Source organism: Microcebus murinus, chromosome 3 (genome assembly GCF_040939455.1).
Source record: "Microcebus murinus isolate Inina chromosome 3, M.murinus_Inina_mat1.0, whole genome shotgun sequence".
Taxonomy (NCBI): domain Eukaryota; kingdom Metazoa; phylum Chordata; class Mammalia; order Primates; family Cheirogaleidae; genus Microcebus; species Microcebus murinus.
The window spans coordinates 18,410,373-18,864,297 of record NC_134106.1 but is presented as its reverse complement, the minus strand read 5'-3'; the positions used below and the strand labels follow the sequence as shown (position 1 = coordinate 18,864,297).

Here is a 453,925-nt window from a genome sequence, read left to right as displayed (position 1 = left end):
AGGTCCAAAAGGCTAAACATCATAAGATTTGCTTGCTGGAATTTCTCTTTCTTACTGGAATTCTAGTTCTCTAGAACACTTCCAGGTTAGTTTTTTTTGATTAACAGACGAAGCATAGCTTCAGGGAAAGAAGTCTTATACTAGCTAATCCTCTTCTCCTTGTTCCTGATAAGCGTCAAGTCATGAAAGGTGAAGAAGTCTGGATTGGAGGAAAAAAGGTGGGTAAAGCAGAACACAAAAGTTTAATGTTTTTCGTACATTTGTGATATCTTTTGTAAGTTGAGCAAAAAGTTATCCAAGCCTTTCTCTACTACTCATCTGGTGATACGGAAATTATTAGTGACCTTTCCATTCAGGTATCCATCACACAATGCTTTTAATATCATATAGCATCATGGATTAATTGATAGTGACTTGCTAAGTGAGTATTGATTATAAAGGGCCAATATTTTTATGGGTTGTAATGGTTTGAGGAGGTAGAGGTCAAAAAGTTAGTTTGGAAAACTGTGAGTAAACTAGTATGGAATCAAGGGTAAATATAAGGAAGTATGGTGGAAGATAAAGTTGTCTATGTATTTTGGGGTCTTGTTATGGAGGACAAGTATAAAGATACTACATTTTATCATGTGATAAGCCTGGAATGTTTTTGAATGGCACCATATGTTGAAAATAGAATTTTAGAAATAGTAATTTGGCAGTAATATACAAAATGGAAAATAACTACTACTTCCTTTGAACAGGTACATTAACTACCTGTGGCTAGGATATGCCAAGTATGTGCTAGGCACTGGAGTTACAAGGCTAAGTTTTAAAAAACAGTCTAAAACACAGTATCTGCCCTGGGAAATAACTGTTCAGAAGACAACATATTAAGAAAAATTAAAATTAAAAATTAAAATTAAAAATAAATTTGATTGAGGGCAATGATAATGGTTTGGCTGATGTACTGTTAGAGCAGAGAGGAACTGAACCCACCCTAGGAATTCAGGAATGGTTTTTTTTCTAGTGAATGTGGTATCTTAACAGCATCTTAAAAAATGAAGGAATATGGTAAAAAATTGGGAAAGAACATTCGAGGCAGAGGAAGCAGTGTAACAAAGGCTTAGAAACAGGCAAATATGTTAAATGTAGGCAACTATGAGCAGTTCTAGTTTGCTTTAGAATAAAGCAAAGAAGAAAGTAGTGTTAGAGGTCAGCAAGGACTTTGTATGCTGCGCATACAAAGCTTTGCATGCTTGCATTCCAGGTGAGAGATGCTGCAGGCCCAAACTAGGGAAGTTATAGCAAGGATGATGAGAAAAAGATTGTTTCTAGGAAATTTAGAGGTAAAATCAACAGGACTCAGCTGTTGGATGTTGGGGATGAGGCTGAAGAAGGGGCCTGGAATTGGTCTTGGGTTTCTGCCTGGGTGATCAGGTAGGTAGTAGCACATTAACTGAGAATGAACAGGAGGGAGGCCCAAATCTGTAGTGAATGCAATATTAGCTATTTTGACATCCAGGTCCAGCGGACATTTAGATAAATATATCTAAAGCTTGGGAGAGTTCAGAGCTGGAGACTTCTGAGTTTAGCTGCCTCAAACCATGAGCGTGAATCAGATCACTTTGGCAGTTTTTAAAGCAAAATGAGAATGGCAGATAGAGAACAGCAGTGTTGAAGCAGCAGGCAGCAGATGTCTTTGAGACTGATCATACCTTCTCAAAAGCAGGACAGCCAAAAGAGGGGTGTCACAGAACTCGAGGAGGAAAGAATTTTGTGTTCAAAATGGACAGCGGCATCAAATGCTCCAATGGAGGCCAGTAAGATATGCACTAAAATGTTGCCAGTGGATATGGCAATTCGGTGATCTTGTTACTTTCAGGAAAAAGGGAAGGAGCGAGACCCTAACTAGAGAGGGGCACACGGTTGAGGAAAGGATTGTGATGAAGGTGAAAAACTAGACATGTTTATGCACTGAAGGGATGGGGATGACAGTAGAGGTGGTGAGCATAATGACAGCCACGAACATTTATTGCAAATGTCCTGGGTTCCAGGTCCTCTTCAGTAGGCTTTATGTGATTAACTCATTTAATCTTCACATCAACCCTATGCATTGGATACTATTATTACCTCCATTTTACTACTGAGGAGAGTTAATCACAGATTGTTACTTGCTCTGAAGGTCAGACAACTAGTTAAACAGCACAAGCAGGATTTGAACCCTGGGATTCTGACACAAGACCCCAGTTACTTACCACTATCCTATATGCCTCAATAGAAAGGTGGAGACTCCAGATGGGAAAGACAAGTGATCATTAATGGGTCAAGCTTCCAGAAGAGACTAGAAGGAGTGTTGGTCTTCAGTAAGAGTAAGGGTATTTTGTTGTAGAAGACCAGAAACTGCACGTATAGGAGATGGCAAATTCAGACGTAGGGCGGAGTATTGTGAAGTTTAGGAAATTACTACCTGATGACTTAAGTTTTTTTCCATCAGATATTGATTTATTGGTTGAATTTAAACCTTTTTATTATAAAGCTAAACACAGATATGGAAAACTGCTTAAAACAAATGTATAGATTAATCATCAATTATAAGGTGTAACTACCACCCAGGTAAAGAACATGACACATTATCAGCTAATCCAGAGCTCTGTCTCTGTTCCATTCTAATTAATGTCTTTTTAAAAAATTTAAATATTTTTTCCCTAAATGTAACCATTATCTAAACCCTATATTTAAGTTTTTCCTGTTTTTTTCTCCCTTGTCTTTTATGTCTTTTAAGCAACAGATTCCTTTCTCCTCAATCTCTCATTTTTACTTGCTGTTAATTTGTTGAAGAAACCAGGTATCCACCTACCATATTGGACAGCACAGCTCAGAGCAAGTGCCTATTGAATCCTCGCGATGAGGTTTAACGTGTTTATTTTCCTTCTGGATTTCCCATAAATTGGCACTTGCTCTGAGCTGTGCTGTCCAATATGGTAGCTAGTCCAAATTGAGATGTGCTATATGTCAACATGCACATAGATTTTGAAGATTTATTTTAAAAATATGAAATATCTCAATGATTAAAAAAATTATTGTATGTCAAAATTTTGAATATATTGGGTTAAAGTAAATAATTTCTCCCTGGTTCTTTTTTATTCTTGATAATGCGGCTACTAGATTATATATCTGGCTTGTACTATATTTCTATTGGAGAGCATGATTTAGATCAGAATCTGGTTTTATTTGATTTTATTATTTTTTGGGGGGGGGCAGGACTACTTCTCTTAGGAGGCACATAATGTCTGGATATCCTCCTTTTTGTGATGTCAGCAGTGAGTGGTGCTTGATGCCCAGATACTTTAATTCATTAGAGCTTGCAACGTAACCACTCTTTTATTTACTTATTAGCTGAAAACTCTACAAAGAGAAACATTTGTTATCTGGTTATCCAGTAGTGCAAGTCATATAGGAAAGGTAGGATTAATGCTTGATTCTTTACCTTTATTAATGAATTTAATAAATTATCTCCCTATCTCCTTGATTTTTTTTTAAGGAATTGCTGTACTGTTTTCCATAGCAGCTGTCATTTTTTTTTATTCCCATCAACAAAAATTATGAATTAGTTTTCTTGCCATCATTACGATCATAGATTTAAGTACATTTGATGTATTTCAATGTATTGCTTAAGCTAAGCTGCTAAAATGGTCCCATGTCTGGCCCATGGGGATCTTTTCAGGTTGGTTCCTGAGTCCTTTTGACACAACTCTGGTAATCTTTGTTAGTTTTTAATCTATTTCATCTGCAGTGATATTGCCTCTTTTGTTTCTGATATTGGCAATTTGTATCTTCTCTTTTTTTTCCCTCTTGGTCAGTCTTTTTTAATTCATATATATATATTTTTTTTTTTTTTTTTTTTTTTTTTTTTTTTTTGAGACAGAGTCTCGCTTTGTTGTCCAGGCTAGAGTGAGTGCCGTGGCGTCAGCCTAGCTCACAGCAACCTCAAACTCCTGGGCTCAAGCGATCCTCCTGCCTCAGCCTCCCGAGTAGCTGGGACTACAGGCATGCGCCACCATGCCCGGCTAATTTTTTATATACATATCAGTTGGCCAATTAATTTCTTTCTATTTATAGTAGAGACGGGGTCTCGCTCTTGCTCAGGCTGGTTTTGAACTCCTGACCTTTGAGCAATCCGCCCGCCTCGGCCTCCCAAGAGCTAGGATTACAGGCGTGAGCCACAGCGCCCGGCCTTAATTCATATTTTTAAAAAGTCAGTTTTTAGTTTCATGAATTTTTTTGGTATTGTTTCTTCAGTTTTTCTGATTTCTGCTCTTAAGTTTATTTTCATCTTTCTGCTTGCTTTGGGCTTATGGGCTTAGATTCTTTTTTTTCTTTTTTTGAGATAGAGTCTCATTCTTGTTGCCTTGGCTAGAGTGCCATGGTGTCAGCCTAGCTCACAGCAACCTCAAACTCCTGGGCTCAAGCGATCCTCCTGCCTCAGCTTCCCAAGGAGCTGGGACTACAGGCCTGCACCACCATGCCTGGCTCATTTTTTCTATATATATTTTTAGTTAGCCAACTAATTTCTTTCTATTTTTAGTAGAGACAGGGGTCTCGCTCTTGTTCAGACTGGTCTCGAACTCCTGAGCTCAAATGATCTGCCCGCCTCAGCCTCTCAGAGTGCTAGAATTATAGGCGTGAGCCACCGTGCCCAGCGTGGGCTTAGATTCTTAAACTGAAAGATTAGATGATTTGTTTGAGACCTTTCTTCTTTTCTAATATGAATATTTAATGTTAAAAATTTCTGTGTTGTAAAGCTTTGTGTTTGGCAAGAAAGAAAAAGAAAAAAGAAATGAAAAATGAATAAATAAAATAGAAAAAAAATAAAAAAATTTCTAAGCACTGCTTTACCTGTGTCTCACACGTTTTGACATGTTGTATTTTCATTTTCATTCAATTCAAAATATTTTCTTTTTTTTGTTTTTTTTTTTGTTTTGTTTTGTTTTTTTTTTGTTTTTTTTTGGTGCCGTGACTCGGATACGAACCGAGGTTGCTGCGGCCACAACGCAGAGTACTAACCACTATACGATCACGGCCCAAAATATTTTCTACTTTCCCTTGAGACTTCCCCTTTGACTCTTAAATTATTTAGATGTGTATTGCTTAATTTTCAAATAGCTGGGACTTCCTAGATTTTGTTATTGATTTCTCATTTAATTTCGTTATGGCCAAAGAATATACTCTGTATGATTTTCATTCATTTAAATTTATTCTGGTTTGTTTTGAGAATATGATCTATCTTGGTGAATGTTTTATGTGCACCTGAAAAAAAATTATTCTGTTGTTGGGTAGAGTGTTCTGTAATTATCAGTCGGCTCGCACTGATTGTTTATGTTGTTCAGGTCTTCGATATCCTTGCTCATTTTCTGTTTACTCATATCAGTTACTAAGAGAGTAGTGTGTTGAACTCTCAGAGTATAATCGTGGATTTGTTTATTTCTCTGTTCAGTTCTATCAGTTTTTGCTTCATATATCTTGAAGCTCTATTGTTAGCTGTATCACATTTAGGATTGTTATGTATTCTTGGTGAATTGAACCTTTTATCATTGTGTAATATTCCTCTTTGTCCCCAGTAATTGTCCTTGTTCAGAAGTCTACTTTATCTGTTGTTAATATAGCCACTTCAGTCTTTTTTAATATAAGAATATGGATGGTATAGCTTCTCCCATCATTTCACTTTTTTCTCCCAGACGTTCATCTTTCCACATATGTGTCAAAAGTCAAATTACAACAAGTTTAGTTTAAGGATCAAATTGTATTGGCAATTCTAGAATCGTGTAACATCTCATTCATAAAGTAGAATGGGCATTCCGATGAGCTGAGCAGAGGAGGTTGCCTTATAGGCAGAAAAGGGCTGACAAAAGCAGAAACGGGACAAAAGTGGATTGGTTAGCATCAGATTGGTTCCGGTTCCCTTCTTATATGGTTAAAATAGAGGGGATTTCCTTATGCCAGTTCGGATAAACTGGACCCCTTCTGATTAGTTGCTGTGAATCTCCTGTTTTTTTGTTTTTGTTTTTGTTTTTGTTTTTAAAAGTCTCATTTCAAGGTTCAGGCACTTAGTACAAGTGACTCCATTCTGGTTTGATCTGGTCTTGGGCTTAGTCCTGGAGCTCAGTGCCCAACAGTGGCCTCCCATAAATTTGAATTAGCATATGTAATTTCCCTCTTCAACAAGGAGAAATATGGCTTCTATTACCCTGAATATATTTGTTTTCCAAATCCCAAAGTACATATGAAGTAGCTAAGTAAATACTAACCCATATTACCAGCCCCTCCCCCACAAAAAACCCTACTAACCAACCTCAAAATTTGTTCATAGGCCAGACATGGTGGCTCACACCTGTAATCCCAGCACTTTGGGAGGCCAAGGCAGAAGGATCACTTGAGGGCAGAAGTTTAAGACCAGCCTGGGCAGCATAGGGAGACCCCCATCTCTACGAGAAAAAAAAAAATGGCTGCATGTGGTGGTGCATACGTATAGGCCCAGCCACTCAGGAGGCTGAGTTAGGAGGATCTCTTGAGCTTGGGAGTTCAAGGCTGCAATGAGCTGTGATCATGACATTGCACTCCAGCCTAGGCAACAGAGTGAGACCGTTTCTTAAAAAAAGAAAAAAAAATCGTTTATAGCATTTTTTTTTTTGGTTTTTGAGGGCATACAATCTAAATACTGTATGCAAAATTACTTGGGTTAATTACCTTCACTACCACCATTTACCCTAATTATGTTATTCTCTAAAATAAAATTTAGTTAGATTCTTTTGGTTTTTGTTTGTGTTTGGTCTTAAGGTCCCTCCAATCCTTGTTAATTATTTTTTTGTAGTAAATAAAACATAGCCACATAAGTCATAACTATGCAAACAAGTCAGATCCAGAGAAGTGCCAGGACCCCGCCATTCCACCACTTAGGTGACCAATCTCATTAGTTTGTCTACCTGATGATTCTTTTGCTAAAATAAACACATTCTATACATGCATATTTTAGTTCACCTCTTTTTTCTTACACAAAAGGGAGCTATTATAGGTATTCTTTTTTTTTTTTTGAGACAGAGTCTCGCTTTGTTATCCAGGCTAGAGTGAGTGCCGTGGCGTCAGCCTAGCTCACAGCAACCTCAAACTCCTGGGCTCAAGCAATCCTCCTGCCTCAGCCTCCCACGTAGCTGGGACTACAGGCATGTGCCACCATGCCCGGCTAATTTTTTATATATATATCAGTTGGCCAATTAATTTCTTTCTATTTATAGTAGAGACGGGGTCTCGCTCTTGCTCAGGCTGGTTTTGAACTCCTGACCTTTGAGCAATCCGCCCGCCTCGGCCTCCCAAGAGCTAGGATTACAGGCGTGAGCCACAGCGCCCGGCCTATTATAGATATTCTTTTACACACTTTTTAAAAATTAATAGGCTTTAGCAGTTTTAGACTTACAGAAGAATTGAGTGTAAAATACAGAAAATTCCCTTATGTTTTTTGCCCTCCCCCCACTTTCCCTATTTATTAACATCTTGCATTAGTCTGACACATTTGTTACAATTGATGAATAAATATTGATACATCATTATTAACTGAGGTCCACAGTTTGCATTAGGGCTCACTCTTTGTGTTACATATTCTATGAGCTTTGACAAATGTATAATGCCACATATCCATCATTGCAGTATCATTCAGAATAGTTTTGCTTCCCTGAAAATCCCTTATGCTCTATTTATTCCTCCTTTTCTCCCCCTGGAAGCCACTGATGTTTTTACTACGTCTATAGTTTTGCCTTTTCTGTAATGTCATACATATAGTTAGAATCATACAGTATGTAGTCTTTTCGGATTGGCTTCTTTCACTTAGCAATATTAATTTAAGGTTCATTCATGTCTTGATAGCTCTTTTTTTTTTTTTTTTTTTTTTAGCACTGTGCAATATGCCATTGTATGGATATGCCAGAGTCAGTTGTCCATTCCCCTAATGAAGCACATCTTGTTTGCTTTCAAGTTTTGGCAATTATGAGTACAGCTGCTATAAGTGTTCATGTGCCTTGGGTTGAAAACATGCACATGAAACATGGGTAAATACCAAATATTGTGATTGCTGGATTATATGGAAAGGGTATGTTTCATTTTGTAAGAAGCTGCTACACTATCTTTCAACGTCACTGTACCATTGTGCATTCCCACCAGCGATGAATGAGAGTTCCCATTGTTCCACATCCTTGTCAGCATTTGGTGTTGTCTGTGTTTGGGATTTTGGCCATTCTAATCAGTGTATAGTGGTATATTGTTGTTGTAATTTGCAATTCTCTAATGATATATGATGTTGAGCATCTTTTCATATACGTATTTGCTATTGTAGATGGTGAGGTGTCTGTTTAGATCTTTTGCCCATTTTTTTTTTTTTTTTTTGAGACAGAGTCTCACTTTGTTGCCCAGTGAGTGCCATGGCATCAGCCTAGCTCACAGCAACCTCAAACTCCTGGGCTCAAGCAATCCTCCTGCCTTAGCCTCCCAAGTAGCTGCGACTACAGGCATATGCCACCATGTCCGGCTAATTTTTTCTATATAGGTATTAGTTGGCCAATTAATTTCTTTCTATTTATAGTAGAGACGGGGTCTCACTCTTGCTCAGGCTGGTTTCGAACTCCTGACCTCGAGCAATCCGCCCTCCTCGGCCTCCCAGAGTGCTAGGATTACAGGCGTGAGCCACTGCGCCCCGGCCTTTTGCCCATTTTTAAATTGGATTGTTTGTTGAGTTTTTAGAGTTCTTTGTGTGTTTTGGATACTAGTCCCTTGTCAGATATGTGTTCTACAAATATCTTCTCCCAGTCTGTGATTTGTCTTTTCATTCTCTTTATAGTCTTCATCATTTTACTTTTATCTATATTATATTTCAAGTAGTTTTCTTTTAGAAAGAAACCTGGATTGCTTTTGTCTTTTTAAAAAATCTAACAAAATCTCTTTTAAAATTGGTGTTTAGGTTGCTTACATTTAACGTATCTTTAAAAATTATGGTAAAATACATATATAGCATAAAGTTTAATATCTTAACCATTTTTAAAGTATACAGTTCAATGGCATTAAGTACATTCACATTGTTGTGCTATCATTAGCACCATATGTCTCCAGAGCACTTTTCATCTTGCAAAATTGGAGCTCTGTACCCATTAAACAACATCTTCCCATTCCCTCCTCCCTGCAGCCCCTGGGAACCACCATTCTACTTTCAGTCTCTATGAATTTGACCACTGTCATGTAAGTGGCATCATACAGTATCTGTGCTTTCATGTCTGGGTTATTTCACTTAGCATAATGTCCTCCAACGTTCATCTATGTTGTAGCAAATGTCAGAATTTCCTTCCTTTTTAGGGTTGACTATTATTCCATTATATGTACAGTTGACCTTGCACAGCATGGGCTGGAGCCACGCAGGTCCACTTATATGTAGATTTTCTGCTGTCTCTGCCACTCCTGAAACAGCAAGACCAACCCCTGCTCTCCTGCCTCCTCCTCACCCTATTCAACATGAAGACAACAGGATGAAGACCTTTATGATGATCCACTTCTACTTAATGAACAGTAAATATATTTTCTCTTCCTTATGATTCTCTTACTACCATTTTCTTTTCTCTGGCTTACTTTATTGTAAGAATACAGTATATAATAAATATAACATACAAATGTGTGTTAATTGGCTATTCATGTTATTTATTTATTTATTTTTTTGAGACAGAGTCTCACTTTGTTGCCCAGGCTAGAGTGAGTGACGTGGCATTAGCCTGGCTCACAGCAACCTCAATCTCCGGGGCTCAGCGATCCTCCTGCCTCAGCCTCCCGAGTAGCTGGGACTACAGGCATGCGCCACCATGCCCGGCTAATTTTTTGTATATATATTTTTAGTTGGTCAATTAATTTATTTCTATTTTTGGTAGAGACGGGGTCTCGCTCAGGCTGGTTTCGAACTCTTGACCTTGAGCAATCCGCCTGCCTCGGCCTCCCAAAGTGCTAGGATTACAGGCGTGAGCCACCACGCCCGGCTGTTCATGTTATTAATAAGGCTATCAGTCAATCAATGGTAGGCTATTAACAGGTTTTTGGGGAGTCAAAAGTTATACATGGATGTTTGTGCAGTGGGTGGCACTGTTAAACCCCACATTGTTCAAGAGTGAACTATCTATACCATGTTTTGTTTATCCATTCATCCTTTGATGGACACTTGGGTTGCTTCTGCCTTTTGGCTATTGCAAATGATGATATGAACACGAGTATACAAATATCTTTTTGAGTACCTGCTTTCCTTTCTTTTGTGTATATACCCAGAAATTGAATTGTTGGATCATAGGGTAATTCCATTATTAATTTTTTAAGGAATCACCGTACTGTTTTCTATAGCAGCTACATCATTTTACATTCCCACCAATGGTGCACAAGTTTCTAATTTCTCTACAACCTCACTCATACTTGTTATTTTCTAGTTTTTTGTTTGTTTTATACAGCAGCCATCCTACTGGGTGTGATGTGGTTTACATTAATGTAATTATTGATATGTTTGGATTTAAGTCTACCATTGTATTTTATGATTTTGTTTGTCCCTGTTTTTTATTCCTGTGGATTCTTTTGGATGATTTAAATAGTTTTAATAGTTCCTTTTAATTTATCTATTGGCTTTTTGCTATTTCTCTTTCAATGATTTTAGGGGTTTCTTGGGGATTTACAATATATAATACATACCTAACTTTTCACAGTGTACCTAAAGTTAATATTTTTCTACCTTAAGTAATATATAGAAATCTTCCAGCCATATGCTATAGTTGCCATATGAATTATATTTACATACATTGAAAACTCCATCAGACAGTGTTACAGTTTTTTCTTCTAACAGTCACAAATATTTTAAGAACTTAAAGGGTAAGAAATAATCTGTTATGTTCACACAGACATTTATTGTTTCTGTTGCTCTTCTTTTATTACTTAAGTCCCAGGTTTTGTTTTCCTTCCACCCAAAGAATATGCTTTAGCATTTCTTTTGAAGAAGTCTAGTAGTGACAAAAATCTTAATTTTCCTTCATCTTGAGTATGTCTTTATTTTGCCTTTATTTCTAAAGGGTGTGTTCACTGGACATAGAAATCTAGGTTTGGAGTTCTACCCTCTCAGCACTTTAAAATGTTATTTTGTGGCCTTCTAGCCTCTCTGGTTTCTGATGAGAAATCTATAGTTATTTGAATTATGCTTTATATGTAATGTGTTGTTTTTCTCTGGCTGCATTTAAATATTTTTTTTTCTGTTTTGACTTTCAGCCATTTGATTATGTTGTTTCTAGGCATAGATTTCTTTGAGTTTATCCTATTTGGGGTTTGCTGATCTTTGTATATCTGTAAGTTTATGTATTCTACCAAGTTTGGAAAGTTTTCTGTTATTATTTCTTCAAATACTCTGCCTGCACCAATATCTTTCTCATCTCAGGATTTCAGTGACATGAACATTAGACCTTTCAGCATTGTCCTGCAGGTCCCTGAGGCTCTGTTCAATTTTTAAAAATATTTTCTTCCTCTGTTGTTCAAATTGGAGAATGTCTTTTAAAGTTTTTGATTATTTCAACATCTGAGCAATCTTGTGGTTGGTGTTTTTGTTGATTGCTTTTTCTCTTGAGTTGTTTAATGTATTCCTGTTTCTTTGTATGTCAAGTAATTTGGGATTGTGTCCTGGACATTTTGAATATAATTTATGACATTGTGGGTCCTGTTACAGTCTTGTGAAGATGGCTGACCTCTTTTGTTTTAGCAGACAACCTGGTTTGGTTCAGACCAAAAGTCCTAGCCAGCCTCCATGTGGGCTGTGTTCCCATTGTCAGTTTAGTTTTCTAAGTTTTTGAATGCTTTTCTGTTAATATCCCTGTGGTAGGCTGAATAATGACTTTCCAAAGATATCCATGGCCTAATCCCCAGAACCTGTGAATATCTTACCTTACGTGGTAAAAGACACTTTGCAGATATGTTTAAGGATCTTGAGGTAGAGAGATTATTGTGGATTACTGTGGGTCCAGTGTAATCACAAGAGCCCTTAGAGGAGGGAGTCAGAGACTCAGAGTCAGGGAATGAAGATGTGATGGCCAAAGCAGGGCAAGGAGTGATGTGATTTGAGGCTGGAGGAAGCGACCAGGAAAGTAGGAATGCAGGCCACCTCTGGAAACCAGAAAAGGCGAGGACATAGATTCTCCCTTAGAGCTTCCAGAAGGAACCTGTGTCTGCTGACACTTTGATTTTAGCTCCTAAGACCCATTTTAGACTTCTGACCTCCATAACCATAAAGCTAATAAATTTGTTGTCTTAAGACACTAAGTTTGCAGTAACTTTTTACAGCAACCCTACGAGATTAGTACAGCTCGCATGTGCACCACTCAAGGGCAAGTTCAAGGACCTGGTGGTGGTCTGCATCATAGTGCAGATCTCAGAGCCTTTTCTCCGTTAGTCCTGGCAGTTCTACACGTGTCCAGCTCAGGATTTTGTACAATAATTTGAAGAACCTTTTTCTCCAGCTCCTTACTCCCTGTGATCTTCCCTCACTCTCAGGCTTCCAAGAGGCCCCTTTCCTGGTTGTCTGACCACAAAGAGAGACAGAACCTCTAGGGATACTTCTGTTGTCATGGCCATTGCTGCCATGAGGAGGCCAGTGCGTTCCTGGGGCTCACCTGGGTCTGGGCGTGGAGAGTATAATGGGAGGGGTTTTCTTCTGGGGTCCTGGTGCTCCAGAGAGTGAGCAGGGAGATACAGGGGTCACAGGCAGAAACCCCAGAGGAGTCAATGCCAAGTGGGTCATCATTTGACTTTTGATTTTCCTACCCAGTGTACTGGCTTTTATTTTTCAGAGCCCTTTGATAATGGCTTTATGTCTTCTGTCCAGGGTTCTTAGCTGTAATCAGTGGAAAAGATATGGTAGTGTATGCTTACTCATCTTAACCAGAACCAGATGTTTCTTCATTTCTTTGTTACTTTAAAAAATGTCCTGTCCTTTTTTTTTTTCCTTCTGTTTGTCTTAAGGCAATTTTTGTTTTTTATTCACTATTCTTTCTAGTTTAGCCTACATTTCTAAAATAATTTTTTTCTAAAATAATTTTTTTTCTAATTCTTCCTGAATTACTTTACTTCCTTTGTGAGTTTTTTCTAATTTAGAGTTATATTATTCCTTCATTTCTTATATTATTGTCATATGCCCTTTTACTTGTATTGAGATATGAGGGTATAGTTTTCATTTGTTTTGTAGGCATGTCTTTTTGGAGTGCTTCTATTGCCCATAGGGGTAGCTTTCTCCTTTTAAATTTTTTTCTCGTAATATATTTATATGGTATTTCCCCTTAATCCTTTTGTTGCTCATTTTTACATGAAATTACTTTTCTTGAACTTGTAGAAGGAAGCCTGAATTTCATGGCTCTAGAGCTCTCTCTTCTGTTATTTTTGTGAAGTGTTTAAAAATCTGACTTCTTACTTTCTGAAATCTCCTGACTTTGCTCCCTGCCCCTACTTCTATCTAGACTTCTTTTTCCTGTTTCTTTTGCCCTTGTGCTGTTTAATTTAGATCCTCTCCCTAATAGTTTTCAGTCTGGGTTTCTGTCCTGAGAGAGGGCTTTGGCTGATTAGTTTTGAGGATTCACAAGGGTCACACTTGCTACAGAACCCCGCAAGTTCTGTGGACTGGGCATGCCAAACTCCTGTCCGCGTGTGGGGCTCTTCTCAGCGCAGTCCCTGAGCACACCTGTGAGTGCCTGCTGGGTTCTCGGTTCCATCAGATGCCAGTTACTTTCTCTGCTTGCTTCCTACGCACATCCGCAGAGGTCTCATGGGTGTGAATGGTTTCTTTCTACCTACTTGGGATTGGAGTTCTGGAGAGTCCTTGGTTTTTAATTTTATTTTAGATGCTGTTCGCAAGTCTTTGGATTTTTCATCCTCGTTTCTCTGTTGTTAATAGGCAATTCTGGAAGATTAAAAAAAAAACAAAAAAAAACTGCACAGCCACTGCCACCATCCTCTGCCTCAGTTCTTTTGATGAAAAGGTGTACTTTCCTGCTAAGAGTGAGGGCTGGGTAGGAAGTGAAGGTTTAGGATAGTCAGTGATGGAAATGGGCAAGGGAGTTATTCTAGAAGAGGTCAGAATAAGGTGAGGGCACAGTGGAGGGTGGGGACCATGAATTAGTAGTGGCACCAGGCTGTGTGAATGTGCAGTTATTTTCCCTTGCAGCTGTCTCTGGAAATGAAACATCAGAGGAGGCTAATAATTGGATTAAGTCTGGATTGTAGTTTTGTCTTGTATATCCATCAGAAGGACTAGAATGTTAGGGGATGAGATGATTTTGGGGAGAAGAATTTCATTGCTCTGGAAGTGAAACCAGGGTGGGGCTGCCAATTGGGAGACAGTGGACAGGACTGAGAAGCTGAATGTCTCTAATGAAATGAAGAACAAGTACAATCGGAGGGGCCGTGTGCAGATATGGGATGGAGACTTGTCAGAGATTTTGTGGGTAGAAGAGACCCAGGTAACAGCAACAACAAAAGGTCCAATGTCAGGTGCAGTTTAATATATTTAATCTCTATAAATTATTAATTGCTCTGGAATTTCCAATTTCTCAACACCATTGCTCTAAAACTGGATGTCATCACAGGAGTTTGTCAGAGAAAACACAGAGAAAATCACTGGCTCAGGAACTTTTGGAACTGTTCATAAAAACATGAATAGCCCTAGTCATTTGTCTATGGCTATCTGTATAGAACACACAACTTTTCTAACCTTCTCATTGTCGCAACAAAGTAAATTTTGAAAAGAGATAGTACTATTTCTAAACATTGTGTATACTTTGCTTATTAAGGTTTTTTTGAGAAAGTTTTGGAAAATTAATTACAAATTTCTATTTTAGCATTTTAATGAGTGCAAAATATTTCAACCAGACTTTGCAAACAACATCCCTTTAGGAAGAAATATGACAATCCACAAGTAATATTATACTTCATATGTTACTGAAATAAAGGTTATTTGTGGTGGGCAGTCTCAAATTATTTCACATATTTAAAGGAAACATTAATAAGCTGTCAGCTCTGTAGTTTACCATACTTTAATAAAGAAATGTAACAGATTATGTTTAAAATGGAGCAAAGAAAGGAGTAATTGCCTGTCACACTGTAAAAAATAAGTTTCAGATTTTTGAAATATTTCTTTATACTAATTTCTACATTTTTTGAACTTAAATTTATTTATCCACACACAGAAACAAAAAAGCAACCCCACATTCTCAATATTTTATGGCTAGAATTGGATGAAACTTTGTCTCTCTATTAACATATATTCATCTAAACACAAATATTAAATAAAATGTTTTGTGTTTTAATATATTTTAATGTAAATACTAGAATTAATGTAAAAAATTTTGAATTTTATATATAGATGGGACACAAGTGATGGATTATTCTTTGCTGCAGCTGACTTAAGAAGATTGTCAGGTGGTTCAAAATTAACAAGGTACAAAATATCCAGGAGTCTTTTCTAGAAATTCACTTTCACAACTATCATTGGATATTTATATAGGTTGGGTGTTTTAGTTTATGTGTAGAATAGTTATTGTAGGTGTGTTTATTTGAATTTTCCAGTTAAAAAATATTATAGCATGAGTAGAGAGACTAAACTGTTTTTGGGACTTAGACAATAACTGTGAAATATTTTGCTGTATTTAGAAAAGAATTTTGTTCACTTCAAAGAATATTGATCCTATTTCTTCTGCTACCATATAAAATATATTTTTTTCTTAAGAAATACTTTGAGAATTCTAAATTAGAATTGGCTTCTGAGTCTTTCACAAAATTACCTTTACTTTCTGTTGTGCTTGTTTCAAAGTTGAGGGGCAGAATGTATTGACCCCAGACTTCCATGTGATTATCTGAGCTTGTGTTATCATTTAAAAGAGAAGAAAAATTTGGTTGTGGCCACATAAGTTGGGATAACTCTGGCTTGTGCATCTATTAATACTACAGTAAAGTTAGAATGAATGTTGATCTATTTTTGACCCTGAGAAATCTGTAGTAAAGAAACCTGTTTAACCTTGCTTAAATGCTAAATCCCGCATTTTCTAAATTTATTTAATCTGAAAATCTCGTATGTGACTGTTCCTAGCAGCGTTATTCATAATAGCCAAAATGTGGAAATAACCCAAATGTCCAAAAACTGATAAATGGATAAATAAAATATATCTACTTTGTATATATCCATTTATATATCATATAATGGAATATTATTGGGTCATAAAAAGAATGGAGCATGGATCCATGCTATAACATGAATGGACCTTAGGAACACCATGCTAAGTGAAAGAAGACAGAAACAAAAGCCATTTGTTATATGATTCCATTTATATGAAACATCCATAATAGGAAACCCATAGAGACAGAAAGTAGATCAGTGGTTGCCAGGGGCTGGGGCGTTGGGGGAACAGGGAGTGACTGCTAATGGGTACAGGTTTCTTTTGAGGATAATGAAAATGTTCTGCAATTGGTGATGGTTGCTCAACTCTGCGAATATACTAAAAACCACTGAATTTGTCACTTTAAAAGGGTGAAGTTTATGGTATGTGAGTTATGTGTCAATAAAGCTGTTATGAAAGAAATAACCAGAAAAAGGGGGCTATAGCAACAATTAAGGCAAGAAATGATAAGGGCTTAAAATAAGGCAGTGGTGACAGAAAGGGACTGGAGGATGTAGGTGGTAAGCTGAAGAGCCTCAGTGACTGACTTTTACTCACAGGGCTGAAACCCCAAGGAGACTGGTGGGCCCTTTGGTCCACCTGTTTGCACCTGAGCGGTGGGCAGCTTCACTAAGAATGAAAGAATTCTGTACACATAGTTTTTGTTAAAGGGTTTTCATCCAATATTACTTTTTTAGTCATCTGCAGACAGCAGGGATGGGCTAAAGCAGTGTACAAAGTTGTGGCCTTGCCTATATTTTGTCATAACGCAAACATTTTTTGTGCTGCGTAGAGTGGGGTGGCCTGCCTGTCACTGCGCACCAGGGCAAGGCGCCCTGCCGGGGCAGGTAGAAGACATGCTGAGGTCGCAGCCTTACTGACCAGCACTCCATTTAAAGGTTGTCCTCATCTTCTAGGAAGAAAGACGCAAATGACCTGCCACGTGTTACCCAGTGGGCAACAGAGCACGTGGATTACAAGTCTGGGGAGGTGAACACTCATTTTTTGATTCTTATTTTTTTGTAAAGAAGTCCACTTTTCTTCTTCTTTGTGTCTGCCTACAACAGCACATCACAGTCTCGTTTTTGCTATTGTGTGGAAAAGGCAGGCTCCTTGGAGTTTGGTTCCCATTTTAGTCTGCTCCTTGACCCAGGTGGGAAAACCCTTTACTCTTCCACATCCTTGGGTGCCAGGGTCTGCTGTTCCCTTTGGGGCTGAGGCTGGTGCAGTCAGTGTTAGTACTGTCCTCTCACCTTCCCTCTGCTCTTCCAGCGGGGGCTCGTGGACAACAGGAATGTCAGGAACCCTCAGGAATTCATGACAGAGGGAGGCTCACAGAAGGAGTTTCCAGTGAGGCAGCAATGGTGGTCTGACATCTTAGTGCACTCTCCTTACCCCAGCCTTGAGTTTTCTGTTTAAAGCCACAGCCTTCTGTGTGTTGCTGAGACTCTTACCAGGCATTTAAAAAACTGCTGCCAGAGGAGACTGTTTCTGACAGACAGCTGAATGTCTATCATGTTCAGAGTTCTCTGTTTTCTTATTATAGATTTTTGAGGTAGCTTGGAGAGGAGCAGGGTGCTTAAAACTCCAGGCACCTTGGAGAAGCTGTAGGATGTAGCACACACTCGTTGGCTAGGTTCGAACACCGATATGCTGTAGACCTACTCCCTGCTTGCTGTCTCACAAGAGCCTTGCAATCTCACTGTGTGATGGGGTAACCGTGCTTTGTAGGATTGTTATGAGGATTAAATGTGATAATGTACGTAGAGCACTTGGGGCATGGCATAGCTATTACTTATTACTGGACAAGTCACTTAAGATTTCTGAGCTTGTTTTCTCTTCTTAAGGAGTGAAGGCGAAGCCCTATGGCTTTTAGGGCAGTTGAGAGGATAAAATGAGATAACGTGTGAAATTATGTTATATAAATATATTATTAAGGTTTAATTAGAGAGGACATTCACAAGGCTCTTGGTAACCCATTCCAGAGTTTTAGCACTATTTTTTTTATTTGCAATTATCTTTGTTACTTTATTTATTTATTTTTTATTTCAGCATATTACGGGGGTACAAATGTTTAGGTTACATATATATTGCCTTTGCCCCACCCGAGTCAGAGCTTCAAGAGTGTCCATCCCCCAAACGGTGTGCACTACACCCCTTAGTGTGAGTGTACCCACCCCTCCTCTCCCTCCCCCGTCTGCCTGACACCCGATGAATGTTACTACTGTATGTACACATAATTGTTGATCAGTTAATTCTAATTTGACGGTGAGTACATGTGGTGCTTGTTTTTCCATTCTTGGGATACTTCACTTAGAAGAATGGACTCCAGCTCTATCCAGGATAATACAAGAGGTGCTAGATCACCATTGTTTTTTGTGGCTGAGTAGAACTCCATGGTATACATTTATCACATTTTATTAATCCACTCATGTATTGATGGCAACTTACTTTATTTTGAACTCTTTCTAATTTCTCCATTATTTATGGTACCCAAAATGGGAAATGATCTTCACAAAAGAGAATTTGAAATATAGGGGAAAGATTATTCTCTGTCCCTCACTCCCCATTAAAAAGAGAGATGTGTGTGTATCTTTATTATAAATAATGTTATTACTTTATAAGAATTTTGGAAAAGAGAGAAGAAAAATTTTCCACAATTCCATCAGTATAGTTAATAGGTTTTTTTGACTGCAAATCTAGTCATTTTTTTATATACTCATCTTATATATCTTTAGATATATGTCTTATATATTTTTACATATATATTACCCACAATCATATACAAATATGAATCTTGCTTTTTTCCCTCTTGTGTTTTCTGTATTGCTGCATGTCTTTAGTACCTATCTCATAGAATTGTAAAGATTTTTTTTCTTTTTTTTTGAGCATGGTAAAAGTGTGAAAGAATTGTGAAGATTTAATGCTTTAAGTGCTTAGCACAGTGTCTGGCATTTTGCTAGTGTCAATACATGAGAGGTAGTTATTATTACAGTCATCCCTTGGTATTTGCAGTGTATTGGTTCCAGGACCCCCATGGATACCAAAATCCGTGGATGCCCAAGTCCTTAAAATGGTGTAGTATTTGCATATAACTTACGCACATCCTCTCATATACTTTAAATCATCTCTAGATTACTTAAATCTAATACAATGTAAAGACTATGTAAATAGTTGTTATACTGCATTTAAAAAAAATTATATTATTTTTATTTTTTCCCCCCAAAGTTTTTCAATCCACGTTTGGTTGAATCCATGGATACAGAACCCATGGATATGGAAGGCTGACTGTATATGACTTTTTTCCACAGTTTTTATTATTGCTCATGGATGCCCAGGAGTGGATTTGCTGGGTCAGGTGTGAATATTCCTTTGGCTCTTAATACATGGCACTTGTCACATTGCTTTCTAAAAGGGTTATTTCAGTTTTAAAAGGCCTTGGTGGTGCTCAGGAGTTTCACTGCTCCTCGTCAGCATTTGGAGTTCCCCTTTCCCCCTGACGTTTTTTTAGGTTTGGGAAGCTAATTCAGTAGGTTAAAGAAGTTATCTCATTATTCTGATTTGCATTATTTGATAACTACCAATGCTGAGTTTTTTTGTTGTATTTGTTGTATGTTTACTAGCAGTATTTCCTCTTTGTTGGTCTAAGACCTATTCTATTTAACTGTTGGAATCACTTAACATTTCTTATTGAGTTACACAGGTTCTTTAATAAAGGTATTAATCCTTTGTCATATAGACCACAAATATTTTCCCCGACTGGTCTCTTATATTGGCTGTGAGTTTAAAGAAATACCATACACACACACACATACGCACACACACACACACACACAACACAATGTGACTTGCCTCTGGTTTGCAGCTATCCATGTCAGGTTTGATGGCTGTACGTTGACACTCCCCATGGTTATATAGGCTCGAATATAGTGGACACACATGTCTTCTATGGTAAAATGTAATGTGTTCACTACCCAGAGTTAAGTCTGAAATACACAGACTCTTCATAGACCCAGAGAACGTTTCCCTTGATTTAGGAAAATGGGGTAGGCAAGAAAGGAGTCAATAAAACTATTGATTTTTATCACAGGTTGTCATTTCAGCTTTTCACAATTGTCATCTTCTAGACTTTCTCCATCCTCTCCTCTAGGACTTGTGTCTCTGAAGATATCATTGTGAATATGTATTTGACAAGGGTATGGTCCATTCAAAGGCCTCGGCCAAGTTCTCTGAAGATCTCCCTCTCTCACCTATGTTGACCCACCCTCTTCAGAGGGTGCAAAGAGACACTAGGTCTTGGTGAGATTGGGGAATTAAGGGTGTGAGGCTCTTCACATGGGTGACCAGGCTGGTAAATCTACCTTCTGCTACTAATCTGTTAAATTTAAACTTCTTTCCCCCTAGAGGATAAGCAATCCCATCTGGTGATCCACATCTTCATCCTGGGAGCCTGTGACAGCCTTAGCATAGCAAAGGAGGTGGATAGGACAGGCTAGAGAGCAGCCTCAGGTGTGACTGAAGAGGGAGGGAGGCCACCCTGGCTGGATTTTAGGAAAGAAGTCATACCTTGTTCTTCCTGGAGGAAGCGTGTTGTGTCTCTTAGGCAATGAGTTTGGAGCTGCCATTTGGCCCTGGCACAGTCCCGAAAAGATGGGTCTCAGGAGTGATACAGTGAGAAGCTAACTTTGGAGCTTTCAGTTGCACAAGTGTAATAAGAAGAACAGGTAAGCTAAAGGAAGATGTTTAGAGTGTTTCTGGGGTGGTCACAAGTCCCTTTCAACTCTGACTTTCAACTGTCCGTTATTCTTGGTTTCCTTTTCAGCGCTACACATTCCCTTGCTAAAGAGTCCTATCCCTTCTGATCATCGCAATCTGCATTCAAGCCTATAAGAGAACCCAGACAGCTGACGTGTGAGAGGTAGAACGGGTTTCGCGTCACTGTGGCGAAGGCAACGGCACACAAAGACATTTGGCTTCTGGGTCTAGATCTATAAATATATTTATTATAATATAACAAGAACTTAACAATAAACATATACTATGTACAATACCATTACAGAGAACCCTGTTTTATATCATTCACAGAAATAGCCAGTTTTGCTCCAGTGTGATAGATGAGGAGAGAAACGGAATTTCAATGTCATCTGTGTGGAGTCTCGAGCACTAGCACCTCCTTTGGAGGCAGACGCACACCAATGCTAACATCCGCCCTGCCCCGGGCAGTTAGAAATTTGTGCTCCAGTCCTTGGGTTCACACTTGCACCCTGTTTGACATAAATACTTTAAATGACATACAATGTATGTAGTTTTGTGCTTATTACTTTTTAAAATAATAAATAATATTAAAAACTGCATAACGAAGCTCGGTATCCTGTCCAAGTGGGAGCCACACTTTGTAGTGCTAGAAGTTGATGCCCGACATTAGGATTGGAATTTCGTGTCCTCAAATACTGAAAGATGGAAAGCGCGTCCTGTCTTTTTTCTCCTTATAAATGGTTGTTACCATGAAACGACGGCGAGTTGATTTCCCAGATATAAAAGTGGTAAATGTGTATTTGGTACCAACTTCCACTCAACAGCGCAGTGGCGGCGGCGCTCTTCCCGCCTGGAATGGAAACTGATGACCGTGTGAGGTTTGAGGGGCTAAGGACTAGCAGGAAGGCCGTTCTCTTTTGAGCCATGGTGTGACCTCCCTCCTGGCTTCCCTTTCCGCAGGTTCGTGTGTGACAAGAAGAGAGATTCTGCTCGCGCCCCCCAGGCCTGGGCTGCCACGGCTCGGCTAAGAAGGCTGTCCCCATCCTGAGAGCTCTCGTGGCAGGAGCCTTAATATATAGCTATAAATATCAAAAATAGTCTCCTGTGCTTTGTAGACATTTATTCTCCCCCCTCCTCCGTCCCTTCCTGCCTGTTCTGGGTCCTCTGCGTTGCCTCGTGGAGGGAGCCCGATGGGTGGCACGAGCCAGAACTGCTTTCTTTCCTTCTAGAACAGACTCTTCTTCCTTGGGTAATGCCTCCAGGAGGCACGGCTTTCATGGGGCTGTCTGGGAGTTACTTCTTCTAAAAATAAAACGGGGGCATTGCCCACCCCAGGAGAGATCCTCTATTCTGCACATAGAAAAATGAGAGCAAAGGCCCCCCTCTGGCACTACCTACAAAGAGCTTTGGGAATTCCCACAACATTATCCCTCTTGTGGCCTCCTCCTTCTCTCAGTACTTAAAAATAGCCTTTTGTTTATCAAGAAAATGCCTCAGAAATCTAAATAATTCATATTGGGTAAGAGAAAGCTAGCACAATCACCTTGTCCTCCAGCAAAAACATGGCAGAAGCGCCCGTGACGGCGGGCAGACAGCTCTCCCCAGCCGGCCCCGCACGGGCGCCGGACTCCTGACGCACAGTCTGTCCCTCGTTTTCTCTTGGCCACTGAAAGTGTAGATTGGTTAAAAAACAAAAGTAGGAATCAAAGTGATAAGGACACTTTGATCTTATTCCAAGAGAGCCTGATGCCTAATATTGTCATAGGATAACTGATCTATGGTTGTTTAGGGATCAAGCTTGCTCTGCAGGAAAGAAAAAAACAGCTTCTCTCTCCCAGCTGAAAAATATGTGAAACTCTATTGCACCGGGCAGAGCGGGCGCCGCGGATCGGAGCGGGCGCCCCGGCTCGGAGCGGGCGCCTCCGCGGCAGCCGGCCACCCCGGCGTGGCGCGTGCGCGGTTCCGCTGCTCGGGGCGCCGTGCCCCGTTTCACCCCAAAGGCAAGGATGATTTTCTACATTCACTGTAGAGAATATTCAAAATGTTTAGCATCGTGAGTTCCTGGATCGTGTTTCGCTGGCCTCTTGTTGGCGTCGCTGAAAAATCATCGTTGTGTGTAGCGTTTGCCTCAGCAGACTAGCCCGCAGTCCCGCCCGGGCGCGCGGCCGACGTCAGCCGCTCTGAATGTATTTCTTTATCACCACGCAGCCGTGTCTGAACACCGGGCAGGGCATGTGCGGCAGCAGGGTCCACGTGTTGGTTGTGGGCTCGTAGGCCTCCATGTTGCCCAGGGCAGGCCCCTCGCTGCTGACGATGCCGCCGGTGGCGTAGATCTTGCCGTCGAGCACCACGGCGCTGTGGGAGGGGAAAGCGGGAAGAGAATGAGGCATTTCCCTCCCAACCTGGACCCCGAGACGGTCTCGACCCCGCGTCCTGGTGCACGCTGCCCGTACCCTCTCGCCCGAGTCGTGTGGGATCTTGCCGCTCTCCTTTGTCCTCTGACCCGAGCTGGCCTAAGGGAAACACCTTTCCCGCAGGGCCATCGGGTGCCATGCTGTCCCACCCCGCAAGCTGCGGGAAACGCTCCCTTGTACCTGGCTGCCTGCAATGGCCGGCAGAGGAGCCGCCCCTGGGCGCGGGCGCAGGTCACTAGGCTCCACGGGGCCCCTTTCTTGTGTTGCGCACACAGAGCCTGCCTACCGCGCAAATCACATTGGGGACATGACTCATAGGAATGCCAGGACAGAGAACAATAAGGAGCGAAATTGTCCCTGAACGTCAGCCACGCTGCTGGGAGTTCTGCCCTGCCAGGGTGCTGGCGGTGCTGTGCCCCAGGGGCCGTGCTTCCCTCCTGTGCCACCTGGAGCTGCCACCCCTCCAGGACGGCAGGGGGCGGCCCTTCCCTGTGTGGCACTGCCTAGGTGGGTCCTGCTGTCTGGGGCAGCTCTCCCCGTCCCGAGAGCTACCGCTTCACACGGATGTCTGGATCCATGTGGCAGCCCTGACTTCTCCTTTATTTCAGCTAAAGGCCATTTCCTCTTGGCTATTCCCTGAAATTGAACACACAGCTTTTCAAAGCCTTCACCTGTTTCTGAAATGTCTCTAATAGAATTCGTCAGTCTAGACTTCTTACCAGACACCGAAGCTTCCAGCTTTCTCTCTCTCATAGTTCTACACTGTCTAGGGGCCCGTATTTCTCCTTTTGTGGTGTACCTTTTCCCTGCTTCCCTTGCAAGACCCAGCTGGCATGAAGTCTTTCCCATCCACTTCGAGTCTCAGATGAGGCGTGGGCCTCCTCCCTGCACGTGGGGCTCACTACTCCAGTTGTCTATCACTGGACAGGGCAGCCAGACTGCGCTCTGCACACCCCATTCGAGTGTGTGATGTGGAGGTACAGCTCGAGGATTGCAGAATCTTGATGCTAACAGCAGCTTAGCAGTTGTCCGGCCCAATCACCTGTTTCACAGAACTTCCCCAGAGAAGGGAAGTTATGTGTCTAAGGTCACATGATATAACCTATTTAGTAGCAGGTTGTATCTTTTTCTTAAGAGACAGGATCTTGCTCTGTCACCCAGGAGTGCAGAGGCACAATTTATAGCTCACAGCAACCTCAAACTTCTTGGTTCAAGTGATCCTCCTGCTTCAGCCTCCCGAGTAGCTGAGATCACAGGTGTGTGCCACCATGCCTGGCTAATATTTCTATTTTTTGTAGATGGGGTCTCATTCTTGCTTAGGCTGTCTCAAACTCCTGACCTCAAGCGATTATACTGCCTCAGCTTCTCCAGTAGCTAGGACTATAGGCATGGTGGCATATGCCTATAGGCTAATTTTTTTATTTTTTATTTTTGTAGAGACTGAGTCTTGCTTTGTTGCCCAGGCTGGTCTTGAACTCTTGGCCTCAAGTAATCCTCCTGCCTTGGCCTCCCAATGTGCTGGGATTATAGGTGTCAGCCACCACACCTGGCCAGATTATATTTTTTCTAGCTATGCCACATAAACAGTGGGCACTCAGTAAGTGCTTCATGCTATTTGCACATTGCAGATTCAGTGGTTACCTCTGCAGAGGCACGAGATGTCTTCAGGGAAGAGCTATCATGGGTTTCTGGGGCTGCTTCTTATTCCTTGTCCCTCTTAGTGTGGGAAAGGACAGGGCTGGAAGAGCAAGGACTAGTATCTTATTGCCACGGGGCCGGGCAGCCTGGGGACCTAGCTGCGCTGTGCCCTCTGCCTTCTCTTCCTGCAGAGGCAGGTCTGTGTGTGCTTTGCCCAGGCAGGTGCTGCGACTCCAGCGCAGCCGATCTTGGGCCCCTTGCTGGGGCCAGCTCCCAAGGGCCATCAGGGTCATGGGTGCAATCAGAGCATTCCTCCGAGAAGCACTGGTCCCTGCAGGGCATTGCACAGCTATGGCCTAGCACTGCCTTCTGTCTGTGATGGGCAGGTGGTCCCGGGGGGAGGTTGGCCTTGTGCCTTTCTGCTTCAGGTGGGGTCAGCTGGAGCCCCAGGGTTGGGCAACTGGGCTGGATGGAGGCTGCTCTGGGCTGCCCGGGGTTCACACTCTGCTCTGGCTACTCCACCCCATGGCTGAGGGGGATGCCACTGCTCTGGGCCTGGGAATTACTTTGGGCATCAAACCCTGCTAAATCCTTGCTATCTTATCCCTCTGTGCCCCTCCGCCACGCCCTCCTTCTTTTTTCCGTCCCTGGCAGAGTCGCCGCAGCCCCTCTCACCTGCAGAACTGGCGAGAGTGGTTCATGTTTGGGCCTGCCTTTATGTTTCCTTTGTCCGGGTCGTAGATGGTGGTAGCTCTGGCGTAAGCCCCACCCAGGATGAAAACGAAGCCATTGAGGGTGACAGCCGGGGCGTATTTGTTGTCTGGGAGGAGAGCAGAGTGGCAGATCAGGGGGCCTGCCGGGGCCTTCCCTCCCCCTTTCCCCCCCAGCAGACACTCCGGGGAGGGAGCTGGAATGACCTCCAGGCAGGACTGGTTGGCCTGAGGACAGGCGGGCCAGGGATACCTGGAGCCTTGACTCACTTGCCCTTCGAAGGGCACCTGGCTGAGGGCTCACCCACTCCCTCCACCCCCAGTCTGAAGTCTGCAGAGCTGCTGGGCTTCGCCTGACTTCTGGGCGGGGCAGTGGGTAAGTCAGTGAGGTTGGGGCGCAGCCCTGGCCCTGGCCGCAGGACACAGCTGGTTCTCACCGATCATCGGGGACTCAATGAAGCTCCATGTGTTGGTCTGTGGAACATAAGACTGGAGGACGCCCGCAGCTCGGCCTGCCTCGTTCACACCCCCGAACACGTAGATCTTGCCGCCGCACACCGTGGCGGCCGCAGAGTGCACTGCCTTGGGCAGAGGGGCCACCGCCTCCCATTGGTTGGTGATGGTGTCGTACCTGTGCACAGAGGAGAAAACGAGCCTGGGGTCAAAGATGGGACTTGTGCAGGGTAGAGACCACCACCAAGGGCAGTGCACGTTCGGGGGCACGACCATCTGCTCCCTGCCCTTGGAGTCCCTGGTGTAGCCTGGGGTCACATAGCTGGGGCACTGGGGTGAGTCACTCGAGGCCTCTGAGGGTCTGGTCCAAACCAGCCCTCTTGGCCTTACTCTTGAACCTCTTTGGGGCTCCTTCTGCCCATCACATCCTCTGTGCACATTCCTGTCCCTGTACCTTTGTCACATGGTGCTCCCCTCCTCTGGGCCCCACCTCCGGCCCTCTCTCTCCAGCTCAGTCCTGAACTGAGCAGCTTCCATATACCCAGGCTCTGGGCTGGAAACTGGGGAAACAGGGATATTAAACACCATTCCTGCCCTGGAGGAGCTCATGGTCCGGAGGGGAAGACAGCCAAATAAAATACACTGAGGATGATCAGAGTGCAGGGTGACAGTGGTAGGACAGTGAGAAACCCAAGGAGGCTTCCTGGTGGAGTTGGTACCTGGGCTTCACCTTAAAGGCTGGATAAGCCACTAGCGTGGCAAGTGGGGAGCAGGAGGGGGTGGGCACAGGAAAGCACTGTAGGTGCGCAGAGGTGTGGGCACGGGTGGTATTTGAGAGAATTTGGAGTACAGACAGTCCCTGTTTGACTTACTAATTTTGCGACTTCACAATGGCACAAAACCATTGTAATCTTGACGTAATGCACAGTATTCCATAAGTTATGTGACATAATCAACACTGTGTTACAAAATAGGCTTCGTGTTAGATGATTTTTCCTAACTGCAGGCTAACGTAAGCATTTTGAGTGTGTTTAAGGTAGGCTAGCTTAAGCTATGATGTTCAGCAGGTTAGATGCAGTAAATGCATTTTCAACTTGCGATGTTTGCAACTTATGATTGGTTTAGTGGGATATAGCCCCATGGGAAGTTGAGGAGCGTCTGTAGTTTGGAATCTGTAGTGGGTGGCTTAGAAGGGAGACCAGTTAGTTAGTTAGTTAGGCTAGTCTATTATGGGAAGCTTGGCAAAGTGATGGTAGCTTGGACCAAGGAATGACAGGAGTGTAAGGACATGGGGACAGAAGCAAGGTGAATGGATATGGCCACTCAGTAGCGGGATGATGGTCTCTGGCTTGGGAGACTGGACGGAGGGGACGATACAGGTGGGACAGGGAACCGAGAGTGGAGGATGTAGGGGTGGTTTCAGTTTCATTGAGAGGCGTTTAAAGCACTCGTGGGCAGCAGTGACGATGTGCAGTGGCAGCTGGAGATGCAGGTCTGGATTAAATATTCAGCTTTGGGGGCGTTTGGCCAAGGTAGGAACTGAGGCTGAGGAGTGCGCCGCGGCCGTGTGCATTGAATGTGGGCTGAGCACAAACCCTCAGAGGGTCGCGGTGGCCGTGTTGCAGAAGGCAAGGGGCTTCAGGATGGAGGATGGGAGGAAGGCCAGGAGTCTCAGACAGGTCACTGGTGCTCTTGTGGCCAAGGATGCTGTGCATGGAATGGGACGTGCAGAAGCCACATGTGTCTGGAGGAGTATAAGGGGCTCTGTGGTGGAGACATGGGAGTGGACTTCTCTCTGGGAGGAATCTGGGCTGTGAGAGGCAGAGCAGGTGGGGCCTGGACAGGAATGTGGATCTCAGAGGGGTTGGCAGGGGAATGCTGACGAATGTTTCACCAGCAGCTCTCCAGGGAAAAAATCCTGGTTCGGCATTCGGTTTCTATGGTGTAGATCCTCCCACCTGGCTGAGGTCAAGCCACCGATGGACTGCCGAACGTGGAGTCCGTTATCTGGAATCTCCTCCATACACAGGTACAAGAGGCATATCTAACCTCAAGAGCAGAGATCGTAGTAAAATGTAATAATCAGGAAGTGATGAGCTTTGAGTATGGATTACCTTTGTTTTTAATATATTTAACTGTAAGTGTATGTAATTTAATTTTTAATAATAGCTGTGGTTAACAACTGACTTGCAGATTTGCTGACATTTTAACATTCAGCTCTCATGAGCCAGCGTGAACTGGCGCTAGCACACCATGGGTTTCGGTGATCTGGGGGGTTGGGGAGGATGTAATTGTGTTTGCCTGCTGGTAGGAAGGAGCCCGACGGGGTGAGGAAAGATGAAATACATGTGAAAGAGGAGGGAGAGCTGACGATGCAGGTAGAGGCAAATTGACTCCAAAATGGGGAGGGGAATCAGGGTCCACGTGGGCAGGAGGTAGGAAGGCAAGGGTGGCGCGAGCGTGGGTGCACGTGCAGGAGTGACAGTGAGATGTGAGCGGGGTCTTGACTGATGGCTCTGTTTTCTCTGTGCAGCGAGAGTCAGAGCTGGCGGAAGTACTGGGGGAGTCTGTAGGGTCAGAGCTTCCAGGAGAGAGGTAAAGATGAGAAATGCCTGCTCTTGAGAGTGGGAGAAACTGCCAAAAAGGAAACTTCAAAAGACTGCCCTGCAGCACTAAGGACCCAGTGGAGGATGGAGGCCACCGATGGTGCGGAGGGGCCGGAGCACGGTGAGGTGGAATCGTCTCTGTTGGCATTCAGCACCCAGGCTGGGCCCAGAGCAGGCTTGGGCAGATCTGCTGCCTGCGGGTGCCGGGCAGAGCAGCAAAGCGAGAGTGATGGATCACAAACTCCAGGCAAGATGGGGAAAGGGACCACAGGAAGCAGCTTCGGGAGGAAAGAAGACTTGGGATAGGGTGGCCTGGCCGAGGGGCTTGACCTTGGGCTCTTTCTTCATGGGGCAGCTTGAATCTCAGTGTTTCTGCCAAGTGTTCCTGGGGGCTGCTCTCTCCTAACTCCAGCGGCCCCAGCACTCACTCTGGACCTCCCAGCAGGTGACACTGCTACCGCTCCCCATGTGGTTCCATGTGTGCCTGGGTGTGCAGGGCCTTGGTGTGGGCACACCTTTCCCGGGAAGCACACTGGGCCCACTTTCTTCCAGCTCAGACCCCAGGAAGCTGACTCCCTTCGCCCTGCCTCTGGCCGGGCGAGGGCTGTGTGATGTCCAGTTCCATGCTTGGGTTTGAGAAGAGGCCAGAGTATCTTAAAGGGCAGCAGCAGGGCTGATTCAATTAAGCCCCAGACGAATGACATGTGGCTTATATGCAATGGAGTAAGTGTCTTTTTGGACAGTGTCAGAAGTTCAGATATCTGTTTTTTAAGCCAATATGGCAGAGATCCAAAGAGATCCTGCAGAAGAAGCTGGGAGACAGTGGAAGATTATGTGGCTGCTAGTCCTCAGTCTTTCAGTATGATGGCACATCGCACCAAACGCGTATTTCCTGAGAGCTTGTTATTCCAGGTGGCTGATTGCCAAAGCCAGAGCCCTCCCGTCAGCTCAATCTGTCAGCTTCCTGCTTGAGAAGGATATGCTAATGACATGCAAATGACCCCGCGGAGTGAGGCGCTCTGCTATCATTTATCCAGTAACCACAGCTACTGCAATATATTGCTCTAAAATATTAGACCCAGTTATTTATATAATGATATAATACAGGTTTGTCTATTGCACTGTTGTTTTAATCTATAATTATATAATCTTGCTCTATTCCTGTAATTCTGTAATGTAATATAATTATAATGCACCATATAGCTCATTCATTATCAATATAATAGAAATTTGTACTGTTAGTGCTTCCCGGGGGACAAAGCACCCTCCCTCATGTCTTTCCCGATTACCTTGACCTTCCTGTCACCCTGAATTCTCATCATTGCCACCATGTGGCACAGAAACAGACTTACCCAAAGGGGCTCCAGTTCTGCTCCTTGGGAAGCAGTGGGTGTCCCGTCCCTTGCGCCCTCCACCCTACTTGCACGCACACTGCTGGGGGTGGGGGACTTCAAGTCTGCATCCTGTCACTGCAAGGACAGCTGACAGATCCTAGTGGGCTGAGGAAGGGTTCAAGGCCTGTCAGGGCACCCTGCTGTCCCGGGCTGCTCCTCCAGCTACTGGGCTTCCCAAGGTGGTCTTGCTCACAATGTGCCCGAGCTGATGTTTCACCAGGGAAGGTCGACACAGGTAACCCCTGAGCCTTGGAAAGCCGCTCCAGGACCCCAGAGAAGCGGAGCTTGTCTCTACCTTTTAGCTGGCGCATTTGATCCTCTAGTGAACCCCCGTATTTATCAACAAGTATAAGTTTGCAAAATGAGTAATCAGCATCTTAGGAGATTAAAAATAGCTGACGAAGGCAAGGCAGGATGACGGGTCTAGCTCAGTTTACTCCTACGCAGAAAATGTCTCCTTTTTCATGTGTTTATTGTCGGATGACAAATGACTGGAAGCTGGTGCTTCGGGAAGGCCTGGGGCATGCACAGCCCGGCAGCCGGTCACCCTGAGGGCCGCCAGCGTCAGGGCTGATCCAGGCCCAACGATAGCATTGAGATCCTTGTGATCGCATGGGATTCCCCATTATCTCCAGATCAATATGACAATTAAATGTGGTTACTGAGCCATCTCTGGGCTCCACTTGGGGGAGTTAAAAGCCCACAATGAACATTCAGAGCCTGTCTCACTCTGAAACCATCTTTGCTATAACATTTGTCAAGTGTCCAATTAACCACTGAGGGAAAGAAAATACAAATTGAGGGCTATGTGTGCCTTCACAGGCAAAAGATGTCACATGGGAGGATGTGATTTCTAGTGGCAGCTGATGATGGGTGGGGGTGGTGGGCTTCGGGGCAGAGGGGACGTGGGAGAAGGGCTCCGGTGATCCTAACTGCCACCTCCTGGGTTGTACTTCCGGGCCGGGCAGCCTAACTTGTCACTCTCTGGGGCATTGGTTTCTCCAAAAGCAGGACTAAACCTTCCTGTTCTTCCGCTGACTCATGGCACTTGCCCAGATCTTCCCCTGGGCTTCTGTCTCTGTAGAACAGTCTCCTTGGCTCAACGGAAAAAGACCGAGTATTTCCACCCAGAAATACGCGTCAGCCCCGGCTCCCCGCGCCTTGGTCTGACCGTACGCAGTGGCCTCAGGAGGAAGCCAGCCTGGGACCTCCAGCAGCAGGCAGGGTAACACACATGGCTCTTGGGCCCTTTGATTTACTTTTTCTTTTTTTTTTTTCTTTTTTTTTTTTTTTGAGACAGAGTCTCGCTTTGTTGTCCAGGCTAGAGTGAGTGCCGTGGCGTCAGCCTAGCTCACAGCAACCTCAAACTCCTGGGCTTGAGTGATCCTTCTGCCTCAGCCTCCCGAGTAGCTGGGACTACAGGCATGCGCCACCATGCCCGGCTAATTTTTTATATATATATCAGTTGGCCAATTAATTTCTTTCTATTTATAGTAGAGACGGGGTCTCGCTCTTGCTCAGGCTGGTTTTGAACTCCTGACCTTGAGCAATCCGCCCGCCTCGGCCTCCCAAGAGCTAGGATTACAGGCGTGAGCCACAGCGCCCGGCCTTGATTTACTTTTTCTTCTGGAGAATTCTAGAGGGTTGGCCAGACTGTCCCCGCAAATTTCTTAGTTTGTGTGCAGTGACTTTGCTGCATTACCAACAGATTTCCTGGGCTATGTAGATGGAGGGAGGTCACTGGTGTGTGACGCCCTGCTTGGCAGGGACAAGGAGCCACAGCCACTGGCATGGCCCACGTTCTGGCCATTGGTCCCACCGTTGCCCTACGTTCCAGCTGGCCAGGGCAGCCAGACTCATCCTGTGTCTCTCACGATTGGATCTTGGGCCTCCAGCTTGTCTGATACCTAAATGGGATGTTGACCCCCAACCAAAAGGGACAAGTGCCCCATTTCAGTGACTGGGTAAGGCCAAAGCGGGTGTCACCCTGACTGCTTCCATGTCACATCCCACAGTCCTCTCTTGCGGTGGTGTTTGAAGAGCCTGGGACTGTGGCCTTATGAACAATCTAGTCTCTAGTGCATCACCGTGGGGGGTGCGGGGAGGAGCAGGGATGTGATTTAGCCTTGGTGGCAGTAGCCTCATTACCTCTCCACGTGGTCCACGTTGCCTGCCACACCAAGGCCCCCGAGGGTGTAAATCTTTCCATCGTAGACAAGGCTATTGTGCCGACAGCGGGGCACTGTCATTCTGGAGACGAGATTCCAGTTATCGAGCAGGGACATGTAGCACCAGACATCCGCCAGCGTCACCCCTGACTCCATTCCACCTGCGGGCAGGATAGGAGGTGCAGAGAGCAGGCAGGGTGAGGACGGGTCTGAGGCTGGCAGGCCCAGCCCCAGGGTCAGAAGGAAAAAGCTCCACCTGCAACGTGGCCACTGCTGGGCCTTCCTCATCCCTGACATTCCCCGGTGCCCCCCAGCCCTGAGGGGCCTCACCTGAGAGGTAGATGTTGTCCCCGGCACTCACTACACTGAAGAACTCGCGGTCATAGAAAGGCAGCGAGGCCAAGGGGTACCACTTGTTGTTCTGCGGGTTCCAGCAGGTGACGGCCACCAGCGAGCGCTGGGTCATCCCCACCATCTGACGGCCCCCAACCAAAACGATGACCTCGGCCACACCTGCGGGGACATGGATGGGCACCCTTGGGACACACCCCGACATTGTCAGCATCTGTCCCTGGCACCTCTCTGAGGGACCACCCAGAGTTGGGCCGACCCAAGGCACCTGCATGTGGGGAGGTTCGGGGCATGTCCCTCGGTACCTGCTGAGAGGCGGGGCCGGGTCCGGGGCGTCTGCATCTCCTGGCGGGCATGGGGCAGCATGTGGTAGCGTTTAGCCTCGTTGACCAGGTCCCGACAGGCTTCTGATGACTTGATCAGCTCCTCATTGTCAACCACGTTGAGCAGGTAGCTGGGGTGGATAAAGGGGAGGCGGACCACCGCCAGCAGCTCAGCCGCGTACTGCAGGGGAGAGGAGACACGACCTTCTTAGACTGCAGATAGGACGCCTCCTCCTCTGAGTTGTGTCGACAGGAAAGAAGAGGTGTGGGACTGTACAAAACCAGTTAACTCCAGCCCGTGTCGGGCTTGGGAGAGCAGATGCTCTGCCCAGCCAGCCCAGACAGAGGTAGGGGCACTGAGCCGGAGGTGGGGAGGTGGGAGGCTGGCATGCCGCAGCTGGCCCCAGGGGGCTGCCTGTCCACCCCTCATTCCCGCACTGCACCCAGAGAGGGTGGCGAGGCTGAAACGAGGAGGGTGCGACCCTCGAGCTGTGGGTGCAGCAGGGACTCAGGAACAGGTGGGAGGACCCAGGAAAGCTTCAAGGACATGCAAGTCCCACCCATGAGCGCTGCGTCTCCCCAGCAGCAACATCCTTCCGCAGTGTCACACGGCCTCAGATGCCCCCTGGCCCTTGACCCCTGACCCTGTGCTGAAGTTTCACAGGCTGACTTGAATGTCCCCTCCTGTCTGGCCACTCCACTTTTGTTTCATGCAGCGAGTAACTGGTGAGCACCATGGGCCACGCACTAAGCTCATTATCGGGGATGCCAAGACCTATGAGACCCTGTCTCTGACCTTGAGGTGTGCACAGTTGAATGGGGGCGGGATCTGTCACATAGAAGGCCCTGGCGGGCGAGAAGAAGGGTCTAGCTAGGTGTCGTGGTGGGTCGGGAGTGAGTGCCCCACAGAGCATGTGACGCGTGAGCTGGGTGCAAGGACTTTTGGCAGGCATAGGCAGGGAGCGGGGTGGGCATTCGAAGTCTGCGTAGAGGCATTGGAGGGTGAAAGAGAATGGTGTGTTTGGGTTTATTCTTATTGGATGCAAAAGGCTTTTATGGAGGGGATGAGTAGCAGACAGGGAGAATGAGCGTAGAGCCGGTGGAGCAGTTGCCAAGGGCTGCGCAGCTCTCTCTGCAGAGCTGAGGAAGGGCAGGAGGAGGGGTGTAAGTGGAGGAACTGGAGGATCAGGTTTGCTCTTTAGAAAGACCACTCAAGCCAGAGGGTGGAAATGGATTTGGAGGGAGCAAGACGGAAGGCAGGGAAAGCACTTAGGAGGCTGCAGTAATCTGGTGTGGTTAGGGAGGTCTGAACGGGAGAGGGGGCGGTCGATGCATTCAAGGCGGAGCAAGGAGGAGAAACGGGCACTGTGTGGCCACGTGGGTGTGGAGGATGTGGGGAATCGAGGCTTCCACCTGGGGAAACGGGCAGGGCTGAGATAAGGAACACAGAAAGGGCTGCAGCTTTGGGCTCGATGAATTAGGTGGATTTAGGGGACATCCTGCTGGAACTGTCCTGTGGGTGACTGAACTGAGAGGTCTAGAGTTCAGGAGAGAGTTGTGGGCTGGAGTCACAGATTTGGGAGTCATAGTGAATTGCGGCAGTCCCTGTGAGTAGCTGCCCCACCTAACTTCCTGTGAAAATAAATCTCGCCCCCTCCACCCCACCTCTCTCCTGGCTGGGTCGGTGGACAGCCATCTCTGCATCCTCTGTCCACCCTACCTAGTGCCCCCGAGGGACTCACGCTCTTGGCCAGCTTGGGTCCCCTTCCAGGTGGAACGCCAGCCCTTGAGTATCCTTTGGTGGCAGATTTCTCATAGCTAAGTCCTCCTTTCACTTCCCTGCTGCCCGTGGGCGGGGCCACCCTCCCTCTCCCCAAGCCTGCTCCCATATGCCCCCCTGCTGGTCACAGGCGACCCTGCCCCCCGCCCCGTTCATCCTTGCAGCAGACCCCATGCCTACCTGTGCACGTGACGCAGGGTCCTTCTTGATCCACTTGATGACCGTCTCGTACACCAGCTCCTCGGCCTTGGTGTTGAGGCTGTCATTGGAGACGTAGGCGATGAAGTCGTCCTTGGAGATGCTGAGGATCTCCTCCTGGGCCGCCACCTCGGGGAAGATCTGCAGCGCGAAGGCCTTGGCCATGTGGTAGAGCTCGCTGCACTGCATGGCCTCGGCCATGGCCAGCACCCCCAGGCAGTTGCTGGCGGTCAGCTGCTTCTCTGGGGGCGAGAGTGCAGGACCACTGACCAAGGGCCCTGGCAGCAGTCGCCACCTGTTCCCATCGCTGCTACCCTGTGTCCCTCTCTGAGCCCATGTCCTGTGTCCCTGCATCCAGCATCTAGAGTCCCCATAAGCCACTTCCTGTGTCCTTGGAGCCTTAGATCCATGTCTCAGGGTTCCTCTGCCCCATCTCATGGGGGCTCTCAGGGCCTCCCTCTGCTCCTGGGGCCCTGGTGGAAGGACCTAGGTCATGAGGCATGGAGCGTGGGCACTGGGCTCGGGCTTCCTCACTGACTGTCGGTGGAGGAGGCCCGGGCAGCAGAGCCCAGCCTGGGCTGGGGCAGGAGTCACACTGAGGCTTGCAGTGTGATCCATAACTGTGGCAGGCGTGTCTGAAGTCAGCAGTGGCACTCCTCACGTGCCACCCACCTTCTCCCGTGGGCTTTGGCCTCACTCAGTCTGACCTTGAATTTGGGGTCCATCTGGCCAGCCCCCCTGAGATCTGGCTAATGGTTCTTCCCGCCTAGATGTGCCTGGGTCTTGGGAGGCCATCAGTTTGTGAGCCTAATCTGCCACTGTGGTTCCTGTCCTTTCTAGAATGTCAGTCCCTCAGCTGTCCTCACTGGTTTGCTCCCATCTCTGGGCTCAGCCCCTGGCCTTCTCTCTCTGCACCTCACACCCCAGGCCTGTTCCCACATGGCCTGCTGGGGCACAGCACACCCCTCCCCTACAGAGAAGTGAGTCCCCCTTAAGTTCATGCCAGTGAGAGAAGGACTCTCCGGGCGGGGCTATTCACATTATCATCTTAAAACAGCTTTGCGAGACCCAGGCCCATCCTGGGGGCCTTCGGTGTGCACACACGGCCCTCCGCTCTGGATCCTTGCTGCTTAGAGTTCTTTGCACATTTGACTCTTCCCGCCGAGGGACACGCATGCCCCCAGGGCTCACCGAGAAAGGACACGCAGACTTTGCAGAAGGTGTGGAACTGGAACTTGCTGGCCGCCTCCAGCAGGGTCTTGGCGTTGGCCGAGTCGATGACCAGGGAGCCTGTGTAGACAAACTCCAGCAGCAACTCCAGGACGTCCGCCTGCAGGTTGGACAGGACGAGCTCCAGCTTCTCCCGGCCGCCCTGGCTGCCGTCTTGCACCGACCTAGGCACAGAGACCAGGGTGTCCTCACCTGCCGCCCCCGCGGCCACTGCGCCGCTTCCTCACAGGGCTAGATTTCCCTGCACATCTTGGTCACGCCCTTCGTTTTAGGACCCAAAGGACACAGCAATGACACACCTGAACCTAATGACCTACACGGGATCTGAAAGAGAAGAGTCTGACCAGAGAAGCCCAAAAGAACAGAAAACCCTGCTTATCACTACTCGGCATGTCCATGCAAAAAAAGATGCAAATCAAAAAGCATGAGCTATGGATGGGGACGAGGACCAGGACTGGCCTCAAAGGGAAACAATACGGTTCAGCCCACAGCTGGCCAGCTCGTCCCGGCCTGGGCCCGCCTGCCCCAGGTGGCAAATTCTCCAATGAGACTGAGGCCTGGGAGGCTCTGATGGGCTGTGGTCCCAGCCAAGCCAGAGACGGCCTCCGGTCACCCAAAGACTGAGGGCCCCAAGCTGCCCCAGAACCCCCCCAACCCCACCTCTTTCCAAAGCATATTGTTTCCTTTTAGGCATGGGAAGGAAGCCCTTCATGACATTGCTTTGAAACTGAGGACGAGACGAGAGAGACGGACAGAATGGTCAGAGCTGGGAGGAGGGAGAGGGAACAACCAAGGACTTCCGCCACAGACAGCCAGCAGCCATGACCTGGGACCTGGCCCGGGGCGGGGCCCTCCTGCCACATGGAACACGGGGTCAGAGGTCAGAGTGGCCTGCGTGTAGAGTGTGCATCGGGCTTGTGAACTGGGGGGAGCGGGGGAGGGACACAAATATATAAATATGTTTATATCTGGTGTCTACAGAAATACAAAACCATTGCAAAGGCTCCTAAGGCCTGGCAGCCGCCCCTAAAGCTGGACCTGGAAGGAAACAGATAAGATGAGGCGAGGATAACACCAATACAGAAGTGACGCCAGGAGAAAAAACACCCGGAACGTTAGGAGTCGGAGGCAGGTTTCCCGGAGGCTGTCGGTTTGGCCACCCGTCGTGGCTGCTCAGACCGGTTCTGCTTCCTGCACTGGGCCTGGTCCCACCTGGGGCCGGGCTCGGCCACATGGCTGGGAAACGACTCCTGCGGTCCACTCATTCGCTTGCGAGGAGGCCAGGGGGCAAGACTCTTGTGACTGGTCCCTTGGGTGCACCTGTGGCTGGCAGTGGGGCCGTAGAGGGGTCCAGCGAGCAAGCTGGCTGGCCACAGAGAGGGAGGCTGGCTGCCATGTGGGTGGCTGGGTGGGAAGAGTGCTGGGCTGGGAGCTAGGGGCGCTAGGAGCCCTAGCTCTGCCACCGACAGGCTGGCGGCCTTGGCCTCCCGGGCCCTCAGCCTCCTCTTCTGCAAAACAAGAGGGTTGAACTAGATGAGGTCTAAAGTCCCATGGAGATTTTATGTGACAGAAGCTGAAAGATGCCCTTCCCCAGAGACTCTTCTGTACATGACAGGACCTGAACTTCCCCCATGACAGCAATATTCTCAGGTTAGGCATCAGCCCCCAAGGCCTAGAAAATACAGATGTAACCAGGCAGGGAACAGGTTGCGCTGTGATCCTGCTACTGTGCCAGCATCCTGGGCCTCCTCCTAGCGGCCCCGCACTGGGCCCTGCCCATGGAATGGCTCATGTGACAGGGGCTGTCAGGTGCCTTCTGCCCCCAAGCCCTGGGCAGCCCAGAAGACTGAGGGGCAAGGTGCCGGCTCCACAGAGGGTCTGAGCAGAGGCCCCTCCAAACCCACGCACACACATGGTGGCTCCTAAAGTGCTTAACACACCTAGTCTTCTGCTGTCAGGACGGATTTCCACGCTTGGGTGGCTTTCAGCATAAAAATAGTTCATTATGTGATCACAGGAATCCTAAACGCCCCAGGCCTCAGGGGCCATCTGGTCAACCTCAACTCCACGTCTTTGCCGCCTCAGCCTCCATTCCTGCAGGCCACCGCCTGCTTCTCCTCACGCTCTTCCCGCTCTGTGGGGTCACACTGGGCCACAGCCAGTGCAGGGTTGGTGGGCCAACGTAGGGCTGGTCACCTTCTCCCAAGGCCCCAGTCACTGCTGCCTGCGCCTGTGGCTAGTCCACCTGCACACCCAGGAGTCCTGGACCAAGGAGCGAGACCCAGTGGAGGGCTGAGGTGGGAGGAACTTCAGGACTCAGGCACACACATGCATGCACACTCGTGCAAACACACGTGCACACACACACACACACACTGAAACCCCTGTGACCCTGAGGACCGTGGAGTCACCTAGTGGGGAGGGGTGCTGGGCAGATGGACAGCCTGGCCCAGTGGTCAGTGTGGGGGTGATGCCATCTCACTCAGGGTCTGAGCCAGGGAGAGGGTCGTGGGACAAGGTGGAGCCTGCACGAGGAGGCGCACAGGTGCCGCAGAGCCTCGCAGGTGCTGTCCGGGTTGGGGAGGGTCCCTGGCCACACGATGCACGGCTGTGGTCTGCTCCTCCTGGTCCCCACTGTGGGGTGGAGGGGCTGTGGGGCAAGCGATCTGCAGGGAATGTCTGGAGGCTCCTGAGTGACCCTTCCACTTGGCCACAGAGGGACACTTGGGAATATGACGGAGGATCCGTTGGCATCTGAGTTCAAGATCTAGAGGCCAGGTCCCAGGTGGCGAGGCTGTAAGCATGTCACTAGCACATGTGGCCTAGAGACCTCTCCATCCTTGACCATCGGACTGCCTTGGGACTGGACCTTGGTGCTCCTTAGGCTCTTTCTTCCAAGCAGAAGTCCCCTAGGGGACCCCCACCTCACCTGATGGGGGGCCCTGGTCTCTGATGGGGAGCTGCGTCCTCTGCAGATGCTGTTCTGTCCCTGCCCTGAGCTGGCTCTTGTCCCACTCCACTCGGCCCTGTGGAATGACCTGGGAGATGCACAGCGGGGCAGGAACAGGCAGCAGTAACCTTGTCTATGAACCTGCCACTTGGGGCACTGCCCATCCACACAGGGCCCAAGGGTGCTGCCAGAAGACCGGAACTTCCGGGAGTCACCTTCTTCCAAGAGGGGATGGCCCAGGAGAGCCCAGGGATCGGGACACAACCCTGGATCTGTGGCTGTGTCAGAAGGGCTGGTCCCAACTCTCAGGATGTTTGAAACCCCACAATTAGCAACAGGCTCATCCTGGATAAGAACTGTCCCCTCCAGACTTGAGGATGGTGTCCCTCACTTACCCCCAAGCACCTCAGTGGTTGGATGTTTTCATTTCACCAGTTGGAGTGGGCACTATCTGGACTAATGGGGCGGTTGTTGGGGCAGGCGGGGGCGGGAGGTGCAGGAGGCCGGTGCCCTGCTCTGCCCTGGAGAGCCGGCCCTCCCTCCCGACCTGACTCCCGCCCAGCCCTGCCCAGGGAAGCCCGGATATGGCATCAGCCGTAGGGCACTGACATGGGCACGCCTGAGTCTCACTGGGCCCTGCCCACACTTCATGACTTAGCGATGGGTTTGGCTCATGTCATTCTGCCAGCACACAAGATACATGACAGTGTCCTCTTGTTATCTGGCTTCCAAGCCACATATGCCTGTTCTTCCAGAGAAAGGCGCGGGTGCTGCCCCCGTAAGTGCCCAGCTGCCTGGGGGAGGAAGGAAGGGAGTGCGGCTCGGCGGGTGCATTAGTGCAAGGAGCCCCCGCCGTCCAGGCTGCGCCTGGGGCAGGCAGGCCCTTCGGCCGAGTCCCCCCAGCCTTCCCTGTCCTGGTGGGAGAGGGAGTGAGAAGCCCAGAGCCTGGACATGGGGCTTTGTGAAAATCAGCTTGGAAAAATCAGCCAATTTGTTGGCTGATTCATCCATTTTCATTCAATTGAAGAGAGAATCGAATTCAAATGTGGCGTAGGCTCCCATAGACTTTGTGAGATGGTTTCCAGCGGAGGGCGCAATGCCAGGTCCAGGCTTGTCCCATCTGTGTGACGAGGGGCCGCTCTCCTCCGTGGCTGGGCATTTTCTCCCACACCCGGCCCTGGGAGCGTGTTTGGAAGTAATGGTGGGGTGGGGTTGGCACCTCTGCTGTCTCTAAAGAACATCCCCCTGTCCTCCCTGGTACAGCCTGCAGCCCACCTAGCCAGTGATGTCCCCGGTGGCTCCAGCCATCCCTGAGAGTGCCTTGGCCTCTAGGGGACAGGTGAAGGTGCTTCCCTTCCACAGGCCAGAAGGGAAAATCCAGGGCAGCTCCACGTCCAGCTCACTGGGGCCTAGAAGCCACCCCTGACCCCTGCTGGGCCCCCCCAGCCTGGATGCGGGTGAGGGCTGGTCTACACAGCGCTCCCCCTCCCATTGCACAGAGACCAAGCTCAGCTCCTTTCCTGCAGGGTTTCCACCCCTGACCACCTCAGGGACTCAGACGGGGCAGCAGGGGATGGGTGTAGGACCCAGGTCTCCTAGCCCCCAAGGGGGGGTTCCCTCTGTCTTGCAGCAACTGCCCAGAGCCCCACCCTTTCTGGTTAGGGCCACTGAGGTACACCTTTAGGTGGGCATCCACATCCCTCTGCTCCTGACAACTCCTGCCCGAGACCAAGCCCAGGTCCTGGTGTGAGTCCTGGCCACGTTCTCAGTGCAGACTTTGCTCTGAGCTTCCCCACGGATGCTCTGTGCCTCTGTGCGCTTCTCCAAGCCTCCTGGGCCTCCAGCCCGCACCCTAGAGGGGCCAGCTTCCTCATAGGTGTGGGGATCACGCCTGCCATGCAGGTCCCTGACTCTCGGGGGCATTATGCCCTCCTTGCGGAGTGGAAGACTGTGTGGCCAGTTGACAAGTGTTTGTGACATCTGTGCATGCACACACAAAGGTGCACATGTGCACACATACAGTACACACACATGCACACACATATACACACAGCACACACGTGCACACACAGTACACACATACAGTACACACATATGCACACACATGCACCCACAGTACACACATGTGCGCACACACACAGTATGCACCCCTGTCCACACTGTCAGCCCTGGGATTTCACTTTCCTTCCTCACAGACTTTGCACGAAAGTAAAAACTACACTTTTGTTCTTTTGGGTTACTACATGGATGATAAGAGCAGGAGCTTTGGAGTCAGACCGCAATCCAAAGCCTAGATCTACTGGCTCCTTATACTTCTCAGGGCCTCAGTCTCTTCATCTGTAAAATGGGGACACTAATAGTCTCCTTGTGGGCGGGGTCGTGGCCTGGTCAGAGGAGGAAGACGGGAGGCGGCTTCGGGCAAAGAAGCTGCTGCGGCCTCACCAAAGGTGTGAAGACATGTGAGGAAAGACCGGGTGGCCCAGGTGGAGTCAGCCTGTGACACTACCTGGGCAATGGGACTTTGCCCCGATGTCTGCGCGGCCACACGGAGCCCTAGGGTGCTGAGACCTGGCTGTCCCGCTCTCAGTCTGCCATCTTTAGGAGACGCACATCCGACTGCGACACCCCCGGGCTCCGTGATCCGGCCCCTGCCTCCCTGCAGCCTCGCTCCCTCACGCCCTCCCCACTGCGGCAACACGGAGCCTCAGACCCCTGCGTCCCACGATCTTGCCTGTGCTCCCCCACCTCTGCCCCACCGAGTCCTAGTCTTCGTTCTCAACCCACACCAGATGCCACTGCTTCCCCGTGGCCGCCCTGACAGCTCCTCCCTGTGGTTTGTAGCGTGGCGCCTCTGCTCGCCCCGCTCTGTGCTCCTGTTGACAGCTTCTAGTCTCCGCCAGACTAGTGTTTTGTGTGAGACCAAGGCCGGGCCCCAGGAGGGGCGAGGGGCTCCCCCCTGTTTGCCCAGTGAAGGGTGGGCGGACAACTGGCTTCCCGGAGGCCGTCCTGGGGCTCTGGGCAGGGCGCCCACACGGCGGGGCTGGAGCAGTGGGCACATCAGCCCCCCTAGGCTGGAAGTGGCAAGGAGTCCAGCCTGAGCCTCCACGCCTGGGGGGTCCTGGGACAGCAAGGGTCACCTGTCCCTGATAGTGCTTGCCCAGAGCAGGTCAGTGCTGACCCCCCTCTTGCCCCATGGAGGGCCCCTGCTCCCTCCCCTTGCAAGAGCCGAAGCTGCCTGAGAGGAAAGCCCCTGCTTGGGGGCCTGTGGCTGCACATTAAGCCTCCAGGGTCACAGATGCAAAGGGGACTGAAGTGACATGGTGACAACACCAGCTGCTCTCTGACCACCAAGAATGTGAAATTCTCGATGATTTCGCATGGCCGGAAAGGAGACCCCCTTTCTGCACAGAGTCTGTCTCTCTCGGAGAAGGCGTTTGTTTGCAGTTACCTGCACAAACAGTTCTGTGTGCCACGCTCAGGACCAGGGCAGTGAAACTTCAAACGGCTGCAAACCCATGTTGGGACTTCAGGAGCAGGGCCCTGGGCTCGCTTCAGTTTCCACTTCTTTCTCTGTGTGCCCCTCCTGCATGCCGAGGGCCCCCAGCCCTGTCTCCCCAGACCTCAGACCTCTCTGGGCTGGGTCTGTCGGTTGGCTGTCTACACACGTCCTGACGTGGGGCTGTGGGTGATCTTCCGGCTGCTAAGGCTCCACATGTCAAATGCTTCACTGGTCATGTTCCCCAGCTCCCCCGACACTGGTCTGTGGGCCTGCCCTCCTCCCTGCGACCTCTGCTGCCTGTGACACCTCCTCCTGTACATCCTGGTCCTTACACTTGGGAAGCGTCTATAGACTGGCCCTGCCCATTCCCTGACGGTCACCCTGGGGTGTCAGGGCTAGAAGGAGACCTGGACACCATTCGAACCAACCTCCTGGTTTACAGATGAGAAACCTGAAACCCGAGGCCCCCAAGGGAGGACACGACTAGCCTGAGGTTGAAGGACAAGTGGCAGAGTTGGGTGTAGGACTCAGGTCTCCTAGCCCCCAAGGGGGGTTCCCTCTCTCTTCCAGCAACTGCCCAGAGCCCCACCCTTTCTGGTTAGGGCCACTGAGGTACACCTTTAGGTGGGCATCCACACCCCTCTGCTCCTGACAACTCCTGCCCGAGACCAAGCCCAGGTCCTGGTGTGAGGCCAGGGCCTGCCCACTAACACACCCTCTCTGGGACAGCCATCTGCATACCCGCTCTTCACGCCCCACCCCTGCCTCGTCTTGGCCTGTCCACGAAGCCTTCTCTACCTTGGGTTCCTACCTAGCGGGTCCTGTGCTATGTGCAAGAGCTTGGCTGTGACGTGAGGTCTCCGAAGGCAGTCCAGGGGCTCGTTCTAGGCAGGGCCTGGACCACTGCTCAGTACCGACCTGCCCCTTCTGTGCCCTCCAGCTGGTCTGGGGCTGGGCCAGAGGCCCCAGGACGCTCATCCATGATCCACCAGCCAGAGGCTGGCCACTGCTGTTCCAGATTTGCCAAGAGTGGCAGCACGAAGATCTCCCTGGCTTAGTGAAGCCACTGGACATGCCCTTCACCCCAGACCGTGTGCCCCTGACCACTGGGCTCGGCCAAGAGAACCCAAGCATGGGGGCAGGAGACCCGAGTTGTCCGTGAGACGGGAAGTCACAAAGAGCCTGCCCCTTCCCGCGTGGCTCTCTGTGAGAGGACACATGGATTGGAAAGGAGGTGCCAGCCAGTGTGCCATCCTGAAACAAAACACAGTCACCCCGGGGTTAGTTGGCAAGTCCAAACACAGCATTGGGAAGCAAGCAGAGGTCCTGTCCTCCCACTCTGAGCACAGTCCGGCTCAGCGTCCGCCCCGGAGAGGCTGCAAGGCAAAGTGAGCAGCGGCGTTAATCTGCTGGGGGTGAGAGAAACGTGAGCGTTACCCTGCGCTGGCCCCTCGGCAGCTCTCCCTCACTAAGGAGCTGGAAGGTGGCCCCTGACTTCTTTGCAAGGGTATGAAGCAGACAAATTAAAAAATCAACATAATGGAAAAAAAAAAGATGCTCATGCACCATTAAGACTCATTCAGGCAGAAGTAGCCGGGGCGGAGGGCAGAAGGGAGGGAGCAAAGGCTGAGAGAGACCGTGTTTAGGACACACCTGGTCTGTGCTCAGCGCCAGGCTCAGCTCAGTGTACGAGTCTCAGGACATGCATGTGGCTGAGGCTTTGGCTACAGGTCTCTTCTCCCCGGCTGGGGCTGGGGCAAAGTGAAAAGCGGCCCCTTGGGCGCCTCGTGCTCCTCAGCAGGGTATGGTCTGGTTGATGTGCTTGCCTGGCACCAAGTTCAACATGGACAGCAGTGACAAGGGCAGTGGGGACCCTGCTCTGGCCCAGTGGGGGCAGTGTGCAGCGTGGTCCCTTAACATGGAGTCTACAGCGCTCCTGATCTCAGTTAGGGCTTGCGGTCCACTGGGAATGTGGGATCCTGGGGCAGGGCAGGGGTGTTGTCTACTGCGGGCAGAGGCCCCTGGTGACCAGCACAGCTGTGTGGGGGCTGGGGGCAGTGGCTGCTCTGAGGCTGTGTGTGAGAGGACACTGGGAGGAGGAGGAGGAGGAGGAGAGATGGCTACTGGCTCTGTGACAGGGAGTCACGCTTCAGGAACCTGCAAGAGAGGGGAGGAGAAAAGCGACACAAAAGCGTCCTACAAAGGAACAGACCCGACCACAGCTGGAAGGAAGGCAAACCTTTGAATCAGGTCCTTGAAATACAAGCTGCAGGAAGCTAGAACATTTTGGTGGACTTCAAACTCTCTGCCTTCAACAACAATTTTCAGGTCTGTAAACGCTTTCGCTCTGCGCTGCTGGTTCAATTCCTTCAACATTTCTGCAGAACAGAGAAGACAGACAGGGCCAGGTTCCCATTAAGATTTTTTTTTTAATTAAAAAAAGTTTTTTTTTTTTCAAGAAGTAGAGAAATAGGAAATACTTGATACTGTTTCTTGGCAAGACTGGCTCAACACTGACAGTCAAAAGAAGTCACAAACATAATGCGTAAACAAGCAGCCACTGCAAGGGCTACACAACCAAAGGAATAACAACTTTAAAAAGCAAGAAAAAAAAAAAAAGAAACCAAATATGATAAAAAAAAAATCAAACCCAGAAATCGAGAGGTCGAGGGGAAAGATTCCCATACTGACAATTGCAAACAGAGAATACATTATCACAGATGACTTAAAACTGTTATGTAACTACGGAACAAGTTCTCCAAATGCCAGTGGGTGCCGATGTATCGGATACCAAGTAAAGCGTGGCACTGGGATGCGGATGGGCTGGATATGGTTCAAAGGAATAAAACCACAAAACCTGCAAAAACAGCGTCCCTTATGTTAGACACTCACAGCCATGGGGTGGGAGGAGACCCGGGGAGGGAGGGGCCGAGCGGGGCCTGGCAGGAGCCTCCTGTTTCACTCCTGGGGAAGCAAGCGACTCTCTGCACCTCCTCCTGCGTCCCGGGTGGCCTCTCAGAAATCCCCAGGAATCCCACTCTTGCCTGGGGCTTCAGCACTGGGGAGGCTGGTCTGCAGCCCAGCAGGTCCCCGGAAGTGGCCTCGGGGGCCTTGCCACCCTGGTGTGCACCTACCTTTGCCTGGCGTCTCGGCCACCTGGGGCTGGCACAGCAGTGCCCAGGCCCGTGGGCTCCAGACCTGGGGATGTCAGAAGCTTCTCCCAGACCCACCCCAAGGTTTAGAAAAGAGAAGGACGGGAGAGCCTGCAGCCACCCTGTTTAGTTGATTTCTACTCTTTCATTGGCAAAAGTTAGGGCCTTCCAATGACCAGTGCTCCCCTGGGCCTTGCCTCTCCACCTGCCCCAGGAGCCCCGGACAAAGCCCGCCCTCTGTGTTGGCCGAGGCCCAGGTCCTTGGGCCACAATGACCTAGACTGTCATGGGGCAGGGCTCTTCCTTGGCAGGTGCAGGTCAGAGGGCAGCCTGCAGAGCTGAGCCCTACCCTCCAGCCTCCCTGCCACCACCCAAGGCCCTCTAGGTCTAGGCAGATGTTCTAGAATTACCCCCCGGTGTGCCCTGCTCCAGCCTGGCCACATGGGTCAGCATCACTGCCTGCCAAGACTCCTTCCTGGGCCCCACCCTGTCTCTGACCCTTGTCTGTCCTTGGACGAGCCCCTGTGCCTCACTGAGCCTCTGCTGCTACAACTGCAAAGAGGGACACAGGTTTCCGCTTCTACTCCCAGGGTGTGGGGCAGACAAGCTCAGGGACGAGAAAGGGCTCCGTGGGTCCTTCTTTGCAGGGACACACTGGGCTCTGCTGAAGCGCGGTTGGGGGGTTCTGGGGAACATGCCATGTGCAGGGACCGAGGTGGGTGGCCCTGCCCTCTGGGAGCCACTGGCCCCACTAACCCCACAGCAGGCTTAGCCTGGGGACACAGCAGAGTGTCTACAGGGGTGTGGGTGTGGCGGGGGTGCAGGGAGGGACCCAGCCCTGTGGGGAACCAGGGTCAGGTCTCCAGACAGTGACCCACAGGGCACAGAGCAGCAGAGTGGAGGGCGCAGAGCGGGGCAGGGCGGATGCCAGTGGACACACAGCTGGAGGGCAATGGGAAGGTGACTGGGGTAGCGGGCGGGGCCAGGTCGCCTTGTGGCACCAGGGAGCCACAGGGGATTCTGTGCAGGGAATGGCGAGGTTAGACGTGGGTTTCAGACAAATCCACACAGAGGCAGGACGGGGAGTGACCCGGGAGGCCGAAGGGAGACAGGAAATCACTGTGAGGAGGGTCTGCCTCGGGGCCAGGCCCAAGGGTGAACCCGAACTCTGCCTCCTGTCAGCTGTGCGGCCTGGGGAAAGGGAACCCATGCCCCCAGAGCCTCAGTTTCCTCATTTGTGGGGTTTAATGAGAAGCGCTCAGCTGGCGGGAGATTGGAGTTGCTGTAAACGGTGAGAGATCCGAGAGAGGATGGAGCCAGGCCTGACCACGACGGCAACACGGAGAACGAGGCGCATTGAGGGCGCGGACACCATGGCTCAGTGCGGGCATGAGCGGGGGAGGCATAAGGACCTCTCCCAGGGACATCCAGGAAGGGAGGACGGAGAGTGCAGTTGTGGGGGGCCTGTGGGACCCTGGAGAGAGGGGCAGGAGGTGATGGACAGAGGGCTGAGCTGGGGACAGCTGTGGGCGAGCCGCAGGGCCAGGCTGGTTAAGGGGAGACTGTCATGCACACACATCGACCCCAAAACAGCCACCGACTGAATTCATTCCCAAACCACGAGCCAGGTAGGTGATGTCGCCTTCTTCAGCAAAGAGGTGGGGGAGGGGAAGGGATTCTGAAGACCTGACTCGGGGTCTCAATCCAGCTTTGCCACTAATTGGTAGTGTGACCCTGAGCAAGCTGACCCAGCTTTCTGGGCCTCAATTTCTTGAGCACAAAGGGGCAGGGACACCTGCTCTGGAGCCACCTAGTTGTCACAGTGCAGGGGTGCTCAGGGCCAGGAAAAGCCAACGGTACACATGGTGCCAACTCCTGGGCCCAGAGTGTCCTGATGGTTGTTGAAGGTTTTCCCTTCAAACTAAGGGCCCAGCAGCCCTCGGGCAGACCTGGATGGTGCTTGGAGATTCAGTGTCACCGTCCTAAATGGAGGTGCTCTCTCTGACTCACTTTGTGGAAATCTGGATTTAATAGTTGGAAGATTATTCACTTTCAGAAGAATTTTTCAATATGAAAATGCTCACCAGGGGCTTCCTTTTCACAGCAGGGCCCAGCGCTCAAAGTATGGACCAGTTGTCCTGTGCTTACTGCGGCCAGGCTGGCCGGGTGGCACAAGCATTTCAGGCTTGTGGGAGGGAGCCCAGAGTCTGTGGGACGACACCAGGCCCTGGGGCACCAGCTGCTCTCCTCCCCACGCCACGTCTTGGCAAGGGACAGCCCCTTAAACTCTGAGGAGCTTCCAGTCGAGGTGTGTGGGGTACCGAGGGTTCCCGGGGAAGCCTTCCAACAAGCAGGGCCTGTTCCCAGCTGCGGGAGGCCTGCAGGCCTCGGGCAGGGCCTGCCTGGGGCTGGGTCTTCAGAGCAGGCTCCCAGAAGCACCCTGGCACCTGGCAGTATTTGGTGGCTGCACATTTCTGGAGGATGGGATGGCACAGAGACACCCTGGCCTTCCCCAGGCAGAGGCTCGGTGGGGCCCAGTGAGTGACAGGACTGGCCCTGCACCCACCTGGGGGAGCACAGACTTAGCTCAACATCACCCCTGCTGGCCAGCACCAGGGGTTGTTTTCTGGTCCCCTCCCACCTGTGCCAGGGAGACTCCATGCCCTTGCCTTGCATACACAAATGGCTTCCCTGTACCCTGATCCCTAATGGGTAGTGCTCCACCTCCCCCCGCCGCCCTGGCTGGGACCACTTGGCAGAAAGCATATGCTGGGATGTTCTACTTGGTGCTGAGCTCCTCTTCCCACGGAGGCAGTTCCTGCCTGCCAGTTCCCTGGGCTCCTTCTAGACTTTCTTCCCTCCCACAGTAAGTCTGTTTTACACTAGAAGTCTCTGCGCCCATCACCCCAGAGTCCCTGCAGCAGCCTCCCAGATGCCTCCCTGTCTCCAGCCTGACCCCTCCAGGCCACCTCCACACTCCCGGCAGCCACCAGCCATCAGCTCCTGCTTGCACAAACCCTCAGGGCTCGGCAGGCCAGCAGGACACCCTGCGAATCCTCTCCATCCCCCAGCTCCTCCTTAATCCCCAGTGAATCCTCCCTGCACTGTGGGAGGAGGAGGAGGAGGAGGGGGAGGAGCAGCCCCCTCCAAGCCTCCGTCCCCTGCATCTGTCTGCATCTGTCTTCTTCCCTTCTTCATCCAGCCGGTCTCCACTTGTCATTCCATGCCAGCTAAGGTGCTATTTTGCCCCAGGCCTCTCTGTCTCTTTCCCCTTCTCTTCTCCATCCTTCGCCCTCTGCTTCCCTCTGCACCTCCCACAGCACCTGTGCTCACTGCTTTATACCATGCTAGGGCTGGTAGTTATTATTTACATGTCTGCCTCCTGCACGAGACTGTGTTTCATTTATATTTTTATCTTCAACACTCAGCACAGGTCCTGGCATATAGATAGTGGGTGTAGATTGCAAAAATTCTTTGTAGCTTCCCCATCGAGGGGTGGAGGTCATTTCCCCATCCGTTTGAATCTTGGCCGCCTTGTGATTTACTTTGGACCACAGAATGGGGTGGAAATGACCTTGTGTGGGTGTGAGGCATGGCCTTAAGAAGCTATGCTCGCTTTTGCTCATTCCCTTGGGACCCCTCCCACCACCACACTGTGAACCACCTGGGCTGGCCTGCTGGAGGATGAGAGACCATGTGGAGCAGAAACGAGCTGTCCCAGGTGAGCCATGTAGACCGGCCGGTGCCTGCCAGTATCAGCCAAACCGCCCAACCAGGATCATCGTCTAAATCAGTGGTGGCTGTTTTAAGCTGCTACATTTTAGAACTGTTTGTTATGCAGCTAGAGCCAACTGATACAGACGGCATAAATAACTGATGGGCTCCAGTGCTCTGAGAACTTTCCCTGTGTCCATTTCTCCTTTGTTAGTTAAGTTTAAAGCTAATTCTTCTTGTTCTTTTTTTTTTTTTTTTTCAGTTGTGGTAAAATGTTCCATCTCACCATTTGTAAGCGTGCAGCTGAGTAGTGTTAAGTGCATTCACACCGTTGCACAGTCTCTGGAACGCTTTTCACCTTTCCAAACTGAAACCCACTCTGCACCCATTACACAACCACTCCCCGTTTCTCCCTCCTTCCAGCCCCCAGACACACCAATCTGTGTTCTTTCTCTGTGAGTTTGACACTCTGGATACCTCAAATAAGCGGGACCACACAGTATTGGTCCTTTTGTGACTGGCTCATGTCCCCGAGCACAGTGTCCCCAGGGTTCATCCACGCTGTGGCATGCGTCAGCATTTCCTTCCTTAAGGTTGGCTAATACTCCACTGTGTGTAGAGTCCACGTTTTGTCTACCCACTCATCCGTGGACACTGCTGGCTCTGGTGAACACTGTCGCTGCCAGGTTAATTCTCATCCCCTGCCGTGGATGTCTCTAAGTACCCCAGTCTCAACCCCCACGGAGCCAGCAGCAGGTGGCATGAGAGAGAACAGCGACACGGAAAGGCTCTTCCCGGGGCTGGCTGCTGGAGGAGAGTGAGGCCACAAACGGAGCCGAGACTGGATATGAAGTTGCAGCCAAACTTCCGCATATTTTTCACCAGACGACACAAGTTATCTGTCAGAGACTAATGGGCTCGTTCTGGCTGGACTGTAAGGGCTGTCTGAGGTGTAATAAAGAGGAAGAGACGTCAAATATTCAAAGGCGACGAGTTTCAGTGGCTTTGCAGCCGAGAAGTCCATTAAATCAGAGCCCCGAGAAAGGTTGTGAGGCCAAACAATTTTTTTCAGAGCGCAAGTTAAGAACCCAGCTAGGTGACAAATGCTCCCCCCATTGGTATTTATGACACATATTTGATAAAGGACCTGAAAAAATTATAAACTCAGAGCGGGTGTGAAATATACCGAGAAAGCCCAGCGAAGACAGTGCCGTGCGGGCCCGGAGGGTAATTCATCCGGGAGCGGTGGAGCCCGACACACGCTGACACCATGGGGACAAATGGGGGCTCTGCGCACACAGCTCCCAGGCCGGATGCTGTCCCCCGCCTCCCTCCACACCTGACCGGGTATGCATTTCTCTCCCTGCTTCTTCCGAAGAAGAGCTGGCCTCAGGACGGACCCTGAGGCCCAGGCGCGGATGCCAGCTCCCAGGTAAGAGGAAATCAAACCCACCACCTTGGGCCGTGCCTGCGGATCGCACGCCTGCGTCGGAGTGTGACGCCCTAGGCCCCGCGAAGGCACACCCGCCCAGGAAACGCAGTTCTTTACAGAAGGGAAACATGAGTAGCTCTGACTTCTTGCTTGGACTTAGGGTTTTAGTGAGGAGACTTCTGTTTGTCCTATTGTCCAAAAGGAAACTCCTCCTTCTATCTGAAAGGGAACAAAAGCCCTAAGGACAGTCACCAGCCCGTCTTTTCCAGGCTGCCCAATGCTGGCGGACAAGACTCTTTTCTTTAGCAGTGAAATCTGGCACTACAGGTCCCCTCCATGCCCTGACCCTGGGCTATACACAAGGTTCCCATGGGCTGGGACACTCTCATGCCCTCTAAGATGATGTAGAAGTCATTTAAATTGTTCTCCTCAGAAGTTTTTGAAACCTTCATAAAACTTACAGAAACAATCCCTTCTCTTTCCCTGGGTTTGTGGGTAGTGTCACTGGGAGACCTGGGTCTAGTCACAGGATCACCACCATCCCCCTGTGACCTTGAGTAAGAGCTCGTTCCTCATTTAGGGTCCACCTGATCAAGGAATTCTGTGATCCCTTATTTCTAAACTCCTCACTGTGGGTTTTGGGGGCCTTCTGTGACTTGTCCTTAGCTTTGTCCCCAGCTTCATAGTCTAGTCACCTCCCCACATATCCCCCCAACCTTCTCTCTAAGTTCACACCCAGGCTGTCCTTTCTCTCCCCTTTGGTTGTTTCTCTTTCTGCCCCTTTGGCCAAGTCCTCACCTCCACTTGTTTTTGGAGACCCCATCCTTCCCTTAAGCCCCACCTTAAGTCCCATCCTCCAAGAATTCTTACTGAGTCCCCCAGTCAGAGTTCACCTTTTCCTGTGGACTATGTTGAGCAGAGCTCCCCAGCTGCCTTATTCCAGGAATATTTGTCTGTCTGTCTCCTTTCTAGGTTGTGATCTCTTTGAGGGCTTGTCTCTCTGGTCCCTTGACACCTGGCACCATGTTCTACACAAAAAGTTCCTTGCTGATTGGGATCCAGGGTGGGTTATGGACCACATGCAGATGTGTGCTGGGCGGTAAGAACAACTTCCTCCAGACTTGATCCAGTAGAAGTATTGGAAATGTCATAGTTGTATGGAACTGGTGGATAGAATGTCCAAGTCAAACTCCCTCTAACTTCAGACAATGATGATAACCTCACAGTTCCTACACAATCTACAGTTGCTAAAGCATAAGGATGGGCATGCTCATTATTTAGGTCCTTCCTGGGGAGAGATTTAATTATTCTGTTAAGCTTCAATGGCTGTGAAGAGCCCTAAATGGCCTTCCTGGGAAAGACTGGCCACCCAGCTGCCACTGAGCACAGGTGCTGCTGGAGCCCTCCAGGGCAGGACAGGGGCCTTCACCCACTGAGGCCAGAGGGAAGTGATCCTCTCAAGGCTCCAGGTTCTAGCTGCCTGGTGGTAAGATATGCCCAAACAAACTCCAAGAACTGGTCACCTTTATTAACAGCTCTTGCCTTGTGAGCTCAGGGCAGGAGTGCAAGGGAACAGTCTTTTGTTGGGAAGGAATGGCAGGGGGCTGAGTGTCAGGAGCGTGGCCAGAGTTAGTCACTGAAGAGGTGGGGGAAGACCCTTGGTGGAGCGGAGAAGACCACTTAGCAAATGCTGAGGCTGGAGTTGGGAAAGTGCCCTGGCTAGGCTGACATTAGTGGCAGTCAGTCCTCCACCTCCAGCGAAGAAGCCCCCACTTGGCTCCTTCCCCTGCGTGGAGGTGGAGGCCGAGGGGACGATGAGCACACTCTGAGCAGTGGACGCACCATCCGAGGCCATCAAGTCAGGACCCAGGAGAGCTCTGTGGGCACTGGATGTCTGAAGCTGGGCCAGGGAGGGGCCAGGGCAGATTGGTGGGGGAGGGGCAGGGGTCAGCATGTAGGGAGGAGGGTCCCTATTGTCTGTCTGTGAGGTAGATGCCCCCACCAGGCGCTAGAACCTGGTACCAGGAAGGGGGTGTCCTGAGGAGCCTGGGAGTGATGAGACCTGCGTGTGGCCCCAGGGGCTGAGTTGAATCCAATGTCCAGGGTGGGGGTAAGGGTGGGTGCCTCACTCCTCCCTCTGTGTCTCATAACACTCCGAGTCCTCAGGATCCTGTGTTCTGCCTGCAGCATAGCTATTTGGAGACGCTGTTTCTTTTCCACTGGAGGGTGGGCGCTTGGAGGGTGGGATGGTTCTTGGTTGGAGGGACTTTAGTCATGGAGCCAGGACGGATAGCTGGAGCCAGCTTTGAGAGCCAACTTCAGCACCCTGGAGAGCTCCGAGCACCCAGTGCTCCGCGTGGAATGCCAGGAGGGCTCTGGAGAGGTCAGGGGGTCCCCTGGGCAGCCGCTGTGTCCATGGCTGACTGAGGCTAATGCACGAATTTTCCCGTCAGAGACAGATTCTGAGACCCTGAGTTCTGGGACCTCCAGACGCCTTGTGTCTGTCTGATTTGTTTATTTATTAAACAGATGTCTCCTGTGAGCTAGGTGGGGTGTCAGGGACACCTGCGAGCGGACATGTTCGCAGACCTAGGGGAGCTCGGTTTAACGGGAGACACGCTCACATAACCGTAATGCCCTGCGAGAGGACTCTGACCAGGGCACTGGGCAGAGGAAGTGCTGAGGAGGGGAATGGGGTTCAGGGAGGTGCCACAGGGAGACGGCAGGCCAGAATCAGCTGGGGATAGTGCCACCCCGCACAGGTGGGTCCCTTCTCACGCTCCCCCCAGCCTGGGCCTCTGTCCACACCATCATGCACTCCCTCCTTCCCAGTTGCTCCTGCCATTCCAACCCATCCTGGCCCCCTCTTCCGAATCTCCCAGACATCCCGGCAACCAGCCAGTGTGCACTGTCAGGTGCCCACAAGGCTTGGACACTGGGCCGGTGCCCAGAGCTGGGGAGGGGGAGCTCTGGGGAAGGGGGTGTTAGGTGGGCAAGTCACCCCTGCCCCCGGGGACAGTGCAGCTCAGTGGGACACAGGCACCACATGAGAAGCTGCAGAGAGCCAGTTCTGGTGCTGAAGAACTGCTGAGGACGGACAGGTGGGGCTATGGGGAGGGCGGGCTGGGAGGGAGCCAGGAAGTGCAGGGCTGTGGGGCAGCTCCAGTTCATGTCACTGGTAGAGAACAAGACGCATGCGAGGTGGGCGTGTCATCCCAAATTGCCTGGCTGGTGGGGAAGCACAGGAACCCTTACTCCTGGGGAGAGCCCCAAGATGGGGGCAACTGGGCCCTTGTCACTGTGAGAGCCCAGGGGAGGTGACTTTCTGGTAGCTGGTGTGTGGCCACGAGGCTGGGCTTGGTCGCTTGGGCGCTCATGGACTTGAAAGTTCCAGGAAGGAGTGCCAAGACAGTGATGACCTTGGTGGCCACAGTGAGCTCGCAAAGCTGTGCTCCCCGCACCCCAGGCAGGCTCTGCTTTAAGCAGCATCGATCACAGGCCTGACCAATAGTCTGTGTCTGTACCAGTCAGGGCTTGGGAGGCCAGCTGCAGGGGAAGCTGGGACAGAGTTAGGCAGAGGAAGTATTTTTGGGGGGCTGGGAATTGGGGCAGGAACGGAGGCAGCGCAGCCAGATCTGTCACAGAGACAGCCGGCTTCGGACTTTACCCTGGCGCAGGCTCCTCCCCTTTCCCAGCCAGGAGGCAGCCATGGGTCTGGAGTGGCTGGGTTCTTTATCCACCGTGAGACTGTCCCCTGTCCTCTTTCCATTCTGAGCCCCGGCTGATCTGCTTCCATGTAGGGGTGTGGGGAAGCCCAGTGACCGGCTGTTTGTGGGATGTGGGGAAGAGGCCGAGGGAGCAGCCCTAGGGCCTCTGCTCGCAATGCTGCAGACCCGGGGGAGAGTGAGCTTTGGAACTAGAGGTGCGCAAAGGACCCGATGAGGAAAGGCATTCTCACATAGGGATGAAGCACCCAACAACCTGAACGCTCGTGCTGTGTCCCACAAAACCTCGCTTTGCTGTATTCTTCCTGGGGACCTAATTCCTCAAAGGTCTGGTCAGCTAGGGCTTTGGGAAAGTCAGCCCCTGGCCCCAGGTGACAGGCCAGCTCAGACAGGGAGTGGGAAGAGGTGCTGGGGAGGGAGGGGGGACAGGCAGGAGCAAGACACAAGGAGAAGGGGAAACAAGCGTCTCCTCCACCTGCTTTAGCAGAATCCATTATTTCCCAAGAATTCTGACAGCCACAGTCCCAGCAAATAAATCAATAGTTTTAAAGGATTTGCAAGAATTAGCGAACCAGAGCTGGGAGTATAATCAGTTCAGTTAGCCAGGTAAAGAGGGAAATGAAACGGAAACCCCAGTTGCCAGGGCCTCTGAACGCTGCCAGTCCCACCCAGGAACGTTCACGGCCAGGAGGATGTGGGTTAGGAGGCGAGAGGGGAGTGCGCGTGCACCCCTGTGCGTGTGTCTGGGGACCCCCTGCCCACCTTGAGCTTCCACAGTCCCCTGGGAGCAGCGTCTGCCCCTGGTTCTCCATATGTGCCCACGCCTGCTGCCCATCCTGGCCCCGGTCGGGTCTGGGCAACACACCTGCCCCTGCCCTGTCGGGGGAGGTGAAAGCCTGGGAGTCGTTCCAGTTTTTCATGCTTCTAATGGTCCTTTATGCTCACACGAGTAATCTCCACGATTACAGTAATCTCTCCACTATAGGAAAATGAGAAAATCCTAATAAGCACAAAAGAAGAAAGTAGCTTGTACCCTCTGGGTGATCCGCCCCAGTGCAGGCGCTGGCCCAGAGTCAGGGGTCAGGTCTGCCTGAGAACGTCCGTGTTGGCTCAGGGAGAGCCGCCGCCGTGGGGAGGAGCCAGCGCTTGTCCCGCCTACGGTGGACACTGCCTTGGGGCCCCTGTGCACCCAGCATGGTGCCCCCCAGCACACTGCCCTGTCCCTCACACCTGCCCATGGAGTCCCTGGCCTGGTCCAGGAGGTCTCAGGAAGGACCAACAGGTGGGCTCTCCTGACATCCCCTACCCCTTGGATCGTGCCTTCTTGCCTCCCAGAGTCCTGTGCCCGAGTCCTGTTCCTTGGCGTGTGCGCTCTGCCAGCGGAATCCTGTCTTGCGTTAGACAGCAAGCTGAGGGGGTGCGGGGTGTGGACACTGCCCTTCATTCCGTACTCTCAGAGCTCCGGGCAGCTGTGCCTCAAGACGATCTTCGCATCTGAGACCCCAGAGGCAGGAAGGACAGGCCTGTTTGGGCACGTGGGCCTGTGCTTCTTGACCTTCCCGATTGAGTTCCCCGACACAGGACCTTTTATGTTGTCCCTGTCATTTCAGCTGAGCTTCCGCCTTTATGATACCCTTCTCTGCCTTGGTCACCTCTCCAGTGGTATTTAGCTTGCTGGGAAGGGGAACCTACCAGATTCTATGCTAAAACCACAGCCCTGTTTTCACAAACTCACTGACCAGTAGTCACCCAAGAGTTGTTCTCCTGCACGGGCAGGGCTAGTCCTGTGTGCATGTCTGTGGCCCTGGGTTCTGGGGCCTCTGCTCTGGGCGGGGTGGATGCATGGGGCCAGCCCCACAGGGCACCAGCCAGTGTGCACAGAGGCTGACTGGGGGTGGTGGCTCAGCTCTCTCCGGCCTGGCAGGAGGGATGGAGGGAGGCGGGCAGGGCTGAGTGGGCTCCTGATGGCAAGTGGGCATGCTTCCTAGGCACCTGGCAGTGACGTCACCTCGAAGGAGAAATGACTGCGTGCCACAGACAGAACAGACTCGGGCCCTGGCCTGCCACAGGCGCTGCCCCTGAGACCAGGGTGGTAGGGGCTGAGTCCAGGCGACCTGGGAGCCGGGGCCAGGAGGAGCAGCCAGGTGTGCACAGGATGCCACTGCGCCGTGGCGGGACGCTGAGGGGCACGCCACCACTCACTGGGCGCCCACCGTGAGCGAGTTCGGCACCAGTGCTTCACACCCCCCATCGCACTTAAGTTCTGAGTTTTGAGGGAGGTGAGGTGCGGTGCCCCGAGGAGGCTGAGGCTAGTCTGATCTGACCCAGGCCTCCTTCTCAGCCTTGGCCCATGTGGTGGACTCACCTGGAAGCTTTAAAAAATGCTGAGGCCCAGGCTCCACCTGGAGTTTCTTTTTTTTTTTTTTTGAGACAGAGTCTCACTTTGTTGCCCAGGCTAGAGTGAGTGCCGTGGCGTCAGCCTGGCTCACAGCAACCTCAATCTCCAGGGCTCAGCGATCCTACTGCCTCAGCCTCCCAAGTAGCTGGGACTACAGGCATGCGCCACCATGCCCGGCTAATTTTTTGTATATATATTTTTAGTTGGTCAATTAATTTATTTCTATTTTTGGTAGAGATGGGGTCTCGCTCAGGCTGGTTTCGAACTCCTGACCTTGAGCAATCCGCCCGCCTCGGCCTCCCAAAGTGCTAGGATTACAGGCGTGAGCCACCACGCCCGGCCAATTCTGAACCACCTGGAGTTTCTGATTCAATAGTATCTGGGAGCCATCCAGGCACCAGGAATTCTAAAAGCGCCCCAGGAGATTTTTATGTGCAGCAAAGTTTGAGAAGCTCTGGTCTCATGCCCCATAACTACTGTTGTTTTTGCCATTTCTTTCTCACTCCCGAAGTGTCCAGAACTGCACTCAGAGCTCAAAGAAATTTACCGAATAAAACGAAATTAAGGAATGACAGCTCAAAGAGCCAGCAATTTATGCAAATGAATGCAAATAAATACACACTTCCATACATATGTTTATGCAAATATTCTTGTGGTCCTCACAAATCACTCACCCGCCTGCAAGCAGCCGCCTACGATTTCTTGGTGAGAACCCTGGGCAGGGTGCCCGGGTTAATGACAGGTGGTATCACGACCTCCCAGAAGAGACATCTCTATTAGCAAGCTCATCCCAGAAGTCCCCCAGGGAACCTGGCTGAGCCTGGCTCTGCCTGCCACAGCCCCCTTCCCCTCACTCAGGCCCCAGGCCAGGGAGGCATCAGAGCAGCCCAGTGGCCACTCCAAGGCCATTGGGGCTGGGCAGAGAGAGACGGGCCCTGGCAACTGCTGGGTGCCGGATGGCTGCTGGGAGGACAGCTCTGATCGCCAAGGGTCAGGCTGCCTTTAGCTCTGTGCCCGTCTGGGTGGGCTGGCATGTGGCTGCTGAGACAGGGAACCCCACATGTGCTGTCTGCCTTCCACACCATACAGCTCATTTACACACATCAGGAGACACTGGACTTCAGATGAAAACTTGCCCAGTCAAGGTCAGAGATGAATGCCCCGTGCACACTTTCTCAGTGGGTGCTCCTTGTGCACCCAGCACGAATTTGCGGCCCCTTCTCCTGGGCCTTGGTGGACAGTCACGGGCTCCGTAACTCCAGGACACCCTTGCTTGGCTGCCTGCAGGATGAGCAAGGTCTGCAACCTGCTGGCCCTGGACCCTGCTCCTGAGAAAGACTGGGAGGAACTGGCTTTTCCAGAAGGCTGCCTGGGGGAGGCAGCTTGCCAAGGGGGGCTGGGATATGATTCACCTGAGAACCCTGCCCTGGATTTTTGGGATCCCAGCTCAGCCTGTTTTAGACAGCCCTGGAGAAGTCACATGGAATTTCTTATTTCTCTAGTTGCTGCATCTGGGACGCAGATGCCATAACCGTTTGGGAGGCTTTGGGGAGCTCGAAGTTGAGCTCTGTGAGTGCGGGGAGTTGGTCTGCTGTGCACAGTAGGTGTTCCACGGATTTTTGTTGACTGTTTCCTTTGCAACACCTATGACTCAGTATGCTCCCTGATGTCCTGGTGACTTCATGCACAACTTGGGTGAGGGAGGCATGGCCTGTCCCCTCCGCAGTGCTCACCTCCCAGGGAGCAAGCGCAGACAGTGCCCCCATGGATCCAGTGCACAGCCCGTATCCAGAAGAGGCTCCCTATTTGAAAACGCAAATTCCACCTGAGCACAGACCTCACTTTTGGCGGTGCTGGTGGCAGAGGGGACTGGTCCTTTCAGGCCACATGGAAACTCAGTGACTAGTGTCCCAGTTGGGCACTGGAAATCAGTCCAGGTATGATTCTGTCTCAATGAAGACCTGTTAGAGTGATGTGTCAAGCACAGAAATCTCTGGGACCCTCTGGTGACAAGCCACCCATCTGAGCCCTTGACACACCCTGGGATTGTGGCGCAGCGGCGAGAAGCCAGCCATGTCCTGTTGGGGCACTGAGCTCGGCCTTGCTGCCCTCAGAAGTCACCCTCAGTTCTTGTTGGCCGAACTTTCCAAGAGGAAAAAGAGCTCTCACACTCAGAAAATCCTCTGCCTGAGTGGCTCCAGCTCAGCTACCAGCTAGCCCGGAGCTGCCGCTCAGGCCGTGAGAGAGGCCCAGGCCGCAGACGCCGTACCCTGCTGCCAGCTCCCTCTTGCCAGCTCCAGTGTTAAAGGACAATTTTATTCTTTAATTATTTCAGGCTGACCCCTCATCTCCTCAGCTTTTCTGGGTTGTGTGGGAGATTCCCCATGCCTCCGATCACTCAGGGGTGGTGTAATAAGGGACACAGGAGACAAACCATCTCCTTTGGGAGAAAGCGGGAGTGATCCACCCAGAGCCTCCCGGCTGGTTGACTGTGGGCTCTGCCAGTGAGTCTGGGGTCTGTCCCGCGGCGGCAGGCTGTTGTCTCGAGGGTCCAGCCCTCGCCCACATGCAGACCCTGGGGCAGGCCAGCTGTGGGCACGCCGAGGGCTCCCTCCCTTCGTGGAGCACGGGCTGAACGGGAGCGGTGCAGGGAGAGGACACAGGGTACATTTCTATGGTCAACGGCACACACCAAACTGACGGCAAACTAACCCGAGACTGCTAGGAGACATCGATCCCCATTTCCTGGCCCTGGGTGTAGGTGTTCAGTGGGGCTGTCTCAGACCCAGGGATCCAGGTCACCCAAAGCCTGGGGTTGGGAGTCCAGACCAGCCCAAAGCCTGGAACCTGAAGAGCAGAACAAACTCAGAACTGACACCTAGAGCCTGGAGCTTAAAACTTAGAACCCAAAGCCCCAGCCAGAGCCTCATGTTTGACAGCGTTCAACCCAGAGGCTAAAGTCTTGATTTAAAAACTTGGAGCTCGGACAACTGGACATAGTCCCAAGAACCCTCCCCACCCCCGTACACTAGAAAGTTCCCTTTGCTGCCTCCAGCCGCCTGATTGGCACCTGACAGTGTGCTCAGTATTAATTATGGTCAGAGCTTTTCAACATGCAATAAAAAGCCTTTTAAAACGTTCCGATGGGAGGTGATTAACTCTATTAAGTGGCATTATGGATCTTCCTATCTGTTGCTTTCATAAACATAGTTGTAGCGGAATGTTTTATTATGGGCATAAAAATGTCCCACATTACAATGCATAAGCACATATTGATGTTATATTTCTTTACTGTGCTGTGCGCCCCAGTCTCTGACCACTTGGAAAAGAAACTACATGTCTTAATAATTTATGCTCCAAGTTTTAACCAGGATTATCAATGGCAGCTTTTGAGCTTTCTCTTTTGGCAACACAATAGATCATAGTAAAAATGCACCGACAAGCGATGTGTCCGTTTGATTTTTTCCACCTGAATCAGCAGCCCAAACTCCAGACACAGCAGTTTAGGGCAACCAGCACACTGAAGAATTTAAGTCTAAGCATTTAATCTGTTCTTTCCATAAATTTCTGCTGCTTGTGCTTTATAATGATTCTACCAGAGGAAGTTTATTTATATCGCAGATTTTCAGCATCAGCACATTGAGAACACAACGGCAATCGCTCAGTCAATAGCTTACAGCCATGTATAATATCGCTCCGGAAATCAAAAGCCCATTTGGAGAAAAGAAGGCTCAGATTAAAGTCACTTTAAGACATCAATAACTTGGAACTGGCTGAACAGAAGTTATAAATATCCAGCGTGCGCATATGCAAATAGGCGTTTGCAGACACGACACTTCCCTGCGCCCAGGAACCTCCAGGCTGTCCCCTCCCAGTCCCCTCCCAGGCACGTGATGGCGGCTCCTGCTGGGCGGGTCCGGGGGCGGGCTTAGGTCGACGCGTCACTGGGTAGGGGCCTCCCCCAAGGGGCTGAGCGCCAGGCCAGGCCCCCGCACAGGCACCTGCAGGGGCCTGTGACCCAACAGGTCTTGGGCGGGGACATAAGGCAGGAACAGTATGTCACTTGAAAACCTCAATAAACTCAGGAAACAAGTGCACCTCTGGGCTGCTCATTACGTGCCTGGGGTGCTGGGCTAAGGGGCACTTTAATGACTTATGTGGCTCTAAACCGTCGCATCTATACCCAGCGGCTCTGCCCCTCCAGTCCTCAGCTGGCTGGGGAGGGGGAAAAGCCTGCTCGCACCTGCCACCCCCTTTGGGACCGGCTTGCACCAACTTCTTTAATCCTCAGGGCACTCCATGAGGGATTGTCCTCACTGCACAGTAGACTAGAAGCTGCAATTCTAGAAACTGCTAAGGCCAAAGCCCCTATTGTGGATCAACAAGCAAACCACCTGAGGAGAAAGAGGGACGCTTGGTCATTGATCAGGAGCATGACGTGGCCTGCACAGAGCCAGGAGCCATCAAAGAGCGAATTATCTATGGTCAGTGGGCAGTAATAAGATCATAAGGTTAATCCTGCAAAAATACCTGGATGAGAGCATGTGAGAGGGCAGACAATTTGAATTAAGTGATGCAAGACCACAGAAGCTGATGGCTGAAAGAAGACAAATTTCTCCAGGATGACTTTTGTCCAAAGAGGCCCTAACCTGGGAGCCACCTCTGTGCCCTTACTTGAGCCGTCCCAGCCCCTGGATTCCACCCTCCCTGCTCCAGTGCCCACAGCTCCCGGGTTTGCGCTTCAGTACTGCGGGCAGCATTGATCAGCTACAGTCACTCATCTGCTCATTTCTCACGCCTGCGTGCCACAGGTGTTTGCTGAGCACCTACCTCATGCTGAGCACTGGAGATACGGCAAAGAGCAAGACAGCCAAAGCCCTGCCCCGGGGAGCGCGGATTCCAGAGGCTATCTGGAGACCTGGCAAAGGTGTCCTCCTTCACAAGGGCAGGTGCAGTTCTGCAGGCTCAGGAGGGCTGGGAGCCACGTAGGTGCACATTCGTCTGCAGTCAGTCCCAGAGCTCCCAGCAAAGAGCTGCGTAGAGCCTCAAGCTGCGCCGACTCACCACCTCTCTTCCCTTTTTCCTAGTGGGCCTGGGGGTTCCCAGGGGTTTGGAGATTCTTCCCAGGACAAAGGACAGCGGGGGCACCTCTGCTCCCTCATGGGAAAGGCCATGTCCTTCCAGATAACTGACCTAGCCCTAGGAGGGGGACTATACGCTCATGATCTCCCTGCCTCCACCCATGCCGGGAGGGCTCCAGCCTGGCGCTGTGACGAATGCGGGGGAGGCCGTGCCACGTGCGCAGGTGCCGTCTGTCTGGGCTGGGATATGGCTCGTGCCTTCTCGGGAGGCTCTCCTGGGGTGTGGGACCTTCTGAGCTTGGGCTTCTCTCCTGACTGACCGGGGCAGAGCCTGGTCAACCCCCAGCGCTCACGCAGGCCCCAGCTGCCACCTGCCCGGGGGAGGGGGAGGAGCTGGATTCCCAGGGGGCTGAAGCCTCATGGGCAGGGGGCTATGGGGACAGTCACCTGAGCCCCTGTCCCCTCTTGGCTGTGAGAACCAGTCCTTGTTGGAATTCCATGTGCTGGAATTCTCCTGCCTCCCAGGCCTGACAGGTGCACCCCGTCTGCTTTCTGTAGCTCCTTGTGGGTGTGCTCTGGTTTCCCACTGGCAGCCACAGGGGGTGTGGGGATGGTGCGTGGGGAGCCCTGATGAGGCCACACCTGACGTCCCCAGGGAGGACGAGCTGCTCAGCTCTCCAGGGGCACCCACGTGAATCAGAAGAGACAGGGGGCGGCCCTGGCTGAGGGGAGGCGGCAGGGAGCTGGGGCCACTGTGTGTGACAACCCGGGTGGAGCTGGGTGTGACATCAGCACATTCCCCTCCGGTCTGGTGGGTAGGGGCGTCACTGCTGGTCCCCCTAGCTGGTCTCTGGCCCAGGCCTGGTCCCCAAGAGCTCCCTGTTTGGAGAGAAGAGTGAGTCGCAGAGAAGAGTCATGTCTGCCCTAGGCCAGCACTTGGGCCTGGGGGTCCCATGTGGTGTGGGGGTCCGGGGAGGTTTTCTGGAGGAAGAACAGGCTAATGGTGGGTGTGGATAAGGGTGGTATGGGCGGTGCAGTGAGCAAGTGCAGCGCAGCCCTGAGGGGCCTGTGGGTGCTGGCAAGGAAGGAGCCCTGAAGGGCTCTGAGCAGGGAGGGCCTGGCCCAGTGACGCTCTAGGAAGACAGCGCTGACTGCGGAGTGGCCAGGAGGGGCAGGCCTGGAGGCAGGAGGAGTTGACGTGGCAGCATGGCCACCTGGGAGCCCAGAGCTCAGGGTGGGAGGGAGAACCGAGACCATAGAGGGGCTGGCCAGGCTGGGAAGAGGGCCTGGCTGGGGGCGCTGGTCAGGTGGGCAGAGTGTGCAGAGCTCTTGTGGGGAAGCACCTGGAGGCCATTACCGGGTGCGGGGGAGGGGCAGGGCTTTTCAGTGCTGGCACAGGTGAGGGCACCTCCTCTGATCTGGGGCCGGCAGCTCGCTTTCCAACGAGGACGCAGACTCAGTGGTAGGGGGTGGGAGGAGCTGAACTGGGTGGAAGCCGGGCCTCCTGTGTCACCGCGCCAGGCACACACGTGCTGAGAGCACCCACACGGTGGCCCCAGCACTAGGCCTTGAGGATGCAACCGTGAGTATGGGGCTGTGGACGGGGCTCTGGGACCGAGGACTCCCGGTGCGCAGCCTGACTCTGTCCCTGACCGGTTGGGTAAACATGGGAAAGCCACTTCATGTTTCTGAGCCAAAGTTTCGTCATCTGTAAATGGGAGGGGGGGTGTCACAACTGTACCCACTTGAGTTGTGAGAATTAAATGGGCCAATGCGTTGGAACGTGCTTGGAAGAGCGGCTGGAAGGTAATGACCTCAGCAAGTCCTCCAGGGCTGCGGCTCACAGGTTGCTCCAGTCGCACACTGCACAACTGCAGGGGGCGCCACGAACCCCACACGCATCGTAGGTTTCTTTAGTTATTATGACAGTTTTCTGGTAGGTGGCAGGCAAGGGTCTTGAGAAAAGGGTACCTTTTTACATTGCATATAAAGCTGCTAAATCGACCAGCGGCGGGGGTGTTCTAAAGTCATTCACAGTTGAGTGGGGGAGACAGACATGAAAATAGACCATCAAGATGCTAGCTCGTAAGGAGGATGAGTGAAGTCTGCGCGTGTGCCGGGGTTAGCTGAGGAGAGGGCTTACTCTTCCATGCTGAGGCTGGGCCTCAGAATTCTCGCTGGGAAACTGGTTTGTTCCAGAAACCCCGGGCCTCACGGTCTCTCGGGGGAGAACCAACCTCCCAGGCGCTCCAATTGGCCCACCATCTCGAGGTGGGCAAGGCTACAAGGCCATGGCTCCAGCTCTGAGAGGCCCACGTCCCTTTTCCTCTGCCTCAGAACGTCACTGTCGAGTTCCTCTCCCTCTGCATTCAATTCCGCCGTGGGAAAGTCAGGGACGCAGAATAAACAACCAGAAGCCTTCTGTGTGCTGTGTGGTGGTGACTCCTGACAAGCTCCCCATGCACCTCCCAGGCTGGACGGTGGGACGGGCCTGGCGTTCCCGAGGCAGCCTCGGCCCAGGGCACACGAGGAAAGAAGCCCAGGCCTGTGTCTGCACGGGAGATGTGGTGGTCTGAGCCTGTGGGAGGCACTTCTGGCAGTTTCCTGGGGTCAGACTGTCCTGCGCTTCTGAGTCAGGCTGCTGCCCCCCTCCTCTGCTGCCTCCCCTCTGATCAGCAACAGCCAGGCCAGACCCTGTCACCCCCAGACTCAGCAGCCTGTGCTGACAGGGGCCTCTTCCCCAGCGTGTTGTGTCCAGGGTCAGGTGTTTCCTGAGAGGGAGAGGGCTTTCCTCACAGGCCCGTGAAGCTCAGGCTGGGGAGCCCTGAAAGATGGGGCCCCTACCCTCGTGCTGCCTGGTGGGGGAGGACTACAGGGAGGATGAGCCTGGGAAGAAGGGTTGGGGAGATGGAGGAGGGGTCAGGTGAGGAGAAGGGCCAGAGTAAGAGAGATGGCAGCCCAGCCCGAGGTGTGGAACCTGAGGGGTGGAGGTGACAGCCAGCCGGCTCCCAAACCTCCCCTGGGCTCCTCCTGGGCCATTTACCTCAGAGGCCTGGACCACCCCTGAGGGCTTCTGTCAGCAGCTGAGAGGCCAGGCAGAAAATGCATCTTCAGCCTCCCATGCCTGCTCCTCAGGAGCCCGGAAGGCTCAGGTCGCAGCACACCTAGGTGACCAACCGGCCTTCCCCAGTGAGGCTGATCTGGTGCAGCCAGGCAGAGCCCTCCTGAGGCAGCTCTCCGTGCTCCGGGGGAGCACCAGGCCCGGGGAGGAGCGATGCCAGCCAGGACGCTCTCAGGGAGTCCCAAGCCTCCCTCCCTCCCAGAGAGGGCCAGTGAATTCATCCAGCTCTGCTGAGCTCCTTCAAAGATATCAGCACATGGTTAATCTTCCTCCCGTTCAGAAATGCAGAGTAATTTGCCCGAATGGGGATTTCTGCATATTTATACTAATGTCTGTGTTTAAAGCTTATGAGACAGGGAATTGCTGAGAGATGTCCATTAGCAATATATACAGACTGCAATTATTTCTTTATGGTGTGTGGTTTGACTGCAGAATATTTTACTTCCATGGAAGTAGTGGGCTTCACTTACTGTGTTTTCTTATGTGCCCGAAGAAATCAATAAGAACAGCAAAGAAGGGAAACGAGGCAAGAATGAAAGGACTGTGACCTTTCAGGATTCTGAGAGCCTTGAATACGCTACACCACGACCAGCCTTCATCCTCAAAATCTAAATGTATGTGCCCAGGTGGGGGGAATGTAGTACGTTAAGGATGTGGTGAAAACCTGCAAACCTTCCCCAGGAAGCTCTCAGATTCATTCAGCCCAGGAAGAGCTGGCAGGGGTGCCCCGTCAGAGACAAGCAGGAAAAGGGAACAAGGGGTGTCCTCAGAGGACCCCACTTTTGGTGTCCACCTCCTCATCGCCCCATTTCCACCCCCGGACAGAAGCAGGTTTTGATCTGAAACAAAATAAGCCTCAAACCTAGAGGTTCACAGACCAAAGCCTTCTGGAATTTGCAGGGGTTCTGGTAGAAACCACACTTTTGCCTGTTGTGGGGTGCAGGGAGGAGGAGGGAGCACGTTTGTTCAGAGCCAATGAGCTGAAACATCATCTCGAAGATGGGAAGTTTCGGTCCAGGAGATGCTCAGCCTGGGAGATTCTGGCTGAGAAGCCTGGGAAATTCCTCCCCGCTGCAAGTCCCACCCTGTGCTAACTTCAGTGCACCCCGACCCCAGCCAGAGTCTCCTGGACTCTCATGTGACCTTTCTACATGGGCGCCCAGGAGCTTGGGGCAGACCGGACACTGGTGCACTCTGGAAGAACTCTTCAGCCCTCAGCCATGGGAAGGAGGTCATTCAGCCTAAGGTTGTTCCCAAGGTGCAGAACTGTCCCTAAGGGGCTTTGCAGATAAGAAAGGCCCCTGAGGGAAGTTGGGTGGAGGAAGGCAAACGGGTGATGCGAATAGACGATATCTGGCTCTGCAGATGATATTTCTCACACCTCCTGGGAGAGACAGTGCTTCCCGGCCCTTCCCTTCGCCTTCCCTCACAGCCCGGCTCCTCCCGGTCGGTCCTCTGCTCCGGGTTCTGCACAGCTGGAACATCTGGGCGGTGCCACCGGACCACAGCCTGCCTCCTCCAGGCCAGCGTCTACCATCCTGTGGCCTCCTCAATGCCGGCTTTCGTCTGCCAGCGACGGTCCCTTGGCAGGCAGGCGCTATTCTTTTCCGGCCCCAAAATAGTTCCCTGAAGTCAACACTGACTTCTCACTGCCTTCTTGCATAGAAATCTCTTCCAAGAGGCGCTGGGGTCCAGAAGAGGGACAGATGGTCCCTTTCTTTTTATAACACGGCCAGTCTTTTGAAGTGAAGAGCTATAAACACAAGTTTTGTCTTCAGCAGATGTTCTGTGGGCACAACAAGTGCCACTTTGTGCTCTTAAGCAACTGTGAGTTGTGTTAGCCGGGGAGGAGTCTGAGACTGGACAGAGCTCTGGTGTCTGTTCGGGGCTCCAGGGGCCCTGGCATGATGGTCCCTGTTCAGGCTGCCGCCAGACTTCATGTCTCTGCTGGGGCAGTTCTGGGTCATGTGCTTCCAGGAAACGGTATCTGTTTACCTTCTCCAAGCCCAGGGGCCACCCAGCACCCAGCAGTGGCCATTTTTGTAGTGCCGGTGGTCTACCAGTATTCTTGTGCATCTCTCCAACTAATCCTGAGCCGGGCTCTAAAGGCTGTGGGCTGGGTGGACACTCGCCAAGAGATCCATGCGTCAGTTCTGTCACTTTCTTCCTTGAGCCATATACCATGGGGTTGTCCACTCCCTATGGCTGTACTGGGCTGATTCGGGGACTTTGCTGAGGACAAGAATGGCTGGCCAGACATGACACCTGTTGAGCTCCCAAGGAGCTGAAGGCTGTGCCAGATGTCGGTGGGAAGCCAGTTCCTGTAGCTCTGTGCTGGTGGCTCCTCATCCATCGGTGACAGAGACATGGGGTGTCGATAACTACTTATAAATGGAAGTGCTGCTGCATGACAGATTTCAAGAATTTCATTCATTTAAAAGGGCATAAGCTCAATTAATAGACCTCATTAACTTCAAAGATGTATCATCTTTGTATGGAATCGGCCCCTTCGTGTGACGACTGGCTCCATTAACTTTACTGCATTGGCGATACTTTGAATAAGGTGTGGGAGATGTAGCCACGGCGGAGAATGCCCAGGGCCTCCTGACTCCCATGCTCCAGCGGTTTTGTTGGTGGCCATTGCTCTGTCTGCAGCTTCCTTAAATGGCCCAGTGTCCCTGTTGACTTCAGGAATTACAACCAACTTCCCATTCACCCACCCATCCACCCACCCCTCCATCCATCACATCAATGCTTTTGGAGATGAGGAGAGAACCCAAGAATCACCGATTTATATCGAGACATATCAGACATTTGACTCTAAGAGATATACCATAGCCACTGTGAGACTTGCCCATCCTTAGCTCTAACCTGCCTAGTGAAATCGCAGGCTACAACAGGAAGCCTCAAGGTGTGGCATGGTGGAAAGGGTATGGACATTCGAGGCAAGAGGCTTTGAGATTTTTTCAGAGGCGAGGTCTCTGTTGCCCAGGCTGGAGTGCAGTGGAGTGATCACAGCTCACTGCAACCTCAGACTCCTGGGCTCAAGTGATCCTCCCACCTCAGCCTCCCAACTAGCTGGGAGTACAGGTGTGTGCCACAATTAACTCTCACTTTATCACCTACACCTGGGCAAGCATTTTACCCAAACCTTGGTTCTCCATCTATGTAACTGCCTCACAGGGCAGCTGCAAGAAATACATAAATATAGAGCGAATGCACAATGCTATAAAGTGGTAGGGACATACAAAACACCCACTCCCCACTAGTGTTCCCTTCTAGAAGACAAGGGCTGCATCTACCAGCTCTGCCGCCAGCTTCCCTGGGATAACAGTTCCTGACCACCAGCCTGAGACCACCCAGCAGGTCACCTTCGTGTCCTCGGGTGGTATCATTACTACAAAGACAAGAAGGAGGCCACATGTCTACTTCTCTGCTTTCTGGGACTAATGGCATTAATTAGATAATGAACGTCCTCATGCTAAAGAAATACTGAAAATGCAGAAATTATTTTTGGATCAATCAGAATTTCTGAAAACCTTCCTGTTTCCATGGCCAGTGGAGCAGAGCCTTCGGGATCGCCTAAACTCAGGGGCCTCTGAGGTCCTCGGCAGCAGGTCTCTCGGTGGTTTGAGCAGAGAGCAAGGCGAACAGGCTTGCAACTGGCCATGGGCCTGGGCTTGCAGGTTGCCCTGGACTCCAGGGGACAAGCACACTGACCACTAAAGGTGTTCGTGTTCCCAGGAGGGGCTGGGCTCTTGAAATGGACCTCAATTTACTGAAATAACTAAAATACAACAGCAATTTTTGAAAGCCACCACCACCACAAACCTCACCCAACATTTGTAGAGACCTGGAGGGTAGGACTCTGCTCAAGGGAGCCACTAGTCGGGCAATTCCTGAGAAGCCAGTAACCATGGGAAGTGGCGGGGTGAGGGCCCTGCATTTCCGAGTTAGAGTCTGCCTTTGTCCTCCTTCCCTTCCCTTTCGGGACAATGTCTCTCCCTAGTGAAATTGCAGTCATGCTCTCTGGGGCCATCACTGATCTTGCCCAGGTGGTGCCACGCAAGACTCGGCCCCCGTGGGTGTGAGCGAGTCCTGTCTCAGCTCTTCCTCCATTTCCTCCCTGCACACAGCTCCTGGAGGGATGTGTGGCTCCGATCCCAGAGCCTGGCCACGTGGGCCACGTGGATGGGCTCGGAGGCGCAGCGAGCAGGCCACGGCAGCCCCCGCATACGCTGAGCTCGTCTCTACATAGTGCTCGGTTTGAGGGGGGTGGAGAGAAGCCGCCTAGGGTGGAGAACTAGCAGCAGATGATGTGATCACACAGGTGTCCAGGGGAGAGGTGGTTTCATGGGGGGTAATGTGTTATCTCCATGACCCCTCTGAACCTCAGTTTCCCCACTTGGAAAATTACCTTATAGGTAATATCCTACTCTGACATTCACGGTGTGCATGGGAGCAAGGGGTGGCAAGGGTTGAAAAGGGGGGATGGGTTGTTGTTCAGGAGGAAATTCTCACCCACAGTGAGGGAGGGGTGAGGTGCTTTGGGGAGCACAGCTGGGGCGTGGGGGTGGGTCGGGTTGGCTGAGACACACCTGACTCCTGTACTCCTAAAGGAAATAATTTTAACTCAGTGGAAAGGTTAACTTGCTCCTAAGATTCTATAGGGGAAAAAAGGTGCTGGTGTGAGGGGCCAGGCTCTACAAAAAAGGAAGGGTTGACAATTTGATAAAAAAGAGGAGGGGGGAGACCCTAAAGAAACCAGTGTAGTGGACAGTAGGAATTTTGAGAGTCTTTTTTTCTTTAATTTGGAAGTTTGTGTGTGTGTGCCTGTGTGTGTATGAATGTGTATTTTAAACAAATAAGCCACGATCTTTGTAAAAAGTTAGAATATCTGCAGTGTGATACTCAGGACCAAGAAGGTGACAGTCCCTTCTCCCTGTGCCACCCAGCCTGTCACCTTGTGTCCCTTTAAGAAGCACTTGACAAGCTGGAGCATGACCAGGGAGGACACTCACACGGCACAGGGACCTTTCACAGGATGAACAGCTGGGGCCACCGGAGATATTTAGTCTGTAGAAAAGGAAATTCTGCCATCTTCAAAAATGTGGTGAAGGGCTGTCATGTAGAACAGGGACCAGCTTTGCTCCGGCTGGCTCCAGAGGGCAGGGCCAGGGAAGTCACAGGGAGACAGTTCTTGACCATTTAACAGGACAAACTGTCTGGCGTTCGGTGGCTCCTGCTTAGTTCCCAGTGGTGACGGCTGGTTCCTACTTCCACTAGGTGACTTCTGAGATCCCTCCCAGCATGAAGTTCTACAGAAATAAAAGACCAACGCCACGTATGGATGATTCTAATAATGGGAAATGCGGCCAGGGCTCAGTGAACAGCGGGCAGAATGTGCAGCTTGCACGGGAAAAACGGTTTCATGAGACTGTACTTATGAAAAGGTTCGAAAAACACCGACCCACTGAAAACGCCCACAGTTAGAAGCCATGCGCTGTTTGCAACTGCAGACAGTTGCAAACTATAGCTGTGCTGTAGCTGTGCTGTGCTGTGGCTCAGGGCTGTCCTTTCCTCCGCCGACAAGATGGACTTGTAGATGGTTGTGGACTGAATTTTGCCCTCCTCACCCCCACCAATTCATGTGTTGAGGCCCTAACCCCCAGTGTGACTGTATTTGGAGAAAGGACCTTTCAGGAGGTAATTAAGGTTAAATAGGTTATAGGATAGGACCCTAACTCAGTAGGACTGATGTCCTTGTAAGAAGAGGAAGAGACACCCAGAGTGCACACGCACAGAGGAAAGGCCACGTCAGCACATGGCGAGAAGGTGGCCGCCTGCGAGCCAAGGGGCGAGGCCTCACCAGACACCAACTCCGCCCGCACCTTGGTCTTGCACCTCCAGCCTCCAGAACTGTGAGAAAATACATTTCTGTTGTTTCAGCCACATGGCCTGTGGTATTATGGGATAGCAGCTGCCCTAGCAGACTAAACTATAGCCATCGACATCGCAGAAGTGGGCGAAAAATCGATATGCACTTGCATTGTGTGTGGACCTGGGCCTGAGACATTGAGCCATGATACTGAGACGTCCCTTGGAAGAGAGGAGGACAAGGCCATGAAAGGCCAGTGGGCAAACCAGGTAGAGCTGGTGTGTGGTCACAAAGTGCTGTGTGTGGTCATCCAACAGGTGGCCGGGGGCTTTGGAGGGTAAGGAGCATTTCCCTGGTGATGTGATGAAAGCACTTGGACTTGCCTCTGACACAGGGGTCCCCAACCTGTGGTGAGCTGTATAGTTATTTCATTATATATTACAATGTAATTATAATAGAAGTAAATGCACAATAAATGTAATGAACTTGAATCATCCTGAAACCATGTCCCCTCTCTGCTCCGTGGAAAAATTATCTTCCATGGAAATGGTCCCCGATCCCAAAAAGGTTGGGGACTACTGCTGTAACACACACACACACACACACACACACACACACACACACTTTTTTAAGGCAGAGAGTTACACTAAGAAACAGGCAATGACAACTATTTCAATAGATAGCAACATTTTGGCCGGTTCTTCTTCAAGTAATTTACACAATGTTTTGTGCTCCTAAAATCCTCTGCTTGTATTATTTTTACCTTTTACATTTCTAGAATAGTGAGTGTGCTCCTAAGTGGAATGTAATTTCAACCAAATTGTTTCTCATTGAACCAGTTTTGTTTCATGATTTGGGGACCATTATGTGCCCTCCTCCCCATCACATGGGGACAGGCACATGGGTGCCACACCCTGGCCCAGCTTGTCTTACCTCAAAACTCATCCCTAACTTCGAAAAAACCCTAGTGGTCACCTGACAAGGAGTGCTTTTCCTAGCGAAGACAGCAGATGTTGGACATTTGAATAGTGGCTTGGCAACAGGAAATTTGTCCTTAAGCCCCGGTCACCACAGGAGAGGGCAAGGTGCACAGAGACTGCCTGGACTGGGGATGTGCACCTGATGTCCCATCAGGGGGTGAGGCCCACGTGTCTCCCACCCAGGTCAAATCCCTGGATGATCAAGGTAAAGAGCAGGTCTTTAACCTGCTCAGACCAGGAGGCCTCAGAGATGATAGACTCTTGCCCAGGATCTCAGATTGTCACCCTACAAACACTGACTGGGGAGGTAAAGAAGTAGAAAGGGCCTGTACCATAAAGAAAAACCACTAGCTCACCCTGTCTCAAATCAGGGCAGGCCCTGCACGCCATCTGCATAGGTGAGTGTGTGTGTGGCTGTATGATGGAGGAATCCACTGGAAAATCATAATTTGTGTCCCTGGCACTTACCTCAAGCATTCTTCCCTAAGATCTGCCACTGGCATTTGCAGACCCCCCCGGACTCCCCGCTGTCATCTCCACTGCCCTAAAGCCTCTGTCCACACTGGGCTCTCCCTTCCCAGCCCCTGAGCCCTCACTGCCAGCACCGCCTGGTCCCCCCAGCGTCCCCAGGCTGGATCCCACCTCTCTCCCAGGGTGCGGCGTGGTGTCCAGGACATGGTGGCACGGGACTGTGTGAGGCACTCGGCTGGCACACTGCCTGCACCTTCTGCCCAGTTCATGGGGACCAAGTGTGGGCTTTGCGCACAGGGTCCCTTAGACCACACACATTGGTGTACTTGGCGGTGTGGCAGGGAGGGAAGTGACATGACTCAAGCCCCTTGGGGGCCTCTGAGGGTCACTGACCTAAAACCCAGCATGTCACCCTGCCAGTGTCCACTGGGGCTGTCACTCCTGAGAGAGGACAGTGCTTGTGATCAGGCCAGCTGGCTCCCTGCTGCACCATTTCCCGAGGCCTCCGGGGAAGAAACGTCCCCTCCCATTCTCTCCTGTCTGAAAAGTCCTCTCATTCCCATCGGCCTCCCAGCTCCTCCTGCCCTGCCTGCGGGACAGTTGGGGCCAGAGCAGGATTTCCAACCCCGAAGATGCTCAGCAGAGATTTGAGGCTGAACGCGCATGCGTTCCCCTAGCACTGCAGGGACGGGCCCAGGGTGCCTCTCTCCACCATGCCCTGTTGGGCAGGCTCAGGTGGCCAGGGGTCACCACCTGCTCCCAGGATGACACCGTCTCCTGGTGGTCCGGCTGCCTTTGCGGCATCTTTCTGCTTGCCTGGTTCACTCATAGTCAGATGATCTGTTAACAAAACCGTTAAGCCCCAGACAACCCTCCAATTACTGATTAACAAACCCCGTGAGGACAGAGCCCTCCTGAGCGTGGCGGGCGGGGACTGCTCAGGCGAGGAGGAGGAAGGCCTGTGCAGATGAGCTCCAGTCCCACAGGCTCCGAGACATACACGTCCTGGGAGAGGGGTGTCTGGGGTGGGCGGAAAGGGGAGACTCAGGGCAATGGAGGTTGCTTCCAGATGCGTGTTGAGGGTTATTCGGCTGGATCTGGGAGATGACTTTGGATAACCTTGCTTTATAAGCAGGGGTGGTCCTGAGATCCACCAGTGCGCCAGGCCCTGTTTCTTCCCGGGGACTCTAAGACTTACAGGAGTGGCAGTGATAACAAAAGCTAATGTCCCTGCAAGCTGACTGTGTCAGGTGTTATGTTAAGACTTTACATACATATTTAATTCTCAAAGCACGTCCACGAGAATGGCACTATTATCCCCATGTTACAGATGTGGAAACTGAGGCTTAGAGACACTAGTATTTCAGCAGAAGGTCCCTGGTTTGGTGGCTAGTGGAATTTGAATTCCTCCCAAGCAGTGTGGTGCGGAGTCTAGCCTGCCTGCCTTCCACGCTGCCAGCCATGTGCTCCGACCAGCTCTCCCTGTCTACAGCCCTGGCTGGTTTGTCCGCAGCAGCCAGGGAACTCTATTTGTCCCCCCTGTTGATGTGGCCATGAAGGAGGACCCGACCCCTGCTGTGTCCTTGTCACAGGATGCGGAGAGCCCCTGGGAGGAGACAGGAGGAGCTCTCCCAAGACAAACAGCCCCTGGAGGCAGGGGGAAGGTCCCAGCCATAGGCCGATTCCTTCCCGTTGTCATGGTGAGCGGAGGATGTACAGTGTTTCGACGGGAGAAGGCAATTTGTTTCTGTTCAAAGTGGACTCCTAGGAACTAGGTGCTCCAAGCACCGTGACGCTAACGTACTCTCCTACAACTCCGGCGGGTGAGCTGGTCTTTGGCTTTATCACATTAACCCGGGCCCCTGAAAGGCCATGGACACTGAAAGATGGCCCTGGGACTGGCAGTGACACAACAGCAGCAAACACTTCCATGGTGATTACGACACGCTAGGCACTATTCTAGGGGTTTTTTGTAAAATAACTCAATCTTCACAGTGACTGTAAGAAATAGGGTCTGTTGTTATCCCCCCTTTTACAGATGAGGAAACTGAGGCAGAATTCCAGATCCCGTGTGCTTTGGGGCAGATACTGGCGTAGAGGTGCTTGGGTACAGAAGGAAGTCTGAAACAGGTGGAGCCTGTCCCCAGAGATGTGGGACAGGTGGGGTGGTGGTGACTGGCTGTGGCATGGAGTCTCATGACGGATGCCTGATGCCTGGGTACTGATCCGCTTTCACCCCGAGAAGGGCAGAGGGAAGTCACAGAACCTCTGTGTGGAAGTCCCAGCCCAGGGCTTTGTGCCTTCACTCATCAGATGTTCTCAAATATCTAGTGCTGTTGGATGCTGGGGGTGGCGTGGGAATGGGACAGAGCACTCACCTGCCCTGGCCCTTGGGGGCTCACGGTTTGGTTGGGAGAATGACACAGGAACAGGGGAACACCGGTAGCGCAGGTGCTCGGCTGAGGCACAGAGCACGGCTGGACGGAAGGGGACTGACCCAACGCCTGTGCAGTGACGGGGCAGCCTGCGAGCAGGATGGCAAAGGGCGAGGCAGGGGGCAGGCAGGAGCCAGGAGCTGAAGCACCAGGTCCAGGCTGGACACTGTCCCCAGAGCAGCTGGCCGAGGGAGGCATTCCATGGGGCGGGGCAGGGCCAGGGCTGCATTTTGGAAAGATCCTGTGGCTGCCTGCGAAGCCAGCCTGCAGGGACGTGCTGTGGCCTGGAGGCCAGCGTGCAGGCCAGAGGGGGTGGTGGTGCGGACCGAGAGGAGAGGAGAGAACCAACCACCTTTTCAGACTCAGTGCAGCGTGGACGTGGCGCTGGTCAAGGCCAACCTCGGGCTCTAAGCTCGAGTCCCGGCTGGATTCGTGATGGCATTACTGAGACAGACACAGGAAGGACAGGTCTGTGGGATACGATTTCAGTTTGGACATTTCATGCCTCTGGCCTAATCACGTGTGGCAAACAGCTTTATCTCTCATTCCCAGATTCTTCTCGAATATTTACTGAGGGTGCAGAGGGAACAGTGTGCCCTGGACATGTCAGCGCGTGGGGCAAGAAGAGATGAGATCTCTCCTTGCCTGGGGAGAGCAGTCCCAAGTCCTCCTGCTGGAAGGTGACACATCCGACCTCCCTTTTATGTGTGGGGTCCCCATCCCTAAGTTAAGTGGCTTGACCAGGGGCTGCTGGCCCTGTGAACCAGCGTGGGCTTCTTCCATCCCCTCTGCACCGGGGAGGCCCTGGCTTCTGCCCTCTCCCTGCTTCCTTCCCTTCTGGCTCCCCAGTCCCAGGCCAGCTCAGTAGCAGCAGCTGTTTGGTTCTGGGCAGGCACAGTGCTAGGTACGGTGATGTCCACAATCTTATTCAGTCCTCCCCTAGGTCCTGTGAGGACAGTGTTTCACTCCCATTTCAAAGACGAGGAAAGCCTCAGAGAGGTTGGGAGGCTTGCCCCAGTCACACAGCTATGCCTCAAAGTATTTTTACAAGATCCTGACTTTGTCACTTGTGGAGCCTGGGCAGGTGCTGTCCAAGCAGAAGGCTCCGTGGGGCAGAGGTCCAGGGCAGCAACAGGAAGGGAGGAGTGGAGCCTCAGGAAGGGGCTGAACCTCCCCCCTCCCAGCACAGTTCCCTGGCCCTAGGGCAGGGAGGCCAAGCCCTGCAGATGGATCCTCAGGGCCCCTCACCTTAGGCCTACAAAATCTAAAGTCAGAGGAGACGCATCTCCCCACCCAGGTCCACTTGGGCTTTGCTTTCCGGTGCAGAAGCAAGCAGGAGCAGGTACAGTCTGGTTTCTCATTCCCAGCGTGCAGGTGAACACACAAAAGCCTTTCTGCAGCTTGCCGCAAGGCCTGGGGTCTCCTGCCACCCTCTGGGCCACTAACAATCATTTGTGGAAGAAGGCAGAGCTAGAAATAACCACCCGTAGCCTGAACCTCTGCTATGACACACAGCTGGGGTACCCAGGGCTGTGACATTGACTTCAGGTGTCACTGAGGCCTGAGCTCGGCCCCCCCTCTCCCATGGATTAGCTCAGGGTTCCATGCCAACGAGACAAACGTCTCAGGTACTTTATAACAGGACTCAGATGGAACTAATTCTTTTTTCCTCCCTTATCACTTTGCACACATGAAATCTATTTTTAATTAGCTTTCAATATACCATCTAAAAAAAAAATCCTACAGCTTGCTCCCACCCCCAAATTGTTCTTAGAGAAAGAAAGATTTATCTTGTAAGTTTCTTAAGAAAATCTATATGTGCTCAATGCATTTAAATAACACTCATTAAAGTGAACTGCACGCAAGCTGGCTTTTCTAGTCACAGATGAGAGACAATCGCTTGACCTATTGCAAATCAAAAAGCATTTCCACACCACCTTTATTTTTCAATTGGTTAAGTTTTAAATTAAAGTCCCAACACCCTTTTTGGGAAGGCAGACGAATCGAGACCCAACTGAAATTTTAGCTCGGTCGATCGGAAGATAATTACGAGAAACAAAATGTGAAATTTTAAATCAGGGCACTAATGAAGTCTAAAAATACCAGGGCCCATCCCTCTGGCTGGCAAGACCTGTTCTTCGTGGAGGGGGTCTCTCCGTAATTACTCAACCCCGGGAGAGGCCAGGTTGTCACGTCAAACAATGGTAGGAAAAATTGAGGGGCTTTAATGAGCTAGATCTCAAGGCGTTCTATGGTGGATCTTATTATAATGCTGGGCAAGGTTTCAAACAGAGAACAGGAGAAAAGGAAAGTTCTTTTTTTTTTTTTCCTAAGTGGAGTTCTGACTTGTGTTGATGCCATCACGCAGAGCCTCCTGTTCCTGCCTGGAGCCAGCTGTCTGTCATTTAGGAGTGTGAAATCAATTGGGCTTCAGAGATGTAAAATCCCTAGGGGCAAAATTAAAAGTGACCCAAATCCAAACCCACGTGGTCCTGTCAGGAACATGACTCTCGCATGGCAAGTTTCAAAGATTTGGTTTCAAAATTCGGGTTTCTTATTTTAAAAAATATGCAGTTGTTTGACATTACAGCTGACAGACAAATTATAGCTTCAGCAATAAAGGCTTTTAAGATTAGAAATGAAAGGAGAAATTACTTAAAAAAAAAAAGAAAAAACCCTCCCGATGCTCGAGTTTTGAGGCGTTTGTGTGTGCACGCTTCATTGTCTTTCTTCCCGCAAGTATGAGGGGATAAATCGGCTGATGAGGGCCGTAAATAGAGAAGCGAGTTAAATGTAATTTCTGGGGAAACAGCCGGCTTGCTGGCAACCTCTGGAAATCGGTGTGACGGACAGGTCACCCGTTGTCACTGGCTAGAGCTGGGGGACCCTGCTGGCTCCAGAAGGCAGGGTCGTGGACACGTCTAGGCCCATCTCATCCTGGCCCTCACCTAGTGCTCAGTCGGTCTGCCCAGCAGGGCCTGGCAGAGGGAACCTACCAGAGCCCCTGTTCCTCCTCCCCTGCCGCCTGCAGGCTTGGGGCTCCCACAGAGGATGGGGTGCACCCTGCGGTGCTGCACAGAGGTTACCGGAACAGCTCTGCAGCGGTCACTGACCCAGCAGGCACAGGGGCCCAGCAGGGGCCTGTCCTTCCCTCCTGATCTCCCAGGCTCAGGGGTGAGGATGCTCAGATACGCCTGCACCTGGCAGCACTGGTGAGGCTGAGCCCCAAACCAGGGACTCCAGTCCCATCTGGGCCAGTTACCTTTCTGCACAGAACAACTCCTTTTCCTAGATACATGCCTGGAACGTGGCAAGCCAGCAAGACCTTTCGTCAGCCCCAGGAGGCCCCCATCATGGGGAGAGGATAAGCCACCTGGTGCCCCGGGCTTTGGCTCAGCCTTGGGAGCAGCTGGGACTCCCACAGCCTGGTGTGTCAGAGTTGGCGGCTCATGAACTTGAACTGGGAATAAGATGTTTTTTTTTTTTTTTTTTTTTTTAAATATATTTTTTTTAAGGGAGAAGGAGCTTAACCAAAACAATTTAAACAAAAATCAATCTAGTCAATTTTTTTAAAAAAAGATCTCAAACAAAGCAAGGGTTTACCAGAATTTAGATGTAATTTTCTATAATTTTGTCATTTAAAAGTAGTGTTGATTTCCAAAACAAAGGCAGTCAGGGCTCAATCAGATTGGGAATTAAACCCAGCAGAGATCCAGGCATGGGCTTTGTTGTTAGGGTGCTTGACAAGGCCCAGAAATTGCTCGAAATGATAAAGGTAGAGACTTGCAAGGCGGGTGGGCAAGAGGGGCTGGTGGGGTTCATCACTCTGCCCAAAGGCAGGGCCCCCCACAATGTGATCCTGAGGGGTTTAAGAAGGGCAGCTGTGAAGCTACGCCCACATGTGCACACTCTCCTCTTTCAAAGGCGGTGTGGGTGCCCCAGCGGGCAGACGGCTGCACTCAGGAGGAGCAGGGACCGGGTCTGTCTGGAGCGCTAAGGGCCAGGCAAACCTGGGGCAGATGTACCCTCATGCCATGATGCAAACCTCATGCCTGTGGCCCCTCTGTGCCTCTCTGTGTCCCAGCCCGGACAGATTCCTTGTACAGACATCAAGGGTGAGGCCTGTTTGCTGATGCCCTTTGCCCTAACCCTTTGCCCTAACCCTAAGGCTGGGGGCTCGTGCCTAAGACCCCTTCCCTGGTGTGATTCCTGCCCAAGGCTCCATTCCCAAGATCTACCTTCCAGTCCCCTGGGGCAGAGGGTTAACTGAAGGCTGAGGCTGGAGGTGCTGTTTCCCAGGGTCTCACAGAACCACCCTGGGGTCCTTGAAACAAAAATTCAAGTGGGTCAGGATGGTCTGGGAACATCTCCTGGGCCTAACTGAATGCCCTGGGTGCAGTTGTCGTCCCACAGCATGGCAGAGGGTGCGCTCCCGGAGTGGGGGGGGGCATAGACAGTTCCTGTTCCGGATGTACTCACGGGTAGAAAATGGAGAAGGCTCCCAAAGGGACTGTTCTGTGGGGCCCTAAGAGGAGGATGGTTCCTGCTCATTCTGTGCCTTGGCCTGGGCTGGCCTTGGGGGTCGGAGGTGAGAATGGCCCAGGGCTTGGGCCAGAGGGGGCACTCTGGACCGTGCAGGCTCTCCCTTCCTTCCTCTTCCCTGTGTCCCGCTTCTTGCCCACACACACTCCCCACCTTCCCTGCCCCGCCCTCCATGCTTCCCTTCCCTCCCTGTCTCAGGCCGGTTGTCCTGGGCAGGCGGAGGCCCCACTGCAGCCTCCGGGTTGGATGAGGCCAGCGAGGAGCTGCCACGAAGCACACTCCTGTGCTGGCCGTGTTGCGGTGACCACACGGAGAGGCACAGACGCAGGCACACGGGGAGCACGTGGGCAACAGGACTTACCTCTGGGGTGCCCGGGGTCGGTGAACTCATACTTCCCCACGCCAACGGTCCGCAGCATCTGCAGCCCGTGGGCCGAGTCGCTTGTGGGGGGCCCATTGGTGGCAGGGGCACTGCTGGGGAGAGTGGCAGACGGCTGGGCCGGCGGCGGCGGAGGCAGCAGGGGCCCTGCCATGTGGCCGTTGCCCACAGCGGTGGGTCCTGGGCGGGTCACCTGCCCCACGCCAGGCAGTGTGGACACGGCCAGGGGCTGAGGGCTGGCATACAGCGCCTGGGCAGGCATGTTGACCACCACGCTGCTCAGTGGCTGAGAGGGCGGCTGAGGGAGCGAGTAGTGGCCTGGCATCAGCGGGAGCTGGGGCCCCACGTGGGGAGGCAGTGAGGGGGTCACCCCAATGACCGGGGCCTGGACGTTCACAGCCGGGCTGAAGGTGGGAGGCTGGGCCACTCCATAGGAGTGTGCGATCAGGGCGGGCTGGCTCCCGGCGGCCACCGTGGTCACCCATGGCCCTGTGCCTGCAAGGGAGATGGAAGAAACGTCATCTGCCGGTTTCACATTCACTCAACAAACACCGATGCCCCAGGCCCTGCACTGGGTGCTGGGGTCACAGAGAACAAGACACCTGAGTCCAGCAACTCACAGAGCACGGGTCTGCAATCACAGTAGCCCGGGTGAGCGTGCGGAGGGTATATGAACCGACGGCCATGAGGGCTCAGAGGAGAAAACAAGACCTGCCGGGGAGGAGTGAGAGCAACAGAGCAGGGTAAAAAGCAGAGACCTTCAGAGAGACCCAGGTTCCAGTCTCAGCTCCGCCACTTGCTAGCTCAGAGCCCCGGCAAGTTGCTTGTCTTCTCTGAGCCTCATGCTTCTCTGTTAAATGCAACTAGTGGTATCTACCCCATAGGGCTCCAGGGAAGGAATGAGTGAGGAAAATATATTTGAAAAACAAAACAAAACCAGCAGAGTGTCTAGCATGTGGTAAACCTTCCGTGAATGTTGGTGTTTCTCTTCCCTTTCTGAAGACCCACGGAGGCAGCGGGGAGAAGGCCGGATGGTGGCGGCAGTGGGTGTTTGCTGGGCCCCGGGGGGATAGCACGAGAGCCGGGGCTGGACATGGGGGGCAGTGTGGAATGGCCAGGCCCGTGCCACGCAGCCTGGCACGGCGGCCCTGAGAGAAATAAGAGACGCCCACTCGGGCCCCTACGGAAGTTTTGGCTGAACAGGGGCTGTGGACACGCCTTAAGCCCTGACCCAAGATGCCAGCCAGCCATGCCGGGTCAGGCAGCCCAGGCCCAGGGCCCCCTGAGCAAAGTCGACATTAGGTGACCCAAGGGGGCTTGTGAGGAAGGCGCCTGGGCCACCTCAGACCGGGTGCGGCTGGTCTGGGTGTCGCCCACGTGCTGCCTTGGCTTTCTGAGCCCTCAGGGGCGGCAGTGTGACTGAGGATGCGAGCAGAGGGGCGAGAGTGGGGCTGGGAGCTCCCCCCGTAGGGACAAAATGGGGTGACCGTCAAACCTCTGGTGCTGTCCACAGGGAGTGCCACCGGTGGGGGGCAAGGGGCCAGGCTTGGAGCCAGGAGGACCACAGTGTGAGTCCTGGTCCTGCCCTGCCCAGCCAAGGGACCTCGGGCACAGCCGTCCCTGGTCAGCCCTCACCTGCCACAGCACAATGGCACCTGCGCCCTGGGACTGCCGCAGGCCCTGCGATGACAGGCAGAGCGGGGCACGAAATACATGTGCGGCAAATATGTGTGACTTTGATAATAGAGAAGTTGGAGAAAACCGGAAGCCAGCACACGTCTGTGAAGTTGTCCGGCAAGATTCTAGAACAGGGTGCTAAGGGGGACTGTCCCAGCCTGAAGAGGAGGAGGGGTATCACTCTGAACCGGCCAGGTGTCTTAGGACAAAGCATGTCATCCCAGCTCCGTTCTTTCCAGGGCTAGCTAGGGAGCCTGGAAAAACGCACCAGAACTTCAGAGCAAGCTGGCGCCGCAAGGCCCCAGGCAACCTGTGGTGGGGACACAGAGGTGCACTGCCACGGAGGTGACTTATTAATACTTATGACTGGGCGAGCAGCCCACAGCACCTTAAGAGGAGGTCTCCGGTCACGCTCAGCAAGCCCTGCCTGCCGTTTTTACCAATGCCTTGGACGATGGCATGGAAGGCAGGACCAGGCGTGCAGAGCACAGGATTGGGAGGGTTAGGAATGGGTCGGCAACGGAAGCCGGAGTCTAAGAGACTCCGTGTGTGTGCTGGTGGGTCCCCACACCCTGCTGCCTAAGCCTGACTGTGAGGAGATGGACGGGGTGACAGCAGCTGTCAGGACAATCTTGGGGTTTTACTGTTGAGACAGCAGGTAGGAGGATGGGACCTGAGGCTGCATGACCAGAGTGGAGGAGCTCAAGAAAGGAGGTGCTGCTTGGACCGCACGTGGGCCAGTCGTGTCGGGTTCTGGGCCCTGCAGGTCGGGAGGGGTGCAGAGGGCAAAGCAGGTTCCCTGCAAGGGAAAGGGACAGGGATCCACAGGCCATGGGGGGTGGCTGGAGGGCTTGGGAGAGGGGGAGGGAAGGGGTCTCCAGATACCTGTAGGGCCACCCTTGAAGGGCTGAGCAGATGTGTTGTGCGTCCTAAGGGGAGCAATAGGACCAGTGGGCGATAAAGGGGGGCACCTGCTATGGTCAGAGCCATGCAGGGAAGGACAGGGGTGCTTCGGGGAAGGTGAGGAACTCCCAGTCCTTGAGGGTGGAGTGGACTAGTTCTCACATAGCCGTGGGCCAGGCAAAACCTCACCCAAAGGTGTGACTTGGGAAATCTGTTAGGACTCAGAGCCCTGAGGCTCGGAAATGACCGGGAATGGCTATTCACCATAACCCAGAGCTGGTTCAAAGCCACCCTAAAATGTCACTCTCATTCTCTTGCTCCCCCAAGTCCTTTCTTGAGTAGCAGAGGAAGGGGGGCAGAGACGGCTCCTGCACAGGGAGCATACACAGTGCCTGCCCCTGAGCCCGAGGCCAGAGCTTCTGCAGCCACTGGCCAGACCTTCCCCGTGGGGCCCCCAGGAAGCCTCTACCACCTCCCAGCCCTGGGCGTCACCTTCCAACGAAGTACGCACCTGGATTGTCGCTCTCCCTCATCTGTTTGGAGGGTGGCTCATCCGTGTCCCAGGGTGTGGACTGGTTGATGGGCGTCTGCCCCCACCGGATGCTGGTCGCCAGGCCCTGGGACTGACTGTCTGCCTTGGAGATGCCAGGAGCCTGCAGGAAGCAGATTAGGGGGTGAGCACAGCCTGGCAAGGGCCACTGCCCTGGGACCTGTCCCTCCAGAACCCTGCTCCTGCCGCCTGAGCTTCGTCCACTGAGCCACGGGGCCAGACACCAGTGCTGCACCCAGGCCCATGGTAGATTCCCAGAGGACTCTGGCATCATAGCAGCAGCTGCCACCTCTGCTAAGCTCCTGCCTCCAGGAACACCCAACCCAGCACCTCCGCCGGCACGCTGTGCGGCCACTCACTGCCCCTGCGCTGTCACAGTGGAACGAGCGTTCTGAGCTAGGAGAGGCGGTCCCAACCCTTGGATCATCAATAAACCACAGCAACACGAATGCTACCAACTTATCCAGGGCATATGCTGAGCACTGACTGTGTACTCAGCCCAGCCTCTGAGCTAACGTGTGCTTGGCCCTTTGACATGGGAGAGGACAGCTCTCCAAGGTGCCACCAGGCGGCAGGTGAAGGACATTACACATTCCCTGTCTTGTTCCCATTTCAGCCTCTGGAGCCCAAATGTCCCGAGGAGGAGGAGGTGTGCTGGGGGGCAGAGGCTCATGGAGGACAGCTCAGATCCTGCTCCCAGGTGGGTGGGGGGACCCTCCTTGGTGCAGGAAGGAAGCAGGCTCTCTGCTCCCTGAGCCCACTCTCCCATTTAGATCTTTAGATGAACGAAAAATAAACCTGTAGGGTGAAAACAAACATTAGGACAGCAATGGTCTCCCCAAGTGCCAGCCTTACGATGCAACGGTATATATTACATAGGCATAGAAAATCACGTTTAGTAAACATTCTTAATGAGATGGCGAAATGCTTACACTCTAATGTTTAATGAGAAAAGCAGGCCACAAAATGACACACACATACAACCTCCCTGCGTAAACATCCCTGCACCAAACAATATGCGGAGGAGGGAAGTGACCAAAATATTAGCAGGGGTGTTATTCTTGGGTGAGAGGATTATGGGTAACTTTTATTCTATTGTCCACACTTTTCTGTATTTGCTAAATTTCCTACTATGGCCATTATTTATAATGTGACAAAAAAAAAAAAAAAAGAAAAAAAAGAAAGAAAACTCCTAAAAGCATGTTGGAGAGGCCAGGATGGGATGCCCTGGGAGGTAGGGGTGTGGTGTCAGTGGAGGTGGCTTCGAGAAGGGTGACTGCAGCCCATCAGGCTGGGCCGGAGGGAGGAGAGATGGGATGGGGTCGAAATGACTGCCCACTGGACAGTCACAGAAGGCCACCGGGCACTCAAGGGGCATCTGGGGTGAGGTTGGGGCCCTTGTGTGCCACAGCTGGTGGGAGGCAGAGCCATCTGCTAGGTCCCCCTGACCAGGGTGGCTCTCCTGGGTCCCGTGTCAGGCACGGAGAGGAGGTGTGGATGGGGAGGCCAGTGACACTTCCTGGGCTTTGATGCAGACGACACACAGCGTCTGCACGGGGGCCTGCTGGGAGGAGCAGGAGCCTCAGCCCATTAGGACCCGCAGGCTGCGCTGAGCTAATTGCATTAGGCTGCACTTTATCTCCGGCCTGCATTTCAGATGCTTTGCTTCTGTGAACAGAGCAAGAAACAAAGCGAGAGAGTGAATCTCCTGGGGACAGAACAATTCCACGGACAAGCTTCCTTATCAGAGGCCCCTGCCCCAGTTCTGTCTGTGGGACAGACGGGAGCTGGGAGGAGGCAGTGGGCGGGGGCTGGGAGGTAGCCACGCTCACCAGCAGTCTCACAGAACAATAGCGTGGCTTCCTCAGCATTCTCCAAATAGACAGCTTTTCACGGGCGCCCTGACTGAAGGATGCAGGCGTCGACACACTCTGCAGCCTTCTCTGCGCTGCACTCTCGGGTCCTGGTGGGTTCAGAGGCGCAGAGATTGCTTCCCTGGAACCAGAGGCCTCCGAGGGTGAAGGAGGGTGTGCAGAGTCCCATTCGTGGCCCTGCTTGGGGGCAGAGTTTGACCTGGGGACCCCAGCTCCTTACCAGCACCCATCACTGACAATGCAGACACTCCTCCTGCCAGGAGGGGGCGCTGCAACCCCTCTCTGCTGCCAGGAACCCTCAAGGCCTCCCAGGCACGAGGTCCTCCCACAGCCCCCACGTCTCCCCCACTGAATCAGCACCCGCATCCCGGCCCTGTGACTTGACAGGGGAGGGAAGGTTCTGGAAACACCCTGGCGCCAATGTCACCAGGATAGGAGGTTGGGAGTCTCCTCCAGTTTGGGTCCCCAGGTTCTGAGCTCTAAAACTTCAGGAGTTCGAATATTTGCCCTAAGATTGGGGGAGTTTCTGAGTTTGAAAAATTGCACACTTTTGCAACACAGGTCACTCAGGCCCTGGGTTCCAAACACTCCTGCCGGCTCGCTCACTCGCTCCTGTGTCTCTTGGCTGGTTTGCTGGGGCTCCCGCTCTGTGTCAGGCACTGCTCAAGGGACAGGGGACACGGGTGACAGGGAGACAGCCCTGCCCTAAAGCGGCTGCTGCAGAACTGGAGTACACAAATGGTGCGACCCCAAAGAAGCTGGGGGTGCTCGGGTGTGCAGAGGAGACTGGGGTGGCTGGGAGGAGGAGGTGAACTGGGCAGCAACAGGCTTGCTGTTGGGCTGTGTCTTTCATGAATACTGCAAGCAATTTCTTATGCACAAGAAAACAGTTCTGCTGTGAGAAGAAAAAGTCTTTTTTTTTTCTTTAGGAAAGATAAATAAGGCTACTCATATTCTACTCAGTGCTAACAACCTGTGAAGCTACAAGCAACTTGCAGTTCAGGAATTTTATTTATTTTATTAAAATAATGAAGTGACATTCCTTCCTTTACTCCCTCCAGAAAAATCCCAGACGCGGGGGTGTGTGCCCTTTCCAAGGAGCCTGGGCTCCCAGGTGGGTGATGTGTGGCGCAGCTGGGGACATGTGACTCAGCACGGCCTGACCAGAGCCCCTGCCTCCTGCCGAGAGCCCCAGGCCCAGAGCAAACCCATGCAGGCCCCAGGTTTTGGAGGCTTCTAGGGACCGTGAGTGGGTTTGGGGCTCCAGCACTGAGCCCAGCTCCGGCTGACCCTTTCCTCCCATGCTCAGAACCCCCATAGGCTTGGATCCCTGCAAAGCCCAGGCCTCCCTAAGTTCCACACTCCATGCCACAAAGCTGCCCAACACAAGAATGCCACAAAAACCAACCAGGAAAACCTGGCTCAGGCAGGGATGAGCTGGCCTCACTGTGCCCCCTCCCACTGCCACCATCTGGGACACCAGTGAAGCCACCCAGACCTTTGGCCTTTGCCCAGTGTTCCTGGCCATGGCTTCTGCTCTGGTGACATGATGGCATTCGGCAGAGAGAGGCAGTGCAGGAGAGCCTGCCCTGCCCAGACCACGGGGTGGCCCTGTGTGCCCGTCATCGGGCGAGCAGGCTTCTCTTTAATGAGATGCTAATGGGATGCATCATTAACGCAGCAGCTTTTTAAACCCTGAGCTCTTGTAAATTTTCAAAGGTCACATTTTTACGGCGCCTGACAGCATCCTGCTTCTTTCGGCAACTGAAGAGCACTGAAGGCCCAGGTCCTTTACAGCCACAGCTCTCTGTGAGGCAGCGCAGAGGCCGAAGGCACCTGCTGGCCGCTGGGGCTGGGAATGGTACCCTGCAGCAGCCTCAGAGGGCGTGTGGGTGACCCTGTGACACATGGCCCACAGAGCTGTGCCCAGGGTCCTGCACCATTTAGGGGAAGGTGTGTAAGGCTGCAGGTAGTGCGTGATACAGAGATGCCTGGCAGAGGGGGCTGACGCTCAGCCGGGGAGGTAGAGGCACTTGAACTCTTTGCTCCCCAGGCCGTGCGTGCACGAGTCTGTGACAGACAAGAGAGGCTGCTTTTTGCTAATTTTTCCACCCAGAGGGAACCCCTTTTTCTACTTTGCACAAAGGTGCCACGTAGGCTGGCAGCATCCTGCATGGTCAGGGAGGTTTGGAAGACAACAGGGACGTGGGCTTCCCTGGAGCCCTCCTGGGCCTTGGTGTTCTCACCCCTACTCTGCGTATACAGGACAATCACAGCGCTCAGCACACTGCCCCTAGGGCCTTGCTTCTGATCCCGTCCAGGTGGGTGAGCTCCATGAGGGCAGGGGCCCGGCCCGTCCTGGTCCAGCTGGCGTTGCCTGGCGTAGGTGCCCAGGGAGGGAATGAATGAGGCAGGGTCGCTGAACCACAGCACTGGCCGGTGGGAAAAGCATTCATCGCTGTTGGTTCAGCAAAGGAATGAATGCACGGGGTGGGCTGCAGGGAGAGTGACAGAGCAGGGCTATGAGACGGCCGGGTCGTTCACTGGGGAGAGGAGTTCCAGACTGTGGGAGCCTCGTGTGCTGGGCTCCCAACGGCCTCACTGTGGATGCTGCCGGAGGCTGCTTGGAGCCCACCAGCCCCTCCTGGTGCCTGGGCATGGTGAAGGGCTGGGTGCCGAGGGTGAGGCTCGCCTCTGCGGGGCTGGGGAGGTGGGGAGCGTCCTGCAGAAAACGCAATGCAGCATCTTCCACTGTTTGCCCAAGAAGGTCAGAAATGGTAAATCAGTGAAGCCTGGACGTCAGGGAAAGCTTCCAGAAGGGATGGGCTAGTGTGGGCCACAAGTTAGGCAGATGGACTGGTTTCCACCAAAGGACCCCACAGCAACTAGTACATTTCCAGCCTGGATACGTCTGACAGAGACAGGCTCTAGAGACCACTTCCGGGGTGCACGTGGGCTTCCTCCGGGCAGATTATGATGCCCACACCCACGGCCCTCCCCTGCTGATGAACCTGCCTCCCCGACCAGAACCTGCAGGCTTTGTCACTGGGAGGTGCAGAGAGGCTGGCGGGGCTGCCTTCTGCTGAGCTGCACAGAGCACGGGCTCCTCCTGCCAGCCCACCCGTCCCCACCAGGCCCAGAGCCCCCTCCCTAGCTCCCCTTGCTTCTGTGCCTTCTCTGGACCGTTAGCATTGCTGTGCGCAGGGCTCAGTGACGGTCAAGTTCCTGCCCTGGGGGAGTTTGCAACCAGTGGGATGGAATGCCTGCACCAGGGACCCCTTGGGGATGACACAGGCTTGGAGAGAGACCCCAGGGAACAGACCCATGATGTCTCACTCCCACCCATAAATGGAACAATGGGTGCCACAGATAAGGGGTACAATAAAACCATGAGGAAACACAAATGGGAGACCAGACTGGGAAAAATTGAGAGAGTCGAACCTACACAAATAAAAACTGTAGACATGCAGGCCACGGGCTTCTAGAATTGCTATGGTTGAGTCTTCAGCATAGCACTGAGCTTCTACTCTGCCAATTCAAATAAAGGATACACACACTTGGGACTCTTTTTGACAAAGTGTGGCAGACATGACACTATGCCAGTTCTGGGCCTATCCTTTTAGGAGGCCCCATAGCTTCTGCACTGGTCTCTTAGATCCTCCAGGCCCCGTACCAGCTGAACACTACCAAGAGCCCGCAGACAATACCACAGGAGAACTGTCCAGCCAAACTCTGAGTTCCTGTGCACAAATTTATGAGATATTATAAAATTTTGTTTAAAGCCACTAAAGAGTGGGCGTGGTGGCTCACACCCATAATCCTAGCACTCTGGGAGGCTGAGGCGGTAGGATCGCTTGAGCCCAGGAGTTTAAGGTTGTAGTGAGCTCTGATGTTACCACTGCACTCTAGCCCAGACAACAGTGTGAGACCCTGTCTCAAAAAAAAAAAAAAAAAAGAAAAAAAAAAGCCACTAAAAAGGAAAAAAAAAAAAAAGGGGGAAACACCATAACATCATCTACGGTGTATATTGCAAACTAGCAAAAGAGCAAAAAAGTCATTTGTGTGTTGCTCTTGACATATAAAATACAGTTGTATGTACAGAAGATTGGGGGCAGCATAAATATAGCAGGGACTGTGATTACATAATGCTACAACTAAAGTTAGTGTGGCGCCTCCCCAAGCACACCCCAGCTGGGTGGTGGGTGTGAAGTGGCCTGGGACGAAAGCCCAAGAAGCACCTGGGAGGACAATGCCAGGGGCAGCTAGAGCGCACCGTACTCTAAGCTTGATCTGCAGCTTGTTTTTGTCTCTGGACTCCCTTACAATACCCACCTTATTTGGGAAAGACAAACTTTGGTGTGCCCACATCACACCCCTCCCAACTCCCCACCCCCTGATTCTGGATCCTGAAGATCCCCTTTGACAAAGGAGGCTGATCTCGCCTGGGCTGTGCTGTGCACCTTTGGCATGTTTCCTGACTCTCTGGCACCTTCTGAACACCGTACATCAGAACACTTGCTCTGCCAGCTTCCCTTGCAGCTAGGGCACAGGCGTGACCTGCAGCGCAAACACACCAGGTGAGATTGCAGTCTGCAAGCTGAGTGACATGTGGAGGCTGGCACAGCTCCGAGTGCATGCTCTGCAGAGGTGGGTGGCAGAGGCACATGGATTCGGGAGCACATGGGTGGGTGGAGGTGCTGGTGTCCTTCGGCCCCGCATCGGTGGTGAGTGCTATCACTTCCTTTTTCTTCTTATCCTGAAGGGGTATCATTCCCAGGGGCTCTTCTGAACATAGCAAGAGTAGTTTCTCACACCGATCCTGGTGGAGGTCTGTATGGCTGATGTGCCCCTGACGACCAGGCCCTGGCTTGCCCTGGGGACTCATATCACAGCAGCTGCCAATTCCAGACCCGAGCACGGCTGAGCAGGCCATTCCCTGCAAAGAGTGGACATTTCACTTCCTTTCACATCCCTCCCCCTCAAGGTACCTGGGTCTTCACGGTGCCAGGTCCAGCTGTGAGAGATGATGGAGGCCAGGTTTTGGTAAACGTATTCAGACTGGGGTTTTGGGGACTGAGTGTGTAGCCCTCCTAGGGGCCCTTGTACGACAAAGGTGAAGCCGGGAAGGCAACTGATACTTTAAAGGAGAGGTGCTCCAGTGGTGGAAGTGCAGGTTTGCAGAGGAGGTATTTGGGATGTTTAGATTACAGCTCCCGGGTTTACCCAGACTGTTAGGCTTTCTGGCGCTCGCAGGTTATCAGTGAGAGCACCAATTCCAAGGTCACATAGGGAGCGTGTGTGACCTCCACCGGCACAGGGCTCTCTGACGCAAGTGCACATAAGCCGCATCTGGAGGCATCTTCAGGAATGGAGGTTTCTGGATCCCACCCCAGAGGTTCTGATTCAGTCGGTGTGGCATGGGGACAAAAAGGGTGCCTCTTTTTTGTTTTTGTTTTTTTTTTTTTTTTTTTGAGACAGGCTATCACTTTCTTGCCTGGGCTACAGTGCAGTGGTGTCATCCATAGCTCACAGCAACCTCAAACTCCTGGGCTCAAGTGATCCTCCTGCCTCAGCTTCCTGATTCCTGATTCCTGGGACTACAGGCACCTGCCATGATACTCAGCTAATTTTTTCTATTTTTAGCAGAGAGGGGGGTCTTGCTCTTGCTAGTCTTGAACTCCTGACCTCAGGCAATCCTCCCGCCTTGACCTCCCAGAGTGCTAGGATTACATGCATCAGGTGGTGCTGATACAGGCGGCCCATGGGCCTCACTCTGGGGAACAACTGCAGCCTTCATGTTCAAGTTCCCAGGCTGTGCCTGAGCACGGGCACCTCAGGGGCGAAGCTGCTCTCCGGGACCTGACTGGGACGGACTTTTGGGTCTTGCTCCTGTGGCTCATGGGATGCAGGCTCCTTGCTGAGGCCACTTGCGAGGACTCCTGTTCGGAGTCTAGGTTTCAGGGGGATGTGTTGACAGGCACCAAAGCTGTCGATCTGTGGCCTCGGGGAAGGGAAGAGCAAATGACATTTAAGGGTCTCTCAGTTCTCATTTCCCATTTCCTGATCGCTACTGAACTACAAACGGGAAGATAATCGTAGTTAAATCCCTGCTTGGGGCCAGGGAGGGCCTCCTGGGCGCCGGCTGCCCTCATTAACCAGGCGCCCTCTCCGGCCCCCGGGCCCCAGGCCTGCGCCCTCAGCCTCCCCTTCCGCGCAGCCACCGCGCGCTGCGGAGCCTGATGAAATTTCTAATAATACTAACCAATGATGTGTTAAATTGAGACACTTCTGGCTCGCGTGCCGGAAACTGCACGATGGTTTAAAGGACCAGTGCTCACCTTTCTCTATCAATTTGCTGCTAAATTACTGCTTTCGGAGCAACTTACAGAAAAGTAATTCTTTATTTAAATTTTAATTTCAATCTTGTCATTTAAAATATATATTCAGATTCCAATCATATTACAGAATATGATGATGTCTTTGGAGGGTAAACGATCCTGCCGGGAGCCGGGGCGGGGGCAGAGGACGTAGCGTGGGCGGGGAGGGGTCGGCCCGTGACGGCGTCCCGCGCTGCATGCGGTGCTGTGAGGCAGCCTGCAGAACCTGCCCTGGGCCGGCTCAGGCCCAAACCTGCCCTGGGCCGGCTCAGGCCCAGCACCGCCCTGTGGGCATCTGAGTAAACACTGTGAGTTGAAACCACCGGCCACCTCCTGTGCCCCCCTCACTTGGGCTCGTGGGTCACCCCGAGGACCCTGGCCAGCCGCCATCCTAAGGGCCCACGTGCCAAGCATGGGCAGAGCCAATTTCCTTCCATGAGAAATTCTGTGTTCTTACCTCCATTTCACAGATGAGAGGAACAAGGCCCAGAGAAGTTAAAAAAACTTAGTATGTGCCAAACTTGGGACTCTAACCTAAGGCCTCCAGCAGTGCTGTGGGATGGCCGGAATGTTCCCAGGCCACCTCTCTGCAACCCAGCCCTGCTGTGGCGACAGGCCCCGTGATGGGCCTAGCCGTATGGAGGCGGCACCCATGCTGTCCTGTCAGGGTAACGCTTAGAGCCCTCCCCTAGGCACCCACAGGAGTGCCAGCCACAGCCCCCTTGTCCCTACTGTGTCCAGACCAATGGGCCCCCCACTCTGACCCTGCTGGCACACTGGGGCCCAGATCCCCTGGGCTTCCATCAGCTTCCCACCCCTCAGACCCTAGGCCACCACTGACACGTTTCCATCCGCTGCCAGTGTGGCCTGGGCCCTCTCGAGGAAGGCCAGTCCCCCAGCCTCAGATCAGGGCTGCGCAGTCCGGCACGTGCACCTCTCTCCAAGGCTGGCAGCATGCTATGGGGCCCACATCATGTCCCCTCTCTTCAGCACTCCCCTCTCTTCCCCTCCCTCTCCTCAACGCCTTCCCTGTGGCTTTCCAACACTCCACCTGCCACTCCAGAATCCACCGGCCTCCCTGCTTCTTTGTGGTCAGCCCCTCCACGGCACTGGGAACCCCTGGTGTCCCACCCCTGTTACCTCAGCCTCTCCTTGACTCTGCCCACCTGGCAAAGTGGACCCCCCCCCTTTAAATATTGGTCACCTCCCAATGCCTAAGGCAGGAGCACTCCCTGTCCTCTTTCTCTGACCCCCAACACTGGGACCGGCTGCCCCTTGGTTCCTGCAACAGTGCTTTTCCTGGTTTTCACCTCTTCCTGGGCTCCTTCCCGGGCTGCTCACTGGTTTCTCCTCTCTTTGGTTCCGGAACGCAGACACGCCCCAGGGCTTGTGCCGAGCCCCCTCTCTCAGGCCTGTCTTCTTTCTTAATGATTTTGCTGATACGAAACACCTGTGTGCTAGCCATTGTCTTTGATAGAGCCCAGCTTTCTATAGTATTCTGGAAGTATGTTTGCTTTTCCCTCTTCCAACATCAAAGTCCGTTCCTTGAAGACACTTTTGCTGAAAGTGCAGCACAGGTGGCCTCCCTCGCAAACGCACAGCAGCCGCAGATGGGGCTGGTTTGCGCACCGCACTCTCGAACGTGCCCTGTCCGGTCCCCGGTCCCTTCCTCCGAGCCCCCCTCCCAATGGAGGGGCCTTGTGGACAAAAGAAATGATAAATCTGGCAGAACCTTACAACTCAAAGCTTTCAACTTTCCTCTAACAACTTTCAACTGAAAACTTCTTAGTCCCATTTCCAAGTAACTTTTCATCCATTACAAAACCCACAAATTTTTCAAAGGGCCTTTGAAATAAGATCACCTAGGAAAAAAAAAAGCCCATCACAAACGAAAAGTCTTTGAAAAGAAAGAGGCCCTTTCCTGTGTTTCAGCTCCCTCTGATATCGGTGTCCCTTTTATTCTGCTGAAAGGTGCAGGGCAGGCCTGGCCCTCTGCAGACGCCTGTGATGTGCGGCAGCCAGTGGCCCAGACGGACAGACGGGGACGAGGAGGAGAGTGAGGGGCACCTGGGCTGGGCCTTTCATCCCCCTTCAATCAGCCCTCATGGCGCCCCGGACAGCCATGCTCCTCGTAGCCGGCCCATCCTGCTCAGAGGCCCGCCGCCCTGCCTGTTCCCGGTCACCTCCGCATTGGTGACAACGCAGCTCCCTCCTGAGCAAGGCAACCCCGCTTCAGTCCTGTCGCCAAAGTGGGCGGGTCGGTAGGCACTGCGCGGGCAGCCTCTGCTCCGGCCTTTGATGGGACGGTTCCCAACTGCCGGCCCTGCAGGCAGCGACTCTGGGCCCACCCCTCGCCCTCCCCAGGGTCAGCTGCAGACTCACAGACGTGCAGCACGCAACGCCCACTTCCGGGAGCCTTTGTCCTTTTCAGATTTGAAATCTGTGGTGAAGCTGGCGAGGAAAAGTCCCCCCGCACAGGTAGGCGAGCTGAGAGTGGGTGTGGAGCACACGGTTCCCTTCCTGAGCCGCCTGGGACCCTGGGACCCGGCTCTCAGAGCCCCAGACCCCGGGCGCCAGCGTTAGCGCTGAGCCCCGCCGCAGGGCCTCCCTGGAGACGCGCCCTCCGTGGTCCCTTCTTCAACCGCCTAACACACCTATTAAAGCTCCCGAGACCCCCGTTTCTAGTCGTGCGCCTTGCCAGGGCATTCCTTATTGTTTCTGTTACAAAAAGAGACTCACCCGGGAGAAGGGAGAGATCTAAGTTCTCAAACCCTCTGCCGTGCCACTCACAGCACCGGCTCCTGGAGCAAGACGTTGGCTGTGAGCTCCACTCCACGCCACGCCACCACCGTGACACGGCATCCTCCTCGACCTCATTAGAGGCCTGACAAGAGAGGGACTGTGGCAGAATCACTCCGAGGGGCAGGTAAGACAAAGAGACGAGCAGGGCAGCACAAACGTGCTCGGGAGGTGGCCCCTCAGATGGGCAGCGCAGCTGAAGGAGCTAAAATGGTTTTGTTGTGGGGACTTTGGGACTCACTGGAGCAAGTCAGCGCCTGAGTGTGTGCCTTGGGATGGAAGCTTAGATCCTGAGCAGTATGGGGCTTGGGGCTCAGCGGGACCGACCGCTCTGCGGTGGAATATTCTAGAAGCACATGACTACTGGCTCAGTGGACATTTCCCAGGCTCCCTGGAGCTTGTTTTATGCTTGCTCCCTGCTCATGCTCTCCATAATGAGAGTGATGTGTGGCCAGGCAGGTCCTGGGAGAGAAGCATCCCTCTGGCTCCACCTTGGTTCAGGATTGAGGTGGTTTAAGTGATTTTTAAAAGGAAATGGCATCACCCAGCACCAGCCCATCTCGTCAGGCTTTGGGAAGCACACTGGGGCAGACAGGTTCTGTCTGAACTCACTGGAGGCCCAGAGCAAGAGGGACAGCCTTCAGAGGGGGTGGAAGGGGCAGGAGAGACAGAGAGGCAGGCCCTCTAGAGGCAGACAGACAGACAGACTGCCCTTCCTGGGCAGTGGCATTGAGGAGTGGGGTGGCAGTGGGCACCTGTGTGCCCCCACACCATGCACAGGGCTGTACGGCTCTGGTCTTGCTCTGCAGGAGGCGGGGGCAGCCACTGGGCAACTACTGAGGAGCTGGCCCAGCTGGCCCATGGAGCTACTGGGAGGTGGCATGCAGGACTTTCTGTCTGTGGCTGCTTGCCACGGACCTCTGGGTCAGGGAGACGGGATCCCAGACAAATGTCCTCCACCATCACTCCTTCCTCAGCATAGGCCCAGACTGCCTGGGCCAAGGTAGGGCCCCTCTGCACATGCAGCGCTGACTGGCTACCACAGCTCTGTCTATGCAGCGCCTGGGCTCATCGCTGTCAGTGGTATCATCCATCCATCCATCCACCCACCCACCCACCCACACTTACTGAAAGGCTATCCTGTGCTGGGACACAGCCACAAATAGACTCTGGCCTAGAGAGTGCACAGGCTGATGGAGGAATCATAACCACAATTAGAACAGTTATCGAACCTTTGGGTCATCCAGTTTACAACCCCCAAGGCCTGAGAGTTCTTTGAGGCCAAGGTCTGGGTTTTCCTCTTTGCTCCCCACGGTGTTAGTCAGCTCAGGCTGCCATAGCAAAATACCACAGCCTGGCTGGCTTAAACAACAGACATTTATTCCTCACAGTTGGGGAGGCTGAGATATCCCAGATGAGGGCGCCAGCATGGTTGGGACCTGGTGAGGGCTCCCTTCCTGGCTTGCAGACTGCCACCTTCTTGCTGTGTCCTCACATGGCAGAGAGCTCTGGGGTCTCTTCTTATAAGGGCACTAATCTCATCATGAGGGCCCCACCCTAAGGAATCTCCTCTAAACCTCATGATCTGCCAAATGGCCCATCTCCTAACACCACCACAATGGTGGTTAGGGCTTCAACCTGTGGATTTTGGGGTAGGGGGTACAATTCAGTACATAAGATCCACACGGCGTGTGTGCGGTGGATGTTCAGAAACGCTGGCTGAATTGAGCAGAGATCCCTCTGCCCGTCGTTTCTCTGGCTTTGCCTTGTCCGCCAGACCCCAGGGGGTGCTTCATGCAGAGAGAGATGCCCGCAGACCTGACTAGCATGCCGGTCGGTCCTCCCACCAGCCTGAGCTCTAATTTTCTGATGCTTTGCTTTTTTTCTCTCACAACATAATCTCCATGATCTCCAGTCTTTTCCCGAATGCTGTTGAAAGGCTTGTTGTATTTATCTCCGGAGAATCCGCCGTGCCCCTGTGCAATTTTCCATTGTCATGGTTCATTTTAATTTCCTCTAAGGCTGTTGGCCATTCTCGTGTTCAGAAATAGCTTGTTCCACTTAATAAAAGCGCTTAAATATGCAGACACGAGAAGTTTCCTTTGCTTGTGCCTAAACATCACAGTAAGTGGAGTGAGTTATACGCCCCGTGTTGTGCGGGAAGGCTGAGAGCAGGTTAAAGGGCTTCCCGGGAAAGAGAAGCCCTGGATCAAAGGTTCAAAAGGGCAGGGGCAGGCTCTGAGAACTTCTGGTGAAACCCAGCCAACCCGCATGCCCAGACACCAGCTCCCCCGGCTGACAGCACCACGGCTCTCCTGGAGTTAACTCCCCTCTTGACAGTGACCGCAGCTGTGGCTGGAGTCGGCAGGTCTGGATTTGGGGCCAGCTGTACCCCTCCCTGCCCTTGCGACCTTGCACAAGTCATTTCACCTCTCTGAGCCCTTGCTTCTCTCCTTCGCTATAGATCAGGCATGATAATTCCTCTTTGGAAAGACTGATTTCAGCCAGGAGTGGAAATTCCCCACTTCTAGGGCCTAGCTCAGCACCTGGGACAAAGCCGGGGGCCCAGCAAATGGCAGCTATTATTACTGTAGGGGACCAGGCATGCAGGAGCGTGAAGCAGCCTTGGGTGAGAAGGGCGCTGTGCCAAGGCACAGAGTCTTTCTCCTACCTCAGTTTTGTCTGGGTTGCTGTGGCCAGACAATCCCCGACGGGCTGTGGACTATCAAGAGAGGACAAAGGACGGGGAAGTAGGCTGGGTCCTTGATCCGTACACCACACTGATGGGAAGCCTAGCTGTCCGGCCATGGGACCAGGGCCAGGACGGCACAACCTCTAGTGGCGGCTGGTCTGAACTGCAGGTCACGTGTCCTAGAGCCGTGCTGGGCTTATAGACCCACAGGTGAGGGGCAATGTCACAGGGCTCCTTCCTTTGGCTAAATAACCACAGTTAGGAATCAGGACTCCAGGTGACTGGTGGATACTAGCGTGGCACTGGGAAGGACGGTGGCCCAGAAACTGACCTAAAATCCCTGATAAGAAGGCAGCTGAAGGCCTCGGTTTTATCACTACTATCCTGTAGTGCTCTGGTACCTGGTCCTTCCAGGACACTGAAGCCTCCCTGCCCCACAGAAAAACCCTAAGCTGAGCTCTGGGGTGGAGGCAGGCAGGGGAATGCAGGGCAAATATTCTGGGTTGTAAGTGCCCCGGGATGGACAGTCCAGGCGGTCACCACTAGACTCCTGGCCACATGCAGCTCACCTGGAATACCTACAGCCCCTTGAGAGAAGTTTGGGGATCACCTCCTGGGGCCATTCTCCCTGGAGATATATAAATATCCCAAGTAAACCCAGCCGCCTCACCTGTGCATGGAAACTCCTTTATATTTTTGCTTGCTCATGGGCAGCTAGTTGATAGATTCACTCGAGGTCACATTTATGTCAACTGCGGAGATGCAGGACCCTCCAAACCTATACCTGGATCACAGGCGACCTGCAACTCTCTCCTCCTGCATCTGCCTGCTTCGGAATACAAAACCCCGACCACCCACATGGTCCATGCTGCACAGCCCGTCCCCCTAACGACACTCTCGGCCACACGAGCACACACAATCACGTAGGTGCATAAGTACACACACACACTCGCCCACTTACACAACTGAGCCCGCACACACTCATGCCCCACATACCCACACGTCCCAGCCGGCCCGGGCTGCTGGGGGGCTCCAGCCCCCACGGGGCAGGAAGGAGCTGGGTGGCACCGCCTGCCTGTCCCGGAGAACCTTTCCTTTTCTAACGGCTCCAAAACACAGTCCCCCATGGCCACTTTGAGCTTCCCTCCCAGACACTTTTTCCTAAATCAGCTTCCAATCTGACTCATTTCAGTTTTAAAACAAGAAAACATCAACAAACACGATGGAGGGAAACAGATGGTAACAATTACAGGAGGGAGAAAACAGAGCCCGCTCCCTCTACCAGGGGCAGGCAAACATGCTATTCCCCGGCACGGGCGGCCCCCTGCTGCTGCCATGTGACCGGGGCACAGGGCTCCCTGGGCCCGTCCCCACGCGGGGGGTGGGGGACAGCAGTGCAGGGGCCGTGAGGGAGGTGGCGCACCACGAGGCAGGTCCACCGGACCGCAGGACCTGCCAGTGCTCCGGGGAGGGAAGCAAAGACATTCCAGCACATTCTAGGCTGACGCCCCATCTGATGCCAGAGTTGAGGGTGGGGCAGACTCCTCCCCTGCACCTCGGGCCCACCTGTGACCAGCCCTCTCCATGTCCTCATGTCACTGGGTAGAAGCCTGTCTTGCCCACCGGGCTGTGAGCTCTGGAGGACAGGACGAGGTTTCTTACTCCACATGGTGGCTGAGAGCAGGGCTCTGGAGCCCAGTTGCCTGGTTCAAATCCAAGTTCTGCCACTTACAAGTACGGAGAGCTGGAGCAAGCGAATGGACTGCTCCGTGCCCTCCTTTCCTCACCCTAAAATAGAGGGCGTTCCAGGATCCACCCTGCAGGATTAGGAACTAATGCTTGCAAAGGACTGAGGCCATTCCTGGCACACCGTGGGTGCTATATGTGGAAACTGCCGTGGTTGTTATTACCCACGAAGATTGCGGGTATCTTATCTGGTGCTTAGTAAGTGTCCTAAAGGCCCCCCAAGTGCAGGATGAGGAGGTGGCCTTCAGTTGGGCCATGACGGAGGGACTGGACGTTCCAGGCAGGGGAAGCCGTGCAGGGCTGGAAGAGTCACCCTGTTGTTGGGGTGGGGTGCCTGGGGGTCTGGGAGCAGGTGGCCGGGGTCCAGTGTCCTGAGCTGGAGTTTGCCACTCTCCATCGCTCCTGACACTGGCCATCTGTCGGTGCATCGTGGTTACTGTAGGACAAGGGCTCTGACAACAGCAGTGTCAGGTAAGAAAACAGGTGCAGCCCGGAGAGATAAGTGCTGTGATGCCAGCTGGGGCTGTTGTGCCCCAGCCTGGTGAGTCCAGAAAGGCTGCCTGGAGGAGGAGGCTGAGTCCAGACCTTCAGGACGAGGGGTGTGGGTGTGAACTAGGGGACAATGTGCCGTTCTGGGCATAGGGAACATTGTGCCTTTGGGGATAAGAACAGCAGGGCGGCGCGAGTGAGGGTTTGAGCCCCTGTTCCTTTACTACACGAGTGCCCAGTGAGGATTTAATGTCTCTGGGCCTCAGTTTCCTCACCTGCACAATGACAATTACTGGCTCCTGAGCCCCGGGCTTGATGAGGGGTCTCAGATGTGTGTCACAGGAAGCATGTGTGTCACAGGTGCCTGGGCACCTCCTGACACACCCCAGTGCCTCACTGCAGGGGCCACAGTGCACCTGCATTTTGGACCCAACTTCCTCCTGTCCTGAGACACACATACACACAAGCTCCCATACATGAACAGTCCCCAGCACCAGCGACCACGAATGTCCTCACACAGGAGGTCCCTACCTGTCCACGCACAAGAGGTGTCGCACACGGCACACTCTGTGCCCTTCCATCTGCCAGACACCTGCTCACGCCTGCTTCCCTCTCCCACCCTAGACCCTCTGTGAGCCTTCAGCCCCTGGGCATATGCTGTGGCTGCCCCGATTCTGGGCCGGATAAGGCCAGCTGCATTTGACCTTTGCAGGGGGACACCACTCGGGGCTCACTCTCAGTGTCAGGCAGAAGCAGGATGCGGAAGCTCCGGGACAAAGGGAGGAGGGTGATCTCCTTCTCCCCACCCAGGGCTGGTCACCCCAGGGTGCACTAGCAACTCGGCCGGGCACTCCCAAAGCAGCAGGGGTGGCTCCCTGCTGCACGCTGTTGTGGCAGCTCCCTCTCTTCACCCAAAATATGTTGCTGCCTTGCTTTGTCTCCTGGGCTCAGCATTTTCACATTCTTGTCAGTCTGCACCCCCCACCCCCCAGCACCAGGGCTGAGTGGGTTCCTCTCCTCCCCTTCCTCCTCCTCCCTTCCTCTCTTTCTTCTCCCCTCCGCCTTTCTCCTTCTCTTCCTCTACCTGCTTGTCTTCTACCTGGTCCTCCTGCTCATGCTCTGGACTTACCGCCCAATGGTCACATCATTGTCACCTTGACATTCCAGACCCCGTATATTCAAACGCCCACTTGGATGTCCTGCCTGCACCTTGAGCTTGCTGTGTCCTTGACTGGCTTCCCAATTTCTTCTCCCATCCCAGGCCTGCTCCCTCTGCTGTATGCTCCATCCCAGAGCCAGTCCCACCAGGCTCTGTCCCCGGAACTCAGCCTTAGCTGTTCCCCATCCCCGCAGCCTTGCTGATGGTCTCCTCATATCTCTTCCAGCAGCCCTGATGGCCCTGCACCTCACCGCTGCCTTCTCCTGGCCTCCCAGGAGTGCCACCTGCGGAGTCTAATCTGTCCTTTGTGTTGCAAGGCGGTTATTTTTCTAAAATGTAAATATGACCACATCACTCTCCTCCCTAACAGCCTCCGGTCCCATAGCCTAGGGGATGATGTGGCCCACTGGCCTCCTGACACCATCTCTCACCACGGCTAGCCTGTCCATCAGCACGCCTGTGCAAGTGGCGCTTCAACCGCCCGCCTTGCCCAAGCCTACGCTGTGCGGTGCACTGGGCCCCTTCCCCAAGGCTCACTCCGTCTTATGCTCGGGGACTCAGCTCAGGTGCCTCCCTCGGAGAGCCTTCCCACACAGCTCCCTTCTGCCCCCAGGGCTGTGCCTCTCCTCTGCCCTCCCAGCACGCCCACGGGGCTCTCTGGAGCCTGCGTGTGCTATGGGGTTGTAATTCCTGTCTGCTCATCTGTCCCCTACGACACCACGAACTCCTTGAAGTGGAGACCCTGCCTTGTCTCCAGGATGGGCCCGGCACACAGCAGGTGTTCAGTTAAAGTCCGAGGTGTGAACCAAGCCCTACAGGGCCGCTTCCCCGGGCTGCTCTGAGGGTGGGACGGGGCAGTGTGGACCCAAATGCAGTCGCTGCCTCACCAGTGCCCTGAAGTGCCTCCTTCTCTGTTTTCCTGGTGTGATTCCTGGGCGAAGGGAGCTTTGAGTCCTTTCTAATTAAGTTGTCAATAAGTGCCCGACTCCAGGCATTGACATTTTTGCCTGGGGGCGCAGCCTTCCTGTCTGTGCTCTGCACCCCGGCAGTCAGATCAGGGTTGAGGCCATGATCTCTTCTGCCACCAAGACCACGGCCTGCTCTACTTCCACTGGGGCCGGATTTTCCAAAGCCAATGTCAGCGTGCCTATCCTGGGACGCTGGGAGTTTGGGAGGCATCTCACTACATGATGGGACCCATCTCCCTAATCCATCTCTCCCCATCCCCCAACCACTTTGAAGCCCCAGACCCCTCTGGGAACACCCACCACCCTCAGAATATCCCCACTGGCCCAGGCCAGGACCAGGCCCTTAGCAAGCGCTTGGCCCAGCCCTGCGGAAGACCCCAGGGGAGACGTAGCAAGCTCAGGGCTTCACCCGCTGCAGGGACAATCATAGACCTGCTCTTTAAAAACATTTCAATCATGTTTTCTTTTACCTTCTAGCAGGGCGTGAGCACAGGGGCAGACACCAGGTCTAGGAAGCGGGGACCGGCCGGGGCTGTGGCTGGAGCTGCCCACCTGCAACAGAGAGGCTGCCCTTCCCGGGTGTTGGGGTGTGTCTGGCTGCGCCGGAGGAGGGACTGGAGTGCTCCACGCCCTGGTCCCCTGCAGGGAGGACCAGCTTGCCTCTGAGGGGGACTGTTTTGCAAAGCATCCTCATTTCCATTCACACAGTTCACAGCCTCTGATTTCTCAGCTGAGAGCAGTTGCTGTAGAGATTTCTAGAGCCATTGGCCCATTCTGAACATTTTGGGATTCGGTGACCCTTTCTTCTTACAGGGAGCACAGCTATCTGGTCAAGCTGTAGGATTAGGAAAGATGTGAAGATTTCAATCCCTGCCTTCATGGATGCTATCTGTATCAGTCAGGGTTCTCCAGAGAAAACACAACCAATAGGATGAAAAGTTTAGATCTATATCTATCTATCTATCTATCTATCTATCTATCTATCTATCTATCTATCTATCTAATTTATTATAAGGAATTGGCTCACAAGACTATGGAGGCCAAGTCCCAAGATCTGCAGCTGGCAAGCCAGAGACCCAGGAGAGCCAATGGCTTAGTTCTAGCCCCAAAGCCTCCAGGCTCAAGTCCTAGGAAGAACCGATGTTTCCCTTTGAGTCCGAAGGCAGCCAAAGACCAAGGTGCCAGCTCAAGCAGTCGGGAGGAGTCCCCTCTTGCTTGCGGAAGGGTCAGCTTTTTGTTCTACCCCGCCTTGCACTCATTGGATGAGCCCACCCGCCTGCTTTACTCAGTCTATGGATTCCGATGTTAATCTCACCCAGAACCACCCTCGCAGACACACCCAGAATCATCTCTGGCCAAATATCTGGGCACCCCGTGGCCCAGCCAAGTTGACATATAAAATTAACCATCAGACAATCTACTACAACGCCCACAGTTATACCACCTCTTGTTGCAATTTTTATTTGAATCTGTGCTGTGAGTAGGAAGAGTCCAGACGGGGTGGGGGGGGAAATAGGCCCAGACAATAAGAATACTAAGCAGGGCTGGAGAATTCCTTCCATGATTACGGAACTTTTCCTCTGGCTCTCTCTTCCCAATAAATCCTGCCCACTCCCAGGAGATGCTGTGTCTGCCTCTTCTCCGCCCCCAGCAAACACAGGAAAGAACGTGCTTCCGAGGCGCAGCTGCTCCACACCTCGGCGCCTGGCCCGCCCGGCCCGCTTCCCAACCGTGCAAACGACAGCACGCAGTGCCTCCTGCGCTCCCGGCACCCTCGGGTCCCTCTTGGGTCTGGCCTTCCCATGCTGCTACTGGACGCATTACCCACGACACCAAAAATGTTCCACTGGCGCCTTCAAGATTCCTAAAACACAGATTCAAAACATCTTTAATACTCTCTGAAGAAGCAATATATCACAGAAAAAGCTGTAACCTTTAGTACTGCTGACATTATCCAGACCGAGGGCTGATTTGGAGGTAACAGCGGCCAATTCTTATTCTGCGCGGCTGCACGGGAGCCCGTCCACCCGCCGTCCACGCTCCCAAGAAAGGAAGCTCCTGAATTTCCAAGTGTTTGCCTCGTGCCCTTTTACATAACCTGCAAAAGAGTCACAGGACTTGAGGGCAATATTTGCCAAGAAACAGCCTTCCCCTATTAACACAGTATCCCTGAAAAATAATACTGGCGTTTCTGCAGCAGTAACGAGCCTGAATGGAATGCACTTTCCTTCCTTCCTCCCATCTCAGAGCCAGGAGGACAGGCTGCAGCAAGGCCGCGCCAAAGCCGGCTGGACAGAGGGGAGGCTAAATGCATTGTTAAGTGTGCGAGCTTGGCTGTGGCTGAACTGCTCCCCCTGGCACTCGGGGACAGCCGTGGGTGGGCAGCCCCCTGCCCGGCAGCTGCCAGGAGGGTCTGCGGCAGGGGCCGCTGCCCTGCTGGAGGAGGGGGCGGCCGGGAAATCAGATACCTGGGTTTGCCGGCAGTGCGCTTGTTTGCCCTCGTTTCTTCCTGAAGGTTAATGTTACGGGCAATCAAAGCGAGAGCTGAGCCGAGAAGACAAAAGACTGAAAAATGGAAACTCTTCAGAACAGTGAAAGGTTTTGTTTACCTTTGGTAAATAAAAGTGTGTTCATATTTTCACAAGGATATTTCTATTTCACCAGCTTACGATTCCAGCTGGGCTGGGCAAACACGCTGTGGGACGGTGGTCACAGCTCTAACCCAGAGAGGATGCTCAGAGAGGGAAACAGACCCAGAACGTGATGCCCCTTAGCCTGGAAGTCACAAGCCCCCGTGCGTTACTCTCGGGGCCTGCTGAGGTCTGAGTGTGCCTGGCCGTGAACGACCCTGGGAACGGTGCCAGAGCCACACAGGTTTGGTGCAAAGCATGGAGCCACCCCTCGTGCGCTCTGTGTCCTTGGACAGGCTGCTAGGCTTCTCTGAACCTGTTTCCTGATCTGCAAAAAGGGGATGGTGTCAATCTTACAGTTCAGCGGGTGGGCAGGAATGATGGTGCCAGGCACACGCCCAGGGCCTGGCGTGGATACGGCCCCTCCAAAAACCACAGCTTGTATTATTCTCGGCATTCTTGAAAATGTCTTTGTGAAGTGGTTGCTTGATTGAAACTATTTCTTTTTAATAAAATCTTGATTTAAAAAAGGCCTGGAGGCACCTCTATTTTCTTTACTCAGCAGAACAGGGTGTGTGGCGAGGACAATATTTAGAGACTTGGTAAATCTCTCTCTCTTTAACTGACATTGCCACATTTTGGCTTTTTTTTTTTTTTTCTCCTTTCATCTTTCCCCAACTTAAGAAAGGTTATTCTAGGTGAAATGAGTGTTACAAGGCTCCCACAACCTCCGCAGTCTTTACGTCACAGAACTAAAGAATAAAATGCACCCCGGGCTGAGTGGGAACTTTCTGCAGGGCTCAAGAGAGGAACAGACGCCCGGGCTGGGGAGGGAGGAGTGGATGGGAGTGGGGGAGGCAGGTTGGGAGGTGCAACCTCGTGGTCATGCCGCCGCTTGGGGGTGTGGCAGGAGCGGGCTTGGCTCAGTGGACCAGAGCAGAGAGGGCCACACCCTTGGCTGGGACCCACAGGCCCAGCAAGGTCATTCTTGCCAAGACCCAAGGGGGCTGGCCCTTGGAGCCCTTAAGAGGAGGACTGATGCCACCAGGACTGGAGGACCCCAGGCCACAGGGAGCCAGAGTCCCAGAACAGAAGCAGAGGGGTCCAGGGGCGGGAATGTCTGTCGACAGGGGACAGAGGCAAGCAGCGGCTTGTGCTGACAGAGGAGCAGTGACTCTGCAACGTCCGAGGCCGGCGCAGCTGAACCAGACCGTGGTCGCTTCATTCTAATCCAGTGTTCTCAGCGAAAGCCGTGTCTACGCAGTGACCCTAATAGGTGCAAAACCATCAGGCTGCAAACGAGGAGCCCGTGGGGGCCTGTGGACGTGAAGCCGCCTAGACTGGAATGATGGGTTTTCTCAGAGGCCGGGGAGCAGGGGCGGGCGGCCCACGCAAGATGCAGCTTCAGCACCTTCCCTCCGCCCGAGGCCATTGGCGCGGCTGCTGGGGGCTCCGGCTCACATGTCCACCGTGAGATGACAAAGCCCAGGACCTCCTCCCTACAGAGTAACTCTCAGAGCAACACGCAGTGGAGACACACGTGGGATGCCGAGTAGAGGAGGAGCAGTGATCCGTTCTGGGGCCACCAGCAGAACCCGGTTTCAGATGCCGGCCTGCCTCCAGGCTGGTGAGGACGAGCCCCTGGGAAGGCCTGGCTCGGTGCAGCCTCCCTAAACACCAGGTTTGGAGGCTTCCCTGAGAAGGTGACTGGCTGCGACAGGGAGGAAGAGCTGAGCTGGGTCACCGGTTCCAGGGACAATGGGAGGCTGGAGGGCTAAGCAGACAGGGGTAGATGCAACCTGATGGCTGGAACAGAAACTCGGAGGAAGCTTGTTTTGATAGAGGCAGAGCAGGCCTGGGTCCTTGGAGAGCAGCAGGTGCCAATTTCCATCATCAAAGTCTGGGCCCCAGGGAACCCCTCCCTGGGAGGTGTGCAGCCGGGTGGCCCCTTGCTGCCTTCTGGACACACCTCCCACCTGCCATGGTCCAGAGTCTGCAGCACCTTCCCTTCAGTGACCCGTGTGACATCCTCTCCTCCTCAGGTCTCTGCTCAAAGCCACCTCAGTGAGGTCTTTCCAGACTCTGCTATTTAAAATCTCACACACAACACTTACTTATTTTTCTCCACTGCACTTATAAATACCATGTGATTCCAAAGGGCGTGTTTTCTCTAGATTTTGTGTACAATATTTTATGTCTGCCCATTAAGTCATGTTTACTAATTGTGTTTTCAAATCTTCTATAATGTGCCTTGGCTTATTTTTTTCTCCTTGTTCTGTTACTTAGAGAATGTGTTAAAAATTTCCTACTGGGTTTGTGAATTTTAAATTTTTGTCCTTGTAATTCTAGCAATTTTTGCTTTATATATTTTGAAGCTATTTCTATGTTCTTAGATGCATGCAATTGTGTCTTCCTGGTGACCTGAGTTTTTTTTTTTTAAAAAATAATTATGAAATATTCTTTAATTCTAGTATTGCTTTTTGTCCTAAAGTCAATTTTGTCTGATATTAATGTAGCTATGCCTGCTTTTTTGCATGGTGTATCTTTTTTTCATCTTTTTCCTTTTAATCTTTCTGTATCTTTTATCTTTTAATGTGTTTTTTAATAAATAGCATATAGTCAGAATTTTAAAATTTAGTTGAAAAGCTTTATCTTTTGATTGGCGCATCTACATTTGATGTAATTACTGATGTTTTTAGGTTTAAATTGATCACTTTACTAAATGCTTTCTGTGTGTTTCACTTATTCTACCTTTCTTTCTCTTTTTTCTTTGCCTTCTTTTGGATTAGGTATTTTGTATTATTTCACTGTAATAACCATAGATGTTATAACCTTCATCCTTGACTTATTGGAGTCTAATATTGATACTTACACTCTCTTCCTTGGTCTTGAAATAATTTAATTTGTCCCCTACCACCCTATTACTATGCCATTTTTGCATCTATTTTATTTCTCTTTCTATACAATGTTTCATAAGATTGTATTTTCATTGTTGTATACAATCAATACCATTTAAATATTTAGCCTTATTTTTATGTATTTTTTATTGCTGCTCATTCCTTTTTATAATAAACTTCAACTTTATTTTTTTTTTTGACACAGGGTCTCACTCTGCCACCCAGCTGGAGTGCAGTCGTATGATCATAGCTCACTGCAGCCTCAAACTCCTAGACTCAAGCGATCCTCTTGTCTCAACCTCCTGAGTAGCTGGGACTATAGATGTATGCCACCGCACCTAGATAATTTTTTATTTTTATTTTTTTGTAGAGATGAGGTCTCACTAGGTTTCCCAGGTTGATCTCGAACTCCTGGCCTCAAGCAATCTTCTTGCCTTGGCCTTCCAAGGAAGATGCTAGGATTACAGGCAAGACCCACCGTGCCCAGACCAATCTTTCATCTTGAATTAATTTCCTCTGCCTGAAGAACATTCTTTAGTATATCCTTTAGTGTGTGTTTCTGGTGACAAATGATCTCACTTTTGCTTGTCTGATGATTAAAAAAAGTCACCTTTGTTCTAAGGGTATTTTCCCTGGGTATAAAATTCTAAGCTGGCAATTTCTTTCAGCATTTTAAAAATATCATTCCATTGTCTTCTGACTTTCGATGTTTCTGTTAAGAAGTCAGTTGCATATTTAGTTATTGTACCTTTAAAAGTAATCTTTTTTTCCCCTTTGTTTGAGATTTTCCTCATTGTCTTCAGTTTTTAGTAGTTTTACTATGAGTGTCTTGGTGTGGATTTTTTTTTTTTAATTTATCCTGCTCAGAGTTAGTACTACTTCTTGAATCTGTGACTTGATGTCTTTTAACAGTTTAGAAATGTTCTCAGCCATTGTCTTGAAATATTATTTCCGACCCATTTCTTCTGCCTCTTTTCCTGGAATTCCAGTTATACTTGTGTCATATGTTAAACCATTTCATTGTAACTCGTATGTGTCTTATATTCCTTTTTTGTATTTTTTTTCTCGTCTCTTTGTAATTAATGTTGGATATTTTTTCTAGTCAATCATTCAGTTCATGACTCTTTCTCTGGTTGCATCTGTTAAACTCATCATTGAATTCTTAATTTTGGATAATATATGGTTATTTACATTTGATTCTCTTAAAACACATATAGTTTCTGGTTCTCTGCTGAAAACTCCAATTTTGTCTTTTAACACTTTGAACATGGTAAGGCAGAGTTCTTTTCAGGTCTGTGTCTGATAACCTCAATATAGCTGGAACCCCTGTGGGTCTCTGTTTCTATTTTCTGTTGTTTCTACTGATGTTGTTAATGCTGTCTCCTGTGTCTGGTTTTTTTTTTTTTTTTTTTTATTGTGTTATAGTTCTGCCTTTACACATTGTTTTTAGAAATAATTTGAGGTCTAGAATAATATCTTCCTTCTAAGATTATTTGTTTGCATTCTGCTGGGTACCTGGGTACACTAGCAGTATGATACCATCTTAATTCAATTTTGAGAATGCAAATGATTTGAAGAAGAGAGACAGCTCCTGAGAGGGCCCAGGGTACTGCCCTTTAGAGTCCCAAGCCAAAGCAAGTAGAGGGGTCACTGGTACCCAGTAGCCCCCTTGGTAGACTCTGAGTTCCAATCCGGGTCCTCTGACCCTGCAAGGCTGCTCTAAAGAGTCCTGCTCGGCTCTCAGCTGTCCCTTCGGAACTGGCATGTCACCCTAGGGGAAGACTGGCTGTAACATAAGGCTCACATCCGCGGGCCTCTGACCTTCCCAGCCCCTGGTCTCACAGCATCTCTCCATGTCGATAGCTCTCCAGTGCCCTTAAGACAATGGTTATTGTACACTGCTTGATTTTCTGGTTGTCTTCAACAGAAGGCTTGGTCGGCATTTCCTAGTTGGCCCTTTTGCACGTGGAACTCACTAGCACTTATTATCATCTAACATACTATATATAATTCATCAGGACTGGTTAACAAGGGATTAAAAAAAAAGAAAAAAAAAGGTAAAAATGTTAATTATATTAGTAAAAAAATGAAAAAAATAACATACTATATATTAGTATTTTTATTTCTTTTTTTCATTTATTGTATTTCCATCACTAGAAGGTAAGCTCCACGAGGGCCTTAATTTTTGCCCGTTTTGTTTAATATTCTATTTAAAATTTTGAACTTGTGCTTGGCACATAATAGGTGCTCAATAACTAGTGGGTGAATGGATGCATGAATCTAATATATTACTTTACTGCCACAAAGATTTATCCCACAGCAGGAATTCACATTTCTACTTCCATAGAGGCAAGTGAGGTCCAGAAAGGAAGGTGGCCTGGGCCAAGTTTCCATAGTGAGTTGGGACATAGTCGAGACTCAGGGCTTCTGCATAGCATTTCCTGTCCTAGGACCAAACCCTGCACAGGACAAGGCTGGAGGGGTGACAAGGAGCAGCCTGCTTATCAGATGACTGATGAAACTGAGAATTTCAGGGTCAGAAGCCACCCAGGTCCCCCAGGGCAAATGCAAGCAGAGGGACTGCGGGGAAGTGGGACATCAAGGAGATGACTGTGCCTTTAAAGTAGCTGTTTCATGCAGCACATTTGGGACCAAACTGCCAAAAGCACCAATTTATGAACTTCATTCAAGGCCAAAGATGAAGAAAATGTCCATGAAACTGCTCAGAGAGTAGCAGATTCTCCATAAAAGCTCACTCCGTTGGTGACAAGATAGGGAGGTGGGAAATCAATTGGTTCTCCAGGCCACACCAGAACAAATACATCAGGGTGCAATTCAGCACCAAGTGGGCAGCAAGAATTGAGTTTGGAGATCAGGCCAGGTCACAGGCCTTGCAGGCCCGGCATAGTGTCCCCCACCCCCACCCCAAGCCAACAAATACAAAGGAAACACAAAGGTTTGTATTCCCAAGTGCTGGGAGAAAGGGCTTTGTGACAGGTAGATAGCTGCTTCTGACACCATGTGGTCCTTGAGGGACTGTCAGATGTCTGTGTCACACAAACAATGCATCTGTTCAGCCCTCCCTTCCTACCTGAGTTACAGACCTCCCATCCCCAGGTCGCTGAACATAGCAGTGTGAACTGTGGGCTCTGGAATCAAATAGGGGCCTGGGGTCACATCCAAACAGGAATCTGGTTCCCATTTGCTACTTAGATTAGTGGTGTGGCCTTGGGCCAATTTTTGTGTGTGTGCATGTGATACACGGTCTTGCTCTGCCGCCCAGTCTGGAGTGCAGTGGTGTGATCAGAGCTCACTGTAGCCTCCAACTGCCAGGCTCAAGCTATCCTCTTGCCTCAGCTTCCCGAGTAGCTGGGACTATAGGCATGCATCATCATGTCTGGCTAATTTTTAAATTTTTTTGTAGAGATCATGTCTTGCTGTGTTACCAAGACTGGTCTCGAACTCCTGGGCTCCAGTGATTCTCTTGTCTGGGCCTCCCAAAGTGTTGGGATTATACCAGTTGGCCTCTGGGTGTCTCAGTTATTTTACCCACAAAATGAGAATAACAGTTACTACCTCATAGGTTTGGTTTGAAGATCAAACCAAATAAACATGCAAAGTGCTTGCTGTAGGTCCTGGCACATGGCAAGGGTGTATTAGGCCTCTGGCATCATTATTATCACCTGTCCTGAATTTGTCAACTCCTCCCATTCTCCCTTTTCCTGCCATGACTAACTCTAGGCCACCACCATCATGAAATTGTGACCCTGGCTCCACACTTGCATCCCCGATTCATTTCTACCTCCTCACCCGCTACCAGCCAGGGAGGGCACTCCGCAGTGCACACCTGACCCCTGCCCTCAGGGCGCAGTCCAAACAGGCCTTTCCAGCTCGCCTCTGATTGCTGCCTTCTCCAGCAGAGCAACTGGAGGACCAAGCATCACTGTGCCTCTCCAGCGAGCTCTCTGTCCTGCACTGGCCTGGTGTCCCCTGAATATCACCAGGTCACCCTGTAGGTCCCGGCTTGGATAAAATACCCGCAAGGAAAGCCACCCCATAGCATGCAGTGCCCAGCACTGCCCTTGGCGGCCATCTCCCCCTGCTGTAAAGGCCGTGGGCTCGCCTGTAACCACACCCAGACCACGGGAGTGGGGCTGTTCCACTTACATGCGTCCCCGGCGTCCACACGCTGCCTGGCATATTCGAGACACTATGTATCAAATGAATGAGTGACTAAATGACTGACATGGGGGAAGAGGTTAACAGAATCACAGACAATATAGAACACAGTGGCCAACTTCAACTCCTGCTCGGAGAATCTTCTGGAACCAGCTCTCATACAACCTCCCTTGTGATGATTTTATTCCCATTTCTAGCAGGGGGCTCCCTAAAAACATGTAAATATTTTGTTTCCCAATTGCTTATCTGCACCTTAATCACATAGTAGTTTTATTATTATTGTTATCATTATTGTTATTATTAATGGTGATAAATAAAACAGAGCATAAACGTATTTGCGGAAAGAAACAATTGTGTGATTTAGAATTTTTAATTAATATGAGTTGGGGTTTGCATTGAGTGCTCTGTGAGAGAATGGCTAATCCTCCGTGCCTCCCCCAGTGGGTTTGGTATCTAAACGCTCCACATTGTAATTTACATCCTAAGGGGCCCACAGCACTTAGGAAATCATCAGTTCCTCGGTTATCTGGTTCCTATCAGCATCGCTTTCTCCAAATGAATGCATTTCAATTAAAGGAAGAATTTAACAGAGTAAATGTGAGGTGTGTATTTTGTGAATTATAGCTCTAACTTTGAATAAAAACAAAACAACAAACATTTTCTGAGCTCCTATGATATTCTAGGCATTGAAGATAAGACAAAGAGGAAAAAGACTGAGCCCTACCTCCAAGGAGACTGCAGTGCTGCTGGGGAGGAAGGATGTGTACAAAAACGAAACATTCAACCGTGATTCAGGGCAACAGGCAAGGGACCTCGCAGCGTGCACGGGAGGTCTTGGTGCAGACAGTAAGCTATAGGTAGGTTCAGGAGAAAACAAAATGAAAGCCTGAAACTTCACAAGCATGCATGCTATTTCAGTGTTTACAGACACAGGTCTGCTCCCTTCTGTACGTGGTAACATCTTCCAAATGATTTCCATGTGTGGCCTTTTCCTCTCCCGTCATGCCAGGAGTGGGCATGGATAACACCGTCTGTGTGTGGACAACAAAAGGTGACGCTTTGGCCCAGCTACTGATAACCTCTAGGCTGGAGCATCACCCTCCCTGCCTCCCCACCCTGGGTCGATTCCAGGTTCCCTAGACAGACAGGAGAGTGGGAGACTCGAAATCGACCATCAGGTAAGTTGGGGGGATGGCATTCGAATGACGACAGAGGCTTGCTCACACAAGAAACACATTCAGAGCCTTCTAAAGAACGAGCCACTAAGGATACGCGTAATAGGATAGGATTTGATTTCACATATTTAATTAAAAATAACTTCTCCATTTGGTCCAAGACTGAAAAACCAAAATGGATCGATGGTCATCTCCAACCTCCTTTCCTGCATTCTCTGTGCCTCTCAAGCACTTCTCAGTCCCACCTCCCTTTTGGGCCACTCAGCAGGGGCAAAGGGAGGAGATTTTTCTCTGGGGTCAGAGGGACCCCCTTTCCTATCCCCAGCAGATCTCTGCCCTCCTGTGTGTTCCGGGCAGTTTGCTGGCCCTGAGTGACCCTCTCCCGGTCAGCTGTGGTCTGGAGTCTGTGCTCCCTTCAAGTTCGTATGTCAAAACCTTATCCCCAATGTGATGATATCAGAAGGTAAAGTCTTAAGGATGTGATTAGGTCATGAGGGTGGGACTCTCATGAATGGCATTAGTGCCCTTATAAAGGGCTTGAGAGAACAAAGCTCGCCCCTTTTACCAGGCGAGGACAGGGCCAGTGCCTTGATCTTGGACTTCTCAGCCTCCAGAACTGTGAGGACTAAATTTCTGCTGATTATAAGCCACCGGTTTAATGTATTTTGTCATAGCAGCCCAAACGGGCTAAGAAAGTCCTAACTTGTCCTGAATACTTCTTGGGTGTCTAAAGTTCTAGGACAGTGCCTGCCATTTAGTGCGGGTTCAGCCAGTCTCTGGCTCCCTTCTGCCCCCCTCCCCTGACTGGCGCATGAGTCCCTGTGCTCTATGCTCTGGCCACCCAGATGCCCCATAAGAGGGCCCTATAAGTGACTCTCTTCCCCTCTGCTCTTATTTCAGCTTAACTTTAGAAGAAAAACCTCTCTGATAAAACCAACTCACATTAAACAGTGAATGATTTGTTCCCTCAGGAGGTTAAAACTGCTAATTGCATTTTATAAGACAAGGAATTTCATAAAGTGATCCTGTAATTGTTAAATTGGTCAGGATGAACACAGAATTTTGGGCAGATCCCTCAAGGTGCTTTAAGGCAGCACCTTATATCCGTCGGCTAAACTGAGTTGAAAATCAGCGTGTGGAAAAGCAATGATGACAGACTGGGTCTCTGGGAGGGGAGCTGGCAACCACATGGGGACCCGAGGCCAAGACCCCAGCACCCTGCAGGGAAGCTGGCCAGGGGGAGAGGCCTCCTAGCCATCCTGAGCACTGGTGGCGTGCAGGGCCTGGGTCTGCAGCGGAAGCATGGCCTCTTCCTACGTGCCACCTTCCTAAGTGTCTAAAGAATGTTCTGGAATCAATCAATCTCTTTCTCTCTCTCCCTCCCTCCTTTCTCTCTCTCTCTCTCTCTCACACACACACACACACTCACAGATCGACACCCCACACTCACTCCCATATTTCTGAATTGTCCTTTAAGAAAGGTTTTACCAGTCCCTGAAGATTTGGAAGGATTTTGTGTACCTGGGAAGAAGGATTTGAATAACTTTCCTGATATTATTATAGTTCCTCTTTCTTTCAGGCCCCGAGGCGAGGATATGTGTCAATTTTCACGGGCAGTTTAATCAGTAAGGAGTTACATGTTCTGAAAATATGACCAAATCTTTGTATTTCAACGAAACCAGAAAAGGTGAAGGGGGCGGGCTTCCTCCCTCCGTCCCTCACAGGGTGGCGTCTCGGGGACCAGGGACCTGCTCTCTGAAGGGCCCAGTTGGGTCCCCCGGGGCCCCCTTCAGCAGTGATGCAAGGGCAGCATGGAAGTCACTCCCTCAGGAACGGGGCCACGTTGTGCTCCATGTGGTTAAGGGTCTCCCTAACGCGGGTGACAGGTCAGGCTGGATCAGGCCTGGCTCCAGCAGGCAGGGGCACCGGGTGGGGGTGCTTGGCTGACTGTCCTGTAGGCCCTTCCTGCTTCTCCCTCGGAGGGGCCTGGCCCTCATTCTGCAAGTGGCCGAGATCATTCTGCATCCCAGGCTTCAGCCACAGCCTGGGAGAGGGGCAGGGGGCATGAGTCAGGAGGGGACCTCCTGCCAGCTGCCAGCCAGGGAGCAGAGGAGGAGGCACAGGAAAGGTGTGGAAGGACACCGCCACCAAGCAAGGGTCCTCTCTAACTTCAGAGGGTCCTCCTTTCGGTTCTCGCCCCTGCTCCTGCTCACATCTACGATGAACTAAATGACCCAAAGCGACTTGGTCTCTCCACATTGCAGACGGGCGCCCAGTGCGCCAGGGGCCTGAGACCTTGGGGCACGTTCAGTGTCAGAACCAGAAGGAAAAGCTCCCAGTGGCCACCTCCAGGGCTCCTGCTGCTGCCTGGAAGGGACACTGTCTCCCAGGAAATCGGCCACTTTCATCATTGTCAATTCTTTTCCTCTGGTGACACCTGTGTCCCAGTGGGACCACTTATTAGCAAGCCCTGTAACCAGCAACAACTGCCTCAGTTACAGAAAGGAGGAATTACCTTCCAGTTGTCTAGCAGGCTTTTGTGCTGGTGCTTCATGCTGGGCAGCAACAGGGTCGGCTCTGGGGCTGCCCCAGCGCTGGGGTGCTGAGGTCCAGGCCCCGACGGGACTGCTCACCAGCCACCCAGGCCTGAGCCCACAGAACTGACTTGATGGTGCCATGGCCACCTCCCCACAAATCCAGGCACCTCCTCTGGGCACAGTCCCCCGAGAGGAGACAGGGACAATGTTGGGAGGCTTGGGGACCCACAAGAACAGTTCCTGCACTGAGCCCAGCGATGAGCAGAGTGCAGGCCCCTGTCCCCCTGGGCCGTGACTGCAGCTGTACAGGGCCTTCGATAACGAGTCCGCCAGGGCGCCTGGGTCGGGCTCCAGGGCTGGGCACCATGCCAGGCTGGCTTGGGGGGTGGGGAGAAGCAGTGTGCAGGCTCACGTGTCTATGGCTTCCCCAGACTCCGGCACCAGAGAAAGGATACTCTTCCTCAACCTCCCTCTCCAGAAAATCAGTGCTTTCAGAATTCTTGTTCCAAACGTCCTAGGGCCTTTCAAACGACCTGGACCTCAGACCCCACCTATAAAGCAGGGTCTGGGCAGGAGACCTCTGCACCCCGGAATCTGAGATTTCTGTCCTGAGACACAGAGTGCAGAGCTGGCCAGAGGTCCCTCGAGAACTCAGGGTACACATCCATGTCCTGCTTTTGGAGCCTGGACCCACTCAGTCTTGGCCATCAATGTCTGGCACAGGAAACTCCTTGCTTCCCGGCTGGAGGTGGGGTCCAGCACACTGGATGGACGGGGCTGTGGGTAGAGGCCCCACCTCTGGCTGCCATTTTTGGCTCCAGCAGCCTCTGAAACTCCCACAGCTGGGCATTCGCCATGGTTCCACCTTTGACCTCGAACCTGCTTTCCTAGGGCCTTGCTTGCTGGGGCAGGGGGGTGTTGGGGGCTGTCACTGCCCTGACCTTGACCTACCCTGAGGAGAGGTGCTGTCCTGATCTGTCACCCCACCCCAGATTGCCCACCACCGGGCCGGGCCCTGGGGGCTGCTCACTCCACACTCAGTGACTCATGCATGGATTGGCAGGAGCTGTGACGTCTTTTCCAAAGACAGCAGAGGGGCCCACAAGGCTGCAGAACTGCTGGATCTCTCTGAGCCAGTGGAGTGTGGCTCCCAGGGCTGGGCCTGAGCAGCACCTGAGGTCCAGCCTCGCGTACTTTTGGGTCCTTCCTTCGACCCAGGATCAGATCCTTGGGACAGAACATTTCCACGTGGAGCAGCTGCCTGGAGCTGTCCCCTGGCTGGGAGGGACATTTACCTGCTTTTAAAGCCACCATCACAGCTTTCCTTGTGGCTCCTAAAAGTACCCCACTGACCTCACACAAGACTAGGCAGGGAGTTTCCTGGGTGGGGACGCACCTGCTGACTCAGGGTCAGCCTTCGGGGCCGACCAGGACAGAATGTCTCCAGGAGGCCTGTGCGCTGCAGCCACGGCCAGTGCTGTTACTAAGAAAAGCGCAAGGAGAAAGGGTAACACAACACGCCTGCCCTGGACAGGCCTGGGCCCCTGGGGCATGGGCAGATGACTCAGGAGACGCTCTGGGAGATGCAGGGATGATGTCATGTCTCACTGACCAGCACGGGCTGTCCCCTGCTTTGTTAGGATGACAAGGCCCTGCCCTCTGGGTGTCTCCAAGTTCTGGGGAAATTAGCAGTGGGCATTCTGTGCTTGCCAAGGACACACTCAGGGACCTTCGCTATTGCCCCCAACCCAGGGTGAGTTTCTCCAGGGCTGCGATGGCCACAGCCACCGGCTTCTGCTCCCTCTGTCCTGCCTCAGCCCTGGCCATCCATCCTCCTCTGCCCCAGGGCCCTGAGAGCTTCCTTCCCCACCTGACCTCAAAGCAGCAGCTATGAACTGGGCCCCACGCGTGCCCGCACTGTCCTGGGCTCAGTGTGCACGCTGCACGGCCACAAGGAGACCGGCAAACAAACAATGCTGTGCTAGGATGTGAGACGGAAACGCCTGGGTCCCCAGCAGGCAAGACCAAGCCAGCCAGTGTGGCGGGCTAGCCTGGGAATCGAACAATGGAAGACACGCTACTGAGTGGGGGAGGAGCCCTCACGGTTCCCACTGGCATCTCAGAGCTCAGAGCACACCACCCTCCCCAGCCGGTGGTCTCACCTGAAGCAACCCGGTCACGTGCCTGAACTGCAGGAAGGAAATCACAGCGAGGTGAGGTGCACAGCTGAGCTCTCACAGACCGGGGTTTGGTCTGAATCCCCACCTTGGGGCCTAAGGTGGTCCCTTAAAGGGCCTGCTGTCATCGGAAGCAGGGACCTGGTGGGGGCTCATTCGCCATCACAAGTGTGGTTCAATAAGACCCCAGGCCTCCCACGCTTCCCCGTGGGAAACCACACAGGGGCTTCAATATGCATGCCCATCCCGGGGTGGCGTTTTACTCCCTCACGGCCACATAAATTGCTTCGTCCCCTGTAACTGCCATTAGCAAATTATTCATATAAATTCACACACCCACAGTGAAGTCACTGAATGCAGACATTTTACTATCAAGGACGCTTTACTCCCACCCGAAGCCATTTAAAATGAATTTTATCAGCTGAGCGAATCTTTCATCTCCACTTGCTGCGCCCCTCAGTGGCCCTAGGAGGTGTTCGCAAACTTTCCCCCTTTTGAACACACCCTTTTGTTCAGTTTTTGAGCCTGAGAGGGGTCAGTACAGCACAGTGGAGACTGGGAGTCGGACAGACCCCTAACTCTGAATGGCTTGAACATGTGCTAGCTGTAGCTTAACTTCTCTAGGCCTCAGTTTCCTTATCCATAAAATGGGAATAACAACACTTACATCACGGGGTTGTTGTGAGGCATGAGTGAGCTGATGCAAAGTGCTTAATGTAGTTTCAGACACACCGTAGGCAACCAACCAGGGCTGATTAGCGTTTGGGCAGTGTTATTCTTGGCTAAGTAAAGACACGTTCAGAGGTGGCTTCCTCCGCTCTCTGACTTAGCAACGACAACGTGGTCAGAGGTGAGGGGTGGACTTGGCCAGGACTCTGGCCTCTTCCCATCTCCCAACCTGATGGATCCTGCTCCTTTCCTGAGCCCCCTTCTCTCTGGGCAGCATTCTCCATCCAGAGAGCATCGCACAGGAGGCCCCACGCGTCTCATCCAGCAGTCGACGGAGTGAATTTAACCGAAAGGGCGAAACTGCGCGGAGAGCTGAGCTGGTGCAGGAACGCCGCCTCCTTCGCAGGAAAGCCGGGAGCCCTGCCAGACGGGCGTGATGTTCAACTCGGAATCTGGCGACACAGCCGCTCATTACACCGGAGAACAGCGCTGTGAACACCCAGTGTCCAGGTTGGAAGACCAAGGACAGTTGCAGCCCCAGTTGCTGAGTCCTGGAGCCTCTAGCCTGTGTGCTCTTTCTCCACTCCGTGTTTTAACAATAATGCTATTTAATATGGGCCAGTCTGAATAACTTTATTCTTCCCTTAGATCCGTGCCTACAAAAGGATGCTGTGCTGTCCAGACTGCCCACGATTCATTACACTGAATCCCTGTCCATCCGGAGGCTTATACAGTTGTTGAAAAGCTGTCACTGTAACCTATTGTCACTGCAACCTTTTATGAACCAGCCTACATTTTTATGTCAAAAATTTATCTTAATAGCCTCACAGCTCTTACCTCCAATTATTTCGGTGTCACCAACCTCCAGCTTGGGCTGTGTTCCAGCTAATATGTGGGGACTAATTCCCTCTTCACTCCTACCCTAGCCTTGCATTTACGCATGAAGGAACCTTCTGGTTAACGTGGTGCGTTCCCTCAAGTGGCACATATGCACACACCCTGCAGAGCCAGAGGGCGGGCCCAGGCCTTTGGGGCACACCCTGTGGAAGTCCCCGGAGTGAGGAACCCGGGCAGCTGGGCCGAGCCAGGAGTGGTTCCGCGTGAACCAACTCGCGGCAGGAAGCACAGGAGGAGGGACCTGGCATCTCGGGGCACCGTGCAAAGCGGCTGGGCTCATGTTTCCTTTGTTTTTAAATTATGAACAGTAATATACTCCCTAACCACAGAACAGAAAACGCTAGAGGAAAAACATTATGCATGCTATTAAGAGTACCAATATCTTCATTTATAATTCTTCTTGTTCTGACTTTTCCAAAATACATATGTATATGTGTCTGTGTATGTGTACACATACACCCATGTACTTAAGTATATAAATATTTATGTGTAAATATTTATATATAATATACATTAAATGTAAATTATTGAATATAATATTTATATAGAAAATAGATAAAATATTTACATTCTATATTTACATTCTATTAAATATAATATATTTTAAAATATCTATTTAAAGACATTTCACTAACTTTAGAAGCCAATGATAATTGAAAAGATAACTAAAGAAACAGACATTTCCTTCTATCATTTTTCTTCTTGTTATTGCTGATGGGAAAAGCCCTGGCTCCCTCATTTGGAGAGTTCCTTGACATTTTCTACGACTACTCGTGAGGGCTGTTTTATTTTCTCCACTTAATAGACAAGGAAACGGACCAAGACATGCTAAGAGACGTAGGCAAGGCCAGGGGCACACATGGGCCTTGAACCTGCAGCCTAAAGCCCAGCGCAGAGTCCTTTCCTCCAGCTTCAGACGATTCTGCAGGATGTGCTTTTATCCTCCCTGTCCTCTGAAGTTGAGAGACTAACATTCCTTACTTCTCTTGCCCCTGTCTGCCTCACAGTAGCTGCTTAAGTAATAACGCTTCTTAAATAGGAAAGAATGCCTGGGATAAGAATCCGGGGGTGCCCTGCGACCTTTCTTCAAGCAAGCTGGGTGGGGTGATGGCAGCTCCCAAGGGGCTCCATGCCAGGCCTGGCTTTCCCATGCCTACCCCTCCCCACCCCTGTAGGGGTGAGGGAGGCTGCCCCTATGTGGTGGTAGGCACGGGCACTGCAGTTTTGCAGCCTCAAGCCTAACGTCAGTGCTGGCCGTTCTGAGATATCAAGCTCCCCATCCCAATACTGGCAGCAAGACAGCCCAGGGACCACATGATGAAATCTCCCAGTCATAAGCAGAGCACACAAGCCTCGGCCTCTGCCGAAGCCCTCCCCTGGGCCGCCACGGGGCTGCAATCGGGCACTCCGGATGGGCAGCCTGGAAGTCTTCTCTGTTGCAGACCCTGTTGCACTCATGAGTTTGTGATCTGCCCTTGGAGAGCGGAGATCAGTTATTCCTGTGACTATGTAGTGATGGCTCCCACGCAGCCAGCCATGGCTGTAGCAGGTGCTGTGTATTAGGGAACATGGGCACAGCCAGGGTAGGCGTGTGTGCACGGGTGTGTATAGCACGGGTGAGTGTGCATGTGTGTGTACATGCAGCATAATAAATATCACCTGAATTTGCATCATACACAAGGATATTAAACTCTGCCACTCTGTCCTGGAGTCAGATGGACCTGGGTTCAAAACCTTGTGAGGTCATTTATTACTGTGTTTCCCCGAAAATAAGACAGGGTCTTATATTTATTTTTCCTCAAGAAGACACCTTAGGGCTTATTTTCAGGGGATGTGTTATTTTCCCCTCAGAGCCTCAGCTTGCAGCATGCACAGGATGGCCGGGACCTAACAGGGGGAGCCGACCTTGTTGGTGGGGCTGCCCGCACCTTTCTGGTCACCTCTGGGATAGCAGCTGTCACGATGGGGCAGATGAGAAAGGCTGCTCATCTTCTTTCCTGCTCGGTGACAAAATGCATGGGTTGTGCAGATACGCTGCGTAGCCACGCCCATCACTAGGTCTTATTTTCAAGGTAGGGCTTATATTGCACAAATCCTTAGAAATCCTGCTAGGGCTTATTTTATGGTGGGTCTTATTTTCGGGGAAACGTGGTAATACTTTGCAAATGATCTTGGCAAATGAACTTTCCTAACCCTCAGTTTTTTCTGTCTTATAACAGGGATAATATTAATAGTACCTGCCCCACAGGATTTGATGCAAATCCATTTCCAAACCCTTGTCCTTCAGAGTGGCCAATCTCTCCCTGACTTTCTGACACCTCTGAGTCCTGTAAAACTAAGTGCTCCCTGGATGCAAAGCAGCCTTACTCCTGCCCCCTGGGCCCAGAGGAGGAGCCATCCCGGGGAGGAGGGTGAGCCCCGGGCTCCCTGGATGGGCAGGGTGGGGGGAGGGGACCAGGAAGATACACCTTCCCTGTAGAAGAACCCACAAGGGCTCCCCATTTCCTTCTCTGGACCGAGGGCATGTCAGGGCCAGAAGGAACCTTACAGACGCTCAGTTTAGAGATGGGTGGGCGGACACAGTGGCTTTGCAACAGGACCTAGAGGAGACTCCTTGATCTTGATTCCAGGACTGTTGTTCCCCTTGCTCAGCCTCCCCTCGGATCAAGCCCAAACTCTCACATAGGCACGTGAGCTCTGCTCTTCCTCCCACTTCTTTACGCAGCTCACCCCCCCCCCCTGCTCGTTCTTCCGAGGCTTCCCAACCCCCCTAGAACTGTAACTACAGAAGGCCTCATCTTGTCCCGACATTCTCTGTGCCTGGGTCTGTCTCTGCAGCCAGACTGCAGGGTCCCTGAGGGCAGGTGCTGGGTGGAGTGGAGAAAACAATACGCTCATCGGAGGCACAGAGCGGCCATGCGATCTCTTCCCAGGCACCTGACCTCATTCTCCCCATATAATACAGGGAAAATGATAAACAAACGCCTAATTGTACCTTTTTAACAAGAAGCCTTCCCTGAAGACTCTTACATATGTGGGTTTGGATTTCAGGGAGAGCCTATCCCCCGAAAGCAGGATCCTTTACACAGAGCAGCAAGTGATCCTGCTTTGAAAGGCATTCTATTCTCTTTCTAGTAGGAAGAGGCTTCACCATTAGCTCTATTTGATTCTCAACGCAGCGCTGAGATTTTCCGCATCCCCGAGCACCTACCTGCTGGCACCAACCCAGAAGTAACACTTAAGTTAGCGCCATGAGCAAGAAGGAAGAAAATCTGAAAAATGGGTAAGGTATGCACCAGGAATCTCCTGTCTATTTCTGTCCTCCTGGGGGAGCCTGTTTCTGAGACGAGGAAAAGAATTTCTCCATCGCATGTAAGACACGGCCTCGCCCCAGCATCCGAGTCTTCCCGTCTCCCTCGTTTGGAGGGAGGTGCTCGCAGGAGAGGGATTAAAGGCGTGTTAAAGAGGCGCGCTCCCTCGCCGGCGGTGTGCTTCCCCCAACAAGACGTGCTCCTGCGAACACAATCTCGTCTTCCATTACGGAGAAGGATGACTCAGTGTGAGGTCTATTTTCCGTTTAAACTTAAGACACGTTGTGCGCAAGGACAGTGTGGCACGGCCCCTGATAAATCACAGCGAGTCTCCTAGCGACTGTCTGCTCCGCTCCAACACGGGCGAGGTTACAAAGCAGGCTCCTTGCTCTCCCCGGGGGACACAGCCACCAGGACACCAAGACCTCTGCTTGGAGACCGAGCCTGATGGGTAGCTGGAGCCTGGGGGAGGACTCAAGACAGAATGGAGCCAGCAGCATTTAAATCCAGTACGTTTTTAATCTGCAAATAGCCCTAAAGGATGGGATGCAGCTGCCTGGCTGGGTCCCCGCAGAGGGTCCTGGCAGCCCAGGACGGTGCCAGGGTGCGAGGCTGCTGCCTTGCCCTGTCCCAGGCCTGCGGCCCGCCGGGAGGTAGGATGTTCTATTAAATGTAGCACAGTTCAAACCACCAAAGGGCCCAGCTTCTCCATGGCAACCCCAAACAGCCGGTTCGTTCCAGAGGCGACGCCGGCAGCAAATGTGGACCCAGTGCCTCGAAACGTCATGACAAACAACAGGAAGTGTGAAAACCTGCGTGGAACACTCCTGTGAGGAGGAAGGCAGCTGGGATGGCCAGGGGTGGCCAAGGGGAGGCAGGGACAGTGACTTTGAGACAGGAGTCATGGTTTACAGAGGCGGCACGCTCCCCACACTTAGGAGCTTGTAATTTACTGACCTGGCAGCCTCCCTGAGAGAGACAGGATCTAGGTGGAAAGAAAAAGCGGGATGGATGGGAGAAGCACCTGCAAGTGGCAAGTGGATCTGGAGACTCCAGGGTAACTGGACTGAGTCTCCTGGCTGTGTTTGGGGGGGGGGCGAGGAGGAGAGGCCTCCAAGCCATCAGGACGCCCCTCCCCCCACCTGCACACAGTCGCGGCACTGCCTGGCCAGTGCCACAGTCCTGCCGGATCCTTCTCTGTATTTCTGCTCCCTCCACTGCTGGCTGCACCCCTGCCAGCCCCGGGCCTGGGCACAGACGCTTGCCCACCCTCCCAAGCCCTGGCCCAGAGGGGGTGTGTGAGAAAAAACAAAGGAGCTATGCCTTGGGTCAGGGACACTGGGTTTTGAAACTGTCACCTGGATTTGAGTGACCTTGGGCAAATCAGTTAATACGCAGGAACCTCGGTTTCCTAATCTGTGGAGACAGAAAACACTGGCTTTGGTAGGGTTTTGTGGGGAACAGATGGGATAATATATGTGTCACAAGCAAGTGACACCACGTGAGGGAAGGAAAGCTTCCTCTCCCGGCCCCTGCCACACCTTGCGGCCCCTCCGTCCCCAGCCCGTCCCCGGCGCCTCTTCCTGGGCCCCCGCCTCCGAGGACCAAAGTCAGAAAAAGTGATCGGCAAGCAGCAGCCGCTGGGGGAAGCCCACCAGGACGCTCCGACCACTCCATCTCTGTTGTGGTAAACGATGACTTTAATTTACAAAGCAGACGAACACTAAATCTTCATGAAATTAAAAACTATATTATTTATGTGAGCGGAAACGGGAAAATGTTCCGTAGCTAGCAGCGGTCCTGCTTTGTAGGGGGAACGCTAAAATAATTAAAGCCACTCGTGCTTCAGTAATAAATAATGATAATAAATAAATGTCCTGACCTTAAGCGAAAATATAAAATTAAAACCCATTTGGTATGTAAATTCATTCAGGACACTAGCGCGTCTCCCAGCCCGGGATGACGCGGCGGAGGGAGCGTGCGCTACATGAATTCTGAAAGGAAAATCAAAGAACAACAGAGTTGTGTGTGCCTCGACTCATTATTCTACTTTAATTCCGTCTAATGCTGTGTGGAGCCTTGAGGCTGGGACATTAATTTCCTGCCTTTTCTGTTTCACCAATTCCTCATGGAGACCAGGAGGGAGAATTTCAATCCTGGAGGCTGCCATCAGGAGAGGCAGAAAACGGCAGGCGAGGCGAGGGCTGGCGCAGGCAGGCCGCTTCTAATGTGTTTGCAGACAGCGAGGAACAGCACCCGGCCAGCAGTGGCACCGGGGCTGGGGGCGGGGGGGGGGGTGGGCTCCCGGGTGTTTGGGACACGAACGAACGATCCGGGGGGAACGAAACGTCCCTGCTCTCGGGTCCAGGTGGGAGCAATTCCAGGGCCCGAGGAGCCGGGCAGGAAGTCTGCGGGCGGCCCCAGACTTCAGGAAAACGCCAATTGGTTCCAGATGGTGACACCTCCACCCCCTGACAGCCGAGCGCCTGGCTTTACCATGCAATCACCGCGTGTTCCACGATGCCCCAGAGCCCCCCCCCCCCCCCCCCCAGAAAGGCCAGTCCGGTAAACCACAAAGCAACGTGCCGGGCAGAAAAATCATAAACTTTCCACCGCTGTGTGTAATAAACTCCCTGACACCCTTTTCATCATATCCCCTCCTCCGAGGGCTGCCACATCCGGCCTCTCATTTCAGTCTTGTCACTGCCTGGTGAGCTGGGCAGGGCAGAGATGGTTATTCCTGTTTGACAGGCTGGGCAACTGAGGCACAAGAGCTCACAGTGAGGATGCGGCAGAGAAAGGATCAGACCCAGCTCCCAGGCCACTGCTCTGTGTGATGGGGGATGGAGTGACAGTGGGGGTGAGGACAGGGAGGAGTCCGGCCCCCACGTATCCAGGTGGGGGACCCCAGGAGGAGGCTGACAGGCAAAGGGCAGTGTGGGGGATGCAACAAGTCCGTGGTGCCCTCGGACACCCGAGGCTTTGCCCAGGACGCTGCTGCTGTGTGAGTGAGAAGCCCAGAGAGAGGGCTGGCCGGGACAGGATGCCGGAGCCCGTCAACTGCGTCCTGTTTCTGTCCTTGCCCCTGGTCTACAGGGCAGCAGGAGGGACCTGGCTAAAGTGCCCCAAGGGTGCCAGCCTGGTACCAGCCTCTCACCAGTCCTTCCCCCTCTTGGCCCTATACTTTTGTGGCTCCCTCTGAACCCCCAGGTCTTCGCTCGACGTCCCCTAAACATGCTGTTTAAAACTGCAGCATACTGCACCTTCCGCCTGGCACCCTCTGACTTCCTTCCTGGCTTTATTTCTCTGGGGCCATTTTCCCCATCTGACATTTCCTTATTTATTTTATCATCTGTCTTCACCCATCAGCATGCCAGCTCCACAAAGGCAGGGATGTTTATTGTGACTACTGCTCTCACTCCAGCACCTCGCACACAGTAGGTGCCAAATAAACATTTGTTTATATAATGAGTGTCCTCTGGCTGGCCCCACCCTCACTGCCACTGAATAAAGGACCCTGGTCTGCTGCTAACTCGGGGTGCACTCTCCTAGCCTTGCCCCCGGCGGTGTTAGGTCCTAGAAGGGGCGTGGGGACCCTGACTCCAGGCGGCCTAGGCCTCAGATGCTGTCCCTGAAGTCCAGGGATTGTTTCGCAGTCTCCGTGTGAGTGGGGATCTTAGCACTTGCTGGGCCACCCTCGGGCCCAGGCCCGGGCAGGATGCCTGCAGTTGGGATGGAATTTTTTGCTCGGAAGGCTCCCTGACTTTTAAGGTCTTGCACATCAACCCACATACTTTGGCAGGGGCAGATGCAAAAAACCCAAAACAAAACCTACAGGAAACAATCTGGAGAGAGCTGGAGGTGGAGTGTGAAATGCATAAAACATATGGGCCTGAGCCCGGACAAACAGAGCGGGGAGAAGGGCCAGCCCAGCCTAGGGCCTTCGGGAAAAACCAGAAATTAGGATGCTGCTTGGGAAGAGGCAGAAAACTCCAGGATGTGAGCTTTCTTCAAGGCTGCATTCTGTACTGGTCCCAGGACGGTAAAATATAGGAGAAATAGAACAGAAAGGGTGGCACGAGGCAGGGGGCAGCTGGGGGAGGAGGTCCAGCCATATAGTTGGCCCTGCCATAGATGCTATGTGACCTTGGACATGTCCCTTCCCTCTCTAGGCCTCTGATTTTGTTCATAAAGTGATGGGTTTAAACATTGGGGATTTTGACTCTGTTGGCTGCTGCATATCCTGGTCTTCAGCCAGTCTTCCTTCAGAAGGCCTGGCCGGGCTCTCCCAGAACACCCGAGGCTTGCCTTTGCAAGTTATCACACTATGGCAAGACCCAGAATGGATGTTGCCAGTTGTTCAGTGCGCAGCTTGTACAGCTGTACATGGCAGCCTCACCTGCCCTGCACTTATAGAACCAGCACCCTCTTTAAAGTTCACTGAGTCCCAAATTTGGGAAGGCTCCTTAGAGAATTGTTCTGAGTAACTGAGGTGCTGGATTTAGCTTCTGGACCATGTAGCATCCAGATGGCTGCTGAGTTGGACTGTCTTTGCTCAACTCAAATTTCCTTCTGAGGTAGAGAGGGAAAGCCCCCTTCCCTGCAGGTCCCAAATGTGCCTTCTGTCTGCTGACCCTTGTGTTGTGGCCGACAGGGGTGGGAGAGGTTCTTTTCTGGGGCCCTGGGGCCACGGCCGTTCAACTGGGCTCCCGCCGAAAAGGCGACCTGCAAACAGCTTTGCCACATTTCCCTCCTCCACAGCAGCGTGCAGAGGAGGGAGCCGAAACGGGTGGGTGGGCAGGATTCCAGGGCAACCCCAGCCCACAAGGCCGTGGCGCGGGGGGTGCCCCACAGGCCCAGGGCCACTTCTCCGCCTGGACATGCCCGGACCGCCCTATTAATAGACCGGCTGCAAGAGCACTGCCTTCTTTGGAGTTTCCATTTCACTCGCACTACATCTGGCTGTCCCAGTGGGGACAGCTTCCTTGCTAAACAAACAGCAAAATCAATATTCCCTTCATCGGGGAGGTGTAGGGTCTGTGGACGGCAGGCCAGGCCCCGCTCCGTCCCTGCTGGCCAGGCCCGAGCCCAGAAACGGGGCACGAAGGCCGCCAGGTCTTTTCTGCCTCCATTCAGCAATTTGATTACATTAAATTCAACAGACATTTATTGAACAACTTCAGTACGCCAAACCCCAGCGGGCAGGTGGAGAGAAGGATGAATAAGAGGCATCGTGGGCCTCGAGGAACACACGTGTAACCAGGAGACAGACACATAAACCAAGAGCCATGGGGCGGCACCGTCAGGAGGACCAGCGTCTGAAGTCATCAGTCTCTGGGCACAGCCGGTGTCTGGGTGTGCGCCACTGTCCCCCGGGAGCGTGTTGAGCAGTGCCCCTCATTCTCCCCGGGCCTCACTGGAGAGCTCTGGGCAGGACGGCTCCTTTGGGGGCTGGGGGGTGCTCCAGGCCGGGCCGGAGTCTCCAGGGCCTCCGGCCCACCTGCCAGGACAGCCTGGAACAACCCTGGCCTCCACCCTCAGTGTATAAAAGTCCTGGAGGCTCTTGTTAAAAATGCAAATCTAGGCCACAGCCCCGGAGATTCGAAATCAATACCCCCCTGGTTGGGGGAGAGGCGATGTCTGGGAATCTGCCTGTCAGACAAGAACCTCAAGAGATTCTGAAGCAGGAGTCTCCTCGACCACAGGCTAAGAAATGCCGCCCTGGCCGTGGCTCCTTGGAGCAGGGGAGGGGGAGAAGCCCAGAGGCATCACTGTTGGGGTGTGGAGGAAAAACCCACAGAAGGGAAAATGGACTCAGCTGTGAACAAAGCAAGTGTCTCCGAGGCCCAGGTGCCCGAAGGGAGGCCTGGGGAGGCCCAGTGTGGGCGGGACGCGGGCTGGAGCTCTGGCTGCGGAAGCTGAGTGCTGAGGCCTGCTCTCCACTGGGCAGGCGTGGAGGCCTGGGCATAGCAACTCGGCCTCTGTCCTGGGGCCGGCTCAGTGTTGCCTTCCATGCCAGGCTAGGCGGTAGGGAGGCTGGGAGGAAGTGCAGGTCCTGCCACTGCCCAAGGGATCCTCAGGCACACGCAGGGGGCGCAAGGAGCCCAGAGTGCGTGGCGGGGGTTAGGCCACCCGGAATGGTCAGAGAAGAATGACAGGTGTGTGGGCCACAGATAGATCCAGAAGACAGGTGGGGTTGGGGGGAGCAGAGGGTAGGTGAGAGGACGGTTTAGAATAAACCACCACAGAAGAACAGGCTGGAAGTCGCGTGAGAAACATGTTTCAACGGGGCCAGCACACTGACTGTTCCTTCCCTAGCCCAGAAATTATTAGTCCATAAAAATGAAACCGCTTTCCCTGCCCATGTGTCAGGATTCTTCGAGGAGCGAGAATGGGAAGGACCACACGGATTTCAGACCCCAGACACGGAACAGCTTAGCAGGCATGTTTTAGGGTAATAGAGGAATCTGATGGAGGAGGGGCGCCTCCTTCCCCCAAAGCTCCGATTAAACTCTGGAATATGGGTGACACGTACATCGTGGAGGACACAGCGCAGTTAGGATTCTGCCAGCAAACATTCTCAAATATTCATGAAACAGGGGACCAGGCCTGACTGTTAACACTGCGAGGGGCTCCCTCCAATGGAGTGACAAATGGGCGCCAAGCACTGTCATCTGTCCCTTTGATCTTCCCAGCTCCTGCCAGGCAGCAGAGCGGGGACTCGGGCGGCCCAGGGAGGCTGCGGAGGAGGCGGCGAGAGCCGGGCTGCCCTGGTGGCTTATTTCCATGTAAGAGGGCTTGAGCACAGTGACTTTCTTCAGACTATAAGGCGAAATCATTGATTCTCCCAGTCTTACTCCATCAAAGGTGATTAGTGGGAGGCCCTGAGGATTCTACTCCGGCACACGAACCTCCTCTGTGAAAGGAGCATTGTTATTATATATACACAAATCTCGACGAACAGCACGGCCAAAAAGCAAAATGTCTAAAAAAAAAAAAAAGTAAATTGGCCTTCGCAAGAAAATAACGAGGAAAAGAATAAAATGAACTCCTGGCTTCCTTGGTTAAGAGCGTCTTCAGAGCTTCTCAACACGCTGAGAGGGAACCACAGTGCAAAACTGCTGCAATTTAACAGGGCGTCTAATTAAAAGGAGCGACATGAAAGGCCTTTTCTTCCTACTCTGGGTTTTGCTGCTTTCTGCGCAGGGATCAAAAGTATGACAACTTGGGGACAAAGAGTTATATCCCCAAACAATAAGAAGTAGCATATCGGCTACTGAATTACTGGTTTTATATCCTTCGGGCCAGCAAATGTTGCCGAGGCTTAGATGTGCCCCCTGCTGTGTTAGGAGCCGGGGTCACAGAGAGGAACAAGACACTGGCAGTGCCCAGGGGGGACAGAGAGAGAGTCTGGACAACTAAATACAGAGTGCTGTTGCTCAGGCCAAACCCGCACCCAAGCACGAGGCCTTCTCCCTCCCACCACGGCAGCTAAGGCCCTTTCCCAAGGTCATCCCATTACCCTTGCTCTTTTAGGGAGAGGGGCATGGGGTGAGACCGCTCACTGGGCATGAGGACTGCTTTTGGGGTGATGAAGGTATTCCGCAACTAGAGAGTGGTGACGGTCGCACAACCTCGTGAATGTACTAAATGCCGCTGCATTGCGTACACTTCAACATGGCGACTTTTACTTTACGGATAGCATACCACAATTTTTTTTTTAAAGTAGCATTTTCTGAGGTCATGCCCACTTTCAGCTCTGCTTACCACTTCAGGGGTTCTGTGACAATTCCTGAGAGGGGCTGGGGTGTCCCTGGGTAGTTAAGCCTTCCCGGGGCCTCCCACTCGCCCTCAGACTGCACAGTCCCGGCTCCCGGCGAGGCTCGAATGTCGGGGCCGAGAAAAGCCGGTCAGCCACCCACAGCCACCCCTTCCCAAGGCCACTGAGGACTGCTCCCGACAGCCTAGTCTCCTGAGCTTTGCCTGGTCTAATTTTAAACTCTCCCCGGTGGTGGAGTGAGCAAAGCGCTCCTCCTTCCCTCGAGGTCAGTCTGCTATTGCTCAGACGTTCATTCCTGGGAGGGCGGCTGGTGGGCTTGGCATAGCCTGCTTCCTATCACCCCTCGGAGCTCCCCACACCGCCCTCCTGCTTCAGTTACATATGGGTCTCCTCCTCTTGGCGAGGGAGTTCACCAAGCCAAAAATCTGGGCAGGCTAGCAGGGGTGGGGGAGGGGGTGGGGACCTGGGGAGGAGAAAGGAGGAGGTGGAAATAGAGCTTCCCTAAGGTTTGGCAGAGGCCCAAAGCCAGATCCTTCCCTTGGATTTGAACTTAGCCACCCAGCGTTGAACTCATCATCTGAGCAAATGTTTAGCTTCACCTTCATGCAGACGGCAGTCCATCTGTTAACGCGCTGGCCAGACCGGGACCTGGTGGCACAGAACTGACCCAGAAGTAGGTATAATCCTCTCTTCTAAATGTGCTTAATACCATCGATAATCTTGTCACATAAATCTCCCGGTTAGCAGTGAGCTGCAGCTATCGCTGCTAGACTCCAAGAATCTTTCAGTAACGGATTCCACCTCCTGTAATCTATCTCCTTTCTTATACCGATTTCAGCTGCCATGTTGCCGCGCGCTTGGGAGAAACGCCCTGACCTTCACAGGCACGGTTTCTTGCGGAGCAGTCACTTGCAGGTTGGGCCACCCGAGCCACTTCGTTCACTTGCTCAGCCTACCCGGCGTTGCTCTGCCTGTGCGTACCTGGTCCGAGCCCACTTCCTACTCTTGGGTCTGGTACCACGGCCCGTGTCTTCTGCTTAATCTCCTTGTTTTAAAGGGTGAGTGTAACTTTCTAGACCAACTGCTGTGCCCCTTGACTTTCTCTGTTCTGCACGGCCACCCCCCCACCCCCCCGCCCCAGGCTCTGTGCCCAGAGTACGCCCAGGGACTTTCTCCAGCACTGCCAGTTTGGGGTTACAGTGTCGTCAAAGGCTTGGTGGGATGTGACGAGCTCAAACCATTCATGTGTTCCTCCGAAGAAATCACACTCATGTCATTACATCACTTCCAAGACCTAAATGACCAGCGGGAAGGCTGCCGGGCAGAGCCAATGCTTTCCGAACGCGGCGCCTCCCTACTCCCAGGGTGTCTGCCGTTCTGATCCCCAGAGGGCCGGGCTGGGAGGAGGCTGCCTTCCTCCAGGAGCGTGGCACGCGGCTCTGCTGCCGATCCCCGAGCGGTTAAAGAATAAATATCCTTTGAGCAGCACTGACGCCGGCCCCAGTACGGGCTCTGGGCTGCCAGCAACAGCTGGGTAAACAAGTGGGCTGCAATCTAATTTCATACCCAGACTCCGGGGAGCAGCTGGGGAAAAAACACAGCACAGACCTGGCAGTCCGGCTGGAGCCTGCCTGGGATTCTCTTGTCTTCTAAAATAGGCCTGTAAGCCTCAGCTGATATTTGGGTTTAGTTTCCTCTAGGTGGGCATGTGGCTTTGTGGAGGATTTCTGCTCGGAGGGGGTCCACCTCCGATCATGGGGATCGCTTCCTTCTTGGAACTCTGTAAAATGACCTGCTAGAGGTAACGGCGGTCAAAGCCCAATCTTGGAGGGTGAGGAGTGACCACGTCCATGGATCTGCCACATGTTCCTCCTTTCAATTACAACGAGACAGAGAGGAGCAGAGAAGGCAGCAGAGAATATTCTTCTGAATTGAAGTCCATGAGAAGAGGGGAGTGGTTGGTGCTTGGAGCTTTTGTTTGGCTTGTGTGGGGTTTTTGACTCAAAGCCTTTCCCTGGTGGCGCTCTGGGTTTGATCAAGAGTCTCCTGCCAGGGGAGTAACCCGCAGGGCACGTCCACCCCCACTTCTTACTCCGGCTACACAAGAGACCCGACGTCAGCTCACTTTAAATGGAGGCCACATTAAGCGTCTCTCCCATACTCATAAATCTGCACCTCTTTATAGGCGCCGCCGCACGCACCCGCGGCCCCTGAACCTTCCCATTCCGGAGGGATGCTGCTGCGGGCTCCGAGAGGGGCGTGGGAGGACTGTAGCTTCTCGCTTTAATTGCCCTTTGAAACTTTTCCAAATTGGAGTCCATATGTTACAGGAAGCAGGCAGGTGGTCATTAGGAAGCTTGTAGAAACATTTTTCGACACGGAGGGAAAAGGTGTGATGGTGTTTCATTTCAACTGAGCACAGAGGAGGTCGGCGGGTCAGCCTGCTCCCGCCTCACTCGCAGCATCCGAGCGTCCTGTGCAACAGACCAGCCCCGCTCGGCCGGCCTCCTCTAAGGAGACGCCAGGGAGAGACGCTGCCGTGGAGTGCATTAGTCTCCTGGGGCCGCTGCCACAAATGGCCATAACCCGGGTGGCTTAAATGACAGAAATTTATTCTCTCTCAGTTCTGGAGGTCAGAAGTCTGAAATCGAGGTGCTGGTGGGGCCATGCTCCTTCTGAAGCTTCTAGGTGAGATTCCTTGGCCTCTTCCAGCTGCTGGTGGCTCCAGGGGTTCCTTGGTTTGTGGGAGCATCACTCCATTCTCCGCTTCCATCTGCACCCGGCCTCCTCCTTGGTCTGTCTGTGAGTCAGATCTCGTGCTCATTTCCCTTTTAAAGGCAGCCATCATTGGATATAGGGCCCACACTAATCCAGATGGTCTCATCTTGAGATCCTTCCCTTAACACATCGGCAAAGACCCTATTTCCAAATAAGGCCACATTTAGAGATTCCAGGTGGCCATATATTCTGGGGGCAGGGCATTACTTAACGTACTGCATAGAGAGTGCCCTGCAAGTGAAACTCTGCTGTCTCACCGATTCGAATCACTGTAAAGACCAGACGGGTTCCTTTGGAAGTGGCCTGTCCTAAAATATAGCTCAAAACCCTAGCTGGAGGGGACAGGGAGGAGAGCTGGGAAGTCCCAGCAAGTTCACAGGTGAGTAGAGGACAGGGCTGGAGCACAGAGCCTAGACCGCCCAACCGTGTCTTCTGGCCTACGAGCAGATGACGGGTGTCCTGAGAAGTTCCCTGTGGGGTAGGACAATCTCATGCAGTCAAGAAAGCAACCACCAATCCCCCGAGCCACCCACTCCCAGGTGTAGGGACCTCTGAACCTTCTCACCCTCACCCCTACTTCTGGCTCAGGATTGGCTTTTAGAAATGTTAAATAACAATAATAATAATAACACATCTGAGTGTGACGCTTTAATAGCCAATCTGTCGTTTTCCTACTTTATTTCTGAGGTTTTAAGAACGGTGCCCTTCCTGCACAAAACATCAGGGTGCATTTATATTAAAAAATGAAACTAATTAAAATGTTTGAAAACCATAAACCACACCACCATAAAACAGCAGCAGCCCTATTTTTCCAGTCTAAAAAGATTTTTCTTCCTTGTTTTGTGGCCTGCCCTGATGAGCAAACTGCTGGCATTGAGAGTCACTGGAGGCGTGAGGCCGGCTGTGCCGTCCCTGAGCAAGGCCTCTGGCTCCAGACCCCCGGTGCGGCGTCCAAGGCAGCGGGGCCGGGCGGCAGCCAGAGGGGAGCCCAGCTACCCTCAAGGTGATCGGACGCAACCCGCTTAACCAGTGTGCAAAGGCCGAGCTCGGGAGGTGAACACCAGCGCTTAGAGCAGCACGGAGCTGCATCAGGTGTGTGGGCCCAGCAGAAAGTGGATCAGCTGTCACTGCCTGTGACTTGGCCGATCCTGCATCACAAATGGGTCACTGGACAACAGGGAAGCTGCCTTCTCAGAAGTCCACCCCAAACCAGCTGGACCGTTAGGAACCTTCTAAGTAAACAAAACATGGTATTTGTTGACTGAATAAATGAAAAATAATCCAAGTGATGTGCCACATGGTGGAAGGGAAGGCAGGGTCAGGAAAGGGTGGGGACTCGAAGGGAGGACCAGCCACGTACACCGAAAGGCCAAAGCTTACCCGAGCTGCGCCACAGGGCAGGAGGTGTCTGACTCCCTCCGAAGAACATGGGAGAAACCAGCAAGATGTCACTGTTTAAATGCCATCCTTCCAGTTTTCTCAGCTCTGAGTCCATTTCTTTCTTTTTTTTTTTTTTAAAAAAATAAGCCCCCAGGAATTTATCCTTAGGACAGAACTCAGATTTTACCACCGTCACCAGCATTTATTGGGCACTTATTGTTTGCCTAGTAATTGGCTAGATTTTTTTACCTAGAATTTTCTTAATTCAAATGCAACTCCTACACATTATGCCCATTGTACAGATGAAGAGAACGAGGCCACAGAATGGTTAAGCAACTTACCAATGATAGGAGCCCAAGGCTGCCCTGAGTTCTTTACCATTCATGCTCTCCCTGGCGGTGCCGGGCGGTCATACACGCTCCAGCTGGACATACTGGAGCGATACTGATGTCTGGCTGAGATGTAGGACTCAAGGGGTCGGGGTGCAGAGGTGAGAGATTCGGCTTGGTGGGGTCAGCAGAGTTGGGATCACAGGGGCCCTTCAGCCACTTGACCTTCAGGGCAAGCAGAGAGGAACTGCATATTTTAAAAAATGTGAGAGTGTGGGCATACAGGAGGCAGGAAGCTTGGGGAGGCTATCTCCCCTCGGTGAGATAGAGGACCCTGGACTATGGCAGCAGAAGTAGAACTGGAGGGAAAGGGCCTGACTCCAGAAATCTCCGAGGGTGCGCCTTGGTTCATGGGTGGGCAGTGATGAGGCTGGGCGGGGGGAGGGGAGAGTCGAGTGAGCCAGCGCCTTCTGGCTGGCATGCTGGGTGGGTGATGGCCTGACCCCTGAGCCAGGCGTGCAGGCAACCCTGACCCTAGTGTGGTTTGGGGCTGAGCATGTAGAGCTCGAGTCCGGGCATTTTATGTTTGAGGCTCCAGGCAGATAGCTAAGGGCAGGCATCTAGGGAAAACAACTGGGATTGGAGACATACGCTTAGAAGTACGAAAAGTCCGCGTTCAAACCCCATTTCTACCACTTAGGAGCTGGTTCCCCAGGCTTGCTACAACTCAGTTTCCTCATGTGTAAATGGGGATAACCAGAGACTTACCACATGGGAATGTTGTAAGAACTGAGCTAAAACATGTAAAGCTCTTGGCACAGTGCCTGGCTCTCCATAAATGGTTTAAAAAATACAACAAAGGAACAGAACAGCAACAACAAAACAACTATAAGCACAACTACCAACAAACAGAATGTGAGCCGGAGCCCAGGCATATTCAGAGCACGAGTTCTGGAACCGAGACCATCACACGGAGTAGACGATTTCTCGTTTCGTGGAGGCTCACAATGGCTCTGCAGACTGCCTTACATTGGGATTCCTATAATTAGTGAGGTGCTGCATGCATTTCAATATGCATTTAATTTATTTGCAGACCATTGACTACTATCACTGAGATGCCACATGAACAAGAGGCAGCCACACAGCGTCTCTGAAATGAGAATAGATGGCCATGCAAAAGCAGAATGTGATTTTCAAAAGTGCACAGCTATTTTTTAGTAAAGCAAGTGGATTTCCATGACGACACCTTCTATCCACAATTCAATTTGGTAATTCAACACATGTTTACTGAGCACATAACAGGCAAATGTGAGATGCTAGCAATGCAAAAACCTAGGAAGACAAGGTCTTTTGTCTCAAGGACCCACCTTCTTGAGGGAGAGAGACAAGTGGAGAGGAGAAGGCCAGGCAGGGAAGGCCGTTGTAATAGATGATAACAGATCATGCTCACAGCGTCCATCCTAGACAGCAGACGCTGCTGTAAGTGCTTTGTATTATTAATTCATTTAATTTTTCCCACAACTCAATGAAATAGATGAATAGACGGTATTATTATCTCATTTCATATAAGAGGAAACCAAGGCTCTGCGAGGAAAATCAACTCACTAAAGGTCACATAGCTAGAAAGCGGAAGAGCCGGGATTCAAAGCTGGGCCGACTGCATCTGGAGTCTGGGCTCCACATCCCATCGCTGCGCAGGCAAAGAGGTGTGTTAAGTGTTTATATAGCTGGTGTGCAATTGGTATCCCAAGTAGGATTGATGAATGCGGCTGGCTGGCCAACCTGACTCTTTCTTCCTGCATGCAAAGCAACCTCTTGGCCCCGACTGCCTTTCAAACTGCAGCAACCTCCCCCTCTCTCTTGTCACTTTTGGGCATGCCGTTGGGCAGAAGTCAAATTGGAGATCCTAGAGCAAACAACACCCCTTAGGACAAGGGGAAACCATGTCATTTACCAACAGCCAACTGCTTCAGAATGGCCCACAAAGTTGTCAGTGGTCGCTGGAAAATTCCTTCAGCTCCTGGAGTCCTTAGACGGGCAGGGTCAGATACTGGGATTCTGAACTGTCCAAGCCAGAGAGTTCACCTGCTCTTCCAGAGCTGCGGGATGGGCGAGACTCAGTGCTTCCTCTGAGTCTCCTTCCAGATTTTCCTTGGGGGCAGCCACTCCTCTGATTTCGACACACAGCCAGCAGGTGACGGAGTCGGACAGGACAGCAGGACTGAGAAGCCCACCTGCAGATGGGTGTTGGCCGGCCAGGGCTCTTCCGCAAGGCATCTGGCCATGGATGTTTTGGTGCTCAAGTCTTTGCCACCGAGGGGGCCAGAGGCAGGTGTAAGCAGTGGTGGGAAGGCTGCTGCTGGCTCAGATGCCATGAGAGCCTGCCTGGGCCCTGGCTGTGAAGCCAGAGTTCCGGGGACTGGAGGTGGAAAGAATTTTCAGGAAAAATACATAGTCTATTGTTGGATGTGGCAGTTACTAATTTCTGCTGGGAAGACACGTAATATGAATTTTCTGGAGCCTTTGGACACGCCAGGTGCAGACTTTCCCTGTGGCCATGTGAGCTGTCAGATCAATGGGGCCCCATCAGCCTGGTGAGGGAACTGCTGGGATCTCAAAAATGGATAATCCCAAATTCTGAGCACCAGTTTCTTCCTCAATTATTTACAAGGAACACGATGTGGTGCGGTGGAATCTAATCCATAATGCCTTTTTAATGCCTTTATAACACAATGTTCACAGTATTCCCTTCTAATCTCAGCAGATGACAAGTTGCCACTACTGAATTCCCATTAATATGAATTATGGGTACAATATATTTTGCCCAATATCATCTGCTCAGCCTAATATTGTGGGGGGATAAAAATCACACCCTCAGCATATTTCTGACGGGAGAGGCCACGGTAGCGCAGGGGGTGTGTCCACCAGGCTGGGCCCTCCTGGCTGGGCTGGTGACCCTGGGCAGGGCGGAGTGGGTCAGGATCTAGTGCTCCAGCGGGTGAGCTGCTGGGGCCACAGCCTACCTCCTCCATCACCTTCTTCTCAGAAGTAGGAGAAAGCAGGGGCTGTTTGTGTCCCAAGGCAGGCCTGCGTCTGCACATTGTGAGTAGCACCGTGAAAAGGCCGTGAGCCTGGTTCTGGAGATGTGTGACCCTGGGCATGGCACAGCCTCTTGAGGTTATGTAAGGAGGATGGTCATGGCTCCAACCTCATGTGATGTGAGGATGACATGGGTTATCACAGGCAAAAGCACTGGGAGTGGCTGGTTCATAGTGAGCACTCAATAAATATGAGTGACAGTGACAATGACAATGGTGATGCTGGCAGCAACCCTAACGACACATCCCGGTGGCTCTGGCATCCACCAGGACCCTCCTCCTCAAGGGCCTGGCCTTCCCACGGTGCTTGGCCGTGACCTTGCGGCTGGGCAGCCCGGAGCCTGCGGGGCGGCTGCCGTCGGAGAGGAACGAAAGGGAGTTCCAAGAACTCTTGTTCTGCGGTCGGGCCACCTGTGAGCCCCAACAGGGCTTCTGTGCCAGTCACGCACACGCTGTCTGTGAGAATTGCCATCACTTGGTGGCTTCCGTTCCCCTCACTGTGGCTGACATCCCATCTCTCTTAAGGAATGACTCGGTGCAGCAACTGTCCTTGAATTTACACACAGATACTACTTTGCTCTCTCTCTATGGTGGGGCATTTATTTATATATTTTTATATTTATATATTTTTATTTATATATTTATATTTAAATTTAATTTATATTAAATATATTTATATATTTTATGGTGGTAAAATATACTAACACAAAATTTGCTATTTCTACCATTTTCAAGCGTGCGGTGGCATTCACTACAGTCACAGTGTCGGCACCCATTACCACTGTCTAATTCCAAATCCTTTTCATCACCCCTAACAGAAACTCTACCGATTAAGCAATAGCTCGCCATCCCCCCTCCTCGCTCCAGCCCCTGGTAACCTCTAATCTACGCTCTGTCTCTACAAATAAGGGCGATCGTTTTTATAAAGCGCTGCTGCCTGGCTCTTCATTTAGACCTCACGGTAGCCCACTGAGGTGGGCATTCTTGTACCCAGCTGATGGGTAAGGAAACTGAGTCTCAGGGAACTGCCTTGCAGTCTCTTCTTGGCCAGTCAGGTGTGGAGATGGGCCTTGAACATGGTCTCCTCACCCCCGCCTCAGGTGTTTTTCACTACTCCAAGTGGCCTCCCTAAATAGGGCTTCTCCTCCCCCACCCCAGGGAAGTCCCCATACAGAGGCCTGGAGACAAAAGCCACAACCACAGTGACCTTCTCCTCCTTCTCTCTGCTCCTCCAAAGCAGTGCTGAGTGCTCAGGGAGGACGGTGGCAAGTCACCGCTGCTCTGTCCCTGACACACACAGGTGGCCGGCCAGCGATTCTGCTGTGTCTCCACTTCCTAGCCCAGGTCTCCATCCTTGGAGAATCACTGAGGGACAAGCAAGAGGGACCTGCCCGCTGCACGTGGGTGTCTCCAAGCCCACCCTGGCAACACCTGTGGACTAGGGTGACTTAGGCTGCCCTTCTGGGACGGAACAAAGCCAACGCAGGCTGACAGCAATCGGTGCAGCGGAAACCCCAGCCATGCGCTCGTCTTGGAGAAAAACAAGAAACCCTCAGAGAGAAAGAGAGAGAGAGGGAGAACGTCTGTGGCCCCAAGGCTCAACGGTCCCCAAGCAACCTGCACCTTCGTCCTCCTACCTGGCATGGCTCTTAAGGTAAAAAGGTTGCCTGGTCAGACAGAAAATGAAGAGAACTGCAGCTGGTATCTGTGAGTGCAGGGCTGGACCACGTCACCCCACACGCCTTCTGGTGGTGACGTTTGTCGGTCGTTTGAAGCCACTGATGAAGGAGACTGCTCTTGCGGGGAGGCTGAGCCACACCTTAGGTGGCGTCACTAGCATCGGGGAACGATGTTCCCGGACGCGTGTTCATCCAGTTGCTCCTTCAACGGGTTTCGCCGAGGGCTGCCCTGGCCGGGCTCTCCGGGGCTCTGAGGCCCGCACCCTGCAGCAAGGCCGCCGGGACCACACCCAGCCCTTAGTCTTCCTCCCGTCTGACGCGGCGGCACCGATAATCACCTCAGAGAGTTATAACGAGGATTAAAGAAGTTAGAGTTGGCAAAGTACTTAGAACAGTGCCTGGAACAAAGTAATTACCACACGAGTGCCTTAAATAAAACAAAGAAATGCAAAAAGCTGCAGAGAGTTACAGGCAGGAGGGAGAAAAAGCCTGGGAAAATGTGACTACTTGAAGGAAAAGGTTGTGATGCTGTGACTCCTAATGCTTTGGGAGAGACTGGGAAGGGGACAGGACCCAAACAAAAGGCTTGGTGACATGTAATCCGTGCTGCCAAGACCGCCTCACTCACGGGCACAGGTCCTGTCTTCACCGTGGGCCCCACGGAAATGGCTCCCTCTCTGGCAGCTGCTCCCCCCTCAGTCAGCAGGTAAGTCGAGACGATGTCAAAGGATCCATCTTCCCTAACTCAGCCACAGGGGCTAAATACACGAATAAATATTCATACGTATAAATCCATTCATTCTTGTCCCAAACACGTATTGCGAACCTCTGTACATGGGGCCTCAGGGGAGCTCACTCTGACAGAGTTCACTGCCTAGTCCGGGGATAAATGAATACATAGGTAAGTACCATAAATTTTACAGGTATTATAATAGGAATATAAACAAAAGTATTACGGGAGAAACAGAGAAATAACAGCAAAAAATTATTTTTTCCCACCACAGAGGTGGTAGCACTTAGGCTATCAGTTGTAGGATGAATAGGAGCTTTTCTGGGCTGACAAGAGAGGGACTAAAAATTCTAGAAAGAATTCTAGAAAGGAGGAATGGCAAGTGCAAAGGCCCTGGGGTATGAGGGACTGTCATATCTGTGGTTAGGGAACTGCAGCTTGGCTAACGTGGGCAGTGGTGTGAAGCTCTCCAGTGACCTCATGGCTCAGGTAGCCAGTGTGCTGGTGGATTTCCCTCACACAGAAACGCGCTCACGGACGTGCAGGGGTGTGGTGGCAGTGAGCTGTGTCCTGGCGTTGACATTCAGGGAAGCAACAGATAGCAGAGTCTGAGTACGCAGCAGCAAGTGCCGGGATGAATGAATAATAGGAAGAGGGTACACACAAAGGTCATTGCAGCTGTTTTCAGCAAACCAATGTGCCAGGAGCTCTGGAGACAGAAGGAGGGGTCCACGGCTGTTGCTTGGGAGCCGTCCATGCAATGCAGGCGGTTGTTTGTGTTTATTTTCTACGCCACCAGGAAATGTATTAGCTCACACAATGAGAAACCCAGAAGGATGCAGCCTTAGGGCTCCGGTTCTGTGTATCTGGAACTCTCTTGTTTTTTCCACTCCTTGTGTGTTGGCTTCATCCTCAGGCTCGTAGCGTGATGGTTATAGCAGTTCCAGGCATCATGTCCAGACAGGACAATGTCCAGAGGAAGAAAAATGACTTTTTTCTTGTGACTCTTCCTTAAAAACAAGCAAACCTTTCCCAGAAGCTCCAGGCAGGACTACCCTCATATTCCATCGGCCAGAACTGGTCATGTGACCCTTTCCTAACTCATTGTTGGGAAGGGGAATGGGATCCTCACGCCTGGCTCAGGGCTGGGGGTCACCTTCCTGAATGCATGCAAGGTGGTGGGTGCCTGAACAGACCTGGGCTCCACTGGGAGGAGGAGGGAGAGGAAATCGGCGTTGGGCAGACAAGGCAGCGACACCTGCCACAGACCAGGGGTCTCTCTGTCGGGCTGGCGAGTTCTCCTGCTCTCCCCCAGCCTGGGCATCCCACCTCCCTGTTCCTACCCTGCCCTCCACCCCCACCTGCCAGCCTGAGGGCCACTTCTGACCTGAAGCAGGGATTCCTTAAGTAGCAGGTCAGGAATCTGCATCATGTTCAATGTTAGCCTGGCCTCCGTTGGGTTTGTTGTAATTTGTGAAAAGGCCATCCTATGCTTGGAGTGTCCCCTTGACTAGCCAGAGAAGCCTCCCTGGAGTAACCTCCGGGCAGATGCTGTTCTAGAATCACAAAGATGCCCACAGAGATGCCAGGGCTGTGGCCCTGGCCCATACCTCCCCACCAGTGGAGACAGAACCAAATTGCTCCTTCCTGAGGCTCTGGCCATCCAGGAAGCTGGGTTCATGGGTTTGTCCTTTCTGCCCCAGGCCAGCCACCCTCAGTCATTCAAATCCATGTTTTCAAAATACAGCCATCAATTCTGAAAGGATGAGCGATTAGGATCCTCCCACCATGGTTCCCGCATTCTCTACCCTAACCCAGGAGCCTCTTTAGGCAAGGGGAGGCCAGGTGTTGAGTCTCCACCCCTCCAGGGGTGAACAAAGTTGGGAGATGTGTGACACGAGTGACAGAATTCTCCACCCACCCACAGCTCCCTCTGCCAGGGCAAGGAGTAGCACTTGCTGGAAGCCCAGGAAGGGGCCAAGGGAGGATCCTTGTGCCTTCTAAAGAAAAAAGAGGGCAGGAGTAGGGGATGGAGGACAGCAAGCTTAGCCTAAGATACTTGGGCTTCAGGAGCAGCTCTAGCAAAGATGGGCTGCCTCGGCCGACAGAAGGAACAGCGGCAAACATCGGCCAGCAGTTTAAGTCAAGGGAGAGACGGGCAGACGGCTGGCCTTTGCTGTTGGCACGTGTGCCTTGCTCCACCCCAGCTCCCAGGACTCCTCGTGGTGCCCGGAGAGGGCACAATGTGCACCTGCCTTCTCCAGGAAGCAGAGCAGGGGGGGCAGGCCAGCAGAACTCTACCCCCATCAGCAGGATGGGCGAGCGGCAGCAGTCTCGGAGTGCACGCGCGCGGACACCCTGCCCACACGCTCTGCTGAGATCTTAGGGCTGTTTATTTACCAGAGGAAAATGAGGTTTCTTGCCTACGGGTTCTAGAGAGGCAAATTCACAATGCAAATTAATATGCCACGACTAGTTGAGACTGCAGTCGGAGTAGCACACGGAATTCTCCTAAACCTTCCTTTTAGGGCAGCAAATGGAATGTTGAAACTGATTGGTAATCCACTAAGTTACATCAGCTCCCTGCGGCAGGAACCTGAGCAGGGCCTCTGCTCAGCGGCTTGTGCTTTTGGAGGGCTCAGGCCAGCCTGGCTGGCCGAATGGTGACAGTGAGTAGAACAAGGATAGCGTCAGTGTGGGTTTGGAGGACATTCTCCTCAGTGAAATTAACTCTGTAGGGCTGACGGTAGGCAAATGACACCGAGATGCATTAAGCTCTCCTTTTTATGTTTATTTCCCTGAGTTATTTTTAGCATTACAGACACTTCCCAGTTAACAAATGGGTTGGGTTCTGAAAGTTCATTTGTAATTTGGCTGTTTAGATTTTGGAACATACTTTCCCTATAAAAAACAATGTTATAAATGGTGATGAGATGCCTAGGCTAGTTCTCCAAAGCCTATTTAACCCATAATGCAGCTAAAATACTGTCCTTTCTCAAGGAAAAAAAAATTGTTTAATTGCAACATGAGTAATTAAACAAAACAGGGAAAACCATTAAAACTGAATAAGAAGTAGATTTATGTTCATCTTTAATGATGCTATTTGCAAAAAAACTAATTTAATTTAAGAAGAGGGCCTTCTAAGGGCTTTTTGGGAAGTGCACAGGATTTATCCCATTGGGGAGAAAGAAGCGGCGGGCTGTCCACATCTGCGCATGTGCCTGGCTCCCTTTCCTGATTTCAGACGCATCAGAAAGTCTTTCCCTTGGAATTTGTTTTCCCATGTGGATTGTCACAGGGAGAAATTCACTGGTTACAGTCCACGAAGGTGGTCTCATTGGGGTGATTTTAAAATTTGAAACCAGGAGGTTAGCACCTGTCCTTGCGCCTGTCCCAGAGACAGCGATGTCCCAGCCCCACCTACTCTCTGGTAGTGACAGGATCAAGTGTTGGAAGTTCAGGACTGAGGGGCCCCGGGGCCAGCGGGACAGCTTGCTCCTAAGCCAATGCAATCCTTGCTGGGTGTCTTTTAAACCTCATCAGCCAGGGCTTCGTGTAGATGGGACGTGTGCAGCACAGGTGTGTGAGGGCCACAGTACCACACTGGCGTGTGAGAGACATGGGCTGACCCATCCTTTCTGCCTGAGGCCCATGAGCCTTGGCCAGAGCTGGAGGTGAACGGCTGTCTACACAAACATTCTGGAAACACTGGGGAGTATATTACAAAAGGACCATGGTTTTTCCCTTCCTTAGATACCTGCCCCTTCGCGATTGGTGTTGCATCAAGAGGTGGGGTCTGTTTGCTCATTCCTTGAGTCTGGCTTGGCCATGCCTCTTGCATTGGCCAATGGGATTTTAGCAAATGTGCCTTAGGCAGAAGTTAAAAAAAACACTTGTGCATTGACCTTCCTCTCTTGCTGCTCTTGGTACCTGGAGACTGCCATGTGAAGGAGCCTGAGCTAGCTGCAAGGAGGGTAACAGGCCACACAGAGGACAGAGGCAACCTTGGCCAGAAGTTGGCCAACTGCAGATGTGTGAGATGATACTTGACCACCCAGCCACTAGCCAACCTATAGCTGACCACAGACAAATGACAGCCCAGCCCAGAACCGACCAGTCAACCCACAGAATTGTTATGGCTGCAAGCCACTAGGTTTTGGGGTGATTGTCAAGCAGCAAAAGCTAACTTATATGCCCAGCTAGCTCCAGTCAATGACGTCGTCTGATGTCTTTACTTTGGAATCCATGAATGGATGTTTTGCCCAGACTATAGCTCATCTCTTACAAACGTGGCAAAAGACATAATCTTCTCCCCCTCTTTTTGTCCCCTTAGCCAGAAATTTAAGTTCAGGCTACTCAGGTCTAACCTCCCCAAACTGTAGGCTTTGAAAAGGGTCATTTGGAAATCATGACATTTTTCAACTTAGTACACACTTTGTGACTGACACGTGGGTTTTTTTTTTTTTTTTTTTTTTTTTTTTTTTTTTTTTTTTTTTTTTTTTTTTTTTGAGACAGAGTCTCACTTTGTTGCCTAGGCTAGAGTGAGTGCCGTGGCGTCAGCCTAGCTCACAGCAACCTCAGACTCCTGGGCTCAAGCGATCCTTCTGTCTCAGCCTCCCGAGTAGCTGGGACTACAGGCATGCGCCACCATGCCCGGCTAATTTTTTTTTTCTATATATATTAGTTGGCCAATTAGTTTCTTTTCTATTTATAGTAGAGACGGGGTCTCGCTCTTGCTCAGGCTGGTTTTGAACTCCCGACCTTGAGCAATCCGCCCGCCTCGGCCTCCCAGAGAGCTAGGATTACAGGCGTGAGCCACCGCGCCCGGCCGACACGTGAGTTTTAAGTCAGTTAATATACAATCCAAACCGTAACTGCAAGTTAAAGTGCAGGCAAAACCCATTGGCTAAGTACTAATGTGCACGGGTTGTCTCACAATGCGTTATTGGTCCCAGGTAATTTACCACAGGGGAAATCACACATTCTCGTTCATGGAGCAAGCAACCGTCTTCTGGATAAAATCACTTGCAGTCTGGAAATCCACTAAGAAAGGGCCTTGAATGATTCTCCCAACTGAGCCTACTCAGCAGCCTTTGATTTTCAATGTGAAGACAAGAGAAACGGGAGTGCTGTGCGGAAGCATCCTTTATCCATTCATGGGCCCCGGAACCGCGTGATGGGAGGGGCTTGAGATCGTTCGCGTGATCCCCGCAGAAACCCCAGATCGTCTCCCCCAAGAGAAGCATTTCCCTGGGGAAATCAGGGTGCAGGGGAAGACATCGCCTCTGGGGTCATCTGTGTGATGACACATATCCACCCTGACAGCCCCAAATGCTTGTAAATGTCAAACCCCGGGGTGTTTGGAGCTCCGAGGATGGATCTTGTGGATTGCACGGCCCCTTTCGGTTCTCCTCGGGCCTGCGACACAGGCAAAGTCACCCGGCTTCCCAGCCAGATTTATTTTCGAGGGCTTAGCTCGGAGGGACGATGGAAGTGTTTCAGCATGAGTGCTCCTGAGCACGAGGGAAAGAGCCCCCGGTGCATCTCTCAGACATCGGCGAGGATTCTGTGGAGTCCATTTTTTCAGGAACAAAATTGCATTTCATGAAGCCGTCCCTTTTCTGTTTCATCTGTCAAGTAGGTTTGCTGAGAATAATTTAAATTTCATGCAGCAGCGACGCAGGGCACTGGGGCAGCCCACAGACAAGCCTCAGCAGCACCCTCCCCCGGGGCCTCAACCATCGGGAGCCCAGACAGCCCGTGGCGGTGGGGCAGGCATCCTGGCCCACCTCGAGCTGCACCAGCCTGGCTGGGGACAGTCCTGTGAGCCTTTCTTCAGCCACCAGCACCAGCCACCAGGGGGACAGGTTTCCCCCCAGATGTATAGATACTCGAGTAGACCCAATCTCTGGTTTAACTTTCTAAAATTAACTTTTGATGAGTGCTTACCAGATGGTGGGTAGTGTTTTAAGCTTTTCTACACATAGCAATTTCACTAATCCACACAACATCCCTAGGAGGAAGATACTGTCATTATTCTCAATTTATAGCCAAAGACACTGAGGCACAGGGACATACTCAGCTTGCAAGTGGCGGAGCTAGGATTCAATCCCACTTCTGTCCCAGTCAAGAGCTTGCTGCTCTCCCCAGCTGTGAAATGCTGACTCGACATAACCTGTGGCTGAAATGTCCCCACCTGTATACCACAGGAGGGAAGAATGCCCATTTTCTGGCCTGAGATCCCTTGTTTGCTATCAGCTAGGTGGATGAGAAGATGGAAAAGTTACCATAACAATGCGGCAATCACGGTTACCATGGTGAATGCGTTCTGCCAGCAGCCTGGGGTGGGGAGAGGAGCTGGCCCAGGCTGGTTCTGATTCTAATTTGCTAGGTGACCTCCGCAAGGTGCGTTTTCTTTGGGTCTCACTATTTTGACCTGCAAAAGGAGCAGGCTGGACAGTGTGGTCGCTCTGCTCCACTGGGGCTTTGGGACTTGTCCCAAGGTTTGTAAGCCAATTCAGGCCCCAGGAAGCAGTTTATTGGTCTGAGCAGTGGTGTGTGTGTGTGTGTGTGGGGGGGAGGGTGGAGTAGCCCACCAGGCCCTCCCAGTCTTCCCTGGCTCAGGAGTCTGTGCTTGTCCAACTAGCCTTTCATCAAAACGCGCAAGGAATCTGCAGGCCACAGACAAATGAAGAAACAGAAAAAGCAACTCAGGCCTGAAGGCAGCGGTGACAGAAAGAATTGTCATCACCTCTCTGACCAGCCGCTGGGAGCACAGCCAGCCTCCCCACCCTGAGGAGCTGCGACAGAGCTGGCAGGCCCCAGAGCCGGGATGACTGGTGTCCAGGCCCATGGGGCTGGGCGGGGCAGGGTGGTGGCATAGGATGTGTGTGTGGGGGTTGCCCAGCCCCCAGAGCATGTGATGTCCCCACCCTGCTCCATGCCCAGCCAAGGGGGACACTAAGGCCTGACAGCGCTGACACTTGCCCCCAACCCCCTTCCTTTCCCTGAGTCTCCAGGGGTGGCTCTGGCCTAAGCGTGGCACTAGATCCCTCCCCAAGGAAGCCTGGTAGATACAGTTAAGCAGCCTTGATCACAGTCCGGTTAGCAGGGACATCCAGCTCTGTTCCTGGCGTCTACATGGCTCCCTCACCCACCCACCTTCTGCCAGAGGGGGGCTCCGCTCTGTTTACATACTGGGCTTTCTTTTAAGGAAAGGGCCAAGGCTGAAAAACCTTGAAAATCACTTCCGTCTACCGCCTGGCTGTCAATTCTATTTGGGGCCCACCAGCTCCCTCCTGCCTGCAGGTCATCTGTGCCCCGGTCACTCAAACACAGCTTCCTTCCCTTACCTGCGCGGGCCCACTGCTGTCTCCTATCTGAAGTCTTGCCTTTTCTCTTCCTCTCAGGGAGGTCAGAAATGAGCACCTTTCCTTACAGGCGTGTAGCCTTGTCCCATAAACCTCAGTGACAAGGATGATGGGGTGATGACAGCACCGACACAAGACCACCACGCGCCAGGTTCCGGTCTATTCTGAGCATTTGACACAGGTTTTAACTCACGCGGCCCTCGCCACAACTCCAGCAGGCAGGTACAACTACCTGTTCCCATTTTACAGAGGTTAGGTAACTTGTCTGGAGTCACTCAGCTAGCGAGCGGTGCAGTGGAATTCAAGTCCAGGCAGTCTGGCTCCATCCACTCCACTAAGCCTCATCCACCAACAGCTTCAGTGGGAGAGACATTCTTGGATCATTTGGTCACACTGTCCAGGCCACAGATTCATTAGACACTGGCCCACGGGTTCCCTGAGAGCAAGAGCCAGCCCTGGGCTGCTCAGTAAAGACTCGGACTGTTGACCAGAGAAACCACAGACACCTGTCAATTGATGTGGCCTTGGCACGGGGTCTGACAGCTGGGCTGTGGGACAGGCCTCAGGGTGGGCAGCAGCCAGGCCAGAGTAGGAAGAGGGCACTCGGCCCCGATCGAAGAGCAGTGCCCTGGATGGAGGCTGCACGTCCTCCTTCCCCTGCACACCCAGCACTCCTGAGCTCCCCGAGCAGGCAGGGCGTTGGCAGGGTGATCACACAAGCCCCGCAGGTCAGAGCCTGGGCTGGAAACGGAATTTAGTTCCTCTGTTGTCACCTCTCAAGGAGCTGGCCGTCCTGGTAGGCATGAACTTTCGCCCTCTCTCCCAGCCCCGTCCTTGCCCCAGCTGTTGTTTTCTGTCTGAGGCTGGGTTCCTTTGCTCCCCTGTGGCTGTGGTCTGGGGCCAGGCCAGCCGGGGATGGTGAACATTGAGCCGCTTTGGAGCACAGCAGGAGCTGTGGGCAGCCCAGCCTTGCAGGAGAGCCACCAGCACCGGGTCCCTGTACTTCTCTTGCCTGGCAGACCCAAACCCTTGCCCCCAGGAGCAGCCCTGACGCCGTCCCTAAAAAGGCACCATCCTTGAAAGGACACACACCTTCCAGGGGGCCTCCCGGGCCCCGCCGCTCCCTCCCACCTGCAGCCCCCAGCAGGCAGCTCCACGGCTGCCATTCTCCATATGGCCAACAGCTGGCCTTGCAGAGCGCCTGCCAGATGTGGCCGCGGGGCTGGCGGCTGTCTCCACCGGGCAGAGGTCACCGCGTCGGAGCAGTGCTCGGGGCTGGTGTCCAGGGGAGGAAAGTGTTTGGCGGATCTGGGGGCAGCGTGCCCAGATAATCCTCCATCTCCTCTCCCCTGTCCAACATTCCTTCCCTCCCGGCCTCAGTGGGGGGGTGTTTTCATAACAGGAAAAATAAAATCAATAAGGCACTGCAGCACGATGTTAGTGTGCTCGGAGCCGGCCTCCAATAGCTCCATTGTCTCGGCCTGCACGGCTCTGTGGCCGGCAGCACTCACAGTTATTAATGGGAAGCAGGCCTGAAAGGGAGTTTTGAAAATCACAGAGACAAAGGCGCAGCACACCTGGAGCGCGTCCTTCCAACACCACGGCCGCCTTACAATGGCCGGGCCGGGACTCCCCGCCTTTAACTTCTCTGGCAACTTTTATGAAAGCAGGGAAAGAAAAGACCAGACACACACATGCTCACACGCGCACATACACACGCACACGCATGCAGGCCTGGAAGGGCTCCTGGGAGGCGGCTCTGAATGGCTGGCCGAGGCGAAGGCGGCCTGCGGAGCCCCCGTGCGGGTGAGCCAGTGGGGTGGGGTGACTGGGCTTCCCGCCACGGCCGAGGGCCTGTCCCTGCAGGCTCAGGCTGCCGGAGGGGCTCTGAGCAGCCAGCTCGAGGGGGACCAGCTATGCCTCAGGCCAGGCAAGAGCCTTGGTGACATGCATTTCCACATTCCATTCAGCAACACAGACCGGCGGCTGCTGCCATTGCCAAGGCTGGAGCCGCCTCTTCCAGAAGAGACACGATGACCGGGAGCTGACACCCCTGGGGCCGGCGGCGGGGATGAGTCCTGGACCCTCACCCTCAGACCAGCTCTTACAAACCTGGTGGCCTCCGTAGCGGGTAAGGCGGGATGATAAAAGTGATGGCCTCGCATGTCGTGGTGAGCTCAGAGGAGACAAAGGATGCAAGAGTACCTGGCCCGTGGTTCATGAATGGTAGGGTCAGTACCCTCTTGCAAACCCAAGTCACTGGTGCCCCCAAGGGCACTTGCTCCGTCTCAGTTTACCGATTTCGGACACCTGTATTGCCACTTTGGAATCCCACTGTTACTTCCCTCGTTATATAGCATTTAATCCACATGGTATAGGATAATGAGTGGCCTTGGCACCTACTTGTCTTCCGGCAAGTTAGTGACAGAGAGAGACTTTATGGAAAGTAAAACCCATGGCAACACTCAAAAATGGTTGTCCGGTCCCAGCTCCGGGGAAGCCAAGACTCTGGAGGATGCAGAGTGTGGCTGCCTGCCTCTGTAGGAGCCACCGGGGCTGGCCTGGACTGCAGGGAGGCAGGGCCCCTTGCCCGGCTCCTGCTCGGGGAGGACGCAGGTCTTACCTTGGTGGTGACTGCAGAGGCAGAGCTGGCCACAAGGCTGGTGATGGCCTCGCTGCTGCCGGTGGTGCAGGGAGCGGGGGCCGTGGCAGGCGTGGGTAGCCGGGAGGGCACCACGGGCAGCGGCAGGAGGCCAGGCCGGGCGCTGAGGCTGCTGGCTGTGCCACCGCCAGCCCCCGAGGTGACACTGCAGATGCTGGTGGTCCCATGCGTCCCGTTGACGCTCCACTCTCGGCGGTCCCAGCCCACCCGGTAATCTCTTTCGAAGCGGCTGTGGTGCCGGGACATCTCGGTGGGCCGAGGCGGCTTCTCGCAGGGAATCAGAGGCCGGACCTGCTGGCATAGAACAGAAAGGAGGGCGATTTAGACAAACCATGGCCCCGCCGGGTGCAAGCAGGCAGCGGCAACTGGCAGCAGCCATCAGGCCCCTTCTCTGGGTCCAATCACCGGCTTTCGAATGTGAGCTCATTTCAGAGTCGCAGCAAGCCCACGGTGCGTGGATTAGCCCCACTTCACAGACAAGAAATGAGTGACTTTTCCAGGGTCACGTGCAAAGTGGAGCAGGCAGGATTTGAACCCAGTCACAGTTTAAAGTGATGCTTTTGTTTGGCCACATCACACTGCCCTGGGTGACACGGAGGACAGATGTGCACATTTTAATTATGGTTGGGATTTTTCCCCTCCCAGCCCCACTGTGAAAAAAGACCCTGTGGATGCCTCAGACCAGGGTTCCTCAAACTACGGCCCTCGGGCCACATGCGGCCCGCCGAGGACATTTATGCAGCCTGCTGGGTGTTTTTGCTGCGGCTGCCTGTCCTGCTTAGCAGGTGACTCGTCCCGGGCCCACAGCGCGCATGTGTGGAGTGTGCGCCGCATCCTCCAACGGTCTGAGGGACAGTGAACCGGCCTCTTGTTTAAAAAGTTTGAGGACCCCTGCCTCAGACCGTGTTTTCCTCAACCATGAGATAGGGCAACACCACCCACATCTGCAGACTCACTTTCTAGTAGACAGAGCCTTCACGTAATCTCACATCCGCTTGCAGTAGCCTGGGAGGTGGCAGGGCGCGACTGCCCCGGCTTACGGACGAGGAAACTCACTGAGCAGAAGTGCTCCCCCGAGGTCAGAGAACTGCAAGTGATCGAGAGGCCAGGACCTCCACCTTCAGACCCGGACTAAAAGCGGACGCAAGTCTGGGAAGGTGTCAGCCTCCAGGAGTTGAGTTCCCCTTCACAGCCCTATGCTTAGGTCGCGGGCACCAGAGACCCCGCGAGCACCCTGGCCTCTGTTAAGCAGACCAGCTCCCGCGCGGCTTTGCTGTGTCTCCAAACAGAAGGCCCTTCAGGGTTGTCATGGAGACCCAGACACACCATGATGTTCGGAAGGGCCTTCTGAATCACCGAAGATTGCATTTTGCTCAGCATTACCATGACTTGCCTGGCTGCCTGCCTGGCCCAGCCCAAGGTTACCCTCGGTCAGGAAGGTTGTAGAGATGTCGCAGAGAGGCAGAGACAGAGGGCAGAGGCTGTGGCCAGGGCACAGGTGGGTGGGTTACGGTGGGGTCTGCCCTGCCCTTCGCACCCAGAGCCCTGGCCATGGCTCAGGCACAACTTTATTTCCTTTGACTCTTTTCCATTCTCCAACTGCCTCCAGTCTGGGGTGTGAGCTCCTGGAGGCCCCGGCTCCTCTTCCTATCCCACCAAGTCCTACTCAGCCCTGAGGACGGGCTCTGACTGCTGGCCAGTGGATGGACAGGTCACTTTATTTTTAAACTATCTATAAAGCCTGATCCTACTCTGGCTTTTGCATCCAGACCTAGTTGCCAACTTTCAGTGTCATGGAGCCAGAGCCTGTGCCTGACCCAAGCAACCTGTTACCCATGTTCTATTTTGCAGGTGGCTTGTGCCCTGGTGGCCACTGTCCCCTCTGCCAGGACTTGGAGGAGACCTGAGCCCAACCAGCAGCCCGGGCTGAGCCTGCAGGCCCCCCAAAGCAGAACTGCAACCTCTTCAGTTGGATGTGGCTTCACCGCTTATTTCATCATCCCCCTTCCTGGCTTATACAATGTCACAAACATTCTGTTTAAAAATCATCTATTCAACATTACATGGTTACTGTCAAAAACAAAAAATTAAAATCAGTTCCCTCTTTGATCGCCTCTGTAAACTTTTTTGACCAAGGTTCTTGAGTCTCTGAACTTGGCTCCAGGTTTCCTCCTCCTGGTCGCTCTGTCACCTGGTCTGATGTGCCTTTTGGTTCAGCCACTCCATGAATGACCTGTTTGTTAAATCTCATGGGCTGTATATGCCTTTGTCCTTCTTGACTTCCCTCTCTTCTGGAACCCTCCTCGGGGTCCTGTGGCTCCACCCTTGCTCCCAGCCTTCCTCCTACCTCTCTGCTACCCATGCTCAGCCTCCTTTGCAAAAGCTGGGCTCTGTGGTTCCATGTTCCCTCCTAGACCTCTCTCCTGATGCATGGTCCTCGGGTGGGCACCCTGGGTGGTCTGGTCATTATCCCTTCCTGATGTCACCCAGGGTACATTGCTAGCTCTTCTAAGCACCCCCTACCACCTGCAGCCTGCTACACAAGCCTTCACCTGGCTGCTCCCTAGATACCTAAATGCCTGCATGTCCCTCAACTCCTCGTTCTTCTGTACAAACACTCCTTCCCAGGAATTCCCTCTCTCAGAGGAAGCCACCTCTATGTCCCCATCCCCACTCCCCTATTCCACAGCGAGGCACCAGATCCCTCTGCCCCTTCTCCATCTGTAGCCTCGACCTCAAGTGACGTCTCCCACGTGGCATTTCAACTAGTCTGCCTGCCCCCAACCTCGCCCTTCTCACTTATTCTCCACCCAGCTGCCCATATGATTTTCTTTTTAAAGCACAAATCTGATCTCGATCCTTCACTTTCCTGCTTTAAACCCTATCCTTCAGAATAAGGTTCGGACTCTTTCAGGTGGCCCAGCAGGGTCTGGGCTGGCTCATTTTTCCAGCGTCCCCTCTCACTTGTCCTGTCCCAGAGGTGGTGCCTGGGTGTTCCCGATGCCTTATGGCTGCTGAAGGCCTCACATCCTCTCTCAGGTCGGGGCCCAAGCTCACACTGCCCATTTGCCGGAACGGTCTCCGACCCCCTCCTGGCTAAGGCACCGAGTCTGCTAGGAGGCTGCACAGACCCGCCCCCTCTGGGTGAGGCGACAGAGGCCCGAGCATCCTGCACCCACCACCATCCCAGCATCCACGGCTGCCGTCTGTCTCCCAACTTGAAAACGGGGCCAGCGTCCCCATTACTTTGTAACCCCAGCACCCAGCACGGTGTCTGGCATAGAAGGGTGTTCACTTCATGCGTGCTGAATGGATGAACAAATGCTTATTTTTTCTTAATTGCTGAACGTTTCTAGAAAAAACAAACACATTTGTGTGAAGAGAAAAATCTCCAACATAGAAACCTTGAGTCTTCTAACTGGAAATTCCATGCAGGCGCTGGAGAGGGCTCAGCAATGCAGCACACAGTGCTGGAATTATACCAATAAAATCCTTGCGGAGGCTACAGGGGATGAGATGCAAAGTCCGAGGGAGGGATTGGCCTTTGACAGTGGCGGGGCACTGTTTGCTGTCAGTGGTAGAGAGAGCGGAGAGCAGGGTATAGTTGCAGATAGTTTGGGAGATTCGCTGGGAATGGTAAGAAAATGTCCTACCTTCCTAGTAAATCAGACCTTGAGCCTCCAAGGACAGCTTGAAAGGAGAATTCCCACATGTCCAGGGGCAGCTGGACCTCACAGCTTAGAAGACTGGAGTTTCTCAAGGTTCACCTGCCAAGGCAGGGCTATCGCTAATTATCACTGCCTCAGGGAACACCGTGACCCTAGGTAGGACCCTAAATGCAGCAGAGATGACACTGTATATTCACCATACTGGGCCCTCTTTCTGAGCACACAGGCGAGCTCTCACAGCCGCCGTTGCAGCTAGCTTGGGATCCTGTGTCTGGACTCTGCAGATAGGACGGGTGGGCAGGGGATGGGCACGGCCTCCAGCCTGGCCCTTTCCAAACACCTTCTATGAACCTCAGTTCCCTTTGCTGCCACGGCAACTGCGGAGACCTCATCTCCTAGATGGAAGAGGGTTCCCTACCCGCCTTGGACTCTGCACGACTGGGACATCAGTCTTAGTTGTGATAAGGCACTGCGATCGGCAGTCTATTTGTTACCTGCCCACAGCCTCGCCTGGCCTGACTGATACAATAAATCAGCCCCGACATTACTGCAGAACAACACAACCTCACACATCGTCAAAGGAATCATCTCTTTCCAGCTGGTGAGGACAGCAGGCATTGAGGGTGGCTGGCAACCGTGCACCCCTGAGACACGCCAAGGGGGACCGAGCATGCTTGGGAACAGGTCAGAGGGGCTCTCCTGGGCTGCCTGCAAAACCTCTCGGTGGGTCGCTACCTCGGGGACCCTCTGCTGGGCCACACCGCGCCCCATCTTGATCACAGCTCCTGTGCTTTGCAGCGCCCTGCACCGCCACCGCCACCCCCACGCCCCCAGCCTGCAGCTCGGCCCTTCCAGTCTCCTTAAAATGCCAGGGAGGAGATGGAGACCTGGCGCCGGAGCTGCACAATCTGGTTGCAGCCTCCTTGTGTGCATTCAAAACAAAGGTCAACTGTTTGCACGCCAGCCTCCTTCGGGTGAGACTCCATTCCTCGATTTAATTTTCCCTTTCAAACAGAACGAAAGGAAGGTGTTGCACAGTTCACCCTGAGTGAGGCGGCGGCACAGCGCCAGCGCCAGCGGCGGCAACTTCAGTACTTCCTGCTGGGCACCGCGCCAGCGTGCAGAAGGTCCCGTGTGCGCACACGTGTGCGTGCCCGGGGTGGCGCTGGGGGAGGTGCTCGTGGCGGCGGAACGAGGCCCTGAATGGACGAGTGCCGCAGAGGAGACCGGCCAGGCAATCGCAGACAAAACAGGCGGAAATGTTTCCTTGTCGAGGTGAGCACCGTTCCTGGCCGGCTGCCTGCGAATGGCCGAGCCTGGCCTGGGGCCCTGCGCCAAGGGGGGTTCCGGGCAGCAGCCTCTCCTGTGCGGGAGCGGACCACTTATGAGGGCACTAGGACTGGTCCCCGGGTGGGGTTAGTGTCTTGCCAGCACCGGTTTAAATCACACGAACACGTGTGAAGAAAAGCCCTGGCGTCCACAAGATCCTGCATTTGTGGGTGGAGGCAGGTGACCCTCAGGTGCAGGTTAGGGTTAGACCTGAAAGGCTCCCAGAGGTGGCGTCTCACCTGCGGGACGTGGCTCTGGCCCTCGGGCTCCTGTGTGTAGCAAAGCTGCTTCTCCACCCCCAGCACCGTCCTCTGCACTGTCCCGGGGGTGTGGCTGGGAGGGAAGGAGCCTGCACCCTCCCCAGGGGCGGGCGGAACCTGTGTTTTGCTGGCCTGGAGTCTGCCCTGGGCGCAGGGCCTGCCAGTCACACCCGCCCGCTGCCTCCCTGCAGCCCCGGGCAGCCCTCGGGCTGCGCTTCCCAGCGCCAGACCTGGACAGGGAGGCTGGAGCGGCCCTGCACACAGCTCAGGAAGCCAGCTCCCTCCTCCTGACTCCCCGTTCCCTGCTCTGTGGATGCACCTCGTCCCCTCCAGGGAGCGAGAGGGTGAAGGGGAGGACGTCCTTATAGAGTCTGAAGAATGTGGGGTGAACACGCTGCCTTAGGAAGCGCTTCTGTGGATGTCTAGTCACTGGTCCTGCTGCAACCCAGTGCCCCGTTCAGAGCCACATGCTGGTGCCTTGATGCACACAGGTGCACCCCCAAACCTAAGGGCAAAGTCCCTTAGCATCCTCAAGAGCAGCAATGCCACACCCACCAGCTCTGGGAAACCACAGCCTACCAGCCCAACTATCTCACGACTCTGTGTCCCTCAGAAGTGGTGCAGGGCCACCGCTTGGGTGTGCCCAATAGCATCCCAGTCCCCTTGAGAAAGGTCTTTCCCTTCCGTTGCTCATCCCTAGGAAAGAGTGAAGGGCTCCCAGACGGCTCCCCTGCCCACCAGAAAGTGTCCTCCACCCGAGAGGGGCACCCCTGGGCCCTGCACCAGTGTGCTTCCCCTCAGCCTCCCCAGTCTGCAGAAGCACTTCCTGCTGGCAGATGGGGCCAAGTCCTCAGTGTGGCTAGAGTGGCAGGAGCAGGGCCTCTTCCAGTTCCCTTGCGGGAGATAGTCAGGTGTTTATGAGGATTGAAACCAAGACGACAAAGTGACCTCAGCCCCTGACTTCTCGCTCCTTCCAAGCCTTCTCCCACTGCCTAGAACCCTCATGTCCAACAGGAATGGGGCAGGTTTCGGGGTGAGGACAAGGAGATTGCGGAATACAAAGCTGTGCGTGTGGTCCGGTGTCTACTGAGGCCCTCTGTGCTAGGCGGCTTGGGACCTGGTAGTGGGGTCTCACCCAGGGCCCCTGGGAGACAATAGACTTGGGGGTGGGTAAGGGCATCCTCGAGCAACATCCGTGATGTAGGGGACCATATATCCCCAGACCCACACCCTGCCTTGATGGAGGGGCTTCTCCACCCCCAGCACCGTCCTCTGCACTGTCCCGGGGGTGTGGCTGGGAGGGAAGGAGCCCGCACCCTCCCCAGGGGTGGGCGGAACCTGTGTTTTGCTGGCCCGGAGTCTGCCCCGGGCGCAGGGCCTGCCAGTCACACCCGCCCGCTGCCTCCCCGCAGCCCTCGGGCTGCCCTCGGGCTGCGCTTCCTGACCTGGACACAGACCCGGGCAGACAGACCTGGACACAGACTCGTTACACCGTAACAGCCCAGGTTGCTGAAAGGCCAGGGCTACCAGGGCCCAAGGACGCTGTAGGAAGGAAGTCAGTGGACACCCAGGCTCAGCCCGGCGCCCAGACTGTGTCCCTAATTTCTTACCAGCTGCTGGGGGAGCTCCATCCCCCGGACACTTGCTGGATACCAGATCAGCAGGCCTGCTGCTGGATCCGCCTGGAAAACCCTCACCGTGAATAATTCATGAGCAAATAATCAAGACGCCGCGTGCCACGGTGTGTGTGTGTTGTCTACGTGGGCCGGGGCACAGGCGCTGTGTCCGGGAGCCAGACTCCCTGCTCGCCAGCAGGATGGCGGTGGGGTGCGCCCGGCCACATGCCGTGTGTTCTGGATGCTGGTGGTGGCCCTCCCCTATTAACATGCGCCGTGTGCACACACTACACAGGATCACAGGTGGCTAATGACCCTGTCCTCGTTCCTATCATTAAGACACGCTGAAGGAGTGGGCGGCCGGCTGTGAGGCCTCGAAGGCGTGATTAATCCGCAGGAAGGCAGGGAGCCCGCGCTGCCCCCAGACAGGGGAGCTGGGACGGCTGGCTGAGGAATGAGCCGCGGCCCGTCCAGCCCCGATCGGAAAATGTATGATTGCCTCATTTGGGGGAGACGTGCTGCCAAGTCGATTGGAACGGTCCGTGCCTGTCTTTATTATTTTAGTTTCCCTCTCTGCATCTTTTAGCCTTTCTTCTGGAGCTAAATACTAAACAGCAGCCGGAACACCATCTTGGCAGATGCAACACAAAGGAACTCTCCGGGTGCTTCTGGAGAAGCTGGCTTGGCCACCACGTAGCATGGATGTTCTTGGGGGCTAAGGCTGCCCCTTGGAAATGCCTCTCTGCTTCCTGGGGTGGTCTGGCCCCAGTGACACCCCCCAAGCCCCCGCAAACTCAGAAGACTCGCTTCTGGCTGAGGCTGGCGGTGGGCCCACGCTGGCTCTTTGACGAGCCCTCTCTCCTCGGAACTCGCAGAGCCTGACTCTCCAGGCCTATGACTGCCGCGGCAGACGGGCATGCTCCAGACCCCTGTGAGTTCTGGTCTCGTCCCTAAAGACAGGCCGCCTCTCCACCTCTGTTTCCCCCACGGTGGCTGACCAAGCACAGGGCAGGGCGCCCGCGGCGGGTGGTGTGCTCAGGAAACATCTGTGAGACAAGAACGACAAGCCCTTTCCAGCACAGAGCACAGGCCAGGAGGGGGCCGAGGACAGTGAGGTGCTTGGGGCCGAATTTAAGGAGGCCCCCCTGAGGCGCCCCTGCATTTACCCTGCCTGGAAGAGACAGCTCCTGAAAATACGCCTCACTGGCCTGGCGCCTGTCCTGGCCCTGCACACGGGCCCTGAGGGCGGGGCGCTGCTCGGGTGGGGTGCAGTGCTCAGCACCTCCAAGCAGACGTGAACATGCGGGTCACGGGGGGCTGTGTGTAGGTGCCAGCCCGGGCCCTGGGGCATCACAGGCGGATGCCAGCCTTCTCCCGCTCCCTCTGCAGGCTGAATAACCTGAGGTGTGGTTTTATTTTTAGTTCATTTCCTTAAAATAACAAGGCCCCAGGTGAACTGAACAGTCTTTGCTGCCACGTTTCGCCTCTGCTCTGAAAGGGCCCTTCCCCTCCACCTCACCTTGCCCAGCCACGAGGGACCACTGTCCTGTGTGACACCCCCTGCCCGGCCCCCAGTCATCACTGGCCACCTCGCCATCAGGCCCCACTCAGCAAGGGCCAGTGTGGAGACCACCCAGCCCAGGGCACCTGGCTGGAGTGGCTCAGCTCCGCCCTGCTGCTTAGCAGCCGGAAGGTTCCAGCAAGTCCCGCTATAGACTGCAGGGTCTGGACCCAACTAGGCAGCCTCCACCAGGCCCTCCAGGCTCGGGGGAGGGGGATCAGGGATACGACAAATCGGATTAGAAACCAGAACGGTGACCTCTGATCTCTGCTTGCACTCCCGGGACCCCACGTGGCATCAGTCTCTGCAACAAAGGGCTTTAGGGTATTGTCTTTATTGTTTAAAGAAGACAGGGAGCCTCTCTCTCCAATGCCAGCTAACCCTGCACGCGTTTCCCAGCTCTCAGCCTTTCTCCAAAGCTCTGAGGGCAGCACGGGCCTGCGGGCACGAGAGTTTCCTGGGCAGCAGTGGGTGCGACGGGCCTGCAGGGAGAGGAAGGAGGGAGCCCTGCCTTAAATGTCCAGCGGTGGCCATAACGACGGCCCTAAGGCCTTACAGGGCCCCAGTTCTTGCCCTTCACAAGGTTCTTCTTCCTTTTTTAAACTGCTTTGTTGAGGCACGGTTAACAGACAAAAAGCTGTATGTACTGAATGCATACGAGTTGGTGTCTTTGGAGCCGTGTCCACACCCGAAACCATAAACCGCCGGCACGATCACTGCCACAGATGGATGCCACACGGTCAACGGTGTCCTCTGCTTCTCCCTTTTTCCCCTTTGTAGTAGGAGCACCTACACGGGGAGGAGACGGTCACAAGGTACGAAGTTGCAGTTACGCAAAGTAAATAGGCGTTGGAGCTCTGCCGTCCCGCACCGGACCGCGATGAACAATACCGCATTTGTGCCGCCTGCCTCAGCGTTAGCGCGGGGGCGGGGGCGGGGCGAGGAGGGTCTTCTGGGAAGTGATCTCACTACACAAGGTTCTTTTGGAGCCACCACATCATTTGCTGCACAGCATCCCGACGTGTAGACAGGCGAGCGCTGGCCTTGCATTTTATAAAATGCATTTGATGACCAAGGAGGAAGAAGAGAATGCAGCCGAGGGCTGGTGGCAGCGGCCTGAGTCCTCCCTGCTCAAAGTGTGGTCTGTGGGCCAGGAACGTCGGCATCCCCGGGGTGCTTGTTAGAAACGAAGGGTCTCAGGCCTTGCTCCAGCACTACTGAGTCAGACTCTGCATTTGCAACAGGATGGGGAGGTGGGAGAGGACTCTACCGGGATGCAGGTTAAAATCTGAGACACACCAGCCTCACATGCAGCCGAGCTTGCAGGCCTGGAGGCAGCCCTGGGACCCAGGCATTCTGTCTCTGTGGGATGGATATATTTTTGGGGAAAGCCGTATTCCATAATCACAGGGCTTAATACATGACCTAAAAAGACAAATGTTCAAAATGCTTTTCTGGTGGTAGGTTTCAAGAAAAATGCCACTGATTCCTTTTCTGGGCACAATTTCTTACGCAAAAAGCAATCTCCCGTCTTGGAAAGGCGGTATGCAGTGCCTGTTTTAGATGAACAATATTAAAAGAACAAGCCTTCCATTTCCCTCCCTTCCTATGTGCACCTTTGCTTTGAGAAAATCTGGTGTGGGTTTTGATGTAGTGATTTTTTTTTTTCTTCCAAAAAAGCACACACGATTCAGAGACTTTTCCCATGGGACTAATTGACTAGGCATTTGTGCTATTGCTCCTGGTGTAAATCATTATAATGGTGATAATGAAAAATAAAAAAGATATTGGAAATGACAGTTGGCAACATAATATCAGCATAAACTGAGGGGAAAAGAAGAGTGTGTATAAATTAGAAGCTCGTAAACATCAGGATCGATGAGGGTGCTATGGAGAGTACGGTTTGATCGCTTAGAGGGATTAACCAGTCATCATTACGAATAACCATCTTTGCTCCTTCCCACTCCTTGTTCTTGTGGCTCCGCAGAGGATGCAAGCACTGAAAACCGAGCCCCGCAGTCTTGCAAACACACGGATCGCAGTCGTTGGAGCTGCATTTTGCGGTTACCTCCCTTCTCCAAGTCGTCCTCCCCCTCTCCCAGGGCCGCCACTCGGGCTCGCCTGCTTATTCTGAATCTTGCAGAATTGACTAATTCAACGCGCTCTCTCTTCACAGGAAATGGTGTTCATCAGTGGCCCGAGCTGATGAATGAATCCTACTCGGTGCCTGGAGCCAGACCCAGCGGCAAGAGTTGCAAAGAAGAAAGACTGATGCGTTCTCTCTATTTGGCTGCCAAAAATGCTCTCGCAATTTGCTTTCTTCTAGACAAGAGTCTATTCAAAAGTCTATTTGGAAACATTAGGGAATGGCCGTCACATGGCCGGCAGATCATACTGCCTGTGACAGGATATTATCTTCCTTGGGAGAGACTCGCTGCTCTTTTATTTCACCAAGTAACTAGCGTCTGGGCTGATGGCTGCAGAATCGCTCCGAGGGCCGGGGACATTTAAATCCCTGCCCAGAGTGAATGCGAAACCGACAGCCACTTCAGCACACAGGATCTGTGGAACCGTCCCCAGCCTTCAGTGCCAGTGCCTGCTGTCCAGTCTCGCCTCTGGTGGGACGTGGGCCTCCCCTGCTTCCCCACAGCCCTCCCTGGGAAACCGTGATGCGACCGGCTTCCTCTTCTGGGGTCCCCTCCATGAGCTGGGCTTTCGTGCCCCCGTTCCCTCCCCAGCACATCCCTGGGTCTCGCCACATCACATTCAATTCCCTGGCCACCTCCCTCCCCATTACGCCTGGCCCAGTGCAACATGCGGAGGGGCCCATAAGAACAGGGCCCCCTGGCTCCTGCCTTCAGGAAAGTAGGGGTGCTCAGAAGCGGGGAACAGTCAGAAAAGAGAAAAGCATGAACGCATCAGGGACCAGGGCACGGAGCAGCCAGCATAGTTCGGGTGGCCCGGAGCCCCAGCCTGGGCTAGCTTCCTGGGCTCCATAAGATGGGAGGTGAAATGCGGTGTGGCCAAGGACACAAGTCCCAGCTTGGCCTGCCATGCATGCAGCCTGCTGAGCTCAGCCCCAGAGGTGGCCTGTGACACATCTCTCCCCCACAGAGGGGGTCCCCAAAAGGCCTTCACTTTGGCTCTGGGATCCAAAGGCCCACACTGCTCACGGGGGTTCCTCTGTGGTCGGCAGCAAGTCCCAGGGGAGGAGCGTGTTCAGCCACGTGGGAGAGACTTTTGTCTGCTGCTCTTGGCTGCGGAGCCCTTGCTTTGCCCACTCCCCTGGCGACCTCAGTACCAGGCTTGTCTGGGACCACAGAGCCTTCTTTGTGTTTGCGTTGGGAGCTGCTACCCTATCTTGATGTACTTGCTTCAGGTCTTCATTGTCTTTATTCTATGTCCGTGTTTTTAATTTAATTTAATTAAAAAAAAAAAAAAGCAGCCCAGACCAGAGGGCAGCCTGTTGCGAGGTTGTGTGTTTTATCACCACCCAAGCATGCAAACGAGGCAGCCTCTGTTGACAAGTTCACATCTCCAGTGCAGAGCTGGCTGTTTGAACAGCTTGTGTGCAGTAATTGAAACATAGATTTTGTTGCCTTTCTGTTTATTTTTAGATTAACCAAGCAGGGATACTTCGCTTCCAGGCTGCCACTTGCACCCCTGCTGGGCAGCCTGGGACCGCCGGCCCCTTGCACACTAGCACCCATTGAGCACCCTGGGGTCTTCCCGTCCTGGTGTGTCCTTCGCCTGAAACTAGGCAGGGGTGACCTTCACTGTGACCCCCAGGACCCAAGGCAGGGAAGCTGACGAATGCAGGGCGCCCGCCAGCTGTTCCGAGACTCCCAGGTCTCTGAGGTCTGCCCCTGCCCCACCTTGCTGGACCCTCGCAGCAGCTCTGGGAGGCAGGTGGGGCAGGGACAGTAATCCCCTTGACAATGCTGGTAACTGAGGCACAGGGGTTAGGGCAGAGATGAACTAGAATCCAGACCTCCTATTCCCAGGACAAGGGGGGTTCCAACAGAGGAAGGGTCACAGAGTTCAGAGAAGATTCACTCAGGGTCAGTTTTCTATTTTGGCCACTTAAAAAAAAATCACAGTTGCATCAGCCTGGAACAGTGGTTTGATAAACTGCCTCCAAATCTCAGTGGTTCAACAACGTGTGCTTTTTGCTCACGCCCTGTGCTCACTGCTGGTGAGTTGGGGGCCCCGTGCCAGGCCACCCTCTCTCCAGGGCCCAGGCTGCCAGAGTGGCCATCTCCTGGGCACTGCTGGCCACCGTGGCAGAGGGAAAGAGGGCTTGGAGAAGCACACACTGGCTCTCAAAGTTTTCACGTAGAAGGCCCTTGCCCCCTTTGTGCTCTCGTGTCATTGGCCAAAGCAAGCCACATGGCCACACCTGACTCTAAGCAGGTGGGGAAGTGCAACCCTATCACGTGCCCAGAGGGAGAAATGGTTTTAGGGGGAAAGACAGCGAGGGAAAAGGGTGTGCATGCGCACGCATGTGTGTGTTTCCAGGGTCCCGGAGCGGGGCTGCTGTGTTTTCTTCCTCTGAACTCTTCAGTGCCCCTGAACCTCTCCAGCTCAGCATCGGCCAAATTCCTCTGACAGTCTATGATTTTTGTCTTTAACCCCATGAGGCTGGAAGCTCCTTGGAGGCACAGCCTGCCTCCTCCTCATCTCATTGTCTCCCAGGGGCGCACCCCAAGTTTGGCATACCTTGGGGTGGAGTTGGGGGGTGGGAGTACGAGCAGGAGGGACATGGACATGCACACAGGTCCTCAGACCACTCCATTCTCCCAGTGGTACTTCCTCCTCTGCATCCCTTGAGGTCTTTGTGCTGCCTCTTCCCGGAAGCCTTCCTGGACCACCCAGACTGCAGGGACAGCCCTTCCAGGCCTCCCCCAGCTCTGCTCTCTTCTCATTATATGAGACAGGCTGAATTCAGTGGGGCATTGGCAGCAAACGGATTCCTTGTTCTCCCACTACTGCCCTTCCAACCCACTCTCTGGGACCAAAATAGCAATTTTTGTTTGTTTTAGGGGGGATCACTTTTGGGCGCCATTGCTACTACTACAGCTATTGCAACTGCTGCTTCTACTAGCAAAAGCTCACCCTCCCTAAGCATTGACTATGCTGCACTGGACCGCGGGCTGCGCGTGCATCAGCTCTGAACCACAGAACAGGCCTACGAGGAGGCACCCGTGTTCAACCGAGGCATGTGAGGTTTCAGTTACTTAGAGGTTTAAGTAACCTGCGAGGCCACATAGCTGGTAACTGGCAAGGTCAACTCTATAAATGTTCTCATCCCTGGTTTCTCCAGAGCCCAGTCCAATCTTACGTGGGGACTTTTACCTTATATCTGATTCAAAGCTTCTCCCTCCGCCCCAGCTCTGGCGGGACCCAGGCTCAGAGTCCCGTAGTGAGGAGAGGAGTGTCACACACCCCTGCTCCTGCCTCCTTCCCACTAACTGCTGCTTCTGGGGTCCCTGGAGTGGCGGGGTGGGGCGTGTGCGGGGCGGGGAGGTTGAGAGGAAAAGGGCAGGGTGTGAGTGGAGCACTGTAAAGGGCAGAGGTGGCCTCTGTGTGGCAGAGCCCAGGCTGGCTCTTCTGCCTGTGGGGCACATTGGAGGTTCCTTGTTGAGCCTCCCGTGGTGGTCCATGGCCTGCTGAGGCTGCTCCCCGGGGTTCTGATGGCTCACACCCTGGCGGGCTGTCCTCTCGGGCGGGGTCTTCCAGGACAGCTTGAGTCTGGCTCCCTGTGCAGCTCCCACTGCGGAGCACGACTGCGACTGTCCCTGACTCCCAGGTCTGTCCTGCAGCCCCCAGCGCGATGCTGCTCTCCACTGCCCTGTCCAGGCAGCTCCGGGAAGACTTTTGCCTTTGGACACTTCCCAGTAGGAGTCAGGCACGGTCTCGGCAGCCCCCCCAAACTCCAGGGGGTGCAGGTCATGTTCTTCCACATACTCCAGCCTTGGGATAACACCAGGTCCCATGGAGGACTGGCTTGAGGGGGTGGGAGGTGAGGGCCCCTCCCTGGGAGGGAGAGGAAAGCCTCACACCCCTCCCAGGTTAGCTCTTGGGATTGTTGTTTCCTGTTAGTTGGTCCCAAGGCTTTTCTCCTATATGGGCTAGAGTGTTGGGGCGTCCTGGGGCTGTCTAGCTCCTGCTTGTAATGTGGGGGTTATGGGATATTGTTTGTGCTTAGCCCAGGGCTTCATCCAAGACTCTAAGACGATAGGAACAGTCTCATTTAGCATCTTGCTACCCATGATTCAGTCCTTCTCCAGCTCCTTTCTCGCTTCCTCCAGGAAGTCTTCCTGATGATTCCAGGTTACTCTGCGGCCTCACCCTGTGGCCCCAATCCCTTCTGGCCCTCATTCTGCAAGTCTCATGTGCCTGATCACCTGCTAAGCTCTGAAAGCACGCAGCAGTGGCCGCGTGCACCGGCTGCCTGGGTGGAAGCCCTACTTCCGCCCGGCAGTCACATCCCCTCCCCTCGGTCACTTGTGCACATACCCCAGCTGTGCAGGGCTCAGCCCCAGGTTCCCCTGAGGGCAAGGGAGTGGGCACCCTGAGGACAACTGGGGATGACGGGGTCAGGCCCCTGAATGGGTGCCGGAGAGCCGTCTGCAGGCCGGATCTCAGCTGTGGCAGCCCCGGGCAGAGGGAGGGAGACGCCATCTGTTCTCAGCTCAGCCCAGCCCAGTCTGCGGGCACAAGCGGCCCATTTACAGAGGGCCGGGCTCTGTGGGCCCCCAGAGCAGGGCTGACACCCCACTGTCTGGGGTTCAACAAAGGATTCTGCAGAGGTTTGGCCTTGAATGGGGAGGGAGGAGGGGAGTCCAGAGAAAGCTGTGGTCCCTGCCGAGGCTGGGAGGACTGTGGTGTCAGATGCCAGCCTGGCACCATCGGGATGGCCTTCTGGGGCTAAAAGAAAAGGGGCTCAGTATTCTTCAGGCCAGAGAAGGGAACTGGTCTGGCACCCATTCCCTGGCCACACAGGAAATGACCTGTCCCCAGGAGCAGTGTGCCGGGCCTGTTCGCCCCGCTGGCTCCAGGGCCTCCTGCCCACAGAAGTGCCCGGTGAATTTCACGATGAAGCCAGGGACAGAGGCGCCAACGCCCCCTTTCGCTTCCCATGGGCATCACTCTCCACACCCCAGCCTTTGCTGGTGTCAGCCTCCTGAGCTGGGGACCCCCTCTCTGTTGTGCAAAGCCTTCCTTACCTAGCTGCAAAGAGGCAGCAGGGAAGAGAAACACTTATTGAGCACCTACAGTATGCCTGCCCTTCTGAAAGTCACTTACACTGTGTGAGCCATAGTACTGCCTCCATTTTATAGAAGGGGGAAACCGAGGCTCCGCAATTAGGTGGCTTGCTTAAGGCCACCAAGGAGGAAGTGGTGGTGCTTTCGTGCTTGGCTTTGAAGTCAGGGCTCTTTCCACATCCTTTCCGGGCTGCCTGTTGGGGCTCAAATTCCCCACCAGGCCCAGCCCTGCAGACCCTTCACCTCTGACTCACAACGCTTCGTAGAGGTTCAGCCCCCTTGGCTGAGAGCTGTGTTTCCTCTGGGCCCCAGCCACTCCTTCCCAGCTCCCTCCTGGCCTCGCTGGTCTAGGCCTCTGGGCCTTTCTCACCTGGGTTTCTGCCAGAGCCTCCTAATTCCTCTGCTCCCTCCCCCCGCTGCCCCATGCAGCGCGTTCTCCACCCAGCAGCTGACTGCTCCTGCCAGCACGCAAGCCAGGTCACCACTCTCGCCAAGCTCCTGCGATGGCTCCCATCTCACCGTGAGAAAAGCCAAAGCCCTTACAAGACTCATAAGGCTCCAGTGCCCACTTCCCTCTCTTATTTCATCTCTTCCTTACCACCTCTGTGCCAGCACGCCGGCCTCCCTGCAGTGCCTCCTGCACTCAGGCCCCTCCTGCCTCAGGACCTTTGCACGTGCTGCTCCCACTGCCTGGCCCACTCTTCCCCAGTTGCACACGGCCGGTGCTCTTGTTTCCTTCACGTCTCTTCTTCAATGTTACCTCTCAGTGAGGCCTTCTCCGCCCATCCTGTTTTAAAATGGCACCCTCTTTCTCTGCTTTATTTTTGGATCACTCTTATTGCCTTTTATTGGACCATATAACGTGTCTACTTAGATTTCCGTCTCCCTACCCTGGAAGGGAAGTTCCATAAGGGCAGTGCTTTATTGACTCATTTATTCTCCATAACGACTCTGTGAGGCAGCTATTACGATGGCTGTCTCTGCCTCCCAGATGAGGAAAACAAGGCCCAGAAAGGTCAAGCAACCTGCCCGAAGTCACCCAGCTAGAGCGTGGCAGAGGCAGGATTGGAGCCCGGGCAGGTGGCTCCCGCTCTCGGCCAGCACCGTCTGTGCCTGCCGGCTCTGTTCACCGCCGCTCCTCCTCCTGGCCTGTCGAGGGGCTTCGTCAGTAACGACTGAATGCATGCACGCTGCAACCCTGTGCCGGCCTGGCTCTCATGCCATCTTCTGTCCCCACAGACGGTGACACCCTGGATCGGGGCCTGCTCGCCCCTCCTACCCTGTCCTGCCCACCAGACAGCCGTATCTGATGCGGGCAGCATCAGTCGGGACGTGTTCAAGAAACACGTTCTCCCGAGCATTAAAGCGGTCCTTTTGCCAGTGGCCACGGGGAGGGGACGGCTCAGGCTGGTTGGGCAAAACGCCTCCCTCAGAGCTGTGGTTGCAACCCGCCTGCGTGGTCCAGACAGGCTCCCACCCCACTCTCGCCGTCCACCCCCACCCCGGAGCCCCAGAGGGTGCGCAGGGTGGGTGCAGGAGACGACGCCACCACCAGCATGGGGTGGGCGGCCCCCCAGCCCCAGCCACCCATCTGCAACGACCAGCAGCCGCCGCACTCGGGGGGAGCAGCCCGCACTCCCCCAGGATTGCACGCACATCCTCGCTGCTATTCCTTCGAGGAAAATTACTCAGGCAGCCATTTATTAAAACACAACTGCTCCCGAGGAGGCCTTTCGGCAGTGGAAATACCAAATAGCTTTGAAGCCACAGCCGTCCCAGAAAGCGAGGAAGCAGGCTTCTAGGCACTATCTGACTTTTAATCTGCTCGCTCCTTCCCCATCTGGAAGGTCTAATGAAATGTTACACTTCGAGGGAACACAGAAATAAGTAACTTCAGAGGGGAGGGACACAGATTTAATTTCTTGTCTTGGCCTGCTATTTGCATAAACCTCAAGGGAATATCCGGGAGGGCAAAGAGAAGAAAAATAACAATATCTCCTAACAATATCTCCATGCCTAAGGGGGCCAGGCATTGTGCTTGAAGAATGACTGCATTTCACATTTAGCCCTCACACGCAGGGCGGGGAAGGACATTTCATTGCTGTCTCTGTGGCAGAGGCCACTGGTACCCCCATACCAGCATCCTCCTCTATCTTGGTGACTGCGGGTGGACCACACTCTCCAGCCCCCTTTGAGTCTAGCTGGGGTCACGTGATGGGTTCTTGCCACTGTGTGCAGAACGTGTGTGCAAGTGATCTGGGCCCCCAGCCCTGTACTGTGAGAGCAGGGATGTCTCCTTCACCCTCTCTCTTTCCCGGTCCTCTGCAGAGGAGGATAAGGCCCAGGTGGCAGGGCCACACTGCACCAGGAGCCTCGGTCCCTGTCAGGCTCATGGAGCAGAGCTGCTTCACCCTGACCCACCCCAAACTGTGACCTGCGAAAGAAAGAAGCTCCTACTGGATGAGGCCACTACAGTTTGGGGCTATTTGTTCCAGCATTAGCCTGCCCCAACCAATGCAACCTTAATTTTATAGGTGAGAAAACAGAGGCTCAGAGAGTTGAAAGTGACTTGCCCCAGGTCACAAAGAGCAAGCAGGGACTGAGTGTTCACTAGACCTGGTTCCTCCCTCAGGTGTTCCAAGTGAAAGGCCCAGGTGGCCGTTCTGAGTCCATCTTCCAGGTTCAATTCCCCAGGGCTAAGCAACCTGCAGTCGGTCCAGGTGAGGCTCTTTGAGGACTGAGGCAGAAGACTGTCCCTCTCCTATAGGAACAGCCCCTCCCCTGCCCACCCCCCTGGGGAGAGAATGCAGGGAGGACAGAGTCTCCCCAGAGACTGTCTCCTTCCAAATGCCTGACAGGCCCCGAGGATGGCACGTGCTTTGCAGAAAAGGTCAACTCCAGAAAGCAGGAGACTCAGCAATTCCCCAAATAGCCAAGCCCTGAATGCGGGCCATCCCCATCAGAGCGCACATGCCCCACGGAAACGGAGCAGGAGGGACACGGAGAGAGACCCAGAGACACCAAGGAGGGAGAGAGGGCCTCCCCCAGACCCGGGACAGCCAGCGGGCGAATCCCGGTGCGGACTGCGCCCTCTCATCGGGGAGCCTCCCTGGGTGTCCGCTCTTCCAGGCAGGCGGGTCTGCTGGGACTAAAATACGTCCTCTGAATGTCTAGCTCATTTTTGTTCCTTATTAAAAACACGCACAGAAAAGGATGCAGTTGAAGAGAGGATGAGAACAGGACTAACCAGGGAAGAAATATGATCGCTAAATTTCGAGAGGCTATTTTAGACAAGAGATCAAAGGGATGGAAATGAAAAGAAAACACTGCCACCACCCTGGTTGCCTGACTCAGCCCTTTAGACTTCCACAATGACATAACAACAGGCAGCCCACACCCCAATCCCTCCCAGGAGTGCTAATTACTCCCCAGGATTAACTCTTCAGTCTGCTGGACAGTTCTAGCAGCCGCAACGCCACGGCCACTGCCAGAAGCTGCAGGAGCTTGTGGATGGAAGACACACCCACTGTTTCCTGGGGTCTGGACTCAGGGCTAAGATCCGCAAGTCCTCTTACACGAGAAGAAGGTACCAGCCCTGCTGCTGCCCACCTGAAGCACCAATTATGTAGGTTGTTTTTTGGCTTGAATTTTTTTTTTTAAAACATGTTTTCAATCACAAAGGGCTTGAGCAAGGATGGAGAAGGTACTGCGTCTAGGGTAAGGAATCCTGGGAGAGTTGTGGCCTCTGACACCCAGAGTCACCCTGTGTTGCTGGTCAGCTCTTTTTTGCTGTCTGGCTAAAACAAAGAGATGCACGCAACTGCTGCCGGACTCTCAGCCCACCGCCAGCCCTGGCCGGGCATTCAGCACTGTGCTAGTGCTGTGAGTGCCAGCAGAAAGGAGTTTGGCTAAAGGCTATGCACAAGGAGCCCATGGTCTAGCAGGGCTGGACCAATCCTCAAGGAGACTTTAGGCCATCAGGCACTAAGTGGGCTTCTGCTGAGCACAGCTTCGAGCCCCTTGAGCTCTGCAACCTTGACTTCTTGCCTTCCCCACAAGTAGGCGTAAAATTACCCACCTTCCATCCATTCATTCATTCCCCCATCCAGCCACCCAACCATCAGTTCACGTCTCCATCCATTAACACATCAACTATTTGTTAAACATCTGTCTGTTCAGATACTTTCCAGGCATCCAGAAGATTTCTGTCAAATGAAAGTGAGAAAAGTTCCAAGCAGAATTCAGTTGTGAAATCTATGTTGTCTGTCTGATATTCATCTCCTCCTTCATCTGATGATAGAATCTTCCTTTCCTGCGTGGAGCCCATTAGCTGCGGTGTGGGTGCTCTGCCCCCCACACTGGGCTGAGCCTGTGGCCAGGCCAGGCCAATCAGGGTGTTCTACCTCCCTGGCCGTAATCACTGATTCACGGGCCACGACCCACACAGATCCAAATCCCTGAGATATGGCACAGGATCTCAGAAAAAAAGGGTCTGTCCTCCTTTGGGATCATGGCCAGTAAGGATGCCATGGGCCATGCCATGGCGATCTTCCCTGGCCGTGGGGAGGAAGGAGTCTGCAGAGCAGAGAATGCAGCCCGCCCCAGAGAGAAGCAGAGGAGATGCTGACAAGTTCTGGTAGCACATGAACCACTGGATTTAGCTGGGCTAAAGCTATTGCCGAACTCTGTCACAAGAGCTAACACGTTTTCTTTTATGGGTAAGTGGGTTTGAGTTGGGTTCCTGTATACTGCAACCAAAAGAGTTCTAAGTTCTAATATGCAGTCAGAGAAGTACCAAATTCTGCGCTGCTGAAGATGAGCTTTGAGATGTAAGGATGCATCTTTGTGACTCTTTGGGAAGGACAGTGGATTCCGAGAGAAGGCAAGGGAAAGAAAGATGCTCAATATGAAAGGACAGTGAGGATCAGTACTGTCCAGCAGAATTTTCTACAGTGATGGAGAGGCTCTATAATCCGTGCCATCCAATATGGGAGCCACCAGCCACCTGGGGCCATTGAGCACTTGAAAATTGGCTAGTATGACCGGGAGGCTGAATTTTAAATGCTATTTAATTTTAATTAACTTAAATAGCACATCTGAAGTGTCCATCAATGGATGAATAGATAAAGAAGTTGTGGCACATAAACACAATGGAATATTATATGGCTAAGAAAGGAATGAAATCCTGCCATTTGCAACAACATGGATGGAACTGGAGAAAATTATGTTAAGTGAAATAAGCCAGGCACAGAAAGACAAATCTCACATGCTCTCATTCACATGTGGGAGCTAAATATTAAAAACGATCACTCTTATGGAGACAGAGAGTAGAATGATGGTTATCAGAGGCTGGGAAGGATAGTGGGGAGGGAGGGGTAAAGTGGGAATGGTTAATGGGTGCCGAAATACAGTTAGAATGAACAATATTTGATAGCTAAACAAAGTGACTACAATCAACAATAAGTTAGGGTAGATGTTAAAATAATTAAAAGAGTAGAATTAGAGTGTTCCTAACATAAAGAAATGATGAATGCCCAAAGGGATGGATACCCCAATTACCCTGGTTTGAGTAATCCACATTTATGCCTGTATCAAAACATCACACCTACCCCATAAAAATACTCAACTGTTATGTACCCACAATAATTAAAAATAAAGGAGGGTCAGAGCTGTGGCAGAGGAGATGAGTAGGAGCCAGAGATGAGAAGTTCCGAAGGGGGAGGACTCCGGAGCCGCTGCCAGGCCCACCGGTGGCGTGCACGCTCCCCGCGATGAGGAAGGCAGAAGAGGATGGAGGTTTGAGCTGGAAGGATGACGGGACCAGCGTTGTTCACGAGGGAGTTGAAGCCCATAGACACAAGCTTTTGGAGTCATCGGAGTTTAGGGGATGATTAGTCCAAGTGTGGAAAGAGAAAAGTATGTCGAGGCCAGAACCATGGAGACTACTACCACGAAGGGGGTGGAAAAAGAGAATGAGGAAATGCCATGTCTGAAGGGGCCAGAAGGAGGCAGGAGAAGGGTAGCACGTCTGTGAAAATTATCATTGAAAGATAAAATATTCTGAAATAACAGCACATACTTCCCAGAATCCCTTACTGGCCAGAATCCAAGGTAACAGAGACACCCAGGGCTGTTGGACAGCACAGTCCCCAGGACTGAGGGGTCCAGGCCCCTACACACCTCGGCCCCAGGCTACGGTGCTTCCTGACTGTGCACGTTGAATCTCAGATTCAGATCAGAGGTGGCTTCACCTCTGATCAGCTTCTAGCAAAGTTTTCTTGCTGCAATTTACCTTCCCTAACCGCTCTCCTCCCCTTGTCAGATCAGGAGTTTGTAAAATTTGCTTTGAATTTAGAACCCATGTAATCAATCTTATAGTCAATTTGTATTTTTCTAAAGAACGAATCTGAATTAAAGCCCGAGGGATTGATGGTGAAGAAAGAACAGGACTCCGTGTGCACACATTTGGAGATCGCTATTTGTTTTGTCAGCCACTCGGAGGTGCCTTCTGTTCTTTTCTCAATGTGGGCTCTGAATTTCTAGGAGAGGTTTCCAGATCCGTGAGAACTGGTGGAAAAAGCAGAGGCCCCGACAATCTTGCCACCGAGAATGCCTTATTCTGTAAGAGATCAATGGCGCAAATTGTCACGTTGTCACAAACCTCGAGGACAGACACTATAGGCTGGAGTTAGTCCAGCTGCAGCCCAGACAACTAACAGAGTAACATACTCCACAATGTGTCCCTCCCCACAACCAAGCCCATTGTCACATGCACCCCCCTAGCCACAGGCACCCTCCACCCGGCGCCTGGAATGCACGTTTCAGTCCTGATCCCAGCTTCCCGCATGCCAGGGACAGCCTGGGATCTGGGTAGCAAGGAACTGACAAAGGGTGACAGATACCCTCCTTGTTGAGGGTCTAGGCCAAAAGCTTTTAGACATCTTGGTAAAGATAAAACAGAGCATGAATGGAGCCAAGCGGATATGATAGAGAGTTAGGAATCCCAGCCTTGCACCAGTGCCATCTGGCTCCTTGCAAGCCAAGCTGACGTCGTGCGTCTTTGTTTCTCAAAGTGCGGTCCCAGGACCAGCAGCGTCAGCATCACTCGAGAGCTGGTTAGAAACGCAAGCCCCATTGAGAAGTGCTGCCTCCCTCGGTTCATAAGTCTGTTTCGCTGGTCAATGGATGAGACTGGGAGTCGGGGGAAAGTTGGGCTCCCTCCCAGTTCTGCCTCTTATTGGTGGTGTGAATTTGGATGAGTCTTCTCCTTTCTGGCTTCTGTCCTCCCAAATGGTAACTGGGGTTCAGCCCGATGGGCTCAATGATCCACCCTCGTTCTAACCCTCACAGTGAGGTCCACAGCTACCCTCAGTGCTTCCAGAGTAACTGTCCTTCCCGACAAGCACCTCCTTTCTCCTCATGGATAAATCATCATGGGATTTTGGAAGTATTTCCTGCCATCATGAAGATGATGGCACAGATCCTGACACCCCCTGTCCACATTCCAAAGCCTCCAACAGCCCAAAGTATCAAACCAAGGATCTAACGAGCTTCCTGAGAACCCGGCCTTTCCATCCCTGAGCAGGCGGCGGTGCGGCTGTCCTGGGACCTGCCTCCCCAGCTTCCCCTGCAGCGTGCGGCTTCTCACCCTGGCCAAGCTCCAAATGCCCCACATCCCAGCAAAGAGCGATGGACCATCTCTTCCCAGCTACCCATACGAGGCCTCCTGTTTGCTTTAGTGCCAGCAGTTCTGTGCTCCAGTTCTGCCAACAGGTGAGTCCCAGTATATGTTATGGTCACAACTCTGCATTCCGGGCACGAATGGTTAAGCAGGAGGCTTCCTCCTGATCTGCTGGCGATGCCTATGTGCATTTAGTTGTGTTCCAAAGAAAGTGCCGTGGAGTCCATGGCTGTGCCCACTGCAGGAATCTGCAGCTCAAACCCAACTGAGAAGTTACTCGTCCTTCCTAAAGGACTTTAAACATCCTTCCCTGCATGATAGTAGTATGGAGGAGGCAAAGGGGGGAGCAGATCCTTCCCCCAAAGCCACAGCATCCAGGGAGGAGTGAGGGGAAGGGACAGGGAGGAGTGAGGGGAAGGGACAGGGAGGAGTGAGGGGAAGGGACAGGGAGGAGTGAGGGGAAGGGACAGGGAGGAGTGAGAGGAAGGGAGGCTGCAGAGCCGCCCTCAAAGGGTGGCAGTGGCACCTGCCAACAGAACTGGCCGACTGAGCCTGAGGCTCTGAGAGTGAGCGCAGAACAAGTGCACACGTGGAGAAGGAAAGCCAGGCTGCAGAAAGGGAGCACCCTGAGGCGGGCTGGGGACAAGAGCAACGCCCACACGTCAGGTCTACGCAGAGAATAGGGACGGATGGCACTAAGGGGGCTGCCGGCCAGGACCCGAGCAGCCCTTCCCACGGCACCGGGAGCAAGCTGGTGTGTGTTCTGTTCTCCACTACTTCATTAGGTAAGGAGGCGAACAAGATTGTCACAGAATGTCGCTGTCCTTTGCATTTATTTACATCAACCCTGAGTAAACACTGTGTAGTTTCTTTCCAGGGCACGGGCTCAGGCATTTTCAACAGATCCTCTCTTTGTCCTTTAAAGGCCTGAATGCAACAAGCCTTCTCGGAGAGCGAGCTGGCTCCGAATTCCAGCACTGTTTTGTAAACACAAAGGTCAGCGGCCCCTTCCCGGTGCTGCTGCCAAGCCAAGGCCTCCCCTCCCCTGGGCGTGTGGGGCGCCGCCCGTGGGTCTGCGGTGGCAGCGATGGGCAAGGCCTCGGCCATTCCGGGAGAAAAGCAAGCACGGCCCCTGAGGCCTGGGGGGGAGTCGCCTCCTTCCAACTCTGCACAGCGTGCGGGCGGGTAGGCCCAGCGCGGCCCTGCCGGCACCAGCACCAGCACCAGCACCGGCCCCCTGTCGCGGCACATGCTGGGTGTCACTCTGAATTACAGGCGGGAGCCAACCCACCCTGACAGCGGCTGCCGTGCACAGAGAGCGCTCTGATTCCTGCAGCCCGAGCCCTTTGGGTGCCGAGGGTGGGGGTGCTGAGAACGGGTCACCCCAGCCATGACGCCGGGAGTCGCTGGAGCGATGAAGTAAGCCCCCCAGGGTTGTCAGGCTGAGGCTGCGTGTTGCCCGAGAGTCAGCATGAGAAGATCAAGTAAACCCACGGCATGGCTGTGTGCTCACCCACCTCCGTCTTGACAAAAGGACCCTGGCATTTAGGAAGGACACGTGCCACTCTGACAGGGCTTGCACTTGGGTTCCAAGGCAGGGGCTGGCGGTCAGAGGAGGCTTCTGTTTCCTACACTTTGGTTTTCAGCCAAGCCGCGCCTCTGAACTAGGAACTATGACATGTCCATATTTAAGGGGGCCAGAAGCCTGGCTTAGGCCGTGGATTTTTAAATTTATCGTTTTAAATTTTTTTTCTGATTTTGGTAAAATCGGAACACATTACACAAAGCACATAATTTACAATTTTAGCTATTTTCAGTGTACACTTTAATGGCATTAAGCACATTCTCAATGTCGTGTACCCATCACCACCACCCATCTCCAGAACTTTTCCATCTTCCCAAGCTGAAACTCTCTGCCCATTAAACGCTAACTCCCGACTTTCCCTCCCCCCCAGTACCTGGCACCCACCGTTACACTTTCTGTCTCTGTGAATTTGCTCTGGGCACCTCATATCAGTAGAATCATACAATATTTATCCTTTTTTGTCTGGATTATTTCACTTATCATAACACCTTCAAGGTTCATCTGTATTGTCGTTTGTGTCCTTAAATGTAGTATTTCCTCCCTTTTTGAGGCCGGATAATATGCCATTGGATGTCTACACCACACTTTGTTCATCCATTCACCCATCCGTGGAGACTTGAGTGAGTCACGCTGCTATGAACGTGGGTGGACACGTTAGCCCTGTTGGAGGGCTTTGGCTTTTACGCCGATTTTAACCTTCTCCCCTCTGCTGAGAGGCAGAGCCCAGCTACGGCCGCGGGAGGCTTGGCTCTGACGTGGAGCAGGCGAGGGTGAGGTCTCCTGGGGCTGGGGAGGCCCAGCTCAGGACTTAGGATCACAATGCCACGAACACAGAGGCTGCCCTGCCTCTTTTCCTCCCAGAGCAATCCCGAGACATGCTGGTCTCAACGCCACAGGAAGACCAGAACCGGGCCCTGAGCCCCGCCCATCTGGTCAGGCCACATTTTTTTTTTAATTAACTGATTTTATGGAGACATCATTTGCATAAAGTAACTGTCCAGATCTTAAGTGAACAGTCTGATGGGTTTTGACAAATGCATGCATCTGCCTAACTAACTACCACCCAGTCGAGATGCAGGCCCTTTCCATCAGCCCAGAAAGTTCCGTCGTGCCAGGCTGCACTTCAGCAGCTGCATTTAGAGCCAGTCGATACTGCTGCAGCACCAACAGGATTGGGGGACCCAGAAAGCCTGTTGGGGGCTCTAGGCTGTGAAATCCAAGATGCTCTCAGCTCTGAGACACCACAAAAGCACTTTTTTGCCCCCTCCTAATTCTGCAGCCGATTGGCCACCCACAGTAGTCTGGAAAGGGAAGTTTTAAAGGACTGGAGCTCAAAACAAAAGGATGAGCTTCACTCAACAATTTGAAACATGTGCATGCTACGAGCCTGTCTCGAGCATCCTCCTTGTGGCAGGCTGAGGGCTGGGAGCTGCCGTGGCAGGCAAAGAAATGGCCCCTAAAAAGATGCTTCAGTGCAGGTGGGGAGACACCGAGCAGAGTAGGAGGAAGAGGGGCCCCTGGGCTGGAACCCAAGTTAGCATCTTGTGACGCTGCACAGAAGGAAATCATCTGGCTCAGGCCAAACAAGGAAGGCTTCTCGGGGTCAGTGGCATTCAAACCTGCCCTGAAAGGAGGCACAGGATTTCAACAGAAGGCAAGAAAGAGAGGAACATTCCAGGTTGGGAAGACACTGTCAACCAAAGCATTAAAGCATAAGAAGAACCGTTATTTATTTAATGCCTGCTAGGGAACAGGCTTGGGCCCAGGTGTTGCACATGTGTGATTTTATTTAATAAAAAAGTAATGATGATGAGTACCCTGCCAGGTGAGTCGTATCAGCTGCACTGTGGCTGAGTGACGCCCAGGTTCACAAAGCGCTGCACCTGGATTCAACACAAGGTCTGGACGATTCTGAAGCCTGCGCTGTTCCGTTTACTGTGCTGTGGGAAGGGACACATGAAACTGAAGAGACGGGCCCTGCACAGCAGGGACGTGGGAAAGGGACCCTGGCTGCCCTGGATGGCACCCTAAGAACTGGGGATTTCAGCTATTGGCGGTTCCTCACTTAGTTCAAATATCAATTAAAGTGTCAGAAGCAATATTGCATACTCAAAAAGAGCTGTGTAAACTTTGCATTATGCATACATATATTTCTTTTTTTTTTAATGCCACAGGAAAATTGCATGTATTTAAAATAAGGGAGTTAATTAGTAAATTTATTATTTCCTAAAAGCAGTCTTATTAGGACAGAATAGCCCAAACCAGGTTCACAAAGGTTGAAAGCATAGTTGGGTGGTAAATAGCATTCAAACTGTCCACAAGTGTATCTTCTAGAAAGTGTGTTAGCATAGGAAATTCTGTTCTCCTCATTGCTGTAAAGGCCCCCAGTTCTTATCTGCGCTGTTAGTCCCATGAGAGAGGGAGGTCCTCAAACTCTTCCAAGTGTCATCTTCCTGCCCTTTACCCACCCGGCCCAAATGCCCCAGGCCATCTGGAGCTCCCAGGTCTCCTGACTTTTATCTGCTAGTCAACGCTCCGACACTGCACAGACACTGCACCCACGGCCCAGAGCTCCTTGTGCTGCATCATCTGCTCCTGGCTCATGTGTTCTCTGACACCAAATGCCACGAATCCTGCTGGGCCAGGACCCCCGAGTCTCCTTGGAACCCCAGCCCAGAGCATCCCAGCCTTTTTTCCAAATCAGGTAGAATGCTAGCCCCAGAGGGCGGGGTGAAGATTAAGTGAATTCTTCATTTCTCTACTGTCTTGAAGGGGACTCTCGGAAAGACAGGCATCCCTGGATCCAAGAGTCCACACTGCACCCATAGCCCCAGGAAGAGCCAACAAGCAGCTGCATCAGAAGGCGCACCTTACTTCTACAACACAGGTCTGCACGCGTGTGTGTGTGCGTGTACACACACACCAACCACATTCTCACACGCACCCCCTACATACACTCACATACACACGTGGTTCTCTGCTGCCTTCGGACACTGGGCCTGCATGTGTGTGGACCTTTTCCTCCCTAAATCTCTCCAAACCACCTTGTGTGCTGGAGAAGGACTAAGAGCTGTCCTCAGAGAAGCCATTGGTTGGCAGAAAACTCTTGAACTTTCCCAAAACAGGGCCATGCAGCACCTCATACGCCTGGGTCTGGGGGCCTCTGGGTTACAGAGACATGGAGGGGCCTCCCCTCTGTCCCCAGGACCTGTCACTGCCAGCTGAGCTCCTCCTCTCTGCCCACGTGCACGCACAGCTGCGGGCTGTCTCCCATCTCAACAAAAGTTCAGCTCTCTCCAGTTGGTAGTCTGGAGCCGGGCCAACACTCCCCTTCCCCCAAATGCGCCTCGATTCGCAGAGGCCTGCAGCGAGCAGCCTCCCTGTCCTGACCATCTCCCTGTGCAGAGGGTGGGGTGGGTGACCCTGGGGGGGACACACCTCCTCTTGACTGGCATCCACTCACACGCTGACCCCCAAACCAAAGGCCCCCAGAGACAATGTGCTCCCCACCCCCCAGGCCTCAATCCCCAATTAAGATAATCTTATAATCTCCTCACTCCAGTGGTTCATTCTTGAAGGAAGTGTTTTAGCTTCAAAAGGAAGTGGAATTGAGATTTTAACAAAGGAGCCTGAGGAAGTCTAACCCTGGGGCACAGGAAGCAGTGTGCAGGGAGAGGGTGTGCAGGGAGAGGGTGCGCGACCTGACACTCACGTCCCCTGGCTCCCGTCTCTGTTCTGCTGCAAGCCAAGCACACCGCAAACAGAGTACTTTTTCTCCCTGCCAGTGAGCCGTTGCTGTCTGCGGACTGCAGGAGGAGGCCATTACAGGGAGTTAATAGAGTTTTAAATTTGTTTTTAAATTTTATAATGCACTTCATCAAATTCAGTGTCTGGGCACAGCATTCATGTTCAGGCCAGGCAGCATATGTCAAGCCAGCCCTCGCCTTCCCCACTACCCCGGTCCCAGGAGGAAAGGTTAACTCTTTGCGGTACCTGCGAGGCCAGGTCCCAAAGGGGGCAGGTTCTGGTCTGGGCTCATGGAAAGGCTGGTGACTTATTTGAGATGCTCTGGCCCCTTCCACGGCCGAGAGCTGTAGAGCCGCCACCTTGCTGAGGAGGCCACCTGGGTGTCACTGTGGCCTGGTTCTTTCTGGTCCTTGTCTGTTACGGTCCCAGCATCGCAGGGAGAGAGAGAGAAAATACCCGGGGCGTAGATGTGGGAAGCAAACCCTGCAGTCTGCTGATGAGGGACAGATGGGAGCACATTTCTGCTATTTTTCACCCAGAAGGATTTCCTTTAAGGACGTGTTCAGCTGAACTTAGGATCATTATTGTAACTCGGGATCAGTTGCTGCTGAATTGAAAATAAGTGAGATTTATGGGCCCGTGGTTTTGTGAAGAAGTCTCGGGTATCAGGACTTGCAGCAGATCTTCTCTATCCCTAACTGCAGTCAATCTTGCCTTTTATTAAGCTTTAATAAGTGACTTCAGTTCTAGAGAAAGTTCCGGAATAGATATTGCTGGCAAGTGACATCCTGTTGGTTCCAGGGCAGACTGCAATAAAACAGCTCCCCCCCAGAGGCTCTGAGGCCGGGTCCCCAGCTCACTGAGGCCACGGAGCCCCAGAAGGGAGTTGCGGGGCCCCCTGCCCAGCACACTCTGGGTGGGTGGGTGGGGGGTGTATCTGTCACAGCCCAAGCACCAGCTCTGCCCCTGATGGGAGGTGGCCCCGTGTTGGCACTGGTCTGCTTCTGAGACATCCCAGGCAACAAGAGCCCAGCATGCCTGCTTTCAGTTAACGGAACCCACAGGCTGGCCGCACCCGGACCCCAGCCATCGGGCCACCAAGCAGCAGTAACTTGTGTTCGCTATTGGTTTGTGGCTTCCACTGAGCCCCAGAAACAGGCCCCCAGCTCCTCTTCCACCTTGCCGAGTGTCCAGGTCAACATGTACTTCTTAAAACAGTCTGCAAGTAGAAAATGAACCCTTCTTTTAAGCCACACACCCAATTAAACACCCTGTACTCCTTTTCAGCTCTCGGGGGACTTTCACCCAATGTCGAGATGGTGCTCCAACTCTGTAGGGCTTTAGTCTTCCTGCTTCTAAGTTCATGCAGGTGGGAAACCGTGGTGGGGTGGGGCAAGAACCCTCAGTGGCCTGTGCTCTCCAGAGCAGATTCCGAAGCAGATGCTAAGTGCCGGGCCCGGGCAGGGCGCAGGAGCTGGGCTGGAGCTGGGCTTGGCAGCCGGGCAGGGGCCCCGGATGGGCCGGGATGGAGGGAAGAGTGTCTTGAGGTGATGGGAGTCTTTTTGCATTCAAGGGCTTGCTGGCTCCCAACTTGCTACTAACTGCATTGAAAAATATTCCACACGATGGAAGAACTATTTTCCAAAACAAAATGCTAGTATTCATCAGGAGGCGCGGGTTGTGCAGTGTGAACAATTCACTTTCGTTAAGTACCATATGGCCGCTGGTAGGAAAACGCTAACATGTTTCAACAGTACAGCTGGGGTAGGGCTCCTTTATTCACCGTGCAGATGGCTCTAATTGACATCTCTCCTAAAACAGGTCTCCAGCATTTCTGCAGGATCATTAGAGTAATTAGTTATTAAATACCATCACCACTTTTAGAGAGGGGGTCTGATCCTTGGCAACGTTCCACCGTGATGGAACTGACAGGTTGGGAGGACAAGCCATGGGAGGGCCGATGGGAGGGCTTGATGGCTCCTCCTCTTCAGTGGCAAGGCCACAAGAGGACAAAGACTCTGCTAATTCTAGAACAGCCCGCTGGAGAGAACTCGGGCAACCAGAGTGCTCTGCACCACGGTTCTAGAGCCAGCCCTGCCTCTTCTTTAGCAGTGTGAACACATAAGCCCCTCGACCACCCAGCCTCAGTTTGTTCATCTCTTAAATGGGGGCAACAGCAACTACCTTCTCCCACCTGCAGGGCTGAGGTTATGTAATGAAGAGCACATGGGAGGAGCTGGAAGGACTGAGGGCTGTGGTTGAGCTGGTCTTGACGGCTGTGTTTGGGGCCTAGCTTGACCCACACTCATCACTTTGGTGAAGGGCAAGCTGAGGCTTCTCAGGACTCAGGTACACACAAGACATGGTCCTTGACACTGTGACAGACAAGCCTTTGTCATATGACCAGAGCCCCACGTGCAAACGCTGGCCACCCAGGCTGGCTCAGGAGGCCATCCTGACCCACACGCCAGAGGGTCAGTTTGAGGGCCCCAGAGCCAGCTCGCAGGCGGAGGCCGGTCCAAGCCAGATACTGTGTTTATAGACAAGACCTATGACACCCCACTCCCCAAACTGGCCCTCGAAGGTGATCAGGAAACAGCAGGAAATAGCCCCAACTCCTGCCCTCACTCTCAAGCACACACACAACCTCCAATCAGCTGGGTCTACACTGAGCCTGTGCTTTGGTGGGGGTGAGTGGGCAGCAGGGGTTGAGGTGGGAGGAGGAAAATGAGAAGGACTGTGACCACCGCCCTCCCTCATGGGGCTGAACACACCAGGCTCAGCAAACCCCACGCTGCAGCGTGCACAGCGGTGGCGTGAATCCCACGGGCATGCAAGATTAAAAAGGAGCTCTCCGTTCAGCACCACACACCTGGACTCCAGGTCTTGCTAGAGGGTGGCCTGGCATCAACCTCAAAGAGAGGTTCCCAGTGACAAGGGGCAGCTGAGGGTGGCTAGGGGCCCGTAGGAATCACAGCCCCACAGAAGGCCTGAGCCGCCCCACCCACCGGCCCCCGAAGGCCCAAGAGGCTGCCCCGCCCCAGCCAACACGCCACGCACTTAGCCCTATCTTGGCCTCGCACACCACGTGCACGGCAGCACCCGCCAGGGTGGCCGCAGAGATAGCACTGGGAATCGCGCTGTGTTGGCAGGAAAGAAAGGCGGTCTGGGGATGTGCACGCCCCTAGGGTTTCTTCAAAAAAGTAAATACATGTATCCAAAGGGTAATATGGATTTAGGAAATAGCCTTCACTTTGAGCTCAGTCCCCATTGATTGAGGGTTAATAGCGTGACATTATTACTTTAATTTCACAGTCTAATCAGTTTCCTGCTTTATTGATCGAAGGACTTGGAGCGATTGTAATTTTGTGGGGCTGAAAAGTAAAATTCTGGACCAAGGGAATAAAGCTAGGTGGCTCTCTGGGTTCAGGGCCACGCACGGGAGCACCTGGTCTTGTCCTGCACACAGCCCACCCAGCACGGCCGCAGGGTCCACAGGTGACGTCTCCAGTCACATCTTCTTCCTCCCCCTGGTGACCCACATGGAGGGTGCAGTGCCCAGACCCACGGGAACGAGTTTCTAACTGGCCGCAGAGACGGAGAGCAGCCTCGGGGACAGCCTCGGGGACAGCCCTGCACCCCAGCGGCACCCAAGCCCACACCCAGCTCAGCGCCATTCCAGGCCCCACACGGGCCAGGGCCTCATTGTTAAACACCCTCCGTCAGCAGAGCCCCATCTGTGCGATGGAATTTATTTTTTTGTCACTTTTTCAAATCAGAATAGAAACAATTTTTAGTCTATAATTATCATTTCTTTTCTCAACAGACAAATGTTTCCTTTTAAATTGTAGGGCGGAAAAAGCAAAGAACAACATTTTAAACCAAAAAGAAAGACTAAAATTAATTTCTTCTTTACAGAAAAATAAAATACAACAGCTCTTAGAAGCCAGGTTTTTCTTTTCCCAAAAGAGCAACAAATGCAACAGCGTATTCATCGCCACGGCTAATGCCCATTTTTAAGAGGCAAGTCTTGGAGGGCTGGGGGTGATGGGGTTTGTGGCAGCCCCGGAGCCCTGCGCCCTGACCTCCTGGTGGAGGTGGGCGGCTCCTGACGTCTGAGTCCGCTCGGGCTGAATGGCCCAAAGCCCCCGGTGCAGGGAGCTGGCTTGGGTTCCGGGCCTCAGGAGTCAGGGTCAAGGCCTGGGGACTACCAGCTGCTCCTCTGGCGCCCTGTGATGTCAGCTAACGCTGGCCCTCAGTTTTCTCATCTCCAAAATGGGAGCACAATCCATCTAACAAGGTTTTGGGGAGGGTTCTGTGCACTAAGTGTTCCGTAGCTCTAAAGCGTTGAACAACTGCTGCTGCTTTCACCGTGCAGTCAAGACCAACTGGATGCATCGTTGAGAAAGACTCCAGCTCTGCGCTCAGAGGCCCAACAAACTGTAAGCCCTGCTCAGACGCTTTCTAAGCCAGCCATCTCCTCCACCCACCCCAGGAAAGTGACTCCTCCCTGCTCTGGGCTCCCACACTCTCTTGGTGGAGGAGAGCTACAGACTTGCGGGCTGGGGTTCTGTGCTGCGTCCCACGGGCCAGAGTCCCGCCCCCGGGCACATGCTACCTGGTGCGCTACGTGCTACCCTGCCAGGGGGTGGGCTGAGGGGATCCAGAGGGAGGGACAAGCACGTGCCAACCTTGGAGGGGAGGACAAGCAGGTTGCATTTAGAGAGCAGCTCAGGTGATGAAGCAGGAAACACGTGTGTCCTCCGTGTGAGGCATGTCCACGTTAAGGAGTTTGGTTTCAGGATGTGGCCGAGGCTGCCCAACCCCGAGGCTGAGCCCACCCCCGCTCCCCACCTCTGGCCTCCTAACAGGGGATCGAGCAGGATACTCGCCCACCACCGCACCATGCCAGCTCAGCACGGGCGCTGCTGATCTGACGATGTTTTTCTTGGGCATAAAACCTTCAGGGGCTCCCCACGTCCCAGTGCTGTGCTGGCCAATGCGTGACACCCGGCTCTGACGGTGGTGGCAGCGAAACAAACAAAACATACTAACATACTAGACTCTGAGGGGTAGCGCCCGGTCTCTGTTGTGTAAATGCTCCTGTGTGGCTGTTTCAAGCTACCAAGGTGATGCCACTGAGGGTGGAGCTGGGAGGAGACTTGAGTGACAGGTCCTGGGAGTCGCGGAGCCAGCCCAGCTCACCACACTCGCACTCTGCGAGCCACAAGGAGCCACGTCACGCTGGTGGGCGTGGGCAGAGCAGGCCGCGGGCCACAGGCTCCTGTCTCTCTGCGCTGACCTCCAGTGGCTTCTCCCCACCATCCGCTGCGCCCCGTCCAAACACCTCACCTGGCATTTGTGGCTTTTCACACCTGGCCCCACCTAACACTTCCTCCGCCTCCCCTGTCCCTGCAGAGGCCCCTGCACCAGCCTCACGCCCCTCGAGGCTCCTTGTCACACCCTGGGCTGTCCCACTTCCAGGCCAACAGTGCAGCCTTTGCGGTTCCCTCTGCCCCTCCTGCGTGGCCTGCCCAAGCCCTGCCCTTTGCGGCCGGGCTCCTGTGCCACTGCGTCTGTGAAACCACCTGCTTCACGTGGCCCCACCTCTGCTGGTGGTGAACGCCACTCTGTGCACCTTCCTGCTAGAACAAAGGCTCGGGAACCTCCCACTCGGTGACTCAACACCCCTCTCGGTGGGCTCCCAGCTCACGATCCTTCCCAACCTGCCTTTACCTTCCGACCCTTGCCTTCCTCTCAAGGAAGCAGAGGAGGGCATGCTTTAGTGTCCAACACCGTGCTTCCAAGGACAAAGTGGCCATGGCCCAGGGACCTCTGTGAGACCCCCTGCCATGGCCAGGCGAGGCCAGCAGCATGACTGGGCCACCTCAGCAGGGAGGCCTGTGTCGCCCCAGGCTGCAGTACGGCTCTCAGGCAGGACAGGTGGGGTCGGTAATGAGCCCCAACAGGTGGAAAAAGGCAACTCTGTGTCCTGCGCACCTGATAGCTTTCTAAAAATAGCGGGTGGGCCCTCTCTGGGGGCCCCTGCGGGCTGGGGCTCACAGCTATCTGCTTACTGAGTTTCCAAGCAGAGTGGCCGGGGCCTTACTCTTCCAGACGGGGCAGACGCGTGCCTCAGCCAGGCACACGCTACGGCCTGGGGCCCAGGCTGGCCGACACCGCCTCCTCCTTAGTCCCCCTGCCTGGCTGGAAGGAACCGTCCCTTGGCTGCTGGTCACGTGGGAGAGGAAGAGACAGGGCAAGAGCAGATGCCAGCCGGCTCCGGGCACTATTTCTTCTTGGCCAAGGGACCCGTGTACACAGACATTCTCTTCAAACCAAGGCAGTGACAGCATCGAACAGAAATGTCACGATCTGAAGCCACATGGCGCAGCAGGAAAGAAGAAGAAAGGAGTTCTCCGGGCCAAACCCCAGAAGTCTCCCCGGCCCTCCTGGCCCTGCAGGCTCAGGGACAAGCAGTGGGCAACGAAACAAAGGGAAAGTTCTCTTCTGGGCACAGGCCTGGCCTTATCCCGCATCCTGAGCGCTCAAGTATTCTCTGGTTTCTCCTCCCTCTTACATGTCTAGACGGGAGTACTTAGCTCCCAGCACCCTGAGGTCCTGAGCTTGGCCCCCCCGCCCAGCACCTGCCCCAGAGCTGCACCCAGGGTGCTTGGCTGGCTCTGGGAAATCTTTTAAAAACAAATCACACTCAATAAAAGTGACAGCATGTATATTCTTACGAGCCAGAATGGCAGTAAATTCCGCAGGTCACTAAGTCATCCAACTGAGAACCAATGTCTGAGAGAGTTTGGATAAAAAAATTACAGGGAGCAAAATTACTTTTAAATAAGATCCCAGACAAATATAAATTGCCTCCCTCCTGACTTGGAAAAGACTTTCCAATTCTTTCGCTGAGAGGCAAGGAAACTGGGAGGCTTTTGTTTCCCGGCAACATTTTCATACGAAATGTGCTCTGCTCACTGCAAAGCCCTTCAGAAACTTTGACTTTCAAACCCGGCTTTCTTATTGCAGTCTGGGGAGGGACATGCACCCAGCGTTGCTGGCCCTGAGCAAGCTGGCCAGGCCAGACGAGGGCCAGAACAGGTAGAACCAGAGAGGGTCCCCATGGCCGCCTGGTCCTTCCACACACCCCCTGCGAGCTGAAGGCCACAACGCCCGTGTGCACCTCCCTCCTCACTTGGGCTCTGCCAAGATCATGTTGCTGAAATGTGACGCCGACCCTCCGGCCTGCCAGCCACACGGCCACCCTGGCACCGGGGCGCACGTGAGCCACCCACCCGTGAGCCGCGAACATCCGTCACCCAGACGCGCAGCTGCGGCCCAGCCTCTCCCGTGGGCACTTCGCGGGAGGCCAGGGCAGGAAGGCGCAGCATCTCGGGGGGCCGCTCCCCGGGCCGTCCTCAGGCCCCCGCAGCCGGGGCAGACCCGGTGGGTGCCTGTGCCATGGCCGTGTCTTCTGCCCTGCCCGCCAGCTCCGGGTTCGGGGCAGCGGAAAGAGACGCAGACGGGGAGCTGGGCACCCGGGCCCGGGCGGGCTCTGCCACTCCCAGGCACAGCGCCCGGCAAGCCGTCGCCCGCTCCGGCATCGGCTTCCTGTCCTGAGAAATGGGAGCACCAGCCTCCTCTCTACCTACTGCACAGAGGTGTCACGGGGAGAAGAACCCTAGACAGGGAGGCCTTTGGAAGAGGAAGGCGTGCTGGCAAAAAAAAAAAAAAAAAAAAATGCATTCGCATTACAGAGCAATGCTGCCAGAAGAGGTCCAGAATCTTCTCTTTACGAGATAAGTACTTACTTCAAGGTTCCTCTTTCCTCTTTGGTAAAAGGAGTTGTAGAAGCGTGCCAAGTCCACGCGGTACAAACAGCAAATAATCACTTGGACGAGAAGCTTGTCGAAATGCGTCTTTGCTGGGGACAAGGCCGGCTGGCAGGCTCGGCCTATAAATCACTGCTCTCTCCTCCGCTTATTGGCTCTCGCAAAGGGATGAACTCAGCTGGACTTTGACATTTCCCAGCTCCAACCACTGTGCCCTGCACACAGTAGGGATATCAGCTGCGTTTATTGAGCTGAAGGGCTCTAGGGGCAGCTGGAAGTGTGAGGGGAAAAGCCGTGTCCACTCAAACGGGAGCTTCGTGACACGAAGCCAAGGCGAGGGAAAAATTCCAAGTCAGATGGGACTTCAGTCTGTAGCGGCAGAGGCTGCAGCCTTGGCTGAAAGGGGTTCAGCGGGGGCAGCAGAGGGAGGTGAGAATTAACATACTTACTGTATTATGTTGTAGTGGCGATAAGACCAAACTTTTAGGATTTTCTTAATGAGACTCCTGCATTCACTGGTTTTTCTTATCAGCCCTGGCAAGAACCACAGTTTAGCATTTATGTCCTTTGCTTTAAGAACGGAGGGTGGATCATAAAGGAGGGTGGAAAACGTGCTCTAAAAATTACCTATGCTCCCTTTTTGCTCTCCCCCGGAATGTGGGCCCTCTGCCCCTGGCCCAACACAGAGGAACTGCACTGCCACTGACTGGGGGCAGCAGGCTTCCCGAGTTCGGAGCCGGCCGAACAAAATGCAGATCATGACACTCTACAAAAAAGACACCTGCACTCGAATGTTTATAGCAGCACAATTCATAATTGCAAGGCTGTGGAAACAGCCCAAGTGCCCATCAATCAAAGAATGGATTAATAAAATGTGGTATATGTACACCATGGAGTACTATTCAGCTCTAAGAAACAATGGTGATATAGCACACCTTATATTTTCCTGGTTAGAGCTGGAACCCATACTACTAAGTGAAGTATCCCAAGAATGGAAAAACAAGCACCAGATATATTCTCCAGCAAACTGGTATTAACTGAGTAGCACCTAAGTGGACACATAGGTGCTACAGTAATAGGGTATTGGGCAGGTGGGAGGGGGAGGGGGGCGGGTATATACATACATAGTGAGTGAGATGTGCACCATCTGGGGGATGGTCATGATGGAGACTCAGACTTTTGGGGGGAGGGGGGAAATGGGCATTTATTGAAACCTTAAAATGTGTACCCCCATAATATGCCAAAATAAAAAAAATAATTAAAAAAAAAATGCAGATCAGTGCCGGTCGAGGGACTGGCGGAAGTTAGCACGCCGGGCAGCTCAGGATGCCTCTGCCCCCATGGTTCCGGGCACCATGCCTCCTCCCCCCAAATGCCCATACATGTCCCTACCAGGCCGGTGCACACATGTTCTCACACTACGCCTTTCAGAGAAAGCTCTAGCACTTGCTCATGTGCTGAGCTCCCAGGGGACCGCAATCGGGACACTGACAAAGTCGAGCCCACACAAGTCCACATCTGCACGGCACTGGGCACCTCCATGGGGTGGACTGACTTTGCATAAACTCTGAGGGGGCAGCGAGAGGGGTGCTGTGTGTCCGATTGACGGGTACACAGCCTGGCCCTGGGGTGGCCGGTGACTAGGCCATCTAGAGAGAGTGGACAGTGGAGTCCGGAATAAAACCTGGGGGGTCCAAACTCAGGGCTGGGGTTGGAGGAGAAGACACCCCCTTCCCAGAGGCTGGGCCTTGGGTTTCTCATCTCCTACTCCAGGCTCCCAGCCCACTCTGTGGAAAGAGAACCCGAAAGACCCACGTGACCTTCCCGCCCCACTTGGACGCCTATCCAAACTTGCAAAAGGACATTTTTTTATAGTCAAGTTTCAAAAAGGTTAAAGGCCTTTCCTCTGTCCAGAGAGAGCACTCATCCTTCCTTTATCCCAAACATAACCAAAAGTCGAGAAGCAATCGAACAGAGTCTTAGAACAAACCAAACAGACGAGTCTTACGGAGCAGAAGCTTGATGTTCACAGGGAAGTCCCAGCATCCTGTCTGTAGCCTACGAATGCTTCCTTTGCACACAATTCTAACAAACAGGTCCGTAGCAGGTGGTGGGGCTGCTGTTGCTTCAGGCAGCAACGAGGACCGTAGCAAGTTTAATGGATGAGACTAACAGGGTGCAGAGCATCTGTGAAGAACAGACACACAGCCGCAGCAGGTGCAGCAAGCGTTGGGCATTTAGTTCAGGCACAAATGTCCCACCTTCCTCCGTGGGACCCCTGAGCATCAGCGCAGCACTGCATAACAGAGGACACTGCTAAGGCCACGGACTGGGTAAGAGCGCAGGCTTTGGAATTCCACAGAGCCGCCTAGTGACTCTGGTGTTTATCATCTGGGTGACCTTGAGCAATCTGCTTAAACTCTTCGAGCCTCTGTTTCCCCCCAAGAAAGGGGGATGCAAGTAGTTATCTTAGCTATGGGGCGGAGGCTGCCTGCAAAGTGCTTGGTGCCTGGGTCACCTGGAGGATGTCCCCTTGAAGCCAGCAGGCCGTGGAATTGGGGAGCGGGGAGCAGCCCCCCTTGAGAAAGGTTTACCCAACATGGTTAAAATAAAAGAAGGTTAAAGCCTTGGTGAGGATAAAAGCGACAGGGAGAGGAAGACCGAGAGGAGAAGCTACTGGAAGCGAGTGTGGGGACAGGGAGGGAGACAGCACAGCTCCACCACCTCCTGGGCACCGCGAAAGGGGCTTGCAGTGTTTCATCTAATTTCGTCCTCCCTACGTGGTTGTCACTATTACAATACAAAACTCCATTCAGCAGCTGATGGATCTCACGTAGGAGGGAAGGCCCTTCCCTAAGCTTACACCGGTAGTGGGATTCAGATAGAGAGTGATCTGACTCCAGAGCCAGTTTCTCAGCCCCTGCCCCGCGTGGGGAGGAAGTGAGGGGGCCTTCAGAGAAAGGCCCAGCGGAGAACAGGTACAGATGTCTGGGAGGGGCAGGGCCTGAGCAGGCCCGGGCAGCTCCCGACTGCCCAGCCGGCCCCGATACCAGCACATGGGGCCCTGGCCAGGCTGCACTTACAGCCACAGAGCACCAGGGAGAAGGCCCTGACTCTGAACCCCCTGTGTGAAGTCACAGCATCCATCGTGCCACAGGTTTCTGACATGGTCGAGGGGAAGAAAGTCTACCTGGAAACTTGCAGTGCATGGAACTCACCTCCAAGCATGCTGCGTAGGAGCCCCCTGCCCTCCCTCCTGCAGCTAGGACCAGCCAGGAGCACTTAGGCCCAGAGCCTTCTCTGGGGTCACAGGGAGGGTCCTCCTGGGGAGTCCCCAGATCTGGAGGAAATGCCCCTCCCCCATTACTCTCAGGCTCCTTCCCCACTTGGGGCAGAAGACACAGGAAGATGTCACCATGAACTCTCCTGATTCTGTTAATAATAATCCGGCTTGGGTATGTCGCTTGGGGTAGGCAAAGAAAAATAACCTAAGAAGATGAAAACACTAGAGTGAGGTAAAATGAAGGCAGTAATTAGAATTTGTATATGGAGAAAAATGACAGTTGTTGAAACCCTATATGCATCCTGAACTCTGGTGTATGATAATGTAACATTTCCAGCAATAATACTCGGGGAAGAAAGAGAGATGAAAATGAACTGAACTTTATTCGGGGATCTCATTACTATCGCTGTGGTTCCTTTGCTAAAATACAGAAATTTCTGTAATGAGATTTGTGTTGTACTAAGAAGGAATGTATGAAAAGATGACCTTAAAGCCCGGGGAAACTTCCACATGCCGTGATACGGAAGCCTGTTTCCCCTGCCGTGCTGGGGTGTGAATAGCCCCCCAGAGAAGGCTTGTGTAATTAGTCACCAGCACCTGCCCTCCCGGTGGCTTCTGGTGGTGCCGGGTCTCAGGGCCCAGGGAACAGGGGTCAGGCAGTGGCCTGACCTTGGCCTCCAGCAAAGGGTGGGAAATTCCACTGCGTCCACTCCTTGGCTTCCAACACAAACTGACACAGTGTGCTTTGTTCTCGCCTCCCCGCTCTGGCTCCGAAGGCTTTGTTTCTGTTCTAAGTAGTCAATGAATCACAAGAGGCTGACTGAAAGCCCCCTTCAGGCTCCCTTGCGTCCAGCCCTGCCATTGTGCACATTGGACAACTGAGGTCCTAGGTGGCTCAAGCACTCGCCCCAATCCCATGAAACCGCAAGCCAAGCCCAACAAAACTCACATCATGCACAGCCCTGCCTGGTGCCCCATTTCCAGGGGGATTTGGCCCTGCCTGGGCTGCAGTCCATGAGACTGGAGGTCTTCAGCCCTGTCCTGCTGTCCCTTACCTGGCTTCTCTGCTGACAGCCTGCAAATGGGCTGGGCCCAAGCCCACTTCTGCTGTGGGGCTGGCCTGGGCTGGGACAGTGCTGCAGCAGCTGTCGGAGGCCTTGGCACACTGGCCGGCAGGGAGTTATTAGACACCATGGAAGGTGGTGTTCTGGGGCTGAGCTAGCAGGTGAGAATGTCCAGGCCAGGAGGAGGAGGGGGGGGGGGAGGAGGAGGAGGAGGAGGAGGCGGAGGAGGAGGAAGGGAGAGGGGCCCTGGGGGATCTCCAAGGCCGACCAGGTGGGAGCTGGAGCTGGCTGGAGAAGGCGTCCCTGGTGGAGGGCTGGGGACTGGATGGGCCCAGGCCTGACAGCAGAGGGGCCGGTCGGCTTGCCGAGGGAGCCCACCCTGGCTTGGTGGCGGCAGCTCCTGCCACAGCCTCTGGGCACAGGCTCCACAGAGCCTCAGAACGGCCCCGAGCCCGGAAAGTGCGTCTCAGGGCACGGTCTGTGCCGGACTCCAGGAAACAAGCAGGCTCTCCACATGCCGCTTGGCAGCCACGCCCTCGCTAGGCCCACAACGCAGGCCTTTCTCCGGGTTAAGGACTGCCTGGGAGAAGTCACTAATAAAGAGAAAAAGAAATCATTTCCCCAAGAGCTCAAAGGAGATGGAACACTTTGGCTGCTTCTGATGCCTGTTCGGGGGGGGGGGGTTACTCGATTCATGATATGGGGAGAGGAGAAAGGAAAGAGACAGCTGTGGGGGGGTCAGAGCTAGGAGTGACCATGGTGGGCAGGGACGGTGGGGCCCAGGACAGGCACAGGTGCTGTGTGGGCAGCTCTGGATGGGGCCGAGCAGGGAGTGGGCTGAGGAATCCCAGGTACAGGCCAGAGGGTGCTAAGGAATGGGACACGGTCCCCCAGGAGGGACAGTGCCCACCAGGGTGGAGGGGATACACAGAGGCTCCCAGAGGAGGCGACTGGGCCTGGGCCTTGGGAGACCTCTGGGCTGCCTTCTAGGCCAAGGAAATGGCAGAAGCACAGGCCCGAGTCAGGGAGGGGCCCGGCAGGGGAGGAGAGGAAGGGCTGAGAGTCTGGGAGCACCTCCTGCAGGAAGGGGGTCCTCCCACCTCTGCAGCCGGGCTCTTGCCCCTAACCTCCCCAGAGGACCCCTGCCTTCTCCCAGGGGTCAACCGGGTGGGCTCCAAGTCTTACGGCTTTACCTCTAAGTAAGGAAAATAAAAACGGGTCACAGTGGAAATCCCCTGAGAATGTTAGGTGACTCCTAAAGGGCCAAAGTCACGTGAGAAAAGGAGTCACAGACTGTCATGTGTCCTCCACTCTGACCCCACAGCGGGACTGGGAAGGGCGTTTCCGGCCGAGGCCGGGGCCTGCACGAGCTCATTGGATGCTCCTGAAAGCCACAGGTGAGCCCCCGGCCACTGGCCTGCTTGCTTTCCCAGAATAAGGACAATATCGGTATTTGCTAGGATTACTGCGTCTACGCTCCCCTTTCTTGAGCATTTACTTTGCTCCCCACATTGAATCCTCCCACATCCCCACTCCTCTCATTGAATCCTCAGAGTAACTCTGTGAAAGAGGTCTTCTCATCCTCCCATTTTAGAGATGAGAAAACTGAGACAGAGGTAAAAAATGACTTGTCCAGGTAGTCGCTGCCGTAGGTAGTCAAGATTTGAACTTGAGCAGTCTGAGGGAAACAAAAATACCCATCGCTTTTCATCTCATTAACCTCCCAAGGCTCCAAGAACGGAAAGCCACGGGACATCTGAGGCAGGACGCCGTCCCACTAAAGTGCGTGTCTCACGGCGGGCGTGGGCCCGGCCAGCTTGCTAGCACTGGGAGCTGCGGAGCAAACTCCGTCTAGCAACGGGGCCCCCGGGCGGCCGTCCGCCCAGCCAGCGCAGACCCTGTTGACACACGGAGACACAGACCTGTAAATCCCATTAGGAGAAAAACGGGAAGCACGAGACAGTCCTGAATCCACTCTGCATCTGCACCCAGAAAGGATGGAAAAAGATTCTAGAAAGGCTGATCCTTTCACATTTTATATCAATTACGTTCCCTTTACAAGTTTCTGCCAAATTACTTATATTTCTAAGTTTAAAGGAAAAAGGAGTCAGCAGATGGCGGCCCCTGGGCTAGCAGAGAGTGACTGAGAGAGGAGACTGCGCTGCCTTCCACGCTGACGGTGGCGCGGGAGTGCACGCTTTCTGCCCGCATCCGCTCGCCGGGCTCGGAAGGCTGCCCAGGGCGCCGCAGCTGACAAACAGGCCGGCCCACCGGCTCCTGCTCCAGGTACGTCAGCCACCAGCCCGGCGAGCCCACTCTGCCTCCCCTGCCGTCGAGCCCGTCCTCCTCTGTCCTCCAAGCCACCGGCTGGACGGGACACGGCAGGTATGCACACGAGACTTGGTTCTGCTCCCAGGCCTGGGGGAGTCCCTCCACGCCTGTCCAGCCCAGCCCAGACCACGAGGGCCTCGTAAGTGGGGGTCTGTTTAGAAATTCCTCCTCTGCCTGCCTGGTGCCCAGGACAGGCACAGACAAGGGTCCCGGAGCATCTGCGGATTGGCCAGCTGGCCCCAAAAGTCTGCCAGGAAGTCAGCTGTTTGTAACTCCGAATGTACTTCCCTGCAGAGACAAAGCCCCCAGTGGTCATGGGGCCACCCGGCTAGACCCCAGAGGCCGATACAATCGCCATCTAGCGTGCTGAGCCAAGGCACAAAGGCCTGAATTATGTGCATTGTCCCCGGAGGGTCTGCTGTGTGGATGGGAAGAGGAAGAGAAAAAATGTGTCCCCTTTGTTTCTCGGGGCTGGCGGAAAGCTCGGCCAGTTCGCCATGCCAGTGCGTGCGCACCTGTGTATTAAAGGGAGGCTTGTTAAAATAAACATATCTGGGCATCATGACGCTTGGCCTTGAGCAGTGCTGGGCTGTGTGCAGCGTGCTGTCATCTGACCAGTGCTCCTGGTCAGCCCTTCCCAGACCCTGTCCGGTAGGAGCCTGTGGCCCAGGAGCAAGGGTCTTTTGGAAGTCAGCCCTGCCTTAGCTTCTCTCCCCACTTCCTTTACTGCTCAGCCAGGCTGGGGGCCACTTGTCACATAGAAGCTCAAGCCCAGGAGCCTCAGAGAACCCTCTCAGCTCTGGGGGACACAGGGGACCCTGTTGTCTAGCTCAGTATCTAATTAATACCAGGGCTTGGGCAGACAGACCAGAAGCCACAGCTTTGAAATCACGATTGATTCACTAATCTCTTTAATAAAGCATGCTCGACTACTCCCATCCTGTGTGTGGGGTAACTGTCAATCAACGTGTCAGACCAGACTTCTGCTGTGCCCACCCAGCCACCCACCCACCCACCCACTCAAGAAGCCGCCGCTGAGAAATGTCTACTGTGCTCAGATGCCACTGGGGCTGGAACTCGTCAGACCTAGTCCTTGTGGTTTTGCTTGGGAGCCATCTATGGACTTGCTCTGATCGGACATGAGACTGCACAGTTTGGTGCTCAGGTGAACTCTCTGCACTTTGTGTGCTATGAGAGCATCAGTGCCAGTTCTGCTTAGATTCTCGTTTACAGAAGACCTGCCATGGGCCAGGCATTGTGCTGGGCACTGGGGACGTTCAGACACATAGCAGTGTTCCTGCCTGCGGCGGGGGCAGGGGACCTCGACAGTTTGCTACGACTGTGATAAGAGTTGTTACGTAGAAAGACACAGCAGCCATGCGAACAGCAACAAGGGACCCCCAAGACCCATTGGTGTAGGTGGAAAAGGCTTCCTGGAGGAGCCTAGTCTCCAAAGAGGGGGAGCCAGGTGAAGAGGGGAGGGGTAAGGGTGCTATGGGCAGAGAAAGCATCCTTTGTAATGAAAACCCAGGTGGGCAACTGCTTGTGTGGTGTGCCCAGGAACTGCCAGCGACTTGGGGTGAATGGGGGCAAAACAGGCAAGTGAGAGAGTGGGGTAGGGGCAGAGACCAAGACATGACCCCGAACACCAGGTCCCAGAGTGCCAGGGGATAGGTGGCTCAATGGCCTCTGCAGCGGTGGTCCTGTGGAGAACCCATAAGGATTCTCTCTAGGGCCGTGGAGGTAGGAACGGGAAGAGGAACAGTTTGGAGAAACATTGAGGAGGTGACTCTGGTTAGAGCTGGCGGTCGGCTGACTATCAAGTTCATTAATTCATTCAACAAACACTTCCCGAGTGCCTCTGCTGGGCCTAGTGCTGGGATGGAGAGAAAGAGACACGACTAGGATGAACCTCGTTTTGGGGCTTGCGGGACTTGGTGGATGGTGGTGACACTCTACCAAGACTGAGAATATTGGAGGAGGAAGTTCAGGGAAGTCTTCTGTGGAAGTGCAGGACCTGGACGACTGGGTAGGTTGGACGCAGGGAAACAGACAGAAAAGGGCATTGCAGGTGGAGGAAGCAGCTGATGCCAAAGCAGCAAGGACAGGTGCAGCAAGGTCTACTTCAGTGACAGCAAAACTAGACTCCCTTCTTAGAGTCCACAGCTTTGGGGTTAGGAGAATGATGGATTGGCACGCCCAGACACCACCACTCCTTCTAATAGAGCCTCAAAAAAACCAAGCAACACCAGCCACACTCAGCACCAGCAACACTCAGTGACGATGGCAAGATCCAGGCCACAGGGTCAAGGAGCTTCTTCTCAAGTTTTGCAGACAGAGGCACCAAGGAGTTCTGCCACCAGCTGTTCTTGAGCCCCTGCCGTCAGCCCTCGCCTACAAAGCCCAGTAGGCACTTGTTAGAATGGGCGAGAATGAGGGAAGAAACTTGCAGGGGTGTCCAAGGCAATTTCCAGGAAAACCATCAGCTCAGCTTCCTGCGGGGCTGGCGGCTGCCCACCCACCTGCTGCTCTGTTTCTGAGGCCACTCTGATCTGGGGCAACCTGGCTCCAAGGCCCCCTCTGTTTTGTCCTTCCCCGCCCAGAGCCCAGAAGGTTCCAGGAACTGGAAAAGTGGAAAGGCAATTGCATTTCATGCTCCTCGGAGGCTCCCCAGTCCCACTCCCTGGCAGCATAATTACAGATGCCTTCCTCCTTACAAACCCTTCCTACGCGCTGCATAAAGGAATACAATTTCTGGCTGTCCAAATTACAAGAGACCATAATGCACAAAAGCAATAAACACAGGTTCTAACAGCAATCAGATACCACTTATTGTAAACAATGGTTTTTGTGATTTATTGCGTTCAAAGCAGGTTCAGCATTACTCCTTAGAAGATTTGGTTATTCTTGTTTTCAAGCAGAGTTGCCGGCAGCCAGCTGACGTCAGACAAAATTGCTCCGGCGCAGCAGATTTTAAAAATAAGGCCAATGTGATGTTAAAATAATAATAATAGAAAATTTGGGGTGGCCGTAGGCTGACATGAAAGTCTAAAGATGGAGCCTTTTGGGGTTCATGGCTCCCTTGCCAAAGCCCATGCCTCCTGGGTGGGTCTCGCACCTGGCTCGCCCTCGCTTCCTAAAGCCCAGCACTTCCGGTCCCTCCTGCTGCTCTCCTGTCCTCGGAGTGACAAGGACAGGAGGAGAAGACTACTAGAGCGGGCCAGGCGGTGGTCTAGACGAACACATCAAGCTGCTCGACTTACCTGCCTAGTCCTTGGCCAGCTCTGGCAGTCAGATACAGGGACAGTGCAGAAAAGCCAAGTTCAAGCAGCGCATTTGCACTAAGAGGTCTGCACTGATCCCCCAAAACGACACCTGCCTAGTTCTGGCAGGAGCGATCCCTTCTCTCCTGGACCCTGTCCACCCTGTAGGGGACAGAGGCCTGGCAGCAGGGCACAGCTGAGAAAGCAAAGAGGATTCCCAGGTGAAAGCGGTTTTCAGGCTAGTTCAGAGGAATCTAGGATATTTCAGGGGCTCTGGAAAGCGGCACTCCCGCTTCGGCCAAGGAGCTCTGCTTTTATTCATGATCTCTGGTAGGTTTCTATAAGGTTGTTTAGAAAAAAATATGGATTAGAGAACTAATCCCCAAATAGGAGTCAGCGAATTCTGCCTCTTTGACATTTTTCCCTTCTCCTTGAAGTCAACATTTCAACATGATTTTAAAAGTGCAGGCACCAGGACAAACCCACTCTAAGACACTAGCACAGGGAGACCCTTTGAGAAGACGTGTCCTTTCAGGAGCTGTGGCCCCTTCCCTCTTGGGGACCATCGCCTGTGAAGCCCGCCGAGGGTGGCTGGCAGCAGACTGCACGAGCCACCTTAGCCATACCCCCGCCCACAGCCCGGGTGCCTCCAGGGACTGGCACGCAGGGAAAGCGTGGCAGAAGGAAGAGCGTCCATCAGCGACCCTTCCTCAGGTGAAGCACAGCCCTCTTTTCCTGGACAGAAAAGGACAGCACATCGCCACCCACCCAGCCTGTCGCACCTGGAGTCTGGGGGCGGGAGGCGCGCTCTGCAACCATCGCCCGGCCCCCTCCGGACCGAGAGTCGCACATTCCGCCCTGCACTGGGTGACGCCTCGTTGCAGCCCGGGAGGCGAAGCTCTCTGTTCTTAGCTTGGAGGCAGAGAGCAGAAAAATCACTGAGCTATACAGATCATGATAAGGAAAATGGATTTGTTAGTGACTACACAGTCCTTAGAGAACAGCCATGATATCTTGTTTGAAGTAAACACGCAGAACATCACTCATCTGGGTGGAAAAGACTATATTGATAGCTAACATTCATTGCATACTTATGTTCCAGGCACCATTCTAAAACTCCCTTTTTAATTAGCTTATTTAATCCTTATCACGGCACAATGTGATAGGTATTCTAACGACCCCTATCTGCAAGATGAGGAAACCGAGGCTCAGAGAAGTCAGGTCATTTGCAGAGATCACCCAGCCGGGCAAGCGCACGCACGGCCCACAGTCTGCAGGACTCGCCGCAGGCTCTGCCACGCCGTGCACATTCTTTTGCACGGAGAGCCCTGGCATATTTTTTTCCATATAGTCTCCTGTCAAGTCTTTCGAGCCGGGATCAATATGTGTACTGCAAGACAGGTTGGATGAATACCACTTAAAACAACAACATCAACGCTCAACCCGCCAGACTCAGGAATCGCCAGCAGCGTCTGCTGTTCACCGGCTGGGCCCACTCCTCGCTACCCCCCCACCTCCCTCCTAAGAGATAAAGTCACCGCAGCCACTGAGCAACACAGAACATCTGAAACCTTTAAGCCAGAAAGCCTTTGTTGGGTGTCAATGTGTCAGGCACCGATAGCACGTCCCCAGACAGCAAACAGGAATTTCAGAAAACACAAAATTTGTTTTTTGATAAAGACAAAAGCGATACATTGCTCAAAGATACTCTCAACCCTAAGATAAGTTTCGATCCAGATCCTCACATCTCCTGGCATCCCTGTCCTCACATGTTGCCAACCGATCATTCCTGTGCAGAGGGAGATGTGAGAACATCACCTTCCAGGGACTGCGTCCCTGACACTTGCCACTCCACGGGCACCCGCCCTCCTCCTCCAAGGCACTTTGATCTGTGCCGCTCACCGGGCCAGCCCCTGTGTACATGCTGCGTGCTATTTTCTCTGTCTCGTGTGGGTCTTGCTTCCTCAACCAGGGGGCTCCTTGAGGGCGGCCCTGTGTTGTCCCCTCTACCTGCACACACAGCAGCGCCGCAGTGCCATACCCCCAGCCCACGGCCCGGGTGCCTCCAGGGACTGGTGCACAGGGAAAGTGTGGCAGAAGGAAGAGCGTCCATCTGGGACCCTTTCTCGGGTGAAGCACAGCCCAGCACCACTGGGAACCACCTGGGGAGCTTATTTAGCTTATTTCAATGTCAAATCCATTGACCATGTTCCTAAAGATTTCAATTCAATTGGGCGGGTGGGGGGAGGCCGGGGGGCGGATATATACCTACATAATGAGTGAGATGTGCACCATCTGGGGGATGGCCATGCTCGAAACTCAGACTTATGGGGGGAGGGGGAAAGGGCATTTACTGAAACCTTAAAATATGTACCCCCATAATATGTCGAAATAAAAACGATTTCGATTCAGTGCCTTAGGAATTCACCTTTTTATCAAATGCCCTAGAAGCTTCTGATGCGGCAGTCTGATAGCCCTCAAAAGGAACCAACCCTCCTGACACCTCGATCTTGGACTTCCGACTTCTGGAACTGTGAGAAAGTAAATTTCTGTTGTTGAAGCTATCTTGCCTGAGCAATACCTTGCTTGAAGATACTCCCAACCCTGCAGTCTGACGCTGCAGCCCTAGCAAACTAAGACAGCACCCATAGCAGATATTTTGCAAATACATTTTTTGTCTAAACTCATCTTTGCCAAACTGTTCAACTGTCCTGAATTCTTCACCAGAGTATTCCTCGCCCAGGACAGGACAGTGACCTGCTGTCCCCAGCAGGCTGCCAGACCCGACTCCACAGCCTGGCGTTGGGGCTTGAGAAGACAAGCTCCACACCCACCCGCCTTGGGATCCAGCCACCGCACCTCCCAGGGGTGGGAGCCACCCTCTGCCTGGAGCTTCAACCGCTTGTCACTGCCACCGGCCACTCACTAGACTCTGTGCTCTGGGCCAGAAGCCACCTAGCTCACACACCCCCACGCCCACGCCAGCCAGGCATTATCACCTGCAAGGCCTGCCTGGTGACAGTTGGGGAGGGCCCTGTGGGCAAACCCTCAGGAAGGTGGCACCTCTGCCTGTCTGTCTGTGTGTGGCAGACGGGAAGAAGCTTGTTGGAGCTGTGCTCACAGTGACAGCCCACTGTCATCTCTGCCGTGACCGGGGTGGCCCCGCATGGCAGGCCACCTGAGGCGCAGGTGCTCACAGCCAAGGCTGTGCCCAGGGAGGGGCTCCCGGGACTCCAGCCCCAGAACTCTGGGTACCAAACGAGCGGGCGGCTCAGCACCAGACCTCAGCAGCCACAGAGGCCATCGGCCATGTGTTGGCCAAGACACCTCCATCTTCCAGACATTTCCTGTGGCTCCCCAATTCATCTCCGGCCACAGTGACTGCAGGTCCGCGCTTCTGAAGGCAAGACTTAAACGAGCTCTCCCGTCACCGAGCACATGGCCTCACACTGCATAAAGGGTCTTTAGGATGCGCTCGGCTCCACCTCCGTTTCATTTCCTCCTGTCCTTGATCCTGTTTTCTCCCTGGGGTATGGGTGACGGTGCCGCCAGTGTGATTAACTCCGCCGGGACTATAATCTCAGGGAGGAACGGAATGGAAATCATCCTTGGAATATAAATCAAATAGGATTTCAGTTGAAGTTATTTAAAAGAAATTAATTGACTTGTACTCGCCACAATACACTGATAAGAGTTCATTGCCAGGTCTGTCAGGAGTAATGAAAAAACAGTTAATAAAATCCGGCTGTCAGAAGTGGCATGCGGCGGCTCTCCAGAGGCCCCCCACGGCCCGCGGGTCACAGCAGGTGGAGTGCGCCGGTTTGCAGGGGCCACGCGCAGGCCTCGCCCCATTTTTCTCTGGTGTGGGATTACGCCAGTTTTAATACTATAAGATTCTTAGGGCTGAGACTTTTTCCCAAGCTGCTTTGTATTTCTGTGCAGCGCCGTGCACATACTAAATCACAACCGAAGGAAGGATGCCGGCGAGATAACAGTGTTTTTGGATTCAGTAATTCTTTCTCTTTTTTTCATTTGAAAGGCCTTCCTGCTATGTCTCCTCCCCTTTATTGACTGTAATGACCTTAAAGAGGAGGGAGTGGCAATATTTAATTAAATGTACCATCCTCACCTCTCCTCCATGCTCCCAAATCCATGGATGAGAACGAGTTATGAACTTAACAAAACCACACGCACACAAAGGCGAGGTTAAGGGTACAATCTCTGAAGACCCCGGACTTGGCAGGCAGCCCCATCACCCCACCCACAGCACAGCACCTCCCGGCCCAGGCGGGTGTCATCTGTCATTCCCATACAGATGGGAGTCCTTGCAACTCGGAGGCAGAAACGACCCCACATCCCAGGACTCCAGCAGACGCGGTCCTCCCAGACACCTGGAGCAGCAGCGCCTGCCCTGGGCCCTTTCCTGGAGTAGGGGATCAGGATCCCCCACGGTCACATGTTCCAAGCCCGGCGGAGCTGGCAGATCTTTTATTTAATTTTTACAGCAGTTACTATATGCCAAGCACCATTCTAGGGGCCTCCAAACAGTAAGTCATTTGATTCTCATGGCAGAGGTACAGAGGGACCATTTTCATCATCCATATCTTATAGATGAGGCAACAGAGGCACAGAGAGGTTAAGAAACTTGCCCAAGGTCACACAGTAAGCAGGAAAGCCAGGATCAGAACCAGCAGTCTAGCTCCAGAGTCTCTACTTCCACTACGACAAGAGAGCAGCCGTTCGCTGTGCTAGACTGTGCTTTATGTTAATTGTCCCTGCAAACAGCGATTGTCACTGGGAACTGGTTTACAGAATTGCTTATATGGAGTCCACGTTTGGTGGGATCCGAAACGTGGTCACACCCGAGGAGTCTGCGCAGACTCAGAGGCACCTTATCAAGGCTGTGGGTCTCGTCTGCCAGATGGAGGGAAGCTGCAGCAGAGATGTGGCAGCAAGCTGTCATTTCAGGTTCTTCTGGAACCTTGTCATTGCCCCATTAAGAGACGGAGTCCAATGAGTCTAGGTGGACTACCCTTGAGTCTAGGTGGACTTTCGATTTGCTTGTGACTGGCAGGATGGAGCAGTGACAAGCTGTGCTTCTGAGGCTAAGCCCTGCCGGGCAGTGCAGCTCCCGCCTGTCGCCGGGACTCCTCCTCCATCCCCGAGCTTCCATATAAGCCGACGGGCCCAGCAGAGATCCCATCGGGCAGCCAGCATCACCCCAGCCGTCTGAGCGAGGATGTCTCTGGAGGATCCCGGGCCCCTGCAGGCGAGCCACCCAACCTGCGAGTGCTCCCAGAGGAGGTCCTACGCTGGGACGAGCTCTGCTCACTGTGTTCTGTCTGAAGTCCTGACCCACAGAATCTGTGAGTGTAAGAAAGCGTTTGCTTACACCTCTAGGTTTGGGGGTGGTTTGCCACACAGCAACAGGGATGGGGACAGACATTGAGCCACACACAATCTCCCTGGCGCCTATCATTGCCCACTTCCTCCCTGTCCTCAGCATCGGGTCGTGGGGGCCTCCAGCGCAGACCCTGCTGGGAAGCTGAGAATCGGGGCCTGATGGACAGATAGACAGACGGACAGACAGATGTACAACCCAGGCCTTGAGTCAAGTCTGGGCTTGAGTCAAGTGATGGGCGAAGTCACACTCAGAGCAGACTTCAAACACTTAGACTCGAAGGGTGTGACCTCTTCCCAGAGGCGCTACAAAGTCAGGCCGGCTGAGTCCCTGGTGATGTGAGAGCCCCCAAAGCGAGTCGTTGCTGTTGCTCTCGTGACTGTCACTGAGGACCTGCAGCAGGAGAGGGAAGGTCGGAAGGACGCTCCCCGTCCACTGTCACGCTGCTGCGAGACTGGGCTGGCACAGAGCCCGTGCGAGGTGGAGACGAGAAATGGGTAATCCTATTATCCGGCAGGTCAGCGCACACAAACCGCACCTCGCTCCCACATCGGCTCTTTCTTTCTCACCCGCGCCATCCTGCACGTCCTTGCTGTTCCTGCCCCTCATGCTATAGGGTCTTGACGCTTGCGGTGCTCACAGGTGTGGGTCCCTGCACCAGGAGGGCTGTGACTCCGTGCACGGGAGCGCAAGCGCGCCCACACACAGCAGGGCACACCGCGCAGCTCCACCCAGGCAGCAGTGATCGGCCCGTGGAAATGCTGCCACCTTCGCGACTTTGCTCAGAGCCTCAGGGCCAGCCCCATTCTGGCTCCCGTCACAGCCTTCCCGAATCCTGTAACAAGAATCTGAAGGATTTGAGTGTGGAAGGTTCTCAGCATCCCGCCTTCCCCCGATCCCACTGTGGGACACTGTGCAGCTCTTGAAGGGAGACTTCCGCCCCTGGCCCCGGGGTTCCACTGCACGGCAAGGCTGGACGCACAGGGCAGGCTCGAGGGCGCTCGGCCGCTCCCCCTGCTCTCGTGGGGCCTTTGAGGTGTCAGGCTGCTCAGGTTTGTGCATCTGGGTGCTACGATGGTGGCCTTTGCACGGCTGGAACCAGGAGAGGAGGAGCCGGTGAGCCAGGGCCAGTGACTTATGCTGTTCCGTGGGTTCCCTGCTGCTCCGCACGGCCCTTAGTGTAGCCCCTTCAAATGTTCTGCACAGGGAGAGAGATGGCCCTGAGGACCCACGCTTGGGCCAGAGCGTCAAGAAGGGAGTAGCAGGAGTCCTTGTCCTTGACAAGGGGACGGAGTGACAAAAATGAATAAGAGATCCCTATAGGAGCGGTGGGTGTAGGGGATAGGGGTCGGGGTGAAAGGTCTTAAGATCCCTCTCATGCAGAGATTCTGTCCCCCAAGTTGGGGGGTCTGGAGCTTATGTGTAACACTAAGGAAGCAGCAGTTCCACGTCACAGGCACGCGTGGTGATGGGGCTACAGCAAACGCGTGGTGGAGGGGTCAGGACGCAAGCCTTCCCGTGCCTCCGACTTCACGGAGACAAGCGGCTCTGTTGTCTAACGGGTGACCTGTGAGCAAAGGCAAGCCGTCCAGCCTGCTGGAAGATGAACCAAACCATGCCCATCTGGACTGCATCTGGGCCGCCCACCACTCCGGGGAGTTTGCCTGCTTTCTCGTTGTTTTCGTAGAAGAGAGGAAGAGAGTCTCAAGCCCCGAGCACTGGTTGCCGCAGAGGGGCAGGCGTGCGGCTGGCCCTGAGCCCATCCTGGGACCTGGGCACGGGCCTGGTGCAGCGGCCGGGCTGGTGAGCACGGCGGGGCCACCTAATCAGCCTGGGGGCTGCCTGGCCTTGGCGGCAACAGATGGAGCGCCCTCTTCAGAGACCTGTGGGCCCAGAGGTTGTTTTGGAAGTGGGTCGGGTGAAGCCCACCCTCCAGGGAAAGCCTGGGAGGGTGTTTACAGTGTGCAGCCAAACGGCATGAGCCCATCCCCTGTGGTCCTCTGGCCTCTCTTCTAGGTGACACAGTAGGGGACTGCTGTGTGCCCCTGAACTTGCTCCTCGCTGTCACCCAAGTTGGGACGGCGGGAGCTTCCATCTGTTCTTTGGAACTTCCTGTAGGTGTTTGTCCAGAGGTGTGTGGGGGGACTTCCCTCCTGGACAATGGGGCCAGGTTAGAGACCCCAGTGGGGGTGCAGGGATGGGGCCACCTGTGTGCTTATTGCCACCCAGACAACCCAATCGAAGTGTCCACCATACGGGCCAGAGGGGTGAAGCCACGTGTGGACAGAAGGGCACACAGGAACAGGGACAAGCAGCACAGCGGGGCCGGCTGCCCTGCGGGAGGGAGGCTGAGCAGAGTGTGGGAGGGGCTGCCCAGCAAGGTGTCCCTCAGGGCCCCTCGCCTTGCCCTGCCCAGGAGACAGCACTTCTGGGCACACCTGGGAAGATACCTCCTCGGAGGTGGGGAAGCAGTCACTCAGTCTGCCTGGGGACACATGGGGGCTGGCTTGCCAGAACAGGTCCAGTGTCCCCTGGCACCCAACTCACAGGGCTCTCAACTCTCCCCTCAGTGCCTGGGCCTCAGTTTCTCCATTTGCAAAGGCCCCCTGTAGCAGAGAATGAGGGACGAGAGTGAACAACATGTAACCTGGAAGGGTGAGAATTTTCAAATACACTGTACAAAAGGCCAACAGGACAGAAGACAAAGCTTTCTGCCAGAAGGGAGGGGAGAATTTAAGGGTGTTTGTTCCCAGCGGGAAGATTAAAGGCAGGAGGATGTTCTGAGAGGGCTGTCGACCTCGTGGCAGCAGGTGGGCAGATCTAAGCAGCCCAGTAGAGTCGGCCGCCTGGGAGAAGCCAGGTCACCTCGGCCATAGCCAGGCTGGGGGTAGGGTGGCCCGAGGAGGAGAGGCCGGGGCACACCCACGGGCCAGACCTGCAGACCACAGCCCAGGAGCACCAGGCCCCAGAGTGCACGCTCCCAGCCTTGTGCCCGGCACGTGCTGGCCCAGAGAGGGCTAGAACCACTGAGTGGAATCCGTGCTGAGCCCTGGCACTAGAACAGATGGAATCCTACTCCAGCCCCTCTGGCCCAGCTGGTGCACACCCCTCTCTAGTCCAGCTACAAACAGGAGCCGTGACCCCCATGCAGGGAAGGCTGGGCCTCTGTCCCAGCCGCCAGGTCCACCGTCAGCCTCCCTAAGTGGAAACACTCTGACCCTAACTGTGCAAACCCTAGGGATGGCCCCTGGGGCTATGGCCGCCTTCGCCGCCCAGGGGAACACACAGAGGTCAGAGTCAGGGCCTTGCCTGAAGCTCCAGGCCTCTCGCTGCTGGGGCTGGGGCAAGGACTGCAGCAGGACCGCCACCCCCGTCCCGCCTGCTGTCTCCTCCGCAGGCAGCGTCTCTCCGCGCCTCGGCGGCCCCTGCTCCAGCGCGCTCAGGCTGGTGGGCGGTCGGAGCGCTAGCTCTCTGCTTGAACTTCTTCCAAACGAGTGAATTTTCCGGGTCCCTGACATTGTCTCTTTAAGCACTGAATATTAATTTTTAAAAAATTCTAACTTTTTTTTTTTTTTTTGCTTGAAAAAGCACTCCTGACATGCATTAAAACTCATCTGGTCCCCAAACAGAGTATCTGGAGCGCAGCGTTCTTGTCCCTCAGTGACCTGGAATTGTCCTCCAGAACACCCATTACTGGCCTGAGCTGTCACTCCCCCCTCCCAGGCTCCTGCAGGGTGGCCAGAGGCCCCAGCCCTCAGGGAACATCCGGAGAACACAGCCCGGCCTCTGTTCGGGACGCGCTTTTCTGCGGCATTCCCAGCCCAGTGGGTTCACTTGGGCTGGAACCAGAGGCTCCCAGCAGAGTAGGGGGACGGATGTGGGCACAGCAGAAGCATTCTATAATTTCAACGGCCCGCAGGCCTGGCCATGCCTTGGTTTCAACAAAGAGGGCAATGTGCGCGAGGACCAGAGAGAGACCTGGGGTGCTGTGCTCTGAGACCTCCTGTCTGTGTTTTCTTTCTCCTTGGCTGGAAGCTGCTATTGCTCAGGGTTGCAGGCTGCACTTCTCACCTGTGGCCTCCTTTTATTCACAGGGTGGTGTTGGTGGGGACATGGGGTGGTGTTGGCAGGGACAGAGGCAGCCCCTACGAGACTGTGAAGGGCCTCATGGGCCTGCTGGATAGCCAAGGCTGCGGCAGTCTTGTCTTGCACGGCAGAGTCTGCACGCACCACGGCCACTGATAGGACCAAGCTAACCCCTGTGGCCTCTTCTGTACTTGTCAGTCCGAGTGTCTAAGGCCTGCTAAACATTCCCAGCTTGGCGGGCAGTGACCACGGCCAACATGTCAGTGACCAAGGATATCGATTCTGGAGCCACCGAGGGTCATGCTAGCAGTGACCTTAGTGACCTTTTAGTCTTACCCCCTCGCTCAGACGGGGTGACTGAGGCACAGGCAAGGGAATGATCTGCCAAAGGTCAGCGAGACAACAGCGGCAGGGTGAGGACAGGCCAGCCGGGCAGCGCTCCCTTCGGGTGTCCGCCGCAGGACGTCGGTCTGCCTCCGATGCCGCCCCTCGCTGCAGTCCCACGTGCCTTCCTTGCCTCTGCCTTTTCTTCTCATGCCTTGGGGTAATTTTACAAAGGGCACAACTGCGACATTCAAACAAAGCACATGCATGCTCAGGCTATTTTTCCTGATTTACATTTTCAAGATTAAAGAGGAAAATACAACGGTAGGTAAGAGAAGCAAACAAAAAAGAAAAAGGAAAAGAAAGGACTCTTCCAAGCTTGGCCACCCCAAGCAGACCTGAATCTTGGTGGGGTTTTAGTGACCAAAGCCACAGGGCAGAGGCTTTCCAGGGGCTTGGACCACACTGCAGGCTGGATACTCGCTCACGTTTGTCTTGCAAGCCGGCAGCCTGGCTTCTTCTAGCTGGAAGTGTGCACGGTGCTGGGCGTGGTGGTGCCACCGTGCATAGATTGGGCGGTGCGGCCGAGAACCTGACAGAGAGTGTGGCGTGGCCGTCGGCACCGCGGGGATGAGACACACCAAATCTGAAGCGACAAGCAAAGGTGCCCATGGTGGTCTGGAGACCACAGACCACCTGAGACTCTCGACCCGGGCTGGAAGGACGGAACACAGAGCAGGGACCAGTCAGTCACACAGATGCGTGAGCGGGAATTTTATTTCATAGGGGTCACGGAGGCCAGGGCCATCTCTGCCCTCTGCCAGGCCCCATGCAAGAGTCCCTCCCTTAGGAGCCAGAAAATCTGGGGCCCAAGGAAAGAGGGTGGTAGATGTGGGGGGAGCTGCTGAAAAATCCGACTCCCTCCCAGGAGAACCGCCCACCAGTGAGCCTCCGAGCCGCGCAGAGTCTCAGGAACACACTGTTCTCTTTGTTGGGGCAGAAATATGTTCGATGCTGATTATGCAGACCGATGAGTAGGCCTCTCCCTCTAATCTGGAGTCCCCCCGCTCAGCAGGCACAAGCGCATGCACGCAATCCTGGAAAAAGCACAGAATGAATTTTCTTGCCATCCATTGTTCTTGGGGTACTGCGAACGTCTGAAATTCCAGGTGTAGAGTCGTGTAGCCGATTAGACCTCAGACAGCCCCCAGTCTGAGCCCGGGGGCACCGCCACCTGTGAAGAACGTCCACCTGGCCTGGCCGCAACGACGGCCGCACCCAGGGTGCCCGGGAGCCAGCGGCGGAACTTTCTCGGAGGAAGGAGTCTTTTTTAGTTTCAAAATGCAGGCGATGTTTTAAAAGAGCTCACCGAATTAAAATGCGTGTTAAAAACAAACCATCCAGTGGCTGTTTCTGGAGTCGGGGTGGGGGGAGTAGACGGGGAAAGGGCACAGGAGCTCTCTGGCGGGATGGAAGTGTCCTTTCGCTGGATAGGAATGTGGGTTACACACAGGTCTCCACTTGTCAGTGCAAAACCGTATTCCGAAGATCTAGGCATTTCGTCGCACACAAGTTACATTAAAGCCATTATTTTGAGAGGACCTACGGGCTGTCGGTGCTAAGGAATTCTGGATCAATGAGTTTTCCAGATAAAAAGTCATCACAGTTTAAAAATCGAAACCGTTTTTAGTTTCGTTAGTTTGAAACAAAACTAAACTACCACAATGTTCTAAAGCTTAGAGAACAAAAAGGAACACCAAATCACTTAAACTCTTTTGCTGACGTGGGCTATTAACCTGAACGCGGATGATCGGGCGGAAGGATATGGAATCAAGTTTTTTGACCCCAAAGTCCTTCCCTGGATGGCCACACCACAGGGCCATTTCCGCTGCTGCCTTGCAGCTGCCTTCATTTCCCACCCTCAGGGACTCTGCCTCTTTCCCCATAACCAGCAGTCGCTGCAGTGCATCTCGATTAGGTTCAGTTCAACCTGTACCAACCCCTGCTGCCGCCCTGGACAAGCTCACAGTCTAGCAAGGAGTGGACCCCGAGATCCCAGGCTGGACCAGAAGGGAAGCTGGCCCCCGTGTCCATGCTGGGAAGAGCTGGGGATTTCTGACTTGACTCCGAGTATCAGAGTGGCTCTCGCGTCCCAGATCCCTGAGATGACCCAGTTCATCCCAGAACTGACGGCAGGAAGCAATTTCAGCTAATCAAGCGCTCATCAGCTCTGCAGACTGGGCCACCACTCTCCCAGACAGCACACACAGGCCGGGAAGATGCTCCATGCAGACAAGCAGATGCTATTTCCACTTTTGTTCTCATTAAACAGCAGCATAATCATGATTTATAAAAATATTCAAATCTTGAAAAGCATGTCAGAGTGCAACCTCGTGAACCGAACTCGAAAAAGCTACTCACTCCATGCGCATGATTTGGAATCCTGATTTTTTTTTTTTTTATCATCTCAAGTGGATGTGGAGTTAGGGAAAGTAATCAAGTTTTAAAACTCTTGAAAATAGTAAATTATGTTTCCAAACTCAAAATAGTCCAGTTTTTTATAAACCTAGAAATCAACTTCCAAAGCTTCAGTTTTTTAAGTCAGAGAAATGATGTTAAAAGTGGCTTCAGAGTCATATTCGGCTGCCCATCATATAAATACCACTTCGCTGCTATCAGAAGTGAGTCTGTTTCTCCACCTTTCTGCTGGGGAAGATGGGTGACAATCAGGGGTGTCCCTAAGTACCAAGGGCAGAGTTTTCCTAACATTGGTCCTGACTGCTAGAACCTCAAAACTGGGATCTAATAAAATAATACAAGGTGGGGTGCAAATTCATAAGCTTTAACCAAAGCAAGTATAAAGCAAAATGAGTGGAAATGATAATAATGAAACTTTCTCCGTGGTTTCCCATCAGTTACCCATTTATTGTTTCTCAGAATCTTTGTCCTGACTATTGAAGAGCCCTCTGTTCTCCTTCCAGACATCTGAAGTCTGCTACTCATCTCAAACCCCAGTCAAGTTTCTCCCTCTTCCAGGAAGTCCTCCTAGACTCCCTGCCTTCTGCGTACCAGGGTTTGACACGAACACGCCGCCCAGTGTCCTTCCTTGCTATGCCACTGTGTGAACCTCCTCTCACACACCCCCACCACCATGCCAGAAGGAGCTGGGAAGAATCTTTCCATTAGAGCACAGACATTCTCATCCGTCGTCATCTTGCCTGGACGGCACAGGGCCCGCTGCACAGTTGGCACCAATACATATTTATGGGTCTATGGAAAGTCCTATATAAATTAATTACTCTCACAATGCTAAAACCAAAGCAAATGCACTTAAATAAACCGATGAACCTTCTATCCTAGAAAAAGCAAACGCCTCCTACTCATCTGTTCCCACCCATCTCAGGCAGTGGACAAGGACTCTATTTCTAGAAAATGAGCCTCAAAGATTAAGGCTGAAGAATCCGAAGCAGTCTGTGGAGAAAGATGTGTCATAAACACGACGAGATTGCTGCGACGTTCCCCTCCACGCCTCCCTCATTTCCTAAGAGACGACTGCCTGGGGGTCTGGGAGATTCTGGATTCCCAAGGCATGTTTTACACCCTCGGGGTGGGAGGAGGCAGTGCTGCCTCCGTGCACTCCAGGGGCTGGAGATCTGTCTCTCTTCTCCCGGCCGCTGACTTGCCTCAGTCGCCTGTTTCTCCCCAGCACCCTCGCCCAACTCTGAGAAGTGCCATTGCTTAAATCAGACGGGGACTGTGACTGTTCCGTAGTTACCCAGAGCCAGGACACTTCACCAAACCACCAAAAACACAGCCACTGCTTGGCTCTGAGAGCTCTGGAGCAAGAAAATATCTATCCAGGCAGTCCTGACCTACACCCATGGAAGCCAGGCATGCTCAATGCGGAGTTCACCACCATTTCCTAAGAGTGGTGGTAGCAGGTGCCTCAGTTCCAATCACCCCAAGGAAGGGAGAGATGGGGCAGCCCCAAACTGTGCCGCTGTCTGGCCTGGGAGGAAGCCACCACCCCGGGCTGCCTCAAACCCTGAGCAGCCAGAAATCAAATGGAAAGTGGGTACCCAGGCATGACTTCGGCAAATATGCCAAAAAATCCCTAAATAATAAAACCTTGCAAAACCTTTCCTCTGGCAGCTGCAGTGGAGGGAACTTCATGCAGCAAGAGAGAAAAGGGCTTTAGGGAAAAGCTGGTGAGATTCCTCCTATGCCTAATACAATTCGTACAACCACTACAGGAAATGTGCTCGGTCGCAGGGACCTCTGTAAGCGTTCAGCCCATTCGGTCTGATTTTCAGGATAATTTCTCTCCGAGAGCTCTGTGTGCTCTGTCACTTTCAGCAATAAAAAAGAGACAAAATGAAAGGTCTCCTAGAGCCTTGGGAGGCACAGATCCTCACCCAGGCTCTGCCTCGAGTCCTCGAGGGTTATACTGCCTAATGTGGTAGCTACTAGCCAATGTGACTATTTCAATTAAAAGTAATTTAACTTAAACAGAATTAAATATTCGGTTCCCCAGTCACATGAGTAAGGGACGTTGTGAGTGCTCAATAACACTTGACAGCCCAGCACGGAACCTCTGCATTATCACAGGGAACTCTGGGCTGCGGACAGGGCTGTTCCGGGAAGTCCCCGGCCTTCTCCAGTTTCCTAATGAAGGCATCGAAAAACTGCACGTTGTCCACAGCCAGACCAAGTTCTCCTGGCCGTCTGCGCCCCAGCCCTGCAAGCCTTCTGAGCCCCTGCACAGGGGCGCCCTCTGCTCCAAAGGCCTGGAGCTCTCGGCTTGGCAGGCAGGCAGGTGAGGGCCCAGGTGGCAGTCTCCTGCCTGGCAAGACGTGTGCTCTGATTTGTCGCCACCAGCCGCACGCCAGGCACCGCTTGGAACCGCAGCCCACCTTCCACTCGCCGTCTAGGCCAAGGTAGAGATGGCGGAACGGAGGGAGTCTACACGGGGCTTTCAGAGAAAGCAGATTTGCTGCTACCCAAACCCCGGACTTGCTGATTTTTAGGGGAATCCTTGCCTGCCTTTCAGATGATGACTTTCTAATTCGTAACAAACCAACCAACCTATCCTGCCCAATATTTGAGTGTGAGAGCTCACAGGATCTTGTTCACTGCCAGGATATAAGATATGTAAGATCATATTAGATTGGATATTGGAAGTTTTCTAAGAGAGTAGAGTTGAGGTGCTCTTTCCAAAAGGGTAACTGTGTGAGATGAGGGATACGTTAACTGGCTTGACTATAATAACCATTTCACCATGTGTATCAAAACATCATGCTGTACGCCTTAGATGAAGAAAGAAAACTCCTGGGAATCCCGAGTCAGCCCTTCCTGCAGTCCTAGACCGATCTTTGACCCCCGAAATACTCTTTTCTCAGTGCTCATGGCATATAGGCTACCATCCAGTATGGCATCCACGTGGTTGGCTGCCCCCGACTTCGGGGCTGAGGTCCCACTCCTGACACCTGGTGCTCCCCACTCAGAGCCCTTCCCGTCACACGCACACGTCGGCCTCTCTCCTGGCCCACTTGGAATTTTCGCTCTTCTCCATAGAGCTCAAGGCTGCATTCCTTCAGAGTCCAGTGAAAGACACTCTGGGGCTTAATGAATCTTCCCTGATCCCCCCAGATCTTATGTCCTGGCCCTGCCTCTCTGGGTGGTGGTGAGTTCCAGGCTATTTCTGTCTCCTCTGTGCTCGGCATGCAGGAGGCTCGGTTCATCTTGGCTGAGTCATGACTGCACTGTTCTACCTTACCCCCACTGCCCAGGCCTGTGCGAGTAAAATGTTTTGGGGGTTCAGGGTATGGGGAGCTCGTGGGCACGTGCACTGCCTGAGGGGCGGAGCAAGCAACTACACAACTCCAGCAAACCCTGGAAAATCAGCTCCCTGCTGTGGTTCTCTGGATGCAGTGAGGGAAGGAGTCTTGGAGGGACAGGGGAGGGAGAGAGAACCAAATGGGCAGCCGCAAAACCACAGAGAGACTGCCAGGGAGGAAGAAAGAGTGACTTACTTTCATCCTGTTTTCAAGTGGTTGCAGTTGCCAAGAAAGAAACCAACCCAGCAGAAACATTCGAGGACTGAAGGGAGTCAGAAATTTCATACCAGGAGAACAGCACTGGTGGCTGCGAGTGGACATTAAGTCATTCTAAAAGGCTCATAGGTTTTTTTTCCTGCCCTATGAGAAACTCGTGATTCTTACATGGTTGCAGAACAAATATAACTGTGACTTATGTTTCCCAATTTACAGAGCTGATTTCATGCGCTTTTGACAGGAATATCATATTTCTGACAACCGCAATTCTTCTTGACGCTGGAGTGTTTGGAGGGCAAATGTCCCATATGCCACACTCCCTGATTTGCTTTTTGGGCCTTCCAGGTATTGGAGAGACTCTCATAGAAATGCAAATGGATGGATGCAGAAGCCTGAGCCTCCTTGTCTGCATTCAGTAAATAACTTTCCCCCAGCACTGCCTCTCAAGTCAGGGGAAGAAGGGGAAATTTACAAAGCAGAGAGAGCTGCCTCTAGCCACCCTGCCTGGACTCCCCAGGGTAGCTCTGGTTGCTCCTACAGGACCACTGAGGACTTGCATCCTGCCCAGCCCCTGCAGAAAGGTAGAGGTGGTGCTGCTGTTGCAAATGGGGGTCCCCCCAGACGGCTGGTGCATGTCCTCCAGGTGAGGGCAAGCTGGGGAGGGGGAGAGAGGGGCCGAGGCCATGCGCTTCCTGCAGACCTCTTTCCAAATTGAAGAGGACTTGGGAAGAACTGAGCAGGAAAACAGGGAGTTTCAAGAGTCTGATGATGTTTTATTTAAGTTCAGAGGTGGGATGGATCATGTATGTTCATTTTATTGTTGTGATAAAACCCATCTACATGTTCCATATCATATTTTGAATAAATCTTATTACATCAAAAATTGTAAGTGGGATCCAGGGCTGTCTGATGGCTAGGGATGCAAAACCAACTTTCTGAGATCAGTCTGGCTCCGGGAACTGCTGCTATCCAGGCGCCTTAGTGGGCAAGCGGAAATCCTCTTTGGAATCGAGGGTGCACCTTGCTTGCCCTCTGAGACCAGGCAGTGCCGCCTAGGCATCGGGAGGGATACAGGCAGCCAGGTAGAAAGACAACTCACCTGAGGTCACGCCACAGGTGACTGCCTGCAGCCCGGGTTGAGGGAGGAGCGGGGCCGGCCAATTCGGCAGCAGCTCCGGGATTTGGTTCCTAAGTAAAAACAAGCAGTGGGGGAAGAACAGCTGGTGTTGAGTCTGGTGCTAGGATTAGTCTGCAACGCTAATCACAAGAAGTGGAAAAAATTAGGAGGTCCTGCCTGCCAAGGAGGTTTTCAAACACATGCGCGCGCTGCAGTCGTGGCGGGACTAGACTCTCCCAGTGCCAGCGAGGTAGGCGCCCACGGCCATGAGCAGGGCCAGCTCCTGGGCGTCACACCCAGAACACCGAGGAGAAGGGCCGTCCCCCTTGCTGGAGCTGAGGGGACAGTGGCGTGCGGTGCAGGCTGGCCCCCAGAGCTCCTCTGTGATGTCCTGAGAGAAGCTAGGATCCATGGGGAGTGGGAGAGAGAATGTCCCTGGTCCCAAGGACATGTGACACTCACTGCCACCAAGGGCAGAAGAGAACGAGCATTGCACAGGTTTAAGCAAGATGTTGTTCAGGCATGCACAGAAGCAAAGGGGAAAGTCCAGGCAGAGAAGACACAAGCTCAACACTTCTGTGACAACATGATCTGTGCCCCAGGGCCAGGTGGGGGCAATGATCTCACCAGCAAGCACGGCTGGGATGTGACTGGAGGGCTGCCTCCACCTCCCTGCAGCCTCCCTGACTGCCCGCAGGGACCACTTCCAGCAGCCCCTCACGTCTTGTACAGTCCCCTTTACAAACGAGTTTTCCTTCAAACAGAGAAGGTGGGAGATCAGCCCTTGCCATGTCCACGTCATTGAAACCAGCTAGAGCAAGGGCACTGTGAGACACAGGACAGACCCCCTGGTGGCACCTGCGTAGAAGAAGACAGGAGAACCACGGCAATCCGAGCAGAAAGGATCAAGAAGTAGAGAGAAAAGTAGGTGACAGGTCACCAGAAGCCACCCTGGACTAGATAGGTGTCACAATGAGGGGTCACTTTAGGCCAGAACAAGCTCTGTTCTCAGAACTCCTGGAGAGGACTCGGCGATTGGCACGAAGGTCCCTCCAGTCCTGTATCTTGGAAACATGCCGGATGGATGTTCATGACAAAGCATGTGTTTTTGCAGCAGCCGGGATCGGTTTCATTTCAGTTTGGACACGGAGCTGAAAACGATGCTCGGGCCTGCGCTGTGCCGGCTCCCAAGAAGCTTTTCCTTACGGTCCCAGGAAAGCGTGTCTGCGAGGGAGTTGCTGGTGCAGATGTTCCACGTCCTTCCCTGCCTGTCCCAGCTCCCCCAGACTCGCACTTGGGTGTTGCTATTTGCTTCTACAAAATGTGGAGCTTTTCAAAAGACATTCAATTTCCTTTGTTGCTATTCAGTTGCCACAGTCAATTAAAATCTATCAATGCCCCTGAATAAATTTGTGCTAGGTGAAGAAAGAGCCTCAGTACAATCTCTCGACATGATCTCTATTACCTTATGTTACTTTAATAGCTAGAGTAATAGTTTGTTATTAATGGAATTAAGCAATTTAGTGCAAGCTTCCCAGAGGTCTTATAAGACAACTATTATAATTTGTATTCTCAGATTTTCCATTGAGTAGATGCCATGTGTTTTACATTACTTGCTAATGTTTCTAGAGATAGCAGTAGTATATTTAATATCTGGCTTTGTTTAATGATTCTAAACCTCTTTCAATGTAGGTAAGTGCTGCTGGAATTTTGAGCAGTTTAAGAGTCTACATGGTACAAATAATTATCTCGAATATTGTTCAGCCCAATTTCAATTTGTACTTTCACTTTGCCATCTATCCATCCTAAAGATTTGACCCAAAATGTGTTTTCCAGATTTCTCACTTAAAAAAAAAAAACAGTCTCCTGTCCCTATGGGGAAGGCCAGAAAACAATGCACATACTTCACGTGACCACACAGACAGATACACACGTGCGCACACGCACACAGCCCGCTCACAGCAATTTAGCATATTCCAATAGAGTCATATTTAATCAAAGATTTAAAAAAATGTTTTTTGATGGTTGCAAAACCTGTTTTTAGAAGAAATAAATGTATTCACTGCATTATGAAACAGCTTGAGAAAACAAGATCTTACAATGTACACCATCTCTGTATTTAAATAGTTTCATTTCTATTCATGAGCTCCCTGATTAGATACATGGAAAATATCATCAGTAAAATATGAATAATTCTGACAAATTAATAGCCGATTTTTTTTAAAATGAAAATATGTGTAAGCATCTCATCCTCATTAGATAAAGCTGCTATCGGGGGCATGTGAGAATTGCGGCCCACTCGGCCACGGCACAAATCCCTCTCAAACAGCAAGCAGAGCAGAAGCTCCGAGGCCTCCCGGGAGCTGCGCTACCAGGAAAGGGCAACGCTATTTGCAAGAACAGGTTGGGGCGAGCCCTCGGTGGGCCCAGCTCGTGGAGTGCTCTGCCTGATGTCACTCTGGGAGGGAGGCAGGACAGAGACACCAGGGCTGTGAGACTGCAGAGCAGCAGAGAAGCCTGGATGTCATCTCGTCCAACTGCCCACTACACCTGGACTGTTTCCTCGGTTGCAGATGAGGGAGAGAAAGTGACTCGCCCAAGTTGGCACAACTGCCACGGAGAGGCAGGACTTGAATTCCGGCTTCTGGGCTCAGAAGCCAGAGCTTTTTCCTGCAGGCTGCATGGAAATGAAGTCCATCCACTAGACCTTTGGGTGCCTGCTCTGAGCCAAATGGGGCGCAGCCTGCCTTCGAGGTGCCCCGGGTCCCGAGTGGACGATGAGGGGAGGCAACAGAGGAGGTGGCAAGTGGCGAAACAGGAGCGCTGGCTCCACATGAGAACAACTGTTGGTCTGCGTCTTGGCTCTATCACTTCCTTGCCCTGTGACCTTGATTGAGCATGTTACTGCGTATTTTTGAACTTTAGTTGACACGTATAAAAATGGGAATAAAAATTGTTGCTTGGCAGGATTAGTGCAAGGTGCTCCAAAGTCATTTTAGCTAGGGTCTTTTGGTTTCACTAAAGAGCACCATCCACACCAGCTCACGCTAAGGGGAGGAATACTGTAAAGCCACGGCAAGGCCTCCAAGGAACCCAGCAGACAGGCAGAGACAAGAAAGAGCATCAGGGACCAGCTGCAATGAGCTCTGTCTCTCTCACTCCACAAACCCCTTCTGTTGGGACATCACCTCCTTTTTTCCTTCCTTCCCAATCAGCCTTTGAGACTCCACCTTGTTATGCACACAGCCCCAGAATAACTGCTCTTGTCTTGCATTTGCATTACCATCTGCCTAAAGGGCCCAGCCCCAAATGGAACTCTCTGGTTCTCTTAGCTCCCATTCCAAAGGAGAGAGAGCCGATGCTCCAGCTCATTTCTCAAAGTCAGACCGATCAGTCCTGCATTGCTGGCCAACAGGATGGCAGCCTTGAAGTCAGGCACCCACCCCTAGTCCAGGAAGCTGAGGCTGCTGGGTCACACAGCAGGGGTTGTGGGTGGGTGCAGACAGTTTTCAGAAGGTGGGGTGCACAAGGCTGGCAGCTCCAAACATGTCCTGCACAGAAGGGCCTCAAAGGTCCACTTCCTCTCCTGCACTAGAGGTGTGGGCAGCATGGCAAGGGAGCTCAGGGAGGAGGACAAGCCCAGGGAGGGCCGAGAATGGCCATCTAGGAAGAGGACACAGCACTGGTCATGGGTGGTGTGCTTTCAGCAGAGGGGGACACAGGCATCTGGACTTTGGCCCACAGGGACTGGGGGAGACTGGCAGTGTGATCTGCATCCTAGAGATCCCTCCGGGGCCAGTGCAGAATGAACTGGAAGGGGGAAAGGTGGAGGCAGGGAGGCCGTGGCGGCTATCCAGTCAGAATGGGTGGGGATCTGCTGATGGAAGCCAGGAGCAGTGGGGACGGTTGGGAAGGATGGGGGACAGGGTTACTATGGAGACAGACAGGAGAACCTGTAGTATGGGGTGGAGAGGTGCTCCCCTGCTTCTGACTCGGGGACTGGGTGAATGGCGCTGCCATTCCCAGAGGTGGGGGCAGAGAAGAGGAGTGTGTTTGAGGAAGGATGGGGTTGTGTGAGGTCTTAGGGCTCCTAAGGGGCGTCCTGGTGGAGGGGCTGGAGGACGTGTTGGACAGAGTCCAGGGGATGGGCCTGGACATCGCTGGCGCACAGCTGGGACAGGAGATCAGTAGCACCTGGGGGCTGGAGGCCGGAATTAATGTGGCAGCTCCTAAGAGCCAGGAGAGCAGGGGCTGAGCGGTGGCCCAGCCAGGTGGGAGCCCTGCATGGGTGGGTGCTAACAGCACTGGGACTCAGGTGACAACCCCTGGCCTCCTCTGTCTCCTGAGGCCACTCGGGGCCCTGCCACCACTTTGCAGGCCTAGGCCATCCCCTCTGCCCCTTCCCAAGCAGGAGGAAAGAATCACTGGAGAAACTCCTCTTGAACCCCCAGGCCACACTAAAGGTGCCTGCACTTGCACCGAAGGCCGGTCCATCTGAGCTCTCAGGTGTAAGGAGAGAAGAGCTCAGAGGCAGGCGTCGCTCACACACCCACCCACCTAGCAGGGCTTGGAGTTCACCCACGGAGGGACTCCCTGGGCCATTGAGGGTCCTCTGCCCTAGGAGGGGCATCGGGCTTCCCCAGAGCAGAGCTGGAAGCTGCTGGTGTCCCCGGAGGCCGGAGCCGTGGGCTTCACACTAGAATCTGAAGCAAAGGAGGGAAGTCCTGCTGGACCAGGACGGCTGGTGATGGATTTGGCACAGGGCTGCCCCCACCCTCCAGAGGACCCCGTGACCTAGCTGCTGGCATGGGGGCCTTAGGCTGGGAGCCCATCCATTCACCAGCCCGAGGAGGGAGGTGCAGGAACCAGCACTAATATTGAACGGCTGCCACTCTGTTTACTTTTACGAGCCCCAACTTTCCATAAATCCAAGTCAGAATCAATCATCTTTTATGGAAGATATTAATGGCAATTCCATTATTTAAATCCAATCAATGCAGGTGGTTTCTTTCTTTCTTTCTCTCTCTCTCTCTGTTTTTTTTTTTTTTTTGGTCCATTGTATTGGAGCCAAGTAGTTTGAAGGGGGCTTTTGACTAAGCAATGGAAAAACAAAAGCCACATGACCTGGCTCACATCTCAGTATTACAGTTAGATAAGTACTTAGGAAAAAGGGATTCGGTTTCCCTCTGTTTATCCTACAGAATAGGAAAGTTTTAATTCCACTGGCCGAGGAAAAATAGAAATTCTTCTCTTGCCTTTGCTGTCTGCTGTCCAAGTGCTGTCAGGGCCTCTCAGCGTCATTGCTTTTTAGGCTCAGTAACTTAGCTGCTGTCATCTACTGCTTTCCAATCAGATTTTTTTTTTTTTTTAACCACCAACTCAACCCTTTCAGGAACTGGCTTCAATGGCCTACAAAATAGCTCATCTTCAGCAGAAAGGAGTGGGGGTTATTTGTTCCCAGAAGTAAAAAGGCAGAAGCCTAGGGGTCCAGGAGATCAAGAAGGCAACAGAATCCTCCAGAGAATGCATGTGCCTGCGTATACACTCCCCCTCCCACGGCGGGTGGCCCCAGTCCACGCTCACTATGTCAGTGAATGAACTCCTGGTCCCCCACGAGCTTGGGCAGGCAGGTGGGAAAAACCTAGTTAAGCAGTGGATCAGGGCAGAGCATAACAAAGAGGGCTTTCTTCCAGCCCAAACCTGGGACCTAGAGTGGACAGACGTCACCAGAAAGGCCCTCCCCTCTTCCCAGGCCAACTCCAACTCCCCTTCGGAAAGCCCCCCAGCTCCCCGGCCAGACCCCAGGCTGCACTCCTCGCTGTGAGGGCGGATCCGTCCACATGCCCATCTCCCCACCCTGCAGGGGCCACCTCGGCGTGTGCCCACAGGAGGGGCCCTGCCACCTCCCCAGCCCCCCTCCCCCAGCATGGAGCCTCGTCCCATGCACGGATGTGAAGCTGTTCTCTTGGGGCGGAGGGGGTTTCACGAGGATGGATTCAACAGGGCAGGTTTGTGAGAGTGCTTCGGCACGGCAGGAGGTACGCAGGGACTTCTGACTCCCTCTGCTTTCAGAGGCAGCTGGGGACGAGCTGTTCTCCATTTCCACTCGAAACAAAACAAGGGAAAATGGGCTTAAATTGCAGCAAGGGAGATGTAGGTCAGATAGAAGAAAAGTCTTCAGGAGCCACCAGAATGGGGCCTCTAGAAGCTGATGGAATTTCTCTCCCTGGAGAGCTTTGGGAAGAGGCTTTGGTGTCAGGGATGATCCATCCCCAGGGCCGACTGCAGAGGAGGAGGAGGGCAGGCCAGCCCCGCAGGCCCACCCCAGCTCTGAGCCAGGCCACCCCTCCAGAGCACCTCACTTGGCACCCCCCTCTGAGAACAGCACACGTCACATGTGAGCACACGTGTCATAGACCATCTTTTCTTGGGGCTGTCAGAGATAGTTAGAGCCCATGGAAATGCCACGCTCTCTGCCTTGTCACACAAGCTGGCTTCTCTCATGCTTTCACTGCTGGGGCTGAAACTACCCCCCTCTTCTAAAATAATACTTAACAAGTATTATTGTGTTAAGATTTCTGTTAATCTATCCACAACTAGGGCTTGCAGAGTCTGTCCTGGTGGGCTACAGTAGCCACCCTGGAAATGAGAGCTCCCCAACCTCCCCGGGACTGGCCGAGCCAGAGAGGAAGAAGTGCCAGCCTCAGGCAGCAAGACACTCAGCATAAGGATGTGGCCCTCTATTCTTTGGGGCAAGCAAGAGTAGATGGTTTCACATTAAGCCCAGACTCTCCAGGAGATTCCAATGGGCGGCTAAGGCCAGAAACACTGCTAAGCCTGGAGGCAAATTTGTGGCCCACCTGTAGCCCATGCATGTGACTTTCTAGGTGTGGTTTCATGTAGGCGACATTCCCTGCTTCTACACTTGTTTTTCTCTCTCCTACTTTTGATTTATGGTGTCTTAATGTATCCTTTTAGATTCCCTGCAATCCTTTCTGTAATCAGGGAGGTGAAAACAAACAGAATAGAAAGCTCCCTGCTTTTCTCTGGCTGGGACCTGGGCACAGCTCCACCCCAGTCAGGCCTCCCAGAAAGAGGGCTGGAGCCTCCCGCTCCCAGCCACAGGCCGGTCAGTGGCCTCGTTCTGGTAATCCCACAAGGGGGAATTGCAGCCAGGTCTGCCGAGAGCCCTCCAAGGCCCCACAGGAGAGGCTTGCTCCCTTCCCAGCATCTGAGACGGGACTGGGGGAGGCCAGGGATGGCCGCCAGAGTGTCACCTGGCCCAGGACAGCAGCTGGCCTGGTCCCCCTCCTCTGTCCTTTTGGTCCACACCGCTCAGTCCCATGCTGAGCAGTAGGCGGGGACTGTCGGCAAAGGCGGAAGGGAAGATGCCCAGGGGTGGAATCTTTCCCCAATCCTGGAAGCCAAGGAGCTCACTGTGGAAGCCTGACACAAAAGACAGGCCCAGCGCCTCCCATGAGACAATTCCGTTCATGGGAGACGGGAGGGTTCTAGATGTTTCAAGCTGTTCTAGAAAGCAGCGAGCGATCCATTCTCCAGCCACGGTGTCAGTCAGTGAGTCTTGGCCACGGTGCTGGCCACAGGAGGAGAGGTCAAAAGGCTAAAAGGGGCCTCTGCTTGGGCTGGTTACCGCAGTTATTGAGAAATGAGCACACACAGGGGCCGCTGTGGCTTCTTCTGCCATGGGGCCCGGCCGCAGAGGTTTGTGCAACATTCCAGATGTGTTACAGGGACCGACATCTAGCAACTCCACCCTGTTCCTTGAAGCTCCCAACCCAGGCGGCTCTGGCTGCCTGAGAAGCACCACTGAGACTTGCAGGCCTTGCAAGGCTGGCTGCAGTGTGGGTCCGACAATGTTTGTGGCGCCCCTACCCAGAAGACAAAAGAATAGCACAGTGGGAGAAGGACACTCTTGGGGGTCCCTCCCCGCCTGTGGGCCTCAGGGCAGGTCTTTGAAATGGTCCTGCAGATACAGGGTGGGCTGCTGGCCGTGCTAGCAGGGCAGGAGAGGAGGCATTCTAGGCAGAGCTAACCCAGCCCTGGTGACCAGCCCACGCAGCCGGGTTCACGGCCTCTGAGCAGAGCCCCTTCCCCAGGATGGAGTTCTCCAAGGGCCATGGCCAGCAGGCTGCACCATCTCCCCTGATGGGACATGCAATAGGCCTATTAGAAGATGGAAACTCAGGCAGAGTGTCCTGAAGACATCTCCTCCCGCTCCCTCCTCAGGGCCCTTGGTTTGGCCTCCGAACCCCACTAGCGAGCCTAACTGCACCGTGCGCTGGCCGCCAGGCGGCCTCTGCTCTGCGGCACTGGAAGCGCCTCCTGGGACCTGCCCCGGTGAGCAGGCCCCAGCACTCACGGTGCTGCTGGAGCGGCGCAGGTCACACAGAGACAAAGGCCAGACAAGTGTCAAGAGGTTCCAGCTCGTAGCAGGAGGCTGTGGGACACCCTGGCTGAGAATGAGAGCTCTCATGTCACACACCTGAACTCTGGCCCTAGGCTTTTGGGTTCAGTGACTTTTGGTAAGTTGTTTAGCCTCTCTAGACCTCAGTTTACCGCCCTGTAGTGGGGATGACAGCAGTACCTACATCCCCAAGGTTGCTGGCAGGGTTCCAGAAGGAAATGCTTGCAAATTGCTCAGCACGGCCCTGGCGCTTGGTCAGCACTGAAATCCCGCCTGCACTGGGGGAGGGGCAGGCGATGCCTTTGCTCAGGGGTGGTGGGGAGGGCTCCGAGGGGAGGTGTGGGGGCCCTCAGGGACACCCCACGGACCCCAGAGGTGGAGAGGGAGCTGCCCTTCGCAGGCAGCTGCAGCGCCGCGGCCGCCCTCGCCCGCACCACGCCTCATTCTAAATGGATTATTGTTTATTGGCAGCTTATCCCATCTCTGGGGTTATGAATTATTTACCAGATAATGACTTCATAATTGTTAATGACAGATGCCCCCAGGACGGGCTGACATAATTTCTGAGGCCGCAGTGCTAATTGTGGTGGAGTCCCAGAGGTCTTCACATGGCCACATCCAGAGGGTCACGCCTAGGGACAGAGCCCGACTGACCAATCACGAATCCAAGCCCTCGTGACACAAAGAAGAAAATGAGATCCCAAGAGGGGCAGGGACATGCTTCCAGGTCTCAAAGCCCGTCAGTGGCAGGTGGCCACTAGTGACCGTCTGGGTCCGGGCCACTGGATCCCACTGTGTGCTAGCATCTCGGGTCCTCTTCAGGGGCTGTGACAAGTGCGTGAGATTCCCCAGCAGGACCTTCTGCGGTGGCCCATGGAGAATCAGAACAGGAGGCTGCCCAGTGGCTGTGTGGGGTCTCTGGAGGCTGGGGACGGCTGCCTCCCTGGGCGGATGAGTCCCCTGTCGACTAAATGCACGCAGCAAGTGAAGGCTGCAGGATGACTGACGCGGTGGAGCACGGGAGGCGGTGGAGCACAGGAGGTGGGCACAGCACCTTCCCCGAAGGTGCATCTGGGCCTGAAGAGGGTATGAATTAAGTCCGTGACCCAGCTGGGGCCCCAGGCCTTCAGAATAGTAACAGCAAGCCCGTGGATAGTGCTACAGTCCATGCACGGCTCCAGGTGCTTTATCGCGTTAACTCATTTAGTCCCACACCCACCGGCTGAGGTACGCATTATTACAATCCCTGTTCTGCAGATGAAGAAACGGAGGCACGGGGAGGTTAAACACCGTATGGGGAGTCTCCCAGCTGGTAAAGGGCAGGGCTCGGATTAGGACCCAGGCAGTCCGCCTCTAGCAAATGTGCTCGTGGCCACTACCCTCTGCCACTCACTATAAATGCTGCCTGCCTGCCTGCCTGAATGAATGAATGGATGAATGAATGAATGAATGAAGGCTGTGAGGACCCTGTGAACATGGAGTGCAGCTTTCTAAGCACGGCTGAAATGTGAATCGAGCATGTGGAGACTCTGTGTTCTAGCAAGGTCCAAGAGGCCTGTCTTCCTCTTGGACGGTGCACTGTGCTTGGAACAGTGGGGAGGAGAGCTCTGGGCCGGGCACGTGGTGTTCCAGGGGGTGGTGGCCTTGAGGGCGGGTCAGTGCATCACTCTCTGCTCTAGGTGGGTGGACGTGAGCTGCCCTGATGGGTGTGGCTGGTCCCCGTCACGCACAGGTAAGACAGGTTAAATGAGCCGCTTCTGATCATTCATTCATCCTAGGAATATCAGGGAGCCTTTTTGTGCCAGCTTTGGGGAGGGACTCAGGGATTGAGACACAGCTCCTGCCCTCAAGCAACTCCCAGCAGCCTCCCAGGAGGGGCCTGTGAAGGGGCGTGAGGGGCGTGAGGCTGAGGGGCCCAGGAGCACTGCCGGAGGCTGTGGGGGCTGACTGTTTCCATTTATAATTCCTTTTCAGTGTTTGCATGTGCTCAGCGCTGCAGGGCTGCCCTCCTGCCCCCAGAGAGCTCACGGCTTTGGGGGATGAGCCCTGGGCACACTGGACAGTGAGAGGAACACCCTGGGCCAAGAAGCAGCAAGTACTAAATGGTGCCAGGGAGAGAAGCAGTGAAGGCATTGGCGGAGAGAGTTCCCGCAGTGTGGGGTGTGGGGTGTGGCCCAGGAGCACTGTGCCAGGAGGAGTGTAGGGACGGGACAGGCTCTTCCGGGAGACTCGGACTTTGCAGGGTAAAGTCTCCCAGGTGGGATGCCCGCATGCATGGTGAGTTAGGGAGCACAGGAGTCCGGGGATGGGGGCAGGGGGCGTGCAGAGGCCAGCAGGTGTCAGTCAGATTCCCTTTATCCGATTCTCCAAGTCAGTAGCTGCCGCTCAGGGCACACCTGTGTGAGATGGCAGAGCACTTTGGATGCATTTCAGAAAGCCTTGAACTGGTGCTAAATAAATAATCGCAGTGTTTATTCTGAGATGGAGAGACAGGACACCTCCTCTCAGCTCTAATGGGCGGGCCGGGGGCTGCCTCTCGCACGGCCCTGAGCACTGATCTCGGGAGGGGCCTGGAAAGAGCCTCTGTCTTCTCACTTCCATCTCCCACTCTCAGCACCTGCCTGTGTACTCGGAGAAGAGGGGCCGGGTTAATTGTTACCTCCTGTGCTGTTACTAGGTTACTTTGTAAAAGCAGAGATGTGCTTTTAATGATTTTTTTTGTTGTCGCTACCTTACGAACCAGATGCTTTTATCTAAATGAGTTGCTACAAATCAAAGGGCGGCCCGTGAGGATTGCTAGGCTGTGCGTGTCTTACTCGGGCGAGCTCCAGCTCTGCGGATGAGGCTTCATCTCCTCATTCTCGCGCACAGTCCTGGCAGCTGTCATTAACGAGCCTCCGAGTGACCGAGATGAGAGGACTCAGGAACAAGGGGAGTGGTCTCCACCTGTGATGGTGATTCTGAGCCTCGTGGCTCAGGAGGGTGCCGCCCTGGGTCTGGCCGACTCATGGTCCTTAAGCCTGTTGGATCATGGTGGGTGGGAAGAGGACAGCCCAGATGTGGCCCTTTCCGTTTTCTTCCTGGGTGGGGGTTGGGACCACATTGAGGCCCAGCAGATGGCCATTCAACACTGGGCTTGGCACATAGTATGTGCTCAACTAATGCTTGCAGAAGGCAGGCAGGCACATGCTTGGTACTTGCTCAGAGGGTTTTACAGAGGCTTCAACATAAAAAGTGGCAGTTGATATGGGGTGTGGGGGCCTCTGGATTAGGAACCAGGAGGCAGGGGCTCTAGTGTCTGCTCTGCTTTGACTGGCTGTGTGACCTTGGGCAAGACACTGGCCCTCTCTGGGCCTTGGTTTGCTCCTTGGTACAATAAATGGCAACAATAGTCCCTGTCTACTTCCTAGGGTCCTTCTCACGACTCAAGAGAGGCAATTATGTGAAAACACTTCGTAAAGTAAAAGCACTGGGTCACAGGAGGTAACATAAGTCATACTTCTTTAGCCTTGGATGTTCTAACAAATTGGGGGTGGGGTGGTGGTTGCCAAGGAGTCTCTGTTTTGGGGTTGGGGAGTGCACAGAAGCTTGGCTGTGAGGATGGCTGGGCCAGCTATGTCCCCATTGTCAGGAGGCTTGGCATGGCCTTCAAGGCCCATCACTGCTGAGACCCAACCATCCTTTCAGCGACATCCCCCAATTCTTAGCACTTATGCTCTGATCTCTCAGGTCCTTTTCTGTCCTCAGGCCTTTGCACAAGCTGCTCCCATTGCCTGGAATGTTCCCTGCACACATATGGACTTTGATTTGCAGCTTAAAGTAACCTCTTCACTGAAGCCTGGGGTTTTGACCATCTTCTCAAATGTATGCTCCAGGTCGGGGGATTCTGTCTCACATGGTGACTGTGATATCCCCGGTGCCTAGAACAATGCCCAGCGCTATAATAGGTGCTCAGTTAATACCTGCTCAGTGAATGAGTGGTTCTTCTATGGCACTTTTAATAAATTTTTCTTGTTGCATTTCTCACGTATTTATCGCATAAGAATTGATCATGTTTGTCACAAAAGAATGTATTTACTTGCTGGTCTCCCCACTGACTGAGAGCCCCTTGAGGACAGGGCTTTGGTCTGACACCTCTGGATCCCAATAAGAACAACTTGCAGAGTGGCTGCCGATACGTGAATGAATGAATGAATGAATGAATGCTGAAACACCCTTCTGTTTCACCATGTGCTGGGTATTCAACCTACGACCCCCAACACTCCTGGTACTATCTGTCCTGTTGTAAGAGAGAGAAGGGGGAGGGGGAAGGAGAGAAATTCATGATTAGAAGACTAAAGCTTAAAAGTTTTTTGAGTGGCTTTTGAGTATGAGTAAATGGGATCACCAATAAGGGTCCACACATTTTGGAGCATGGTCACTCCATACATGCACACATGGTGCTTCCCTGAGCAGGGTGCCGGCAGAGCCACTACTAGCCTAATTCAGTATTTTTGTGCAAATTAGAAGAGTCGCCCCTCCATCCCTCCGAGCTCTCAAGGGCACAGCTGAGCTCCCAGAGAGAGCCCAGGCTGGGCGACAGCCCCACGGCGCCTCAGCCAGATGCCCTCAAGGAGGACACAGACTCACAACTGTTCCCGGCAGCCCCAGCCCCTGGAGCAGGTGCAAGGTAAGCAAGGAGACCGGCTGCTTGGAAAATCAAATTTTGCCACAAAAATAAACTCTGAGGTTTTCAGAGAAGCTATTTCTAGCCCAGGTGCCAAATGAGGTTGTGCAGCTAGTCTGGACTGCTGCATGCCCCTCCACCCCGCCCGCCGTTAGCGCAGAGACTGCCCTGTGCGTGCTGTTCCCAGCCCCTTGGCCTCCAGGATTTAGAAAGATTCCCAGTCCTGCCCTGGGCATCGCCTGCCTTTTGCCAGCAATCTCCGCCTGCTCCTTGGTGTGGGGCTGAGTGGAAAGGACCAGAATGGCAGAGGAGGGGGTCCCAACTGGCTGCCGTCCTGGGTCGGGTGATGCTCTGGTGGCCAGCCCCAGCCATCCCTGGCCTCCCCCAGTCCCATTTCAGCACTGCAGATGCTGGGAATGGAGCAAGCCTCTCCTATGGGGCCTTGGAGGGCTCTCGGCAGACCTGGCTGCAATTCTCTCATGTGGAATTACCAGAATGAGGCCACTGACCCGGCCTGCGGCTGGCCAGGGGGAGGCTCCAGCCCTCTTTCTGGGAGGCCTGATTAGGGTGGGAGCTGTGCCCAGGTCCCAGCCCGAGAAAAGCAGGGAACTTTCTATTCTGTTTGTTTTCACCTCCCTGAGTTCCAGAAAGGATTGCAGGGGACCTAAAAGGATACGTTAAGACATCATAAATCAAAAGCAGGAGAGAGAATAACAAGTGTAGGCGCAGGAAATGGAGCGGGGAATGTCGCCTACATGAAATCATATTTAGAAAGTCCCATGCCTGGGCTACAGGGGGGCCACGAATTTGCCTCCAGGCCTGGCAGTGCTTCTGGCCTTAGCTGCCCATTGGAGTTTCCTGGGGAGTTTACAAAAATACTAATGCCTGGGCCCACTGCACACAGATGTTGATCTCATCGATCTGGTATGTAGCCTGGGTCTGGGGAATTCAGAACTCTCCCCAGGTGAGTTTAATATGCAGCCAGGTTGAGAGCTGCTGCTTAGAGAGCCTGGGAGAGGCAAACAAGACTCTGATCTATTACAACACGATTCACGGATCTGTGAGCCACCGTGACAATGGCTTGGGAGAAGAATATGTCTGTGCTGAAATCAGAGCTACTTCTCCCAAGGGTCCTAGCCAAGGAGTCACAAGTGGCAGGATCAAAATGCACAGCCACAAAATCCCAAATGCGAGCACATCGCTGTGATCTGCGGGGCAGCAGATGTTCTAGAACCCTGTAGAGCTCATGTGAACGCATTCTGGGGTGGAATGGGTAAGATGAGCACGGCATGACATGGCCGAGGTACCCAGCTATCGGACACTTTGATCCAGGGAGATTTTAGAGCATCTGAAAGAATAGATGGATTATCCATCACCTGGGAATAATGTTTTGCAAAATCTCCATAACTTCCTTCTCAATTCTTCAAGGCACAGCATTCAGGAATTTGGTAACACCTTTATGTTGAAAGTAGTGGTTAAAGTTCTAAAACACACTGACGCCCAATCTCTTGAGAACAATTAAATTAGAATATCTGGGGGAAGGACTCTGGCATCATCTGTAGTTTTAAAGCTCTGCAGGTGAGTCCCATGTGCACCGAGGGCTGGCACTGCTGGCCCAGCTGGCACTGTTCTTCCCCTTAACCTCTTGGTATTCTCCTGAGAGGTGGGAGGGTCAGTGTCATTCCCATTTTACAGCTGGAAAGACCAAGGCTCAGAGGTTTTACAGGGCTTGCCCAGAGTTAGCCGTAGAGTTGGGACTAGACGCCAGGGGCCCGCCTCCAAGCCCTGGGTCCCCTCCACCACACTGCTCATGACAACACTGTGTGTGGCCCTGTGACCTCCGAACTGAATAAGATCATCTGGTCCCACGAGGTGTGCGTGGACTGGTCCCCGGGCTGGGCTTATAGAGAGGAGAGAATGTCCCTGTCCCCAAGGAGCCCAGGGTCCAGGAAGGACAGTGAGAAGCCCACGGCAAAGAAGATTGAGATTCGGAGCCGAGGCAAGAGCATGGCGGAGGCGTCCCTCACAGAAGTGGTCATCGAGGCAGCAATGCAGCAGCTTTTTTTCAGACCAGCCGAGTCCGGGCTGCGAACCAGACAGGCAGGGAACTGACGCAGGAGCCTTTGGAGAAGGGTCTGGGCCTTAGGACAGAGGTGCCATGTTGGAGTCAAGCCTGGGGATAGCTGGAACAGGGCAGTAGAGATGGCTGGAGCCAGGGACACCCCTGAGGACACCCCTAACTTACAGGACAGGGTGGAGTTGGAGGCCCGCGGTCCTCGTGGCAAGAGGGAGAGCAGCTCACTTGCTGATCCCGAGGCGGATGGGGCAGGCTGGGGGTCTTGAGGCCCTATCAGTGGAAGCTATGGAACAGCGCAGGGTGCTGGCGGGAATGGGCCAGTAGCCCCAAATGACACCCAAGCAGGGCCGAGGGCTCAGCTAAAGCTCTGCTGGGGGATATGGGCCCCAGCCAGCTGGGTGGCCATGCAGCCTTCTCGGGGGTCTGAGCGCCCCAATGCCCCGTGGAGGAAGGGGCTGCGGAGGTCCCTAATGTGGCCAGGAAAGGCAGTGAGAGTCAGAGGACAAGAGGGTGGCAAAGTGTCTGTGTGTGTTGGCCAGAAGCCCCGAGGTGTGTGCCCTCAGGTCCATCCTTGGGGAGGACACCACGGAGGCCACAGGGCATGGAGAAGGAACGGGGGAGTGGAGGAGGGCCCAGACAGCTCCAGGAAGCAGGGCTGTCCTAGCGCCAGAGTGAGGGCAGGCAGAGGACAGGAGAGAGTGGCCAGCAGGGAGGGCGCCTGCAGGACCGGCGGGGAGCGCAGCCGCGGTGACCTCGGGAGCCGGGCCCAGCGGCACACGGTGCACTTTGATGGAACAGCTCCAAGTCCCATTAGCTCCGGAGACATTTGCAATGACCTCGAGGATGCAGGGGGCAGGCAGGGCGTTTTGTCTGCTGGGGGCAGTGGGGTGAATGGCCCGGAGAGGCAGTACCAAGACAGTTGCAAAAAGGAAGGCAGGGACGCGCACAAGGTGGCTCCTGCGCCAGCGACGATCTGCACTGCCCCGCACCACCGCCAAGGCCCCAGGTGTCCCCAAGGCCATTCTTGGCGCAGCCTGTGGTCCTGCACAAACCCAGTCCTCAGCTCAGCTTCCCGCCCCGCCCCCAGTGCCGGTGTCAGATTTCACTCCTGCTAGCGCACCCTTGCTTACTTGGGTGGTTTTCATCAAACCGCTGAAAAGCAGAGAGCAGCCCTCAGTGCTCTGCCCCTGAACAGCCAGCTCAGTAGCAGGTTACCCGGAGCCTGGCGAGCTGGCCCAGTTTCCACAGTAAGCTGATAGGTTCTGCCACTGATCAGCAGGCCACAGTGGGTCTCGGAACCTTCTTATCTTCTTGGGAATCGATGGGCTCAGTAAGGGGAGAGCACATGGCAGCACTCGGCCAGGCGTGGGGCGTGACCTCATGCACGGTCTTGGCTGCAGTGGGGCCATGTGTTTACTCCAAGGCCAGCAGGCGCTGGTGGGGGTGGTGGGGACAGAACCAGAGATGGCTCAGAGGGGATTCCCATCCTCCAGGCGCTGGCCAAGTCGTAAGGAAGACAGACATGAGTCTGGGGACACAGAGACTGAGGCCCACAAAGGGTGCATCCTACCAGGCATGCCTGGTGAGACCACCTTCAAGGTCCCTCCCGTCCTTCTTGGGGGCTGGCATGAACAAGAACCACCTGTCACTCTGCATCAGCAGCAGGGAAGAGACGACCCCAAGCTAAAGGCCACCATGTGAGACACCAAGACCCACCGCCCTGGGGGCTGTCTATCCCCTTCCCTCCTGCCATAGCGTCTAAAGCTCGAAGGCACATCCAAGGAAAGCTGACTTCTGTGAACAGCATCTTCGAATCTTTTCTCTGCCCGTCTAGGAGCTGGAAATGCTATCGTCACCAAAGCGAGGCTTACACTGTCTTGTTTTTCAACTCCCCTTCTCTGACCTGACAGACACAGAGGCAAACCACTCCCAAGTGTCCGGGATAACTAACAAGGCCAGCTGTCCCCAGTCAGCGGTGCCAGGAGGCGTGTGCCAACAGCCCACCAGCTCTCGAGGTCAGGAACCCATCTGTCCTGCTCTGGCTGTCCCCGCTGGGCTGCTGGGTGGCAGCAGGCTGGATGCGCAGTGGGGTGGGTGGCAGGGCTGCTCCCCCTTCAGTGGCTGATCCCGGCCCAGGCCGGGGTCTCTTCCCACTTCCTGCTGACAACCACGGTTTCCTGCAGCCTGAGATCCTCGCGCCACATTTTCTCTCTGTGCAAGGGCTCTGGCAGGGGAGGGCCATCCTCAACCGCGCCGTCTCTGCGTCCACAGAGAAAGCTCTCTGACAGCAGAGAATCTGGACATGGCAGGGACTCTGTTCTGATGCTCTGCCCCTGCTGCAGAGGGAAGCTGGGGGCGCAGGCAGAGGCCAGGAGGGACAGAGGGCATCAGAGCAGGGCGCTGAGAATAACACGGTGCTGGGGCCACTATGGCCTGTGCTCACCTGGCACCAGGCCTTGTGTGTTGTGCAGACGCAGCTTTGGCCCATGGCCTCCCAAAGGCTCAAGTGCCACAAGGACATGCCAGGCTGGGCCAGCTCAGCCTCCACTGTCCTGAACCCCAGGTCCAACCCTGTTTCTTCAATGGGGTGAGTGTTGCCAAGCCCAGCTCCAGGCCTGCCTGCGTCTGCAGGCACATTCCCGGCCTGCAGGCTGGGAGCTAGAGCAATCTTGTAGACTCTTTTCAGAAGATCTCACCCTCCCAAGGTAGGCCACATTCGCCCTGCTCTCCCAGCTGCCTGAACCTGGTTTGAGAACCTGGAATCAAAACTTTAGGCCAGACTTCTATAAATTTAACCCAAGGAAATAATCAAGTGACTATGGAAAGATACATAGGAAAAGGCATTTGTTGTGGGGTTACGTGTAAATGATGACATAGATTCTATTTACTGACATAAAAAAATACCTTGACATATTGTTGACTCAAAATGACGTGCCACCAAGTAGTATCTACAGTACGATCAGGGTGGTGTGTGCATGTGCTTAAGAAAAAAAGCCTGGAGAGAGACCTGAAATGGTTATCTCTGGGGAATATGTGTATAAGTCATTTCTATAATTTTAGCTACTATCTTTTAAACTCTTTTTACAATGAACAAATAATATTCTCGTGACATTTAATAATATATTTTAGCAACAAAAAAGTTAAATTATAAACCTTAAATCAGTTAAATTACAAAAGAAGGAAGAATGACAGTGTTTGGGGAGCTAAATGTCACCTAGCTGCTGGTCACCCCCAGATCTAACCTCCTGGGGAAACCCAAGACCCAGGTAAGTGAAGAAGAGTCACAGTGATCTCTCGAGTGGATTCCAGGAGGGCTGAGGCCAAGATGTCTTAGCTAAGCCTGGCACCGGCGGGTCACATGCCTGTGGTAAGATCTCGCTGACCAAAGGGGTGAGGGGGCCAGCTACATTCTCCTCCCTTCCGTCAGAGCCCACGTGTGCGTGTCAGAGGAGAGAGCCGGCTGTGCCCAGGCCTCAGGCCGCTCTTATTTCCAGGTGAGCTGAGCAGAGACCTACCTTGCGCCGCCCGTCTCTGGCAAGCTCTGGATTCGTCCCCAGGATGTAAAATCCTCGATGGCCACCAACACTTAGCAAGGCGCGAGCATCACCAGGAAGCCAGACAGTCTAGAAACAGAGGTGAAAAGAGTGGGGTTGGGGTGGGGAAAAGGTATCATTTTTTTGTAAAAAGATCTACTTTGAGTTCCCCGAATGGATGCTAGTCTCTGCCTTGGACTGCCCCGATGTGAGCTGCCTGGTGTGGACTGTCTCACATGGGGGGTCCCAGACTCTGCCCCACACTCAGATGACGGGGCAAAGTGAGTAGCAGAGTAACCCAAGTGGCAGACACTAGGTATCCCTGGCTGTCCCGCACACACAAAGCCCTAATCCCCACCATAGAGCCATTGAAGCTGAATAAGAGCGAGAACAATGGCATTGTCTCCCATCTAATCCAAAGGAAGAAACTCCAGCAATGGGGAAAAATAAAAAATTTAAGTCTTTAATCTAATGCTGAAAAGGACGCAAACTCTAGAATTACAAAAACAAATCATTACTTCTTTCAGACAATGGGCAAGAAGACCTTGAGGAGGCAAAGAATAGGTTCCCTGGAGAAAATTTTTCTTAAAAAAATTATAGTTTTAATGCCTCGTCGATAGAGGCTATCTGTTATGGGGAGGCGGGGCTAGTCCTAGTCCCCTCTTTTAAAGGTAATGTATGAGAAAGTCATCTTCACGACGGGAAATGGCATTCTCACTGCAGAAACGCATGACTGTCATTACCTGGGAATCGATATATTTTTTTAAACTGGATATATCATTATCAATTGATTTTCCTTTTTCCTCTTAGCACTCCAGAGTCCTGGGTAGCAGGGGAAAGCTTTAATGCTACATGAAGGATTTGGACAGGTAAATAAGTTATTGTAAACCGATTCCACCCGATGGCCGGCTTTCTCAGAGCCTCCCCACCTAAGCTTTTGCAGCTGCCCCTGACGGAGACGCACGTGGGCCGTATCAAGTAGCCATTGTAAAGCTGAAGGTGGCAAAAATATATTATTTTTCCCAAGGACAGAGCGTTCCCTTTACGATGAAGAAATAACCTCTGTGGGGAAGCAGAGGAAGCCAAGGTCACCGTTTGATTTTGACCCAGAGCCAAGGTGGTGAGTACATTTCCTCCACCAAGCCTACGGGATGCACAATCGATCGAGTTAGCTGCAAGGTTTCGGCAATACTGGTGATAAGAAAAAGGTCAGTGTATTTCTGGGGCAGATCCTGGGCAGGTATGTGTTGGTGGAAAGGGAGAGGTCTGGGAGATGGGGGTCAAACCATTTTTAGGTTGTCGAGAATCTCATTCATTCACGAATGAATGAGATATAATAGTGAATAAATATTATATAATAATGAATAAATATTCACTGGGTGCCTGCCATGTGTCAGGCAATGTTCTAGGCACATGAGTGAATAAAACAAATATTCCTGCCCTCGTGGAGCTCATATTCTAGATGGTGGAAACATAAAATATATAATACACTTAAGAACTAAGCGAAAACTGCTAGCACATTAGAAGGCAGTAAGTGCTACTTATTTGAGAAGAGCGAGCAGCGTGTGGGGTGCTGGAGGATGGTGGTGTGAACAGGGTGGGCAGGGCCAGCCTGGTGAGAGGATGACACGTGAGCGCACACTTCGAGGACATGAGCGGCAGGTCATGCTGGGCTCTGGGCTGAGCCGAGCGTTCCAGGCGGAGGGAAGAGCCGGAGCCAGCACCGGAGGGGGAACGTGATTGGAGTGTCCCAGGGCCAGCAGGGAAGCCCCTGCGGCTGGATGAGGGAGACCGTAGTAGGAGGCGAGTGTCTCGACTGTGTGGGGCCATAAAGGCTACTAACTCGGAGCCCAAAGATCCCAGCTGCCATCTTTGGAAGGGGCTCCCCAAACTCTCAGAGGTCAGTATCAGGTTAACCTGCTTCCCTTCTCCTCAGCCCGGATGGCTCAACTGTCTTCCGCCAGCCAACGCTGCGGCCCAGCGGCAACGAGGCTGTGCCGATGATGGGCATGACACAGGCCAGACAGGAGCACGGAGGGGCAGAGGGGGAAGAGGGCACAGGGCTGCCTGCCCGTCCCAGTGACAATGGCCTTGCCCTTCCTACTCTGTGGTCCTCGGAGGCAACTTCTAGAGGAGATAACTGAAACTGTCCTGAACAAAAATAAACCATGTACAAAGCTGAGTTCTTTGGGACTTTTCCCTCATGTGCTAAGGAAAATAGCCCTATGAGCGGACACGTTGGCCAGTACAGACTGTGCTGGGTGTCTTCCGGGTTTGCCTTCCACTGCCCCACCCTGTTCTGTGCCCTGGGCGCCTCACCTGACCACCCCTCCAGCTCTGAGACCCTCTGACTTCTGGGTAGGTGCAGTCCAGGCAGGCACTTGCAGGACATTGGGGATTGGGCTGGGGTCAGGTATTTATTCCCCTGCTTCCCTCCCCCAGTGTCCCTCGGCTGAAGGTCATGGCCCTCCTTGGGGGACCGGGTGCTGCACGTGGCTCTCTCTCTGGGTCCAGCAATAGCTCCCTCCCCTGCCCGCTTAGGCTCAGAGGCGGTAACTTCCCTCAGCCCCGCTATGAGCCCTGGGTAGGCTCTATGGCGGGTTCTTTATCCTGCGCCTACTCCTTTGTGCACAGTCCTTTCATTTAACTCTCCTCAAATTACACATTTGAACGTGTCTATTTCCTTTCAAGGCCCCAACAGATGCATTTGCAGAGAGGGTTAAAAGCAGGACTTTGGGATCAGACAGATCTGAATTAGAATTCTAACACTGCCCCTTAGTTTTGTGACACCAGGTAAGTTATTTAATTCCTATGAACTCTTGTTTCCCATTCTAAAAACTAGAGATCCCATTATATAACCCTCCTCCTCCTCCACTAACAGCAGTCTCAGCATTGACATCACCCACCCAGAGTCCCAGGGCAAGTGGCACCTGCTTCACGACGCCTTTGCCCACCCCAACCACAAACTCTTCCCTGGAGGGGTTTCCAACTGTTCTCAGCTCACGCTTGGCATTAGTGTCTGTCTCAGATTTTATTTACTTTTTCACATCTTCCCTTCCTTGATCTCTTTCTTCCTACCCCGACCTCCACTCCTTGTAGTTAGATCCTGGGCTTCCTGAGAAATAGACATCATCTGTTTGAATCTCTGGTCCATAGCATGCATCCCACGGTGCTGTATAACAGATCCTCAACTCATTATTTGTTCTTCTTAGGAGGCGTATGAGATACATCCACGCACATAAACACATTCTATTAATACTCTAATGAGATGCACGGTATTTAAAGGGATTTTAAAATAAATTACTAGAACCGATTTCTAGTAATAATTTTGTTCCCAAGTGAACATTGTAAAACCTTATGTTTCCAAAGATCATGGCTTGGGAAAAGGAATCTCAGGAATGAACCCACAAAATCACAGGCAGCTAGGTAAGGTTTTCTATCTTCAGGTGAGATGGAGAGGTCACTTAAAGCTCTTAGGGCTTAATTTTGGACACCTCTGGTCACCTTTGCCTTTCACTAATTTCATTATCAAAGCACAGTTTACAGTCTTAGGGAAAATAACATTTAAAAGCCAAAGGATAGGAGACTCTTTATTTAAAAAATATAGTAGGTAATCAGTTACTGCAGGTGAAAAGCCTCTTATGACCTTCAGCTTCCCAAGGAGCTTAAGAGATGCTAATTGACTTTGACAAGGCATTAAGACCAAGAGGAAAGCAAGACCCTTGAATGGGCTGTTTGGGTTAAAACCTGGGAGAGCTTCAAACTTACACTAAAGAAACATTTTGAGATCTGTTTTAAGTTTATAAAAGAAGACGATTCCTGACATGAACCAAATCGATTGCCAAGAGAATGATAAGCAAGGGCCCCAACAGTTTTTACTTCTTTATAAAAGACACCAATGTTTGTTTGTTTGTTTGGGGTTTTTTTTGGAGAGAAAATGCCTTCAGAGAGGAGAAACCAATTAGAGAGTCTCCAGTCTGATGCAGGATCAGAAAGCAGCCCTGCCTGTGTCTTGACCGCGCTCCCCAATTACGGCCCCAGAGCCCAGAAGTTCAGCACCCCTCAGCAAAGTGGGAAACAAACAGTCTTTCTTCCTCAGAGAAGCAAAGCAAAGTGACCCGAGGCTGTAAACCATGGGGAGACAACCAGCTCCCCAGCCCACCCTCCTGGCAGCCCCAACACAGCATTCCAGTCACCCCGACAACGGTCTCCAGTGTGGGCTCCAGATGTATGCTGCAAGGGGAACTCTCATTCATACCCTGTTTCTTTTAAGAAGAGAGGAAAACAGGCCATCCATTAATAATACCAACCATGGGCTCACCAAAGCCTGCAGGCGTCTTGCCAACACAAAAATAAACACTCCTAGAAGGTTTATCCATCAGGTTCACGACAGTTCGTGGGCTGAGGGGTATGGAAGGCTCTGCTTTTAAAAGGGAGGAATGAAGGTGCAAAGATGAAATACATTATGGGAGTCCACCCGGCGCGAGGCAGAGGCTTCCTGTTCCATTACGGAGCCAGAATTGGCCATTGATGAGATCCATTACTTATTTTCAACTGCTAGGATGCACCTCCTGGCAAGCTTTTTCCTGGGCAAGAAAGATAGTGTCTGCAGAGGCCCCGGGGCCTGATTGAGAGAGGACAACATTTTCATAATTCTAGAAGTTTACATTTTCTTATTGATTTTTTCTAAAATATTTATGAGTTGATCATTTTTATTATCCCCATTTTACAGAGGAGGAAACAGAGGCTCACGGCAAATAAGCCGTCTTGCGTTCACTCTGCAGTCACCACCAACGGGCTGAAAAAAGACACAGAGGTCAGCAGGCAGCCCTCATGCCACTCTGTCCCTGCTGCCCCAGCTGCCCTCCGCCCCTTACCCACTTCCCAGCAGCTCCCAGATGTCCTGGTGGGGGTCCCCTTTCCAAGTGCTCCCCTCGTCTTCCACAGACCCTCCTGCAACAGATAAGGCTCAAGCCACCCCCTCCTTCCCCTGAGCCTCTGTCAAGAGTAAGGCCACTTGCCTGGATTCTCCACCACTATGAATTTGGTGTTTCTCAATCTTTTGTTCATTATCACCACTCCCCACCCCACAAGAGAAAAATTATATTTAAATTCTCCCTAAAAGAGAAAATAAACTCTAAGGAGTAAGATTTCGTCAGATGGGGTTGAGCTCTGTGGGGTCACAAACCACTGTAACATCTAAGATTTTTTTGCCCTCTCCTCCAACTCTAGGAACCAATATTCCCAACCCCCTCCTAGTTGAGACTTTATTCATAAAACCGATCTATGTTCCTCAAATTTGCTGCTTGCAGACCCCTATCTTGGGCATGGCACGGCTACCGCCTACCCATCACGAAAATCCCAATCCCTCTTTCTCCTTCCTGCCCCTGCCACACAGCAGAATTTGTCTGTTCTAACTTCTACAGCCAGTGCCTCATGTCACGCCTCTGCACCTCTCACCTTGACAGGGACTGAATCAAGTCCCCCAAATTCCTATGCTGAAGCCCTGCCCCCTAATGTGACTGTATTTGCAGAAAGAGTCTTGAGGAGGTGATCAAGGTTAACTGGGACATAGGGTGGCACCCTGAGCCAACAGGACAGAACTAGTGTCCTTGTAAAAGAGGAGGTGATGCCAGAGAGCTGGTTCTTCCCCCACAGAGAGAGGGTGCCCATCTGCAGGCCGGGACAAGGGCCCTCACCAGAGCTGGACCTTAATCTGGGACTTCCTAGCCTCCAGGGCTGTGAGAAAATCGATTTCTGCTGTTGCAGCCATCAGTCCATGCCATTTTGTTGTGGCCACCTGAGATGACTAGACACACCTGTGTCACAGCATCAGTCTCCCAGGAAGGCTCCAGCTCCCCAAGAGGCCCTGCTGCCACCAGAGGGATTCCGCTCCACCCTAGAAGGAGTCCCAGCACTCCTCCAACCAAACAGCATCCCTGGTCCCGGACCCTGGAGAAGCCAGGAAGCCCAGACTGTGCCGTGGTTGCGGCTCCCCCGACGGCCCCAGTCTCCACGCCCCTGCCGGGACCACCTCTCTCCTGCTTGCACCCTTTCTCCTGCTTGCACCCCTTCTCCTCCTGAAAACCCGCCCTGGGACGTTTCCCTGCACTCTCTGCAGTGCGGAAACTGCAGGCAAAGCACTGGAGACTGTCACGATCCGGGCACATGGGTCAGCCAAGGAGGCTTCCTGACAGGCAGGTTTGCACCAAAGGGGCCCTTTTCCTAGTCCCCTCGGCTGGTTTGTGGAGAGAAGAACGGGAAGGTAAGGAAAATGGAGTGCCCATCGCCTGACCGGATCCTAAATTATACCATCACAGGACTCTGCCAGAAACCCACACTGCAACATTGCAGAAACAAAAAAGTTGCAAATCAAAAGCCCCACCCCCCACCAAAACATTTCCTTGTTACACAGCAGACCCCTCAGAAATGAAATGAACTAAGACTCACCCAACCCAGCCCCACCACTCAATGCCAGCACACATCCCCCTGCCCTCCTCCTGCCACCAGTTAATATAGATCTGCCTGTCACTGGAACCAGGACCGGAGGACCCTTGCATTTTCTGAAGGCTAGAAGATGAGGAGAAGCCGAAGGTGCCATCTGGACCTACCAAAGCCTGATTCGCCTGCAGTGGCATTTAAGGTGTCGGCAGAGAGCGCACACCCGGCACGTAGTAGATGCTCAGTAAAGCTCTGCTCGAGGAAGGAAAATGCCTACAAGGTTCAACTCATTTTCTACAATTTTTCTTTGAACATCTGGAAGATGTTCACACCATAGGTTCATGATTGGAATACAAACCAGTTAAAAAAAAAATCAGACATTGCTTCCAGATTTTGCTCTTATAAACAGGCCCACATCCTTCCTTTAAATTGCAATAATTCCTTTCCAGATGTTGCTTCTCCTCCAGACCCATAAATTTAAGCTTTTCATGATGATGCTTCTCATTTGCCTGGCGCTGTGGGCTGTCTGGGGTGCTCCTGTGCCCCCTCTCCCTCACCAGACGCCGTGTGAACCCCAAGAGAGGCAGGGTAGGTGCCCGCACCCCTGGCTCCGTGACAGGCAGGCCGGCTGCGGCTCCCCTAGGTTGGACTGGCGTGGGTGTGTGTGCTGACACCCAGCGCCCTCTCCCCCAGCGCTGCCCAGGTGTCCATGTGGGCGGGTGTCAGAGACCCACGGTGCCCACACTCACCACCCTGTGGCCCCGGGGGCACCGCCCCGTAACACTCTGACTCCAGTGTGGACAAGTCTTTTCCCTGGATTCTCCCCGACTCCCGGGGCCAGGCTGTAACATTTAAACAAGACTTGACTCTGGAGTCTTGGGGAGTAAAACCAAACAACAGGGCAGGAGGTAGGTGAGCAGTGAAAAGCAGGCGGCAGGCAGCCAGAGGACGGGGCGCCCAGCCTGTTCTCTGGGACAGTGTCAGGCCGGTCCTCTCAGCAGCAGCCACGGGGGATCTCACACCCAGGCACTCACCCGCCTCAAGTCCGACCCCACAAGCAGAGCCCAGGGGGAGGAGGATGTCCCTTTCCCCTTCCGCCTTCCCATTTCCCATTTCTCGCCTGAGGTCTGTCCCTTCCCTGGTGATCGACGCTGGGACTGCTGGGCCTGTCCCCCAGAGCAGCCTGGGGTTTGCACCCCAAGGCTCATGTAGCCAGCCATACCGGAAAACACCGCGAGCCCCCTACCCAGACCGAGGCTGTGCAGGCCAGCGGGCTGGAGGTGGTCGCCGGGACGAGGGCGCAGCCGGCAGGCTAGCTCACTCGCACGGTCTGGGGTGAGCCAGCCTGGCCGACAGCTGGGGTGTTCAGGTGCCTTGGCAGCCCTCCACGCCCCTTTGGGCTGTGGCCTCCTGACAGCTGCGACGAGAGGTGACGGGAACAGAGTGGCCTCACAGGGTTAAACAAGGTGGGCCGTCAGACTCCGTGAGCTTTTGGTTCCCTCACAGAGATGCAGAGAGGTCCATGCACCCCTTCTCCCAAGTCTACGTCCTGTAGCCTCGATCACGGTCTGCACAGCACAGTCAGAGTCATCTGGGATTTCCACCCAGTCTCCGAGACGCCAGTCCAGGGGCTGGCTTAGCCTGTGCAGAGTCAAGAGCACGGAAGTCACAAGCTGAGGGACCTGGGTCTGAAGCTCAGCTCTGTCATTTAATGGCAGTGACCACACCTGCCCACCCTCCTCTCATGCCCTCTGCCTCAATCTGCTCATCTGTACAATGGAGATGGTATCACCAAATGTCCATGGTTGTCCGGGAGAGTTAAATGTTCTACCATAGAAGGGCACTTGGCATAGTCCACTGCAGACATAAATGGTAGCTAGAACCATTGTAATTACCATGCCCACTAACTGAATCACAGAACAGGTATCCCTAAAATACCTCCAGTGCCAATGAGACAGTTAGGAGTGACACTAATGGTGCCTTCTCTTTCACCACCTTCCCAAGAATGAGTCCGTAGGGCACAGTGAATGGGGAGGGTTCTTTCTTGAGAGGTAGGGGAACCAGTGGGCGGACCACATGCACAGGAGTCCTGGGTGCGTTTACCACTGATCAGGTACCACTCTCTGCCCCTCCAACGCTCTCCCTGAATTTCTTTCGAGAGGAAAGTTGCAGCCTTTACCAGCCCTGCAGTTCCAACCCCCACCCCCCAGCAATCAGTAAACCAAAATCCAGGCTCGAGGGCACATGCTTCTGTTCCCTTATTCCTTACTGGGCTCTGAGCCCAAGCCTATGGGGCCAGCAGCTGAAAACCTCTTCTGCACCCCAAGTGGGATTGAGAGGCACTGCTTCCTCACCCAGTAAAAAACCACTTTATTTGAATAGATCTGAGGCTGTTTCTATACTCTCAGAGTAGAAAAAAAAAAATTGTGAAAGCCAGTCTTTGGAGATTACAGGACTTTTTACCCAAATATGATGAGTTATCCATTTAAAAATAAACTACAGACAGGCATGTTTCTCTGTACCCAGGCAGAAAGAAGTCATTACCAGGAATTTCTGTAAGTGCTCTGCTTTTCTTGGCCAATGTAGAAACAGCCTAGGAACTGAAAATAGAATGAGAAGCTAATTCTGTTTTCCTGGTCTTTACCAATGTGTGTAGGTAAGTAGTTTGATCGCACCATGGCTTCATGTTCCTTCTGAAAAAACGTGGAGCGATGGCTCACCCACCTGACTGCTCTTCTGCAAACGAAACCAGCAACCGAGGAGCAGTCGGTACGAATGTGCCGAACCCCAGAGCCACAGACGGGCGCGGCTGATGTCCAGATATGGCATCAAGGCAAGAGAGGGTGAGTGACCAGCTCAAGTGCACAGCTGGCCAGCAGGAGAGCTAGGGCTTCCTAACTCCCTGGCCACTGTCCTTTCTTTCATCCAGCGACCTTTCTGCAATTTAACTGTCACCAAAGAGCCTCCAGGAAAGTCCCCTGGCAAGGTTGGATAACTTATCCCAACCCGCTCTTCCTTCCTGCAGAAAGTCCCTGCCTCTTCCCCTCTCCGCCCCTCCCCAGTGAGCATTACATCAAATATTCCTCGCTGCATTATTTTTCAAGCTTGATGTTTCTAAATCCAAAGACATCTATAAATAATACATACTCATTTATATGTACATTTAAAAGATAAAAAAACCATAACAAAGATACCTGTAGATTCTTATGAATACTAATGGCCTACTTAAGGCACAGTGGAAGCGAACGGCTAATGAACACAGGTAGGCACGTGTACGAATGTCCCCGTTCCCTCTCGGGCCCATACCCAGGAGCCGGGAAGCCTCCGTGCTGAAGCCACTCCATTCACTGCTTCTCTCCCACGGTCACATTTAGCCATCTGCTTCTTCTTTTATATGTGGGACTGTGTGTTTTTTCCTCTTCAGTTTTATATGAAACATTTAGCAATGAAGTAGCAAATAAAAATACTACATATCATCTAGAATTCATATAAAATTGTACTTGGCTTTAACGCATCTAAAGGTTGATAAAAAGAAACACATAGATGCTTCTTAAAGGCTTATTTATATTTTATTACACATTACACACATCGTACTCCATTGAGAAAATTTAGAAGTTGATGTGGCTCTCTCTGTCACGAGCCGGCATGGCGAAGATTACCACAACTACAGAACGTTTTTCCTTTGGAACACAATGCACTCGCCTTGCCATTACCCCGGAGGGTGGAAATGGCGCAAATAATCCATCAGTACTCACATTAGTCTTTGGAAGGAGGGGTTTCTCTTTCCCTTTCCCCCCCGAAAGAGTGCACTCTTGGGATCGTCTAGATGTCCATCCTCCACCCTGCTCGATGTTTCTGGGCTTTGCTCCAATCGAGGACCTGGCTGGAGCACTGTCACCTTGGAGACAAACATGCAAGTCAGCCAGAAGCTGGCGGGGGTGGCCTCTGCCCCATCGCACGACCACATGCAGAAATACGGGTTGGTGTGAGGCTGCCAGTGGGTGGCGAGGGCTAGAGTCACTATGCTAGCAGGACGGAGCGGGGCCAGAGGAGGGCGAGGGCGAGGGCGAGGGCTGGGCTGGAGGGCCCGGAAGACTTCATGTCCCGGCTTAACTGAGGTCCTGGAGGAAGACAGCGCTTGTAAGATCCGCGTGGAGAGATTCAGAGGGGCTCATGTCTTAGTCTGGTTCCACTCAAAGCAGATCCCGAAATAAGGATTTGGATGCAAGTGATTTCTTTGGGAGTGGATTCAAGAAAGCTTTCTTTGACGTGTGAATTCGCTCACAACCCTGGCCTGCCCTGTGGGTGGGCTGGGCACCCTCACACAGAGAGAGGCAGGACCTGGGACCTGTCAGCAGGTGGGCCCTGGCTGGGAAATGGGTGACAGCAGGAAGCTGAGCTCCCATCAGCACCTGAAAGCTGGGGGCACTACAGCTCCGGTGGCTGCCTAGGTGCTTTGTTCTCTGGGACTGGACCCTTCTACCACGGCGCCAGACCTCGAGGCTGCACATCCTCGCAGCCGACGCCGTGTCAAATGTGTTTGCAATGGGATCATCTGCTATCTGTCGGCCGGGCAGCAGCCATGTATGAAAAACAACATGGAGGAGCAAATTAAGCGATCTTTCTGCGTGCCGCCTGTTTAGAGGAGGAAGGGCTGCTGTTGATAAATCTATTAAAATTATACATAAATTATCTAAAAGCACATAGATACATGTTCAGAATGAGGGCATTGATTATGGGCATTTTAAATACAGCCCGGATTAAATCATCTTGTCTGCCTTGAATGGAGCAATAATAATTAAGAGAAGAGGAGGGAGAAAACAAATTGCACCCATCATCTTCCTGACCGTAAGAAACGTTCACACTTTTCATTTTTCCGAATGATGATGCCTTGAAACACTAAGATGTCTGGGTGCTGTCAAGAATCCTCTGTAGAATGGGTTGTAGGACAGAAGGATCCAGGGGGGGCTCTGGATCCCCTCAAAAAGGGGCAGGGGAGAGTGGGGTGCGCACATGTGCCTCTCTGGTCAAGCAGATCCTGAACGAGGATTTGGGGCTGGTGATCTATTTGGACAGTGATTCCAGAAAGCTCGGGTGTCGCGGTGGGGAAGTGAGACTTTGAACAACAGAGCTTGCTCTACCTGAGCAGGCAACTGAGCCCAATCCCACTGGGGACCTCTGGGGCAGGTCTCAGGGTTGTCCCTCCCAAAGCGGGAGGCACTTGGAATGTTTCCCTCCAACCCCCATTTGTCGACAGCTGAGAGCTGCTGGCAGGAAATTAACTCCCCCGCCCTTCACTTCTGCCCCAAGTGGTCATCGGAGGCACCACCGGGGACTCTGGGCTTGGGGGACCCTGGGGAAACGGAGCTCCATCAAGTGCAAACACACCGTGCTGGAAACTCATAACCTCTGATTATTTGGATGGGATTCAATTTGCCACTATGAAAAGTCTAACAAAAACAGACTACCCCCCGCCCCCATGTAATCACCGAATAATATTATAATCATTTTTTGCATAGAAATTGCATTATTTGCCTGATGGAAGCACAGGCTTTGAACCTCTCAGAGCTTTACCCGCTGCATTACTTTTCAAAGTACGAAGTAGCAGGTTCCAATTATCTGAAAAAAATTTAAAACAGTAACAGCACAATACATAGTGTGATCCAGATGGAGAGAATGCACATTTTCCAGGACAGGCACCTTGATTAGTGACTGTGATTGTTAAACACATTTCAGGTAATATAGTGATAATGGACATTAATAGTAGCAATAGTACTGAAGTGCTGAAATATAATCATTTCTGATTATATTACTATTTCCTTTTGTGGAGCACAGTGCATATTTCCAAACGACTCTGTGCTCATTAAACTACACAAAAGCCCAGAGGCAGGTCGGCAGAAAGGTGATGGCAATGGGCTCACAGTTCCTGGTGTTTGGAAAGTTGGGAAAGATGCTGCCCAGAGTTCTTGGGGGACCCAGCAGACCCGTGTCATCCTCAGTCTTCTGGCTCCATCGGTGACCTCTGCCCTATGTTCACAGACACCAGCTACCAAACAGCCAGTGAAGAAATGCTCATGTGTGCAATATAACAAGCTGATGGGAGTGAATAATAATAATAAAACCTATTTACTTGTAGTATTTAATTAATTATTTTAGTTACACGTGTTTAAAATGACAAATTATATAAAATGTTAATTTAGAAATATTTCTGTCTATGCCCCAATACATGGCCATCTTTCCCTCATCCTCCATCACCCCTTAGAATATACTGCCTTATATTCAAGATAACCAATATATCAATTGATAGATTCCATGTCAATAAAATGACTCATTAATTTAGTTAACACAGACGTAGTCGTTCTTGAGATTAGGACTTCACAATTTTAGTGTCTGAATGTTGTTATAAACAGACTTTTAAAGATTACTTTAACAAGGAATCCAACAAATGGTTAATTGCTGCAAGAGATTGTGAATCTTTACCTATAAAGCCAAATGAAAAAAAAAAAAGAAACAATCAAAAACCAAAAAACAACTCCTTCATTCAACTTCTGGGAATTGGGGCCTGTGGCTTTGGATAAAATTTTCAGGGAGGGTCCAATCCTCGGATTCAAAAAGTGCCATCTCTGAAAAACTTGGATGGAAATGAGGATCATGAGGTTCTGGGAAATGGTCAGAGGACTCAAAAAGCCACTCTAGTGATTAAAAAGAAGAAGAAAAAAAAGACCTACACTGGAAGCACCCCCCTTACCCCCTCACAGGGTGAAGCTTCGCAAGACAAGTTTGAATAATGACTCATGAAATATAAGGGGAAAAGGTAATTTTTTTTTTTTTTTTAGACAGAGTCTCAGTCTGTCTCCCAGGCTGGTGTGCTGTGGCATCAGCATAACTCACAGCAACCTCAAACTCCTGAGCTCAAGTGATCCTCCTGCCTCAGCCTCCTGAGTAGCTGGGACTACAGGCATGCGCCACCACATCCAGCTAATTTGTTCTATTTTTTTAATAGAGACTTGGTCTTGCTCTTGCTCAGGCTGGTCTCAAAACTTCTGACCTCAAGCAATCCTCCTGCCGCGGCCTCCCAGAGTGCTAAGATTACAGGTGTGAGCTACTGTACCCAGCCAGTAATATTTCTAAATTCACATTTTATATAATTTGTCATTTTAAATACATGTAACTAAAATAATTAATTAAATATTACAACTAAATAGGTTTCTTTCTTTTTTTTTTTTGCATCTAAATTCCCCCAAGATTTATATATTCAGGTTGGCTAAAAAAAAATTTTGGAAGCCTTTTTTTTTTTTTTTTGGAAAATGAGAGAACTGCCTTATATTTGGGCATAAAATCAATTTTCTTAGCATTGTAGGTGGGCAATCATCATCCCGGCAAAGGCCTAATTTAATCCACAAGTTAAAGCCACTAGGGACACAAGAAGATCTTTCGTCCGACAGCCCCTTCATTTTGCAGATGGGAAAACAGAAGCCCAGAGGTTTGTTTCTCTGCCCTTCTGCAGACTCGGCTACAGCAAGGAGAGAAACGTAGGAACAGCCTGGAGATCAGAGCTGGCTTCTCCCACGGCCCCCCCAGCCACAGAGCTCTTCGTCCATCAGGTGGGGATAACTGGGGCTGTGACCTCCCCAGTGATAAACCAACCTGAAAGAACCGCCTGCAGTGGGCCCTGCTAGGCCCCTGGAGCCCCCGAGCCTGCCTTCTCTTGGGGGGAGGGGGGCGTCCCCTCTGACCACAGACCAGTTAGCATTTCCCGGAACCCTGCCACTGCTTAAAAAAAAAATAAGACACATTGACTTAAAAGCCTATGTAAATATGGAAATGTGTCTAGGCTCTTCTTTCCAAATGGGAGGAGTGGCGCTGAAATCTGCAGGGTGGGAGTCGCCCTCCCCGGCCCACCTGCCGGTCACCTGCCTCCCTGAGCAGCACTGACTCAGGCAAAAATCTCTCCTTCCCTCAAGGGTGGAAGGAGCGGCCAGTGCAGGCCCCTCCACGCCTGCTCCTCAGTCTCCCGCTCTGTGGGGCTGTCATCCTGGGCAAGGAGGGGCTGTCCTGGGGTGGGGTGTCTCTCAGAGAAGGCAGTGCCAGTCACGTGAGGATACCAGGTCCACTTGGCAGTCTCAGGCAGCAAACGGTGCATTTGATTTCCCACAAGCACACTTCCCTAGAGTGGTTCTCTGGTGATGGGGCATTTCAGCCACAGAGTGCCAAAAAAATTAACGGCTACATGAAAACTCCTAATCAGGAAGAATTAAAGTAGCTACCTCGAGGCCCCACTCTTTAAGGCTGGAGGTGTAGAATTTTTGGAGCAGCTGCAGGAAGTGCTGGAACACATCAATTATGGATTGAGATCCTGTGGCTGCTCAGACCTGGCCCCAGAGCCCAGGCCCAAAGCGGGGGACAGAAAGAACCACAGGTCATCTCAGGCGTGTTTATGAGCCCGGTCTGGAGTCAAAGCCTGGCTCCCCTGGTTACTATTAATAGTCATGTGACACAGAGCCAGCTACCTGACCCCTCTGCCTCAGTCTCTTCAACTGTAAAATGGGGATAACATGAGCACTTTTCCATTGGTTACTGGGAGATTAAATGAGACAATACAAAACAAGTGCCCAACACACATTAGGTTCACAATAAATGTTAGTGATTACTGTTTGATTTTTTCTGCTACCAGAATGATCTTCCTAAGACATGAATCTGTTTTCCTCTCATTTGGTGTCCTTTAGTGGCTTCCCATTGAATAGCCAAAATCCAAGATATCTGGCGTGGTATCTATGGCCTCAGCCCTACTCTGGAATTTTCCACTCTTACGAGCCACAGTGCCTCCACTCTGAACTTCTGGAAGCTCCCGAGCTTGCACTGTGTCCCCTCACAGCTCCATGCTTCCCTCACCTGTGGCCCCCACCTGTCCTGCCTGCCCCTCATCTTCAGCTCCGCTGCATGCATCCAAGTACCCGTCCTCTGTGCTCCTGTCTGTACCACATCATACAGTTAGCAAGCACTTTCCAAATGATCTGTTTCGGGCCAGATAATCCTGTGTCGTGGGGGCTGACCTGTGCATCGTAGGATGTTTAGCAGCATGTCTGGCCTCCGCTCCTGAGATGCCAGTAGCACCCCTTCCCCCACAGGTCCTGACAATCAAAACCATCTCCGGACATTGTGCAATGTCCCCCAGAGTGGAGAAGGGGTTGGGAGCCACTGCGCTAGACTGCACTATAAGACCCTTGAACACACAACCTGTAACTTATATAACGTATTCATGTCTGTGTCACTGGGACCCAGGCCAGTACTTGGCAAATAGTTAGTGCTCAACAAATGGCTGTTGACAAGGAAGGAAGGGAATGAAGTAAAATGAATTGAGTGCTCATAATAAATATCCCACTCAAGCATGAGATAGGCGGGGTGGATCAAATAATGAATAAATGAATGAGATACAGAGTTTGCTAAGCGAATAAATACACAGTAGGTATGCTGAATAAATAAGTACCTCTCATCATCTCAACATTTTAAAGATAAATTTCCATTCCATATTTCCTTCCGGCTTCCCTGTTCCTGTCCTACTCAGCTCCTCTGTATCACAGAGAAATTTCTAGAAGGGCTGCCAGGCCTCCTGTCCTTTTCCTCACCTCCTATTCATCCCTCAGCCCATCCCTCCATCCAAAGTTCTCTCTCGAAGGTCACCAATGGGCTCCACGCTGCTAAATCCGATGGACAGTTTCCACTCTTTGTCTTGCTGCTACCTCAGAAGCCTTCGACGCTGATGGCCATTCCCTGCAAACGGGGGTGACAGTCAAGATATTTTCCACCGGGTGTGGCAGGGGTGCTGATCAACCACAGTGGACACACTGGCCTGGCAGAACGGTCAGCGGATGCAGGGCCAGTCCCACCAAGCCTGTGCGCACAGGCTCTACTCGAGCCTTGCTTGGGACGCTTTCTTCCCTCGGCTTCCAGCACACAACAATCTCCCACTTTTCCCCTCCTTCACTGGTTGCTATTTCTGCAATTGTTTTGCAGGATCAGCCCTTGCCTCCCCGGCTATTAAGTGTTAGAGCCCCTGCGGATGTGTTGCTAGCTCCTCTTCTCTTTCCCCACTATTGTCTCCCCCTGCGTGACCTAGTCCGATCACCCTCCAATGCTGACGACTCTCCAAGACATGTCCTCTCCAGCCACCCCTGCCCGGAGCTCCGGATCTGTATTTCTCCCTCTGGTCTGATACCTCCAATTTGATGTCTCAAGAGCAACGTGGACCCATCACGCCCCTTCCCCTCACCCACGCAGACTGAAACAGAGACATGTGGGCTTTCCCAGCGCTTCCTGCGTCAGCAGACAGCGCCACGACCACCTCATGGCACCACCCGACTCCCAGGAGCCGTCCTGCAGGCTCTGTCCCGCCACGCCTCTCCCGTCACCCCCCCACCGACACATCTCTCACCTCCACAACTCCACCGCCACGTTCCTCTCCTGCAATAGCCCTTCGACTCCCTCTCCTTTAGTCCCCTCTTGCTCTTTCCCAGTCTGTCTTCATGTGGCAGCCAGAGAGATTTTTTCCAAAATGCAAATCTGATCCTGTTTCTCCTCTTCTTTAAGCCTTCCCTGTTAATCTCAGACAAAGACCGGAGGCACAGTGTGGGCCCAAACCCGAGCAGGGGCTGCCCCCTCTTCCCTCTCCTTTCCCATCTCATCCCTCTCCCTGGTCTCCTCTCCACTACGCCCACCGGCCTTCTCTCTGTTCCACATTGGTGCCTCAGGGCCTTTGCATGTGCTGTTTCCTGTCTTCACCTGGTGGATGCTGATTCAAATCCCAACTCCAAGCATCAGCTCTTGAGGGAAGCCTTTCTATTTTTTTTTTTTTATTTTGGCATATTATGGGGGTACAGATTTTAATGTTTCAATAAGGGAAGCCTTTCTTGACCCAAGACTGTAACACACCACCCTGATTGTATAGAGCTATGAGAATAAGTGTTCATAGAGACAATGAATTTCTGTCTTCTTCTCCTAGGGCATTAGCTCCATAGAGACAGACTGTGTCCACTTTACCTCTGTAAATAGTCCAGGAGCCAGCACATGATGGCCTGTAGGTCAAATCCAGCCCTCTACCTGTTGTTCTCAATAATGTTTTTTTTTTGGAGCAAAGCTACACCCGTGTGTTTATGTATTGTCTATGGCTGCTTTTGCCCTAAAAGAGTTGAGTAGTAGCAACAGAGATGATATGGCCCTCAAAGCCTAAAATATTTACTTTACAGAAAAAAGTCTGGCAACCCCTGCTCTAGCTGGAGCACCATGCCTAGCAGGAAGCAGGCACTCAGCGCAAATTTGTTAAGTCAATGTAGGCAGGCAAGCTGCATGATGAGCTTCTAGTAGATCCCCGTGTCTGCTCAGTGAGCATCTCAAATGGGCCCTGTCTGGGCAGCTCTGGCCACCTGCAGACTGCACTGGAGTCTGTGGGACAGGTGACAACACGCTGGCCCTCTCGCTCTTCCCCAGGAGTGGGAATCCTTACGTTTTCTTGGGTTCCCAGCCCACAGCTCACTCCAGGCAAGGAGAGGGCCTTTCATCTGACTACGGGACCTCGCTCCTGGTGCTGCAGAGCCTGGGAGAGCCTCGCTGGGCAACCAGCACAGGCAGGACCCTGTCACAATCCTCCTCGTGACAGCCCCAAAGGAAGAATAGGGAATTCCAGAGCCACCCCCAGGGAACACAGGGGGAGGGGCGACTCCATGGATCCCCACCCAGCAGGGGCCGTGGGTGGGGGAAGGGGCCCAGAACCACACCAAACCCCTACAGCGACAGAATCCAAGGAGAGGAAGAGGAAGGAAAGAAACAATGAGCTCTGGCTGGCTCTCCTCCGGGTCCCTACAGCTGAGCGCCACCTCTCCCCACAGGAAAACTCAGCCTTGGTCAAACATCATCCTACACCCGACCCTGTGTGCATGAGGTTCCCCTATGCCGGGTGCTCCCTCAGGGCAGGGCCCGCTGTATCCTCCTCCTGCCTCTGTCCCCAGACCCCTCCAGCTCTAAGCCCCAGACTGGAGGCACAACGCCTGGCAGGCAGGTGTCTCAGCAAACGCCTGGGCGGGGCCTCGGAATGCACGGGTCCCTGCTGCTCTGCCCCGGCCAGCTGAGATGCCACCGCCCCGCTCCCTCTCCCCAGGCCTGTGTGGCCTGTAGCGACCTGCCACCTTTCTTCTCTGCGCCAGCAGGGCCCCGCCAGCACACGGCAAACCAGCCCTGGTGCACAAAGAAAGCAGCATCCGCCGCCAGCCCTGGGGTGGCCGGACCCCACGGGGGCTGCTTCTGGAGCTGCCATCCCGGAAAATCTCAAAGTCGAGAAGTCGCCACCCCCTTTTACAGGTGGGGGACGGCTCCAGAAGCTTAATACTCATAAGTTAAGTTGTCAGAGATTCCCACGGCAGTGGCAAAGCTGCCTCCAGGCTGCAGCGTGCAATGTGGCAGGAACAGAAACGCGACGCGAGCACCTACGCCGACGCTCGGCGTCCAGAACCCCGCGGAGCTGGCGCGGAGAGCGTTTCCGGCTCCTCACTCGTGGGTGCTAGACGCACGCGTCACGTGGCCTTACTAGAGAAGGGTTTGCAGATTTAGTTCTCAGATGTTTTGTTAAGATCCATGGAAAAGAGAACGAATACTCCTGAGCAAAGTCCAAATCGCTGTTCCAAGGATTCTAGAACAAAGTCTTCCACCTGCGTCTTCCCGGGAACCTGGCTGCTCCAGGATGGAGCCCGTGCTGGGGCATCTGCAGAGGTGGCGCCTCCCGGCCCACTGCTGTCGCGGCCTTGCTGTGCCAAGGGCCCGGGCTGGGGTCTTTCCTCTCTGCTTTGGCCCCTCCAGCTACAAATGTGGGGACCATACTGGCTTCGGTCACCACTGTCCTCTGCTTAGGAGGGGACTCTTTTGAAGTAGGCTTGATGGCTATACTAATTTGCTAGGCCACCCACAACAAAATACCACAGACTGGGTCGTTTAAACAGCACGAACTTATTTCCTCACAGTTTCAGAGGCTGGAAGTCCAAGATCAAAGGGCTGGCAGGTTTGGTTTATGCTGGGGCTTCTCTCCTCGGCTGGCAGGTGGCCGCCCCCTTGCTGTGTCCTCATACGGTCCGGTCCTTCCTCTGCGCTGGGAATCCCTAGTGTCTCTCTGTGTGACTTCTTGCTACCTGGACACAGTCAGATTGGATTTGGATCCTCCTATATGACCTCATTTAACCTCAGCGACCCCTTTCAAGGCCTCCTCTCCAAATGCAGTCACATTCTGAGGCCCTGGGGGTTAGGGCTTCAGCATACGGATTCCGGGGAGACACGAGCCAGTGCTTAGCCATGGCCCTCTAGCAAATGAGCCCAAGAGCAGGCTGTGCCAGGTCATGGCAGGAGTAACAATCAGGGACCACCCTTCCACGGACACTTTTCTTCGTGTCCCAGTGGCAAGTTCGTCTGCCTGTCCTCAGACACAGTTCTCGAGCAGAAAGCTGACTACGATTCGTAACCAAAAATATCTTATTTTAACTGGATTTCCATTTATTTATTCATTTTTAACAAAGACCCTCCCTAAAAACAGACAAACCGATGATGATGACAACAACAGTCATGATAAACCAACCAACAACCAACCAAAGCAAGCAAAACTGTTTTAACTTAAAATACATTAAAGTTGAAAAACATTCCCTTAGACCTGCAATGGAATTCTGAATTATAGTACTCAGCCTTTCTAAAATACGTTTTCACAGATCTTTATAAATCAGTCACAAGAGGCCATGGACTATGTCAGGGGTCCAATTTTACGGGTGGACCAAAACTTTGTTAACAATAATATAAGAGGCTAAAGACAATAGCTCTCTCTCAGAAGAAGCCAGGCCCAAGGAAGAGTAGACAATTGAGAGCCATCAAAGGGTGATCTTATTTAATTCACAATATATTTGTCTTCAGAGACTACAAATGGATTACACAGAGGTGGCAGACATGAGAAAAAATAAATGTGCCCCTGCCCCACTCCTGTTTTGACAAGTTGTCAAACTCAGCATAAAGCCCTGAGCTCTTTAATGGAAAGGCTCAGTGGAATTTGATGCCAAGTGCCAAGGGGTTGCCAGCCTGCCTGTTTAACCCACACTCCACACTTGGCACCTGGCACAGTGTCTGGTGGGCAGGAAGCTCCGAGAAATATTTGTTGTATGAAGTTTTTTAAAAAAACATATTCACTGTGGAAGAGATCTGGGCGGGGGAGATTGTAGCAAAATGCAAGAACGGAGGGAGAACAAAAATTACAGAGAAACTATGAGCGGAGCGTTTAACAGTCACGAGAGATTGTGCAAATGAAATAACTAAATCATTTATTCAGTCTTCTGATATGATTATATAAGGAAACAGAAAAAGCTGACTAAATAACTGCCTTAAAATGTATAATCTGCATCTTTTTAAAAATAAAACTGGGATTTTGTAAAGAATGTATAGCAAAGTTATGCAAAACATCAAGACTATATATTTTATACACAAATTTAAATGGAGTCTGCCTGGGGGTTTAAATAAAATCCACCCTACTAAGCATAAAAATAAAATTCTTTTTAAAACAATTACTCTATGAAATAAAGAATAAACATACTAGTTTAATCTTTAACTGAGCTCATCGTACAACATAATCCATGAAGTCTCAGCTCTGTGTGGATGGGACAGGCCAGTGGAGAGAGGGACCCGGCTCTCAGGCTTAGGAAAAGGCCACATCAGGTCCCAAGGGGCCTGGGACGAGGTTAGGGATTCTGGACTTTCTCCTCTGGCAAGGGGAGCCAGTAGAGGTCTTAAAAAAAGAACTGTCTCCACCAAATTTGTATTTCAAAAGATGACCCCCAGGTTAAAAGCCTCTGATGAAAACAGTAGCCAAACAAGGGATGGGGAACCTGTGGCCTTAAGGCAAAATATGGCCTTCTAGGTCCTTAAAAATAAGTGCTAGGGTCTGTCAATTGTAAGTTACCAGTGAGCCTGAATTTTCTTCTTCTTTAAAAAAAAAAAAAAAAAGCAAAATACCAAGTTCCTCTTATTTTATGATCTTGCTTTTTCTAAATATTCATATGAGGTGACCTTTTCAAGGCACCACCTGGAACTGAAAACATGCCGGTAATAAATCGTGTTTCTCCGGCTTAATTGAAGCAGTGCCTTCCCCGTGAGTCAGGGCCGCCAGCTTCCATTTCTCAGGATGCCCAAGGAAACAAAGCTCAGCGGGCACCTGGGGCTGCCAGGACCCAGCAGGGGCTCTGGCTCCAGGGGAACTGTCCCCCCTGCACACTCCCAGCAAGGCGCTCCTTCAAGGCTGTTCTTGCCCCGGATAGGAAAGTGCTGTATCCCACAGCTCCACCGTCAATAGTATTTTTGAAAAGTCTCAATATGGGAGATGCGCTATAAGCAAAAGTCCCAAAGCTTCAGGGAAGCCCTGCCTGGCTGCCCTCGGCTGGCCGCTGTTGCATTTTCCTGTTACCCAGCGCGGGTAATTCTGGGGAGAAAGGCACGGTTTGACTGCCAAGGCGAGTGAGCCGTGGTGGGGCTACGTGGACCAGCTGGTCACGGTGGAGCTGGGGAGGGTCTGCCTGACAGTGTTCAGAGACACTGTCTGGACCCTCAAGTCAGCTAGGGAACACTGTAGGCATAGACAAGAAACCTTCTTAAAATTCACTTTGACTTATTTTTTGTGAAACACTCCTGTAAAAGTAGACAACACAGTTCTTGTTCTTTAGAGGTTTACAATCTCTCAGGGGAGGCAAACCCAGACATGGAAAAGTTATAAAACACACAAAGAAACCACAGTCCCAGGCTAAATGGAGCAGTTACACAGAGGGGCCAGCTCTAGCCTGAGCTGTATGTGTGTGTTTGGGGGAGGGAGGGTGGCGATCAGAGTTTACCAACAGAGCCCACTGACTGCCCTGAAGTTCTACCACCCGGGGACAGAAAGAAGCCTGCTCCAAATCAGAGCCAGGAGGTACGTCGGTGCTGAGGGATCTATTTTCCTATATTCCACCCTGTGACCTTGCTAAATGTGTTCGTATCATTTTTACAGTGACTAACACTGACATTAATGCATTACTGTACGTCAGTATGTAAGAGACACTTCTACAGAGACAGCAACGGGGACAGTGGCTCCTTTCAACGAGGGCTGTGATTATGGTTAGAGTAAAAGTGTTGAGGGTGCAAAGGTGCCCACCAGCGCGAGTGAACAGGTAGTTCCCCTCCAGGGGACGTTCCCAGAACTATTTCAGGGGCAGGTGCCACTGTTCTCAACTTCCCACCCAGCGGTGAGCCAGCCGGCCAGTGGGCCAGCTTTCTGGGTCAGCGTCAATCCCTTCTCCTCTGCCTGCGGACTTAAGAAAGCCTGAGGAGTAAAATGGATTAATGTGCCAGTCCCCAATCCCTCAGCCTCCCACCTGGAGGACGTACTGGACACTCACAGGGAACTAAGTCACCCCCAAGAGCAGCCCATGGCCAGGGTGTAGGAACAGCTGCCTTCACTGGAAGCTGCAGAGAAAATGAAATTTCCGCTCCATTATGGGCAGAACCCCCGAGCCCAAAGAGGGGCCCTAAGACTGCTAGGGTCAAAGGGGGGTACAGAAGGCTCTAGACTTGGGTGAGAACTTGTAGGGCACATGTAGGGCTCCCCAGTCCTGGGACACAGGTGCAGCCTGCAGGGGAAGAGCTATGCAAACTTCAACGTTTGCCGTGGGAATGAAAACAGACAAGCGGGGGCCCCCAAACAGAGCTAGAAAGGGCTTCAGGGAAGCCCAGGACAAGAAGGAGAGTAAAAACTCACACTTACTGGGCTCTTACTGTGTCCCAGGCACAGTGTGAACCCAGTGGGCCCTACAGAGTGAGCATGGGAACTGTCTTCGTGTTAAGATGGGCAAACAGACACAGAGAGGTTAAGTCACCTGCCTAAAACCACACAGCCAGTAGGCTGTGGAGCCAGGATTCAAACCCAGTCATCTGCCATCAGAGACAGATTTTAAAACATTTACTTAGTTTATGCTAAGTGAGAGAATCCAGTCACAAAAGACCACATTATTGTAAAATTCCATTCATATGAATTCATATGAACTGTCCAGAACAGGGACCTCTGCAGAGACAGAGAGTAGATTAGCGGTTGCCGGGGTCAGGGGAGGGAGGATGGGGAATGACTGCTAATGGGTATGGGGTTTCTTTCCGAGATGATGAAACTGCTCTAAAGTTGGCTGTGGTGATGGTTGCACACACCTGTGAGTATATTAAAAACCACTGCATTGTACAACTTAAATGCATGAATTGTAAGGTAGGTGAATTATATCTCAATAAAGCTGTTATTATTATTATTATTATTATTATTGGACTTAGTGAAAATAAACCTCCTGAGGAGCAAACTGGAGAACACACAACTCTGCTGTCCCTTGAATGGGAAATGGATCCAAAAGAAAAAATGGGAGGAATGCCTATTTGCTTGCAGGGGTCCTCAAACTTTTTAAACAGGGGGCCAGTTCACTGTCCCTCAGACAGCTGGAGGGCCGGACTATAGTTTAAAAAAAACTATGAACAAATTCCCTATGCACACTGCATATATCTTATTTTGAAGTAAAAAAAAAAAAAAAAAAACAACAAATGGGCAAAAACACCTGCATGTGGCCCATGGGCCGTAGTTTGAGGATACCTGGGCTTTGGAGTCTTCCAGCGTCAGAGCTGCTAATTGAACCCTGAGGCCTGCAGCCTCGGGGGCAGCCCCTCCTGCTCTGCAGAGAAGGGGTCAGGCCCCCTAAGGAACTCCAGGATCCGGGCTGCACAGAGACCCTGGCCTCCTGACCGGTCTCACAGCACGGCTACTGGAGAGCACTGTCAGGGTATTAAATATGAATTAGGAAGACATAAGATGTGCCGGCCGAAATCCAAGCTACAGAAAAACAACCCTGACCCTTCATGATCCTGCGAAGTTGGATGAGCCCTGGGCCCGGTGGCACGTCCTGGCGGCTGAGCAGCGGCGCCACCCAGAAATCTTGGGAGAGTCATGTTCTGTGTCACTGAGAGGGGAGATGAAAGCTCCAGGACAAGGCAGGAGCTGGAGTCACGATTAACTGGCTTCGTGTTCCTCTACTTGTGTTGTGAATTGTAGAATTGTTTTCCCTGGTATTTGTCACATTGAGGACGTGAGCCTTTTAATTGGCGATCAGGCAAGCCGCTTGAGACGTCAAAGGACTGTCTTCGTGGAGAAGCAGCTCTGCTAAGCAGAGGCCCCACGAGTTAATGGTTGCATCCCTGAGTCAGCCAGGGAGCCCTGGCTTGAGCACGGAACCAAGCCAGCCTAAAGAACAGGGGATTTTGTTTATGCAGAGCCTCGCCGGATAGCACCTGGGTGCTGAATTCCGCAGTAGAGCTCACCTGTGGGCTTCCAGAGGGCTTGGCTCTTCCCGCTTCCCACCCAAGCAATGCTTTCTGAGCAGCTCAGGTGCATGGGCTAATTTGAGATGGGAAATATTGTGCCGAAGGTCCCCCAATGAGGTAGAACACTTACACTGATGGCCCCAACTAATGGCCTTCCTGTACCTATGCCCTTTGCCCTTTAACTTTGTAGTACTCTTTCCTCTGTGACCCTGAGCATGACCATGTGACTGGCTTTGGGAAAATGCATGTGCATTTCCACTTCCTCTTTTGTTTCTCAGAAATTGCTGTAGGAGCATGCTGGCCAGGCTCACTGGCAAATGGGAGACCAGCCTGTCCACTGAGAGATCAGCCAGTTGACCCCAAGCATATGAGAGATCCCAGCCCAGATAAGCAGAGAACCTTCAGTGACCCACAGCTGACCACAGACGTGTGAATGAACCTAGCTGAGAACAGAAGAACCAGTCGATATATACACTAGACAAGCAATACTCCATGCCTACCATCTGAAGCCAGTGAGTTTTGGGGTGGTGTGTTATGCAGCACTGCTGTATCAATAGATAACTGGTACACACAGTCAGTAGACATTAGATGGGGGTTATTAAGCCCAGCCCCCAAAGGATTCAGAGTCAAGCTCTAGAGGCCTCCTCGTACCATACAGATATGTGGCCCAGCTGACAAAAGAGAAGATGGAAGACACAGGTTTGTCATGGGGACCAGCCATCGCCAGGCATGAGTTCACAGGATCCTTGTTAGGCAGTACAGTTGGCAGAGCTTAGACTCTGAAACCACACAGCCTGGCTTCAAATCCTGGTTATGCCGCTTCCTATGTAATCTTTGGGAAGTTATTTAACGTGTGGATCTGCAGACTGGCTCAGTCAACATCTCCTGGGCCTTCTTCCCTACGTGCCTTCCTGTATTTCAAAGTTGAAAAGGTGACAACAACCTGTTCCCTTGCACCTCCAGGTTCTAGACGTGTTTTAGATCCTGCCAAGCAGATGTGATTATATGTGATCTGGGAGGACAAGGAAATGAGGTGGCGGCCACATAGCTGTAGATCTTACTATTGTCTGGCAAGCAGAGGCAAGGGGACCCGTCAGTAGGTTTACAGGTGTGTTGAAAACAGGTGCAGATGTGGCAGAAGCAATGCAACTCAGAAGCCAGCAGTCCTTCGTGGTCACCGCTCCAGGTCCCTTGCAGGTGGCTAGGGCGGGTGACCTGCGGGTGACCATTCCTGCAGTGGAGTCTTGGTTCCCAGCCTCCCTGACTGCAGAAGCAGCAGTCGTGATGGTCCAGTTCTGCAGTGTTGTGTTGGCAATCATTCCTGGATCATGCTGAGCCTGCATCCTGCTCCTCTAGGCCCCTCTAATGCTTTTGGAAACTCCCGGTCCCTTGTATTAATCTCTACTTAAATAGCCAGAGATGTTTCTGTTTCCTGGCACCTGAACCATAGTACATACACTTAAGCTCCTTGGGCTTCAGTTTCCTCATCCGTAAAGGGATAGAGATGTCAACTGCCTCAAAGGGTTGTCACAGGATTTGATTAGATTATCTATAGTAAGCACTTCAAACAGTGCCTGACGTATGGAAAGTGTTTTGAATCTCACTATCCTTAGATTTGTAAATCCAGAAACCTGCTAGTGTCAGGGCACCCAGAGTTGGCAGACTCTGGGGGCTGGGGAATATCCAGTACCTTGTGACTTGGGGACCTCTTTTCTAGCCTTCATACGTGTCCTGTGCACCTTCTGGGAATGGGGAAGCCAGTAGGCTAGTTGGACTTGAGTGTTTTCAAGGACTTGGGCATCATACACTTTCACTCTCCCAGGCATGGGTCATTTCTGTCCATGACTTATCTTGACAGTCATATGGAATGAAATGACAGGCATCCCCAGTCTCTGATTTTCTCCAGGCCCATATCCCTTATCACAAGTCCTTGGGACCATATGTGTTTTGAAATTCAGATTACAAATGCCATATATCATGATACTTCCAGCAGGTTCTGGGATAGCACCCCAGAATCAGACACGGTCATATTTCCACAGCAAAAGGTACAAACATTCACACCACTGAGATAAATATGGACCGTAAATGGCCTCATGTCAGGTTAGGCCAGGTTTTGCTGTCAAATGATTTCCTGTTTCCAGAGCGTTTTCTGTTCTAGAATTTCAGCTAAGGGATACAGGTCTCTTGGATAAGAAATAATGACGTGACAATGGCCTGAGTACTGAGACCGAGGGGTGCATGGTCAGCTGGGAAGGGTTAACTGGGCCAGGCTGAGGCCATCAGCAATGGGAGGAAGATGCAGCAGGCCGATTTGTGATGGGGAACTTTTCTATTTGCAAGGATGCTTGATCAAGTGCAACAAATGCAGGAACTTCCCAAGCAAGGAGAAAGGCGCAAAGGAATTTAGGAGGCAGGAAAGCAATGCCAATGTAGCCATGTTAGGCACAAGCAGGGCCCAGGGCTGGAGGGCCTGGGGCAGAGGGGGCGTAAAGGGAAGAAGGCAGCCAAGGCCTGATGAGGTGGTGTGGCCCACGCACAGGTTAAGAGGTTATGCTGGCCCAGGGAGAAGTGTCATGAGGTGAGGGAGACACACACTGTGCAAAAAAACAAGTCACCAGTGGCAATGGATGCCTGCAGAAAGGTCTGCATTTGGTCCCATGGGTGACGCAGCATTTACCCTAGGACCTGTCCATGATGGCAAAGGTGAGTCAAGGTGCAGATGTTAAACAAAATCCAACACGAATGCCTCAAACTCACCGGTGACAACAACATTGTCTGAACCTGTGTCAGCTTTTAAAATCCTTCCACATTTATTCCTATCTGATCTAAAATGGTAACACTTAAAGGATGAAAGCTGCTTGACCTGGAAGCAAAGGTGTCTTTCTGCATTAGGTAAACCTGTCCAAGAGAAGTTCCTTTGAAGAGTGCAGTAAATCTAGCCTGAAATCAAGGACTGTGCTTTATTTACATATTTCAGCAGCACAAAGCCATCAGTCTTGTGTGATTCCCTTCCTTCCTCCCCATCTTCAAGCATATATACTCCAAAACATCTTGCAAAGATGCACATAATTTAAAAACACAGAAGTAAAATAATGTCGGGAAATCTGGGTAAATATAGGCAAAATAAGATAAAATCAGGAGTGAGAGAACAATCTAGTGAATTCTCAACACGTTTGACTTTCACAGGGTTTTTCCTTAGCACATTCCTCAATACAGGACCATGACTTGTCACTGAGTGTTTTTCATCAAAAGCAATTCCATAGGAATCCAAAATGATACAGATTGGTACACAGTACCCTGGTAGTCCAACATGATTCAGGAAGAGCTTTTAGAGTCCCCACCCCTGAGGAACAGATGTGTAGCCCCTCATGCTGCAGGCTAAGTGCTCAGTCGTGGGCTTTCACCACCTGGGGTTGGGCTTGATCTGGGCTGTGGAAGAACATGCTAGGGACGCACTGTCCTCTCTCCGTCCCAGAGGAGGATCAAGGTGATCTTCAAGAATCTCAGGTCTGACAGATCAATGGAACAGAATAGAAAGTTAGCAAATATCCTAGCACTCCTGGAGGCTGAGGCAGGAGGATCATCTTGAGCTCAGGAGTTCAAAACTAGCCAGAGCAAGAGCGAGACCCTGTCTCTACTAAAAATAGAAAGAAATTAATTGGACAACTAAAAATATTTAGAAAAAATGAGCCGGGCATGGTGGCGCATGCCTGTAGTCCCAACTACTCGGGAGGCTGAGGCAGAAGGATTGCTTGAGCCCAGGAGTTTGAGGTTGCTGTGAGCTAGGCTGATGCCATGACACTCTAGCTGGGCAACAGAGTGAGACTCTGTCTAAAAAAAAAAAAAAGAAAGTTAGCAAATAGACCCAAGTGCATGTGGAAATTTGGTGTATGATAAAAGTGGCATCTCAGACCTTTGGGGGGAAAATGGACATTTTGGAAAAACATAAAATTGAATCCTCCTCTCATATCATTCACCAGAAAAAGCTCCAAGTGCATTAGATATAACTAACTGAACAATGCCATTATACACATACTAGAAGAAAACATGAGTGGGTTACTTGATCACCTGGGATTGGAAAAGCTTCCCTAATTATGATTCAAAATACCAGATCGATAAGTTTGACTACATAAAAATAGAATAAGATGAACCCCTTGCAAAAATCACATAAGAAAAGTCAAAAAACAAATGACAAAACCAAGAAAGCAAACCATTTGCAAATGATATCAGAGAGAAAGGTCTAACCTCTCTAACACTATGGAAAACTCTTATAATTCAGAGGAAAAAGACCAAAAGCATGACAGAAAAATGAACAGAAGATCTAGATAGTTTACAAAAAGAGAAACAGAAATGGCCTTTAGAGCTATGAAGAAAATGCTCAATCTTACTCATAATAAGATAAATATACATTCAAACAAAACTGAAACACCCTTTTGCATTCCTCACATCAGCAAATAGCCAAACAATCGACAAGCATCTTGTGGTTCAGGCTGTGGAGACACAGCCTTCTCACACGTTTCCGGGTGGAAGGCAGAATGCTACAACCCCCAGAGAGGAGAATCTAGCCATACCTGACAAATTATATCTGTTTCATCTTTTGACCCATCAATTCCACGTGATGCTACACCTTCACGAGTATGAAACAACGTGCTCTGGAGATCACTCACTGCAGCGCTGTTTGTAAAAGGCAAGATTATAAAGAGCCCATTGACAGGGAGCTTGCTGAATCCATTCCGGGGCAGCCACACAGTGCAGCGCTACACGCAGTGGAGAAGGAGGATGGCCTTCATGGGCTGACATGGAAGGACTTCAAGGCTATATTGAAAAGTGGACAACACAACGGGAGGTGAAGAAGAACATAGAGAGTTTGCTATTCTTGTCTAAGAAAGGAGGAGAAATAAGAATGAATATGAAATCCACTTACTTTTACAAAAAGATGCACTGGAAAGATACATCAAAAACTAGCAAAATGGTTACCCATGTAGGTCAATGGGGTGGAGATGATAGGTATGTAATCAAGATTTCTAGGATGTTACCTTATTATATGTTTTTGATTTTTAAACTATGTACAGTAAATCAGGTTCTTGGAAACTGTAGCTTTAAGTGAAATGTATAGCAAGTCCTAGAACAACTCTGTATTGTTCAACTTCATTTAGTTAAAATGTTCGAGAGAAAAAAAAATTAGTTGGGTTATGGGTCATTTCATTTAAAATCGTAGTTTCCAAGAACCTATCAGTGATGTTAAGTGAGGATTTACCGTACAACGTTTTATATTTTCCAAAAAGATTAATTTTAAAAGGGAGAGGGATAAACCTTGCAATCCAAAACAAATGTTAACACATGATCCTGTATATCAAATTGATAACATAATCACATTAAGAAAAGAATTATTTCAAATGACTTTTGAACACAGAACTCTGACCGTACATTTGTAATGGGATATATTCTAAGGACAAAAAGAAAGTACAAAGAAAAACTCCACTTGGTTATAGTGTTAGTAATAATACTGGTATTGTAAGCTTAAAACTGTTTTATGTATATATGTATATTATATACAAATAAGTAGATATGTTAATGTATAGGAATCAAAATTTCAGTCTGAGAAGATAAATATAAAATAATGTAAAAAATAAGGAAAAAAACAAGTATTAAATTGGAATTGGAAATATTAATATGACCCCACAATTTATTAAATATGTTTCCTAGCTCTATCCACTTAATGGTCCCAGAATAAGCATCCCTAGTGCCTAGATCTTGGCTTTAAATTACCCAAGATTTAAAGGGTTCTTTCCTCAGAAAAATGACTGGTTCTATGTCTGGAACAGTAAAAAATGCAAGTATATCTGCCTGGGATATACTGCATCCAAGAGCAAGGAAGAGCTCAGAGAGGGACATGAGCTCTTCCTTACAAAAGCTTTCAGCTAATAAATGTAGAAAGAATGATAGGTTTTTTTAAAACCACTATTTTATACTACCACCCCTGCCCCTAGGCAAAGGCTATCAAAGGATGCAAAAGCCATTAGGTGACAAGTTCCTGGGAAGCAGCATATTTGCTCCATGCCAAAGTATCACCCCACAGATTACTTGCTAATTATAGAAGGAAAAATCTACCTTCCCAATGGTGTCATTGCATGATCATCACTTTAACCCAGTGATTAAACAACTTCACCTCTACAGGACACCTGACGTTACTTACTCCGTGTATTGCCATTTGCAGGACACAGCATCACCTATAAAAAATTCTTGCCAAAAGTGTACAACCCAAATCTAATCTAGGCCCTTAAACGTAACTTCCAATTTACAGGACATACAGGGGATGGAGGGACAAATTAGAAACCACTGCAAGGAAATAACTGGATAAATCTAGCATGTGGGACATTCTACAAGACAATTGGTCTAGTCTCTTCAAAAAGTCAGTGTCATGAAAGGGGGGAAAAAGGTGGAGGGTGTTTTATAATAAGAGACTAGAGAGATAGAAATAACTAAATGCGATGTAGGACTAGATTGAAAATATATATTAAGATCTTTTTTGGCCATTGGGAAGACTTGAATGTAGACTGAATGTAGACTGATTATGGGGAATTATTAATTTCCTTAGGTGTGATAAGCATTGTGGCAATGTTGAATGTCTCTATGGTTAGGACACATATGCTAAAGTATTTAGGGGTGAAAGGTCTTGATGTCTGAGACTTTCAAGTGGTTCAGCAAAAAAATATATATGAGATATGCACACATACATAAATGAAGCAAATGTGGAAGAATATTAACAATTGTTGAATCTAGATGGTAGGTATACAGAAATTAATTGTCCTTTTCTTTAAACTTTTCTTTATGTTTGAAATTTTTCATAATAAAAATTGGGGAAAGGGAAGGGAATCTTAGAGTGGCTCCAATGCAAGGGTCTAAATAAAGTGGTATCACATTCGGCATGGCAGTTATAATTTTAGCTTGGGATAACTATATAGCATAGATTACTGAATGTCCATTCCTGAATGTCCATTCCTGAATGTCCATCTTGACCAGAAAAATTATACAGCATCCATAAAATATTTAACTTTGGGAAAAATAAGTTCCTGAAGAAAACCCTATGAGATTCTGGTTTGTGAAATGTACCCTGGTTTGGATGGTAGATTGTCACTTTGGCTACACCAGTGAAACAGGGCTCCGGCATTTCCTGTCCCTGTGTACGGCCCCTCACGCACTGACTCTCAGATGGGCCACATACATTAGTTTCCTAGTGCTGCTGTAACAGACTACCACAAACTTAGGGGCTTAAAACAACACGGATTTATTATCTTACAGTTTTGGAAGTCAGAAGTCTGAAATGAGTCCCACTTGGCTAAAATCAAACTATCATTAGGGATGTTCTATCTGGAGGCTCTAGGTTAGAGTCCATTTTCAGTCTCTAAAGCATGCCTGCATTCCTTTGCTGGTAGCCCCTTCCTCCATCTTCAAAGCCAAACTCTGCTCCTGTCATCACATCTTTTTCCCTGACTCTCTTGCCTCTGTCTTTTAGTTAGGATCCTTTTAGTTTAGTCCTTTTAGTTAGGACTCTCTTGCCTCTGTCTTTTAGTTAGTTAATTTCACTGGGCCCACCCACATAACCCAGGATAACCTCTCCATCTCAAGATCCTTAACTTAATTATATCTGCAAAATCCCTACTCCCATGTAAAGTAACATATTTACACTTTTGGGGGATTAGGATGTGGACACCTTTTGGGGGGCCATTATGCTGTTTATCCCACCACATGACTGGCATTATATCTGCTTGCTTGTATCCAATAAGATGATACAAGCAGAGGCTTGATAAATGCTTGCACAGTGAGGCTTGTCCTTTTGGAACTTCTGACTCTTAGTATCCTTTCTCTCAGAACCCAACCACCATGCTGTGAAAAGCCCAACCTAGCCACATGGAGAAGCCACCTGTAAAGGAATTGAAGCTCTGGTCAATAGCCGCAGTTGAGCTCCCAGCCAACAGCCAGATCCAACTTGCCAGCCATCTTGAAATGTGTATCTTCCAGCCGTGGTCAAGCCATTGTAGCTGACATCATGAAGAGCAGAGATGAACCATCCTTGCTGAGCCCTGTCCAAACTGCAGAACCCTGAGCAAATAAATGACTATTCTTTTAAGTTACTAAGTTTTAAAGTAGATTTTTGCACAGCAATATATAAACTGAGACAGGTTGTTTGCTCTAAGCCAGTTAAGTGCTGGAGAACATATACCAAAAATGCTGACTTTGAGTTTAGCATAAATTATCCAGGAACACTTCTTCATGATAATAATTAGATAGTAGAACTTTTCCGATTTGTAAAAACAAAACTAGGTCACCCACATAAAAGACTGTGCCTTTTTCCTAGTTTCTCTAGCAAGAGGGATGCCTCCAACTCATCCAAAAGTAAGACTAAATCATCAAGAACTTCTTTAAAATGAAGGAGGGCCAGAATACCACAGGAAGTTGCAATCTTGTATATCAAGAAACCAATCTCGATCTTATGGCACTAAATGAGGTTCTATGAGATAAACAGCTGCTCCCAGATAAACTAGACTAGATGGCTGTTGATCTCTCCAAGTCTGTTATTTTTATTAAGTGATTCAGAAACTGGTTTGCATACACCTTGCCCATATGTTTGACTGAATGAGGGCTTTCAATCAAGCCAGTGGCGCAGCTAAAGCATAGCATGGGGGATTGATTTTCAGAAAGTCTGGATCTTGATTTTTCTGTATCGGGTGGAAACCAGTTACTTTCTGGACTGTGGGAATTTGTGTTTTCGGTTTCATTACTCTTGGAAAATATGCTTAAAATCATTCATCTTCCTTTCTCTTCCTTCTGGTCTACAATGCTCCTAGCAACTGCAAGGGAATAAATAGACCCAGCTTTCAGTCAGAGAGACAGCACCCAAGTCTAAGGCATCTTTATAATTTATAGCTTCGGGCATGAAAACGTTGACCTAGCAAGACATGGGCTTAAATGGTGCCCCGATGGCAAACAGCAGAAATCATTCTCATTTTCTCCACGGCTGCGGAAGCCTGGCTGCAGCTCCAAAGCATTTTCAAGTCTCCAGAAAACTAACTTGACCCGAGACCCTCACAGTCGTCAAGACTCCTCTGCTAGCTTCGCAGCGCTGAATGCACACCTGTGGCTTTGTACTAACAACAAGAGCCGCCCAGCAGATCCACACCTGTGACTCATCTGCTTTTATCTGCGCTGCACTCAGTGCCCAAATCCACAGACAATGAGGGAAGGCAGAGTCATTCTGCTCTTGAAGCAGGAGCAGCGTCTCAGGCTGTCGCCACACAATTAACATCACATTTAAGGGAGGAAAAAACTGGCTCCTGGATGTGGTTCTGTCGCACAAGTTTTCAAGGGACTAAAGGCCAACTCATTCGAGGGTGAGAAAAATAACCAGAAAGCTACTTGCATGTCTTAAACCCACAGACGTTTGCTGAGTCTCAACAGTGCCCTCAGCACCGTCTAGGCACTGCGGGTAACGCCAAAGGAATACAAAAACATCACCACGCTCTCAAAGCTCCGTCTGCAATACAGCTATAGAAGAAAACCACCAGTTAACTAAGGAAACAGCCATCATAATGGCTATATATTTATTTCAAGAAGAGTTGTAGATTTAAAAAGCTCGGGGCGGAAGATTAGAAATAGCAGGAGGATGAGGGTCCTGAAAGCTCTACAACTGAGAAGTGACAGCTGAAAGCAGAGAGGGAAGAGCAGGGAGGGAAGCAACAGTCATTCTTTTCTTTTTCTTTTTTTCTTTTCTTTTTTTTTTTTTTAAGAGAAGACCCAGAACTAGCTAAGTACAATAATAGCCGAGGGCCATTCGGTGCCAGGGCAAAGGGTCCCAAACACCTCAGCGGGCCTTGAGGCAGCTGACAATGAGGACAGTCACAGCTGTCCATAGCAAAGGGTCCCATCAAACTGTGCTGACAATATGTTCTACTTCCTTTGCTTAGAAAGGCAGAGGGTGATGTTCAGTGGTCACTATTTAGAAAGCTTTCCATCCGAAAAGAGTTAATTCCAGTTTGGGTACTTAAATGAATAAACTTAGTGGAGTAGAAAATTGATTTACGTGCAACAGCAGCTCATTCCCCAAACCTGGGAGTTGAACTTGAGTTCCCCTTCACCATGTCACACAAACTGATTCCCAAGCCCTGCTGATTCTCTGTCATGCTCACTGCGACCGTCCTGTTTGGAACTGTCATATCCGCCCGGACACTCTCGTTCCCACCAGTCTCTAGCCGCTCCCCCAGCCAGCCTAGCTCAGCCTCCGCTCGACAGAGCCGTCGCTGAAGGCACATGTGATCTGTCACACACGCACAGAACCCTCCAATCGCTCCCCGTAGCCTGAAGGGGACACACCTCGGGACGGCCTTCAAGACCACCCACAGCCTGACTCTGTCTACCTCCCCAGTGCCATCCCCTAATGCCCCTTCTCTCCCACCGACATTCCCTGTCCCTGTCTGTGCCACCGGCCACTTGGTTCCCACTATCCAGTCTGCATGTCACCTTCCCGCCATAGCTGCCGACAGGCCCCACTCTGAAGGTGACACCCAAATGCTGCCACTCTCAGGTGCTTTTCCCAGGGAATGACTATCTTTGTCACCCCCCGGCATACCCAGTTCACGCCCCACGCCAGCCCCAAGTGCACGGAGCTGCAGAATGACGTTTCCACCAGCGCCGTGAAGGCAGAGGCCGGTCTCGTAGATGCCAATGTCATCAGTTTCCTCGGCCAGCCCCAGCCCGGCCCCCCTGCCTGGCAGATCCCACCCCCCCAGGCAGGAGGGCAGACAGTCCCCCGGGCCTTGACCGGCACAGTCTGCCTGGCCCACATGACACCCAGATTCGAGTGCTCAGCTTGCAGCCGGACTGACAGCCCACGGCCCCAGGGAGAACAAGGATTTAAGCCCAGTAATGGCTCCTCTGTCTAGTGAAGGAGCAAAGGAAAAAAAAAAAAATTAAAACAAATAAGCAGAGTAATGGCTCGGGGTAGCCAGCCCCGCCCCATTATGGACGACTATTTATAGCATGTCGAAACCCAGCCCCCTGCAAAGCCACTTCATCTGACCCAAATATTTGTCCTTTGGTAGAAAATGTGTATAAAATCCCAGTAACTGGTTCACCAGAAATAGCCTGGGGGAAGGACTCTCAATCTTTCTGTTTCTTTCTTTCTTCCTGTCTACAAGGCCCAAGCATGAAATCAGGAGAACTTCAGTCCACCGTGGAACTGTAATTTACTAACTGCCTGAAGTTCTAATTAGGGTTGCATTCTTGCCTGGTGCCCTCACCCGAGGGGAGGGTTTGGGCAAGGCTTTTCTCTCTCCAACAAGAAAACAAACCTAGGGCTTTGCACTTTTTCAAAGCTCAGGGTTCTTGGCTTTGGACCATGACCCACGGGGCCTGGGTTTTTTAAAGGACTCTACACACTCGAGCATACCCACCAATACGCACCCTCGAGGACAGAGGAAACTTAATGTACTTGAACAGTTGCATTTTTCATCCTTTTCAAAGACACCATTATTGCTTTATAAAATCTGACTGGGAACCCATTTGCCTACATAATAGCCTCCCGTGCACACCCTTCTCTTACGAGCTGCGGTGGGGATGCAGTTTACCCCAGCCCCATGTCCCACCGGTGCCAGGACAGCACTGCAAGGTAAAGCGAGGGCCTGTGGCCCACCCAAGACCACTGCCTGTCCCCACCCAACACCACACTCCCTCCTGAAGACAGAAGTGCCCCAAAGTCAGAACAGCAGCCTGCGCTGGCTTCTCCCCGCTGCGGTCAGGGCAACATCCTAACAGGTCTGCAGCCACCGTGGTGCAGGAACGCCGGTAACTGTAAATGGATTTCAGTGCATGCTTTGCAGGTTTTTGTTGCCACAGAGCTAACTCTTTCTGCTGGTGCAGACCCAGGCCTGGCGCAGATGTCCATCCTCCTAGAGGTTGCAGAGACCTCGTGGGAGCAGACAAATGCTGGCAGACCCAAGGGGCTCTGCCACCCTGCTGAAGGGGCACAGGCTGGAGGGCGGGAGAAACTCCCTTGCCTTTCAGCAGCTCAGGGCACGCACGCTGGCCATTGGCAGGAATCGCACCAGGATCCCCATGGATGAACCCAGGAGCCTCCTTCCATTCCTCCTTGGCCCTGCTCCTCCCCAGCCCCCTCACCATGTCCAAAATGATCAGGAACCCTTTCCTGTCTCCTTGTCCTTCCTGCTGTGATTGTTCTTGGAGTGAAATGTGCATAGTGGCTGCAGTCTGTGGTGGTGGGGCTGCTGGGCATTCTCTCCCCATTGTCACGGAGAAGGACGTATGGTGGCTTCCTTCCACATAGCTCACAGTATCTCCATTCTTCACCCTGCACTCGGAACACAGGGTCACACGTCTAGATAAAGACCCATCTGCCAACTCTGGACACCTGTAAACTGAGCTTTAGTCCCAGGAGAGTGAGAAGAGCTGATGGTGGCTGGCTCCAGTGGACACCTTGTAATCGTGTGGAAGAGGACACGGGTCCAGGCGCCTTCTCCAGCGGCTCCCACACAGGTGTACAGGGGCCTCCAGCAAGACTGTGGCCGCGGCTTCGGGGGTGGCCCCGGGCTGTGTGGCAGGGAGGGAGGGGCAGCGGCTGCTCCTGGGCCATCTCAGGTCTACGTTCTTTCAGTGTACGGGTATCTGGGAAGTCATTTTAAACAGTCTACGTAAACAACCGTTTGACAACCAAACACAAATCTGTGGTTGTCATGAATTAATTCAAAATGGACTTTAAAGGGACAGTGCTCTGTGCGACCCGGGATCATTCTCTTCGCCTCTGGGACTCAGTTTTACCATCTATAAAATGAAGAGGCTGCACCCAACACCCTCCAAGGGCCTTGGCAGAGATGATATTCTGTGGCTCTGGGATCTGAGGATCACTCTGGAGAAGAGACAAAATTAGTTCCTGGGTTCTAAGCCGTCAACCGCAGTAGTGCAGGCACCAGGGACTAAGCACAGGAGAGATCCCTGTGGGCTGGGGGAGGCGGGGGAGGCTTCCTGGGGGAGGCGAAAGCTGAATTGTGCCTAGAAGAATGGGTCAGATTTAGATAACTGGGAATGGCATTGGGTGCTTATGTAATGACCCAAGGTACCTGTCTTTTTTGGGCCAGCTGGAGGGCCCAAAGAGCCCTTCTCAGGGAGGAATGCAACCGTGGGTGATTTTCCTGAGCTCTGAGCTAAAGGCAGGTTTGTGAATTCCAAAGCATCAAACAATCAATAGATTTCTTTTAAAGAACATGCATCATATCATGTAGTCACTGAAAGTGATGTTTGTGAAGCCAAATAGCAACATAGGGGAATTCTTTCAGAACGAGTAGGGAAATTAGGATATAGAACTAGTCCACACAAGGTGCAGCGGTTCTCAATGTGCGGTTCCCACACCAGCAGCACCAGGTCATTGCCTGGGGGTTGTTAGAAGTGCAGCATCTCCGGCTCCATCCAGCTCTGCTGAACCACAAACTCTGGAGGTGAGGCCCAGCAAGAGGATTAACAAGTCTTCCAGGGGAAACACAGGTGAAATGTGAGAACATTCCACTGCACTAGTGGAAGGAGGGGAGGTCCCAGAGCCACACTGCAAGGGTTCAAATCCCAGCCCTTGCAGCTGAATATACCTGGCAACTCACTTAACCCTGAGTCGGCTTTCTCATCTATAAAATAGGGTTCATTAATTCCTAACCAGGATTGTTGAGAAGGTCCAAGTAGTTAATACATGTGAAGTGCCTATAACAATGTCAAGTATGTAAGCATATTATAAAATATATATCGAAAAGTCACTAGAAGGAAACTTAGAAAATGACAGTAGTGGCTGTTGGGGAAGAGGTGTGACAGGCAATTTCCTTTCCCTTCTTCCTCTCTATTTCCCAGACTTTTGGTAAGGTGGTTAAGTCACTTTGAAAGCAAAAAAGAAACATTTTGGAGCGCAGTGCGAACTGGCAACTGAAGCACTGCTCTGTCCGTCAGGGCCGGGTGGTGGTTACGTGCTGAGACACACATCATGCTACGCGACGCAGCCTCTCCCAGGGACACGTGGGCACCAAAGCCCCAGCACTAGCAACCAGGGCTCCCGGGGCTGCACGCAAGGGTCTCACGTGGGGAGGACAGGCTTCAGAGGCCCTGGCTCACCAATGAAGGAGCAGGGCCCAGCTGAGTATGTGCACACATGTGCATGCCCGTGTGTGCGCGCACGTGTGCCCAAGTGCAGGCTGGAGCTGGGGAGAAGCCCAAGTGCAGGCTGGAGCTGGGGAGAAGCGGCGTTCACATTTGGAACTCACATGGTTGGCCATGAGTTCCAAGCTCCCTTGTCCACAGGGGGAAGCCAAGACCCAAAGCGAAGACACTTGCCCAACCAAGGCTATTCCCTGAGTTGGCAGCAGAATCAGGAAGAGAAGCCAGAGTCTGGCCTACCTCAACCTGGGCCGAGAGACAGAGCGTAGAACATTCCATGGATTGTCCAGAGAGACGCCTTGAAGGGAAAGGTGAGACAGTCAGAAAGCAAAATACCAAAGGCATACTGGAGGCATTGCCGATTCTGCTGGGGGAGCCAAAGGCCCCAGATTGTTCCTTGCATCTTGTAAAATCTTTGGAAATTTTTAGGGTCTGCTGAGCTCCAATTTAGCACACAGGGTTGGGCACATGAGGAGTGACATTCTTCACAATTTGACCACACATGAATGTTTGACTCACGTCAGCCATCTATGCCGAGTAGGTGCGAGGGACATGGGGCGGGGGGAGGTCAGGGAAAAAAGTTTACCCTTCTTGCCCCAAGGAAATGACAGCCCAGACGCTCTTCGGAAATGGCGCTGCACACAGTTGGCGTGTGGTCACTGCTGGTGTGGGTAGACAAGAGGAGACGAGAACAGGACACCCATCATAACAAAAGACAAGACATAGTAAAGTGATCATGAAATGCAAGGAAGAAGGGATGGGAGTTGGGTAAAACTAGTAAAATTCTATTTCCATGCCAGATTGTAAACACCTCGAAACATCTCTAGGGGAACAAGTGTCTCCCCACAAACCTCACATGCAGGGGACAGAAAAAGACACGGCCACTTGTCCCGGAGTGACTCTGCTCCACTACACATCTGCCCGCACAGACTCCTGGACCTGCCCAGCTCGGCACTCCAAGGCCCCCCACAGGCACAGCCCCAAACTCTGTTCCCTCTGCACGGCTGTTGTCCTGGATGAGGCCGTGTGGCAGGTGCTCTGCCATGAATCCGTCAGCAGTGACAGCCGGCAACCTTCCGTCAGGGTGTGACATATTTCAACACCAATCAAGAAATGAGCTTGTGAGCATGCTGATGGCTAATCAAGGCTGCAGGCGGGGACACACTCTGGCACCCTTGTTAATGGCATTCTCTATTAGCAGGAGCTGCCCAGGTATAAAATAGCTACCCTGATAGGAGCCTCCACGAGCACAGGAAGACGGGCAGACAGACAGCTGATGGGCTTCCAACATTGTTTTACTTAACTACAACATGCCAGAATATTCCTCAGAACAGCTTCCAGTGTTTAAAAATATGTCACAAAACTGACATCAAGGACCTTGCTCATACACTGACAGGATTTTACATTTTTATCTTTAAATATTTCCCAGTAGGTGAATTACCCAAATTAGTCAATAATAGAACCCAAAATGACTATGTTTAGCCAATTGAGTGTGACACCAAAATGCCTGACCACATGAGCCATCTCTCCCTCAAAGCCACTTTAACGTGACTGTCCCTAGGCGCTGAAAGGTGGCAATTTTGCCGAGATGATGAAATGCCGCAGCAGAAGGTCATAAACTAATAAACACGGATGTGGCCACGCAGAACACGCCACCCCTCTGAGCCTCACAGAGAACACAAAGTTACTGTTAACACCTAGAAGTTTTAAAAATGTTATTTCCACCAATATCAATTTTTCATCGGGACACATCATCCAAAGCACGACTTCCCACTGTGATAGACTTTGTTGGCAGCTCGGGTTAAAGGAGTCATTCAGCAAAGAGTGATTTTTGACAGATTCATTCATTTCCTGTGATAACGCCATACTGCTAAGTTCACCTCCATCTTGGTGTAAATATAGAACGCTGCAAAAATATTCAGCCTCGAATGATCACCGGCCCCTTTTAGAATTGGCTCTTGCACCGCTTGCTGCCGTGTAATTAGCTGGCATCTTCTTGTGAAATGTCAGGGGACCTGAGCTCCAATTAGGCACTCGGTTCGGGAAGGAGAGTAGGGACATTCAGAGGCACGGCTCACCTGGTGTGTGAAGCGCCCGATCGGGAGACCCGGGTATCAGTAAGCAAACCGTGTAACGGCTCGAGCCATCACTCTGTAAAAGAGCGCTATTACTGTTCTGGCTAGAACAGAAAAAGGCCTTGGAAGAGATGTTCTTTCTGAAAACCACATGTGGCCCTTTTAGAGGTTAGATTCCACGGCCTCTAGCGTGCGCCTCATCCTCTCAGCAAACTGCATCGCCCCCGCTAGAACACAGAAGCTTCCAGAAGAGCTGTCAGCTGTAGCTGGGCCCAGCTGTGCACTGAGATCTTGGCACACAGAGCTGGCAACCCTGCCCTTTGCTGTCCTGGTTGCCGCTCCGAGCACTGCACCGGGTTCTCGGGCCACGCTTTCCGTGGGGTGTTGACAAACTGCAGCCCGTTTAGAGATGCAAGACTGAGACGCTAAGAGGACGTGAAAAGTCTGTGTGATGAGCAGGGGAAGGAGACGCTATTGCTGCCTGGGTGTTTCTTCTTGGCAATGGGGAGGGTTTGTCACTGTCTGTAAGTGTCTGAAAGGCTGTCCTGGGGCAGGAGGGCCAGGTGCTCTTTGGGTGACCCCAAGGGGCAGAAAGAACCAGAAGCAGTGGGGGGAAGTTACTGGTGGAGGGGCTGCCCCTCAGTTGGGCCACACAATCCTGCCCCTGGAGGTGACAGCAGCGGCCGGGAAGTCACTTGGCATGGGAGCCCTGGGGAGCTCATGAGTCAATGGTTCTATAAATAATAGTACCTTGGATTGATACATTTGAGGATGGGCTGTGGCAGGTCAACCAGCTGGAATAGATACAAATAAATGTTCCCGCAGGATGGGTCACAAAATACCCACAGAGCCTGACCACAGCAGAACAGTTTCTGCTGCTGCTTAAGTTAACCGCTCTGCCCTGACCATCCCCTTTCCAGCTGTCTCCAAGAGCCCTGGCTGTCCCTCCCAAGGGTCTTTCCCACGACCTTGAGGCCATCTCCCCAGGCTCAAAGGCATTCCCCAGGGCACAGGAGGGGCGCAGTCCTCCTCCGTGATTAGTATCTTTTAAAGGGCACACACCTTTGACCCAGAGCACTCCAACTTCCCTGGAGCAATACACACATGGGCCGCTCTTGGATTGCCCTGGGCCTCAGCCTCTTCCCACCCCTGGGCTCTAATCTGTGCCCTATAGAGAACTGGCCTGGATGACCAGGCTCCTATGGTCCTTCCTTCCACCTTTCACAAATGGTGCAGGGGGCAAGATCCTGTCTGGCTGCTAGTGTTCAGCCAAGTCACGTGACAACCAGTTCTTGGAAAGGCTGTCGCCTGCACCCAGTACACCTGGTCTGATCTCAGGCAAGTCTGCAAAGCAGCTTAGCGGGGATCAGCTGAGGGACGCTCCTTTCGGGGCTGCTGTTTGGGGAGACAACCTGCCACATTCCATCAGTGGCTCCAGTCCAACCCCTGTCTTCACAAGAGGGCAGGATAGAGGAAGGGGGCTCACCCTGCTACCCGCCTGGGGTTGCGTTCTTAGAAGGATACACTTTTCATTGTGACTTGGTTTGAGAGAACAAGAGGTAAAGGCAACACTAGTTGCCCTCACCTCTGGATAGCTTCTGGCGTGTGCTGTGGGGACCGGGTCTGGCGGGTGGCAGGTGAGAGGGGTATCTGCCAGAGCCCAAGGACGAGGTTGCATGCTCCATACCATGCTGGGACAGGCTCCTCCCCATCTCCACCTCTCTCCCCTTGTCCCTGATCCCTACTGCGATCCCTGGGGTTTGTGTCCCTCGATCAGCATTTCCAATCTTGTTTTTGACTAATGAACTCCTTCCAGAGTAATCTATAATTTCACAAACCCCCTACAATTAAAAAAAATCATTTTATCATTTTTGCACGGCTTACGGTAAAAGAGATTTTTAGTTAAATATTTTATATGAGTATATTATTCAAAGATTATATTAAATGAGCATTAAAAGACCATTTTTAATGACATTCATTATATATAAAGACACATTTCAACATTTTCCCATTTAACAAGTTATACACAACATTTCCTTTAAATTAGCTGTGCAAGGAAAGACTGATTTGTTGACAAAGAAATGACAGTTTGGTTTGGGGACCAACATATCTGAAACATAATTGAAACTTAATTATGTGCATCAGCTTCAGAAATAGATAAAAACTACTTTTGTGACCTGATCTTTAGAATTCATGCATTGTGAACTTAAGAAAAACCAACTGCAGTGTTTTTGTAATGTTCAAATGTTATCTCAAAGATGAGATAAAGCAGGATTCAGAGAGAGATTTGTACATTCTTCTTCCAAATAACACATTGCTGGTAATAATTTTTTCCAATCAATAAAAAGGCAAGCTAGTTAAATTATCTCTGTATTATCTGCCCTCCCTATCCTCTGCTCTCTTCCTCTCATTCGATGTACTAAGGACATTTAGATGACCTATATAAGAACTTGGATCAGATGATCACAACTTATGAATCCAGTAAAAATAACCTTGAGGCAAACTGCAGAATTATCATTCTTAGGCTCCTCATTAACTTGGGGTGGTTCCACATAAATGTTCTTTATGTTTCCTGTCTTTGTCACTTTTTATAGCCAAAGTGGTCCACTTTGTTAATAAATGAAGCCATATATGACAAATAATAGAAACAATTTAACAGTGTCTAGCAGTCAAAGTGAGCCAGAGACAAACCAGTTGGTGACGGAGTCTGACTTCCATCAGCCATGCATCCTCTCTCAGTGTTAACATGCGCACACACGCCTGTACCTGCACACACAGGTAGGCACGCTCAGAAGCTCCCAAAGTTCCATTTTAGGGGAAACTACGTAAATAATCATTTACTGACTTTTACCATGTGCGATTTAAATCTGAGATTCATTTCCCAACTTAAACAACAGTAAGCCCTGAGAATTCGTTCTAGAAGTATTGGCTCTACCCACTGTCAGTCGGAGGAACAGTGGGTGCTGCCGTCATTCCAAGGGAAGTGGCAAGAGCTGCACGGTTCTTCAGGGTAAGAGTGTGTGTGTGTGTGTGTGTGTGTGTGTCTGGGTGTGTGCCACACGTGTGAAGAAGTGGCACGTCAGGGCTGCAGGGGTGTGACGGGTGGAGGGCTGGGACCCACTGGAAAGGTCCCTGTGGGAGGTGAGTAGGGTGGGGGGATGTGGGAGCCATGGTCTGGACTGGGAAGCTTCCAGGAGGTGAGACGCTCCTCAAAGGCTTTGGGGACACACTTTGGGGATGTGTGACGTGAGATCCGCACATCAACTTTGAGGAAGCCTGTGACAGAGCTCCCCATCCTTCTTCAGGGACACAGCGTGTGGCTGTGGGCTCACATGCACAGCCCATCGTGGGGGACGCGGCTGTGCTGGGGTTACCTGGCCAGGACATCCCAGGATGGAGATGGAGCCCGGGGGGACACCCCTGAGTAAGAGCCAGCACCCCCCGGCCAGGGAGGAGGGCGCGGAGTTCCCAGGGGACCAGGCCTCTCTGCCAGCCCCACAGCCATCCTCAGACCGGCCAGGCGGCGGGAAGCCAACACCCCAGAAACCCCCTCACTCCCCGAGTCCAGAGTTCTTCCAGATCTGTGAGAACACGAGGCGACAAGTGCCGACCTGCAGCTGGGAGAAGTTCTCAGAGCGGACCGGGATGCGAGAGCCGGCGGGGCGTGGGGAGCCCCTGGCAGGGCAGCTCGGAGAGGCGGCCCGGCACGAGGAGCCGGCGCGGAGGAGGTCGAGGCGAGGCGACGGGGCACATGAGGGGCCTGCCCAGCCCGGCCCCGCCATGTGGGAGACGCAGGCGCTTCCACGTTCCCGGGGAGAAAAGAAAGGACAAGCAGGGGGACGAAGAGCACCCTCCCCTGACCAGGCAGCGTCCCGGAACCACCTGTGGGGCAGCCCACCCCGCTGGGGCCCTCGGCTCCCGCCACGGCCGGGCCCTGAAAGGCAAATCGGGGAGACCCATTCAAGGGCTGCTTTTGTTGAATGACTTGAGTTTTCATTTTCTAAGAAACAGGGACGTAAATGGCTTGCTGGCATTTTACCGACAGAGGTGTGGGCGAGCGCCTGGCTCCCTCGCAGGCTTGGCGCTGAATGGGGAATTCAAGGCCTCCTGGAGGAGCACAGCGTCATCTGTCAGGAACTCAAGGCACAGCCTCTGCCCGCCCGCCCGCGCTCGCACACAGACACACACACTGACACACACGTAGATACACACAGACACAGAGACATAGACACACACACACAAACATACACAGATACACACACAGACACACACAGACATAGACACAAAGACACACTGACACACATACACACAGAGACACACCCTTACCCACAGACACACACATAGACACACAGACACACTCACACAGACTCACACAGACACAAAGACAGACACACTGACACACAGATATAAACAAAAACACATCTACCCACAGACACACACACATAGACACACACACAGACATGCACACATCTCGATCTCCTCGACACCTTCCTTCCTGACATCAGGACAAGCCAGATAACTTTGCAGCGTGCACTCTGTGCTTCTGCCCTCAAGGAGCAGACAGCCAGGCAGAGGGCAGTGGAGGGGACGGCCACAGCCTGACCTCCATGCACCTGCACTGTGCAGGGAAGCCCTGATGGTGCCCACCCTGCCCTCCAGCACTGCCCCAACTATGTGATCCTGGGAGGAGCAGACACCTTCAGCAGCCGACAGACCACAAGTCACCATAGTCCAGACCACCCAAATGCCACCAGACAGGCTCCGACAACTGTCTAACATACAACAGACTATGAGAGTTGGAGGGGCTCAAAGACCTAGAATAGGGTAGAAAGAACTTTGGACAGAGGCACAGGGTGGGCTGGAGCCTGGGCTACACTACTGGGTGAGTCATCAAACCTTTCTGTGCCTCAGTTTCTCTATCTGTAAAGGGGGGATATAGTGATACCTGCTTCCCAGAAGGTTGTTTCGAGGACTGAATCAAGTGAGAAAATGTCAAGAGAAGCACCTGGACTGGGTCCTGGCTGGGCCTCCCCATGGTCTCTGCTGAATGGTAAAGGCCAAGGAGAAAACAGGGCCTCTGGCAGGGCGTGGGATTTTTGCTGGGATCTGCGGGTCGGGGAAGACTTAGGTGAAGGGATGGCGAGAGGATGAATTTCACACGTGCCACTCACGGTGCCTGCCCTGCCCAGAGCCCCTGCTGACAGGGACGCGCCCCAGACCCAAAGGCAGCCAGGACACAGTCCAGCAGGTGCTCTGCAGAGATGCCCTGGCACAAAGAACTCTGCCCAGCGAGGGCAATGGCAGTTAGCTGAGCCCACTGCACTCTCTGCTTTTGGAATTTTTACCAGAAAATAACATGATCTACTAGTTGACAGCAGGAAGAAAAATAAGAAAGGTAGAAAAGGGTCTGCCGAGAGGGCAGTAGTCACTTTGCTGGTGCAGCCCTGAGATGAAGATGCATGAACTGGCAGTGAGGAAGACACCAACAGGATGAGCCGGTCCCTGCAGCTGGCCAGCCCTGAGCTCCCTCGGGATTCTGCCATCCATAAGACAAGCCCCATCCCTCGACGAAGCATGAGTGAGTCTCGGGCCCTTTAGCCAAAAGGGGCTCTTGCAGCGAGAGTTTCAGGCAGGAGGCAGCAGTGACACGATCGGTTTGGAGGCAGCCAGGGAGGCAAGGAAACAGGGTCTCAAGGGGCAACCAAAATGCTGGGCAAGTTCCGACTGCGGACAGCTTTGCAGTGGCCGAGGAATTGGCTTCTACCGAGGATGCCGCGCTGAAGTGCAGAGGGGCACAGATCTAGCCTCAGCCACACCGACCCAAGAGGAGAAGGGAGTTGTGAAAAGTCCCCTAGCTCATCAACAGCCAAGCTGGGATGGGAACCCCAATCCCGGAATAACGGGCTGACCCCAAGTCCCTTCCTCTCAATAAACTACCCAGGAGCCAGTGATAGCCTGTCCTGGCTTGAGCAAAGGAGGCCAACGCGGAGGGACGGCCACCCCTGACAGGGCAGCACCTGAGCCTCCTCACCTGGCTCGAGTGTGCCCAGCACTGGCTCCTCATGAGGCCACTCCACCCTGAAGACTCTTTCTGGTCAACATTTTTCAGGGAAAGGGCAATTAAAAATCTATTCTGAATAGAGCAAAACCGTACTTTTAGAATAAAGTTGAGAAGATGCCCTGAAAATGACATGGAACGTCCAAGTGCAGGGTGATTAAAGGGAGTGAATCAAGCACAACGTGACAGGGATGGGGCTGCTGGCTGAGCCACTCACACAGGCTGGGCTCCCACGGTGTGGCCAGCAGGCCACCGGCCAGTCCCGCGGTAGCCATGCCCAGCCCAGCCAGGGGGACGGGCAGCCTTCACCTGGCCTCCACCTTCTCGGACTCCAGACACGGCAAAAATGAAAGAGAGAAGGAAGAAGATGGGACGGTCCCGAGTTGGCCGCAGGGTGGGGCCCGTATGTGTGGAGTTCAGAACTCCAAGTCCCAAATTTGACCTCACAGACACTCTTCCTCTTGGGTAAGTTAGACTGGCTGGGGAACCCCAAGGCCTCATTTCCCGACTCGACCCATCTTAGTCAGTAGAACAATGCACTGGCGTCTGCAGTCCACGACTCCAGACCCCAAAACACGGATGGGGGAGTGTGACGGGGCGGGGGCAAAGCAGCGATGCCACCCTCCGCCTGCAGGTTCCTCTCCCACCAGCCAGACCTGACGCAGCACCACGGGGCAGGGAGGAGGGGTCCAGGGAGTCAACACGGGGCTCCTCGTTCTTTCTCTTTTAGTTCTTACAGGAGCCCTCCCGTAGGAAGGAGGGCTCGCCCCATCCCGTAGATGAAACAGCCGGAGGGGTTAAGCCGCAGACAAAGTGAGTCCGTCGCGTCCCTGTTGCCTGTGCTGCCGTCGCTGCTGGAGTCCGGGCCTTCCCCACCGCCCCGCGCTGGTTACTGTTTAGCACGGGGCTAAATCTAATCAACAAAGAAAAGCCCTGTGTCAGCAACAGTCCGCCGAGGAGAAAGTGAACATTAACAAATGCCTGATTACTGTAAACTAGCTCAGAAATGCCAGGGCACTAAATCATGCTGAAGCCTAACATTTTGAAACCAAAGTACCGGATCTGCCGGCCCCACAGAGACTCCCGTGTGGACCTCTATAGGCCACAGGTTGCCTGGACCGGGGAAAGCGATGGGAGGGATCTGCCCCCAGACCAGCTGGGGGTGGCCAGCCTCAGGACACCCTCCCAAGAGGGTCCTAACAGAGCCCGTGCCCACTCCCTCCCATGTATGTGGGCAGCAACGAAGACCACGGATCAAGCCCTGGCTCTGTGGAGGGGTCCAGTGGATACAAGGTCGGGGGTACAGGGTGGGGAGTCAGGCTGGAAGGACAAGGCCTTTTCAGTCGGGGAAGCCCACTGCTTAGAGGGACAGGGCAGGACCATGCCGTGGAGGCTGTGGGTCCACTCACCCCTTCCATGAACACGGCAACCTGCAGGGACTGCGCCAGGTTTGGGGGTACAGAATTGAGTGTGACAGACCTCACCCTCAAGGAAACTGCAGTCCGATGAGGTGAAAGGTGAACAGGCGGTTAGAGTGACAGATATAATGATGAGACACAGAAGGTGCTGCAGAGCAAATAGAAGGGGAGTCTGTTCCAGCCATGGGGCCCGGGTGTGCCCAGGGAAGGCTTCCTGGAAGAGGTGATCCCCTCCCCGGGTCATCTCTCCCCACCACACACAGCCTCAGCAGAGGGTGGTTGTCGTGACAGTAATGATGTTCCAGACAGAAGGAACTGAATATTTAAAAGCCAGGCTGAAAGAGCCCACTGTATTTGGAGAACTGGGAGCACTTGAGCTGAGCTGTGCCAAAGGGTCTACAAGGGGAAAATAGCAGGAAAAGGTGAGGCCAGAGGGGAGACAATTGAGTGATCAAAAATGAAAATCCCAGAATCCAGACCGCCTGGGTGCAGATCCTCCTTTCACGACGCCTTTGCTGTTAACGTGCACAAACGACTTCATTTTTGTTTCGGTGTCTCTATCAGTAACTCGGGGAATCACAACAGCACTTACTGTGCAGAGTTGTTGGAAGGATCCAGAGGCACCCAAAGCACACAGTGCAGCATAGGCAAGTTGGGTCACATGTGCTCAGCCTAGGAGTGTGACTTGTCCTCACTGGAGCGTAAACGCCTGCAGGCGGATCATTCACTCTGTCTCTCCGTGCAACCACACACAGCAGCCACACGTATGCATATCTCCAAATGGCATCTCGAAGCCATGGCTCTAGCAGAAGGCTGTCAGAATAGATTTGTGCCCTGGATGGATCATTCTGGCTGTGGGTGGAGAACGAACGGGCAGGGACAAGCTCAGAGACCGGGAGACAAATTAGGATGTTGTTGCCAAATCTAGTAGGAGATGATGGAGCCTGAACCCAAGCAGGGGTCCTGGTGGGGGTGGAGAGGGGAGGACAGGTGCCGTGGTGGGAAGGAGGCAGACAGCCTGGGGAACGGCTCCATGCTGGGCTCAGAGGGAAGAAGAGGTTTTCGGTGGGGCTGGGAAGAGAGGCTGAGATCAGTTTCAGAAGGGATGAAATGGGGGTGCCTGGGGAATGTCCCGGGGAAATGGCAAGCTGGTGTTATGGATCGCACAGTCAGCAGTGGGGGCCCTGCTGGAGTTACGAATTTGGAAACCACTGTTTTGGGGAGCACAGAACATTACTCAAAAGGGAGTATGTAGAGTGAGAAGAACAAAGATGGAGCCCCTGGAGGGGGAGGAGAAGTGAACTTGGCCAAGAGAACCACTGTGTATATTCAGCTGACAACACGCTGAGACACTCACCATACCCTACAGGCAGCGGGAGATAAAAAAGCAGCTTCTCCAGCAAGAGTTTCAGCAAATTCATGGACAATGGATCTACTGACAGAGAGTTGAGAACAGCTCAAAAGGCAGGGTAACACCAATCTCACAGGCAGAAGAAGACTGCAGTTTCTCAGCCCAGGACTGCGACTGTGTAGTATCTCTTACATCTGCATCAACAGAGAATGGACCTGAGTCTGGGCTCTGTTAGTACTGGCCGGGTGACCTTGATTCATCCTTTGCCCTTTGCCAGATGAGGAAACTGAGGCATGCAGCTGTGGATAGGCACAACCTATCCTATCCATCCTGACAAAGGGGGGGGGGATGCTCATCATTTCACAGCTCCAAGACACCCAATGCCCCGGGATAACTCTGGGTGTTCTTCCGGGAGGGGACTGTGAGGTTAGGGCTCCTGAAACTGGGATCCATGAGTGTTTGTGGACAAACACCTGCCTTCCAGCCTGCAGGTGTTAGCAGAGAAGAAACAAGCAAGGCTCCCCGGGACCCAGAATGCCCTTGGGTACCTCCAGCAGGCATAAGAGCAGACTCTGTAGTGTTCTGGATGAGTTTGGATCTGCCTCTAGAAAGCCAACAGTGTCACCATTCCTTACTGGCTGCTGCTGGCCCTGTTTCCTTATTCACTGCTCACCAGCACCCTGGGAAGCGCGTGTTGTTATCTCTGTCGTACACGTAAGAAAACAGGGCCTCCGGATGACTGTATCACTCATTCACATGGACCTGAGTAGAGATCTGGACCCAGGTACTAAAGTCCCAGACTTCTGGGTTTCATGGACTACGAAACTTCTAAAACATTTGGAAACCAATAATAGCTTTCCATCTTCATATTCTCCCAAGTAGCAACACTGCTTTAAACATCAAACAAACTCAGCACCTTCACTTCACAAAAGAAAGAACACTTTTAACACAGCTGCATGTTCACTCAGAGAGGGAGGACACACAGGAGAGACACCCGTCATTCCTTGTGGCTCTCAGCACCCAAGCCCTTGTCCTGCATCTAGGAAGAGGCTGTTACAGAAGCTGGAGACACCAAACACGCCTACCTCCCTCGCTCCACCAGCTGCGCTCATCGACACACACTTTTCATCAGAAACCAGTGATGCAAAGGGGTGGGGGGACATGCAGGACGGTGGCACCAGCCGCACCCACTGTCTGGGGCTGGTGGTGTTGGAGCCCAAGTAGGAGGTCTGACCAGCAGGGCAGCAGCCGGGTCCTCGCCAGGCCAGATCTGGGCATGACTGGTGGTCAGTCCTGGCTGTGTGGCCTCTGAGCCTGGTTCTCTACTCCCTGGAGACACTGGGCTGCCTAATATTCTTTTAATAAATTCCTTTTCTTCTCCAGTTAGCCAGAATGGTCTCTGTTGCTTGCTTCGAAGAATCTTGGCTGATAGAACATAATCTTAGAAGAAAGCACCACACTTTAAATGCAATACATTCAGTTCTATGAAAATCTCGTTGCTCAGTGTCCGTGTTTTGGTGTTTTCTCCTTTTGCAGCGGACGGTCTGAGACAGGCAAAGATCTGCAGGTGGGACTGTGGGACTGTGCTATTCTGCTTCCCCATCGCCAGGGGGCGATACCCCAGACTCAGGAGCCCCTCACTCCCTTCCTGGGTCTATGGTCCTACCGTCTGTGTTAATTGCTTGCTTTTTTAAAATTTTCTTTCCAAGAGAGGGCTGAGACACCTTTCTCCTGAAGCTGCCCCTTCCCCAGGCACGTCTCCTGAGCGGCCCCCTCAGCTCCCGGGCACTGCCCTCCTCCCCCACCCAGCCCCCCACGCCACCACACGGGGGCCGCCCTCACTGACTGGACACTTGGCTCGTTCACTTGAGATCCACTTTGTCTTCTCTCGCTCAGTGAGATGGAGAACTCATCTCTGTCCTCCACAGGAGGATCCTTCAAAGACAATTAAGTCCCTCCTCAGCCTCTTTCTTCTGAAATGAAATTATCCCTAATCCTTTATCCTGTCTTCAAGAGTTCTGTTTTCTAGTCCTTTAATGGAGTGGACTCCATCCGGGGAACAATGCAGCTGGTGGGGGCTGAGCAGCTCAGGCATGGGGTTTGCAGGCGTCTGTGAGAATGGTGGCCTCTTCTCAGACCGTTTCCCTTTTGAAATGACCTTGGTAGTGACCACAGACTGCCTCAGGGCACTATCTCTTCCTGCTGCCACTGTACCCCACACAGGGCACCCAGGCCTCCCACTGAACCTACAAGGAAGGAAGGCAAACAACACGAGAGAGGGAGGAAGCTGGGGACAAATCAGGGGCATTCAATGCCAAGTTCGATGCCAAGTTCAGAACGTGGGTTTTGATGGGGAGACATAGACAGTTCAAATAGTGAACTAATGAGAAGAGTGAACTAACACTTTGGAATGAACACTACATGGCCATGAACCTGTGGGTTTCTCCATGAGGTTCATGGTTTCTTCCAAGGTGGGGACCAGGCCACTCTTTCTTCTGTCTCCTTGAGTGGTGTTAACTCCGTTCGGTGTTGAAGAGGGGCCGGGGGAGGGACGAGAAGGAGGTGGATCTCAATAAGTGAGTGGGTAATTATAAGAATTCTTAATTAACCTCTGCCCGGTAATGGCAGTCCTGGCTCAGTGGAGTGGAAAGGGCAATACTGTGACACCCATGTCCCTGGGTCTGGAGTGACCCGCTCTTTGCCACGGAGGGAATAGGGAACGGATCACACAGCAAGTGGGCATGTCTGGATGGCAATGGCAGGCCTGGCTTCTGCATGGCCACCTCAGTGCCCCACAACTCTGCAGATGAATTAGCTTTACTGCCAGTGACCCCCACAGGAGGTCGAGGAGCCGCCCGGATGCTCTGAGTAGTTTCGCCTTCTATTTCAGCTGCACCCCGCAAGTTCACCAGGCCCAACGCCCCACAGGTCCACCGATTCATCACATGCATCCTGGGTCTCACCTTTCCCCCAGATGAAATAGAGAATTGCAGGCACTTTCTTGAAGGCAAATAAGAAAATTGCCCAAAGAACCAAGTAATCTTCAAATGTCAAAAACATCCAGTGCGTGAATCGCGTTTAAGTAAGAGCATGGAAATTTGGCAAAGTGACAAGCAGTGGTTTACGACATTACAGGTAACTTAGAGAACAGTCAAATAGTCAGAAGCAGAGGGAGAAGGATGCCTGAGCCGGCTGAGCCAGCCATCTCCCCAGACAGGCCCGAGACCTGCCATTTCCCACCTGTGAAAGGGCCCTGGAGCTGAGGGCTCCCTGGAGGGGAGGATCCCCAGGGCATCCCGTGGACCCCCAGCCAGCCTCATCCGATCTGGCGGAGGACTTCTGCAGCACTGCCTTTGACCCTGAGCAGAAGAGAGCTGGGCATGTGCTCGTGCCCTGGCCCAGGCTGGTACCCAGCACCCTCTCCTGCTACCAAATGCAAGGTGGTTAACTTCTGAAAGAACCCAGGAAACTGTTTTTCCAGGCCCAGGTGCTTGGAAGGCCTGCCCAGATACTCTGGTTACAGTCATCTCCACTCCCTCCAATTCTCATAGCTCTGTCCTCAGCTCCAGGGGTCCCAGCCTCCCTTTACGTCAAGACAGTGATCCTCAGGTCCTCCTGCCTCTCCCCCACCTTGGAGAGCGATTCAGACCACGTAGCACCTACGGAGATACATTGATCAGGCTCTGCGCCCTGTCTCCATCTGCCATATCCCCATCACACTTCCTGACCCCTCCTCGCCCGTCTCTGCCCCAGCACCACAGCCACCTGGGCTGGGCACTCAGTAGGAGCTTATGAAGGCCTGGCCCAGCAATCACAAACACTGCTGGGACCGGAATCTAGAGCAATGGTGTGGACTTCTTTGTATTCATTCTCTGAAACTCCTCAACTACTGTCAAGCCCTGAGCAGATCCAGGCGTGATCTGGCCACTTGGCAAGCCCACCGCACTCCAGCCCCTGGAACTGTCCAGCCCCAGGGGTCTTAGGTCAGAGCCCTGTGACATTTCCTAAGGATCCTGGAAGTGAGGGTTCCCAAAGGGGACTAAAAGTCATTCCAATGAGAATGCAAGTCGGAAAACATCCATGACTAAAATTTTGGCTTCTCCAGAAGGTTATTAGTTATTAGATTGGGTCCGTGCACAGGGCCTAAGTGACTCAGATTGGAAATTTAGCTCTGCTCTGCCCAAACTGCCCAAGGATACCCTCAGAGCCAACTGTTTAACACTGCTGATGTTGGGAACCACCATTTCCACATCCGAGAAGTAGAGAAGGTACAACCAGGAGTACCTGTTAAGATTCCAGTCCAAGCTTTCATTTTCCAACGCAAGAAGGATATTTTTGTCTCGTTTCATCTCCGGACAGCAGGAATGGATGAGGCTGAGAAAACTCTTCTGGCACACACAAAAGGAGGAAATCTGGCCGACCTCACAATTCTCTGATCAAGGCCCTGAGCTATCTGGACACTGCCTACCTTGGCAGCTTGGAGGTCACACCCCATCTCCCTGTGCCTACCCCCGTGACCTGCCCCTCCATGCTACCCCAACCACAGACACACACCTTTCCAACACACGCACAGTGTGCTCTGGGCGTGGGAACCACTTCACGTTCCCCAAATACCTCCTCTGGCGCCACCCCTGCCCTTGACCTTTGCAGTATGTCACATACCCTAGCCCTTCCCTCACTCCACGGAACGGCCCCTCCCTCACCAGATTTGGTCGTGCCTCTATTTTAGCATTTGTCACATCAGCATTACAATCCATCTATTTTCATCTTGTGTCTTCAACATCTTTATCCATGCCACTGTGCCTGGCACATAGCAGGTGTTTAATAAATATTTATTTAATATACGATTACATGTACGAGGATCTCAAATTTAAGCAAACAATTTAATTCTCGACCCATGTAACTAAATGACTGGGCAATGTACTTGAAGGCCTGCTGTTCAGGAAGGAGGGACTGGCTTGGAACAGAGGAGGGAGAGGGCAGGAGAGACCCCCTGGTTCCACCTGTGTACTCAGAGACCCTCCCTGAAGGTTGGGACCTGAGAGTCTGGAAAGTGAGCAAGGGTTTATAGATGGGATATTTAGACATGTGGTTTCCCCGTGTTTATGCCCCTTTTATTACCTCCAGCCTGGACTCAGCCAGCACAGGAAATGCCCTTCTCCACACCTGGGAAAGCACTGTCCCTGGAAGCCAGAGTGTGGTCACAGCAAGAATCGGCAAGAAGCCCCAAAGGGATTGGGGACCGACAGCCCATCCCTTCCCACTAAGATCCTTCTCCATGAATCTAATGTGGATAATTCCTCCAAGTTTACGTCTCTGGCCCTCATCTCTCCTCGGACCCAGAGCCAGACCCGCACATCTAACTGCCTAACTGCCACCACGCCTTGGGAGCCCTCCTACCCAGTCCCAAACAAAGCTCAGTCTTCTCCAACACACCTGACCCCTCCCAGGTTCCCAGCACCAACAACAGCACCTTATCCAGCCAGTTCCTCAAACCAGAAACCCAGGCGTCACCTAGAGACAGCCCTCTCCTCCACCTCCCAGCTTCAACCCGCCAGCCAGGCCTGTCCCCCTGTTCAAGTATCTCCAACCCACTGGCCTCTCTGTGTCTGCACCATCCCCTCAGTCCCAGCTGCTGCCATCAACTCTTGCCTGGACCCCCGCAGTCCTCTCCTAACTGCACCCCACTTCTTCCTTAGTACTCCTCAGTAGGTTCCCACGTGGTAGTCAAAGCCATTTTTGCAAAATGCCATTCCCTTGCTTGAAAACCGCCAGGCAGTCAGTGCTCTTGCAATAAAGACAAAGATTCTTTATGTGGCCATCAGACCCTGCAGGATCTCTGCCTGCTAACTCTCTGATCTCCTCCTGCACCATGCACCCCCTGCTTCCTCAGCGCCAGCCTCCCTGGCCTTCTTGCCTTTCCTTGAAGATGCCACACTCTCTCCTATACATCCGTCCCCTTCACCTGGAACGTATCCTCCTACCCCCTCCCCAGTTCACCCTCCCTTTAAATCCTGAGGTTAACAATTCCTTTAAATCTCCGATCAGTTGCCATCTACGCCCTGAATCCAAGAAGAGGTGAGGCTCCCTGCAACAGCACAGTTCCAGGTGCTTCCTGCTGTTTGCACCATTTCATAAACATCCGTCTCCCCCACTAGACTGCAAACTCCTTGAAGGAAAGAACCAGGCACGTTTTTGCTCGCCGCCGAGTTCCGACACGAAGCACGATGCCTGGCACGCAGAAGGCACTCAGATATGTGCTGCGCCGTGAATAACCGGCTTGGGCTGTACTGAGGGAAGACTCATTACCTTACAGTCTGGCTTCCTAGGAGATAGTTACAACACAGAGGAATTGCTGATGGCAACATATTCCTTCCGAGGAAGATTTTTCAAGTGGGAGAAAAACAACCTCCCCAAACTGGCATAAAAAGCAAAGAGTAAAAGATGAGTTGTTCGTCCAACGGAGGAAACGCACACCACCGGAACGTTCACAAGCCGTCTGCGTGGGGGCGTGGGGAGATTCCGCCCCCCACCTCCCACCATATGCCAGGGAGGATCGGGGTGGGAGGAACCCTTCCCTTCCCCGCAACTGATAGAAGGCCTCAACTCCTGTGAGCGCAGTGCCGATGCCGGGAGGGAAGTGCCTGGATGCCAGGGTCACGCCTCTGGTCGGCCTTCCCCCCTTCTCTGCTCGCTGCAGGCTGTTCTCTCTGTGCTGAGGATGGAGATTCTCCGACTGTCCCCAAGGATCAACACAGGGCAAGTGACGTCTCCTGGTTTCTTCACGCCCAACTCCGTCTGGCTGTGGATGTACATCTGGGTGAAATTAAACCTAACGCCAACAGCAGCAGGCTCTCCCCAGTCAGGCTGGGACATATGTCAGGAACTGGCTCCCAGATTGTTCTTTATATTAGCCCCTGCCGCTCTCTCACAAGGCACAGCTGTGCACCCCAAACTCCTACCTGAAAATTGCTCCCTTCGGCACCTGGCAGCCCCCCTGGCTGTCAGGAGAGGCCTCTGTGCAAGTGTCCCTGCCGCTTAGACTGTGTGCCCCAAACAGGTGACATGACCAGGACTCGGGATAAGAGTCAGAAAGATTTTCCATTAAAACGGTATGTAAGACACAATGAGATGCCGTTTTTCTTCAAATTAGTAAAAAGTCTTAAAAATGATGGTATAAACTCTCCCAGACACTACTGGGTGTACATATAATCTTTTAATGAAATAGTCAACATGTTTGAAAGCCTTAAAAAAATGTTCCATCCATAAGAAAGTTCAGTAACCTAGTAAGATACAAAATAAATGTACAAAAACTAACAGCTTTCCTATTTGCCAGTAATAACTCATTAGAAACCTGATGGGACAGAAAGATCTCACTCTATCTGTATATAACATCTAGGAATGAAATTTCTAAGAACAGCACAGAGCTCATATGGAGAAAACCACAAATGTTTACAGAGAGATATGAAAGTAAACTAAGATAAACAGAGAGAGTGAGACAGTAAATGGAACAGCACATTCCTGAATGAGAAGATTTAATATTGTAGTCAGGATATCAATTCTTATAAATCAATTTGTGGATACCATCAAATTCATATAGATATGTAAAAAAAAAAAAACAACTTCAACAAGATTTTTTTTTTAAGGTGGTAAAAATGATTCTAAAATTTATCTGGGTGACTAGAGGTGTCAGAGATAGTAGCCAAAATATATTTTGAAAAATAATAATAATGGAGATGATGTACACTACCATATTTTGAAACACAAAGTAAAAGCTTCTGTAATTAAAATAATGTGGTATATAGCACTAGGCCCAAATGAAAGAGAATACATAGCCTGGAAACACTCCCCAGCCTACACAAGAATTTAGTGTAGGAAAGGTGGCATTTCAAACCAGAGGGGAAAGAAAGATCGTTCACTAAAAAGAACTGGAAGAATTAGATAACTATTAAACAAAAGTTAAACTGCTTTCCTATCGTACAACAAAATGAATGAAATGGATAAAAAGTTGCATCTGCAAATGAATCATGAAACAAGTTGAAGAAAATGCAAATGAATAGATATCTAAAGCCAGGTTGGAGAAAGATTTTTCTAAGCATAAAAACAAGACAAAACATCAAAGTGAAAAAAGCTGATGACTAGGACAAGCAAATAAAAGGCTTCTCTACAACCAAGAAACCATAAATGAGTATAAAAGACAAATGACAAACCGGGAAAAATATTTCCAACGTTACACCAAAAGGTTAATGTCCTCTTATGCATAAAGAGCTCTCACAAATCAATAAGAAAAAAGATGAACAGAAATAGAAGAACAGGCAAAGGACAGGAATATCAATAAACACAGAAACAAATGCTCCTGCCCACCGGTAATCAAGCAGATACAAATTGAGACCAGGAGATATCATTACTCACCTACCCAACAGACTGAGATTAAAAAAAATTATAATAGGTATGAATAGGGTAAAATGAGTGTTCACATGCTATTTATGGAGAGTAAAACAGCACAGCCTTTCTGGGGACAATGTGACGATATAGTGTCTTCAGGATGGTGCTACCTCTGACTTGGTAATACCAACCGCAGGAATTAATTCTAAAGAACCAATCCAAAATGTCCAGATTATTTGCTCAACAACATCTTATTGCAATGTTATTTATAGTAGTGAATAACTGAATTATCTAACCATCCAACAACAGGAAATTAGTTAAATAAAATGTGACACATTAATATAACAGAATATAATGAAATATAGTCTTTGAAGATTATGTTTCTGAATGAGTAATGACGAGGGAAAAGCAATACAAGCTTCAGAGGGAAAAAAGCAGGAGAGAAAGTGATAGATATAGTACGATCCCAATTCTGCTAAAAGTGACAAATAATAGATTCTAAAACGTTAATTGTTTTTTTTTTATCTCTGGGTGATGAGATTATGCGTGGTTTTTCTTTTTGTTAAAATTTTCCATAAAGAATGTTACTTTTATAATTGAAACGTTATATAATATCAAACCTTGGTAATTCCATTTCTAGAACTCTATCCAAACATAATCTCTTATGACTCTCACAACCCCATGAAGTTGGTACTATTATTTCCACTTGACATGTACAGATCGAGGCTAGAATGGGTAATAGGTGATGTGCCTCGTATCACCCTCAGAGCTGGGCCTTGGCAGATCTGTCTGATACCAAAACGATACACAAGAACATCTACCAGAGTGTTACAGCGGGAGAAAAAACACGTCTGATGAGAACGGCTGAATAACAGCACGCAGGCATGATGGAATACCGTGAAGCCGTTCAAAAGTGATGTTTAAGGATAATTTTTAATGACAGGAGGTAATGTTAATTGCATACTAAAGTAAAAAATCAAGATGCAGAATTTCATGTGCAACATGGTCTTGATTATTGTAAAAACACAAAACAAGAAATATGATAAAATATTAACAGTCATCTCCAGACAATACATTTATTAGAGACTATTACTTTGTTATGCTTGAAATTTTCAGACAATGGATGTTGCTTTTATTAACAAAAAATGTTCCACATTAACTTTAAAATATGAACACATTACCCATCATAATCTCACGACCCTCTTCCTTATACCTACTTGTCCTTTAAGGCCAAGTTCAAGGCTTGTCTCCCCCATGAAGCCTTCCTTGATCTGCCCTGCCCATTCTGCTTGACCTCCCAAAATAAGTATCCAAAGTAAAGCTTTGACTCCTGGCCCCAGAAACTCTCACATGGATCTCCAATGGCATCGTAGCTTTTGGGCTGAACTCCACATCGAGTATCCTAGGGCGGGGAGCGGACCACCTTCTGCTCTTGGCTCTTGTATGTTGTGGTTGTGGGCTGGGCAGGCTTGCAGAACTGGTGCCGCAGAGACAACATCACTGTGTGTGGCTTGGTCCTCATGGTTGGGGAAAGCGTGGATGATGCCTTGAGCAGGACTTGTGGAACCAATCCATGATGAAGTTCTCACGGTCCGTCAAAAATGAAAAAATTCCAGTGTTGTGAATTTCCCAAAACACTAAATTTATTCAACTGTCCTATATTCTGGGATTCTTCCTTCCTATCCTTGGTGTTAAAACATGCATTGTTTTGTGAAATGCTGGGATAAAAAGTAGATAGTAATTTTTTTAATGTTATTTAACAAACTGATCACTGACAACCGAGTGTTGCTTCCCTGTTTTCATGATGTTTCATGGTCCCTACAATAATAAACATTACAACTCATTTTTTTGAAGGAAAGTATGTAGTTTAAAAGATGGAATAATACCTTTGTCATCCAAATGATATTGGTGCTGATCGAACAAAATTAGAATATTATTTGTTACTCATCAGAGAAGTACACCTAACTACCCAATCCAAAATAGCTACCCTTTTCCTTATCCCAGTGACTTTTCATCATAACATTTATAATTACCTAAATTATATTCCAGTATTTGTTCCCTTTTTTTTTTTTATGTCAAATCTCCTTATGGAGAAGGCGTGTTCCTCGAGGACAGGGTCTCAGTCTGGCTCAGTGTTGACACAGACTAGGCACTCCATAAACATGTGTTAAATAAATAAAGGAAGAAACTTGGACCTAGAGAAGCTGTCTTAAAATAGAAGCAAAATCCAATTGCATACCGAAGTCATTGATGGGGTTGGCTACATGCTAGTACGTGGCATGTTGTGTCTGGAGAAAACTCCCCTAAAGGCTTCTTCTGGTCCCAGTCATTCTGGGAGTAAGACATTCAAAACAGAGTAAACACAGAGGGCAGATTCCTGGCCGGTGGTGCTGGCTTTCAGCGGCAGGACGGCATTAAGTGCAAGCGCACATACAACTCAATTGCAAGCAGCTCTCCACTCCCCGCTCCTGCGTCTGCGTAGCACTCTCCTCCCCCAGGCCGCTCAGCTTCCCTTTAGAAAACAAATCGTTTTTTACCGTAGTTGATGAGAAAATGCCCTCTTGTGGGCGTGACAGTAGACCACCTCGATCATGTCACAGATTTCTGAAGATGCGGTTATTCGAGAGCATTCCTTCGCTAGATTTAAAGGTTTTTCTCTTTTACAATCTCAAACCTCGATGCTTTGTTAAAGCGAAAATACATTTTCTAAGAGGCCATTAAATGGTCCTCAATTCACTTCTGCGTGCCTAACTTAGCAATGAAAGTTCCGACGATTCTTAAACAGCATCATCACGAAGATAATTATTCTCCTTTCTAAACTTCTGTACGATTTGCTAATGATTGGGTGACTTTTTTTTTAAAATCATCACCCAGAATCTGCCTCTTTTCTGCTCCCAGGAAACCATCACCTGAGATTGATGGGCAGCAATTGAAAATAATAAAATTATGTAAGATGAGCTTGTAATCACCCGCATTTCACAAGATTCAAAATGTATTTCGCTCTGGCTGAGGAACAGAAAGTTTCTTCCTCATTTTAAATCTGTATCAGAGGTAAAGCCTTCTATTAAAACACAATTCTCTGTACACTTACAGCCTCTGGCAGTCTGCCAAGGAGACTATCATAGCGCCACTGCTGCAGAGAAGCAAGCAGTCAAAGGCATTGAGGGTTGCTCCGAGAAAGAGGATGCAAAGTCTCCGGAATTCTTGGGAGGGTTTTGCCCACAGCCAGCCCCCACCTCTTCTGGCCAGGCCCTCCCTGCAAATGGAAACACACACACACACACACACACACACACACACACACACACACACCCCTCCTTTCTGGGAGGAGCAGAGGCACAGTAAACATTGAAAAAATCTTCCTGTCTTTTTGCTCTCCAGGCAAACACATACACACGCACACACACACACACACACACTCTCTCTCTCTCTCTCTCTCTGTTTCTTCCTTCTCTTTCTCATTTCGTTTTCCTATGTATTGTTATCTTCATCATTAGTACTGAATTGCAAACTCCGCAGTCCAAGACCTGGTTAACTGCAACCTTTTTCTGCTGCATGTAATTTGCAGGTACATGTGACCACTTGGGGGCACAGTTATTTGAGAATGCTGGCATGGCATTCAACAAGGTAAGCGTTCAAGGTGTGGAGGCTGCTTTCGCTACCTTTATAAAAGCCCCCAACTCTCGGCTCTTACAGGAGGGGCCGCAGGAGGGGACAGAATCCTGGGAGGATCATTCCTTTAAGGTGAGTCTGAGAGTCACGATGAGGGACGTTTTTATATGTGAGTACATGAAACGATTTTGTTCCTTTCCCCCTTTTAAGAATTGGTTGTTTAAAAATTTCTTCTACATTATGGCCTGTCCTTTTTCTGTTTTCAATAGTATTCATGTTGGCAGGTACACAAACACATATTGCTCAGTATGGGGAGGATCGGGAAGTGGCAAAATTAACCTTACCATTACAGTTAAATTTCTTTCCTTGTTAGGCAAATTTAAATTTTTTCCCAGCATGGAAACTATGCTGATTATTTAGAAAGCTGGGAAATTTTTAAGTAGAAAGATGACCACTGTTAATATTATGGCATATTTTCAGCCTTTTGTTGCGTGTTCTTTGTTTTTATACACGTGACATTATAGTACAGATATGATTATGTTCCTGATTTTTTTGATTAGCAAAGTAGTTTCCCTCGTAATTAAAAACTATTCTGAGAAATAACCAAATTTAAGATAAAGTCCTTTAGAACCTTTCATCTCAATTTCCAAAGAAGTGTTTTGTATTTTTCCTATGGTTTCCTGATCAACGGAAAAGCAAGGAAGGGTTTTCAGGCCACCTTTTTTCCTCAACCCTACTGCAGCGCCCACACACCCATCTGAGCCAGATTCTCCCCCGTACGAGCCAGGCCACGTGGCTCGCAGCTGGGCAAGGCAGCCCATGGGCAGGGGGAGAGCGGGGAAGACGAGAGGGCCTGGGAGCCAGACACAGCCTGGGCTGTCACCAGGGACCCCCACGGCCAAGGACTTAGAGAAGCACACACTAGGTTAGCCTCCTGGAAAGATTCTAATCTGGTCTGTCGTAAAAATGGAGCCAAGTTTATCTTTCCTGGCTCAGATTCAGATGCACAGTCATTTCACGCCCCGGTGAAGGGATCCTTTATCGAGCCATACATTTTAGGAAATCATCCCTCTTCCATTTGACAACAGTCAAGAGAGAGAGAGGAAAAAAAAACTCCAAAGAGTTTGCATTTTTCCACCCAGGGAAGTTTGAAACAGCCCTGGATTCTCGGGGGACGACTCCTCACCCGGACATCCTCCCGCCCCTCCTCGTTCCCTTCCACGATGCAGCTGTCGTGGGTTGTTGGGAGTCGTTCCCTTTCTCTGCCCCTCACTTGTCCAAAGTATACAGTGTGCCCAGCATGGTCTAGATGTTCACAGGAAAATCAGCAAAGGAATATAAACAAGACGTATGGCCATCAGTTCCCCCAGGAGCACCTGGCAGGTCAGCTGCGGACCCCCACGTGGCCGTGAAGCAGTTACGTGGAGAATCTGCGTCGGGTAATCCCCTGGGCCTGGGAGCTGCTCCCTAGGGAGCCATAAGGACAGGCAGGATCTGAACTGGGCAGAGGAGCTTTAGAGAAGGAAGAGGAGAGAGGCGAGCTCAGGGTGACCTCGGTGTGGCCAGAGGCTCCTTGGAACCAGCGGACAGTTCCTCTGCTCAGCAATGCGCCTTCCTGCCCCTCCTGCCACTTTAGGGAGGCAGCCCTCTTAAAGAGCATATCACTGCCTCCACCCCAGGTCCCCTGTCCCCTGTCCCCATGGGCAGGCAGGACTCCGCAGGCTCTGGCTTGCTGAGATGGGCTTCACACTCTGTGCCCCGTCAGATGGGCCGCTACACAGAGGCTATGGCGACCACACAGCCACGGGCTCCTGTGAGCAATGAGTCCCTTAGAAATCACAGGTGCAAACCCCAGCTGGACCTGGCTCGCTCACCTCACCCAGGTGAGGGGAGACTGTTATTCTCTTGAGCTTGTGAGCTGGTGGACTTGGGGTAGGAGCCTGCAGCGGAGGGAGGGAAACCATCATAAATACTTGGAGGGACCTCAGAGGGACCCCCAAATTCTCTGTTCCTTGGGGCTTCCCGGTGACCACAGCCCACCCTGGTCAGCCCCTGTCCTGTGTCTCCACAGCTCTACCAGCCTGGCGAGCAACAAAGTTGTCACCGACACACTCTGGACTGGTACCGTCTACCTCATGAGATCAGGCACCAGGAACGTGGAAATGGGGGAAAATGACCTTAGGTGAATTCAGCTTTCACACAAGTGAATTGTGCCCATGTTCCTGGAAAGCAGGGATCCCCCTTGCACCCCTGAATCCTTACCACAGACCCATTACAGGCAGACACGGGGCAACACGGATGTCATTAGCGCTGTCATATGAGGTAGCCAAGCTCCGACGATCATACCACTTCCAGGTGGCCCCCGGGGTTTTGAGCCCAGATCTACCTGGCAGCAAAAGGACAGCACTTAAGCATTAGGCCTTGCTGTGTCATGAGACGAGACACTGCCCGGCAGGGTGGAAATGGGGGACACTGACCTCAGAGTTGGGCTCAAAGACCATACACTCTCCTGAGAACGGGTCACGACAGAGAGGGCAAAGGCACTGTCCAGACGGAAAAGCTCTCGACCTTCAGTCCCAGACTAAGGTCCCTGAGGTGGCAAAAGAGCAAGTCAGCGGCCCCGAGACTCCACACCTGAAAGGAGGAGGCCGAGCTGGGGACAGGCCACCCATGCCCTGTCCAGAGGAGAGCGTGCCCTGTCCACACTGACTCCCTTACCCTAGCATCTGGTCAGGTCTGCCACAGCTCAGGGAGGCCGACCTGTTCAGGCCATTGCCGACGCCCGTCCCCAGCACTGAGTCCCACGCGGCCTCCTGATGGCAACCCAGCCCCCCGAGCGACAGCCTCCTGGGGAAAAATGTGCTCAGTGCAGGATCTGGCCTGCTGGGTGTCACACTTTTGGTGTAAGTCGACCAAATGCCACTACCTGGAGACCGTTCACCTCTGGGGAGTCTGCTAGTCAAACAGGAAAACCCCCCAGCACCAAGAACCTGAGGTGTGGGGACCCCACCCTGCGGGGACACTCCCCACAACTAGCTGACGTCCCCACCGTCACTGTCTCCAGCCCACAGCGCCGTCCCGTGTTCACAGAACGGGCGCACAAACCACGGTGCGTGCCGTGGAATACTACTCAGCAGTGGAGAGTCAGCTGCTGCGACACACAGGACCATGGTAAACGGCACAGAGACAGGATGCTGAGCGAAACCGGCTGGGCACGCCAGAGCGCACAGTGTGTTTCTGTCTGCGAGAGTCAAGAACAGGCAAAAAATCCATGGTGGTGGTGACTGACTTCAGAAAGTGGTTGGGTAGGAGAAGGGGACTGACTGAAGGGCAGGAAGGAACTTTCTGGGGTGATAAAATCTATGTTGTTTAGATGGTGGCCACACAGGTCTATACAATTACTGAAACTCTACGTCCAATAACATAAAGATAGATAAATAAATAAATGCAATGCAATGCTCAGCACAGAGAGGGATACACAGCAAGTGCCCTATAAAAGTTGCTGAATTGTTAAACACATTTTTTTCCTAAGTGGATTTTTAAAAGAATTTATTAGGAGAACCAGTTTGGAAATCTATTTTTTTTATTGTGATAAAATATACATATCATAAAATTTACCATTCTAACCATTTTTAAATGTACGGTTTAATGGCATTAAGTACAATCACACTGTTATGCTGCAGTTGTCTCCACCATCCATCTCCAGAACATTTTCATCTTCCCAAAATGAAACCCTTTACCCATTAAATAAAACTCCCTCCCCCCCAGGCTCTGGCAACTACCATCCTACTTCTGTCTATGAATTTGACTTCTCTCGCTATTTCATGTAGGTGGAATCCTATGGTATTTGTCCTTTTGTGACTGCCTTATTTCACTTAGCATCATGTCTTCAAGGTTCATCCGTGCTACAGCACGTGTCAGAATCACCTTCCTTTTCAAGGCTGAGTAATATTCCATGGCATGTATATACGGCAACCCAGCCTCCTGCATGACAGCCTCCAGTGCCCATTCACCATTAATGGATAGACACATGGGTTGCTTCCACCTTCTGGCTATTGTGAGTATCACTGCCATGAGCAATGTTGGTGTATTAACATCTGTTCCAGTTCTGCTTTCACTTCTTTTGGGTATATGCTCAGAAGTGGAATTGCTGGATCATATGGTAATTCCACGTTAAATGTTTTGAGGAACCACCATACTGTTCTCTGTCGAGGTTGTACCCTTTTACATACCCACACACAGTGTGGTGTGCAAGGGTTCCGGTTTCTCCACATCCTCACCAACGCTTGTTAATTTCTGCTGTTGTTTTATTATAGTCATCCTAATGGGTGTGAAGTGGTATCTCACTGTGGTTTTGATTTGTGTTTCCCCAGCAATTAGTGATGTTGAGCATCTTTTCATGTGCTTATTGGCCATTGGCATATTTTCTTTGGCAAAATGTCTATACAAGTCTGTTGCCCATTCTTTAATGGGGTCGTTCGTTGCTGAGTTGAAATTAAGTTTTCATTGTAACTGTGCAGGCCTGAGCCCCAGGTCCCACCCTCCCCAGTGTCACACGCTCAGTCTCCAGACAGCAATTTCACATCCTCTAACCCCATCCCCACCCCCGGTGGCCCACCGGTCACACCCGGCACAGGAGTAAGGGCCAGATGGCAACTGCCTCCCGATTTTCCCAGGATCAAGGAGATTATTCCTGGCTCAGGTGTCTATTTGAGCTATCAAACACGGTTTCTGAAGACCAGACTTTCTGGGAGGCGTAGCAGGATTAAAAACAGCAGACAGTTAGGGCTGTCCAACGGTGACTTGACAGTTCAGCGAGCGCACACCCCACCCCTGCAGCCCCCCCACCAGGAGCCCTCACGAACTAAAATGGGCTTCTTGTGGTTTCTGCCGAATCAGGGAGGGAAGTGTTCAATTCCTAGGTGGGAGCCTGAGCCGGGCTGCAGGTCCGGAACGCCCTTGTCACTCAGGGATGGGAGGGACAGCACGTGGGGAGGTGAGGAGTGCAGGGCCATCACCACAGCCCTCATCCAGAAGGGGGCTGCAGCCCTCGCCCCAGGTTTGTGCATCTTCAGCCCAGTGAGGTAGCAGCACCAGCCGCCTTCCTGACAGGCTCCACGGCTGCCCGCGACCTTCTTCTCTGTCCCCGCTGCGGGTGTCCTCCAGGTCTCACAGCCCGTGTCCCCTCCCTCCAGGGATCCCTCCACCCAGGGGTGCCAGAGCAGGCCTTGTCAGACACCGAGGCGGGGAGGGAGCCTCCCTGCGGGTCACAAGTGAGGTGGCGACTTTCTAGAGAGGAAAAAAGCAACTTCTGTGAAAATCATTTTTCTCCTCTGGGGGGGAAGAGAGGAAATTTTAAATCATTGTGCCATTTCATTGTAGAAAAAGGCAGTTTCCTCACATCCCATGAAGCCATCCAGGTGCTTCTCTTTTTTTTTTTTTTTGCAACGTGTTGCCATAGATTGGTGGATGGAGACGCTTTGGCGCTTCCCTTTGGCACATCTAGGCTTCAGCAAGAAATACGTTCCTTTCGCAGTTTGAATATTATTCAAGTTTTGATGATTAAAGCTGGTTGGAACAGCATGAACCGAATAGATTACAGCACTCCACTCCTAGCAGGCTCTTTGCTCGGAGGACCGGGCAGACACGCACACGGCACACAGCCGCCCCGTCTACCCAGCCCCGCTTGCGGACGTGGCACTTAACACTTCACGTATTCCGTGTCCTTGATTTTAGCTCAGAAAGCCGGAATCAGAGCAAGGTCATCTTGTATTTCCTCACATCACCTAAACAGTCTGTGTCGATGGCAAAAGACCTTATCCGAAACAAGCTCATTCAATGGCAAAATAACCTACCCATATCTCAAGAGGTCAAAAACGTGCAATTTTGCAGCAAAATGGCCTTAAGATGTTTGTAGGTGGGTAGGAGGCTCCTGAGCTAAGACCCTGAGAATCTGACTCAACATTGGAGAGATCAACTGAGGATGCACAGAAAGGCTGGGCAGGCGGCCCTCCTTATAGCCACCAACAATGGCCATCACATACCCCCAAGGCTGCAAAGCTGGTCTCACTGATGAGGGATTCCAGACCTGCGTGTTGTAAAATCACTGCACATGCTTTGACAAGACAAATGCATCTAGGTTTCTCCCATGTAGTTCTCTAGCCCTGTCCATGGTGAAGGACCAGGTTTTAGGTTTTGTTTATATTTCCAATCTGTCAAGAATTAAAATGTGGTCCTACCATGCATGGCTAGACCACAGCTCACGCGGCATGTGACTCTCCTGGTAACTCACCCTGTGAGTCTGGTCTGCACCTTGTTCAGTGAGAGGAGGCCGTGGATCGTGCTCTTGGCTGCCATGGTGATGGTAAATGCAACAGTCATTTCTAAATGCTCAGTCCCCATTTATCTTGGCACAGACTGGTCACAGTTTGTGGACTGGCACCAGTCTGTGACCGTGCCTGGAGTAGCACTGTTTTCTACTCCTCTGTGCTGTCTTGGAGAGACTGGTCAACAGCAGCAGTGGCCAGTGTAGGTGGTCAGGCAGAACCGAGTGACCTGACCCATGGGCCCTGTCTTCTCCCTCTGTCACCTCACCACACTTCATTGAGCTCAGAGCATCCACACAGTGAACAGCCGACACATGCCAGGTCCTTGCCTTCAAGGGCAATGATCCCCAAGATGAGTCCAGAACTCTGACGCTGCTGTGGTTTGGCATACGCCTGGCACCGTTCAGTGCACTGCGCCAATGAGAACGCACTTAACGCATTGACCTCTCGCAGCCAGCCTTCACACATTCAAGTCAGGGCACCCCCGGAAGCCTTCCGATCACAAAGACCAGGACTCAGTTAGACCTGAGCCTCGGTGGTGAACTCAGAATCGAACTGTTGTTCCATTTACCAAGATGAGGGCAGTAAGTTTAAGTGTGAAGATACTTGAAATGACACTGGTAAGTCTCCGTTTCTCTGAATTTATTTCACACCGTAAAAGAAAATTCACTGGACCTCAAGTTATTATGCCAACTGTGATAATCAGTGAGCAATGTGGCTGAACACATGACGATTCTGTAATTCTAATAGACAATTCACATTACATAAAAGGGAATGTTGACTCCCCCTTCCTGCTTCTGTATGGGGCAGGGGCAGTTGTCCGGGGGACAGGCTTGCTCCCCCTCTTAACCCAGCCACACCCACTACGGCCGGGCGCCCATGTTTGTCGACCCGACCTTGGGCAAATGCTTTGTCTCTCTAACTCATCTGCAAAATGGGAACAACGCCACCCCGTCAACAGGGTGAGCAACACATGAGAGGCCGCGGGAGAGGATCCACTGTACCTTTTCAGTAAACAGTTATTGGATCTATGCTCGTTTAGAAGCTCCAGGAGCTGAATACATGTCATTAAAGTTCCTTGAGAGGCTAAGTTCAGCTGCAGTTTTGATCTAAAAGCAAATGCTTAAAGCTGGAAGATATGAAAAGAAAAGGTAAGATTGTTTAAAAAAAAAAACACCCAAGTTTCACCATTCGATCCTCACCACTTCTCAATTCTACTAAATGACTAAAAGGAAAACAGGTATGTTCTGGCAAATGTAAGGTCTCCAGTTTGGCCTCAGTCTTTGACTGGCATTTGCTTTTCACAAAACAGAGATACAGAGTCCTCCTGTATGCTCTCCTCTCACCGCCCACACCCCTCAACCTGCTTCTGAGAGCTGTGCGTGGAAGCCTTGAGAAAAAGGAAGCTTCATGCCTATTCTGACTTTAGGGTAGAAGCAAGCCCAGGAGGAAGGAAAGGGAGGCAGCAGAGCTGGACAGACAGGCAGCAGGGAGTGGCCCGTGCCAACACCAGGACAACCCTCCCCGGCAATTTCCATGTGGTCACTCCACTACAGGTCTGATCCCAGGCACGGCCACCGCGCCTTGCTCTCACTGAGAAGCCACTCCTTGGCTGAATGGGGGTTGGAAGAGTTAAAATAGGAAGCAAACGCTTTTTTGTGGTGTGTGCTCGAGGCTCTATTCACACCCATCTCCAGAAAAAACTAATATAAAGAGTAAAAATAGAACAGAAGAAGTTGGAAAATACAGTGCTATTGCCCTTCCGTAACTGTCTCTGTGATTTCTAGGTGTTTTATTTTTCTTTAAAATAATGCTTTTTGAGCTACTACAAATTTAAAAATTGGAGAGGGGACACTTTGCAAGTTAAGCATGTTTTGAAGGACAGGATGTGTGTGGACTCTCGAAAGCACCAAATAGATTCAAGTTATCCCTGGGATGATGAAGTTCCAAAAGAAAATTAGTCTTCAAAGTCTCAAGTCATAAATCCCAGAAGATTCCATCTAGATTAGTTAGAATTCATCAACAAGCATATTTAATAGATATATGGCCAAATATAGCATCAAAAATTCCACACAATGACAAACCATGAACATGTAACTACACAGCCACTGAGTGAAAAGAAAATCCAAAAAGTTGGCTTTGATGTCTGTTACGTGACACCTTCTCTGGGCATAAATTTTTCCAGGCAGCATTTTTACTAAAGAGTTCTGCGCTGGGCGCTGTGCTAGGATCAGGCATGCAAAAACGAACAAGTCTAAGTCAGCCTTCAATAATCTGGATAGATCTTTAACCCTTTTTACATTGTTTTAACTCTTTCATTTGTTATTTATTTACTACAGTGACTCAATATGGAAACAGATGCCATTCAAACATCTAAAAGTTTTTCTCATTAGCCATCCAGGAACCAGAGTACATGGAAGCAGGTGGACAAACCCAAAAAGTATGAAGAATGTAGATCGGATCAGACCTGATTACTATGCTTATTTAAGTTCACATTCCTTCTAATAGAATTATTTTTATACAAAATGTTAATTGGCACAGACAATGCAGTATCTGGCATATAACAGGCAGTATGAAGTGATGGACATGCATTGGAAAAACAAAGACATACGCGCGCGCGCACACACGTGCACATATGCAAAAAAGACAGGTTGGTAGCTCAGGGGTCTGTATTCAAACCCAGTAGCACAACGTGGCTAGGACTATGGTCTTGGGCCAGCTGATCTCTGAGGCTCATCTTCATTTGTAAAATGTGGATGATCCCTAACTTGCAGCATTGACAGGAGGATTAGAGATAATTTTATATATATGTATGTATGTATATATATATATATATATATATATATATATAGACAGAGAGAGAGAGAGAGTGTAAAGTCCTAAGATATAGTGGGCAGCCATAACTTCTTCTTCTTATTATTATATTATTGGGGCTTGATAAAGGTTTGCTGATTGAATAATAGGTAGTTTGGCTGACCTCTAAAATCCACATCAACTCTAAAATTATGATACTAAAAATGGAATTAGAAGTTCATACATCAAATCATCTCAAGGATATTTTTAACTCTTGGAATTGTGATGCAAATCTCTTGTGCTTTTCAGAATAAGTACTGATAACGAGACTCATAGAATACAATATATACAGACACTCTGATGTACCATTAACATGTCTACGATTGAAATTTAACAGGATTTAACAGGCATCTACGGTTTCTGAGATCTCTCCGGGTTGCTGCTGCCTCTTCCGACACAGCTTCTCTGCTTAAGCTCTCCTTTCCGGAGCACTTCCCTAGGCCATTGTGAAAAACATCTCTTTTCACTCTCCCCGGCATCCTAAGACAGCTACTATTGTTTCTTCCATTTTCATAAAAGAAAACTGAGGCTTGGTGATGGAGGATCTTTCCAAGGTCACGCAGCTAGTAGGCACCAGAGGCTGAAGCTAGTGCTTGCAACTGCTCTGCAAAATCACAGCAACTCAGGCAAGCCCCAAAAGCAAAGCATGAGAGATTGGAGAGACGTGGGAGGAAATGCACACAAAGAAAAGGAAGAACAAATGTCAGTAACATCAACTGCATTCTTTATTGGATAGTATTCGGTTTGACTGCATTCTCACCAAGTCTCTTCTATAGAAGACCTATGTGATTTGTTAGCATTAGAAGTGGCCGAATACAGCATTCCCAATTCTGGGTATATATCCAAAAGAACTGAAAGCAGGATCTTGAACATGAGCACACTCATGTTCATAGCAACATTACCCCCAAGAGCTAAAATGTGGAAGCAACCGAACTTTCCATCAGTGGATGAATGGATAAACAAAATTTGGTATATACATACTATGGAATATTATTCAGCCTTAAAAAGGAAGGAAATCTTGTCACATGTGACAACATGTGAGGAACCTTGAAAACATTATGCTAAGTGTAACAAGCCAATCACAAAAGCACAAATACTATATGATTCCACCTACTGAGGGATCTAAAGTAGTCAATTGTATAGAAACAGAAAGTAGAATGGTGGTAGCCAAGGCTGGGGGAGGTGGGAACGGAGACTTAATGTTTAAGAGGTATAGAGTTTCAGTTTTGCTGGGCGAAAAAGTTCTGGAGATGCATTGCACAACAATGTGCATAGTGACACTACTGACTGTACACTTAAAAATAGTAAAGGTAGTAAATTTCATATTGTGTTTTTTAAAACACAATTAAAAAATAAAGTCGTAGAATATATATTTATGTGTATATATATCTGCATATATGTATGTGTATATATGTATATATATACACCTTAAAATGTTCCATGATTTAAAAATTTCAAAAATCTATATATAAATTATAAAAATAGACACCTGTGAGGCTAGTGATAGCCATTAAATGTCCTGAAAACTATCTTCTTTGCCCAGAATGGATCCCCTACCATAACCATACTTGGCTGCTCTTGTTCCAGCTTCTGGGTTATGCTGTGCTGCGGACAGTCAAGAGTCTCTGACCATTTGGATTCCATGCAGATACCCTCTTTAGCAGAAAATGACGAGTCCTCCCCTTCCCAGCTGAAAGGTGGAAATGCTCCCAAACAATAAAGTTCATTTCACAAAGAACTCTATTCTATTTCTAGTGATCCACTTGCCTCATCTTAATTTGCAGTTTCAGTTTTCCTGTTTTCAGGCGGTTTCCTTGAAGAAAGTGCAGACTACTTTTCTGACCTTGGATGCTGGGAGAGTGAGTGCGTAGCTGCTGTAGGAAGAACCACAGTGTCTGCTTTACTTATCTCAGAATTTTTGATCCAAGGTGCAGGTGAAGAATGCTGACATGCTTTTCTTTCTTAACCAAAATTATTAAGACCATTTTCTATAGTAAAATTTACTTCACATGAAAGTACTTTCCAGAGATTATGTTATCTGATTGTTTAGCATTATCGAGAGATGACCCCAGATTTCCTGAGTAATAACAAATGACTATTTTCTGCACAAACTAAAAATATTTTACCATTTTCTAAACATTTGTGCCTATGTGTCCAGCACAGTGGGAGAACACGTTATTTACCTATCCCCCAAAGTATTTCTTGTTCTCCAGTCCTCTTACACACTAACTGTCTTATTTTATTCTCATTCACTACAACTAAGGGCTGGATTTCTTATTCACGGCGATACTTCCTCCTCCTACTCCCAAGTAGGCACTTAGTTGACATTATAGAATCACAAGGTTGGTTATAATTCCATTTCTTCATCTGACTTTGAACTTAAATGTTCCAATTACTTTGCCTGATCCTAATAAGTCAGGAGCGTGCTAATGCTTGCCTTGATATTTCTGAAATATACAGGGTTGTGATTAGCATGGGACTGCATCATTAGAAAGCAAAGTTGAAAGCGGGTGAGCAAAATCATCACTCGCATTTAAGTAAAACTGTCTGTTCAGTGGACTTACAATGTTACTATGATCCTAGGGGCACTATATGGCATGACTAAGTGCATATTGTATTGGACAAATCCTCTGATGTTCTGGAACCTTCTGGCTCTGGCCACCACTAGAAGAGAAAAGATCCTAGAAGGACAGGTCGGCTCTAATACATAGTCGACGTCTCTCTGAGCCAGATATAGCTGATGACACAAAGAACCCTTGAACCACAATGGGGCTGGGGGAAAAAAGGAAGGAAGGAAGGAAGGAAGAAAAAACGGAAGGAAGGAAAGAAGAAGAAATGAAGAAAAGAAAGAAAAACTTTAGTTAATTCTGCTGGACTGAATCGATGTCTCCAGGTCAAAAAGCGAGAATGCTTTAGAGCAAGCCTGCTGGAAGAAAAAAAAAAATAACCCATGTGCACATACACACAAATGAGATGCTAAAAAACTACATTAGCATCAGTGGTGTTATTTGAGTAGATTAAAAAAAAAAATTAACCCCTTTATATCTGTGGGAATAGTGTAAACTTTTGTAAACTGGCAAGAAAACAAAAAAAAGAAATACCTAAAACTGGGAATGATCTGCAGCCAAATCAATTGATAAATGAAAGAAATAAAAAGATGGCACAACTGAAATTGATGCCAAAGATTTATCAGGTTGACTAAGTAAACAAAAACGAATGGATCACCATGGAAATGCATGAATATTGAAATAAGCAAGATTTGAATAGACTAATGATATGCCTCAGACAGACAGGTGTTGATAACAACAGTGACACTCAATCCACACCAACATCCACACTTCTAATATGTTTCTTCCTAGAAAACGGGCTGGATTTAAAGCTTCCTTTGGCAATACCTTATAAGCAAAATACATTTTCCAGTCTTAAAGGGACTGGCTCAATTCTCATCTACTTGAAAAACAAAAAAGGTTTTATCCATTTGCTTTCTGGGTATGAGGAGCTGCAGTTAGCAGAAGTCATTCTCTTGGGCTCTACTAGTCTTTGTTCCAATAAACCTCTCACCAAACTGAATTCTCAGTCTCACTTATCTCCTACACTGAGTACTTGAAGTATGACCACTACTCATTAGAAACATAATTAAAAAGACACAACACTAGGTCCCCACCCCCCATCACACACAGATGAAAACCAATAACCCTTAATCTATTTGTTACCATGGCTACCATAGGATATTTTATTTCAGTAAAACTCTAGGTATTTCGTTTGGATTGTTGCTTGCAAATGAAAGTTGGAGACCTATAAATTTCCAAAACTGCACCAGAAATGGAGAGAATGAACAGAAGAAAATGTTTTTCTTAATCATAGTCAAATGTGGTTTATAAGGTGTTTGTGCAGAAAAGTTATTAAAATTGGTTAAATGCACCAGCCCATAAACCAATTTAAATGCCATTAAATTCATATGGAGTTTAAGGGCACATATGCTAGTAATTCCCTGATTTATAGCAGGGTGATAAATCAAGTGTACTCCAGAACAATGTATGGGACGGAGACTATTCATCAGGAGCACACAGCTCCATACCTGTACAAACACCCAGTCTATGTGACTATCAAACACATGCCAACCCGCCTTTAAAGTATTCACCGGTGCTCACTGGACATGTTTTCTCTAAGTGTCAGGATGAACAATCCATAAAACTGTTCATCACCACCCTCCAAAATTAGAAAGTTTGCTCTATACCTCCTCCCCATAATTGAAAAAATCAGGACTGAGGTGGGCTAATTCAATCTGCTGTCATTCATCCTAAAATGAAATAATTCCTTAAATCTGCCCTCCCAAGGCTGATTTAGTGATAAGACCACACGGGCAAGGGAAGAAACTCTGTAATGACTAGACAGATGACTTTAAAGAGCCAGAAACTGGGATAAAGACAGCTGTAACCAGGACAGATCGGTTACTGCAGGAGAAGTCCGGATCCCAGCGTGCTTGCCCGATGAGAGGCTGGAGTACGTTGCAGTGGGGCCGGGTTGTCCCTGAGCTGACCAGGTGGAAGTTTCACAGGCAGCAGCAGCTCGGCGTCCTCAACGGTCTGGTCCCTCCAGCGCTGAGGTCTCGCCTAATGCTACATAAATACCTGGTCCACGATTCGCCTGGGGCGCGCCGCGGCGCAAGCTCGGCAGGGAGGGAGGAGAAGGTTTGCAGAGCGGCAGGGATGGCAGCGGCGGCGGCGGCAGCTCCTCACCCATCCGCGTCCCTGGGGACCCACAGGAGGACCTGCCAACTGGCCGCGTCGGCCGGTTCCAGAGCACAGGGACGACAACTGGCTTCTCAGCGGGCAGACCCAGGCATCTGAGACTCGCGCTTTGCTGACACCCCTCCTCCGAGACTGCTGGCCGCAGGCTGGCAGCGCGTCCCCGCCTTCCCTAGCCAACGCAGAGGCGACCAGCCCCGGGAGCCGCCTCCGACCTACCCGGGCTCTCGGCTCCGCGCTCCGGGCGAGCACGCCCCTCCCTCCGGGCCCGGGGCCGACGCTGCCCAGCGCGGGCACCCGCGCCGCGACCGCAGATAACCCCAGCGCTCTCAGCCCGCTCCAGGCCACGGAGACCCGGACGTGAGCCCTCGGCCGCCCGGCATCCCCGCGGCAATGGGGCGCGCGTGCACGCTCCCACACTACACAGCTCCCGGTCCACGCTATCCTACACATAAACAACCCCTCCCCACCCGACACCAGCTCCTGCCCCTTCGCCATCCCCGTAAGCTCTCCTTTTCGCACCCCCTCCCGCTGGCACCAAGGTGTCAAGAGAAGTGTGTGTGTCGGGGGGTCACAACAAGGTCTGTGCGGGTTCCCTCTCGACGGCTTTCAAGCTCCTCTACCTCGAAAGTTACTTGGGATTGAGTGAAGAGACCTGGTCCCCAAATGCGGGATGTGAGGACGCGAGAGGGCAGAAACCCCAACCTGCCTTCTCGCTGCACAGAGGCGTGCACCTCCCCAAAGGGCAGGGCGCGAGGCCGCCCCCAGGGGCCACCCTTCCAGTGCCTCGGGCCCCCAGCCTGGCCGGGGCCCTGGGCCGCTCAGGGAAAGGTGGCCCGGAGAGGGGCGCGCGCCATCGGGCCCAGCAGGGGGGCGCCCCGGCTTAGGGGGGGTCACACTCGTTTCCGGCACCTCCGACCACCGCGACAGTGGCCCCAGTCAGCCCCTGTGCATACACACCCGGGGGCAGGAAGTTTTTCCCCCCTTTTTCCCCCTGTAGCAGCGCAGGCGCAAGGGCTCCTGCAGCCTGCGAGTCCAGACGCGGGAGGCTCCTGCCGCCGCTGCCGCCGCGGGAGCCGAGCCCAGCGTTTGGGTTCCGGGCTCCGCTCCCACGCCCGGTCCAGCCCCGCGCAGCCGCCGGGACCCTGGGTCTCCGGCGCCGCATCCTAAGCGCCCTAGCCCGGCCCGGCTCTTACCTCCGGCTGCGCCGCTCCGGCCCCGGCCCGACGCGCAGAGAGCCCGGGGTCGCGGGTGGGCGCAGGAGGGCTGATGGATAGGGGACGGCGCCGGCGGGTGGCGGTAGCTGGGGCCGCTCGGGTCCTGGCCGGGAGAAACGGATCCAGGTCCACCTCCTGGCGTTCCTGCTCTGCGCCTTCTTCCCCTTTTCCTCCTCCTCCTCCTCCGCCGCCGCCGCCTCCCGGCAGCCCAGGGAGGATGCCGGGGAGAGGGAAGTCAGTCCTTCTGCTTGTCAGCCTGTGCGGCTATGCGCGGTGCGGCGCGGCTCTCATCGAGGCGGCGGCGGCGGCGGCGGCTCCGGCAGCATCGCCCCCGCCCTCTCCCCGCAGCCGCGGCGGCCGCGGGGCTGGGGCTGGCTCCGGGCTCGGGTCTCGGGCTCCGGGCGGGGGCTGCGCTCAGACGCGGCGAGCGCCGGGGCTGCGGGCGGGCGCTGCGGAGCCGGGGCCGGGGCCGGAGCTGCGGCTAGATCCGCGGTGGCGGGGACGGCGGCGGCGGCGCGGGGGCTGGCGCGGCCGCGGCGCGGGGACCATGCTCCCTTCTGGCTCGCTCCGCTCCGGGTACCGTCTGCTTTAGCTGCGAGGGAGGCGGGCTTCGGCGCGCAGCCAGGGGCGGGCGGAGCCAATCACGGGCGCCCGAGTGGGCGGGGGTGGCGGGCGGGGGAGGCGGGGCCCCCCGGCCGGGCACCGTGCGCTGCTCCCCGGGCCCGAGGGATCCCCTGCAGCCGCGCGCCGGGCCGGGGCGGCGAGCTAGAGGGTGTGAGTGTCCGGCCGGCCGGCCGCCGCCCCCGCCCCTGCGGTGGCCCCCGGCTTGCCCGGCTCCACCGCCGCGCCCGGCGGACGCGCAGCGCGCGTGGCCCGGTCGGCTCGGCCCGGCCTCCGGGCCCTACCGGCCCAGGGTTGGGGGGCCGGGACCGACGCGACTCCCCGTCTGCTCTCAACACCTGAGGAAACTGGCAGAAAAGTTTGAGAAGGAAAAGTCCAATCGTCTTTCAGTTTCCATCCTCGCTGTGACACTGCAGCCGCGGGAAGGAGCAGGAACTGTCCACATCTGGAGGACCAGGGCTGGCCATGCCGCCCCAAGCCCTCTTTGAGTCTGCCCTGCCTCTCCTCGGTGTGCACGAACTTCCCTGTTCACGCTGGCCCTCCGGGATCCACACAGCCCTACTCGGGCCACACTAGCCTTTCCTGTCTACACCGAGCCCCTCACCCTCACCCCCACCCCCACCCCCACCCCCACCCCCACCCCCACCCCTAGCCAGCTTGCACGCGCTCTCTCTCTCTCTCTCTCTCTGTCTCTCTCTCTCTCTCTCTCTCTCTCTCTCGGTCTATCCTGACTTCTCGGTTTCACCCCCTCTCGCTCTACCACAGGCTGTCTACACAGATCCTAACTTCAACCCTCATAGGAAAGGTTTGACTGGCGGCCTGTGGCGACCCCCATTGAGGGCTTTTCCCTCATGCCAGAACATTTCACTTCAGCATGTCTTCCCTTCCCCTGCTCACTCTCCAGATCTGGATTTTATTACCTGACCTCTCTTCCTCCCACCTCCACCTAACTTGGTTTTGAGTATCAGAGGCAATATCTGCTCCCCCAACCCTCCACCCCTGCCTGAAAGTAAAGGCATGAGGGCCCCATCCTTATCCTCCCTCCCGGCCCCCCAACCCTGGGCCGGTAGGGCCCGGAGGCCGGGCCTCCCTCCACTCCCCCAGGCAAAGGCCTGAGGCCTGGGGCCTGGCTGGAAAGTGGGAAGGGGCGTGGAAGGTGAGGTAGGAAGCTGCTGGGCCTGAACTGGGAGCAGCTGGCCTGGGGAGGGCTTTGCCTGTCCTGCCCCCAACTGCCAGGGCAGAGCAGGACTTTGTCAGTGAATCCCTTTCTCCCAGGTCCCTCCTGCAATGTCTGGTCCAGACCTCTGCTGTCCTTGGCTGTAGACTCAGTGCAGGGATTGTGTCTTCTTTAATATCTTGTGGGAAGCAGAGTACAGTGTGGTGGCTGATAAATAATAAATAATAATAATCTACTGAGGGTGGCAGGAAGACTGTCAGTGAAACGGAATGAGGACACCCAGGAGAGGGACCATTGGTGTTAGAGTAACTGCATTTCCTGGAAGAAAACATGCATCCAATGAAGTTTTGGTGTGTGGAACCTGGGGCGCAGGGGAGGGGACACAGCAAAGCACTTTAGGGAGGAACCCACTCTCGAGGATGGCACAGCCAGGAAAACTGGAGTGTCAATAAGACAGGGGACAGAGGTGCCTCAAAGGGAGCAGGGTGGAGCTGGGGAGAGGCTCAAGGGTCCTAAAGCAACACCTGAAAGCAAGTGAGGGATAGCTGTGGCTTGAATACTAAGTTCTTAAAATTGTACATGAACAGTGATAGAAAAGCAATGTAGATAGTAAGATAGAAAAAGAGGGATTTCTTGGGATTTAAAATAGATACACAGGTAATATCTCAAGCAACTCAACGCAGAGAGAAGGAGAACAAAGCCACAGGTGTGAGTCAGCTTTCGTTCATGCTACAGCATGAAATGACAGCATGTAGGAAGCGGTCCTCTGAGATGATCTGCATGGATCCACCAGCTGGGAGCATGCAGGAATCCACCCAGCTGCACTCTGGAGCAACATCCCGTGTGACAGCTGTAGGCATTATAGGAGTGTGGCCAAGGTTCGCAGGGTCTGCGATAGGTTAAGTTCTCAAAATTTGAGGCACTCACAGTGTCTTACAGATAATTTTGAATGATCAGTCCTCAAATGCAAGAAGAAAACATGCACTCCAAGAAACCTTCCTTGGCTACTTCTCTAGGTGCAAGTGAAAGGATTCTTCCAGTGTCCCTGCTGGCATTGTCAGAGCAGAAGGGCTGTGCTGAGTCCTCAGGAGGATCTCCTTTGGCCATGGTGATGCCAAGGCTGCTGGTTCTGGAGCCTGGCAAAGTCTTCAGGGTTAGAGTTGGATAACAGCTCACCAGGGGTGCCAGCTTGTCAGGGAGGATGAGAAAAGCTGTGTGTATTAGAATCGCAGTGGGCTTATCTACCCTCTGCTCATCCCGCCCTCCTTTCATTGCCAGAGGCTGAATGCAAATAAAGATTTCTAGAGTTACATGCCAAGGTCTTCCTCTTCACTGGTGCTCTGCCCATCCAGGAGCTGTTTGGTGTGGACATGCCACTTAGAAAGGGTCTGCTCTGTTCTACAAATGAGCTTCATTTCACCTGGAGTGCTATAGTTCACGGTGAGTGTCCCAGTGCACCCAGGGTCTTAGAGATATAAACTGAATTTGTGTTGTGTGAGGGATATCCTTTCTCTCTGCATAGATCTTGCTAGTGTCTGGGGTCTTTGCTGGGTTATTCACTGCCCTGCTCTGTGGTCCATGGGATGTGCTCCATGGTTGGTATGGATCTCTCTGCATGGTTTGTGGGACTTGCTGGGTGTGGTGCATGGGAACTTCTTCCTCGCTGGTCAAAGATTTCTCCTGCTAGCACCGGATAAGCTCAGTGGGTGCACTCCAAAAGCCAACCACCACCATCCCATGCTGAGTCCCAAGCGGGGCTCTGGGATCAGGACTAGTGTGTATACTCCCAGTAGACCGGTTGTGAAGGAATGGACTCCCGGTATACAGGGAAGTAGACTGGAAAGCTCCAGAACATCCATTCCCTGTTCAGAGCATAGACCATTATTTGTGCAATCAGACAAGGAAAGGCCACTACTGTCATCTAGGGAGGCACCAGAGAAGGAACATCAGGACCACCCTGGGTGCCACACACACCCACTGTGGCCAAGGTGGACTTCTCTCCTTCTTGTGTTTATAATAATGACTGCAACAAAAGGATCATTTACTCAGTGTCTACTCAACCAGGCATTGTACTAAACTCTACCTGTGATACCTTGTTAATCATCTTGGCAACCTGTGGAATTGATATTAGCAGCCCCCCAAACTGAGTCCCACAGAGCACAGGTGAGCTCCTACAGTCACATAGCAAGTAAGTGGCAGAGCTGGAATTTGAGCCTGGTTGGTGCCAAAGCCTCTGTTCTTTTAACCACACTCAACACAAATATAATTTCTTTTGTCATTAGCCCAGCACTTTCTCCTTGGATTAGACACAGTGGATACTGATTTTGCCTTTGTCAGCCAGTCCTGGACATAGAACTGGAGATTGGTCTTAGAATACAGAGGACTGACGTAGAAGAGGGGCAAGCTTCCCTTTGATTACTGCACCCACCGGTCACTTGGAAGAGGGGAAGCCTCATCAGAAACCCTCGGGTTTGACAGGACAGCTGTTTCCAGGAGCACAGTGGGTATAAACAGAGCAGCTGCCAGCCTCTGTGCTGGTTAGGGTTTTGTGTTTGCTGTCTTCTTCTTTTTTTTTTTCATTATGCATCATCTCCATTTGGCATCAAAAGCATTAATAAATCCTGCATACGGCTGTCCCTCCAGTGGTTAATCAATCCATAGAAATCTATTTAGCACCTACTGTGTGTCCAGCATTCCAACCCCACGGCGTTGATTAAAGCAGGAAGGAAGAAGTCACAGAGGCTGACTTTTCACCGTGGCCACCCTGCTCTGTGATGCGTCACAAAGGCACATGCCAATCATTCAATCAGCCGTTTACTGAGAGCTTCCTTCGTGCTCAGCTCTGTGCCAGCAACTATCAGGAAGACAGGGAAAGTATAAGGTGGTTTACACTCCAATCATTTTTACCCCACCTATTCCCCCTAAAGGGGTCGAGGCAGCGTAATACAATACTTGGCTCCTGTTCTTGACAAGGATTAAGGTAACAGTGGTTGTTATTAAGAAATATAACTTAGTGCTCAGTCGTGGTTGAAAAAGACCCCAACTGTTGTGGGGTCAGGGGATCCAGTCCGTAAGAGCTAGGCTGGTCTGCATGGCTTCCCGTGAGGTTTCCATGGGATGCAGAGGGGGACCAGGCAAAGGGGACATCGGGGGCCCAGAGGTTGCGGGGAGGTAGGATCCCTGGGCTGGGGAGACTCATCACTATCTAACAGTTTCTAAAACCCAGCTCATTGTTAACAGTCATTTCCTTTGGGTGAAAGTGTATTTTCTTTCTTTGTCCAAATCAGTGAAATACTAGATTCTAAGAGTCAGAATGAAACCAGTGGTGTCTTTTTTTGGCATTTTCAATGGCAGGAATTCAGCACCTTTTTTTAGTACCACTTGTTTGCAGGTGGCAGGAGTGCTAATTAGACAGACCCACTAACAATTTTCCTGGGCAGCTCTGACTCCCAAACTGACAGCAGACACTGCTTGGGCGTTTCAGGAGAGCGGCTTCTACTCCCCCCACTGATGATGTGGTTCCTCATTCACGGGGGGCTGAGGGGTGGATTGAATTGTTGCTCAATACATATTTATTGGTTGTTAAATTGTTCACAGTGACCAAAATTTCACTCTGCTTTTTCAATGGTTAAGAGGGGGCCAGTGTTTCTCTATGACAGAGTATAAAAATAAGAACCAAGTGACTGGTAGGATAGATCGTGAGGAAAATTTAGTTAGAATTTTAGAGGATTCTTTTACTCATCGAAGCATGCTCATTAAGGATAAAATCCAGGAGACTTTTGAGAGAAGATTGAGCCCTCACAGCTCTTGGCATAAACATATTTTTGAGCTGTTTTTAAGAATAAAGAGGTAAAGGTTCTGCTTGTCCCCTGTTCAACTCTAGAATCCATTGGTGCCACTGTTTTTCATCTCTGTCTGGATTTTTTGGCAGTAGTTAGGGCCAGGATTATGTCATAAGTGTGGTTGTTTTGAAGCCCTCAGTTGGGCCAGAGGAAGGCCAGTGACCAACCACGCACCCAGGGCAGGTGACTGCTCCGCATTGACCGTCTCCAAGATGGGGGCTCTCTACTGTCCTCTGCCCTCTTCTGGGACTCAGGCTGCCTGGGAGTGTGTCACAGTGCATGTGGGCTGCAGAGGGAGCACAGCAGAAGGCAGAGGGTTGACAATTCAGAGCCTTTGGCAGCAAATCACATTTTCATCAGCTGTTTAAGGAACACGGCCAGGTCCAGGGCTCTGTCTCAGGAGTTATTATTGAGCTCCACGCCCGCTAAGCCGAGGTAGCCTGTCAAGTTCCAAGCAAAAGGCAGCCTTTCCAGGGAACAAATTCTCCATTCTCCCCGAAGATGGAATTGTTGGGAGTCAAGCTTTATGAAACCTCAGAGTTCGCAATAAACCTCGGTTTGCAGCATCTAATGGGTTCAGCTATTTTGGGTCCTTTGGAAGATGTAACCCTGTGTTTCATCTTCACGTTCATGCCCACCAGAATTTGTGAAGCTGCACATGCTTTCTGTGCAGAGGGGTCTGGGAGGAAGAATTTGTGAGGCCATGCCCAGTGGAAACATGAACATCAACAACGTCGTCCTGTGGCTCCACTTCTAGGGAGGGAAGTGATTACTTAACAAGCCACTAAAAAGCAATAGCTCGTGAACTTGAGGTACCTGCTGAATACTTACTGAGGGTCTTAAAATAGCCCCAAGTCTATGATAAAAGCCACCATCTGGTCCAGGTGCACCTTGCTTTAAGAAAATATGATATAAGAAAAATCCATAATTATAAAACAGAGGATTTTCTAGTTTGCACCAAAAAAGGATGCATGGACTTCCATTAAGTGAAGCTATTCCCTTAGATACTTAATCTGTGGCTGATTTACTAGAAATTCCATTCATATACAACTGGCCCAAACCACATTAATTTATTTTCATTTATTTAAGATTTATCACCTACCTACTTCAAGAGATCTTGAGTAACTTACGGGTCACCTTTAGGAATGAGGCAGAACAGACAGGAGATGTGGGTAGAGACCTCAAACACTCACCATGTATGGGTTGCACATTAGGTTCTATGGAAAAAAAGTACAAATGTGCTGGGTTACCTGATTGTATAAAGGCAGGCATGTTTTTTTTTTTAATCAGGTTATAAAACGTTTTGAATAGAAATAGCTTAACAATCAGAGACTATTATAAATGGAAGAATGTAGTATTGTTGAGATAAAAGTTTTCTCCTCTAGACTTTTGGCAATAAGTGCTAAATGTGGAAAAGTATAATGCCATAGGCCTGTTATGTTGACATGATTCACTAGTCTTAAACCTTTAAAAAATATTTGCCAGAAAATTTTCATCATAAAAACATTTTGATCCTTTGTGGATTCATTTATTGCAGATTCAGGAAAATATTGCAAATAAGCCACATTTCCTTTAGGTGGTTGTGAATTTTCCTAGAAAGCAACAGGTATATTCTAGTTAAAATATAAACCCTCAGTAAGGTTGATATGACTTCAAGACAATTTCAAAATGAGCCAGGGAGTTCTGGATAATGTAACACTTCACTAGACACTACCAGAATTTAAATATTAGAATAGGAAGGTTTAGAAAAGCTTGGAAAGAAGGGTTTGGAAAGAGTCAGAACAATATTTGAAATCTTAGATTTGGAATTTCTATTCCAATCTACAGGTAAATCCAGTTAAACTAAATTTATGATTTAAAAAGCGTGCAGATATGACCCTAATCATTATAATCAAGACTGTTTTTACTTTTTTTACATATAATCAAGATTCATATGTGGACGTTGATATGCATGTTTTGTTCAAAAGCAACAAAATTATTAGTTGAGGTGACAGTGTATGAAATAATCATGTACTAATTATGAAAATGTCAATAATAACAGATATTAGTTTAGCACTTACTATGTAACAGACACTCTTTAAAAGTATTATCTTTCTTTTTTTAAATTTCAAATTGTTTCTTATATTCTTTCCCACTGAACATGTGAAAATTAATGAATCCTGAGTATAACAATTTTGATGCAGACACTTGGAGGGAAGGGAAGATGCTCTATTATTACTAGGGAGTCTGATATGACCCACTTGCCTCAATGGAAGATACAGCCGGCTCATTCCAGACACACGTCTCAAATCCGGAATGGAAGTTGGACAGTGCCTTGCACTGGTGAGCTCTGGGCATTCATGGCTCACGGTTGCATCTGCCATGCCACTGACGTCTGACCTAAAGGAGACTGGAAGATAAGATTAGAATGAATGAAAGGAGCCCAGTATATTGGTTAGCTATTGCTGCATAACAAATTTCCCTGAAGTTTAGCAGCTTAAAACAACAAATATTTATATTTCACACGGTATCTGAGGGTCAGGAATCCAGGAGCATCAGAGGTAGGGGGTTCTGGCTCAGGGTTTCTCACAAGGTTGCAGTCAGACATCAGCTGGGGCCACAGTCATCTCAAGGCTCTACTGGGGCTAGCAGATTAGCTGCCAAGCTCACATGGCTGTTAGCTGGAGGCCTCGGTTCTTTGCCATGCAGTTCTCTTTATAGGGCTACCTCAAGACATGGCGGCTGGTTTCCACTTGAGCAGCAAGTGTTGAGAGAGAGTGAGAGAGCAAGACCAATCTTGGACCGACCACTAGACCAACCCTGGTTCCTGTGAGAGGGGACACAGGCTGTGACTCCCTGGAGGTGGAGATCACTGGACACCATCTTGGAGGCTGGCTGCCTCAGCCATCATCTTGGATTCCATGATTTCTAGAAAGTGGAAGAATGCGTATGGCAGGGTACATTTCCAGGATCTCAGGAATTCAGGCTTCTGAAAGTCCCCAAGAAATCAGGGGACATGAAACTCCAAAAGGGCAGATGGCTCCAGCAGGTGGGAGGACTCTTCTTGGTAGAATTCTAAATGTGGGATTGCCAATGCTCATGAAGACAAAGAGCGAGGTGGGACTGGGTGCTGATGAAGCCAGAGTGGTTGCTGGGGAAGCTCACCTTTGAGTAGAGCTGGCAAAAGGGGAGAAGGTGCACAGACGTGGTAATTAATTAAGGCAGAAAAATTGTAAGGACAAGAACAACAAAAAAGCTTATCTTATTTGACATGAGCAGAAAATCAAGAAAGGAACTGATCCGTGAGTTTCCTTGGAGCCAACTTTTACCAAGTGCCATGAATGTACCAGGCAAGGTGCCAGGTGTGGAAGATACAAAGATAATTAAGAAAAGATCACTGCCCTCAAGGATCTCCCTGTCTAATGGGAAGGCAAACACATAAACAAATGCCATTCAGCATGATCAACACCATAATGAGATTCAGTCCAGGTGGAAAAGGGACATTAGGAAAGGCTATGCAGTGCTACCTGGGGGCAGGTGGGTCAGGGAAGGCTTTACAGAAGAGATTACACTTGACGTGAGTTGTTAAGGATGAGCAGGAATTTGCCAAGTGAACAAAAGGAGAAAGGGCAGTGAGAACAAGAGCCACCCAACACTGAGGTGTGACCCAGTCTGGCAGGCTGAGAAGCTGCTAGTGTGTTATATGATTACGGCAAGGTGGAGGTGCAGACAGGGTTAGGGAGAGCCTGGAGCCCATTTCACAAAGGGCCTTGGGTGCCTGCACTGGGTGTGAACAGGGCCATGTTGCTCAAAGTGGGGTCCTACATCAGAATCTCCTGGGAGGCTTGTGAAAATGTGGGTTTCTAACCTCATGCCCGTATTGGCAGATTGTTCACCATAACCATCTCTTCTCCCTGGGCTCGACTACATTTCCCAGGGCCCTTTGCAGCGAGACTGCATGTCCCAGCATCCTTGTAGTCAGACAATATTTCCTTGATCCTTCGCTGTAAGGTGCGCCCACGTGACTGGGCTCTAGCCAATGTGGCGTGCAGGGAAGTAATGCTGGCCATTTCCAGACCTGACCTGTTGAAACCTGCTCTGCACCTTCTCCACGCTCTTTTCCTCCTCTCTGAGCTGCTGCAGAAAAGAACAAGGACCTCAGAAGCCCCATGTTGAAAATGCCAGAGCGACAAAATTGAGGAAACCCTGGGTCCCTGAATCTTTATTTGGAGATGGCCACCCTCCGATGTGGAACGCCCGTGTTTGGGCTTTATGAGAACGAGAAATACATTCTGTCATGTTTGGGACGCCGTACATTTTTGGATTTAACAGCTAGTCTTAGCCTAGCTAATACAGCAATTGACAGCCTCTGAGAGGAGATTTGGAGAATTTGCCTTTTTAACAAGTACCCCAGGGGACTTTGAGAATCACCACTGGCGCCAAGGGGAGCCACCCGCTCACAGGTTTGAGGCGGACCAAGGAGCACCATTTGCATTTTAGAATGACAGCAAGAGAGCAGAATTTTGCCCCCTTCTTCTTTGGCAAGGAGCAAAATCCACTGACTAAAAAGAAAAAGAAAACTTTGGTAAGAGAAAATTGAAGCTCCAGATGAGTAAAGAGATTCTAACAGCACCAAGCTGCTGTAAATGAGCTCAAGTCTCTTGGCCAGGACAAATTACACCCCAGGGAGTAGAGAGAACTCGCCACTGAAGCTGCAAAGCTTCTGCTGATAATCTTTACAGAACATGGAGACTGTGAAAGAAATTGGAACGCTGGAGATGGCAAAATACAGCTCCGATTAGCAAAGAGAGGGAAGGATTCTGCACACTACAAAAGTGGGGATATCCCATCCATCCTCATTAAGTTCCCCCATCAGATTAGTTAAGGCTGATTTGTGAGCATGTGAAAAATGGTGCAGAACTCTCTAGAAGCCTGTGCGGCTTCTTTAAGAACATGCCACAACAAGGTACCTGTATTCCCAGCTTTGTGGTAGGCTTGCTAGATTATTATGTCAGGGAATTGCGTTAGCTGTGGTGGAGACAAAGCACACCTCGGCTGGGTATCTGTCAAGGAATCTCATGATAAATTTGTGCACGCGATGAAGCAATTTCAAGTGCAGACCAGTAAGCCAAGTAGGTGGATTTGGAACTGTGTTATGGCCGTTCCCTAAGATGCTGGTCAATGTCATCGTGGAAGTAAATTTCTAGTTAAAGGCCACAGTTGTCCCGCTGGATATTTTTATTAGCGTGCAGACAGACATGGATGACTTAGTTAATACTTAACACATTGTGAGGTGACATGCGGAGAATGCTTTGGTTGACACAACAGGGTCCAGAGAACAGACGGCGGTGCTGAGCTAAGTGTAATGATAGGAGATGAAGCAGAGAAGCAGTGGGGTCAGGCGCCCAAGTCCAAACAGTCCCTTCATGAGTTCAGGGCTGAGACACAAAAGCTGCTGCTGGAGAGGGAAGGACAAGAATTGCAGCGGGCAGTGACGTGGCACCAGGCGGCGGGCTGTTCAGCTGCTCAAAGCCCAGTGTGGTCTTGGGCTGGACCGAGGGCAGCATCACAGAGGTGCTGAGTTCCCTGCGGGGGTCATCCTGCACGGGGAATGTGGCACTTGCTTGTGGGTTCCCTTTTGCGGGATGCCTGAGCGCGTCCAGAGGAGGATGACCAACATGTCGCGGGGAAGGAACAAAGAATCCTGTCATTCGAGAAATCTTTAAGGAACTAAAAAAGGTCAGTCTGATGGTAAGAAAACCCGAGCGTTTAGGCACGAAGCCTCTGGGGTGGGCTGAGACCTGATGCAGGTATCTGAAGGGGTGTCAGTCTCAGAGGTGCCAGGTTTGGGGGGAAGGGCCTAAGGGGCAAAGGTCAGGCCCACCTGAGTGTGAACTCGCTACAGCCAACTCACAGCTGTCTAAAACAGGGGGCTACTCAGGGCCGGAAGCACCTGGCAATGGAGATGGCTGAGTGGGGAGCAGGAGATCCGTTGGAGGGATGCCACGGAAGAGATGAAGGCATCTGATGGGTGTTTGGCCACAAAAAATGGTTAATGTCCCTCCAGATATTAGTAGCTACGCGTGCTGGGTGCTGTTTTATGAGAACTTAGAACGTTCTGGGCACTGTTCTAAAGTAGGCTTGGGAGCCCACATGGTTTCCTTTTGTTTCTGCAATGAATCATTACAAAATCAGTGGCTTACAACAATACAAACGTATCGCCTTACATTTCTGGGGGCCGAAGTCCAGAATCAAGGCGTCTGCAGGGCCATGTTCCTTCGGGAGGCTCTAGGGGGGCGTGCTTGCCCTTGCCTTTCTGTCTTCCAGAGGTTGCCCGCACCCTTGGGTCTCGGCCCCTTCTTCTGTCTTCAAGGCCAGCAGCAAAGTGTCTCCAAATCTTTCTCTGGCCTCTGCTTCTGTATTGCCATCTCTGACTCGGAACTGCCTGCCTCCTTCTCAGAGGGCCGCTTGGGGTTCTACTGGGTCCACCTGGGCAATACAGGCTCCTCTCCCCACGTGAAGGCCCTTAACCCCATCTGTAAAGTTCCTTTTGCCACATGAGGTAACGTACTCGCAGCTTGTGGGAATTAAGAAGACAGCATCTTGGGGGGGGGGCGCCGTTATTCTGTCTACCACGAACCCTTTATGTCTTCCCTCTTTAATCCCTCACCAACGTGAAGAGTTGAACGTCACGTCCACTCGATAAATGGAGAGACAGAGCCGTACAGAAGTGAAGCAAACCCACAGCGTCGCCATGACACAGTGTGGCAGGATTCGAACCCAGTTCTGACTGTCAAAGCCAGGCCCTCTGATGCTGTCCTGCGTGTGTTATTATTAATAATATTATTATTAGCATGTGTAACTCTAAACACCAATAATTGCATTTCTTTAGTGGTGTTAATGTAGTGGTGACATTATTGCAGCTTGTTTTCCCAGGATGTTACGTAAGTCAGGCAGCCCTGGCTAGCATTGAATTTAACCAGCCTCCCGAGCCGTCTCCTTAGCATCCTCAGCTAACAGCTTCTTCCCCTCCTGGATTTTGTCACCTTGGGCCTTCTCAGCTACAGGAGTTTGAAACAGTGTTATTTTCTGAATTCAGATCTGACAATCTTTGTAGACTAAAGGTTACACAGCTGCTAAAGTTTGTTTTTAACCCAAAGTAACAGAGTTGTCAGGGAGAGTGTAAAAATATTCCCGAAATGCAGGTTAAAAACCTAGTGATTCTGCAAAGCAGCAGGAGCAGCTCTGTGGCGATGGTCTCTAGGCCCCGGGCAGATATAGAGGTGCAGTGTCTGGCTGAAGTTCCCCCCTCTCGCCCTGGAAACTGGAGGTGGGCAGTGAGCAAGTCTCCCGTTGGGGCCTCTGTGCTGAGCATTTCTTCCCGCGTCTGGACATCTGCAGCCTTGTTTGCCCCAGTGCAAAGCCAGGACGAGGGGTGGGGGGACCACAGAGTGTCAATCAACATCATCTGCCCTTTCCCCGGTAGCCCAGTTCTCCCTGTGCCCGACTGTGCCGGGCTGGGCCCTGGGCCTATCCGAGCTGAGCCAGATGTGGGCTGCGCAAGCCTGGCTGGCGGGGGGCCTGGAGCACACATGGAAGGATCGCGGTGATATCAGGAAGTGTTTGGCAGCAGCCAGCAAGTGTGCAAGAGAGCCCAGGGGGCGCAGGAATGGCTTTCCTGGGGGTGGGACCGTGAACTGACTGTGACGGCCAGGCATGGCTGGGTGGCTGCAGAGGAGTGGAAGGGCCTCCTGTCCGCTGGGCTCAGATCCCATTCAACCACGCTGGCCCTCCTGAGCTGGTGGTTTCTGGGTGGCTCACGCAGCAGTGCAGCTGTTATCAAGTCTTTGCTATAGGGTTGGTATTGCTGCAGCACCTAGATTCTAGAAAGGAAGAAAACTAACATTTTGAATACTTTCTTTTTGCCAGGCATGGGGCTAGGAAGGAGAGAAACTGCCCTTACTGAGCACCTATTTTGTGCCAGATTTTCACTGACCCTGGGTACAAGGAAGAATACAATGCAATTCCTCTTCTGGGAAAGGTCAAGTGACATGCCTGTAGATACTAACCTTTACACAGACAACATAAGGACTGGATAAGGTGATAATTAGTGAAGATGGCAGGAAGTAGCAAGAGTAACAAGTAATAAGTGAGGCAGTACTGAGTTTGGGAGTACCCAGACTCCATTTTCGTGCCAGAACTCTGATGTTAAGGTGTGAGCAATGCTGCTTTTAACATGTCCCAGAGGGCGACTTGATTTCTTGAAAATAATATTCTGCTGCTGACTTGTGTTCATTGTTCAGCTTGTGGTCCACTAGGACTCTTGAATCTTCTTTTCTCATACTTGGGTCTAATTAGCTTTTGTGTGATTGCATTGTTCCCTGGAAAACTCTCTTCTCAACACTCAGCATTTCTGTGACAACATGGGGAAACAAAGGAAATAATTTTTTTAAATATTCAATTTATTTCTTTTTAAAAAAAACAGCTTTATTGACTTATAACTCATATACCATAAAATTAAGCCATTTTATATATGTAACTCAGTGAATTTTAGTAAATTTATAGAGGTGTGCAACCATCACCACAACCAATTTTAGAACATTTCCATTACCAGACAGAATAATTTAAGGGCACAATACAATGAATGTGGGCATATTCAACCTACTTGAGCATGCATTTCTGAAACTGTTGTACTTAAGAAAATCTGTCAGCAAATTTTGAGTTACTTCATGGTATACTTTTGCAAAACAAAGCAAAATGCAACAGAAGGGAGAATCTCTGTGCCTGAAATCTCAAAAAAAGTCATTATTTTGCAGATCACTTCATTAATAAACAGATTGTTACATAAGTAATTATTTTAGAGATGACAAGTGCCATTAGCTAATACTATGTTGTTGTCTATTGGGACATATAAAAAGTCTTTTTAATTTGCTCTTCAAAAAAATCACTTACACCCACAAAACCACTTTAGTCAACGGAGTAAATCTAGGTATGGGCAAACCTTAGTTACCATGGCAAAAACAGCTTTACTTTTTTATCTTTCTAATTTATTTATATCTGGTCAGCTTCTCTTTCCTCTCTAGAATTCACTGTTTGGGGGAAGGACTTGGGTGGTGCAATGTTCCCCAGTTCCATGCTTTTGCAAAAATGGCCAACCCTCCAGCATGAAAAGCACCATTCAGCCATCCAACTCCTCAGGGGTGAAGAACACACTGAATAATGGATGCGAGGATGGTTTTCCAACAGTCAGAGAGTTCAGAGTCTGGCGCTAGCTCCACTGTTGGGTACGCCACTGCTTCCATGGGCTTATTGGCCGTGGTCAAACCCCCTTCTTCCTAATCCCACACTCTGTCCTCATGCTGTAGGTCCATCAGATACAGAGAATCATTCCTTCCCAAGCAGGAGGGGAACCATTCTTCCAATCAAGGTATTGGAAAAAACATGGTCCTGGGTTGGAAGCTCTCAAAATGCTCCCTAGTTCTATTCATAAGGGTATGAAGGAATAAATATCATGCTGCCATTTGCTTTTATGAGTAAGAGACAGACATCCAGAAACAAACTTGCACAAGAGACTTATTTAATATTTATTTGTATGTTAAAAAAATTTGGAGCTATACACTCATTAAGATGCATGATTTTAAAGGTATAGCCAGATAAATTTTTACATAGTGAACAGCTTAGTTGAGGACAGAGAATATTGCCCACATCCCCAAGGTCCCCCTTATGCCTCTCCTAGTCGTCACCTCCACAAAGTGACCAATATCTGCCACGTGAATGGAATAACCCAGGATGTATTTTTTGTATCTGACTTTTTTCACTCAACAGTAGTGTCTGGAAAGTGATCCATGTTGCTCCCTAAAGCAGCAGTTCAGCTTTTACATTGTTCTATAGTATTCCCTTCTGTGACTATACCATGATACATTTAGCTTTTTTTTTTTACTATTGACGGACATCTGGGTAACTTCCAGTTTTTAATCTATTAGGAACAGTGTCCTTGCGAACATCCTAATGTACATTTGGTACATCTAGGTAGGCTTTTCTATTGGAGTAGAATTGAGGAATCAAGGAACTCGATATTTGGCGTTAGTGGATAAGATGATTAAGACTTTCTAACTCTTGTGTCAGTATCTGCCAGTTGTGTATGTTTTGTAAAAGGAATTTTTCTGTTCCATCTAAATTGTCAAATTTGGGGGTACAAAGTTGTTCATAACATCAACCCATTGCCCCTTTAATGCTTGTAGGATATTTTAGTGATGACACCTTTTTTTCATTATTTGTTAGTAGTTTGTTCCTCCTTTTTCCTGGATCAGTCTTTCCAGGGATTTGTACATTTTGTTTTTCAAAGAACAAATTTTTGGCTCTGTTGATTTTTTTTCTCTATTCTATATTTTTTATTTCATTTTTTGCCTATATTTTTAGTATTTCTTTCCTTTTAATTTATTTGCCTTAATTATTTTCTAGCTCCTGGAAATGGTCATTAGATCATTGATTTCTTGTCATTCTTTTTTTCTTTTTCTCCTAAAATACACATTTAAGGGTATACATTTTTCCTGTTATCAGAGTTTAACTGTATTCTATAAGTTTTAGCACGTGAGTTCTTCATTATTATTCAGTTCATTATTATTCAGTTCATTATTATTCAATACAATGAATGTGGGCATATTCAACCTACTTGAGCAACCTACTTGAGTGTTTGAAGAGATAAATATTTTCTATTTTCACTGAAATTTCTAATTTCTGATTTATTTTTTGAAATATAGGTTATTTAGAAGTGTTACTTAGTAATTTTTAAACATTTGGATTTGCAAGCATTTACTATTGATCTTTCTAGTATATTTTCACTTTTGTAAGAGGACATACTCTGTATGCTTTCAATCCCTTGAAATTTACTGAAATGTACCTTATGCCTCAGAATATGATTTATTTTATTAAGTGTTCCATGTGCACTTGAAAAGAATATAATCCTGCTGCTGTTTGGCTCAGCGTTGTATGTATGTCACTAAGGTCATGTTTGTTTATCATGTTGTCAAGTCTTTGCCTTTACCGATTTATTGTCTGAAAGTTTATTCTATCTGTTGCTGAAAGATGTCTTTGAAATCTTCAACTCTGATAATGGATTTGTTTTTCCTTTTAGTTCTGTTGGTTTTTGCTTTGCACATTTTAGGTTTTGTTTTTAGGTGCATACAAACTTCAGATTATCAAATCTTCCTGCTGAATTGACTTTTTGTTATTATGAAATGCTGTTCTTTATCTCTGGGAATACTTCCAGCCTTACAGTCTTGCTTTGTCTGATATCAGTATAGCTAAGCCAGCTTTCTTTTGGTTAGTGTTTTCATGGCATAGTGTTTTATATCCTTTTACTTTTAACCTTTTTGTGTCTGTCTCTTGCAAGCAACATATACTTAGGTCCTATTGCTGTGTTTTGTTTTTCCAGTCTGACAATCTTTTTATTTTAATTGGATGATCGAGTCCACTGAAATTTAATAAATTCTTGATATTTTTGGTGTTAATTCTATTATCATTTTTGTTTTCTATTGGCTTTATCTCATTTTTGTTCCCTTTTATCTCTTTTGTTGCCTTCTTTTAATAAAGGGCTTTGAGTATTCTATTTCCTCCCTCTATTTGTTAGTTATACATTCTTTTATTATTTGTTCAGTGTTACTCTAGAGCAGGACTTGGTGAATTTTTCTTGGTTAGAGAGTAAATATTTTAGGCTTTAAGAGCCACCTACAGTCTTAGACTTTTCCTCCCCCTCCTCCCGCTATTTAAAAATGTAAAAACAGTTCTTAGCTCTCAAACTGTATAAAACAGGCTCTGGGCCTGGTTTGAGCAATGGTGATAGTTTGCCAAAATCTGCTAGAGACGTACCCTGTGTCTTACCGGAATCTATCCTTCTGGGAGTAGCTCAGGGTAGAGCATTTGACTGCAGAATCTACCCTTCAATTATTAATTTTACTACTTCCTGACCATTACAGGGATTTTACCAAACTTTAACTCTCCTTACCCAACTCTCCTTTTCCTGTTACGCTGTTTTGGTCATGTATTGTATTTCTCTATCTATTTGAAATCCTACAAAATATTATTATTTTTTATTGTTTTAAATAGACTATACTCATTTAGATTTATTCTCATATGTACTATTTCTCATACTCTCTATTGCTTTCTGCACTACTGTTCTTCTAACAGTAATATGTCTTTTGGTATGTCTATCTTGACAACACATGATCTTAGTTTTCATTTGCTTAAAATATTTTTTTGTCTTCATGTTTAAGGGTATTTGCACTGAATGTAGAACTCTAGACTAGCAGTTCTTTTGTTTCAGCATTGTAGCTTTTTCCTGTTGTCTTCCGGCTTCTCTTGTTTGTGTGGAGCAGGTCTTACTGTTACTCCTTGATATATCTTTTTTTTCCTCCTCTGGCTATTTTAAAATGTTTCTCTTGTCTTTGCTTTTTTGAAGCTTTACTGTAATGTGGCTTTGTATAGTTTTCTTTGTTTTTGTTTTTTTTTGTGTGTGTGTTCAAATTTTGCTGGAGCTCCTTGCATCTATCTATTGATGTCATTCTTGGGTTTTATCTCTTCAAACACCGCTTCTGCCCGTTGTCTCTCTTCTCACCTTCTGGGATTCAAACTCCATATATGCTGGTTCTCTCTATCACGTCCCACATCTTTCTTATCCTTTCTCCCTTTCCCTCTGTCTCTCCCTTTATCTCTGTATGAACGTTATGTGTGTTTTATCTTTTTTTCCTCTGTCTCAATTGGTTACTTTTCCACTGACCTAATTTCCAATTTACTAATCCTTTCTTCTGCTGCTAAATTCATCTGTTGAATTCTTAATTTTAATTATTACTTTCTCAGTTCTAGAATTCCTATGTGTTTCTTTTTATATTTTTTTATTTTTTTGAGACAGAGTCTCACTTTGTTGCCCAGGCTAGAGTGAGTGCCGTGGCGTCAGCCTAGCTCACAGCAACCTCAAATTCCTGGGCTCAAGCAATCCTGCTGCCTCAGCCTCCCGAGTAGCTGGGACTACAGGCATGCGCCACCATGCCCGGCTAATTTTTTCTCTATATATAATAGTTGGCCAATTAATTTCTTTCTATTTATAGTAGAGACAGGGTCTCACTCTTGCTCAGGCTAGTTTCGAACTCCTGACTTTGAGCGATCCGCCCGCCTCGGCCTCCCAGAGTGCTAGGATTATAGGTGTGAGCCACTGCGCTTGGCCTTGTTTGTTTTTAAATAGATGCCAATTCTCCATCTTTTCCTCTTTTTTGATGAAAATATTTATTAATATTAATACAATATCAATATAGTCTTTGATAAGTATAGTATCTGGGCCACATGTACATCTCTTTCTAAAGTCTCTTTCTATTTATTTATTTTAAAGCTTTGTTTCATTTCACGTCTCCTGGAATGCCAGGTAGGTTCTGATCGAATACTGGATGTTGTGAATGAAACACGTTTGTGGCTCTGGATGGTGTTGCCTTCCTTTATAGTGCACTTTTTTTTTTTTTTTTCCTAGCAGGCAGTTAAAGAAGGGGCAGATCACCTTGGTCCAATCAAGGGGTGAGATATTTTTGAGGCTAGATTTTAGGTTTGGTGAGGGATGGTCTTTGGCTCGTCCTTACTCCTAGTGTATATGTGGTGTACAGTCCTTCTGTTGTCTCAACTGAAAATCTAGATTATTTACCAAAGTCTCTCCTCCCAGGTAGGCTCTGAGCATCAGTGTTTTCCCTTCCTGTCACTTTGAGACAGCTCAAACTCTGACTGGGTTTCCAGCCCTTTGGAAGCCTTTCACTGCCTAGTTTCTTGGTCTCTGGCCCATCCCATGCTACGTTTAGGAATCAGGAGATTCCCTGAGGGGCAATCATATGCGGAATGCCTGGCTCACTTCTGTATGGCCCCTTTCTCCAGGATAAGGCTCCTATTCTCTGGCCACCTTGGTGGCTTTGAACTCTAATTTCTGTCTGCCCAGACTAGCAAGGCTGCTGCCATCCTGGCCCAGTGTTCTTACCCCGTCTCAAAGACACCCTTTGAGAACTGGCAAATGCCCTGAGGGGAAAATGTGAGGGAAATTTCAGATTTACTCACCGCATTTCCCTTCTCTCCGGGATCTTGGCCCCTAAAGTCCTGGCTGCCTTCGTTACTCTCTGATGACTCCTAACAGCTGTTTTCTGCAATATATTTAGCTTTTATAGTTGTTCTCTGCAGGACGGTTAACCTGACACAAGCTACTCTGTCACAGACAGAAGGCAAAGTCTCCAGAGATTTATTTTTAAAAGTGGTTTCCAGGACATGTCCTGAGGCCATCGCACATTTAGCTGTGTCTCCTGCATCTTTCCGAGGCATACCCAACGGACGGCTGGCGAGGGCTTTGGTGTCTTTAGCACCGGCGAAAATAAATTGTTAAGCTCTGTTGAGTATGACTTGTAAGTATTAACTATAAATATTTAAAAATTGAGATGAATGTGCCAAGTATTATCATTCTTAGTCAGATCACTCAGTTTACCATAACACCAGTTCTCCAACTTGCAAGGTGTCATGGTCTTTCGCTGTATGTTTTTGCGAGGCATCAATTTCAAGCACGTGCGCATACACGCATGTACGGGTCCTGCTCCCTCCCCTGGGAATGTGGACCTGAGCTGTAGTCTGACTCTGCTGTTATGTCGCTATGTGACCATGGTCCAACCGCTCTCATCCTTGGCCCTCAGTGTCTGCATCTGGAACCGGAGGTGGGGTGGGGACTGGGATGGGACCGGGCAAGCTCCCGGGGTCCTCCCTGCTCTGGGGGCCGCCGGTCTGTCTTCCATGACTTGGACTGGAGAGTCCTGATTGAACAATCAGACATTTAAGCTGCTCTGAGCCATCGGCTTTATGGGGACCGTAGAGCTCACTCTCAAGCCAGCAGCACCTGTGGCTGCGGGGCCAGTTCTCTGTGGGGCAGGGAGCCCGGTGGCCCGGCTGGGGGTGTCTTTCTGGACAGGCAGGTGCCCTGGTCAGTGCACCTCACAGGGACCCACACCCCAGGGGAATGAAGAATGAGAGAAAACATCTCACACTCTACCTGGCCTCCTAACTCTGCATGTAGCCATTTCGGCTGTGAGTTTCAAAACTAGAGGTGGCTACTCCTCAAGTTTGTCCAAAACGTCTTCTTCCTGAGAGTCCTGGATATGCTCTCTTGTAAAAAATGTCTGAAAAACATCGACCCTTCCTTTGCCCAGAGATAGCTTTCAAATCTTGGGTGGAGGATCCTTCTCTGTGCTGTCTCTGAGCCTGTCTCCTCCCCTCCCCTGCCCAGCTCTGCTGTGGGCAGTGGGCAGGGCTGGACACTCCTCCAGGCTCCTGTCGGTCGGCTCCTAGAGAGTTTGGCCAACAAGCAGCACTGGAAGGAGACTGTGGGCTGTAGCAAAGGAGGAGTCCGTGTACTTCTCTCCCTTCCACTTCTCCTTGGATAGAGTCCCTTGCAGAAGCTGCAAGTTCCAGCACCCCAGCTCCTTGTGGATGGACTAGCTGTGGTTTTGGCATCTGCCAGGTGACCCCTGCCCCCTGACGCAGGTAACTCTGTAGCTTTTCTTTGTTCCTCTAGCCAAAGAGTGGCAGTAGCTTCCTGTTGTGCTCATCTCTAGGGCATCTGATGCCCCCATTGTCTTCCAGCTTCTTCACCATGTATAATACCAGCAAAACACCCCTGTAGGAATACTTGCAGGGCTGATGCTTTCTTGTTTAGATCCTGATGAATTTAGTTGCTAAAAACTGTACTTTGAATATCTTTTACTTTCCTACGTATATAATTTAAGCACCACTGAAGCACATTTGCCTCTGTCACCTCCTAAGGTAGATAGCATTATTTATTCATTCAATAAATATTTATTGAGACACTGCTCAATACCCTAGCCAAGTACTGTGCTAAGGGATACAGCAGTGAACAAAACAGGCACATCTTTGTCCTTGTAGAGCTCACAGCTTTGTGGGAAAGGCAGTCTTGAATCTATAAAATAAAGTGTGTTGAGAATGAGATGCTATTATAACTTATAGACTTAGGGGACAGTCAGAACTGGGTTTATGCCTCAGCCCTGCACCTTACTCTAGGATATGTGGACACGGGCATGTATTCCGCCTGCCTGTGTCCCAGTTTCCTCTTCTTTAGAACAGTATTCAGTTGTCCAGTTCATGCTGCCTCTAACCACTTTACGCGTTCGGTGAGGTTGCTAATGTTACTAACTCCACAGTAGTGTTCGCGATTAAATGACTCGCTATTAGAGGAAGAGGCAGATGCCCAGGAAACAAACACACATCAAAGATTTATTTTTAAAAGCAGCTTTCAGGGGAGCACACGTCCAGTACTTCTGACAGTCACGTGGGGAAGATGAAGCGAGCCTGGAATCGGGACAAGAAGGGCTGGAGTCCAGAGCTTGGGCAGAGACAGTTGCTAGGAGGAGCACGAGTGACCAGGTTAGAGTTAAGCCCCTGGTGAGTGCTGCTGGCAGCCAACCCACAGCCCCACTGGCCGGAGAGCAAGTGGAAGTGGGAACTCTTGTCCCGTTTTGCTTGGCTGAAATGTCATTCCCTCCAGGAAGTGCTTACTGACTTCTAGTCTGTGGGTCTCCCTGTGACATGTCTTCTGTGCTTCCCCTGTCCTCACTGTAACCACCACCACCATCATCTTCATCATCACTGTCGTCGTCATTGCCAACATTTGTTAATCACCCAGCATGTTCCAGACATTGCACTGTGGCTTCTGATGGAAGAAGGCTCAAGTCCAGGGTTGTTTTATTTCTCCACAGCAGTAAGACCAAAACTTCCAGTGGTTCCTAGAGGTGGGAGGGAGCAGTGTGTGTGCACTTGCATGTACCACAATAATTTAATGTTGGATGATTTCAAATAATCAAAGATTCAAGATTAAACTATGCCAAATACAATTTTAGCATTAATTGCATTGTAAATTTTTTGGAAATTGGGATTCCACATTAATTAGAGGGAAACGTGTTGGCTGTAGTCAGAGTTCAGGGGGTCTGGATTCAGGGATTTGTCCATTCTGTTTGTTATTCCCAGTCTGAGGCTGCACTTGGCATGTCTCGGGGTGTAGCCCCATAAGCTCTGGACCCATTTCCTGCTGCTTCCTGGTCCTCCCTGCTCAACCATGTGCTGGATCCTCCTGGTGTCTCTGTCTCCTCTTTGGATTCAGATTTAAATGAGTCATTTATTTACATTTTACTCACAATTTTTAATCATTCTAGAAACAATATTCTAATAGCATTAAACAATTGCAGAATCTAATAAAAACCACTCTTAACCTCATTGGAACCTCATTAAGGATAGGGCTGCTCTCCTTGCTAAATTGTTGAAGATTATTTTGTTGCTTTTATTTTGTTTGTATTGCCCAGGAGAGAGCAGAGGGCGGGGGTAGATGAAATCACAGAATATAGATTCACACACACACACACATACACAAAATTTTAAATCTACTTTTCTGAATTTACAGATGAAGAAATAATCCCAAAGAAAGGTGGGGACTTTTCCAAAGTCACACATCGAACCCGTGGCAGTTAAGGACCAGCACTGTGGCCTCTTGCCCTGTACCTAGCCCCACATCCCTCCTACAGTATTGGGACCCATGGATTGATTTATGGTTTTGACCAGTGTATGTCCAGTTGAGCAATCTCTCAAGTAATCTGCCAAACATGCCTTCACCCAACAAATCTGGTGCCTGAGATAGACACTGGTGGGTTTGAAAGATGCAGGAGAGATGGGTCCTGCCCTCTGGAAAATTCCAGAGATAAGGTTGACACACAAATGACGAAATGCAGTTGCACGGAGTACTTGCTTGTGGTCAGAATACTGCTCACCCTGTCTTTTTCATATCAGGACGAGGGTAGCACCTCTTCCAGCTCTGTTCAGTTCCCCCAGCAGGTGCCGAACAGAGGCCTCCTGTGCCCCAGGCACCGACAGAGGCATGAACAACATCTCCGTTAGGATGACTCACAGGGTAGGGCCGAGGAGTTCGCAGGCCAAAGAAAAAGAGGAGGAGAAGGCCCAGGCAGGAAGCCTTTTGATGATTTATCAGCACACAAATGTTGGCATCTCTCTCTCTTGGGGAAGAAAACCCACTGCTAATATTAATAATTATGCCAGCTTTTGTAGAGCACTTTGCAGTTTACAGCGTGCTTTCGAATCCATTATTTCTTCTCATCGTGTGCTGTGAGATTGGAGAAGAGGAAGAACAATGAGGGCTGGCTGCTTTGGGGAATTAGCAGCCTTTGTTCCCCAAGGAGTCAAGCCTGGCAAGGTGGGTGGGTGCTGAAGTTATTCTTGCCAAGAATGTGCAGCAGAGGACAAACCCCTGAGTCGCTGTTTTCACGTGAAACCTTTAGCGAGCCTCGCTAGACCATAAGCTGGGCAGTCCGTGCCGGTTTTCCTGCCTAGAACCTCATTTCTCCTTGGGTTGGACAGTTTGGTTGGTGCTGGACATTCTTTCCAGCCCGGGCAGGCCACTCTGCTGAAGGCTGGGCCCTGTCCTTCGCCTGTGGCTGGTGCTAGAGTCCTCCTTCAACAGAGCTGGCTTCCCACTGGAGCGGAGTTGCTGCCACCGGCTGGACTTTGTGAATTGCCACAGTCCTGAGATTCCTGCTGCCACATGTGCCCATTCCTTACAGACCCGGTAGACAGTTGCAGGTGGTGGAGTGGCTAAAATTTAGCAGTCAAACATTGGCACGTGCAGGAAAATATACCTTGCTGAAGGTAGAAGAAATGGCCATCATAACAGAAACACAAATACCAACACCAACACTACCAGCACTACCACCAAAACCAGTCTTTAACCTTGACAGAGGAAGGTAACATTATTCCTTCTAATTTAAATGAGCCCCCACGACCCGGTAAGTAATAAAAGTGACAATTCCTCCTCTCCTTCGGGTCTGTGGCTCCCCTCTCAGGCAGGCTCTTCTCCCGCTCCTCCTTTTCCAAGAGAAAGTCAGGGTTCAGGACACCTTTCTGTCTCCTGGCTTTGGTGGACTCATCTGCCCTGTGCACTGTCCTCCGGGTGACCTGCTCGTCCCTGCTTGTCCCCAGGGCAGCTCTGTCCCCACTGGGTCCACTGTTGGGACTAGTGGCCATTGCTGGGGAAACTTGTAGTCTATTTTCTCTGCACAGACCGAGCTTGGTGAATGATCCGGGGGCTGTGGTGTGAGGAAGCTTCTCGATTTCTCGGCAGTATTCCCAGGACAGGAGGAAGGAAGAGGGCTGCCGTCTCTGGCCACATGGACAATGACCCTCAGTCATTTCTAAGTCACGACATGACACTGTGCTGGACACCTTGCCCAACAGATAGTTTTTTTGAGAACCCTCTTATTTTTCCAGTGTATGCCTGGGTAGCCAGGATTAAACTGCTGTGTGCTGGAATTTCCCTGCAGACTCGTCTGGCCAACCATATCTGTCCCTTTCCTACCCCAGAGGTAGCAACCATGAGAGAGAGCCAGAAATTCTTATCTGACCTCTTTCCCCTACTTTTTCTCTCTCCTGACTCCTCCACGAGCAATGGAAGGATGTTCTATTTCATTTTCAGTTAGCTGGAAGCATATTAATGTCCCCGCTTCCAAGCTCTGTGACCTTCTTTGATGCCTTCCTCCACCTTCACTGAGCAACAGGGATGCAGGGAAAAGAAAAAGCAACTGGATTAATGGAATTACATTTCCAAAATGTGATTCCATTCTTTCCCCATGTCACTCCACAAATATCATGTTACTTTATAACATCGATGTCAGTGTGGACTGACAAGCCACTTGGACATAGCATCATAATTCCGTCACCTTCAGGTGAGTCCCCATACCCGCAGCTGTGCCTGGCCACGTGGCCACAGCATGCCCTGCAGCCAAGCCACATGAGTGACCCCATGGTGTCAGGCCACTTTCCCTGCCTCAGTTTCCCTTATTGGCCCAGCTCACTTAAAACAGAAATTTGCCAAAGAATAAATAGGCTGGTGAGTACTCCAGATAGAATTTTGGCAACTGGATAAGGTTTCACATTTATGACCTTCCTTTCCGAGTCTCTCTTTACATGCTCTCAAACCAGGAAATCCTGAAAGTGCACCCTTTGGATATGATTTTAAATAAAATAACAAGTTTTTGTTAATCTGGGGCCAACCTTTCAGTAAACAGATAACACCAGAGGCATTCTGCACCCTGTAATTTGTATACTCCTCATAAGCTTTTAAAAGGAAGACTAATCATGGGTGTGGATGCCATGGCTCTATAAGAACTGATTTGGCAGGGATGGGGTTGTGCTTTATTTTGGGGTAGAAAATCCAAATTTCTTAACCTGCCCTTTTCATCCCTAAATATCTGTATGGTTCAAAGCTTGGCAAAGGAGGGCAAGCTATTAGTAATAAATTGCATTGCAATTTAAGCCAGTGTGTCTGTGGCCACCTCTCTGTGTGTGCAGAGTGAGTGTGGAGTCAGGACAGCGTGCATCTGGGCCTATTGAGGGGCCCCTGGCAAGATCCCAGGATGGGACGATCTAGGCACATTGCTTCAGGTGGATCCCATCCCACCTGAGATAGGAGCCTTTCCTCCTGTCTGTGCCTCCTGCCAGTGCTCACCTTGTCATTCCACCTGCTGGTCCCCACCTTTCCCTCCCACACCCCACCTACCCTGACAGCCCACTCCCTGCAAGCACACCCCTACCTTGCAGCTCTGGAGCTCTGCTCAGGCCCTTTCCTTCTGGTGGTGCACGTCCATCCTCTCTCTGAAGGCTCCAGGATCCTCTCAGCTCAGGTCTTCCTGGCCCTGTGGCTTGTCCTCAGTGCCCCGTGGGGCCGTCTTTCCTGTCAGTGCCTCTGCCTCGTCGGATTTACAATGGTTAAGCCTTAAGTGCACCAAGGCCGGCTTTGCTGCCAGCTCTGCAGGGGCCCTTTCCTTGGCCTCTGTCGTGCTTTGGCTTCCCTGAGATCACGCTTGGGCATCACTGTCCTCCTGTTGCCCACCTTGGATCCCAGCCCATCGTCGTGATCAATAACTGACACCTGGGTGATGGATGACATCTGTCTTTCCCTCTATAAACTAAAACGCACTGGCACTAGTTCTTTTATGTCGGAATCACCATCATCGTTCAGAAACGATCGGACAAAGCCCGGTCTGAACAAGACCTGGATAATTCCTCCTCCCCTGGCTTAGCCTGAGCCTACTGCCCAAGTCACCCCCCACGCAGGGGCCCTGAGGCTCAGGATGCTGAGCCACCTGGTTCACAAACAGCAGAAGCTGGAGTCGTCTCTAGCTCTAGAATGGAATTCTTGAGAAGCCTTTTCTTTTTACCCACGTTTTCTGGTAAAATCGTGAAAAGAATGTGATCGTGTCTCAGAAATACAGTAATATATCATCTTTCCTCATTGGGCCTAGAGCAATTTCTTTAGCAAATGCTGATTTTTCAGAAAAATAAAACTTGGGAGTTTTTATGTAGATTTTTGTTGGACAAAACAAGTGTCTTCTATTAGTGGAGTGATGATGATGATGATGATGAGTGTCTAGGATATATGGATGGAGCTGCTTCCTCCTCTGCAACTGAGTGTGGACACAGGGAGGTCAGTCTCTTGCTTTCCAATAGTCTTGAGAGTGTCATCGCAGTCTGCACTGCTGTTTTTAGGGTTGTGTTGTAACAACATTCTTGCTGTAGTGGCAGCCTGTTGACTCACAATCCAACTGCTTGATGGGGACATTCCTTGCCATGTTGGGAGCTAGCCCGCTTGCTGTCCTCAGTGTGGCCACCTGCCCAAGTCTTCCTTGCACTCATCTTGTCTAGAGATGTGAGTGTTTTGTGCAACTGTATAGTACACATGGAAACAAACCTATAACAATCAAACTGTTTTATTTACACGCACCAAATGGCCAGGCTCATCTGGGAATTTCTTTCTCCCTCTATATTGACAGAACTGGCTTATTGTTTTGGTACTTGGGAAGCATAAGTATAGAGAAAACCTTCATAAGCTTCAGCGATCTCCCCAGGTGATCTCATCCATGCCCGAGCCTGTAAATGCCACCCCTGTTCTGACAATCCCTAATTTGCAAATCCGGAAGGGCCTTGTCGCAGGGCTCCTGTCTCCTGTCTCTTGCATGCAGTGGCCTGCTGGGCATGTCTGCGCAGGTGTTGCACAAGCATCTTAAACCAGCTCTGACAGAGCTCCTGAAGGTTCCCCAGGCCTGGTCCTTCTCCACTCTTTCCCCCCGGTGGGTGGCACAGGCTCTCACCTAGTTCCACACACTGCAGCCTAGGAGCCAGCTCTGATGCTTCCCTCTTCTGCAGGTCTTCCTCCCACCCCATCACCAGTTCTTCTGCTAGTCTGGTTGATTCTACTTCCAAAACATGCTGAAGCTCCTCACTCTGCAGCTTGACCACCAGCGCCGTGTCCACGACAGCCATCCCCTCCGGACGCTGCAAAGGCCTCCCACAGGGTTTCCTGCTGCTTCTCCTGCCTTCCAACTCGATTTCCACGCAGCACTCTTTTCAAAACTTACATTGGATCCCACCACTCTCTGTTCCAACATTGTCACTGAATACTTACCACACTTAGAATAAAATCCCAACTCTTGTCTTGGTCATGAAAACCCCTGATGGTCTCTGCGGCTTTTCCCCAGCCTCAATTGCTGGCTCCTATCCCTGGTCCACACCAGCTTCTTTTTCACCCCCCAAAACAGTGTCTTTCCTCTGACAACATGACCTGCTCTGTCCTTGGGCCTCAGCTTCAAAGCCACCACCCTTGGGAGGGCTTCCCTGACCACTTGTATGAGCGTGTTCTCTGCCCGCTTGGAAGTTCTCTGTCACATTCTTCGTTTCACTCCCACACTTCACTTTTGGAATTACTGAGTTGTCCACTGGCTTATGGCCTGGTTTCTCCTTGGGCCGTGAGTGCTGAGAAGGCAATGTGACATCTGTCTTGTTCCCCATGGTATTCCCAGGCCTGGCAGAGTGCTGGGCCCATAGCATGCAACTTGTCATAAACGTATGTGAGTCAACTCTGAAGACCTGCATAGCAGGGCTAGTAACACTGCCCAGTTTACCACATTGGGTTAAGAGAGATCATGGGCATATGGGCATGAGAGTGCTGTATAGACCATATAGTGCGAGGGAATAATATAGACTGCATAGATAGTAGGAAGCCATATCAATGGTGTCAGGATTAACCAAATACATGGGAAGAAACAAGTATGGGGAAAAAGGTGCTATGTTTGACCAGAAACCAAAAGGCATCTCTGCTCTCCTAATTCTAGAAGCGGCTTCCAACCCAACAGTGGTAACAATGGGACAACTTTGTAATATATCTTTTCTAATACTTCCTTTTTTGCCTTGGCTGCTAAGAAGCTTAAAGCTAAACTTGGGACACAATTGTCATGCAAAAATTAGCTCAAAATGTTCTGTTAAAAATAGATAATATTTTGTGAAAATACCTATCATCCTGCCTGACACAAGGAAGCCCCAAATTAAATATTAATGTCCACTGAACAGTTTAAGATTTTATTATGTCTCTACCATTTTTATGGTAAACTACCTCATATATTCTTTGGAAGCAGAAAAAGCATCAAACAGTTTAATTTTTTAATACCAATTAATTTAATACCAATGGATAAATAACATGAGTATATCCATACAATGGAATATTATTTGGCAATAAAAAGAAATGGAGCAATACATGCTACAACATGGATGAACCTTGAAAACATCATGCTAAGTAAAAGGGGCCAGTCATGAAAGAGCATGTATCTTAAGATTCCATTTTATGTAATGTCCAGAGGAGGCAAATCCATAGAGACAGAATGTAAATCAGTAGCTGCCTCGGGCTGAAGGTTTTGGAGGGGATGGGGAGTGACTGCTAATGGATGTGGAGTTTCTATTTGGGGTGATGAAAATGTCCTAAAATTGATGGTGGTGATGGATGTACAACTTTTTGCATGTACTAAAAACCATTGAATTATATTTTAAATGGGTGAATTCTGATGGTATGTGAATCATATTTCCATAAAGCTGTTAACAATTAATTAATTAATTTACATTGAAGTAAGAGCACCCCGGCTGTGGGATGACACGAAGCCACGGAGGGTGGCTTCGTGCCCAATGCCAACTTTGATTAGACTGGGTAATAGGTCTGTCCTCCCTCCCTTCCTCCTTCCCTCTGTCCCTCTGTCTTTTCCTCCCTCCCTTAAATATTTTCTCGGCATTCTTTGGGCCCCTGACCTGGAGATGAATGGGACGTGGCAAGGAGCTGAGTCTGGCGGGGCGAGGCGGACAGGGATGTGGGAATGTAGCTGAATGCAGCTCCCGGGCAAAGACCGCGCCTCGTGGGGACGGGGTGCAGGAGAACTCTGCAGAGAAACATCTGTTGTCACAGGAAATACTGTTTTATTTCTTCATCCTTATGTGAATTCGGTAGACAATCACTGCACTGGGCGCTGAGGGTACAGAGATGAGTTAAGAACAGGGGTGGGGTGGGTTGGGCCACAGGAGCCAACTGTGGTGGCCCGCCCAGGGGGGTGGGGGCCCCAGAGGCTGAGGGAGGCCCTGATTGGGGGGGTGGGGCTGCTCAGGGGAACCCGCGAAGCTTCTAGAGAAATGAGTGCTGGGAAGATGAGACTGTGCCGGGCTTGGCAAAGCAGCCCGGAGGCCCGTGTTTTGTTGACAGCTCGGCCAGGGTAGGCCACGGGGCTTTCCGGACTGTTCCGGCCCAGCCAGGGCAGAGGGCCGCGTGTGGCCCCCAGGCCTGGCGGGCGCAGCGCAGCGCAGCCGGGCTCCGTGCCGCCGCTGGCCGCTAGAGGGAGTGGCGCGTCGCTGTCGTCGCCGGCGCGGAATCCCAGGGCTGCGCGCCAGGTTGGGCCAGAGCCAGGGCTTTGGGGCTTCCTGGGAGACTTACAATCTTGGCCTTTGCCCTCTGCGTTTAGAGATTTCTCAGAAGAAGCCGGACCCAAGAATGCTTAGCATTGTTTGGCAGGATTTGCAGAGCCCTTTCTGCGGGCCTGGAATTCGGGATGTGGTCTCAGGCCTTGCGGCCCCAGATCCCCAGAGCCCCGCGTGGCCAAGGCAGGGCAGGGGTGCTGGAGTGGAGAGAGGCTGTCCTTCCCTCCCAGCACGGAAGGACGTGAGACACGTGCAATCCTATTCGGCCCTCAGGGCTGCAAGGACAGATGCCTGGCTTCTGGGCAGTGGCTCTGCTCTGAGCCACCCTGGAAGGGTGGTTTGGTGCTTCATGGGAGGGGTGTGAGCGGAGACCAGGATGTGTTGCTGGACACAGGAAAAGCCTTTCTCTGGATTTCTCCAATCCTGGGGTACGGGAGCTGTTGGCCTGGGGGGGGGTGGGGAAGTGATAGTACCCCAACTGGTCAAGAACGGCTCTGCTGTGTCCTTCTGGACATGGCCCTTGGGTGAAGGGAGCAGAAGGTGACTGTGGAGGCCCCTAATTCCTGGCATGAAAAGCTCTTGCTGGCTGTGGTTGGGCTGGCCTCCCGAAGTGACTGGTGGATGGCTGCAATTTTGGGGGGCAGGACTAGACTGAAGATGGGGGTCCCCAGAGAATTAGCCCTGGTCTGTAGTCCCCACTGACGTGGCCACTAAGTGGTTACACTGCATCCTAGACTTCTTCTAACCAGGCCCCGCTAAGGCTCCTTTTCTCCCTCCGGCATCGACTCTCGGGTCTGGTAGACAGACCACCCTGCGCAGACACTGGGCACAGGCAGCAGGTGTGCAGGGGTGTGCACCAGGGCCGTGTGCCTTGTCACAGCTCCCCGTAGAAGCTGCAGGAAGCCAGCACACCATCTGCAGCGGAGCAGGTCAGAGTGGGCCTGCCGAGGCTCCTGTCACTGCTGCGGTTAATGCTGGTGATTACCATGGTTACCCGGAGGCTGGAAGCTCTGACAGTCAAAGGCAGAGCAGGAGAAGGATGTCCTCTCCCCGCTCTGAGCCACATGGCTGTCTCTCAGTCTTCCAGGGCAGGCAGGATTCTTGTGGCAAATATAAAAGCCTGGAACAGAGAAGTCATTCTGCCAGCGTTTAGCCGATTACTTCGTCACCCATCATCAAGTGTCAGCGGCCTTTGGGGCACCCTGTCCTCCGCACGTTCAGGGTGAGCGAGGCAGGGGGGAGTCTGGGCTTTGCCTTTGCTTTGCTCAGTCTTGGGAGGACAGAGACGGAGGAAGAGAAGATGCCGGACTGGTCCTCAGGGAGTTCCGAGTCGGGGGCGGGGGGAGCCGTCCAGGAGCCAGGCGGTGGAGTCAGCACAGATTCCTGCAGATCTAGAATGGCTTTCTGGGCCTGTGCTGACCGCTTGGGGCTGTGCTCACACCCGCTCCAAGGAGGGCGCTGGCCAGGGAGTCGGGACACCTGCTTTGCCAGTGATTATGAGCTCCAGCTCCCACTGGGTCCTGGTTTCTCCATCTGCAAAATGGGGTTAATGATTACTAATCCCCCACCTACTTCAAGTCTGTGGGGAGGATTTTTTAAATGAATAATTTTTGTGCATTGAAATGAGCCAACAGATTTCAAGTCTTTGGAGAAAAGGCCTTATTTATTATTATCATCAACTCATTGAGCAGAAATTCCATTTATCTCCTCTGCTGCCTCCCCAGTGCTGCGTGAACTGAGAACCGCATTACCTCTGTGAGGTGCTGGGGCCCTGCTCGGCTGCCCAAACCCCGGGGACTCCTGTGGCCTGGGCAGGCCGGGGCGGGGGCCAACTTCATCTGAGCTCTGGGGACCCTGGGATCAGAGGGGGAAGGGTGTGGCAGGAACTTGAGGTGCAGACGCTTCTGCGGAAGTCTGAGGGTTCTCTAATGGGTGCCTGGCCGGGAGTGAGGGAAGCTGGGGAGAAAGGAAGGGGCCGGGAGAAAGGAAGGGGCCCACTTTTGAAACTGTCTTTTTCTTTGGTGCATTAGCATTATATGTTCACTTGAAAACTGAGAAAGCATAGATATACAAAAGAAGAAGAGAAAGAAGAGAGAAAATGAAATCAGTTATATTAAATTAATACATTTCTGACACCTCATTCCAGTCCAGTGTCTAATATGGAAGGTTTCTATTAATATAAGTATTGAAGAGAATGAATGAACTCAGAAGACGATCAACTATTGATAACTGTCTGCCAGACATTGTCCCCCACTGTATATATGCACATATAAATATTCCCCGATTATATTAATATATAATATGTTTTAAAAGATAGGCTTATACTGCAGTAGTCTCTCTTGGTGGTTTTGATATCTGAGGTTTCAGTTACCCGTGGTCAACCGAGGTCCAAAAATAGTTGAGACATTATGTACAAATGTGCAATAAGGCATTTTTGAGAGAGAGAACATATTTACATAACTTTCATTACAGTATATTGCTATAAAAGTTTGATTTTTTATTAGTTATGTTATTAATCTCTTACTGTGCCTAATTTATAAGGCAAACTTTATCACAGGTGTGTACACGCAGACACAAACATAGTATATACAGGCTTCTGTACTATCAGTGGTTTCAGGCATCCACCGGGGGTCTTGGAACGTTTCCCCTGTGGCTAAGAGAAGGGCTCCTGTATACATATTGACGTGAAACTTGTTTCCTCTCCTGAAAAAATACAATAGGGGTGATAAGTTTGAGGTGCATCCTTAGAATTTCAGGTTTGATCCTTGAAATCTGTGTGCCACATGGATAAAGCCACAAGGCTGGAGTAGGGGAGGGGAAGGGCTGGAGTAGGGGAGGGGAAGGGCTGGAGTAGGGGAGGGGAAGGGCTGGAGCAGGGGAGGGGAAGGGCTGGAGTAGGGGAGAGGAAAACCCCTCCAAGGGGAGGCGGGGCTGGGAGAGGAGGCAGAAAGAGCCCAGGGGACACCAGGCATCCCTGGGCCACACAGGGCTGCCCCCGCCACCTCTGCACAAGCTGCCCCTGTCCCTCCTCAGCCCCTGGTCCTCACTCCCGCTTTCCGGAGTTCCTCGCTACTCAAGGGCGGTCTCTCACTGAAAACAATATGCCTGTTGGGGAAGGAAGGTTTTTTTTCCATTTTCTTGTTTTGGTCAGGTGAGCTTTCCCAGGGCCTCCCGGTGATCCCTGTGTATCTGCCACCTCGCTTGCCATGGCTGGGGCAGGGTTTCCCGTTGACTCTCAGCCTCTAAGTGTCTGCAGCACCTCCCCCGCCTGCCTCCCTGCTGACGGCTGGGGTCTGAGTCCCGAGTGTCCTTGGCCAGGGGTCTGAGTCCCGAGTGTCCTTGGCCAGGGGTCTGAGTCCCGAGTGTCCTTGGCCAGGGGGCTGGCTGTGCTCTCAGGAGCGCCTACTTCCTCACGGGTCCTGTGGTCTCCCCACGTCCTCTCCATGCCGTGTCCAGACCCACGCCACGGCCCTCGCTCACAGCGCTGGGGAAGGCGGAAGTGATGCTGCCTGGCAGAGCCCCAGGCTACGGGGCAGGTGGTCCTGAGCCACGTGGGGCAGGAGCATGGCACACAGGCCTTGTCCTTCTGGGCTGGACAAGGCCAGACCCTGGGGTGTCTGACTGGCCCCTTAGGACAGACACTGCCTCTCTCTCCCTGCAGGTGTGCCGTGCACACCTGTCACTCCTCACCTCCTCACCTGGCCATCAACTGGCCTGTTAGTAAGATGCCCGCTGGCTCCTGAAAATCATGGCTCCTGAAGGCTCTGCTCTTAAAAGCTGTCATCTTTTATACTTTCTCCACCTCAAGTGCTATTGTTCACCCTGTTACAGTCACACCTCCTCTTGGCTTAAATAAAGCTGTGGAGCTGACGCTGTCCCCGTGTTGGGGACAGGAGAGAAAGCTGGCTTGGTGGCTGACAGGCAAGATCAAGGGGCCTAGTTAACAAAGAGAAACTCGGCTGGGACAGATGGAAAGTTCTTCAGTTGGGCCTTTCCTCCACAAAGACCTGCGTGGATCCATGCACAGGGAATGCTGGAATGTTGGAGACACTGCTCAAGATCCAAGTGACCTCGTGCCCTTCCCTGCTTCTAGGGCACTGACGGGCTCCAGCTGTACTTGGGGTAAGCTGTGTGCTCCTCCCACGGCCAACTGGAGCCGCTGCGCCAGCACCCTCCCTGGCGCCCCTCCTTCCCTGCTCACCACGCTCCTGCCACCATGCCCAGCCTTCAGCTGCCGGACCCCGCCCAGCCAGCTTCCTGCGTGCCCTCCCCTTGCTCTCCCTGCTTAGCCTCCTTCCTGTGCTTCTGGTCTCGGCTGAGATGTCACCTCTTTGGAGAGGCCTTCCCTGGCCACCGTATCTGAAGTGGCTCTCCTTCCTGCCATATTATCTGTTGTTTTTCTTCATAGCAAACATTTTCTTCATAGCAAACATTTTGATTTTCTTATTTATATAATTTATATAAATTATATATATATTTATATAATTTATATAATTTCTTATTTATGTAATTGTTTTTTTAAGAGACGGGGTCTTGCTATGTTGCCCAGGCTGGAGTGCAGTGGCTGGCTATTCGCAGGTGTGACCCCACTACTGATCAGCATAGGAGTTTTGACCAGGGCCAGTTCACCCCTCTTTAGGCAACCTGGTAGTCCTCTGCTCCCGAGAAGTCACTAGATTGATGTCGAACTTAGTGCAGATACCTGATTGCATAGTGCACTACAGCCCAGAACTCTTGGACTCAAGCGATCCTCCTGCCTCAATCTCCCAACTAGTTGGGACTACAGGTGCACACTACTATGTCTGGCTCAATTTTCTTATTTTTGGTCTCTTAGCATAATTATTATCTGTCTCTCAAGTAGCCTTCGCGAGAGCCAGGAACACGTCAGTGTTGTGCAGTGCTGTATCCTCAGCACCTAGTGGGATGCAAGGCAGATAAGAAGTGCGCCATGGATAGTGGGCTGACGAATAGTTCAGCAACGTGTGTAAGAATATCTTGGCTCTAGGTAGTTGTAAGCGCGCTCTAAGTAAGACGTATAACCTGTTACTCTGCTGATGTTCTGGAGCTCTGGGCACAGTCCTGGGTCACAAGTAGCGCATCCACAAAATGGCACATGACTGGAGGAAACTGTGACTTCAAACCAGTGGCTTTCAGCAAAAGAAGCTCAGTGTCTTTCGCTTGGGGAAGAGAAGGCTCAGGGAGCTCTAAGAGTTGTCCGCAGGTAGCGGAAGCCTTGCCATAGTATAGAATAAGAAGATTCATTTTGCATACATGGGGTGGGTTGACTTGAAGGGGGTGATCTCCCCGTCACTGGAGGTGGAGTTACCTTGGCGAGGATGTAAGATTAGATGACATTTAAAGTTACTGTCACCCTTGAAGTGTCTACACATCCAAAAATAATTTTGAAATGCCTTCATAGGGCTTTGAAATGTCTTTTTACCTGCAGCAGGTAAGAAGAGTAGTCAATTCCTATTCCTATTCCTATTCCTAGTCCATAATGCCTTCCTGAAACTGTTCTTTCTGGCCCTGTAAGTTTCTCTGTGTGTGTGTGTCATTTGTGGTGGATTAAATTATTATTGAACAAATATTCACTCAATATTCACTCTTTCTTCCTTCTCAGGATAGTATATAATTATCTGCTTCACTCATTTTAGGCATGGCTGAGTAACCAGTGTACCACAGTGAGAGTCCGCCAAAGTGTCAAATGCTTGCCTTTGCCCTGTGATGCTCCTGCCCCCATCATGAGACAAGATAGCCACAGGTCCAGAATGAAGAGACCTTTGGAACAGACCTAACCCAAGCCCAGCCAAGGCCAGCCAACCCATGAGTGAAAAGAAATAAAAGTCTCTTGTAAGCTTCTGAAATTTGGGGGTTATTTGTTACACAGCATCATCCCAACAAAACCTGACTGATGAGTCTTCATGGAATTCTTTCCATGGAACTATTTCAATACTCAGGCCTTTTTGCAGAGGGCCTCAGGTGTGAACTGCTTGCTGTGCTGCACACCATTGAGGAATCAGGGTTTAGTGAGTAGCTTTTTTCCACTCCAGACCCCTTTCCATGGCTGCTTCCTGGAGTGTGCAGCTCCTACATCAGCAGGATAATCAAGGTCCTTTGCAAAGTTCCATCTCCTTCTTTACAAGCCACTTCTGCAGGCTCTCAGAACTGTCTGTCCCTGACAAGGGCTATTCCTGTTCTAGAAGACATCAGTGTTCCGGGAGGACTTGAGGCTGCAGCAGAGGGGAGAAAGCAGCCGCAGGCCGTGCCCTCTGGAAGCAGAGGACGGAAAGTCGGCTGACGGCTCACGCAGCGCCAGCACGTGGTCACAGACTCAAACCAGGACGTTCCCTATGATGCCAGGTGAGCAGCTACTTAAGCACCTCTGCCTCCCACCTGCCCAGCACAGACACACTGAAAAGTGGCTTTTAAAATGCCTTTGACTCTTATCTCTCTTCTGTCGTCCTCTGAAACGAAATCTCAAACAATTTAGTGGGGTTTGATGCAGAGAACAGTAAGCAAATCCAGGTTCAGGCAGAAACAGAACAGAAGGAGTCAAAAGCCCCGGAGAAAAGCATGCATGGGCTCGGAGAGGACAAAATAAAATAGCAGAGACATTTATACGGGTCTCCCCTACCTCTCAGAACAAAACAATTATGAGATAAGAGAGGCATGGATGGGAGGAAATTCTTTCATTTTTCACATTGCAAGCTGGAGAGATCCAATAGCCTGTTTATGAAGAACAATAAAGAAGATACATGAACTCAGTAAAGAGGTTGTTACAAATATATCGGATGGTTTTGAAAGGCCAGAGTTTTCTTCCTGCTTTTGGATAAAGCTGTCAGCTAAGTATTAAAAGAGTTTTTTTATTTTTATTTTTTTTTGCTTTTGCTTTTTTTGCAAAAAGCAATAACTGGCACCAGCAGTTTGTTACAATTGGCAGAAAGAGTTATCACTTTTATTTAGGATTTGGAAATGCAATCAAAGAGGGGCAGATTGGAGCTTGAATTAAATGAAGCTTAAACAAGCAAAAAGAAAAATCTCGGCTGGTCTTTTAAACAAACAAACACAAAAATTACAGCTCCTTGTTGTTAATTTGAAGCTATAAAGAATTTGACACTCACACTTGATAAAATGGTGCCAAGCGGAATGATTGCTACTTTTTTGTGTGCGTTAAGTACTGAATGTTCTGATCATTTTAAAAGCAAAAACCCATTGTTTTTGCAAACTCTTTGGTGGGACCTGACCAGGTCGTTTGCATGAGAAATCACAGTGGAGTTTCATTCTGTTAGCTTTAAAGAAAATTATTTCTTTCTAGGATAATTTAAATAAATGAAAAAGCTGGAAGGCTCAGTTCTGTTTAGCTACCGGTTTTCACATTTGCTCTGTTATAATTCCTGAATACCAAATTGCCCCCCCCCCAAGTCTTGAAAACACCCCCACCTAACAGTTGCCCTCACATTATCATTTCAATTTTGTTTGGATTCATCCTGATACAGCAAGCCTTCGTATTATCTGGTAACTTCCTTTATTTAGATCACAGCTAAGAATCCGGATGGAAGCAAAAGGTTCCCCTGAGAAGACAGAAAGAGATGTCACAAGGCATTTGCCCTACCTCTCAGGCATCTTAGCATTACCTACGGGCCGACGGACTCGTTCAGAAAGACTCTTACCTTCCAACAAGAGCAGCGGTCTTGTTTAAAACCCCACAGTGAATTAGAAGTGAAGAGAGATTCTTCTGTGTGCAAGGACAGTGACCATCGGAAGTGACAGCTGACACTCTGATAATCAGAGGCAGAAAAACGACTAAACAGCCACGGATTCACAGAAGTCAGCAGTTCAGTTCTGCTGAGCAAAGGAGTAAATACCTGTCCAAGTCTGGCTTCGTGCTTGGGGCTCCCTGGGATTGAATTTTCAGCCCTTGCCCTGAGGCGTGAGGGAAGGTTCAGGGCTTCCTCGTTGTCCCTTCTCTGTCTGGGGTCCAACTCCCTCTGGACGCTGCCCCACACTGCTCCCGTGCCTGTCCCATGTGCATGGGGCGTGCCTAGCGGGCTGTCGCAGACTTTGAGCATCACTCTGGCCTCTCGGACATGAGCCTTGAGGGACCTTGCGTGTTGTGATGTCTCTTGGTGTCCCCACACAGTGAATTGTCCCCTATAAATACATAGTGAATGAATAAACATTCCCTATAACTTTCACAATGCCATTGAATAGAAAGAGTGTGAGTTTTTTTTTTTTATTAGCTAACGTTTTCTAAAAAGAGCCAATGTTTAGAGAAAACACTCCTGCTTTGTAAGCATGCCCGCCGTCTCCTCTCCACACCCCTTTCCTCGTTCCCCTGTCTGCCCATTGTCCTTTGGTGTCAGATGGCACACCCCGACATTCAGTCGTAGGAAAAGATACAACTGCGGTAGGAGGAAGCAGTGCAAATTGCATCTTATTTCCTCAATGAAATTATACTATGTTCCCATAAGGGGTATATTCCTTATTTATAACTTTTTATAAAAACACTGGGTCTTTAAATCCTGAAGCATGTGTTAGTGTGGAGTCAGCCCCACAATTGAATTCTACCTCTTCCAGCTAACAGCTTTGTAACCTTGGACAAGTCTTGTAGCCTGTGTAGGCGATGGTGTCCTCATCTGTGAAATTGGGAGAAATACCTACTTTGCAGGACTGTCGTGAGGATTAAACTCAATAATGTATGTAAAGCACCTTGTGCACTACCTGGCACGTAATAAGTGCTCAATAAATTTTAATTCCTTTTCTTCCCTCTCCTTTCTCCAATTCAATCAAGCATTATGATAGATGTGTTTCCTGTGCAGTGTAAAGCTTTTTAAAGTGCATATAAATCAATTAAATAGGGCAATGCTGTAACTGATCACATAACATTTATTTAAGAGATCCCAGGGCGAGGGGGAGAAGATTAGGGGCTTGTGGAAACCTTTAGAGAGACCCCAGGACATGGCTGTTCAGGGGTCTCCTGAAAAAGGCTCTCCTGCGACGAGGCTTGTGCGCTCTCCGCTGTGGGTTCTATGAGAAAGGGCAGGGTGGCGGCCGGGCTGTGGCTCCTGATTGGGGTTGTGGCCCTAGATGGCTCTGGCTGCTGGGCGGGCACCATACGAAGGGGCAAAATGATCAGAAGAGTCACAGAAATGGCTGTCCAGTCTGACTTCTAAGTGCAGGGTTTGTGAACTGATGATCTCCTCTCTTAGCGCAGGAGACAAACCAGGTGACCCAAGTCTAAATCGCTCCCCTCTTACCTGTTGTGGAAAGAAAGGCACCTTCGTGGGCCCTTCCCCCTTCAACTGCTTTAGGGCACGAATGTGGAGGGCAGGATCCTCGAGGCTTTACATGGGTAACTTTGGTAAATGCCCTTATTGGGTACATGTGGGGTTGGGGTATGCCAGGGACGGAATGCAAAGAGTCGGGGGTCTGTAAGGGGTGTGCATGCAGTGGCCAGAGAATGGCCTCCAAATGTGATTCAGATTCGAGGCAATCCTAAAATATACCCCAGAACATCATTTTCCCTGGAAGGGCAGGGGTTTCTGTTTGTTTATGCGCAGTTCCTTGCTTCTCTGCACCCTGGTTGATTCATGTTTTAGAGCAGGATTTAGAGGCGGCATTGCCTAGAACAAGCCATCCCATCGTGTGAGGTTGTCTCTGCCATTCTTCAAGGTCAAGCTCAAGGACTTTCTCTTCACCAGATATCCCTGCTGTCTGCCAGACATTTAAGTCCTTCTCTCCTTCCACTTGGTCCCTCCCTACTCCTTTCTCTCTGTGTGGCCTGGTGTTTTTCTCTTCCTTCCAACCCTTGTGCTGTCTCCAGGGATGAAGTAGGAACTGTTGCAAGAGTGTAGGACCTAGGACTCTCTTTGTCTGTAGTCTGTCCGTTTCTTGCATTTCTGCATGTCTTGTGAGCAGAGGCACCGATGGCTTTTGTTCCAGACTGTATCTTCTGGGATGTTTGTATAGCAAACGGCCTTGGAAGGTAGAGAAGTGTCTCTCTCTGGGGGAAAGCAGGTACTTTTATTTTGCAGTACAGTAAAGGTAATGTTTTTCTCCAGGGCAAAGCTCAGGCAGGCTTATGCACATTTTAAAAGGCTCAAGTTTCCTAAGCTTGAGGTCTCTCAGCTGTGCAGCAACCCAGTGTGTGTGCAGCATTCACCTGGGCCCTCCCCTGTCCCCCCTGCCTGCCCATTGCCCCGGGAGGGCAAGAGGAGCTGGTGCGAGTGTGATAGTCATGCTTGCTGGACTGTGAGTAAGAAAGTGCTTTGTTTCTGACCCAGGAGGCTCATGTCTTTTTCCAGCATCCATGAAACTGCAGCAGGATAACTTGTTAGCTTGCAAGTAAGATAAAATCTAGGACCCTTTCCAGCTCTTGATAGTGAACGCCTCACAGCAGGGGACGAGTGTTGTGCAGGGCTTGGGTCAAGGTTATGCCCACGTGTAGGAGGCATTCAACCTGGGTAGCAACTTTCTTCTAGTGAGCTCTCTTGTCCCCCCCACCTCTCTCTTTCTCTCTGCCTCCCTTGCACTTCTTCATGTTAGGATTTTCTGCATCTCTGGGCCTTGCGAGAAGACTAGAAGTTTTTTTCTCTTCCCCTTTCCCTGGGGATGGGATCTCTGGGTTCCAATGAACTCTGTCATCCTCCTCTCTGCAAGGTGAATTCTGGGGCAGGTCTTCTGGATCTAACTCTTTTTCCCCTTCTACTTGGTTGCTCCCTGCTCTTTTCTCCAGCAGGTGTGGCTTGGTGCTGCTTCTCTTCCTCCCAATCCAGTCCTCCAAGGTCCACTTACCCTCAAGTCTGGTTATACCCCTTGTTTGGTGAGTTTGGGGTTGACTCCCAGCTGCTGGAAGAGAAGAGTGTTTGAGGGATGCCAGCACTGAGGGCAGACTTGCTGGAGACCCTGGCCATGTGAGGCATATTGCTGGTCATCCCTGCGTCTTTTCCTGGCCTGCCTCAGGCTGCAGTAACGTGAGCACCTGTCTCTGCAAGGATCAGACGGGGAGCCTCTGCCAGGCAGGGGCTGGGCCTGCTGGCCCTATGCATCCCCTACCTGGCCCTTCCCCTCCCCACCCAGTCCCCAGCACGGTGCCTGGCACATGCTGCAGTGCACAGTGGCTCAGATGAGCAAATGCAGTTGGACCAGAGTCAAAGTCTTTCTGTAGTGGGCAGCCGGCACTTTGCTTGCTAGTTTCTTTCTCTTTATTTCTACCCTGTAATTTTCTTCTTCTAACTACATCATGCGATAGCACCTTTCTTAATCTGCCCTTCCTGTTGAAAAATACTAGCAGTCACGATCAAGCAATAGAGCAGCTTGACTGAGCATGCCCAGCCATGAACCCCACTATGGCCATGCTGGATGGAGCTCAGGGCTCACCTTTCGGGGGAGCACGGGGAGGAAGTGCAGAGAGACGGGCCCTTACAGGGACATGCTGAGGCTCAAGAGGAGCCCAGAAGAGGAGAGATCGACATGGCTAGGGTGGGCAGGAGAGGGGGGCTTGTGCTGGGCCCACTGAGTCCTCAGTGTTCGTCAGTACAGGTCGAGCATCCCAAAGGCTAAATTCTCCAAAATCCAACACTTTTCGAGTGCTGAAGTGAAGCTCAAAGGAAATGCTCATTGGAGCATTTCAGATTTTTGGATGAGAGATGTTCAACCAGTATGAATAATGCAAATATTACAAAATCCAAAAAAACCCCAAATCTGGAACCCTTACAGACCCAATCATTTCGGATAAGGGCAACTCAACCTGTAGCAGACTGGAAATCCCTGAATTTGATGAGATATTTACTTCTTTGGGGCAGCAGGACTGGAGGTGAACTTGCGCAGATCCGCTTGCGTCCTTCAGTGTCTGAAGAGTTATTTTTGGGTCTTGCCTTCCTCTGGACCCTTCCTCAGTCATTCTGAAGGGCAGACAATTGCATTCGCTCAATTCTATCCACAAAGAGGCATGCGTTTCACCTGCTTTAGGTGATAAAAGTTTCTCCCTTTTAAATGGATGATGGAATGAATTAAGGAATGTGAAGAATTCCGGAAGACTGTGCCGGGCCTTGTGCCAGGCACTGGTAGACAGTGATAAACAGAACAGGCACGTGCCTGCTCTTGGGGAACTTGCAAGCTATCGAGGGGGACAAATGAGTCATATATGCAAACTGTTATCATGCTTTGCAGGGAAAGAGTGGGGTGCTCCGGAGTGAGTAACAGAAGGGCCCATCTTGGGTAGGGGGGCCAGGGAGGGTTGTGGAAGTGATGTTTCTGCAGAGCTGTAAGGAGTGAGTATGGGGGAGCTGGGTGCTGAGTGGGAAGAAGGCTGCTGGGCGGAATAAAGCATTCTGGGCATGCAATGCAGAAGGAGCACAGTGGATGAAAGGGTGCAGACAAAAACAATGAGCCAACTTACAAAGGATCTGAGAAACGGGCTGATCTAGGTCTTCGTGCTTGATAGACATACTGAGCTTCTTGCCCCCTGGCTGGCCCCAAGCAGAGGCTTCCGTGGGGTGAGACCACTGGGGGCGCCTTGGATGTGAGACTGGATCATGGGAACTCATAAGCGGTTTTCTAGGCCCATGGCGACTATGGAGTCCTCGTCCTGTCCCCCCTCATTCTGTAGTATGTTTTTGCAAGTGCTTTGCCTAACCGGACTGCCTACACTCAGTTTCCCCTGGCTGCGCCTTCGACCTGCCATGAAGTTCAGAGTCTCAGTCCCTGCTGCAGAGCTCGGGGGCCAGGGCACCTGTGGCAGAGCTCAGAGGGCAGAACCGCCTGCCATGAAGGTCGGTGGCCGTGGCACATGGTACATAGCAGCTTTTTGTGCCATGGTTGATGGAAGCTCATTTAATATTTTCTAGCATTTTCCCAATTGAGTGGTCCGTGGGTGCCAGGAGCATGCTCATCTGTCAGTTTTGACAATAGAACAGAGTGTATATTATTTATGCTAAAAATAGTCTGTACAAATGACGAGGCTCCGATGGCAGCACCAATGAAATCCTCACACTCTGCCAGGCCCCTTTCCCTTGGAGGTGATTGACAAAGTAATTTTCTGTTGTGTTTTAATAACCCAGAGTGTATCACACGCGGCAGTGAGCCTTTGCAGCCCGGTGACATCACTCAGGCCCTGCCCTGCCCACTCCCATCTGGAGTGGTCACTGCCATATCCTCTCTCAGTGGGTCATTTTTAGGATGGTAGAATCCAGAAACAAGGGTAGCTTTTGGTTTTAGCGCAGAACACCTGGAACCCCGTGGTCTCCAGTTTCAGGTCAACCATAACCATCTCCTGTGCCTGGCAAGGGTAGGAGCAGAGAAGCCACAACCCTAGGAAACTGGGTACCTGAGTCCACATTCTACTGTCTTCATGGGGACCAGGGCCATACTAGCTACTATTTATTTAATTTTTTGGTATTTATTTATTAACTTTTAATTGACCAATCATAATTGTACATATTTATGGGGTACAATGTGATGTGACATGTATACATTGTGAAACGATCAAATCATGCTAATTAATATCCATCACCTCACATGCTCATCATTTCTCGGTGCTAAATGTGAACATTTAAAATATTCTCTTTTAGCAATTTTGAAATGAGCGATACATTGTCACTAACTGCAGTCACGGCGGCGCTGTGCGATAGATCACCAAGCTTACTCCTCCTGTCCCGCCGAAACCACATTTCCCCTTGCCCCTGTGCACTCTGCCCTCCCATTCTACTCTCTACTTCTTATGAGTTCAACTTCTGTAGATTTAGGTATGTCTTGGTCTGTGTAGTGCTGCTGTAACAAAATACATGAGACCGGGTAATTTACAAAGAACAGAAATTTATTACCCACTGTTCTGGAGGCTAGAAGTGCAAGATCAAGGTGTGGGCAGGTTTGGGTGTCTGCCGAGGGCTGGCTGCTCCCTGCTTCTGGGATGGCGCCTTCTCGCTGTGCCCTTCCGTGGCGGGAGGCAGAGGGGCCGGTGGTGGAGTGCTGGATGCCGCCTCTACTACAAGGGCCTTGATCCCATTCATGAGGGAGGGGCCCTCATGGCCTGACCACCTCTTAAAGGCCCGTCTTTTAATACTGTCACATAGGCAGCACCTGAACTTGGGAGGGGCCACAGTCAAGCCATAGCAGCGTAGGCGAGATCATGTGGTGTTTGTCTTTCTGTTCCTGGCTTATTTCAGTTACCATAACATCCTGTAGATTTATCCACGTTGTTGTCACAAATGGCAGAATTTCTTTCTTTTAAAAGGCTAAATAGTATTCCATTGTCTGTGTGTGTGTACATATATCACATTTTTATCCACTCACCCACTCACCCTTAGGTTGTTTCCATATCTTGGCTACTGTGAAGAGTGTACTGCAATACACATGGGAGTGCAGATCTCTCTTTGATATACTGATTTCAATGCCTTTGGATATATACCTAGAAGTAGGATCGGATCATATGGCAATTCTATCTTTAGTTTCTTGAGGAACCTCTACAGTGCTTTCCAACATGGCAGCACTGATTTACATTCCTGCCGACAGCGTCTGAGGGTTCCCCTTCTCCACGCCTTGCCAGTACTTGTTATGTTTGATCTTTTTGATAATACAGCTGCCATTTATTGAGGGCTCACTGGATGCCAGCCCTGTGCTGAGTAGTTTAGCTGAATGATCTCGTGTGGTTTTCACACCGATGCTAAGAGGCAGGTACTACTGACATCAGAAGACACGGAGGCCTCCAGAGCACTCGAGGGGGATGTGTCGCCCCTGCATGCTCACGGGGGTGGGGAGGGCCGGGTCTGTGAACGGTGGGCCAGAGGCTGGCCTTCTGCACAGCCTCAAAGTTGGGAGCAGGAGGATGTGCTAAGGACGGTTTCAAGGGGGAGAGAGGCTGATGCAGAGTGGAACACTGAAGATTTCCAAACGATTCTTGCACATTTTTTTGAAAGGCTGATGAAAGCGCTTGCTTTTAAATTTAGCCGCAGCATCCCCAAATCCCTGCAGTGTGTTTCCGATGTAGAAAGTGGGACAGCATAACTCCAGCTTCTTTCAGTTTATGTGTGAGAAGACCAGCCCAGGTAAGCTGCCCCAGCCCTAAAACACAGAGCAGCGCACAGTGGGGGTTGAATTATTGCGGAATTAATTCGAGCCACTGCTTAGGGATGGACACTTGCCCTGCGTGTGTGTGCTTCTGAGAGAGTCGACAGTTCTCCCTGTGTCTCGGTCATGGCCTGGCGTCCACAGTGTCTCCTGTGCCCCTTTCAGCTGGTGTTTGTGACCTGGGATTGCAGATTCTGCTTTCGTAGGGGCCCTGTCTGATGGTGTGATGGCCTCAGGGGCTGTGACTGTAGATCTGAGGCCCCTGGGCGCAGGGGATGGGCCAGGAGTTTGAGGCTGGGCCACACTGGCTGGAGCTCTGCTGACATGCTCAGCATCTGCAGCTCAGGGTCTCAAGGGAACCAAACCTTTAGTATCCTCTTAACAGTGCTTTTAGACAAAAAGGGTGGAAGGGGGCCCCTTTGCTGGCCATGGGGAAAATCCAGTATTTATTCTTCCTCCTGTCTGGGAGTGAGCTTGTGCCAGAGAGCAGAAGGGCCAGGAAACACTTATATCCTGGGGCATTCTGACAGTGCTTTACCTTCCAGAGGTCTGCTAGGGCAGAGATTCAAGATTTCTGCTGACTCCTTTGCTCTGGGCTGGTCTGACTGCCACAGATCTCAGCCTGATTGGAGCTGATCTTGCCCCAGGTGCTCAGTGCGTGCCACTCCTCCCCCTCCTCCCCAGAGAGCGGAGGCTCCGGTTCACTCACTCACCTACTTGAGGGATGCCCTGGGCTGGCTGGGCTGTGAGCATGCAGAGATGCAAGAGGCACCATCTCCCCAGTTGCCAGCTCTGTCTGACCCAGGGGAAGTCCCAGTCCCAGCGGTTTGTCCTGTGGGCATGCTCGTCTTAGAGACTTTGGCGGCATCACACTCAATCCAGGAAGCACTTATATCCTGGGGCATCCTGATAGTGCTCCACCTTCCACAGGTCTGCTAGGGCAGAAGTTCAAGATTTCTGTAGAGGCTTTAGCCAGGAGCAGGTGATTGCACAGACTCTTGTGACTCAAAGCAGCACCCCCATTACCAGGGAGCTTGTTAGGATTGCAGGATCTCAGCCTGTATCCCACACCGGCTGGACCAGAATCTGCATTTTCTTAAGACCTCAGGTGATTTGGATGCACATCGAATTTTTCAGGCCCTGGTCTAGGCCTCTCCCCAGGATGAGATCAGGGCTTCCATGGCCCCTCCATAACCCATAGCCACTATTACCCTTGTAGGCGATGCACTTGTTCTTGCTGAGGCCTGCAGGTGAGAGACTCAGGTCTCCAGGCTTTTCTAAGTGGGACTGGGTGTTGACTTCCTTGGTGTCTACCTTTGCTGAGTTTGGCTCATGTGGAATGAAGTCTGTTCTCCTCTTTGGACCTTCACACTCATTTGCAGAAAGACTTCCAAGACTTCTATGCCCATTAGACTATGCCTGAAAAATGCAGCTCATCCTTTCCCTTGTAAACACACACACACACACATACACACACACAAAGAGAGAGAGAGAGAGAGAGAGAGAGAGAGAGAGAGAGAGAGAGAGAGAGAGAAAGAGAGAGAGAGAGTGGGAAAGCCTTTTGCAAAGAGATTCCTATATCATGAGTTTTTAACTAGAATGTGGCTGGGCCTGTGGGGGGGGGGGGTTGTGTTTAGTTCATGTGCCCTTGAATTAATATGCAGAATATGTGTTTATGAGCATTTTCCTGGTGAGAGAGAGGGTCCGTGCAAAGCTTTTCTAGATTCTCAAAGGAGTCTATGACCTAAAAAACAGCCAAAGAACCCTTGGTCCTAGTCCAAGTCTGCTTCTTGGGATTTATTTAACACCTTGTTGTTTGGAGACAAATCAGGGACTAACTGAAGGGTTCTTTCTGAAAACAACTTCTGTGCTGCCAGTTCGGCTTGACTTTTCTTTCCTCTCCCTGCTCCTCTAAATTTCTCTTTGTTCTTCCTATTATCTCCATCAAGGGCTATTTTCAGGGCTGATTGGAAACGGAGAGTGGGTCTGGCAGCACAGTGACAGGAGAGAATGTTTGCCGGGAAAAGCATGGGCTCTAGTTGAGAGCAAAGGCAATTAGCCCCCAGAATTGGCCCATATTCCTTCCTTTCCTTCTTTTTATAAGTGAACCAGTGAAGCCATTTTCTGGAAAATGGCAAAGAGCAGATTCAGGCCTGCAATTTCCTTGTCTCTGCCCAGATGGATGTTCTGGGACAGGAGCCATGTCACCATGCTCTGGGCTGTCCCCGGCGTTCTGGCCTCAGGGTCTGATTCTCTATTCATCCTCCCTGGGTTCTGCTGTGCCATGGGCAGGCGGCACCTCTGGGGTCATTCTGTCCCCTGTGGCTGCGACGCCAGCCCCACTGGATAGAAGTGGGCCCGCTATTCTCAACACTGCTCGCCTTCGACTCCTCCTGAACTTTTGAACCATGTGGCTATAGGAAGGTCACTTTCCGCGTTGACACTGTAGCCGTACACATTCCCAGCTATCCACAGCCTGGCTCTTGGTCCGAGGGTCTGACCCTGTGGTGACCAGACCTTTTGTTTCAGGATGCAGATGGCTGGCCTCTTGCTCTCGAAGGCAGAAATTGAGTTCTGTACCTTGGAACTATGGCTCTCTTGAGAATGCATCCCTCATTTCTCCCCACCTTCCCCACCCCTTCAAATCTTCCTGGCCACTTCTAATAACCAATGCTCTTAGCCCGACCCCAGAACCTTGCTAGGCCTTGCCCATTGCCAGGGGATGTTTGGCCAGCACAGAGTCTGGCTCAGCCACAGTCAGCTCTTCTCACTGCCCGCAACACACCTGTGATCCCGGCCACTGCGTCTTCGCCAACATATTTGCCACCTGCCTGACCTTTCTGCTTAATCAAATTACAGCCGTTTTCAAATCCCACATCCCTGGCTGTTGTGGCATCTCTCCTCTGGAATGGATTTGTGCAACCTGCTTTCAGACTGGGGCTCCTCTTCCACTTGCCAGGGACCTTCCAGCCTCTGAACCCCTCATTTACTCAACACACAGCCTATTTCATTGTCGGGAAACCTGGAAATGTCTCCTTTATGTCACGCTGAGAACTACCTCTGAGTCTTTTCTTGCCTGGGACGTGCCCTCTGGGATTGCAGAGTGGTTAGGAGCGCAGGCTTTGGAATCAATCGAGTGGAGTTTAAATTTCAGCTCTCATTTAATGGCTGTGTGACCCCAGGAAAATCACTTGACCTCTCTAAGCTTGAGTTTTCTCGCTGTGAAACGGGGCTAATAATAATGCTTATTTCAGAAAGTTGTTGTGACGATTTAAGATTTTTGAGACACAGAGTGGGCGTGCATTTGGGAATAGTGGCTCTTGTTATAATTTTACTTTCTGCCTCCCTTAAACTTCTCATTTGGCCTTAAATTGCTCTTATTTTGTCTCATTTTTCAGGTGTATGTCTGGTCCACTCAGCTAGACTGAGCTCTTGGAGGGAAGGGCAACAACTTCATCTCTCTCTCTACCTCATTATTCTCAGGTGTCCGGGTGCAGCATACACACTCATCAATGGGTGATTGATTGATTCAAACCTATGAGAAAACACTTCTCCATAAGTAGCTGAATTAAAGCAACTTTGCAAATAGTTCAGATTTAACATCGATTTGCCAAGCCTGGTGGGTGTGCACTGAATGGGACAGTGATTGCCCTCCAAACCACCTTTTCTGTCCCCTCATGGGCCTGAAGAGGCACAAAGGCAGGACTCAACCCCCTGGTGGAGGTGGGGGACACTCCCCGAGCTCTCCTGGAAAGCACTGCCTCCAAAGCTGTGCATCCAGCCAGGAGTCAGCCTGGCACGGCCCTGCCCGTAGGAGGATTGGAGATGTAGCCAGGACCCCTGGGATCTGCGTGTATGTGGGGGTCCTGGGGGTTGCATGGAGGCAATGTTGGAGGCAGGGTTGGTGCAGGGCATTTCTCATAGTGGCATCACAAGATCACACAGTCTGATCAGAAGCAGGTGCCGGGGAGCAAGGGCTCATGGCCTGACCAGTTCCAGTGGCTGCTGGGGGTCTGCTTCCCGGCCCCTGCCACATGGCACCATGCTCACTGTGTGGCATCTCAAAGGTGCCTTCCTGGGCTGCCAAGACTCACAGAAAACCAAACTCTGGGGGTTGGGGGGCTTCCAGGAGCCCCGTTCCCGTCCCTTGGGTCTCCAGCTGCCTGCTTTCCCCGGGTCCTGGGCGGGCTCTAACATTCTCGATGCCTCCGAGATCCTCCAACGCGGAGGTTTATGAGCGTCTGAACCTCTGGGAGTCAACTCCCCAAGAAGAGGCTGTGGTTTTATTTCCGTGTGAGCAAGCCAGACTGTGGGGAAGAAGAAAGTGTGGAGATTAAGGACCGACGACTTTAACGAAGAAAACTAATCTTTCATAGTTTATGTGCCACCCTGGCTTCTTGCAGCGAGTGGGTTTGTATTCAACAAAACATTTTATTTTATTTATTTATTTATGGCAAAGGAAATTGGATCTGGGGAACATTAAAGGTGGGGGAGCAAAATGCACAAAGCAGAACTCACAGCAAGGCACAACCCTGAGCAAGCACTGCTCACAGACCACGGAGAAAAGCGACTAATTAGAATGTGGCTCTCCCTGGGTTCCTGGATGTGGATTCGCGACTCCTTCCCTCCCAAGACCTGCCGCAAGTGCAGAGGGAAACAGAACTCACATGGGCAGCCAGCCTGGGGAGCCAGCCGTGACCTGCGCGCCTGGGAAGGGGCCGCTCCCTTCTGCAGGGGGCAACTGGGGAAGGCCGTTCTGCCCACAGGGAAAGGGCACCAGCTGAGGGGACTGGAACCTCAGCCAGGTTCCCTCCTGAGAGCCCGGCTACTGCCCCAGCTGCTGTCGAGGGGCATCCTTGCTAAGATGGAGCACCTGGAGAAGCCCCCCTTGGCCAGCCCTGACGCGAGGGGAGAGCATCGTTGAGGACTCCGAGGAGACTTGCAAGTGCCAGTGCTGAACCGACCGGGGGAGATGGGGAGGACATCCCTGGAGTCGTGGGGAGGGCCTCCTCACCAGGAGGAGGGGGCAGGAATGACGGCAAAGCATGGCAGGGAGCCTCCACTCTCTGTCCTCACCGCCAGCCATGCGAACAGACGACATTCCAGGGAACCAGCAGCAGGCGGGGTGGGCGGCAAGAAGGAGGGACCCTGGGACTCTGAGATGCTGTTTGAGGAGAGCCACTCAGGACAGCATCGGGCTGTTGCACGAGGGGACATTGAGAACTGGATGTTCATGGTGTTAAGCCACTGGGATTTTGCTTATATCCGCTTCTGTCTTCACGGTGTTAATCTAGCCTCTGGACATAACTCGATCCTCCAACACACATTTTTTGAGCACCAGTCGTGTGCTAGGCAGGCAGCGGCAGCCTGCTGAGCCTAGACAGACAGTGATGGAGGGAAGTCAGAGACGGGGACGCAGCACCACCACGTCGTGGGAGCACACGCCAGGCCCGGATTCGGGGGAAGAGACACTGACCTGGCTTTGTTCCCTGGTCTGTACCCAGCAGCTGTGGGCAGCCAGGGCTGGGCAGTGTGGCTAGACTGGCCACCAGACTTCTGACTGTGTAGGGCCCTTGGAAAATGTCACAGCCATACCCAGAAGGTCACTCTGGTATGTGGGGCCATGGATCACCCTAAGAGCTCACTGGAGAGAAATGAGGGCAGCTATCCTGTTTCTTAAATGATGAATACCCTCCTTTCACCTGGCTTTTACCTGGGCAAGAGAGAAATGTGCATTTAAGGAAGAAATGACATTCCACCTCAGCGTGCTTGGTGGGAGGTGGTGAGGACAGGCAGAGGAGCTGCTCCCAGCGGCCAGCCGGGTGCCCTGCTCAGAGGTAGAGCTGGCAGCTGCCCCGGAGGTGCCACAGGTCCCCCCACCCCTGAGCCACCCACCCTCTTCTCCGAGGGCCACCCTGGAGGTTACAGCACATGCATCTTTAATTTTTTCAATTAACAACAATATAGAACAAATGGACTAGACTTTTAATTATTCATAATTCATTTAGGAATAAAATCTTTGTAAACTAAAGAAAGGGAAGGACCATATTACCTGTTCTTAAAACAACAAAAGGAGAGCAGTGAAAGAGGGAAATCTGTCACTGAGCTGAATTTTCTAAAGCTTTCCCTTTGGTCCTGCAGTTGGAGACAACAGAAGTGGGGGAAATTGCCTCCCACACTGGTAGGTCAGAGGGCTGCCCTCTCCTCATCCTCGCTGGGGCCCTGATGCACTATGTGACCTACAGTCCCCTGTGGTGTCTATGTGGGTGTCCCTGTCCAGAGCCCTCAACTCACTAGGGTTATGGGGATCCTGCCTATTGACAAGTATTAACAGAGCATGTTCAGGGTGTGCACCTGCCTGGGTACCAAGGGGACATCGACAGGACCCTTGCCCACTCAGAACTTAGGGGACTGTCACCCAGGAAACATGTGCATATATGCACGTATACATGCATCCATAAGTGCCCCCACACAGAATAGTCAAGAATCCTAGGTTGGGAGGGGCAGTAGGGCATCTTTAGGGTCTAAATTTCACAGTTTAAGGGTCCAGGCTCAGAGAAGGGGACGCCAGGATGGACACAGAAGTCAGAAAGGGCTGCCCCCAAGGTCAGCCTTGCAGGACAGGGAAGGTTTACATCAATGCATGAAGGGAGGGGCTGCAGGGCAAGAGTGCAGAGATGGGGGGGCCATGAGGCTGGCCCAGTGGCTGCAGGAGAGCACAGCAGGCTCTATGATGGGTCTGGGTTCTGATTCCCGCCTCAGACGTCCCTGGCCTTGCTCTGGTTAGACCAGTGTCATCTCCTGACTGGTCTCTACTTCCATCGACCTCCCGGCTTCTATTTGGAGGCACCTCTTGTTTGCTTGGCCTCTTGAACACTCCACATCATTTGCAGGACTAAGGGCAAGCATCCACAGGGGAAGACCAGGCTGTCCATGTCCAGCTCTGCCCCTTCCTGCCTGTCACTATGACAGTCACCAGCCAGCCTGGGCTCCCCAGTCATAGCTCTTCTGTCCTTGTGCCGTCACACACGCTCTTTCCCCTGTGCAGGCAGAGGAACAAACACACGATCACAGCTTGGTCCACAGCTGAGGCTGAGGACCCCACATTCTAAAGATGGCCACAATGGGGTACCAGGCATCGCCTGCAGGGAAGAACAAACCCTGCGACAATCAGCATCCTTACCTGCCCTTACCTCCAGCTTCCATTTCCATTAAGAAGGTAGGCGAGAGGAGCCCTTGTTCAAGTGGACAGGAGTACGGGGTTTGTGGCGAGAAGGCTTCTCTTCTGCTGCCCACTCCCTCCCCCAAAGCCAGGTGAGAAAGGTCTCCCGGAGGTCGCTGGTGGGACATAGGTGCTGGTGTCTCATTCCTGAGTGGTCAGGACTGCAGAGGGCAGGAAGAGAGATCTTGGGAGGACTCGAGCCATGATCTTGGAGTTTCAGTGTCTACTTGGCCATAGGGTCTGATTTCTGCTTCTCCCCTGGAGATCTCTGAGGTCAGGTGGTTCAAGAAAGGGACATGGGGAGTGGTCTGGAGGACGAGGCTAGATAGGAAAGGAGGCTTCGGTGACTCATACGGCTCCTTGGGATTGAGGCAGGGCCCCTGGGGCTGGCCAGGTGACTGTTGATGGGACATAGTGGGCTGTCTTCAGCAATGGATGGAACCGTGGTGACACTGGGCACAGGCACCATCTCCCCTGACACGTCTACAGCAGCCACAGCCAGTGCCTGAGGAAGCTAGATATGGGCCAGAAAATCCAGAGAGAACTCCCAGCACCACAAGTGACCAGTCATGTCTCCCATCCCCTCCCAAACTTCTGTTCCACAAGAGAGCGTGAGAGGAGGAGGGAGAGAGAGCCCCCACCCAGCGGTCCCAGCCCCCAGCCTGTCCGCTCAGGGGGTTATTATAATGTGGGCCCATGGGCTGGACCAGACTTGCAATGGCAGAGTGACCAGAGAGCAGTGGGATTGCTCAAGACGTCAATAAGTGGCAGGGAAGGGTTGTGACAGAGCTCGGTTGAAGGCAGCAACTGGAACAACATAAAGCACTTTCATGATTACACGTGACTGACTCGAGACTGCTTAATACACTGCGTACGCACCAGCGGAAGCGGCCTGCCCCGGCATAGCCACACCGGTCGTTCAGTGTGGGCACCTGCTCCGAGGGGCTGGTGCCGGATTGGTTGTTAAGTATTCCAACCGCCACCCCCACAGACAGGTATAATCACAAGGGCAGGAAACATTCACCGAGACAGTTAAAGTAGGAATGGCCACAAGTATAATCAAACAATCACAATTCCAGGAGCAGGCAGCAATTATGCACAGACCTGGCTCTGGCCCTGGAAGGGCGCGGGCTGGATCACAGACACGGTCGGCGTGTGACACAGACACGCTCGACAGCTCTGAGCGTAGAGCGTGGCTCAGAGGCAAAGTCTCAGACCCAGTGCTGAGGAGCTGAGGGTCAGGTATGTGCTCGGAGGGGTCCCACAGTCATGGGAGGGCAGGCTCACACACCGACGCATGGAGCTGAGTGTCAGGTATGTGCTTGGAGGGGTCCCACGGTCACGGGAGAGCAGGCTCACACACAGATGCACGTGGGCACATGCAGTCTCACACCCAGAAACCAAACTGCCCAGACCTTGCTGCCTGATGCTGTCGGGGGATGGTATTGCAGAGGGATGAGGCTTTTAATATTCTGGGGAGGAACAAAAGCAGCCCAGTGCTTTAAGGTCTGCTGCTTGTGCCCGGCCCCCTGGCTTGCTCCGGTCCCCGGGAGGCCGGCATGTTTACTGCGACAGGGCTGGAGTGGAGATTGCAGGGACGCTCGTGCAGGGTGCGTTAGACACTCCACGGCGGGCGGGAGGCTGAGATGAGACGCGGGGAGGGCTCCTCCCGGGCGGCGTCTTGGTTATCATCGCTGGCGAGCGCGCTCACGGATGTGTGAGCAGGCTCCTGGTGAGTGGGTAATGGAGAGCTCTCAGACAGAAGCCACCGTGCTAAAGTGGCTTCTCTATGGAGGCCACGTCCCTGGCTGTGCCGTGTCTGGAAACAGTGTCCCGGAGTGACGTCAGGGCTTGCCCGAGGCCTGTTTGTCAGCAGCAGTGTGTGGAGGAGAACGCCAGTGAAGAGACTGGGAGAGATTCATAGAGATGAGTGCAATGAGAACGAGCTAGAAGTGGTTACCAACAGGAAAAAAAAAACATGATTAATACAGCAAATATTAATAATGTGCCTGGTCCCGGTACCAGTTCCTAATTTCTTCTCGTGCACAATCTCTGCTCCAGTCAGGGAAGATTCTTCATCTCTCCTGTGCTGTTCTCATCTGCTCAGCTCTGGGTTTTAGTGTTTTGACCTGGGGAAATCCTCTGTCCCTGCTTTGGGGCTTGCTCAGAGGTCCTGCGAGTACCAAATCTTTGTTGTGACAGTGCAGAGCGGCTTTGCATCCTGGAGACCCCTCTGCACATGGCCGTGACCTGCCCTCCTGGGTGCTGGCCTTCTCTGCCGCTTGGTGCCAGGCTGCACCTGAAGGCTCTGTGTTCGCCGGACGAATGCCTGCGTGTGAGGAGGCTCCGGGCTGAAGTCCAAGCTCACAGTATATTCCTCCTTTGGCAGACGTGGTCATCGTAACAGTTCTTGTGTACGCCATGAATGTCTTCATTAGCAGGACATGAATGAGGGTTTCTGGTTCAATCATTTTATTTCCAGTAACACCTGGACTCACACCCACCAGAGTCATCTGTGGACCTGTGACCCCAGCTTCCCAGAACCTCTGTGGTGCACCCTGAGGTCATGGCCATGACTTGCGGTGGAGTCCAGGAAAGCAGAGGGGACTTCTCTGTTCTGGTACCTGGGCCGGCTCCCTGGTTTGCTAGGGATTCCCAGAAGACGCTTCTTTCTGTCTCCAAACTGGTCTGTGATTTCGAGCTATGCTCTTAGAACTCAGTTATTATAGCGGACCAGAGAAACATTCATCCAGGACAGGTTCTTAATGCCGGGGAGCCAGCGAGTGCCCTGGGGTTGGGAGCTGCACTGAGGGTGTATGTGGGTTCTGGGAGGTTTTCTCTGCCCAGAGAGAAGAAAGCCTTTGTTGAGAGCCAAGATCGCCAACGCCTGCCACTACTGCCTGTGAACCATGCCTGTGCGTCGCTGGCACGACTGGGAGGTATACCTTGGATAACAAAAACTTTGAACTACAGCACCTGAAACGCCTGGGCTACCTGCCCTCTGGTCCCTCGTGTCTGGCGTAGAGTAAGGCAGGTAGGTAAGGGAGAAACTCACTAATGCTCAGAGGTCGTGCCTTTTGTCTGAATCTCCTGTTATGATTTCAATCTCTTTCTCTTCTTGGCTTCAGAGATGCTCCCTTGAGAGGTGCCTCAGACTATGCAACATTATTTATTATATTGATCACTTGTAACATCCCCCAAAGGCTCGATGTAGAGGGAAGTGACTGGTCCTAATGGCCCAATTAGGTTTATTATCCCCTGGCTCCTGATGTAATGTTTCTGCCGCTGACTCTGCAGCAGAGGAAAGGAACCTGGCATGGGGACTCTGGAGCCCACAGTTGTGGCTCTAGCTCTGTCACCAGCTCACCAGGTGGCCTCTGGTGACATTTTCCTCCTTTTGATATTGGTCTCTTAACTCTAAAAACAATAAAGAACGTTGATTAAGTCTTGGGGCAGTGAACTAAATGCATTATGTGGATTTATCTCATTGAAATCTGCCAACAAACGTATGAAGTAGGTAGTGTCATTATACCATTTGGCAGGTGAGGAAACTGAGGCTCATAGAGGTTAAGAGACTTGTCTGAGTTCTTACAGCCAGGGTGTGATAGGCTGGGGGTGAACCTAGGATGCTTGAGTTTACAGCCAGCACTCCAAAGCCCTCTCCTTCGCCGACTCCTCTGCTATTCCTTGGGGGCCCTGCCCACCTGGTGAGAGATACAAGCACCTGCTGCCCATCCTGGGCAGCTTCTATTCTTTGTGTCAGGTGCACAAACATTGCAAAGGCCCATCCCATCTTGGGGGCTGTGATTAAAAGACTCCAGCTAGCCCTTAGATTGTGCTGCCTGTAATTCAGAATCCACTTATATTACATTTGTATTTATATTTCTTTAATAAATATAATTTCTATATGCATACATATGTTTTTGTGATTTGGTAAGCCTGGTTCCCCCTTATCACGTGTCTCACCTTCCTACCTTTGCTGTGTCAGCCTGCCCTGCAGGGGCTGCCACCTTGGACCAGCCCCTGGAGAGCCTGGCTGGAGCTGGAAGTTAATTCTGTTTGCAGCGGTGGCCGCTTGAGACTTTTAAGCATGGCAGCGACATAATGAGATGGGTATTTATGGACGATCACTCGGGAGGCAGTGAGGAAGAAGGCTGGAGTAGGGGGAATGACAGTAGGAAGAGGCAGGATGGAGTAGGGGGAATGACAGTAGGAAGAGGCAGGAGATGCAGTTGAGATTCGTTTTGGAGGTGGAACCGCAAAGATTTTAGGCACCCTTCAGCAGAGACTCGCTGGCTGCTACGTGCTCAGCCACATGCCAGACCCTGCTCATTGAGGATTTCACTTTCCTTTGGCTTCTGGGAGCCTGCAGTTTTCCTTCCTGGCCCTCTCTTTCCCCCTCTCCCACTCCACTTGCTGGCTTAAAAATCAGAAGCCCCATCCAGGTGCGGCGGGCTTGGGACTGTGCTTGTGTTGGGAGATGGGGCTCACTAGAGCTGGCCCTTTCCCGCCATCGCACCGCGGCATGGGTGCCTCTCGAATTCAGGATGCACACTTACCCAGAGAAGGGTGGCCTCGCTCACTGAAAGAGAATCCTGAGAGCGCCTGGTGACTGGTGGCCTGACAGGCCCAGATCTGATGGAGCCCAGGGCGCTGTGGGGAGCAGGCGGGCGCTTTGTCCCAGGCCCCAGGAGACTTGGGGCTGGGGAGGGAGGTGGCCCGAGGGCTTCCAGGTGCACCGCTAATGATTGTTTTCACTGAAGAGTTTTGGACTCCGCGCTATACAATTTTCATCCTTTTTGCAAAATGGATGATAATTTGGGTCTGTCTTGACTGCCGGTTTTGCATTGCTAATATCGGTGGAAGGAGCGTTTTGCCCAAGTTCTCTTAAAATATGAGAATTTCAGTCCAAAATATGTGAATTTTTAATTGCAATCCTGGCAGCCCTGGGTGGGTTTTGTGTGTAGCATCTGTTCCTTTCTCCCTGTTCCTCTGCAGTCTCTGCTTCACGTCCCTTTTCTTTTCGAGCCTTTTCCTGGGCTAGGGTGGCTCCTCTGTGTCCTTGTCCTCCTCCTGCAGAGCTTCCCCAGCAGCCAGGACCCAGCGCTGCCTCCTGCCCCGAGGGGGATCGCCAGCTGCGCACAGCCCGTGTTCCCATTACAAATGCTATTTTCCAGGGGCTCTTAACCAAGGTATTCGCATTTGTTTGGGCTTGGAAACTGGCATTCTGGGCAAGGTCTCAGACCTCGCACAGCCCTGTGGTTCTGTGTGAAATCTCATTACTGTCAGTCCGGCCATTTTCCTGGTTGGGAAACTAGGCAGCTGACGCGTTCAGATGCCGTTTATTCCTCGTGTTTGCATTGCAGGGGCAGCAACTGTTAAAAAAAAGCCCTCCTCTCCTCTGATCCTGCCCACCCAGCCAGCGATCAAATAGGGAATGTGCGGGTGTTGTCAGGAAGCCCGAAAATGTATGTTATTTCCCGAGCTCCTTAGCTTTACACAGCAACGTGGTCTGACATTTAAAATTAATCTACGCGGTAAAGTTATTAACGTTTGAATGTTAGCACTGGGATATCCACGGTGACCTCTCCCCCCACGCGGGTGTTTGTTTGATAAGGATTCCCAGGCTGTGGCAGAGCCGAAAGCAATGCAGTCATACTTGCTTTTTATTAATTCTGATACTGGGCCTCACCTTGGGAGATCTCTAAGCCCTATGTAGGAGTGCTTCGATTTCTCCAGGCAGTAGCCAGAGGAGCTGCGCGCCGGCTTCTGCAAACGCTGAATGGGGTTCTTCTACCTGGAGAGGCAATAAAGACCCAGGGAGAAGCCAACAGGATTTTTAACAGCTGCTGGGGATCCATTGTTCTGGGGCAGTGGTGAACACGCAGATGACCACGGTTGTAGGGCACGAGCTCATCCTCTCCCCACATTTCCGTGTGTCCTGGTGGCTGTGCTTTTTTATGTCATGGCTAGTGACCATCAGCTGGGCAATTCTAACCAAGGAGATCAGAGGAAAGGCTGGTCCGTCTGGCCATGCCTGTCCCTATCATGGTGTAAGGGGGGACACACACGTTAGTCTCTGGGGGGCTTACGGTGGATGGAGTAATAAGATGAGACAAACTTATGGGACATGCTCACTAACTTCTCTGGCAGGCATGATCGTCCGGCAGGAAAGGCATTCTACAGGATGGAACAGCATGACTCAAAGCACGGTGGCCGGAAAGTAGGAGAGGTGCTGAGGGAACAGTGTGGTGTGACTCCGCTGGAGCAGGGGTGTCTCCGTGGGAGCAGTTACGGTATGGAGGTGGAGAGTTTTGCAAGACCCAGTCAATGGAGAACCTCTATGCCTGTTAGAAGTGGGGAGTCCAGGTGGAGAGTCTTTTGAGGCATTCCTACAGGCAGATGCCACAGTCACAAGGCACTTTCAGAGGACTGATGTGATGTCAGATTGGAGAATGGATTGGAGGCAGCACTGGGACCAGTTGCATCCAAGTGAGACTTCCTGTCCTTGGGTTTTCTCTCTTGTTGGTCCCTGAGCTCCTTAGCCTTCTAGAATTCTCCTTCCTCTGTTCCTCACGCTCCCGGGCCTCCTTCACCTGCTCGGCCTGCCCCAGGTGAATTAGGGCTCTCCAGGGCTCTGCCCTGGGACTGATACCCATCTCACTCTGCACACTCTCCCTGGTGACCTCACCCACTCTCAGGGTCACAGCTGTCACCCTGTGCTGCTGAGATGCAGCTCCTCACCTCCTGCCCAGACCACTCCTAAGCCTGTTCTTGGTACCCAACTGCACATCCAGCCGGCCTGCCTCCTTGAGGGCAGTTCCACACCTGTGAGCCACCTTGGAGGGCTCAGTACTTGGTTTCATGACAGGCTCACCCTGGTTTTAGAAGATGGTCCATCTTTGCTCCTCCTGTGTTCTATCCAGCATGTTCAAGTTCCTCTCCTTTTGGACTCTTAGATTTGGTACCTCCTGCATTTCTTTTGCCATCCCTCTGTCCACACTTCTCCGTCTCTCACTTATTTGCGACCCTTCCCGCTTATCTCTGTCTGTAGAAATCCTTCTTGGGCCCTAAACAGGTCCTTTGAGGAGCAGTTCCTTCCTCTGGTCTCCAGGGCCTTTTGCTTGCTTTGTCCTGCTATGTTACAGCTTGGTGGCGGTGGGGGCGCCTGCCAGTGAATCCTACTCCTTTGCCTGTCCCATTTCTCCAGGGTGGGCGTTGGTTAAGGACAGTGTGTTCTAGGGCTTTGGTCTAGGGCAGTGTGGCCCTTCGAGCACCAGACCATCCTCTGTATATAAGGGGTGGGTTTTATCCTATGTGGAGGTCAGACTTTCCCCCCCTCCGTCATGGTTCTGTGTGATGAGACCCTCAAAGCAAATTGGACCCTTAGGCAGCTCACAGAGTGAGGGTTGTTCTAGCCTTAGGGTTAAAAGGACCAAGAAGGCCATAGGATAGGAAGCCAGATGGTTTGTGCCAGGAGAAGGTAGGCCAGGACCTGGGGAGCAGGAGCCCAGGCAGGGGCTGTGAGTTTGGGTGTGCTGGGTTGAAGCTAGAGAGCTAGAGTGGGCCACAGGTGCCCTGGGATAGGGGTCAGGGAAGTGAGGTATGCATCTGATTCCTGGAGTGTATGAGCTTTCTGGTCTCAGGTCTCCATTCTCTCCCTCCATATTTACCGCCTGTTGTCCCATCAGCATGTAAGTGTATAGCAGAGCTGTTCTGCAAATTCAAATCTGTTTCAGCTGGGCTTAGAGAAGCCTAGGGGAGTGTTTGCCCGCCCTGGAGACACCAGCAGCTCCTGGGCTGGGTGGTTTTTCTCTTCTCTTCTCTTCTCTTCTCTTCTCTTCTCTTCTCTTCTCTTCTCTTCTCTTCTCTTCTCTTCTCTTCTCTTCTCTTCTCTTCTCTTCTCTTCTCTTCTCTTCTCTTCTCTTCTCTTCTCTTCTCTTCTCTTCTCTTCTCTTCTCTTCTCTTCTCTTCTCTTCTCTTCTCTTCTCTTCTCTTCGAGTCTCGCTTTGTTGCCCAGGCTAGAGTGAGTGCCGTCGCATCAGCCTAGCTCACAGCAACCTCAAACTCCTGTGCTCAAGCAATCCTCCTGCCTCAGCCTCCTGAGTAGCTGGGACTACAGGCATGTGCCACCATGTCCGGCTCATTTTTTCTATATATATTAGGTGGCCAATTAATTTCTTTCTATTTATAGTAGAAACGGGGTCTCGCTCTTGCTCCGGCTGGTTTCGAACTCCTGACCTCAAGCAATCCGCCCGCCTCGGCCTCCCAGAGTGCTAGGATTACAGGCGTGAGCCACCGCGCCCGGCCGCTGGGTGGTTGTGTGGCCAGAGTGAGGGGTCCCGGAGGACAGCACAGTTGGTGGATGGTCCAGTCGCCTTACACCAGCTCCTCTGAAGAGTCTTTCTCGGAGCAGGACTTGCAAAGTGCTAGGTGTTGTTTTCCGCAGATGCCTGTCGCCTTGCAGTGTCTGTCCGTTCCCTCCACGTGGGCTTCTCGAAGGCCCGAGCTGCGACTCTGCCACCTTTATCTGAGCCTGGAACCCAAGCTCCAAGCCTCCTTCAGAGCAGGTGCAGTAAATACCCTTTATTTTCTTTCCATCTTTCCCTCCTCACCTCCTCCCACCTACATAAACACACATTTATTGTGGAATGAATATAATTTGCCAGTTCGAAAATGAGAGTTTAGGGAGAAATGGAAGTCTATGCACTTTTGCAGGTGATGGCTGTGTGTGTCTATGTGTGCGTGTGTTTGTGTGTGAGATGGAGAATAGAAAAGAGGTGAGTCGGGGTGAGTGTAATAGCCGCGTGGGGAGGGGTGAAGCCTGCCCTGGACTCCAGGGATCCTCACCCTCCAGTTAGTCCCTGTCCTTCAGACACATTCCTGACCTTGGTCAGTGCCCGCTTTCCTGACCGTGATGCCGATTGAGCTGTGGGATAGCAGGCAGGAAGGGGTTATTTGGGAGGGAACAGGTATTTCCTCTCCCTGTTTCCACCAAATCTTCCTTCATTTACAAACAGGACTTGTTTCTGTCCTGCTGCAGACGCCAGGCAGGTAGCATCTGCTTTGCACGGCTCCTACAGACACTGTGTGGGCCCCGAGAGTTTCCTGGAAGGGCCGCCGACCTTCTCTGGGTGAGGATAAGTGATTTCCCTGACCTCCCCTTCCTCCCTAGGTATTGAGCTGTGTAAATAGCAAGGCCCCCTTTAAAAAAAAAAAAGAATTCTAATATGAAGAAACATTACTTTCCTATCCATTTTCATGCTGCTCTCAAACACGTTCAATAAAAATAGCTTTAAGGCTTTAATACTTGAGGCGTTAAGATTTCTCTTATAGTTCTGTGACTGAAGAGTAAAAAATCCCATTTTGTATGAAGATAAAATTATCCGAGTTATTATATAAGATGTATAGCACTGGAGACATGCATGTTTATGCGCACACACACGGAATCACGCAAACAGGCAGTGGGATCTGGGGTCTCCATTTCCTCAGCCCTCCGTGGGATTGGCCAGGTCCCGATGGGCAGGAGAGAACCCCGATTCCCACGTTGGGCCCCGACACCAATCTCAGGACTGGTTTAATTTTGAAGTTTCCTTTCAAAATGTGAGCTGGTTGTTTCCCTGTGCTTGCTTATTTATTTATTTATCTGTTTATGGAGCACGAGAGATATGGGAGGGCTTGTGAATCCACACAGTCTTAGCCAGACATGGAGATGTGTTAATTAGTTTATTTAGTACGGCTCCAGTTATTTCCCAAGGAAAAAAAAATCCGCAAACACGACAAGTAATTGCTATTAATCTTAATTATTGTAATAACCTTCCTATAAACAATAACTGTCTGGCTACCCTATCACGTGCTTATTTCATTACTGACAAGAGAGATCTTTAAAATCTCATGATAAATTAATGCTTTTACCATTAGCTTCAGTATGTTGGCCATGGGGAAGAAAAATGATTGCTCAGTTTATAAAACTGTTGAAAAAATTCTCTCGCTGTAGCCATAATATTTTAGATTTCTTGTCTTACAACTCTTAATTTTTTATTTCCTGTCCTCCAAACTGCTTCTCAATTTTGAATCTTTCTCTGGTTAAATGGTTCTTGTTTACTAATTGACCAGAGTGAATGCATGTGTCTATTTTGTAATGTTTACAAGAATCCTCAAAGGGATTAGTGACTGGTCTCAATGATACAAGTGCCTGTGTTGTTGAAGGATTATTATTATTATTGTTATTATTGCTTCAGGCTTCAGTATGTTATGCTTAGCTTTGCCTAAAATGGCTAGGGGGCTGTGTCTATCTAGCACCTCCAGATTTATTGTGAGTGAACAGAGAGGTGAAGACATCTTCCCTGAGATACCCAGTGCATTAGTTAGAGAAATAAGGTCAATGTATGTATGCATGTGTTTCCAAGTACTGGTTCCCCAAAGTATCACCCCAACAACCTGCTGATAGGCAGAGCTGAGTTTATTGTTCTGGCTACTATAACAAATATATATATATATATATATATATATATATATATATATATATATATATATCATAGATTCGGTGCCTTAAACAACAGACATGTGTTTCTCACAGTTCTAAAGGCTGGGAAGTCCAAGATCAAGGTGTGGGCAGATCGAGTGTCTGGTGAGGGCTCTCTTCTGGGTTTGCAGCTGTGTATCTTCTCATTGCATCCTCCCACGACAGAGGGCAGAGAGAGAAAGGAAGCAAGCCTTCTCCTATCCCTTCTTGTTAGGGCACTAATCCCACTCCCGAGGGCTACACCTTTGTGACCTAATCACCTCCCAGTACTAAAACATTGGGGATTAGGTTTCAGCATATGAATTTTAGGGGACACAAACATTCAGTCCATAGCACTGTGATAGGAGAACACCAGCTGAGTGGAATCTAGTTGCATCTCATAGGAGGAAGAACTAAGTTGGAATATTTAGTGAGACTTTGTAATCCGGTTTAAGGTGGATCTTTCAATGTGGAAGCTGATTAGGATTAGGTACCAATCATGATCTGATCATGTAGGGTTGGTGGCCACAGCAAGGTGTTTGAGGAATTTGAGAGTTCAGAGGGCCTCAGGGTGTAAACTGCCATTTGATACTTTCATTCAAGAGTTGATGAATCTTTCAGAAAGTTCCCGGTTTGAACAACTTTTACCTTCCTGGGCAAGAATAGCCCGGAAAAGAAAAGCCATGCATGTTAATGTAGACTGTGAGCTGTATGTATGGTTTGGTTATTAGCATGTATGTAGTTAGTTACTTATACGTTGAAATATTTTTTGTTGATTCTGTACTTTCACCTCCGTAGGCTGCTGTTGTGTCTTAGCTCTTGGCGTAGCAGCGGAGTCCCCCTCCCCCTCCCCCTCCCTGGGACACCTAACACTCTGAAACAGAAACAGAAATTTCAGCCCCTTTTCACCTTGAGCCATAAAGTCAAATTTGACCTTTGCAGAAATACTTCCCTGTGCGAGTGAAAGCCACAATTACCCTAGCTGAAATTATTCATCGAGACCCTGTCTCCCCGGACTTGGAGAAACTCCTGGGGGAGTCTTGGACTAATGTATTTTGTGCTCGAGTATTTCTAACCTTTGAACCAGTAGTTCTCAACCAGCGTGCCCGGGGACACTGGAGCGGGAGGTGTGAACCCTTACAGGTGGGCAGCCAGAACACTGAGCAGTGTGTGAAATGAACTCCTGCGACAAGTCAAAACCGGGTGGGGGTGGGGTGGGATGAGGAGCCGAGTGGGGCATGCGGCCCAGGGTGGAGGTGGCGGAGCGCGCTGCAAGAGTGACGGCACCATGACACATCCGTGCCAAAGGGAGATCGCGTGCTCACCGCAGATCACAAAACGTTTCCTCCTTTATACGTAAAAGAGCATGTTTTAAATTAATCCACTCAAGCAGTGACATAATACTGCAGTGAGTATTGTGATCATTTGTGTGGATGTGGTCCTTTCAATTGGGCTGGCAAAAGTTCTAACATTTGAAAGTATAGCATAAACACAAAAATTAGAGAGCGCTGCTTCAAATGGTCTTAACATTGGTTAAGGTAACACCAGCTTTGGATATATATTGTCCAAATTTCAATGTCTTTAACACAATAGAGTTATTTCCTACCTCTGGAACAGTCTGCTTTGAGTGTCCCTGGTTGGCAGATGATGTTCCTCCAAATTTTTGTTCAGGGGGCCAGGCCTTCTCCATCTTTAGGCTCTACCATTGCCCAAGACCTTGCAGTCTTCTGCCTCCAGCTGGCGGAAGGGGAAAGGAGAGTGGAGATGAAAGTAGCCACTTTAAAAAAACCCCAGCTGGAAAGTGATGCACAGTCCTCTGGACTCCCGGCTAGGGGAGGTTCCTTGATTAGGCATGATTCTGCTCTCTGGGAGGAACTCTCTGGTCCACTATTCCCATAGTCCCTGTTTCCATTCTCTGGAAGGTTTTGCCTTATGCATCACCTTTTATGGGCCTATCTTGCTTGTTTCTTCCTGGTGCAAGTTGAAGGGGCTTGAGGGTTATTTAATAGTCATAAATTTATTCTTTAAAGGCTAGGATTATAGCCTTACACTTAGAAGACTTCTGATCTACTTGCTTGTAAACAGTTGCATGTGTCCATAGCTTCACCCAAAGTTCTTTCCTAAATACAATCATCAAGCCAGCATTTATATATTTGCTTATTTTCCTTCATGCTTCTGTCTCTCAGCTTAATGGCATCTCTCAGCTTAATGCTATCTTGAGACCATCTAAAACAATAGGTTTAGGCTTAGGTGAGAAGTTAACATCCTTAATTTACTCGTTGCTGCAGGATTGAGTCCTTCTGCTTAACTGAGAAGTCTTAAAGGATCTTAGTTGCACAGGACATTTTTTGAGTCTTATTTTTTGCTGTTTGGGATTTTAGCAGTTGTGCCCCAACTTCTGGATTCTCTCTATTCTGTTTCCTTTTTGCTTGTAAACTATCCGTTGCTTTTCCATACCTCATTTATTTTTTGTTTTTCTCTTATTAAATCATGGCTCATTGCCCCTGCTTCCCCTAAGTAGACAGGTAGTCTGCCTCCCCGGTAATGACAGGTGACTATTCTAAATGTCTTGTGGTTGCTTAACGTGGGTCTCCATCTTTCCAACCTCTGATATCTATTGTTTCATGGTCTACTGTCCCATCACTGGGTGACAACATGTACTTTATATTTTTGGTTTTGTGCACACCACTTGTTCTGCTGTCTCCATGTCCCAGGTTAAGTCTGCCTGCTCTGTGTCACCACCCTGGCCACTCTTGGCCACTGTTGTCTCTCCCTCCCACGGCTCCTGTGTCTGAATATAAGTTTCTGGATGTAATTTCTGAAATGCTCTTGGCATTTTTGTGATGAGTATCATTTTATGATTAGCCACTGATTATCGGTAATTTTTCAATTGATCTTTGCTATTTACAAAGTGTGTCATTAATTAATACCACAGCTAAGGTATTGAGTTCTAAAAATGAGTGTAGACAAAGGCTGTGTGTGAGCAGTTCAGACTGCCCAGTCGTGACTGATTAAATTTCCATGGCGACTGATTGATTTTAATACCAGTCTTGGAAGCACATTCATAAGGAGAGAGGTTGAAGCAAGCGTTCTTATAGTGAAATCAGGTGGTGCACACTGTATGTTGTGTTGAACACAATAGTATTAAAACTTTTTTTCTTTTTAGTGAATATCTGAGCATGTCCAGTTCAATGGATGAAATGCCATTACATGTAAAATAAATTCTATTTTGTGGTTAATATGAACTGTTCTTTGGTAAATGTAGCAGGAATATATTCACCTAAAATTCTTCAGTGTTCACATTTTATAGCTAGGCCAGTAGAGTGCCTAGTGAAGTTTACATTATGGTAGGATTTCATATATTCTTGAAGTCCTACCTAGTTTAACCAGCCGATGTCCAAAGTCTACTGAGATGGAATCTTTGTTAGTGACTACAAGTATCCAGGCAAGATGGAGAGATCTGTATTGGTTAGGATATGCTGTGGCAATGAACAACCCTCAACTCTCAGTGACTTAGCCTAAACAAGTTCTATTTCTCACTCAGACACAGTCTGATGTGCGTTGAGAGGCTCTTCTGGCAGCTCTGTCTCAAGCAGTGACTAAGGACCCCTATTTCTTCCATCTTGCCCTGCTGCCATTCTTCACACGTGGCCTCTGTGGTTGCTGTAGAAGCAGAAGAGAGAGCGTGGGCAATTGTGTAGGGAGTGTTATGGCCAAGGCTGCAGATCCGATAATTGATTTCTGCCCACAGCCTATATGGCACCAGTGTAACTGCAAGGAAGGCTGGGAAATGTAGTCTTCTCGAGGGGACAGGAAGAGGAAATGGGCTTAGTGAACATTCAGCCAGTTTCTGTTTTGGAATTATAACGAGGTCCCTCCATACACGATGGAGGAGAAGTGACAGGCAGAAGGAACAGAGAGCAGGATCTTTCTAAAGTGGAACCTGCTGGCTTGTGGGAGCGATCGGATGTTGGTGTGATGAAGTGGGAGAATACCCCCAAGTTCTTGTGCTGAGTTTCTGGGAGACAGGCAGAAAGGCCTGCTCTTGGCTGGGGTGGAAACGAGTCAGGAATGTCTGTGGCATATAAATCTATCATGGTTCAGTCCATGGCTGGACTTTGAAGTGTTGCCCCAGTTCTTGGGCTCCTGGCTTGGAGGCATTACAAGTCTTGGCCCGCATGACAAACGGTCAGCAGGTATACATGAAGAATTTATTGCGAGTAAAATTTAAGGGTGCAAAGCAAAAGTACATTTCCTAAGGGGAAATGGGTCTGTCTCCCCAAGTGGAGAAAACCCTGTCCACATTTATGTTTTTCTTTTTATATGCTTTATGTTTAGGTAAAGGTTAGTTATAATTAGGACTGGATTCCTTTCTATGTTTGGACATGACTTAAAAGTTATGTTATATGTATTGTGGGGAAAGTTCCATTTCCATTCTCTGACTGGTGGTCAGTGTTCCATGGCCTAATTACCCCATTCTTTAAGACTGAAATAACTGTTCCCTCTGTTTATTTTTCTGCAACCATTTCCTCCTTATTGTCTTTCTATAACTGATTTCTCCTTTCTGTTTTTCTGATTTTCTGATTTCCACTACCTCTCACTTGTTTTTCTGTCCCTAACAAACCCTGACTCATGCCTCTCCTCTGACCCTGTTTATATTTTTCTACCATTGTGAGAAGTTGGTATTTCACACGCAGACACCATGCTGAGCCTGCACAGAACATGGAGTTTGGTGCTACTGGCTCACTGGGCTAGACTTAGCCTGAAGCATGTGTCGGGCTGAGATTTCCTGAGCTTCCTTTGGGTAAGTGGGTGCCCCCGTGCACTGTTCAAAGTCCACGTTGGTTTCTAGAGGATTCAGTAAAGCTTCCAGGCCATCTTTGCTGAGCTTAAGTTTTGTAGTATCATTTTAGTATTGAAGGAACATGCACCCATCAGCCTTCCTATGGCTGAGAATGAAAAATCTTTTCCTCTTGGTAATATGAAGGAATTAATGGTTAATAAAACACATCTTTGTTTATTTCCCAAGGTGGGGGCATCATGGCTGTTTGTCCAGAGCACTCTGAAGTACAAATGGAGCGCTTTGGTCATTATTTGGTTAACCTGTGTTTTTCTGATGACTAAAATAATCATACTTACCCTTATGTTCTACTATCTCAATATCTGTGGAGCCAGAGAGGTGGGTTGTGGGAAAGGACCTCCCCAGGTGAAGATATGCTGCACCCCAGCAGCCCATTTGGGGTTGGCACCTACACGTGACATTGACCTATATGTAAATAGGGCCTCCACCGGCAGATCATCAGGGACCTCTCATGTGGCCAGAGGTGTGGGCTGAGGGACAGGTGCTAGTGGCATATAAGGGGTTGGAGCCCCAGTACCACCATCCACCCCTCAGAGTCGTGACCACCTCTCTGTCTCAGCAGCAAGGGCTATGCACAGATAATGTGCATACTGTCAAAATAGCCAAAGTGCTGAATACTCTGATTTAATAACATACTATATGTACATTTATGGGAGAATAGGAGGAGGAGAAATGAAAGTATGGTGAGATATGACCATTAAATCCTTATCCAGTATTGTAGGAGATCAACGTGTAATGTCTGAAACTGACAAGTCAAGGCAAACGGAGGCGCGCATCAGAAGAAATAGGTGATGGGCGTGATTGTCTGAGACCAGTACTGGTTGATGCAGAGAGGTACAGAAGGAGACTGCAGTCTCCCCTTGAAGTGTTAGCTCTATGTGAGCTTGATTTAGACCCCATGCCTGCCTTATTTTGATACAAATAAGCATTAGTTAAAAATAAATATTATAATCACTCTTTCCCCCTGTGATCTAGGAATTCATCTATTCATGCATTCATGCCAGCATTTACTGATTTATTCAGTCGTTTAATAAATATTTCTTGAGCTCCTTCCTCCTTTAGGGCAGAAATTGGGCTGGGTATGGGGGAACGAGAGGTGAAGGATCATGCCCTTCACATGCTTTGAGGTTTAACTGCAGAACAGACAGCCCAGGATGATGGATGCCACAGCAGATATGAGCACAGCTCTGGGGAATTTTCTCTCAGTGGCTTCTCCCCTCACCTCCCAGTGTTTCTTCAGGACAACTTCTGCAGGTGCAGGGTCTGGGTGTCTTCCTGGGTTGGTGTTTTGTGAATTTGCAAAGGGAAAGCTCAGTCCAAGAGATGCTGGGCATGGTCTGGCCCTGTCCCAGACCCAGGTGGTTGAGGTCTCCTGCCCCCGTCTGTGCCCAATGGGACAAAAGGCCCAGCCAGAAGAGAAGGAAGGGAAGGAGAGGAGACAAGAAGTAGGAAGTGGGCTGAGAGGGAGAATGGGAGAGAGGGAGAGGTCGCTGAGCCAGGGCAATACTGAGAGGCTGCCGGGGAGGGAGAAAAGGGACCTTTGTTTAGACATTGTTTTCAAATACTGTTGAAGTGCTTTTTTCGTTTGTATTTTCCATCTTGATGGAAATTTTGTTATTTTTACACTGTCACAGAACAAATGGAACTGTGACTTAGAGATCACAATGTATATAGCTGTTTTGGTGTACTTTTGACAGTTCTATCACATTTCTGACAGGCACAATTTTTTTCTCCCTTGGGAAATTGGGGGTGGGGACTCAGGCTCCCCACATGGTCTGATTCTGCTCAGGGCTGTGTCCAGGTATGCAGCCCCTACAGGTCATAGGGAAGTGGCTGAGAAGCCAGCCCCAGACCTTGGGGACCCCCAGCAGTGAGGACTGGGCTCCTGTGAGGGGGCCAGGGAGCAAGGCAGTGGATGCAGAGGTGGGCTCTTTGGGGCATAGAGTGATCAATATCAGCCTAGGGCAGAAATCCAGATCTGACTCTGTAAAGTCACAGTAGATAGGGAAGGAGAGGAAATGCATGTGCTGGAGGTGGCGGGGGCAGGCTCTGCTTGGCAGAATGAGCTGAAGGAGTTGACCGTGAGCAGCTGGATCCGGGCACCAGTGCTCCCCGAAGAGCAGGTGCCTTGAGGCTGTGGCTTTTGCTGAAAGGACTGAGGCGTCCTATATGCCCCTGGGCTCCCTTATTTTCTGTGGAAGATGCAAGTGGGCAGGCGGGGGGCAGTCTTCAGGCAGAAAGGCCCCCTGATGTCCTTGAAATGCCCCCACCGAGAAGGGCTCTGCTGGAGCATCAGAGCCATGAAGCTTTCTGTGATCACCCTGCACCAACTCACCGACCATGACCTCCTCTGGGTCCTCACTGGAACCCACAAATACTTCTGCAGCATATTATTGCCAGTAATAATAATGGCTAACTGTAACAAAGTGCTCAGCACGTGCCGATCTCCTCCTGCATTGCCTCACTGAACTCTAGCTGCAATGAGGTAGGAACGTTATGAGGCTTATAGAGGTCAGGTTCACTGCTTTCCACGTCTGCTTCCTCGATCCCATTTGAGCCCACGGCAGCATGGACGGTGTCTCATTTGCCTTTGTGCATGTGATGCCGCTTGCTTGTCGGATAGATGGGTGTGCGAGTGAATGGTCGAGTCAGGCACCCGCCCCTCTCTAGAAAAATGATTGTCCAATTTGATTTCTACTGGTTTTACATCCCATACTCTGTGTTTAAAGTCCTTCGAGCAGCCTCCTGAGCTGTGAGTCAGTCCCTGAGGTCTGGAGACATCTTTCTAAATGCCAGGATGAAATAGGTTTCCCAAGGCTCCTGGAAGGAGAGTCCATTATCGACTGTCCACAAAAGTGTTCAACCCAGGGGAAATTCAGGCCTAGACTGGTCCATTCTATGGGGTTTCTAGGAACAACAGGATGGGGTGGGTGAGAAATGGCTTCGGAGTCTAAAGAATAATTCTATTGTCTGTGATATCAGCGTAGGTATCTGTCTCTGATTTGGCTCTTACCCGTTGGCCATGCTGTGGCTTGTGGAAATCATGTCACCTGTTGGAAGTGGTTTCTGGTGGGATTCATTCCACACAAGGCATATATTAGACACCTATTAAATACCAAGCACTGTGCATAGGGGTCTGCAGAGTTTGCATAAGAATTAATGCAGGACATGTGCTAAGACACTCTGTTCTCCTAAGAGGTGACACAGGTAGTGGTTGAGTACTAGCTTTGAAAGCCAGAGTACTTTGGGATCAAATCCTGGCTCTGACCTTGGGAAAAATTACTTTAGCCCTCTGGGGTCTCTTTTCCTCAATGCAGAAAGTCATTTTCCTATCGGATTTTCATTTTTTAAAGCTTCGTATTCAAATATAACATAACATCCATACGAGAAAAGCACACAAGTATGTGTAAGGCTGATTGAATCTTCACAGAATGAACACACCTGCACCCCAACACCTCCTACGAGAAACAGACCATCATCAGCACCCCAGAACCCTCCCTCGTCCCTCCCCAGAGTAGGAGAGGGTGCGCCCCCCCACCCAAAGGAGAAGCACCATCCTGACCTCTAAATCCACAAATTAATTAGTTTTGCCCGTTTTTGAACTTTACATAGATAGAATAACACAATAGATAGTCCTTTGTGTTTAATTTCTTTTTTTCAATATCATGTTCATGAGATTCCTCCATATTGTTATGGATAATTGTGGTTATTCATTTCCATTTTAATTTGGGAGCATTCCCATACAACAGTGCTGCGATTGTACATATCTTCTGGTGCACTTATGCACCGATGTCTGTTGAGTACATTCCTAGGAATGAAATGGCTGGGTCCTAAGGAAAATGTACGTTCAGATTTAGCAGATACTGCCAGACATTTTTGCACAGTGATTGTGCAACCGTCAGTGAGGGAGATTTCCAGCCACTCCCTGTCCACACCAACACTTGATATTTTCTTTTTCATTGTAGCCCTTCTGGCAGGTGCAGAGTGGTGTACTATTGGGGTACAATTTGCACTGCTGCCGTAGGGCTGTTTGGAGAATTATATGTGTCAACACATGAAAGGCTCTTAGTGCCTACACAGAGTGTGCTCTGTGTCCTTGTTAGCTTGTCAGGTATCTTGGGAAGTTAGGGGTGTCCCTGGAGGCCACATGCTTTTAAGGAGTCACATATTTGCTGACTCCCCCATGCCAGTAGGAGTTGTGGGGTCTGAGGTTTGAAGTCATTGGTGATTGCAGCTGAGACTCTTAGAACTGAGTAATTGGGGAGTCCAGGATTCCAGACACTGAGTGAAGAGATAGGCACTTGCTTCCCAGGGGCTCCTAATGACTAGTTCTCCCAGAAGGGGTTTCTTCCCTGACTACCCACCTGGCTCTGACTCAGCCGGGCAGAGAAGTGCTGGAACAGGTGCTGCATTATGATGTAGGGCTTTTGTCTAACAAGATGCTCCAAGCTCCAGTGAGCACGGACCACTGGGCTCTGCAGGACAGTTCATCAGCATCCCTTGCCCTGAGTGTCTCATGCTGCACAGAGACTAGGGGCTGGGAAAAGGCAGGGAGGGGTCCCTTGGTTTCTGTGGAGAAGGTCACTCCTAGGACCTGAAGTGGTGTCCTGCATCCCTGGATTCCTTCTTCCTGAGATGCCAAAGACCTCCTACCTCCACAGCCTCCTTCATCCCTCTAAGGAATGTGTGGCCGAGGCTAGTTCTAATTCCCTCCCATCCATGTTGGCATCTCCATTCTCACAACTTCTGCCTTGGTACAGGCCAAGAAGGCCTTGTGCCTGAATTCTTGGGACAGCCCCCTGCTGCCTCCAGAGAGTTCTTTCTGAGAGAAGCTCAATGCGTTTGCTTAGGCTGCCCTAACAAAGCACCACAAACCTGGTGGCTCACACAATAGAAATTCATCTTCTCAAAATCTTAGAGGCTAGAAGTGTTGGCAGATCAAGGTGTTGGCAGGGTTGGGTTGGTTCCTTCTGAGGTCTTTCTTCTTGGCTTGTAGATGGCCGTCTTCTCCCTGTGTTCCCATGTGATCTTCCCTCTGTGCCTAGTGGTGTCCTAATCCTCTCTTCTTACAATGGCGCCAGTCCTGTTGGAATAGGGACCACCCATATGGCCTCATTTCACCCTTATCACCTCTAAAGGGCCTTTCTCCAAATAGAATCACATTCTGAGGTCCTGATGGTTAGGACTTCAACATAAAAATTTTGGGGGAAACACAATTCAGCCATGACAGTGACCATGCATTTTTTGCATGTGACACATCAAGGTGACACATCTCCCCAAACATGGTTTTTATTTTGCTTTCTCGTATTTGCTTCTGCTCTTTTCCTGGCTTTAGGTGCTTCCTTTCGACTCCTCCATCTCTCCAGCGCCTGCCAGCTCGGTGCCCCCCGCCAAAGCCTCTGCCTTTAGCAGCCGCTCTTCCTGGAGTCTTATCCTGCTGTCTGTTCCACTTGATCGGACACTTAATCCCAGTTTTCTTCTGTTCTCTGTTGTTGTGCTGAGTGGGTTGTGTCTATTCCACTTGACTGTGTGCTGTCGGAGGACAAAAGTCATGCTTTCCACTCACATTTACATCTATTTAGTGTCAGGCATGTGCCTGGTGGTAAATAATGTTGTTGATTGATTAAAACCCGGCTTCCATGTGCCCCGTGAAGAGCTCCTTAAATGCTGGACTAAATATTTCAGTGGGGGGGGGGGACCTGTGATCCCCGCCGGCCTCAGGAGCCTCTGGCAGAGGCATTTCACTTTAAGAGGCAATGAATTCAGGGACCTGGAAAAGGTTTAAACATGAGTCTTAAATTATTTGCTCAGCTTTGATTTTTATTTTACAAGATGCCGGGGCAGTGCTGGGAGCTATTTGCAGAAGGGGTGCGTAAGAGAGATGAAGAGAGACTAGAAGTGGATTTACCTAGATGTTGCCTGGTAGAAAAATACGTGTGCACTGGGCAGGGGCTTCTCGGATTCAGAGGCAGGGAGAACTCCAGTGTCTGCCCCTGGGCTCACTGGAGGGAGATTTGATTTCTGTTCCTGCGTTTTTGTGCCTCTGCCGGGGAATGCATTGAGCTAAGCCACTGTGAGAATGGCCCCTCTGAGGAAGAGAAGGAAGATCAGCTATTTATAGGCTGAAGTCAGACGCGACCCACCTTTTCAGCCTGTAATTTACAGTATATGATGAGAAAATGAACTTCTATTGCCTCAGGAATGTGAGAGGACAGGAGACAGATTTTGCAGCAGCTTGGGGTTTGGCGTATGTGCTTATGAAATGTCTGTGAAAATGGCCACTTCCCTCGGCCAGAAGACGACTCTCCCTGGTCTGTAGTCAATGAGTGTTCATGCCTTGCCTCTCTCAGGGGCTGGTGGCATGTTCATAGCCACATGGGTGATGGATGGAGGGCAGTTTCTATACCAGGGAGGGGGAAAAAGAGGGACAGGAAAAAATGCACAGAGAAACAATGTCTTATGACTTAAGGCGGTGGTCTGGTTTTTACAAAGCAGTAAACGCAGTGTCCAAGAAGTGGCTTCACTGGGGTGTTGGTTTAGATTGACCCTTGACCATAATCTTGGCTGTCATTTGCACTAGAGCTCCTGGCATGATTCAGAAGCCCTGTTGAAGCTCAGAGATCTAAGGTAACTTTCTATCCCTCAACAGACTGTATTTCTGGAGCTCTCTAGAGGACATGTAAAACTCCACGTATATTCGATCAGGTAACAAACTTTTATCAAATATCTATCGCAGGCTTGTCACTGGGCTGAGTGTAAAGCTGAATAAGGTACACATGGTCCCTGCTGTGAATCCAGGGGGGAGACTGTCTCCCTTCCAGGGCTCCCAGCCTCCACCCATCACCAAGCCCAGGTAGTCATCAAGGTACTCACAGAGAGAGTCTGTGGGCTGCACCTGGATCTGTGTCAGCTCCCGAGTCACACCCTTGGCCTCTGAATTTGCATTTCTGATATAAATCCTTGGTATGAGATGAAGTCACCAGGGAGGTGCGTGGAATGGGATGAGAAGAGAGGAGGACAGAACATTGCGGAAGACTAGCAGATGAAGCTGAACACCTAAAGGAAATGGTGAATGAGCAGAGAGAGGGAGTTGGAAGGAAAAGGAATCTTGGTCATGGAAGTGAAATTATCAGAGAGTTTCCCATAGCTTTAAAAGCAGAAGAATACAGATTTGGTAAGTGGGAGGTCATAGGTAATCTCGGGACTGTCATTTCATAGGTGTGTTGGGACTGGAGGCGGGTGGTTGAAGAGTGAATGAGAGATGAGGAAGTGTAGACAGAGAATGTCTACACTAGGGAGTGCTCGCTCGCTCTTCTCATTAGATCACGTTTTCAATCTTGATTCCAATCTTTTATATCTTTGATAACTTTGGTTCCCCTTAACTTGTTAATTATTGAAAAAGGTGCTAAAATTCCCATTATGATTGTTGATTTGTAGATTTCACGTGATAATTTTGTCAATCTTTGCTTTGTGTATTTTGCAATTTGATTACTAGGTGTGAACAATGTAATATCTTCTTAGGAAATTGTTCTTTTTATTTTCTGGTAGTGACATCTTTGTCTCATAAACTTTTCAACTGAAACTCCATTTTGTCAAGCTTCTTTTGGTGGAATTTATCTGTCATATCTTTCTTTCCATCTTTTTACATACAATAACTGTCCTTTTGTTTTGAATTTGTCTCTTGTAAACAGCATATAACTAGGTTAGTTTTTGATGCAATTTTTGATGATCTGGGTTTTAACGGTTGAGTTTAATACATTTAATTTCTTGTGATTACCGATGTATTTGAATTTACTCTGTCATTTTTTTCTTTGCTTTGATTTTTCTCCTCTACTTTCCTACCCTCTGTGAATAAATAGCACTTTAAAAAATTCTTCCTTACCCTTCTACTGATTCAAAAGTTATGTATTCTTTTCCTATTTTTAATGGTTACTTTAAAAACTATTTTATGTATACTTAACAGTGTCAAAGCTAATTAATAATGCTATCATCCTCTTGAACAATACAGATAATTTAGAAAGCTTTCAAAAGCTTAAACTTTAGAAAGTTCCATATTATAAGTTTCTTCTGTCCAACATTTTTAGTTTCATCTTGATTTTTATGACCCCAAAATTAATCATAATTTTCATTATTTATGTTGTTATTGTTTAGGTTCATGCACATGCTTATTCTTTTTTTGTATTCATTGCTGTAGTTATTTATTTGTTTTCATTTGTAGTATTTGTCATGAAATTTCAAATAACATTAAAGAAGAACTCAGTCACCATTTCTTCTTATATCTCATTATTTTTGGATTCAGTTTCCTTCTTCCTAGTTTTCATTCTTTTTGTTTGGAGGAAGAAAATGATTTTTTTCAGTAAAAGTCTGTTGTGGTAAATTCTTTCACTTTCAACACGTTCTTCAGTGATAACAAGGTATAGAATTCTTTTTAATCAGCACTTTGAAAATAATATTCTATTGACTTCTGATGTCTATTGGGGCTGTTAAGAAGTTTGCTGATATTCTTTGCAGATAATGTGTCCTTTTCACCTGGCACTATCTCTAGTGATGGTACAAACTGACCCTCAGATGCCATTTTTCATTAACCTCATAAGAACATCACTCTGAATTTTACATGATTGATTTTTTTTGGACTCTACTTATGAATTATGGCAGAATTGGTAAAATGAATGAATTAGTAAAACATAATTTATTTGTATATTTTTCATTAAAATTCTAATATTTTATTCCTACCACAAATGGATCTTATTATAAATACCCTGTGGTTTGAAAGTGGGGTTTGCATAAAAATCATTCATTTTTAGGAGGCTTGGTATCATTTTATGGAGCTTACCTGTGAAGAAAAGGGCGTGAGAAAGTGGGGAGTTTATATAGATTTGGTTTTGTTAATAGAAGAAGTAGACTTGACTTTTGTGATCTGTGTAGAAGGAACAAGAAGTGAGGGTGGAGTCTGAGTAGTGGAGAGAAAACTGGTGAATAGAGATTGCATGAGCTTGAAAAGGAAGCACACCTTTTCTTTCTCTGAGAGTAGAACTCTGCATTTTCTGACTTTGATTTTTAAGCTTCCAGATCTTTCTTCTGAAGATGAAATTCACTCAAACTACTCCTAACTCCCCTCCCATCCCTTCAGCCCTGACTCTGATCATGTTCTTCAGTAACTTCTTATTGCCTAGTGAACCAAGTCTAAGCTTCCAGTATGACATTCGAGGTCCTCTGAAATTTAGACTTCTATTAAATTAGACCATTTCTTATGTGGTCTTATCTCTTATGTATCCTTTCACATACTCTGGCTAGTGAAATTAATCTATTTGGTGTTTTCTGAACATACTCTACGTTTTCTCATCTCCCCAGTTTTGGCCCGGCATCCTCTCATCCTGCTTGGCTAGTTCCCCCTTGTTTTCTCATGTGTCCAAACATTTGTCCCTTAAAGGTCCAACACAAATCCCTCTCATTCTGTGGTTTTCCCTTTTTGGTTCCTTCAACTGGGAGAAATCCCCCTCCGATCCTGGTGATAGTCTCACGGCTTGCTGGTATGCTTTTACTGAATACAAGTTTCTTCTACCAGACTGTGAATTTCTGAAAGGCAGAGAATGTGTCTAATTCACTTCTGTGACCCTCAGGGTACCTCATACATTAGAGATACCTCTCAATGGTCATGAGAGAATGTGAGGGAGATTTATATTTCCATCAGTATGAAATTATGGCAAAGAATTATGAGAAGTGCTTCTGCTAGCTGGGTGGCCTGTGGGTCTCATGGCAGATGGGGAAACATCTGTAAGGTGTCTGTGGGCCCAAGGGTGGGAGTGGGCTTTGCACCAGGCTCCCCATTCAGTCCCGGTTTATGAAAGAGCCACAGAATTCATTCTGAAAACTTGGGGAGCAGAGAAGGAGGGAGACAGACTAACTGGGAGAATATCTTTGTAGCTTCATTGCAAGAGGGAGACACTCTTGACCTTGGTTTATATGGCCTGAGAGTCAGACTTGACCCAGCCATAGGCCCACTACCACCTTGAGACCTCTGGGAGGATGAGCTTGGCTTCTGCCCTTCTCTGGAACAGCTACAAACACAGGAGAAAGGGTTGTACTAGGAGATCTCTAAGGATCTTTCCACTCTGACTGTCTGGAACCTCTCCAGATGTCACCTTCCTGACTCTCATCTCCCTTTCTTCCTATTGCTTCATCACTTGACTACATTTGGTCCCTGTTGTGGTATTCAAAGGAGATCCGCCAACTCATCTGTCCACCTAGTCCTAATTAAAAATGATCAAGAGTCCTGAGAGGCTGGGCAGTTCGTGAGTCTATAATCAGTTCTTAGAGTTTCTCTGGCTTCTCCAAAGGACTGACACAAAATAATGAGCCGAAGCCCAAGAATGTCCCAGACTCTGACAAAGATGAGGCACATACTTTGTGGTGATAGCAGGAGTCCCCACTGTCTGGGACATCCCTGGACCCAACTATGCCTTGTTGTCTACTGGTGATTATAAGCTGATAGCTGAGCATGCACTTTCCAGGAACTTCTATGAGATCTGATGAAAGATAAAGACTGCAGACAGGGGCCACACACCCACAGTATTCTCCATTAAAAGAGAGCAGAGTAGCCTTCGCATTTTCTCTCTGGTGTTTGGCATGGCCCAGCTAATTCACAGGGCTTGGCATTATTAGCCACCAAAGACACTTCACCCTCTTGACAACCCTCACGGCACACGGTAGGTTCTCAGACAAATTTATGCCTTGGTTGGCTGGTAATGCCCACCCCTCAAATGCTGTTTGTCCCATCATGATCTCCTAGGAGGAGAGGGAGGGGTGACTCACCCCTCCGTGCTCGCTGCAGCCTAGGACCCGTGGTAGGACTCGACAAACCTGGTGCTCAACATAGAAGGTTCACGATCACACTCCTCTCTTGGGGGTTCATGATGAGACTGACGGTGTGAAATACACTAAGCTTCCTGCCAAGCAAATTAAAGGCTTTGTTCTAAGAACAGCAAAGGCCGTTGCCTGCAAGAGCAACTTCCAGCAGCTTCTCTGTGCCCAGAGTCGGCCTGCAGAGCGAACTGCCCACAGGGGGCAGAGACATTGGCTGGGGAAATTTTATATGATTACTGGGGTGGAGTCAGACGCTCAGCAGCTCAGCGCCCCGCCAGGCCTGTTGAGCAGCCATCCCTCGTTTCAGAGCAAGGCTTTCCACAGCAGTGGTTTTCTTCTCTTTTTTCTGAATTGCAAAATGTGGCTGAATGATAGACAGGTCTGGGAGGCACAGTCTCAGGCCTGCATTCCTGGGCTCTTGAGCATGGTATGAGCTGTGGAGGGCAGACAGGGCCTGCCGGTACACTTCTGGAACCCATGAGAGGATCACTAGCCCCTTCCTGTGTGTGTGCAGGCCCTATGCTGTGGCCGAGACAGTGTCTTTCCTCAGAGATGCCCCGAGTGTAATGGGGGAGCCAGAAGTACACAGGGAATGGAGGCAGAATGTGATCCGTGTAGCGCAGTGCGTCTCAGTCTTTTAAACATATGTCTCCTTTGGAGAAACATATACATCTTGAAAATTCTTTTAAAGTTTGTGTTTCAAAAGCAATAGAGTGATTTATTTTTTGGTTTCCAAATATGAAATTATAATATTGAATATATTTAAAAAACTACATATGTCCTCCTTAAGATGTTTTAAACATTTTTTTATTGAGGTATGACATACATATATGAATTTCACATACATATGCATGTGTATGAATGCCACCCAGACATGTTAGGAATATTTCCATTGCCCCTAGAGGCTCCTTCATGCTCCCTCCAAGACAGTCCTCCCCCTGCCCCCCATTGCCCCAGAAGTATTCACTATTCTAACTGCTATCAGTGTGGAGTAGCTTTGCCTGCTCTTGAACTTCATATGCACAGACTTAGACATTTATCATTTGAGTCTGGCTTCCTTAGTGCATATAACTTGTTGCTGTCTGTAGTGGTAGTTCATTTTTTTTTTCAGCTGTGTAGTATTCATCATGTGACCCTCTTCCCCTATGATGATGATGTATGTATCCATTTCCCTCTCTTGAGACCATTGGTGTGGCAGAAAAATAGCTATCTCTGGAGACAGACTTAGAAAATGACAACTTCTTTTCCTTATGATCACTTAACCTAAGGCAAGTCACTTGACCTGCAGCCTTGCTTTCCTCACTTGCAGAGTGGGATCATTATACTCATCTCCTGGTGTGTGCAAAGCCCCTGGCACAGTGCCTGGCGCATAGTAGGCATTCAATGAATGCAGCTGTCATGACAAAAGGATATGGGGGTCCTGTGGTTGTTGCTATGGGTGACAGAGTTCAAAAGCTCCCTTTGCTTTCTCAGTGTCAGGAAAGGTGTCAGCTAAGCCTTGGGATGGCACCAGGGCACTGTGTGAGCAGGCACAGGGGGTGCAGATGCAGAGCGTGTAGGAAGGACAAGCCCGAGGTGATACCGTGGAGTCTCCACTCCCTGGCAGTTCCATGCGAAGCTAAGGACAGTGCGTGTGAAAGTCAGCGCTCAAGGGTGTTCTGGGGACCAGATACAAATGCTATGGGCTGGAGCTGCTGGAGCTCAGAGACAGATTCTGTGTGCTAGAGAGTTCTGGAAAGCCATGTGGGAGAAGGTGGGGCTGGAGCTGGTCCTGGAGCAGAGAGGAGGAGGGACATGGCATGGCATGGACAGCGAGGTCTGGGCGAGGCTGAGGAGGTGGGAAAGCTATAGGAGGTTTGGGGGCACCAAAATCTAATCCCAACACCCGCTGCTGCCACCACCGCTGCTCTGGTTAATGGTTTAAGCACTTAACCACACACCAGGCTGCACGGTGCTACATACAGCATAGATGTTCTCCTCTAATCTTTATACGGTTACATGGAGTGGCTCCAGTGAGGAGACGAAGGCTCAGGGAGGTTACCAGCTGGCGAGGTTCTGCAGCCTGTCCCCCAGGGCTTCCTTTCCCTTTATGGAGGGATGAAGGTCCCTGCGCTGCCTGACACCCTGGGCTGCTGCGCTAGTGTCTCTGGTGGTCGCCGTTTACCCCTGCTCAGCCCTAGAACGCAGCAGCCTCATCACCAGGGGGGACGGCTGGTTCTGGCTCAGTTGTCGTGTAGGCTGTGGTGGGCGGTTGGGGTGCCTGTGCTCCCAAGGCGTGTGGACAATCTCCCCGGGCTTGGTAGAGATCGGAAGCCACACCTTCATTTTCCTCTCCCAGCTCCTCAGATCTAAGTTGAGGAAAGAATTTGGGACAGGGTGTGTTATGGGGTGAACTCACATACTGAAGCCCTAAACCCCAGTAGAGGTAGGGCCTTTAAAGAGGTGATTACGTTAAAAGGAGACCGTTAGGGTGGACCCTAATCAGTATGACTGGTGTCTTTACAAGGAAAGGGGATTAGGACACGGACACACACAGAGGAAAGGCCAGGAGAGGACGGCCCCCTACAAGCCAAGGAGAGAGGCTTCAGAAGAACCCGATCTTGCTGACACCTTGACCTTGAGCTTCTAGCCAGGACTGTGAGAAAATAAATTCCTGTGGTTTAAGCCGCCTGGTCTGGGCTACTTTGTTATGGCAGCCCAGCCCGAGCAGAGGGAACGCAGCATGCCATTCCTGTCCTCTGAAGCTCAGAGAGGAAAACCGAAGGTTTCAGTAACAGTGACAATGTTAATCGCCATTGTGAGTGCACCTTGCAGCTGCGAACATCGAAAGGCTGTTTTGTGGGTGACGCGACTTGGGTACAACCTGTTTCTTATCGATACAACTGCCACCCTGCCCAGGGAATAGTCACTAGTGGGTGCTGCCTATGATGCTAGTTCACCGATAGATCAGACCAATACAAAATAACTAATGCTACTCCACCTGCTTATTTTCTGAGACAACGTAGTGCCGTGTCCCTTCAGCCACAGGGGGACAAGGAGGTGGAGTGTCAGACGACCTCCATGGGCCTCAGGTTCCTTCTTCCAAATGTTCTTGGAAATGAGATGTGTCTGGACCCCAGGGGCAGCCAGAGAGCTCACCGAGGTGATAGATCACAGAGATATATATCCCAGGACAGTCATAAATGCCTCAGCTTATGATGCGTCTGGGTGAGTTATAGAACCTATAGTTTTGATCAAGTGCCTGGCTCCACTCGATTAGCAGAGGGTAATGAGAATTGAGCGCAGGGGGGTCGCGGGGAAGGTGTAGTGGGAGGGACCCTTCTCTAAGCTTCCCGACCTTTGACCTTTGTGGGGCTCGGGGATGACCCCAGGCTCACACAATAGGCTAGAGTTCCTGGAGGCGGCTTCCAAACACTAGTAAGCCCTTTCTTGGGTGAGTCTTCCTCCTCCCAAAGCACTTTCACCTGTATTCACCCTAGTTCTTCCTCCCGTGGACAGAGAGGCTGGAGAGGGAGTACTCATTGTTCGTTGTTCAGGTGCACAGACTGAAGCCCTAAAGGTGGGAGGAGGTGGGAAAGGAAGGCCCCTGAGGCTGACAGAGGACAAGGTTAGGAGCCCTCGCCAAGATCTTGCTGTCTCCCTTGGGCAAAGCGACTGCCTTGGCACTACCTCTCCCCTCTCTCCCTGTACCCTTCTCTTTCTCCCCTTCTCCACTCCCTCTTTCTTTACTACCCCTCGTTTTCTCCTTCCCTCTCTTCCTCTCCTGTTTCTTTCTTGTGGAACTTCTTCCTTTTCTCTTTTTTCCTTCCCCCTTTCATTCTCTTTTTCTTCTAATTTTTCTCAATGGATTCATAATAAATTACCTCTTTAAACTGACATTTACTAGGGTTGAGCATTTGACACACCTGTCATTGCTAGGTGCTGGGGACACACCAGAAAGAGATGTGCCAGTCCTCACGGAGCAGAGGGTCCCGAGTGGGACACTAATGATCAAATACATAGTTACCAGGAGACAGGAGGTGGGGTCTGTAGAAGGTCCAGTGAGTAACTCCTCTTTCTCATCCAAGACCTGAGCCATCCGAGAAGTGCGATAGGAGAGTAAGGCAGATAGGAAATCGAAACTGCACCCAGGCTAACGAGGAAGCTGCTGTCGGAGAGCACAGCTCATCCCCCAGGCACACGGGCTGCCTGATTCTGAATCTCTGAGTTGGTCCGGCTGCTCCATTAGTCCCAGCCGCCTGGGCCTGGGCAAGACGCCCACCTGCAGCAGCAGAGCCTGCGTCTGGCTAAAGCGCACCCGTGGGGCAGCAGCGGGGCGTAGGGTGGCCTTCCTGTGGGGCGCTTGCCTGCAGGACGAAGAGGGAGGGGCAGCAGGCCTGGGTTGCCCAGACCCAGGTCCCCTTCCAAGGTCTCAGATTGGTATCAATTCAGGTAAGGGAGGGAAGGGTGGAGAGAGAGGCTGGGAGCAGGGCGCTAGTGGAGGCCTGGTTTGGAGGAAAACACCAGCAGTGGGCAAGAGGTATCTTTCCATTCCCTCTGCCCTGAACCGCCACTCACAACAGGGGTGTGTGTGTGTGTGAGAGAGAGAGAGACAGAGACAGAGAGAGAGAACGCACAGGAGAGGAACCTCACCTAGTATAGGGGTAACAGAAGGCCTCCCCTCAAGTGCAGAAGTGCCATTTAATCTGAGACTTCGGGGATGGCCACCTCCCTCCATGTGGCCACATGCCAAGCATAGTCCAGAGCAAACTGAGCTACATCACCTCTCTCCTTCTCTCTCTAACCTTCTTCTGTGTAAAATAAAACTCCAGGGAAGTCTTTCATTCAGTTATTCTGTCGACAAATATATATTTAATGCCTATTAAATGCAAGCCACTTTACTAGGCAGGAGAAATACGAAGATTAATAGGATGTGGCTTCTGCCCTCAAGGAGCATTCGGATTAGCATGCCGGCTAAGGCACACTCCCTCCCAAGTAGCAGAAATGCAAGGCAGGGATGGGCACATTTGTTGCTTGTGGTTGAAACGAGGGAAGAGCTCTAAGTGAGCTATGTTAGGGTTTTATGGAGTTCATACCTTGAAGAAAAAACTTCTGGTTAAGGGGAGGAAGTGGTATTTGAGCTGCGCCTTGAATGGCAAGTGGCACACAAACAAACAGATACAGACTTGACCTTCGAGGTAGAAAGAACAACATCAGTGAAGGCCTAGAGGCAGGAAATCAAAGGACATTTGCAGGGGTCAGTGAGTGTCTGATTTGTCTCATATCTTGTATAAGAAGGAAGATGTTGGAAAAACCAACTTGGAAGAAGAGGTGGGATCCAGGCACTTGAACGTCAGTGCAACGATCTGTCCATGCTTTGGTCACCAGGGGTGATTATAACGGTTGCTAAGCCAGAAGCATGACATGATCAGATGGGCGTTTTAGAACACTGGAGTACTCTGACTGCAGTGTTCTTGGGGTTGGAGGGAGTGGAACATGGAGACACTAGGATGCTGGGCAGCTTTGGAAGAGCCCCGGTTAGAAGTTCTGAACATCAGCAGCGGAAGCAAGGGAGGCACAGGTGGGTGAGTCCCAGGATGACGCATGCTGCGGCATGAGGGCAAGAGCAAGGGGCTGGCTTACTTGTGACAGGGGCAGAGCAGTTCATGGGTATGGAGTGCAGGCCCCGCTGAGAGATAGCCTTGGGGTTCCAGTAGGACAGGACCTCGTGCCAGGTCCTGTGTGATTGTGGTAGAAAGGAAGAGCTCTGGGCAGGTTGGCTGGTTGGTGCCCAGGGAGGCCCAGAGGTTCTGTGGGATAATGGGGGTCTGTGAGCCCTTGTTTGCTGGCCTTGGGTAAGAATTAGGTTCTACCGAAGGTGGAAGCAGTAAAGAAAACAAGACCCACAGAGACGCGTACAGACAAGACCAACACATGACTGGGAGGAAGCCGGGTCGGAGCACCGTGCACAGCCCCGTGTGCAGGTCTCCGCTGTGGGATGTTGTCCCTTCCCTCCGGAGCTGCCAGCATCCCTCTGTTATTGCTTGGACTTTATGACTTCCTTGTTCTCAGAAAGAGAAAGGAGCTTATTAAATGAAGTGGCTGCCAAGTGTATTTTAAGACGAACAAAAGCCTAGATCATTTTTTTTCCTCACCACATACCATACATAATTGTACAAAGGGCAGGATTTATTTGGTTTGCATTATGATTTTTTTCCCTCTAGCTTAATTACAGTGTTAAAAAGGCAACTATGACTTGAAAGAAACAAGCTCCACGGTCATGGGGACCAGCGTGACCATTCTGGGTCTGAAACACAATTTCTTTGTGAAGGGAATTAATTGTATATGAAACTTTGGGGCTTATGTAAAACACATTCTTATGAAAATAAACTTGAACAGTCATTAAAATGAATAGTTGTTTTAAATAACTCAAATTGCATGGTGGTGCCAAGGAATTTCAGATGCCTCCTTTATTGGCTTTGTTTTGGGTTCAGCCTCTGCATTTACTAAGACAATGTCAGGGTCCCAGAGGTAGGTCTTAGCTTATAATTGGGAATCAAATGTATAATTCCAATGATAAATTATTAGGGGAGGTAAGGAAATGAAAAAGCTTGTATAGTATTTAGGTCCAAATAACTTCATGAATAAGTAATTCTATGTTGGAAAAATCTAACGTTTGAGCAGAAAGTGTTGTTGCCTGACAGTTTGGCCTCAGACCAAGGGACCGATCATGGAACTTGGCTTTCAGCTTTGGGACACTCCCTGGGCAACCCGTAGGTCGGGAACACGAGGGATGATCCCCACTTTTTTTAATCTCATAATTAAGAAGTATTTATTAAGTAACTATTTCTAACTGACAAGAGAGATGACCTCTGCTCTTGAAGAATTATTTTTAGGGACATCAGGGGACACCTGAGATATAGTTCAAGGAAGGACGGATCCTTCTGCCTCCCTTCCCCTCCCTTAGACCACTGCCATAAGCAGTAAGGCACCTGGAGTAGGTGATTCCTTTGTGAGCAATTCCAGGTTTCCTAAAGGATCCCCGCTTTTTCATCTGCCCACTGATACGGGGTATCTCTGGCTTGGAGACCTGTGTGGCTCAGGGACGGTCTAGAGCTGAGCCCTCAGCCAGGATTAGGTCCCTCTGAAACGTGAGTGTGAACAATGCACTTCTCTGGGGTTCATCAGGGTGAGAACATGCAGCGGTGGACTTGGGGGTCCACAAAGTTGTGTGAAGATCTGTGTTAGCAGGGATTGTTCTTGGTCTTCTTCCCATTTTCTGTCCCTGTCCCCTCATTTCAGGAAGGTGGGGTGGGAGCAACGCAGCTAAGTGGTGCGGGATCAACTCCAACCCGGGGCAGATGGAAAAGTGACGTCCTGTTTATTGGTGAGACTCTGAGCTCCTGGGCCCCCATCCTCAGGAGGATGCCTCACTGATTTCCACATCCCCCGGCCCCTCCATGTGGTCCTAACTCCACTAAATCACTAGCATGGCTCCTGCTTCTTCCTCTCAGTGATATTCTTATAATTATTTAGACACAAATGTGCATCAAAGGAAAGAATGGAAGCTCTCGTTGCTGGATGTAGGGACGTTCAAGAAGGGGCCCCACCTGGCTTCACAGTGAGGTCTGTAATTTAACTGATGGACCATTGGCCTCAATTCCAACACAGATAATGAGTCCGTTTTGTGTTTCCCACAACATTGTGAATTCTCAGGGATGTGAAATGCCTTGTGCTACAGAGAAACGCCCGTTTCTACCCACTTCTCTGATTATCCAATTGAAACCCGTTCTCACCTGGTTTGAACAGAGAGACCAGCAGCGATCAAAGGCCTCCCGAGTGTTGGTGCAAGTTGCATGGTGAAGAGGGAGCCCCAGGTGGGAACTGCCTAGCTCCAGAAAGCTCCCAGGGTGGTGTCTCCTGCCACCTGCAGGGGCCCGTTCAAGGAGCGGTAAGGAGGTCATCCTGGCTCTTACAGGGGTGCTGAATGGCACTGTCACTGCTACGCCTGGCAGGGACATTGGCCCCAGGCCCCTTGGCATAGTAGAGCAGCTTAGGTGGCTCTCCCTTTCTCTGGGTGCTGAGCTGACACCCACAGCCCCGTGGCAGAGTCCTGAGAGGGAGGACCAGGTGGGCCCCAACTTCTGTGCTCCCTATAGAGGACCTGGGCCAAGGCAGGGAACACTATAGGTGCATGGGAAGATTTATCAAATGATTTCTTTTTTGTGGTGGAAACATTCAAGCTCAGAAGTTCTGAAGTGCATTTTGGCCTGGCCCCAAACGCATGACTGGAAACACGGGGTCTTGACATTTCTCTTCCCCTTCAACGGCATGGCTCAGTGAATCAATTCAAACCCATTAAGATTTTCAGAATGACAGGAGGAGAAAATCCTCGGCGAACACTCTTAGGGTACTGTGACCGAACACCATTTCCTTGGACCTGGACGGTTTTCTCATTTTTAAAATCCCATCAATTGCAATCCCTCCTCGAGGTTGAGTATCTGGTTTTTACTTTCCTATTTCTTGACACAAAAGCCCATAGCAAAGGCTTGTAGATACATGAATTACATACTTGTTAGTAACACCGTGTTGCCTCCTGTTCAAAAGGTAATGTGGAAAGAGTTCTCAATCTTTCTGGGTTTGTAAATCTAAGGAGATAATTGTCCTTTGGAAGACTGGACGTGGGCTCTAAGGTCAGAAAACCCGGCAGGCAGACTGGGCTCCTCTCCTAACTATTGTGTGATCCTCGTCTGTAGCATTTTCAGGCAGAACTGTGTGTGTGTACGTGTGTGTGAGTGATGTCTTAAGCAAACTGTTTTTCTATGGGAACACAATTGAATTTAAAAAATCCAAATGAAACACATCTTTTCCAGGAGCACATCTGTTGCACAGAGTGAAGCCCATTCCATCAATAGAGTTGCCTGCAGAGCAATGAAGTCATTCCCATCTAATTCCTAAAACCAGAAATGAGGATAACAGGCCAGTATTAAATATTAAATATTTTTTTCTCTCTCTCACATTTTGCTGTTCTCTTCCAGAGAACACAAAGAACACTGACACATTTTCTGGAGCTCAGGTGGGTAGCTAATGGACTGGAGAGGCTTGCAACTCAACTGGAGCAATGCCTAAGGAGAAGACTTCATTACAGGCAGGATTCAGTGGGTTAACTGGGTGAACAAGAAGCCTCCATATTTCATGGTGCCTAAGATGCTATTGATTTTAAGATGCACTATGATTTTAGGTACCTCTAAGGAAAAAAACTACTACCAATTAAACTATGGCCATAATGCTTTATAACTTAGAATTATAATTGTATGTTTTTGAAAAAGCTCTTTAAGGTTAATCTGGACACTGTGCACAAGTTAAAATGAAAATATAAGCAAAATAAGTTGGTTTTAATATTCCTAACCTGTCTTTCCATGATGAGCTCTTCTGAATTCTCTCTGACTCAGAGTGGCTGGGGTTCACTACGCAGCCCTCCCTTGGTGACACTGAGAGTGGTGGCATATAGTCCCACATCACTGCACCATTGACCTGGGGTTTTCCTCCCAGACCCTCATACCCAGTTATGAGCCCCAGAGCTGCTGCTTTCTTGATCTTACCAGAAAGTAAAAACCCGGGACTCATATTCTTCTCTCAAATGGTCCTAAAATGACTTGCTGACTAAAAGACGAAGGTTTGCAATTGTCTAACCCTGCCACTATCATGACAGCCAGGCATGCTCATGTGTGGGCAATGCCAATGCCATGACTTACACCTTGCTGGGCAACAATTTAAGATGGCACCATTGACACTGTGCTGGGCTGCCCGGGCGAGTTACTTCCTACTTTCTACTTCTTATTTTTTCCTCCCTAATCTCAGATAGCCATTATTTGCAGAACAGTCTTAGGCATAACTCATACAGTTAGATGCATGTATAATGACGCTTGATGTCATAATGGCTAAGCCCTGTGTGTTTATCCCATGGAAATGAGAAGTAAAAGAGAGACAGTGAAGTCCAGATTCTTGCCTTTAAGGGCCAATAACTGCACCCACTAGTAAAACGGGTTTCGATGAACGGTCAGCTTACACAGCTACTGCTCCAGAAAGTGTCACCCAGGAACATTGCTATGCTAACAAACTTAACTCTGTCATAGTGTGTTGCACACTGTATGGTGTGTCTCTGTTTATGTGGCTATTGTGACCTCCTTGGAAGCAGCACTTTTGTCTTATTCATCTTAGTAACCACAGTGCATTGTGCGATGCCTAGACCTAAGTAGACTTGGGGTTCCTGTTTGTCAAAAGAGTGAGGATGGCCCAGGTGTGGTGGCTCACACCTGTAATCCCAGCACTTTGGGAGCCTTAAGTGGGAGGATCACTTGAGGCCAGGAGTTTGAGACCAACCTGGGCAACATAGTGAGACTCTATCTACACACACACACACACACACACACACACACACATTAGCCAGGTGTGTTGGTACCTGCTTGTAGTCCTAACTACTTGGGAAGCCGAGGTTGGAGGATTGCTTAAGCCCAGGGGTTCGAGGCTAAAGTGAGCTATGATTGTGCCACTATACTCCAGCCTGGATGACAGAGTGACACCCTGTCTCTAAAAAAAAGAAAGAAAAAATGACTGAGGATGGAAAAAACAGTGCAGGAAGAGTTCAGGGGCAGGGAAATGCCAGCCAGATTTGAAGAAAGGGGAGCTGTGCTGTCTGGCTGAGGTGGAGAGTTTGTGAAAGGAGGCAGTGGGCAGTTGGGACGTGGGTGTGGGCTGGCAGCAGGCAATGCAGGGACTTGGGTACTCCCAGAAGGGAGATTACCTGGCCGCACAGAACCTGGCAAAGGCTATGTCAGGGCACCTGCCTGTGATCCAACATGGACATTGAGTCACAGATGCCAGCGTGGCAAAATGAATCAGTTACTAATAACCATATAACCAGGTGAAGTTATCCAAATAGAGAACCTGATACGTCCAAAACTTCAGTAAAGTAGGCTATGTTTTCATAGTGGCATTCATTCATTCATAGATTCTACTAAGATTAATGGATGATGACCATGCACCAGGAACTTAGGACACATGGATGAAATAATGCCTAATTTGTACCTTGAAGATCACAGTCTAATAGGGGAGACAGATGTGTGTATATCCAGATACATAAATTTGGATATATGAATATATAAGGTATATGTACAATGTATTTGGGATTCAGAGTATTATATTCAAAGTACTGTGGAGATAGAAAGGAGGGAATGATCATCTTTTTCTGGGTGGGTCAAAGAAAATTCCACAGGGCCAAGATGATTCTTAAAATATTTATGACCAGGACAGAGATAATTGTCCCTTATAGAGTATCTCCCACAGAAGAGTGGTGTCCTCTGACAAAAAGGGGTGTAGATAGAGGTGCATACTCCAGGGAATTCATAGCGTACACTAGAAAGTACGTTGAAGACCAATGGTAAAAACAAACAACAAATCCCCAACTTATTTGGCTTGGTTTAATCTACCATTTTCCAGACTCAGTTGAACACTGAATCTTTCTACAGTAGATCACTTATTAATATCTTCATATCTTAACACCTATTAACATCTCACACCTATTAATATTTTCACATGACAGTTTGGCAAACAGGATGATGGCCTGTTTTTGGTAGGGGCTTATCTGAAGGCGAGGAACGTTTGATTTCTTTCCCAATACTGTGGGCTTCTGCAGTTCTTAGAGTTCTCACTGAGAATTGATGTTTGTCATGTGCTTGTAAGCACAGCTTGTGCCTTTCAGTATTTAAAATTCTCTCAACAGACACCAAAAATATATAGCTTCTACTTCAAAAGCCATATAACTTTGTGTGGGAATGACTGCTGTATTGAGATCAATAATTAATTATACTGTAAAATGCAAATGATATTTATGAAATAACTTAGAGACTGAACAAATGCATAAACATGGGACACTGCTTCATGAGTCCTTCTACTGAGTAGAAGAAGGGTTTCTGAGACATGCTGGCTAGTTGCAACACTTTCTTAGAATTCAGTCTTATATGTAATTTCAGTCCCAATGCAGAAATCACTTGCCATTTACCTGGAGATGTTTTCATCTCAGTGGCTGAATACTGCAAAGCTCAAAGCAAAAAGGATCCCTAGTGCTATAATGAAAAAGTTCAGCTTTAACTGAGTAATAACAGTAAATGCTCACCAATAAACTTACTCTGAAAAGTCTGTTGTATATGGAAGCTTTGGAATGACTCTGGCTTTTTGATCATCCGTATTCTGGATTGGGACATCCCTGTTAAACATGTCTGCAAAGTGAAATCTCATTTACCAAACCCAGACTTCCAGTTTAACCAGAAATATATCTGGTGTCATAAATCCACAGGCCATGCTCAATTTATACTTCTTGCATGGTTGGCTGACAGCACTAAAATAATAGACATGCTCATCCCTGGATCATCTTCCAGATGCCAGGTCTCCTCCTTCCACTTGGAAGAAGAGACCACGGCAGGGGCCGCAGCAGAATTTAGCAAAGCATTTCCACCCACGATCGGAAAAACATCACAAGTGGTTGCTTCGAGATCCTTTGGGATGGGATTGTTTCAGGGCTGGTACTATTTCCTTTGTGTGTATTTGGGTAAAAAGGAGGTTCTGATAAGTATTTATTGAATGAATGAATGAATGAATGAATGCAACTCAGGTGACCTTGAACACATTCAGACTTGAGCAGCACTCTCCTCTTGACTTCTGCATTCGTTATAAACCTGACCAGCTGAGATCCAGCAAGTCTCAGGATGACTAGACCCGAAAGCATTGCCTTTCACCCTCCTTCCAAAGCTTGTTCCCCTCCACTGCCCTCCAGCCAAGCCCCCTCTGTCTGGGAAAGGTGCCAGGAGGGAGGAGTCCGTGAACAAGCCTCAGAAGGCACCCGAGGGTAATGAGAAAAACACGTCTCACTCGGCTCCCTCTGCCTCGGCTTCGCCTGTGTGAGTTTGTGGGAGAGGCTGAAAGGCACATTCTTTAAAATCCTGGCCCCTAAAAGGAATGCATCTCGGGCTGAAATGTCAGCTTGGCTGTGCCCCGACTGCAGGACAGTTCTTTTTATTGCTGACTTTTTGACATGATAAAACCCAGCCCCGTCCCCTCCACTCTGGGAACGGTTCATAGAACTGATGAAATTTCAAGCCCTCACTCAGCTAAACTGTATTGGATTTTTATCACAATACAAAGATTTTACAAATTGCTTTTCTACCCTTCCTCTTTAGCCTCCTCCCCCACCTCCCCTACCTCAACGCCATGTCTTAACCAGAACCGGCCACATTAGATATCCAAGTCAGTCTTTACTCTGGACCCTGGGGTCAGTCGCATCCATTTCTCTCCACCTTTTAAAAAGCCAGCCTCGGCCCGCACCGCCCTGGCCCACAGCAGGCCGGGTCAGGCTGTGGGTGGCCGGAAGATGAGATCATTCCCTCGTCTCCCTGCCCGGCTCACAGCTCACCCTGCTGAACTGTCACTTGCCGAGTTAAATCTGAGTTTCTGAAGCATCATTCTTCAGCTATTTATTTTTCATCTTTGGAGGTTTTAAGCATTGCATCTTCAGATGTATTCCAGCTTTGTTTGGAAATTTGGCTTTGCTGACTTCTGACCTTACGACAGGCCCCCTGAGTTTAATTTCCTGATGTTACTTTAGAATTGGCCAGAAATTACTTCTTCCCTATGTTTATACTTAGAAAGAAAAAGTGTCCCTCCTACAGGCATGGGGCTTGTGACTAGCTCCCCCCCTCCCGTCCTGGGTCTTCATAGGCAGACCATGCACTTCCAAGCAAGGGCTTGCAGCGATCAGTCTGGTGGCTTTCTGGAAGGAAGGGCTGACCAAACGTTGCCATAGACAAACATTGGTTGGATGCCTGTTCCACAAAGGGTGTGTAAATTGGAGCCTCCATTGAGACAAAAGTGTCATTTGTTTATTTGTGTGCTTGGGTATCCATGTAGGCCACTGTAGTAGGCCCAGGGGAGAAATATAGAGGCATAGCCTTTACATTTTAGGGGTCTAGACACAGTGGAGCTAAGATGAACATACTCACAGCAAAGTTATATCCCAGCAGATCAAAGGGATTTCTTGCCCGGGCTGGTGGAAAGGAGTGGGAGGCATGGCTGAGAGTGGAGCAGACGTGGTAGACCACGCTTAATGTCTCCTGGGCACCGAGCCTTCTGAAGGGTCAAAGCGGAGACTCCTTCTCTATCCCCAGCCTCAAGGAGTTTACAGTCCAATGAAAGAGAGGAGGCCTGTCCAATACACTGGATACTAGTCCAGGGAGAGGCACGCCCCGAGGGTATGGGGTGTGGCTGGCAGGCACTGTCCAGGTAGCCCCTGCTCATCTGTTCCTCCTACTTCTCAGTGAGCAGATGGTCCCTGGGAGTTATGATGGTTCTAGAAAGTCTCCATTTCCAGCCGCACCTGGCATGGAGACCAGGAAAACTGGCAGTCTCCTTAGCTTTGCATCCTTGTACCTTTCTCTAAACCAGATTCCATAATCTCCATTTTCTAGGTTTCTAAGTGACTTTGATTTTCAATACAGTTACAAGTGTCTTGGGCCTTTTAATTTGACAAAATAGCTTTTAAATAAGGGCAGAGACACCGGAGAAAAGGGCATGATGGATTTTCACCTCATCTCCCCGGCCATTAAACAGCAGACCTTGCTGGTCTGACCACTGGAGCACCGCCGGGGATGGGAGGAGCGTCTGCAGGAGCGGAGGAAAGGGTTTCTAGGAGTCTCCACGCAGGACCCAAGTGTCGGATTCCTCTGGGTTTTCAGTAGGAAGAGCTTCGTGGCCCTGTGCCCAGAAGTGGGCTGTTGTATTTTTGGTTCTCTCTGATCTCTCTGAGTAGGTAAGAATTGCCAGGAGGAAAGATGTTTGTGCCATGCCCCATGAATGTCCTGGGAACGTCTTCATGTCTTCTCTGTCTGTCATGCCCTTTCCCTGTACACACACGGTCACACACAAGGACACACGCAGGATCCTGCAGAGGTACACAGCATGAAGAATGTGTGGCCACTCTGTACGGCCAGGCTTGTGAGGCCACGCAGTGCCCCAGCTTGGGGTTTGGGAGGCTTCAGTCCTGGTTCTGGGTTTGATCCTAGTGTGGCCCTGCACAAGTTGCTTCCCCTTTCACATCTTACGTTTCTCTGTTGTCCTATTAGGTGTGTGACAATACAATCTAAGAGGTTCCTGTGATTCTAAGGCTCTTCCTTTCTGTCTTGTTGGCCTGTCCTAGTATGAGGCAGGGGCTAGAGCTTGACACAGACCAGATCCAATGGTCCCCTGGGCCTAGGCTGGGACATAGAGTGGAAGTGTCAATATGGCAAGTCACACGTTGTGGGGTATTGGGGCCAAAGCTGAAAGTTGAACCCAAATGTGTCCTTCACTAAGCTCCAGGGAGACCATGGGAGCCAGGGAGACCATGGGAGCCAGGGAGACCATGGGAGCCAGGGTGGCCATGGGAGCCAGGGTGGCCATGGGAGCCAGGGAGACCATGGGAGCCAGGGAGACCATGGGAGCCAGGGTGGCCATGGGAGCCAGGGTGGCCATGGGAGCCAGGGAGACCATGGGAGCCAGGGAGACCATGGGAGCCAGGGAGACCATGGGAGCCAGGGAGACCATGGGAGCCAGGGAGACCATGGGAGCCAGGGTGGCCATGGGAGCCAGGGAGACCATGGGAGCCAGGGTGGCCATGGGAGCCAGAGTGGCCATGGGAGCCAGGGAGACCATGGGAGCCAGGGAGACCATGGGAGCCAGAGTGGCCATGGGAGCCAGGGAGACCATGGGAGCCAGGGTGGCCATGGGAGCCAAGGAGACCATGGGAGCCAGGGTGGCCATGGGAGCCAGGGAGACCATGAGAGCCAGGGTGGCCATGGGATCCAGGGAGACCATGGGAGCCAGGGTGGCCATGGGAGCCAGGGAGACCATGAGAGCCAGGGTGGCCATGGGAGCCAGGGTGGCCATGGGATCCAGGGAGACCATGGGAGCCAGGGAGACCATGGGATCCAGGGAGACCATGGGAGCCAGGGTGGCCATGGGAGCCAGGGAGACCATGGGAGCCAGGGTGGCCATGGGAGCCAGGGAGACCATGAGAGCCAGGGAGACCATGGGAGCCAGGGTGGCCATGGGAGCCAGGGTGGCCATGAGAGCCAGGGTGGCCATGGGAGCCAGGGAGACCATGGGAGCCAGGGTGGCCATGGGAGCCAGGGAGACCATGAGAGCCAGGGAGACCATGGGAGCCAGGGTGGCCATGGGAGCCAGGGTGGCCATGAGAGCCAGGGTGGCCATGGGAGCCAGGGTGGCCATGGGAGCCAGGGAGACCATGGGAGCCAGGGTGGCCATGGGAGCCAGGGAGACCATGGGAGCCAGGGTGGCCATGGGAACCAGGGAGACCATGAGAGCCAGGGTGGCCATGGGAGCCAGGGAGACCATGGGAGCCAGGGTGGCCATGGGAGCCAGGGAGACCATGGGAGCCAGGGTGGCCATGGGAGCCAGGGAGACCATGGGAGCCAGGGTGGCCATGGGAGCCAGGGTGGCCATGGGAACCAGGGAGACCATGGGAGCCAGGGAGACCATGGGAGCCAGGGAGACCATGGGAGCCAGGGTGCGGTGGTTCTGGGGGCTGCACAAGAGGTGGGACACCAAGGAGCCAGGCCCACCATGATGCCTGTGTCTGCAGGTGCCTTTGTTTATTCCTAGGCCCACAGGCACAGGTGGGCTGAGTATTTAAGGGGGCTAGGATGGAGGAATTCCTGACTTTTTCCATTCCATGATGGAAATGAGGAAAAACGACATTTTCCTTTAATGGGCAATATATTTTCCTTTACATTTTCTTTCCTTGGTGACCTTCCAAGTGTTCCAGAATAAAATACACTTAAATTAAACCCAGAATGAATCATTTTAAACACACTTAAACCAAATCCAGGAGGCTTTCAAGCAGAGGTGAGGGACACGATAATTTTTGTAGATGAACCCCAGGACCAAGGCAGCTCCACCAAGGGTGGAGGCAGGAGAGCCTCAAGTTGTCATCTGTGACCATCACTCTCAAAGGAAGAATTGGACTCACTGCACCAACCCTGAGTAGGTGCAAATAAGTCTTCTCTCAAATTCAAAATGGGTAAAGTTGTGAGTTGCTATGGGAAACATGCCCCATTCAGGCCAAGTATCACAGTCAGCTCATCCTTCCCGATTTGATGGTCCCAGTGACTCATCCTGGTAACTAATTTGGAGTTTCTGAAGGTTGGAAAATGTCCCAGTGTAGCTCTTCTGTCCTAATCATGGGTTTTTCACCGATCCATTCGTCCATCCATCCATTCATCCATCCATCCATCCATCCATCCATCCATCCATCCATCCATCCATCCATCCATCCATCTGTCATTCCATCAAGTCAATATAGCAAACACACTATGAGCATTTGCTCTGTGCTGGGCACTAACTTAGGTGGCGGGGATACGATGGCAGATGGACATTTGTTGGTTTCCTCCTCAGGATTTATTCCCCTCTTTCCTTTGCTGAAAGGCTCTGGATTAGAAGGGATTGCCTCTCCCCCAGCTCTAGGTGTGAGTCCTTATTCACTGGATCAGTCAATTCCGTTGGCACACAACATCCTCCCAGCAGCCGGGCAGTGATCAGTTTGGTGAAAATCCCATGCCTTAATTCGGGTCCTTAAAAACCAGCAGGAGTCAACCCAAAGACTTGTGTTTGAGATATCTGGTGTGTGGGCCTCTCTCTTCCTCTGGATTAGACCCAAAAGCATGTCTAGGGGGCCGAGGGCTGTCATCTGGCAGCTGCCAGGGAGTCTGCAGAGGGCAGAGCCAATGCCAAGAAAGTTTAGACATGGAGAGTGAGAACGCAGGTCCTGCTCACGTCTCTCAAGCCTTTGAATCAAGCTTTGTCTGCCCAATTCAGTTGTGGGGCCCAGTAAATTCCTTCTAATGTTCAAGCCAGTTTGACAGGGGCTCAGTTACTTGCACGTGAGAGCATCCTAACAGGAGCAGGGGCAGCACTTGTGCAGAGATTAAGAGCTGGGATCCCAGGATAAACCAAGACCATGAACCTGTGGCCAGGCTGCTTGGGTTTGAATCCCAACTTCACTTCTCACTTTCTGCATGACCTCCTCATGCCTCAGTCTCTTCATCAGTAAAATGGGAATAATAGTCCTGCCTCACGGGATTGATACAAGGATTAAGTCAGAATGTGAAAGCACTTAAAATGGTGCTTGGCACGAGGTAAATGCCATGTGATTAAAGAAATAGAGTGAGTGAAGTGGTGAAACACACTTGGCTGCCATTCTAGAGGAGGGGCAGTTCTCCTCTGGCTGCTGCCTCCATGGAAAGAAGGGACCAGGTAATGGTAACACCAGTCATCGCAGGGACTCTAAGCTGAGTAAAGATTTCTCAGTGCTTATTGTGAGGACTTTTGAACACAACACGCATCTCTGCCATGATTTAAAACCACCAAGTAGCTTTATAACTATGTACATGTGCAACATTACTTTCATCAAGAGTGGACGCCATCCAGCTCACTTAGAACAATGGCAGCATAAATTTCTCATATCACTTCTCTGTGTCTTTTACTTGTTAAGATGTTGTTTGTCTGATATACAACAGGCTATTTCTCTCTCATGTTGACTCATTGTATCTGTAGGCCATGATGACATACTAACTATGTGCTATGGTAGGTTGTCTATAAAGACAACGCAAACGATGTCATGTCTGTTACTATGACGTGGTGTATCTGCCCTAATGATATGCTTGTGTATCACCATGGTAGACGGTGCCTATCACTATGACATGAAGTACCTGTCTGTCAAGGTGTTATTGTAGAATTTTTTCACCATGATGACACAGAATCTCTGTGATGGCGACCTGGTACACCTCTTAGTCACCACAGAATACCTGTCTGTCACTGTGACACCATGTGCACAGGTGTCATTCGTGATGGTATGGTGCATCTCTCAATGGTGGTCATGGGATGTATCTGGCTATACCAATGGCACAGGGCTCCTGCTTTTTTATTTTATATGGTGGATTTCCCAATGTCTCCATAGATCACCCCCAGTCAGTTCTGTGTGGTTTATTATGTGCTGTTTATGCTTTCACTGACCAGCATCTTGTTGGTTGTCTCACCTAATCAAGCTAGTGCTCCAGATATCTGAAATGTCTCCAAACTGAACTCCCCTCCCCCTCATCTGCGGAGCTGCCTCTTTGTCTCAGCAAATGGCCCATCTTGTTGATATCATCTTGGACTATCTCCCAAACCTCAGCTTGAGGCTTGTCTGAGTCTCTCCTCTCTTCTCATTCCCTAAACCAACGAGTCACCAAGCCCTATGGCACCATTTCCTAATGATCCCCTAACCCGTCCCCTCCCCGTCACCCCCAGTGCACCCTCCCTGGCCTTCCTGCCCCAGAGCTGCCCCCAGCGAGTGCATTCGCAACCCCACAGCCAGACTCAGGCCTCCAGCACACATTGGTGATGTCGCCTCCTTTTCCAAGACCTGAAAACGTGCAATGGCACTTTACATTTTCCAGATGCAATAAGCTGTCATATTCTCATTCCAGGTTCTCTGGAATTCGACTGCAGCCAGTTTTCATCACTTCTCTCCCAGCACTTCCTTCTGGATTCTCTATTTCACAGCTGCTAGCTTTGCTGCTTCATTCGTGCCTCTCTGACCACCGGACGTGCCTGTTGCAGGGTGTTGGGGAAGACCATGGCTTTGGTGCTGGGCTGCATGAGTGTGAATATTGGCTCCAAAACCCAAGGAGTCTGTGATCTCAGGTAAGTCACCTGACCCCTCTGTGCCTCAGTTTCTTCATCTGTAAGTGGGATCAACAATATACATGGTTCATAGGGTCTTAGTTTAGATTAAAAGAGTTAATTCATGTAGAAGACTTAGAAAACTGCCTGTTCCCTACCAAGCACTCAGTATGTGTTGTTATGGTTAATCTTTTTTATCCTTCTATCTACATCCAGATTAAATGAAGTCTTCCCTGAATGTCTTTTATCAAGTGTTTCCTAAATACCAAAGCTAGACATTGAATCTTCCATAGGGTCACTTTTATGCATTTATCATATTTTGCCTTATTTGATTGTTATTGTCATGTTTATTCTAATAAACTCTACGTTCTTAGAGGTAAAAAAAACCCATATTTTGGTCATTTTTCTCAGCAGCTAGAGCAATGACTAGCACAAAATAAGTGCTCAATAAATATGAATAAATGAATTCATAATTGGTTGCTTCTTATCTTTGAAATGATAAAGATCTGAACTTTTTGATCGCCTGGAAACATTAATTCAGATGGCTCATGGTACATGAAGACAGACTCCTGCAGGTTCCCTAGACAGGGGATGATGAAATATTTAACAGCACAGGCTCTGACCCATCTGAACCAATGCTGGCATAAACCACCAAGATGGTGGCACCATGTGTACCCAGCTCAACCATGTATGCCCGAGGCCACCTGTGATAGTGAATGGCATTGTCTTCAGGCTGCTCCCCTCACAATGGTCTCCCAATAGTTCTTGAGACAGAACGTGAGAGATTGTGCTTCTTTTCATCAGAAAGAAAAGCTTTACCCAGAAGCCCCAGCAGATCTCATGTGACATCCCATTGGTCAGAATGTGGCCACAGAAGTGTGCCTAAACCAATTACCAGCAAGGAGAATGCAACCTGCGCGTTAGCTTTTACCAATCAGAATGTATCCCACTCAGGAGGAAGAGGCATGTGGGCAGTGGAACAAAATCAGAGCTCACTCTGCCCGTGTAGAAGGAGGGGCGCTGGCCGCTGGGTAGGGAATCAAAGTTATTTGCCATCTCACTCTTCACAAAAGGGAGAGAGGATCTGCCACCTTACTAAAAAGACCTGTACTTATTTAAATTTTATGTTAAAAACAAATGTCATGAAACAAACCACCCTCGTATGTAAATAAAACTGAATGTGATCCAAGTCCAGGCCAGCCTTTGGGTGGAAATCTCTGCATTTATCATAGAGGTTTACCAGATCAGCACTTCCCAAATCCTAAAAATTATTCAATCATTTGAGCCTTCGGGGTAATTGCTTATGATTTGAGACTAACAAGATAAACATACATTTCTTCAAACACAGCCTATTTCTACTGGCTATAAAGGCATGCAAACAAAATTCTCAGTGCCGGTGTATCTTATTTCTAATTACTCATGGGTCAGTCTTTCAGTGGTTCTCATTATCTATTAGAAAAAACAAAGCAAAAACTAAGAACCTCAGCAAAATGCCCACAGCCCTCTGCAACTGGGCTTGCTCTGACTCCCCAGCCTGGCACCCCCTGAGCCCCTGAGGGTCCTGGCTTTGCAGTCCCGTGGATGTACTTGCAATGTATCGGACACATCGTGTTCCTTTTCTTTACTTTTGTTTCTTTGGCCTTTCGTTCTTTGTATATCTGGCAACCTCTACTCATTCTTCAAAGCCTCACTCAAGTGTCACCTCCTTTGTCAGAAGCATGACCTTTTTTAGGTTTCCCCAGGCAGGTCCTGGTGCCTCTGCCTTAGTAGGGCCCCAGCCTGAAAGCACCTCTCTGTTAGCGTTGCCATAATTACCTGCTCTGCTGGAATCTGGGCTATTTAAGCCCAGGGGCTGCTCTGCCACTTTCTGCAACCTGCTTCTGGTGTATACCTGGTACAGAATGGGTGTAGGGGTGGTAAATAAATAGTCTCACATGTAAGCTTATAGTTTTCTTAATAAATTAGAGATAACTTGGTGGATGTGTTACTTATTGCCCTCCTTCAAGACATGTCCCAATTTGAGTCTTAGTCTTCCCATTTATGAGTAGCTTAGCTACTTGCAAATGGGCACATCTCTGCATATTTACCTTGACGTGTATGTACTAATGGCAGCAAGAACTACCAGCAGATTCATTATTTCCAAATCCTAGTTGTGCTTCTACTGCTAAGGTTAATTATTGATTTGTTTTATTCTGTGATTAAAGCCATTAGCCACTATTAGCAAATGGTGATATTTATGCATGTTTGCATATCAGCTGGGTTGCATTCCACAGCAGGGCCCGGGCTAAATTAGTGCTCCCCAGGACTGACATCTAGCATGGTGACACATAGACTTGCTGAAGGGAGCCAATGATTTTTCCTTGTGACAGAAGGATAAACAGAACTTGATTGACTTTGCTAATTATTTTTCCTGAGCACAGACACTGGCCAGAATTCACCTTTAGTTGAATTTGGCCTCTGTCCTTATCTGATTTTCAATGACCAGAGACTTCTGCGCAGGAGTTGGAGAAAGGCTGAGAAGTCTCCTGGCCAGTGCCTGAGGACTCTGCTTTCAACTTTCCTTCATCAGGGAGGTGGAATGGGTTCATTTTCTCTTTGAAGTAGTTGGGAATGGAATTTTCAGATCGGAGCTTGGCTTCACCCGGACACAGCTCCTGCCAATGGGAGGAAGAGACAACTTTTCAAAGCCCTCTCTGAGTAGGCCGTGCCCTTTCCAGCTATGCCCACATTTGGGGAAGGTAGGCCTGGATGTCCCCAGCACCAGTGAAGCCAGGTTTGTGGGTGTAGGGAGCACTGAGACCAGGGTGCATTCCTTCCCTCTCACTCTCTGTTTCTTAAGCAACGCCCAGATCTCAAAGGCTTAGCTATAGGGGTCCTCAAACGTTTTAAACAGGGGGCTGGTTCACTGTCCCTCAAACCGTTGGAGGACTGGACTATAGTTAAAAAAAAAAAAAACTATGAACAAATTCCTATGCACACTGCACATATCTTATTTTGAAGTAAAAAAACAAATGGGCAAAATCACCCACATGTGGCCCGTGGGCCATAGTCTGAGGACGCCTGGTTAGCATCTCACATCCGATGTGGGTCGCCAGTGGCTGGGAGGGCTGGGGCTCTGCTGCACAGGATCCTCCCTTCTTCCTCCCCTGGCTTCTCTGTGACCATGTCTACACTGGGCAAAGAGAGGGGAACACAGTGCGTGGGGCTCTGTGCGGCCCGCGGTAGCACCCGTTCCTCCGCCCGTATTCCCCCCGGCCAGAACGCGAGTCACTCAGCCACAAGGAAGGTGGGAAATGTAGCCCGGCAGCTCGGTCTGGCAAAAAAGAGAAACAATCTGGAAAGGAACTTGCCAGTGCCTACTTTAATCTCCTTTGCTTCTTTCCAGCAGGGTAAGCTAGACACGCCGAGAGGGTTTTCACACCTGGGCCACTTTCTCAGCCTGTCACCCCCTGCTTTGGGGTCACAAGGAAGCCCGCTCCGGGTGCCTCCTTTCCTGGCTGGCCTTCCACTGTCTCCAGGCACAGGCAGAGAAAATAGCTTGCGGGCAGCCCCAGCGGCAGACCTGCATTCCGGGAGATGGAAGGGTGAGTTCCTACCCTGCAGTCCCCAACATGGGGCAGGACCCACCGTAAACATTTGTTGAGTGAATAACTGGCTGATTGAATGATTTTGGTGAACCTAAGGTTCTTGTCATCTGACTTTGACATATATTCATTCTGGAAGGCTCATCTCTTTACCCTTTGCACAAGCCTCCTTGATTGTTATCTACAGTTCATCTTTCCCAGGGAGACGGTTCAATTAAGACACCTCAAAATGAGCCCATGATTCGAAGGTACAGCTGACTGCACTCTGATTAACTTCCTATTCATCAGTCACGGAGATATATGATGGGAATTACCAGGGCAGGCGGAAGGCAGGGGAGGCAGTCTAGTGGGGAAGGGAGAGAGCAGCTGGGAGATCAGGGTTTGGGGGAAAAAGCAGATGGGACAAGTGCCAGGAGAGGGGTGCTGTCCCCTAAAGGGGGTGGGGCCCTCGCAGGTGGCACCGGATAGCAGGCATTCTTCTCGGAGCTGTGTATATGATGCCTTAGCACTGGAGCATCTGACCCCAAAGTTAAATTGAATTTCTTATGATATGAAAAGGGAAATAGATATCAGGTGGGGGAGAAGGCTGGTGACTTGGAGGCTTAACTGAAGGAATTTCCGAGGCCCAGCCTCCCTTGGGCGTCCTGGTCCCAGGATCCGCTTGAGTGTGTGAGTGAGGGTGCCTCCCACTGGGAGAGGCTGCTGTTCGTTCCCTGCATTGTGTGTTCAGATGGTTGGAAATCCCTCACACTCTCTCGCGCCTTCATTATTGCACTAGTTTCTGTTGCTCTTTTAGCTTTTAGTGGTTTTCTGGTCATCTCTGGTGCTCCTTGGCTTGTGGATGCCTCGTTCCAATATCTGCCTTCATCTCCACATTGCTTTCTCCCATGTGTCTGTTTCTGTATCCAAATTTACCTTTTTTTAAGGACAGGGTCATATCAGGTCAGGGCTCACCCTAATGACCTCATCTTAATTCGATCGTCTGTGAAGACTAAATTTCTGGGTCACATTGAAGGTCACATTCATAGGAACTTGGACTTAGGACTCTAACTTCTTTTGAGGGGACACAATTCAACCCGTTCACAATCACCAAGGGTCTGCTGACAATAGTCAGCTCCACACCTGAGACTGGGATCCTCACCTGTTGCCACAGCCCTTCCTCCCAATTTCTACCGAGCACCCCGCCGGTGTCTCCTGAGCAGCTCCGGCAGCAGGTGGAAGAGCTGAGCTCTGCTCTCTTCACCTCCGGTCTGCTCCTCCCATGTGGCCCAGGGAATGACACCACTACCAACGTGGTTCATGCCCAGAAACGTGGGCATCCTCCGTGGCCCCCTTCTCTCTCTCACTTATCACAGTTGTCCATAAAATCCCGCAATTTTGACCTCTTACTAACTCTCCAATCTCACTGCCACTTTCCCAGTTTAGGCCACTAGGCTGCTTTAACGAGATTATTGCACCTGTCTTCTAACTGGCCTCCTTTTTTCTCTTCTTGTCCAAATCCAGCCCAACTTCTGCAAGTGTGACAAAGTGAACTTTTCATAGTGAAATTCACTCATAATTGCAGTTCCCAGCTTGACACTCCTTTGGCTTTAGGATAAAGGCCCTTTAAAATCTATCCCATGTACCTCTCCAGCCTCATTTCTGCCCGCTCCCCTGTCACTTCAGTTGTTCTGAGCTGCAGCATTTGCAGTCCCCAGGTGTACCCTGCTTTCTCTTGCCGCACCTCTGGAGCTTCGCACATGCTGTTCCTTCTGCTGGGAGGGTCTCTGCTCCACATCCCCCTCCTCCAGCAGCTCTTTAGAGTTTACACTTCAGGTAGGCCTCACTTCCTCTGTCCAGCCTCCCCTAACTCCCAAGAGTGTCCACAGTTTTCTGCCCTGCTGCAGCGGGTCGGGTAGGAATTGCACCTGACTCATTCTTGTATCATGAAGTCTAACGCAATGGCTGGCGGGAGGGTGGCTGCACGGGTGGGGGGGGGGAGCAGTGCAGCTGCAAGAGGCCCAGTGCTCACAAGAGCCCTGCACTTGAGTCTGATGCTCTGTGGCTGCTGACTTTGAGCTTGTGTTTTGTAAGTGAAGTCCAATGTGGCAGTGGCCCAGCACTGGGGGTCCCGCCCCACCCCCACATCCCCAGGATGGATTCTTAGGTGCTCACTCCCTGACTTTGGTCCAGCAACTTCTGCTGCTCTCTGTGCCCAGGGGGACCTGGGCAAGGGTGTGGCTCTGAGACACAGGGATGGGACCCAGGCACCTGTGAGAGTCTGCACTGGCCCCTTCAGTATCCCCAAGGCAGGCCATTCCAGTAAGATGCAGGCTTCCTCCAGTACTCTACTTTGGCTTGAGGACTTCCATTAGCCTTGCTGAATCTTTCTGGAATTATGCTGCAGTCCAGAGAGATCAAGAGATAGAGGAAGGAAGGACAACAATTTTTCCTAATTTTTGGCTCCACATTTTCATGCTGTAATGAGCCCTGCCTGGCATATAGTAGATACTCAAAATGGTTGAGTTTTAGTCCTTTTAAATCTCTCTAATTCCTTCCACATTCACTCCACATTCCTTCCTTTTTACTTCCATGACCCCAATCCAGGACCAAGCTCTTCTGCCCGACTATTTCAACAGCCTCTTGTTCGTCCCCGTATTCCAGGTTCTTTTTTGTAGAGGGTTTGGCACAGCGCAGGGCCTCAGCAAGTCTGTGATGAATAAATGAACTAATTAAATAAGTAGGAAAAGTAGTCTTTAAAATAGCCTGTTGTCAGTTCTGCAGGCTAAAGTGCTTTGTTAAAGTGCCTCCCAGGTATACCATTGATAAATATCTCTGGGAATTATTTAATCAGTTCTGCACTCTGGCCTCTGCCAGGAGGTGGTCAGAGCCCTGGGCTATCCGTGTGGGTGGCCCCCAGGGGCATACTGTCTTCCTTCACATAGGGGAGCCCCGCAGCAGGCTGTGGGTGCATAGATGGGGGACCATAGAGGCTTCACCGGGAGAAAGCTGTTTCTGAGGCATTTGGATGACCAAGGGGCAGAGTTTGTCACCAGAAATGAAGACCCATCAGGTCTTCAGTGATGTGTATTGCAGGCCACATCTTGATACTAACAGCCTGTGGAAAGAGGAGGAGATTCAGACAGCTTACACATGAAGGGGACAGGTTGTAGAGAGAGTGGTGTTGGATTTGGGTTTACCCTCTATGCTTTTGGTTTACCCAATGAGGAATGGGCCTCTAGGATGTTTGCTAGAATGTGTGGGGAAATTGCTGAAGAAGCTATGCGAGGCTGCCCATGTCCTGGCTGGGTTAGCCTCTGCCACTTTGGTTTCACTAATGCTCAGGGTGGGTTAAAATGTCCATTGGGCTGAATCTGCTTTGCCTTCTGTCTTGCTTCATTTGGGCTACTATGACAAAAATAAGGCAAACTGGGTGGCTTATAAATAACAGAAATGTATTTCCTATAGTTATAGGGGGTGGTAAGTCCAAGCTCAAGTGACCAGCAGATTCAGTGCCTGGAGAGGGCTCTCTCTCTGCTTCATGGATAGTGCTTTCCTGCCGCATTCTCCCAGGGTGGAAGGGGCTAGGTAGCTCTGTGGCATCTCTTTAATAAGGGCACTAATCTGACTCATGAAGGCTCTGGCCTCATGGCTTAATCATTTCCCCAAATCCTCACCTCTTCATATTACTACTTTGGGGACTAGGATTCAACAGAAGAATTTTGGGAGAACAAAAACATTCAGATCATAGCACCTTCAAAGACCCATCACCCAACCTAGGTTTCCATCTAGGCAAGCACAGAGGTTATGCCCACCCCTTACTGCATTGGCTACATCCTCTACTGCTCCAGTGGCTCTTACAACTGGGCAACAGTCAAGAAATTCATAACTATGATGCCAAAAATAGCACACACTACTGCAGCCACATTCTGTTGGCAGTGTGCCAAGAAGTACATTTAGTGGCCTTTATAATACACTGGATTGTTTTATTGGAGTGGGTGTAGTGTTCTGTGGCTCACACACTTCAGTGCAAAGCAAGGTATGTCTGTCAAGTACTGTTGGACAGGTGTCACTGCTATGGAGGGGAGCATAGTCAGTGTGTGGTTCCAATGGCCACCATGCGTGGGGCCAATGGCCATGGTGTGTGGTGCCAATGGTGACTCATGGTGAGTACAGTGAGATCAGCATCTTGGCAATTGCAGCAGCTGTAAACCAACAACTGATTCCCCTCCATTCATTTCCTTTACCAACAGGAGATAGAAATCACAGACTGTGGACAATTTGGAAGTTCTTTCCAAGGCCTTTGTGGGATTCACTGCTGCGTTGACACTAAGGCTGCACTTCCTGAAGGCTGCTCCCAGCTAGTGACAGCGCAGCATGGGTACTTGCAGGCCCATCCTCGCAAGATGCAGGATTGCTCCCATAGATGACTTTGGTTCAAGCCCCTCCAGTAGTCTTGCCGAATCTTTCTTGAGACTGTGCTGCAGTCCAAGACCCTTTCCCCCTCAGTCCTCCTTGCTTCTTTCTCTCCTTTCAGAGATGTCAGGGTTAAGTCATTTCCCCTGATTCTCCTGCTCTCTCCTCTAACAATTCTGTTGCACGTCTAGCCCTGTTTTAATGTCTGCTTCTCCAGTACCCAAATGAATGCATTCCCTTTCCCCATCTCCCCATCCTCAGGGATAAGTAAACACTTTGCGTTTCTGGCTACCGGTGGGCTGTTGGTGCTTGGGATCAAAGCACCCACTCAAGAGGTGGAGGAGAGAGAGTTGAGGAGCAGAACCTGGGGAGGGGCCTGGGGTTTTGGCGTCTGTGAACATTGTGGAAACTGTTTCTACCTCATGCTCAGGCTCCAAAGAAGGAGGGTACAGAGGCCTTGATACCAGTGACAACAGTGTCCACGCCCTGGCCTGCATTCATTTAGGAACACAACAGTAAGGAGTGACTCTGAGCCTGCAGATGTGGTGGCAATTGAGAATGGTAAGGACCAGAATCACAGACCCATAAGACATTCTCCATTTCCCAAGCACAGCAGAAGTCTCCAGCATGTAAGTACAAAGAAGCTTAGTGACGGGGAGGACATGTCTTAAAAAGGCAGAGACTGAATTTATCTCCCATGCTGGAGGCCCGGAGTCAGGTTACATATGATGTAGGGAAATGAGGTGACCATACGTTTCTGAGATCTAAGTGTGGTGGAAGTCCAAACAAAACATCTGCATGCTTAGCAGAGTGGGCATGTTCTCCAAATGTGGCTGGAGGCAAAACAGTGGAATCTTACATGTTCTCAAGAACAGTGACTGAGGCTAGAATTTGTAAACAAATGCAGGGTGTGGCAGTGGAGCTGTGTTTCTTTATGGGAGAAAGTCAAATCTGAGTAAGAGATTGGCTCTTTGAGACTGGGAGTTAAGAGTCAATTCCCCAAACACTGACTCAGGCCCCCAACCAGGCTGGCTCTGGGATATCAGTGCCTGTGCTTACGTACAGGAAGGCACTAAAAGACTGGAGCAGGTCTCCCTGATGGGACTGCAGAGTAGGTACCTGGGCACAGGTAAGGCTAAGGCATATTTATAGGTGAGACATTGAAGACCCCCCTGGAGGAGTGGAGGCATTTCACCTCAAGCTTTTCACCCAAGGCAACTCTAATGACAAAGGAAAGGGTATGCTTCCAGGAAGTCTGTGGATAGAGCCCAAAGTAGTCTGCAGCAGTCCTCAGTGTAGGACCTTAAATTCTACTTCATAATCTATCTGTGTGTGTTATTCATATTTTGGAATGACAAAATGATTTCGTATTATTCAATGTAACTACTTATGAGAGCACTCACGTCTTAATTTGTAAAATAGTATTAATCATTATTTTTTTTTAAATGCTAAAAAGAAGAAAGAAGGATATTAAAAAGTGGCCCACAATATTACCAGCCAGGCAATACTAGCTAAATTTTAAAAGAAAAATCAAAATGATCCATGTATAAAAAACAGCAGAAAAAGTATGGAAATCAAATCAAGTCAGTTCTTCCAGGCAATCCTAAATGTGAATGTAGCTAATACCAGAGCTTCAAAATGCATGAAGCAGCACTTTATCACTGACCAGAATGAAGTAACAGGGACCAGATTTACCCTCCTCCTTAAAAAAAATGAGAAAAAAAATATATGAAATTACAGTTTTCACTCTGGGTCAACAGGTAGTGTAGGCCAGTGATCTCTGAGTAAAAGGAAATGATGGAGAGGACCCTGTGACTGCCCTTGCACTGTGTGGGGAGATCTTCTATGTCTTGGCACAGAGAGAGGGGATCAAATGAATTCTGGAAGGCTCCCTAGGTTGACAATAGATTAAGTCAGTTAGGATACTCAGACCAGAATACTAGAAAGGAGACATTAGCTTAGAAAGGAGAAAGCTGCACAGAGAGAGAGAGCTCCAGAGATTTCTAGAGGGTTCACCTCAGGAGTTCAGCCTGGTAATGATCAGCTCATGACTATGAGGAAACTTCCCAAGGCCTGAAAAGAAGCAGGTGGAACAATTCTTGAGGATCATACAGGACCAGGAACAGATCGAATTCCTACCAGCCAAAGCGAAGAAACATTGTAATGTACAGGGCATCAAGTACACTGTTCAGCTTCAGGGGTGCCAAAATTAGCCCTTAGTTAAAAGCTACCCTGGTCCTGCCTAAAAAAAAAAATCTTAAAAGAAAGCCTTGAAAGGATCAAGCTGTTTTTAAGCAATTTGACTGGGTTCCAGTACAATGTTCAAGAAATATAAAAATATCAAGTACCAAACAAGGTAAAATTTATAATTTCTGCAACACAATACAAAAATTACCAGGTATACTAAGAATCAGAAAAATATAACCAGAATGAAGGAATCAGTCAGTCAACCAATCAATCAATCAAAATAAAAATGCCAGAGAGGATAGAATGAGTAGTCAAGGACAGTTATTATAAATGTACTTCCTGTGTTCAAGAAGACAGAACAAGGATTTTTGAACAATGGTCTGAGAGGGCCAAATGCAGCCTAGAGCCTATTTTTGTGTGATCTGAGTTCTAAGAATAGTTATTTTTTTGTTAATTATTTTTTGTATTTAAAAAATATTATAAAAAATGAGACAAAACATTTATGACCTACAAAGCCTAAAATACTTACTTACTATCTGGCTCTTTGAAGAATAAGATTTCTGAACTCTGAGGCCACAGAGACAAAGAAAATATAAAAAAGACTCAAATTGAGCTTCTAGAGATGCAAAATACAATATCTGAGGTGAAAAAGACACTAGATGGAAAATTGATGAGTGGGAAAGATGCTAGATGAATATAGCAGATATGATATTGCAGAAGAAAACATTGCTGAACTAGAAGATGTAGCAATATAAACCATTAAAAATTAAATACAGAAAGACAAAAGTTGAAAAAAGAAACAGAGCATCAGTGAAATGGAGCATCAAGGAACCTATTCTGTATGTAATTGGAGCCCTTGAAAGAGGTGGCAGGTCAGAAAAAATATGAAGAAATTGTGGACAACAATTTCTAAATTTGATAAAAAAGATTAAGCCCATAGTTGCTCAACAAGCCTCAGGTACAAGAAACATGAAGAAATCTATACTAAAGCAAACAAAAACCAAAGTGCTTAAAAACAGTGATAAAGCATATCTTAAAAGTAATAATAGACAATAGGCACATTATGAACAGAGAACAAAAATCAGAATAATAGCTGATTTCTCACTAGAAACAATGCAATCCAAGACAGGAGATCAAAATCTTCCAAGTATTGAAAGGAAAACAAAATAGTCAACTTAGAATTATATACCCAATGATAATATATTTCCAAAATGAAGTCCAAATAAAGATTTTTACGAGCATACAAAAGGTTTAAAAAGTTAAGGTAACACAGATCACCAAAGACCTGTGTTACAGGATATATTAAACACAGTCTTTCTGGCAGAAGGAACATGATACCAACGCAAATGTGACTCTACACAAAGGAATGAAAAGCATGGGAAATGAAAACTATGTAGACAAGATTAACAGATTTTTTTCTCATGTAAAAAATGTCTTAAAATGATAATTGGCTCTTTAAAGTAAAAGTAATGAAATGCTATTGTGGGGTTTATACATATTATATAGGAGTAAAATACTACAACACATGGAGGGGTAGGGAGATAAAATTTCTTTTGTTAGAAGTAATAATGTATAACTTGGAGGTGGGCTGTGATAAATAAAAGATATATATCATAAAATGTAAAGCAACTACTAAAAAATGAAAGAGAATCATAGTGAACTATGACTCTGAGAGATAAAACTATGAGTGATAAAATAGAATCATAAAAATAATTTTTTTATAAAAAGTCACAAATACATTTAAAGCACAAAGTTGGAAAAAGATATTCTGTGATAACTAATAATAATCTGTAGAAAAGAAAAAAGAAAAAATCTGTAGAAAAAAGAAACTATAGTGGCTATTTTGTGTGATAAAAAGTAAAGTATGTAAAAAATAGTATCAGAAATAAATAGTGCCATTTCCTAATAAAAAGAGGTTATTATATCAATAAGAAATAATAATAAAAAATGTTTATGTACCTAAAAATAGACCTTCAAAATACACGAAGCAAAAACTTAAAGAACCAAAAGGGGAAGTAAACACATCTACTGTTACAGTCTAAGATTTCATACCCCTCCCTCAATAACTGATAGTAGACATAAAACTAGGAATGACATAGAGGAATTGAATAACACTATCAATCAACTACCTAATTGATATTTATAGAACACTCCACTCAACAAGAACAGAATAGAGATTCATTTTAGGTACACATGGAACATTTACCAAGAAAAACTGTATTCTGGGCCATAAAATAAATCTAACAAATTTATATTCTGGGCCACAGAACAAGTTTCAATGTATTTAAAAGAATTTAAATCATGCATGTTCTGTGATCAGAATGGCTTTAAGTTAGAAGTCAATCATGGCAAGACATCTGGAAAATCCCCAAATATTTAGAAACTAACACATTTGAAAGCATTCCTTCCATCAAAGAAGAAGTAAAATAAATTAGAAAGTATTTTGAACTCAATGAACATAAAAATATGACATATCATAATTTGTAGAATTCATCTAAAACAATACTCAGAGGGAAATTTATAGTACTAAGTGCCTCTGCTAGAAAAGAAGAAAGGCCTCAAATCAATGATCTAAACTGGGGGCTGTCAAACTATAGCAGTTGGGTCAAATGCAACATGCTGCTTATTTCTGAAAACAAAGTTTGATCAGAACACAGCCATGTTCATTCATTTATGTATGGTCTATGGATGCTTTCATGCTACAAGAATAAAGTTGCTGAGCTGTATACATCTCAAAGCCTAAAATAATTACTCTCTAATCCTTCATGAACAAATTTGCTGACACCTGATCAAAGCTTCTACCTTAGAATCTAGAAAAAGAAGAGTAAATGAATCCTAAAGTAAGGAGAAGAAAGAAAATAATGAAAATAATAGCAGAAATCCAAGAAATAGAAAAAAAAACCCCACAAAAACCAAAAGGAATAAAGATAATCAATAAAAGTAAAATGTGGTTCTTTGAGATCAATAAAATTGATAAACCTCAAACCATACAGAACAGTTTGAAAAGAAAAAATGTACAAATCACCCATATCTGAAATGAGAGAGGGAACATCAGTAAAGATTCTATGAACAACAAAATATAGTATAGGGATATTGGTCTGTAGTTTTCTTTTGTAGTGTCATTTCCTGGCTTTGGTATCAAGATGATACTGGCTTTATAGAATGATTTGGGAAGAATTCCCTCCTTCTCAATGTTATGCAATAATTTCTACAGTATGGATACCAATTTTTCTTTCTAGGTCTGATAAAATTTGGCTGTGAATTCATCTGGTCCAGAGATTTTTCTGTTGTAAGATTTTTTATTTCTGCTTCAGTCTCATTGCTCACTATTTGTCTTTTCAGGAGTTCTATTTCTTCCTGATTGAGTTTTGGGAGGTTGTGTGATTCCAGGAATTTTTCCATTTCCTGTACATTTTCAAGTTTATGTGCATAGAGATTTTCATAGCATTCACAGATGATATTTTGTATTTCTGTGGTATCAGTTGTAGTATCTCCCTTTTCATTTCTGATTGAGCTTATGATGATAGATGCAAAAATCCTCAATAAAATACTAGCAAACCAAATTCAACAGCACATAAAAAAAGAAAATAATCCACTGTGACCACATGGGCTTCATCCCAGGGATGCAAGGATGGTTCAACATACATAAATTGATAAATGTAATTTACCACACAAACAGAAGCAAAAACAAAGATCATATGATCATCTCAATAGATGCAGAAAAACATTTGACAAAATCCAGCACCCTTTCAAAATAAAAACCTTCAACAAACTAGGCATAGAAGGAACATATCTCAAAATTATTAAAATCATATATGATAAACTCACAGCCAACATCATACTGAATAGGGAAAATCTGAAAGCATTCCCCCTAAGAACCGGAACAAGACAAGGATGCCCATTGTCAAGACTTCTATTCAAAATAGTGTTGGAAGTCCTAGCCAGAGCAATCACACAAGAGAAAGAAATTAAGTGTATCTAAATCAGGAAAGAGGAAGTCAAACTATTGCTTTTTGATGATGGTATGGCCTCATATCTAGAAACTCCAAAGATTCTACCAAGAGACTCCTGGAATGGATAAATAAATTCAGCACAGTCTCAGGATACAAAAGCAATGTACACAAATCAGTAGCATTTCTATATACCCAAACTGGTCAAGCTCTGAGAGTCAAATCAAAGATTCAATACCATCAAAATAACTACACAAAAAATAAAATACCCAGGAATATACTTAACCAAGGAGGTGAAAGATCTCTACAAAGAGAACTATGAAACACAGACGAAATACATTACAGATGATACAAAGGAATAGAAAAACATATTTTGCTCATGGATCAGTAGAATCAACATTGCTAAAATGTCCATACTACCCCAAATGATTTGCAGATTCAACACAATCCACATCAAAATACCAATGTCATATTTTGCATATCTAGAAAAAATAATTCTACTCTTTGTTTGGAACCAGAAAAGAGCCTACTGCAATGCTTGGAGGCATTGCATTACCAGACTTAAAACTATACTACGAGTCAATAGTAACCAAAACAGCATGGAATTGGCACAAAAATAGAGAAATAGGCCAATGGAACAGAAACCATCCACATAACAGCCAGCTGATCTTTAGATATGACACCATCCACATACAGCCAACAGATCTTTGTTGAAGCAGACAACAATATACACTGAAGAAAAGACTCCCTATTCAATAGATGGTTCTAGGAAAATTGGATAGCCACATGCAGAAGAACAAAACAAGATCCATATCTCTCAGCACTCACAAATATTAATTCAAGATAGATAAAAGACTTAAATGTAAGGCATGAAACCATAAGAATTCCAGAAGAAAATTTAGGAAAAACTCTTCTAGATATTGGCCTAGGCAAAGAATTTATGACTAAGACCCCAATGGCAATTACAGCCACAACAAAAATAAATAAATGGGACTTGATTAAATTAAAAAACTTCTGCACAGCCAAGGAAACAATCAACAGAGCAAATAGACAACCTATGGAATGGGAGAAAATATTCACAAGCTATACATCTGATGAAGGGATAATAACCAGAATCTACAAACAACTCAAGCAAGTCAGCAAGAAGAAAAATCAAATGACCCCATCAAAAAGTGGTCAAAAGACAACAACAGAAGCTTTTCAAAAGAAGAGAGACAAATGACCAATAAACATACGAAAAAATGCTTATCATCACTAATAACCAAGGAAATGCAAATTAAAACCACAATGAGATGAGACATCACCTTACCCCTGCTAGAATAGCTTTTATTAAACCATTTATTAATGGCATTATTAAACCATTAAGTCCAAAAATAATAGATGCTGGCTTGGATGCCAAGAGAAAAGAATGTTTATATGCTGTTGGTAGGACTGCAAATTAGTACAGCCTCTATGGAAAACAGTATGGAGATATTTCAAAGAACTAAAAGTAGACCTACTATTTGATCCAGCAATCCCACTACTGGGTATTTATTTGAAGGAAAAGAAGTCATTTTGTCAAAAAAGACACCTGTAGTCTTTTTGTACAAATGTTTTTGTACAAAATGTTTATTGTAGCACAATTCACAATTTCAAAGATGTGGAATCAATCCAAGTGTTCATCAGTTCATGAGTGTATTAACCAAATGTGGTGTATGTATATCATGGACTAGTACTCAGCCACGAAGAAGGATGGCTTAATGCCTTTTGCAACGATTTAGGTGGAACTGGAGACCATTATCCTAAGTGAAGTATCTAAAGAATGAAAAATAAATACCATGTGTACTTGCTATTAAATTAGAACTAACGAATGAACATACATGTGCATGGAGGGAAGTAAAACTCAATGGAAATCACGTCGGGGAAAAGGGGGAAGGTAGGAAGGGTGATAACCTACTTCATGGGTATAATGCACATTTCTGGGTGATGGGCACTCTTATAACCATGTATCAAGCATTATAAAAATGATCCATGTAACCAACATATTTGTATCTCCATAATACTTTGAAATAAAAAAATATAATACGGGAATATTATAAACAATTTTACATCCATAAGTTTGACAATTTAGATAAAATGGGCAGGCTTCTCAAAAGACACAAACTACCCATGTTTATTCTAGAACAGGTGTCCTCAAACTACAGACTGTGGGCCACATGCAGGTGTTTTTGCTTGTTTGTGTTTTTACTTCAAAATAAGATATGTGTAGTGTGCATAGGAATTTGTTCATAGTTTTTTTAAAACTATAGTCTGGCCCTCCAACGGTCTGAGGGACAGTGAACTGGTCCCTTCTTCAAAAAGTTTGAGGACACTAGAAGAAATAGATATATATATCTATTATATATAAGTTGCCAACCTGATAAGAACAATATAGGAAAAGTACAGATTAATACCTCTATATACAAGGACACAAAAATTATTGAAAAGTTAATCAGTGAATCAAATACAGTGATATATTAAAAATGACCTATTGTCGTTTACTCCAAGAATGCAAGGTTTGTTTAACTTAGAAAACCAATGAATATCAGTCACCATGACATTAGAGTAAAAAACCCCACAAGATCATCTCCATAGATGGAGAAAATCAACACTCATTCATAATAAAACTGTTGACAAACTAGAAATTGAAGGTGATTTTTGTCAGTTCGATAAAGAGAATCTATGAAAAACCTACAGCAAGCATCATACATTAAACATTGAACATCATACAGTGAAACATTAAATGCTGGTTTTCCTCCAAGAAACAAGAGCAAGGATATCTACCCTCATCACTTTTATCCTACATTATGTGAGAGGTCCTGGCCAGGATAATACAGTAAGAAAAAAAGGAGAAAAGATTGGAAAAGAGAAAATAAAATTCATTTCTAGATGACATAAGGATGTATGTAGAAAATTCTAAGAAAGGTATAGGATAAAAACTACTAGAGCAAATAATTGAACTTAGCAATTCCACAGGATCGAAGTTTAATATACATTTAGTTGTATTTCTATATTTGAGCAACCAACAATAAAAATGAAATGGAATAAGATATTATTTACATAAAATTAAAAACAAAATAAATGGGAAAATGGTTAAAAGATATGCTAGATTTTTACACTAAATCCTATAAAATATGGAACAGAAAAATTAAGAAAGTCATAATAAACAGAGAGATATGCCATGTTAATGGATTGAGGACCCAATATTAAGATGTTCAGTTTTCCTAAATTGGTCTACAGATTCAACATAATTCCAACTGAAATCACACTAGCCTTAAAAAAAAAAAACAAAACCCAAAAAACAAAAAACCAAACACAAAAGAAGACAGAATAATGGCCAGCAAACATATAAAAAAAAATGCTCACTATCTCTAAGCATTAGAGAAATGCAAATCAAAGCCACAATGAGATATCACCTAATCCCAGTGAGATTGGTCTCTATCAAAAAATCCCAAAACAACAAATGCTGGTGAGGATGTGGAGAGACAGGAACACTCTTCCACTGCTGGTGGGACTGCAAATTAGTGCAACCTCTGTGGAAAAGAATTTGGAGATACCTCAAAGAGCTAAAAATAGAAATACCATTTGATCCCCAATAGCACTATTAGGCATCTCCCCAAAAGAGCAAAAGACATTCTATAATAAAGACATCTGCACTCGAATGTTTATGGCAGCACAATTCACTATTGCAAGGATGTGAAAACAGCCCAAGTGCCCATCAATTCATGAGTGGATTATTAAAATTTGCTATATGTATACAATGGAATATTACCCAATTGTAAGAAACGACAGTGACCTGGCACCTCTTATATTTTCCTGGATAGAGCTTGAGCCCATTATCAGAAGTGAGGTATCATCACAAGATCGGAAGAATAGGCTCCACATGTACTCACTATCAAATTGGCACTGACTGATCAACACTATGGTGCTCACACAGTAGTAATATTCTCCAGGGATTAGGAGGTTGGGGGGGGAGTAAACTCACAACTAATGGATGTGGTGAGCATTGGAGAGGGGAAGGACTTGCCTCCAATCCTCACTTGGGTGAGGCAAAGACATAAAATGTAACCAAAATGTTTGTACCCTCATAATATCCCGAAATGAAAACAAAAACAAAACCAAAACAAAACTCCACAAAAGCAAGCTGATTTTAAATTAAATGGAAATGTCAAGGATCTAGAATAGTTAAAACTTTTTGAAAAAGTAGAACAAAGTTGGAAGACTTACTTCATTTCAAGACTTATTATAACACTATAGTATTCAAAGCCATGTGGTATTTTTTTTAGGATAGACAAATGGATCAGTGGTACGGATTTAAAAATCTCAAAATAAACGCACATAAATATAGTCAATGGCTTTCAACAATGGTGACAATGTGTTTTAAAAAGGGGAGGGTAAAGTCTTTTTAATAAATGATGTTGGGACAACTGGATATCCATATATTAACTCCCTCCCCAGTAAACCCTAGCTCATACCATACACAAAAAATTATCCCAGATGTGTAAATACCTAAATATATAAGGTAAAACTATCAAAGTCCCAGAAGAAAACATAGGAGAATATCTTCTTGACCTTACAGTAAGTAAAATTTCCTTAAAGGACATTAAAAAGAACTACCTATAAAAGAGAAAAAATTGATAAAGTAGACTGCACACTAACTGGGTGAAGGGCACACATAAATTTGACTCAAACTGTACAAAAGCAAATTACATAACCAACCATGTGTACCCTTGTAATATACTAAAATAAAAAAGTGAAAATATTATTGAAAAATAAAAATAAAAAATTTAAAAACATCCACTCTTCTAAAGACATTCTTCAGAAAGCTCAAAGATAAACAAAAGTTTGGTGAAAACATTTGCAACAATTTTGAACAGATACTCTCCAAAAGAAGACATATGAATGGCCAATAAACACATTTAAAGAAACCTCAGCATTATTAGTCATCAGAAAAACACACATTAAAACCACAAAGAGGTAGCGCCTTATCCTCACTAGAATGATAAAAATGAAAAAATCTGACAATGTTGGAGAGAGTGTTGAGTGTCTGACACTCCGGCAAAATGATCTGGCCACTTTGAAAACTGTTAGGCTATTTCTTACAGACTTACATGTACGCCCACTACACTGTATCCCAGCAACCCCATTGCTAGGCGTTTATCCGAGAGGAATGACAATGTACGAGAATGTGTATGGTAGCTTAATTATACTAGCCCAAAGCTGGACACAACAGGAGAATGTATACATTGTGGTATATCCATGGACTATTACTCAACAATAAAAAACCAAACTGCTGATATATGCAATAACATGGATGAGTCTTAGAAATGTGTTGAGTGAAAGAAACAAAACACTATTTGTTGCTGTTTACATAAAGTTCTAGAACAGGTGATGGAAATCAGAACAATGGTTGGCTCTGGGGTCTGGAGAGTTGACTGGAGGAGGCATGAGGGAACTTTCAGGGTGGTGGAAATGTTCTACATTTTTTGATTGGGTAGGGATTATGTGGGTTTATACAATCGTAAAAATTAATCAAAATGTACAATTAAAATCTATGTATTTATTACATGTAAATTATGCCTCAATTAAAAACAGTACGGGAGAGAATAAAAAAAGTAGAGTTACTTTTTCCTGCCTGCTTCAACTGCTGCTGTCTTCAAAGATAACCACCAATAACTTTATACCTCATTTTATTATCTCTTTTGTAGCATATCTCCAAATTTTGTGTGTGTGTATATATATATTTTGTAGTAATATACAATATATAAGATTGTTTAGCCTCTGTGTTAGGGTTATCTGGAGAAACAGAAGCCATAGAAGATATATATCTTTAGGATATATATATCTATGGAGATATATATAGGAGATATATCCTGTGACTTTAAGTGAAATGATGTATAATGAAGCCAATTTTTTTCTCATCAATGTTATAACAAAACAACATTGAATGGAATGAGATATTGGAAGACCTGCTATATGTAGTTTCTCTTAACGTTACAGTTTCCAAGAACCTTTGGAAAACGTTAAGTGAGGAATTACAGTATATATACGTATATATGTATAGAAACTCATATATATACACATATATTTGGGGGGAGAGAGATTTATTGTAAGGAATTGGCTCCTGTGATATGGAAGCTGAGAAGTCCCATGATCTGCCTTGTGCAAGCTGGAGCCTCGGGGACACTGGTGGTGTCAGTCTCAGTCCTAATGCCTGAAGACCAGGGGAGCGGATGGGGTAAGTTCCAGTCTGAGGACAGGAGGAGATGAGATGCCCCAGCTTAAGCAGACAGGCAGGAAGCAAAAGGCGCAGATTACTCCTTGTCCTGCCTTTTGTTCTATTCAGGCCTTCAACAAACTGGATGCTGTCTGCACACAACGGGGAGGGCAATCTATTTCACCAAGCACATTAATCCAACGCTAGTCACATCTGCAAACACCATCACAGACATGCCGAGAAATAATATTTAATCTGGGTGCCCTGTGGCCATTAAAGCTAACACATAGACTTAACCATCACAGCTTCAGTTTGATATACGGGTTGGGTTTAGTACTAATAGAAGTCCTTTTTTTTTTTTTTTTTTCCGAGACAGAGTGTCTGTCACCCAGGCTGGAGTGCAGTGATGCGATCACAGATCACTGCAGCCTTGAACTCCTGGGCTCCAGAGATCCTTCTGTCCCAGCTTCCCAAGTAGCTGGGACTACAGGTGTGCACCACCACAATTGGCTAATTTAGAAAAAAAATTTTTTTAGAGACGGGGCGTCACTATGTTGCCCAGGCTAGACTTGAACGCCTAGGCTCAAGCGGTCCTCCCGCCTTGGCCTCCCAAAGCGCCGGGATTACGAGCATGAGCCACCATGCCCAGCCTCATAGAGGTCCTTGCGAATGGCTAGATTTTGTCATCAGAACTTTTTTCCTAAGGGACTAATGTGTGATATATTTCCTGAATTCTGGCAAGTCTGTGAATGCATGTCTGACACCTTTATACTTGAACAACATCTCGTGGGGCCCACAATTTTTGGATCACACTTTTTCTCCCCTCAGAAACTCATAGATACTGCCCCATTTTATTTCTGGATTTTAATGTTGCCATGAAGAAACATGAAGCTAGCCTTATTTATCTGCCTTTTAAGTAAAGGTTTTCTTCTTTCTTCTTTTCAAATGTCTTAGGAAGACTCTCGGTGTCTTGGGGGTTCAGTAATTTACCAGGATTCATCATGGTTATGCTTATCCCACATCAAATTTCCTACAGGATGGTCTACTTGGAAGTGTCTTCCATGTGCAGATTCAGTTCCTCCTTCATTTAAGGTAAGTTGTTTTTCCTATTATATCTTTAATCTCTTTTGTGCCATTTGTCATGTCTCTACATGAGGGATATCAGTCAGCTTTTGTTCTATTCATATTATTAGAATGGCATCTGTCACCTTCCAAGCATTTTAATATTGTTGTCTTCAGTGCACAGGTGGCCAGCTCTCTCTCTCTCCTCCCAGAAGAGTGCAAATTCCAGGGCCTTTGCCAGGAGGCCTTGCAAACAACCCAGGATTTTAAGATCAGACCAGGGCATTACCACGTCGCCAGAAGGACCCTGACCCCTGCTGCAGGGAACCAGCCCGAGCTCTAAGACCAGCTTTCCAGCAGCAGCAACAGCCCATCAGTGTAGAGCTGGCCAGGTTTTCCTTCGTCCCTCCATCCTTCCTTTCAGCTCCTCTTTCCCATACATTCTGTCCCCTTCATACCAAACTCAGAGCTCAGAAAACGATTTGATATTGGTCACCACACCTCCTTGTCCAGGTTTGGGCTCTAGTTCCTTAGCCCAAACCCTTCTAGTTGCAGACCTCAGATGAAGGTGTGGGTAATTGTGGAGTTTTCCTGGGCCCACTGACTGCACCCATGAGTTGAATGGTCACACTTACTGGCCTCCGCCTATCGGTCTCGCAACCAAGGCCCTTGGGCTCTGATTCCCCTGTACAGAATCTGTCCTTGTCATCCAGGGAGGTGCCTTTAGGAGAGCTGCTCTTCTTCCTACCTGCCCACTCACCTTGGCACCTGCTCTGAAGGGCACCCAGCTCCTCATCCATTAGGTTGTTCCTTCTCAGTTAGTTCATGCTGATTGGAACACTCCTCTCCCTCCCAAATGAGCTGCAAATTTCTAGTTTATTGGAAACATATAGTATTTGTATGGAGCGTGATAAAGTGTTAAATTGTAAATTGGGGGAGGAAAGATCTGTAGACAAACTGAGAGCTTTTCTGTTAAGGTGTAATTGCTTTTATCACATTTATGGAAAAAGTGATCGTTAACTTAGCTACTTGAAATGCACTTTTCCCCCTTTGATTTATTTTAAGAATCACTGGGATTTTGAGATATCCCTCACAACAGTTATTTCCAGTCCTGCTATTATGCATCAAGAGGTAGGAAGCTGGTGGGCTTAGATGGTCATGTTTCCTTCCTCTTTTTCTCCTGTTGAAGCAGCATCTCTTGCAAAGAGCCTCTCCCATCTCCTGTCAGTCTCAGCCACTGTGTTCTCGTGCTCACAGTGGACTTGTTGTTTTCTCATGCACCCAACGCCATTGGCCTCATCAGGAAGTGAGCTGTTTACATGCATGTCTCTTCACCCACTCAGCTGATGACGGGTGGACATGTGTGCTTCATTTCACATTCTTACCAACACCCAGAATTACACAGGGCAAGGAGGAGTCCCCAGTGTTTGCTCAATACTCAATGGCTTTCTAATTATCAGGGGAAAAGGGAAAAAAAAGGCCACTTGAAATGTTCAAGCTGCCACGGACTGGTTACTTCCACCCAATTTCTGATTTTTTTTCTTTCAAAAACAAAGCTTTGTTTCTGACCAGTGATTTCAAACATAAAAATCTCAGCCAGCCAGTGTGGTCAGTCAGTCAATCTGACCTTCAGACCGAATATTTCCTCATTTGTATGGTTGGGTTGTTCGAAACACAATCCAAAAGGGAATGGAATGATGATTTTAAGTAAGGTTTGACTGATCCCAATTTGAGAAGGTCTTTCAGACCATTGGATGGCAGAGCCTGGATATTAAGTGTCACTCAAAGGTAACTTGCAAAGAAGACAGATTACCATTGCTAGGTAAACCGAAACTGTTCATTCCAAAGCTGTGCCACTTTGAGATTTCAGCCCCAGTGTCATAGCAATGCATTGCATTGAATAATAATGGTATTTCTCAAAGGACATTACCAAGTTTTTGTCTGACCTTTAAGCGGAGCAGTTTTTAATTTTAATCAAAGTATTTCCTTTTGAACTTTGAAGAAGGGGTGCTGATTTACTCCTCTGAAGACCTTGACAAAGAGACATCTCTTCTAGAGCTCACTACTTATTAGAGTGGACATCATCTTGGGTATTAATGAAGTGAAGACCAATGGGAAAGAATTGATCTCTTTATAATTTGTCAAATGAAGTCCGGCTAGCTGAAAATTTCATTATTAGCACCATTCTAAGATAACTAAGAAAAGTTAGCAAAAGTCATTTTTATAAAGTTCCCTTTCAGGCTAAGGAGGATTATTGGTTGTCATTCATAGAAGAATCTGCTATAATTTCTATGATACTGCAGCAAATAAAAAAACTGATTGGTACAGTTACTCTTAACTCTCTTAGAAACGAGGGAGAGCTTCATTCCATTTTCTGAAACTGAAATATGGTTTAAGTTAAGAAGCAGCATTTGGAGTTGCTAGTCTAGCTATTAAAACTATGATGTAGCTGCATATTTATCGACATGGAGAGATAGTCATATTATGTTAGTGTAAAAAGTAAGCTACAAAATAGGATATAAACTATCATCCTATTTTTGTTTAAGAAAAGTATGTATATTTGCATAGGAAAAGTCTGGAAAGATTGTACTGGCATAATCATGATGAGAAATAAATAAGAAAAAAGGTAAACATAATAACAAAAATGAACAAAGCATACAAACATAATTCATAAAAAAGTGAATACACAAAAATAAGTGAATATTTTAAATGTCATTTGTAATCACAGACATAATTTAAAATGACAATGAGATATCTTTTTTTGCTTATCTGCTTGGCAAAAATGCTTACAATAAAGAAATGTCCAATGTTAGCAAGGAAGAAGACAAAATGTGTGCCTATATATACCTGGTAGCAGTATATTTTGGTATATACTTTTAAAAATATACATTTTTCACAATCTTACTGAAGTGTAATTAATACAGAAAAACCTGCACAGGGTGTGCTATGTATGCACAGTGTATATAAGGTATACACTATTAAAATGCATAATTTGATAAAATTTGCCATATGTATACACTTATGAAACCATGACAATAGTCAAGAGGCTGATTCATACTCAGCCCCATTAAAAAGTGGGCAAAAGGCCGGGCGCGGTGGCTCACGCCTGTAATCCTAGCACTTGGAGAGGCTGAGCCGGGTGGATCATTTGAGCTTAGGAGTTTGAAACCAGCCTGAGCAAGAGCGAGACTCCGTCTCTACTATAACTAGAAAGAAATTAATTGGCCAACTAAAAATTTATATAGAAAAAATTAGCCGGGCATGGTGGCTCGGCCTGTAGTCTCAGCTACTCGGGAGGCTAAAGCAGGAAGGTTGCTCAAGCCCAGGAGTTTGAGGTTGCTGTGAGCTAGGCTGACACCATGATACTCTAGCTCGGGCAACAGAGTGAGACTCTGAAAAAAAATGTGGGCAAAAGATATGAATAGAAGCTTTTCAAAAAAAGATAGATTAATGACTAACAAACATGAAAAAATGCTCAACATCTCTAATCATCGGGGAAAGGCAAATCAAAACCACAATGAGATATCACTTAACTCCAGTGAGAATGGCTTTTATAAAAAGTCCCCAAACAACAAATGCTGGCGTGGATGCAGAGAGATGGAAATACTCATGTACTGCTGGTGGGACTGCAAACTAGTTCAACCTCTGTGGAAAGTAGCATGGAGGTACCTCAAAGAACTGAAAATAGAACTACCATTTGATTCAGCAATCCCATTACGTGGTATTTACCCAGAGAGAAAAAAGACATTCTGTAAAACAGACACCTGCACTTGCATGTTTATAGCAGCACAAATCACAATTGCAAAGATGTGGAAACAACTCAAGTGCCCATCAATACATGAATGGATTAATAAAATGTGGTATATGTATATCATGGAGTACTACTCAGCCATAAAAAATGGTGAACTCTTATATTAATCTGGATGGAACTAGAGACCATTCTTCTAAATGAAGTATCACAAGAATGGAAAAACAAACACCACATGTATTCACCATTAAATTGGAACTAATCAATCAACACTTATGTGCACATTTGGAAATAACACTCATCAGAAATCAAGCAGGTGGCAGGAGGGAATGGCTAGATTTACACCTAACAGGTACAATGCACACTTATATGGGTGATGGACACACTTATAATTTTGACTCAAACTGTACAAAAGCAAACATTTATGTAACCAAAACATTTGTGCCCGCATAATATTCTGGAAGTAAAAAAAAGAAAAAAAAAAAAAAAGAAATTGTCAAACTGTTTTCCAAAGTGATCACACCACTTTACATTCCTGCCAGCATTCTTGTTGTTCCACAGTCTCACCAACAACTTATATATATTTATATATTATAATACATATTTATTATGTATTTATATATTTATTTATATTTATATATATCTCATCTGTTCTTTCTTTCAGTTTTATTTTTTTCTCCTGTCTTTTTGTCTTTTATCTTTTGAATTAATTTGATTTTTTATATGATTCCATTTTAACCTCCTTCATTTGCTTATTAGCAATAACTTTTTGGTTTTTAGTAGTTGCTTTAGGGTTTATAGCAGGAATAATCATTATTTGCAAAAAGCTAGATAATAAATATCTCAGGCTTTATAGGCTGTATATATTCTCTTTTATAACTACTCAACTCTGCCATTTTAGTGTGGAAGCAGCCACAGATGATAAGCAGATGTAAATAAATATATAGATGTAAATAAATAAATGTATTTAGATTCTAATAAAAACTTATTTATTTAAACAGGTTGCTGGTCGCATTTGGCCCATATGCTTTTGTTTGCTGATCCTTGTTTATAGTATACACCTTTAATTTTTCACAGTCTGCTTGTAAAAAAATATATCAATTTTTATCTAGTATAAGGACCTTATAATACTATACGTCTATATTCTTCTTTGTCTTTGTGGTATTATTATTTTACATTTTACCTCTAAATATGTTTTAAATCCCACAATAGAATGTTATTGTTACTATCTTAATAGTCATTTATCTTTTAATGAGCTATAAAGAGAAATTTTAAGTTTACTGTTATATTTATCATATAACCATACTCTTCATTCTTTTGTGTAGGTATAGATTTTTATACCTAGTATCATTTTCCTTCTGCCTGAAGGATTTTCTTTAATATTTGTTGTACTAAAGGTTTGTTGGTGATGAATTCTTTCAGCTTTTATTTTCTTAGAAAATCTTTTATTTTGTTTTCATTTTTTAAAGATATCTTCACTGGTTATATATAGAAGTCTAAGTTGACTTTGTTTTTTAGTACTTAAAGATGTTTTACCACTGTCTCTGTCTTGCCTTGTTTTAATGAGAAGTCTGCCACCATCCTTATTCTTATTCTGCTGTATGTAACGAATAACTTGATTTTGATGTGCCCTGGTCTAGTTTTCTGCATTGTTCTTGTGTTTGGCCATTCTTGATCTTCTCAGATCTGTGTGTTTATAGTTTTGCCAATTTGGAAAATTTGGGGGAATTTATTTTTCCAATTTTTTTCTGACTCCACTGACCTATCATTTTTCATTTTTCAATTAACCATATATTAGATTACTTGAAATTTTATCAAAATTCTGATTTTCTGTTCACTTTTTTTCAGTACTTTTTTCTCTCTGTTTCATTTTGGTTAGTTTCTCATTGCTTATTTTCAAGTTCAGTAATCTTTTCTATTGCAATTTCCAATCTCCTGTTAATCCCATCCAATGTATTTTTTTATGTCATAAGTTGTGTTTTTTATCTTTAGGAGTTCAACTTCAGTCTTTTTTATATTTTCCATGGCTCTACCTAAGCTTAATCTTTCCTGTGCATTCTTGAGCATATGGAATACAGTTAAAACAGTCGTTTGAATATCCTTGTCTACTAATTCTGTCATTTGTGTCATTTCTGGGTCTGTTTTCTTGATTCATTTTTCCCCCTCATTGTGGCTTGTATTCTCTACATGTCTGATCATTTCTTATTTTTTGCCAACATTGTTTATTTTACCTTGTTGGGTGCTATTTTTATATTCCTATACAAATTTTTGAGTTCTGGGACACAGTTAAGGTACTCGGAAATGATTTGATCATTTTGGCTTTTAAAAAGCTTCCCAAGGTGAGACCAGTACAGGCTTCAGTCTACGTGTAATTTTGACTAATGAAGCAGGATTATTCTGAATACTCTTACCTAATACAGCACCAGTTACATAGTTTTCCTCTATGGCTGGTAGAAACACAAAGCATTTCTGATTTTATGTGAGCTCCTGGGATTATCCCCTCTGTTCCTTTTGGACAGTTCTTTCGTTGGCCTCGGGTAGTTTCCTCACACAAGTCTGATCTGTGCTTAGCTGAAGGCTTAAGGGAGGTGCTGTACAGTGTTCCAGAACTCTCTTTCTGTGTAGCTCTTTCCTCACCATTTGCCCTACAAAGTTTAGTTTCTTTGTCCTTCCTGGACCAAGCTTTGTTTACTAGCTTGTTCCTTCAACTCAAGTAGCATGCTGGGCTCTGTCTGGGTAATCACTGGACTCATCTAATTTCTTTTCCCTCTCCTAGGGGTCACTGTCCTATGCTTCCTTATGTCCAATGTATGAAATCTGTAGTGTTTTTTTTTTTTTTTTTTTTTTTTTTTTTTTTTTTTTTAGAAAGAGTCTCGCTTTGTTGTCCAGGCTAGAGTGAGTGCCGTGGCATCAGCCTAGCTCACAGCAACCTCAAACTCCTGGGCTCAAGCGATCCTCCTGCCTCAGCCTCCCAAGTAGCTGGGACTACAGGCATGAGCCACCATGCCCGGCTAATTTTTTCTATATATATCAGTTGGCCAATTAATTTCTTTCTATTTATAGTAGAGACGGGGTCTCGCTCTTGCTCAGGCTGGTTTTGAACTCCTGACCTTGAGCAATCCGCCCGCCTCGGCCTCCCAAGAGCTAGGATTACAGGTGTGAGCCACAGCGCCCGGCCTGAAATCTGTAGTTTTATATATTTTTACAGGTTTTTTTTAGGTTGTTTTTGGTGGTAATTCTAGTTCCTGTTACTCTGGCTTGATTAGGAGCATTCCAATCCTAGTACATATGTTTTTGTTTACGATTTGGAAAATGCATTTTAAAAATCTTCCATGTGGACAGATGCTTTAACCTAATGATTTCACTACTTGGAATTACCCCAATAATATAATCATAGATATGCTCAAAGATAAAATATAGGGATAATGATGACAGTAACAACAGTTGTTTTTTAGTTTCCTATCATGTATTGGAAACTTTAAGTGTTTTGAATGAATTATCTAAAATAATCAACTCTGTGTTAGGTACCATTTTCACCCTTCCCTCCCCCCCTTTTTTTTTAAAGATGAGGGTCTTGATATGTTACTCCCAGGCTAGAATGCAGCAGAAAGTGAGATCATCATGCACTGCCGCCTCAGACTCCTGAACTCAAACAATACTTAGCTTCCCAAGTAGCTGGGACTACAGGCACACACCACTGTGTCTGGCACACCTGCATTTTTAAAAATAGGAAACTGAGTTTATAGAGCGTGTGCAACTCATCTAAGGTAACCCAGATAATATATGGTGAAAACAAAATTTGGACTTCAACATTCTTATTCTAGAATCTACATTCCCCATCACACACTTTGAAATAGCATTTATATCATTTAGAAACTTCTTAAAATCCAAGCAACAAGGGGGAATGAGTTAAGTAGTTTACGTTTATGCAATAAAATTTATGAAAGCATTTAGAAATGATGATGTGGAAGAATATTTGAAAAAGACTTTAAGATAAATAATAAAATAACACTCATTATCCTGAGTGATGAAATTATGATTAATTTCCTTCTTTTTTCCTGTCTTATGGTTTTCAGATTTCTTGACTTTGCTCATAAAGAAAAAAAAATTAAATACAAAAAAGGATTGCAGCCCTGGGCATATCTATGTACATTAGCCATGAACAAATTCTAGAAGCTGGGCTCTTGCTCTATGTTTCTGATGTCTGTAGGTTTCTTTTTCATTTCCATCTTCTCAAATTTGTTTCATCCTTTGTGGTTCAGTCCGTGTTCAAACCCTTCTGAGAGATCCTCTCTGGGTATATGTAGCACCATTTTCTCAAGCTCCTGCAGCACAGGTAGCCTGGACAGTATCATTTTAACCAGTCTAACGATGGTCTCTGGGTGGAGTTTCTCTCTTTCAAGTCTGAGTATGCACTCCTGGAGGGCAGTGCCGCACTGCATGATCGCATTCCTCCTCCTCTGGTCTGGGGCCATGTAGAACACGTGCAATAACAAGGCCTCCTTTGATCATAGGACCACACAGTGAACACCGCTTCCTTGGCTGCTGGCTCATTCATCCCTTCGGCAAACCCTCTGCAGTGGTGGTGGCAGTGGGGAGGGCAGGTCTTAGTATCCCTATTTTATAGGGACACATACAGAAGGCTAGATTGGGTAAAAGCTTCCTTGAATATGACAGCTAGCATGTGGCACAGCAGGGATTAGAATTTAGGTGTCCCGATGGCTAACATGGTTATTTCTCTTCTGTCAAAGGTTGGGGAAATAGTCACAGAGCCCGGTTCCTTGGCCTGAGCTCTTCCATCCCTCTCTTTGCCTTGTTAGATTCAGCCTCTGGCCCCACGTACCTCTGGCTGCTCTCTCTCTGGCTTTGGAGGTGTGCACTTGACTCTGGAGGCCAGCAGTGCTGCCCTGTATAGTCATTTGCCCAGTGGGTGAGAAGACACGAGTGTGCACCTGCTCTTGGAAATAAGCATGGCCTCTGTCATTGCCTCACACTCTCGAGGCCCCAGGAAGTGAATTCTCAATGTATTTCTGCCCTTGTTTGGATATTGACTTGAATGCCATGGGCCTGTGTTAGCCAGTTTCCAAGCCTAAAGGGATGTGCAGCTTCCCTGGGCAGGGGGAGGCAATCTTTCCTTTCCTCAGTGAATAGAGCTTTTCTATTGGCAGTTCCTTTCTGAACTCCCCACTGTTAATGCCCATACTGCCCAATGTGGCACACATTGATCCTGGAATTTATAGACTTTGGGGCTCAAGTGGGTGCTTTTCCAAGTCCTGGGAGAAATTGGCTACTGGTTGGGAATGGTGCCACGTGCCCCCGACACCCACCCCGGCAGATTGGACGGGCCAGCAGCAGACCAGACAAGGCACTGGGGCCGTGGCCAAGGAGGACGCTGAAGTCAGAGGCAGAAGTTTTAATTTCAGGCTCAATTTTACTGGCCACTCACCCGTTTGGCCTTTTCTGAACTCAGTATGGAGGAAGGCCATGCTCATTCTCCCTTTTTCCAGGAACTTCAGCCTCCCTCGTCCTGGCAGCTGCCAAGGCCCATGTTCAGAAGCACCTGCCTCCTTACTTGGCTCACCCTGATTTCCCCATTTTTACCACCCAAACATAGCGTCAACTCTTCTCTGTCTCTGTATAGCCTGTGCTTCTTCCGGCTCTCAAGACTTTTCTTCACTTTTCCTTTTACTTCACAGATTCAAGTTTTGCACATTCTTAGCTCAAATTCTCACTTCTTCCAGGAAGCCTTCCTGATAAACCCTGCCCCATCAGTCTTTTCCCTTCCAGAAAACCCCTTGGGGATGTTATTATATTTGGCCGTTGCTTTATCCTTGCACTGCTTCTTTCTATCATTTCCTTGTGGTCAGGTGGCGCATGTCTTACGTAGGCTATGAACTACTCAAGATTGGGAATGTTCCCTGCAACCCAGCACAGTGTATCCACTAACTATTCAATGGCTTGAATTTTTAGGGAATTTTGGAATCCTTTTGCTTTAATTATGATATCTTCTGATACTGTAGTAGTTCATATGAGAGACAGTAAGAACTCTGGTCATAGAGTAGAGAATCAAGTATTCAGGGGTTAGAACAGATAGTGCTTAGAGGTCATGGCTATTGAGGAACAGAGTTGGAAAAGCCCAGGTTTTGGCCTGAGTAAGTAGGAGGACAGTAAGGCCATTCATTGAGCTAGAGCACAGGAGTGTGTGTATATGTGTTGCATAGGTGTGTGTGTGTGTGTATGTGTGTGTGTGTAGCAAACTGAGGAGATGCTGCAGTCATTTTGGATAGATTACACTGTAAGAACATGTGGCCCAAACTCTCCCTTGGGCCAGGGCAGGCGTGGTTCAGCCTCCAGCCAAGAGAGTTGTAGACAGAGTTGCTCCTCAGGGACTCCAGCTTCTTCTGTGGGTTAGCCAGGAGAAGAAAGAGCCAGAGCAATGAACCCATGCCAAAGCCCTTAGTAATGCTGAGAGTCAAGTCAGGAAAATCGATGCAGTATGAGCTCCCTGGCATCTCTCCGAATCCCCACGCAGGTCACCTTTTTGCAGGCTGGCCATGGGCTGCCAGCCTCTGATACATAAAAGGATGGCTTTTTCCTTGAGACAATCAGCCAGATTGGTTTTAATCTTATTAAAAGGTGAAATATACTTAGGAAAATAAATGTCATTAGATTTTACAGTGTTTTAAGAACATGCACCATAAAAATGTGCCCAAGAACCTTTTATTCTGGTATGTTCTATCTTGGATGAAATATAGTACTTTTAATGAAGAGTTAGTTGAGTTACCATTTCTTCTTTGAATCTGATGATTAAAATTCAAACAACTCAGCAATCATTTCTCTTACCCCAATCTCATTTCACATTGAAGAAGACAATGTTATCTGGAGGGAAGGCAAAATACATAATTCAAGTTTAAATTTAACAGGGAATGGGAGTTTGGAGATGAGAGGGACATTGCCATGGTATAGGCCTGGAGCAGTTCACGCTCTCCTATGGTCTAGGGCCTGTCTGGGGGCAGGGGAGGGAAGAGTTCAGTTCGATGACACCCGGGCAGGGAAGCTGGTGCCGTGCCGTCGTACCGCAGGGACTGCCCGTGGAACTCCTATGACCTCCATGTGTCAGAGCTCGAGTCCCTGAACTACAAATCAAACCTCGCTGTACTCACTCTTAGATTCCTCTGACACACTGTAAATCGCTGCCCTGGAATTTTTCAGCCCTGTGAGCAAAAGCCCCTGAGATGTGGGAACATCACTGTCAGCTGTCCTAACAAAATCTCTTAAATATAAAAGCCAAAAGCACGAGGGTATTTATGTCAATCTTACCTGGAGAAGCACAGGGCTATGAATAAGCGAGATATGCATCCCCGGGGAGCCATAACCGTATCCTGGTTAAGTTTCTCCGTGGAGGGTTAAGTTCCTCCATTGCAGGGCTCCTGGGAGTGCGGTTTGCAAACCCCAGTCCTGGCAACTCTGATGGGTATGAGGTCAGTACCTGGAGGAGAGGTCCGGTGGTTTCTGCTTCAGACAGATTCTCAGGCTTGAACAAGCAAGAAATCCAGCCCCGGGGAACCATAACCACATCTGAGTAAGTCACTCTACAGAGGGTTACATGCTGTAGAGAGAGAAGGCCATGCCCTAGGGGGATGCCATCTTGTCCTCGGGCAAGGCCTTCTTGACATGGCAAAGCTTGATGTGGTCAATGCTATTCAGTTCTGTGTGCCCCAAACGCAGTGGTGTCTTTATGCACAGAAGTGGGTGGGGGCCTCAGGGAGGAAGACGCTGACGTGCCCACGTGAGCCCGTTGTGTGAGTCGGGAGGGACTGGACTAGACATTTACAGGGGCAAACTCCCGATTGGTGACTGCAGTGCTTCAGCCCACTGCCCAGGTAGTCCCTTCCCTGGACAACATTTCTGGAAGGATGGGTTGTCACCCAGCGCTGTTTGGTGACCAAGGAATGAGAGCCGAGGCAGAGACTTTATCTCGTCCCTGGTGGAGTCTGATGAACCATTCCCAGCTCACAGAGGAGGTTACCTCCCTGGTGGCTAAATATTTGTGTCCCCAAATGCTATGTCTCTCTTCCTCCGATGATGATCCACATTCTGGATCTTTGAGTTGTTTTTTTAGCCCTGGCTTCCTGAGTCTACAACCAATCATGCCTGGATCTCCAGCGCCTCAGCCTCCAACTAACAAATGGGACCACGGGTTCCTTCTGGGGCAGAATTGGCACTTCCCTGGTGAAATGCTTCATTAATTTTATACCCAGAAGTTCCCTTTATTTACACATTTAGGGATAATCTGACTCCCCCTTACATTAAGATGATTATAGAAATGAAGAACACTATAACATAGAAACCATAGAAGCTTGGAAAACTGATAATACCATGAAAAAAGAAGAATATCCAATTTTACAAAGTTTTCTTATAGCTGTAAAAAATGTGTGTACAGATAAGGAAGGCCAGAGATGATGGAGAAATGTAAACTTGATGTGATTAGATAGCGGGATTTGAGGTCTCATAATTTCCCCTGACATTATAAATATGTCTCCGTCATAAATTAAAAAAAGATGCCTTGACCTTGAGTTGTAACCAGCCTGAGGGGGCAGTCAGTCCAGCTGGGTCAGGAGATGCTGGATCCGGCCCCTGGCCAGGGGGCACCTCTCCTTGGACCACAACCTCTGTGATTAGGAGTCTCCCCTTTTTGCCTGAACACAACGCCCTGCCCTGCCCTGCCCGGGCCTCCCTGGAAGTGTCACGGGGCTCCTGGGAGTGTGGTTTGCAAACTCCAGCCCTGGCAACTGTGCAGGGTCTGTCTGAGGTTAAACCTGGAGGAGAGGCCAGGTGGCTTCTGTTTCAGAGCCTGTGACTTGAGCTGCTCAAAGGAGAGATCAGGAAGGGGAAGCAACCAGAGGCCTTTTCAGCTTCTCAGCTCAAAAAAGGAAAATCATGTTTTTATTGAAGCCTTGCGTGTGTTTTTAAATCTTTTTTTTTTTCTGATGTTATTCAGCTTCCTCTACTTTTTCTATTCCTTTTTCTCTAAGCGAATGAAACTTGTATTTACTTACTTGATGGAGTGAGATAATGTCCGTGAACGTGTTCTGTAAAATGCAGAGAGCTGTACGATGCAGCGGGTTATGTTTATTTTGCCAGCACCTATTTTGAAGAACCCAACAAAGGCATTAGTTTATAACACAGTTAATGCCACGGAATTCTGACATGGCTCTGCCTATCAAGGCAGGTGGGAAGTTAGTTGGGCGAAGCAGAAACAGGTGGAGTGTTGAAAACTCACTTTGGCGCAGCAGAGGTGTGAGCGTGTGTTGATTGAGTAGTTGGCACTGGGTGGGGGTGGAAGATGGCAGGTGCAGGTCAAGGGGGAAGGACTGGAGCAGAGGCCGGGGCTCCTGCCTGGTGCTCACCGAGTGGAACACTCGGCCAGTCTTCATGCTCTTACACGCCCCAGTGTCCCCATCGGTGAGATGAGGGGGTTGAGTGGAGCTATCTCCGAAGGCACTTCCAGGTATCACGTTTGTGACTCGTTAAACCTTAATGGAGATATTTAATTTCTCCTCTTCTGATTTTTCATCACAGCGAGTCGCAGCAAGCCACGCGTGGCTTTAGCACGACAGGCACGGCTTAGAGTGGGGAGCCCAGGGGACATGCTGGCTGGTAAGGCATCTGATGTTTGTGGTTTCTCTTTTCTGTTGAAAGGCCTGGCTTGTAAATGGAGTTACAGAGGTAGACTCCAGGGTAGGTATCCCTGGCATGGAAAGAATTTCACATTCCGTGCAGGTGGGACGATATGGCAACATGAAAGATGGGAGAGGTCAAAGACAAGAACACACGGTAGTCATCACAGCCAGGCCCGGGTTTCTGCCGGGAGAAAGGTTGGTCTCTAAGGATGCATACGTGGGCCTTAACCCATAAAAACGATCACAGAAATCTAATTCAAGCACTTTTCATGGGTCTGAACATATAATGTCTCCTCTCATAAAGAGATACCCTAGAGGAGAAAAACCAGGATGAGGTACTTTATTTTTATGCATTGTGGGTCCTCTGCTGAAAGAAGCCGAAGAAGTTATGGGGTTGGCTAAACTTAAATTGTGGCTAGGAATTACTCACAGATCAGAACATTAACTCATGATTCGAACTCCCTCGTGTCGTGCTATGGTAACCGAAATGGGGCTTTGATGGATATGGCCACATTCCGATGTGTTTCATTGAGTGCCATTGTAAGACCACGGCTGTGCCTTCTATGTGATATTGCATATAACAAAGTAGAGAGAGATTATATGTAATCTAGTTTTATGTGTCCACAAAGTGTTAGGTAATATAAGTGGTATGCATCCATGTACACACAAATATATATGGCAAGTAAAAGTACAATCAAAATTGGGAAAAATGTATCATGCGGGAACAAGGCTGAAGTTTTTATTTATGTTTTATAGCAGTTGGCTCCTCTTGACGGCTGTTGTTGACCATTGCGGGGTGAGTCGTTAGCTGGAGCTGTACATCCCCTGCCCGGGCTCGGGTTTGCATGCAGCGCTGAGGAAGGGCCAACTGCGTGCAGAGCTGAGATGGTTTGGATAAGGCTCATCCCTCAGAGAGCAGGCTCAACTTGGAGACCCAACGTAAAGTCCAGAGTCCAAATTATAGCCTCATTAATATCTGTTGGCAGCTTTGCATTAAAATGAAAAGATTAAGCTTCATTGGAAGATTATTGAGAACCAGCTACGACAGCACCTAGAGAGGATTTTAAACAAACACAAGCCATGCCCCTTGCCCTAAGGAATTTATTGCTTGTCAATTCTGGAGGTTGCTGCTGATTGAAAAACATTTTACATAGTTTTAGTAAACAGACTTAGTGGAGGGATAAATCCAACTGAGGTGTCCTTGGAGAAGGGAGGGGAGAGAAAGATTCCCCAGAACCGATGACCTGACAGCCCAAATCTGCTGCTGGGAGGAGGTTGGGAGCATCGTGTATTTTGAGAATTTTCTAAAAGTGGGATCTTGAGAATCTCATGTAGGGAAAGAAACAAAAATGATGCAAGAATTTAAATACATTTCTAGTAAAATAGTTTCTTTGAAATTCGCTTCGTTTCTAGACTTTAATCTCCTGATTGTCATCTGGGATAGATATGCACCGTGATGGGAGTGAGGACCCCTAGCCAGGGAGCCTCAGACTGGTACCCAGCACCTCTGATCCCTTTGACTGGCTTTAGGAAAATGTTCACAATGGGAGATTTTACCATTACAAAAGGATTTTTAAAAATGTTTTTATAATTGATTTCTAAATAGCCTTGGAAACAAAAGAGGACAGACAATAAGAGTTTGTAGAATGTCAGGGAAAAAGAGAGAGAGAGAGAAAATCCAAATATTTACCGAGCACCTACCATGCAAGGTTCCGCGTGTGTGATCTGGTCCAGTCCTCATGCTTGTGTGTGGGGGGCACGTATGAGGTATGTATTATTATCTCCTTTTTGTGGATTAGTCATTAATTAGGACAGCAGCCAACATGGAATGCGAGGTTGAGCGGGTTGAGAGCTGAACTGTCAAAGTGGTGCCCAGGCTAATTTGGGCGGTTGCTGATGGATATTATTTGGCTGGCGGGTCTTGCTGAGCTACGCATTGCCTTTGGATCAGAAGAAACGCCTTTGGTAAAAACGAATTTATCTGAAATAAACATCACAATATTATGTTTTAAATCTCATGTCTAAAAATTCAAATATAGAGTACACATATAATTTTCCCCTTCTTTTTTGTTCTCTTTGATTTTAAAACTGCGGTAACAATCACAGTCAATTTTAACGTGTTGATGATAACAATACTGTCCTGAATTTTTATACAGACTTTTTCTTGCAAGGACCTTGAAGTGCTAAAAATGTTGTCATCCATATAGGCAAACCTCGGGAATATCTAATTTAGCAAATGTCAGTGATAAATTCTTCTGATGCCATTCTCCATGTCTTTGAATATATTAAAACGCCCTGGAAATAAGAATGTTTATTCTACAGCAATTGACTGCTGGTAATACGGTTAGTTGGTATAATTCCACTTGTATTTATTGTTTATCTTTTAAATAACTGCTGGGATTAAAAAAAATCCTTCGTATTTGCTTTCTATTTCTAAAGTGGTAGGTATTACCTTCTTTCTAGTGCTTTCTCCAGGTGGTCTAGGGAACACTGGTGGTCTGTACCCAACTTCATCCTCCTGCCGCTGAGCAATCTCTCACAAACAAAACTAGAAGAATTAGAATAAAAATAGGAATTTTAAAGGCCAAAAAAGCAGAGACAGTTTCTGTGCAAATAGAAAGCAATAGAAACTGCGAGGTCTTGCAAATGAGTGAAGGATGCCTGGGTAGACAGCAGGGGCCTCCCTGCTGAGACTCCGGGAGGAGCCCAGGAGAGAGTCCTGTGTTTTGTGCAAAGTATGAAGTCATTCCCTTTCACCGAATGATGGTGAGCATTTCAATCTTTGCTCTTTATTTCGACTTTCAATGACTTAATTATCTACAGCTCAACTTTGTCCTCCATAGCAGCATGAAGAGTCAGTTAAACCTCAGATGGCGGTGTCATTAGATGGGCGGTTGGAGGGAGCACAAGACCAAGCGCCAGGAGTCCTGGGCCCCTCGCAGTATGCTCAGGGCCTGGCCCAGGGTGGCCTGTCCAGCTGCCCTTTCCTGCCCGGTTGCCAGAGTCCCGGGTCCTCACCCTTTTCCCACATTGGTGCCACCACGCCCCTCACGCCTTCTTCCTGCCGTGTCTCCCTCGTGGATCTAAAGCTTCCCGATTCTTCAAGTTCCAACTTCCATGGCTTCATTCACAGAACCATCCCCTGTTCCCTGCTCTTTGCCAGCCCCCAGTGGTGACAAGAACCCCACCGGTACTTGGAGATAGCTCTGTTCCCTGTGTCTGAGGGTAGATCTGGGGAGTGAGCCCAGGCGGGCAGGGAAGGAGGAGCCCTGCCTGCATTACAGTTGAGGAGGGGGCTGCAGTGCAAAGGTCCTGGGGAGCACAAGGGGTGCCCATCAGCAGGGGCTCGGTGGGCCTAGCTCAGGGGGCCATGGCGTTCGGTGGGCTCACAGACCACTGAGACAACGGCGACATGTGCTCGGCGTGGGCTTTGGTTGAACCAGCCATCTGGGCTGAGTGACGTCCCCATGGCCACACTGACTCCCTAGCTGGCCCTATGTTCATAATTCCTAAAGGGAGGATCCTGATCTGCTGGCTGTTGCTTTTCCAGACAGAGCTTGGACCTGTTATACATGTCATGGCTAATAGGTATGGAAGGGTGGGGATTGTATCCTGTAATATTCCAGGGATTTAGGCTAATTGTTTAGTATTCAATGGGTAAAGGGGGACCATAAGTGTACACCTGGGCCATCCTGGGCAAACCGGGTGGGGGTCACCTGACCCAGAAGCAACCTAGTGTGAGGATAATCCACGGTGTTCAAGCCCTCTCTATCTGTGGCCAACCCTGCGTCTGTCCTCTGTACTGGATCACTGCAGGTTTACTGTGTCCTTGGTACCAAGGGAATGAGGAAAAGGGCTTGCAAGAAGGGTCCTGGGGTGGGCGATGGATGCGGAGGCAGCCATGCGCTGATACCCACGCCCCGCCAGCTCTCCTCCTGAAGGCCTTGTGCGCTGGAAGTGTTGTGCTGTGCCGTGCAGTGTCACCGGTTCTGGGAGCTAAGACCAGAGTCGGGCACCCTCAAAGACGCTGGCCGTAGAGAAAGGCTGCAAGCCCTGCTGACTTGTGGCTCACAGATGTGTAAACTCACAGTCACCGCTGAGGGTCGCCGCCGCTGTCTGCCACCAAATTGTTCTCTGGTCTGAAGGCGGCACGTGGTCTTTTCTCCCCTAGAGGACCCCGACGTCCCCAGGCTGTCACCCTGTCCCTGGAACTCCAACAACGCCTAGGGCATTCACGTCACTAGAGTCATTTTCCAAATGAACAAATTGTGTTTTCTTCTTCGTTGAGCCTGATATTCGAGCCAATCTGTGCAGCAATTTCCTCCTCTTTGTTTTGCTGACCCCGAGCGCTCTCAGTCCCGCCGTAATTACGGCCTCTCCTGCCGCTGGGAGCCTGGCCCGCGCTCCGCAGCTCGGCAGCAGTAACGGTTCTGCTGCACGTGGAAGGAAAAAGGCCCCGAGTTGCCGGGGCTTTGTCTCCTTCTCAGTTGGTTATTTACAAAGTCCTCGTCTCAGTGTTGAGAGGGAGAGAAAGTCCTGGAGCCGCGTGGGACCTGGCCCACGTGGGGCTCAGTGTCACCGCGTCTTTCTTCTCCTCCCTCCTCCAAAGACAGCAGAGCCGCTCCCCAGGGGCCGCGTGTGCGGGGACAGAGCATCTTCCAGCGACTTGTACGTGCTCTGCTCAGGTGTCACATCCCTTATCATTGCTCTCCAGGCCTCGCCAACATTGTGTCTCTGTCCTTGGGCTGTGAAAGGAACAAAAGGAGTTGTCATCTTAGAAAGCAGCCCCTTCCAGGGAGAGAGGGAAGGGTGTTGCGGAGTATGGAGGGCCCAGGCTGGGAGAGGCTCTCCCATCCCGGTTCTCCCACTGTCTGCTCCGTCCCCAGCACAGAGCTGTTTAGCAGCTGCTCTGTTTCTCTGTGCAACCACCTGGCTGCCCGCCCCTCCCCCATTCCGCCAGCCCGCACCTCTATTAAGTGCTGAGACTATTAGTGGGTGCAGTGGGCCCAATTGTGTTCCTCCTAAAACTCACATGTTAAAGTCCCAACTAACACCTGGTACCTCCAAATACAGAATGTGACTGTATTTGGAGATAGGGCCTTTAAAGAGGTAATTAATGTAGAGTGTGGCTTAATCCAATATGACTGGTATCCTTTTAAGAAGAAGAGATTAGGATAGAGACGTACTCAGAGAAAAGAACTTGTGAAGACGCAGCACGAAGGCGGCCACGTACAAGCCAAGAAGAGAGGCTTCGGCATGAAATGAAACCTACTAACACCTCGACCTTGGACTTCGAGCCTCTAGAACTGTGGCAAAATCAGTTTCTGTTGTTCAAACCACCCCGTCTGTGATGTTTTGTTGTGGCAGCCTGAGCAGCCTGAAGCAGGGGTCTCTTCCAGCATGTGGAGACCCAGCGATGGGTACAACGTCCTCAAGTTGCTCAGAGCCTAGTCTCCACTAGGGATCTGGAACCCTAACGAAACAGGCAGACTTGGGTAGGTGGGCAACTCCCTGGCTTCCTTCTCCTTCCCGTCACCCATCAAGCAAAGCACAGGGAGGGGAGAGCTCAGGGCAGACCCAGCAGGATGGCTGTAGAAGTGCTATCCTGGTGGCTCAACAATGCAGAGGACGGGGACAGAAGAGCACACATGGGCCATTCCAAGGGACTCCCAGAGGTGACTTAGTGACATGCTAAGGGGGTGGGGTAATGAAGCAAAATCTATTACCGTTGTGTGGCCCCGTTTTACACTCAGAGGCAGGGGAGCTGGGATGCACTAGCTGTGGGAACACTGGTCCACATCAATCTGTGAAAGTTTATTGTGCAAAGAGCTTTATGCTTTGCATGGGCTGATTCTGCCATGGGAGATAGAGGAGGAAGAAACCACGTTCTTTCGTTAGCTCCAAAAGGCTTGGTCCTGCCCTTGGGAGCACTCCTGGTCACAGGAGGGGTCACTCGCCCATGGAGCATGGGGCAGGGTTCTGTGAGTGCCCCAATGTGCGGCTCCGGCTGGGGCTGCTGCTCCAGCAGGCCAGAGACCAGGAAGATCAATGTGGGCTAGAGCAGTTCATTTAAGTAGCAATTAGTTATAATTAATCAATTATGTAATTGAGTAGCACTTAATTATTTACTGCCTTATTCAGTTTTCCAACTGCTCACAAGTGTCAGCTTTGTTTCCCCAGCCAGAGCGGAAGCTCCCCGAGAACAGGGGTGGACTCAGTCACTGCTGTCTGATGCTCACAGCTCAGGAAACAGAAACCTCGGGACAATCTCCTTAAGGTCAAAACGACGCTATTCTGCCAAGAAATGAACTGTCAGTGTGTCAGCCTCCAGAGTAAGTACAGAATAGTGAGGGACCAGTGCAGCTCAGAGGAGCGCGGGCTTTCTCAACTCTCCAGGGAAAGAGAGTGGCTCGGTGACAGCAGGCCCCTGGGAATGAGTGCTGACGAGTCACACTCGTGACATCTGTGCACAGCGTCTAAGGGCTGTGTCCCAGGAGCTACCCTGCCACAGGGATGTGGGCCTCGGTGATGCTTCCCTGAGCGTCTTAGGCTGACCCTCTGAGCTGAGCCCCTACTGGACCTACTGGTCCACCTGGTACTCTGAGGATTCAAACCAAGGGCTGGAGAAGGTCATCGCTCAAACAGAGGACTTGCGCTAATCCAACCTCAGGAGCCGTTGGGGCTCCATTGGTGTTGCTCTTTAGGAATAAGAGCTGCCTTATTGAAGCCAGTTAGGAAAACAAGTGCCATGATAGTGCCATGAATGACTTCCTGAAAACAAGTGTAGGGTGTCCCAGGATTCCATGCTTATGGGAAAAGAAGCTGCAAGCTGAAGCCATATGGTGGCCAAATGAGTCTGAAACTCCTTCGAGGACAGACTCCCACAGTTCATGCTTAATGGGATCCTGAGCATTGTAGGGGAATCCAAACAGGGCGACCTCCTCGATTCCAGGCTTTCCTGGGTGGCTCAGGTCTGACTCATTTGCAGAGAACGATGGTGCCTCCTCTCTCTCTCCATGAGGTCAGCGCTGTTATTACCTGTACTCACAAATGGGGCAGAACACCCCAAGACTTGCAGACTGATTGCTTTCATTAACTTTAATTGGATTCTTTCGCACTTGGAAAGAGAAGTGTAACCAGGGTTTAATTGGAAGAGCATCTCAGACCCAGGGTGACACAGGATTGTAAACATTAAAAGTGCTACAGCTGCGTTGGTGGAAAATGTTGAAGTCACTTATGTTGTTTGTAAGAATAGCTTACATACTTGAGGATGTTTGGAAGTTCTGGGCATGTCAAATTTAGGAATTATTTTTGTGCCTATTTAAAAAAAAAACAAGCAATGTGAAATTACAGAAGACACTAAACACATTCCAGCTCTGCCATGTGCTGCAAGAAACCTACACAAGCCAGTAGGACTCTCTGTGCAGGTCCATTCCCGGAGCTGGCCGGGGGCAGCACATGAGGTCTCACAACCTCACCGACCCTTTTCTCTGCTCCGTTGTTTACAACTACTGTGTCTTTTGCCTGGGATGTTCTTTCATTTTTCTGCATGGCAAATTCCCACTTAACCTTTAAGCCCGACTTTTATGGCCCTGCTCAGAAGCCTCGGTGAATGGCTCTCAAAGGGTTGGCTGCTCTGTGCCCTGGGCTCCCACAGAACTCTGCATGCAACGAACATTCTAGCAACCCAGGTAAGAGAGCAGGGGAGGGACAAGGAGGGGGTCCCAGATCCAGGATCTCAAATGGCAGGTAAAATACAATTATTTGGGGAATGGGTGAGCTTGCTAAGGAGTTAAATTGGGACCTTGGTTTCAGTATGTATTTGTGGGACATATGAATAAGTGGACTGATCACCCTATGGCTTGTTCACATCTTAGCGGGGACTTTGTCCTCTAGCACTTTCTGCTGGCCTCGTGGAGGTGGGTGCTGGTTCTTAGACTGCCCTGAGAGATCCGGAAGAATTTCAAAGAATGCGCTGTTACCTGAAATCGCTGCCTTAGTCCTCTGTGCCTTTCTGGCATGCCCGGCCCGGAGCCCTGTGCCCGGCACTGAGAGAGACCTTGCAATGTTTGTCCACCACACCTGCCTGCCAGTCTGTGTTCCTTCCCAGATTTTCCTCTTTTACACCTGTGCCTAGGCCCCTTCTTCTGGGGTGGCAGCGGCTGACTCCTCCTGGGGGTCACCGTCTTAGATTTCAGGCAGAAGTGCAAACAGTGGAGGCGCCGAGCCCTGTGAGGAGGTTACACGGGCCACTTGATCGTTTCATGAATTATCGAGTCACTGCTTTCAGGTACAGAAGGTTCTGATCTTACTATACACCCTGGATTCGATTTTCGAAGCGACGTCTCAAGCACGCGCTCCCACTTAGTCCTCCAGAAACCCACTCTCATCTCCTTGCGCTCTGGCGGGCTGCTCCGCTGACCTGTGGCTGCCAGCGGCCGGAAGAGGGCTCGACGCTCACCTCCCCGGGTGCCGGGGGCTCCCCTTCCAGACGCCCGTGCTCCTTAGGTGTGAGGTGCACACGCAGGTCACCGGCGAGGACCTGCTTTCCCCTAAAGATTGGTCTTTGATTTTAAAAACAGTTCTTTCTAATTCTCATGAAGAAATAAGACATCCTAGGAGAAATTTTTAAGAAAGGATTTAACTGTTTCATCAGGACTCAGACTGGCGGCTCAGATAGCAGATGGAAGATGAGAAGAGAGGCCTGGCTTGCTGGGGCTCTGGGGACAGTCGGCATGGGCTGCCCAGCCGGGGAGGCCCAGCTTTCTCGGGGCCACTTCAAACTCATAGGCAAGGCACACCGGCAAACGCCACTCGCGAGTGCAGGGGCAAGTCGCTACTGTCCACGTGAAATGTGGCTGGCGCCAGGTGAGATGTGTTATACTGTAAAATATACACATCAGAATTTGAAGACTTAGTACAAAAGAATGAAATGTGAAATATCTCTATAATTTTTTATATTGATCACATGCAGAAACAATAGTACTTTGAATATATTGGGTTAAATAAAATGTACTACTAAAATTAATTACACCTATTTCATTTTACTCTTTTAAGGGTGGTTATTAGAAAATCTAAAGTTACATACGGCTTGCATTCTGTTCGCATAGGACAGCACTGATCTAGGTCCTCGATGTCCAGAGGGGGCGAGGGCAGATGGGGAAGACCCAAAGGACAAAGAGCTGGCTTTGACCTGGCGTCCAGTCTGGGAAGCCCGATGGGTCCAGAGACCTGGACCGATATGCTGTGTATCTTCTTTTTTTTTTTTTTTTTTTTTGCGACAGAGTCTCACTTTGTTGTCCAGGCTAGAGTGAGTGCCGTGGCGTCAGCCTAGCTCACAGCAACCTCAAACTCCTGGGCTTGAGTGATCCTTCTGCCTCAGCCTCCCGAGTAGCTGGGACTACAGGCATGCGCCACCATGCCCGGCTAATTTTTTAAATATATATCAGTTGGCCAATTAATTTCTTTCTATTTATAGTAGAGACGGGGTCTCGCTCTTGCTCAGGCTGGTTTTGAACTCCTGACCTTGAGCAATCCGCCCGCCTCGGCCTCCCAAGAGCTAGGATTACAGGCGTGAGCCACAGCGCCCGGCCTGCTGTGTATCTTCTTAGGATAAATATCTTTTGGTAACTTGTCCTAAAATGAACTCAGGTATGGTATTCCTTGGAATATCAATCAATCCTCTTTTCAGATCTGGGACTGGGTATAATATGATGTACACATTGTCAGATAGGATTAGGCTTTCTTCAGACCCTGCTCTGGGAGAGGACTAGTGAGTCCATCTGCCTGCTTGCGCTCCATGATCTTGACAGTGGCTGCCACCCAGGTCTCCCTCACTGAGATACACTTCCACGACACTCCCAAACTGGCTCCTCAGTGCAGGCTGGGGACGGTGGCCATGGGATGATTTACTGAGGACATCTATGCTATGAAGTAAGAACTGGGTAGTGTTTACCGGCCAGTTAACCTAAGCACGAGGACATCTGAGTGACTCTGTTCACTATACATTTTAGGGTCTGACTTAATTTCCAGTCCCTCTTTGCAGTGGAATTGGTGAATCCCCCAGAAACGTCCGACCCAGGGGCATCTCTCCTTCACGGTTCCACTTTGCTCTGTGCCTTTTGCTGCTGTGGTTTTATTTCCACATCATGAACACGTTTTCTTCTGTGTTTCATGCTACTCCATGTTCTGTGCTAGTCTGTGCCAGGAAAGTCATTTTGAGGCTCCTTGGTCCCACCAAATGTGATTTCTCAGGGTCATATTCACGCTGTGTCGTTATCAGCTGCATTTGGCGCCGGCTCCCACTCAGGCAAAACTAAAGGAGTTTCCTTTTCTCCAGTAAGTGATCAGCAAAGTGTCTACCATGGCTGTCTGCTGCAGGGTTTCGAAATGGATTTTGTCTCCCCTATTTTGTGGGATCTCTCATTTTGCTGTGGCAGAACCAAGAATTCTTTAGTTGGCCCTGGATTCTGATGGAAGGAGAGTAACTTCCATGTTGAGTAGATATGAAAACCTCCCCTCCACTGTGCAGGAGTCATCAACACAAGCACCCTCCTGCCTCATGGGCGCATGAGACAGGCAGTGGCCACCCAAGGTATGATGTGAGAGTACTTCTGAAAACCTTCTTCTGAGAACTACCTTTGCCATGGCTCTTCTGCAAAGACAAAGTCCAACAATGCAGGCATGGCTTTTCAATTGAATTGTTCTTGACCAAGGTCTAAGCTGGAGGAACCATGAATACTCGAGTGTGAATTAGATTATGGTATACTTTTCTCCTGCCAAGGCAACCGTGAGGGGACTAAATAGATAAAGGAGCCCTTGATATGTAATTAAAAATAAAAAATAACACTCAACCATAAAATAAGTCTAAGAAGGTCCAACAAAATTCTCATTCCCCCCCCTGATGGTTACTTGGATGATTTTTGAAGTATTTCAAATAACAAATTCTTTCAAACACATATTTTGGTGCTTCTATTTTGTCAGTGCCCAGATTATGGCTTAGACTGGCTAATGGGTGCCCCATCAGGGCTGTGAAGCGTGCAGGGGCAGGGGGCAGGCAAGGAAGATGAGCTCCCAGAGGAGGCATGGAGGACTTCACTGGTAGTCCCTGGCATGGGCTTGCTGGCCTCTGTGTTTCAGAACTCCCAGGCTATGCTCTAATCCCTGCATAGTTAGAGGAAGGAAATCTCTTGGTCTATTCTTCCCAATACTTCTATGTTGTTTTTAGTGACTCCCATCAGAATAACTGCTAGTAGCATAGTGCTCACAGGGAGAGCATAGCCTAAGTCTACCTTGGCCAACACCTTTATTTTAGAGCAATGTAAAAAAATAGTCTGCAGAGAGCCAGTGACAGGGTCTGCTCTGGAACCCAGGGGTCCTGCTCAGTCTGTCCCGGGATGTCCCAAGGTGGTGGGTACTCAGTGCTTTTCTGCTGATTGAATGCGTGAATAAATGAATGATTTCACTCATGATGGTTTCAAACCACATAGCGTCCTTCGCAATCAAGCATTGGGACAACCAGACCTTTTAATATTAGACTGAATTTCTTGAAATGATGCCAAATATTTAT

At 50.3% G+C, this 453,925-nt stretch overlaps 1 protein-coding gene and 1 long non-coding RNA gene across 3 annotated transcripts; one reads left to right on the top strand and one right to left on the bottom strand.

Annotated features, from left to right (window-relative positions):
* Positions 1-20,502: 20,502 nt before the first annotated feature.
* KLHL29 (kelch like family member 29) lies at positions 20,503-309,017 on the bottom strand. 2 transcript variants are annotated; one of them, XM_012788076.2, is made up of 14 exons: positions 308,741-309,017; positions 231,668-231,775; positions 149,471-149,803; positions 83,089-83,230; positions 79,980-80,492; positions 44,929-45,067; positions 36,202-36,404; positions 34,993-35,252; positions 33,015-33,213; positions 32,689-32,871; positions 32,339-32,519; positions 26,175-26,368; positions 25,703-25,847; positions 20,503-23,330 (listed from the first exon to the last, which is right to left on the bottom strand). In XM_012788076.2, the coding sequence occupies exons 3-14, from the start codon at positions 149,753-149,755 to the stop codon at positions 23,147-23,149; spliced, it is 2,628 nt and encodes an 875-aa protein (XP_012643530.1). In that variant the 5' UTR covers positions 149,756-149,803; positions 231,668-231,775; positions 308,741-309,017; the 3' UTR covers positions 20,503-23,146. The 2 variants fall into 2 exon arrangements, with proteins under 2 accessions (XP_012643530.1, XP_012643532.1); XM_012788078.3 differs by having other exon boundaries at positions 149,471-149,800.
* Positions 226,001-233,800, top strand: LOC105884326 (uncharacterized). Its single transcript, XR_012918535.1, has 3 exons — positions 226,001-226,078; positions 232,713-232,805; positions 233,622-233,800. It is a non-coding gene; the product is annotated as an uncharacterized LOC105884326 (long non-coding RNA).
* Positions 309,018-453,925: the final 144,908 nt, after the last annotated feature.

Coding starts and splice junctions, on each gene's coding strand:
- KLHL29 (XM_012788076.2), bottom strand. CDS start 149,755: ATGTCCCGGCACCACAGCCGCTTCGAAAGAGATTACCGGGTGGGCTGG. Junction 80,493..83,088: donor GAGGGAGAGCGACAATCCAG/GTGCGTACTTCG, acceptor TCTCCCTTGCAG/GCACAGGGCCATGGGTGACC. Junction 32,872..33,014: donor CCGGCCCCGCCTCTCAGCAG/GTACCGAGGGAC, acceptor ATGTCCCCGCAG/GTGTGGCCGAGGTCATCGTT.